Source organism: Gracilinanus agilis, chromosome 1 (genome assembly GCF_016433145.1).
Source record: "Gracilinanus agilis isolate LMUSP501 chromosome 1, AgileGrace, whole genome shotgun sequence".
In the NCBI taxonomy this organism is placed as follows: domain Eukaryota; kingdom Metazoa; phylum Chordata; class Mammalia; order Didelphimorphia; family Didelphidae; genus Gracilinanus; species Gracilinanus agilis.
This window is the reverse complement of record NC_058130.1, coordinates 150,898,340-151,365,623: the sequence shown is the minus strand read 5'-3', so window position 1 is coordinate 151,365,623 and position 467,284 is coordinate 150,898,340. Positions and strand designations below refer to the sequence as shown.

Here is a 467,284-nt window from a genome sequence, read left to right as displayed (position 1 = left end):
TTTCAGAAAGCAAGCTGCAGAACATCAAGGAGAAGACATTGAGATTGGTGAGAGTTCTTGAGCCATAAAGCCTATAATCATGTTTCTACATTCAGAATATTGTCCATCTATATAGCATTCTTCCAAAACAAACACTTTCTCTCTCTCTCTCTCTCTCTCTCTCTCTCTCTCTCTCTCTCTCTCTCTCTCTCTCTCTCTCTCTCTCTCTCTCTCTCTCTCACACACACACACACACACACACACACTCAGTGGAGTTGAGTTGCTCAGCACAGATGACTAGATCAAGGGCTCAATATAATCATCATCAAACATAAACAGAAGCAAATAGAGAACCTGGCCATCAATAAGTAATTCCACATTACTTTGCCTAAGATTGTCTGAACCAATCAATAAACATTTGTTAAGCACCTACTATGTGCCAGGCACTGTATTAAGCTCTAGTGACACTGATGTTCACCTTCAGTGAGCAATTTTCCTGTTTTTAAGCTTTATTGACACCAATACTTGGTGGATATGCTTTTGATGTGCTATGGGGATAATTTACCTGAAAATCTTTAAAGCAGTTATTTTGCTCTACTAAGTCAAATGAGTTTTTCTAAGTCAACAATACACAATGGGATATTACACTCTCTTTATTCTCTCAGTTGTGCAAATACAATGCGGGGTATAGTAGAAAATCTCCAAAAGCCTGCATATTCCTTGCTCATGTCTTACACAAATGAGATCCCCAATATGTAATTCATTCTCATAAAGATTGTAAAGGGAAACAGGCATGTTACTAGTTGCTAAAGTCTTTTCAAGTTGCCTTTCTCAGAGCACCGTTCATTATCTTTTCCAGTCCACTGATTTTTTTATTCTTTGAAATGACCCCCAAGTACCTTTACGATTGTGTCTCCTACATGAATTTTCTTTTTTAAACTGCATCTCCCTATCTTGCTCAGACTGAAAGTACAGGGGCTACTCACAAGCTTGACTTTACTATTTCTATGGATCTGCGCATTCTTTGGCAGCCTTGTACCCTGCCCCTTTGCCCCCAGCTTACCATATTAATGCCAGACGGTGGAGACACCTAATCTACTTAGCCTAGTGTAGCTCTGAACGCCTTAGCTCAAGAGATCCTCTAACCACAGCCTCCTTCAGGGCAGGGAATACAGATTGTGTACTGCTATACCCAACTCAGCATGAATTTGTTAATATGTTAAAACCCAACCATTCTTTTGAAGTGCCAATTATCATATCCTCACCTAGTATATCTGGCACTAAAATGGGACAGTTCAAATATCAGTTATATTAGTATTTTTTTTGCCCTAGAAATGGCAGATTTGATTAATTTGATGTCTGACCTCCAGTTTCATTTACAAATTCTCTGGTTTTGGCCGTTGAGTTTTGGGTTGTTTTTTCTTTTTTTCTTTTGGCCATTCTGTAAGACTTCCATTTGTTGAACAACTCAAAATACTGGAAAATTCTTCCAGATATTCAAATGAAATAATTCCTACTTGCTCCTATAAATTTCTTTTCATTGATCCTATTTCTTCCCTATAGTGCAACATAGAACAAACCTAGTCCATCTTTCACAACATTTCAATTTTTTTCTAAGAGATTGTGGCTCTTTAGTCATCTCATCTCAAGGCTAAACAACCCTAGCCTAGATATTTCAGTTGTTTCTTATCACACTGCTTCCTCACCCCTAAAAGAAAGTTAGCTCTAGATCAAATGACCTAGGCCTGACTGAACAAACCAGGATCTTTGGGATTGTTTCTTCAGCTATAAAATGATCACGAAATTTCAGATTTTATTCTTATGAAGGCACTATATTTTGCAAACACTCCTCTTCAATCATGGTACCCAGGACCATTATAATATATATACTAAATGTGGTTCATAAGGTCATTTTAAAAAACTTTACTATACTGGAGGATTAGAAGATCAAGATTTCAGCTGAGAATTTGGAAAAAAAATTCTCACAATATCCCTAAACACAACATGGAGACATGAAAACCAAGTGAGAGTATATGTATAGCTTAAAAGAAAGACAGCAGACATGGTAGTTATCTACAAAAGTTAAAGGCTCCAGAAGACAAGACTAGGGTCAATATATGGACGTTATATATTTAGAAGACTCCAATACTGGGGAGGAGATTGCCCTGGATGACATCTAAACTCTCCTCTAAGTCTATAATTCTGTCATTGAAAATGCATAGATGCATATACACATACTTACATACACATGGAGATTTATCCAGAATTGACTAAGCTGATTCCTTTTCAAAAAACAAAATAACTAAATATCCAGCAGAAATATGAAGATTTTTTTTTTATTTGGAAAGAACTGGTAGGTGTTACAGATATCATTACATATTCTATATAATGGCATATAAGTCAACCTTTTAAATTAAAAAACAAAACAAAAAAGCAAAAACATCCCCTAAAACTGTGGTTGACTTATATGTATTAGTATAAAAAGTATAAAAAGACTCCTGATCCATACAGTGCCAGCCCAAGCCAGCAAAGCACCCCTCTGGTAGCTTTGGTCTCTCTCTTGTGCCACCCTCTTCTACATCCTGCATCAGGAATCCAGTGGACAGAATGCTGAGCAGCAGCTATGTCAGTAACCCACTCTGGTCAGTGGGAGATCCAAAATGGTAGTGAGTACTTGTGGTTGGGTGGAAGAACAATTTGTAAGATGAAGTTCGTCATGATTTGAGATTTTGGTTCCGCACTACCTTAGACAGTCATATGAATCAAAATGTACTAAGGGGAAAATCTGCTCTTAATAGACACAGGAGGAATCGAACAGATTTTATTTGTTGTATTCTCCATTAGAAACACTGGTATTCATTGGAATTGGAAATTTTCCCCCCAAATTTACGAATAAGTCACTCAATAGTTTGAAGTACCTCCCACAGCCATTTTTATGTAAACATTTATAAGCTTAACATCACTTTTCCCCTTTTCTTTCTCTTTTTAAGCTCAGAGAAGATGTGAGGTCAAATTCTTGACTTAGGGCTTTCTGGCTTCTTCAGTAACAGGTTTGAGTTACATGCCAAAGATCCCAAAAGACCATGATCAGATTTTCACAAGCACCATCCCATGAATCAGTAACACAACACAACTTTCTGTAAAACTTTAATTTATTCCCCTCCCAAGTATCCAGAATATATACCCTCTTTGTTGTGAGAATGTGACAATGAAAGTACCAACAGAACTGTTCCTATAGAAAGGAAAGGGGGGAAAGAGAGTACATACTACCAGGCTACAAAGAAAATATCCCAATTCTTATTTAATGGAGCAGTGCAATTTAACAGCATATTGTCTCTGGCAATACTACCTTCCATTGGATTTATGAGCGTTATGGAGGTCAGGATTAGATCCAAGGTAAAGATGGGCCTCTGATGCATTTTGTATTTTTAATTTGCAATAGGACTTTTAAAAAGAGGTTATGTTGGATGACCCACCAAACCATACAATTTGAGTCAGGGGAATTAAAAACCCAAACCTTTCTTTTAGTTTATTCAAAATAAAAATACACATAGAATTATGAAAATATAGGTTTACTATTTCCACCACATAAGTTGATGCTGTTGTTTGAAAGGCTTGCAATTTTTTGTTCAAGTTTTTAAAGCTCATCTCGATCCCTCAACAAGGTATACCTATATTCGCTGGGTGCTAGTTTCTGAAAGGAACTTTCTGGTGGACTGCTTGCTACATCTTGAATGTGCTGTAAAAGACAAAAAGATAAAATATTTCAGCTTTGAAGTTACATTATAAAGTCTCAGAACTTGAGAACAGAGTTAAAATAGTTAAAGCTTAATAAATTCTTGATGTTTTATTGACTAAAGAAAGTGGCTTTATTTGTGGGGACAGTCATTGATTTCGGCTTCCAAAGGAGGGGATTCAGGTGCTGCTTTCTTTTAGTTCAAAGGCCTCTGGAAAAAAAATTACAGCATTTCTCAGCCTCAGTTACTACAGAAATGATCTCACTTTTTCATGGTGGATAGTAGGTGATCCAAAGAAGATTCACATTTCTATCGGGTGGAGACGATGCCCCCAAAATAGGTTAGACAACCTAGGGTTTTTCTTCTTGTACTCTGGAAACTATATAGTTATGACTCTATCTACAGAATTTCCTATTTATACAATAGCCTTTCTGCACAAGCTACTTAAATAATGCAACATCTAAAACTTAATGAGAAAAAGAGGAAATGTTAAACTTTCAACATTTGAAATTTACTATAATCACATTCTACAATGTACACCAATAGTAAAGAAAAAGATCCAATCTTTTGAACTGTCAAGAAAGACCCAATCTTTTGAACTGTCTAATACAACAAAAGTCTGACATACACATGGCATTGTGTCCATCTTGCTCATTTTTTCTTGTCATGCTTAATTTCCCTATCTCCTTAGCTTGGTGAAAAAAGTGCCTTCCTACAATGCATATAACTTTGTTCTAGACTGGGAAAATACTAAACATGCATTTATTTAAGTCAAAACACCATGGAGCTCTTCAAAGCTACTCGTTCTGCAGGATAAGGCTATTACTAGAATTTCCAAATTATTAAAGAATATTCCTGAATTCAAGTTTTCAATGAAAAAAGGAACTATAAAGGGCTCTTTTTTTTTTTTAATTTCTAAGGAGCTCTTAAAGGGGGCTCCTGTCGCTGAAAAAAATATAACCACTAAATAAAGAAGTCAAATGAAAGGAAACATTGTTTTGCTTTTGTTTTTTCAAGGAACAAAGGAAAGAAAAAATTAGGACATTTTAGAAGAAAAGGTGATTTAAACTACAATCACACAAAAAGAAGGGATGTTCATTAAGGCAGGACAAAAGTAAATAGGAATTACATGAATTACATATATTCATTTTTAGAACATAAAGAAGCTAAAAACTTATAAGGAGAAAATCTGATAGGCTGGGCATGGTGATGCATATCTGTAGTGACTGCTACTGGAAGAGGCTGAGGTTGGTGATCACTTGAGTTTGGGGTCCACATTATGTCTAGCACAAAAATAGCAAGCTCCTGGGAGAGAGAGCACCACAAGGCTGCCTAAGAAAGGGGGGCAAGCCAGCTCAGGTCAGATAAAAAGGAACAAGATAAAGCTTCTGTGCAGTCTAGTACTGGGATCAGGCCTGTGAGAGGCCACTGCACTCCTAGCCTGGTGAAATAGGGAGAATAAGTTTCAAAAACAGAAACAATAAAAATAAAACAACCTATATAGATAGGTACTTCTTATCTACTGAGAATACAGAGACATAATAATTTATAGCCCCCAAAAGAAACCTACATAAAACTGCACTTACTGTAAACTCTAAACATTATTATATTGATGAGGTCAGCAAAATCAACAAACAAAAATGTTATTCTCTATATAATGTGATCAATCTGTTAATTAATTTTGAAATATTCTAAAAAATAGAATTCACTAACCTTCCTGGTTGTTCTCTGAATCCTGCCATCACCATTCTAGGCAAGTACTATTTAATTCTTTGTTGTCAGCGTCATTGTAGCTTTCCTATTCAGAATAATCTATTGCTGAAAGTAGTTAACTTAATATCTCCATAACTTCTAGTTTTCATCATTAAAGGATTCAGGGAAATTTTCACTTTACCCAGTAAAGAAATGAAAATCATGGAGAGCATCTGTCTCAAGATTTAAAAAAAAAAAAAAAAAAAGAAGTAGTCTTCTGTTGTTGCTGATTTCCATTTTAGATATTGCTTCAGAATTGCTTAACAGCACTTCTCTCTACAGTAGAAACTGATGGAAGCAATGCAGGAAAAGAAGTTTCTTTCTCCACTACTGAAGAAAAACATACTATTGAAAGAATATGTCAACTCCTACCTGTCCAGGGGCAACATCAGTAGGATCAGGACCATGATGGAATTCTCTGTGCAATTTTCCCGAATGCAAATCTAATACAAACTGCTTAAGCTTGTTTGGAATCCTGAAATCAAAAAGCTTGGATAAATAAATTCAGCTTAGAATATCAAGATGTGTTTTTAAAGTAAAAACAACTAATGGTTGTCACAAATGTCACAAACAAACAATCAAATGCTATGATATAGCTGGCTGGCTTCTTGGGTCATTAATTATTTTCTGGTAGCTAAAGAAAAGAAAGTATGCACTAATGTTACCACTTTCTTTTTCTCTCTTATCCTCTCCTAAGGGCATGCAAGTGTTGTTTCTTTCCTTCAATAACTCCTACTGAGTTGTACTAACCAATAACTTCATTGTATACCCATTCTGACTCCCCACTAGCCATGGAGCAACAGAGAACAGCAGGTGCCAAATGCACAGTTTACAAATACAAATGACTGTCAGGTAGCTGTATTGACAGGATGCCTTGAAAGGTTCTCCAGTGCTGAAGTAATTGCACATGGGCTAGAGATAAACACCAAGAGATCAATTTAAATTTAATCTGACATCATCTACTGTCCCCCACAGCACAGTGCTAAAATATAGTAATCAATTCTATCCATGAATCTCAAATGTTCTATAATGCTTAAGATGAAAACTACTATTAGTTGTTCTTGTATAGTCAAAGGATTAGATCACACTCAAACAGCGTGAGTTGCTTTTGCTGGGCAACTAGCAATTTATGAATGATCAAACCTTCAAGGTAACAAATTAATGTTTCAAAAGCACCATCTATAACCATAACTTGAAAAATTAGTGGAGATTCTTAACTCTTAAAATGCTTCTGTTTTCTCTTTCAAGGAGAATGAACTTTACACTGCAAAGGACAGAATAAAAATGGCAAATAGGGTATTACTGATGCCTAGGAAAAAGCAGGAAACTCATAGGCTTAGTCATCCTTGAAGAATAAAGTAAATGGTTATTAGAACGACTTCATTCTCATTTGATGAAAGAACTGGTAGATATAATTCCTGAACCATTATCAGTAACCTTTGAAACATTATTTAGACTATGAGGTCCTATAGGATTAGGGAAAGGTAAATATTATCATGATTTTCAAAAAAGAGAAGAAAACAGAATCTGTTAATGAAATCCTTTAGGGACAAAGTTCTAGAATTTATATGCCTCATACATAAGAACTTAGGTCCAGGGGGCAACTGGATAGCTCTGTGGATTGAAAGTCAGGCCTAGAGATGAGAGATCCTAGATCAGTGGTTCCCAAACTTTTTTGGCCTGCCGCCCTGTTTCCAGAAAAAAGTATTACTTAGTGCCCCTGGAAATTAATTTTTAAAAAAATTTTAATAGCAATTAATAGGAAAGATAAATGCACCTGTGGCCATCACTGCTCTGCCTAGATCGCTGCAGCACCCACCAGGGGGCGGTGGCGCCCACTTTGGGAATCACTGTCCTACATTCAAATCTGGCCTCAGATACTTCCTACCTGTGTAACCCTGGGCAAGTCATTTAACCCCCATTGCCTAGCCCTTACCACTCTACTGCCTTAGAACCAATACGTAGTATTGATTCTAAGATAGAAGGTAAGGTTTAAAAAAACAAAACAAAACAAAAAAACTTAGGTCCAGAACTAGAAGAAATCTTAAAAGTTCCTAAGTCCAAATCCTTCAATTTACAGACAAGGAAACTGAGGCTTAAAGAGGTTAGGGGAGTTTTCCATGTTAATGCAGCTAGTAATTTCCAGGTGAGATTTGAACTCAGAGTTTTCCTGAGTTCCTCCAAATCCAACACACAATCCACTATACTATGCCCCCTAAAATGGATGCTTGATAAACATTTCTAAAGTTATTAAATTAAAGGAATGCTTAGTAAACATCTGGAAAAGGAAGAGGCACAAAGAACCAACATGACTTCATTAAGAACAGGTCATGCTGGTCTCAGTTTTTTTTTTTATAGACAGTATACTCAACTGAAAAATCAGAGGAATACTAATATAAGTAATATAGATTACTTGGATTTTAAATGAGTATTTAAGTTTTTCATTCAATTCTTATTAAAAAGAGAAATATAAATTATGCAACAATGTAATTAGGAACATTTAGAACTGGTTGAATACCTGGACCCAAAGAATAGTCATTAATAAGCTGATGTTAATTTCCAAGAAGGTTTTCTCTAGCTTTTCCTCAGGAGCTTAGTCTGGTCATAATTCCACCTAGATTTGATTTGATGCTTTGGTGGCACACTTATCAGATTTGCAGATGACACAAAACTGCAATGGAGAGTTCACACACTTGACAGCAGAAGCACGGAAGAAAAAGCCTGCCACGCTAGAAGAGAATGTCGAACACCTGACTCCATGCTCCCAAGTGCAGGCTGAACCATATTAAAATGGAATTGAGAAATATTTAAAAAAATAAATACAACAGAATATGTATCATTTTAATACATGGTTTTCTAAGCCAACAGATGGCTTCAGAGATCCTTATGTACAGTTTGGTGACCCTGTTTCTCTTTTATTTTTACACCACTGAGCCAGAACATGGAGATGAATCTAATTAGATGAATTCAGTGGTGCTAAATGTAAAACCCGACTCCTGAGGCCAAAAGGGTAACTTTGTAAGTATAAGACAGGGAAGGTATCATGAACAGATAGTTAAATGACACAGGGGTTTTAGAGGCATGTTTTAAAGCAACCCAAAGAGCTAATGATCTTAGACTGTAGTGAGAGTCAAGAGTGTCCAGGGCCAGGGAATGTGATAGTCCTACTGGTCACACCACATACTGTGTTCATTTCTATGTGCCATATTTTAGGAAAGCTTCTGATATGCTATATTGGATCCAGAGGGAGGACAACCAGGAGAGTGAAGGGCCCAACAGTTCTTAAAGCCAGTACATTTCTATTCTCTAGGACTACTCATCCCCATTTTGACTTTAGCCACTTTCTGTCTCACCTGCCATGGCACCTCCTGTCTTATTTACTATCACTGTGACTCCTCAAGTCAGTGATGTCAACCTCAAATAGAAATGGGCTGCTTAACTATCCATAAGCATCCCTGGGAGCTACATATTGACTTAGAAAACCATATATTAATATTAACTATATTCTTTTGTATTCTTATTTTATTAAATATTTTCTAATTACATTTCAGTCTGGTTTGATTATGTCATGGCACATTGGTTACTTCTGTCCCAGGCCATAACTTCCTTCCCTGGCCACCATTCCCCCTGTATATGTTGTCCACTAGAATAGAAGATCCTTGAGGACAAGGACTATCTCACTTTTCTAGTTTTATTCTTGGTGAATAGCATACAACTCTATACATAGTAAATGCTTAATCAATGTTTTTAATTCATTATGAAATTTATTTGAAAGAACTGGGAATGTCATCTTCAAGTATCTGAAGATTTGTTGCCACAAAGAAGAGAGAGAAGACTTTTCTGCTTGAGGATGGAGAACAAAACTGGTAACCCTGGGTGAAAGTTTCAGAGGCAAATTTAGCCTTGAAACAAGGAAAAACTTTCTAAAAATTGGAGCAGTTCAAAAGTTGAATGGAGCAGTTCAAAAGTTGAATGGACTACTTGAGAGGTAGTGGGTTCCTCCTCATTGGAATTCTTTTTTAATTTTTTAGAAAAATTTGCCATGGTTACATGATTCATGTCCTTACTTTCCCTTTAACCCCCCTCAAACTCCGCCCCCCCATAGCCAACATGCAATTCTGCTGGTTTTGACATGTGTAATCTATCAAGACCTATTTCCATATTATTGAGAGTTGCATTGGTGTGGTTGTTTTGGGTCTACATCCCCAATCATTTCCACATCAACTCATGTATTCAAGCAGTTGTTTTTCTTCTGTGTTTCCTCTCATGTAGTTCTTCCTCTGAATGTGGGTAGCATTCTTTTCAATAAATCTCTCAGAATTGTCCTGGGTCATTGCATTGCTGCTAGTACAGAAATCCATTACATTCAATTTTACAACAGTATATCAGTCTCTGTGTAAAATGTTCTTTTAGCTCTGCTCCTATCGCTCTGCATCAGTTCCTGGAGGTCTTTCCAGTTCACATGGAATTCCTCCAGTTTATTATTCCTTTGAGCACAATAGTATTCCATCACCAGGATATACCACAATTTGTTCAGACATTCCCCAATTGAAGGGCATACCCTCATTTTCCAGTTTTTTGCTACCACAAAAAGCTTGGTTATAAATATTTTTGTACAAGTCTTTTTATCTATGATCTCTTTGGGGTATAAACCCAGCAATGGTATGGCTAGATCAAAGGGCAGGCATTCTTTTAGCACTCTTTCGGCATAATTCCAAATTGCCATCCAGAATGGTTAGATCAATTCACAACTCCACCAGCAATGCATTTAATGCCCCAATTTTACCACATCCCTTCCAATATTCATTACTCTCCCGTTGTCATTTTAGCCAATCTGCTAGGTGTGAGGTGATACCTAAGAGTTGTTTTGACTTGCATTTCTCTAATTATTAGAGATTTAGAACACTTTCTCATGTCCTTATTGATAGTTTTGATTTCTTTATCTGAAAATTGCCTATTCATGTCCCTTTCCCATTTATCAGTTGGGGAATGGCTTGATTTTTTATACAAGTGATTTAGTTCTTTGTATATCTGAGTAATTAGACCACTGTCAGAATTTTTTGTTATAAAGATTTTTTCCCAGTTTGTTGCTTCCCTTCTGATTTTGGTTGCATTGTTTTTGTTTGTACAAAAACTTTTAAATTTAATATAATTAAAATTATTTATTTTACATTTTGTAACTTTTTCTAACTCTTGCTTGGTTTTAAAATCTTTCCTTTCCCAGAGATCTGACAAGTATACTATTCTGTGTTCACTTAATTTACTTACAGTTTCCTTCTTTATATTCACGTCTTTCACCCATTCTGAATTTATCTTGGTGTAGGGTGTGAGATGTTGATCTAAACCTAATCTCTCCCATATTGTTTTCCAATTTTCCCAGCAGTTTTTAATAGTGGATTTTTGTCCCAAAAGTTGGGCTCTTTGGGTTTATCATACAATGTCTTGCTGACATCACTTACCCCAAGTCTATTCCACTGATTCTCCCTTCTATTTCTTAGCCAGTATCATATTGTTTTGATGACCGTTGCTTTATAGCAGTGGTTCCCAAACTTTTTTGGTCTACCACCCCCTTTCCAGAAAAAATATTACTTAGCATCCCCTGGAAATTATGAAACTATTTATTGAACTCAGAATAGAATGTAATATTAAAAAAAGTGTGGCCATCACCACCCCCCCTGGATCACTGCAGCACCCACCAGGGGGCAGTAGTGCCCACTTTGAGAATCACTACTTTATAGTATAGTTTAATATCTGGTACTGCTAGGTCACCTTCCTTCACATTTTTTTTTTCATTATTTCCCTTGATGTTCTTGTTCTTTTGTTCTTCCAAATGAACTTTGTTATAGTTTTTTTCTAATTCAGTAAAAAAGTTTTTGGACAGTTTGATAGGTATGGCACTAAATAAGTAAATTAATTTAGGTAGAATGGTCATTTTTATTATGTTAGCTTTTCCTACCCATGAGCAATCAATGTTTTTCCAATTGTTTAGATCTAGTTTTAATTGTTTGGAAAGTGTTTTGTAGTTGTGTTCATATAATTCCTGTATTTGTTTTGGTAGATAGATTCCTAAGTATTTTATATTGTCTAGGGTGATTTTAAATGGTCTTTCTCTTTCTAACTCTTGCTATTGTGATGTGTTGGAAATATATAGAAATGCTGATGATTTATGTGCATTTATTTTGTATCCTGCAACTTTGCTAAAGTTGTTGATTATCTCTACTAACTTTTTAGTTGATTCTCTAGGATTTTTTAAGTAGACCATCATATCATCTGCAAAGAGTGATAGCTTAGTCTCCTCATTGCCTATTTAATACCTTCAATTTCTTTTTCTTCTCTAATTGCTACTGCTCATGTTTCTAGTACAATGTTAACAGAGGTAATAATGGGCATCCTTGTTTCACTCCTGATTTTATTGGGAAAGCTTCTAATTTATCCCCATTGCATATGATGTTTGTTGATGGTTTTAGATATATACTGTTTATTTTTAGGAAAGGTCCTTCTATTCTTATACTTTCTAGTGTTTTCAATAGGAACGGGTGTTGTATTTTGTCAAAGGCTTTTTCAGCATCTATTGAGATAATCATGTGATTTTTGTTTGTTAGCTTATTGATAAGGTCAATTATGTGTATGGTTTTCCTAATGTTGAACCATCCTTGCATTCCTGGTATAAATCCCATCTGATCATGATGGATAAACCTATTGATCACTTGCTGGAGTCTTTTTGCTAGTATTCTATTTAAGATTTTTGCATCTATGTTCATTAGGGAAATTGGTCTGTAGTTTTCTTTCTCTGTTTTTGATCTACCTGGCTTTGAAATCAGTACCATATTTGTATCATAAAAGGAATTTGGTAGGACTCCTCCTTTGCTTATTATATCAAATAATTTGTATAGTATTGGGATTAGTTGTTCTTTGAATGTTTGATAGAATTCACTTGTGAATCCATCAGGCCCTGGCGATTTTTTCTTAGGGAGTTCTTTGATGGCTTGTTCAATTTCTTTTTCTGATATGGGATTATTTAAGTATTCTATTTCTTCTGCTGTTAATCTAGGCAATTTATGCTTTTGTAAATATTCAACCATATCACCTAGATTGCTATATTTATTGCCATATAATTGGACAAAATAGTTTTTAACGATTGCCTTAATTTCCTCTTCATTAGAGGTGAGGTCTCCCTTTTCATCTTTGATACTATTAATTTGGTTTTCTTCTTTCCTTTTTTTTATTAGATTTACCAGTACTTTATCTATTTTATCTATTTTTTCAAAATACCAAAATAGTCTTATTTATTAATTCAATAGTTCTTTTACTTTAAATTTTATTAATTTCTCCTTTGATTTTTAGGATCTCTTCATCTGAGGATTTCTATTTGTTCATTTTCTAGGTTTTTAAGTTCCATGCCCAATTCATTAATCTCTGCCCTCCCTAATTTGTTAATATATGCACTCAGTGATACAAATTTTCCCCTTAGAACTGTTTTGGCTGCATCTCATAGGTTTGAGTAAGTCTCATCATTGTCATTGTCTTCAATGAAATTTTAATTGTTTCTATGATTCATTCTTTCACTAAATTATTTTGGAGAATTGGAATTCTTTAAGCCACTGTTGGATAACCACTTGTCAGGTGGTTCTTTAAAGGCATCTTGTTGAAATATTGGTTTGACTAAATAGTAGAACTTAAATAGCAATTTAGAGTTTGAAAAATGCTTTACATATATTATATCATTTTATCCTCACAACCACCCTGGAACATAGTTACCATTACTATCCCCATTTTATAATTGAGAAAACTGAGGAAGAAAAAAGTTAATTGACTTGTCTAGAGTCCTACAGCTAGTAAGTGTGTCAGCCTGGATTTGAACTAAGTTATTCCTGCCTCCAGGCCGAGTGTGTTATATTCACCAAGGTCTCTTCTAATGGGAGTTTCTGCAAAAGGATGTATGAGTGGTTTGGAAGGGATAATGGATATATACCTTGTTTCAAAACATGATGAACATGGAAATATGTGTTATATAATAATATATGTATAACCGATATTATTGTACATGCCTTCTTGGGGAGGAGGGAGAGGTAGAAAGGAGAGAGAGAACATGGATTACAAAATGTCAGAATATGAATATTAAAATTGTATTGACATGCTATCTGCTAAAAATAAAAAGAATGATTTTTTTTTAAAAAGAAAGGATATTGGAGTAGGGATCAAGACATCTAGATTACAGTCCTGACTTTGCCCATAACTCACTCTGTGACCTCAGATGAGTCACTTCCACTTTCAGTACTTTAGTTTCTTTCTTGGGGAAGAGGGAATTACCCTAAGTGATCTTTAAGTTTCTCATACTAATTCTCTAATATTTGGGAATTCTTTAATATTCTTCAATGTTTAATAGTTTTCTGGGAAAGGAAGGGGATACATATACAAATTTGGCTTTGGGGTAGTAGAGGGAAAAAATGAGAAAAAGAAAGATAAGGGAGAAAATACAAATCTAAATTAATAATTAAGGATAAACATGTAACACATGGGTCTTGGATGTTGAACTCCTCTGAATATTGTTTTCCAGCTCAAAGTAAGGTTTTCCAATAGAAAATTTTATTTCATTCTTTGTTAGTTTATTTAATCTTAAGAAGATGCATTTAAATAAATTCATTATATACCACTAGCATCCAAAAGTTTTGTTTCAGGATGCATTCTGCATGTATAGTACCACTAGTACCAATTAAATTGGACAAAGATTTATTAGATTCTCATTGTGAGCAGTATACTATACTGGGCAGTGAGAAAGATTCAAAGTTTATGTACGATAATTCCCTAATCAAATACAGGCATAATGTACATATAGATAATGAAAACATTTATGTTTTTGTATTAAAGTGCATTAATAATCATGTAATAGGGGGCAGATGAGTAGCTCAGTGGATTGAGAACCAGGCCTAGAGACGGGAGGTCCTAGGTTCAAATCTGGCCTCAGACACTTCTCAGCTGTGTGACCCTGGGCAAGTCACTTGACCCCCATTGCCTACCCTTACCACTGTTCTGCCTTGGAGCCAAATACACAATATTGACTCCAAGACGGAAGGTAAGGGTTTAAAAAAAAAATAATAATCATCATGTAATACATGGCTACTAATCAACAAGCATTATTAAGTATTTATATTCTGGGCACAATACTAGTAGACTTAAAAGGTATAAAGCAGGATATTGAGGTTAACAAGAAAAGTTTCTTGGAGGTACCTTGTGTTCAGCCAGAATTCAATAGGCTTCCTTATAAAGGGAAGACATACCAGGCAGAAGAAACAAAATATGATCAGAGGTATGGTGGCAGGAAATTGGGGTTGGGGTTAATCCAGTTTGGAGAGAAAATAAGACTATACGGCAGAGAATAGTCTGAAAAAGAAGATAATGCCAGAAAGGTAGGGTGACAACAAATTATAAGAAATCTTAATCCAAGCAAAGGTAGGCTTACAAGGAAGGTATAGGAAGCCACTGAAGATTTCTAAGCAGAGATCTGACAAGACATGAATGAGTTACATATCCTGTGGGGAAGAAGGCACATACATAAAACTCCCCAGATTGTAACAGGAATCTTTTCAAAGATTTGTAATTCAGAATGATAGGATTTAGTCAGAAAGTTTCCAATCAAAATCTATTCCACCCCACTAAGCCCCTAAATAACCATCCCACCTTTATCAAGAGCTCCAATATCTTTTTGAAATGCTAATCACTTGTGCATGCTTTTCAGTCTTTAGTTCCTATCTATTCACAGGCATTTTTGCATAGTTGATCGATTAACATCTAAAGAAAGTGGGAACCCAAAACTCAAGATGCAAACTTTGTCTTAATTGCAGTTCTAAGAAACAAAGAAAAGTGAAACAAAGTACAACTGCTTATAACATTTCAATCACTGTGAGTATAACTAGAGACTCTGATAGGTGCAAAAATGAAGCGTAAAGGTGGGAGCAGGCAAAATTATCCAATAAAGAATTTCTTCCACCTCTTAAAAACTATAATCCTCTAACTGAAAGACAGATACAAATGGGGGGGGGGGTGGTAAAAATCCTTAGAAAAAGCATTTTCCATTAAATTGGATGTTGAGAAGCACTGGACAATTTTAAAACTTTTACCTATTCAATAATTTTCAACTCATAAAAGCATTAATAGCAAAAGTGGTCATTTGGAAAGGTGGTATTTCAACTTTAGCAAAGAAAAGTTTATTTTATGAGAGACAGCATTTTAAAAGAAAGAATGCTACCAAGGAATTAAGGAGTCATCCCCTTCTGCCAGTAAACTTCATTGGGTGACCCTGAACAAGTCATTTCCCATCCCTGGGCCTTATTTTTCTTCTCCCATAAAATATAAGATTTTAACTAGATAATAACAGGGGTACCTTCTAATTACAACTTTCCATGGTATGATATTGCCATCTTGTGGCTTATTAGAAAGCCCACAGTAATGTCTCTAAAATGAAATGGACCCTAGGAAAATTAATTTTTGGTCCACAGAAATCTAGAATGTAGAATGCAATTCTAAAAAGTCCTTTATGAGTATGATGTCATAGATTCAACTAAAATAAATACACCAAAACAGGGTAATTTTAAAAACTGTTATTTGTTATGACCATCATGAATGAACACACAAAATCTGACAATTTAAAAATATTTCAAGCCCTGCATAGAGTACATGCTGTATCTTTTGGCCACAGGAGGAAAGGAAGAGCTAACGCCATCTTGGCAAAACTGACTTGAGAAAATTATTGAGACCTGTGGAAAAACAATAGAAAATTCAATATCTAACTAATATGGAGAGTAGGAAACCTAAGCAACAAATTAGCTACTTAGAAACATGCATAATGGAATCCATATAACAAAAATATATGATATATTCTTTTTTTTTTTTAAGCCCTTACCTTCAGTCTTGGAGTCAATACTGTGTATTGGCTCCAAGGCAGAAGAGTGGTAAGGGTAGGCAATGGGGGTCAAGTGACTTTCCCAGGATCGCATACCTGGGAAGTATCTGGGGCCAGATTTGAACCTAGGACCTCCCATCTCTAGGCCTGACTCTCAATCCATTGAGCCACCTAGCTGCCCCCTATGATATATTCTTGATGCCTTCAAGCAGCAAGTAAAAGCAAAAGCTAAAATGTTAAGACAATAATAGGAATCAAAGTAGTACAAGGAAGGGAATAAACAATTTAATCAAAAAGTTTACTCAAGAACCTTGAGAAGCAACGAAATTAGAGTTCCTAAAAAGGAAAAATGTGGAAAACTTCCTATTATGCATATGACTACATGAAGTCTAACAATGAAAAAACAAGTTGGAGACATAGGAAAGAGAAAGTGTGCATACCATTAATATATAAACAACAAAATGGATATATCCAAAGAAGAGACTGAAATTCTAGGTCAGTGATGACAAACCTTTTAGAGGGGCAGGTAATGTGAGAAATGTTCTCAGGTGTATGTGGAAAGAAGGAGGGGAGCATCCTGGTGCCATATCCCTCTGGCTTTCTAATAACAAACTGTGGCAAACCCTGTGTTGGGGCAACAGCACATGTGCCCATAGAGAGGGCTCTGAATGCCCCCTGGCACATGTGCCATAGGTTCGCCACCACAGTTATTCTCTGAAAAACTGAAAAGTGGGAGATTTGGCTAAGATCCATAATTACTGATTCAAACCTTCCAGGGGCACTCTACTTGCAGTGAATTTCCTCTGACACAGGTCTACCTCTATCTTCTTTAACAACAGAAATCACATATCACTTTCCAAGGAATGGGAACGGCCCCTCTAAACAATAATGTGTTATGTACTTTCATAGCTGTGCCACAACTTATATCACTAAAAACAAATCTAAAAACACTTAAAAGAAAATGACATACTGACTAAGGAGCAAAAAAGTCAAGGACCATAAAGAACAGCTAATTATTGAATAATTAAAGAACTCCCCCAAAAGCACCATAACATTTATAATGTCTAAATTATCATAAAGCATCTGATTCAACTCCACACTCATGTTATACTCTTGTACTGCTCAGTTACTCAAATCAAATAGATTTGTGATTTCCTCAATTTGGAAGTCCCCCCCCCCCCAACAATGGAAATTAGAACTCATCCAAGCCAACCTATCTTGTATGACACATCCTTATCCTCTCATAACTATGCCACAGGATGAGGTTTACTAAATGTAATGGAAATTTTCTGAAACTGCAAGGAGACCATTATTTCTGAAACATTAAGGAAACCAATAGCTGTCCTATCTACCTGTGATCACTTACCCATGTCACATCATCAACCCATTTTTCTATTTCTATTATACTATTCCTTAATAACATCTTTTATTCCTGTACTTCTTTAGTTATATATATGGTTATATGCTTTATTTTCCTCATACCCACTATGTACCCCTCTATCAAAATCTGTAATTTGCATTTGAAAAATCTTTGAAAATGTGCATTTCCATGTCTTGTTGCCAAACTATAACACCAGAAGAATGTTTTTATTAAAAATATGAACCTTTGCTTTATGGTAATCCAAAGGAAGTATAGGTCAACAATGACTGACATAAAATTAAACATTTTTCAGGAAGATAGTTTAAGCCCATTACAATAGTCTCATAATTTGGCAATTTGGCCTGATAAGGCACTGTGCAATGGAGGTGGTCTTGTGTTCTTAAAGATACATTTTTGTAATATAATTCTAGTCCACCACCATAGAAGGGTTTCCAGTATGGCCCTGGCAACAAACAGATTGTTTTCCAACCATGTTCATCACTAGGAAGCAAATCACTTGGTGATAACATTTTTTTTTCTTTTGGCCTTAGAAACTGAAGAAAGAAAGTCACATGCTTCAAATACATAAAAGAGAGAAAATATATTGAGGATGTCAGAATAGTTCATGTATACATAAAAAACTCTTCTGTATTTAAAATGTGTCACTGACACAGTAATGTCAACAACAATTGATATCAAACATGTCCCTTTCTAAGAAGACAATTTAAACCCAATATAGTTATGTCTAGCAAAATCCATTATCCTTTCTCTTGAATATGATCATCACTTTGGGGCATGGCTTTCAAGTCAGAGAGGGAATCATACTCGAGGCGGTGTCAATATGGCAGCTTAGACACAGAGAAAGTTGAGTCCTCTGTGAAAATCTTCTACACCAATAAAAAAACTAAACATTACAAGGGGGACACAAAACCAAAAACAACAGGACAAAGCCGGGGGACCCTCCTGCTCGATTCAACTTAAAAGATACACAGAGGGGCAGCTGGGTAGCTCAGTGGAGTGAGAGTCAGGCCTAGAGACAGGAGGTCCTAGGTTCAAACCCGGCCTCAGCCACTTCCCAGCTGTGTGACCCTGGGCAAGTCACTTGACCCCCATTGCCCACCCTTACCAATCTTCCACCTATGAGACAATACACCGAAGTACAAGGGTCTAAAAAAAAAAAAAAAAAAAAAAAAGATACACAGAGAAGGTAAATTCTTGGGCTTAAGGAAAAGAAAGAAGGAGGGTCTGAGGATCCTACCACCACCCACACGTGCTAAGACTAGGGTGGGTTGCTAGGATCTCTGGAATAGGGCTCTAGTCCAGAGGGAGTGCCTTGTTACCACAGCTACACAAATGGCTCTGACCACAGCTGGCAGGGAGGCAGCTGGAAGAGAGGGATAGAGAGGAGGGCAGTCTGGTCACAGACTTCAGTCACCACATCTCCATCTTGGGCCTTTGTCTCTGGAGGTTTTGATCTCAGAGTAAATAAAGCTCTACAGATCAGCTCAACTAACTTAATCTTGCATATCAATAGTGCAGATAAGAAGCCTTCAGAGGACAGGGAAGCCCAATCTCCAACACCCTTCCCCCCATTTACTGAGCTAAGACCCATGGTAAGAATCTGGCTGACTGGGATCACAAGGTGAAAGCTTCAACTGTGACAGAATACCTTGGTACCACCATGGAAAGCTCAGGGCTCTTGACCAGGAAGGTGGCTGGGAGAAAGAAGTAGTGAGGAGGACAAGTATAACTACCTTTAGGCTCCACACCTTCACCTTCAGCTTTTGTTAGCAGGGGGGAAGATCTTGCCTCAGGGCTCATTAATACAATAAGTCAGCTCCATCAGCTTAATTGAGTTAATTAGCAGAGGAGAAAAGAAGCCCCTTCAGGACAGAATAGTCCAAATCCACAGATCCAGAAAATTAAAAGAGGAGCAAGATTACAGCCAATTATAGGGGAGAAAGAAGAGAAAAAATATGAGTAAACAACAGAAAAAGAAAAAAAGAAATTACAATTGACAGCTTCTATTCAAGTAATGAACAAATAGCAAATGGAACAGAGGAAGATCAAGGAAACACTAAGTAAAAACACAAGAACTCCAGCGAATTGGACATAGGCTTTGGAAGAACTCAAAACACAATTCAAAAAACAATAGAGAGGCTGAAGACAATTGGGAAAAGAACTTAAAAAGCAAAATAAGTCATCTGTAAACAGAGGCACCTGAACTAAAACAAGAAAATAGTGTCTTGAAACCCAGAATTAACCACTTTGAAAACAAGGCAAAGAAAGTGAAAGATGACCTACGAAGAAAAATAATCCAAAAAGAAAAGGATGATCAAAAAAGTCAGGGATGAAATTCAGTCTTTAAAAATTAGAATCCAACAACTAAAAGCACATGACTTCACAAGGCAGCAAGAGTCTATAAAACAAAATAAGAATGAAAAAATTGAGGAAAATATGAAACACCTCATTGACAAAACCACAGATCTTGAAAATAGATCGAGGAGACAATTTAAGAATTATTGGACTACTGGAAGATCATGACAAAAGAAAAATCCTGGACCTCAGTCTATAGGAAATTGACCAAGAAAACTACTGTGACATTCTTGAACAAGAGGGTAAAGTAGAGATTGAAAGAATCCACAGATCACCTCCTGCATTTAATCCCCCCTTGACAATGACCAGGAATGTTATAGCCAAGTTCAAGAACTACCAGACCAAGAAAAAGATACTACAAGCTGCTAAAAAGAAACCATTCAGATATCATGGAGCCAGTTAGGATAACACAAGACCTGGAAGCAACCACAATGAAGGATCAGAAGGCATGGAATATGATATTCCAAAAAGCAAGGGAACTGGGTCTACAACCAAGAATCAACTACCCAGCAAAACTGACTATAGGGGGCAGCTGGGTAGCTCAGTGGATTGAGAGCCAGGTCTAGAGACGGGAGGTCCTAGGTTCAAATCCGGCCTCAGACACTTCCTAGCTGTGTGACCCTGGGCAAGTCACTTGACCCCCATTGCCTACCCTTACCACTCTTCCACCTATAAGTATACACAAAAGTTAAGGGTTTAAAATAAAAAAAAAAAATTAAAAAAAAAAACCTGACTATATTCTTGCAGGGGAAAGAATGGTCATTTAATAAAATAGAAGACTTCCAAGCATTCCTAAAGGAAAGAACAGACTTAAACAGAAAATTTGATGTCCAAACAGAGAACTCAAGAGAATCACCAAAAGATAATTAAGAGAGGGGAAAAAACCAAAACTTTTTTTAACGGACCCACTGAGTTCAAATTGTTTGTATTCCTATAAGAAAAAATGATACTGGTAACTCTTAACAATTGTTATTATCATCCAGGCAGCTAGAAAAAGTATACTTAGGGGGTACAGTGACAAACTGTAAAGGATATGTCAAAAATATATATATAAAAAACTAGGGGTAAAAAAGGAAAATAATAAGAGAAAATGCGGTAATATATATTTTTCATAAAGAAGCACATGGGGAAAAAATGGGAGACCAATACAATGGAAGGGTGGAATAGGTTGGTGACAAGTAATACTTAAATCTTAATTGCATTGAAATTGACTTAGAGTGAAAAGAACAATCAGATCCATTGGAACAGAGAACTGTATCATGCCCTACAGAGAAATAGAAGGGTAAACTCCCTCTTTGCTTATTATGTCAAATAGTTTGTATAGTATTGAGATTAGTTGTTCTTTGAATGTTTGATAGAATTCACTTTTTTTTCCCCTTTTTTTTTTTTTAAACCCTTGTACTTCGGTGTATTGTCTCATAGGTGGAAGATTGGTACGGGTGGGCAAATGGGGGTCAAGTGACTTGCCCAGGGTCACACAGCTGGGAAGTGGCTGAGGCCGGGTTTGAACCTAGGACCTCCTGTCTCTAGGCCTGACTCTCACTAGAATTCACTTTTAAATCCATCTGGTCCTGGGGATTTTTCCTTAGGGAGTTCTCTGATGGCTTGTTCAATTTCTTTTTCTGATATGGGATTATTTAAGTATTCTATTTCTTCTGCTGTTAATCTAGGCAATTTATATTTTTGTAAATATTCATCCATATTACCTAGATTGCTATATTTATTGCCATATAATTGGACAAAATAGTTTTTAATGATTGCCTTAATTTCCTCTTCATTAGAGGTAAGATCTCTTTTCATCTTTGACACTACTGATTTGGTTTTCTTCTTTCCTTTTTTTTATTAGATTGACCAGTACTTTCTCTATTTTATTTGTTTTTTCGAAGTACCAGCTTCTCATTTTATTTATTAATTCAATAGTTCTTTTACTTTCAAATTTATTAATTTCTCCTTTAATTTTTAGGATCTCTAATTTAGTTTTCATCTGGGGATTTTAAATTTGTTCACTTTCTAGTTTTTTAAATTGCATGCTTAATTCATTAACCTCTGCCCTCCCTAATTTGTTAATATGTGCACTCAAGAATATAAATTTCCCCCCCGAGTACTGCTTTGGCTGCATTCCATAAAAATTTTTTTAAACCCTTAACTTCTGTGTATTGGCTCCTTGGTGGAAGAGTGGTAAGGGTAGGCAATGGGGGTCAAGTGACTTGCCCAGGGTCACACAGCTGGGAAGTGTCTGAGGCCAGATTTGAACCTAGGACCTCCCGTCTCTAGGCCTGACTCTCAATCCACTGAGCTACCCAGCTGCGCCCCATTCCATAAATTTTGATAAGATTCATTGTCATGTTTTTCTATGAAATTATTGTTTCTATGGTTTGTTCTTTAACCAATTTTGGAGAATCATATTATTTAATTTCCAATTAATTTTTGGTTTGCTTCTCCATACTCTTACTAATTATTATTTTTATTGCATTATGATCTGAAAAGGTTACATTTCTTATTTCTGGTCTTTTGCATTTGTTTGCCATGTTTTTATGCCCTAGTACATGGTCAATCTTTGTGAATGTACCATGTTCTTCTGAAAAGAAGGTGTATTCATTTTGTCCCTATTTTTCTCCACATATCTATAACTCTTAATTTTTCTACGATTTCATTCCCATCTCTTAGCTTTTTCTTATTTATTTTTTGGTTTGATTTATCTAGATCTGATAGAGGAAGGTTCAGGTCTCCCATTAGTATACTTTTATTATCTGTTTCCTCCTTGAGCTCCACCAATTTGTCTTTTAGAAATATGGATGTTATACCATTTGGTGCACACATGTTGAATACTAATATTTCCTCATTGTCTATATTACCTTTTATCAGGATGTAATTATCTTCCCTATCTCTTTTAATCAGATCTATTTTTACTTTAGCTTTATCAGATATCATGATTGCAACTTCTGCCATCTTTTTCTCAGTTCATGCACAATAGATTTTGCTCCGGTCTTTTACCTTTACCCTGTGTGTGTCTGTCTGCCTCATGTGTTTCTTGTAGACAACATGTGGGAGGATTTTGGTTTCTAATTCTCCTATCATCCCATTCACATTCAGAGTTATGATTACCACTTGTGTATTCCCCAACATTTTGATATCCTCTCCTTGTCCTGTCTTTTCTTCTTTCACTATTTCCTTCTACACCAGTGTTTTGTTTTTGATCAGTCCCCCTAATCCCCACCCTTATTTTACTTCCCTTTCTCCCCCCTCCCTTCTTATTCCCCTCTTATTTTTCTTTAGGGTCTTTTTAAGCTACCCCCCACACTCTCCCTTCCTAGTATTGCTTCCCTCCCCACCAGTCTGTTTGCTACCCTTCTACTTCTCTATAGGGCACAAATCAATTCTCTGCCCCAATGGATCTGATTGTTCTTTCCTCTTTGATTCATTTTCAATGCATGTAAGAATTGAGTATTTCCCGTCTCCAATCTCTTTACCCTTCCAGTTTACTGGTCTTCTCCCCCGCTTTCGCCATACACTTCTTTATAAAATATAAATTTACCTCATTTTTTCTCTTTCCCCATTTCTTTTAGCATTATCTTCATTTTTTTTACCTCTAGTTTTATATATATCTTGACATTTCATCCTATAAAGTTTGTTACTATTCCCTCTAAGTATATTTCTTTTAACTAACCTGATGGTAATAACAATTTTTAAGAGTTACAAATATCATCTTTTCTTATGGGAATACAAGTCATTTGAACTTATTGGGTCCATTAAAAAAAGTTTTGGTTTTTTCCCCTCTCTTAATTATCTTTTGGTGATTCTCTTGAGTTCTCTGTTTGGACATCAAATTTTCTATTTAAGTCTGGTCTTTTCTTTAGGAATGCTTGGAAGTCTTCTATTTTATTAAATGACCATTCTTTCCCCTGCAAGAATATAGTCAGTTTTGCTGGGTAGTTGATTCTTGGTTGTAGACCCAGTTCCCTTGCTTTTTGGAATATCATAATCCATGCCTTCTGATCCTTCAATATAGCTGCAGCCAGATCCTATGTGATCCTAACTGTGGTTCCATGGTATCTGAAAGACTTTTTTTTAAATCCTTAACTTCTGTGTATTGGCTCCTTGGTGGAAGAGTGGTAAGGGTGGGCAATGGGGGTCAAATGACTTGCCCAGGGTCACACAGCTGGGAAGTGTCTGAGGCCAGATTTGAACCTAGGACCTCCTGTCTCTAGGCCTGACTCTCAATCCACTGAGATACCCAGCTGCCCCCTGAATGACTTCTTAACAGCTTGTAATATTTTTTCCTTGGTCTGGTAGTTCTTGAACTTGGCTATAACATTCCTGGGCATTGTCAATTGGGAATTAAATATTGGAGATGTTCTGTGGATTCTTTCAATCTCCTCTTTTCCCTTTTGTTTGAGAATGTTGGGGCAGTTTTCTTGGATAATTTCCTGTAAGGATGATGTCCAGGCTTTCCCTTTTGTCATGATCTTCCAGTAGTCCAATAATTCTTAAATTGTCTCTCCTTGATCTATTTTCAATATCTCTGGTTTTGTCAATGAGGTGTTTCATATTTTTCTCAATTTTTTCATTCTTTTGATTTTGTTTTATAGACTCTTGCTGCCTTGTGAAGTCATTTGCTTCTAGTTGTTGGATTCTAATTTTTAAAGACTGAATTTCATCCCTGGCTTTTTGGTCATCTTCTCCTTCTAGTCTGATTTTCTTTGTTGGTCATCTTTCACCTTCTTTGCCTCTTTTTCAAGCTGGTTAATTCTGGCTTTCAAGACACTATTTTCTGTTTCCAGATGACTTATTTTCTTTTCCCAATTGTCTTCAGCCTCTCTTAATTGTTTTTTGAATTATATTTGGAGTTCTTCCAAAGCCTGTTTCCAATTTGCCGGAGTTTCTGTGTTTTTGCTTGGTGTTCCTTGGTCCTCCTCTGTTCCATTTGCTTTTTATTCATTACCTGGATAGAAGCTGTCAATTGTGGTTTCTTTTTTTTTTCCTGTTATTTACTCATATTTTTTCCCTTCTTCCCCCCCTGTAATTGGCTGTAATCTTGCTCCTCTGATTATCTGATGGATCTGTGGGCTATTCTGTCCAGAAGGAGTTTCTTCTTTGCTCTGCTAATTGACTAGGTTAGGCTGATGGTATTAATGAGCCCTGAGGTCAGATCTTCCCAAGCTAGCAGCAGAGGCTAAAGGTTTATATGAAGGTGTAGAGGCTAATGGGAGCTGGGCTTCCCACCCTGTTATCAGGGTATTCTCTAGTGGTTGCAGCCTTCCCCTTAGAGCTTAATCAGCAAGGCTCTCAGTGGAGTCAGTGGGGGAGGGGTGCTGGAGATTGACCTTTCCTGGCCTCTAGAGGCTTCTGATCTCCCCTACTGATAAGATTAAGCCAGGGTGGAGTTGATCTTTGGAGCAGGATGTACCCTGAGGCCAAAACTTTGAAAAGGGGGGGTTGGGGGAAAGATGGAGTGTTTTGGGTGTGACTAGGCTGCCCTCTCTGCACTTCTCTGGCTGCCTAAAATTATGATAAATAAAATACAGGGTTCATTAGCCCCAAGGTAGCTATAAAACTCTTTATAGTTCCTTCCAAAAAGAAGGGAGAAGCTGAAAAATAGCACATGACAAATAGGTTAAAAATATATCAAAATATTTTTTGGAACAAACAGGACAATAATAAAGGTTGACCAAATCAATCAAGAAATATTTATTAAGCACCTACTATGTGTGCAAGGCACTGGAATAAGCCTTGAGGATACAAAGTGAAACAATCTCAACTGACTAAGAACTTACTTTCTAATGAGGATAGGATGAGGAGGCAAGTACATTAAAAAAATATACAGAATTTAAATAAAGAGAATAAATAAAAGAAATAAAAACAAAAGTTAAATATAAGGTAATTAGGAGGAAGGGTATTAATAATTAATCATCTTCTCTACACGGCCCAGCACCCTTCAAAAGACTCTGACTATCCTGGTATAGGATATATATATATATATCCTATACCAGGATAGTCAGAGTACACACACACACACACACACACACACACACACACACACACACACACACCCTGGAAGCTCACTTCACTTCTGGGCTACTTTTTACATCAGAAGTACTACCTCTGGAAGTACTAACTCTATCATCTCTGAGGCCTCGATGTCAAATTGACTGGTTCTTCCCCAAAATTCCATTTTAAGGAAGAGTTCAGTGATATCTTCACTCCTTTCTAGGCACCACTCCTGACATCACACAGGACTTTCTCTCTAATGCCTCTATCTAGGTGACTTCATTTTTACCCTCCTTCTCAGCAATACCTGGCTCCTTTCTTCCTTTTATGTGTTATCTCCTTCCATTAGAGTATAAACTCCTAGAGAATAGAGACTGTCTTTCTTTCTGCTTGTTTTTTTTTTAACTTAGTTTGTCAACTTAAAAAAATTGTTTATTATGTAATTGGTAACCATCACCACAAAAAAACATTTAACCTAATAAATGCAAAACCATAGATTCCACTTTATTTATAATTTGTTTAAAATATGCTCATAAAAACATTTTCTGCTTTTGAATTCCCTTTGGATTTGTTTTACTTGTATATTTTTTCTCTTATTTATGGCTGTTATTTTTTAATGTAATTATGGTATGTATTATTATTTATTTTCTTCTCTTTTCATCTCTTCATATAGTTCCCTTATTTTTTATACTTCCAGTATCTATCATTTCAATAACATAATGCAATCCATTACATTCAAATATCACAATCTATTCAAGCCATTTCTCCCATTCACTGCATTTGTTATTTCCAGTTATTTTGTCTTTACAAAGTTTCCATGAATATTTTCATACATTTACAGCTTTTTTACCCTCTCAATAGTACCCTTAGGGCCGAACCCTAGTAATGGGATCTCTAGGTCAATGAGCATGAACAATTTTACAGGTCTTAATGCATACTACCATCTTGTTTAAAAAAAAAAAAGGAAAGAGAAAAAATTCACAGCTGTTCTAGCAATGTAATATTAGTTCTGTTTCTCTATATTCCTATCAGCATTTAATTTGATTACTTTAGCCTACTTTAACTATTCTCAGTTAACATATATTACCAGAACAATATTTTGCTAGATTGGTCCTTAGGCAGAGATACAATCTGTTGCCAGGACCATACTCTTTCCAAAACAAGTCTTTCGAACTTGGTCATACTCATTGGAACTTTTGTTCCAATGGCCAAAACCCCTCAAGGATGCAGGATTACCTCCACAGTATGATGAGTGTTAAAGAAAGACTTTTGCAAATTTTTTATGCTCTCTAATTCATTGTTGTCCCACCAGAAACTACGTCTGGATAATGTGTATGCTAAGGCTTAGATCTACTACTAAGCCCATGCAGGTGTGTGGGGATTCTGCTTGTTTTTTTATATTCCCTATGCTTAGCATAGCACTTGGCACATGATATGCATTTCTTGCTACCTTGACTTAAGTTAGGGGAATCAGGAAATGCTTCATACAGAAGGTAAAAGGGCTAGCAGGCCTTACATTCTAAAGGAAGAAGCCAACACAGAAAGATGTTAGAAAGAGGTGGCTTGAGAACAACTGACTTGAGTTCCAAGGTCAAGGTCAGGGGAAGCAGAGGTGGAGACTTAAGGTTCTAGTGGGAGGGGATGAGGAAGAGATCAGAAAGAAGACAGCATGATAAATAGATGGACTGAAAGTGGTACAGAGGACTGAATCCCTGAAAAACAGTTGCACAACATTATTCCTAATCTGACAAATACAATGAGTAGTATACAATACAATGAAACTTCGAAAGAATTGCCTTAGAAACAGACTGATAGATGAGTATTTCCTTTCCTTTGGCCTCCTCTTTAAAAAGACTTCTAGATGCAAAGTAAAGTAAGCAGGAGACAGTACACAGTAAGAACAATAATGTATGATGGTCAACTGTGAATGACTTACCTATTATCAACAAGGCAAGAATCCAGGACAACTCCTAGAGCCTTATGACAAAAAAGCTATCCACCACCACAGAAGGAACAGAGTCCAAATGTAAATTGAAGCATACCATTCTTTATTTTCTCTGTGAAATTTTCTCTAGTGTAAGCAATAGGTGTCTTCTTTTACATGACCAACACGAAAATATGTGCTACATAATATACATACAACCTATATATAACCTGCCTTCTTAAGAGATGGAGGAGAGGTGGGAGACAGAGGGAGAACATAAGACTGCAAAATCTCAGAAAACAAATATTTTTAATTTTTATTGACAAGGAATCTGAAAAAAAATGTCTGTTATAATTTTTTAATTAAAAAAAAACAAAAGAAGATGATCCAATACTTGACAACTGTGGGAGTTGAAGAGAACAAAGAACTACAATATGCTATTTCTGAGAACTTTACAAGAGAAATGAGATTATAAAAGTAGAATTTATGTCCTACACAGCAAAAGTAATGAGAACAGAAAAACTTGAATTTTCAGTGGCACACTTTACCAAAGAAACAAAACCAAGAACAATAGGAATGAAAATATAGAGAATTGAAAGACAACCTAGAAGAAGAGAAGCAAAAGATTAGAAGATTAAGAAAATATGCTCACTATGAAACAAAAAATATAGATTTGTCAGATAGGATGTATAAGGATAACCTAAAGATTGTGGGTCTCCTAGCAGAACACCTGTAACATCATAATTAAGGAAATAATAGAAGAGAACTGCACAGATCTTTAAATTCCAATCGAAAGAATTCACAGTTGGCCTCCAAAAAAAAAAAGCTCCAAATACAAAGGAAAAGGCCATTCAAATATCGAAGACTACTCTGTATCCACTAGAAAAGGAGGGAATAGTATAATGTGCTCCAAAGAATTCGAGAGCTCAGGATACAACCCAGGGCGGCCTAATTTGCAAATCTAGGCCTAACCATATAGCACAAAAATTAAATGTTCAATAATGAAGAGTTTGAGAACTGTAGAGGTTATTTGCATCTCAAACACCCCAAACTATGGAAATGCAGGAATGAACACATGCAGAGAGCAAAAGCAAAAAGATGACAACAGAAAGAACAGTAAGATGCTTCACTATAAGTGTACACAAGGAGACAGGGAAGAAGGCAGAAATCTGAGAGCAGCAACAGTAAAAAGGAAGACAGAAGCTGGCAATACACTGACTACAGGGGAATGCCACTTTTGTGGGAATATTCTTACATTTACAATATGAGAGGATACAGGAAAGGGACAGGGGAGGGAAAGATGGATAAAGAAGAGTAAGTGAAATGCTAGGATCAAATCAAGGGCTAACAACAAAGTGAAAGTGACTTTTGTGGTCTCAGAAAAGAGAAGAGCTTATAGGGGAGTGGGTGAGGAGGAAGGGAAAAGATTGAAAATGAGAGGAAAGAAAGGAGGTGTAGTTACTTTGGAGATAGGAGGAGGTTCAAATGTTTCTATGGATGAATGGAGTTAGAGATTTAATACTCTAGATAAGACCTAGGAGTTTTGGAACTTCAAAAGTCTACTTGTCTTGAGAGGCAAAAGGAGTTGGAACATCTGGAGGCAGGTGGTACCTAGAGAAGTAGAAGAGCATGGACCCAAAAAAGGAGATTTCCATACAAATGAAGAGTGATGGTGGGAGGAGGCCAACCAGAGAGGGTATAGATTAGCATGGAGATAGGTGCTTTACCACGGGCCAATATCTTCTGTGATACCTGCAATAACTGACACTATTCTGAGAGAGAGGCACAATAGAAAAGGAGAATCTACAGAGTAAGTAACAGCAATCACCTAGAGGGCAGACCCTAGACTGACATTTTGTTAGCTTTGATTGGATGAGAAATATAGAGAAATGAGAGAGGCCAGATGTTATGGAGGACAGAATCAGATAAGAAAAAGAATAATGAAAAAAGTGAAAGAAATACTTTTTTTGAAAAGGGCACAAAAATGAAATTTGAAAACTTAATGAACAGGACCAGCTGAAAGGGGAATCTACCTGATAGGGAGGAAAAAGAGGAGGTAGAAATATATAGAAATAAGGGCAGCTAGATGGTGCAGTGCATAGAGTTCTAGACCTGGAGGCAGAAAGAATTATCTTCCTGAGTTCAAATCTGGCTTCGGATGTTTCTTAGTTTTGTGACCCTGGACAAATCACTTAACCCTGTTTGCCTCAGTTTCCTTATCTGTCAAAATTAAGGGGAGAAAGAAATAGCAAATAATTTCTGTATCTTTGCCAAAAAAAACCCAAAACGGATCATGAAGGGTTGGTCAAGACTGAAACCAAATTAACAACAACAACAACAACAACAACAAAAGAAATCATAACCAGATAAAAAGCAGGAGATGGGAACTAATAAAAACCCTAAAAGGAAAGAGGTAACAAATGAGAAGGAATCAAGAGTTAGAAGAAGAGAACCAGTGGGAACAGAGCCACCTTAAAACAAAGATTAAAGTAACTAATGGAACATAATACTGTGTTTACAGTACAAGAAGGGGGAAAAAACAATTTTGGAGATATATGGAAAAAAATATGAACTTAACTCATAACTTTAAATGTCAATGGAGTAAGCAATCCAATAAAATGAAAAGTAGTGAAAAGATTGGATAAGAAAACCTGCAATCTGTTGCTTACAAAAACACATTAAAAAAACAAAGATATACACAAACTAAAACTGAAGGCATGGGGAAAATTTTTACTATGAATTAAGTTAATCAAAAAAAGCAGGAGTTGCCATTGTGCTTTAGGACAAAAGAAAAAACAAACATTCAAAAAATAAAGAGATAAGCAAAAAAATCATATTAGGCTGAAAGGAACCATAGACAACACACCAATATTGGTAAAAGACCTCAAACACCTTAGCATCCAAATTCATAGAGGAAACATCTGAACTTTAAGAAGATAAAGTCTCATAATACTGACAAAAGATTTCACTATCCCTCTCAGTTTTGTTTAAGTCTAATAGAAATGATAAGCAAAAAGGAAGACGTGGAACTTAACAGATTTTGAGAGAAACTAGAGCTAAAAAGACTTATGTTATCTTCTAAATAGGACAGCAAAAAAATATACATATTTCTCTGTATCACATGGAACTTTTACAAAAACTGACTATGTACTAGGATACAGCGATTTCACAAGCAAATGTAAAAAAAGCAGAAGTAACCAATGCAATCTAGTTCAGGGACAACAAACAAAAGAGACAGCTCCCGTGTGAGAGACTTAATGATGCATTCTTAAATAATGAGTAGGCTAAATTAGAACAAAGTACAGAAATAATAACTATGTAAAAGAAAATAATAATGACAAAACATGAAAATTTTAGAATGCAGCTAAAGCAATCTTCAGGGGAAAATCATATCCTTATAATGCTATATTAACAAAATAGAACAAGATTATAAATATGCAAATAAAATTAGAGAATCAATAAATAAACCTAAAATAAGTACAGAGGAGACATTAAAAATTAGAGGAGAAATAAACTGGAAACACTCCCTCGAATGTAAATAAAATAAGTTGTTTTCTTGAAAAGCCTAATAAAATTAATAAAACTTTTTCTTATCTGATTAAAAAGAGAGCAGAAAATCAAATCAATAAAATAGCAAACGAGCAAGAGGAAATTATAGTAAAACCAGAAGGAATAAAAATAATCAGAATATATTATGCAATGTATTATGAAAAAATTGAGATTGCCAAGGAAATGGAGTAATACGTTCGAAAATATAAAACACCTAAGCTACCAGAAAACCAGGTAGAGATCTTAAGAAAAAGAAATAAATCTAGCTCTAAAGGTACTACCACAGGAAAAGAATCCCCTAGATTGGATAGATTCGAGGGAGAATTCTATCAAACTTTTAAAGAACAGTCCATAGCCCATACTTCAAAAATTAAGAATGAACCCTACCAAAAATCCTTTTATGAGATAAAGATAGTCCTGATACCTAAGCCAGGAAAAACAAAAACACAAAGAGAAAACAATATGGTGTATAATTAGAATTTGCTCCCCAGGACTCTAAATCCCAGCTTCCCATGTTCTTTCTCACACTACGTGCTAATGCAGGGAGGATATATTTTGACTGTAGCTCCGCCCATTCTCTCTTTTCCACTGATCATGGTTTGTGGAAGGTGGAATGAGTGGAGGCAGGAGAATTTCACTCACATGGCTTTTGCTCAGGCTTTTACTTTTGTTCTTTTATTTCTTCTACTTCAAGTTATTAATAAATTCTATAAAATATAATACTTGGAGTTATGGAATATTAATTTTAATCTTACATTTTTGGCTATTCACCCCAACACCAGCCTAGCTAACTCAAGAGGGTCTTCCATGCTTTACCCCAGGGTAGGGGTTGGAGAAGGGAGGGATAGAACTCTTCTCCCAAACATTCCTTGTGAGGCTTTTACTCCTAGCCAGTGCATACTAGGCTAGCATCACCTGTAGACAGGAAGTAGATTTGCAACCAATTTAATAAGTAGAATTGCAAGCATGGTCCAGTTTCCTGCCTGTCTCAAACAGTTCCCATTTCCAGAGTGCCTTACTGAGCTTACGCAGCTCATGATTTTAGGATGTCTTTTCTTGCTGCCATTCCTGGGTGTACTTGTCCTTACTGTTAGCTTGAGTAATGTTGAGATTCAGAGGGGAGATTCGTCTCCCTACACCCCCTTGCCATTTTGGCCTGCCCAGTCTCTGCTCAGTGCAGGTATGGCGAACCCCATAAATTTGACCAAATTTATCTAGATGGATTATGATACTCAGGAGGGTAAGGAACCTCAAAGAGTCTGCAGGTGAATTTTAAGCCTTTTCAGACTCCATTGCCTTATTGATGTCAACTATTTCAGTTTGTTCCCCTCTAAATAGTAAAGAAGTCTCTGTAATGTAACTAATGGAATTGGAGAAAAGGACTCTTGAATTCATTGTTCTCATCCTGTCATGCTTATTGTATTTGCTGATTGTTTGCTTTAAAATTAAATTTTGTTTTTGTTTTTTAGGTTCACATAGTAATACTAAGTCATTTTCAGCTACTGTGTTTTGGCCATTAGCTATATGTTTTGTTACATTGTCTTTATTTGTATCCCTCCATGACTGGACTGGATATAATACCATTATAAAAGTCCATAAACAAGTTGGACAAAACATTTTCCATGACAAAGCCATAAAACCATAGGTCCTTATGGATGCTGGGTTTGTCACCAGATCCACTGAGGTCACATATTGCCTTAAAGGCCTTTTGTTCCTTTTTGCCTCTGTTAAGTGTCATATAGAAGATGATGGATGGACTCCATCAAACTGGTTACAACCTGTATACAACATTTGGAGAATTTAATGAGCTAAAAATCTCAATTGATTTTAAAGGGTCTTCAGAAGTGATTTTCAGATATCTAGTAGCACTAATACCTCTGACTGATAATTTGCCTACCTTTGAGTTGTTTGTAACATGAGGTAAGGATCCATTTAGTAGCTGAAGTGAAGTGCAATAGCACTATTGTATTCCCCACCTCTGCATTTATAAAAATGTAATGGTTGAGACATCAGAAGTGATTTTCACTATTATATTCCTCGCCTCCACATTACAATGGAGGGGTCACATAAAGACTTACCTTTTACAACTGTTACAGTCTCATACCAGAGGAGGGAGAATTTCCCAAAGAGCTTGGTTAAACCCCTGTGATGAGTTACAATCTCTTCTGGGGGTGGTGAGGATTTCCCAAGGGGTTCAGATACCCCTGGATGGGTTTTTTTTTTAATTTGTAACTCTTCAGCTTAGTCTACCCTTCCACCAGAATAATGTAAATTTTTGGTGACATTTTAGACCCAAAATGTCAAAATGTTTTCATCAGCAATAGAGGATTGTCTGTTTGTTTTGTGTTTTTTTTTGCGGGGTGGGGGGGTGGTTCTCCTGCCACATTATGGAATGATGGCAATAATAGACTTTGTTAGAAATATCTCAGCCAAGGTTGAAAGACTGGCTAAATCTGGGGAAATTGTGACAAGTATTCATGAGCTTCAGTGGCTATAGAGATTTATGTGAATCCTAATGATAGTGGGTTTGTTTGCTATTGTCATTAAATGGGTTGTTATGATTTTGGGGATTTTGGTACTTCTTTGAATGTGCATTAATTGTTGTACTACTGTTTTTTAAAGCTGTTACCTGGTAAAAAATTATGTATACTCACACTGTGGATCATGGCCAAGTAAAAAGGAAATAGATCTCATTTTTGAGTGAGAAACCTTTGTGTTGTGCTTCTTTTGCCTAACACAGTGTCTCATGGAATGTGCACTATGAATTTTTGATTTTTTAATTTTATTATTGTTTTTCCTTTATGTGCATTAGGATATTTGAATTTTTTTCCTATTTTATTTTTTTGTATTTGTAGTACAAGCAACCAGTATTAATGATTTTTTTATTCTGCTCTAATATAAGTTTAAAATATCCATTAGCCCTAATATTAATGGATACTCAAAAACTTTAGACTATGGAAATCTTTAATTGATTGTTTAATATTATGGAACTTTGACTAATAATTGTATCTGATTTCAGAAGAAGGGATCACAAAAGAGCCATTATACAGTGCCAAGAAGCACAAGGTCAAGGAGACCTATCAATCCCAATGGGATTGATGAGAATCTGTGCCAAGATAGAGGCCTTGTTTTGGGGTTTGAGGAAGCGGCTGTTTGACAACGTCAGACATAGGATTTCCCTGTGGCAGATTCAAAGTACCTCAGTTTGACTGCCATTTTGGCTCCCCTACCCCTGTAAGTGAAGGTAAATGCTATTTTCCTTTTGTTTCAAAGTCTAGTCCCTTTTCTCTCTTTCACAGTGTGGCAATTTTTTATAGTCCTGGCTGCTGATTGGGTAAGTGCATATTGCTGTAATGGTCCTACAGGCTTGTGGGACATAAATCACTTTATTGCGCCCTAATTCTAGGACCTGCTAGGGGCTTATTCTGTCTTAATCAGAATTTTTACATACTATTTAATTTTTTTCTTTTCTTCTATTTGATTTTTTAATGTTTTTAATTTCCTTTTAACAATTGACTAATATACCTCATAACTCAGCAATGTATCCTGGGGTGATCTGTGTGTTAGTCAATATACTCCTTGGGGGGGATTGTATTATTGTCAAAAAATTCTAGACTTATAAAAAAAAATTTCTTGTTTGAGAGTAATTTTAGCATAAGAAACTTGCTACCTCCCTGAATCAAGAAATTGAACTGTTTGGAGAAGACATCATGGAGATGCCTGCAGAAACCACACATGCACCAAAAGATCCAGAATGAACTTTGGGATGTAGTGAATTGAACTGTGTGGGGTTGAATGCATTTATTTTGAATGAAAACTCTTATGCCAATGGTGACTGCCCTTTTATTGCTTTTTTTGTCAATGTGCCTCGCAATCATTAGTTTTGTTCTTTTTCTTTTTTATTTCCCTCTTATCCCCAAATTATTGTAATTTCCCCTTAGAAAGTGCAGTATTATATGTACCTCTAGTTAAAGATCATTAGGGATATAAGTTGGTTAAGTATACGGATTCATTAGGGAAACTAGGCATGTAAATCTGGGAGATTTCTACATGTTCATTTCCCAATGGAATCACAGCAGGGATTGTATAATTAGAATTTATTCCTCAGGACTCTAAATCCCAGCTTCCCATGTTCCTTCTCATGTTATGTGCTAACGTAGGGAGGCTATATTTTGAGTATAGCTCCACCCTCCTTTCTCTTTTCCCCTTATTGCAGTTTGTGGAGGTGGGGTGAGTGCCAGGCAGGAGAATTTCACTGACATGGCTTTACTTTTGTTCTTTTATTTCTTCTACTTCAAATGGTTATTAATAAACTTTATAAAATATAATACTTAGAGTTATTGGATATTAATTTTAATCTTACAATGGTCAACATCATTTAAAATATTGATTCAACCAAATGTGTTAGACAGCTGCTTATTAGCAATACGATGATCTAGGACAATTCTAAGGGACTTATGACAAAGAATACCATCCACCTTCAGAGAAAGAACCATTGGAGTAGAAATGCAGATGAAAGCACACTTGTTTATTTGGGTTTACGTTTTGGAGTTTTGGTTTTATAAGATTTTTCACTTATAAGAAAGAACAATATTGAAATTTAAAAAAATTCTTTAAATAAAATATTGATTCAAAAATTTTAAACAAAATCTTATCTGATTATGATGATTTATCTAAATCATTTATTATGACCAAGTGAGATTTATACCAGGGATTTAAGCAATAATACAAAGGGGAATCCCATTCCAAATAACTACAAAATGAATAAAATATCTGGAGATCTACCTCCTAAAGCATACAAAAGTCTTTTAGAGACCCAATTACAAAGCACTCTTTAAAGAATTAAAGTACTTGAGGAATATTCAGTGTTGATGGCTAGACCATACCACCAAAATGAATTTACATTTTTAATGCTCTACAGAATTTCAGGCTGGACTTTCCTGAAACCGTTACAATGTCCAACTTCACAGAGAAAAGTGTGTGTACTCCTTCATGTTCTAGTACCACAAAAAGCTTAGTTTTATCAGAATGAATCAGAATACCCATGGTCCATTGGCTGGAAATGCTTCAGTGAAGATGGCACTGACAACTAAAGTGGGCAAAACATGAGTAGAGAAGAAATGGACTGAAGATACACATTCATTACGTGCCAGTGCTATATCATAATAAAAGTGGAAGAGATCTCACCAGTTACAAATTGGTCTTAATATTGCTTTCTTTCAACAGTACCTGACTCAGTTCCAAGTCACATAATATAATATACTGCTGACCAACATAGACCAACCATTTAAAAGAATGTCATTCCTAAGCCTAAATCAGAGGAAACAGATTAGTTAACTCTAAAGAGGGAAAAAGTTGAAGACCCTAAAGTCATTGAAAACTTTCACTTAATGTAAACTCTAGAAATTATACATAATAATGAAAAAGATGACAAAAAATACCATTAAAGTCTCAGATTACCTAGACAAATTCAAAAAAGCTCTTTTTGAGTTGACAGCATGAATCCAACTATCACACCAATTTATATCAAAACAGAGTAATTTGAAAAAGCTAGCATCTGTTACAACCATTAAGCATTCTCCTGCAGATTTTGACAGAAAGTATAAAAACATTTCAGGACCTGCATACAGCAAGAAATGTAGCAGTTGTTGCCACAGTAAAAATCACAGAAGGAAAAGATGGAGCTAACAAACAACAGACCTAAAGACAGGCATCAAACACCATGTTGGAAAAAGCAATTTGAGAAAGTTATTGAAGGTCTACAGAAAACTAATGGAAGATTCCATCAATACCTATTTGATAGTTTTATATAGAGAGAGGAAAGGAATCTGAAATACATAAATATATCAGAAATTCTAGATTCCCTTATTCAGCAATTGAAAGCCGAAGTCAAAAGGTTAGAGCAATATAAACAGTTAAAGCAGCATAAGAATAACACAAACATTTCAACATCAATCAAAAACTTTGCCCCAGAGATTTTAAAAAGCAATGAAACTGAGTTGCATGTTGGGAACTAAGAAGGCAGAGTAAAGGACATTTGCAGGCCCCGCCCCCCAATCTTTCCACACACATAACAAAAATAAAATAAATTGCCTCAAAACAAAGGAAAGGGGTCAATTAGGTGGCTCAGTGGTTTGAGAACCAGACCTCTTTAGAGATGGGAAGTCCTGGGTTCAAATCTGGCCTTGGATACTCCTTAGCTGTGTGTGAAGGAATCACTGAGGGGAATGGCAGCTTTGGTTCCCCTTGTAGTCAGCCAGGAAGAGGCAGCAATAGAGAAAAGAATCAAGAGATCAGGAGACGGGGGCAGGTTGGACTGATTCCTGAACTGCCCAGGCAAAATAAAGAGGCCACAATTGGTTCTGAAGGCAAGACATGTGAGAGTCAGTGGGCAGAGAAATGTTTGATAAACTGAGGCAAGAGTGGATTTCGGCTAGACTTCTGTGCTAGCGTGGCTAGGGGGCCCACATGGTGGCTACAGAATAGCAAATCAAATGGAGCAGCACATTTTTCCGCCAGCTGACTCCCTACTCCTTTCTGATCAAATAAAATTATTAAATTAAGGCCAGTCCTCATCCTTTTACAACTGTTAGAATTAGAATTTCTCATGACTCAAAGTTTAGCCCTTCTCCTCTTCCTACTATATAATGCTACCTTTCGACCTCTTTTAGCCTGAGTTACCTCCTCTATGGAATGGGAATTATATTTATACAATCTACCTCATCAATGTTGTCAAAGAATCAAATAAGATAAAACCATTTTGTAACCCCAGTGTGCCACACAAATGGGAACTACTATTTTGTCTGCTCCAAAATATCAGTTAGCAGCAAAGATCAGCCTGATTGCTTTAATATAAAAAACACTCACCACTGAAATCAGGAATGAGAACTTGAAAGCACGGTTTCTGCTAAAGTTGCTTTGTGAATGACTGATCATTCCTATGCATTCCTTTCATTTGCTACCTACCAATTATCTTGTTCTTATCTCTGAAAAGCATTTCCTAGGCTTTCAGCTTTCTCCCTTGAGAACTGTCTGTTCATATCCTTAGATCATTTATCAATCAAAGTAATGCTTCTTTTTTTTTCTATAAATTTGAATTAGTTCCTTATGTATCTTGGAAATGAGATTATTTCCCTTTCAATCTTAGCTTTATTATATTTGTTAGCACAAAAATATATTAATTTTAGGTACCTCAGAATGATCCATTTTATTCTCTGGGATCTTCCTGTATTCCTTATTTGGCCATAAACTTTTCTCCTACCCAAAGATCTAATAGATATTTTCCGTTCCCATGCTCCTCTAATTTGTTTACATTATAATCTTTTCTATATGGGCCACATATCCATTTGAAGTTTATCTTTTGTTATAAGGTGTGACAGTGTTGATTTAAATCTATTTTCTTCTATACTGCTATCTAGTTTTCCCAACTGAGTACTTTTTCCAGTAGCTGGGGTCTTTGTATTTATCAAATACTAATGTATTAGATACACTTGATTCTGAATGTCCTGTACTTAATCACTTCCACTGATCAATTTATCTATTTTGAAACAAATATCAAATAGTTCTGTGAATTACTGCTTTAGAATAGAGTTTGAGATTTGGCACTGCTAAGCTCTCTTTGTTTCCCTTTCTTTTCACTGTATCTCAAGATTCTTAATCTTTTTCTCTTCCATATGAATTTTATTATTATTTTTTCTAGTTTTATAAAGTAATCATTTGGTAGGTTGATTGGTATAGCATTGAATAAGTAAATAAATTTAAGCAGTATTGTCATTTTTATTATATTAGCTCATATTACCCACGAGCAATATTTTCCCAATTATTTAGGTCTATATTTCTATAAACAATTATTTTAAGTTTACATAGTCTTTTACTATAGGCAGATAGTCCTAAAGGGAAGAAACCTGATCATTTATAACAGTTCTTTTTGTGGTGGCAAAAAAAGGGTATTATTAAGATCTATAAAAATATTTGAATAAACTGTCATAAATTAATATGATGGCATATGATTATGCTATAAGAAATGAGGAAAGACATGATTTCAAAAAGACATGGAAAGAATTATATCATCTAATGCAGGAATAAAGTAAGCAAAAAAATGTATACTGTATCATCAATATTTTTCAAATAAAAAATTTTGAGAAATTTTATAAACTGATGAAAAATGAAATGGGTAGAATTAGAAAAACAACTGATATAAAGACAATTCTGTAAAAAAACAACTTTGAAAACTGTCAAAATTTATTAATTGTGGAATGGCTTGATTTTTTATACAACTGATTTAGCTCCTTGTATATTTGAGTAATTAGACCTCTGTCAGAATTTTCTGTTATAAAGATTTTTTCCCAGTTTGTTGTTTCCATTCTGATTTTGGTTGCATTGTTTTTCTTTGTACAAAACCTTTTTAATTTAATATAATCAAAATTATTTATTTTACATTTTGTAATTTGGACATGAATAGGCAATTTTCAGATAAAGAAATAAAAAGTATCAATAAGCACATGAGAAAGTGTTCTAAATCTCTAATAATTAAAGAAAAGCAAATCAAAACAACTCTGAGGTACCACCTCACACCTAGCAGAATGGCTAAAATGATAGCAGGGGAGAGTAATGAATGGTGGAGGGGATGTGGCAAAATTGGGATGTTAATGCACTGCTGGTGGAGTTGTGAACTGATCCAACCATTCTGGATGGCAATTTGGAACTATGCCCAAAAACTGATAAAAGAATGCCTGCCCTTTGATCCAGCCATACCATTGCTGGGATTGTACCCAAAGAGATCATAGATAAACAGACTTGTACAAAAATATTTATAGCTGCATTCTTTGTGGTGGCAAAAAACTGGAAAGCAAGGGTATGCCCTTCAATTGGGGAATGGCTGAACAAATTGTGGTATATGCTGGTGATGGAATACTATTGTGCTCAAAGGAATAATAAACTGGAGGAATTCCATGTGAACTGGAAAGACCTCCAGGAACTGATGCAGAGTGAAAGGAGCAGAGCCAGAAGAACATTGTACACAGAGACTGATATTCTGTGGTAAAATCTAATGTAATGGACTTCTGTACTAGCAGCAATGCAATGACCCAAGACAATTCTGAGGGATTTATGGAAAGGAATGCTACCCACATTCAGAGGAAGAACTACAGGAGTAGAAACAAAGAAGAAAAACAACTGCTTGGACACTTGGGCTGATGAGGACATGATTGGGGATGTAGACCTGAAAAGACCACACCCATGTAACTATCAATAATATGTAAATAAGTCTTGACTGACCACATATAATAAAACCAGTGGAAATGCAGAAAAAAAAAACTGTCAAAATTATGATTAATGACCATTCATGATTCTAGAGAACCAATGATGAACACTAACACTGAATAAAGGTGGTGAATTTAGGGTGCAGAACGAGATGTTATTTAATGAAATCCTTAGGATTTCTGGATTTGAGATTCAGTTTTGAAAATATGAGATATAAACATTCACTCACCCAACCACTGTGATATTATTATAGTCTGAAAATTTTACATTCAATATAGTATATTGTGCCTTAGTAAATTAAAAAATAATATCCTGAAAAGTAGGAGCTATTGTACCCTTCTGGTTTTTCTTCATTCAATGTGCCTACATATATATCTAGCTAGCTGCCAACTCCAACAACTTCTGGGTATTAAAAATCTCCCTTTATGAGACATTTTCCCTTGTTATATACTTCTTATCAAAGGAAGGCTTGTTACCTATCATTTTTGCTACTCAGAATCAAATCAGCTTTCTAAAGTGTGTATTTATTCTTTGGTTTTTTTTTTTCCTATAGGAGTAATAACTATGCCTTTATCACCCACTTTTTTCCTTTGGCTTAGACTACATCAACACCTTCAAGAAGGCAGAAAGAACTAGTAAAGACAAAGCTTAAAGTAACTTCATGCTAACAAAGAGAATGACTTTTTACTATTGTAGCAACTCTACAAAATATTATTAGGTTTTTTTTATCATCTTTTAGGTTTCTCCTTTATTAATATTATTTGCAGATTTTCCCATTCATTGTTTTATATAACTATTCCTATAAATGGCAAATGTCCAGTAAAATCCATATTAGATGTGAATAGTTGTTATATTTGCTTTCTGATCCAAATGATTCTCCAACTAGTGACGGTTAAGGCAATTATGAAGACGATCACACGATTTAGAACTTGAAATTACCATAGAATTGATTCAGTCCAACCTACTAATTTTACATACAAGGAAACTGAGGTTCAGGGAGGATAAAAACCTTTGAACCAGGTCATATGGCCAGAAAATGAGAAAATCCAAGTTTTAACTCCAAACTTGCTGCTTTATCAATAATAATAACAGCTTACATTCACATAGTGCTTTAAGCTTTACCAAGTTTTACACTGAACCAGCTTATATTTATTCACCTTTGAAAAAACCTGTGCTCTAATTTTCTTTACAGATTAACCAGCTTTAGGAAAATGAGATAAATTAGATCAAATTTTGCTTAAAGACTTTTTTTTATCTTTTATTTATTGGAATCAGCCAAAAAAACCCAAACAAACTAAAAGTCCAATGAAAGCAGGACATCTAAGTCACCTTTAAGACATCCCTAACAATGGGCCAAACATCCCCAATTCTTTCAACTAAACCCCACAAAACAAAGTTTTGAGTCCTCTCAGCATCCTCATCAAACCACTCTGCAGGAAAAGGATTTTCTGAACTATCCCTGTGGTCATGCTCAATTGGAGTAATATTTCTGCATGGGAAATTATTTTTCAGGAGCAACTATCATGTAAAAGTAAAATCCAATGTATTTGGGTAGAAGGTAGAAGTATCTACTCTCTCCAAACAAATTAACAAAACATTACTATTTCAATGTAGAATTATCTGAAAAAATGCACTCTTATTTCAAGTTCACTTTTGATTTTCATCAATAATGAGAAAATCTCAAAGAGATACTTACGACAAATCCTTGAAGTCTGGAAAAACATACATGTGCCTGAAGCTGTCAATGGCTATAACAGGACAATCTGCTGGTGTTTTCTGTATATGCAGAAGTGGGTGTCTAAATTTATCACAATCAGCATGTAAAAAGTTTATTGTACCTTAAAAAAAATAGCGTTTGGAAAAGATTAGATTACTTAATATTATCTTGCTAAAGTGTTAATAGTAACATGCAAGTTCATATATAAGCTATCTGTCTAAAATAGGAGCTCTAGAAAGAAAATAAACTGAGATGAAACATGAAAAACAATTATATAAAATTATCCCAAAACACATCTACATACACAGTGAAAAATGGGTTCTAAGTGGGGGAGAAATATGTGGGGACTATCAAGTTGATCGGAAGCTGCCCTAGAGTCTTATAATAGAAATGCAAAAGGGCAATCTCCATAATTTCAAAAGCACATTTGAGAGGTTGAAAGAAAAGTTGAATTACTAGCAGAACCTCTCATCGAGGGAAGCAAATAAAACATGATATAATAAGCTATATTTGGTCATATTTGAGAGAAAGTGTACGGTGCAGTGGATAGAACATAGGCCTCTGGGTTAGTAAGAACTGAATTTGAATCCTGCCTCACTTATTAGCTTGTAATCCTGGACAAGTCAGTCCATCTCTGACTACTTCAGTTTCTATCATTGGTAAAACAGTCATAATGACCACACCTATCTGCTAGGAGTTGTGAGGATAAAATGAAATGATATAAGTAAAGTACTTTGCAAACCTTCAAACATTCAATGTGTTAACCATTATTATATATTTGGGCCAATACTATATTTGAAGAAAAAGTAAAACTGGAATATAGAAATCAACATAATATTGGATTATTTAAAGTAATCCAAGAATTATAAAAACTAAAAAGTTGTGAGTTTCCCCTTGTATACCACTTGAAGTAAAAAATATTAGATTTTTAAGAATGAAATTTATATTTTATCAAAATTATTATAATCATAATTATTATAATAGATTATAATTGGAAGGTTACAATTCATGTACAATTTTCTGTCTGATAATCTACTCTGTAGATTACTTAACTGTCTTAAGGATAGAGTTCCAGTGTCATAGAGCAGACAATGTCATAGACCATGACTGCCTTTCACTAGCCTACCATTATCAGCCAATCAGAAATTTCCTCTATTCTTTTCCAGCTGATAGTCAATTCATAATTAGGTAATTAGTGTGTATCTGTATATGTATGCCCACATATATAGATAAAACTAGTATATAGTCTCTCTCTCTCTCTCTCTTTATATATATATATATATAGTGTGTATATATTTCACTGTACCATGCTCTTAGTTTTCTTCCTTTGCTTCTATATTTTTATAACTACAGACTTCCTGATACTCTGAAAGATCCATGATAACTTGACAACCTCTTTTTGTGCAAAAATATATTCTATTTGCTGATCAGACAGTTCTTAGCAATATAATGGGGAGCTTTGGTAAAAAATCATGAAATCAAAAGGGGTCATTTAAAAGTGAAATTTATCACTTTTCCTACTGAGTCTCCTGCTTCTTTCAGCTATTTGATGTATGACACCAACGACTGAACACAAAATCAAAGTACAAATCCATATCTACTATATAAATACAAAGTGATTAGCCTGGCATTCAGAACCCAACATAATCTGTCTCTAAATTATATTACCAGTTTTCTTTCAGTTAAGAGAGAATAATACTTCTCCTTTTGTATCATCCAAACTAGATTTTACAACATTCTGAATCTCCTCTAGCCTTTTCCTGCCTTTATTCTTTGGTGAAGGATGTCTCCAATGGCTGGAACAGGACCCCACTCCCAACACCTAATACTCTTCCAGGTCAGGTCTCACCCTCTTCATAATTTCCCTGCCTCAACTGATTTCTTTTTTCTTTGATTTTCTCAAGCCATTTCCATTTCAGTCCTCCTGTTGATATCATTTTCTAACCTATAAACAGTTATTTGTGTATGTCTTCTCCCCATATTAGCATACAACCTCCTAAAGGGTGAAGGCTATATTGTTTTTCTTCTTTGTATGTCCAGTACCTAAAACGAAAGGTAATCTATTTCATATAACAGATCTTTAAATAAAAAAAGTTTGTTGAACTGAATTGAATTTTCAAGAGAATCATTGCTTTTTATTCCCTCTGTTAATGTTCCCCTTTATATTCATGCTAAATTCTGACTTGGTTATCTAAAGTTCATTAGATTTTTACACAAAAGTTCCACCACACCAAATGTTTTTAAGTGTATTTGAAAAGAAGAGCAAAAATAAAAGAGAAACTTTAGTTAATCTACCTTTTTCACTTATTAACTGCCGGGCTACTTCATTTTGGAATACATCTAAACTCATTGTATCCTCTTTCATGTGGAAAAGTATGAGAAAAGGCAGTCCTTCTTCTGTCAATTCCTGTATAGAGAATGTATGAAATGAGAATTTAACATTATGCTTTTTTGTTTAGTAGTTGTATTCTAAAATATAGCAGAATATAGCTATTTAAAATTCAAAAGAAACCCAATGAAAGTAGCATGCAACAATGTTTTTTTAAATCCCATGGGAAAATAGTTTAAATATATTGATCATACTACCATTGAAGTAAAAATGATCTAGGTATAAGAAAAACAAATCTATTTCTTCTCTACCTTCTAAGAGTGACAGACTAAGTCAGAATTATGGACCATCTAGCCTAATATTCTTTGCAGGTTAGCACCAAGAGATATTCTGTAAGATATTGTTGTCTTAGATATTTGAAACAAAAGATTAGAGATATAACTCCAAATTCTTGACTTTTTTCATGATCAATCTGTAAATTATTTTTTAATCTATTTTCACCCAAGTTACTTCTTCCTGTAGTCTTTTAATTTAAGATTTGTTGAACATTAATCAGGATGCCAAGAGCATTAGATTAGAAGGCTTAAATTTTGCCATAGACTACTTGAGTAATTTTGGATACATCATTCAACTTTTCTGGGCTGTTTCACTATTTCAAAGTGAAAAGAATTAGACTCAAAGATATGTAATGTCCTTTTCAAGTGAGAAATTTATGATTCTGTGTTTATCCTATCCATAACCTTCATACTTCTACGGATTTCAATCATATCTCTTGCCAGCTCTCATCTTTTATTGATTTTTAAAATGACTTAGTAATCTTAAAAGACCAGTCAGCATTAGAAGGTTTTATTTTGTGTTTTGGTGTCTGGAAATAGTTATAGATTCCATTTAAAAGAAGGCTTGTACATTATTGGAAAAAAATTGCTTATTTCAGACAGCTTCAAGATTTGAACAATTATTTTATCAATCAAGAACTCCTCCTCTATTCAATCAATCAGCAAGTGTTCTTTGGGCACCTCTATGAACCCTTCGGTATAGAGATTATAAAGTAGCATAAATTATGGTCCTTGTCCTTAAAGGAGTTTATAATCTAAATGGGGATGTAATACTAATTGATAAAACAATTAAAATAAAACTAAGTGACAACCTATGTTGTACTAAATACAAATGCATTAAAGTTCAGGGGGGGAAAAGAGATTAATATGGACTACAGCAGTGTTGGCAAACCTTTTAGAGACAATGTGCCCAAACTGCACCCTCAAGCCATCTGTGAGCCCCCTGCATTACCCTAGTCAGGGTAGGAAGGAAGTGCTGGCATCGTGTGAAAAATGTCCTCAGGCACTGTGGGGAGGAAAAAACGGAGTAGGCCCTTCTGGCATGCCAGAGCATGTGTACCATGGGTTCATCAATACGGGACTAATCAGTCAAGGTCTCATTGTAGAGCCTAAGTTGAGCTGGACTTGAAAGATGAGTGTGATGTAGTCAAGGAAGGAGAATTAGTGAGGAAGTATGTTTTCGAAGTGGAGCAAATAGAGGCACAGGTATAAATGGCAGTGAAGAAATAGTCCTAACTGCGCAACAGGGCTCTTTCCATAATTCTTGGGAATGATCTAAAACAACAAATAGTTAAGTGACTTATTCAGGGTCATAGGGCCAATAACATACAGACACATACAAACTAACACACACTAACACACTTTCTGTCTCTCTGTCTCTCTCCCCCTTCCCTTCCCTCCCTCCATCCCTCCCTTTTTGTTAGGGAGAAGACATCAACTGGCAATACTTATTTATTGATCCTGGGTGAGGGCCCCTTTACCTTAGAGTTGTTATTAAGACAGAAAATAAAGGTTTAAAAAAAGAGAAGAAACTAGAGCCAAAGACTGATAAGGAAGCAGGGAAAGAAGACTTAACAACTATGAATAATAAGTTCAAAGCTCTTGATGTGGACAAATTAAACTGCAGGATGCTCAAATAACTTAAAGATATGATATGGGAACCACTTGAGATAATTTGTGAAGTACAGTTAAGAACGAGAAAAGTAAACTATAAGACTGATGGGCAAATTTTCATAAACTCTTTTTAAAGGGGAAAGAAAGTAGATTATGCCAGCTATAGGCAAGCAAGTTTAGAAAAACTCAGGCTAAATTCAAGAAATCTTGAACAGATGGCTTGTGAGTGCACAGGAAAATAAGTGAAAATCACAAGGAGTCTATAATTCACTAAAAATAAGTCATGCCAGACCAAGCTCATTTCTGATTTTGATATTCTTACTGGATTGGTTATAGTCTGAGTTAAATTGAATGCTGCAGATGCCCCTATCTGTATTTCAGCAAGGCTAGGCTGTCTATTTTGAAAAATATCTCTTATGACACCCTTGTGGACAAGTCTGAAAATGTGGGCACTGTACATTCAAGTGGATTCATATTTGGTTTAATGACAGAGTCCAATTATTTAAGAAATTGTTATCTACCTTGTAGAAGGTCTCTAGTGCCATAAGGCTTTGGTGCTCATTTCTGTTCTGCTCATGATTTTAATTGATAATTTAGATATGTCTTTCAAATTTGAGAATGATATAAAGCTAGGAATACCTAATATGCTAGACCAGTGGTGGGCAAACTTTTTAAAAAGGGAGCCAAAGGAAAGGAAATGCTCATTTGTCAGTCTGTTTCTAAATTTCATTGTATTGGATCCTACTCATTGTATTTGTCAGATTAGGAATAATGTTGCAGCAGCCAGACAGAACATTTCAGAGGGCCACATCTGGCCTGCAGGCTGTAGTTTGCCCATCACTGTGCTAGATGATAATCAGAATCCAAAAGGCCCTTGATAATAATTCCCAAATTTAGGTTTAAAAAGTTAACTTCAAGCACAAGATGGTAGAAACAAGATTAACAGTTCATATGAAACACTAGGGTCCTAATTGACTGAAAGCAGAACCCAACTTAACTACATAAAGTGGCTGCAATCCCTGTCCTTCACTTGTCAGACCACAACTGAAATGTGATTTTCAGTTCTGGTGACACATTTTAAGAGGGACATTGACAAGCTGGAATGTGTCCAGGGAAATAATGCAGTATAGTAAAGGGATCTGTTAAGTGAAACAAATATGGGGGTAGAAAGAGGTTAGTGACCTAGGAGTGACCAGGTTCATCCCTAGAAAGTTCAGGAGATGCTAGAGTGTAAGTGCATACCCGAGGGCATCTCTAGACTAAGGAATGATGTTTCTTCTACCAGTCTGCTGGGTTTCTGAGGATTGTGCAAAAGATTATGCAAGGGTACTAATCCCAACAAAAAACACTGGGTCAGATCTTTCAGGTTAGGATGGAGCATCTCAATCTTGATGGAGAGTTCTCACCAAGGGATGATGTTACTAGAATTTGGGGTTAAATAAGACATGTCTCAGGAAAACTTATAAAGTACTCTCTGGCCCTGGAGAACCAATGGGCACAATACCTTATGACTTTGGAAACAGTAAAAGACTTTGATAGTGCAGGAACATGGGTCAACTTAAGGTTGAAAGAACAAGGATAAACTTTTTGAAGCTCTGGATCAAGTATAAGTGGAATTCTTTCTGGAATGTAAATTGTTGAGAGGATAACAGGCTGGGATTCAGAGTCCCTACCTTGAAAGGATAGATGGATGTGGGGGCAAGAAGGCAAAGTAAAGCAGTATGTAATATTCTGAACATTTAAAGTCCATTATATCTGGTCACAAGCTATTGTCCCCAGGGCTATTTACCACTATTCCTTTACAAATATCCCCAGGGCTATTTACCACTACTCCTTTACAAATAAAAAATTGTTTAAAAAATACACTATTGAATAGACCAATATCTCACATCCTATACCAAGATAAGGTCAAAATGTGTATATGATTTAGACATGAAGTATAATATCATGAGTAAATTAGGGGAACATAGAATAGTTTATCTATCAGATCTATGGGGAAGGGAAGAATATATGATCAAACAAGATAGAGAACATTACATGACATAAAATGACTGATTTTGACTATATTAAATTTAAAATGTTTTATACAACCATGAACCAAGATGTAACCAAGATTAGAAGGGAAACAACAAAGTTAGGGGGGAAATATAACAAATTTCTCTGATAAAGGTCTCATTTCTCAAATATATAGAGAACCAAGTCAAATTTATAAGAATGCAAGTCATTCCCCAACTGACAAATGGTCAAAGGATGTAAATAAGCAGTTTTCAAATGAAGAAATCAAAGCTATCAATAATCACATGAAAAAACATTCTAAATCATTTTTGATTAGAGAAATACAAATTAAAACAACTCTGAGGTACCACCTTACACCTAGCAGATTGGCCAATATGACAGTCAAGCAACTATGTATTATTAGGGTAAAAAAAATTCCTTCGATTTCTTCATTTCAAAGGACCAGGGCAAAAAAATTCATCAGAAGTATAATTCCTATGGCTCTTTTATCATTTTGCTTTGGTTCAACATGCTAAGATACTGTTGTTTTTTACTACAAACTCCAAGAAACAAGTCTCTTATTAAAAGGGGAGTCACATAATAATATTCTACCTCTGTGTAACTCTTAGCAAAAACTGAACTGCTTCACACCTTAGTTTCCTGTTCTAAGCTAAGCTCCTGAATGGATCTTTTAAATTTTATTTCATTTCTTGTTTGTTTCTTGTCATAATTGGATGCATTTAAACTCATATTCATTTCCCCATTTATATTAGAAGTTTCAGTTTGGAGTGTATTTTGCATTTGTGCGAGTACTTGAGATGGTTTCAAATTTAATAAAGTATATTAGTATGTATCCTGTACAAAATAGGTACTGAGAAAAACACAAAGGTTAGTGGGTAATCCTTGCTTTCAAGGAACTTAAAGGTATATTTGTGGGGTAAGACACCCAAATAATGAAGACATTATATAGATGACTAGTATACTGAGGCAATCAGGTGGTATGGTGGATAGAGGGCACCACTGGAATCAGGAATAATGGAGGTCAAACCTTGAATGACTTGGACAAATCATTTTACTTCTCTCAGCCTCAGTTCTTCATATTCTTCATATAAATTGGGGATAATAACAGCACCTATTTTAGAGTTATACTATGAGGATCAAACAAAATAGTGTACATAAAGGACTCTATAAACTTTAAAGCGATCTATAAATCCCACTGGTAATTATTACTCAAGTAATGCAATAAGAAAAGCTGGAAATTAATATTCCCAATAAAAGGGAGATAACAAGAAAAATTACAGAGTGTGAAAGCAATGCAATAAATCCTATAAGGAATGATGATATGAAGAATTGAGAAAAATGAAAGGCTTGTTATGTGATGAAGGATAAAGAAAACAGAGTGAAAACAATATAAAACAACCACAAAAAAAGCCATTCTCAAATGCATCCTGTGTACCTTCCTTACACTGAGAACATATCCTCCACCATCTCTGCTTATCCAAATCCTGCCCATCATTGAGTGGTAGTTCAAATGTCAAGCAACAGGTAGTTTATGAAGTGTCCGGTATGTTTGGCAATGTCAAAAACAAACCAGTTTAGGGGCAGCTGGGTAGCTCAGTGGAGTGAGAGTCAGGCCTAGAGACAGGAGGTCCTAGGTTCAAACCCGGCCTCAGCCACTTCCCAGCTGTGTGACCCTGGGCAAGTCACTTGACCCCCATTGCCCACCCTTACCAATCTTCCACCTATGAGACAATACACCGAAGTACAAGGGTTTAAAAAAAAAAAAACAGTTTGTCTTCAAGGAGTTTGTTTTAGGAAGAAGAGACAACATATACATATTGAGCTAGAAGAAGGGAGGAAGGTATAGATAGGAGGAAAGGTAGGATAGAAGGAAGGGAACGGAAGGGAAAGCCAGAGGAAGGGAAGGAAGGTAGCTCAGCTGGCAGCCCCCCGCCCTAGTGGGAAATTGACCTGAGCCCTTTGGAGCTCAAAAAGGTTTTATTAGATTTGATAAGGGAAAAGTTAGGTAGGGAAAAAGGGTCTCCTCCAGTAGGCACTCCTCTCGTCAGGGTCCAGAGCCTCCGGGGTTGAGAGCCAGGGTTGAGACCAGCCTCTGGGCTCTCTCTCCAGGGTAGAGAGCCCCAAGACAGTGGAGAATGAAAAAGATCCCAAACTCTCTCTTTTATACTTTCTCTGACACCTCCCACAAAGGAAGTGGGAGGTGTCGGGGAAGCTATAGTCTCCCAGGGCTTGGAATAATTTTAAAAGACACAATATGTAGATATAAAGAAAATAATTGGGGGAGTGAAGGGATAACAGTAAATATGGAATCATGCAGAAGATGACACACGAGCACTTGAACTGAGGGAGCCTTGAAAGAAGTTAAGAATGATTCGAAGGGGCCAAGGTTAAAAAAGGTGTACATTCTAGGTATTAGAGGCCTACAGAGGAAAAATGGAGGGCCATATTGAAAAATCAGAAGAACAATTTGGTTGGAACATAGAGTGAGTAAAATGGAGTACTGTATAATAATTCTCTAAAGCTGGGTGTGGCCAGATGATAATGGATTTTGAATGGCAGATAGAGTTTAACTTTTGTCTGATAGGTTAATAGATTTTATTGAGTAAAAAAGGAGAGTGTCCTAGTCAGATCTATACTTGGAAAAATCACTGTCAGTAGTTCTGGGGCAAGGCAACAGAGACTAACCAGGATATTATGATGATAGTCTGGGCCAAAGATTCTAGTGCTTTCATCCTCAAAATGATCATGTCTGGTCTATTTTGAGGTGATATTGCTCACAATCTTTCATCATTTTCTCTTGCATGAGATTGTGTAAATGAGTTTATATTCCAGACTGGTGTTACTTTGGGCCACCACGTCTCTCTTCTCGGCAAGGTGACCAAGTGTTTATTGGTTAAGGCATTTTTCCAGTTCTTTAGCTTGCTTGAAATGATAACTGCTTTATATCAATTAAACTTCCACAGGAAAGATAGTGAATTACCTATCAGGTGCCAGGGACTATGCTTAGTAATAGGGGTACAAAGAAAAGAAATAGCCCCATGGCAACATCCTTCTGGGTTATGCACTTTTATCTACTTCCCATTTTTCCATTAAGCAGTTGGCTTAAAGAGGCCAACTCAATCGAAGTCATACTTTTGACATATGAAAATTTTTATGTAAAAAGAAAATGCCTTGAAGTTCTAGGGCAATTCTTCAGGTTACTAAAGCTCAGGACTATAAAGAATAACCAAACTCTAGCACAACAGTGGAGGGACACAAGGCACATTTGGGATTAATTTGAATGCTTTTTCATGTAGACCTTATATTGTGGTTGTTTTTACTCTGCTTTCTTTTCCCTGACATTTGGGTTACTAGGAAAGGTCTGATTGGTGAAAATTTTTTAGTATAGAAAAAATTTAGCAAACAAAAAAGATAAAAGAAAAGCTTTGTAACCTTCTGCATGAACAAAATTAATGCAGTTAGAATAAGAAATGAAGCTGCTGATTAAGAAAAATTGGACAAGGTGAAGAGAAAATCACCCAAAAGACAAGGAGTGAAAAAACATGAATAGACTTCTCAAAAGAAGTAGAAATTATTATTTATATATATGAAAATATAGAAATGCTATGAAATAATGCTCCAAATCACTAAGAGAAACACAAATTAAACAACTCCAAAGTTTTATCTCACACCCAACAAATTGGCAAAGATGACAAAAGATGAAAATAACAAATGCTGGTAGGGTTGTAGGAAGATGAGTGCCCTCATGCATTGTTGGTGGAGCTATAAATAGTCCAACCACTCTGGGAAACAACTTGGAATTATACTTCAACTGTAGTCTAAAACTTACAAAACTACAAATGCACCTTGATCCAGTGACCAAGTTCTAGATATAGGGGGATGGGGGATGGGGGGGGAAAGGTTGAGGTCAAAGAAAGCTAGAAAAGTCTAACAGATATGGATGTATATAGAGAATATTCTTTATAATAGTAAAGAGCTGAAAGTAAAGTGAGTAACCAATGACTGGAGGAAGAACTGAATAAATTGTGGAGGGTGAATGTAACAAAGTGTTATTCCCTTAATATAAAAAAGGGATTATGAAAAATTTAGAAAAAACTGGTCATATTTACTGATGCAGAAAGAAGGAAGTAGAACCAGGAGGTCATACATAATGTCATCAATAACAAAATGGAAAACAACATTTAAAGGCTTCTGATCGATAGTCACAAATCTTGACTTCAGAAGAATAATGAAGAACATCTTCCCTGTTAGCAGAGAGATAGTAGCATATATATGCAGAATAATGCATACATTTTCAGACGCAGTTAAAATTACTGAAAAATGACTAAATACATTAATAAGTCTTTTCTTTAACTTTCTTTTGAAGACTCTTACTAATGAAAATTACAGACCAATTTTATTAATGAATATGGATGCAAAAAATCTTAAATAAAAGGCTAGCTAGGAGACTACAATAGACCACAAAGATTATATAATGTGACCAAACAAAATTTATATCAAGAATGATTAGAGAAATGCAAACCAAAACAACTGAGATATCATCTCACACCCATCAGATTGGTTGAAGTAACAAAGGGGCAAGGTGACAAATGTTGGAAGGGATGTGGAAAAAAGGAGGATACTAATACACCATCAGAGGAGTTGTGAACTGATCCAACCAATTTGGAAAGCAATTTGGAATTTCATCCATAGAGTTACAAAGCTGTGTATATCCTTAGAACCAGCAATAGTTATAATGCTGGGTCTGTTTCCCAGGGAGATCAAGGAAGGGGGAAGGGAACCTATATGTTCCAAAATATTTATAGCAGCTCTCTTTGTGGCAGCAAGGAGCTGAAGATTGAGGGGATGGCCATCAATTGGGGACTGGCTAAACAATTGTGGTATATATGGAATACTACTGTTATATAGGAAATGATGCACAGGTTAATTTTAAAAAGACTTGGAAGGAACTATGGGGTGGTGAACAACTAAATGAGTAGAACCAAGACAATATACATGGCCACATTTAATAGTTGAAGAATAACTTGTAAATGTCACCTCCAGAAAATGAACTGAGAAGTGGAAACATGAAAGTTATTTAATATATATATATATATATATATATATACATATATATATATATATATATGGCGATGAGGATGAGGGAGAGCACTAAGATACTTGTAAATAAATTCTATCAATAATAATAATAATAATTAAGACTCTATGACCCTTGAAAATTATAGGATTCTAAGGGGACACATGTATAATCTCTTCATATCAAAATGTTCATAGTGTAGCTTGTTTAAACTCTCATGATAGTTCATTCACATTTACCTTTTTCTGTTTCTCTTAACTCCTGTTTTTGCTCCTCCAAATTTTTACTCAGCTCTAGTCTTTTCATCAGGAATGCTTGGAAGTCCTCCATTTCATTAAAGATTCATTTTTTCCCTGTAGAATTATATTCAGTTTTAATAGGTAAATTATTCTTGTCTGTAAGCCTATATCCAATGCCTTCTGGAATATGATATTCCAAGCACTCTGCTCCTTTATAGTGGAGACTGCTACATTTTGTGTAATTCTAACTGTGGCTCCTTAGGATTGAATTCTTTCTTTCTGGCTGCTTGTAGTATTTTGTCTTTGTCCAAGAAGCTTTGAATTTTGATTATGTATGTTCCTGGAACATTTCATCTTGGGGGTTCTTTCAGGAGGTAAGCAGGAGATTCTTGCTATTTGAGATTTGATTCTATGAGATATGGGAAGTTTTCTCTTTTTGATTTTTTTGAAACATGATGTCTAGATTTCTTTCTTTCTTTTCTTTCTTTCTTTTTTTAGTCATGGCTTTCAGGTAATCCAATGATTCTTAAAACTATTCCCTCTTGATTTGCTTTCCAGGTCAGTTGTTTTTACTATGAACGACCTTAAACTTTCTCTCCCCCCGCCCCCCCAGTCTTTTGACTTTTTTTACTATCTTATGGAGTCATGAGCTTCTTTTTGTTCCATTCCAGTTTTCAGCAAGTTGTTGCTTAGGTGAAATTTTGTAATTTCTGTAAAATTTGCAATAATTATGACAATTATTAATTTTCTTTCCAATTTTTTTCTTCCACGGTTCTTATTTTTCCAATTTCCAATTATTTTCCTCTAGTGCTCTCATTTAATTTATAAAAATATTTTAAATCTTAAAAAAAAAACAACAAAACTTTGGCTTCATCTTTTTCAGGAATTCTAGTTGAATTTGTGCCCCTTTGAGGCTTTGCTTGTAGATGTTGGAGACATTCTCTTCTTCGGGATTTGTATTTTATAAGCAATTCTGTCATCATAATAGCTCTTTTTGGTAGGGTTTGGGCTTTTTTGGCCCATTCTTCCAGCCTATGTCCTGACTTCAGACTTTATGTTAAAGTCATGCTCTGCATACTCCTATAAGAAATACCTGGGCTGGTTCTACTGCTGTTTTCTTTTTTGTTGTATTTGTTATTCTCATGAATAGCTTAAAACAAAAATCTACAAATTTGCAATCCCCCTCCCCCCCCGCAATAATCCAATCCAAAGCAAATTCTCATCCCTCCTCCCAGTCTGAGTTCTGAAAGTTCCTGCTCTGTGTTTGGGACTGAGCAAGAGGCCTATGGGCCTGCCTCCTCTCAATTTCAGCCACTATTAGGCATCTGGAAAGGCTTGTCTGTTGAATGTGACAATACTGCAGACTTCTCTTTTGTCTGATATTCCTGCTCTCATTATTTCTCTGGGTTTCAAATGGGGCTAGAAGGAATTAAGATCCTTTTTTACTTCTAGGGAGCCATTCAGCTGCTTCTTGTTTGAACTAGCTCCTTGTTCAGGACACAGCCCAAGACCTAGATGCAATGCTGATTCTAGCCTACCATTCCTAGGAGTCTTCAATCTATGACTGATAACTGAGCAGTAAGTAATAAAGCTGATAGTTGGCACCTATTCTTCTAACCCAGTGATGGGCAAACTATTCCCTGTGAGCCAGTTCCAGGCTGTAGTTTGCCCATCACTGCCTTAAGCAATTCCCTGATCACTACATCTGAATATAGGGGCGTAGTGATCTGGATCTGGCCCGCAGGGAATAGTTTGCCCATCACTGTTCTAACCTATAAATTTAGGCTCCTAAAGCCTCATCTTGTCTGGAACATGGTCTTTCTCTGCTCTAGAATTCTCATGCCCATGGTACGCTCTTGGCCAGACACTATGCCCTAATGGCCACACAATTTTCTCTGTCTCCTTATTACAACTAGGTAGAAAAAAATGGCTCACAGCAACTTTTTTTTATTATTTTCTAGATATGTTTGGAAGAATTGGTGGAAGAGGGAGAAGGGCAGCTTGTTGAACCTCTTCCTGCTACTCTAATATCTTGGCCCACACATCCTTCTGGTGATTTTTAAGTTCACTGTTATATTTCAACTAATTAATTGACAAATATTTAACAAGTACCAACAGTTATATCCTGCAACCTGACAAGTGCAGGATATAAACACAAACAATGATACAATCCCTACTCACAATGTATGTGCATTCTTATAGGAGAAAGATGCACACACACACACATACATACACACAAATAATGTATATACAAATATATAACAGAATACGGGAAGAATAAATTGTGAATTTACCTCCAAAGAGTGAAATGAAAAGTGAAAACATTAAAGACTTAATTCTTATGAACATGTTGATCTCCAGGATGATACCTTTTGTGATGTGATTGTAAAGTAGGGAGGGGCTAAGACATTTGCGGGTAGGATTTATTATGTAGACATGAAGAAAAATAAGTGAAATATATAAGAGATATGTGATTTTACTTACGTATAATCCTCTTTTTCTTGGTATATGGACATTCTTGCTTTATTTGGTTTTGTAGAATTTGGAGGGAAAAAAACCAAATATATACAGGGGCAAGTAGGTGGCTCAATGCATTAAAAAGTCAGGTCTAGAGATGAGAGGTCCTAGATTCAAATATGGCCTCAGATTCTTTAACAGTAAGCATGGGAGATAGGGATAAAATATGAGAATATCATCATTGGGACAGAGAAAGAGTATGAGTAGATCATAGAATGAATAATGTCTTATTAAAAAAATCTTGCTTCTGTCTTAGAATTGAAAATATTTTTAAAATGTAATTGGAAAACACTTAAAAATATATTTTTTAAATGTGTATCAATTGAAAGTAGCTATACTTAGTGATTACACATAAAATAACTAATTTTCAGCAAAACATTTTTTAGTTCCCAGTTCTAACCTCTCATTAGGATTTGATGTCTATTTATTTTCATATTCATTCAGAATCATCTTGTCAAATGATTATAGTATATACTACATCCTTCTGATCATGATTATTGCTTTGCATTATTTCCAGATTTTTTTTCATAATCTTGATACTTTGTCCATCATAATTTCTTTATGTTATTTCACTATACAACTATGCCACACAATTTTTCCATTCCTCTAACTGCATGTTTAGGTCATTTGTTTGTTTTTAATTTATTATATTAACATGAACATGAACATCTTTGAACAAATTTTTTTTTGGTTACAATGGGTATGGTTACTAAATAAGGAATTACTGAGTTAAACAATTTTAGTTTTCTAATTTTTACTGTGTACTGCCAGATTGTTGTCCAGAAAAATTCTGTAAGTTTGCAATTTCCACATCAATAATTCAGTATACCTGTTTTGCCACAACCCTTCCTGCACAGTTTTATTACTTTTAATTATTTTTGCCAGTTTGATGGATGTGAGGTGATATATTAAAGTTGTTTTAATTCATATCTTTTTAGTAGAGTGAGCAATTTTTCCCCAAGTGGTTATTAACGATTTGTTTCTTGTTCATATCTTTTGACCATTTATCCATTTTTAACAAGACTTGCTGTTATGTTTTTCAATACCTCCTTATATTAAAGATTTTAGCATTCATATTCACTGAAAGCATTTTTCCCAATCTGTTATTTTTCTTTTTAAAGTGACAATATTCTTAGTAAGGTTTTTAAAAATTTACTACAGTTTAACATAACTGTTGTGTCCCCAACAATTCCTTTCATTTCTTAAAGTGAAAAGAAAGTCATCGCCCCATAATTACTATGATAAGTATTTCATTACTTTCTTATATGTTTTTCTAAAGTTTGTTTTGTTTGAAACTCATTCTGCTAGAAGTTACAGGGATCTATGGTATAAAATACAGGCCCAAATTTCATTTCTGTCAAACTGACAATTAATCTTCCCAAATATGTTTAAGTAATGATTTCTTTTTCCTAACTTTTATTATCTAAAGATTTATCAAACTAATATTTTAATGTATTGTTGGATATCTGGCACATCTACTATATTTCATTAATTTATTTCTCATTTGTTTATCTAAGACCAGACAGGTTTGATAACAATTCTGTTTTAAAGTCTGGAAACAAAATGTGACCTCCCAATTGGCATTTCTTTTTAGTGTACTCTTTTCCCATATAAATTTCATTATAGTTTTGTCTGGTTCTATTAAGAACTCCTTTCTATCTTGATTGATATTATATTAAATAGTGAAAAGGATAGAGACTGAATTTGTGATTTCATTGGCATATGAATTTCTGGATATGGAAACTTCTTCTGAAAGTGAAGAACAATACCTTTTTCTGCAATCTTTCAGAGATTTCTTAAAGCCTTAAGAGGTTAGGTGACTTGCTCAACCAAGTATGTGTTATAGGTAAGATTTGAAGTCAGGTCTCCAAAGCCAGCTTTCTCTCTAATACAATAAGCCTCTTGTTGCATTAAAAAAAAAAAAATATATATATATATATGTACATATATATATGGAGTACTGTCATTTTTAGCATATTAACATGATCCAGTCATAATTAATGTCTTTCAAGTTGTTAACACCTAAATTTACTTCTATCTCACTCACTCCTAAACCCCTTGGAATGTGGTTCCATTTCTACTACTCTATTAAATCTGCTCTCTCATTGATCAAAGACCCAATCTCTAATTGAATATTTAAGTTATAAGAGATCTTAAAGATTATTTATTCCAACACTCTATTTTACAAATGAGAAACTGAAGTCTAGAGTAGAAAAGTGGCTTGTCTAAAGATCTTACAGGTCATAAAAGGCAGAAAAAGGATTCAAATCTAGACCTTCTAAAAATAGGCCCAGTGTTACTTTCAGCAGAATATAAGTTCCTAAAAGGCCAAGGGTGTTTTCATTTTTGTATCTATGATTTGGACATATTGTACACAGCAGGTCCTTAATAACTGCTTGGATTACACTATACCATATTAACCAACTGCCTTTTTCTCAGTTTCCATCTTTCCTTACCTCCTTGGATTTCTGGACAAACTGGATCATCCTCATGATCTCTTTTCTCCTTTGTTTCTATGACCCTAGATCCTTTGTTCTCTTTAACAGACCTTTTCTGCTTCCTTTCCTTGCTGTCTTCCTCCTATGCCCTCATTTTAAATGTTCTCCAAAAAACTTTCACTGGCCCTCTTCCTGTTTTCATTAGACTCTTAGCAGCCTACTCTAGCTGCTTCCATTTTTACCTCAGTTCAAACTTCCCTAGAGGCAAGGACACCACTATCCTCCCAGGCACTGAGACTCACGACCTAGTGGTTCTATTTAACCTCAACTCTTTATTCTCATTCAACCTGCATATCCAATTTGATGCCAAGGCCTGTTGTTTTTGCCTTCACAACACTCTCATATACAATACCTTCTTTCATCACATTACACTTATTGAAATAGCCTTTCTGTTGAGTTTCCTTTTCTCAAGCCTTTCCCACTCCAGACTATTTTCCATTAAGCTGCCAAAAGATCTTCCTGAAGTGTAGTTCTAACTATATTGTATCCTCTATTCAACAGGCTCCAGTGATTCCCTATAACCTCCAGAATCACATGTAAAATCCTCTGCTGGCTTTTAAAGCCCTTAACAACCTGGCCCCTTTATACCTTTCCAGCCTTTTTACAGTTAATTTTCCCTCTTTTACTTCAAGAGTCAATGGCCTTTTTGCTATTCTCCACACATGACAGTTCACTTCTCAAACCTATGCCTTTTAACTGGCTGTCCCAAATGCCTGTAATGTCCCCTTCCCCTCACTTCTGCCTTTTGGCTTCCTTTAAGACTTAATACAAAAATAGCCCCTTCAGCAAGAGATCTTTTCTAGTCCTCCCCTAAACTCTCAATTCTCGTGCCTTCCCTTGATATTACATCTCATTAACCTAAGTATCTTGTATATATTATTTGCCCATTAGATTATAAGCTTCTTGAGGGCAGAGACTGTTTTCTTTGCATCCCTAATTCTTTTTTTTTTGTTTTGTTTTGTTTTTTAAACCCTTAACTTCTGTGTATTGACTTATAGGTGGAAGATTGGTAAGGGTAGGCAGTGGGGGTCAAGTGACTTGCCCAGGGTCACACAGCTGGGAAGTGTCTGAGGCCGGATTTGAACCTAGGACCTCCTGTCTCTAGGTCTGACTCTCAATCCACTGAGCTACCCAGCTGCCCCCAGCATCCCTAATTCTTAGCACAATGCCCAAAGAAAGCACTTGTTGACTTGATTTGACATAGACATCTCCACTTGAATATCATAGCAACATATCAAACTCATCATCTCCCAAACCCTATATGCTGTGAAAAGGATCAAGCCAACTTATTAGGATTCAGTCCAGAGTCTTGGGATGCTTCAAGCCTGAATGATTCTTGGGGACCAGCAGAGGGCAATAAAGTTCTATCTGAACTAAAGCAACACTACCTTGTCTTGTTCTGAAGAAGTAATTACCTAAAGCTAGGAAAAGCTGATCATGAAAAAGGTCAGAAAGAAATCCATGTTTACATATTCTATCAGGAACTTTAGCTAATATTCAGAGGTGCAGGCACATTTGGATGATGGTGTCTACAATGAAGAGAGCATCATGGTCTTGAGATATAAGTTAGCACTGAAACTGAAAAATATGGCAGCCAATAGCTCTTAGTGGTTAGGGAACATAGAGAAAAGTCTTCAAGTGTCTTGGCTGAGTCTTGAGCCCAAACACCCATTTCACATGTACTGCAATAGGGTCTAAGGTCACAGTAACTTTGTGGCCATGAAAATTTCTCAGTGGATCTTGAAGAATCCTATTTGGCCTCAGTTCAGGTTTCTTTGGTTTCTTAGGATTAGAACTGGAAGTATCACAAGGTGTATTACACACAGACATACACACAGACACTCACACAGGACTCTACAATGTATACTGCTATTGGTGTATTGTATAATACAGTGTATTAATGGTTACTGGTGGTTGTAAACATTGGAAGGTCAGTAGCAGATGGTCTGCTGATGATTAACAATACTCTGGATTAAGAAATAGTGTATATGATATTACCCAGGCATATATGATATGAATATATGATTGAGAGAAGAAGGTCTATCTTATCTACTATTTGTACAACAAGATACTCAATTCCTTCCAGGTATAGCAACCAAACTTTTAAAATGATCCAATGACTATCCACTCTATTTCCTCACACCCTGTGGCGAGCACATTAGGATGATCAAAGTGTGGGCTCAACTTGAAAGAGAAGTTCCAAATGTCAAATTAAAGGTCTTTGCAATGAAATGGTTTTGCATATCATGGCAAATCAGAATGGGGGCTAAGGCAAAAAGACCCTTGAGTTCAGAGGAGGCTTTACTGACTTTTTTAATGAGCACTAAGAACAGTCTTCAGTTATTCATAGTTTCTCAGAGAAGCAATCAAAGTAGGAATATGAAGATTTCTGGTAATAGGAAACTAGAGGTTTTTCAGTTTTAGAAGAGATTATAGACAGTCTCACTTCTTGGTAGGATAGGAAGGGTAGTTTATGCAGATTCTGTACTACTTAATGATGTGTTCCTCGAACTCCATTTCTCTCCCTATAAAAAGTGTACTTTACCAGTTTTTCAAATAATTTGTTGTACCAGGGTCAAAATGGGCTAATTTGGACAAGTTATTGGTTGGGATTTCTAGTTAAGATTTTTGGATATCCTCCAGGTAGTGACTATAGTTCTGTTACAATTGTAATATAAAGTTCATGAGGTGTCCTAGAGCAAAATAATAAGGAAAATATAAAGAATTTGGGTATAACTTTACATTCTAACAGGCCATGATTGATTTTCAAAGATGATTTTTCCATTTGCTTTCTTCTTTTATCCACAAAGAATAGTAGCCTCCTCAAATGTCCAATTTCATGAACACTTAGACATGATGAAGCTTATATAGCAAGTCAGGACAAAGGGTATTGCTCTTGTAACAATATTTAATTCAAGGTTCTATAGTCTTAGCAATTAGAACTTTCTACTTTCACTTTTGATGTACAGGTGAGAATGCACAAAGTAAATGGTCAGAGCAAATTCATATATAATTTGATTTCTCAGATTTGTCGGAGGAACTATCAGGTCCTTCTAAGGATTACCTGGCTGGCACTGTTTTACCCAGCAGGATATTAGCAGCACATGTAGACTGGAAAATCAGGGGTAACAAATTAGCTTGCAGGGGACCCAAACATGTTCTGATATTTCCTGAAGGATAAAACTGGATTGAGGATGGAGGCTGACTACCATGCTTGAATGGCAATAGTAATAATAATAATAGATAGCATTTATCTAGGACTTTAAGGTTTGCAAAGCATTTTAAAAGTGTTACCTCAACTAATTCTCATAATACCCTTGTGTATTATGTAATAAGTATCCCAGTTTTACAGATAAGAATAGCAAGGCTTAAAGAGGGTAAATGATTTGACTAGAATCACACAGCTAGTAAGTGACCCCAAATCCAATACTCTATTCACTACTTCATCTAAGTGGTAGAGCCAATGGTGAGTGTAGAAGACTAAACAGGAGAAAAATAAAGACCCTTGGAATTCTATACATTTGCTGCATCATATATTGCTAATGAGAACTGGAACTAAATGCCACTAGAAACAATGAGGATCAGGACTCAATCCAGTCTGTCAAGGAATGTGTCTCATATCTGTCACCACAATTATGGGCACAATTTGGGACTGCACAAGCATTTGCCCTTCATTGACCAAAAGTGAATTAATGCAGTATCTAGAAAGCCTCAGAGTCACCCTAGAAAATGTTTTCCAAGTCAAACTATATTACAAACCATCACAAGACCTAAATTTCCCTGTACTGACAATAAAAAATTACATAGTATATAACATATATTAAATTCTGCAATAAGAGTAAAAAAAAAATTTCTTGACTCATGACTGAAATAAAATGCAAATCCATTTTAAGAAATTATAGCTAAAGGTAAATACATAAATGCTATACAAAAATATTAATATAAATTAAAGATAATTAGTATTATTATTGCTCTCTCATCTCACTAATTTTTCTATCCTTAGAGTTAGAAATATGACAACAAGGGGGCAGCTGGGTAGCTTAGTGGATTGAGAGCCAGGCCTAGAGATGGAAGGTCCTAGGTTCAAATCTGGCCTCAGACACTTCCCAGCTGTGTGACCCTGGGCAAGTCACTTGACCCCCATTGCCTACCCTTACCACTCTTCCACCTATAAGTTAATACACAGAAGTTAAGGGTTTAAAATTAAAAAAAAAATATGACAACAAAATGTAGAACAGGGTCAGACACCAACTGATTGCTTTGCTTTGATTTTACTATTGCTAAAAGGGTTTCTTGCCATGAGTAATTCCAAAAGCAATTAAATACAAAGCCTCCAGAAATGATTTTTCAACAAATAAGCACTAAAAAGATTCCTTTGGTCATTTCAATTAAACAAATTTTTATCTAGAAAAATAGATTAGTTTATTATCTACTTTTGAATATTTTATGGTGAGATTTTGCTGGCATAATATGTGTTTGAAAATACATCTTCACAAATAACACATAGTGGTCTTGGCACATTCTTCTCTAATCCAGACCAAACATTAAGTGCAAATTAAAAATAATTGCTGTTATACATCTAGGCAATACCTAAGAATTTAAGAAGTTTTTTGAAAAATTGAATGCAAAAAAGGAAATGCAATGTTCTTTATTCAAGCAAAATGAGAGTAAATTAGATTAAGTCCAATATTTTTATTTGCTTATGCTTGACAAAACAAAACAAAATCAAAAGAAACTTGACTAGCTACCTGAACAACAGACAGGATATGGTTGAGAGGTCAGTCAAGTTGGCAGAGTAAGAGGAAGCAATACAGCCAAACTCCTTACCAACTATTCTAACAAAGACTCAAAGAAGGAAAAATCCCAGGTCCTGGAGGATGGGCCAGAAAAGCAAAGACCGACCAGAGGAATAAAATAGGGCAATAACACCTCTTCCATAAAACCTTAAAGTACATTAAAGACTCAAACCTCAAGGCAAAGAGCAGGACTGTGACACAGTTGCTTAAACCTCAAAGGAGTTTTCAGAGCTAGATACCCAAAGCAGAACAAGACTACAGCTTTGTCATTTTAATTTACGAGACAGGATCAATCATTTACTCAGGCCCTAATGCATAACAGGGCTTCAGCTCTATCCCTCAGACACAGATTGGCATGGCAAATTCAGTCCCTAGGGTAAAGAACAGATGTAAGTCGGAAGCAGTGTCGCTGGGAACCTGTACTGAGCTAGCTGAGAGGGGTGGAGGTCAGTACACTTTTCTCTAGAGCTCCATTCTGTATACCTGTAGCTATATTGCCAAGACCCAAACCAGGCTCTGGAACCTGGAAAGTTCAGGAGGGCAGTGAACAGATTGTATCTTTGGATCATATAGAGTCTGCTAAAAATTTGCAACTCCCTCACCAAAGGCATCTTGTCCTTGAAAGTCAAAGGACACAAAAACAGGAAAACAGTGGCAGGACACTAGATAAGACAGGCCAAATCCATATAGTCCCATCAGGGTGAACAAAGTCTGACCCTAGTACAAATTCTCATGGAAAAATGAGTAAGAAAGACACAAATCCAGGAGAGGATTAACTCTAAAACATGTATAAGCTAAGCCTTAAAAGAAAAACACAGCTTGACCACAAGATCATTTAGAATTCCTTGAAAAAACATATATAGAAAAATGTAGAGTTATAAAAAGATATAAATAAAATGTACAAATGAAATGACAGTGCTAGAGGAAAGAAGCAAAAGAAAAATAAGATATGGAAATTTCGGGAAAGAATTAACAACTTAATACAAGATATAAAACTTCACCCAAGTTAATAACTCCTTGAGAAAACAAAATGATATTAAAATGAAGTCAAAATATTGAAGAATAGAAGAAAATGTAAAGTAACTCAAATAAAAAACAACTGACTTGGAAAATAGTTCAGTAAGAGCTTATTCACAAATAAATGGAATAGGGCAGCTAGGTGGTTCAGTGGATAAGAGAGCCAGACCTAGTGACAGGAGGTTCTGGGGTCATTTCTGGCCTTATACATTTCTTAGCTGTATAATCCCAGGCAAGTCACTTAACTCCAATTGCCTAGCCCTTACTGCTCTTCTGCCTTGGAATTTAGTATTGATTCTAAGATAGAAGGTAACCATTAAAAAAAATGAAAAAAAGAATAAATGGACTTTTAAAAGCCATAACCAAAGGGGGGGGGGGGAGACCTGAATACTATCAACCTTCCTTCTTTCCTTCCTTCCTCCCTCCCTCCCTCGCTTGCTTCCTTCCTTCCTTCTATAACCTTACCTTTTATCTTAGTATCAATTCTAAGACAGAAGAGTGACATAGGTTAGGCAACCAAGGTTAAGTGACTTGCCCAGGATCATACAGTTAGGAAGTGTCTGAGGCCAGATTGAACCCAGGTTCTCCCCACTCCAGGCATGGTGCTCTACCCACTGTACTATCAAACTGCCTCTATGCATCCTGTATTTCAAGAAATCACAAAAGGTTATCCACATCCAGATACAGAAAATGATGGCCTCAAAATGTATACTTAAGTACATTTTCTTCTTTTTCTTTTCTTCCTTTCTTTTTTTTTCCCTTGGGATATGGCTAATGTGAGAATTTTTCTGTATGGCTTATTTGCAGTAGATTTTGATTTTCTTGCCTTCTCAATGGGCAAAGAAAGGGTAGAAAAAAGAGAGGGAGAATGTGGAACCGACAATAAAATAAAAGTGAATTTAAAAAAGAAAGATTTAGGAATTCTGATCAACACCAGAACTAACCACAATCCCAGAAGACTCATGATGAAACATGATGTCCACCTTAAGATGAAGAGGTAATAGACTATGAATGCAGATTGAGGCATTTTTATTTTTGGACATCAATAATATAGAAATTTGATTTGTTTAACTGTACATATTTGCAATGGATTTTTTTTTATTTTCTCAAGGGAAGGAAGAGGGGTCAGGTGAAAAAGAAATCAAAGCTGAAAACAAAATAAAATTGAATTTTATATATTAACAAAAAGAAATTATGTAAGGAAACTACCTAGACATATTAGAATAAAAGGCCAAAATTTTTTTTTCTTAAGGGAAGAAAATTTAGATACAATCTGAAAGAAATTTCAAAATGATAACTCCTAGTAATATCTTGCTAAAAATCAGAGCTTTTAGGGCAAAGAAATAAGAAATATGGAAAAGAACCTGAGAAAGAATTAACAACTTAATACAAGCAATACAAAACCTCACCTAAGTGATAGATTCTCAGCTAGAAAGAAAGTTCAAATTACAAGGAACCATAGGCAAGATCACACAAGTTTTAACAACTACCACAAAAAAGAGTGAGAGCACAGAATGCAACATTTCGAAAGGCAAAAAAAAAAAAAGATAAAGGCTTACAACCAAAAATAATTTATCCAGGAAAACTGTGTTATAATTTTACAGGAGAAAAATAGACTTTTAATAGAATACAGGACTTTAAACATTCCTTATAAAAAGACTAGAGCTAAGTAGAAACTTCAAAATATAAACAAAGGAATTAAGAAACATATAAAGGTAAATGGAGCAATGCAAAAATCTTTGTAAGGATAAAGTAGTTGCATGCTAATGAAAGGGTGAAAGAGTTTTAAGTGTCCTCCTCAGAAGTTCAGTATCATTCAGGGTTATAAAGGGAGTGAAGACAGAGGGACTGGAAGTAGATTTGATAGGTTTTAAAGATTTTAAATGAATGGAAAGAAAAGGAAGAAAGAGCAAGGGAATATTTCACATCATCAGAGGACACAAAGAGAAGTCTATCTAAATAAGGAAGAAGAGAGGGAAGCAGGAGTCACTTGAATCTCATTTTCATCTGACGTAGTAAAATCAGGGTAGAACACAAACTCAATCACACACAGAATTTGGTGTAGCAATACATTTAACACAATAGGGAAACAGGAGGGAACAAGGAGAGGGGAAAAGAGAAAATAAAAGGGGGAGCAGAGGGGTTTTGAACTTGGAGAGGGGTTTCTGAAGAAGGCTTTAAAAAGGAAAGAAAAGAACAAGTTCTGCTTGGTTTCAACTACTCAAAATGAGATGAGCCCTGTTGTCCACTCAGTACCTTCCTGCTTTCTAGCATCATTGGGGATACTGTCTTCCTCCATTTGACTGTAAGTTCCTTCAGAGCAGGGACTTTTTTTTTTCTTATTTGTATTCTCAGCACTTAACATGGTGCCTGGCACATAAGTAGGCATTTTATAAATATTTACTAAATTTAATTGAAAGAAAAAGTTTTAACAGAATAGGCTAGAGGGAAATAACACAATTAGCAATCAAAAATTGTGAATGTGAATGGGATGAATTCATTCATAAAATGGAAAAAGAATGAATAAGAAATCAGAATCCAACAATATATTGTTAACAAGAAAAACACAAAGCATAAAGACTCATGCAAAGTTAAAATAAAGGCCTAGAGCAAAAATCAATTATTCTTTAGCTAATTTTTTAAAAGAATGCAGCAATCATAATTGTAGGCAAGGCAACAATAAAAATAGACAATTCAAAGAAATAAACAGATGACATTTTACTTAAAGATAGCACTGACAATGAATTAATTATAATACTTAAATAGCATCACATAACATTGCATCTAACTCATTAAAAGAAAAAACATAAGTAACAGGAAAAAAGATATGGCTTTATCTAGAAAATAAATATCAGGGGTTCAGCAACTTGTGCTTAAGAGTCGGAAAACCTTGGTTCAAAATTTTGCCACCTAGAATCTGTAATACCTTGGATTGAAAGTTGGTTTTATCTGAAAGTTGGTTTTCTCATCTATAAAAGAAAGAGATTAGCCTAGATAACCTCAAAGGTCACTTCTGGCTCTAAAGATAAGGATCTTTCTTTCTTTCTTTCTTTCTTTCTATCTATCTATCTATCTATCTATCTATCTATCTATCTATCTATCTATCTATCTATCCATCCATCCATCCATCCATCCATCCATCCATCCATCCATCCATCCATCTATCTATCCATCTACACATCTATCCATCTATCTATCTATCTATCTATCTATCTATCTATCTATCTATCTACCTATCTACCTATCTACCTATCAATCAAGAGGATCTCAAAAGATGACAAGAGATTTTTAATAAGCAATCTTAGGAACTGACAAGTTAACATTCTTAAAGCTTACAAAGCTTTTTTGTGAACTGCTAATGTACCTATAAGGGCAACTAGATGGTACTGTGGATAGTATTCCTGGCCTGGAGTTAGAAAGACATCTTCTTGCATTCAAATCTGGCCTCACACACTTACTGGCTATGTAACCCTAGGCAAGTCATTTAACCCTTTTTGTCTCAGTTTTCAAATCTGTAAAATGAGCTGGAGAAAGAAACTGCAAACCACTCCAATCTTTTCCAAGAAAACCCCAAATTGGGTCATGAAAAATTAGACATAACTGAAACAATGAACAACAACAAATGTAACTGTAACTTGAAATCAAATGATTTTCAAGCAATGGTAAAATCCCTTTACAGTGAGCATAAATAGGATATTTACTCTGGTTTTATAAAGTATTAATAGCTTCAAAAGACGTTTCACTGAATTTGTGGTTCATCTCCTATGAGATCTGGATTCAGCTTCTTTGCCCCATCATCTTGGCCCCTGAAAGACTCAACAACTACATTACTTAAAAAGGATGTTTTTCAAAATGACTCACATGGGATAAGAAAAGCAAGACCTGAGAGTCAGTTGGACTGAAAAATAAGCTTAATCTTCCAATCTTTATTTTTACTTTTCAACCCTTACCTTCTATCTTAGAAATACAAGTATTTGGGGGGCAGCTGGGTAGCTCAGTGGATTGAGAGTCAGGCCTAGAGACCAGAAGTCCTAGGTTCAAATCCAGCCCCAGACACTTCCTGGCTGTATGACCCTGGGCAAGTCACTTGACCCTCATTGCCCACCCTTACCACTCTCCCACATAGGAGCCAATACACAGAAGTTAAGGGTTTTTAAAAAAAGAAATACAAGTATTTGTTTCATGACAGAAGAGTGGCAAGGGCTAGGTTACTGGGGTTAAGTGACTTGCCATGGGATCACACAGCTTATGTCTGAGATGAATATTTATTTAAGACTCCTTGATCTTTTTGGCAGTTGTTTTACATTAGTGCAAAACTCAAGAGTTTTTTTGTTTTTTTTTTTTTAAAACCCTTACCTTCTGTCTTAGAGTCAATACTGTGTATTGGCTCCAAGGCAGAAGAGTGGTAAGGGTAGGCTACGGGGGTCAAGTGACTTGCCCAGGGTCACACAGTTGGGAAGTGCCTGAGGCCAAATTTGAACCTAGGACCTCCCATCTCTAGGCCTGGCTCTCAATCTACTGAGCTACCCAGATGCCCCCCAAAACTCAAGAGTTTTTAAGTAGATTTTATTTTGCTGCATGGGATGTCTGGATTTGGTAGAGGGACCCAAAGAAGTAACTGCTTTCTCTTCAACTTCAATTCAAACAGCATACAAACAATTATTATTCAGATACAGATTAAAGGGAGTACTTGCACTGGATTTATTTCTATATCATCATGGCATTGTATAGAAAAAAGTTTCATAACATTTTTTTTAACAAACTGGGGAAGCCTAGATATCCTTATCCCTAGAATAATGTTTTTAAATGTATGAAATAAAACACATAGGAATACAAAGGAAACAAAAGTTTAGTGAAAAGAAATATGTAATTTTTCTCCCCACCCAAGTTCAATGACCTTCTCAGTCTCACTCCAGACATCACAAAAACACCTGACAGAGAAAAGACCAGTGGGTTTGAAGTCAGAAAATTCTCAGACACTACTAGCTATGTGACCATAACCAAGTGCTTTAACCTGCTCTAAGCTTCTATTTCTCATCTATAAAACAAAGATCTACTTGCGATATCTCAAAGGAGATAGTTTAGTTGCAATCACAGTATTTTATAAACCTTAAAACATCATGTGAATGTAAATTACTCTAAATTATAGAATACTAAGGTAACTGTCATAGAATTTTATGATTTTAACTAGCTTTATAATCATGTTCATTTTTACTTATAAGACTTTAAATATTTATAATCTCATCAGTGTTGGTACTCTTCCTTTCACAACTTCTCATATTCTGATAAGAAGGTTTTCAGAAGTTGCTGTGGCTAAAATAATTCATTCCCTAGTGGCCAGTTTTCAAGTGATACGCCTTTCCTCATTTAGTTAGGCCAGTCCAGAAATGATATATATGAATGTAGTCCACTACCATCTTTTCTACCTTAACAAGACCTATCAGAACTCAAAAAGTCTTTGAAAAATCAAAGGTCACACCTCCATCCAAGATGAGATATCAGGAAGACTTTAACAGAGGTTTCATTTTTACTATGGTTAAATGTATATTAAAAGGATGATGGGGAGATAACTGCTTTTTCTCCATCTTTAATTCTAACAGCACACATGAGTAATTTCTGCCATCTAAGGGATAAAGAAAACTTACTCTGTGATAAATATAAATTAAAAATACAATGCTGGAAATTCCATACCTCTCCATTTTCAAATGTTATTTCCCGAACAAGAGGAACACATTTATCTTGAGTCCAAGCATAAACTAAGTCAAAATTTGTTAGAGATCCCAGGTATACCATATCCGGAGCATTTTCCTGTTAGGAAAAGAAATTGAACCTAAGTTTTGATAACAATCCTTTTAGGTATTTGGAAAACACAACAAAGATTTAAGATGGCTGGATAAGTGATCCCTAAAATTCAATTATTCATTAAGTATATACCAAATGACTATATGTATGACAATGTATGAATCAGAAAAGAACTTGGCAGTGCAAGTGTTAAAATTAATGGTTTGGCTAAATATATGAAAATTATACATCTTTTATTTACAAAAGAGGTGGAAAGAATGAAAGTAGAGGAATACAAAAGGGTAGAGAAGCCATTACTCTATCTAACTAAACATTGTTCCAGTGCTTAGCTCAGCCAGGACTTGTTAAACCTTCAACTATTCAACAAGAAGAATTCTTCTGGAGAGAGAATTAAACTCTCTCCAGAAGACAGGAAGGTAAAACCAGCTATCCACTCACCCAAGTTCCCTCCAAGAGGGAACTTAAGACAATGACTTGAGTTCAAGATGACTTCCTTCTTGGAGTCAACTCTCTTCTTGTCTACTCTCCTAAACTCAGAAATTCAGCGCCTTTTATAGTGGCTTCTTATCTCCTCCCCTCTTCACAGGGGCCAATCACAACCAAATAGTCTAGCACTGCCCAGGGGGCAGTGTTTGTGGGAACCATTCTGGAGGGGTGAATACTCATTGAAAGGGTTCTGAGGGTGTGAACTCTTAAAAGAATTCACAAATTTCTGACTGTTTGAGTTAGAAAAAAAGGTGGAGCTCTCCAAGTATCTTGCTGGCTTCTCACCTAGCACTAGGTAGGGTGTGAATTCACTAAGTGGTTTGTGAGCTCTTCTACCTAGTTCAAAAAGCTTCTGTTGATTCAATCAAAAGGTAGACAAAAGAAAGTTAATCCTGTCTTCACAATCTAGTGAGGTACTTAAGTTAGTGTTAACTTAGGACAGACAAGAGAGTAAAACATTCTCTTTCACAGCAGGCAAAGCAATCTTGATGAGCATACATGAAAATTTCATCAAGAGGGAGAAAAATTAACCAATATTAGATAGATGCATCACTTCAAAGTAAAGAAATGTCTTTAAAATAGTAAGTAATATTTAAATTTTCTTTGAATTTCTTACAGTTTTAAATATTATTAGATATTGGAGTATATCAAAACATTTATCAAGGTTTACCATACTTAAACCATGTGAAATTAATAAGATGGCTCCTGGTTAGAAACTGGGTACTAAATTTTAGGTCAAGAGAATACTACTTAAGAATATTGAATTATATAACTACAAAAAAGGCCTCTTTTCTCTCATGAATTCTATAAAAATTCTGGCCAAAAGACACATTCCCTAGAAACAAAGTGCTAGATAAATATTAGTTTCTTATCTTCTTTTCTTCTAAAAATTTAATGACAAAGCTAATGGCATTATTTAGAATTTTTTTTTATTATTTTTATATACAAAAATGATTCCTAAAGGCAAGACCTGAAATGGAGTTAGAGCCTGAATCTGAGGAGCTCCTTTGGCCAAAAAGACTTCCTCATTTTCTACTAAGAGGAAAATTAAAGGTTTAGTTGATATATTTAGTAAAAGAAATCTAAGAAAAGGTATGGTGTCAAATTCTTCTGGTACCTATAAGAATCCTACAACTGCAGAATCCTCCTCAGAGGCAATGGAGAAGTATAGTGGTAGTGGTAGTGGTAGTGGTAGTGGTAGTGGTAGTGGTAGTGGTAGTGGTAGTGGTAGAGAGAGAATGGACTTGGGTTTGGAAGCACTGAGTTTGGATCTTAACCATTTATTATTAGTTGTGTGATCATAAGTGAACCATTCTAAATTTTAGGTTTTTTGTCTATACATGACCAAAATAATGCTTATATTATCTATTTTAAAGGAAAGAAACCTTAGAACACTATGTGTCATTATTAACAATTATAACCACCATTTTCTCCTATCATCACTTTGCTTTTATGACCTTAATTTCTACTTATAATTTGATGTGATGGCTCATTTCCATCAAACCTGCCAGATACTAAAGGGGTACGTATGCCCATTCTAAGGAGCTACATACTGTTTCCAGGTCAATGCTCTGCTCTGCTATTGGTAGCCTGATAGCTACAAATCATATAGGCGCTGCCTTATTGTCTGACAAGAATCAAGGCTTTAATTCAATTCCTGGAAGACCTGGAGCTTCTGGCAATAATAAAAGTAACCTGTTAATGCTTAGATTTTTAGTTTGGGGCCAAAAACTAAATGGATGGAGAGAAAAAAAAGCACTAGAGAAACTGTAAGCCTGCTCCAATGTCTAGATTCAAACTTTTGGTTTTATAATATTATTTCTACTAAATGTGACAAAAAATGTATATTTACTTTAATAAGTTTTTATACCTCTTTATATAAAGACATCATATTTATGCTTAGGAAGCAGTTTATTCAAATGGCAGAAGCTTGCCATTCTTAAAGGGAGACAGTTTGGCCTAACAGAACTCTAGCCTGGGAAGAGATCTAACTTCAAGTTATGACCCTATCACGAAGTAGCTTTGCAACAAGTCATTTAACTTCACTGGGCCTTAATTTCCATATTTTAAAAATAATTGCTTAAAGTAGGTTTCAGATTTTAAAATTCTATGATGATCTTATGAATACAGAGAGAGAAAGAGAAAATCTACAGATAGATACAGTATATACCATAGATTACAAGTAGCAGATCACTTTTCCAATAAACTTACCCCTGGTGGTCTGTAGATTACATTATCTCCACTAAATCTTTCTGGTTTTGAAACAGACCTAATAAGAATAAAGAAATAAATGAAGATACTTTTCCTACTAGGACAACAGAAGTTTAAAAAAAAAAAAGGAATGAAATTTCAATAGCTTTGACTAATTACATTCCAATGGAAAACTTCATGGAAAAAATTAAAATGAAGAGAACCAGAATTCAACTCTACCATAAAGCAATGATCCGCAAAATTATTAGGTACTGGTGAAAAAAAAATAGAAAAATTGATCAAAGGAACATAGTTACTAGGTAAGCAAGACCAGAAGCAACTAAACATAGTAGAACAATATTTGATAAACTCAAGGATGACAACTACTGGTATAAGGATTCCCTATTTGACAAAAACTGCTAGGAAAATAAGAAATCAGCTTAGTAAAAATTCATTTAAATAAACATCTTACACCATATACAATAAGCTACAAGTGATAAAAGACCATTTCCCACATTTAAATAGATTACCTTTACTTATTATGTTGCAACATCAAAAAATTAGAGTGGAAATATTTTAGATAACTATAGTTGAGGAAGAATTCTTCTCTAAACAAAGGATGTCATCAAGAGATAAAACAATCTCATTATATAAACCTAAAAAAGCTTTTGTACTAACAAAATGCAGTTATAATCCAAAACAAAGCAATTAAATGGGGGAAAAAATCTCTGTCACATGTATCTTTGATAAAAATCTCATATCTAAGATAAATATGAGATTGATATAAGTACATAAGAATAAGAGCCATCCCTCAATCAACAAATGGACAAAAGATAGGACCAAGTACTTTTCAAAAGGAGAAACCATATGAAACAATCCTCCAAATCACTCATAATAAGAGAAATGCAAATCAAAACAACTCTGATTCACTCCATACTCAGAAAGGCAAATATGAGAAAAACCAAATGTTGGAGGGGGTTTGGAAAGACAAGAACTCTAATGATCTGTTGAAGAAGCTATAAATTAGTCAAATACTGAAGAAAAAAATCTGAAATAAGAGAGTCAATCAACTACATGCCCCCTTTTAAGGAAAAAAAAACACCCTACCATGTCATTTCTCATTTCACATCATCTCAACCTATAGAATACTTAGCTTCATTCAAGCCTCAGTTCAATTCTTTGTACAATTATGTTAACTCTCAATAACTTCATAACTAAAGCTAACCAAGGTCTTACTCAGAGGTTTTGTGAGTATAGTGCTTTCTAATTCAAGCTGAATCTCACCTTGGAAAACTTCCTAATTGGGTTATCATAAGACTCCAGAATTTGAAGTCTGCTATCCAAAGATTAATCATAGACTCGGTATTAGAAGGGAGCTTAACAAATTGTCTTAGCTACTGCCTGTGATGGGCCAGGTTTAACTAAGATTACCTCAAGGACTTTGCAAGAACTTTTATTGCAAGAATACAGTCAGAGGTTAAGACTTGTTACCCAGTTAAGTAGGGCCAGACAAATCCTTTATCTGGAGGAGAGAGGGGCTTAGACTAAAAAAGTCTGAGTTGAGGTGACTTAAGAAAAAATATAGAAGTGGAACAATGGAGGCAATGGGGAGAAACATGGAATGATAACCAATATATTCATTTGACATATGAAAAATAGAAGGTAAAGCAAAGTTGAACAAAGATCAAAGATTTCTCCCCACAAGGAAGCTGAATTAAGAGTCTTCTCATTCTATATCTCCTTAAAACAGTATATCCAGGCCTTTTTAAATAATGTTGCCTTGGAAGTAACTCTTGGTAAACTGAAAGGAGGAATTCTGGTTTTTTAAGGTAACAGTGATAAGCCTTGATTAACTAGACAGTACAGATGTGGGTGACTAGCTGCAAGATATAAATACTCTTTTGGACCATATCCTTTCTTGTCCATGAGTTATTGGAACTTTATGGGAAACTGGAGTTTAGGATGGCCTAGATTTCAAATTCTTTCATATCTTGCAATAGTAGGTGAGGCAGTATCAGGTCCAGTGGAAAAAGCAAGATATTGATCTTAAATAGATCAAAGGAGATAAACATGTTAGATTTTTTTTTTAAACCTTTACCTTCAATCTTAGAATCAATACTGTGTATTGGTTCCAATGCAGAAGAGTGGTAAGGGCTAGGCAGTGTGGGTTAAGTGACTTGCCCAGGGTCACACAGCTGGGAAATGTCTGAATCAAGATTTGAACCCAGGATCTCCCATCTCTAGGCCTGCCTCTCAATCCACTGAGCCACCCAGCTGCCCCTAAAAATGTTGGATGTTAATGGTATAAAGGAATAATAACTTGTAGATTATTGAGATTGAATCTTGTTGATGATTATTGACAATAACAATAATAAAATGAAAGTGATACAGCACTCAGTTCAGCAATGCTCCATATTATGCTGGTTGGTAATGTATTAATAACTTCACTCTAGGGAGCATGCCCTTTAAAAGAGTAACATAGTCAACACTATTGAGAACTTCAACTGTCAATTATTTGTCAATTTGCCCCCCACCTATCTGGTTTGCTACCCTGGCTTCTCTGTCTTAAACCTTCTCTATAAGCTCTATAGTTTTAAATTGCTCCCATCAATATTTCTGTGGCTGCTTTCTTCTCTATGATACTTTAGTTTTTTAAACTTTTTGATGGGTACCCTTTATCACTTTTTCTGGATATCATCTGAACTTAACTGTTAATGACTTCTAGTATCCATATCAAATTTCCCATCACTGTGGGATTCCAGTCACTCTCTAATTCCTCTGCCCTTCTAGACCTTAATATATCAGGAAATAATTCTAGTCAGGCAGGACACTTAGATCCATTCTTTGAACTGCCTTTGAAAGGCAATGGAATATAGAGCCACTGTTCTGGCTCCAGAAAAAAGCAACTATGTTAGATATACATAATAATATTCTTCAACAGCAGCTAAAATTTAATATAAAGTCACATCGCAAAGTTTCAGAGTGAGATGGGATCCGTGAGGTCACTTGAGTTAAAAAAAAAAAACAAAAAAAACCTAACATTAATCAACTTACCCAAATGCAGAAAAGAAGACACAATCATCATGCAAAATATTTGCTACTCTTTCAAAGGTCCTATAGTTGTCTGAGTCCTTTTGTTCAAAATATCCAATGATTGTTCTTTTACTGCGCTATAAATATAAAACAAAGCATGCACATAATGTTTTTAATATATGATTTTCTCTACCTTCCTATATGGGTATTAACATGACACTATTCATCTATCCCTTCCTCAGGTATCTATAAACAGCTATAGCTGTCATTCATGTTTCTAAATGATATATAAATATAAATTCCACTTCAAACACTTAAAACCCATTATATGAAAAAAGTCTGGTTAAATAGTATTAATGCTTATGACAACCAAAATGTTTTTAATATTTCTCTTCAATATTTTATTTAGAAAATCCAAAGAGTATTTTAAATGTTTAATTCGTGAATTTCTTTTCTTGTTTAAGACTTTTAAACTTTGGGTTGGATACATTTTAAAATATAATAAAACATCTGTAAATGGAACTACACAAATTTAGAATTTGTGATGATCTGAAAAAGGCTGGGCTGAGTAAAAGTTCATGAAGTAAGCACTTCAACTAACCTTGGCACAATTTATGGTGGAAAAAAGGAATTTTAAGGAAAATTAATAGTGTAAAAAGGGGGAAATATGTAAAATATTTCAAAGAACAAACTGTTTTTAAGCACCATTTCAAATAAACACATAAAAAAGTTGATAAATGATTATGTTACCCTGATTCATTAAAGTAAATTCATAAAGTAACACTATATATATATATATATATATGTATACACACACACACACACACACATACACAAACACAAACATATGACACTCCTTCTAGGAGCATTGACTTGAGAGCTTAAAGGAATGTCATGGTGCCTAGGGCCCTATTCCCTTATTTTACACATAAAGGAACTTCAGAAAAGTTAGTAAGTACCTTTGCTAAAGTCATACAGATAGCAAATAGTAGAGCCAAGATGCAAACAAACTTTCAGACTGATTCTGATGCTTTTTTCTGTACTCTTTCTTTGGTTAACCTAGTTTGAGCAATGTGTAATTGAAAAAAAAAAATCTAGACTTCTTTTAATACATTTACACACACACACACACACACACACACACATATCATTATTTCAAATTATAAGATTTAAATATACACTATACATTCTAACCAACAATTTTCATTTTGAACTAAACAAAATTGCTTCAAGAACTTACATCAAGAAATTTGATTTCTTCCAAATCATGAACTTCTTGAATAGGGTCACTTTTTTGTTGCCTGATGTAATCTGCTATTGCTGTCACTGATCTCTGACCCCTGTATTCTCTCTTCATCATCATACCATTTCGGAACAGTTTTAGGGTAGGGTATTTGCTTATCCTGTATCTTTGGGCTATTTCCGCTAGAAGAACAGAAAAGTTAAACAAACAAACAAAAACAAAAACTGGCTTCAGTCATTTTACGAGAATAGATATGTCTTAATATGGTGCAAGTACAAGGTTTAGAGAAAACTCAATCACTGCTCTCAGGGAGCTAACAATCTAGTAGGAAAGAAGAAAATAAACATTTACTTAATGCCATCTCTGTGTCAGGCATTGTGAAAGAACTTGACAAACATTATCTCATTTGATTCTCACAACAATCCTGCAAGATGGGTCTAATATTATTCCGATTTTAAAGTTGAGGAAACTGAGGCAAACAGGTTAAATAATTTGACCAGGGTCACACACTGAGCAAGTATCTATGATCAAAAGTTGAACTCGAACCTTCCTGACTCAAGGTCTAGTGCTCTATCCATTATACCATGTAACTGTGTAGTAGGACACAATTAAACACTTGCTGATTGATATTGTAAGGCACTATAATAGATATTGCAAAGGATATAAAAACAAATAAATTTTATTTTCCCCAAGGATCTTACAATCTAGTAGGGGGAGAAAGACCAACATACAAGTAATTGTTAAACATATATATATATATATGTATATATATACATATATGCTATATATAAATGCACACACATATATATCTCACTTTAGTTATAGTTTTCCTTTTAATATTTTCAGTAAATTCTCCCTAAATATAGTGATATCTTTTGTAGTTTAGGTAAGCTAACATTCTGTCCCTTGATTCTTCCAATTGGAAAAAGTAATTCGTCTAATAGAAATATTACAACATGCTCAATACATTAATACACATATTAATTTATAGAATAAACATATATATATGAATCAAATAATGTCACTCCAAAATGATTCTCTCTCTATCTCTCTCATAAACACATGCACACACATATATTATGGGTATACATATATATCAAATTATGGCCTCTAAAATATAACTTCTATACATAAATACATATACCAAATTTTAATGGAATCCAATATAGCTTCTAANATTCCCCATACACTAATTTCATTATATATATATAATGAAATTAGTGTATGGGGAATCTAAGATATAAAAACATGAAAAGAACATTAGAATCTGCAGGGATGATGAAAGGTTTCTTGGATAAGAAAGCATTTGAACTAAGGCTTTAAAAGAAAGATTTCAATAGCAGGGATAGAGGAAGGGGGAATAAAGAAAAGTAAATTAGGAAGGAAGAATGGATATATTCTGCTTTTCAACATTTTCCTTTTTATTTTCATGGTTATATGTATTCTTTCTTATAATCTTCAAAAGCATAAACCCCTTCTTCCAACTTTCAAAAGTGTCTAAGCAGGTGTATCTCACAGTTATTATTTAAAAATTCTTAAGTGACCCTATGAAGAATGAAGAGTGGGAATCCCTTTCATCAAACATTAGCAGTGACCCCAGGCAATAACCTAAGATTAAATTATTTATTTCAATAAAAATAGAAACCTTTTAGTGGAAGGGAATATTTACCTTTCATGGGCACCCCTACTATATAAACCTACTGCCTGGACAATAGTTATGACTCTGACAAAATATGTCTCATAACCCTATTCATCCAAAAAGAACTTCAGGATCTCTCTTTAAATGTTATCACTTAGTGGCCAAAAAAAAAAAAGTGGGGAAAGATTTTTCCTCCAAAAAATGTCTACTATTATCTCAAACTTTTCAGAAGGTACTTCTAATTGACTCCATTTCATCTCTTGCAGTAAAGCACATACAGTTTAGGGAAACAGTTAAATGATATGATAGCCTAAGGGAGTTCTTACTGATTACAAGCCCAGTGCTCTATCCACTGTGCCACCTACCTGTCCTAGAAGGAACCTAAGGGGTTATCTAATCTAACTTTTCTACCTGGATGAAATGGAATCTTCTATAATAATCCTGAACAATAACAATTCATCCTCTGACACCTCTTTGAAAAAAAATATACTATCTCTGGAGGAGGCTAAATGTATTTTTTGATAGATCTAATTGTTGGAAAATTCTTCATTACACTGAGCCAAAATAATCTCTGAGAGTGGTTTCCATAAGCTCTGCTTATGTATCCAAACCAAGAAAGTTCCTAACCATTATTTTACAAGCAAATAGTCTTAATATGAAAAATGTGATTTTTAAAACTACTACCACAAAAATATAGGAACATTTTGTTCTAAAGGTAGTATGATAGGTATCCATCTTGTACACTTCCTGAATTACCCTATATATAACCTGAAAAATCCAGGGCCACTATTACTATGGCTATAGGGTGATTCAACTACCCTGAATCCATACAAAAGCAACCAGAAACCTAACAATAGGGCTAGAGATGAACAAAAGATATGAAGAAAACATTGACCAACTTATTAAAATAACTATGCTTTCCATTTTTTTAAATAAAAGAATTTCTCATATGAGGCTAGAAAAGTAGTCAACAAGATTTTTTCTTTCTTGCTTTTTTTTTTTTTTTACCCTTATCTTCCACCTTAGAATCAATACTATGTACTGGTTGGCAGAAGAGTGGTAAGGGCTAGGCAATGGGGGTTAAGTGACTTGCCCAGGGTCACACAGCTAAGAAGAGTCAGAGGCCAGATTTGAATCTAGAACCTCTCATCTCTAGGCCTGCCTCTCAATCCACTAAGCTACCCAGCTGCTCCCTCAACAAGCATTTCTAAAGCCCCTGCAATGTGCCAGACATGGTACTAACTTACTAAGAGGGGGAAAAAAATCTAAATAAAATACATATATATGTAACTTCCATCAACAGAAATTATGAAAAGAAACTTGAATTTATAAGTCTTTAATGGAAGAAATGTTATCTATTCAAATTAGATGCAAAAATTAAAAACAAAAATAATCAACTCTGGTAAATATGGGCAATGATATCAGCTTACTTTAAGAACTGTACCTCTCCAAAACAGAATAGAGGATTTTTGATAGTTTAAAGAGAGAATATCTACTTTTCCCCAGGAACTCTCTGTATGAAAACATGATTTCTGATTTTATAATACAAACTTGATTGGTATATGCAATGTAGTACCCAACTGATGACTCACAAACTCTGAAACTAGGAGCCTGTGGCTTGTCTGTCCCCATAAAGTCTTTGAGGTGAAGGAGGTAGAACCTGAGAAATATGTGAGATAAGAATTAGGATAAGAGCTCTATCTAATTATCTATTAACTATTTAGATTGGGAATGAGTTATTAACTTGTGTGAAGGAGAACTGTGAGTAGAAGATTTGAGAAATTCTATAAGTCTAGTATTTTTATTTCCAATTTTTTACACTGAAACAATCAGAACAGAGAAAAGCAGACAGGGAAAGTGGGAGGCAACTATTAGCAGTTAGGCCAATGCTGAACTCCTATAGAAAGGCAATTCTAATATGTAGCACTACTTCCATCTTTAGAGGAACCTGCTAGGCATGCCCTTGTGCACTGGACCATAATTCATGTTATAAAGTGTGCTCACATTGGGTTTTAAAAAGTATTTAAATAGCAGCCCAGGTGTCATAGGAAGGGAAATGAACTTGGTGTTAGAAGATGTTGGTTCCAGTTCTATCTCTCACAAACATGTCATATAATTGAATTAACTTCTCAGTGCCCCCAGAAAGTTCTCCAAGAAGGTCAGTTTCTGAGCAGGAGTTGGTCTGTTGCATCCATTTCCTCACTGAGAGTTGCCTAGACATAACACTGAAGACCTCATCCAAACAAACAGCAACAACAAATCTCTACTGTGGTCAATCTTCCAGATGTTTCTTAAGATAAGAGAAGTATGGTTTTTACTTGGACCTAGTTTAAAATCTATTTTTAAATCTAAATAAGTTTTATTATTATTGCTCTAATTAAAACCTGGCTATTTCAGATCTGTACCCAGTTCTTCTTCTTTCTCACCTAACATATGTACACACATACACCTGTGCTGTTTTTTTTTTTAATAAAACCAATCCAACTGTATCACAATTTAATATTTCACACAGATAAAGGTAAACCTTGAATTAATAATTTGCTCAAGATTAAACATTGACAATCACCATCATTTTGTAAAAGATCACAAAATCCTTTTGGTTCTCCATTTCAAACAAACCATAACCAAACATTTGAAATGAACGAGACAGTCCCTGCCACTAACAATATGACTAAGTACTCACAGTGCTGATCACAATCTACTCGGGCAAACACTACTTGATTCTTATTTGGATATTCTTCCTTAATGACATTGGAGGCTTCCTCAAAGATTGGATGCAACATCTGGCTGAATCGACACCTATTCAGAATGAAAATAACAATTAAAATGGAAAAGCAAAGTTGTATTTTATTATGGTTATTAATACTCACTGTGAGTTTATTCATGTTAAAAGCAATCTACCATTAACTAAAGACAGTGTGATAGTTTTCAAATAAAGTTAAACCTCTCTGTTAGGTTTCAAAGGGAATTACAGGCTACAAAAATTATGAGTTAGATTGTTTTTCCTGTAAGGGAAGAAAGGTACCTAAGAGAGGCAGAATGATCTTTTTAAGTTGCAGAGAAAAACACAAGTCTGAAACAGGGAAGTCTGATTGACTCTACTATGAGGTAACACTCAATAGTACCTATAAAACTGAGACTAAGCATCATGATGCCCAGATTTTACTATATTTGTTCAGTTACCTTTAAAAACAGTTATGTGACTATAGAGGGCTAGAATTGGATTTAAAAACAAATGGGTTCATAATCTACCTATAATCCATATAGATGTGTGAGCTGGTACCACATCTCTTAACTTCCATTAGTCTTAAGTATAATTCCTACGATTTATCTACTAAGTCTAAAATGGGTAGATCTGTGCACCTACATCTGTTGACACATTGGAAGAAATTACAGATAATTTATGAATCAAATTACTGTATTAGACCAATTCAAGCTTATCGATTTCATCTCCATGCATGTCAAGTAACACAAAAGAAAAGCAATCTATTTTAGATAAAGGTATATATGTACATAAAGTTCCTATCCCACATTATGAATATAAATACCTAAACAAAAAGCTTAAAACTTGAAAATTACAGGAATGACCAAGTGACTTATCAACTATAATTCTTGCCATTAATGAGGGCCTCTAGGTTTATTATCTATCCTCCAGGTGCACCCTCAGGATCCCTGGTCCTTGCCATGCCCACTACTGCTGAAATCTCCAATATGTGTTATCATCCCCAATTAGAAGATGAAATCCTTGAAAACCAAAACTATCTTACATTTTTATTTGTATCTCCAGTGATTATTAGCACAACCCTTGGCATGCAATAAGTATCAGATAAATGATTTTTCATTCGAAGAATGGCTAACTCACTGGTCAAAGAAGGAGGAAGGGATATCAAAAATTGTTGGCCATTCATTCATGTCCTACTCTTCGTGACCCCATAGGACATATTGTCCATGGAGTTTTCTTGTCAAAGATAGTGGAGTGGTTTGCCAATCCCTTCACCAGTGGATTAAAGCAAACAGAGATTATATGACTTGCCCAGGTTCACACAGCTACAGTGTCTGAGTCACACAATGTCTAAGACCGTAATTGAATTCAGGTCTTCCTAAATGTAGGCCCAGCACTCTCTCCCTGAGCCACCTAACTACCTCATTCAGGACTGAAGGCACTATAAAAATGAAAGGCATCAATAAAAGTTTAAAAGAAAGGAGTGGGAATACTGGCTAATTGTTAGTCCCCCATACTGTTAGCTCTATTCTATTACTCCAGAACCAAAAGAGCTGTTCTAAGGACCTACCTGTCTCTGTTATGTACATTGCAAAAAGTTCCCACTTTGTGGTCCTGAGCAAGTCATCTAACTTCTCTAACCTTCAGTTTCCCCATCTTTAAAAGGGGTGTGGGGCAAGTCTGTACTGCTTAGCTAACTATATAGCTGTAGGAAAAATACTTTGTAAACTTTAAGTCACACTATATAAATTATAATTATGATTTTACTTTGCTTTTTTGTTGTCTGTACCATGAAAACTAAACCACACAGGTGAAGAATAAAGATCTCAGAGAAAACATTCTGTCTTATAATGAAGATTGTAGAGTAGCTAAAGCTTCCCTTTTGCTTTCCCTCTCTTAGAAATCAGAGTCCCAGAGAGTAACCTTCCCCCATCAATGTATTTCCTTCTTTTTTTCCTCTATTTTTCTCATTAATTCTTCCTCTTTCAGCTCACTCCTTTTCTTTATACTTACCCTTGCCTCCCTTTCTCTTCTTAGCTGTTCCAAGAGGATCCATACATAATATAGTTTCTATTCTCTGCTGTATTACCAAATGGAGTTTTATACTACCTATTTAATGAAAAAGTGGAGGAATAGAAGATACTTTTCTTCCTTCCCATAATAAATAAATAAAATGTTTTTATTGATATGTGCCCTCTCCCTCTTTTCTTATACAAAACATTCCTAAATAAGGGGAAAGAATTCTCACTCCTTCCTATTAGAAAAAAATGAAACTTTGAAATGTAATAAATTTTAAGTTATGCATGAAAGCAAAACTATTACTTACCAGTCAGCATAAAAATTTACTAAAGCAACATCTGCACTGTCTGAAATAAAAAAAAATATATTTAAATTACTCATGTCTATATTTTTCCTGTTATTAACATATGAATCTTACTCAGAAACCCATATACAATCAGTTAGGGCCTACTTATACAGTTATCAAAGTGCCCTTTTTGCTTCACAGCCTTCCTACTATACATTCTCTCTAGACATTTTCATTGTTACTGGCATCTACAAAAGATAAGAGGAAGGAGAAGGACCACATTAAGATCAATTTAGTTTTAAATATCAGATTTCATAAAAGAAGAGAAATAAAATTAAGAGTTGTAGTAAGATTTGTGAATAACCTCCATTAGCATAAAAAAATTGAGAGCTGGCTACTTTAAAATTCTAAAAGATGGTCCATTTAACTACAATTTTCTACAACTAAATTTTTTTTTTGTTCTTCAGCTATTTCAGTTGTGTCTGACTCGTCATGATGCCATTTTGGATTTTCTTGGCAAATATAATAGAGTGATTTTCCATTTCTGTCTCAAGCTCATTTTACAGATGAGGAAACTGAGGCAAACAGGGTTAAGTGATTTTGCTCAGGGTCACTAAACAGTGTTTGAGCCCAGATTTAAACTTGGGCTTTCCTGACTCCAGGCCCAACAATAAGGTACAGCAAATACAGTCAATCTTCTTAATATTTGCATTTAATTTTTACCATTTCAAGCATTTGTGTGTTTTTATTAATAGTCTCATTTTCACTTTCAAATTAGCAACCATGCACATTCACAGTTATGAACAGTAGAAGTGGCTGGTATCCTACAAAGTGTTCCACTGTCTTTTTTACTCTATTATTGTAAAGAGCTATCCATGTCTTCATTGCATCTTGTCAACTGTTTACCTTTAAAACTCAAGCTTTGTGTTACCATTATGCCCCTAAAGCACAGTCAAAGTCTTCTGGGTTCTAAGTGTCTTCTAAGAACATCTAAAATTCCAACAATCTCTCTCTTAGTTTTCAGATCATAGGCAAGGTAAGACATTTACAACAACATAATATAGACATACCTTATTTTATTGAGCTTCATATTATTGGCTTCTCAGATATTGTTTTTCATAAATGTCAGTTTTGTAGCAACCCTGAGTTAAAGCAAGTCTATCGGTGTCATTTTTTCCAAGAGCATGTGCTCATATCATATCTCTGTGTCACATTTTGTTAGCAATATTTCAAACTTTTTATTATTACTCTATCTATTATGGTGACCTCTGACCAGTGATCTTTGATGTTACTATTGTGATTGTTTTGAGGCACCATATAAGATAGTGAACTTCACTGATAAATGTTGTGTGTGTTCTGTTCCACCCACCAGCCATTCCCTAACTCTCCCTATTCCCTAAGACACAATAACAATGAAATTAAGCCAATTAATAACACTAAGATGGCCTCTAAACAAGTAAAAGGAATAGTCAATCAATGCAGCAAACTTCATTGTTCTCTTATTTTATGATATTGTCACAACAAACTCAACCTTCGGCAACCACTACCCTGATCAGTCAGTAGCCATCAATATTGAGCTTAAGACCCTCCACTAGCAAAAATATTATGACGCTGAAAGCTTAGATGATGTTTAGCATTTCTTAGCAATAAATTAATTTTAATTCAGGCATGTACGTTTTTTAGACATAATACTATTGGACACACCTAACAGATTACAATATAGTGTAAACATAATTTTTATAAGCACCAAAAAATTAATGTGACTTGCTTTATTGCGATATTTGCTTTATTATGGTAATCTGGAACTGAACCTATAATATCTCCAAGGTATAGCTATAAAGGACAATGCCCTCACACCGACATCTGATATAATAGAAGGTAAGGCTTGAGTTAAAAAATGTTTTGCTTTTAAGAATTTTATTTGTTGCACAGTATTTAATTTAACTGTTTCATGTGTTATAAAAAAAATAATGTTGTTTGAAAACAATGTTTTTTATTGAGATATTAGCACAAAAGGTCACATAATTCTAGGGAATTACTATCAAGAAAATTTTGCATGCTACCAATATTTCATTTTATAGTTGTTTCATGGTTACTATTAGGAAAAATGCATATAGGAAAGAATTGTACGCAGAAAAGTGTATTTTCAGCAATCTCTAGTAAAAGAATACAGTTTTGGGAGGTCATAAGAAACTAACCCTCACTTCCCATAGGTCAATGTATCAATATTCATTTTTTTATTTTTTAACCATTTTCTAGGAACATTATTATCTTGAAAGTTAAGGATTGACTATTTTTTCTTCAGTAACTCCCTGTTCTTTAATCAATAATTCTCTAAAACAAAATAATATGACATTTGCATATCAATATAGGAAGAAATGAGGAGAGTCAAATTCCATATACTACTTCTGTTTTTTAAATTCCAAATTACCCATCAAAACAAATCAAGAAATTGACCCTTGCAGAAGACAAAATGTAGTACAAATGTGATACCTTCCCCTTTTCAACTACTAGATTTAAAGCACTTCTTTTGACTACCTAGTTAACTAGAGAAGGTTTTTAGAGAGGAATTTTGATTTGGACAAAATCTTTTATAATAAAAAAAAATCTGCATGGTGCCTAATATTCATTAGAAAATGTTTTTTGAACCACATTAGTTTTTGCAACATACTTCAGTGAGTATATACTGATAATTTTTTGTAGCACAGTGACAATTACTGAAGAAACAAAAGCAAACTCTAAATAGCACGCTTCATTTTTCAATTTTTCCAATAAATCAAGTGTTTTATCTCAAAATTATAATCACTGATTACAAAACAGCTTTCCCATTATTTTTTCAGAAATGGAAAACTATCTTTACACTCATCCCAAAACTCTAACAAGTGCCTACAATCATACTTCTTGCAAATATAACATTAAAACTGTTTGGCATTAACTAAGTAGCAATCCTTAACTAACAAGGCTTGAAAAACTATATTTTACATTTTTTTGATAGATGAGATGATGATAACTAATCCAACTATTAGCGATTTAGTTTAAATAGTGATCATTGGAGTATGGTTTCAGATCATGAAGTATAAAAAGCCCCAAATCCTGTAATTTCTATAGCAGCTATACTAATATATAAACAATGAGAACTGACTTTGTAAGTCAGTCTAAACTATTTGCTGAATTGATATTAAGAATTATGATTCAAGGGGGCAGCTGGGTAGCTCAGTGGACTGAGAACGAGGCCTAGAGATGGGAGGTCCTAGGTTCAAATCTGGCGCTGTGTAACCCTGGGCAAGTCACTTGACCCCCATTGCCTACCCTTACCACTCTTCTGCCTTGGAGCCAATACACAGTATTGACTCCAAGGCTGAAGGTAAGGGTTTAAAAAAAAAAAAAGAAAGAAAGAATTATGATTCAAACTGAGCTAAAAGATGCTGAATTCTTATGAAAACATAAGGTTGATATATTCAGTAGGATAAGAAAATAGCAATATATTTTTAGAAAGAGTAAACAAGACCTGAAATAAAGTATTTTCTGGTTTCCCTTCAATTACTAATGAAATTAAATTAATCAGAATACTGATTTCCCAAGTATTCCAATTAGTCAAAGTTTTACAGTAATTTCACACAGGCAGCTCTTCATGGAATAGTAATTATACAAAGAAAATTAAGTTTCCAAGTACTTACTTAAAATTTCATCTATATTTCCACTATCAAGACTTGCTATTTCAGCTGTTATTGGAGTAAAAATCCAAGTTATCTGAAAATGTAAAAAATATAAAATTAACAACTAATGTTTCAACATGAGGTAAGTAAAGCAAATGTGGGAAAGGAAACATGTAGAAATTTTACAGTTGATTCCATGTGAAAAAGCTACAAATAATTAGTAATCAATTAATGTTTTATAGGAAATTTCAAATCTAAAGTTTCATTTGGAAGGCAAAGAACATTAGAGATATTTGTTATAATGAGACTTATGTTATAATGAAGGTATTGAAATGGGCAATGAGGAGACTAAGCTATCACTCTTTGCAGATGATATGATGGTCTACTTAAAGAATCCCAGAGAATCGACTAAAAAGCTACTGAAAATAACCAACGACTTTAGCAAAGTAGCAGGATACAAAACAAACCCACACGAATCATCAGCATTTCTATATATTTCCAAAACATCCCAGCAGTAAGAGTTAGAAAGAGAAATGCCATTTAAAATCACCCTAGACAAAATAAAATACTTGGGAATCTATCTGCCAAGACATACACAGGAATTATACAAACACAACTATGAAACACTTTCCAAACAATTAAAACTAGATCTAAACAATTGGAAAAACATTAATTGCTCATGGGTAGGATGAGCTAACATAATAAAATGACCATCCTACCCAAATTAATCAATTTATTTAGTGCCATACCTATCAAACTACCAAAAAACTTTTTTACTGAATTAGAAAAAACTACCACAAAGTTCATTTGGAAGAACAAAAAGATGAAGAATATCAAGGGAAATAATGAAAAAAAAATGTGAAGGAAGGTGGCTTAGCAGTACTAGATCTTAAACTATACTATAAAACTGTGGTCATCAAAACAATTTGGTACTGGCTAAGAGACAGAAGGGAAGATCAGTGGAATAGACTTGGGGTAAGTGACCTAAGCTAGACAGTGTGTGATAAACCCAAAGAGCCCAACTTTTGGGACAAAAATCCACTATTTGACAAAAATCTGTTGGGAAAATTGAAAAACAATATGGGAAAGACTGGGTCTGGATCAACATCTCACACCCTATACCAAGATAAATTCAGAATGGGTGAAGGACTTGAATATAAAGAAGGAAACTATAAATAAATTAGGTGAACACAGAATGGTATGCTTATCAGATCTTTGGGAAAGGAATGATTTTAAAACCAAGCAAGAGTTTTAAAAATTACAAAATGTAAAATAATCTTGATTACAGTAAATTAAAAAGCTTTTGTACAAACAAAACCAATGCAACCAAAATTAGAAGGGAAGCAACAAACTGGGAAAAAATCTTAATAACCAAAAATTTTGACAAAGGTCTAATTACTAAAATATATAAGGAGCTAAACCAATTATACAAAAAATAAAGCCATTCCCCAATTTTTAAACGGGCAAGGAACACGAATAGGCAATTTTCAGATAAAGAAATCAAAATTATCAATAAACACATGAAAAAGTGTTCTAAATCTCTTGTAATTAGAGAAATGTAAATCAAAACAACTCTGAGGTACTACCTCACACCTAGCAAAATGGCTAAAATGACAGCAAAGGGCAGTAATGAATGTTGAAGGGGATGTGGCAAAATTGGGACTTTAATACATCGCGCTGGTGGAGTTGTGAATTGATCTAACCATTCTGGATGGCAATTTGGAACTATGCCCAAAGGGCTTTAAAAGACTGTCCACCTTTTGACCTAGCCATACCACTGCTGGGTTTGTATCCCAAAGAGATCATAGGGGAAAAGACTTGTACAAAAATATTTATAGCCATGCTCTTTGTGGTGGCAAAAAATTGAAAAATGAGGTTATGCCCTTCAATTGGGGAATGGCTAAACAAATTGTGGTATCTGTTGGTGATAGAATACTACTGTGCTCAAAGGAATAATGAACTGGAGGAATTCCATGTGAACTGGAATGACTTACAGGAAATTATGCAGAGTGAAAGGAGCAGAACCAGGAAAACCACATATACAGAGGCTGATACACTGTGGTACAATCCAATGTAAGGGACTTCTCTACTAGCAGCAATGCAATGATCTAGGATGATTCGGAGGTGCTCATAAGAAAGAACACTATCCACATTCAGAGGAAGAACTCTGGGAGTGGAAACACAGAAGAAAAACAACCTCTTTGTCACATGGGAAATGATTGGGGATATTGACTCTAAAGGATCACCCTAGTGCAAATATCAATAGTATGAAATAGGATTGATCAATAACACATGTAAAACCCATTGGAATTGCACATCAGTTATGGGAAGGGTATGGGGGAGAAGAGGGATAGAACATGAATCTTGTAACCATGAAAAAATATCCTAAATTTATTAATTAAATAAAAAATTCAAAGACCCAAAAAATTAATAAATAAACACATATATTGCTTGCCAATTTCCAAGGAAATATAGGCTTAGTTGTTAATAAAAGAAAGCAAATTTTATTCATTTTTCAAGTTTGAATGAATTTAAAGTGAAACTTATCCTAAATTGCAATTTTAAGAAAAAAAATAAAATTATAAAACATAAGAGGTTTTTGGAAAAGAATTTTTGCAGAGTCAATATTTGTCAAAATATGGCCTTAAGGGGTATCCATCAACTGGGGAATGGCTGAATAAATTGTGGTACATATTGGTGATGGAATACTATTGTACTTTGAGAAATGTTAAGCAAGATGACTTCAGAAAAAACTAAAAAGATCTAAATGAACTGATAGAGTATGAAATAAGCAGAAATGAGAGAATATTGTACACAGTAACAGCAATATTGCACAATGATTAACTGTGAAAACTTGGCTACTATCAGCAGTGCAATGATCTGGGACAATCCTGAAAGACTTATGATAGAGAATGCTATTCACTTACAGAGAAAGAACTGTTGGAATTGGATGGATGCAGATCAAAGTATGCTATCTTTCACAAAATGTATTTACAATTGTATTTTGGTGTTTTGGTTTAGTATGAGTGTGCTCTTACAATACTGACCAATATGAAAGCATGTTTTGCATGATAATAAAAATAAAATTAATCACATTGGTTTAAAGAAAAATGTGGTCTCAAACTTGGCCCCCTGCCAAGTCCTTACCATTAAACTGGATCAATAAGTTGGGGAGGTAAAAAGAAACTGAAATGAAAGGAAGAAAAAACAACAAATACAGCAATAATTAAAATTCTTAGAAACTGTTCAAGAATGGGCAAGTTACATGCAAGATATTCACAAAAGTCAGTGTCCATTTTATTTAGTTCAGTTTGGGAAACCCTTTGTACTATTTTGATTTGTAATGGAGTGACTATAGATAAGCTAGTCTCAACTGCTATGCCTCAGTTTCCTTATCTGTAAAATGGAAGTGAATTTGATCAATCTACTTTACCAGTTGTAAGGAAGAGGCTTTGCAAGACAATATCACTATGAAGATATGACTGATAAGTAAAGGATTAATAACATAGCTACCTTTCTGGTTGGTAAAAGGGAAAAAGCACAGGTTTTGGAATTAGAAGACCTAAGTAAAAATGTCTCTAATGCCAAGCTCCAATATTTATTTTTGTATATATGATGTCAGACAAGTCACAACTTCTCTGGGCCTCAGTTTCTTCATCTGCATAATGATGTAACCACATTTCCTAAAAGTTTTCTTCCAGCTCTAGTTCTATTATCCTATGTAACTGTGTTTTCCAAAAGAAAAAATATGTAACCTAAAATTCTGAAATACATGGTTTGAATAACCAATTTTATTGATTTTAATACTAAGATTAAGAGGCACAATTAAACCTCAACAATTGGTCGTTAATGCCCAAACTCCTTATATTTCACTTTGATAAAGCATTTAACACATCTACATAAGGATATATTTTGGAAATATGGAAAGAGGTAACTGGTTCCGGATCATTTCTTAACCCAAATCAATAAGTACAAATTTTTTTACCAAGAAAATTGTTCAAGAATGGTTCAAATATGGAATATGCAAATAAAATCATGAAATATTGAATTTGCATTCAATGTCATCAATTAAACAAAGCACCATCTGAAAAACCTCAAAATCAGATTTTTAAAACTTAAAAAATATATCTTTGGTAGAGAAGAAGCATGGTATAGTATTTAAAGAGAAATGATCGTGTAGTCAAGAGGATCTAGCTACAAGTTCTGTCTCTGACATATACTGGTTCTGTGATTCTAGATGAATAACTGATCCCTTAGTGCCCATGCAACTCTCCAAGACAGGGTTCCCAAAACTTTGGTCCCTGTATCCTGTTTTTCATTAACCCTTGAAAATAAGAAAGGAAATAAACTATAGTTTAATCGTGCATAGCAAAGAGATTTTTTTCTATAAAGAAAACACTATTCAGTATATAGCATTTTAAATATATAGTTGTCCAATATTTAGTACACAAATAAAACAGAGAGTCTTGTTTCTATTTTTTGTCAACCAGTGGTTTTATATTTTTGTACGATGCCCATGTATCATGTTCAGTATCCAGTTCATTTCTTGCTTTGGGTTTGATTGAGAACATGCCTGATTTAATTTCTGATTTATAGAGATTAAATTGTTATAAATGGAATTAAAGCTTTATAGGAACACTCAGTGGGGCAGTAGGTGGCTTAGTGGATTTAGAGCCAGGCCTAGAGACAGGAAGTCCTGAGTTCAAATGTGGCCTCAGATACTTCCTAATGTGACTCTAGACAAGTCACTTAACCCCCATTGCCATTATTGCTCTTCTGCCTTGGAACGAATATCCAGTATTGATTCTAAGATGGAAGGTAAGGGTTTAACAAAAAAAAAAAAAAAACAGTTAAGAATAGGATATGGTTTTCTAAGGATATACTCCAAATGTTACAATTTCATTCAATTTGGAATTTTTGGTTATTGTAAAGATCGGTTGGCACATTTTTCACTGTGTTGTTATCACTCATTTTTTCTGCCCCAATATGAAATGGATTTCTTATGCTAACTTTATTCATTTGGTTTTGGTTAGTAGGAATCATTCCTTCAAATGAATCTTTCAAGTTTTTAGATGTATTTACAATGTTTCTCCCTTTTCCACTCTACCCTACCTCCTCATTGTTCTCTTCTGAATTCATAATTTTCCCCCCACTAATACTACAACTATTGGAATAGATAAATAATTAGTGTAATTATTTATCAAATATCCACATGCCTTCCTAAGAAGCTTTTTATACACCAAGCAGGTCTGCCTAGCCCAAATTCTAGGCCCTGCACTCTATCCACTGAGTCATCTTTAAGTAATTTATCAAGGTTTTAAAGACAGTTAATCAAAAGTAGTTTTTAAAACAAAAATAAATGAACTCTTTATATAGTTTTATAGAAAATGTTAAAAGTTTAATCATTGAATGAGAGCATACCTTCTACTTGTGGTTCCACTTTAAACACTGTAAAACATAACCACAGTGAATGTTTTATTGGGCCCTTTTTTAGAATTTAGTGTGGAAAAAGCACTGGTCTAGGAATGAGATGATTAAAACTCATCTTTTCAATCTACAGCTTGCAAGATATGTATAACATAGAAAAGCTGGAATTTAGAGAGATTACGTGACTTACCCAAGGTCACATTACTAGAAAATGGCAGACCAACATGGTAGTCTTCAAACCACTAGTCCACTAAACTACAGAAAGGTCACATCAGAATGTTCACTATACTCATTTTATTTTCCTGTCAGCATTCTCACAGAAGGATCAATGATTAATTGTTGAATGTTGTTGTTCATCTTTCAAATTTAAAGGGGCCAATGACATCATAGCCTTAGGGTATGAGTGATGTCTTGACCTGCATGTGAATTGGATTTAAGTGAGGCAATCACACAAAATTGTTAGCTTCACTCTCTTCCAGAGTCACTGAAAGTAGTGGCAAAACAAAAGTCAAGATGACAAATGATGGTCCAGAATGCAGTGGATGACTTTGGTGTTTTCCCAAGTTCTAAGTGCTTCACAGTGTCTGTTTCTACCATCTTCATGGTTTTTGGAACAAAATCCCCTCATATGCCCATTCCAAGAAGGGATGTCTTCAAATGCATGGGGTGGATATCCCCCTAAGTCACTGATGGGTTTGAGACCTGTCAGTTATCTTCAACCTGGTTTAGCCAGTCAGCTGAGACACTTTTACTAAAGTGTAGGCACTGTGCATGCTAGAGTTTCTTGGAGGCATGAGTGAAAATTGGGTGAAAGGTAAACACCACAGGTACATGAGCAGCACTGAAAAGGGCTTAGCAACCCTCACACCAGAGGCGCTAGTCCTCCCTCAACACCCTATATATCCTACCTTCCTTATTACTATAGAGAGCAACACTATCCTTCACTTTACTAATTAGGTTATCACTGAAAATACGCTGCAGCTTACTTATTTCACCATCTATCTATCTATCTATAACTGTATGGCACCACCAGGAGAATATTCTTTTAAACTATGAGTCTTTGTGCCAGTTTGGATCCTTTTTTTAAAAACTGCACAATTCACAAGGGGGATCCACTCTGCCATTTTTTCTATTTTAGTTGTAGGGAGAACTCAATGTCTATATGGGGCTTCTTCATATATTCTGATGAAATAATGGATGAGAAGGTCCGGATGTGTTGCCATCTGTATATACAAGAAAATAAATAGTAATTTTTCAGCAATACTATAGTAGCAATTAAGGAGGAAATTTTATAAGTTCTTATGTAGAAATTGCACTTGAACAGAGCTCAAGTAATGAAGCTCAATAAAGGAGTAAGAACTCTGATACATCATTACAAGTTATAATGCTAAAAGATTTATCAAATATCTTCTGTTTTCCATTCAAATCAGAAGACTAATAGGTAATAAAGAATGCAGTACAGTAGAACTAGAACTAGCCTGATATTCATGAGACCTAAGGTCTAGTCCCTGCCTCACTGCTAAATAACTGCATACCTTGATCTCACAAAGACTATTTTCTCTCTCTAAAATCAAAAGTTTGGGCTAAATAATCTTTGTGGTTTTTCTAACTTTCTATGGTTTCAATTTTTAGGATCAAGAAAAGATCTAGAGCAATGATGGTGAGCTGTAAAGAGATGGAGCACCGGGTCCCGTCCCCACCCCACCCTCCAGACCAAGTGCCATGCCTGCCCCCCCCACCCGAAGACTCCATGCTGTGCCCCATCCCCCCCTTGAGTGCTGGGTGCACCACCCCCTCCTTACTCCACACAGGCTGCTGGGCAGAGGGGTGAGTGAAGTGAAAAAAATGTCATCAGACATGGTGGAGAGTGGGAAGGGAGAAGCTCACCTGAATCCCTCTGACTTTCTAGTAATGATATGAACCAACTGACTCAAAGGCTGTACTTTTTCCACTATTCCATACTGTTGAGGAGCCAGGACTCTTATCTTATACCTGCTAAGTATTCTATATCAATCAATAGTTAAACGATGGTTCTTACCACCACTTTAAAATTAGCTAAATGGGATGTTTCCAAAATAAAGCAACAAAAGAGCATACAATTTCAGTGTAATTTTAATTGAAAAGTATTTCAATTTTGAATCACATATATAAAGGGGTGTGTGTGTGTGTGTGTGTGTGTGTGTGTGTGTGTGTGTGTGTGTGTTCTGTAATGGCAACAATGGAATGTGGATAGTCGAAACTAGCAGCAAATAAAAACTTGTATATTTCACTTAAAATACATTATTTGAGGAGGGAGAGATATCAGATTTATCTTCCTAATTATGATTTGGATAATCTATTAAAAGGGACAGCTAAGTGGCACAGTTAAGAGTGCTAGGCCTGAAGTATGAAAGACTTTTTCCTGAGTTCATTTTCCTGAGTTCAAACCCAGCCTCAAACACTTACTAGCTTTAATGTCCCTGGGCAAGTCACTTAACCCCATTTACCTCACTTTCCTTAATTGTAAAATGAGCTAGGGAAGGAAATGGTAGAACATTGTAGTATCTCTGCCAAGAAAACCCCAAATGGGATCCTGAAATGTCAGACATGACTGAAAAATGACAACAATAAAATCTAATAAAAACTGTGCAGTTTGTTTATACAGGTATATGATTTGGGAGTTTGGTCTTATAAGATTACTCTATTACAAAAATGAATAATATGGAAATAGGTATCAATTGATAATACATGTATAACCCAGTAGACTCGCTAGTTGGCTCTGGGAGGGGGGAGGAAGAAAATATGAATGTTACCATGAAAAAATACTTTTAAAATGATTTTTTTAAAACACTGTGATTTGGGACAGCTAAGTGGCTCTATGGATAGAGAGCCAAGCCCAGAAATGGGATGTCCTGGATTCAAATCTGGCCTCAGACTCCTCCTAGCTGCGTGACCCTGGGCAAATCCCACACTCCAATTGCTTAGCCTTTACTGTATCAATTCTAAGATTGAAAGTAAGGTTTAAAAAAACAATAACAATAGAATTGTGCATTCTCTGACCTGCTTAATGGGAAGAGGAATGGAAAATAGCAAAGCTGATAGGAGAAAAGCTGGCCCTGAATTTAAAATTCAATGTAGATTAATCAGCCAGTCAATAAATATTTATAAAACACAAAGGGTGTGAAAGATACTATGCTAATTGCTAGGATTACAAAAGATAGTCCCTGACCTCAAGGAGCTTACAATTATTAAGCTAATAATCTGTACAGACATTCTCAATAGTTGGCTTCATTATTTTAAATCTATTGTTTTAAAATTTTAAAGACTACTAAATATAATAGTTAGTGCATTCACCAAAGTATATAAATATCCATTACTATACTCAACTACCAAGCAATTACTCAGTGCTCTGTCTTACTTAAAAAGTAATTCCTCAAAAAAAAAATTTTTTTTACCACTTAAGAATTAAGACCTATTATATAGAGACATTCACTGGCATAATTTGGAATTGGGGGCAGGAAAGATTGGTATATGAAAGAAAAACAGAATAAAACATATCTGACCTATTACCAAAAAAATGATTGTTTCCAAATAAGAGCAAAAAAAAGTTAATACAAAATGTTTTGCCTTTTTTACGATGCAAAGTAAATTAAAATACTAGATGGCACCTAAAAACTATGGGAATAGCATTCTAATAAAACAAAGAATCAATGACTTATCAAAGATATTTGCTTCATAGAACTGTAAAAAAAAGCATTGTGCACATGTTAAAAAATCCTATAAATGTGAATTGTTATTACTACTAAGACTACTTTGATGTATCTATGATTACATAGGCATAAGTACTCCTTCCTACCAAAGTACAATAAAATAATATGTCTTTGGAAGCTCTCAAATTACCACCTGATCAAACTAGTGCCTTACTCACATATATATATATATATATGTATATATATATATATACACACACACAAGTTCTTTCTTGATTCTCATAAGCTGATAGTTTCTCATATTCCCCCTAGTTCCCCATTCCCCCCACAAAAAACTATCTTGTACTTATTTTATACATGCTTTTTATGTATATGCTATCTTCCCAGATAGATTTTAATTTTTTGAGTATGCAGACTATTTGTTATTGTTATCGTTGTATCCCCAATGCTTAGCAAACTGCTCACATAGAACAGGCATTTTTAAGATTTATATGGATATATATGTATGTATGCATGTATGAATATATGCACGAATAAAATGAGGTACTTCTCTAAGAATTGGAGTATATTGAATTTAAAGACTGTAGTTATCTAGTCCGACCTCTCATATAATGCAGAAATCCCTTCTAAAAACATCCTAGCAAATGGTCATTCCATCTGTACCAGAATATACCAACCATTTATTAATTAAGCATATACTATGTGCCAGGTACTGGGAATACCAGGACAAAAATGAAAAAATCTCTGCCTTACCTTCAAGGATTTTACATTCTAACAGAGGAGACAAAATAAATATAAATAAAATAAATACAAGGTAAATTGAAAAAGAAGACAACAGAGGCTTCACAAAGAATTAAGTGCTTGAACTAAGCCGTAAATAAACTTTATTATAATTTTACTTATAAATAAAATTTCTAAGAGGCAAAGGTGTAGAATGCATTCCAAGCACAGGGCGATAGCCAGGGCAAAAAGATATAAAGATGGGAGATGAAATGTTGTGTTTGAAGACCATCCAGATGGACAGTTGGGCTGGAAGGTAGTGTGATGGGAAGCCATGTATATAATAAAGCTGAAGAGGTAGGCTGAAACCAGGTCTTCAAGAGGTTTAAATACCTAATAACAGAATTTGTATCAGATACTAGAGGGGAAATCGGGATCCACATAAAGTAGAGGAAAGAACAATTGATAAGTATTTATTATATGCCAGCCACTGGAGCTACAAAAACAAAAATGAAACAGTTCCTGCTCTTAAGGAGATTACAGGCAATCGGAGGAAATTATATTTTCACATATACACATTAGTATAATGGGGAGATAATGGGAAGGGCACTAGCTCCTGGGCAGATTAGGAAAGCACAAAGGGGCAAAGGATTTGAGAACTTAGGGCAATGTGAGATTGTTAACTATAAGATATAGATATAGATATAGATATAGATATGTGCTATAACTATAAACTATATATAATGGTTAACTATAAGATCAAGATTTGGAAGAAGAAAAATGAAGTCAGAGCAAAGGTGAGAGTAGAGTACTGAAGGCAGAAAAGTCTCTGAAAAGAATAGCTTTAAGAGGAACAAGGAATTGGAAGAGTCATATTGATAGGGCATAGAAGGTTATTCCAGATAGAGGAATTTAAAAGATCTTGATCATGGAGTGGAATACTTGATAGTGATAATAAGATCAAGGATTTAATCATCTCTGTATGAAGCTAAGGTGGACTAGAAATATGGATCATGGGAGGTGAAAAGGTTATCAAATAGAAAAGTGGGTTTTTGAGGGAACATAGACTTAGTTTGAAGGAATTTCACAAACTACTTAGTCCTAGTCCAACTCCCTCATTTTACAAGAGATGAAGAAACTAGAAACTCAAAAAGGTTAAATGATTTATTTGTATGAGGTCACACAGACAGTAAATGGCAGAATCATGAGTTAAAACTAGGTTTTCTGATACCAAATCCAGCCCTTTGCACAACATCTGAATCTAATCCTACATTTTAAAGATGATGCAAATACCTTGCCCAAGGTCTCAAGTCTAGTAAATGTCTAAGGTGAGATTTGAACCCAATTCTTCTTAATTCCAAGTCCAGTGCTCTATGTACACCATGCCACCTCTCAAAATCAAACTATATGCTGAAGTTCCATAGTAAAGACTAATTGCAGGAATAATAGAAAACTGTCATACCAGGACCTGCCAGTATGCTATAATATGTAATGATCCATAAAGGAAGAGAAAATGCCAAGAGAGTAACACAAGGAAAATGTAAAAGTGGCAATGGAGAACAAAGAATGAACCAATTCATCTTCTGAACCAGTGTGAATTTAAATGTAAAAGGACTGAAGGGTCCTTAACAATCATATCTGTCAATCTATCACTCAAAGTGGGAATCCTTTCTAAAGCATCCTCCTGACAAATGGTCATCCAGATATACTTGAATATAACCAGTGAAAGGAAGAACACTCATAAGTTGTCCAATTCTGGATAGCTGTATAATAGTTAAAAACATCTTCCTTTTATTGGACTGAAAACTGTCTCCTTACAACTTCTGCCCAAAGATCTAAGTTTGGTCCTATGGAGCTACAAAGATAACTCTAATCTTCCTTACACTGACAACCCCTGGAATATTTGAAAACTGATTTCAAGAAAAAAATAAATTAAAAAATCCACTGTTGCTGCTATTTTTATCTCTTGCAGTTGTCCCTTCATTTCTATACCAACTTCTAAAAAATTGGCTCAAGCCTTCCTTTATTAACTTTTTAACCTAAGTATTTTAATAGCCACCTAATTTGTCTCCTGACATTGTCTCTACCTTCTCCATTGCTAAAGCTATCTTTCTATGCATAAGGTCTACTCGAAAGTTTTCAGTGGCTCCCTATTGTATTTTCTTTGGTAAAAACAAACAAAACTTCTCTCCCTTAAATTCAAGTCGTTCCACAATTTGCATTCATGCTGCTCTCCTTCACACACACTGTTCAAGTATATCTTTAGATATACATGTTTAGACCACAGATTTGGATCCTAGGGGTCACTAGCATTTATATAGTATTTTAAGGTTTGTAAAGTGCTGCATGTGTGTGAACTTAGTCGACTTGGTCCATTATCCTGTGAGGGAGGGAGCACTAGCTTAATCAAGTTATAGAGGCAGGTCCTTTTCTTCCTATCCAGTGTTCTTTCCATTGTGCCATAAATGTCTCTTGTCCTGATCTTTCCCACCTTTATGTACTGTATGCCCACCACTTATACCCCACCTGCTATCCCTGAAACAGACTCCCTCTTAGCTCTACCTGCTGACAATGCTTCTCTTCTTAACACCCCACTTCAATTCCCCATTCCAGCTAAAAGTGATCCTTTCTCCTTTCTCTAATCTCTAACATCACCATTTGAATCTCTTATACAATCATAGTTTATGATTATTTGTTTACATCTTATTTCCCCTAGTTGAGTACAAGTTCCTTGAGGGAAGAACTACATTCTTTTTCATCTTTGTATCCTTAGCACCCAGAGCAAAATAGGTATTTAATAAATATTTGCTAAATTGAATATAATAGTCTTAAAACCAAACCCCTCCTCTCTAACATTTGGGTTGCCTTGTTTTAGGAAGTGATTATTTAAAATTTTTTTTGAATTTAATATAGTATTTCTTGTCCAGAAATTATTTTCAAATTAGTTAAAGTAGTCAAAAAGCAAAATACATTGTTCTTTTAGGACAAAAATATAATAAAAATTCATGTACAAAAGACTATCAAATATTTAAACAACATATAATATCTAAATCTCCGGATACATTTATGAGCTTTGTCATAAATGCTTTATTAGGATATGCTAGCAAGTATTAGTCTGAATAAAAAACAGGATATTCTCAGTAAGAACAACTTTTTTAAGTCAAAATCTTTGCAGGATTTTTTTAAGCTTTTTTTTAATCAAATGAATTATTTTACATTTGTACACATTGTACACAATACCGTGTATATTCAGAACTTAAATACTAGAGAAGAATAAGTTTAAATGCCAGAGGACTTTTACGTTAGTATTCAAAGTAAGCCTTTACAAAAATTTTGTATCTCTAACTTAATATGAAAATTATAAAGATGTTAATTTTTTAAAACTATTCTACTGCTACCCGTTTAAAAATAGCATCAATAGGTACTAATACATTTAAAATATTTGCATGAAATCGTTTTCACTTCTACTATAAACTGTCTAGAGGATATATGCAATCTATTCTTCCTTGTGGCATTACTTTTTCTAATTAGCATTAGATCTGCTGGGCATGCTATATTAATAGCTTAGTTTATTCTTGTTAAATCTTTCATTTACTCTCCTTTCTGTTGGGAGATGCTAAAAGCCCTTTACAAACTGAGTCTCTCCTGCAGCAGGAAATTAGTGTTGTACCAAGCAAACAGCTCTCTCCCATTTCTAATCCAGATTGACATGTTGGAGCTACCACCTGAAGCCCTAACCCCACAGGATCTGATGGCTGACTTTGTTCCCTAGGTACATTTTCCTTTCTGCTCTGTTAGTCTTCTGCTGCTCTTAGATTTGCATTAAGCTGGCAGGCAACAGGAAACACAAGGGTTTGCAGCCTGCTACAGGAGGATAGAAGATGTGAACAGTCCCCAGAGAAAGCAAAGCTGAGGCTGACAGGAGTTGTAAGAACCCCTGAAGTTTGACTTAAGAACTATCTAATAGGGAACATCTCACTGGATATTCCCAGAAGGCTTATAATGAACTAGAAAGTTCAAAGTCTGGAAAAAATGGTATATGGAATAAGAGGAAAGTAAAAATGATCCAATTCATTCACTTGAGAAACAAATTTAACCCTTTTACAAAATGGTGGCATTTTGTAAAAGTACATATATAATTCTAAGAAATTAGTTTTGCTTTAGTGGTTTTTATATATGCTATTACAATAATTATTCATCAACTGAAATGACATTTTAAAATTCAAAATAATCATGTAGATATGGTTAGTTGTTTATTTTATGCTTCTAAAAAGAGCAGTACTTTTGTTATGAAACATCTACATAGCAGAACTTCACAAAGATTTACATACTAAAGAGATGTAGAAAAATCCATTCTTTCACAAACATAAGAGTTTTGGAAATAACCAAGTCCTCTAAACCTTCCATCTCAAACCCTCCCCCCACAGTCATTGCTAATGGAAGAAATTATTGTTGATAACTGCCACCAAGAGATAGATGAACAGTAGCAACATCTCCTAGACCAGTGATGGGCAAACGTTTTAAAGAGGAGGCCTAAGGAAAGGAAATGCTCATCTGTCAGTATGTTTCTAAGGCAACTCTTCGAAGTTTCATTGTATTGTATCCTACTCATTGTATTCGTCAGATTAGAAATAATGTCATGAGGCTGGAAATGAACATTTCAGGAAGCCATATATGGCCCGAGGGCTGTAGTTTGCCCATCACTGCCCTAGACCACTAGTCCTTCTTCTAACCCAGCCCTCAAGGTCATCATCTGGGTAATCAACTTCTGTGGAAAAGGTATTCAAGCCTTCCCTACCAATTGCGATTCACAGGGCAGGCAAGCTAGCCCAACTGAAGGTGCAAGGTACCCTGAGGGAGAAATAAGAGGCAGCATAGGCCAGGCAAGATAAATCACCCCTTTATGACCATCATCTTCCTTTAGATCCTAATGGAGACAATCCAGAATCCTGAAGCCAAGAAACTGTATGAGTAATGCTTCCAGTCCAGTGCCCTTAGTCACCATCCATGTGAAGATACATCCTGGCAACTGCTTCTACATCTATTAAAGACTCAGAAAACAATTTCTAGTCATCAATCTTTGGCATTGTAAAACTTAAGAAAATGATATGATTTTATCCATGGTAATGACATTAGGGAAGAGTCATTATCATCTGCTTAGTTGCTGCACATAAAGGACTATATGGGGTCTTTTCATGTGACTTGCAGCTGAAACCTTCCATATGTTCTGTCTCCCCAATTAAAATGTGACCTCTAGACAGGAAGGACTGCCTTTTTTATTTTTGCCTCCATTGCATTGCACAAAATAAGAACTTAGTAAATGAATTATTCATTTAATATAAACTTTTACATGGGCATTCTTGAGATGCATAGTTTTCTCAACCCCAAAGTTTCACTCCCATCATAATGCCAACAAGAGATTAAGAAAAGAACTAAATAATAAAATATTTTCTTGGTTTAATAAAGTGCTTATTATGGGCAAGGAGCTAAGAGGAGTGAGAGGCACTCATAAATAATAAGAGCAACCTGGAATGTATTCACTTCTCATCTCTGCCTGTTAAAATCATTTATCATCTGTCTGGCTCAGCTAAGATGCTACCATCTACAACAATTTTCCTGGATCTGTCTTCTGCCTTTACGTTACCCTACCTTGTATTATTTATCTGTATACATGGCATAAAATTTAATTAAATAAAAATTAAGTTCCTATTAGATGTAAGGTCCTGGAATACAAAAATGAACACTGCCTACTCTCAGGAGCTTAAGTTCTACTAAGAAACAACAAATGACAGGAGAAGTAACTACAAAATAATGTAATGATTTCAAGAAGTTTTAAGGTCACTTAGGAAATCTAGGAACACTCAGTTAAGGAAATATTCAGTTGAATTAGAGGAAGAGAGGAGAATCTGGGCTCTTATATACAAGCCACACCAAATATGGCACTCGAAATGTTTTCAATTCAAACGCCTTAAGTCAGAAGACTGTTCATGGCTACAATTAAGTACACTCTAGTTTTTTTTTTAAACAATACATTGAATATGTTTGTCTAATTTTACTGTCTCAAAGTCATTATTATGAACTTAAGGGCTAGAAGGGGATTCAGTTTCCTCATCTGCAAAATGAGGAGGTTGAACTAAATGATCTCTACAGACTCTTCCAACTCAAATTATGATCCTATAATTTTTTTTCCCCTAAACCTTACCTTCTTTCTTAGAATAGATACTAAGTATCAGTTCTAAAGTCGAAGAGCAGTAAGAGCTAGACATTTGGGGTTAAGTGGCTTGCCCAGGATCATACAGTCAAAAAGTGTCTGAGGACACATTTGAACTCAGGACCTCCCATCATCTCCAGATGTGGATCTCTATACACTGAGCCACCTACCCGCCCCAAGATCCCATGAGATGATCTAGTCCAACCCCCTTATTTTACAATTAAGAGGCCCAAAAAGGTACCAACAACCACACAGTGAGTTGCAGATATGGGATTTGAACTCCATATCTTTGATTCTATTCTGACTCTATGCCATTTCCCATCCATTATAATTTTAATTATAATTAATTTAGAGATGCCCATAGCACCAATCCAGATATATAAGGCTATTTGACTCTAAATGATCAGAGTAGTGAGCCTGTTTTCAATAGTTTTTCTCTCTTCTCCTTGATGTCAGTTATAACTGTTGCCAATGTATTTGCTTGTAACAGCTTCTTTCTTCTCTTTGAACGTGCTGTTTCTAATCTGTGATGGGTCTGGAATTTAAATGAAGAAGCTCTGTAGAGTAAATATGTAGTGAGGGCATATAAGTAAATTACATAAGCTTTAGTACATGTACTTTGTGAAATCTATTTTGTATGAGTTAAGTGAGAAGAATCAAGAAAATAACACTGTATATACAGTAATAATGCAAAGAAAAGGCTTTTAAGAACTTTGATGAGCCATCAGACAACCAATGAAAATCAAGCTACTACTACCCACCTCCTGACAGAGGTGATAGTCTCAAGATGCAGAATGAAACATACATTTTTTGACAAAGCCGGTCTGGGAATTTGTTTTGCCTGACCATGGTTTTTTTGTTAAGGGTTTTGAGTTTCTTTTCTTCCCCTAGAAGAGAGGAGGAAAAGAGGTGGAAAGCAGAGAAAATAAATGCTTGTTAACATTGCAAATAAAATAGAATTTAAAATCCAGTTTGAATGCTCAGAGAGGTCCTCTGAGGGTATGTGTACCTTCCTGAAATCTGTGCTTCTACTAAATGAGATTTTTTGAATAGCCTGGCTCTAGATAAATTGTGCCACTAACAGATATTCAAAAAGATCCTTTCTGATTGAATGAAAAAAGAAAACTGATTTTTGTTTCTGAGTAACTGATGTGTCCTCTCTCTCTCTCTCTCTCTCTCTCTCTCTCTCTCTCTCTGTCTCTCTCTCTCTCTTTCTCTCTCTCTCTGTCTCTCTTTTCCTCCTTTTCTCCTCCTCTCACTACTCAAGTGCAGTAGTGCAAAGGGAAGGAGATTGTAAACAACTGAGAACCTACTACCTTCAACTAGCCTGGGTCCTCCTAATCTCAGGTAATGAAACATAATTAGATTCCTTAGGGACAGGATTCTTTAAAGCTCATAGGTACTTACAGTTCAAAAATGAAATGAGACAAAGGCAAATGAGTCAATTTATACAATTTAGCTTTATGTCTCTATTGCTCACTTTAGACATACCCAAACACAACTCATAAATGCTGAAGCAGAGATTCAAATCTAATCTCCCACATGGCAACTCTTCAAATATTGGAAGACTGCTATACAAATTAGGGCTAAGGATGAAACATTCAAGAAACATGTTTACTGATGTGATCCTTAAAGAGAAATTCAAAGAAAAGGAAAGCCCACTTCTGTCTTTAAAAGTGCTGTGCTAGCTCTCCATAGATTCATCTAAGCCTTAGAGATTCTACTTTCATATCTCTTGCAACTGTTCCCTTTCTCTTAACTCCCAAGACAATCACCCTAAATTCAGGCCCTTTGTTATATCTCACCTGAACAATTACAATAGTCTTCTTATTGATCTCTCTTTCTCAAGTCTCAGTTCCTTTCTAATCTACCATTAACACAACTTCCAAAGCTTTATTCCTAAAGTACAAGAATGATCAACTCATTCCTGTTCAAAAAGTTACAGTGGCTCCATATTGACACCAGAGTAAAATACAAATATTTGTTTTTAAGGCTCCCTATGAACTATTTTTAAACTACATTTCCAAGTTTATTCTATGATCCAGATAAACTGCTTAGATATGTCATCAGAGGATATCACATTATATTTATATTTGTCTCATAATTATGATAGCCATTGATTAATAAATATTTTATTTAAGGTAGAATTTTACATTGTTTTTGTTAGTTCAACTGCTTTGAAGAAATCATTTATCATTACATCATTTTTTCTTATCCACATGGTTTTTTTCCAAAGTTAGTTACCAATTATCTAATTGCCAAATCCAAAGGCCTTTTCTCATTCTTCATCTTTCCTGACCTCTGTAGAATGACACTCCTTTTTTTAAAATTTTATTTAATTAATTAATTTAGAATTATTTTTCCATGGTTACAAGATTCATGTTCTTTCTCTCCCCTATTCCCCACCCCTCTCCCATAGCCGACGTGCAATTCCACTGGATTTTACAATATGTCATTGATAAGTACCTATTTCCATATTATTGATATTTGCACTAGGGTTTAGAGTCAAAATTCCCAATAATATCCCCATCAACCCATGTAATCAAGCAGTTGTTTTTCCTCTGAATGTGGATAGTGTTCTTTCTCATAAGTCCCTCAGAATTATCCTGGATCACTGCATTGCTGCTAGTAGAGAAGTCCATTACATTTGACTGTACCACAGTATATCAGCCTCTGTGTATAATGTTCTCCTGGTTCTGCTCCTTTCACTCTGCATCAGTTCCTAGAGGTTGTTCCAGTTCACATGGAATTTCTCCATTTCATTAGAATATGACACTCTTGACCATCCTCTCCACAAGGGTGTCTCCTCTGTGACTTACTGTGACACTGTTTTCTCTTGGTTCTCTTACTACCTATGTCTGCTCTTTCTCAATTCCTTTGCTGAATCATCATCACCTATATTGTATTTTCCCAAGGCTTCATGCTAGGCCCACTTCTCTCCACACTCTTTTGCTGACTTCATTAATGCCCATTGGTTCAACTATCAACACTATGCAGAAGACTCCCAAATCTTTATATCCAGTCCTAATGTCCCTCCTGAGTTCCAGACCCATATCACCTATTACTGACTAGGGATTTAAACTGGATCTCACATAGGCATCTCAGATTCAACTTGTCCAAAACAGAATACTCATTAGCATTCTCTCCAAATTTATCCCTCTTTTGAATTTTCCTTGAAGTCATCCTTGCCTTACTGTTTCTCACACACAGCACTCATTGCCAAGGCAAGATTTTGCAAAGGTTGTCCCCCACATCTACAATGTTCTCTAGCTTCACCTCTGCCTCTTAGAATCACTATTTGTCTTCAAAGTTCATCTAAAATGCCACCTCCTAAAGTAAGGGTTCCTGACTTTTTTTGTGTGTCGGGACTCCTTTGTTGAAGACTATGGACTGCTTCTCAGAGTAATGGACAAAATAAGCTATGTAGGATTTAGAGAAGAAACCAATTATATTGAAATGCAGGTATAAAAAAATGTTTTAAGTTCACAGACCTCAAATTAAGAACCTCTGTTCTAAATGATCTGAAGATTCTAAAAGAGATTCAAGAGTGGGAAGGTCATTTATTTAGTCAACCCCTACCCAATGCACTATCTCCTCAAAAATTTCCTTGGTGTTGCTATGATTTTACATGTTTGTTTTTAATTTCTGCTTCTTGGCTTCTACATAAACAACAAATGCTGTCCAGAGAAGGGATAGAAAAGGGCCCTGTATAAAAAAAACTTTGCTATCAACAACCTAGGACAGCCTAGTGAACGCATTACTAGGGTAATGGTACGTGGTACAAAATACTACGCATTTAATACCTTAGTTGTAAAATATTATACCTGGAGTAAGGTAGTTCTAATATTACCATATTAAAGTTGATATACACAAAAACTGTACATGAGTTCATATTTTCACATACTTTCCTTTTTCCTGTACTTTATATAGTGAAAGGCTTCTTTTTTTATCAACATCTTAAAGGCCCAAATATGAAAAACAAAAAACCAGAATGTTAAAAAAGTCTAAATAATGAGTTAATAGCATAGCTTATATGACAGGGAAAGTCCATGTGAGTTTAATATTTCAGTATTTCCACTAAAACATCAATCTAAAAAGTTTATAAATTCACAAATATAAAAGAAAACATGGTTAGAATTCTTGGTCAAAAGATAAAAAGGAAAAACTAACACTGTAGTTTTATAAACTTTATCCTTTGGAAAATTGTTCATAGTAGAGAAAAGATACTGTTTTTGAGAAAAGGAGCAAGGGAACAGCTGACATTTATCTAGTGCTTTACAGACACTTTCAGGTTTACAAACTACTTTATATACATCATATCATTTGAGGAAAATTTAGTCTCTGAAGAACTGAAATTGAACATCACACCTAAAGAGCAATAGAAAAGGACATGATGAGTAGGAACACAATAAAAGCCAAGGAATTACAGAGCTAGGTAAAGTATTTCATCAAATAATCAAATGATCAAAAAAGACAGGCAGGTCACTTTGCAAAGGTCTGAAGGATATCTTCAATAGATATTCCATGTGCTTTATCAGTATTCTCAGATATTAACAGAAAGGCACTCAGTTGGATGGATAAATCTTCTATGATAAATTTATAACACAAAGCAGTCATATGGAAAGTACATATATTAATGGGTCATGATCTTCACTATAATGAAATATAAAAATAATCAATTCTATTATTGTTTCTGCTGATTTACAGCTACTCTATCTCACAGAAAGCAGAGTATTTTAAAGATGGAAGAAATCTTTGGGAGCATCTAGTCTAATCCCTTCTTTTTTATAGATGAGAAAACTAAAGTCCAGAGATATGAAGTAACTTGACAAAAATCACCCAAATAATAGTGGCAAATCTGGGATTCGAACTCTTTCCATTATACTATACATAGAGGTCTCAAAAGCATAAAAATAAAGAATAATAGGGTGATCTGGGGTGTGACTTAGGAAAAGAGAAGAGTAATATTTTGACTGACATTTTTAATTTGTACTTAAAGAGGAAATGTCAAGGCCTTTATGATACATACTACTTGTGAAATTACTTAACCTCTCTATCAAGAGCAGCTGATTGATTCAGTGGATGGAGAACCAGGCCTCAGACACTTTCTAGCTGTGTGACCCTGGACAAGTCACTTAACCCCATTTGCCTAGTCCTTACTGCTCTTCTGCCTTGGATCCAATACTCAGTATTGATTCTAAAACAGAAGGTAAAGGTTTAAAAAAAAACAAAACAGACTCAAAATCCTGTACATTCTCCAAGCAACAAGGTGGGGACATAGTGCACAGAGTGTTGGGCCTGGAATCAGAAAAATCTGAGTTTAAATCCTGCCTCCAACATTTATCAACTGAATGATCCTGGACAAGTCACTTCACTTCCGTTTGACTCAGTTACCTTTTCTACAAAATGGCAATAATAATAGCACCTACCTCACAGAAATGATGTGAGGATCAAATGAAATAATACCCATCCTTCCTTTCTTCTTCCCTCCCTCCCTTCCTCTCAGATAGTTATTGAACAGTTGCAAACATGCATTAATAAAGTTCACTCCTTAGATATTCTCAGGCATCAGGTAGAATTCTCATTCTTTCTCTCTCTCTCTCTCTCTCTCTCTCTCTCTCTCTCTCTCTCTCTCTCTCTCTCTCTNTCTCTCTCTCTCTCTCTCTCTCTCTCTCTCTCTCTCTCTCTCTCTCTCTCACACACACACACACACACACACACACACACACACACACACACACAGAGAGAGTCTTAAAGTATTTGTATAGTGCAAAGGGCTTGGAGGTAAATCTTTGGTTCAGATACTAGTTCTTAACAACTGACAAGCTGTTTGATTTTGGCCATTCTTTTAACATCTCTATGCCTCAAGTTCCTTATCAATAAAATTAAGATAATAATAATTATACTAACTCACAGTATTGTTGTGAGAAAAGCTTACTCTTCAATCTTAAATACTTATATAAATGTGTTATTAGAGTAGCTTAAGAAAAAGTCCATCTTTTAAATATCAATCTCTTCCCTTTAACAGTATATGGCTATGAACTCAGAAAAATCAAAACTAAAGATGATCATAGGCTGCATATTATCTGAACTGAACTTACCAGATTGGCTAATGTAATAGAAAAGGTAAATGACAGCTGTTGGAGAAGATATGTGGAGTTGTCAACTGATACAACCATTCTAGAAAGCAATCTAGAACTATACCCAAAAAAACTACAAAATTATTTATATCCTTTGACCCAGCAATACCACTACTAGGTCTGTATCCTTAAGAGATAAAAGAAAAAGGGCTTATATGAACAAGAATATTTATAGCAGCTCTTTATGTAGTGGCAAAGAATCAGAAACTGAGGGGCTACCCATCAATTGGGGAAAGGCTGAACAAGTTGTAGTATAAAATCATGATGGTATATTATTGTGCTACAAGAAATTACAAACAGGAAAGTTTCAAAAAAGAATAAACTTACTTGAACTGAGGTAAAGTGAGCAGAACCAGAAGAACCTTGTACACAGTAACAGCAATATTTTAAGATGATCAGCTGTAGGTGACTTAGCCATTCTCAGCAATACAATGACCAAAGGCAGTTCCAAAAGGCTTATGATGAAAAATGCTATCAACCTCCACTGGAAGAACTAGAGTCTGAATACATATTGAGACACTTTTTTTTTTTACTTTATTTTTCATCTGTGTGTATGTTTGATCTGCATTTTTTCTGTGACATGGCTAATTTGCAAACATTTTCCATGATTGTATATATAACATATTTCAAATTGCCTGCCTTCTCAACGAGAAGGAAATGGAATGAGGGATAGAAATTGGAAATTTTTTTTTTAAATTTTAATGTTAAAAAATGTTTTTCCATATAATTGAGAAAAAATAAGATAATTAAATATAAAGATATACAGAATGCCTAATATGAATTCATGCATAAGTTGTAATCTATATCATTTTAAGATCATGATCCGAAAAGAGAAACCTTCTTCTAGAAATAAAGTATTAAGACTTTGTTAAGAGATAGTTTACATTTAAATTTTAATTCAAATATATGCATATTTTATAATTCAGTTGATTGTTTAAATAAAAGTTTTCAAAAAACTAACACAATAATAATTTAAATTACTAAAACTATAACTGTTTTCAGTAGAAATTTTAGCTTTCTAGCACATGCTTTAAGAAAAATTCATCAACTATAAAATTAAGTTTGTTCAATTCAACAAATATAATTTGATGTGTTATCTGAATTGAGTAATCAAATAGTGCTAGGCTATCTCAGTCAGTTCAGAATATGCTGCCTATTTTACCCTCAATAATTTCCCAATAAAATTATTTCTCTTTTTTTCTATTGATTATGATCCAAAACACTGTAACAACATACTGAAACTTATTCCTGAATCCACACATGAAAATATGAACCTGAAAATCAAATATATAGTAGATAAGTTAGAAAGCAAAACTCAATAGTTTAAATTTCATCGACTATTTGTAGCTCAGTGTATATCAAATATATGTGGGGTCCTGCCTCTTAAGTCCTTTGACTGTCCAAATAAAATGTTTATTATATTTTTCTCTAGTTTGACACTATATTATTTTAAAAGGATGGCACCAATAAAAAGTTTACTGTCTTTTTGATGTGCAGAGATTTTCTACACAGTCATCTAAAATAAATTACAATGGGGGCAGCTGGGTAGCTCAGTGGATTGAGAGTCAGGCCTAGAGACGGGAGGTCCTAGGTTCAAATCCGGCCTCAGATACTTCCCAGCTGTGTGACCCTGGGCAAGTCACTTGTCCCCCATTGCCCACCCTTACCATTCTTCCACCTATGAGCCAATACACAGAAGTTAAGGGTTTAAAAAAAATTACATTGCAATTTTTCTTAAAGTTATCCTGAATTTTTCTTAAAGTTATTCTGAAAAATTAGATCACCTTAAACATCATGTAAAGGAAGATTCAGAAAGAAACATTTTTCTATACCACTAGACTTGTTAAACCTGGGTAACATAAATGAAATAAAAGTTAGAACCAACTTTATTTTTTATCTCCTTTATTAAATTAAAATTTATAGGAATTTGTACTGAATAAGGAAAAATTAGAAGATAGCAAAATTGATTCCCTGATGAAAGAACAACTTTTAATGTTTAATAGAGCAAAAGCAATGTGTCGAGTCAAACTCTATAAAAGTCTGAATGATATGACTCTTTGTATATATATATATAATAGCAATAATTTTGCATCAGCTCTTATTTCCAATATTGCTTTTCACATCTTAAGGAGGTCACTTAATACAGTTTTTTAATAGTATAAAGATCATATAAATGAAAAGTGGTAATATTATTAAAAGATGACCTCAGGTCCTTTGCAACTTAAAAATCTATTATTCTAATTAGAAAAAGATGATATTATTTGTCTAATGAACAAAAGACATAAACATTACTTCAATTAGAAAGTTCTCCCTCATCCATACATAAGGATCCCTGAAGTCCATATATGGGCTTAGAAAAGGACATATTAACATTATTTGTGTTCTATTGTATTTTCATTTATTTTATTAAGCATTTCTCAATTACATTTTAATCAGATCCACTTCACTGGAGAGTACGGGCACCTTACAAGCTTCATATCTCTGCCTTACATTATTTCAACATTTCAAACATAAAGCACTAAAACCAGAAATGAAATTTTGTTCACTGAAGATTAATTTTTATAAGGGAGGGCATAAACTTCTTATTATGAATTTGGCAATAGAAAATTGGCAAAGAAAGTGATAACCCTAGGCCCCATAATAAGAAACTTTAAATGAATTCATTCTGAACCTATATACTAACTCATCTCATTAATTCTCAAATAGGTTAATCTTTTATGAACAATGGATCACTAAGTGCCTTAGGGTGGAAAACAAGTCTAGAGCTGTCATTTCCTTTCTAATTCTCAAGGCCCAAATCACAAAGTACTTATTAGGGTATACCAGTTTTTATTAACTCAACATTCAACAAACATTCTTGAAGCACCTACTAAGTGAAAGGATCCAATAAATATAGAAGAAAGGAAAGTGTGTGGAATACATAGCAGACATCCAGGTAAAATGTAATGAGAAATTTCAGGATAAAGAAATCACTTCTATTTGGAGGAAGCAAGAAATGCTTCATGGAGGTCAACATCTAGGCTTTTTCTGAGAAAGTAAAGACTATCTAGGCGGAGGAGGCAGGTGAAAAATAAGGAAATCTCATTCTAGACTGGGGGGATAGAATAAATAATAGCATAGTAAAAAAAAAGACAAAGATGGGAACACCTAAGTGGCTCAGTGGATTGAGCCTAGAGACAGGAGATTCTGGGTTCAAATCTGGATCAGACACTTCCTATCTGTGTGGCCTGGGCAAGTCATTTAACCACCATAGCCTAGGCCATGCCACTCTTCCATCTTAGAATTGATACTAAGACCCAAGGTATGGGTTTTTTAAAATAATAATAATAATAATAACAACATATAATGTGGCCATGAAAAATAAAATAATAATTCTGATTTAAATACCATTATATAAAAATTAAATACCATTGTAACACTTTGAAACAGATCATGCAAGTATTATCATGGGCATTTTGCAAATAAGAAAGCTGGGGTTCCAAGATGTTTTATGATTTACCAATGGTTACTAATATAAGGAATGAATCAAATAAATATTTCTGAGTTTAAGTCTTACAGCTGCACTACATTGACTCTCTAGTTTCCCTTTAGACAACTTGTTACTTTTTGGTTATACTACAGTTGATTAATAAGGTAAGAGAAACAGGGAGTAAACTGAGAATTGGGAAAACCCAGGTGTAAAACTTACCTCAGATGCTTGATAGCTGTGTGAACCTGGAAAAATTATTTAAATTCTCTTAGACTCAATTAATAGCAGCATCTACTTCACAGGAATTTGTTTTCAATCATGTCTGACTCTTCATGACCCTCATTTGGGTCTTCTTGCCAAAGACACTAGAATGTTTTGCCATATCCTTCTCCAGTTCGTTTGACTGTATTTTAGGGTAGATTTTAGGCTGGATTTTAACTCAGGAAGAAAAGTCTTCCTGACTCCAAGCCCAGCTCTCTATCCACTGTGTCCTGCCCCTACCTCACAGTAAGGTGAGGATCAAATAAAGTAATGTACACAAAGTGGTTAACAAGCTTAAAGCACTAAAATAAAGATAGTAGCAACTAATATTATTATGGGTTCAGGCTAAAGCCAAAATACAAGGTAGCAGGATGAGGTTCTTTAGGAAATACACATTTCTATAGGCCCTGTAAGAAAATGACTCTCACACTAAATTTGTGGCACATAAATCTACTAGAAAAAAATAAACAAGAGACCTAGAGACTGTCTTGTTTTCAAATCAGGCCTCAGACACTTCCTAGCTGTGTGACCCTAATCAAGTCCTTCAACCCCCATTGCCTAGCTCTTACTACCAATACACAGTATTGATTCTAAGAAGAAAAAAAGAAATAGCTAAAACTGCACAAAATAGCATACCTTACAAACAGAAATAGAGGGAAAATATTCCCACTCCAGCATTCCTCATAATTCACAGGCATTATCCTATGACCTCATTTTTCATTAAGCTTGACTCTTATCTTTACTGTTAATTGTACAAATTTTCAGCACTCCCAGAAAGATGCTACCATTCCAGACAATATGGTTAAGGAAGAATTAGAAAAATCTTAGAATGTTAAGACTAGAAAGAATGTGAACCATTTTCTAGTTCAACCCTCTTATTGTAAAAATGAAGAAACTAAGGCCCAAAAGAGCTTGCCCAACATCAGGAAGGTATTGAAAGAGGTGAAATTTGAACCTAGGTTGCTGATTTCAAACCCAGGATCACTTTTGCTATAACATAAGAAGCTTGTCCAAGGTCACAAAGCCTGCTGGTAGCAGTAACAAGGCAGTCAGTCAACAACCAGCATTTATTAAGTACCTACTATTTGCTGAATATGGTGCTAAGTGCTGAGGATAGCAAAGTAAAGCACAAAGCTCATATTCTAATTAAGGAGATAACATATAAATAACTATGTATATACAAGATTATACAGTGTAAATGATAGGTACACTGAGAGGGAAAGCAATAATAATATGTATGGAATTAGGAGGAGGGTTAGAAGGTAGAGAGATTGAAACTGAGTCTTAAAGGAAACCAAGGAAAATAGAAGATAAATGTAAGAAGGGAGATCATTCCAGGCATGTTGGAAAGTAAATTAAAATAACCAAAGTTAAGAGTGCCTTAAGGAAAGCAAGGAAGTGATGACTGTGGATGGCCTCCTCAAGGAGTTTTTCTGAAAAGGAAGGAAAGATACAGAACAGCTAGGGTGACAGAAGAATCAGGTGAGAATTTTATTTCTTTTTAATAAAACCCTTGCCTTCCATCTTGGAGTCAATATTGTGTATTGGCTCAAAGGCAGAAGAGTGGTAAGGGCTAGGCAATGGGGGTCAAGTGACTTGCCCACGGACACACAGCTGGGAAGTGTCTGAGGTCATATTTGAATCCAGAACCTCCCATCTCTAGGCCTGGCTCTCAATCCACTGAGCTACCCAGCTGCCCCTGAGAATTTGTTTAAGATGAGGGATACATAGGTTTGTAGGCAGCAAAGAAATAATGAGCAAGTAGAGAATGAAGGTTCATGAAAACAGGGATAATAGGATTCATCTGGAAAAGACACAATGAAATGAGATCAAAGGACCACAGAGAGAAGTTTGCAAGAGGAAGAGTTATTTCTTCATAAGGCACAGAGGTAAAGATTCTTTAAGTTAATGGTAAGTGAATGATGTGAGATGAGGAAAGCAAGAGAGAACTCTCAGCAAATAGTTCACAGAATTAGAACCCAGGTCTCTTGACTTCTAGCTCAATGCTTTGTCCACTATACCATGCTGGATGAGAAAAAGGGCAGTTAAGTTATACCATTAATGGCAATAGCCAAATGGATAGAAAATTTACAGATGTGGATTGGATGAAGAAAAAAATTTATTTGTGTACAGCTATTAAGTTTCCAAGCTCTTAAAATCAGAAAATCACAAAATTACTATATCTAGTTTTTTGTTTGTTTTTAAATAATAATTACATATGTTCCATATTGTGGTATAAAGAAGAGAGAGCTGGCTTCTTGGATTCAAGACTTGCTTCTAATACATACAGACTAGTGTAACACTAAAGAAGTCAATTAACATCTCAATGCCTCAGGAAGCTCTCAAGACCATAAATCACAGAGATTGTGCATTGGTAAATCAAGTTCCTCACTTGGAGTTCCCCTTACATCAATGAAATCATGTCTGGTAAAAAAAAAAATTACAATAATTTGGCAACATGTCCTATTGTCACATGGATTGTGATTTCTAGGTTAGTTTATTTAACATACAACAAATAAATTTCTCCAAGAGTTAATTTCAATTAAGAACAAAATCTCATTTAAATCCAAAATTTTAAATCCAACTATATCAAAATATCAATACTGATGATACATCTTAATTTCTGTTTTTGGGGAAAATACTAATAGCAACAACAAAAAAGACAACAGTAATACTAAATAGGACAACTGTACTGAAATTTCTGAATCCCACAAAGAGTACAGAATATATCACTCTTCAATTGCATACAAGGAAATTCTACTCATAAACAGGTAGGTTTTCATATTAGTTGGAGTATAATAAAACTTCTACCTAGAATAACCTTTAATGTTTGAATCCTATGCATTGTACTCCCTATACTAAAAAAATTATATTTGTGCATACACACACACACACACACACACACACACACACACACATATATATAGCTCTAACCCTATCTAAAAATTCTATAAATTTCAACACTTACTGAACTCCAGAAATAGGTGGTATAAAAGATATCCGTCAAAGAAATGTATGACCAGAAAAGGAGGTAGGCCAGATCATGAGGTCAGACCATAAAATAATAGATTAACAGGTCTCATGCAGCTCTGGTAGCTATACAATGTTAAGAAACCTAGAAGGCTTCTCCAAATTGCTGGATGGACCCATGGTAGAGGATTTATTGAAGGATATGGACAAAAATTACAAAAGATGCATGAGTGCATCTGTACCATTAAGAAAACAGTTCCCAATTTTATTGGATCATGGATCTATTAAAGAAGTACTGTGAAGAAATATCCTTTTCCTAAGGCACAAATCCCTTATGCTTATTGGTTATCAGACCCCAAGATATCAGTACAATTTATAGCAATTTCATCATAACAAGGGAATCATAAATAGATTAAGTTCATGATCAATCAAATAGCAACAACAAGCTCTTAAATTCTGACCTATTAACTGGCCTTCTGAAGGGAAGCAAAGAAAGCAGTGATCAGAGCTATTCTTTTGCATTTCCCTTCCTCCTTTTAGATGCTGTACAGTGATTCCATGACCCTCTTTCCATAAAAGCCCTGCCAGCAATCTATGAGTGCACACAGCACAAAGGTATCTATGGCTACATGCTTTCTTCCTGGTAGCTCTCTGATAATACTTACGAGTATTTGTCACTGTGATAGAAGAGTTTAGTTAAAAGAAAATGATTCTGTTTTCAAAGATCAGGCTACTTAAGAATGTAAATTTGCCCAACATCTTCTTAACCAAAAATGTCTCCCTTTTATGGTGATTAAATTCCAGCAACTTCAATCAAAATCAAAACCCACAATTTAGAAATGGGCAAAAAATGGTCTCCTAAGATAAGAAAAAAAATACCTATCATAAAGCCTTTATGAAATAGTGTAGCCATCCTCACTAAACTGACTGACTTAGTATTGTGGTAAGGCTCCAAATCCAGAATTATTTGATTAAAAACAGCCCAAGGAACTTTAAACCTCTAATTCCCAGAAGAAACCAGAGGTAATTGAAAAGCTGATTATTTTGAACTACAAACTGGTAAGGGAGGAATACTTTCTAAGTTTTTTGGTGGTTACAGAATTTACTCTTACAGCCATGGGTTCATTTGTTTGTTTTAGGGATAGTTAAGTTGTCATATCCAACTCAAGTTCTACTTCTGGTTCACCAAGATTCATCAAGACCTGGACAGCTAGGAGGCTCAGTGGATAGAGTCAAGAGAGCCTGGGTTCAAATCTATTCTCAGACATATCCTAGCTGTGTGACCCTAGGTAAGTCACTTAACCCCAATTACCTACTCTTAACCATTCTTCTGCTTTGGAACCAATACTTAATATTGATTCTAAGACAGAAGGTAACAGTTAAAAAAAGAAGATTCTCAAGAGCATTCTAGTACTTTAACTAGAATGCTCTTGGAGAACTTTATTTTTTGCCTTTAGCAAACTCCCATATCTCAAAGGTAAAAAAGCTTAAAGTATGGACTTAGCAAAGGACAGTGATACAGCATGTCTCTTGTTCAATGACAAGCTTAACCAACCTTGGAGAAGTTCACAACCAGAAATTTGTTCATTAAGTAATGAATTTTTTCTTAGCTAAAGCAATTCATGAAGATGGTCTATTAAAGTAATGAGGGGCTTTGATCCACATTAATGAAAGCACAAAGTTTTTGAAGAAGCTAAAGCTTCTTAAGTCATCTCACTATTCAATACACATACAAAAGCAAGGTATGACAAGAAATTCTTAGAGATTCACTTATTATCATCATCATCATCATCATCATCATCACTAGCTTGGAGGAAAACAAGCAACCTACTTTCTCCTTAAAAAAACTGGTAGTAATGACAAGCATCTGCCTAATTGATGCTTGGGCTTAGGAATGTTATCTATTATGAAAAAAACAGTGTTTTAGTTCTGTTCTAAGTGAAATAACTACCCCAGAGGGAGTAGCGAACAAATTGCCAGACATTACCATAATATAATTATTTTAAATTTTCAAGCAGTTTCTAAGTACTAAACATCTATGATGCCTCTGACAGTGTTGGTTGTTGGATGGAAACAGAAAAGTATAGTACAATCCCTATCTTAAAAAAAAAAAAAGTCAGCTTAAAATCATACATGAAACAAAACAAGTAGAAAGTACAATAAAGGTCTCTTTGCAAACTGATGCCACTCTTCTTCTGCAACATTATCTCATACTACTAACCTACATTCCAGCAAAATTGATCACTCATTGTCCCTCAACTACACTCGTCCTTCATATATTCCATGCTTTGCCCCTTTCATACTTCTGCCTCTGACTGGAAGCCCCTTTTCCCTTTGCTATCTTTTTCCACTTCATAGCCCAGTGATGGAGAACCTTTTAGGTACCGCCTCCACCTACGCCCCCCAGAATGAGTGCTGTGCCCAAGACTGCATGCCATGCCCCTCCCCTATACCAAGTTTTGAGCATGCCCTGCCCCCCCCCTTACACCAAGCACAAGAGGGAAGAAGCACTCCCATTGGGCTGCTGGACAGAGGGGCAGGTGAAGTGAGGAATGTCCTCAGCTAGTATAAAGGGGAATGGTCTGAGCACTCTGCTCCCCTCCAGCTCTGCCACCTGTGAGCTGTCCACCTTATCCACTGTGTGCTCCCACTAGGCTGCTGGGCAGAGGTGGAGATGTGAAAAAAATGCCATCAGGCACAGTGGAGAAGGGGAGGGGAACAGTCCCGTCAGAGTCCTTCTGCCTTTCTAATAACAAACCAGGAGAGGGATCAGAGGTTGGCCACGTGCTCACAAAGCACTCTCTGTGTGCTATCTTTTGCACCCATGCCATAGGTTCACCATCACTGAACAGCCTTTAAAGTCTAACTTAAATGTAACCACAAAGACATTAAGAAGATCTAGAACTGAAAGGTACTTCAAAGATCCTCTTGTCTCCACTATTCCTTATCTGATATTCCCAATCTTTAATGGCCTTAACTCCCTCTGACCTTATCTACCATATTATCAGCACCTCTCCTATCATACAAGATAAGTCAGTATACATCATATCCTTTTAATAAGCTCCTTTGAGTGCAGGAATTATGACGAATCTAAAGATTGTATCTGTCAGGGCAGTATTTGAAAAAAAAAAAGCTGGCTCTTAATTTTCAAAGTAGGCTAACCCAATCAAAAAGGATGATAATCTGCCAATAGTACCTGAAAATTAATGAGAAACATGTTTATCTTTATCCAAATGATCTCTAACTATAGTCGTACTTCAAAACTTTATCATGATATGGGACTGACTCTAAAATTCTCTCTCGAAGGCTTGTTATATCAGTAGAATATGAGTTCAGGCAGGCTGGAAAGGCATTAAGTATAAGCCTGATGATAAACTGTGCATTTGTTTCTATCACCTGACAGGTATGACCAGTCTAGCTATATTTGTAGAAATTTATCATAATCTCAAAGTGATGACCTTTTCTGGATGCCAAATGCTAAAATGAAGAGGAAATAAGAAGTACCAATACCAACAAAATCAAAGATACACGACATATTGACAAAAGTAACATAATCACAGGTTTAGATATTCCTAACAGCAGGTAGTCAATCACTGTTTCAATTTTCCTAGTCCATCTCTAACTAAGTAAGTGGACCACTGTTTTGGGAAAAAGCATGGAGAAAATGAATTCTCTTGCATTCTATTAAAAAAATTTCTATTATATGCCCTGTGAAGTATTTATATAAAAGTAGTAATGTATAACAGCTGTATTATGTAGAACATCTTTGTTATACCATACTTGTCCAGATGATCCTAAACTGATAAAACAGATCAACAATTAATTTATTTGGCCTCTACGGGCCTCAATTCTAAAAAGAGTTTGTTCTGGACCAGAGCTGACTTAGAGCAGACAAGTAGTTCAGGCTTAGGACTGGAACAAAATGTGACCCTCACAAACCATGTAACATTAAAGAAAAAAAAAAGTACTGCTCTATCTTTTCTTGGTTGTTGGGAGTTGGACAGAGGACCAGACTCTGAGAGTAGAACTCCATATAAAATATTAAACCACACTTATGTGATGGTTTGCATTACTGAACTGTCTTCTTCCTCTTTCTTGCTCTCTGAAATAAAAGGATGACTCTATGGGAGGGAGAAGTGAGAGCTATATTAGGAAATGTGGATAATTTGTTTAAAAGGCCAATTTTTTTAACTATGGAGATTTGTTTAAGGGAAAATTTTGGGTCACTGAAAATACCAAGCTATTTCCTAATGCATTTCAATTGTAGGTCACTGCCCATATGCAGTGTTTATTAATGAACTAAGTCAGTAATATTACTTTAGAATTCTCATATTTAGCATAAAAACTAATTCATATTTAAATTTAGGTTTTATGCCACATATGAGAATTCTAAAGTAATTCTAATTTAAATTTAGGTTTTATGCTAAATATGAGAATTCTAAAGTAATATTGTGGTCACGGATTTAAAAATATTACCGCTTAAGTAAAAATGACTTTTATCAGCTTTATTTACAAAGAGGTGGAAAGAGTGAAAGTGGAAAAATGTAGATAAAGAGACAGAAAGTACTGCCTAGCTACCAATACCCTGAGTTTAATCCTAATGTCTGCAGACTGCAAATGTGAATCCGAAAATATCACCAGAATCCAAAATCCTAATTAGGAAGCCGAAATCCAAAGAGCCAGGAAATGCTGAAGAATCCACTGAAAACCTTCAGTGCACACGAGGCTAAGACCACCAAGAATATCTCCAGAACTCACACTGAAGGGAGTGTCCTGCCAAAGCACCAAGGACCAAAGGATCCAAGGAAGAAATCACTCCACTTATCACCGCAGGATCCAAGGAAAGAGTCTCCTCCTTCAGTCTAGCTCACCAAGGCAGAGGCAGAGCCTGAATCTTTGAGCTGTCCTTTTTAAAGCAGTTTTCTCTATGTCATTTCCTGTCACTCCCCCACTTTACAGGAACCAATTGCAATCTTCCAACTTGCCTAGCAATGGAAGGGGGGGAAGGGGAAAGGGGGAGTTGGCCTCTGGAGTTGTCACCCACTCTAACAAGTGACTTGTGAACTCTCATACTTAGTGACCGGTTAACTTAAAAGTTGCTGATTGATAGACAAAAGAGAGTTTGATTCACTCTTCACTATCTCCCCCCCAACCCATTCTTTGGAAGACTAGTCTCCCCAATAAATCATTTAACATAACCAGCTTATACCTCTAAAGATCTTCTAGCTAAAGGTGCATATAATATTGCACTTTCTAAGAGGAAATTACAATAGTTGGAGATAAAAGGGGAATAAAAGAGAGAGGGCAAAACCAATGTTTGCCAGGCACATTGACAAAAAGCCAATTGGGGGCAATCCCCTTTGGCATAAGAATTACATTCAGAATAAATGTGTTCAACCCCCTTCTTTTCCTGAAAATTTTCTCAAAAATCTTTTAAATCTTGGATTTTACAAAAATTATACAGTTAAGGAGGGAGGGTGGGAAGGAGGGAGAGAATTTTAAACTCAAAAAAATTGTCTTAATGAATGTTAAAATTTTGTTTTTATATGTAACTAGGGAAAATAAAATATTATTTTAAAAAGAGCATTTTTAAAAAAGATTGCATTTTGCTCTATCAATACAACATGATATTCTATGCTACACAATTATGCTATGAACATGATAAAAACTGCTGATTTATTTACTTTCCTGCAAGTAGAGCCTATACACCATCCTACACTTATCTACAACTTCCTTTTATGTTCTGGTCTCATTTATAACAAGAATATCAATACTGATATGGTTGACAGAATATCAAGCACTGACCACTGGACAAGGATCTCATGTCATTTGCACCAATTTGATTAATATTTTAGATAGGTTCCACTTCATCACTACAGAAGTAGAAGGGACCAAATAAAACAGGGATATTTTGTAACTGTCTTTGCATTATGTGTTGCCATGGCCAAGATTCAGTAACAAGATTATTGATAATGTATCTCTTCATACTTATCTAGACTGGTCTTCCGGATAACAGGTATATATGGCCCGTTGCTGAAATGGTACTGGTTTTCTTAATCAGAATCTTTCAAAGTTTGCATACCAAACCCAGAGTCATCTCCAAGTCATGATAAGGCATCACAGTAGGACTTTGTGAAGGTCATATGATTGATGTAGGTGCTCTAGTACTTTGTACATTCTGAACATATACACAGCATTTCTTCTAGCAATTCTAGGGACAAGATTTGTTTATATATCATATAACGTAAGGATTACTTCCAAAGATAATGAATTACAGGCTGTACAGCTGGACATATGTTCCTGTTGGTTAGATTTTCCAACATGACTGCCAATATATATTTAATAATAATAAGCAGAGGAAAAGTAGGGGGTTGTTGAGCATCTGATTTTTGCAGTCCCTAGAGAGTTCACCCTTTTGTAACATGGGGTATGAGTTAAGAGACATATGGCCACTGCACTGACAATCTTTCTGATTTTAACAGATGGTGCTTATGTGGCTTTTTTGGCCATCTGTAATATTAGAGTAATGTGACTCTTTACTATATGAAAACTAAATAATTAATGGTTCTTTGAAGTATTTATCACATTTTTTCCTATAAGTTTTGATACAGATGTCAAAATAGTGGCAAGTGCAATTAAGATTGTTATAAATAAAAATCATAGTATATATTTTTGCTTTTAAAATACTAATATAAGTAAAGGGAGTATTCTTGCTAAGTGGTATAAATAAAAATGGAGCAAATACATTTTGTACTGTGTAGGATGAAAGGTATCATTTCCTTTGCATGGAAAACCATCACTCTCAATTACCTAAGCACTCAAAATCATTTTAAAAATAAATCCCTGACTTATTATAAATGACTAGCTGCTTGAAAAATGATTATTTTAAATGATTATTTTATAGAAATATATAATCTTTCTACAAAGATGAAAGTAGAATTTAGTAAGAGAAAAAAATCACCACATAAGAGCAAATCTTTGCCACCAAAAGATAGACATAAAAACATGTTTAAGGGCAGACAATTTCAAATAAATGTTTTTACAGTATCTCAAACATTCATGTAATCCTAACCTTATATAAGTAACCTACTTATCCCTTCTTATAAACTGTCACTACTGAACAGATGGAATATAAAGATATGTTTTTTCTACCACAAGTGTAAGATACATACATATAATATTCACAGAACAGGTATATAGTTCTCACTCACTTGAAGTTTCAAATTCAACAAATATCCATTAATTTCTTTTGTCTTGAACAAGGCTACTCTTGAGGAATATATAAAATTTAGATAAGGCAGGACTCATAATATGGAGCTTACAATCTAATTAAAGAATAATGTATATATGTAAATAACTAACACAATATAATATTAAAAGCAAGAAAGAGATAAATGTGAAGTTCAATGAAGAAAAGATTATAACTGACTAAGGAATCAAGAAAGGCTTCAAGGAAAAGGTGATATTTGAGTTATATTTGAAAGAATGGGTAAGAATTTAACATGTAATAGGAGCCTCAAAGCATTCCTAGGATAGGAAGTAGTATAAAAAAGGGCAAAAGAAAGGAAAAATCCAAGGTGTATATGTAATAGAAATTGATAATTTCATAGGCAGACCTCTTTTTTCTTTGTATATTGAAATTGATGATTATAAGTTCATAATTCTTAAAAAAGCAATTATAGGAGGAAAAAAGCTAATATAATTACAAATTTGTAGAAAAACTTTATTCCATCACTAGAGGACCCTGTGCAGTGATGAACAGATATTAGTCTGATAATTACAAGAACAACTGAAGGGGAAACAGAGTGGAGAAAGACTATTAGAGCAGCTAAGTGACACAGTGGTTAAAGTACTGATTGTGGAATCCATAAGAACAGAATTCAAATACAACCTCAGATATTTACCTGTGGGACCTTGGGCAAGTCACATAGCCTCTGTATGTCTCAGTTTCCTCAATAGTCAAATGACAATAATAATAGCACTTACCTTCCAGGATTGTTGTGAGAAGTGCTTAGCACAGAGTCTGACACATAATAAATGCTTGTTTCCTTCCCTTGTTCTCCTATTACCGGTCAATTGCAATTCTCCAAGCAAGCATTAAAAAGTGCCTGTACTCAGGGTTTATGGATTGGAACAGAGCGAAGGAGCTAGTACTGCTGAGGAAGAATCAACAAATCCTTGCAGCTAACTAGATATGAAAGAAGAGGGAGAAGAAAGATTCAAAAATAATACCAAAGTTCCAAATATGAGCCTAGGTGAATGGTGGTGCCACCAGCAACAGATATGTTAAGTTTAAGTTATCAATGGGATCTTTATGTTTTATAGGCAGTTTATATACAAGCCTAGTGATCAGAAGAAGAATCAAGTTTGGAAGCAGAAATCTGGGATAAATGAGACTATAGGAATAAATGGTATTAGAATAGAAGCAAATATAAAGAAACAAAGGAAAGCTGAGGATGAAACCTTGAGAAACCTTGGAGAAAGAAGCCAGGAAAATGAAAGTGTGAAATAGAAAAGGAAAAATAAAAGATGGGTAAGAGAACTAAGATGCCAAATTACAAATGGTTATGGGGGAGTGACTGAGGAGGAAGTGGGAATGTAGGTAAATTTTTTTTTCCCAAAGAAATTTAGTTGTGAATAAATGGAGAAATGAAACTACCATCATTGTCATAGAGATGAAAGAAGCTTAATAATCCTAAAAGTCTAACACCCTTATTTTACAGTTGAGGAAACTATGGCCCAGAAAGGTAAAGTTATTTGTCCAACATATCATCTCATCACAAGAGAAAGCATAAGACTTCATTTTCCTTAAAGTATAAGAAGACATTTTAATTTTACTCTGTACCTCCACAGGATGACAAATAATGCCTCACTAATTTCTACAAATAGAATTTGTCGAGAACATAAAGTACTTTTATGGATAATTACAATTGTTTAATTATTTTAAAATCTTGTTTTCACAAACTCAGAGATAAAGCTTTTTTATACTTTTTTTTTTACAAAGAAAAAAAAACACAAACTTAATATAGCATAATCCTGGAAAGATTTATACAAAAGAACACAAAAAGTGATCTACTACTGTTCTGTTTCCTAATCTATAAAATGAGAAGTTGGACTAGATGACCGACCTGTAAGGTTTCTTTGGGTTTTAAACCTCTGACCCTATAAGGTCATGGAGAATAGTCAAAAGAAGGTGTTTCAAAGAGGGAAAAAAAGACACCTAAGCATGTGTACACAAAGATGAGAAGGAAACAGTAAAGGAGAGACTGGAGATGAAAGAAAGAAAAGAGATGATTGATGGAGCAAAGTCCTAAAGGAAAACAGATGGGATATAACATTAACCTTAAAATTCTGTTAGTTTCCATCAGCTCTTAGTGATAACATACATAATAAAATCTTCTGGACTCAAAAACAGTTAAAATAATTTACTAATCACAATGGAATAAGCAATAATCCCCCTTCTTCTACATGAAATGAACTATGCCATTTTTCACATTAGTCTTCTGTTATCCCCAAGTTCATTCATCCTTTAGATCCCAATATACTAGTCAATTGATATTCCTTTCTCCTTCTCTTGCAGTAATGTCTTTCTTCCCATTTACTCTGCCATCTTCAATACTGGTTATTAAATAAAATTCTATCTTCAGATTCTCTTCTCTCCAAAGCGTCTTGCATATATCTATCAACTTAATTTTCCTAATCTTTTATCCTATAATTATCCTACTGATGAGCTTTCAGTGGATTATGTGTGTGTAAATAGAATTAGCTCTATCCCATTAATAGTCAAAAATCTACTCAACCCAGGCGTGCTAATGATGTCACTCCCACCTCCCTTAGTGGGGAGGGGAGACGAGTTACCCACAGGTGACAATAAGTAACAAATTAAGAATAAGGGACTGCCCTTTGGGCAGTCCAAATCAATGTAGAAACTGCCATTTGTCCATTTGAATTAGAGGTGGACCACAGGAAGTGATGAAAGACAGGATCTCTTTAAGTAAGTGAGTGAACTTCCTGTGGGGGCAGTTGCCCTCTGGAACTGGAGGAAGAAGCATCTCCTGAGACCACAGACAGCTTACACTCTGTATTGTCACGTGGGTAAGTTAGGCTGGCTTCCTTGGCCTAGCTGGGCCAATTCTAAACTCTGCCTATCCGGCTGTTGGGCCTTGCGGCTTACAGCTTCATTATTTAGACTTCTAACCTCCCTCTTCCCTTTATCCCTACTTACCTTCCTGATTGTAAATAAACTCCTCAACCCGATGCTGACTTGGGTCTGATTTAATTACGGAATCAACCTGAATTGTTGATTCCTGGCGGCCACATAATTTTAATATATAGCTATAATAACTAAATTTTAATTCTTACATGTGTAAATGGAATTAGCTCAATTCCATTCATAGTTAAAACTCTAGCTATCAGAGATAATGTCATCCCCACCTCCCTTAGTGGGGAGGGGAGATGAGTTACCCACAGGTGACAATAAGTAACAAATCAAGAACAAGGGACTGCCCTTTAGACAGTCCAAATCAGTGCAGAGGCTGCCATTTGTCCACTTGAATTAGAGATGGACCCACAGGAAGTGACGAAAGACACTATCTCTTCAAGTATGTTGGTAACTTCCTGTTGAGGGAATTCCCACTTTGAACTTGGTGCTAAAGGATCTCGGCTGAGACCTCAGGCAGCTTCCCCTCTGAATTGTCATGTGGGTAAGTTAGGCTGACTTCCTTGGGCCTGCCTTGTGTTTCCAGACTCTCTACCTCAAGTAGGTTTCTTGCCTCTCTAATTGCTAAAGCCTCCTGGCTTGCAGCCTAGTTTAATTAACCTTTTAATCCTCTCTCTGCCCGGGCCTCAGCTGGCCCGGGCTTCAGCTGGCCCGGGCTACCCTCTCAGTCTTTCTATTTCCCTACCTTTTACCTTCCTAATTGTAAATAAACTACCATAAAGCTGATCCTGAGTTGGGTCTATTTTAATTATGGAATCAATCTGAATTATTGATTCCCGGCATTTATATAGATATAAAATATATATCTATATAATATCTAAATTCTAAATATAACAATTACCAAAGCCTACAGAATCAAGAACAAACTACTAAGCTTAGGTCTCAGACTTACAAAGAATTGCTCCAACCTACCTGTTTTTTATTGCCTACAACACAAATGTTCAGTTCTATATCTAAACTGGCCTACTCATTGCACATTCTCACCTCTATCCCTTTGTTTTCACTGACCCTTCTTTTTTTTAAGTTCTCTCATATTGGATAAATCTTCAGTCATCTTTCTAATTTCATCTGAACTTCCATCTTAACGCCTAAAGCTTTTATTGACCAGGTTAAGTTACTGTGACCTCTCAGAGAAGAATCCAAGAATGCCAGAGCTTAACATCATTCTATGTGCTTCCACTTGGATGAATCTCTGACACCTCAAATTTAACAGATCCATAATGAAATGCATCCTTCCTGTAAAAGATGAGATTTTAGTTGGGAAGCCAGGAAGATCAAAAACAAAACACAACAATGAACTAGAGATCTTCTCTCTAGATGTCCTTATTTTATAGATGAAGAAATTTAGGCCAAGAAAGGTGAAACAACTTAACCAGAAATCATACAAGCAGTAAATGGCAGAACAAAAACAAGAACAGGATTTTTAGTTTTAAGTCCAGTGATATACTTACTACACTATACTGTCTCTCTCCCTTCCCTGTCCTCCAATGGAATTTCCTGTCTGTAACTCACTTGTGGGATCATGTTTGTCATTTGTCTATGCCTTATCTTCCAAATGAGATTACAAATCTTTGAGGCTAGGAGCCACAGGTTTATAACCAGTATAATATCTAGCACAATGTTTTGCATAGAATTAGCATTTAACTACCTGTTGATTGACCAGACCATAACCTTTTTATTAAAAAATTTCCCAAGTGAATATTTGAAAAACCAGGCTGGCTTGTATTCTCATTAACATTACTGTAGTTTTATTTTTTAACTTAAGGACAAAATCTCTTGTGATATCCTTGGAGATAATATTAAGTAATATGTACTAGATAGTAGAGTTCAGTGAATGTGAGAACTGATTAAATAAGCACTCCACCAGAGTACTGACTGATTAATGGCTACATGTCAACCTGAGGAGAGGTTTCTAGAGGAATGCCACAAGTTTCTGCCCTAGGCCCCGTTCTGGTCAGCATTTTTATCAATGACTTAGGTAGAGTTCTGGAGAGCATGCTCTTCAAGTTTTTGGCTTACAAAAGAAACTGGGAGAGGTAAATTAACACTGGCTAATCAAAAAACTGTAATAGGCCCAAAAAACTTCAATTGTCTAAATCTAAAGAATCTAAAAGAATCTAAGAATCTAAAATTAATCTAAAAAAGATAAAATTTTATAATTACAAATATAGTCTTACTCTTAGATTCAGAAATTCAACTGTGAAAATAGAAGATGGAGAAAAATGGTTGGACAAAAGTTCATATGAAAAATATTGGTACACTATAATGAATGCAGGCTTAACGATTGAAAAGTAAGCCAGGTCAGGTGAAAGTGACCACACAGTGTTACAAACTTTCCCTCTCCCCTACCCCCTAAAACTTTTTCTCTTTCTTTTTCAGGGGGAAAAAACCCCACTTGCTTTCTTACTTTACATAGCGAAAATAAAGGCCCAGTTTGAAGTCTCATTTTTCCTATTCCACAGTTCCATATATATTTCCACAATCCTTTGCTCCAAACTCAGGAATAAAGAAGGTCCTTCTTTGTCCAAGTTAACAACTTCACTTATGCCCTTGATCCATTCCCTTCCATCTCCACTAACAGCTTGATCTTTCACTTCCTTTCTTTCTCATGCTTAATCTCTCTATACAGATACAGGCTCCTTCTCTGCTGTTCACCAACATCTTTAGGTCTTTCTTATCCTTAAACTTTTATATGACCATGCCATCCCCTCCATTTCAATCAATTAATCAATCAACAAAACCTTTATTAAGCATCTATATTCTATGATAGGCACTGCCAACAAACATATACACACACACACACACACACACAAAACAGAAGATAGTCCCTGCCCTAGAGGAATTACAATCTGATGAGGGAGACAATAAAAAAATTTATACATATATGTAATATATATAAGCCAGCTAAACACAGGATAAATAGGAAATTAACAGAGGAAAGTCACTGGAATTAAGAGGGGTTGGGGAAGGCTTCCTGTAAAAGATGAAATTTTAGTTGGGAAGCCAGGAAGATCAAAGGTAAAAATGGAGAAGGAAGAGGATTCCTCAAATGAAAGATCAATCAGAAAAATAACTGGACCTGAGAAGAGGTAAGTTTTATTCATGGAACAGCCGGCATCACTGAATCAAAGTATGTAGTATGGAGTAAGGTATAAGAAGAGTGGAAAGGTAGGAAGAGCCTACATTATGAAGACTTTTGAATACCAAACAGAGCATTTTGTATTTGATCCTGGAGGTGACAGGGAGCCACTTGAGAGGTGTGTGTGGGTGGGTAGCTCAATGGAAGGGACAGATTGGAATGAGAAGAGACATGACGCAAGAAAACCTACCTGCAATGAGTTAATGAGGGCCTGCCCTAGAATGGTAGCGACATAAGAAGAGAGAAGGAGGAAGAATGAAGAGATGTTGCAGAAGTTAAACTGACTAGTCAAGGAAATAGTAAGGAATCCAGGATGACTCCTAGGTTTTGAGCCTGAGGGACTAGGAGGATGTAGTAATTGGTAATAGGGTAATGAATAAGGTGAGAGGTGAAGGAGAGATCTTAAGGGGAAAAATAATGAATTCTATTTTGAATGAATTAAGATTTCTACTGGACATCCAATTCAAGATGTCTGAAAGGTAAAAGGAGATGTGAGACTGGAAGTCAGCAGAGATTTTAGGGCAGGATAGGTAATCAAGTTCCTAGAAAAGGTATTCTATCCTATCTCCATTTAACTGTTGACATGGATAACCACTCCTCCTCCCATTCCTCCAAACCTTACTAAGCTTCCCCGACAGTGATTTCTCCTACTTTTATCATTCATCTCTACTTCCTCCTTCTCCTATCAACCCCCTAAAAAGAAAGGGTACCCCTCAAGGATCTGAACTTTCTACATTCTCTCTCCAAGTAACATGATCATTATACTCATGTATTCAATGATCTCTCTAAAAATAACTAAAATGAATATATCTAGCATTAACTCTCTTCTGAAATCCAGCCTTGCTTGCCTCATTGTCTCCTGAACAGCTTCTACTAAGACAAACTTATTGTCATCTCAAAGTTAGCATATTCCACCTGAAACTCATCATCTTTTCCCCTTAATCCCAGATTCCTCCCCTAAATTTACCTATTTCTGTCAAGAGGACTATAGTATTCCACCAAATCATAACTCAGAATGATCCTTTCTCCCTCAATTCTCACATCCATTCAGTTGCCATGCCTTGTTAAGAGTGAGATTAGGGAAAAAGGAGACACACTAAAGTCTTTAATTAAAGTGCTTAAAAGACTGACAGGCAGAGGAGGAATTAAATTCATTTATCTGGTCCAAAAGGGCAGAAATAGTAATGTACATTAGTTAGTAAAGAAAAAAAATTTCCATTTGCTCTAAACTTCCCCAAACTTAATAAAGGGAAAACACTTACTTCTTACTAATTAGAGTTGTTTAAAAGTGAAAAGGGATTTAGGAAATAGTAGATTCCCCTAGTCTGAGGTCCTCCAGCAAACATTTTTGAGAAATGTTGCAGAGGGGATTTCAATCCAAAGTTCCTATCCTGAAATGCTGTCACTCATAAATCTTGTCTCAATCTTCTTCAAGTAATTTATTAAGTTGTCATGGTGTGAACTAGACAAAATCTTATAGGAAATTACATCTGCTTTATAGTAGTTTTCCTGTTCAATATTTTTTCTATTTTCTAATTTTCTTATGTTTCTCCCCCCATACTTTTTATGTACAAGTGATAAAAATAGATGAGTTGGGATATGTGCTAGCAAACGGAATACCTTTAAAGATAAGAACACAGGTCCATAGAAATGTCTTTTTTACATAAAAGGAGTTGTCAAATAACTTCTAGACCAGAATACCTTCCAGAGCCTCTGAACCACTACCTGGTGAGTATTTAAAGTTAGTAGAACTGAGGGGGCAGCTGGGTAGCTCAGTGGATTGAGAGCCAGGTCTAGAGACAGGAGGTCCTAGGTTCAAATCCGGCCTCAGACACTTCCCAGCTGTGTGACCCTGGGCAAGTCACTTTACCCCCATTGCCTACCCTTACCACTCTTCCACCTATAAGTCAATACACAGAAGTTAAGGGTTTAAATAAATAAATAAATAAAGTTAGTAGAACTGAACTGGTATTCTAGTCAGGAAAATGGTATTCACTATGAAATCCTGGGCAGATTTTTTAACTTCACTCAGTCTCAATTCCTCAACTACAAGAACAGGGAGATGAATGAGATGGTCTCATCCAGTTGTACAGAAATAGTATTCTCCTCTTAGCAGTGGCATTCATTGTAAGCCCAAGAAAATTCCTTAACCTCAGCCCTAATTCCTTATCTGCAAAATGAGAAAGATGGTTAAAAGATGATCTCTAGGGTTCCGTCTACAATTCCATTAAGGTTAAAAAACTTTCTAAATCAGTATTCTGGTAAATGTCCACGATGTACCTATCCAGTGTCACAAAAGCCCAGGCAGGCTTTGGTCCTTTTCCAAAGTTAAATTTGTCTATGATGGGTCACCTAGGGTGCTACCATACTCAAGGTGTGTTGGGGAAGCATGGATACATGGGGAAAGGTCCTCAATATCACGACATATAAACTATAAACTCTGGGTGTTCCAGCACATCTCAAGGCAGGTATGGGTGGGTGCATGCAGAAGACTTGGTACATTCTCCCAACCTAGCTTAGTGTCCAGGGAAGAAATAATGGGTTCAGATGAGTTTGAAGGTTCAAGCCATCTAGAAATAGCGCTGCCACCAGCTGCCCCCACCCCCTGGGCAGAGTGTCAGCCAGACAAGTTCCGTGTTTCCAACCAATCACATGTAGCCACAACAGAGGGATCCACCAAAGGGGCATGGTTTAAGGGGTAGAGAGGGAGAGGAACCAGCCGCCGCACCTGTCAGCTTCGCACCAGGGGCTTCCCCCCACCACGGTCTTCCAGGACTGACATTTCCAAGCACTCCCACCCCCCATGCACACAGCGAGCGAGGCCACAACCCCGGGACCCCAGGCCTGGGTCCCTCCCCACCTTCAAAGCTGTAGTAAGAGAATCTCTGTATCTGCCCATCCCGCCCTTCGATCCCGGGAAGGGGGAGAGGGCGGCCTCTGGTACTTCATGCAGCCTCTAGAACCTCAGTCTTCCCTTCTCCGCATTTGTCTCACGCCTACCACTCTCAGAGCCACTGGCGCCGGGCCGCCTGGGAATTCCCTCCCATCCTGGAGGTCCAATGGTCAGGCCACCAGCACCACCACACCGCGGAGGGCTCGGCCCCGATGCCCCAAACCTCTAGCCTAGGTCCGCCCCACCCACCGTAGTCCGGCCAGACCGGAGGGAGCAGGCCGCTGGGGAGCGAGACCCCGGGCAGGGGAGGAGGCAGCGCGGGGAGCCGGCGGGGGCGGGGCCGGGGCCGGCTCCCCTCTGGAGGCTCCGGCAGCGGCGCCTCAGACAGGGTCGCGGCTCCGCGCACCACCAGGTCTGGCCCGCAGCAGGAGAAGCAGGGAGATGTCAGCGACTCACCAAAAGCAGCAGGGAGCATCGGAGGTCGGGGGAGGGCAAGAAGATGGCAGCTTTCATTGTAGCGAAAGGGTCTCGGGCAAGGAGAGGTGGAGGCGGTGGCCAAGCTTCAGGAGAAGGAGGAGGAGGAGAAGGAGGAGGTAGCGGAGCTGCAGCGGCGGCGGCGGCTGCTCCTAGGGCGACTGCAGCGCCTCGTCCTCTCGACCCGGGGATCCAGCAACTAACACCCGGGACAACTTCCAGAGAGGGCCCGCACGCCCTCACTTCCAGGTCCTGGCCACTGCGGAGCACGCCGGGAACTGTAGTCCCGAAAACCTTACGAGTCGGTAAAGGAACCGAGAACTCGCTTTCCCAACAGGCACCGCGGCACTTGAAGGCGCCGGCCTGATTCCACTTGCCACTGGCCCTCCCCAGGCCCCACCCCCTACCTCCACTTTCCGAGCGTAGCAGTTTAGGATAGGAAAGGAGGCCCTTGTGGATGAGCTCGCGTCTGACCGACTCGCAACTACAATTCCCAGAACGCACTGGAAAAGCGCTCGGGGTGTCCCGTTAACGCCCCTCTTCCCCTTACTCTACGGGGACCCGTGGCTAGAGCCACCGCCGGGTTTGAGCGGAAGTATTCTTCTGGGACCTGGAGAGTTGTGGGGGTCTGGCTTTTAACTACTTAGGTGGAACTGCCTGTGGGATGTTGTTCCCGAAGGACGTGAGGGTGAGTCAAATGTCGGGGGCGGGTGAAATCACCTTAAGGGGAGCTCAGGGCTGTCATGAACAGTAGAGGGAACAAATCCCCACACACACACTCCCTGGGCCTCATTTCTAGGGGTCCCACGGTGACAAACTAAGGAAAGCATAGCTCCTCCCCTCTCCCTAACCAGGAGCTGTCAGCACAGATTACTCTTTTGGCTGGGGAAGAGGGGTCCCCTAGACATCCACCTTCCTGAAGGGAATTTAAGCTTCTTGAGGGCAAGGACTGTCTTTTGCCCCTTTTTGTATCCCCAGCACTTAGCACCATGCTTGGTACATAATAGATGCTTTATATGTGTTGATACTGATTAATTGATTGCTTGCTTGGAGGAGGTATCCATCCACTCAGTGGAAACAGTACACAGGAGCAGTCAAAATACATATAGGAAAGGGGAGAAACTGGAAGGTATCTTCCCTGATAACTAAATCGCAGCTCAGAGAATCCAAATGTGGTACCCCTCAATCCACAAATGTAACCCTACCTTATAGGCTTAGGATAGCCAGCTCATGTTTACCGGCACATAAGAACACGTGTTTCTTAGTATCTGATTTGTGTTCATCTCAGTAGTCATCTCTAGTAATACGATTCTTTCCAGTGCAGGGAACAACTGATGTACTTGAAACCCAAAGAATGTTTTCTAGTTCCTTCAAATGCCTTCAGGTACTTAACCCTGATAGATAAGGATCCCTTCAGGATCTTTACTTCTAGAATGTCAACACAAGCCTTCCAGATCAATACAATGTGAGCATGAACGCCTGGCCTTTACCATCATTAGGAAGACAACCTCTATAGTAGAGACTGATCCAGTACTGCTTGTCATTGACAAGAGGTAGCATGAGCTAAGTTGACTGAAGAGATTTGTCTTGCAACTCTGCCAGATCTTCAGATTGAGGTCGTAGTGGCATGCTTTCAGTGGAAACTGTATTTTTTTGATTCTTGGTGTTCTGGACAATTATTTGGAACCAGTGAGACTGCTCTAAGTCAGGCTGATAAATGTTTTTTGGATTTGAAGAATAATCCCTTTCTAAGGAGTAGCCCAAGGTACTAGCTGCTCCTTGAAAATTGTTTCACTGGTTTGGATTTTCTGTCTCCAAGTGCTAATGGTATGGCACCAGAAAGAAAATCCAGTTCAATTCTCAAGAAAGATATATAATTAGTACCTAATATATGCAAAGCATCTTGCTTAGTGTTGGAAATATAAAGATAGATATGACCTGTACTTTGGTCTTAAGGAGTTTACAATCAAACTGGAGTGAGAGTTTGGGAAATAGAACACAAATAATTGTTAAAAGAGGAGATTGTTATAAGGGCAAAAAGGACTTTCCAGACAAAGTATAATGAGAAATCACAGGTTGAGAGATAAGATAAGGTTTTGTGAAAAAAATGCAATACCAGAATTAGAAGCCTTAAAGAAATTTTTTCAACAGAAATTGGGAATCCTGGGAGAGTAAGAGAAGGAAATTCATTCTAGAGGGATAGAGAGAGATAAGAGAAGAATGGATAGTCTAATATGATTAGAATGTAGAGAGAACTAAAAGGGGAATAGTTTGAAATAAGACATTGGATCCAGACCATGAAAGACCTTAAATTAGAATTCTCCAAATTGCTCTCTCTCTAGAGCAGGAGTCGGCAACCTTTTTGGCCGTGAGAGCCATAAACGCCACATTTTTTAAAATATAATTTCGTGAGAGCCATACAGTGCTAACAGTGCGTGCTCCTGTAACAGCGCCTGAAAAAAAATTGACTTAATGGCTACTGCAGAAAGAGCCATATCTGGCCCTCAAAAGAGCCAGATATGGCTCAAGAGCCGTGTGTTGCCAACCTCTGCTCTAGAAACTCATAGTAAACCAGCTGAGAAACAATTAAGGGCCTTAAACTAGGGCAGTTACAGAGATATTGTAGATGAGGAACATGCAAAAGATACTGTGGGATAGACTCACCAATTTTTTGCAACTCATTGGGTATGGAAGGCAAGGGAAAGAAAAGAGTCTGTGACAGATTGTGATCCTGTATAGTTGGTACTATTAGCAGAAATACAGAAGTTTGCAGTACAGGTAATTAGATGAGGAAGATTTCTGGTATCATCTACAATTTAAATCAATATGATTACCTTGATATAATAATAAATTTTCCCATCCAGAATAGATACCTTCCTAAACTATAAAATGTAATTGAAGACAAAATATGATTATGACAATTCTGTTAATCTCCTTATAAAACCACATTTTCCTTATTGAATCACTTTTTTTTTTTTACCAAATTATGGTTTCTAAAGAACTAATTATAAATATTATATCTCAAAATTTGTTGGAAGTGGGGGGTTGGTATACAGAAGGAAGGAAAAAACAACTATTCATGGCCATAGAAGAAAAGAAGACAGTTTCACATCATATCTCTAACATGACAAAATCAGCACCCTTTTTCTACATTTTTACACAGAAATCAGTCTCTGTCAGGGACAGAGCAGAGGTTAGATTCAGGATTTCCTGACTAATGACTTCCTAACTTCCAAATTATAGCCTCTTCGAGTTGGAAGGTCTCTTAGAGTTTATATTTTCTAGCCTCTTACTCCCTCACTGTACCCTCTACATTGTCAGTACCTTCTACAGTACAATATTAGATGACTAGACTTCCAGGCTAGTGATTTGCCACCACATCATGCTCTTTCACACCTTCCAGAATGGAGATGAGGATAGGCAGGGGGAGGTGAGCAACAGCTTTGCCCACCTACCAAGTATGCCTTGGGCCCTCTGTTGACAGCATAGTAAATAGGCTTTGTGAATGATGGAACCCACTGAATGTGTCAATCTGCATTTTCCTATGTAGAGTGTCAAGAGATGAGAGAAGAAAGTTTTACTTAAATGAATCAGTGATCTCATTGATAGGAGCATTCTTATTGATGCAGGTGGTAACTCATTCATGCCCTCTAAACCAGTAAAGGTCTAATCGGTTTTCTTCTATGGATCCTCCAAAGAGTGTCTTTGGAAATATGTTAAGTATCTTACATTTCATGGGTACCAGTGGAGTTCCTGAGCTGTTACACTAAGTGACCAGTATCATCATAGCAAACAATAGCACAAAATATATAATGCTCCAAGATTTGCAAAATGCTATATATATGTCATATCTTTCGTTTTTTTCACAATAACGATGGGAGGTAGGTGCTGTTTTCTCATTTTAAAATTTAGGAAACTGAGGCAAAGAGAGATGAAGTGACTTGCCCAGGGTCACAAAGGTGCTAAGTGTCTGAGGCAGGATTTAAACTTAAATTTTCCTGACTCCCAAGTTCAGCATTCTATCCACTGTATCAACTATTCATCTACCTTCTAATCATACATTTTCTCAATTATGCTATATCTTGCCTTTGGAAATGTGTTACAGCCTCCTTGGGTTACTGGGTTGTAGTTTGAATTCTTTGGATGATTCAGTATTTGCAACAATATAGTATTATTGGAGAAACATTTGTGTTAAAAAGATAGGCCTTTTAATGTGGAAGTATGTTTTGCATGATCTCACATGTATAATCAAAATCAAATTGCTTGCCTTTTCAAGAAGGAGGGAGTAGTTGGAGGGAGGGAGAGAATTTAGAACTCAAAAAAAATTTTTAATGATTGTTTTAAAAAATTTACATGTAATTGGGAATATCTAATGAATTAAATAAGAATTAAAATTTTAAAAGATGGGCCTTGGGACAACTAGGTGGTTCAGTAGATAGGCTAAGGCCTGGAGACAGCAGTTCAAATCTGGCCTCAGATACTTCCTAGCTGGGTGACCCTGGACAAGTCACTTAACCACAATTGCTTAGCCTTTATAGTTCTTCTGCCATGGAACAGATATTTAGTATAGATTCTAAGACTGAATGTAAGGGTTTTTAAAAAGTGGGTCTTGGCACTAAGGATCATCTTGGGATAATTAGAAATCATTGTTTAATTTCCCAAATTCAATCTTCCTCACTCTTTTTTTTTTTTTCATTTCAATTCTGGGCCTAATTTACTAATTCATTGTCCTTCTCCAGTACCTGACCCAACTACAACAATGTCATTCAACTGCCTGTTGTTTTCTGAACATTAAGTAATTTTCATCCTGTTCATTAAATAATTTTAATCATATTCATTATTGCACAAATCGTTATACCAATTACTTTAGAATGGTCTTGGAACTTAGAGCTGGAAGGGATACAATCCAGCCCTATCATTTCACCAGTGAGGAAACTGAGGCCTGAGAAGTCACTTGCCCAAAGTTATATAGGGAGTAAATACCAGAAGTAAGATTCAAACGTAGGTCCCCTTTCTCCAAATCCATAGCTTTTTACTGTATAACAGTTGCTACTGCTTCACAGATTTCATTGATGAGCCTCAATAACATTCTGGAATTTGAAATTTGGTCAGTGTCCCCAAACGAGAACATCTGGGAGGTCTTACTATATATGTATAGGAGATTCTACTTTCAATTGAACCTCCATGACACTGATATGTTAAACCTCTCTGATATCTCCTTTGAAATTGGTAACAAGAGGATCCTGGAGCAAGGCTAAACACATAGTCGTGTTTATAAAGGAAACTTGTATGATCTTATAATCTTATGATTATATGACTAAAAAACTATAATCTCCTGTAGAGAATAATTTGTGAAAGCATATTTGTTCTCTTTTAATATTTTCAAGAAACCTACCCTATATTTGGGTATTGGTCATTCTCACAAAGATTTGTAAAGGTGATATATCAGATATAAAGGTGATATATTGATGCTCTCTTAATTGCTTTTTTTTTTAGTTAGTTGTTGTATTTGTGATTTTCCCCTCCTTTTTTGCAAAGAAGGAATATCTTCTTCCTGAAATATTTTGTAAAAATAAATATAATACTACTACTAATAATAGTAACTCCCAAAGCTTTCAAACAGTGTCACTTCCAGCACAAATTTCTTTGGTGTATACCTTCTCTAGTTTCCTGAATTCATCTACTTAACCATCACAGTAATGGCCAGCCTATGGCATGGGTGCCAAAGATGGCACATGAAGTGCTCTCTGTGGGCACTCGGCCACCCTTCCTCCCTACCCCAGCTCATTACTAGAAAGGCAGAGAGACTCGGGCAGAACTGCTCCCCTCCCCTTCTCCACTGTGCCTAATGATATTTTTTCACATACTCCACCCCTCCATGTAGCAGCAAGCACTTTCTCCTTCCCCTATGTGGGGTAAGGGAGAGGACAGGGCATACTCAACATGGGGGGTGGGGGGTACAGTACTCTCTTAAAAGGTTTGCCATCACTGGTCTAGCACATTGGAAATTGAAATGCTAGAGTCAAAATCTCATCGTTCTCTGTAACTAATATGAAAATAAATTATAAGAGTACTGATATACTTACTCCATTTTCACCTATTTGTTTTTCTTGTCATTTCACCAATGAAGGGCCTTGGTATGATTTGGCTCTATGAGAGAGTACAACAAGTTTTCAATAGACGATTTCAATTCGCTTTTAGTGATTTTTTTAAGGTGACACTGGTAATCTGCTATTATCCTCTCTAGGTTTTATAAATGAGTTTATATTTTAAACTGGTGTCACATTTGGCTATCATGTCTCCCTGTTTGGCAAGAAAATAAAATATTTACTAATTAGGGCAATTTTTTAAACTCTTTTGACCTCATTGTGGTGACTGCATTATATCATTTAAACTTTGGGGATAATAAGGTCAATAACTTTACCTTTTTCCATTTCTCACTTTAGAGCTTGTTTGAATAGATCAAGTTGAATTTATTGATATTATTGGTGGTATCTTTCTTCTTTCCTTACCTTTGTCCTTTTTTAATCATTATGATTTTTTTAACCTTTGATCTAACTAACCAGCAATCCTACTCTAGTTAAGTCCAGTCCAGATGATTCTAGTATAAGTCCCACAGTAGTAACCAAATTTCCTCTATAAAGGTTTAGTTAATTTCATTTTACATATAATTTTTTTCTAGTGCTCATATTTAATGCCTTCTATTTCTCCTGGAGTAAAGTGTAGGCTTAATCTTTTAAGTGATCTACAGTTCTTTAGCTTCTTCCTTTTCTGCATCTGAGCCATATATGCTAACATGTTTTATCCATTGCCACCCTCCCAATGAAGTCACTGAACATAGAAGTCATTTGTTGACTTTGTTCAGAGGGTCTTGTCATTCTTAATAGAATTTTTCTGCTTATTTACCTATTAACAGAAGAGTTCTTAACCTAGGGGCCATGAATTCGTGGTGGATTATTTTACAGTTATTTTAGTGTAATGATTTCTTTTGTAATCATTTAAGTGTAGGTTATTTTATGTACTTATTAATATTATTCTGAGAAGAGATCACTGTACTGCCCTAAGGGGTCCATGACAAGAAAAGGTAGAGGACACTTGCTCTAATATGTTAGTGCATTTGCTACTGTCCTCTTTGGAGATGATCTTTTTTGTTCATGCTTATTGTAAGCACTGCAAGATAAGATTACCAATTAGTTTTTGAAACTATGTTTCTTAATGCCTTTTAGGCCAATTAAACCAGTTCTTCTAACTCTTTTGTTTTCCTTGGCCTGGAAAATCAGTAAGCTCTCCTTTAACTACTACTACTTTTTGTTTTCTGATCTTATTTGTTGAGAATGTCAGCATTGTAGGATTCAGTTCTACTAGCAGTAAATCAATTCCTTGGCCTTAAGACAAAGATCTAACTATAGTTACACTGTATATACTCCAGTGTTTCTAGGTGGCCTAAAAACTGATTCCTAACTTAGTCTATCCCCTTTTCCTTGGGGTGAGGAAGGGGGTGGTGCGCCTTCTCCCACTGCTTCTGCCCAACCACTGTTCTCCCTCATCCACAAAATTCAAGATTCTTTTGGAAATTTTTCTTTGTTTCATGGGTTGCAATAGTCAAAGAATTCATCCCCTAACAACTGACCTGCCAGTAAAGAGTGTCTAGAGTTCATAAGTTAAGTATGAAACATCAGACTTGATCTTTCAATGAAATTGTATTGTAACCTTATTCCCAAACTTATGTCCCACTAGCATATCTTGCAAGAGTCCAATGTAATCTCCATACCAACATAATAGGATTTCGTAATTAGTGAAAGAATTTTTTAGTACAAACGTTTTTAAAATGGAAAAGATAACTTTTTTCTATAAAACTAAAAGAATGACTTTTATGTAATCTATCTATTTCGTAGAGATGATAAGGATAAATATAGAAGTAGTGTGGGAATCTCTTTTGTATGACATTAATTATATTTTATCAATTGATTCAGGTTGCATAGGCTCATCAAACTATGACCACTTCAGAGAGCTGGGTCCTTAGTGGTTCTTCTTTAGCATCCCAAGTTCATGCTGCTGCTATTAATGGAGATAAGGGTGCTCTACAAAAGCTGATAGCAGGTAAGCAGACTCTTTAAAGTCAGAAAAGTAAAAAAATCATTGGGGCGGGGCAGCTGGGAAGCTAAGTGGATTGAGAGTCAGGCCTAGAGACGGGAGGTCCTAGGTTCAAATCCAGCCTCAGACACTTCCCAGCTGTGTGACCGTGGGTAAGTCACTTGACCCCCATTGCCCACCCTTACCACTCTTCCACCTATGAGCCAATACACAGAAGTTAAGGGTTTAAAAAAAATTATTGGGGGGAGCATTTACCTTGGCTTAGAATTTTTTTTAAGTCAAAAACTTTTCAAAATGGTTCTAGATGAAAGTTGCTGTGGAATATAAATGCCCTATTGAACTTGTTCATATACATTAAGTTTCAAGGTTACTCATTTTTGATAATAAGAGAGTACTGAAAATGAACCAGAAAATAGAGAAGAAAAAATAAAATGTATAATTACTACTTTTGCAAGGTCATTGGAATGATCCTGATAATTATCCCCTGTTTAATTTTAACACATGGTAATGGAAAGCAGGATTGTATAAGTAGAAAGAGCATCAGTCCTAGGTTTGAATTCTGAATGTCACACTTTTTAGCTCCATTGTGTCTTTGGGCATGTCCTCTTGAAGATTCCATTTCCTCATCTTTAAAATTGAGATGCTAATACTTGTAACTTCACAAGGTTGTTGTGAAAAAAGTATTTGGTAAATCTTAAAGAGCTAAATAAATATATTATTACTAGCTAAATAGTGGGACTAAAATAATAAAAATCTAAATGTTATAATGATCATTTAGCCTTTACCAGTATCTTCAGAGGAATTCAGCCCTTTTCATACTTTTTATTTTCATGTTTCAATGAGATAAATAGTGAATGTGGGGAGATTTTTGTTTTTTTTTAAACCCTTACCTTCCATCTTAGAATCAATACTGTGTGTTGGCTCCAAGGCAGAAGAGTGGTAAGGGCTAGGCAATGGGGGTTAAGTGACGTGTTCAGGGTCACACAGCTAGGAAGTGTCTGAGGCCAGATTTGAACCTAGGACCTCCCATCTCTAGGCCTGGGTCTCAATCCACTGAGCTACCCAGCTGCCCCCTCAATGTGTTTTTTAAAGCATATATCAGTTTATAATTCTTAGATCCATTTGTTGCCTAGTAATTGTGCTATATAATAATCCAAAATAAAAAGAAATTTAAAGTCCTAAGAATAAAAGAAGTAAAATGCCAAACTTTCAATTATATTGTTAGTTAGGAGCATAGTTAGCATGTGTTTAAGGGAGATCTAAAATTAATGACTACATAAAATGATTACCTCATCCAACTGTAAAATACTTTTTACCAATAAGTATACCTTGATTTGTCATCTTGAACATCAGTAGAAAGTTATCCTAGACCTTTATAAAGGCCTTAAAAAAAAAATCTGTAATCTACTATGCTGTTTTGTGTACTTTAGAGTACATATGTGATATGCTGATTTTTAAAATAATGATGAATTGTTTTAAATTATGTCATTGTTATTTAATTTTATAGTTAATGGTACTTAATGTTGTTGGTAAACTGTAAGTATAGAAAATCAAATTAACATTGATTTTTTCAGAATATGGAACAAAAAACACATCAAATTCTTACTTTTTAAAATTTGCATTATTTACATTTTATTATATAATACATATTATATAATAGTATACATTATATATTTATTTTTATTGCATTATTTTTTATTTGTGTTTATTTGCATTAAGGAGTTTTGAGGAAATATAAGTGCTTTAAGGAACATCATTAACTGCAGTTAAGTTTTTCACGTTAACATCAGGTGTTTTTTTTTTAAGGAATGCCTTTCTTTCATGATTAAGAAAAAAATTTGAACAAATGAAAGTTGTTTCATGGAGTTAAGTACCACACCTCTCTTATATCTGAGGTATAAATGTGAAAACTGAGATGAATCCATAAAATCTAACAATCCAGTAAATAATTAAGTACTTACTCTTTATGTAAGGAATTGTTTCCAGCCAGTCGAAATCACAGTTTTAGATTCAGTGCTAGAAGGAACTCTTAGAGAAGCCCAGATTCCTCATTATAAAGGTGAAAGACATTATTCCTTCTGGCAGGAGAGCTTATGGAAGATTTTATGGGTGAGGTGATAGCTGAACTTAGCCTTGAAGGAGGGGGTGGAAGATTTCAGTGTGTATAGGGGCTAAGTGTAGGATCTGTTTCAGGAATGAGGGATTTTGTATATAAACGGTAAGAGGAAGGTGAAAGCAAGCCAAGACTAAGGAACAACACCAACAAAAAAATCCCCCAACTATCTGGGACAGAGAGTAGAGAGCAGAAGGACTAAAGAACTGTGTGGGAAATAAAGCTAAAAAGAGTCTTAAATGGCAGGACACTTGTGAAGAACACACAGACTGGTGTATCACACACACACACACAAAATAAACCCCTTTTATAGCAATCCTAATAGAGACTATAAAGTCAATATAACACTCCACAAAATCATATGGAGTTATATGTGAAAATAAACATTACAACCATCCTGTCTATTGAATAGTCAGTATGTATAAAAAACACTGTCATATTTATTTTCAGTAGTGAAAGAAATTTAGCTTAATTCATTTTTAAATTTATGACCTTCGTTTTGAAGGAATTGGATTCAGGTAGGAGGGGGAAATTCTCTCTAACACTTATTTTGACACTTTAGTGGATTATGACCTCATCAGTATGGGACTTAGCCCATAGATGCAAATCAAATCCATTCACAGCCTATCTTGTACAACTCTTGTCCATGTCCTATAAATTTTCCTCAGGGCTTCCTTCTAGATCTAAAGGGTCTTCTAGATATCTTGACATTGCATAAAAACTAAGAGATAGTACAAGAGAGATTCACATTCTTTTCAATTAATACATCTGTCCACTGACAATTCTTTTAAGATGCTTCTTTTGTAGAGTTATTGGTTGGTACCCTATTGCACCCAGATCATGCCGACCATACTCATTTGTCCCTTTATGTGACCTGAAACTAATTCTTTATAAGTTATAATGTTCCTTGACTTGAAATTATGTAAATAGCATCACCAGAAGAAATATTTATATTAAGAAGATAGCTCTTTGTTTCAGAGTGGAGTATGTGGGTCAATAAAAAAGTTTGTTTTTTTTTACTCAGTTTCTCAGTCTAGCCTTGTACTAGCGAACCTGTGGCATGTATGCTAGAGGGGGCTGCTCCCTCCCTGCCTCAACCACACCTAAGGACATTTTTCACTTCACCCACCCCCATGTCTGGGATAAGGAGGTGGCTCACATGCTGCATGAGGGTCCAGTTTGGGCACTCAGTTTCTAAAAGGTTTGCCATCACTGGGCTAGCCCATTCTCTTCCTCTTTAGTTCTGGTCTCAATTCATTGTTCATTCATAATTTCTTTCCGTGCCATATATATACACTCCAGTTCATGAAACTATTTATCATAGCCTAGACAATAGCATTTTTTATTTACTTGGTTTTTCCTATGGTGGAAGTTAGACCAAACAAGTGAGCAATATACTTTGAGTATAATTATATTGACTATATAAATATACATTGAGTAATTATAGATCTTATTTAGAAGAGTCTGAAACATTCTAGGGCTTAATGGCATTAGCAGTGTCATCTACAACTAGGAGCATGTGGAAGATCTCTCCATCTAGAGAGAATTCCTTTAATTTGGACTCTGTTGGGCATCTCCCATAATAGTGTTTTCTTCATTTGGCATTTAAAAAAATCACAGGCTGTAAAACAAGTTTATCTTTATTATTACATCTTTAAAAGAATTTTATAAAAAATTGGCATATTCATGAGATACAGCTTGTTAGATGAGAGCTTGTAAAGAGGTGTTTTGCTCTACCAAATCAAAGGCTTTTTTTTAATAGTCAACAATAGGCACAAAGGAATCTTATATTCTCTGAACCTATCTTTCACTTGCCTCACTATGAATATGTGGTATGCTGTAGAATATTGCTTTCAATGTCTGCTGTTCCTTTCTCATACCTTCATCAAGGATAAGCTAAAACACATGTAAATTATTGTAATAAAGATTTTTAGAAATGGGAAAATAACCACATAGATCAGCAGTTATTGCTATTTTCTCAGTTGCCTTTTTGGGTAATAGTAGGGTTTATGATTTTTTTTTTTTTCAGTTTTTGGTTATCCATACCTCTTTCAAATCTCTTGAAAGTTGATCCTCAACTTACTTAAAACTTTTGATTCCAGCAAGGACCTCCTCTCTATATATTTGGTCTGATCCAGGGGTCAGCAAACTACTACCAAATCTGACCCACCACCTGTTTTTGTGTAACACATGTATTAAGAATGGTTTTTACATGTTTAACTACAATAAAACTTTATTTAAAAATGTAAAAGCCATTTTTGCTTTGTAGGTCATTCAAAAACAAGAAGTGGATGATGTCTGGCCTGAAAGATATAATTTACTGACCCCTGTACTCTAGTCTTTCTGCTCATCCCATTTCTGTTTTCTTTTGAAGCACAGATTTTGACAGTAAAATCCAATTGTGGTCTCTTGTCAGTTGTGAAAGAAAAGAGTTTGTTATAGAAATCTTGACAGCTCTTTTCAATTTGTTGATTTTTTATTGTTTTAACATGTCTGAGATGATCTGATTTATTTGTTGTGCTTTTTTTAATAGACATTTTTCCTCCACTGTTTCTTGAAATAACCTGATAATAATTATTTTCCAACATCTTTCTCTGTAAGATTTTTCAAATGCATCTAGATTCCAAATGACCCTAGATTCCAACTATCTTTACTTAATGAGGAGATTATTGATCTCTTCTCTGAAGCAACTGGTTTACATCTGTTAGATTCTTTTAAAAATAGTGGTATCTGGGCAAATCACTTAACTTTTTAGTACCTTGGGCAACTCATAAGACTAAACTACAGAAGAAATTGCTGATAGGAATTGGTAGAAAGACTTTTATCATCAGAAGTTCCTTACATTAATGAAAATACATGATGTCTGCAACAATAACAAAAAATGGTGACAATCTATATCAGTGTTTATTCATTTCTTTTTTTTGTCAACAGCTTCTTCACATTGGAATTGTTTTCATTGTTCCCCATATTATCTTCTCATTTTTATTCTTCTAATTTTGTGTTGATGTTGATCTCATTTTAAACAAATTGATTATACAAGACAAGTGATTTGGAATCAACACCCACATCAATAATCAGAAATTTCTTGTCTTTTAAAATATGATCAGTGTCATCCTCTATAATTTTATTTCGCTCTTGCCATCTCTCCCAACTCTCTTGTAAGTATTTCTGATATATAAATGCAAGATTTATGAACTACATGTAGTCTTTCATCTTGTTTCTCATTCTTGAACTATGTTTTCTAACATATTTCTGCCATTTTCCTTTCTGTCTACCTTTGCATTGAAGTTACCAAGTATTAATGGATATGTTGATTTCATTTGGAATGTTGTGACATTTTTATTTCTTTTGCTTCCTCACCAACAATGGATATTAGTACATATCTTACAATTATCTTCATAGTAGAGTGGGGGGGCAGGGTTTGACCATGATTATAAGCATTGCAATATAAATGTTTCATAAAATGTTATAATGATATTTTTTGCTGTCTTTAGATATAAAATAAAAGTAACTCCATTAGCTCTTCTACCTGCCTTTTCAAGGTGAACCCTGTAAGCTATCGCTTCATTTAACTATAACTTCCTTTCATCTCTTTTTCATTTATTACAAGGCTTACAAGAATGATATGCTTTTGTTCAAAAATATATCTGTTAACTAGTCAGTAGACAAGTCTCTCATATTTAGAGTACCAACAATTAATGTTTGTAGATATCCTTAAAACCGTGTGATTGGGGGCAGCTGAGTAGCTCAGTGGAATGAGAGCCAGGCCTAGAGACGGGAGGTCCTAGGTTCAAATTTGGCCTCAGACACTTCTCAGCTGTGTGACCCTGGGCAAGTCACTTAACCCTCATTGCCTAGCCCTTACCACTCTTCTGCCTTGGAACCAATACACAGAATTGATTATAAAACAGAAGGTAAGGGTTTTTTAAAAAACAAAAAAACAAAGCTGTGATTGTCAATTGCTTTTATTCTGTTTTCCATCAACCTGACATCATCAATATAATGTAATATGATATATAATAAATGTTGTAAAAAAAAGGTAATCAAGGAACTTATTATTTGAGAGACAAGTATATTCTTGGAATCAAGTGTTACAGGATTTGAATTTGTGGCCAGTAATCCAGGCTTTTGTGCAAACACCCTATTTCTGTGTTCCATTGTAGTTTAGAGATACGCCTGAATTCTCAAAGTCTACCAGAGGAACACAATTCTGGCAGGTCCTATTAACTATAAAATCTTTCATATGTTACCCATCTGTAGCCAAAGAAACAGTCTTGCTAAGTTTGGAAAGACTTGTCTTCAGGCTGACCACCATGTGATGGTTGGGGGGAATTGCAAAGAAGGGCTGTGGTCTGTTCTGGTTTCTACTGATGAAATCAAGTACTATAGAGGTTCATTCATTCATATAACTAATGTATTTGATAATTCACTTTTACATGAAATTTGAACTGTCTTATATTTGCAGTTCTACAAAGAAAAGGTATATATATCCTGTTTGACAAATTATTTTTAAGCAACATCCCTAAAAATAGAAAACATGAATCAATAAAATCATGTCATAACTTGGTAGATTCAATTTTAGACTGTTCTCCTTGGATTATTAAATTCTTGCCTGATTCTTAACAGATTTGTTCTGATACCACTAACTTTCGTTGTCAATGATACTTTTGCTGTCATAGTTCTCAGATTTTGTATTCTTCTGCAATTAACTCCTGTTTCTTCTTAAACCTGCATGTATTTTAAGCTTACTTTTATTTAATCTTTATATTTTATCTCAAAATGTATGCTGTTTTTCACTTTTCTAGACTGTGGCATGGCACAACGGATGAAGCATTTTGTCTGGATTCAGCTTTGCTCACTAACCACTCAGTGAATTCATTCACTTTAGTACCTTCTGACTCTCCTGCTCTGTCTCCATGGAGAAGTATGTCAATGATAGTGTGGTGTGTGACTCCATGGAAACAGAGGTGTCCATCTCTACAGACCTGACTGATTAAATCAAATACCTTCTGTGCTGCTCATTGTCATGGAGAAGGACTGAAGAAGCTTTCCCCAAATAAGACATGTTTTAGTGGCAATTCAGAGTTTATAATGTAATATGGTAGATTTCTTTTTTAACAGATTCAGATCTACTATATTCTAGATTGTGTATTGAAGCTATCTACTATATTCTAGATCTAAAACTTCATCCAGTAAATCCTAACATGATGCAGATGGTCCATTAAGTAAGATATTAGTTCTTTATCCCAACATCATCATTATGAAGGGGCTCCACTTGATATTTTCAACATGCTTTACAGTCAAATTATATTAATCCTTCCATCCTCACTATGAAGTCAATCAGTGTTTATTTTTGTACTTGGAATGTTGGTGACACTAAGATTCAAATCTGAGTGAGTACCATAAATATAATTGCACTTTAAATGATACAGTCTAACCCTGCCTATGTTACAGAATAGTCATCTGACAAGAAGTCCTATCTTAATTTTAGAAATATCTCAAGAGAAATAATCTGATTCTTTAGAAAAATTCTATTTCATTTCCATTTTTAATATTAGTTGTATGTCATTAAATAGTGCCAATTTATTAAATATCTTTATCTCAGTAAGAACTTGAGATTTCATCAGCTCCTTTTTAGTATTATATTTGTATGAAACCCTTAAGTCTGATGAGAAAATCCTACCTTATCTATGTTTTCTTGTCTCTGCTATCGTCCTTTCCTTCTAATTCTCTTGACAGCTAGAGATGTTCTATAAAGTAGTTCATTGTAGGAATTTTACTCCAGTGAATTGTTAGAGATGATCACTTAGGTAGAATTTTAATTTCAGTTTATAATCATATTTGCAATACAAAATAAATCAATAAGTTTTTTCTAAATTGTTTTATAAAAGTATTAAAAAGGAATAAATCCATTTGATGTGTACTTAATCATATTTTATACTAATGCCTTTGGTGGTGGTTGTTTGTTGTAGAGTGGGGACTAAGCAACATTATTCTTTTTCTTCTTTTGTGATGTTAGCTCCTGTATAAACATGTATAAAATGTTCTATAGAATTTTATCCCATCTCCTAAATTTGTTGAATAGATAAGAGAGTGGGGGAGAATGGATAGAATAAATGTGAAATGGGAGACCCATTTCAGTTCTTTTTTCTCTTTATCTAAAAGGCCATTTGAAAAATGTAAAAATTAAGTGTTTTGTAAATTCTGAGGCCCATAGTGTGTGTGTGTGTGTGTGTGTATATATATATATATATATACTGTAAGAGAGAGAAGAAACACAGTGTCTTACATTGAAAAAAAGTAATTCATTATAAACTTTTGGATGATAAGGTAAGTGGTTATCCAGATGATTTCCAAAAATAGAATTCTATCAATCAGACCCAAATATTAATAAATTGTGAATTATTCTCCCCACTTCACACTTTCCTCTGGACATTGAAGGTGGTGTATAGTTCCACAAAATGGTGAAGTCTAAAGTGTATCCAAATTGGTGTATAGCTAAAGGACTATGGAGAAGAGAAGACCCTGGAACTAAGTGATTGTGTGTTCTTGTTGATAAAGGAGTTGTCCTGTATATCCTGTATAATAGCAGAGATGATGGAAAGAGACTGTGAGTGAGGTACTAATGCCATTGAACAAGTTGGGAGAGTGGCCTAGAGATCTAGATGGCAATGAGATCAACAGAAGTATATATGCAGTAGTTATAGATCTACATTTTATCCCTGACCTCACAGAGATCTGTAAGTTGATAAAATACTAAAATCTTCTTACTGGTATGTCAAAAGCAGTATCTTTGTCTTATTGTTTCCTCATAGTACCTTAAGTGGGCACATCATAAATGCCTTTTTTTAGATGTCTGCCTAGGACTTAGGAATTGAATATACTGTTTTGGTCAGTCTGTTTTATGGTTTACCTTGACTAAATGCATTCATCTGCCAAGGCCAGCCTTTTTCTGAGGAATTTCCCTAACCTTAGCTAGGCTGGTCCTCAGACAATTGGTCACAGAGTCTCTCACCCCAGTAGCACTTTCTGGCTTGGTAGAACCTGCCAGAGCTTGCACTAACATAGCTTTCAAAACTTAAAGACATCTCCATGATAAAGCATTAGCATAGAGCTTTAGTAACAAACATAGGTATAGTTTTCTTCTCCCAGACAAACTTTCTGCTGCTACTTAAGCAATGCAAACCTTTTTTTCTTCATTGGTACCAACTAAAGTAGTAATAATAAAAATTAACTTTTTTCCTTGGCAAAGATAAGACAGAGCTTGTCCAGATATTCAAGGGGGTGAGGAATAACTAGTATGAAAATTTATAAACATTAGGATACCTCTTCTGTGACCAGAGGAAAGGAAAAGAGTTAGTGATGAGACTAAGAAGTTACTAAAATAAAGTAAGAGAGCTGAAGAGCTCATGTCACATCTTGGTATTTTGAGACCAAATCATCTATTGCAACTTGAGAGGTGGGACTATAAATGTGTAAAAAGTCATCTCAGAATGAAATGGGAAATTGATATGGTCAGAGGGGGGAAATTGTCAAGTAGTATCAGGGTCAAGCTTAGGGAAAGTAATAATTTGTTACAAATTATTGGGAATTTTAACATGTGAAATCAGCTCATTTTTATGACTTTCTCTAAAGGTACTTAGCAGCTCTGGCGCCAGGAGCAAAGGAGTCAAGTGGTGGGGGTTTCCCAGGGATAAATATACATAATGAAAACAAGGGATTCTAGGATAGTAGCTATGAAAATTACAATATCAGACTATGTAGTCAAGACTGGATACAGAAGCAAGTAAAGCCAGAATGAAGTAGATTAGAGAATAGGAATGAGTCAAGGACTCGGAAAGTATGATGAAGGCAAAGCATATGTTTAGGTGCAAGTGAAAGAATGAAAGAGCTTATGAACCCTGGATGTTTGAGGTATTATTCCACAAAATGGCAAAGTCTAAGGTGTGTCCAAGTTGGTGTGTAGCTAAAGGATGATGGAGAAGGGAAGACTCAGGAATTGGATGATGGCGTGTTCTTGTTGCTAAAGGAGTTATTTATATATCCTATATAACAGCAGAGGATGAGGGAAAGAAAGAACAAGGTACTGATGCCATTGAGAAAGTTGGGAGAGTGACCTACAAGTCTAAATGGCAACAAGAAATTCAGGAGAAGATAGTGTAAATAGACGTATGCTCCCTCAAAAGAGTGGAAAGATCACTGAGGAATAGTGGTATAGAGGAATGGTCAGAAGATGAGAGATGTGAAATATAACTATCCTTTCTACTGGCCCTAAGAATTGTAGGGGTGCAGAGAGAAGAAATCTCCAATGGACAGAGTATAACAGGATGTGGTATTCTCAGGGGAGAGTGGTGGATGGTTGTAGCTTGCCTTGAAATTCAGTAAAACAATATTTGAAAGGGAGAACGATTCTGAGCCACAGTCAAATATAATGTGCTTGGGAAGAACAAAGGCAGAAAATTTCCTGTCTGCAATGAAGAGCAATTTCTATTGCTGTGAGCAGTTTCTGTGGTGGGAGAGGGATTGGCACAGGGAAAGAAATGAGCAATTTTTCCAAGTGTTTATCACTTATAAGAAAGGTCTGACACTGGGACAGAGCCACATTACTAATAAAAGCAAGGGTTATAGCCACCAGGACCCTAGTGAGATTAGGAGGAGCTATGAGACCTCTAGAGACTTTCCAACAGAGTCCTTGCTATCTACAAGCAGACCTTGCAAATGTGTACATAAGTGGCTCACAGAATGGGTCATTGGCCACCAAAAGTTCCATCTCATCCAATGGAGGTGTTTCCTTACTTCCTGAATGGCCCCCAACTGGACCATCTTAGCAGAAATATAGAGATAGCAAAAATATGCAGGAGGTAGAATGACTAACATATGAAGGCTTCTAAGAATTAGAATATCTCTTCCATGACCAAAAAAAGGAGTAGAATACATGATAAGAAGTTGGGTCTCTACCTCAGCACCCAGTACAATTAATATTGGCAGTGGAGGCTGATCAGGACTGTAAGAGGGAAATTTAGATAGTTAATTAAGGTATGGTGGTCGCCAGGAATCAGATTAGCTCGATTCCATATTTAAAATAGACCCAAGTCAGTATGGCTTTTATAGAAGTTTATTTACAATTAGGAAGGTAGAAGGTAGGGAAATAGAGAGAAACCCTGGTCCAGACCAGCAGAGGTCAGGACCAGGTGAGAGCCTCCAGAAACACCAACGAAGGCAAAGGGAAGTCAGCCTAACTTACCCATGTGACAATTCAGAGGGAAGCCATCTGAGGTCTTAGCAGAGATCCTTCAGCACCCAAGTTCAGAGCGCCAACTGCCTTCACAGGAAGTTGCCAGCATATTTGAAAGATAGCATCTTTCATCACTTCCTGTATCCACCTCTAATTCAAGTGGACAAATCGCAGCCTCAACACTGTTTTGGACTGCCCAAAGGGCACTCCCTTGTTCTTGATTTGTTACTTATTGTCACATGTGGGTCACTAATCTCCTCCCCACTAAGTTGGGTGGGGTGACATTATTTCCAATGGCTAGAATCTAACAATGAAAATAAGGATGAGCTAATTCCATTTACACAGGACAAAATTCCATTCCACAGAGGAAATGGCATGTTCTCAAATAAAAGCTAAACACCCATAGGTATGTGCATTATGCCACTGATTACTTTTTTAAAATCATATAGAGTTGCTGTGAAATTCTCTGGCCACATATATACTTTACTTTAGGGAGTGACCCCTCAAAATCAGTCATTTCATAAGCATTTCTTAAATACCTGATATATATCAGACATTGGGGATTCATTGCCAGAGATGAAATAGTCCTTCAAGGAGCAAGTTAATAATGTGTAAATTAACATGTACTCTGTGTATATATTATGTTTATATGTAGGTGCAAAATAATACCAGGTAATATTATGAGGGCTCCATGGGAGAAGGGTCCTTTTGAGGTCTATGAAGTTGTCAGATGTTCCAGAATTCATCAGTGTCTATCCAGAGGGCCCAATGGCAAAGTTCTTTAGTTAGGTCAAGGGCAAAGGATGAGGCAAAAGTTAGATGAAAATCTAAAGAAGATAGATTCTATCAACAAAGCCAAGCTGGTTTCTCCTGGACAGTTATTCCCGTGATTAAAACATAAAGGTGACATTATAAGCAAATTAATAGAACATGGAAGAAATTTCCTGTCAAATCTATGACTAGGAGAAGAATTCATGACCCAACAGGAAATAGTTTCACAGGAGATAAAATGAATAATTGTGATTATATAAAATATAAGTTTTTGCATAAACAAAACCAATGCAGCTAAAATTAGAAGAAAGGCGAGGAAATGGGAGGAAATCTTTGAAGCAAGTTTCTCTGATTAAGGTCTCATTCCTAAGATCTATAAGAAATGGAATAAAAACTACAATAAAAACTAATTTCCAATTGATGAATGGTCAAAAGATAAACACATAGTTCGTTTTTAGGGAAAGAAATTCAAGGTATTAATATTATGCCACTGATTATTTTTTTTAATCATATAGGGGAGAGATGCTTAAATCATTAATAGAGAAATACAAAATAACTCTGAGGTACCTCTTTATATTCATCAGATTGGTTAAGATGACAAAAATGGGCAGCTGGGTAGCTCAGTGAATTGAGAGCCAGGCCTAGAGATGGGAGGTCCTTGGTTCAAGTCTGGCCTCAGACACTTCCTAGCTGTGGGACCCTGGGCAAGTCACTTAACCCTCATTGCCTAGCTCTTACTGCTCTTCTGCCAGGAAACCAATACATAGTATTGATTCTAAGGCGGAAGGTAAGGGTTTAAAAAAAGATTTTTAATGACGAAAATGGAAAATGAACCAGTTCTAAAACTATTAAAGTATGCATAGCCTTTGACAGCAATATGCTATTAAGTCTATGCCCGAAGAGAGAGAGAGAGATACCCATATTTACTAAAATATGCCAGCTCTTTTTGTGGTGGCAAAAAACTGGAAACACTGGGGATGCCTATAAATTGGAGAATGACTGAAAAATCAAGGTATATGAATGGGATGGAATACTAGAAATACTGTGAGAAATAACGGAGATGGTTTCGGAAAAAAACTGAAAAGACATATGAATCGATACAACATGAAATGAGCAGAACCAGGAGAACAATTTATACAATAACAATATTATAAAGACAATGACCTATGATCAACACAATGGCCAATTACCACTCCAATGAACTTGTGATGAATCATGCTATCCACCTCTAGTTAAAGAATTGATGGACTCTGAGTACAAACAAGATGTTTTCTTTTCTTTCTATTTTTTAAAGTAGTTATGACAAAACTTTGTTTTGCACAACTATACATATTTGTAATGAATTCAATTTTTCTTACCATTTCAGGTTTGGGGAGGGAGAGGAGGGAAAGAGAATTTAAAAATTGAATTAAAAAAAATTTTTTAATTATCCCCATCAGGTGGAGAGAAGCATTTTCCAACTGCATCTACTCTTGCCCCACTTGCCAACTTGCACAGTACAGTATCCATGAAGTTACTATAGTCTTCCATCTTGCTGTTTCATTGGGAGTTTATTTCATTAAGCTGTAGTTATTCCATTTCATGGCTAGGGGCTGCAGAAGGAGAAAAGAGATGAAAAGAAAGGCTCACCAAAACTGTATTCTGGAAGGCAGACAAGGTAGCTAAAGCCTGGATCTGAGTTTGACCTGAAAGTGTTCCTCAAGGGCAATGGAGTAGGGAGCTGGAAGGAAAGAAAGTTGAGCTATCATGGTCAAATCAGATTCCATCAGAATTATAATCTATGAGGGGCAGCTGGGTAGCTCAGTGGATTGAGAGCCAGGCCTAGAGATGGGAGGTCCTAGGTTCAAATTTGGCCTCAGACACTTCCCAGCTATGTGACCTTGGGCAAGTCACTTGACCCCCATTGCCTACCCTTACCACTCTTCCACCAAGGAACTAATACACAGAAGTTAAGGGTTTAAAAATATCAAAACAAAACAAAACAAAAATTATATTCTGTGTCCTAGAAAAGAAAATCAAGGTAAAACATAGACAAGGAGAGAGCTGAAGCTATATGGGATCCAGTGGTATCTGAGGAAAAATCTAAAATACCATAATGGTATTTATTTTAAAGCAACATATTTACCCAAAGGTTACTAGAAGCCACCTGCTTTTTAAGACCAGATTGATCGCACAAGATTAACAGGCCCCAGCTGGTACTGACTTTGATAAGAAACTTGACAGTGGTCATGAGACACCTGGAGGAGGACTGTTAATTGAATAGTCATCAACTATTTTTAAGCTCCCCAAAAGGAAATAAATCTTAATTTCCTAATTCAAGAGAAATTGAGCTTAATCATGAAAATGTTCATTATCATAAACAGAATGGAATCTGCAACTCTAATATGGTTGTAGAATATACTCCTGTACTAATGCAAATAGAGTCAGCATTTGAAATAGTTTCCTCATCCTGGCAAGATGAACCAATGAATGAGAAAACATTAAGTAATTTCCAAGAACCAAGCACTGTGCTGTGCACCATGGATATACACAGTCCCTGCTTTTAAGGAATTTATAATTGGAGAAGACTACAGATAAAGGGGGAATGGAAGGCAAAGGGGTAAGAAAAAGGCATTGGAACACAGAGAAAGGATCAAAATGTCCAAACAGTTACTGCCCACTTCCTTAGAAGTCAGGGGTGAGCAAAAGACTATGTTAGTTTGTCCCGATCAGAGAGTACCAAAAATTAGAATGTTTTGCTTTTAATTAAGTTCAAGATTTTTTTCTTTGACCTGATCATTGTTCTGGTTTTGCTGACCCTTATCATGACTTTGGAATGATAATTTTGCCCATTCTCTCTGAGCCTATGACTCACTGTGCCTCATCCTGTTACTAGACAATATGTGGACCCAGCCCTCTGCTGCCTTTAGTCCTTCCCAGACTGTGTCTGACAAACAATTAAGTGATGTACCTTTTGCCTCAGCCCTGCTTTAACTTTGCCATTGCCTGCTCTTTGATCTCGACTTCTGGGTATGCAGTCTCGTTTCTGCCTTTGACCTTTAACAAATCCAGACTGTTTCTTATTGTAACCAACCATTTCTACCTGGTCTTGGTCTCCAGATCTTTGCTAAACGTAGGAAATTCCCTGCTACTACATTTCATTTTCCCAGTTCTTCTGATGTCCTTATTCCCTATATCTGGCATGAGCTAAAAGAAACTAGACCAAGGCTAAAGTAACTTTGAGATTAGACATGAATGTGTGCTTTCAGCCCTTTGTCTCAGGAATCTTTTAAATACTATAAGTAGTAGGGGGTAGCTAGGAGGTTCAGTGGATTGAGAGGCCTAGAGATGAGAGGTCCTAGGTTCAAATCTTCATTCAGATACTTCGTAGCTGTGTGGCCCTGGGCAAGTCACTTAACTCCCATTCCCTAGCCCTTCCTGCTCTTCTGCCTTAGAAACCAACACATAGAATTGATTCTAAGAGGGAAGGGAAGGTTTTAGAAATAAATAAATGTTATAAGTAGTGCTCAGTATAATAATGAGTCATGTTGAAGAAGTCTTGTAAATTGTTTGAGACTTGAAATAGACTTCCCAATAGAAATGAAGATGAAAATGGTAGGAAAGTTCTAAGTATAGTCCCCCCAAACCTATTTAACTCAGAGTGTACTCTTTTCAAACTAATGATTTCAATGGATAAATAATTCTAGGAAAATAACTCTTGCTACCAATGCAGATTGACACCTACCCTGCAATCATTAGTATTCTATATTTGCCTGGGACAATGAAAAGTGAAGTGATTTGCTCATAAACCAGCAGCAACAGCATTTTAGGGTCTGAGGCTGCTATGTAATGAATGAATGACTATGTGATCTTGGGCAAGTTTCTAAAACTGTAAGACTATAGAAATATTGCCTATCTGCATTGTTAGTAAGTATTCCCTCATCGGGAATACCTTAGACCACCCATGGGCGAACCTTTTAAAAATTGCATGCCCAAACTGCACCTTTAAGCCGCCTGTGAACCCCCAGCATTACCCTGGAGAGTAGAGGGAGGAAGTGCTCACTTTGGGCTGTTGGGCAGAGGGGCACGGCATGCAAAAAGTATCCTCAGACATGGTGGATAGGGGAAATGGAGCAGTCCCCTCTGGCAGGCTGGGACACACGTGCCACATCTTTGTCAACATGTCCTTAGATTAACTGTTCTCCATGTACTTCATAAACTCCTACAGATTCCGAAGACCCTTTCAGGGGGCCTACAAGATACAAATGGTTTTCATAATACTGAGGTATTTTTCATAATATTTAATTTATAATAACAATTATAATAATCATCCTATCATCTATAATTATGTAGCATATGCAATTATTATATAATTATACTATATAATTAGATAAATTAATAATTGTGTGATAAAATATTATTTATAATAATTTGTTTCAGTAATACTGAGTATTTGCCAACTATGATACTCTTCCCTTTTCTAAATACGTATATGAGGTCATATTTTCTTCCTGTAGAGCCATAACAGTATCACAATTGATTAAATTCAGAAGCAGATATAAGTATTAACCATCTTTATTAAACTAGATATTAAAGAGATTTGCAAAATTATAAAACAATGCCACTCTTCTTGCCAATTTTTTTTCTTTTGGAAAAATGGCTATTTTCCAAAAAGTTACTTGTTAACTTTAATGGGATTGTTATTTTTAGTTAATTGATCAATAAATATGTATTAAGCACCTAAGTAGTAGGCCCTCTGCTAAATACTAGAGATACAAAAGGGGGCAAAAGACAGTCCTTGTCTTCAAGAAGCTCACAATCTAACAGAAGAAGCAACATGCAAACAAGAATATATAAAACAAATCATATACTGGAAAAACATGAAATTATTAACAGAGGGAAGGTTTGATGTAAGGAAAAGCTTCATGAAATGAGCCTTTCCCCTTTCTGGAGATCTTAAAGTAGAAACTGGATGAACATATTTAACGATATTCTAAGAAGGATTCCTATTGAAATATATTTTAAATAAGATGATCTCTGAAGTGCCTTCCCAGCTCCAAGAAACCATGATTCTGGAACAATGTAAGACTGTAATCTTTAAGGCATTTCTATCACAATCATTTATTTAACAATCTGCTATGTGCAAATTCCTATGCTAGGTGGTGGGGATATGAAAACCAAAAAAGTGGGGGAGGGGAACAGCATTTACACAGATATATAAATAAGTACAAGAAAATTTGAAGAGGGAGAGGCTCTCTGGAAGAGATGCCACTGAAGTCAAACTTTGTAAGACATCAAGTTCCCTTCCAGCTCTAACATTCTATGGTTCTTGACACAACATACAATCTCAGTGTATTCTTGGAAGAGGGTAGGAAATTATGTCAGGACATCAGGTTTTGTGAGTGAGGAAGCACCAGAGGCTGTTAGATGTGTCTGTTCAAGTAACAAGGGAATTGGGACACTTACAGTGACCAAACAGAATGAATTTGGGCAGCAAACAGTAGGGTGGGTAAAAATAAATAGGTCAACTCTGGAAATGGGGCAGTAATCTATAGCAATATCCAGGGGGGAAAGTTTAGAATCATCTCTTTAGAACTGGAAATAATCTGTTTAGTTTAACCTCTTCATTTTAAAGATTTTTTTAAACCCTGAGATTTAGAGATTATGTATTGCCCAAGATTGCACAGGTGGTGATAGTAAATTGCAAAGCCAGTATTTGAACTGTTACTCTAAATTCAGTACTTATTCTACTGTACTGCCATAGGAAATCCTCCTCAATGACTTTTGGAAAGATTCTGAGGCCAAACTAACTAGAGAAGCGAATCCTCTACTAAAACAATTAATTGCTATATGATAATGGGATCTTGCTGTATTAGATGTTTATCAGTCAAGGACTACTTACGCATACATGTTCTTGGAAGCTGCACAGAACTCTGTACCAAACAACTTTCATTATTAGGCTTTTGTTGCTAGTCAAGCATCACCTCCATAATCTCTTCAACCAACTTTGGTAACTCTAATTGTAATTATTCTGTTTGGGAACACTGGATTTATAGTCCAGAATTTATATGGCCCACTCAGTGTCACATACATTTTTTTCATGACAATCCTGTGAGGCAGATAGTGCAAATATTCTGCTTTCCATTTTATGGATTGGGAAACTAAGAGTACAATAACGTAGTTTATAGGTGGCTGTACCTGGATTTTTAAAAAGTATTTATAATTCATTTTATACATTTTATTTTTATTACATTTAAAATTTTTTTTAATTATAAAAATATAAATTTCATTAAATTTAGACTTTTATACATAAAAAAATAATGATATTGTGTTTTTTTCACTCACGATTCCCATATCACTCTCTTTTTTATTATAACATCATGGAGTATCTGAAAATCAAGGACCAAATTCTACAACAGCAGCCTTTTAAGCAACAACAAAATAATACATATGTATATATGTATATATCAGCAATATCATATATTTGTATATATATCTATATATACATGTAGATAAATATATCTATCATACATATATATGTGTGTACACATATATGCATCACTACCACCAGAGAAAGGAAACCAGATTCTTTCCTGATAAATAAATCATGAGGTCTACTAAATTGTTTCTTTGACCTGACATTATCCTGTAGAAATACAAATCAAATGATAAGGTTTTGTTTTTTACCAGCAAATTTGTTTCTTGTAACAACAGTACTGAAGCTGACGAAATCAGCTTCCCTGTAACATGACCCGAATGCCATGGTTAACCTTCCATGGTATTTGATAATGTAGCATCATCATATAAAGTTAGCTGTTTGGTACTCTATTTATTGTCCCTTAGTATTTACACCAGTTTTTATTAGATGAAGAAGTCAACAAGCATTTATTAAGTGCTTACTTTGGACCAGGCATGCCAGGCATTGTGCTAATCATGGGACACAAAGGGAAAAATAGTCTTTGCTCTCAGGAAGCTTACATTCAAATGGAAAATAGAGCATGTACCCATCCAGGGGAACTGTTGAAACACTGAATGAAGTGCAGCCTCTAACTAAAATTACTAGGTCTGAATTGTCATCTAAAAGATCCATTTTTGAGGAACTTGCAAGTTGTAAATACCACTAATTTACATATCCAGTACACACAACACAAATATAAAACACCAAACCAATAAAAGTCTAATACTGCAGCACATCCAAAACTTTAAATGGAGTCTTACCATGAACTGATTTTTGTCAGAAAATATCTTTATAAGCTGTTCTTTTCTTTAGTAATATATAGGGGCACAAAATTATTTACATATGTATAAATATTGACATAAGTTGGGCAGCTAGGTGGCACAGTGGGTAGAGTGCTGGACCTGGAGTCAGGAAGACTCATCTTTTTGAGTTCAAATTTGGCCTCAGATACTTACTAGCTGTGTGACCCTGGGCAAGTCACTTAACCCTGTTTGCCTTAGTTTCCTCTAAAATGAGCTGGAGAGGAAAATGGCAAACCATTCCAGTATCTTTGCTAAGAAAACCCTAAATAAGGTCATGAAGACTGGAACATGACTGAAAGAAAAATGAATATAAATGCCACAACAAACATTGAGTAGGTGCACAACACTATGCTAAGTAGCCAAGGAAATAGGAAGTTTATACAGGAATGGCTAGGTTGCACAGTGGATAGAGCAGCATTGGTTCTAAGTAAGACAGTAAGAGTTTTTCTGCTTTCATAAAGTTTGTAGTCTAGGAGGTCTAAACCTATTTCTACCAGACTGCTTTCTAGTTTTCCCAGTGTTTTTTTTAACCAAATAGGGAGTTTTCCCTTAAACAACTTAATGCTTTCCAATTTATCAAAACTGCTGCACCTATTATTTCAGAATCTCCCTTATCTACTCTCTTCCCCTGATCTATATATTCTTTTTCCAATACCAGATGGGTTTGATGACTTCTACTTTATAATAACGTGAAGTCTGGAAGTGCTATTCCCCCTTTGTCCTTACTTCTCTTAAACCAACATCTTATATCACACTCCTAGCCTTTTTTGATCCTCTCAACAACTAGTGTCATCCTTCCCTAGAGTACCATATATACCACATTTGGTGTCCACCTTTCATCCAGCTTTCACATGTGGTTCTGAGAAGTTATTCCTACACTTTGTTAAAACCGTCATGGCATACAGGCTAAACCAGGTTAAGGGTTTAACCCATCGATGAGTTAAGGGGATGTCTACCCCACGCGTGTGAAAACCTCCCCTGGCAGAAGGAGATGATGAGAAGAACTTATTCCAGTGGCCACGAAGGCAGCTGAAAAAGGCATTGTGAGTGGAGCTTGGTCAGACATCAAAGATGTCACGGTCATCCACTGCGTCCAGAACCATCGCCAGTCATCCTGACTCTTGTCTTGCCACTTGAACTTCAGTAACTCTGAAACAGAGTGTGCAGCTAATAACAGTGCAACCCTGACTCACCTAAATCCAATTCATAAGTCAGGTCAAGACATCACCACATCATGTCATTGGTCCTCTCCAAAAATGAAGGACAACCAACAAGTTTAGGAGGGGATAAATCCCGTACACAGACAGCCAGAGTACAGTGTTACAATAGAAAATTATAAAACATGCTATGAGGACAGCTGGGTAGCTCAGTGGATTGAGAGTCAGGCCTAGAGATGGGAGGTCCTAGGTTCAAATCCGGCCTCAGACACTTCCCAGCTGTGTGACCCTGGGCAAGTCACTTGACCCCCATTGCCTACCCTTACCACTCTTCCACCTATGAGCCTATACACAGAAGTTAAGGGTTTAAAAAAAAAAAAACATGCTATGAGAGCTCTGAGGAAAAGAGCCCTCAGGGAAGGCTTCCAAGAGTGCCTTTCTTGTAATTGTTGTAGGGTAGAGTTTCTACTACATATGATGGAAGTGCTTAAAACAATCCAGTTTTTTCCACTAAGAATAGGTTTACACCAAGGGAATAGGAATTTTGGCAACTAGAGTCCCATTATTAACAAAAAGATTCTTTAAAAAGTCTGGACTCTTTAATTTCTGTTGTTTCATTCATTAAAATTAAATTTTGATGATTTCTTATTTAACTTCAGTATAATTCACTTCAATTTCTGCACTCACAACACATACAAATGGCAGTTTTTCAGGGACTTTTGGGCAGGTGCAAATAGTAATTTGTAATGCCTGGCAGAAGCCACACCTCTTTTAGTGAAAGCTTGCTGGGCAGGAAGCTGGCAACATACATGAACAGAGCAGGGAATGTGAGTGAGAAAGAGTATCAGGAATTATAGGACTTAAAAAAAGATTCTCTTTCTCTGGTAACTCCTTCGTCTACTGAATTGACAGCCTATCCAAATAAAGAGCAGTTAAAGCCCATCACTAGTGATTTGCTCTAGCTGCTTGTTTTGTTCACTGTGTTATCACTGAGAATGGTGTTGGACTCTACCGAAAGTTTGCCAGATCCTGGGAGCCAAGCAGTTTTGTGCTCCATCCCCACCTTGGTAGTCTTACTGTGAACTGTTGACTCCTATGTTACTGCTGATTCTCATTCCTTAAGAAGTAGGAATCCAAAAGTAGTCATCCTCATTGTCTTTGGATTGCTTGCATATGGCAACTGGCGACCTGGCCTCATTTGATTCTTTTTCATGTCCACACTCATCAATAATATTAATGTATGTAATAGCAGCATATATTTATAAACTGAATTTCATGTTAGGGCAGGGACTGGCCAATGAAGATCCCATCCTTCAAGTAGACATAACGTGCCCTGGCTGATGCCAAACTACCCAGATCTTTTAAAAAGCTCTCAGTTATGAATGATGGAGGGTCCTTCACCCTTCTCCATTTGCATTAGAAGAACCCCACTGCCAGAATCATGAGAGAAAGCTGTGAGTAGCCACAATCTGGGGACCTGGCCTGCCAATGTCAGTGCCATCAAATTCATCCCCCCAAATAGGAGCAAATTGAATTATGTGTTCCAAGTCACATACTGATCCAGGTAAAGAGATAAGGACCCATGGTCTTTCTCTCCCCTCCCAGAGACTCACAGCACATCTTCCTTCCACTGTCATCAGAAAAGAAAGTCTTTCTCCTCAATATTGACTGGACGTGCAGTCTCAATTCACAAAAAAGCAAGAAAGAATGGATTGTGCTTGCTCAAAAATAGCTATGAAAAGGGGGCAGCTGGGTGGCTCAGTGGATTGAGAGCCAGGTCTAGAGATGGGAGGTCCTAGGTTCAAATCTGGCCTCAGACACTTCCTAGCTGTGTGACCCTGGGCAAGTCACTTGACCCCATTGCCTAGCCCTTACCACTCTTCTGCCTTGGAGCCAATCCACAGTATTGACTCCAAGACTGAAGGTAATGGTTTAAAAAAACTAGCTGTGAAGATTCAAAAAAGTCTTTCCTTAAGTGCCACCAATTCATAAAATATCTGCTAACACTCAAGTCATAAAATTGGCATAGATCTTTACCTCCTCAGGACCTCTAAGGATCTCAAGGGGAAGAGACAGCCAGCTACAATCTGGTGACCCAATTTTGCTAGTGCAAGTGGAAATTGAAATAAGGACCCCTAGTTCCTATGTAGAATACACGAAGCCTCCATATGCATCGGGACCAGATAAGCAAATTGCACATGCTCAAAGAACTGGGCTCCCTTTGGTCAAACTCTCTTTCACAACCTATTATAATCATATATTATTTCATTTAATCCTCACAGCAACCCAGCCATTGCTTTGTTATAGGCATAATTATTTTACATTTTACATATGGTTGCTGCTAAAGCTGAGAGTGGTTGACTTGACCGGATTCATTAAAAATCAGGTTTTCATGGATTTATCTACTGTATGACTTAGTTGACTAAAGTTTCATGGTATTCCTGTGAAAGAACAGTAGAAGTTATTTAAAATCATTTTAATTACTATTTCTAAACAAATTACAAAAGCTTTAAATTATTTTTTAGAACCAAGTTCATTTCAATGCAAATATTTGTTTATGCACCAACTACATGAGCAGCATTTTGCTAGATACTAGGAAAGACTCAAAGCCTAAGTTCTTCTCTTGTAGAGATTATCTAGTCTAGTGGGGAGACAGAGTCTTTATAGACTATCCGTCTGCCCATCAATTTAACTGTTTTATATGTTATTGTCCCCAATTAAAAACTGAATTCTTTGAAAATAAGAACTCAGTTTTTCTATTTTTATCCCCCACATTTAGCAAACTAAGCACTTAATAAATTCTTTTTCACCTATTAATAAATGTTTATTGTACTTAAATAACCATAACATAAAAGAATTTATGATAAATGCATCAGAAGAATAAAAATAAGTGATATAAGTTCATTTCAATTGCCTATGTTAAACATTTTAGTTTCTAAAACCAAATTATAATACTTGCTTTCTGTATATCTGTACCCATATATACTACACACCTGTATACATAAATATTGATAGATAATATGGTAATATCAGCAGAAATAAACATTTTTTCATCCTAGATTCATACCTGTAGACATCAGCTCTCCCATTTAATTCATACCTGTTGCCTAGAGACACATTCCCCTTTGAAAACTTTACAAAGTTTTAGTACAATCTCACTGAATGCATCAAATTACTTGTTTACTAGGAAGAGGTAAGACCAGGTGAGGAAGTACTGACAGTACTCTTGGACAAAGGTGACCATGTTGTGTTTGTTGAAAGAATAATTTTAGCTCTCTCTCAATCATCCAAGACTTTAGCTTTTTTTTCATATGCATCCAAGATTTCAGTTCAAAGACTCAAATGGTACAACCGCATTATTTTTTTTAAATGAAAAAATGATTTCTAGCTCTTTTCCCAATCTATGAAACTCTCTCAGCACCTGTTTAAAAATATGGGTGGAGAGCTTCAGTTAAGTAGGAAAGCTACTTTAAAAAAATAATAATTGTTTCTTTCTCTATCACTAAACGATTCATCTTCCCATTGCTATCAAGGTTACTATCCACATAGTAGTCATAAGTATCTAAGTATTTTGAGTTTGTGATCTCTTCAGCATGAATATACCTTTCACCAATACAGACTCCATGCTTTTTCATCTTAGTGACTTTTTGTAAATATCTTTTTTGTAAATCTACCTTAGCTGACCTACCTGTTGTATTAGAGACCTTCCTTATTTGTTGTCTTTAAAATATATTACTGCAGCATTTTGGATGGTTATCTGTTATTATGGTGCCTCATCCTTGAACATATATTAATGGCATTTAATGAGGATTTCCAGTGTTTTTTTTCTTGAGACAGGTACATAGCTAGGTAGATAGAACACAGGATTTGGAATCAGAAAGACTCATCTTCCTGACTTCAAATCTGGCTTCTGACACTTGCTAGATGTGTGACCCTGGACAACTCACTTAACCCTCTTAGCCTCGGTTTCTCATCTGTAAAATAAGATGGAGAAGGAAATGGTAAACCACTCCTGTATCTTTGCCAAGAAAACCTCAAATAAGTTGACAAAGAATCAGACAGAAAACAACCACCACCAACAATAGCATTTTTTAAGCTAACTCCTCAAATTCTGAAATTTCTTATATCCTTGCTAAGCTAATTGCATCTTTGCGACAAAAGACAATGTTCTAACTAAAGTTTTTAAAATACAACATCAGACTATTTTATCTTCCTTCTGACAGTCCAGGGAAAAATGTCCTCCTTCCAATATAACAGTTTGGTGTTTGAGGGAGAACAGCTTCCTGTGAAGTTTGCAAGCCTACTTCTTAACATTTGTCAAGAGAAACTGCATTTTATTCTTGTTTTTCCACATTTGCTTTCCGTACCACTACTTGCAGCTCCTCCCATCATTCTGCTAGACAAGCCTCTCCTAACCCTATCCTTCCTCTATTACATCTGCATCGGCTTCTATAAGTCTCCTTTTAACTTGGTACAAGTTTGAGATTGATTCCCCAAAGGGACAATTATTCTCAAGTTTCTAGGACATGTCATATTAGGCCACCTTCAAAACACGATAGAGCTTCTGCTAGTGTGTTCTTCCATGAAGAGCCATTTGATGAGAATGCTATCCGCCTCCAGAGAAAGAACTGTTGGAATCAAATGTAGATCACAGCATTCTACCTTTCACATTAGTTTATTTATGGTTTTATTTTAGGGTTTTGGTTTTATATGAGTGTTCTCTTGCAACAGTGATCAATATGGAAGTATGTCTTGCATGATAATACATGTATAATCCAGATCAAATTGCTTTCCATATCCAAGAAGGGGGAAGGAAGGAAGGGAGGGAGACAATTTAGATCTTACCATTTTGGAAAACATATATTGAAATTATTACATGTAATTGGGAAAATAAAATATGTTTGAATGAAAAAAAGTCATTTGGTGCTCACAACTTTCTCTCAACAAAGGTATTTATTAAGATTGTACAGGGGGCAGCTGGGTAGCTTAGTGGATTGAGAGTTAGACCTAGTGACGGGAGGTCCTGGGTTCAAATTCGGCCTCAGACACTTCCCAGCTATGTGGCCCTGGGCAAGTCACTTGACCCCCATTGTCTTACCACTCTTCTGCCTTGGAACCAATACTGTGTAGTTCCAAGACAGAAGGTAAAGGTTTTTAAAAAAAAAAAAAAAAAAGATTATACAGCAGGGGCCACTAGGTAGCATAGTAGACTGAGCACTTGGCCTAGAGTTGAGAGGATTTGGATTCAAATGTGACCTTAGATAATTCCTAGCTGTGTGATCCTGGGCAAGTCACTTAACCCCAATTGTCTAGCCCTTATTGTTCTTCTGTCTTAGAATTGATACTAAGACAAAAGTTAAAGGTTAAAAAAAATTTTAATTTAAATTTAAAAAAAAGATTGCATAGTAAAAGCTGTTGCATATGGATCCTTCTCCTGGGGAAGAAAGATAGATGCTGCAGGGTCATTGTCTGCTGCTTGCAAACAATTTTTATTTTAATATACTGTAGATTTTGTACTTCATATGAAACATGTCAAGGTTTATAATGTCAAAAACTGTGAAAAGTAGCTTCCACAAAGATGACTGAGTCTTCATTTGATGATTTTTCTGGGAACACAGATATCTCTCTGGAGTAGCTAGGTAGCATAGTGGATAGAGCACCAGGCCTAGAGTCAGGAGGACTTAGATTCAAATCCGACCTCAAACACTTTCTAGCTATATGTCCCTGCACAAGTCACTTAACCCCAATTGCCTAGTACTTGCAGCTCTTCTATCTTAGGATTGATACTAAGACAGAAGATAAAGAGTTTCAAGAGAAAAAAAAAAACCTGCTTCCCTGGATTAAATAATTTTATTGGAGAAAAAAAGATTTGCCTTCCACATTAGAAAGTATCAACTTTCTAGCTAGAAAAAAAAAAGAGAAAAATCATCTTCCTCAAAACAAATTAATAATGAAACAAATGTAAATGAAAATCCATCTGAAAATGAACCATGGCTGATAAATACTAACTGGTAACTCAGAATGAACTTGCTGTTTATAAGAAGAACATTGAAGAACTTGAAACCTGATTAAAAGTTCATGTTTTTGAAAAGCAAAATGGGGCGGGTCTATCCTGATAATTATAGGTTCTCTTAGATGTGGGAAGAATAAGTAGCTCATTGTTGAAGTGCAAGAATGGATTAACCCTGGGACAGCTAGGCAGTTTAGTGGATTGAGAGCCAGGCCTAGAGACAAAAGGTCCTAGGTTCAAATCTGACCTTAGACATTTCCTAGCTGTGTGACCCTGGGCAAGTCACTTAACCCCCATTGCCTGACCCTTACTGCTCTTCTGCCTTGGAACCAATACACAGTATTGATTCTAAGATGAAAGGTGAGAGTTTTTAAAAAATGGATTAATTCTGTTTTTCTAGTCTCCAGATGGAGATGGTTTTTCTTATCCTTATAAGAAGACCAAAATATCATCACTGGTGATATCTTTTAACTTGTACATAAATTGGATTTAAATGAGTTGCACAAAGTTATCAGCCTCACTCTTTCTTCCAGAGTCAGTGAAGTCCAATGGCAAGACAAAAGTCAGGATGACTGGTGATGGGCCAGAATGTAGTGGATGACCTTGGCAGCTTTAATATTTAACTAAGCTCTAAGGGCTCCACAGTGTCCCCTTCCACCACCTTCATAGCCATTAGAAAAAGTTGTTCTCATCCACCTCTTCCATGGGGGGAGTCTTCTCATGCTTTGGGTAGACACCTTTCTAACTCACCAATGGGTCTGAGGCTTATTGATTATCCTTAACCTGGTTTAGTCCCACTGCTGCGATGGTTTTGTTAGGGTGTGGCCATGGGCATGCTACAGCTTCTGGGAACCACAGGAAACAGGGGTGGCAGATGAACACCAAAGAAGGAAAGCAACCCTGAAAAGGACTTGTCAAGCCCTCATACACAGGAACTGGTCTTCCCTGAGCACCCCACATACCCTAGTCCCAGAAAACCTGATGTGAAGGATGGGGTAAATTGTGAATCAAATTTCCTTATGGTTCCTAGTCAGTTCTCAGATGGCTATTTTTCAAGAGTTTCTATATATATATATGATATTATATTATAACATTTATGTTTCTATTGAGAATTTCTATTGAGTTTATGTAAATGTTATAATATATATATTCTCAATAGAAACTCAATAGAAATTCTCAATAGAAACATAAATGTTATGTAAAAAATGTTATAATATATTATATATATTCTCAATAGAAACTCAATAGAAATTCTCAATAGAAACATAAATGTTATGATATGTTATATATATAATATATATAACAAACTACAGATGCTTAGTTATTACACACTGATAAGTAGATTATTTTCTTTAAGGATGTACCTAATAGAGATCTCAGTTCTTTATATGAAATTCTATGGAGATTCATGCACCTAGGTACCTGTTCTCTTGAATTTATAATCTCTGATAGTCTCAATGGAGATAATAGTCAGAGATGATTGTTCCCCAAAGAAATTCGAGAAGAGTACCCTATATAAGAAATTAGTTTTAACCCTGTGGCATCAACAATTATGATGAAAGTTCTTTGTAGAAGAGCAGCAACAGAAGCTCATGTGAATGGAGGAAAAATCATTGACTCTGACAAGCCTCTTTAGAGTTGCTTTCTTAAAAATGGTCTGGTGGTATAAGAAATATGATAAACAGTTTCCAGTCTTCTTCTTTTAAAGGTAATTCATGAGATCAATTTTTGGTCAAGGGAAAAAAAAGTATCTTCATTAAAATCAGATGCTTTGTTGTCAAAAGCAAAGCTGAGAAAGAGACCTGTTAGTACTTTGGAAAGAAGTCCAGGCAATTGGTGGCAGAGATTCCTCTCACTTTCTTTTCAGAATTTTGTTAGAATTCGGAATTCCCCAATTCTCTTCTCATTTATTAGAATGCAAATGGGATACATTATTTGTTGAATCAGAGGAGATTGTAGAAAAGTCACATATTCCTGGAGAGCTATTTAATTTATACCTTCATCAAAATTATGTAGATTTCCTCACTGAAATAGAGGTTCTCATGAGAGCCAGTGAATACATGTATATTGCTGACATCCTCCATAGTGACTATAATTAAAGGACTACATTTGAACTGTACAATGCAGTTGTACCTTCAAGTGGTATAATGCTTTCCTAAAAGAATTTTACATAATTAAATGTAGCCAACTAATGACCTGATGATGATGTTCTTTGACAAAATCATTTCATTTCATTCAGTGGTAAATGAAATTACTTCAATAAAGTTATTATGCTTTCAGTGCTATTGAAATGATTGTATGGTTAAAAAACCCACATGTATGGTATATGGTCTATACTTATATGATATATACAGCCTGTATACTTGTATTGTTATATGTCTATTTTATGGAACCAACTATTGGTCACATATACTTAGAGAGCTATTTAATTTACCTTTAACCAGAAAAAAATATAAATTCAGTCAGGCTTGAAATGTTCTGCTTAAATCTGAACGGTTTTTAGTTAAAGTAGTCTTAATAAAATAATTAAATTTTATGCAAATATTTTTATGGAAAAGTTATGAAATTTTTGAAACAAAGCAATTAGTAATTAGTAAGACCTTTTAAGTAATTGAAAATTTCTTTCCACTTGTATTTATTTAGTTCTACAAGTGGTATACAGTGAAGAGGTCAACATTTATGAGCAAGTTCATGTAAAGGTTATGCCAAATATAATAAGATATGAATTCATGATGTATAATTTGGGAATATTGTACATAAAATTGCAAAACTACAGTTGTTCACATGGAAACTATTCAAGATATAAATAGAGCCTTATTACCATTTAAAAAGAAGATTGCATAATAAAAATGGTGGAAGAAAAGTCAGTTCTCTGCATTTAGGCATATTCCAAAAAATAATTTTATGAATTGAAATTAAATTCATCTTCATTATTTCTACCTCGGGAGAGAGATGTCCAAAGATAAAAGTATCATTGAAAAACTCCTTGACATTAGCCATTTGGGAATTACAATTTGTGACATTCTCAAACAAATAATTCCACAGTCAAGATAGAGTAGAATTCAAAGTTGAATTACTTGTGTCACAATAATAGTAACTTGTAAGCTCATTCTTCTAGAGCAAAACCAGTGGCATCATGCCTTCATGATTGTACAAGTTCCATGAGAGTTTTGTCGGTATGGTTGACTTTGTTCAAGAACAAAGATATTAAACTCCTGGAATCAGATTAAATTGTAATTGGAAAATGTTTAACAAAATAAATAAAAATATAATAAAACATATATAATGTTAATTTGTGGTTTATCAAGTCAAGATACTACCTGCAAGATCTCTCTTTTTTTTTTTTTTTAATTTGACAACACTACTTTAGAAGACTGGGGCCAGAGAATACTCACTACACTTAAAATTCTGGTACATCCTGAGGAATATTTCCCTACAACATTTAAATCCTACTTTGACCATTGATCCTAGGATTTTCTTTTTTATTTGTACAAAAGTGAACTTAAGATACTTTTATTAACTGAAGTAAACAAAGCCTTCTTTTTTTTTAATCTGATGATACCATGCACTGACCAAGGATTGGAGAAAGAAGGTTCTACTCTTAAGTAGATAAAGGACCTCTAGCCCTTATTCTGTCATCATTCTAATTCTATCCTCAAGTGATACTATTGTGTTGTAAGGAATGATAAATAGGATTTCAGAAACAGCTGGAAAGACCTACATGATCTGATACAGAGTGAAATAAACAGAACCAAGAAAACATTATGTATGTAGCAATAGGAATATTGTGGAATGGTCAAATATGATAGACTTAGCTACTATCAGCAATACAGTGATCCAGGAAAATTCTGAGGGATTTATGACAAAAAATGCTATCCACCTCCAGAGAAATAACTGTTGGAGTAGAAATGCAGATGAAAGCATATGATTTTTCACTTGTTTATTTGGGTATATGTTTTGCATGATAATACATATATAACCCAGATTAAATTGTTTTCCAGCTCCTGGAAGAGGGGAGGGAAGGAGCAACGGAGACAATTTGGATCATATAACTTCAAAAAACTTTTGTGAAAATTTGTTATTATATGTAATTGGTAAAAAATAAAATAAATAAAATAAAATATTCTCAAATGAATAAATAAATCCCTGCTTTTTGCCCCCACCCCCACCAAGTTTTACACGGGTTCCTCAAAGTGATTTAAACTTTTGTATAAGGAAGGGAAAGATTTAGTGGAAAGCATTATTTTCCTAGAAGTTGAATTAAATATCAGTAAGTTTCCAGATACAAATTAAATAATAAGTTGCAAAGTACTTGGCCCAATGCCTAACACATAGTAGGCACTACATAAATGCTTATTTCCTCCCAATTCTCTCCATCTGGAAAGAACTTTAGAGTTGGAAGCATTTATTTATAAATATGGGAAAGCTTTATTTTAAATTTAAAATTTTCTTTTCAATTAAAAAGCATTTATTTCCTCTTATTGGGAGGGAGAGGGGGAAAAGAAAAAACTTTAGAAATGTTCATCATCAAGGAAAACAAATTCCCACTTTTGGCCACCTGCAAATATCTCACCATGCATATTTAATCCATCATCTCTGCCAGATGGGTAGTCTTCTTCAACAGTGGTCCTGTAAAATCATGGTTGATCATTGTGCTAATAAAATTTGTTAAGTCTTTCAAGATTGTTTTTACAGTATTGCTGTTAATAGTATAAGTTATTCTCCTGGTTCTGCATGCTTCATTCTGCATCATTTCTTAAGGTATGAGGTTTTCCTGAAACTGCCCCTTTCATCATTTCTTACAATATAATGATATTCAAATTGCATTTGTATTCCATTTTTTCAGCCTTTTTCCCCAGTTGTTGGTCTCCTATGAATTCCCTGTTCTTAATTCCATTAAATGAGCTGCTTTAAATATTTTTCTTTATACTTTTAGCCACTGTATTAAAAAAGTTTTAATAGTTGAAAACTGCACTAAGACTTTTAGGACAACATGTAATTAGACCTTTTCCTCTTTGATTTCTTTGAGGGTATAGAACAAATAATGATTATCACTGGATAAAAAAGTATATGCAACAGAGTAATTCAGGGGAAATAATTCCAAAATGCTTTCTAGAATGGTTAGACCAATTGACAATTCCACCAACAATTCAGTAAGTAATGTGCCTATTTTTCCATAACCTCTGCAACATCTATCATTTTTCTCTTTTCTCATTTTGCTAGTCTGATGGATATGAATTAGATCCTCAGAGTAGCTCTATTTTTATTTCTAGTTTTATTCAAGTTTATTATATTAGTGACTTGGAGGATTTTTTTTCATTTGTTTGTTAGTATTTTAGGTTTCTTCCTTTGAAATCTGACTTCAATCTTATAACCATTTATCTATAGGAGAATGGCTCCTAATCTTAAAATTTTCAATCAGTTCCTTACTATATTTTTGACAAGAGATCTTTATCAGAGAAACTTATTGCAAAGTTTATTTCTAACAACATGGGTTGCTTCTAATTTTAGTTTTGTTAAACCTGTTTTTTGAAGAATTTTAAAAAATTTTACATAATGAAAATGGTCGGTGTTATCTTCTATGATCCTCTCTGACTCTTATTTAGTTATGAACTCTTTTGCATCTCATAAAAGGTAGTTTCTTCCTTGGTTCTCTAATTTGCTTTGATATCACATATGTCTGTCATGTGTTCACATGGAGTTTATTTTGGTATATAGTGTTAGATGTTGGTCTATACCCAATTTCTGTCAAACATCTTTCTATTTTTTCCAGAATTTTTTTTCAAATGGTGAATTCTAACCTCAGTTAATGTGTTCATTTGCTTCCATATGTTGTGTTCCACTGATTGACATTTTTTTAATCGGTACAAAATCACTTAGATGATTACTGCCTTGTAGTCTTATTAAGATCTGGTGCCCCTTCCCTCCCAACTGTTTTCATTATTTCCTCGAAGAGTCGCTTCTTCAAACAAATTTTGTTAGTTCTTTTCTAGTTATGCAAAACAAAAATATATTAATTTAAGTAGTATATTTTAATTGTTTTGACAGTCTTCCCATTAGAAATTAATCTTTCCGATTATTTAGGGTTGCCCTTGTTAATGTAAAGGTTGTAGTTTTAGTACTATTCACATATCCATATAATTCCTCTATATCTTTGGAGGTATACTCCAATATATTGTATAAAATCTATAATTATTGTAATAGAATTTCTCTTTCTGTCTGTGCAGCTTTGTGGTTAACATGTAGAAATGCAGATAATTTACATGGAGTAGGTGGTAGAAATGAATTCCTGCTTCTCTGTACTCCACCTTCCTCTCCCACAAGTTAAACACTGGCTTAATTATTTAAATTAATACTAATTTTAATTAAGTTAATTTAGAAATTTATCATATGTATATTATTTATAAATTTATTATAAATTAAATTCATTCAATCAGCCAGGGTGCTTTTTTTTTTCCTTTTCTTTTTTCTTTTTTTTTAAACCTTTACCTTCCGTCTTGGAGTCAATACTATGTATTGGCTCCAAGGCAGAAGAATGGTAAGGGTAGGCAATGGGGGTCAAGTGACTTGCCCAGGGTCACACAGCTAGGAAGTGTGTGAGGCCAGATTTGAACCTAGGACCTCCCGTCTCTAGGCCTGGTTTTCAATCCACTGAGCTACCCAGCTGCCCCCTATAGCCAGGGTGCTTTTAAGCAAAACTTATGTGGCACAGTTTACAAACAATCCGTAAATTATTATTTTTTCAACAGAATACAGATCCACTATAGCTTGTATGCCTGGAGACAACACCCACAAATTCATAGTTACACAACTTCAAAAAACAGGTGTCAGTTTATAAAATTCTCCCACAATTCTGCTAGCCTTATTGCTTGCAAAGACCTGCCTTAATCCAAAGACTTTCAGTCACAACCACAAGTTTCTGTTTACACTTACTGCCATGACCTAAATGATCAGTTGGGGTTGAAATGATGAGTGAGAGCTCAGAGAATTAAAATTCTCTGTTGTTGTTTTATGAGATTTTTACCTTCATTTGGGGAGGGAAAGGCAGAGTTCTATACTATCTTTTGGAATTAGCTGCAATCATTCTAAATCTGACACATGGTTTCTTATGAGGCTAAAGGGTGGAAGAGGTTTTCACAAAACATTTATATTTCATTGTCTTGCAGGTTATGTGACTAATAAAACTCTGATAAGCTTTCTTGAAAAGTCAACTCATTACAATTCATTCCTTATCCTTTTAGGAAACCGTGAACTGAAAGACAAAGAAGATCAATTTGGGAGAACCCCACTCATGTACTGTGTGTTGGCCGATCGTGTCGATTGTGCAGATGCCCTCCTGAAGGCAGGAGCAGATGTTAATAAAGCTGATCACAGCCAGAGAACAGCACTACATCTTGCAGCACAAAAGGTGAGAAGAAACAATCACACTGAAGCCTAAATAGTTCATACAGTACTTATTACTGAGTTCATTTAACTACCTTGTTGTTACATTATTAGTTGTCATGGTTAGAAATTTTAAAAATTATAATCAGAACTGTGGAGTCATGCTTAGAAGTGCTTTGTTAATTAACTATGCACTGGTAAAGTGTTTGTTCCAGAGATTAAACTCCCATTACTAGGTTGGACTAAAGAAAAATAATTCAGTGGAATTATAAAATGCAACATTCTACCTTTAAAGAGAGTATTAATATAGTTTAATGACATTTTCTCCCTGGTCATTGAATCCTAGAATTTTAAGGCAGAAATCAACTTAGAGATCAATCAAAATCATGTTTTCATAGCCAAGAAAGCTCATGTCCCAAGATTTTTTTTTAAACTTGCCCAAATGACTTACAAATTGACTTAAAATGTGTTGCTCTAGTCAACTATCAATGAAAATTTTGGTCCTTACAGGGAAGTAAACAATGAAAACAAGTTATAAGAAAAATTAATAGTAATAGAGTCATATTTCTTTTTCTTTTTTCTTTTTTGGGCTGGACCCATAATTTCATTAGTCCAGTGGAAACTTCATTTATAAATGAAGCTTAGCACTTGTCCTATATATTATAGTCTCAAAGTATTTCTGGGAATTAAAATACCATGATTCACCCAGGGTCATATAGTCAGAATATGTCAGACATGGGACTTGATCCCAGGTTTTCTTGACTTTGAGACCAGTTCCCATACCATACTCCCTCTCCATTAAGTTGCAGATTAAATCTAAGTAAGCCTTCAAATTTCAGACAGCTGGCACAAGGGCCCTCTCTAATCTATTCCTTTTTTAAAAACACTTTATTCTAGCTCTTTATTTTTAAAATATAACCTTTATTTCTTTATGACTCTAGTCTTCTTCAATAGAATTCTCTTTTAACTAAGTATATTTAAGCAAAACAAATCACCTGTAATCTATCCTTTACATTGTTACCTACCTACTCTTCTTTATCTTGGAAGTCTGATCCTACTTTCTGAAATCCCTCCCAGCCACCATTTCTCGAAAGTTACTAATAATGGTTCTATGATGATATATATAAGGTTTTCAGTATTGTGCTATGTAATTAGTTTGATCTAAAGATCTGAGTACCTTATTCTGACTATGGCCTTTCTGAATCTTTACTTCTCTTGAGTTTTATGCTTTTTCTACCCTTTCCAATTTAACTATCATTTTCTTTATTAGAAAGAATGATACAAGTTGAGTAAATCTACCTTTTCTTTGTCATCTGTTAACATGATTTATTCTTAGCTTAAACATTACTTTAACGCAATTTCGCATTTTTGGTTAAATCTCAATTCATTCTTGACATTAGCCTTCCTTACACATGAATCTACTCTTTTTATTGCTTCCTGGTTATGTCTCATTCTTCCCCTCCTTTGTACATGTTATTGTGAACCCAAAGTGGGTTTTTTTCAGATATTCCTCTTCCCTTTTTCTTACTCATTTTTCATTTTATGATCAAAATTTCATTTTTTTAAAAGACCATTCCTGTGGCACAAATCCTTTTTAATAATCTCTGCCATAATGAATCATCTTTGATGAAAGTACGGGTGAGACCTACCATGGATTAGAATTTAGGAATTCTCATAATACAGTCTGATATTCTCAAGCTGGGGAGCAAAGAAACCACAGCTAGGGGAAGCCTGGACCAATCATGCATAGTTAGTTACCTTAAAATATAGTTTGCTTAGCAAATAGGAAACCAGTAAGGGGTAACATCCCAATTAGAAGTATGCGTTCATACCAGAGGACCACAGGAAAGATAAAACAAATATGATGCTGATCCAGCAGGAAATAGCAGATGCTAGTGGAATAGGGAGGGAAGGATAGAAAATGAGGAAGCCTGACTTTTCACTAACAAGAGCCTGAGATAATTTGTAGCACTCAATAGTATGAGAACATAGTTACTCTTGTGTGCATAAGAAGTTGGCCTACCTTGGGCTTTTTTTAAAAATTAGACTTAGCTGGACAACTCCTCAAGGAAGACTACCTTCCAAGAAGAGGGTCATCTCTAAATGGCTGTGGACATCTCACCATTGAAAAACATCTAATTTATCTCTGAACTTTTTGAAATCTAGTATCTGAAAGTTTAAGGTACACATATTATTATATCTGTCATTCTCTTTTTCAATATTATAAATTCTTAGACTGACAAGTAGACTGGTTTCCTACTTAAAAATATCTTTAAAAGATGCACATGATCTTTTGTCAAGAGTCCATCATTTGGTGATACATGTAAAACCCAGTTGATTGCTTGTTGGCTATGGGAGGGAGAAGAGGAGGAAAAGAATATGAATTATGTTACCATGGAAAAATATTCTTAATTAGTTAACTAATTAATTTTTTAAAAAGAGTCTATCATTTGGGTTTTGTAAAATATGTACAAAGGGGAAAAAACCCAATACCTCAAATATTGTCCTTGAATACTATCACTTTTCCCTTTCAAAGATAATAGAGTTCAACTGGAAGAAGAAAATGTCCCCTCTGCCCTAAGTTTGTTTTAGATATCTGTTCCAAACTTCATAATATATCATTTCTATCTGACTCAGAAGTGAGTAATAGTCTTGGGTTTGGCAAATCTTGATATGGCTCTATTACACACTCCAAAAATACTGCATTTGCCCAAATCATTTAGACATATCAGGTCCATACACAACCATTCCTATCCCCTTGAACAAGGAGTTGCCAAGAACCAATGTGGAAATCCTTGATTGTAGATTTATTAACAGAAGTTTTCATCCTCACCTGTGCCCATGAATATTTTGTTGGTCTTTCATGACTCATGGGGCTCTATTTCTTCAGAAGTCATAGGTTCATCTTTTATAGAGAAAAATCCTAAATTGTAACACTCCTGTTGCATAACTTAATTAATACAATTTATTCTCTTAGCTTTCTCCTTTATGAAAAGTTCTTCTACTCACCAATCTTTCAGCATAGGTTTTTATTCTCCTCTACCATGTTGGAATATTTTATTTCTGGCTTTCTTCCTGGATTACTTCTTTTCACTTATCTCCTCTCAGATAAGCTGGTATATAAAAAAGCAGTCCTTAAGCCCTTACATTTTCTTTTCTAGCAAATAAATTAGCTTGAATTTACAGAATATACAAGTATTGACTACTTTTAGCAAGCCAAGAAACATGTATGTGCCCTACAAATCACTGCTGTGAGTATCTGCTCTCATACTCCTGGGTTTCAAGTTTGAAACTTAAAGTCAAGCTTAGCTTTTCTTAGAAACCACAGTGGAAAACAATTTCTTTTAGTGTTTCTTGGCCGAAGCTCCTACATGCAAAAGTTTTAAGGATTTAAGCCTTTAAACTTGGTTGTATTCCCCATCAAAGTTAATCTCTGCTTTCATTCTTGGTATTAATAATTGAAATACTTTAGGATCAGCTAGATATCAGACCAACCAGGAAGAGACACCTCCCTCAGTAAACACCTCACTTTGTCCTTAATATTCTAAAATATCTCAAGTTAACTTTTCTTGATTCATGATCACTTAGGATACCTGTGCTCATTATTTCAGCTCTAACCAAGGAGTTCTTAGCTTGTAGACCTCGAAGAATTTTTTAATGTTAATAATTTTATTTGCAATCCTATGTTTTATTTTGTGCATTTAAGAGCATTATTTTAGGAAGGAGTCCATGAAATAAACAAACAAAAAAAAGAACCCTTGGTCTAGCAAATCATATTATGCTGGACCTCCTCCTGGTAATAGTAAGTTGTGGATATATGCATTATCAGTCCACAAAGTAAATATTTGACTACTCTCAATTATCTATAAGACTTCATGTAATTAAATGAATATCTTGGGGTGGTTTTTAAAATTTTAAATTTTTTATTTATTAAATAGAATTTATTGCCAGGTATCTCTGGCCTTTTCTCCCCACACCATAGAAGGCATTACTCAACAAAAATATATGTATGTATATGTATATAAAAATTATGCCTTTTGTGTTCCTATTTATCAATTCTTTCTCTAAAGGTAGACATTCACAAGTTATTATTCAAGTATATGTTCCGTAGTTGTATATAATGTTATCTTGGTTTTATTCATTTCACTCTTCATTATTTCATATAGGTCTTTCCAAGTTTTTTTAACTTAAACGTTAAAAATTTAATTAAAAATTTTTTTAATTTACCATTGTTTTTTATGGAACAATAGTATTCCATCACAATCATATACTACAGTTTCTTCAGCCATTCCCCAACTGATGGATGTCCCCTCAATTTCCAGTTCTTTGCCACCACAAAAAAAAAAAGTGTTGCTATGAATATTTTGGAACATATGGGTTCTTTTCCTTTTTCCCTGTTCTTCTTGGGAAACAGACCCAGCAATGGTATATGGGTATGCGCAGTTTTATAACTCTCTGGGCATAATTCCAGACTTGGGGTGGTTTAGTGGTGAAGATAATATGTAGTCATTCATGTTTATGCATTATATGTATAATTGTTTTATGAGGGAAAGTGAATAATAATTATGATATTAATGTAATTATAACTTGAGATTATTAAAAGAACCAGATACCAGAAAACATTTCTTAGAATGCAGGACAGAAATTGGAATTCGAGGCTTAAAATAGAGATGAAGGTCTTGTCTTTCTCCATTAAGATGGCAGCTATGTCACATGCAACCTGGCTAGGTTTTTTTTTTTTTAAACACTTACCTTCTGTCTTGGAGCCAATACTGTGTATTTGCTCCAAGGCAGAAGAGTGGGAAGGGCTAAGCAATGGGAGTTAAGTGACTTGTCCAGGGTCACACAGCTGGAAAGTGTCTGAGGCCAGAATTGAACCTAGGACCTCCGGTCTCTAGGCCTGGCTCTCAATTCACTGAGCCACCCAGCTGCCCCCCCGCTAGGTTTTAAGCTTAGTATTCTTCATGAATTTAGCCAATCAAGGTTCCAAGGATTTTGTACAAATAATTGTCTTTCCAGAAGGATCATGAAAACTGTGTATTTGACTCCTTGCCTTCATAGTTTAAAAATTTTAATTTAATTTAAACCCCACATCTGACATAAGTGGTTTTTAAAAAGATGGGGTGGGAGAGAGAAAATAAAAGCACATATTTAAATGCATTTTGGTGATAGTTTAGGGATGAGTATGCCCAAGAAGAGAGTTTAGCAAACTCTATCCCTCAAATACTTTAACTAGTATTATTATTGAGATCATAGAAAAACCTCAAATAGTGAGTCAAGTTCCTCATGGACACTAGGATTTGACCCAGATCACTTTTCAGATGGAAACACTAGATTGGTGTTCTGGATGCTCTACAATACATGTTCTCCACAGTATATCTGTATTCTTCTGTTCTGATCCTTCTGTAAAGGACACACTGAAGCGTTATCACAAAATGCATGACTCCTTTCCCCCCCTAATGTGCCAACCATATGTAAGTACTGCAGGACACAGTGCCTCATTGATTTATTCTTTGCATAGATTATATTACCTGGCTCCTAAAGAGATTTATTCAAAGAATGTCTGCTGGGTAAACAGCAGGATAAACTTAGTAATGTAAAAACTCCTGACAGCAGTTATCTTCATTTGCTACCCATGTTGTTCCAGGAGAATAAATGGCTCTTAGAAGAGCTGGGGCATTTGTTTCCTAATCTTCAGGCATCATCTTGTCTAAAAAGGAGTCCATTGAGATTTTTGGTATATAATTGTGAAATTTGGTTACTTGAGGACAATAACATTTTTGTGAGGACAACACTACTAGCACTGCAGGAGGACTTCTAAGTCAAGCAACAGTGGAAAGAGCTTTCTTTATCCTAGTCTTAATGAATAAATTTTAACATCTTCAAGAGGATTCATATGTATGGGGTTAACCCTAATAGCATATAGAAAGATACATAGTCTATTGAAGAGAGACCATAAGGTGCAGTGGATAGAGAGCTGGCCTCAGAATCAGAAAGGCATGGGTTCAAGTTCCATTTATGTTGTGTACTGTTTGTCTAAACTTGGGCAAACACAACTCAGTGACCTCAGGCAGCTCTCCAACTCTAAGACTTTAATTTGCAGAGCAGTTGCAGATCCACATTTCTTATGCTATTGAAGTCACAGGACTGGACAAACATGAAAAAAAAAATCATTGACATTGTTTGCAAGATGAGTGGTATTTTTTCCTCTTAGACAACAACTTGAAATGTGGAAATGTTTCAATATTCTAGAAGTTGACCTCACCATTTTGCTAAAGTAGGACCAAAAGGGAAAATATAGCTAAGTAAAGAGCTTTCCATAGCATTTTAAATTTATTAATTTATATCTTCCTCAATGTTCATTCTAAACTGAGGTGTCAAACTTTTGGCCACAGCAAAACTCCTGGCTACAGACTGAACCAGATTAAAATATAATTTGAAAATGTTAACAAAAATAAATAAATAAATAAATAAATGAATAAATGCACAAATAAATAAATGAATGAATAAATAAATAGTATAACATGGATAATGTGGATTTGGGGTTTTCCAGATTAATATGTGGGTTACAGCGATCTGTTTTCTATTTGAGTTTGATGGCACCCATCTAAGCAACTTTCTGGCCCTCACCTCATTGCAGTGTCTCTGTGAATTCATTTGGTGTGTGTTCTCTGTCCACTGACAAACTTTACAACCTCTCTACACTTATTCATTCTGTGAGATTCTTATTCATGTATTTCCAGCTGCTCTCCATAGGGGATTCATCCAACATGCTGAAGGCTTTCCTCTGATCCTCCTAATATCTTGAGGGTAAAGATGTGGGTAGCACTTTGGCTCCCTGTTAGTTATCTCTTTTGGAAAGAGAAGTGCAAATTAAAACAACTCTGAACTGAAGGAATTAAACAGCCTAAGAAAATGTTCTGTGTCTATTTCCAGGCCTGCCTGAAGCCCTGCCACCATCAGCCCTGTTTTTTTTCTTTCTTCCTTCTTTTCCTTTTTTATGCAACTATAGTTTGTCTAAATACAGTTGTGCTTCTGATGATTTTGCACTGTATTACAACAAATAAGTCTTTTCATGTTTCTTTCTATGATTTACATTTTTAAAGTACTACAATATTAGATTAAATTAATATAGCATAATTTATCCAGCTCTTCTCCACTGTTAGACAAATAGGTTGTTTTAAAAAAATCTAATATCTCCTTGTCAACATCTTTGTGTGCAAGCTTCAAAAGATTAGTGTCAAGTGTTTATTTTTTCTGATTAAGCAAATCTTAAAATGATAAACATCAAAATTTATTTAAATTAAAGATATCCACTTAAAAACGTCTTTGAAAAATAAAGTTTCCATTTATAGTAGATTTGTCAAATGCCTGTCATTTTTCTCCTTGTTCTTAGATTTTTGGAATCAAAAGGATTGAAAATAGCATTAAAATGAGTTAGCAAATTTAATAGGAACATTAGAAGGATTGTACATAATAGAATCTGAACCAGATATAGCTAATTAATTGAAGGGTTATAAAAAGTCTTTTTCATTAGTTGACTGCATGAAAGGAAACTGCCATTAAAATATTATACTACTGAATTTACTAGTTATGTGTTATAATCAGCTATGTCTATCAGGTCACTTCCAGAGAGTTACTCCTTTTGAATTTATTTTTCATTATAGTAATTTTCAAAATTTTCCTCATTGTTATCTTTTAACTACTGATCGGACTTTCTCACCTCTAACCTAAGCTTGTCAGCAGTTAAAAATGTACAAGAGAAAGTGTAACTTCATTTGCTTCAGTTCGCTAGTTATCACGTTAAAATAAACATTTATTGGGGAGACACTTCCATCAACTAAAAGATGACACCATTTTGCTTTTCAATGAGGCATAATTCCCTTAGGTTCAAAAGCTCAATTACAAGTACAGCATTTGATGGAGAAGAGGGAGTCAGGGTAGGATCCTTGGGGGTGGGAGCCTAGGCCTAACAAAAGTCCACTTTAAAAAGACCTAGGGGTTTTAGCGAACTGTGAGTTCGATAAGAGCCAGCAGTGTGAAATGACTGGGGGAAAAAAGCTAATGTATTCTTGGACTGCAGTAATGTACTCAGAGTTAGTAAGACCATTTCTAGAATATTATGTCCAATTCTGGGCACTGCATTTTAAACTGGGACTGGCAAACTGTAGAGTGTTAGGAGGATATGACTGCCATCATGAAGCATCTGGGGTGGGGGGGAGGGAAATCTTATGACAAACTTAAAGAATTGGGAATTTATTTTAGAGAAAGATGTAAGGGGGAAACCTAGATACTATCTTCAAGTGTTTGAAGGACACTATCTTTGTGATTCTCTAGGGGCAGAATGAGAACACAGACACTACAGAAAGATTTTGGATCAATATGAAAAACAGGACTTGCCTTTTGGGAGCAGTGAGCTTCCTATAACTGGGAATATTCCAGAGGAGTCTGAATGACCATCCATCAGAGAAGCTGAATAGGAGAAACCTACATGAGTGGGGAACTAAATTAGAAAACATCTAAGATCTTTCAAATTCTAAGACTAATTTTGTACCTGGAATGTTAGATATACTACTGATTATTTTATACTTCATACATTTTAAAAGAAAATGTAAATTTCCTAGTTTCTTAATCAAAATTCCTGTCCCATTAACACAGCATGCCTCTCTGGAGAAGGAGATACATTGTCAGAGTTGCATAAATAAGACATGGAAATGCCTGGAGTCAGTGCCACACTGAACCAAGGCTGGCTTTGGGGAGCACAATGAATGGAGTGGTAGATTTGCTCACAGAGAGTTCAAATACTATTTCAAACATTTAACTTCTCTCAGCCTCAGTTTCCTCATCTGTAAAATAGAAAAAATAATAAGCACCCATCTTGTGGGGTTACAGTGAGAACCGACATAAAGTAACATATATAAAGAACTTTGCAGACAACTTTAGAGCCTATGTAAATACTAGCAATCCTCTTCATCATTATTCAGGAATCTACCTCTCACTTTAAACACAAGTGAAGGATGAACTGGTTGTAAAACTATACCTATATCTTTAGGCCTATATTTCTCAAATATAGTCAGCCTTTGATCCTTTCAATTTCTGGCCATGTGGCCAGAAACTGCCGTAAAATTTAAGTTCCATAAACAATTTTATTTTGCAAAACTGAAATAATGGGAAACCAAATCAGACAAAAGATGATCATACCCTGAGCTAGACACTAGGGTAAGATGCAAAGCCAAAGAAGTATAGAGCTCATAGTCTAGTTGAGAGATAAAATGTACTCATAAATAACCAGCAGCCTAATGGGAAGAGCAAATGTCTTGGACTTAGGAGACCGTGGTCAGTGCCCTTACATTTCCTAGCTATTTGTCCAGAGGCAAGTCTCTGATACTCAATTTCTTTCTGTAACATGGAAATAATAATAGCCTCAATGCCTAGGGTTGTTGTGGAGAGAGTTCTTTGTAGACCTTCAATTACTGTATGATCATCAGTTGGTGATGTAATCATTTTTACTAATATTAGAAAAATAGATCATTGTAAGTTATGATTTTTTTAAGTATACACAAAAGACTATATATGATCTAATTTCTGCAAGAAGAGGAACTTCTGAGTGAGGGAATCCAGGAAGGCTTTATGGAGAAGATAACATTTGAAGAGCATCTAGAAGCACTTTGACAGATTTGAGGGAAGGAAGGAAGAGGGGTCAGAAGGGAACATTTCAAGGATAAGAAAGACCCTGAATAAAAACTTGGTGGTGAGAAAGTGTTGAAGATGTGTACTCAGCAGAGTAAATTCAGTTTAGTTGGAACCTAGAAGGAAATACTGTATGATAAGGATAAAAAGTACATAGGCATAAAGCACCAGATTATAGAAGACCTTGGATGCCAAGAAAAGAAGTTTAGATTTTATCCAGTAATAAATATGAAGCCATTCAAAGGTTTTGAGCAGAAGAGTGACATGATGAATCTTAGGCATTAGGAAGATTAATCTAGCAACTGTTTCTATAATGGGCAAAAAATGGAGTTACACCTCTTAGAAAGTTACTATAAAGGTGTATGGCCCAGATCAGGGATGGGCAAACTACAGCCCATGGGCCAGATGCAGCTCCCTGAAATGTTCTATCTGGCCTCGAGACATTATGCCTAATCTGACAAATACAATAGAACTTCAAAAGAGTTTCCTTAGAAACAGAATGACAGATGAGCATTTCCTTTCCTTTGGCCCCCTCTTTCAAAAGTTTGCCCATCACTGGCCCAGATTAAATTGCTTACCATCTCTGCATGGGAGGAGAGAATAGAAGGAAGAAGTTTGGATCTTATCATTTTGGGAAATGTATGTTGAAAATTATTACATGTAATTGTGTAAAATCTCTGGATTTTAAAAAAGCTAGTGTAAAAGTTCATTTGGAAGGTAAATGAGGTTCTATGCTAGAGTGGCTACAATCGGGAGTAGAAAGAAATGATAAATTCAAGATTGATTCTAAACCTTTCCCTTTAGAAGTTAAATTATTGCTTACATTGCAGTTAACTCACTATAATTACTACATATTGGAGATACCATTGCCCCTAGTTTCTTCCATTTAAAAAAAAAAAACAGACAAATTGAAAATCATGGAGCAGCTGAGTGGCTCAGTAGATTGAGAGCCAGGCCCAGAGACAGGAGGTCCTGGGTTCAAAATCTGGCCTCAAGACATTTCCTAGCTGTGTGGCCCTGGGCAAGTCACTTAACCCCCATTGCTTAGCCCTTACTGCCCTTCTGATTTAGAACCAATACACATTATTGATTCTAAGGTAGAAGATAAGGGTTTTTAAAAAAGTGAAAATCATTTGCATAAAAGCAATTCTTTTATCTTTTTATGCACAAGACAAAATGTACCATCTTTATGTGCACAGTTGCTTCCTCAGTGCCCCACATGCTATGTATCATTCTTGTTTTCTGAGTAAAAACCTCTGTTCTAGTATGATCTCTAGGTTCTTTTCTCCTTAAGTAGTTATTCCACATCTCAGTTCATTTTTCCTTTTTAGGTACACAGTATTCATTGTATGTCCCTCTGCTAACCATTCCTTTTCTTCCTGGTCACTTATAATTAGCCATCCCATTTAATTAGGTGTCTGTGGCCTTAGTATATATGTTCATTTTTCTTTTATCAGTCAAAAGTGAAAATAATAGGTGGTATTATACTCAGCCCAAATTGTGTCTATTCTGTTTTGTTTCCTAAGGTTTATTAGGAGATATATGGAATTCCATGAAAGTAAGCATTATAATGTTAGAAATTGTACATTATAAATATCAGAAATTCAGGTTTTATTAGATACATTTATCCATTTTAAAAGCATGCCTATGTAGAAAACTTACTCTGAAGTGTACTGATTAGAGATTTGTAATTATTGTAATTGAGGCTTATTTCTTCCAAGTCACACTGTTATAGCTATATAAGCAGCTATGAAAATAGTACCTATGAAAATAAAATTATTCTTAACTTATTCAATGAGTTACCTGATTTGTTTTTCATTTAGTACTCCTAATTTTATCCATAAAAAGCAATCAGTCATACTTCTTTCATGTCTTTTCACAGAAGATACTAAATTATCAATGTTTGTGCCCTAGGTAAGGCCATTCCATTTCTATGAATTCCACAAATGTGTTTCTTCATTAATGAGGACAAAAAAACTTCACTAGTCTTACTAAGTGCATTTTAAATCTTCAATAGGACTTTAATCTCCCAGGAGTTTTCATTTAGTCTCGAGAAGATTAATGCAACTCAATTAGAAAGTTTATCTCATATTGGATATAAAAATTAAAGAAGCCTTAGGCTATGGTGGATTCTAACCTAACATATTCTCTGTAGATAGAATGCCAGTCTAGAGTCAGCCATTACTTCTGTGAAAGCTGAATTTCCATTTTTCATGGTACTATATTTCCATCCTAAAGCTTTGAGAACTAATCATCGAAAGCGATGAACAATTCTGAAGCTTTTCACAGAAAATTAAGGACCAGATTACACAATCAATTTTTTAAAAACTATTCTTTAACCCACAAAAAAACCTAGCCTGTCCTCTTCCCCAAACTGTAATGTTTTGACTATCACTGAATCCCAGAGATTACCACCATATATATTTATTGCTTTTAACAAATACATAAAGTAAACCATCTTCATATTTATCTGTTATTATCATAGTACCTTTTTCAGTCTGACTCCTGACTTTAACACTCCAAACCTGAGCTCTTAAATGCCAAATTTAATGGGTTTTTTCTCAAGTCTTCATTCTCCTTGATATTTCTATAGTCTCTGATAATGCTGATCATTCTCTTCTCTTTGATATGCTAATCTCTATAGATTTTCATGACTTTAGTGTCTTCTTTCTCTTCCAACTGCCTGTCTGCTCCTTCTGTCTCATTTGTTGTATCTTTATCCACATCATGACTGCCAGCAGTGGAGGGTCCCCAAGGCTCTGACCTGGGCACTCTTCTCCCTCTACACTATTTCATCAAATGATCTCATTTGCTCCCATTGTTTGAAGGCATTGTACCTGATATAATTTCTGATATTTTTTTCAGTATGCATTTTGGTGCTTTTTCCCCTTGTTTCCTCTAGTGCGTTATATTGACATTTCTTTGGTTTGCTTGTTGTCTTTTTTATTTCTTTGCTATAAAACTTTCTGGAATTTTTTTTGGTTGATAATTCTGTTGTGAAGTTTCCTTTGCCACCTCCATCTTCTCAGAAATCTGATTATTTCTATTTTTTACTTACTTTTGGCTTCTTTTTCATTGAACATCTAGTTATAATTTTAATATAATTTTTAAAATATGAAAAAATATTTAACTGTTGTAGATATATATTGTTCTTATGGTCTAATTTGAATGTGTAATGTATTTGATGGTTTTCCACTGAGCCTAAGCAATATTTCTATAAATCAGAGTTTTACAACAACAAAAAGTGATCTCTAAGGTCTCTTTCTACTTTAAATCTAGGGTCCAAATGATCCTTAGGAGTGGTGGTAGAAGAAGAAGATAATTCAAATTATGATTATAGAAATGGAAGGTTATAGTTGGAATACAAAGTCATCTCAGGAAACATTAGATTGAATCAGAATTCTTTCTAAGGAGATACTAACGGAAAAAGCAGTCTTTTTTCTAAGCCCTTTAAAAGAAGAGTAGCTTCTTGGCCAACATCTGGTGAGGCTCTAAGCCTGTGTACATCTCCTATGGGCATGACATTTTGAAGCAGACAGATAAATTGGGGACATATTAGAAGAGATTAACAGGAGTAATAAAAAATGTTCAAGAATTAGACCAGGAAGAAAAGGTTACGAGAAAGAGGCATGTTTAAGCTGGAGGAAAACAAGATATGGGAAGATTTAAGGGATTACCAAGGTGTCAGTTGAAAAAACTTAAAGTTTTTCATCTCCCAGGGGCAAAAAATCCAAGGGGAAAAGAGAGAGGAGTTAGTTGTAAGCTTACAAAGGACATAATATTAAATTTGAAAAACAGCAAAAAGAATAATCCTAGTGAAAAGAAAAGTAGCTTAAGCCCTGAAGCAACATTTAAGAGGCTGAAACAAAAGCTAAGAAGCAAAACACATGATCAGCTATATTGTTAAGAATTTTTAAATACTCTACACTAAAAACTGTAATATTTCAATGTTATTTTAAATAATTATAATAATAACAAAAAGTATTTATTTTGGTAAATCTCAACATTTGTTTTAAATTCTCTCTCCAGACACAAAATGTAAGCTATTTGCTCATGAAAACAAAAGCCAATTATCATCTTAGCAAAAGACATGGTTCTATGAACCAGAAAACATCTCCAGATCTTGACATTTCAGTATATACTTATACCAACTAGAATAATACAGCATGTATAGACACCTGATTACATGACTAGCACATTTTTAATTTAGTAGCAAATGATTATATTATTTAGCCAATCCCTACAGTGTTAAAGTTGGCTTGTACCAAGTATTGAGGGAGGACTAGCATCTCTGGCTTAAGGACTTGCTGAGCCCTTTTCAGGGCTGCTCATCCATCTTTAGTATCCACCTTCCATCCAACTCTTACCAGTGACTCCAAGAAATTGTAGCATGCACAGCAACCACAACCTGATTAAAAAAAAAACTTTCCTGGCAGAATGGATTTTATATAGCTCTGCTTCACTTAAATCCAGTTTACCCTGTGATGTTATTGGTCCTCTTTGAAAATGAATGATGAACAAGAGTGCTGAAGAATAATTAGGACCAAAGACAGGAATTTGAAAATTTTGTTAAATATTCAGTGATTTTACCAGTTTGGGAACTTCCTCCATACATACATATCACAAACTCTCTATGGTATCTCACACTGGGCACACCTTGCTCATGCTTTTCCATAAAATACTTCTCAGAAACATTAGTAATGTGGCTCACAGACTTCACTCCACGTGGTGACCTGACATAGGTCATCACTTGCTATCAGAGTTGGGGACTCCTTTGAAAATACTGCAGGGATAATTACAGCCAGGGTTCTATTTAAATCAAATCAATAAACATTTTTCTTTTTTTAATTAATAATTTATTTTTGTCAATCAATTAGTTCTTTTCTCTCCTTTTGATTCTTCTCACCACTACCCCCCACAAACACACACACATACACACACATCTTATAATAAATATTCATAGTCAAGCAAAACAAATTCTTCCACTGTCAATATCCAAAAATATCTCTTGTTCTTCATATTTAGACCATCATATCTCCTGATTTCAGGAGATTGGTAGCATTCCTCGTCTTCAGTTCTCTAGAATCAAATTGGTTGTTATGCTATTCAGACTTCTGAAGTTATTTTACTTCAAAACATTGTTATACTATATAAATTATTCTCCTGATTTTGCTCACTTCGTTCTAAATTAAATCATACAAATTTCCCTGGTTGAGACTATTCCCTTCATGGTTTCTTTTTAGATTTACTTTTTGTTTATTTATTCAATTTTTTTACTTTAAAATTTATTAATTTATTTTTTATTTTTTAGGATTTCTATTTTAATATTTATTTAGTAATTTTTAATTTATTGTCTTTCTAGATTTTTTTGCTTCTATTCCCAATTTATTCATCTACTTTTCTCCCTTTTATTAATGTATTTAGGGTTATAAATTTCCTCCTAAGTACTACTTTAGCCACATCCCACAAATTTTACATTATCTCATTGTTGGCATTATTTTAATGTAATTATTGACTTTTTTATGACGTGTTCTTCAGCCCACTTATTCTTTAAATTTTTATTATTTAGTTTCCCATTAATTTTTAATTCATGCTGCAGAAATCCTCTACTAAATGTAATTTTTATTCCCTTATGGTCCAAATAAGATGCCTTTAATCCTTTTGTTTTTTTGCATTTGTTTGTGAGGTTTGTATACTCTTACACGTGGTCAATTTTTGTAAAAGTACAAAAAAAAAGTACAAAAGTAGTTGAGAAAAAAGTACACTACTTTTTATTCCCATTCCTAGACATCAGATTTCAAGAAATTATAAAGAAAAACCCCTGATTGTCTTAGAACCAGAGTAAAAAGTAGTAATTGAAAGAATAGCCACTTCCTGAAAGAAATCCCAAAATGAAAACTTCCAGAAATATTCCAGAACTCTTAAGAAGAAAATAATGAAAGCAGTCAGAATGGAAGGGATCAAATACTGTGGAGCCACTGTCAGGATCACACAAGTTTTAGCTGTGTGATATAAAGAAGCAGAAGGTTTAGAATATCATTTTCCAGAAGCAGAAGACATAGGATTAGAACCAAGAAAAGTCTATCAAAAATTAAGTTTAATTCTAGGGAGTAGAGGTGGGGAAAAGTTAAGACAACCAAGGAATTTTTCTTTATAATTTCTTGAAATATGATGTCTAGGATAATAATTGATAAGGTTGGATTAACTAGGTTGGCTGTGTTTTTACACAACTATTTCCTTCCCCCTTAGAGGTATCTATTAGGTTGTCCTTCAGAATGACACCAGTCTTCACTTAACTTTGTTTAAGGCTTTAATACTACTAAACTCAAAGGGGGTAGGATTCAGGATAAGGAAAGCGGTGTTGGAGATGGCTCTGCTAATCTAATGGGAGCTGGAGTAAGCTAATCAATCACTAGCAAGAGAGCAGCTGGCTGGAGAGGTTCTTCTCCCTCACAGACCCTGGTCAGGCCCTGCCATAGCCTTGACCAGGTGAAAGGAGGGCTTATGATCTTCTTGGTAGATGTTTGATGTGTATCTCTCAGCCCTAATCAGCAACAAGTGAATTGATTACTTGAGGTAATAAGGTACAGATGCTGGAGTGCAGATCTATAGCCTACCCACCCTCACCACCTAGGACCCCATCCTTCTCAAGACTGAGACCCTGAAGGGTTCTGCCCCTGGGTTTTTATAGTGGTGGTAGCAACTGTCTTTTGCCCTTGGCTCATGCCATCTGGGTAGATTCTATATTCTATAACTAACGATCTGTCACTCAAGTGGGTCTCCATCTTCTTCCCAGAAGTTGCCCATCACAGTCCTTACATTATGTCCTTACATTTTGGAGATAAGGATTCTGTAACCCCACCCTCTCATGCTCTTCTCTGGCTTTCACCATCCAGTAAACTTGTCTTTACTCAGGCTTTATCTATTTCCTCTACTTCAAGTTATTATTAATAAATCTTATATAATACTTGGAGATATTGGATATTAATTTTAATCTTATCCATATTAGTCCTGTCATGAAAGAAAGCACACAAACACACTAAAAAAAAGAAAGAAACTAAAGAACACTTGAAAAGTTTGCTTTGATCTGCATTCAGATTTCTTTAGTTCTTTCCTTGGAGGTAGATAGCATTTTTTCATCATAAATCCTTCAAAATTGGCTTGGATCTGTAAGATTTAAATCAATATCCAATAACTCCAAGTATTATATTTTATAAGATTTATTAATCACTCGAAGAAGAAAAAATAAAAGGACAAAAGTAAAAGCCTGAGTAAAGACAAGTTTTCCCAGCCACACTGGCGGGAAAAGCGAGAGAGAAGTGGAGTTATACAAACTTTATCTCCAAAACATAAGGATGTAAAGTAAGAAGGAACATGGGAAGCTGGGAAAGAGAGTTCTGAGGTTCAGATTCTAATTATACAAATAATTGTATTGATGAGAATAGTTAAGTTATTCAAAGTTGACCATCATACAATATTGCTGTGTACAATGTTCTGATTCTGTTCACTTTACTTTGCATCAGTTTATGTAATTCTTCTCAGGATTTTCTGAAACCATCCTGCTCATCATTTCTTATAGCACAAAAATATTCCATCACAATCATATACCACTTGTTTAGCCATTTTGCCATATAGATATTTTTGTACATTTATGTCCTTTTCCTTTCCATTTGATCTCTTTAGTGTACAGATCTAATAGTGGTATTTCTGGATAACAGTTTTATAGGTCTTTGGACATAGTTCCGAATTTCTCCCAGAAAACTGAGGGGATATCAATCAACTAGGGAATGGATGAACAAATTGTGGTACGTGATACTAATAGAATACCCTTCTGCTGTAAGAAATGATGAACAAAATGATGTCAGAAAAAGTTTAAAAGACCTACAGGAACTCATGCAGAATAAAGCAAGTAGAACCTGCAAAACATCATATATAGTAACAGCAATATTGTAGGATGATCAATTGTGAAAGACTTAGCTGTTCTCACCAATACAATGATCCAAAACAATTTTGAAGGATTTATGATGAAAAAATGCTATTCAACTGCAGAGAAAGAACTGTTGGAGTTAGAATGCAGATCAAAGCAGTTTTGGTTTTATATGAGTATTCTCTTACAACCCTAAATAATATGGAAACATGTTTTGCATGATAATACATGTATAACCCAGATCAAATTAATTACCAACCCTAGGAAGAGGAAGGGAAGGGAACAAGGGAGACAAATTGGATCTTATGGCATCAGAAAAATTATGTGGAAATTTATTAAATATAATTGGTAAAATAAAATATCTTTACAAGAAAACAAACAAATTGCTCTCCAGAATGGTTGGATCCATTTACAACTCCACCAACAATGCATTAGTGTCCCTATTTTTCCACAACCCCTCCAATATTTGTCATTTTCCTTTTCTGTCATATTGGCCAATCTGATAGGTATGAGGGAAGAAGGGAGAGGTAATAAACATTTATTTATTAAGTGCCTCATGTGTGCTAAACACTCAATAGTCAGGCATTGAAGGTAGTACACAAATATTTCCTCTCGGTTCTGATAATCAACTCGGTTCTGATAATACTGATGGTTGAGTTATAGGTGTAGCTACCTCTGAACACAGGAATTTAATTCTTGCTAGGTATCAGCATCCCAGAGCCTAGGGTAACATCCTTGTCACTTATATTAAATTTATGGTACTGACATATTCACTTGAAAGAATAGAAGCCTAGAACCCTGATTCAGACTACGAGCTGTGGTGAGTCAGAGGGAAGATGCATCTAAGTACCCAGAAAGAGTTTATATAATATTTAGTAGATGACTTTTTGGGTGTGACTGCTGGAAAACTTGGCACAATCTACCTATGACCAATGCAGTGTTCAGCAGGGGTGGGAAACACAAGTAACCACCTTGAAGCGACTGGCTTTGGGGGATTAGATGAAGTCACACAGTCAGCTCCTCCAAAGCTCTCTGCATCCTATCTGTGGATCTGGTATGAATTGCCTAGCCTGAATCTCTTCTCTAATAACTAGTTTTCCAATTCATCTCATCCCTTTGGATTTAGACAGTTCTGTTGCACTCTACTACCAACCTAATCCTACTTTCATCTTATTATTAGGCATCATCTCACAGCTAGTAAGTGTCTGAGGCCAGATTTAAACTCTAGTATTTCCAATTCTTTACAAAGATAAAGGATTATGAATGTCAATTACTACATATTCTATTGGATTTGATTAATATAGTGATTGCTTATTGGATGGCTCTACGTGTAAGGGAAGGGAGTGAGGTATTTTGGGACACTGAAGTTAGAGAAAAATGAAAGATATCAACAAAAGCTTTTTCTTCTAAAAAGTATTCCTTGGGGGCAGCTAAGTAGCTCAGTGGATTGAGAGCCAGGCCTGTGGCAAATCTGGCTACAGATACTTCTCAGCTGTGTGACCCTGGGCAAATCACTGAACCCCCATTGCCTAGCCCTTCCTGCTCTTCTGCCTCGGAACCAATACACAGTATTGATTCTAAGAGAGAAGGTATAGGTTTAAAAAAAAGAAGACCTTAATTGAGGGGTTGTCCATCAATTGGGAAGTAACTGGTTATGGTATATGTTTGTAATGGAATCCTTTTGTGCTACAAGAAATAATGAGGATAATTTCTGGAAAGTAGGGAAAACCTGAAAAGACTTCCATGAGCTGATGAAAAGTGAAGTGAGCAGAACCAGAACCTTAAACACAGACAGCAATATTTTTTGATGAATAACTGTGAATGACCCAATTATTCTCAGCAATTAAGTGATTCAAAATCCCAGGGATTCATGATAAAAAATGTCATCTACCTTCAGAGAAAGAACTGATAAGAGTCTAAATGCTGACTGAAGCATACTATATATCTCTTTCTTTCTTCTTCTACTTCTTCTTGTTCTTGTTCTTATTCTTCATTTTTTTGGATCTCTTCCACAAAATGGCTAATATGAAAAAATGTTTTCCATGATTGCATATATAAAATCTATATCAGATTGTTTACTATGTCAGAGAGGGGAAGGGATGGGAGGGAATAATGGCTGGAAGAAAGGATGGAAAATTTGGAACTCAAAAAAATTTTTAAATAAATAGTAAAAAATTGTTTTTACATATAATTGGTAGAAAATAAAATATTCTTTAAAAATTAGAATATTCCTTGTACCACTCAGCATATCGCACCTTAGGAAACTGCTTACTTTATCATGATCAGTTTTGCTGAGAATGACTTTGCTATTAGCCTGGAAAAAATAAGGCTGGAGAAAAAAAATATTGCTGGAAGTCCAGCTAGACCTATATTCTTATTGGTGGCTTCCACCACTGGGTGCAGTTAGTGACTCTTCTGGCAGTGAACTTTTATCACAACCCTTCTTAACTTTACCTTGGGAGGTTCTTGAAAAACAGGAACTCTAGATCAGAGGAGGAACTCTCATAGTAGACCAATACATTGGGGAATTCTCCTCCTTCAGTTTCTGGAAACTCTTCTTCAACTAACCTGTTAAGCAAGTTAGCAAAAACAAGAAGCAGCACATCCTTCTGTTCCAGAAAAAGTGAGAAGCCCTGACTAGGGGACCCCACTAATTGGTATCTGCTTCCTGAGAATGTGATCCTGGCTCCTCTTCTCTATTCTCAAGGGAAGATTCCCATAGAAGATTACAGGACCCCATCAATAGACCAGCCAAGCCTAACTCTAATCTGCTTTGGGATATGTGATGGAATTGAAATACATAAAGCATTTATTAAGCATTTACTATGTCCTTGGCACTGTGCTAAGCACTGGGGATGCAAATATAAGAAAACAAATACCAGATGATCTCTACCCTCATGGAATATATATTTCAATTGTTGTTTAATCGTGTCAGACTCTTTGACTTTCAAGACCCCATTTGGAATTTTCCTAGCAAAAATATTGGAGTGGTTTGTCTATTCCTCTTCCAGCTAATTTTACAGATGAGGAAACTAAGGCAGAGTAAACTGACTTGCCCAGGATCATAAAGCTAGTAAATGTCTGAGGCCAGTTTTGAACTCCAGTGCAGCACACTATCCACTGTGCCACCCAGCTTCCAATTGCAGAATGTCTGTTGTGTTCAAAAGCCTCTCCAAGGAAGTTCCATTAAATATATAACAACTGTGCCAGAAGCATACTCTTCAGACTCTTCCACATGGGGAATATCATCGGACTCATTTTCTGTACCTGTGCCATTTTCCATTTCAATAGTTTATGTTGATTAAATTTTGAGCCTTTTATCAAGCTCTTCCTAGAATTTCTCTACTTCATACTCTGCAACAGAATATAAGTGAAAAAATATGTTGCTAATAAGAGTATTTTGCTAATAAATTAGTGGCTTAGTGGCTTAGTAGATAGAGTGATGGGCCTGGAATCAGGAAGGCCTGAGTTTAAATTTGATCTCCAACAATTACTAGATGTGTGACCTTGAGCAAATCACTTAACCTCTATCAGCTTCAATTTCTTCAACTGTAAAAGGGTAATAAGAGCACCTATCTCTCAGGGCCATCATTAGGATAAAGTGAGATATTGGTCAAGTCTCTGCCAATGTTAAGTACTATGCAAATGTTAGCAAATGATTATCGTTATCATTATTATAAACTACAATGATTTTCATGCTATACTTTTGGCAGACACTTATAATGAGGACTGTAACATGAGCTGACCAAGTGCCCCAAGAAATAATGTCTCCTGTTGACTTTATATGGAAGAGTCCCTCAAACTTCTTTATTTTCCTTTTCAAGTAGAAGCTGTGAACCATCCTTCATTTTGCTTCAACTTCCTTTTGTTTTCTCCTTCACTTTAAAGTAAAAATTTCCAGATGTCTGCAACTCAGTTCTCCCAGGAGTATATTCCTTTGTTGCTCATTGGACAATGATCGCTCAATGAGAGTACAAACAGCTAAGTCGGTGTTCATGGACAAGTCCAAAAGGTGTGGCCTCCTTTGTGGCCTCTGCTTCCTTTTCTACTGCTCTGACTTTGTAGGGATGGATAAGACTTTTTCAGGAATGAGGGCCATTTATATTTTCCTTTGTTTCATGGATTGCCATGCTAAAGAACTCCTAACCAAATGGTTTATCTCTCAGCAGTTTTTGACATTCTCTCCCTGGAATTTTATCACACTATTCTCTCTTGACTTGTCTGTTTTTTCTCAGTTTCCTTTTCCAATCCATTATCTAAGTCTCACCCACTAACCTTCTCTCTCAACATTCTCTTTATGATTTCATCAAAATGGGAAACAATAGACAAAGAATCATGATTGTCACAAAGTGCCTGAAAAGTTTTCATGACATTTTAATCATTGAAAATTCATTTATTTAAATGTAAATAATTGTAAAACAAGTTTAACTATATTGATATTTAATATTAATTTTATTATAAACCCTTTCTTAAATAAACTGTTAAAATGAGCTGCTCCTTTTTTTTTTTTAACCCTTGTACTTCGGTGTATTGTCTCATAGGTGGAAGATTGGTAAGGATGGGCAATGGGGGTCAAGTGACTTGCCCAGGGTCACACAGCTGGGAAGTGGCTGAGGCCGGGTTTGAACCTAGGCCTCCTGTCTCTAGGCCTGATTCTCACTCCACTGAGCTACCCAGCTGCCCCTCACTGAGCTACCCAGTTGCCCCTTGCTCCTTTTTAATTTTATAAATAATAGGCCTCCTATTTAGCACATAACCTACCTAATGTCAATAAACACATTAGATGAAAAAGCACTATAAGTCATTTGTGTTTTTAGAATATTTTTATTTTATTTTTCTCAACACATGTGAAAACAATTTCATTATTCTTTTTAATAATTTTTAAGTTCTCTCCCCCCACCTTGAGAAGGCAAGTACTTTGACATAGATTATACATGTGCAATCATGCAAAGCATATTTCCATATTAGCCATGTTGCAAAAGAGAACACTGTCAAAACAACAACAATAAGAAAGATAAAGTTTAAAAAGTATGCTTCGGGGAGCAGCTGGGTAGCTCAGTGGATTGAGAGCCAGGTCTAGAGATGGGTGGTCCTGGGTTCAAATCTGGCCCCAGATACTTCCCAGCTGTGTGACCCTGGGCAAGTCACTTGACCCCCATTGCCCACCCTTACCACTCTTCCACCTAGGAACCAATACACAGAAGTTAAGGGTTTAAAAAAAAAAGTATGCTTCAACCTACATTCAGACTCCACAAGTTCTTTCTTTCTTTCCACAAGGGTAGATAGTATTCTTCATCATCAGTCCTTCGGAAATGTCTTTTTTCATTGTATTGTTAAGAATAGCTAGTTCATTTACAGTTGATCATTATACAATATTACTATTACTGGGTACAATCTCACATGACTCTGCTCACTTCACTTTATTATTAGTTCATATAAGTCTTTCCAGGATTTTCTGAAACCATCTTGCTCAACATTTCTTATAGCACAATAGTATTCCATCATAATCATATACGACAAGGTCAGTTAATTCTACTACAACAATGACAAACAAGTGACAAACTGATGTTAGCTAAGTTTTAAGATATTTAAATGATATTGAATATGTATTAAAGTAACTATAAATACATGCTGATTGGAACTTTCAAAAACATATATGGCCCTTAGAATTTTATTTCAACCATACTCACAAAATAAACCACCATCTTTCACTCTTCCTCATTTTGACCTTTTCTTCCTACCTTATAGAATTATTGCAGGGGGAAAAAGTACTTTGAAAACTGTAAAGCACTAAGAAAATGTCAATTGTTAATACTACTAGTAATAATTATTTTGTATTCACTAAGCTAAGAACACAAAAATCTGTCTGCTACAAATAGATTCAGAGTTCTTCACTAGCACAGATTCCCATGGAAACCAATCAAAAAATGAAAAGAAAAGTGTGAGAGTATATTGAATTTCCTTTGGACCTACTGCTTGGTTTTCATTAGGCCCATGCTGATTTCTTTTAGATCCTGGGCATATGGCCAGTGATTATTTTTGTGGCTGAGGTAGTGGATCTTTAAATCCATCAATTTTCTTTTTTTAAAAAATCATTTTGTTTAAATCCTCTTTTTCAAAACAAAATTTAGGCTTTACCTTTCAATAGTGATTCCTGCATATTTCGGTACCATATTTACTCATATAATTTTTCCCTCCTTTTCTTTCCCATATAAGCAACATACTGATTTTTTTTTTAAAAAAAGAGAGGGATAGATCTTAGGTAAATCCAAGCACCCTTGAAATCCTAATTTCCCCCTAGCAGAATAATCATATGAGTTTATTTATTGATACATATTTCAAAGGCACTGATCTCCATTTTAATTTATAGTAATAAAAATTTATCTGAAATTTCTCTGGGTTAGTCATTTAATCTCTTATTTTCTTCCTTTTCATGAGGAAATCCCTTTGTGAAGGACCAGATATATTGTGATTAATCAGCTGGTACATGGCAGGTGCTAAATAAATGTGTGCTAAAGAATTGTTAAATAAAATCCAGAAATACTAGTTACTGTAACAATCTAGTCCAAATTATTATGATAACTTGCATGTTCAAATCTGAGTTTAGACACTTCCTAGCTGTGTGACCCTGGGCAAGTCACTTAGCCTCCATTACCTAGCCTTTACCGTTCTTCTGCCTTGGAACCAACACAGTATTGATTCTAAGATGAAAGGTAAGGTTTAAAAAAAAAGATAACTAGCATAATATGGGATGTCCTATATGGTTCAATAGGAGGACAGAACAGATATAGCTCTACATCTCTTCTTTGGTTTATACCAGGAATGGAAAGAAGAAGTTTGAGCCAGAGGATGCTCTGCATTCCTCAGAGAGGAGGTACAAGACTAGAATTAAGATACTGTTAGTCTAGGAAAAGTAGTTTTTGGGTTCTAATCAAACACCTGATCGCTATTTTTACTGGGGAAGGAGGGAACCCAAGCTTTATATCCAAGAAAAGACTTCCTTTCCACAAAATACCAGTTTCACAAAGAACACACATAGCCAAAGAAACCCATTTATCCAAGAAGATAGCAAAACACTAGTGGACAACAACAAAGGCAAAAAAAAAAAATAGTACAACAAAAATCAGAGAAAGTATAAATGTGAAGATATATATCAGCTATTGCAAATTGAAGAAGCTATTCTATTAGAGTGAGGGATCTCTGCTCGTATAAGACAGAGTCCCAGATTTCACTAATGGGAAAATTCCCCAAAGTCTCTAGAGCAGCAAGTTGTGGACAAGAACATGATGGAGACTCTCAGCTCTTTTCGTGTCTGCTTTTCCCAGAATCTTTTTCTCCTTTTATCAACCTAAAGTCAGGTTGGAATTGTTCATCTTTTTCAAAGATGAAAGTCCAAAGACCCCCAAGAGACTGACTAGGGCAAGGAGACTGAAGAGATCGTTCCCCTCTCCTCTTCTTTCCTCTCCTGGGCAGTCAGAGGCCACATCTTCACCAATGAGGGGATAATCTCATAACTGTGGGCTTTGAGGCTCAGGTTACACTAGTCAGGTTATATTTCCATTTCTGAGGGGCAACCTGCATGATGCATAGAATACTGAACTTGGAGTTAGTTTTAAAACCTGAGTTCTGGCCCTGTCTCTGATGCATACTTGCTGTGTGAACCCAGGCAAGTCACTAAACTTTCCAGTGCCCCAGACCATTCTGGAAGACCATTCTCTCTGTAAGTTACAGGCAAAATGCTGTCTATAGGTAGGATATAGAGGTAGTTTCACATTGGGAGTTCCCATCCCAATTAAACTATAAATCTAGAGTAGGACGATAGATCCACAATTTTCCATTACTACAGAAAATAAATTTAAAAATTAAAGTAAATATTAAAATGTTTGAGCAAGAACGAAATATGTATTGATCTTTTTTTGCAAAAATAAATTAAAAAGCACCAAGAAGCCTATTTCCGTATACCATTGGGATGAATTCAAACTGTCAGGAATGGCAAGAGAACAGTACCCCTTGGCCAGAGGTGGAATTACATCACCATTGTTTGCTAAAACTCTGTGAGACAGAGACCTATTATTTTTCCCTTCTAAGACAGCAAAACAGTATTTAGCAAGCTTATAGAAAATATCCACGGGTAAACTTCCCCAAAAGTGCTATAAATTTTACCTTAAAATTGCAACCACTGTCTCTTACTGTGCCTTCAGAGATTATAAATTGTTATGATTGGCACCAGCAACCATGGGAGGGGGAAGGGATTTCTTCCTTAAAATTATTCAGTAGGGAATTATATGATGGGGGAGGGGGAAAGTATTAAAGAGCAACCAAAGATACAAAGACGAGATCCACATCCAAATTGGTGAAATAATACATCAATAGCTAGCAAGTATTAAAGTCATCAGGAACTGGTGAAATCTAACCCAGAGTGGAAAAGGAACAACCTTTACTACTATGGGAACCCTCGAGGCAATTATTTTTCACAGCTCTAGGAGGGCAAGTGATGTCTGTGATGGAATCCTTTGGGAGATAACATGGTGTATATGCTGTTAGGGGATAGGAGGGCATTTCGGTTTGTGTATGTGTGTGTGCATTATACCTCGGTTCTTGTCTATATACATACATTTTTGGCTGCCAGAAGTCCAGGAAATATGGCTTTTTTCCCCCTTTTGTTGACTTTAAGAATTGAACCTTCTCCATAAGTTTTTAATCTTCCCTACATTCCTCTCAAACCTTGGGCCACACATAATTTTCATCCTCTTAGACCACCCGTAACTATCACTCCTTTGCTAGAATCTAACACCTTTTACTAATAATGATTACCCATTTACTCAAATGTTAAATCCTATGTATGCATGCAAAATCTCAATGTACGTAAGTGCCTTGCTCACTGGTAGATACTTAATGGGAAATGAATTGAAAATAAGATCCTCCGTCTCATCCTGTGTGAAGGGTGCCGGTGATCAAGAAATGAGAGAGGGAGAAATTTTAGAGAAACCAGAATATATCTATGGCTTTGAACTACTAGAAAAGAAAATTATAATAAGATGTAAAGCAGATAGAGATGGGAAGAGATGAAAGAAAAGAGAGTATAAAAGAGCAGTTTAATTTGGAATTTTAAAAACTTGAATCTATGTTTGGTAGGACCTCCTTATTTTGATTTCTGTAGTTTCAGTTATCTGCCCTCAGCCCAAATCATTGGAAATCCACCTACTGTGCAACAGTCTCTTCTGCTTCCACTTTAATGTTTTTTAGGGGGGTTTTGTTGGGAGAGACAGGCTCAGAGTCCATGGAGTAAAACCAAGGGGCTGGAGCACAGGGGAGATAGAGAGATAGAGAGATAGAGAGATAGGGAGATAGGGAGATATATAGATATATAGGGGTCAGCAGGTGTTTGCTTCTATCTGTGGTTTTCAGCCATGCACAGTAAGCCTTGGAATATATCCACCTTCGGGATGGCTGAATGTGAATCAATAAACTCTTGAGCATTTAGTTACTATACTAAGGGATACAAAGAAATAGAAGACAGTTTCTGCCCTCAAAGAGACTATAGTCATATGTGTGGGAAATGATACATATTAAGAATCATGAAAAATATCCTGATTTCTTTCTGTAAGAGATAGTCCTATAAGCCAAGTCTAGGATGTTTGGGTAAAACTTGAATGGTCACTTATTCATTCCAAGTCAAACTTTATTTACTTTGTTAAAGTTCTTTCTGTGTAAAGTTGATTTCTAGGTCAAAACACCTGCCCAACTTTTTTTTTTCTAAAGAAAAAATTAGAAAACTCTGATAGAATTAACTATCTTTTCATATTAAAAAACTTTTGCAAAATAGCCAATTTTGAATTAGTGCTTAGTTTCTTATAGTCAGAATATCATATTATATAACATCTTTAATTTTTGTCTACTCGTTAAATACTCTTACACAATTTGAATTGTTGACTTTTTAATATGGGAGTTGCTTTCACTTGGCAGTTTATAGGATTCTCTCTTTGAAACAACCTTAGTAGTCAAATCTAATCCAATCCCTGATTTTCTAGAGGAGGAAGTTGAGGGCTAGAAAAGTGGAATGATTTTCCCAAAGATATATAGGTAATAGAGTTTGAGTATAAACCCAAATGCTCTGACTACTATTCTAACATGGATGATTTAAGAATTTGGTCACTATCTTTCTAGGTATATTAATCTAGCTCTTCTTTGTGCGAACCTTGGCTTCCATTGATCTGTACTTTATCCAGTCTTTTCAATTCAATTTCTTATGTAAGTTCAAGGAAAGTAGCATCCAAACTATTGATACATATTTTACAAGACCTAAATTCTCAGATTATTTCACTAAGTGCGAACTAATAATTCCATTACTTTCGTTTGTTAAGGATCTCAAATTTTCTTCCAAGTATGCCATTTTAAAAAATTGTTCAGTAATCCACTTTACTTATTAAGCATTCATTAAATACCTTCTGTGTGCAAGATCCTCTTTTATGTGCCGAGAATACAAAGACAAACCAAAAAAAAAAAAAGGTCCTGCCCACAAAAAGCTTAAATTCTGCTGGGGAGATACAGCACTCAAAAGAAAAGTATACTGTATTCCAAAGAGCTAGTAAGCATTGAGTAAAGTTTGAGGGAGGCTTTGAATAAGAAGCACCAGAACTGAGTAAGAATTCTAAAGGGAGTTGAAAACAGAGAGCCTCTCAGGCATGGAAAGCAACCTTTTGGAAAGAACAGAGATAGAACATAGAATAATGAGTACAGAGAATAGGTAGTCAGTTAATTTGGCTGAAATATAGAATTTCTGAAAGGAAGTTAAGTAGAACAAGTCTGGAAAGGTTGGTAGGAGCCCAACTGTGAAGGATTTTATATGCCAAACAAAAGAATTTCTACTTTCTCCCAGAATCAGTGGGGAACCATTGAAGATTCTTGAGCAGAAAAGGTAGTGAAAACATGATGATACCTGGGGCTTTAGGAAGATTATTTGGGCAGCCCTAGGAAGAATCTATTGGAAAGAAGAGGTTGTAAGCAGGGAATCTAGATAGGAAACTATTGAAACAATCTGTGCAACAGTTGATATAGCCTTAAACTCAGGTGGTGGAACATGTCAATGAAAAGAAGCAGATAGATGTGAAAGATGATACAGACTAGAGGCAAAATGGAAATGAAGGTGGAATAAGAATGAAGAGTTAAGGATGACTCTAAAATTATGGCCTTGAGTGACTTGAAGAATGGTGGTTTCCCTCAAAAGAAAATGGAGAAATTTGAAAACATGGTACAAATGTGTCATGCTTCACTTTACTAAAAGATATAACCAATAGGAAAAATTCAGAGATGCATGGGAAGACTTTTATGAATTGTCACAAAGTGAAATAAACAGAACCATGAAAAATATATGCCTATATAATTAATATAAACTGTAAATAGAAATAATAATTTTTAAAAAAAACCCTTACCTTCCATCTTAGTATTGGCTCCAAGGTAGAAGAGAAATAGGAGAAATTTGAGAGAAAGGTTGGTTTGGACAAGAAAGTGATGAGTTCTAGTCTAAGACAATTGATTTTAAGACTTTCGGAGACTTCTGGATATGTACAGCTGGAAGTGAAGTTTAGGAGACAAATTAGAGTTGGATATATAGATTTAGGAGCCATGAGTAATTAAGTTACTGAGAGCATCAAGAGAGAAAGAAGAACATCCAAGATAGAACCTTGAGGAGCATCTATAGTTAAGCGGAACACATTAATGGTGATCTGAAAAAGAATAATCAGAGAACTAGGAAAAGAAACCAGAGAGAAGCATCACAGAAACCAAAAGGGAAGGAAGGCAAAGGAAGAAGATTATGGCTAATAGCATCAAAAGCTGCAGAATGGCCAAGAAGAATTGAGAAGTGAAAAGAAGATCATTGAATTTAGCAATGAAGAGATTATTGTTAACCTTGGGGAAATAGTTTCAGTTAAGAAATCAAATCATAAGAGATTGAAAAGTGTCTATAATGTGAAGTAGAAAAAAAATCAGTCTAAAGAATTTTTTCTAGGAGTGTGATTGGGAAAGGGAGGAAAGACATAGTCCAGGTATTGAACTCCTTAAGAAAAGAAGGAAAATGACCTGAATGAAGGCTGGCAGATCACCTCCACTAGGATCTGAAGAGGTTGATATAAATCAATGCAATAGACCTCAAAGGAGAAGTTGTTAAATGATTTTGACAGAGGAAAGGTCTGGAAGTGGCAGTCAAGAATAAGGAGTATACTTCCTCTTCTAGTCCCTGTGGACCAGGGTGTCTGAGAGAAGGTACATTCAGTACTGGAGAGGGTACTCAGTGATTCAAGATGTTCTGGGGAAAGCCAAGTTTCTCTGAGTTTGAGAAAATGGAAGGTGTCTAAGAGGGAAATAAAAACTCTAATATGAAGGAAAGTTCATTACAGTTAAATTGGTTTCCAAAGGGAATATTAAAGGAAAGACAATGGAGAATATGAATATAGATGGGACAGGACTGAAGGGAGTGGAAATGAAAGAGCAAGAAATAATAGCAAGGGGCAAGAGTTTTTGCCTAAAGAACTAGATAGTGATTCTGAATCACAGGAATTAGGAGAGACAGAGGAGGTTGCTAAACATGAAACAGGGAAGCACATAATACCACTTGACTTCACTGCCAACCTAAAGAATTCTGTGATGACAGTGAGCAATATGCCTCGAGCCCTGGGGGAGAATGGAAAGCAGGTCAGGCATCTTTGTCCATATAAATATCTTTTGATTAGGTTCTCAGCCTCCTAACTGAATTCACATTCACTTTTTTTTCTGTTTTTTTTTTCTGCCATCTCTGTATATTTATGTTCCACTGGAGAATACAAGTTCTATTATCCAGAGTGCTTGTGTGTTTCTACCAAGTGTCCTAATCTGTGGAATTTACTATTCACCTTTATGTTCTTTTTTTTTCAACATTCATATCTATTTTTATAGATGCCAGATCTTCCTTTATATATGTTATTAAAGTAGAGGGTTTTTTTTCACCATTCTGAATGTTCTTGGTTTGGTTTATCTTCTCTTCTGTGAATCCAGTTGTCTTTTTCTTTTCCCTCCAGAGATTTCTCCTTCCTTTGTTTTACTCCATAATATGGAGTAAAATATTCATTCCCCTGAGTCCTCTCTTTTGCTTATCCATTTCTTTCCTCTCTTCATTTGATTACCATGAGGATTTCCTCCCATGTCTTTTCCTTTTTTGGTTGTTCTTCTTTTATTTTATTTGGCATATTTGTTGCTGCTTTCAGGTGATGAGGGACACTACCCCATCACTTAGCCAGACAAGTTATTTAATCCCAATTACCTACCCCTTGACACTCTTCTGTCTAAGAATTGTTACTAAGATGGAACATACATAGAGTAGGAAAGTCATCTAATGAAAGGCAAGGTTAGGAACCAGCAACAATGCTAAAAGGTACACACATAACAACTACAATAGCCTCAGCCTTTGTTTATTAAGTCTCTCTGGTTGAAAGGACAATCTAGGACAGTGAATAAAGAGTATTAATTCTAAAATGGAAGGTAAGGGTTTAAAAAAATAGAAAAGACTATAACATGAATTGCAGATGGGTGAAATTTTTCCTTTCTTCCTCATCTCCTACCCCTCCTTCCACTAGTTGGAGGGGAAAAGTGGTTGAATAGTAGCTTCCCCAGCCTTTTAGAGGGGCCCTCAGGTGCATGTGGAGAGGGAGAAAGGAGAAGCCCAACCCTACAGCCCTCTGGCTTTCTAATAACAAACCCTGGAAAACTCGTGCTGGGGTGATGGCACTCATCAGAGACATTTGTGCCACAGGTTCACCACCATGGGTCTAGGGTATGTTCTGTAATAGATTTAACTGATTGATCTGATTTAACAGATTTAGGCAACTTTTAGATGAAGGAGTCCCCTGTACCAATGTATCTTCTCTTCAAATTACTTTAAACTACAAACTCATAGACTTAAAAAAAATCACTGTTAATGATCACAAATATCATTAGAAACATTAATAGTATAGAAAAGGCAGAGCAGCATTAAAATAAAATAGATGGGGAGTAGCCAGGTGGCTCAATGAATTGAGAGCCAGGCCTAGAGAAGAGAGGTTTTGGAGTTCAAATCTGGCCTCAGGTACATGCTAGCTGTATGACCCTGGGGAAGCCATTTAACCCTCATTCCTAGCCCTTACCACTCTTCTGCCTTGAAACCAATAAAGAGTATTAATTCTAAAATGGAAGGTAAGGGTTTAAAAAAATAGAAAAGACTATGACATGAATTGCAGATGGGTGAATTTTTTCCTTTCTTCCTCATCTCCTACCCCTCCTCCCACTAGTTGGAGGGGAAAAGTGGTTGAATAGTAGCTTCCCCAGGCATTGATCCAAACAGGCAGAGGAGGAGAAATAAGCTGTGAGCTGGACTTCATCCTCGCCAACTAACAAAGCTGCTGATTTAGCCAAACTGCGCTTTCAGTCCCTCTGCTTTGTTTTGGTCCACCTGAACTCAGGTCCAGTCTCACTCTTATCTGGTCATTGTGAGGCTTCTGGTCCTGGTCTTAATACTTTTATTATTGCCGGGCTTTTGGTGCCAGTCTTGGCAGTAGTGGTACAAGTGTGGAACTGAATATATCCATACTTCTTCCTTCTCCAAGCTTCTCTGGAAAAGTTTTCTCAAGGTCAAAAAACCTAGAAAATTGGAGAACTATAGGTAGGACACTCATACTTCCAACCTATGAAATCTCTATGGCAATATGTATTTGGGAAAAATGGCCTTCACCAAGGTTACATTCCCAACCCCACTGCTTAACACAGCACTTTACATAGAGTATTCATTAAGTGTTTACTATGTGCTAGGCACTTTACTGAATGCTAGAGAGTCAAATACAAGCAAGCAACCCAGTTCCCATCCTCAAGGAACGTATATTTCTAATTGGAAAGATAATAGCTAAAAATAAGCTCTAAGTGGGCACTGGAACAAGGAAAAGAAGCCTGCAAGAAGGAAGAACAGGAGGAGAAGAAGTCTTGAGAATTAAATTGAACTTAATAAATGTGTGGTTCCCTATTGATTCTGGGGTAAAACCTCTTTAGCTTGGAATTTAAAGCCCTTAGTAGTCTAGCTCTAGTCCACCTTTCTAGATTTAGATCATATTATTCCCTTTCAAATACCCTAAATTCTAGCCAAACTGATTCCCCAAACTGAACATTATATTTTCACAAGCTCTCTCACACACTTGGAATATACTGTCTCCTCACTTGCCTCTGAAAGAATTCTTACCTTCATCCAAGAATTAGCAGAGGTAGTAGTAGTAGTAGCAGTAGCAGCAATAGCAGCAGTAGCAGCAGCAGCAGCAGCAGCAGCAGTAGTAGTAGTAGTAGTAGTAGTAGTAATAGTAGTTAGTAGTAGTAGTAGTTAGTAGGAGGAGGAGGAGTAAGTAGTAGTTAGTAGTAGTAGTAGTAGTAGTAGTATAAGTAGTAGTAGTAGTAGTAGTAGTAGTAGTAGTAGTAGTTAGTAGTAATAGTAGGAGGAGGAGGAGGAGTAAGTAGTAGTAGTAGTAGTAGTAGTAATAGAGTAGTAGTAGTAGTAGTAGTAGTTAGTAGTAGTAGTAGTTAGGAGGAGGAGGAGTAAGTAGTAGTTAGTAGTAGTAGTAGTAGTAGTAGTAGTAGTAGTAGTAGTAGTAGTAGTAGTAATCTTTGATTTCATGCAGGAAGCCTTCTGGGATGCCCACTAGTTCAAGGATTCCTAACCCTTTGGCAGTCTGCTTGAACTCCAATGATCACTTCCTAGAATAATGTTTTCAAAATATATAAAATAAATACATAGGATCATAAAGGAAATTAATAATATTAAAATAATCTTATGAAAATATTTTTAAATAAATTATGACATTCCAAATAGTAATAGTAATATTGTACAATAATCGACTGTGAGTGATTTCACTATTTTCAGGAATACAATGATCTAGGCCAATTTTGAAGGACTTAGCAAGAAAAATGTTATCCACCTGCAAAGAAAGAACTGATAGAGTGTGAATGCAGATTGAAGCATACTATTTTTTTTTACTTTTTTTGTCTTGTTTGGGGTTTGTTTAAGGTTTTTTATCTTTGTTTTCTTTCCCAATAACTAACATGAAAATATGTCTTGCATAACTACACATGTATAACCTATCTCAGATCACTTGGCTTCTTATTAAGGGGAGAGAAGGCAGAGGGAGGAGTATTTGGAAATTAAATTTAAAAAAATTTTTAAATGCTAAAAACTTTTTACGTTTAATTGGAAAAAATAAAATATATTAATAAACCTTTAAAAAATAACTTCATGGACTTAGGTTAAGAACTCCTGCTCTAACTATTAGGGCTCTTTACCACCTTAAATTTATTGTATTTATTTATTACACCCTGTTACTATAATGAGCTCATCTTAAGTATACAGGCAGTATAATGACTCTTTGGGTCCAAAGGTACTCTACTCTGCTACATTAGAGAGTTAATATTTAACAAAAAAAGTTAGAAATACCATCACTGTCTGAGCCCCTACTTAGGAAATTCCTATCATTTAAAGAGAGGCTTTGGCTCTCTACCTTAATTACATTTATATTTCTCTCTTCATTATCCTTAACCCCTTAGTGGCTGGGAAAGAATTCAGATTACTAGGAACATTTTGGTAAAGAGGCAGTAGAGTATATTAAAGTAGGTTAATAAGAAGGTACTTAGAGAGGAAGTTGAAGAAAGCATAGGCCTTTTCTTAGGATATCCTTCAGTCCTTAAGGGAGTTGACACAACTGGTGCCATTAGCCAGAGTCTTCTATCCTGAGTTGCCTCTAAATCCAATAGGCCTCCTTCATTTTTTCCTTTTCTACCACAACTCAGTCCTCAATTTCTTCTTTCATTGGTTGACCCTGTGCTGTCCACTTTTTTTTTTTTTTTTGCCTTACCTTACCTCTTAACATCTGGAGGCTTATAGTTTTATGGAAAGATCCTCAAAATATCCCAGTGGTTCTAAGAGTTTTTTATTTTCTATAAGTTCTCTTAGAGTGACTAAGAGCCTCTTCCAATAAGGATAGCCTTCATTCATCTAGGACTTTTCAAGGACTTTTAGTATTTTGTCAGGTTATTCAATGACATATTAATGTTTTCTCACCTGCTAAATTTATCAGAGTTAAATGAAATGAAGTGATCTTGACTGTATCCTTATATCCCAGTGTTATATCCTGCCCAGGCCCTGCTCATGTAAATTCTATGAGAGCTGGGACTGTTTGTAATTTTGCCTTTGAATTCCCAACACCTAACGATTTGCCCATATTCAAATATTCAAATGGATTTATTTCATTGGCTTGGAAACTTGAATAAATGAACTGAAAAACATTTACTAAGCACTTACTGTGTGCAAAGATAATGCTAAGTGTTAAGGGATACAAGTAGAAAATTAAGACAACCCTTGTACTTCAGAAGCTTATATTCTAAAGGGAATTTTCTACTGCTAAACTATTTCACTTTACTTTGGTGGCAAAAACTTCCTTGTCTAGATCTTCAGTGACTTTAGGTATATTATCTGCTAGGAATTGCCAGGCTGCATCTCCACAGGGTCTGTTGCCAGGGTAATGACCATAGGCACTGGGCTGGAAGCATTCCTATTCCCACAGCTCAGGGTATTAGGATGCATTCCTCAGGACCTATGGGGAAATGGTTCCTTTCAATGATGCAGACTAAAATTCACCCCTGCCTGCACTATCCTATACATCTCTCATACATATCCTCCCAAAATTTTGCTACAAAATATCCACTCAATATACTAGTAGCCATCCTTGCTCTCTCTGGATCTCCCAAAGGAATCTGGACATCCTAGTGGTCCCAATAGAGAATTCTGACACATCATCTTTCATGACTAGTTCATCTTCTTTTTCTGTCACAAAAATTTTGATATCTTTTATTCCTGCTCTTGCTCAGAGTTCCTTCTTTTATATTTATATTATATATATATATATGTATATGCATGTATATGTTTCTAAATTCTTATCTCCTGTCTTAGAATCAAGATTATATATTGGTTCCAAGGCAGAAGAGTAATGGTAAGGTCTAGTCAATGGAGGTTAAGTGAGTTGCCCAGGGTCGGGTCACACAGCTAGGAAGTGCATGAGGTCAGATTTGAACCCAGGATCTCCCATCTCTAGGCCTGACTTTCAATTCACTGAGCCACCTATGCCCCCTTCCTTGTTATATATTGCCTAATCACATCATTTAGTTGTTCAGAGACAGAAGTATAGCAACATCTATAAACTGTCTCTTAAAAATGATGGACCTTTGCTGTTAAAGGAAGTTTTGAGTCAGAAAATGTGTTTTGCTCTTTCCTGAAAGCAATCTAGCTCACACTTCTCTTTTTCAACTCTCAGCCCAGCTCTTAGTCTATCTGTATCTTCTGTCCTGGAAATACATATTGTTGCCCAAACTTTTAAAGATATCCATTTAGTAATAAAATAAATGGGGAAAAAAGATATTCATTTAGTAGATATGTAATCTCATCTGTAAACTTGTAGAGAAGAATAATCAATATCATTTCATAAAGGAGAGAAAAGCAATGGTGAATAAAACCAATCAAATGAAAGATTGGCAAGATATACCACCACACACAGCCATGGCAAGAGTATTCAAGGATTAAATTGGAAAAGGAAACAGAAGAAAAATAGAGATTTGCAAACTTTTTTCCATCAAGGATAGTGGAACCACCTCAATTGGGCCCTAACATAACAGTCCCTGAAATCTTAACAAGTCAGTAAATGAACATTTATTAATTGCCTGCTATGGGCTAGGCATTATAATAAGTACTGGGAATACAGAGAAAAGTAAAAGATAGTCTCTGTTGTCCATTTAGCTCATAGTCTGAAGAAGTAGTAGTAATTACATCAAAGAGAGCAAAGTCAGGAAAAGCAGTCAGATTGGATCAGATAGAAAGACTGGAGATTTATCCCAGAAGTGATACAATTGTCAGGCCCTAAAAGACTGATTTAAAAGTTATCCAAAAGGCAGAAATGTAAAATTAAAATTAATATCCAATAACTCCAAATATTATATTTTATATGATTTATTAATAATCACTTGAAGTAGAAAAATACAAAAACAAAAGTAAAAACCTGAGTAAAGAAAGCTTTCCCAGCCACCATCACAGGAAAAGAGAGAGAGGGGCAGGATCACACAAAACTTTATATCCAAAATGTAAGGACCTAACTTTCAGACCACATTGACATAAAAAATATGACAATAGAACAATAGCTACCAACTTATATGTGATTCTCTCATCTATACATAATCTTTGAGAGTCATCTAAATATGAATTGAGGGCATCTCCAATATGGACATTAGTAGGGAAGAGATTCACTCTTCCACCCTTTTCACCTAACCAAAATTTACCCATCCTTCAACACTAAGTTTTAGGTCTCTCATCCTTTGTGAAGATGTCTATGACCCCTGAAACTCAGAAAAATATTTCCCTCCTCTTAAGTAATAATACTTATTCACAATTGGATACATACTATACTTCCTTGTGCCATCTCTCACATTTTTGTCTTAAGGGTTATCTAACTCTAATATTGTTATTTTTTAAATAACAAAACTCCATAAAAGTTCTACTCCAGTGCCCCATCTTGCCATGGAATTGACCATTGGATTTTTGAAGGTTGCACCAATGTTTTTGAATATAGGACTGGCAATGAATTATATGCATATCATCTAAGAATGAATCTGCTAATTTTGGATCAAAGGATCAATCATAAATTTAGAGCTGGAAGGAATGTTAGAAGTCATGTCATCCAGTTCTCTCATTTTGCAGATGAAGAAACTGAGTCCCATTTTGGAAAGGCCATAGAGTGATGAGTTTTCCACCTACAACAACCTTCAAAAAGCAACGAGCAACCTCCCAATAGATGAGGCTAGGGTTGACTTTAAGCTCTCTGGCCAAGTGCCTTGACTTTCTGGACCTCCCCACTTCTTGGTACAATATCTCCTACTTAGCAGGTAGGCAAAATAGCTCTGCAAAATATCATGTGGGGTAGGACAAAGTTTAGATAGTCAGTCAATGAGCATTTATTAAGTACCAGGCACTGTGCTAAGTTCTGGAGACACAAAGTCAGAGGGATTCCTTGCTCTCAAGGAGCTTACAGTCTAATTAATATACTAAATAAGTATATATGAACAAGATATATGCAGGATAAAAAATGCAATGAGCAAGTTAAATAAGATTAGTGTTGGTATCTGCATCAGTGAAAGGAATGCTAACATGATAAAATCATAAATCCTTTTTACATAGGTATTTCTTGACCTCTTGACTCTTTGAAATCAAAGTCTGTTGTACTCCTTATTTTAACTCATATATCTCTCCCAGGGCCAGAGACATAAATAATAGGTACTCAATAAGTAGTTGTTGAATGAATGAATAAAAAAAAAATTCAACAGTTAAATAATTAGATCAGTGGTTCCCAAACTTTTTTGGCCTACCACCCCCTTTCCAGAAAAAATATTACTTAGCACCCTGGAAATTAATTTTTTTTAATTTTAATAGCAATTAATGGGAAAGATAAATGCACCTGTGGCCATCACCGCCTCCCCTGGATTGCTGCAGCACCCACCAGGGGACGGTAGTGCCCACTTTGGGAATCACTGAATTAGATTGAAAGTAGATATTGGTGGGGCAGCTGAGTAGCTCAGTGGATTGAGAGCCAGGCTTAGAGATGGGAGGTCCTAGGTTCAAATCTGGCCTCAGACACTTCCCAGCTGTGTGACCCTGGGCAAGTCACTTAATCCCTATTGCTTAGCCCTTACCATTCTTCTGCCTTGGAGCCAATACACAGTATTGACTCTAAGATGGAAGGTAAGTATTTAAAAAAAAAAAGAAAAAGAAAAAAAGAAAGTAGATATTGCACCAAACCATGTTTTGGAGCTCCTATGGAGACTTAACCTTTTTTGTGTTATGAACTATCCATGTGAAGATTTTGGTAAAGGTTCCAGACCCCTTCTCAGAATAATGTTAACTGCATAAAATAAAAGATAGATTATAAAAGGAACCAATCCTATTGTAATGCAATTGTTAACAATTTTTTTAAGTTCACAGACTCAAAGTTAAAAAATCCCCATCTTGGGGGTAGCTAGGTAGCTCAGTGGATTGAGAGTGATACCTAGAGACGGGAGGTCCTAGGTTCAAAGCTGGCCTCAGACACTTCCCAGCTGTATGACCCTGGGCAAGTCACTTGACCCCCATTGCCCACCCTTACCACTCTTCCACCTATGAGCCAATAAGCAGAAGTTAAGGGTTTAAAAAAAATAAAAATTAAATTAAAAAAAATCCCCATCTTATTCACTATCATTATATTAACAGTTTAGAAAATGGCACACATATTATGTTGATGGAATAGGTGAAATGAAGATAATGAGGAATAAAAAATAATTTGGAGGACCTGATGAAAATGCAGAATTTTATTGCATTACATTAATAAATCAGAGAAATAAGTGATGCAAATATTGTACACATCCATAGAGAACTAATACAAACAGTATCATTCATTCCTCAACTACTTATTGAACACCTCTACTTGTCAGCACCAGCTGCAGCTCATCAGCCCAGCATGGGTGAGGCAACCTTGAAAAGCAGATGGCTCCCAGCAGTCCAAGAACAGACAAAGCCAAGTACTGCAGCTACTGCATGCTCTGTGGAATCTTTCGGCCCATTGATTTCCCTATTATCTGACCCATGCCTCTCCACTAGGTTGGTTTTTCTTGAACTGATCACTTCTTGGCATATCCCATGTGTATTACACCCCTTGAGCTACATGAAGTGACCAGCAAAAGCCTGACTTGATAAATGACCTCTCGTCTCTAGCTATGTCCCCCTCCCCACAAATTCAGACAGCCTGCCAAGCTAGAACTTGATCTAGCCTCCATTCTCCCCTCTTTACTCCCTCCCTCAGTCATCAGTAAAAGAAATTGTCCAAGATGAACAAACGAAATATTTATTAAATGTGTACTATTTGCTAAGGGCAAAGCACTATGCTAATTGCTGAGGTTACAGATAGAAAAGTAAGACAGTCTTTGCTTTCTAGGAGTTCCCATTCCAACGGGAGAGGCAATACATATGGAAGGCTTCAGTTGTAAATCAGATGGAAAGGTCACTTGGTCCTTTGAGTACAGTGCTGAAGCAAATGTTAATGCCTTTTTTTAACATCGTTTTCCCTGAGGTAATGACGTTTCTAATGTTGAACCCTTTGACAGTGTCAAGAACTTGGATAAGAATAACTTTTCTGGATATTCAGTAACTATAAAGTAACTATAGCTATGACAACTGCAAGAGCTATTGTCAGACTGCATCTCCACCTGGATTGTTTCCTAGAATGATAGTTAATGGCTTGCTAGACCTGAAGCCCAAGACTCTTGAGTTCAGGGTCCTGAGCTGTCTCCATCAGGGTCTGAGGAGGTATGGTGGTCAAAGCGGTCAAAGTTATGCTGGTGGTTTGGCTTGCCTGGCACATGCTTCTCTCCCTCAGGATGGCGTGCTTCTTCTTGCAGGCTAGCTTATCTACCCTGTGTGTATTCATTGTTTTCTCCCACTCTTTTCCTCATTTCCATTCCTATTGCCTCAACCAGAGATGGAGGGGACTGGAACGCTTATCATAGCACAGCATAATGAAATAATAGCCCAGAAGAATTGAGGGGATACTTAGCAAGAGAGCTGGTGTCAAGTGCAAGGGAGAGGTAGAGAACAATGAAGATTGGGAAAAAAACTATCAGTTGGTTAGTATAGTTTCATTGACAAGTAATTTTCTTTTTTTGGCTGATATACTCACTCATGTTATGATCATATTATACCTGCAAGGTAGTTGACAATGTCTCTCAAAACAGTTTTGCTGACATGAGGAAGAGATATGTATTGAATGATATGGTTATGCTGAGCTTTTCGAAGAACCAGATCCAAACAGTAATGGGTTAAGAAACTGATAGCACCTTTGGAAATGATCTATAAAATTCCCTAGAATTTTGCCTTTGACTCTTCAATATTTTATCAGTGATTTGTATCAAGGCATAAATGAAACATGTACCAACTTTTTAGAGGACAAGAAAATGAGAAAGATAACTAATACATTTTCCATGTGGATCTGAAAGAACTTGACAAACCTCAACAATGGACCAGACAAAAAGGATTAATTTTAATGGAACTAAATATGATATAGTGCACCAAGATTCAAAAAATCCACTGCAAAATGCATATCGGCCAGGGGAGGGGGGGGGTGTTTGGGGGGTGAAGGGGAAAGTAACAGCATAATCATGTAACCATGTTAACTTTTCTAAAATATAAATATTAATAAATGTTTATTTAAAAAAATCCACTGCACAAGTACAGGATGACAAGACATGACAAAATCATACTTGGCATGCAAAAAGACCTGAAAATTGTTGTAGACATAATATCAAAATGAACTAACAATATGGTCTGACGGACAAAAAAATCTAACAAATCTTAGGCAATATTTAGGAGCAACGCTGCCAAAATTAGGGTGGATTATAGCCAAAATCTAGTGGTGAGTGTTTAACAACCAGATTTATGTGTAGGGAATTGCATAGAGGAGGCACTTTTAAGGTTAATCCGCTTATATTAACATTCTCTCTCTCTCTCTTAAGTGTAGACAATCAACAAAATAATAAATCAAGCCCTGATGTATATAGCATTTACCTATTTTCCAGGTGTAAATGGTAACATTGAAAATTTAATAGTCCTCTCTTGGGAAAGAGTTAGAGTTGTCTCTAGTACACCCTTGATTAGCTCTTTGCCCTAGGTAGATCACACCTGGAATACCATGTTCAGGTCTGAGAGTCATATTTTAGAAACATCCAAAAGAGAGTTGCCAGGATTGTGAAAGGACTCAAAATTGAAACCATGTAGTTTTTAAGAATTGGTTAAAGGAAAACTATTATTATTTAATGTGGAGAAGAAAAGATTTACAAGGGACATGATGGCTTTCTTCCAGTATTTTAAAGGTTATGTGAAAGGGGGATTCTATTTGTTTTGCTTAGCCCCATAAGGGCATAACTGGAGCCAATGAGTTTTGGCTTAGCCTAAGAAAAAAAATTACTAAAAGCTGGAGCTGTCCAAAAATACAGTTCCCTACCTTGAAAGACAATGAGTTCCCCATTGCTAGAGGTCCTCAATTAGGATTTTGTTGGGAATATTGTAGAGAACATTCTTTTTCAGTTAAACATTAGATTGAATGGTCTCTTGGGTCCCTTTTAACTCTTGAGTTCCTAGGAGGTACATTTCTTTTTGTTATTCTTTTGTGATAATTTAAATCTCTATATTAAATGCTGGGGTCTATGGAATTTGGTAGAAGAGAGTAAAACTTTTTTTGGTCATAATCCTGTGTCTGAACTTTACCTGGTTGTTAGCACAAGGCAGGAGTCCAAAATGAACTCTTCTGTCCCTTGGGTACCTTTCTATAGAACTATTCCTAGAAAATGAAGGGAGAAAAAACAAAAATACAGAAATAGTAGAGTTTACCAAGTGCAGATTTCTTATTCTAGTTTAATCTGACAATATAATGTCTAGCCCAGTTTTTTTTTTCATTTTTTTTTCATTTTAAACCCTTAACTCCTGTGCATTGACTTATAGGTGGAAAAGTGGTAAGGGTAGCAAATGGGGGTCAAGTGACTTGCCCAGGGTCACACAGCTGGGAAGTGTCTGAGGCCAGATTTGAACCTAGGACCTCCCATCTCTAGGCCTGGCTCTCAATCCACTGAGCTACCCAGCTGCCCCCCTAGCCCAGTTTTAGAAGTAAAGTCTTTGTATTTTTTCCTTTCCTTTAAATCAGCTACATTTGAAATGCTAGAGAATGGATGTCAAAGATAATTAAAATGTGAATTTTTTGTTTAATTTTATGTATTTGTTTATTAAAAACATGGAATTCAGTAGATTCGAAATGTACTACTGTTGGGTCTGGTCATATATCTCACATCACTCTACTATCAACCAGCCCATTTCCTGATTTTTTGTTCATTTGGATATTTTGAGAGTCTTTATCTACTTATTTTCTTATATTTGATTTGATTTTCTAATATTAGATAGAATCTGAAGGAAGAATAGTTGACTGTGTTGCAAAGATAAAGATGACTTGCAGCTTCCTAAAGTTGTTAACTATCCCCCCTGTCTATAAACAAATGATTTTGATATCCCTTTGACATTGATAACGAGTCAAATAGGCACAGCTAAGAAACTGCCTTCTGGGTACATGAACTCCAAGCACTGAACATTTGACAGAAAATGGGAGTAGGATAGAGAACAGGAGAGAGTGACCACGAACTAGATTCTGTAATGAGAATATAAGTGGTCTAGGTTTATGTCCAAGCATCAATGGGTCCCCAGCAATTTTGTGGTGAGTCAAGGTACAGATTCCAGCAGTCTGATTTTGTTCAGAGTGAATCTTGATTCTTGATTCTTGATTCTTGAATTTTAACTCAAGGAGTCAAAGAAAGTGAAAGAAATGGACAACTCTAACCCTTCATTCCCAAATTATGTAAGACTAAGTAAGTATCCTGGGTCCTAGCCCCATGCCTATGGACAACTACTGGAAGCATTTCAATCAATTCAACATGTATAGGTATCTCTTCCACTTTGGGGAGTTAGGGAAATAGTACCCTGATGATCTAGAAGACCAACATAAAATTTGGGGGCCTTTCTTTCCTACCAGAGAAGTCAGAATTTTTCTTTTTCTTTTATGGAATGCCCAAAGTAACATTGTAAATTTTGGATTGAGTATGCATTTCTGAATTTCTAAATTCTTTCTCTGACATATGCTAGCCTTCAGGTGTCATGTGTGGCTTCCATGAAACTCCCCAACAATTCCCATTTAATTCTTATGCTAAACCACAATACCATGATGAGGGAAATTGCACTGTGAAAGAGATACTTGTATTTATTTAAGGCTTTCCATGTACAAAGTGCTACAGTAGGTCCTGGGAATACAAAGACAAAAAAAAGAACCCAAAAGTATCGTCCCTTAAGGAGCTTACATTCTACTGAATTGGGGAGGGATAATATATATTTGTGTGTGTGTGTGTGTGTGTGTGTGTATCTATTTAAATGACTCTTTTCTCCCAATAGTCTTAATATGAGAATAGAGACCACTTGTGGTTGGGGAAGATATGGTATAAACTGGACAAAAGATTCAAAACCCAGAATGTGAGGGGCATATCCTTGAACTGTAGAATAAAATGTTAGAATCAGAAGTGAAAGGTCCTTAAAGATCCTCTAACCTAACTTCCTACCAGATGCACAAATCCCTTCTTCAACATCACTGATAGGAAATGTCAACCTCTATTTGAATAACACTGCCCCTTCTTATCTCTATTTAAGTTAGCATGGTTTGCTAGAAGAAATAATACTGATTTAGGAGTCAGAAAACCTTAGTTTACACTCCAGATCTTCTACCTATGTGAATTTGCACAAATTGCTTAAACTTTCTAGGCCTCAGTTTCCTCATCTGTAAAATAAGAGGGTTTGATTTATTGGTGTCTGAAGTCCTTTCCTGTGACATTGCCAGGTATATTCTCTTGCTCTAACCTATATTTTATTCTTTATCTAGTCTCAAAAAATTCTCCCTTTGAGCTTTAGATGCTGACCTTAAAGTTGCCTTCTTTACTCACTTTGAAGTTCCTGTGGAATATTTACTTAATAGTTATTAGAATTAGTTCTACCATTAGGTAAACCTCGAGAATTCATTTATTGGCATATTACTCTCATGCTTCCAACTGTCATCTGGACCAAGTCTTGCTAAAGGTCTTGGTGGTGGATACTGTTTTTCCCAATTTTTTCCCCATCATTTTCCTTTGATATCTAGAATCAAATTCCACTTTGCTTTCATTTTTAAAAGTTCATACTTCTAATGGTTTTGTTTACCTGAGGAATGTCTCTAAGTTATTGAAAAAGTAGGGAGGTCTTGAGTTTACTGAGGTAGGAAAGTTGTGTTACCAGGTAGCTCTGTCTACTTTCCTATTTTTAATCTGTGTGCATGTTTCTCTTTCCCATTTCTCTCTTCACTTATTCATCCTACTGTCTTCCCAACTCCCATCCCTGTCAGTTGCCTAGAGAATAATCTTCCTGATCCTCATGACCACAATTTTATATTCAAAAATGTTTTACACACAGTAAAAAATGTCATCATTCCTACCAAGGTTAAGAAAAAACATTTCTACTGCAAATTTCAGAAAATAGTAAAAAGTTTTATTAACTTGTCAATAAATTACTTTGTATTTTCTAAATCTTGTAAATAACTGTTTTTTATCTAAAACTTGGCCCTTCTGTATAAATCCTCATTCCCAACCAGAAATTGAATTCTTGAAAACATCCAGAGGACTGCCAGTATTTTACTGTTTCCTAACAGCTTATCTAATCATACAAGGCAATGTGATATGGAGGAAAGAATACAGGGTTTGGCGTCAGAAGGCCTGGGTTTGAATCCCTGTTTCAATATTTACCTCCTGGGTGACCTCTAGCAGGTCACTACATTTTTTTGGGACCTCAGATTTCTTATCTATAAACTAGGGGATTGGACTTGTTAGCGTCTAAGGTTCCTTCCAATCCTAGATCTGAAAGCCTGTGATTCATGAGATTAGACAATCAGTATTTACCCAGAGGATCCATGGTAGTATATCAAGGAGAAAATGTATCCTGGTGTTGACTTTTTGCTTATGCCCATGGTACTCAAATCCAACATTTATTCCTTGATTGTGAGATCACTTTAACAGACAATAGTGTCAAGAACAACTACGTTTGTTCCTCTCAAAATTATTGAAATATGTACAAGGCAACATGCCAGATGCTACAAAATGAAACTCACAAACAAGATTTAGGAAGGTTTTCATCATTTTCTCCAAATGTTTCAAAGGCTGTCACATGAAAGAGGCATTGGATACTTCATATAGCATTATGACATAAGTAGTCTTAGAAATTAGAAGTTTTAAAGAGCCTTATTTTAGCTAAACTGAAAAAAAAATTTTTTTAAACCCTTGTACTTCAGTGTATTGTCTCATAGGTGGAAGAGTGGTAAGGGTGGGCAATGGGGGTCAAGTGACTTGCCCAGGGTCACACAGCTGGGAAGTGGCTGAGGCCGGGTTTGAACCTAGGACCTCCAGTCTCTAGGCCTGACTCTCACTCCACTGAGCTACCCAGCTGCCCCTAAACTGAAAAATTTTTTAGCAATTAAAGTGAATAAACTGACTCATTAAGTAGAGAGATCTCCTTTCCTGGAAGGGTTCAAGCAAAGGGTGTGAATGATCACTTATTGGGGATCTTGTCAAGAATATCTTGAGTAGGGAGGGATTGGTCCCGATGACTTCAAAAGGCTTTCCAACTTTCAGGTCCTGAGAGTGTAATATTATCTAGTCTTTCTTTTGCTCAGCCCCAATGACTGAGTCCCTTCTTTAAAAGGAAATTTCAAACTAAAATGTTTATCAAGTAGCTTTGACAAGGATTGCAAAGAAGTAGTACAAAATATGGGCTGAAGGGAGCAGCTAGGTAGCTCAATGAATAGAGAGCCAAATCTAGAGACAGGAGGTCCTGATTTCAAATCCAGCCTTTGATACTTCCTAGCTATGTGACCCCTGGGCAAGCTACTTACCTAGCCCTTACAGAAGGTAAGAGTTTTGGTTTGGTTTTGTTTTTTTTAAGTAGGCAGAACCTAGGGATAGATGCCAGAAATTTTATGTCAGGGGTTGTGGAAAAATGGGAACCCAAACCAGGAAATTAAATGTGTTGCTAGCAACTAGTGGGTAGCTAAGCCCACTACTCTCAAAGCCCTTCTCTAAGAATGAGAAACCAGAAACTAGCTTGAATGGCACAATCCAGGTAGCCCAGACTAACCACATCTTTCATCAGTGCTTACATCACTAGAAACACACACTGTACATGAATGGTGGAGCATTGTAGACCATGAACCTCCACCATGTATCTACTCACATACCACAATGAGGACATATGTTCAAAGAGCAGAAATTGGGGGCAGATAATCTCTCTCTCAAACTTTTCAGATCTATTCCCCATCATACACTCCATAGATTTACCAAACATTCTCTCCTTACCAAGTAAACATTGATCTCTCCTTGCCACACAACTGCCTTACCACCACCAGCTTTTCTACTATCTGGTCCCCTCCCCAAAAGTTCAGTTGAAATTCTTACACCATCAGCTAATACTTGCCAGCCACTCCTTCATCGCCAATAACCTGAGTGACAGGTTAATTTCTTATCTGTCCCTATGCTCATAACTGTTTCTGAGCCCCTCGATGCCCCAAACCTACCAAAAGTCCAGGATCAGAACTGATTCACAGGATTAACCAACTGGAAATGAATGCCAGGAACAGAGATACAATATCCTGTAAACGAATTACCACCTTTTAAATGTTTCTACCAGTCCCGTCATCAGAAATGCCTGTGTGATCTTCAGGCACCTTAAACCATGCCATGAGAGGTGCATTGCTGACAATTTCAGGACTTTACTTTCAAAATAGGATCTCAAACTGCCGCAAGCCACCTCTGTCATCTGTTTTCTATCCCTATAAGCCATTTTGGAGTTCCATTATTGTACTTAGTACAATATTACTTAATATTGTACTTAATTGTCAGAGTATATGACTAAATATGGAAAGCAAAAAGATGGGCTAATAAATGATACAATAGTAGGCATGAATTTATCCATTTACCTGTTTATTTAGAGCTCATGTGAGGAAGGTGCAATGCATGTGAAAGGGGCTATGTGAAGCCTCAGATAAGAAGTTGGACCCATAATCATGAGAACCTTCTAACTTTGAGATTCTGATTCCAATTTATTAACACCTACAATTTAAAATATCCGTCTGTACTTACAGCAACTTGGAGAAGTAACAGTACACCATCAACTTAAGTATATAGACAAAGGTCAGAATTTTAGGGTGGTACATAATTTCTCCCTGAAATTGGATTTTTTAAAAACTAAAAACATTTCCAAAATTAGATTAGTTAGTAAACAAAATAAAAACAACCTCTTCAGCTGAATATATTACTTCCTTATATTTATATAGCCTTCTAAGACACAAAGTGCCTTCCAACCAAAAATCACATAATCTGTGAGTTAGGGACAAGTCATCGAATGTGTCTGGGGCTTCCTTTCCTCATCTATAATATGTTGGAATTGGATTAGATGATTAAGATCCTCTCCAGTTCTAGATTCTCGGATCCTAAGTAGGTAGTACAAGTATTATTATCCCTACTTTGTAAATGGGGATGCCAAGGTTCAGAGAAATTTAGTGACTTTTGAAGGATTTTCTCAGGCAGTATCAGAACTCTAGGACCAAAATGTGTTTTTAAAAATCTTTTTTGAACAATCATTACATTGGATAAACAGAAAACTTATTAATGTTGTTCTTACACTATGTTGGATGAGCTTCTTGGAACAGAAATAGTTGCTATAAGTACAGATGGATATTTTAAATTGTAGGTGTTAATGAAATTAACTAAAAATCCAAATTGGATTCTTATTGTTGCTGTATGTCTTAATACCACATTTCATTATCGGTTTCTCAAAACCTTAGGATGGTTCATAGAAATCTGTGTTTTTCAAATTGGTAGTTTTAAAAGATTCTCCTAATTGGGCCATCAGCATTGGCCACATTATGTATCTTACATACTTTATGTACTTCTAACTAAAAAAAAATAACTATTTTAAGCATTTAACATTGGATGGATTTTCCTTTTTTCCTGGGATTTGGAGGGTGAAGTGGGGGGGGGGCGATTAAGGGGGGAGGGCGAAGGCAAAGAATAGCTTTGCCTTCCAGCATAGCCAAATTTCTAGGGTCAATAAGTTAATGAGCTTCACGCTATGCTTAAGCAATTCCACCCCAATACTGTAGCTGATGTGTTCAATAGCACATTTCCCCCTTCTGTGTCTTCTACTGTATTTTCAGGTTAATTTCTGCAGTTTCTATTTGAGCTGACTTTCTAGGGAAAGAGAGTCAGTGCAGCCTAGTGGAGAGGAAAGACACAAGCATTTGCATCTCTAGAATGTTTGTATTGACAAATGGCAGTCAGCTATTGACATTCCTGTCCCTTGATGATACTTCAATTGGCTTATCTTTGCTGGTCAAATGCCTTAATTGTTCTGGCCTTTAATTCAGTCAAAGTTGGAGCTTGAGCAGAGGAGAAAGAGAAGGAGCCAGGCTCGGGGAACATCAAGCTTGAGCAGGGAAGCTGCTGGCAACGATCAGCCTGTCATAATGTTATGATTTGTTCATTTTTATACCATTTATTAGCCTTTACTTGTTGTGCCATTTGGCCTCGGGGCAGATAAAGTGCTGTCTAATTTGGTGGGTTTGCTTCTGTCAGAGTGGCCTCGACAGAGAAGGTGTTAACTGTAGTGACAAATAATCAATAGCTGTCCTTGTCATGAGGAACGTGAGTAGTTGGGCCTTTCATCTGGAGGATTAGAGGTCTAATTGGATTGAGAATAGGGAGGGTGGGCTGTTGGGTAACCCTGTCAGCTGGGTGAAGCTGTCAAATGTCAGCCTTATTCATACTGAAGGGAAGGAGAGAGAGGTAGGCTTCAGAAGCCAGGAGGCAGGCAGGCAAATGAAAAGCTCTTTTTATAAAGTAATGGATGGTGAAGTAAAATAGATGAACATATGCTATCTCTTATTTTAAAATTAGACATCCCTTTGGATAATGAATCTCTGCAACTTTAATGATATTTTCAAACCGTGTTATGTGAGGAAGCACATACTACACGTCCAAGCTGGTCCTTTATGTCCTCGGTTTCAGCAAATGCACTGGTCAAATGGAAATTTAAAATGGGAAATGGAGAGCTATGTTTGGTTTCTTTGGAAGCAAAGAGGTCCTAAATGATTACATTGTGATTAGAAAATGGCAAGCATTTTTATAAGAATTAATTATTAGAAAGGTTTTTTTTTAAGGAGCATCAATTAATCCAGATGGAATACTTTATAATTCTGGATGGATATTTCCTAATCTTTTTTTGAATTGCTATGTGGAAGTCAGATCCTTTTTTTTTTAATAAAGGTTTTCATATTTACAGGAAGTAAGCCCATGGATGAAAAGTGATAGGGAGCTAAATAAATTCTTTATTTTATTTAAAAAACAATGCCCAAGAGACTTAATCTTTTAACATATTGGAGTAAATAAAAGGATTCGATTTTAAATGCACAAGCACCAGCCTTATACAATTTCTTATTCCTTTCCTGCTTGAGACAATCTCTTCTCTACTTACATTTTTGTAACATGCCCTAGGGGCTGGAGTATGGGAATTGAATTGCCCTTTGACTGCAATACTCTTAAGACTATCTCTTTGAGACCAAGTAAAGTACTTTAAATTCATGTAAATCCTTGTAAGGGTAATATAAGAGAATTTAATAATGATAAATGCCGAATACAAAAGCAGAATTTGTAGCACCGACATATATGCTCTACATACAAATCTAATTTAAAGGACTGTTGTTCTCTAAAAACATTTATAAATTTCTTTGAATGTTCTGAGGATATATTAGCTTCTGGGAGCATTTATGCATATCCTAGTTAGTCATAAGCGATAATAAGGTTTACAGTCTGTCACATAAATGAATAAATATAGGATCCCACAAAAGCCTTGCAAAAAGGCAAATTGACGGTAATGATGATGGGAACTGAGTAGTTCTTGAGTTTGGGAATATTCATTCAACTCCTCTCTAAATTGACTCCTCCATATTTATGAAATATAATTTCAACCAATTTGAAATGATTCAAAAGAGTCCTACAGGAGAACGGAATGTAAGTACAAATTAGGAACAACAGAAACTATTAACATGTTAACAATACAAACTAATGAGAATAGCTATAGGATCATATACTCATAGAATTGATCTGGAAGGGACTTTAGAAACCACTGAGCCTAATCTTCTCTTATTACAGATAAGGAAACTGAGGCTGGGAAAAGTTATCATTGTATGGCCTTCCCCTTACCATACAGATACTGTCTGAGGCAAGATCCAAACTCAGGCCTTCCCAAATCCAAGTTCAGTCCTCTCTGCACAATGCGACATAGCTTATTAGATGTCTTAAGCTCTGGTTTGCTCTCATGAAGCTATTATATTTATTTTTAAAGCTACTTTTTACAAGGTTATAAAAAGATGTATCATTGTGATATTACTAGGTTTAGACTAAGAAAAATTCAGATTCCAAAGCCACTTCTGACATTTACTAGTTATATGAACTTCGTCAAGTTACTTAACCTCTTTATGATTCACTTCCCTAAGAATTATCTCTTATAAAGGCTTATGAGTATGATGATAGGTTATGAGGGTGGTGATCTGTGCTTAAGAAAGGAGTTCCCCCACTGGGAATTTCAAACACTGAAAAAGAACTCACAGGTCCTTTAAGGGTTCGTGCAAAATAGATGTACTTTTTATTTAATTTCAGAATTACTATCATTTTGTTGCTTTTATTAAAAACAACTAGTCTTGATGAATAACTGAGGGTTTATGGTTCCCAGAGATCACTTTAATTAATTGAGATTGTGAGGTATTGAGCCCATTCATTTTTAAACTAATTGATCTAAAGAAAATAGCTGAGAAGACCATTTGATGACCTAGCCAGACCTTTCAAAGTGTAAAGGTTAAAAATGAAAGGGGTTGGACTAAATTTATAAGAGTGTGGTCACCAGGAATTATTACTCAAGTCAGAATGACTTTTTATGGTAGTTTATTTACAAAAGGAGAAAGAGTGAAAGTGAGAAAATCAGAGAGAGAAGATAATTACTCTGGTCTGGTCCCAACCTGACAGGGCTTCAGAGGCCCCAGCAAAGGGGCCCAGAGATAATTTAAACAAGGGTTTTAGCCATAAGGCCCCTTCCGGGATGAGGGGCCTCTCTGGAGGCTAATATCTCCAGGAAAACCAGGAAAAGGAAGTCAGCTTTTTTCACTCATCCACATGATAGTTCTAAGGGAACTAAGAGTAGTCTCGGGCCGCAGCCAGAGATCCTTCAAGGTCAAGTTGAAGGTGAAAGACCTTATCACCAGAAGTTCTTCCCACTTTTAAAGACCCTTCCTTTCATCACTTCCTGTGCCTTCCTTCCACTTTACGTGGACAAATTACAGCTAAAGCTTTACTTAGCACTGCCCAGGACAGTCAGTCTATTCTGATTCATCACCCACCATCACACACATGGGTCACAGGCCTCCCCCACTTAAGGATAAGTAGGGTGTATATGCTTCTGGTGATTAAATCTAAAAATGGGCAGGGGGAAGTTAATTCCATCTTCACAAAAGCCAGTGTATGGGAATGGTGGTTATTTCCTATGAGACAATAAGAACGTGGGTTCTCTCTTTAAGTACTGCCCTCTCCAATATAACTACTCCCTTTTCTAACTATACGTCTTGCTGAAATTGCTCTCTGATAGATCTCAATGACCTCCCAATCATCAAATCCAATGGTCTTTTCTCAGACATCATTCTCATTGACCATGACATCTATAGACAATTTTGCCCATCTTCTCCCTGGAAAAACCTCTTTCCCCTTGGTTTCTGTGATATTTGCTGTTCAGACTATGACAACTATGTGACCCTGGGCAAGTCACTTGACCCCAATTGCCTAGCCCTCCTGATCTTCTGCCTTAGAACCCATACTCAGTATTGAATCAAAGACAGAAGGTAAGGGTTATATATATTCACATAATAAATGCAAGGTAATTTTCAAGGGGAATATTGACAACTGAGGAGAACAGAACATGCCTTGTGGAGCAAGAGGCACTTGGGCTGAGCCTTGAAGAGATCCAAAGATTCCAAGAAGCAAAGGTTAGTGGGAAAAGCATTCTGACAAGGGGACAGCCAGAGCAAAGGCAGGAGATTGGATACTGGGTATGGGTAAGAGCAAGTGTGACAGTTTGACTAGAACATAAAATCTGTAAGGGACAATAAAAATGAAATCAATCTAGAAATCTAAGTTAGAGCCAGATCATAAAGGGCTATAAGAGCCAGTGTAAGACAAGATGTTCTTGCGTCCATGTACCCAGCATACCATTCAGTGTGTGATAAATGACAATCTGATATAGTCCTTAGCTATACAGCCCTATCATCCACTACTGCTTTGACACTGAAGGGCCTTCAAGGGATTGGTTCTCGAGTCCTTTGGCAGGTTAAATGACTTGCCCAGGGACACCCAACTAGTAAGAGTCTGAACTGAATTCAGATCCAGGCCTACCACTCCTATTTACTGTGCCAGAAAAACCCCTGGTTGCCAGAGAGACAAGTTAGGGCATCTTGAACCTTTCGTATATATGTTTTACTGATGTACTTCAATTCTTTTTTTTTTTAAACCCTTGTACTTTCGGTGTATTGTCTCATAGGTGGAAGAGTGGTAAGGGTGGGCAATGGGGGTCAAGTGACCTGCCCAGGCTCACACAGCTGGGAAGTGGCTGAGGCCGGGTTTGAACCTAGGACCTACTGTCTCTAGGCCTGACTCTCACTCCACTGAGCTACCCAGCTGCCCTTCTATTCTTTTTTATTCATAGTCAATCAGTCAATACTAGGAGCCAGGCATTGTCCTACAAAGAAAGGCAAAGAGACAGTCTCTGACCCTCAGGAACGAACTCAATCTAATAGAGGAAGAAAACACCTAAAAAGAAGGGTTTTTTTTTCCAAATTTTTAATTATTTTTTAGTAAAAGTGGGAGGAGGTCACTAACTAGAAAAAGTCTCCAAGCCTCTCCATGATCATTCAACTCCAGCCCAGGGCAAGCAGCTAACAAACTGAGATCACCAAGTCAAATAAGATAAAGCTCAACCCTGCCCAGCTGTGCTCTAGAGAAGACAAGGTGGGGGTGGGTTGGGAGGATCAGTACTTGGTGTGGGAGCATGATGAAGACATGAGGCAGGCAGATAAGAAATGAAGAGATGGTTCCCTGGATCCCTTCTTAAATAGAGGATCAGGAGGAACTCCTAGATATCCACCTTCTGTACTCTCCAGGCAGAAGGGAAAGGGATATTGAACAGGTGTGAGTTTTAGAGTTGATGTGATTTTACAGAAAGATGAGTTCCATAGTCAACATACATACATCTTTCTGTTCTTCATTATCACTGCTATGGGTAATGTGTATAGGTTTTTAGAGTCTTTGATGAGTCCAGCAAGTTCTTTAAATGTACCCTGGGATCATTCCTCATTAAAAAAGATCTTTTCCTATATCTTTCCTAGAATGATTGGGAGTTGACAAATTGGATCTCATGAGTTGTTCTTTGGTCATATTGCACATCCCACTCTTGCATGTTGAGAACAAATTTGTTTTGTTGTCAAGCTTCTGTCTCAACTACTCCTCTGGTACCAGGGAATCCCCAAAGTCAAATTTCTCTGGCTCTTGCTTCAAAAATCAAAAGGCCAAGGCTCTTCTGCTATTCACTGTCACCTCTTGACTCTATTTCTATCATCCTGTATGCTTCTACTCAGCTTCATGGATAATTAAAGCTGCCTAGTTTTAAACTGAGTTTAAACTCTATTGTTTGCAAAATTCTGCTAGTATCCTGAACAGAATGGAATTGATTCTAATTAAAGCTGATACTCTACTTATCTTAGACCTAGACATAGCAAAGCTACAGTGCCCAAAGTGAGCACTTTGTCCCTCTGCTCTCTGGGGTAATTCGAAGGGCTCACAGGCAGCTTGAAGTTGAAGTTTGGGCATGTGAACTTGAAAACCTTTGCCAATGCTGTTCTAGACAATAGAGCACAAGTGACCATCATGTTCTAATCATTTTATGAAAGACATATGAAGAAAATACTTACATAGTTTCTTGAAGGTTTTTGCCTTTCAAGGGGTAAATGATAAAAAAAAAACTATCCATATCTGGGACATATTGAAGGAACTGAACTTTGGGATTTCCTGAAGCTATTTCTATTGCCTATTCTAATTTTCTAATTTCCTCCTAACACTATAAGGCAATGGGCATTGTAGCTTTGCTATGTCTAGGCCCAATATAAGTAGAGTATCAGCAAAAAATGTCCTCAGGTGTGTAATAGGGGTATTTTAGGAATTGGGATTAAATGGGATTAGATGAATTACTTTGGGCCAGTAACAAGGATTTTACACTGTTGGTTGAAGGCCAGCATTTAACTCTGACCAGGTCAGAGCCTGGTCTAGAGTCCAGCACATAGACTACTAAGTCACAGATCAGACAAAAGTCACTGGAAGTTGTAATTTATTCTCAAAGAGAGGTTTGGAGGGGAAAGGGAATTTCTATCACTATTTTCTATCTAAGTATCCCAGGAACTAAACCTTCGCAAGAAGGGTCTTCAGAGAATTGATGGACTACTCTATTCCCTCTCCTCTCTCACCTAAAAAATCCCCAAACCCTAAATCTAGCTATCCTACACTAATCAAAACTCCCCTGATTGGTATTAGAGGTATTGGTCTGTGGCAGATTAGACAGGGACCTTTAGGGAAAGGTCCCAATTCCAGATAGACTCAGACTTCCACTTACTGACAGCTATAGATGGTTGTATGTTAGTTCAGGCTAGCCTCAGGTTCAAAGATCTTCTTCCAAGGGAAACACAGGTCTCAGCAGCAAAGACAGGTAAAGGAACTCCACCAGGTATTTGGTAGCAACTCCCTCCAGGTGCTTGCAGTCAGCAAACCCCACAGAGAGAGAGACTAACAGCTACAGAGTTCCAACTCAACCCTCCTCTTCAACATTCCAGAATATTTCCCCATGCATCTATCCTCTGCAGCCCATCATCTCTTGCTCTAACCTTCTCTTCCTTATAACCGGTGCTGGGAAGAGGGGAAATGGAGTGCTGACTCGGCACGCGTGCCGATACTTCACCAACACTGATGGTTGCTTATGCTCTATTGTCTAGGACAGCAACGCAGCACATATGTCAACTTTCATCTTTACCTTCATGTATGAATCTTAATGGAAACACCATTAGAAATTTCATGAAAGGTCGCTGTCATTGTTTTTAAGGATCTGAGCAATCCCATTCCCTGGCCCCCAGCCTCCTTTTTCCTGAAGCTGGTCCTGAAATCAATCCTCAGTTTTTATACCACCCACATCCTCTTCTCTCCTCAGGCAGGTAGCATCTTCTCCACAATTGTAACAAAACGAATGTCTATTTTTGGGGGGTTTCTTTGATAGTGATGTTCATGTGTCAGTCCAGTTCAACTCCCACTACGTTGTTTCACTACCTTTCCAAGCGAGATGGGTTTGTTGCTCCTGTTCTGTAATTTCCTTCAGTTGAGTCAATATCTCCAGGGCTCTTCCTTTGCTTAATCCCCTTGTACAATGCATACAAAAATGTCCACTTAGTGGTTGGAGTTGAGTATTTGTTATATGAGATCTCATGAGTCATTGCATAATTAAATTATTTCACTAATAAAATAGCCATAGAGATCCTTTTAAATCATGCCAGCCTCATAGTCCGATGGCTAATTGGGTCATTCTAGTCAAGTCTATAACCTTAGGGAGGGTACCAGTCTTCTTACTAGTAGTCTGGGTAGTGGCTGTCTCCCCGAAATACGAATTGGGATGGCCATTTTTCTCATCATTGAATGTTTTTTTCCTCAACCTTTAATCAGTATCACTGCTATTGTTTGTTTGATGACATAGACTAATTCAATTTTTTATATTTATTCTAAATATATGTCTAGTTCTTTGTTTCCTTTTACCTCACACATGTTTAGGGGAAGAACCTTTAAGGCTTTCCAGAAAACAGGGCATTTTGTCTCTCTTAAAGGCTACTTGACCAGCCTAGGCTCTATGGAGTCTTCCTTGGAGAGGACAAAGGATTTTCCCTAAAGATGTTCCTAGAATGGGTTTATCACTTCTGTCTCTTACTATATTTTCAATTTATTATCCATATCCAGGAGAGGCTATTTGTGCCTCTCAGAGGATCTAACCCCAATGCAATGAACCAGTAAGGTACTTCTGGCCAGTATAGTAAAGCTCTTTGGGTTTTTTCAAGGCTATACTGCTCTCTGAGTTGGGAAACTTGCCCACCCTAGAGAATTAAGGTGATAGCTGAAGAAATATTTTTGTCCTATATAGGATGTATAATCAGCATCATTCAAATTCTTTTCTACTAGAAAATATCTTTACTTAACATTTTGTATTTTCAAACCTGGTTAGGTCCTAGATCACTTGTTCTAAACCCTCTTTCTGTTCAGATCCTTCCTTTATAGCAGTAGGAAAGACAGGTAGCAAAGATTCGTCATGAAGACTTAGGAAAGTACTCATTAGAGGTAAGGCTATTGGGCAAACCTGAGACAGAAGCCTCCATTGGTGGATTATCTGCTTACTTGCCCCAAGGCATGATGGTCAACTTTGATAATACAAAAAAAAAAAAACAACAACACACATAGGATCACAATGCTTTCTGATTCCTTAGTATCCATCCTTACACTAGGTCATGGCTCCCACAAGATTTGAGGGACCAAAGTAAAGTTGGGATTAGCAATGCCAAGTACACAGAAAAGAAGAAATTAATGGCCACAAGGTTATCAGAATCTAGGTTAGTGAAAAGAAAACAAAAGACACAAAGGGAAAGGACAAGGTGAGTAGAGTAGGACGTTAGAGTACAGGGCATCATAATCAGTGCCCATGAGAAACAAGAATGGAAGAAAGTATGGGGGAACATAAATTTGGCACCAAGAGCAAGGAAGGAAAAGGATCTGGTACTAAGGCAACTTGTATTTTACATCCTTAACTGTCTTTATTCCAATCCATCCTGGTGAGATCTAAGTGTGAATAAACCCAGCCTGGAGCAGACAGGTGATGAAAACTGAAAACAGCTGGCTCTCTGGAAGAGCTGTGATAGTAAGCAGGGTTCTGCAGCAAAGTATTTTCTCTTCTAACTCTAGAGGGAATGTACATCAATGTGATGATAAATGTTTAACAACAGGCTCTCCAGGAGAGTAAAAAATGTATAGAAAACACATGTTTACATTTAATCTGCATAGCTAACACTTTCTCCAACACTTTCTTAAATTGAGCAATCAATGAAACAAGAGACCAAGTTCTTAATTTGTAACACTTAGGAATTTCTGAGGCATAAAATGAATAGAATGAAAATTTAACAATTTGTTTTGGAAAATGCCTCCAGCACACCTTGGAATTGAGATTTATAAGATAGAGCCCACAACTCAGTATTAATGTTTTTATGAAAATAAAACTTTATTATAATAACAGCATAAATTTTACTAATCTAGGCAGCTAGGTGGCAGAATGGATTAAAGTACTGGGCATGAAATCAAAAAAGAACTGAATTTGAATTCTACCTCAAACATTTACTAGCTGTGGGATCTTGGGCAAACCACTTTAAGCTCTTTCAACCTCAATTTCTTCATCTGTAAAATAAGGATAATGAAAACATCTATCTCAAGAGGTTATTTTAAGGACCAAATAAGATGTGTAAAGCATTTTGCAAACCTGTGCCTGTTTTCCCGCAACCCCTACAACATTAACTATTTCCATCTTTTGTCATCTTTTCCAGTTTGCTGGATATAATGCTATATTTGTTTTTACACAGATCAAAATGTCTGTTATGCTCAATTTTCTAAAGTTGCACCTTTATATGAATAAATTGTGACTGCCTTTTCTTAATGAATTGTTTTAGTCTCCAATAACTTTATCAACCACATTTTAACAATCCCTCCTTTGAAGATCCTTTATTAGTACACAACCACTTTTTAAATTAAGCTTTCCATTTTATAATTTGAATTTCTGCTGAGGAAAAATTTTAAGATAATGCTTTTTAAAATTTCTTAGAACATTTAGGATTATTTGAACAGATCTTCAAAAAGATCCTATTTTCATGAGCACCAACAAAAGAGGGAGGATTTCTCCTTTGGCAAGAACTTTATTTTTTAATTAAGAAAGGGAATATATAGAGTATCTTCCATACCATGAGAAATAGAATATGGATATTCTTTTTAAGGTTATAAATGTTCATAAATTCCATGCTAATATAAATGCCTTTTAGTGTACCAATTTGGCACTTTCTCTTCAATTAGAAATCAACAAAGAGACCAATTGAAGTCTTTAATATCAAAGCTACCTCTGTAAACCCATTCCCTTCATCATCTTCATTTACCATAGTCATATCTTGCTCTAGTTTCATTTTCTCTTTTGGTTGACTTTGAGCATAGACTCTCTTATTGTTCTTTAGCTTATTAATTTAATGATATGTATACACACTGGACAGAGATGTTGAATTTAAACTAAATGAAAGTTGTCATATTGTAGCAGAAGAAAGAGAATTGACTTAGGAGTCAAAGGACCTAGATTTTCTTATATCTGATACACTATTTTCTAGCTGTGTAAACTTAATCAAATAACTTCATATCACTGGGTCTCAGTTTCTTCACCTGTAAATGGGGATGATCATAGTTCCTGCTCTACCTCAGAGGGTCCTGAGGATTAAATGAAGCCATGCATGGAACAAACACTTGGGAAACTAAAAAGCTATCTGCCACTGTAAACTATTGCTATTGTTATTAATTTGGGTATATATTATATCTCCTGTGATATTTTAATTTTGATAAGGGACTCCTGGAGACCTAATGCCTCATCCCATAATACAGAATTTCTGGTAGTGACATTTTAAACATAGTACCTGGTCAGTGAGATAGATCTTTTTTTTCCCTAGGAGAGTAGGATTGCATTGTTCCTCACTACATCATGTAAGCAATCTGTCTCCTCCTACTGTGAGTCAGTCTAGTGCAGTTGGACTCCCTTCTTTTCTTAATTTGAATGGGATTTTAAAAATAGACTTTTTGATTAAAAAGAGGAAAGAAAAGAAACCCATCCCTTCATGATTTTAGATGCTTTCAGAAAAGATTTGACTTTTATGAACAGACACCTAAGGAATTCAGTGATGTCCTGCCATACAACCTTGAATTCATCCAACATGCATCCTGCATTTCGGTAGATAGGTGGAAAACTGCAGGGGTAGAATATCATTGCATATACTGTCAGAGGCAATCACTGTGCCAGTTGCTTTTGCTTAAGTGTTTTTCTTATAGAGGAGTACTCAATTGAAGGTTGTTGTTTTTACAAAAAAAATACAATAAAATAAATGAGATAATATTTGTAAAGTACTTAGCATAGTGCCTAGCACAAAAGCACTATGGGAATGCTTATTCCTTTCCCTCCCCTGATGTAAAAGCAAAACAGCATTTTTTAAAAAGTTTTTAAAAGGCAATGACAAATCCAGAGCTATTTTAGTCATAGGGCTTCCTTGAAACTGCTTCAAGGCTTTGGTAACACTGAACAATCCAAACTCTGACAGCCTGGTCTGAGTTTTGAAGCAAACTAAAATTTCCCGAAGACTGTGCTTAAAAACCTAAAAAAAAAAAGGGGGGGTCATTGAGGTAGCTCAGTGGATTAAGAGCCAGGCCTAGAACCAGGTGAAATTCCTAGTTGTGTGACACTGGGCAAGTTGCTTAACTTTTAAATAAAAAATAAAATAAAATAAAATAAAAACCTTAATAAAAGTACAATTTCTTTGGAATTCAAATTATACAAAATACATAGTTCAAGTTGAGATTGTCCAACAAATGTAAAAATAATATAACTGCCATCCAAAGTTGACTTTTTTTTTCTGTTGTATAGATATGTATATTTATGGAAGAAGGACAATGTAGGCCCTCATCTAGGCACTATTTATCAAGCACCTGCTATGTATGTGTAAGGCATTTTCTATCAGGGAAGTTCTTGGTGCATCTGCAATCATTTAAGGAAATATAGGACTCCCTGAACCTACCACCTGTATGCAAATTATAAGTGTGATTTAACAGTAATAGAATTTGGTCCTTAGAAGAGCAGTTTTTTTTGAGACATCTCAAACTCATCCTGTCCAAAACAGAACTCGTTATCTTTCCTCCTAAGCCTTCCATCTTCTCAGGTTTCCTGTTACTGTTAAACGTACAACCCATTGACCTAGCCACTTAGAGTCATACCCTTGCTTTCATTCTCTACTCCTCACCCCACAACTAATCTGTTGTCAATTCATATTTTGTTTTGTTTTTTCATTCTCAAATCTCCTGGCACAATATTTGTCACACCTTTCCCCTCACACAGCCACCTCCCTGGTACCTCACTTTTGGACTGATCAAAGAATCATCTGGTTTGTTTCCCTGTTTAAAGGGTCTCTCAACTCCAGTCTATTCTCCAATCAGCTGCCAAAATTATTTTTCTAAAGTTAAGGTCTGACCCTGTCACACACACCCTAACCAAGCAAGAAACCAGAAGTTTGCTGTTACCTCTAGAATCAAATGTAAAATATTATATTTGACGTTTAAAGCTTTTCATAATGGCCCTTCCTCTCTTTCCAGTCTTCTTACATTTAATCACTTTTCCAAGTCTTATTGGCCCAGGGACACCAGTCTTCTTGCTGGGCATCACATAAAACATTCTATCTCCAATCCTTTTCCCTGGCTGTATCCCACATGTCCCTCCCCTCCTCCTTCCTCCTCCTGGCTCTCTGGCCTCTTTCAATACTCTGCCCAAATCCTATTGTATATATTTGGTAGACACAGTTATTTGCATGTTGTCTCTCCCTTTAGAATGTTAAATTCTTGAGATCAGGGATAGTGTTTTTGCCTTTCTTTGTGTCTATAGGATTTGATAAAGTGCCAAAATATAGTAAACATTTAATAAATGTCAACAGACCGATTTCCATCACAGTTCCCTTCATATCTATATTATTTAATGTTTCTTTCCTGACACTATTCACTAAGGATGTGGTCTTTATTCACTTTATTCAACTTTTGGTCCAAGTAGTTTAACCTGCTTCATTACATTGTCTTGTTTTTATTCCCATCTAGGTCTTACCCTTTTAGAGAAGTTCAAAATACCAGTTGTTTTTCAGTTCTGTCTGATTCTTCATGACCCCATTTGAGGTTTTCTTGGTCAGGATACTAGAATGGTTTGCCATTTCCTTCTTCAGCTCATTTTACAGCTGAGGAAACTAAGGCAAACAGGGTTCAGTGACTTGCCTAGGGTCACACAGCTAGAATGTGTCTGGGGCCAGATTTGAATTCAGGAAGATTAGTCTTCCAGACTTCAGGCCCAGTACTCTATCCACTTTACCACCTAAAGGCCCTCAAAATACCTGTCTGATCTAAAAATATTTAGTCATTCCAATCCATGTTCACTTATGCCATAGAGAGTTGGCCTTGGGGTCTGAATTGGTAAATTCTATTTGCTATGGTAATTAGGACTTTAGAATTCCTGTTATGCCATCTGCTTGTCATATGATGATTTTTTTTAAACCAACAATAATCCACAAGAGACCTTTCTCTGTTCTATGTAACCCTGCTATTATTGAGGGGTATTGGTCTGAAGAAGTTTAATGCTCACGTGACATTTTTGTGACATATTTGTCCTACAAGCAAGAAAGTAACATCTTATTTATTTAGATCTGGTTTGATTACTTTTGTTCCTTATGCTTATATTTTTGCCTCTTTAGCCTCCAGTAAGAAGGCTTAATTAATATTGAATGAAGGTAGCTTACTTGTTTCTAGATTAAGTTATATCATGACTGTTTGCCTCAATTTCCTGATCAGTAAAATGAAGGGGAGAAGGAAATGGGAAACCACTCCACTGTCTTTACTAAGAAAACCCCAAATGGGGTCAGGAATAGTCAGACACAACTGAAATGACCGAACAACAAAAATATCCTCACTGACATTTGCCTTAGAGTTAATGTATTTTATTGTTGCTTTTTTGTGTGTGGCACTTTTGATTCCTAGACCCAAATAGGACAGCAAAGAGGATTTCCTGGGGGATCTGTTCCCTGGAGTATCTAGAACAGACAAGACCCTCTTTGAGGATTTCTTTTTTCTTTTAAGTATTATTTGACAAGCAGACTATAATATGAGTGTTCTAAAGTTACATTTACAAGGGATGAAAGAATTTGCTAATTTCACTCCAGTTTATATTTCCACCTCCAAATCTCTCCCCTTGTCTCCAATCCTTTGTTTCTTGATATTCAAACTCCATGTATTTTCCACTAACACTGAAATAGTTTCTTTAATACTCTCATGATAAAGGCAAAAGATAGGAGGAACTTAAAGCTACATGAAAAGATGGCTCCCCAAATCATCTCTGAAATGGAAATAAAGGAGTTGGCAGAGTTAAATTCCATCTTGCATCCAAAAACCAAGAAACAGCTTTTCATGGCATACTTGTTTATATCATCTTAATAGTGTTAATAATGAATATAGGCAGCAGGATGACCAGGAAGATAATTCAATGTAAGAACCAACATCTGTTGTAGAAAAAGAAATAAAGTCTACATAACTTGACAAGATCCTCAAGATGAAGTCAACTTATACTTTTTTCACTTAATTACTTCAATGCAAAGAAAAAGGAAGCAGTGTTACAAAGAACTCATTCACCAAGAATAAATCATGCCAAACTAGCTCCTTTTCCTTTTTTGTAAAAAGCACTTAGAATGATAGGAATATGTAGATATAGTTTACCTAGATTTAAACAAGGCATTTGACAAAGTCTTGCATGCTATTCTCTTTTTTTTTTAACTCTTACCTTCCATCTTAGAATCAATACTCTGCATTGGTTCCAAGGCAGAAGAGTAGTAAGGGCTAGGCAATGGGAGTTAAGTGACTTGCTAGGAAGTGTCTGAGGCCAGATTTGAACATAGGACTTCCCGACTCTAGGCCTGGCTCTCAATCCACTGAGCTAGCCAGCTGCCCCCCATACTATTCTTGAATAAGTTAGAGAGACATGGGCTAGATAACAGATCTATTAGATGGAATCAGTACTGGTTGAATGGCTAGACCCAGTGGCAATGTCATAATAAAAGATTGTCTGCAGTGGAGTATACAAGCCAATCATTTAATTTCATAAGGTTTTCTATTTTATCAGTGATTTGAAAAAGGTATAGGTGGCATGTTTATCAAATTTACCTATAATACATTTCTTTTTTTAATAATAAATTTTTATTTTTGCAAGATTGCATATCAATGCAATTTTTTTCTATTTGCTTTCTAACATTTTACAAATCCATGCTCTCTCCCTCCCTGCCCAGGAAGGCAGGCAATGTAATTGCTATACATAAAGAGGTTGTACATATATTTTCATATAATACATATTTCCATGTTCGTCATGTGAAAGAAGACACATAGTCTACCTCAGAGAGAAGTTCATGGAGGAAAGAAAGAATGGTATATTTTAATCTGCATTTGGACTCTATTTATTCCTTCTAAGGCATTGGATATCCTTTTTTTGTCATAAATCCTTTGGAGTTGTCCTGGATCCTTGCCTTGTTGATAAATTAAATCATTTAAAATTGATCATCATACAGTACTTTTGTTACTGTATACAACATTCTCCTGATTCTGCTCACTTCACTTTGCATCATTTCATTTAAGTTTTTCCCATTTTTTTGAGATTGTCTTATTAGTCATTTCTTATGGCACAATAGTAGTCTATTACATTCATATACTACAACTTATTCAGTCATTCCCCAATTGATGGACATCCCTTTAGCTTTCAGTTCTTTGCCGACACACAAAAAAAACTGCTATAAAAATTTTGGTACAGGTAAGTTCTTTTCTCTATCTTTGATCTCTTTGGGATATAGACCTAATAGTAGTATTGCTAGATCAACGCGTATGCAGTTTTATAGCCCTTAGAGCATGGTTCCAAATTGCTCCCGAGATGGAAGTATCAGTTCATAGGTCCACCAACAGCGTATTAGTGTACCAATTTTTCCACTTCCCCTCCAACATTTGTCATTTTCCTTTTTTGTCATATTAGCCAGTCTGAGAAATGGAACCTTTGTCAGAGAGACTTGTTATAAAGTGTTTTTTTCCCAATTTGTTGTAAGATAATATTCCATCCCTAAGTGAGTGTGGATGCTATTCACACTTTGTGCCAATTTGGATGAATAAAGTAGGGTTTAAGCATTGTCCGCCACCCCCTCATGTTCCCTTCCACTATATTGATTCTTTCATCCCAACTCATGTGAGATAATTTACTCTCAACTTTCTCTCCTTTTCTCTTTTCCCAGGTTATTCCTCTTTCTTATCCCTTGATGGTTTTTTTAATGTCATCCCCTCATTTTCAACTTACTCCCTGCTCTCTGTCTATATATGCTCCTATACATTGCCCTGATGGTGATAAAGTCCTTAAATATTTTCAGTACCTTAAGTATCCTAAGAACTTTAGGTATCTTAGGGACTTCAAATATCATAAATATCATAAGCATTGTAGTTATCACCTTCTTGCTAGTAATGTAATCAGTTTAACCCCATTGTTTCCCTTGATTATCTTAAAATATTACTTAAGATATCTTAAATATCTCTTGTACCATAAGTATCTTAAATATTCTAGTTATCACTTTCTCATGCAAGGAAGTTGATCAGTTTAACCCCATTGTTTCCCTTGATTACTTTAAATATATTAATTAAATTAAATGCTTTAGGTATCTCTTGTACCATAGAAATCCTAATATCCCAGATACCACTTTCCATATAGGGATTTGATTAGTTTAACCCCACTGATTCCCTTGAATATTTTTGGTTCTTTCTTTTTTTGGCTCCTTGCCAGTGTTGAATTTCATCAAATTTTCTTTTTAGTTCTGATCATTTCCTCAGAATGCCTAGAATTCCTCTAATTAGTTAACTATCCATTTTCCCCTTGGAATATTATGCTCAGTTTCACTAGGTTGGTGAATTTTGGTTGTAGGCACAGATCCTTTACCTTGTGGAATATCATATTCCATGCCTTCTGATCTTTTAATGTAGAAGCTACTAGGTTCTATGTATAATACTGACTGTAATTCCACAATATCTGAATTGATGGGGGTTTTTTCTGACTGCTTGTAATTTTTTCTTCTTGGATGGGAGTTCTGGAATTTGGCTATAATAGTCCTGAAATTTTTAAATATGGGTTTCTTTTAGGAGATGATTGGTGAATTCCTTCAATTTCTATTTTCCCTCTTTGTTCAAGATCATTAGGGCAATTTTCCCTGATGATTTCTTTTGATCTGATGGTCAGAGACTCTTTTTTTTAATCATAGCTTTCAGGCAATCCAATGATTCTTTGATCATCAATCCTGGATCTATTTTCAAGGTTGTTTTTCCAGTGAGAGATTTCAAATTTTCTTCCATTTTTTTATTCTTTTGAATTTGTTTTGTTTCCTGCTGCCTCATGAAGTCATTAGCTTTCATTTGCCCAATTCTAACTTTTAGGAAACCATTTTCTTCTTTGAATCTTTGTACTTCCTTTCTTTGGTAGTTATTTTCCTGTCTGAGGTATTATATTTCCCTTTTTAGGAAACTGTTTTCTTCAGTAAGTTTTTGTTCTAAGCTGTTGATTTTTTCCTAATATTTTCTTTCCTGATTTTCTTCTAACTTTCTTATTATTTGTTTTTCTATCTTTTTTGGAGCTCTTCCAGGGATTCATTTTGGGCTTGACATCCTTTCACATTTTCCTTTGAGGCTCCACACACTTTCATTTTTGGATTGCTCTCCTTTTCTGAACTTGTATTTTGGTTATCTTGTTGAAATATTTTTCTACCATCAGGCTTTTTCTCTATCTTTTGCTCATTTGGGGTTATTTTCCCCCCTCCATTTTGCTTATGTGCTGTTCCTGTTGTTCCTGTCCTGTACTTGTATGGTACCTACAATCAGCTCAGCTGTCTCAGTCTCAGTCAAATACTCTGCAGAGGTGGCATGGTTGGCCATAACTTCTATACAGGAGGTTTGCAGCTATTGAGTTCAACTGGTTTGAGTTGGGTTATGCTCAATACCAACAAGGCTAGACCATTTGGGGCTGTATTTTTCCCACTGCTGCCTGAGCTGGGTTGCACCTAGCCTCTGTTCCAACTGGACTCTGCAGAGCTGTTTTCCTCCCACTACCGCTTGTTCTTTGGTTTCTGCTCTTACCCTTCTGTGACTAAACTGAGCCAGCTCTGATATTTCCCCTGCCACTTGCTCTGTATCAAATCTGAGTTCTGCTGAGGCTTGTTCAGTTCTCTCTCCTTGTACCCCAGTGAGATGAGTCCTCCTTGCTATCTCTCCACATGGTTTTGGGCTGGATCACTGGTTCACTCCTTCTTCTGTTGATTCTACCACTCCAGTGTTCATTTTGAGACATTTTGTTCTTCTATGGTCATTTGGAGGGTGGTTGGCAGGCTTCAAGTGTTTTTTACTTTGTTATCTTAGCCTGATCTCTTCAGTATTCTCCAACACCATCACCAGGGTCCATGGACCCGGCACCACCTCTGCCACCACTCCTCCTCTGTTCTACCCCATAATAATCTCTGTGGGATAGATAAAATATTGATTTACAGAATGGATTAAGAAATATCATAAAACATGCCAGAACATGGGACCAAATGTAATAATATGAAATATAGTAGAGTTCCATCTAACCCAACAACCTCTACTTCCCTCATCCCCCCAACACATACATATTTTGTGGATGAATAAATCGAAGTCCAAGTAGGTGACATGCTTAAGGTTATATTGTTAGGAGGTAGGAATAGTCACTTTTTTAAAAATCAACTACACAAGTTAGAAAGAGAGTCCTTTAGGTACAATGATATCTCTTAGACAACTTTCCTTCTTTGTTGAAATCAACTGTGAATAAATCAGCATGTCTAAATTTTTTAAAGAATCCTAATCCTTCTTGAATCCTTTTAGTTTTAGACTGTATAATTCTACATACCATGGACCTAGACCAATATCAAGATCAAACTGCCATCTTTGTAATAGTGGACATCAGCAAAAAACAACTTCTATTCTGGTTTTCCCACGTCTGCTATGTTCATCCAGCTGCACCTTAAAGAAACTTTCACTCTTAGGGGACTCCTTACATACCTCATTTCAGCTTGTAGGCCACTCTAATAATAACAACAATAATAATTTTTACATAGCACTTTAAGGTTTGCGAAGTACTTTGCATCTATTATCTCAGTCATCCTTTGGAAGTACTTTGCATCTATTATCTCATTCATCCTTTGAAGTAGGTACTATTATTATCCCCATTTCAAAGGTGAATAAAGTGAGGCTAACTTCCTGTTAGCCCCAAGTCAACTCAACTGGTAAGCGTCTGAGGTGGGATTCAATCCCAGGACTTCCTGACTCAGAGTCTAGATCTCCTTCCAGTATGCCATCTAGCTTCATTTCATCTCCTAATTCTTTCCTTAGTACTAGAATGCCCTATCATTCTGCAAATCAGAGTATACCTTTCCATTTCCAATATGATGATCAGATTCAACAGACCAATCAAGTCTTTAAGCAATACCTTTGATTCTATATATCTTTCCTACTAGATGTTTGGGTCACTTTGTAGCTTGCCTTTAGATTTTAATATATCTCTTACTCTTACTTCTTGTGAAGATGAGATTAACTCATTTTAACCCCTACATTCTTTTAGATTTTTCCTTTTCCTTCAATTATGTTTTTGCAAATAATTCTTTCTATATCTCACACTTTCAATGAAGTTGAAGCATCAGCCACCCTACAAAAACCAAAATAGCCAGTACTACTCCCAAAACCACCACTCTTGGAAGGAAACAATATATATTTTCTAACTTTCAGGAGGTCACCATGAAAACCTGAAAACTGGTACTTGGGACTTTTTCCTTTAGCCCAGAATGTGGTCTTCTTCCCTCAGCTCCCCCTTCCCCCACTCACTTTGGACCTCTCCCTACCTCTCATTGTTCTTTTGGGCCTGACTTGACTAGAGTACCATACTCCCTATTGCCCTCCACACAATCTGTTCTCATCACTAGGTAGGCATGATACATTGGACTAATGATTTTTGACTCCTATTGTCACAGTATACTAACTAAAGTTAGAACAGAACGGCCCAGAAGAAATTACCCTAGAACCAGGCTGACAAATCCAGCCCTCAGAAGAAGGGAATGCTTTCCATTATTTCTACCCTACCAAACTCAGATGCCCTAGAAGGTTCCTGAAGAGAAGAGAAGGAAAGGGAAGAAGGGAAGGGAAGAAGGGAAGGAAAGGGAAGGGAAGGGAAGGGAAGAGAANNNAGAGAAGAGAAGAGAAGAGAAGAGAAGAGAAGAGAAGAGAAGAGAAGAGAAGAGAAGAGAAGAGAAGAGAAGAGAAGAGAAGAGAAGAGAAGAGAAGAGAAGAGAAGAGAAGAGAAGAGAAGAGAAGAGAAGAGAAGAGAAGAGAAGAGAAGAGAAGAGAAGAGAAGAGAAGAGAAGAGAAGAGAAGAGAAGAGAAGAGAAGAGAAGAGAAGAGAAGAGAAGAGAAGAGAAGAGAAGAGAAGAGAAGAGAAGAGAAGAGAAGAGAAGAGAAGAGAAGAGAAGAGAAGAGAAGAGAAGAGAAGAGAAGAGAAGAGAAGAGAAGAGAAGAGAAGAGAAGAGAAGAGAAGAGAAGAGAAGAGAAGAGAAGAGAAGAGAAGAGAAGAGAAGAGAAGAGGAGAGAAGAGAAGAGATTGTGTCGTCTCACATAAATCCCCAACAGCAGGCCTGCTGCCCTGGAAGAACAACAACAAAAGCCAGCTTAGCATGGCTGGCACAGGGAAGCATCAGCACTCTAGAATTCACTTGGGGCCTCCACCTCTGCTTTGACTACTCTGCTTCTCAGCTTCCCTTTGGTTTTATCCTGGAAAGGGACAGCTTTGACTTGACCTGCTTCTGGCCTTACAACCAAAAGCTGCACCCCTTTGGGGTGGATGCTCTCATGACTCAAGAACCTCATCCTCAGAAAACTCACCATATATGAGATTACATCCGCTTTGGTTCACACCCCATTAGCACCTTTAGTCCTCTCTGCCACTCTGATCGAAAGGTTAGAGGGCAGAGCAAGGAACTCCTCCTAAAGCCTCCATTTAAAGACTTCCAGGTGAGTCACCTCTTTATTTTCCACTGAACTTAAATATGCCCTTTTAATGGGGACTCTCCCACCCCTGCCTCCTCGCTCTTCAGCTTCCTTTTGTTGTGTGCTGTCTTCCTCCACTAGATCATGAACTCTTTAAGGGCAGGAGCTTTCATTATTTTTCATAGTTGGTACTTGTATCCCCATCTTAGGACAGTGTCTGGCATGAAGTAGGTGTTTAATGTTTATTGATTTTGACTGACAGCCCACAAATCATTATATAAATGACATAGTTGGCTATCCTTTGGATTAAATGCCTCCTTCTCCCATTCCTATACTGCTTCTCCCTTCCCCACATATCCACATCTCCAATGAGGTATAATATAAAGAATACTGGATTTTTTCATAGTTGGAATTTCTGGGTTTAAACCCCATTCAACTCCTTATAATCTGTGTGACCGTGGACAAATCCCTCAATCTCTTAGCCTCTGTTTCCACATCTTTAAAATGTTGAATTTTATGTTCTCTAATATCACTTCCAATTAAAAATCCTATAGACTAATGATCCCTCCACTTACCCTGTGCACTTCCATAGGTTTCCTGAGTTATTTTTGTTGTTGTTGTTGTTATTATTTTATTTTTACCGCTGGTGTTCCACCAGTCAGCTATTTAATATCTACTACTTGGTCCAGTTGTTCCAGTATTGTCTCAGATATAATGTTGCTGCCCTCTTCTGGTTTCTGCAAATATGTGAATGAAATCCCAATCTCCTAGTCTTTGGCTCTATGGTGTAAATATATGTATAACTATGTGACGTGATCAGACTAAATGAGTGACAAATTATGTCAACTATATACATGAATAGAATTTAGTATTATCATCAAATATAATTCACAACAAAGTTAATCTGAAATTTAATAATATACACATAATTTCTACTATTCTGTATGATCATCCAGCATAAGCAATAGCTATTCTGTATTTTTATGCAAAGTTTTTCTTCTTCATTTTATTAGTTTTTAATACCTATGAGTAGTATCAGGATCAACAGTTTCCTCTGACACCATGTACAGTTTAAACATCTTTAATACACTATGACATTATTCTCATTTATTTACTGATTACTAAATTTTCAGTCTAGCCATTTAAACTTTTGGAAACCAACAACCACTACAAATCAGGGCTTGATTTATTAGTTGGTTGATTGTCCAAACTTAATAAAATGGTGGAGAAAATGGAAGTGATGCAAATTAAACTTAAAAGTATGTTAGGAGTTTTGGAGAGCCAGTTGTTAAACATCTACGTGCATGCTCTTGACTTTTCTCTTGAAAGGAAGAAAAGAGAACTCTACTACTGGAAGAAAAGAATGCAGAAAGGGGTAACTGGGATCACCAAAGATCAACTTTGATTACTTCAGAATTTTGCTTAAGGCCAATCCTATTTACCTCAAACTCTGGGTTTTCACAACTCAAAAGGCACACTAAAAGGTAGTAGATTGTGGGTTAGAACATTTTGACCTTAAAGATAGATAATGCTATCTAATCCCTTCTTTATAAAGAAACTGAGACCCAACAGGAGTAAGAAACAGATCCAGGATTTCAACTCAAATTTTCTGACTTCAAAGACAATGATGTTTCCATTAGATGTTCCATAATATCATGTCATGGTACCTAAGAAAATTGTCGATACTATTTTATATCAATCACAATCATTATTATTTACATACTATACGTAAGGTAGTGTATTAAACATAAAAAATGGTATGAGACATAGTCAGAATTTGAAATCTAGTAGCTAGGAACAAGGATATCATGTCGCCGAATTCTGCAATTGGGGCACAGGAAGATAGAGACACATCATGGCTAAACCATAATAAATCTGGGGAAAAAAAAGATTAGAGAATTTTATGGGCCTATAAGTTTAATATGAACACTTCCCATCCCCCCACATCCTCAAAAGGAGGTTAGTGACAAGAGTCACCACTTGCCATGAGAGAGGTGAAGCAAGAGGACAATCTATAAATTGTCTCTTCTTCTACTCAGTGCCACTGAGTCATTGGCTTTTCCAGCTCAACAGCCAAAGAGGGAAAATATTTTCTCATTTCAAAAAGTCTTCCTTCTTGAAGTTCTTTATTTTTGAGTCAAACACATTGCCTGGTCATCCCCAGTACACCCAAATGTTGAACCATTTGGCCAGAACCAAACGATGCATGCTCTGCTCTGCCATAGTATGCCTTTCCCTTTTGTATAGGACAAGTTTCATCTCTTGACTTGTGTTAGAGATAATTATCAGAGGTGCCAAGATGGCAATTGGTAGAACAAAATATTATCTGCTACCTCCAATTCCAATTCTGTGCTTTGGGATCTTTGAGTCCAGTAATTAGTTGAATGGGATGAGAATAAAAGTGGGTTGTTCCCCAATTTACTCCAGAAGGGCTAACAAGGGAAATGTGGAGGCTCTTCTCTATAATGCCAGATGGACTGAGGCCATCTGAGCTCACTGGGGGTTTATTATTGGGAAAAGAGGGGGAAACTTTCTTGGCCAGTTTTAGAGTAAAAGCAAAATTAAATGAAAAAGGCAAGAGAGAAGAAATACTAGGAAGAAATATGCCAAGTGTTATGGACATAAATTTTCCCAAGGAGTTTTGTCTCTTAAATTATCTGGCAAATGTCAGAAGAATGACTTTGTGTTATTCTCTCAAGTGAGGGATCAAAGGCCTTATGAAAGTGCTTTCATTTTTCTCTCTTGGGATATCACAAGTAAAATGCTAGCTCAGATTCCATAGGGAAGGAGGAAGAAATTCCAAATATACAAAGATCTTAGCTTGGGGATAAAGGATTTACTTATGAATATAGCTATGTATCATGTAGCTGTGTGTGTGCATGTGTGTATGTGTATTAGAAAGCAAGCAATCCTGATTCATTTACATTCCTCAGCTTGAGGAAGGATAGCATTTGTAAGTAATATCCATTATCAATATAAAGTAGAAATGATGAATAGATTTAAGGGATTAGATCAGATAGACATAATGCCTAAAGAACTATGTAAAGAAGTTTACAACATTGTATAGAAGGCAATAACAAAACACATCCCAAAGGAAAAAAAAAGAGCAAGAGAGTAAAAGTCTGATAAGCTTTACATATAACTAAGGAAAGAAGCAAAGGGAAAGATGTATCCAACTGAATGCAGAATTCCAGAGAATAGCAAGGAGAGTTAAGAAGATTTTCTTAAATGAGTAATGCAAAGAAATAGAAGAAAATAAAAGAATGAGAAAAGCAAGAGATCTCATCAAGAAAAATTAGAAATATCAAGGAAATGTTTTGTGCAAAAATAGGCATGATAAAAGGCAAAAATGATAGGGATTTAACAAAAATATGAGAGATTAAGAAGAGGTAGCAAGAATATGCATAACTAAGCCAAAAAGATCTTAACATCACTGATAACCAAGATGGCATGACTATCAATCTAAATCTAGATATCCTGGAGAATGAAGTCAAGTGGACCTTATGAAGCAATAGGATAGTGGGCATGGTACTATTCCAGCTGAACTATTTAAAATCCTAAAAGATGCTGCTGCCTGCTGCACTCAATTTGCCAACAAATTTGGAAAACTCAATAGCGGCTACTTTATTGGAAGAGATTAGTTTGTGTCCCAATCCTAAAGAGCAATGCCAAAGAATGTTCAAATTTACCAAATAATTACATTCATTTCACACACAAGCAAGGTTATGTTTAAGATTGGACAAGCTGAGTTTCAGCAATATGTAAACCAAGAATTACTAGAAATGCATTCTGGTTTTCATAGAGGCCTTTAGAGGAACTAGAGACCAAATTCTCAACATTCACTGGATTATGAAGAAATCAAGAGAGTCCCAGAAAAAAAAACACACTACTTTTCCTTCATTAACTTACACTAAAGCTTTTGACTGTTTGGATCACAACCAAAAGTGGCAAGTACTCAAAGACTTGGGAGTTCCGGATCACCTTATTTGTCTCCTGAGGAACCCATATGTGGATGTTAAAAAGCAATAGTTAGAACTGAACATGGAACAACTGATTGGTTTAAGATTGGGAAAGAAATATTACAAGGCTATATGTTGTCACCTTATTTTATTTCATTTATTTGTCATGTGAAATGCCAGACTGGACAAACCAAAGCCTAGGATCAAAATTTCTGGGAGAAGTATCAACAGCCTCCGATGTTCAAACAACAACATTCTGATGACAGAAAGTGAAGAAGAATTAAGAAGCATCATGGTAAGGGTAAAATAACTAAGATCATGGCAAACAGGAGGAGAAATGGAAGTAGCATCAGATTTTTTATAGTCTTGTGCTCAAAGATCACTGCAGATGGTGACAGAAGCCATGAAATTAAGACATTTGCTCCATAGAAGGAAATCTATGGCAAATCTGGATAGCATACTAAAAAGCAAAAACATCGCTTTGCCAACAAAGGTCCATATGGTCAAAGCTGTTTTTTCCAGTAGAAGTATATGGCTCTGAAAGTTGGACTAGAAGGAAAGCTGAGTGTCACATAATTGATACTTTCAAATTATGGTGCTGGAGAAGACTTGTGGGAGTCACTAGAACATCAAGGAGATCAGATCAGTCAGTATTTAAAGAAATTAGTTCGAATTATTCATTAGAAAGACAGATACTGACTCCCACAAAGCTGAAGCTTAACAAGACTCTGGGAAAGACCCTGATGTTGGGAAAGAGTGAAGACAAAAGAAGAGGGAGAACGAAGGATGAAATGAATAGATTGTATAATGGAAGTAATAAATATGAGCTTGGACAAACTCTGAGAGATAGTAGAATATTATAGAGAGCCAGCTCCCTATAGGGTTCCTGAGTGGCGTTTCATGGCATAGGATTGTTAAGACAGGAGAAAGAAAATGAGAACAACCAGACTAGTGGTTAGCCCATGCTGATCTAACGCTATGGGATTTGGACTTTATTTTATACTGGTTTCAAACAAAGAACACAAAGAGTCACAGCTGTGAAAGAGTTACAAATCATACCCAATCCATTAAAGTCTAAAAGTAGAGAGATGGGTGCAAGGGCAAGGGCCAAATTCCAACCACCAATTAGTAGGGGTTAATTCTGGGAGCAGAAATATATTTCATAGAGATGTTTACTAATTGCGTTCTGCCTTGATTTACAGATCTGGACCTGGTCAGATAAAGTCTGGCTTCAGTCTTATCTCTATCTTTGTCTGTGTCCACCTTGACTATATTTTTTAGAGTTCAGGCTTCTTAATTATCAAGGAGATAAATTTTTAACTCAGAAGCTGCTGGTCTGCTAAGGACTCAAAGCTTTTCAATAAGTCTATAATGTTTTTCCAATAAGAAAAGGTATGGATCATAAGAGGTGTCAAAAGAGGGGTCTCAGATTTTTATCTATTCTCTTATTGGCTTCCCACAGAATATAGAAGAAGGACCTGGTATGCAATGGTCCATTAGGTCACAAAGAGTCAGACACAACTGAACAAATGAACAACAAAGCACTTTTAATTCCAAAATTATAAGAAACAAAAACCACATCCTTATATAATAACAAAGAGGTATAGAAACCACAAAAACAAGCATTATTAGCAAAACCATCTCAAAAGTTAGAGTTCTTTTATACCTGCTACATCATGAAAGCCTTCTTCAAGTACCTGAAAGATGATTAACTGGAAGCAGGGCAGAATTAGGACCAATGGGGAGAAGTTGCAAAGCGGCAAATTTAGATTTGATTGCAGTAAAACAACCATCAAATAATCAAAGCTATATCAAAATGGAATGAATGGACTGCCTTTGGAGGAAGTGAGTTCTCCCTCACTAGAGCTTTTCCAGCAATGGCTACTTTATAACCCTTTTGACTTTGGCCAATAAGGTTACTTCTAACTTTGAAATTCTGTCATTTTGTGAGGTAATAAATGTTGGTCACAGCATCCTAGATATCAGAAGGTATCTGAAAGGGTCATGGTAAAGGCCTTTTCTATTTTTGTAGTACTCAAAAAGTCCTTCAACTTTCTCTAGAAAGTAAAGACTTTTACGTAAAAAAAGAGCATTCTCTTTTAAAAGATATTGCCAGGGTAGCATTTTTTTTTAAACATCAGAACAAGTATTTGTTTTCTTGTTTCATTTTTATCATTTCTAAATAGGTTAGAGCAAGGGTTCTCACCTTTTTGTATCTTAGATGCATTTGGCAGTCTGGTGAAGTCTATGAACCTCTTTTCAGAAAAAAAGATTGGAATTTAAGAATATTTTGAAGGACTAAGTTATGTCAATCAAAGCAGCCTTTTTTTATCTTTAAAGAATATCAAGGTAGTAGGATGAAAGTTTATTTCAAAATGAATTGTTTTTGTCAGCTGACATGTCTAGTCTTTCTAGTGTTCAAAGCACAAAATTAAACATGCAGGATTACAAAAGAAATCAGTGGGGGCAGCTGGGTAGCTCAGTGGATTGAGAGCCAAGCCTAGAGACCGGAGGTCTTAGGTTCAAATCTGGCCTCAGAAACTTCCCAGCTGTGTGACCCTGGGCAAGTCACTTGACCCCCATTGCCTAGCCCTTACCACTCTTCTGCCTTGGAGCCAATACACAGTATTGGCTCCAAGACAGAAGGTAAGGGTTTATTTTCAAATTTTTTTTAAAAAAAAGAAACCAATTAGTGATGCCAGTAGTTTGGCCTTATAAAATATAAGGAGGTAAAAGGTAAAAAAAAATGCCTATATACCAAATGTCCCCCCCCCCAAAAAAGTAATCAGTGATACTGAAATAAAGATGAATTTTTTTCCTCATCTAAGTTTAGGGACCCCCTGCAACCTATCCACAGACCACAGGTTAAGAATCTCTGGGTTTAGAGGTTTTTAAAAACTCAGTCTGGCTAAATGTCATTTTATACTTGCATGCAAAATCTTAGTTGTGTTATTGATGTCTCAGAATGCCATTTTTACATCAATCATCTAGTCACTGCCATACTTTCTACAAAAGATGCTCTTACCATAGATGGCATTTCTAATTGACATTCAAGGCTCAAATTAGTTTCTACTATCTCTGTGCAATTCAACATTTATTAAGCTTCTGCTTTGTGTAAGGCACTGTGCCAAACACCATGATAAACAGAAGCCATTTCATAGAGGTAGTTCATTTGAGTCATAAGAGAGACTATGAATAGGGACATGGGGAGAAAAGAAGCCGATATCTTTTGTTTTTGTCATTAATAAAATTTGCTGACAATAAAGCATATCCCTTTTTGCTGCTAAAATGTACCTATCTGACATCTCTCTTTGTAGAGCTCAATGGTGTCTTGAGGCTCATTTTTTAGTAGGTAGGCTTACTTATTTTTCATTGGAGTTATGATTGCAATGTGATATAAACCAGAATATTATGCAATGTTTTCACAAGTGCTTTTGTAAACACAATAATAGTTATGGATCATTTTGAAGGAAGGCACCATCCTGCTGCATTATCTAGAAATCGTCTTTCAGGTTTCTGACATAGCCTTAATCTGATGCTCAGGCTTGTCATCCGGATCAATAGTAAACCAGATAAGATGTCTTCTACTTGCAAGTCTGTGGCTGTAAAAGGTATTTGAAAAATAAATCCACTTTTTATGGCCATGCCACAAACTCAGGAGATACTAATTTGTCATTTGTCTCTCTATCTGTCTGTAAACAGTTGGTTAAATTGTTGATGGATGAGAATGAGGTGAATTATATCGGAAGCAAAAGTAATATAGAAAAAATTTTGATTCCCATAAACTGGCTACTTGAGTTGGCATGTCAATGATAAGGTTCTCTTTAATTAATCTATACCTATAAAATAATGAACAACCAATTTTGCTCTTCCTCCCTTTCACATTGTTAAGAGAGTGTTCTAAATTTTCCATTTCTAAATTTAGCTTTGGAGATGCTAGAGGAATTCATGAATTATAGAAATAATGCCTTTTAAAAAGTGAACTGATTAGATAATCTTTGTCAGTATTGTTTTCCTCAGTTATAGATGATAATAGATGATAATTAAAGATGCTAAAGATGATAATTCTGAGGGCTGTAAAGATTGATATATGAATATGAAATTTATAGAAATAGAAATGCAGTCTAAAGCATAAGAAATTATTCAATCAAAATCATCAAACATCTGTTAAACACCTGCTCTATGCATTGTATAGATAAATAAAAAGTAGGATTTTTCCCTTACAGAGCTCAGGAAGGGGATAAGGCACCAAATAATTACAATGCAAAATAAAATGATAGATACTTTGAATGTTCTGAGGAAGAAGCTAATTTATGACTGAGGAAATTTCCAAGGATAACTTCATAGAAAAAAAGGTATTTGCGCTGGATAGTAAAGGATTTCAAATCAGGTTGCTGTGAGGGAAGAGGATTCTAGGTTTTAAGGAACAATGTGAACAGTGATACCAAAACAAGAGAATGTGGTACATATACAAGGAAGGGCAAGAAACCCAGTTTAACTGGAATGTGGCTAATGTGGAGGGTAGTAGAAAGAAAATAACGCTGGAAAGATAGATTGGTACCAGATTGTGGAGTGACACAATATGTGTAATGGTAGCCCTTTCTAGATCCCTGTGTTTTGTTTGCTGACTCATCTTTTAGATATGAAATCCTCAATTTTGGAAATCCCTGTTCTAGTTTTGAGCAAAACCCTGAGTAAATATAAACCTCTTTACTGCAGTTTTAAGGTATGTTTTAAAGCTCAGATACTGACTTCAGAGAATAAAGAATTAAGCTGTATGCATTCCATCATAGACATGTTTTTAATAGTCTTTTTTTAAAACCCATTTTCCACCTGAACCTGGAAGTCCTTTGTCCCAACTCCCAAAGAGATATAGTTATATAGCCATATTTCAAATTTCAAAAATTAATTCTGAGAGTTTACAGATAAGGTACTCTCATAGATCCCCTAGCCTTGTCTAAAATAAGGGTCAAGCATTTCAACTCTAAGATTAGCTGTCTCTGGCTTAGCCAATGACTGTCTCAATATGGTTAAGCTATAGATTAATAACTTGGTAAATACATAATTCCAAAAGGCACATTTCCCAAGTTGTAAAACCCCCAAAGCTGGCCACTGATTGCATACACTGACATGAGATCTCATTGTCCTTGTAGAGATGTACAGGTTTTTTCATAGGCCCAAGAAGAACATAGGAGACAATGGTGTTCTAGCGCACTTACCCATAAATACAGGAGCCACCCAGCTGTGCTATAATATAATATAGCTGTGCTATACTCCTAAGTAACCCCTTTTGATATGCAAGTTTTGCATGTGAGCTATTTTTTCATTTTCTCTAGTGTGGCCATCAAATTACCCATTTAGAAAGCAACCAAATGGTGGGGGAAATGGACAGGCAAGTCTGACAAGCTCCCTTGTCTCTAGTAAGTTCTCAAATCTCATGGCATACCTTGAATCCTTGGATTTCATTATTTGCAGTAAGAAACCATTAAGGGGTTGTGACCAGAGAATTAGCATGATCAGAGCTATGTATAAATAGATTATTTTGGCAACTGTCTGAAGGCTAGAGTTTAGAAAGGAGAAACTTCACACAAAAAGGACTTTTAGGAGAAGGCTGCAGTAGTTCAAATAGAAGATAATAAGAATATACACATTCTTATTATATTAAGCATATATATGTACATATATATTATTATTATATAAAACCTGGTATGGTAATGGCAATGAAAATAAAGGTGAAGACCAATAGACATATTGTAGGGAAGTGATTGGGTACAAGGGATAAAGAAAAGGGCATCATTTAGGTATTAAACATATATGATTTGGTAAATGGTTATCCTATTTACAGAAATACAGAAGCCAGAAAAAGAGGTGTGTTTGGAGAGAAAGATGAGGAGTTCAGTCAGGGAAATTTTGAGTTTGAGATGCCAATGGAACATTCAGGTAAAGATGTCCAAGGGATGGGTAGAAATACAGATCTAGTTTAGGAGGTAAGGGAAGGGGATAGAGATGTGGAAGGCATATGTGCAGAAGTAATATTTAAAACCATATGAGTGGATGTTTGCCAAGGTTAAGGAATATGGATGTAGAGTAGAAGAGGGCCAAGGACAGAACTTTTAGGAGGTGGGAAAAGAAAGAGAGGCCAATAAAGAAAATAATGAAGAAACCATTAGATCAGAAAGGAACCAGGAGAATTTGACGTCATAGAAGCCAAGAAAGTAGAATATCAAGAAGGAAATAGTTAATCATCAATGTTAGAGGCTACAGAGAGATTAAAGGGGATGAAAAATGGAGAAAAATACTCATGAAAATTGGCAATAAAAAGGTCACTAGAGTCCCTGAGGAAAACATTTTCAAGTAGCGTAATAGTGATAGAAATTAGATTGCAAGACAAAAGGGAAGTAAAGGCACTGAGAGTAAACTACTCTTTTTTTTTTTAGAAGATTCACTGTAAAAGAAGGGAGACAGATGGAATGTTAGCTGGAGACTAGAAAACCCATAATCAGGTAAAAGACTCAGAGAAAGCATTTTTAGGATAAGGGAGACCAGTATATCTGTAGTCATGTGGAAAAGACCCAGTGGAAATGAAGCTATTGACAGTTCATGAGAAAAAGGGGATATTTGAAAGAACAAGTTCCTGAAGGTGGTTGAAGAGAGTAGGATAAAAGGCATAGTGGAATGAATCTTAACAGGGTATAGAATCCTTGTCCCTTCCTTCTGAGTCTGGAGGGAAAAGGAGGTAATGGATGAAGACACTAAAAATCTTTGAATTATGATGATGGGGAAATGGAAGGAATTTCATCTCAGTGAAGGAATAGGTGAAGTCATCTCCGAGTGTAGGGACAGAAGTGGACTCAAGAAAAAAAAAGAATAGACAGAAAATCAACAAGCTTTGAAAAGAAGGATTGTCAAAGAAGAGTGAGGGCTCAGCTGAGAAAGAAAGAATTATTTTAGAGTAGATAAAATCTGTGTGATTTCATTACTTTCTCCAGCATTTTTTAAGAGCAGAAAAATTGGATGCTATGAATTTGCCAAAGTTAAGAGTCAATGTGACAAGAACAGCAGAAGATCATGGAATCAAGGGTACTGATCCTAGGATGGAGGGAGAGAGGCAAGACTAGTAAGAGAGATAGATATTGAGTGGATAAATAGGAAAAGACATACAAACACACACACACACACACACACACACACACACACACACACACACACACACACACAGAGAGAGGAAGTCAAAGTGGGTAGCCCTTTTCTTTGCCAATACATTTCCTTTTACATATACTCTTAATCCCCTTCCATCTTGTCTTCTTTATCATAACCAGCCCTATTCTCTCTTTTGACTTTGTCTTACTTCGCCAACTGCTTCTGATACTTCTATAATTAGATATCCCATACACATTTCAACATTTCCCAAATAGAACTCATTATTTTCCCTGTCCCCCATCCTCTTCCTAGCTTCCCTTTTATTGTTGAGGGCACCACTATCCTCACCATCACCCAGGCTTACAACCAAGTGTCATCCTTAACTTCTCACTCTCATCCACCATATACAAACTGGTGCCAAGTCTGGTCATTTTATACCTTCACAACAACTCTCATATGTGCTGTCTTCTCTCAATTCACACCCCCTAGTGCAGGTTTTTATCATATTATACCTGGATTCTTATACCTACAACAGCTCGCTAGTTTTTTTCTCTGCTTCAAGTCTCTTTCCAGTCCAGTCCATCTTCCACTCACCTGTCAAAGTGTTCTTCCTAAGAGTAGATCTAATCATGTATCTCTCTGTCTCTCTCTCTCTCTCTCTCTGTCTGTCTCTCTCTCTCTGTCTCTCTCACGCACACACACACACACACACACACACACACACACACAAACACACACTCCATCTGGTAAACTCCAGTGGCTATTACCTCCAGGATGAAATATTAAATCCTTTTTTGGCTTTTAAAACATTGCAAAATTTGACAAATTCTGGCCTTTCCAGTCTTCTCACACTTTATTCTCTTCCACATACTCCATACTCCAGTGACCCTGGCCTTCATGTTGTTTCATAAATATGACTGTCCATCTCCTGATTCAGTGGCTTTCCACTGGTTGAACCCAGTGCCAGGAATGTTCTCACCTCATCTCTACATCCTGGTTTGCCCATTTTTACAAGAATCTTTTCCTTATCCCTTTATACCCTTGTGCCTTCTCTAAGATTATCTCCTGCTTCCCCTGCCCATATCTTATTCTGTACATAGTTGTTTGAATGTTGTCTCCCCTGTTAGAATGGATGAGGCAAGCAGGGCAGCTTCCCTGGAATAAAGATCCAAAAGGAGCCTGAAAGCATAATTTGGGGCTTGAAAGTCATCTTTTGCCACTTTCTCCACTGTGTCTTATCATTATATTGTATTTTGCCAAACTCCACGACTCCAGACACCTTTCCCTCAGTTTGGTTTGAGGTCAGGAGTTGCTGAGGTACATCCACAGATGACAGAGTACTGTATGTACCATTGTAAATAAGATACAACTAGCATTCACCTCTAGCCATCCTAAATATGGTGGGAAAGATTTTCATATATTAAAAATGGATAACAATGGTCAAGCGAGAGAGCAGTGCTCCATGGCTACTTAGCAGAAAGCCTCGAGTACTGGTCAAGCTCATTAAAGCTATCTCTCATTTCATTTGTCTGTTTAATGCTTCAAATGTAAAACTCTCTTTTCTCAGTACTTTATGCTATTCCACCTATGTTATAACATTGAACCTAGAGAAAACAACAGATAGATCTGAAAATTCGTTTTAGAAAATGCCCCCCAAGACACACACCTAGACTGAGTAGATGAATTGATTTTTAAAACTGCGTGATAGAATCAATGAAACTCAAGTATGAAGCACGATATAGGCTTGTTGGAAAACCAAAGGAGGGAACATAATATCAGAATCCTGGATCTCCCCAAGGAACAAGAAGGTAAACACAATTGGTTGCTTGCAACCTCAGACTTTAATATTTCAGGATTGTCTTATAATAAAGGGGTTTGCCATGCAGCTCAGAAAGGCCTTATCAAGGCCACTGAGGGGAGAAGTACATTGAATGTTCTCATGACAGATTTATACAGTGATAGAAAAAGTGGACATCAGCTAGAGCACAGGGATATGAGAGGCGAAACATTCTTGTTTTTCTTTACCTAAAATAAACAGAAACAAAGGAAGGGAGTTTTCTTTTAAAAGATTATTTCTAAAGGTGGAGGAGGATATAGATCAATGAAAACAGCATATCTATAGTCCTCTAAGACTTCACTCTTAATGTGCTAGGAAATGGAATATTTGTGCATATCTAAATGAGAAAATAAAATATTTCTGGGAAAGTCATCTAGTTATCAAAAAAAGAAGGAAAAATATTCCCTAATGATGTGATCATAATGAAAATTTAAAAAAATAAAGCATTGCAGGACTTGAGTGGTGATGAACAGGGGACCAGATGCTTCTGGAGAAGATAGTCAATAGCTCTCTCTGAGGAAGAGCCTTTTGGGGGTTTTTTAGTGCACAAGGTAAAACAAGTCATTCATTAAATGAGCATGAGAAGATCCTTGAAGCCTTCTTGTTCATTTGCTATATGCACACTTTCCCTTCAGAAAAAGAGAAGTCATTCCTTCCCTATTGTTTATTTTGGTTCCCTGTTTAAGATGAAAAAAAATATTTTTTATACAGGATAGGTGGAGGAACTAAATGACGGTCTACAAAAAAATTTTAATTCAAAATATTTTGAATACCTAGAAGACTAGAAAGCTAAATCAATTTTATGTAGTCACCTTGAAATTTAACTGTGGGGATCAAATACCTTTTTTTTAAGCATTTGCTTTCCTTTTCCAAAAAAAATTGTTCAATTGCCTTTTTTCTCTCCCTTCCTGTCTCTACCCTCCAACCCCTGGAAATAGAATTCACCCGTGGAATTTGACCACTTGAGTCCAGCCTAGAAAATTCTATCTATCTCTCAGGGGAGAATTAGCAGGGATTTCAGGGTAGAGATAGAGAATATCTCAGAGATGCCTTTTGAAATCAGGAGAGTAATAAGTCATAAATTAAATATAATGAATCTATTTTCCTGACTTTCTATAGAAATGTGATTTTTAATCTTTTTTTCCTTTTTTTTTTATCTCACCCAGGCTGGAAGTGTTGTAGCCATTCACAGATCTAATCACAACACTAATTAGCATGGAAGTTTTTACCTGTTCAATGTATTCTCAACTGGGGCCAGTTTGCCCCTTCTTAAATAGCCTGGTGGACCTCATTTTCCAGGGGTTCATCAAATTGGTGCTAAATTCATTGTAGACATCAGTGATCATGTTTATTCTCTAAACTCCCAGATTCAAATGATTCAAATGATAGTATGTATTGCTGCACCTAGCCTGAAGTGTGGTTTTATTTTGTAAAAGCTTTACAGTCATTTAAAATCTAAAACCACAGATTTAGTACAGATTATTATGTTATATATCTCTAGTAAGGCTAAGGAGAGATCTAGATGGATCACAGAGTCTCAGAGCTAGAAGGGAACACAAAAGCTATCTAGTCCATCTGATACTCGCCCTCTCAGACATTCTCACACATATATGTGTATGTATGTGTATAGGTGACTAGGTGGCACAGTGGATAAGAGCACTGTGCCTGGAATCAGGAGTTCAAATCTGACCTCAAACACTGCCTGTGTACACTTGGGCAAGACTCTTAACCTCTATTCGACTCCATTTCCCCAACTGTAAAAAACAAGCAACTCAATTGTTGGGAGGATCAAATAAAGTTTTTGCAAAGTGCTTAGAAAAATGCCTGGCACATTGTAGGTGCTTTATAGATGCTAGCTAGTAGTAGTAGCAATAGTAGCATATAGATATCTGTATTCATGCATATTTATGCACATATATACGCCCAAACACACATATTAGTAAAAATGTCCAAAAGTAGAAAGAGCTGTCATATTACATATTATATTCTAACGAGCTATCATATATATATATATATGTATATATATATATATATATATATACACACATATATATATGTTTCCTTCTGTTGAACTGAAATCTACTTCTTGGCAATTTCTACCCAAATGTTCCTAGACCCTCTTGGATCATTCAGAAGCCTATTCCCTATTTCTACAAAGGTTACCACCATCTCTGTTACACACAGATTCCATCCCTCAGAGTCCTTCTTGAATCTTCCCTTTCCCTCATCCTGTCAATTAGCCAATCCAGTCAGTTGTAAACCCACCACCACAACCAATATCTTTAGCTTCCTTCACTTTATACTTACATTGCCACTTGCCTAATTCAGACTTTCACTACCATTTGCCAAGACTAATAAATTGGCCTCTAAATTGATTTCCTTTTTCTTTAAACCCTTATCTTCTTCCTCAGAATTGATATTTATTGGTTCCAAGACAGAAGAGTGATATGAGTGAAGCAGTTGGTTTTAAGTGGCTTGCCCAGCGTCACTCAAATAGGAAGTGTCTGTGGCTAAATTTGAACTCAGAACTTCTCATCTCCAGGCCTGGTACTCTATCCACTGAGCCACCTAGCTATTCCCTTTAATTGATTTTCTACTTTCATTTCTCTCCTATTCCCTTCATTCCCTATTTGGTTATCTATGCACACATTTTGTCTTCAGTCACCAAAACCATTGGGTAAAATATAAAATCCTTGAGAGCAGGGATAATTTCATTTTCTTCTTTGGATTCCCAATACCTCCCCTCCTTTCCTCTTTTTTTCCCTCCTCTCCTTCCCCCTCCCTTCCCCTTCTCGTCCTTCTTTTGTCTGTCTGTCTGTCTGTCTCTCTCCGCTACCTCCTCCTCCTCTCCTCCTCCTTCTCCTTTCTCAATCTTCTTCCATTCATGAAGACCTGGCTCTATGGAACCCTGGCCATTCTCTACGATAATAGATGGGTCTTTTATCATGTTCTCTAATAATAGGCGTACTTCTTACTCTTCCTTGCCACTTTCAGATCGTCCCTCTGGCATCATACATAATTCAGCAATCTTTCCTCCTTTGAAGGTCACTTCCTCCAATTATACTACCCTATATCCAGAACCTGATTGCAAAAATGCACTAGTCATTCTCTCTCAAGAGTTCAATAATCTGGCTTAGTCTTCCTTTTCCCACCAGTCCCTCCCATCCTTGTTGGGAATTTAAATTTACATGATGCACCTACAAACACTCTGACCTTCCAGTTCATCCGCCTCAACCCCTACAATTTACACTTTAATTAGCCTCCAGCCATGCACTGGGATTTTTGTACTCTCAGTCCCACAGTCACCCATAAGGGTTTCCATGCTTCCCTTGCTCGATTCTCCTCTCTCTCCTAGTAGCCTCTGCTTTCTGAGCCCCACACCAAAGGGCAAAAGCATTGTACATAGAGAATCAGGGGGAAATGTCTAGTCCTTTCTTTGCAGAGTTTTTATGTATTTTATTTGGCTTTCTTCTCTCTCATTTCCTAGCAAAGCCACTTGAAATTTAAGCCTTCATCAAAGAATGCTGCTTTTTTTTTTAACCTTATATCCTAAAGGAGATGTGGATGACATATTCATATAAGAGTTCTTACATGGTTGCAAAGGAGTTTGGCCAGAATGACTTTAAAGAACAGGGGAGGAAAAATGATATGGTAGGAGAAGTCAGCTCTAAACTAGATTCTGGCTGCTTCTTCAAATAATACAATTGGGCAAAAGTGAGCTGCACAAAACAGAAAAAGCATATAGAATCACAGTCCTGGGCAAAGGGGGTACTGAGAGTCAAAGATGCCTTTTTAGGGTGTCCCCTTAATTTATGAAAAAGAGCTGATCCCGGGTGTTACAATAGCAGTTTCCTTCCCAATTGTGCCCTTTGGCTGTACCATTTGATAACTATCTATTCCTATGGAAACCATGGAGAGTGGAGCCAAGGTTTGAAAAAAGGGGGGGGGGGGGGCTTTGGGGAAAATAGCTTAGGAGTTCAGTCACAGAGCAGCTCAAGACATCACCTTCCTTTCAGTCAGATTGCATTTGAGAGCCAGAATCAGCTTCAAATCAGAGATGTTCTTGGCTGATGTGTTGTCTAGTTGGTCTGCCAGATGGATGAACATCTTAAATTTGAAAACTGGCAAAAAAAAAAAAAAAAGCTGCATTTAGACTTTTGAGCTAACTCTTTCATTTTTGTTTTCTTTCTTGGATGAAGTTTCTTAGAGGGGAGAAGCTTCTAAAGATTTATAGAAGTGAGGCTAGTGAGACATATCATTTTAGGTACAGAGTAATTAGCTTTACATGCCATATTTAGATTTGACAAGAAGAAGGGTGAGTGCATTGGAATTAATGATTATGAACTTCACAAAGCAGATTTTATTTTTATTTTGCACCTAGGTGACTTTGTTAGTGTAATGGAAGGATCATTGACTTTTAGAGTCAAAAGGTCTGTTTATATGACCTTAAGCAAATTATTTCACCTGATAATGAGTTTCCTCATTTTTTAAAATAAAGGGTCAAAATGAAATAATCGCTAGCTAAAAATTATATTATCTGTACAAGGAGGGGAAGATATGGGTTCCTACTCTTCCCTAGCTCACTTGATATAATTACAAAACGAGAAGGGCGTTAACAGTCTAGAATGTAATCACCAGGCCATTAGGTATATATAGTACAAGGGAGAAGATTTTGTAGCCCTTCCTATAAGATTTTATGTAAGAATTAATTGGAAGAGGACACTAACTCTCCCCACTTACTCTACACCTAAATTACTGCTTCTCTAAAATAATCTATGTAACTTCTTTGTTTTCTTAGCAGGCAGACATGTTTGCACTGAGATTTATTTTAATAGAAAGACCAAGTAAATACAGTTTAATCATATATTTGAATTGGTTGAAGCAAAGCATGATTCAAAAGGATAATCAGTAAAAAAAAATCATTGGATTTGCATATACTTTTTGATATCTACACCTCTAGAAGAGAGGTCTTTTGGTCTTCTCTACCTTGGTCCAAAGGAACCCGATTGCCAGAGTTGTAATGGAATGAAATAATGGCACTGATCTTAAAGCTTATATCTGGGTCCTATATAATGCCCCACTAGTGGATATGTGGCTGTTCTGAATGGATGCTTGTGTATAAAAATTATTTTTCCATTTTCTACATTCAAAATAACCCTCAAATCCAATTACAGAAACACAATTGGAGGAACTGTAGATGATTTTATTACATGGGAACTACCTCTACCTGTGCTGATGTGCTAGAAATGATAGTTTTACCAATGGTATTGAAATACAGTAAATAAGCAGTAACAAAATATTCTAGACAAGAGCAAGCTGTGGTAGCAAATCGATGGCAAAACAGAAAGACATATTTACATAGAGAGAAGAACTAGGAATTTTCCACCTTTTTCTCTTCTTAATCTTAACAACACTCGCATGAAGGAAAACTGACAATGATGAGTAATTGTTCACTCTGTACTCAGCAAAGGATAGGAAAGGAAAGGAAAGAAATAAGAATCGAGGGACCTGGATAATTAACTTCTGAAAAAAATTATTCAGTCACCAGCTGATGTTAAGGGTGCGACTTTTTTAAAATTCCTACCTATGATGAAGTGACTCATTTATACAATCATTCATATACGTAGAAACAGATGAAACGATTTTTATACAAAGCATTTATATATTCACCATGAGAATCTGAATTAATAGAATCAGCTTTAAAAAAAGAAATTATAGTTTTAGGAAGGTGCCCAAAGCTCAATGTGGTTAAAGGACTTTACTTGCCAATGGTTACACAAGTAGTAAGTGTCAGAGGCAGGACTTTTGGACTATAAATCTAGAATTCTATCTATAATCCCTTGCTGTTTTTCTGTGTTCAGAGTTATTACATCAAGCTCATATAAACGTGTGATCCTTCCAACATGAGAAATTGTTTTTTAGAAGCCACTAGAACCAAAAATCAGAAGGCCTGGGTTTGAGTCCTGGCTCAAATTTGAATACTCATGACTCAAGTATTTATTAATTACCTACTGCATGCCAGACACTGTGCCAAGTACTGATATCATGTACATGTCACACAGCCTAGCTGAGCTTTAGTTTCTTTACCTTTTAAAGCATAGTAATTCTTGTACTATTTGTGAAAAAAAACAAAACAAAACTTGCCTTTATGTCTTACTATCAGTGATAATACAGAAGAGTGACAAGGGCTGAGCAATGAAGGTTAAGAGACTCGTCCAGAATCACACAGTTAGGAAGCATCTGAGACCAGATGTGACCCCAGATCCTCCCCTGTCCACTGTGCTACATAGCTGTCCATTCTTGAACTATTCTACCTCACTAAGTGGCTGTGAAGAAAGTGCTTGGCAGGGGCAGCTGGGTAGCTCAGTGGATTAAAAGCCAGGCCTAGAGACTAGAGGTCCTAGATTCAAATCTGACCTCAGACACTTCCCATCTGTGTGACCCTGGGCAAGTCACTTGACCCCCATTGCCCACCCTTACCACTCTTCTGCCTTGGAACCACTGTATATTGGCTCCAAGGCAGAAGATGAGGGTTTAAAAAAAAAGTGCTTGGCAAGCTATATAACATGTTATTGTAATATATACCTCCAGGGTATAGTGAAAAGATTTTTTTTATCATGTGTAAGACATTTTGAGAGCTTTTGAAAAAATCTGCTCAAAAATTATTTTGGATCTATCATGGCTCAATAAAATGAAAAGACAGACAGATATACCAAGTTCTGAAACCAATGATCTCCTATTTCTCACTTTGATTTCTTACCCAAGAACTGGATAAATGGCTCATCCCATCATTGCTGTGGAGTCTCAGAAGACCTAGATTCAAATCTTATCTTTGACACTATTTGTATAATGAAATCGAACTAGATAGCCTTTGAAGTCCCTTCTAGCTCTAAACTTGGGACTCTAAAATCTCTGAATCAGGCAGGAAATATAAAAGAAGTTCACAGAAGAAACCATTCCTGACTCAAAATCAGATTCTGTCCTACATAGTGGTGCCTTGATTTAATTAGACTTCTACTAGATTTTTAGTTCCTTAAAGGCAGGAACCATATATTATTTTTTTATCCATATAGTTCTTCGTACATAATAGGTCCTCAGGAAATATTTATAAATTAATTAGTTCTTAAGACCAGTCATTCCTGTAAGCTCTACATATTGTAACCCATATGTTAGTTGAAGACAAATTAGTTTAATCTTGGAGGTTTACCAATAATTTGATACTCAATATGACTTCTCTCTGGCTCATGAAACCACCCAGATTCTCTCTGAGAACCATAATCTGACTCATTTTAGCTTTCCCCTGAGATTATTAGATTCTACTCCTATAAACAAAGTAAGGCTTCCAATCAAAATTTAAATATAATTTATTCAAGGCAGTAATTGACATAGAAGAGCCTAGAGTACCATTTCCCTTCTCCCTCTACCCCAACCCCTCAATAATATAAACTAAAAAAGAAGAATATTCAAACCTAAAGGTCCTTGAGAGACTACCTAGTCCAACTCCCTCATTTTATAAATGAGGAAACTGAGGCCCAGTATATGTAATAAAATGGCTTATGCAATGATACACTGCAAGGATTTAGATCCATGTTCTCTGACTTCAAATGTGTTGCCTTTCCCACTATACCAGATCTGTCTTTCAACTTTGACTTGGTTTTAGTCCCAAAAAGTCTAGACACCAATTGGGTAAACGCTAAGGGAACTGGAGGAGGAGGGGTACAGTGTCACTGGATGACTACAGGGCTATTTCAGGATCAGTTGCCTTATCCTAGCTCCAAATCTTTGCTGCCACTGCTGCTGTCCCCTTTAAGCTCAGAATCATGGTACATCAACCATCATCTCTTCTACAGATGCCAGCTTGCCTTTTTTCTATTCCTGATTCCACCACAGATAATTTTGGCCACCAAATGGCCACCACCTATTGCAGTCAGTTCTGATCCTCCCTTGATGGTTGCCATCCAAGTAGGAAATGCCCACTTCCTCATGGGTTGTTTTTTTCTTCCAATAACATTTACTCATTGCTCTTCTGCCATATACCTTTGGCCCTCAGCATTGTGGTAAATAATCTTTTTGCCTACTGCAACCTACCCTGTTCTTCCTTACGCCTTACAAAGTGGCCAGAAAGGAGGAAGGGATGCTACCCACTCCAAAGCCTGCAAATCAAGTCCCTGCAAAGATAAAGTACCTTAGCGGCATATCCACCAAATTATACTTTGCAAGCTTGCACACAAAGTATATATCATTCAGCATTAGTTGGTGTAATTATATACAAGACTAGAAAAATAGGTCGCAGGAAGGTTCATATTATATCTAAAAGTAGAATTGTCTTCAGTAGTCTTTATATACACTTATTACTACATGACCCTGTAGCAACAAGCATCATCAGGTTACATGAATGATGTGCTCAGTCGTTACCCCGAGGACACCTTCTGTGTAGTTTGACCACTCTGCCCACTGCCACTTCTGAATATCTAGTCTTTTCATTTTTAGTGGGAAAACAAGTTGTGTCAGATCCACTGGCCTGTGTTACTAATACTGGGCCCATGGATAGCCCATCACAAATAAAGGAGTCTCTAATCTTTATGAGATCACACAGCATCTCTATTTGTGGGACTTCTCCAACCAGAATATTGGGAATGAAAGAGCCAGTCTTTAGATCGGCTCCTTTTTCTTATCTGTCTCTAGCAGAATATGTGCTTCTCAGTTATTTTTGTCTCCATGTCCCTAGCACCTCGCCCACTACCTGTACATAGTAGGTTCTTGATGTTTGATGAATGGAATGGAATTGGACAGAATCTCCTCTAGAGGTACCCAAGAAAGTAACAGTAATTATTGTTTCCTCTTTAGACCCAAATATTCCCTATATGGATCATCTTCTGGCTCCAGCTGCTCTTCTTGGGACCCTATTCTTTAACTATCCCTCATTCTATCCTCCTGTTCCACAAGGAATCTAGCTAACTCTCTTTTGGGCAAGAGATCATAAAAATTCTTCATTCCAGGAGGGTCTAAATCCATATGAGGAAATTGAGGCCAAGTGTATGTAACAAAACAGCTTATCCAAGGATACTCAGCTAAGAAGTAGCAGAGCGAGAATTTAAATCCATGCCCTCTGACTTCAAATCTATTCCCTTTTCCACTGTACCAGATCTGAATTTCAGCTTTGACTCAGTTTCAGTCCCCAAGAAGCTAGGAATTGGAAAAAATCTAAGGGAACTGGGGCAGGGTGTACTATATTATAAACTTACAGATTGCCTTTTGTTTCAGTTATCTGGTATTGAGCAGCCCTCTACCAGTCCACCATTTGTTTTTCTTGAGATATTGACATTTGACAACAGAATTCTGCCCACAATATACTCTCTCTCCTGCCTCCCACCCCTCAACTGTTCTCATCTTAACATCTATAGTCAGAATCAGCATCTCAGAGGTGAAGGAGGTCTTTTAGTGCCTTTGTGTTTACACAGTAAATACTTCATAAAAGTTTGTTGTCTTGTGGATTGACTCAACAGGAAATTCCTATAATAATATCCCAGAGAAGTAGCTATCCAGCTTCTGCTTGAAGGTTTTCAAGTGATGGGGAGCCTCCAGAAACAAGAGATAATTTCTGCTTTTGGAATAACTCCATTAGGAAAATTTCTCTTTCTAACAACTTGAAATATGCCTCTCTGCTATTTCTGTTCTTTGTTCCTAATTCTGCTTCCTGGGGCTAAGCAGAGCAAGTTACATCCTCAGAATTGGCTTTCACTAGACCTTCAAGTTTTCCATGTAAATCATATTCATTTCTTTCAACTCACTCTCATATGACATTTTGTCTATGCCCTTCACCATCCTTGATTCCTTCTTTTGGACATGCAACAGTTTGTTAATGATGATAGTGGTAGAATCTCAGAATTGGAAAAGCCCTCATATCTAGTACAACTCAAAGTGGGCTTCCAAACTCTTCAAGACCTTCAGGATCAGGAAACTCACTACCTAACAAGACAACTCGGTGATAATGATGATGGACTTGACCTAAAGTTTCTTACTTGAGCATAAACATAAATAATGAGTTTATCTCTTTGGAGTTGGGTTGGGATAGGAAGAGCCTGATCATGGGCATAGTTCTCGTAAGTCATTAAGTAACGTTCTCATATGCCTAGCCTTCATTATTTGAGCTCCTATAGCACAGACCTCCATTAATGGACCACGGTCACCTATTTAACAAAAAAGTAGAAGGAACACTGTTTAAAACTCCTTGAAATTTTGATTCTTTGTCTGTCCTGGACCATAAGTATCTCTTACCTTTATGACCCTAGATGGAAATTCCTAAATTCCAGAATTTTCTTGACTATTGTTTTTATCAATCATTTTATGCTGACCCCACGGCTCTGATATTTGACCTCTAGCTTCTTATTCATCTCTGTTATTTGATAGCTCCTTTGCCTCTGACTGGCTACCTGAACTCAACTTTTTTACTACTTCTGGTATGTTTATATCCTTTAATCCTCAACTCATTTAGGGATCTTCCTGTAATCTGATCCCACCTGACCATCTCTATCTTGCCATGCTCACACTTTTATCATAATGTACATTTCCCAGATATTTTTTTTTAGTTTTTTTTTAAACCCTTATACTTCGGTGTATTTTCTCATAGGTGGAAGATTGGTAAGGGTGGGCAATGGGGGTCAAGTGACTTGCCCAGAGTCACACAGCTGGGAAGTGTCTGAGGCCGAATTTGAACCTAGGACCTCCTGTCTCTAGGCCTGACTCTCAATCCACTGAGCTACCCAGCTGCCCCCCTTCCCAGATATTTTTGTTGAAAAATGTTTTAAATAGGTAATCTCTGGTATAAATGGAGAGTCATCAATATAGGCTTTCTTATCTTTAAAGTGCATCAGGTGTTCTTTCTTCTTTAAAAGTAATGCCTGTCCACAATAGACTTTGTGCTTCCTTTAATCTATAAAGCTAATCTATAAAAATTTGTCACAGTATTTCTGTATATGTACTAGTGAGGGGTTCAAGGCAAAAATCTTTGCCCAACCACAACTCCCACTGACTTGTACATCAGCAGGATTTCAGTGGTTAAATATCTTTTAAAGGTCACGACGAATTATTTTATTATCTTTGAAATGTTATGACCAGAAAGGTCAAACCTGATTTCTGGGTATGAAAAGTGCTCCATCGATTTATTTGGTTTTCTTGAGTACTTATTGCTTTGTAGAAGAAAAGAGATGGCAAGAAATTTGGAACAGGGTGCCCTCTTGAGGAAATTCTTTCATTTCCTCTTGGCACTCATTAAAATGGATAATCTCAATAAATGAAGCTCAAATAAGTAAAATATAAAGAACAAATGAAAATCACCAGATGCTATACATCTATTTTAATATCACTTTATAGGCTATTAACTGAATTTTTCTTATACAGGGAGTTGAATCATTATTTATTTTCCTAAACTACATATTGAAGTCTTTATATGTCTAAAATTTGAGGCTATTATATAATCCTTTATTGGTGAAAATAAAAATCTATAAATCATACTTGAATTCTTTATAATAACAAAACCATAAACAGTTTACTTCAGAAAACAGTTGATTACTTTGGGATTTATACTAGTAAATCTAAAATATTCTCAAAACAGACAATTTCAAATGAAGGGAATTTCCTAGATAATAAAAAGGAAGGGGAAAAATTGATCTTTTATCCCCTTATTTTTCAGATGCCCGAAATAAAACTAGTTACCTCCAACCAAATAAATTGTACATAGGGATCAGCAACATTGGTTCCAACAACCCCATGTCCTTCTCATCACATCAAAGTGGACTTCTTCCCAGCTTATATTTCTGGATCAGTACTGGCCCTAAACAGGGGAGCTATAAGGAAACTTACCTCAATATTTCTCTAGCTATGTATTGAGTCAGTCTTATTTTTCTAGTTCTGCTCTGATTGTCAATTCAGTCTTCCAGTCCCCAGCCCATTACTTGGGTTTCCTCATATCACTGTATAAGGGTCAATTGCCTGCCCATTTGGACCACAACAAAAATCCTTCCAGTTTAACTGTTAGGCCAGAGTTAGACCTCTGCCCATCCTCCCTCTGCTTGGATTGATAAACAAGATGTTAAACTCTGCTATAATTTTTGTTATAGTATTTTTTCCTATGTATTCCTTCCTTAGTTCATAAGATTTATAGTTATGAGGGACCTTGGAAATCATTTAATCTAACCTTTTTCCTTCCTTAAACTGATTTCTCAATCATAAATGCTTTCTGACTCCTCCATGAAGAACTCACAATAGAACATTAATAATCATTATAATTCTCCAACCCCTCCAGGAAGGCCTTTCATTCCCAAGGTCCTGTGTATTCCTTCCGGATTTGTTGTACTCTCCTGTAATTCGGACTCCCCGAGGGGGAAAAAAATGTCAATTTGGGGCTGATGGCAACGTTGAGCATTCTGGCAAGGCCCTCTTTCATCCCAGAGACTCATATGGGCCTTCAGCTGGACGGTGTAGCCTCGACTGCGTAGGTTCTTTCCGGATAGGAAGCTCGCTGGAAGCCCCTAGAGCCGCCATGCCCGACACTCATCACACTGATACATCTGAAAAACTCATGGAAAGAATGAAGAGCAAAGTCTCTGCTTCAGCTCCCCGGCGTGGCTCATTGTCTAAATATTTGTGCAGCTTTCAGTGCAGGAGGAAAGGAAGTTACGTGCCATTATCTTCTCCTACAAAGACTATTGCTACCATGAGTTCCCCCTTCTCTCACTAACAAGATGGATCATAGGGTCGTCTTCAAGCTCCTCGAGGCCACCTCTGCCCCGGAGCTCCCCATCTCCTTCTAGAAGGCTCCCGAACCCCAAACTTTGGGACTTAACGTAGCACTAGATCCACCAATGTCTCATCCGTGCGGAGATGCTGTCCAAGGCCCAAACGAGAGCTCCTAATCTGGGAAACTTCCTCTGTTTAACCAGTGTATTGCCCTAATCGTGTTCCTGAATCAGCTGCGCTATGCTTATATTACTGGTTCTTCTATTTCTAGCCTTTATAGGTCACTACGGTCTGTAATGACGTAAGAGTGGACAAAGCTAGTGCTCTGCTGCTATAGAAATATTTACCGTGTGAGTCATTTTGCTAATTTGTGGCACATGTGCTTGCTTCATAGTGCCTAGAACCGAGCCATGAACGCTGGGGTCATTCTACTCAGTTGCTTAGTTGGCTGTTTTGACTATATATTCAGGGAGGTGACTACCACCACTATCATAAGGCCAGAAATTATTATTGGCGGTGGGGGAAGGGTCTAACCCTTTTGCTAGTTCCTAATTCACTTAACTATATTATCAGCTATCTTATATCTCAAAATCTTTTCTTTAAATGTAAGTTTATAGATTCAGTTACAAAACGCTACTTTAGGAAAAACTAAATAACTGGAGGAATATTCACAGCTCGTGGCTGGACCATGTCAATATAATAAAAATAACAATACTGCCAAAATTAACTTATAGATTTAATGTTATATCAATCAAACTACAAAAAGGACACTTTACAGAATTCAATGAAATAATAAAATTCATTTGGAAAAATAAAAGACCTAGAATACCAAGGGAAAACTGAGAAAAAAATGGAAACAAAGGAGACCTAGCACTTGTGACTTCAAAATATATTTTAAAATAGCAGTCATCAAAACCATTTGGTATTGATTTTTTTAAAAAGCAGAAAAGTGGGGGCAGCTGGGTAGCTCAGTGGATTGAAAGCCAGGCCTAGAGACAGGAGGTCCTGGGTTCAAATCTGGCCTCAGACACTTCCCAGCTGTGTGACCCTGGGCAAGTCACTTGACCCCCATTGCCTACTCTTACCACTCTTCTGCCTTGGAGTCAATACGCAGTATTGACTCCAATATGGAAGGTAAGGGTTTAAAAAAAAAAAAGAAGAAAAGAAAAAGCAGAAAAGTAGATCAACACAAAAGATTAAAAAAGGGAAAATCAGAAACAATGAAATTTAACACTCAATGTTCAATAAATCTGAAAAACATAAATTACTTAGGAAATAATTCCCTATGTGATAAGAACTCCTGGGAAAACTAGAAAGCAGTCTGGCAGAAATTAGGCTTATACCATAATCTACATTAAATTCAAAATGAATATGCAACCTGAATATAAAAGATCATGTCACAAAAAAACTAAAAGAGAAGCAGATTATGTATGCCTTTCACAGCTATGAGTAGGAAATGAATTCTTAGCCAAACAAGGGATAGCAGCAATTACAAAAGATAAAATAGATAATTTTGATTACATGAAATTCAAAAGCTTTTGCACAAACAAAATTAAAATGCATCTCGGATAAGAAGAAGAAATAGTTGACTAGGGGAAAAATATCTTTGTATCAAATTTCTCAGATAAGGATTTGATATCCAAGATAAACAGACAACTAACAGAAATATATAAGACCAAAAGCCATTCCCAAATAGGTAAGCAGGCAAAAGAGTTGAACAAATAGTTCTCAAAAGAATTGTAAACAATTAAAAATCATATGAGAAACTGCTCCAAATATCTAATAAGAAGAGAAATATCAATAAAAAATCCTGAGGTTTCTCCTCACACCTAACCAATTAGCAAAGACAAAAAATGTTAATAGTCAGCATCAGACTAGTTGTGGAGAGTCCGGCTAAACAAATCGTTGTACAGGAACACAGTGGAGTATTACTAAGATTATTTTAGCTATATTTGGGGCAAAAGAAGAGCAGAATAAGGATGATCATTTAGTGCCTCAGACTCTCCACAACTTGAATTAAATTCACCTTTCTAGCCTTATTTCATCTTCATTACTCTACATAAAAGGCCATTTGAGGGGGCAGCTGGGTAGCTCAGTGGATTGAGAATCAGGCCTAGAGACAGGAGGTCCTGGGTTCAAATCTGGCCTCAGACACTTCCCAGCTGTGTGACTCTGGACAAGTCACTTGACCCCCATTGCCCACCCTTACCACTCTTCCACCTATGAGACAATACACCGAAGTTAAGGGTTTAAAAAAAAAAAAAAGACCATTTGATATAGTAGCAAGAATGTGAAATTTGAAGTCTAAAGGCATTGGTTGGAATCCTATTTCTGATACTTATTGTTCTGTGGCCAGAGCAAGTCATTTAATTGCCTCTGAGCCTATTGTTTGCTAATCAAAAATGGTCATGGTGAACCTTGCTCATCTGTGCCTTATAAAATTATTCTGAATAAAGTATTTGGTAGATTCTTAAAGTATTATGCCTATGTTTGTATATTATTATCAGTATATGCCTGCCTTCCTTCCCTCTTTTCAGCCTGCCCTTTCCCATCACCATGTCTTTCCTTGCACTGTCTGTCCTCAGTACCTGTAGTAGACTCCTCCATACCCATATCTCTCTACAGAGACTTTCCTCTAAACCCAATTTAGCTGCCACTTCTTCCACGAAGCCTTCTTTACTTTATCCCTCTCATGTTAAGAGAAATCTTTCTTCCTCCAATTTCTCTTGGAACTTTCCCCAGGTTTTCCTGACTGCCTTGTCTCTTCTATTAGGTTATATGTTCTCGAAGGTCAAGGTCTGTCTTTCTATCCTCTGTACTTAGCAGAGAGAATCAATTAGGGGACATTTGTCTTCATAGAGAATATTCTAGAAAAAAAAATTTTATCCAGTGATAACCATGTTCAGAAGCCTCTACAATGAGATTTATTTTTAGCAGACCAAGCAACTGTGTTCAATACCATGAGTTTAAATCTTGGGCCCTCAAGCAAACATTTCAGAAAAATCTACCTTCTTACCCTGTGTTTAGAAAAGGATAAAGATGTATCCAGTAGGACAAGCCCCCCTTCTTTTGTCCTTTGAAAAGATAGAGAGAGATTAGGGGAGCTGGGTCACTCAGTGGATTGAGAGCCAGGCCCAGAGACAAAAAGTCCTGGATTCAAATTTGACCTCAGACACTTCCTAGCTGTGTGACCCTGGGCAAGTCACTTAACCCCCATTGCCTAACCCTTACCACTCTTCTGCCTTAGAACCACTCCGTAGTATTGGTTCTAAGGCAGAAGGGAAGGGTTTAAAAAAAAAGTGAAAAGATAGGCATTGCTTGAATTGTGTTTATGCAGCTCTTACTGGTAATGTAAGACAAAGTTCTGAAAAAGGAAATTTTAAAATACAATTTTTTTCCTTGTTCCTATCCTAATCTCTCCCATTTGGGATTTTTATTTCCCAATATAAAACAAAACTAACTACACCTAGGAGGTGACCATCATTTAATAAATACATTCTAAAAATTTAGCTGGTTTAAAATTTAAATTTGTTTAAGTTCGCAATTAAAATTTAGCTATTCTATTAGCTGTCCTGTAAATAGGTAGGGCACTGCTCCGAATGGTACGTTGCCATGGTTACCATGGTAACTTTACCATGACTCTGGGGTTGTTTAGGGGGGCCTCCGTTTTGCTTCCACATCCCTAAAATGTATAGGGTTGGATTATGTAGTGGCTAGGTCTACGAATGTATCTCTTCAGAGAAACCATTAGAGTTTATTGCTTAGCAAATCATTGACTCATTGTTATTGTCCTTTTTTTTTTCCTAGGGAAATTATCGTTTCATGAAACTCTTACTCACTCGGAGAGCAAACTGGATGCAAAAGGACTTAGAAGAAATGACTCCACTACATTTGGCAACCCGACATAAAAGCCCTAAATGTTTGGCTCTTTTGTTAAAGTTTATGGCACCAGGAGAAGTGGATACACAGGACAGAAATAAGGTAATTATGATAGTAATAGCTCACATTTATATTATACTTTAAGGTTTGCAAATGAGTTTGTATACATCTCATTTGATCCTCACATCTCTATGAGATAGGTGCTTTTATAATCCTCGTTTTATAGAGGGAGCTGTGGCTCAGTGGTTTAGAGCACTGGACCAGAGTCAGGAAGATCTAAGTTCAAATCCAGCCTCAGAGTTATCCTAGCTGTGTGACCCTGAGCAAGTTACTTAACCTCCAAATACCTGACTTAAAAAAGGATCTACCAGGGGGCAGCTGGGTGGCTCAGTGGATTGAGGGCCAGGCCTAGAGATGGGAAGTCCTAGGTTCAAATCTGACCTCAGATAAGTCCTAGCTGTGTGACCCTGGGCAAGTCACTTAACCCCTATTGCCTACCCTTATCACCAATCAATTCACAGTATTGATTCCAAGATGGAAGGTAAGGGTTTATTAAAAAATAAAAAAAAATAAATTAAAAAAAAAAAAAAAGGATCTACCAGATCCAGTGGAGAAGGAAGTGGAGGTATTGAATATTGATGAGTTAAGGAATTTTGCAAGGGCTGGGAATAGAAAGCAAGAGTTTGAGTACATGGAAGGATCAAATGAAAGATTTCTAATGATGGAGAAGTGAACATGTTTGTAAGCCAAATGGAAAGATCCAATAGTGTGGGAGAGATTGAAATTTTGATGAAAGAAGGGGAGGACAAGAGATGGGATGAGATCAAAGGCACAAATGGGGGATTTAGACTTATTAAGGAGAAGAGCTATCTGTAACCCACTCAAGCCTTGAGCAAATCACCTTACTTCTGTGTCCTAAATTTCCTTATTAATCAAATAAGAAGTTTGAACTAGATGAACATTAAATGATCCTTTCCAATATTAAAACTGTGATCCTATGTAATTAAACTCATGAACAGCCTGTCGGTGATAAAGAAAAGAATCAAGCTTTATCTTGTCATAAACTACATATTAAATTTGTTAGCAAGTTGATTGCCTCTTTTAAAATAATTTTTTAGAAATAAGGTCTAGTGGTCTTTCTATTTAAAAATAAATGTGTACAGGCTTTATACCTATACATATCAGTTTTTACATTTCTAGCAAACAGCTCTGCATTGGAGTGCCTATTACAACAACCCAGAGCATGTGAAGCTTCTAATCAAACATGATTCTAATATTGGAATCCCTGATATTGAAGGAAAGATCCCACTTCATTGGGCAGCTAACCACAAAGATCCTAGTGCAGTCCATACTGTCAGATGCATTCTGGTGAGTACATATTTCCTATTAAAATCTCTTTTAGGGGAAGCTTGATGGCTCAGTTTCTTGTGTGATATGCAGAAATGGGCAGCCATTTTCTGTAGGTACAAATAGCAGTTTGCCACTTTGGAACACAGAACCTGGCAAAGTACCCAGGGCATGTGCCAGGGTGACAGTTAAGGACAGGGTATAAATTAAGGTCCAAAAACCCCTGGGACTTCACTTCTTTCTCTCATCTCCTTGGGTTAGGGAGGTGGTGCTAAGTTGGGCCCCAGGAGGTTTGATAGTTGGAATAGACAGGCAGGTAGAGACAACCTTCATTGCTAGCCAAATCAATACCTTATTGGCATAGCCAACAACCTTTGAATCAAACAAGAGTAAACAGCATACAAGAATACAACAGCATCTGACCCAGGGGCTTGACAGCCTCTGGGCTCAACAAAAAACAGCAATAGAGTTGGGGAGAGACCCCCAGGGTCTTCCCATACTCTGCACCTTAGGAACAACTTGTGTTTTGATATTCATTTAGTTTTAACACTTGGGCAAGATCATCTAGGGTTCCATCACCCACTTTCCTTCTCCCTCTTACTTACCCTCAGTTTGATATCAATAAACCCAGTCTGATGCAAAAACCTAAATAATCTTTGAAAACCAACCTCTTACCTTAGTAACAGTAACTAGTTTCAAGCAGTCAGATCTGGGTAAAATCTCTAACTGGCTATAGTCATTTCTAAGCCAGTGATGATCCTTCATTTCAACCTAAAGTTTCAGGAACCTACATTCTACTTCCTAGATACTCCTACCAATTGCCTAGCTAGATTGGTTTCTAAGGCTTGTGATTTAGCAAAGAATCTTGAGTCTTAAAGGAGGCTTAGCCCAACTAGTGTGGGGAATAAATCTTATACTCACATCTAGTTGTGCTTAGGGTCTCTCTCTTTCCCTTTAGAGCAGTGATTCCCAAAGTGGGCACCACCGCCCCCTGGTGGGTGCTGCAACAATCTAGGAAGGTAGTGATGGCCACAGGTGCATTTATCTTTCCTATTAATTGCTATTAAAATTGTAAAAAATTAATTTCCAGGGGGCTAAGTAATATTTTTTCTGGAAAGGGAGCGGTAGGCCAAAAAAGTTTGGGAACCACTGCTTTAGAGTGGTTCATCACTAGCATCTTTAGCCCCTTACTGCTCATAACACTTGAGAGCCAGGCCTAGAGATGGAAAGTCCTGGGTTCAAATTTGACCTCAAATACTTCTAGCTGTGTGACCCTGGACAAGTCAGCTAACTCCAGTTGCCTGGCCCTTATAGCTCTTCTGCTTTGGAACTAATACACAGTATTACTAATAAGATGGAAAGTAAGGGTTTAAAAAATAATCTCTCTTTTGATACTGAAGCATGCTTAATGACATTGAATTCTATTTTCCCATTATTCTTAAAATGTTGCTTAATAGCCTGAGCATAAATATATGTATACATATATATGTTATATTATATAACATAAATATATAATTCATATATATTTCTCCTTTGCTTCTCTAGAAGCATTTGGAGTCAACATTATATTATTATAATTTATATTATTATTTTATTACATTATATTATATATCATTATAATGCAATATCACCATGTGGGGAAAAAGACTGTGGTAGTTTTTTTATTAGGAGGAAATATTTGAATCCAAATTTTTAATATATTTTTAATCATCTCAATTCTTTTTTTCTCTCCCTCTCATTATCCCCCACGTTGAAAAAAACAGAAAAGTGAAATCCTTGTAACCAGTATGTATAGTCAAACAAAGGCCATGTCCAAAAAAAAATATGTTTCATTCTGCATACATAATTCATCATATCTATCTGAAGATGGATAGCATGCTTCATCATCAGTCTTCTGAATAGTGGCTGGTCCTTGTGTTTATCTGATACCATGTTAAAGAATCATCCTCTTGAGGAATCTTCAGCCTAGATTCACTTAAAATACAGTACACAAGGCAGGTATTCAGTAGGGCATTTACTCTCTTTTAATATAAAGTTTCCTAAACCATTCATTAACTCCACCATATAATTGTAGAGTACTTATTAGCTGCACTAGGTACTGAGGATACAAAAGAGAAAGAAAATTAGACTTTGAATGGGGGTTTGAGGTTTTTGGTCGGTCGGTCAGTTGGTTGGTTGGTTGGTTTTTTAACATGCACACAAGTACATAAATACAAGGAACTTTGAAGGGGGAGAGAGCATGACCAACTGGACAGATCAGGGAAGATTTCATGGAGGAGATGGACTGAAGCTGACCTGTGAAGGAAGATAAGAATTCTGAGACCTAAAGATGAGGAGCAAACATATGTCAGGCAATAACTTCAAAGGGAGTTAGCTTCAAAATCAAGAAAGAGAGAGCTCAGCCTTTCAGAAAGGAAGGTAGGAAATAGAAAGCTCTCAATATTTTTCCTTGATCAGTGGTACAAATTCAAAATCTAGAATGCCAAGTAAAAAGAAAACTTTCCCTTTGGCTTTATTAATTTCAAATTAAACAAATCTCCATTTGAAAGTCCTCTGATGCTCAAAGCCATCCAAATTATATCTTATGGTATTAGAAGTGGCAGGTACCTTAGAGATATCATCCTAGCCCATCTCCTCATTTAGTGATAAGGAAGTTGAGACCCTTAGAGAAGTAAGTTAATTTCCCCCAACTTACACAGCCAATCAGTGACAGAGCTAGTGTTATCTCCTGAATCAAAGTCTAGAACCCTTCCTACTAGGGTGTGATTGCTTCTTTATAAAGGAAAATCCACCATTACCAATTTTAAAGGAGACCAATTGGTAAAGTGGATAAACCAGCTAGATTTGTGATCAGGGGACACCTGGGTGCAAATCCCATCTCTTCTTACTGGCTGTGGGACAAAGCAGTTTCCTCTTCTATAAAATGGAGATAATAGCTGCCAATGTCATTTTTGTAAAGAGGGAATGAGATAAGAGTAGTAAGGTGACACAGTTGATAGAGTTCCAGACCTGGAATCAGGAAGACCCAAGTTCAAATATGACCTCAGATACTTAAAGCTGTTAGATCCTGGGCAAGTCACCTTGTTTACCACCGTTTCCTCATCTGTAAAATGGACTGGAGAAGAAAATGCAAAACCTCTTCAGTATCTTCCCCCAGAGTCATGCAGCCAGTGTCAGAAGTGAGAGTTGAACTCAGGGCTTCCAGACTCCAAAGCCAGCGCTCGCTCTCTCTCTCTCTCTCTCTCTCTCTCTCTCTCTCTCTCTCTCTCTCCTTCGCTCCCTCCTTCCTCCCATCTGTCAGTCTCCCCACTAAGCAACACTGCCTCTCATTCTGCCATATGTACTGACCCTATATTATTTTGTTTTATAATTATCAGTGCATATGTCTTATGTGTTTTAACCTGACTCCTTCCTGCCTTTCCAGCTTTTTACATCTTACTCCTGTATGGATTCTCTGATCCTGGGCTCCTCCTTACTGTCCCTTATACAGAAGACTCCATCTCTAGACTCCAGACATTTTCACTGACTGGTTGGGCTGTTCCCCATACTGGGAATTCTCTCCTTCAGATCCACCTCCTAACTTCTCTGGCTTCCTGTAATTCCCATCTAAAATCTGATCTTCTGCAAGAAGTCTTTCCCAGTCAGCTTGAATGTTAGTACTTTCCTTCTGTTGATTATCTCTAATTTATCCTGTCTATATTTTGTTTGTACAGTTTGCTTGTTGAATCCTCATTAGTCTGTGAACCCCTGGCTAGGAGGGACCATTGTTGGGGGGGGGGGGTGGGCTTTCTTTCTATCCCCAATGCTTGACTCAGTGCCTACCAATCAATCAGTCAATCAGCATTAACCATCTATTGTGTGTATAGAGTAAGTGTTTAATAAATGCTTCTTGATTCTTCTCTAGACTGTGTAATCCATAATGGCAGGGATCAACCCATCAATAAACATTTATGAAGCATCTACAAGGTGATGGGAAGCTAGGTGGTGCAGTGGGTAGACTGCTAGGCTTAGAGTCAGGAAGAATCATCTTCTGAGATCAAATCCAACCTTAGACCTGAGACCAAATCCAACCTGAATGTTTGCCTCAATTTCCTTATCTGTTGTTGTTCAGTCCAGCTCCATTTGAGGTGTTCTTGGCGAAAACACTGGAGTAGTTTGCCATTTCCTTCTCCAGCTCAATTTACAGAGAGGGAAAATGAGGCAAACAGGGAGAAGAGACTCACCAAGGACCACACAGCTAGTAAGTGTCTGAGGCTGGATTTGAATGCACTAAGATGAGTCTTTCTGACCCTGCGCCGACCACATCACCTAGCTGCCCCTTCATCTGTACAATGGGAATAATAATAGCACCCACCTCACTGGGCTATTGTCAGGGTCATAGGAGATAACATCTATAAAGCACTTAGCAAACATGGAAGCGTTATTCCAATGCTAGTTATCGTTAATATTATTTAACACTGACACTTAGAAGAAAGCTAGGAGAAGGCTCCGGGGGAAGAAAAAATGATAGCCCTTGTAGTTATAGGTGTCGGTCAATAGTTAGTCAACAGCATCCATTAAGCACCTACTGTGTGCGTGCCAGGCACTGGGCTAAGCAGACGCTCCCTTCTCAGAAGATCTGGCCAGTGTTCCAGGGGTGCCTCAAGTCTCTGTTGTTTAAAAACAGGACGCTGCTCCCACGGAATCTCTGCTGAACTGGCAGGACTACGAGGGAAGAACGCCTCTGCATTTCGCAGTCGCTGATGGGAACGTGACGGTGGTGGATGTTTTGACCTCCTACGAAAGCTGCAACATAACCTCTTATGATAACTTATTCCGGACGCCTCTTCACTGGGCTGCCTTGCTTGGTAAGTTTAATTAGAACGAGAGAATCAGTGGATGGTGTTCCTCCTCTCGCCCCAGCCAGCCAAGAGCCTGCCCGCTGCCGGGCTAAGCTTCCCTTTGAGTTCTGCCCCAATGGGACTGCTTTGGAAGGTTAAAAACACACGGGCACATTTTGAAAAATAATACCAGTTAGAGACTAGATTCAGATTTTATACAGGCCAGATTTGGGGAGAGAAAATCTATTGAGTTGAAAAAATTGAGTTTTGTGGAACTACAGTTGGTTTAAGGTAAAGTGACAGGAATACGCGTCCTACCACACCTCTTCACACTCTTGTTTGAAACTCTACCTTATTCTTATTTATCTGCTTAACCGAACTGAAAGCTTGAGAACTCATCATCGATTGTCGTGGTTGTTGGGTTGTTTCGGTCACGTGTGACTCTTCCAGATTCTGTCTGCGGCTTTCCTGACAAAGATACAGGAGGCGGTTTGCCGCTTCTTCCCTCGGCTCGTTTTACAGAGGAGGAAACCGAGTCAGACAGGACTCAGGGCCCTGCCCGGGGTCACATAGCTAGTAAATGTTTGACGCTGGATTTGGACTCCGAAGAATGCGTTTTCCTGACCCCAAGCCCGGGGCCTTCTCCGCTGTGCCGCCCAGCTGCCCAATGCCGTCGCTGTACTCATTATTTATTGTTCATATATACACTTCAATGTCTATACACAGAATAATAATGGCTGGCAGTTATATAATGCCTACTATGGGCCAAGCTTTGCCATTTTTATTTCATTTGATCTTCATAGCAATCCCAGGAAGTAGATATTATTATCATCCTTATTTTACAATTGTGGAAACTAAAGGAAATAGCAGTTAAGTGATTTGCCCAGAGATACACATCCACTGAGTGTCTAAGGCTGAATTTGCACTCGGGTCTTCCTTACTCCAGACCTACTGCACTATCCATCAGCCTCTGAAATACAAAAGAAAAGGAATTGGGTATTCGTTAAGCATCTACTATGTGCTAGATGTTGTGCTAAGTACTTTAGAAACATTATCTCATTTTATCCTCACGCTAGTGTTGGGAAGCAGATGCTATTATTATCCCAGTTTTATGGCTCAGAAAAGTAAGAGACAGAGGAGGAAAGGGGGAGGTTCAGAGATGTTACAAAGGTAAAACTGACAGGTAAAACAGCCTGGACATGGGAGGGTGAGAGATAGTGAGGAATCGGGGATGGCTTCTGGGTTGGGAGCCTGACAAAATGAGAGGATTGTGGTACCCTGTAGGGTAAGAGGGGCTACAGGAGGAAGGGAAGGTTTAGGGAGAAAGAGAATGAGTTCTGTTCTGGACATGTTTCGTTTTAAGCTTTAAGGGCATCCAGTTGGAGATGTCTGAAAGCCAGTTGGAGATATGAGATCGGTGGTCAGCAGAGAAGTTGGGGTAAGAAAGTCGCTTTGAGAATCACTAGCGTAGAGAGGATCATCTAACTCATGGGAGCTGGTAACTATTAGTACAAGTAGAGTACTTCACAATTTAGTATAAAAGGAGAAGAGAAGAGGGCCCAGGACAGAACCTTATGGGATCTCCTATAGATAGAAGATGAGATCTGGTTGGTCTGAAAGGTAGGAGGAAAACCTAGAGAGAAAAGAGTATCCAGAGGAGAACAGATCAGCAGCGTCAGAGGCTGCAGAGAGGTCAAGAAGAATGAGGATTGAGAAATGGTCCCTGCATCTGGTAGCTAAGAGGTCCTCATTAACTTTGGAGAGAGCAATTTAGGTAGAATGATCAGATTAGAAACTGGATTATGAGGCATTAAAAAGAGAGTAGAAGGAGAAAAGGTAAAGACTCCAAAGTTTAGTTACAAAAGGCAGAAGAGATACAAGACAACAGTCAGTGGGGATGAAAGGATCAAGTGAGGGTTTTTTAGGATCAGGACGACATGGACTTGTGTGTGTAGGCAGGAAATAAGCCAGTAAGACAGGGAGAGACTGAAAATAAATTATAGAGCGGGGATGACAGAGGGAGCAAATCTGTTGGAGGATTGAATGAGATCTCTCAAGCAGGTAGAGAGGTTGGCCTTGATAAGGAGTAAGGTCACTTCATCATGCTAACCAAGGATGAAAGAGGAGATAATGGCAGAAGGCATATGAATGATAAGGAGATCATAAGGGAGAGGAAAGAAGTCCATGGTCAGAGAGCAAATAAGTTGTAGAACCAGTTGATTGCTCCTTCCCAACCCCAAGCTCCTTCCACTGGTTAATGATAGCATGTCAAGATTTCTCAACATGTTGGTTTTCTTTCTTTGGAAACTTCTTGAAATATGATGATGCTAAAACTAGACACAGCTTTCCAAATGTGGTTTGGCTAATGCAGGATGTATTTAGTTTTAAGATTTAAGGGCATCCAGTTGGAGATGTCTGAAAGTAGAGGAGTTATTACTTTCCATAATTAGTATACCAAAATCATATGCTATATTTCTTTTTTCTCTTACTTCATACTTTCTCATACTGCCCCATACTTCCTTGCTTATAGAGCTTGTGACTAACTGAACTTCTCTCCCATCTTCTTTAAATGAATGGTCCCCAGGCTCTCCCATCCTATTTATTTAATTGATTATTTCAAACCTAAATGTGACTTTTTATGCATGTTAAATTTCATCTTGTTGGTTTGGCCACAAATATAGTTTAACTAAATCATTTGGAAAGAGATTTCTCCTACCCAAGCATACTATCGATACAATCCATTTCTCTAGTGTTGCCAACCCCCCCGACTGGTAACTATTTCCTTAATGGGAAATTCAGACCAGATCCATTTTAGGTTTTTTGCCTCTCTTGAAGAGCTTGTACTCATTCCTACAGGTCCTGTTTCCTGGGGACTGGTTCTGAAACCACTAATTTATGTCATAATCTCATGCACAGTTACCAAGGATAATACCTTTTAACTATTTACTTGTTCTCTTTGTCTTCTTTACATTCTGTTTATTTCCCTTATCATAACTGCGTGAACAAAAAGCAAGTCTATGTTAAAATAAACCCCAAATACTTGATAAGAATGTTTTCCTCTTGGGGAAACAGAACAACATAGAATCTTTTGTTGATTTTCCACGGAAACAGAGGAACAAAAGAGTTAGTTTCAATAAAAACTTCATCTGTGGAAGGATGGTGGGGTAACAAGACGCAGGCAGATTCTGAACAATATAATCTATAATAAATTTGGTGGATATCAAATCTTAAAAGATATAAAGAAAGCTGTGTGGCCCAGTGGACAAAGTCCTGGGCCTGGAATCAGGAAAAACTGGGTTCAAATTTGACCTCAGACACTAGCCATGTGACCCTGAGCAAGTCTCTTAACTTCTGTTTGCCTTAATCCAAGGGAGAAGGAAATGGCAAAACACCCAGTATCTTCGCCAAGAAAATCCCATGGATGAGATTGGCAGGCAGTGGTCTATGGGGCCATGAAGAGTTGGACATGACTAAATGAACAACAACCACAAAGGCAATTCCATGGGTCACTGGAGTGATTTCTTTTTTTTCTTTCAGATTTTTGGCTTTCCATGCATTAAGAACCATTAGGCAATAGAACATTGGCAGCATAGGAGGTGACTTTCTAGAGTGGCAGACTTCTAAATTAAATTGATGAATCAGAAGCATAGTGAATGGAGTGTTATAAGTAGAGTCTGAAAGACACAGGATTGAATCTTCCTTCCCTTAGAAGCTGTGTAACCCTGCACAAGTCATTTAATTTCTCTTCACTTCATTTTCCTTATCTGTGAAATGAGGATAATTATATTATCTATCAAATAAGGATGTTGTGAGGCCTATTCTAGAGGTGATTTCATCCCAGGGTCAGAGGCTAGCATTAAAGGAATAAAGGCAGAAACGTACCACTCACTTTTTCATTTGTTATTTTGATAGCAATGGAAATTTCCAGAGATTACTGCCATACCATTTTTTCTAGATTTTTCAACTTGTAAAAAGCTGCCCTCTCTGAGTAAGAGCCAGCCATGAGTGGTAGAGCACCTTTGTCTGCAAGAGAGCATGAGCTTGTCATCTGAGCCTCTCCTTTCCACCAGGCTTCACAAGCTAAGGAAAAGCCATTCTCCTCAGACGCCGGCTGAGCTTGGCTTCCCCCATCTACAGGAATTCCTGACAGATGAAGAGTGTTTGTTTAGGCTTTATATGAAAGCTCTATAAGCAGAATATTCTGGATTCCCACAAAGCAGGAGTGGGTCCTGCTTTAGAGATAACTTTGGTCCTTTTAAAGATAACTGAGGAGATAAAGTCATAAACACTGCCCAATGAAGTCCCAGATTCTCTTGTCATGACTAGTAAATAAACAGATCTGTCGACTGGAAAGTCACAAATTCACAGAGCTGGAGAGTACCTTAGAAATAATTTTCTGCAGCCCCTACTACCTTTGCATGTTACAAATGAGAAAATGGAGACATTAGAGAGTTACAGTGAGATCATATTGCTCACCTGTGGTAGAACTTTAATTTATTTTCCATCACATTGTTCTGGGGGGAAAATTTCTTTTTCCTGAAATTTTGATAATTTTGGGTAGGATTAGCAGGATAATGGGGCATCCTTGCAGGCTGAAACTACATGGTTTACTGCTTTAAAATCTCCTTTTCTTTTGCTGAGATGCAACCAAGGGTAGTTACCTGCATTATTTCTCTCACCTTTGGGAAAGAAAAAAATTAAGCCAATTCAATAAACATTTATTAAATACCTACTATATGCCAGGTACTGCCTAAGCACTGGAGACTTAAATAAGAAAAACAAAGACTGTCCCTTCCCTCTAGGAGCTTACAATCTAATGGATCCATAAACATTTCCTTGCTTTTAACACTCTCCCCTAAGCTCTTTCTTTCTTTTTTGAAATCCTAACCCTATCTGCCACTAAAGGCACCTTAACAACTTTAATCTCATCTTAGAGTCTCAATGTGGTAGCCCAGATGAAGTCAGAGGAACTGGATTCAAATCCTCACTTAGCCACTTGCTAGCGGTATAATCCCATGCCAGTCAGTTAACCCCTCTGTACCTTAATTTCCTGATCTCTAAAATGAGGAAATGAACAAGTTTAGTTGGGGAGCATCTGCTTTGTCTTCCCAGGGTAGACAAAAAGTTGAATTAAACAAGAAGCACATAACCATGGATGTTCATTTCTTCTTTCCCACTTCCCTTGGCCTATCCTTGTGATGAAGAAAGGTCTCAGTTGTCTAATTTTGAACACTATTCAGGGATCCTTTCCCCTGGATCAGAGGTGCCTAAGTCTTTATCTCGGTTCCTTACACAGTTTTTAAACACTTTCCAGATACCTGGCACTATGCTAGGGGTTGTTGCAGACATAAAAACAAAACCCAAATAGTCCTCACCCTGGAGCTTACTTTCTACTAGAGGAAAATTTTATTCTAAAATATGAAAAGAACTAACCCTAAATGCTACCTCTAAAAACAAGATTTTCAAACATTTTCAGAATAGCAGAAAGACTCCCACACTAAGAAATATAGTGTATGCCTTTACTTAGATAACTTTCTGAGCCCTGCTCAATGGGCACGGAGGAGCAGAGAGCTTCTTGCTGCTCAGGCAGTCTTCCCAAGACTATCCAAGCTCTTGTGGCCTTGGATTTGACTTGGGACAGACTGCTCAGGAGGTAGGGGTTTGTGTTAAGAAGGAGAAAGAAGCTAAAGGAAGAAGAAAGATGCCAAAGAAATCATGGAACAGCTGGAGAAGTTGCAGCTGGAGGGTGGGAGGACTTGTCAGCCATAGCAGCCACTAAGGAAGTGGGAGAAGGAGAGGGAGCCCTTCTCTATCCCCCTCGATCACTGTAATTCTAATAGACACCTTGAAGAGGCCCAAGAGTCATTCTCAGAGAGGGGAAGAGTGAATAAGAAAGTTGTTTATCTTTTTAAAGTCTACTGAGTGCTTGATTGCCAGTTATCTTAGGCACAGCCCTCCTCTTCCTCCTCACCAGGGACCATGGAGACCAATCTCAAATGTCCATTAACAAAAGACTAGAACACAGGACTCCCCAAAAGGAGCAAGGGCACAAGCTCAGTTCCAGGAGATTAGATGGGATGGGAGGAGGGACTCCCTCGATTAATCTCATTACACCTAAATGGGCATAGTAGGAATGAAGGAAATTAGCATCTATTAAGGGACTGCTATCTGCCTTTACTGTAAATGGTTTACAATTGTTGTCACATTTGATCCTCACAATCACCCTAAGAGGCGCTATAATGATCACCCCCATTTTATAGCTAAGGAAACTGAGGCAGGCAAAGGTTAAGTGATTTTTACAGGATCACACAGCTAGTATCTGAGGTCAAATTTTAATTTGGATCTTTCTGACACCAGACCCACCATTCTGCACGCTATGGCGCCACCCAGCCGATGAAAATACATGTCCTTTCTCCCCTTGTCCACATGGTATGAATACTATTCATCAAAACTGGTTTTCCCTTTTAAAAATGTTAAGGATCTTTGGGTTTGCTTTGTTAGGGTGTGGGTAGTCTTACAAATCAGTTGCTTTTCTTTTATCACCAAACAGCTTTGCCACTCCTGGTAGATCAATAATTACTCGCCTTCTTTTTATTTGTTCTATGTGATACTACCTCCATTGGAGCAAATGGAGTTCCCAGTTATCTTTACCACTGATTACTGTGTTGTACTGGGGTTCAGGGAATGGGGAGGAATTTCCAAAATTAAAGAGGATGACTAAAAGTGACCTAGACCAAAATTCAAATACTCCCACAATCTATTTCCTCTTATTATCCACACATTTTAAACCAATAAATTATGTAAATAAACATAACCTATAGCCTTGATATAGCTCTCTAAGGTTTGCAAAGAGCTTTAAATATATTATTGCATTTTCTCCTCACAATAACCTTGGGAGGTTGGTGAGATTATTATCCCATTTTTTCAGATGAAGAATGAGGCTGAGAGAGACCTAGGGTCATACAGTAAGCGAGTCCAAATTTGAAGACAGATCTTCCCTGACTCCAGGTTAAGCACTCTATCTACTGTGCCACTTACCCTCATTTAAAATCGGTTTTAATATGATATTGAGTATATCTTTGGATTCATCAGAGCTATCACAAGATTTCCGAGAAAAGCCTAAAAAGAAAAAATAAGAAAATCTTATTTAGTTGAGGCTTAGCAAATTTGAAAATAATGAAAATTCATCTGGGACTGGATGGAACTCTACTTCTAGAACTCTACTTCAGATTGTGAGATGGTGTGGTAGAAAGTGTTTATGAAGCAAATCACTAGTGTAAAGATGCCTGCTTTGATGCCTACTTAAGATAGCAGCAGTTCTTGGGCATTTTAGCTTTTCATTTAGACCTTGAGTGTTATGACCTCACTTTACCTTTTTAAGTAAGGCTACATCTTCCACTTAGGGTTCTAGCGTACCACCAAGGGGTTGGGAATATTTTTCTCTACAGTCTTTGTCTAGGACCCCTATTTCTTTCTATTCTACTGTTAGCTGCCAGAGATTGATGTCCCAGGTCCATTTTAACCAGGAAGCATCGATTAGCTCTTACAATGGGTGAGTGAAGTAATTTAACATAGTTTCTACATAGATTTGGTCCTACTAAAGCCAGACAGAAAATGTGGCATTTTGACTGCTGGATAAAGTCCCTGTCTCAACTATCAGTGGTCTAGGTCTGGAAGGTTACCCCTTACTCATCTGGGCATTGTTGCTAGATAGGCTGGCTTCAGAACCCCACGTGGGCTTCACTCCCAGACATCCACCTAAAATGAAAAACTTACATCTAAAATGAAAGAACAAATTGTGAAGTGAAGAAATGATTCTCTGGTTACAGCTCTGCTTTCTTTGGGGAGGGTTCCTCTTTTCTCTTACATCATTATCTCTTTCAGGAATACTGCCAGTCAAGGAGAAGCCACACTTAAAAAAAAAAGAATCAGGTTCTAGCTGACTAGTTCCTTTTAAATACCCTCTTAGTTCCAACTAATCAGCCAATTCAGTGAGGTCCTTCAAATATTTAGAAGACTGGAACCAATTATAAAAAGCCTATGTATGATCCAAAATTCCCGTGGTGATTGGATCAGTTGAGCACCCTGCACATGCTCACAAATACTGGTTTTATTGGCCAGTAACCCAAAATTATAGAATTATAGAATAATAGAATAAATTATACTGATTTAAACTGACCTTCCTTGAAATTATTGTGAAATTTTATGATGATGTTGACTTCTTTGAATGTTACTCACCAACTATTAGCCATTTAAATGGTTATTTTGTACTTACTTTTGATCAGAGCTTCTCGACTATAAAATCTAGGGGGAAATGGAAACTACATAACTAGAAATCAATAAGACATTTGACAAGTCTTAAGCTCGGGACATTTGCAGAGTCCCAAGTGTCATACTCAGAGAGAAGAATGAAAATAAAAGTTATTGCTCTTTTTAAAGTGTGTTGAGTAGGCTCCTCTTCCTTATCAGTTACCAGTTATCTTAGACACAGCCTTGCCCCATCTCTCACGCCAGGGACCGTGGGGACCAATCAGGAGCCTCTGATTGACACATCTCTCGTGATACTCTAGTGAACCAAATGGAGGAATGTAGAGTCCCCTTCCTGATCAGTTACCAGTTATCTTAGACACAGCCTTGCCCCATCTCTCCTGCCAGGTACCGTGGGGACCAATCAGGAGCCTCTGATTGACACATCTCTCATGATATACTTGTGAACCAACTGGAGGAATGTGGGCTCAATGAAAGACTTGGGTAGATTCAGACTATTTTTTAGCAACTAGATCTAAAAAGCATTGTTACTATTGATATAGGGTACTTTGGGACTTTGTCATTGGCCCTGTTATGTATTGTACTTTATCAGTATTTGAGATGAAGACATGGAGGACTTATGTCTGTGGGTGACTTAAAACTAGAATTGGTTTCAAAGTAAAGATTCAGAATTAAATAGGAAAATCATATAATATTATGGACCAATGGTAATGACATTTAACAGAGATACCTATAAAGTTCTTCATATAAGTTTTTTTCTTTAAACATTTACCTTCTATCTTAGAATCAATACTGTGTATTAGTTCTAAGGCAGAAGAGCAGTAAGGGTTAGGCAATGGGGGTTAAGAGACTTGTCCCAGGGTCACGTAGCTAGGAAGTGTCTGAGGCCAGACTTGAACCCAGGACCACCCATCTCTGACACCTGGCCTTCAATCCAATGAGCTACTGCCACCTCACTATTCTCCACTTCATATAAGTTTTTAAAAATCAGCCTTATAAGTACAAATTTAGAGAACCGTAGAATTGCAACACAATTCATGTGAGAAAGACTCTGGACTATAAGGAATCCTGGAAGTTAGCAGTATAAGATAGGAACTAATAAAAACTTGTATTGTTGGCATAAGTATAGTGTCTAGAACAAAGTTGGTGATAATTATTTTGTTGTAAGGTTCTTGAAGGCAGGATATGTGCCAAGCACAGAGCTGGGCACATAGGAAGTAGTTTTTAAAATGTGCTTGTTGGTTAACCTTTGATTCCCCAATGTTTCCCAAATACATAAGAGATACAATAAATATTTGTTAAATAGTGTCTGGCTATTACTGGATCAGAAGAATTTTGTCCACCATATTTCAGGAGGGGTCTTGATAAGCTGGGGAACTAGATGGTACAGTGGATAAAGTGCCAAGCCTAGAATCAGGAAGACCCAAATTCGCATCTGACCTCAGACATTAACTAGTTGTATGACCTGAGGCAAGTCACTTAACCTGGTTAACTCCATTTTCTCATCTATAAAATTAACTAGAGAAGGAAATGGCAAACCACTTCATCATTTCTGCCAAGAAACCCAAAATGTGGTTAGAAATAGAGTCAGGAAAGACTGAAACAACTGAATGACAATTGATAAGCTGGAAGATATCCAAAGGACAATGACCAGAATATTGTGAGAATAATTTGAAGAAATTGAGAATGTTTAGCTTAGAGAAGAAAAGATAAAGGAGAGAGGTGATTACTCTTTTCAGTTATCTAGTCATCAGAATGGAAATGGGTTTAGATTTATTTCTCTTGACTACAAAGGGCAGAGATAGAACTCATGAGGGAAAGATACTAGAAAAGAGTTGAGATTCAATAAAAAGAACAGTTAGAGATGTCCAAAAATGGAGTAAGCAGCCTAATGAAGTAAGCCTCCACATTGGACTAAATCACTTTTGGAGCCCCATGAAAGTTTGAGTCTGATTCTCTCGACATAATATAGTACGTATGTATTAATACATTCAATCTAAATAAGTCAAATTTATATAACTTTTTAAGGATGTAATCTCATATTCTAATATAATAATATAACATCAAAAGGCTGGCATGATGAGAATATGAGATAACATCCTTAAAAAGTTATATAAATTTGACTTATTTAGATTGAATGTATTAATACATACGTACTATATTATGTCGAGAGAATCAGACTCAAACTTTCATGGGGCTCCATATTCTCATCATGCCAGCCTTTTGATGTTATATTATTATATTACAAAGACTGAAGGAGGCCTTGGACAAGAAGCTGAGAACAGAACAAGCAGGGTTTCGTCAGCACAGATCGTGCACCGACCACATCGTCACCCTAAGAATCATCATCGAACAGTCCATCGAATGGCAGTCCCCCCTCTACATGACTTTCGTGGATTTCGAGAAGGCATTTGACAGCGTGGACAGGAACATCATCTGGAGATTGATGCAGCATGACGGGATTCCCCCGAAGCTCATCAACATCATCCAGCAGTTATACGAAGACTTTACCTGCCAGGTCATCCATAAGGGGAAACTGACGGCTCCCTTCACAGTGAAGACCAGAGTGAAGCAAGGCTGCATGCTTTCCCCCCTTATCTTCTTGATGGTCATAGATTGGACCATGAGAAGAATTACCAAGGACAACAATGCGGTCATTCAATGGACTCACACCAAACAGCTTGAGGACCTTGACTTCGCGGATGACATCTGTCTCCTTTCTCACAAGCAGCAGGATGCACAAGCCAAACTTGCACGTCTCTCTGAAGAAGCGGAGAAGACAGGTCTGAAGATCAACAAGAAGAAGACCGAGGTGAGGCGATCACAGTCAACAGCAGACAGGACCTGCCAATCCAACTACAGGGAGAAAACATCAAGGAGACGGACCACTTCACCTATTTGGGTAGCATAGTCAGTAAGGACGGCGGAGCAGATGAGGACGTCAGAAGCCGAATCAACAAAGCCAGACGGGCATTTAACACCTTACGGTCTGTCTGGACCTCCAAAGCACTGTCCCTCGTCACTAAGCTCTGAATCTTCAATACCAGCGTAAAGGCCGTCCTCCTATATGGATCAGAAAGCTGGAGAGTGACGAGCGCTAACACCAATAAACTCCAGGTCTTTGTTAATAGATGTCTACGCTACATCTTGAACATCAGATGGCCTGAAAAGATCTCCAATGCTAGTCTCTGGGAAAGAACAATCCAGTATCCCATCAGTCAGGACATAAAGAAACGTAAGTGGAGATGGATAGGACATACGCTACGAAAACCGGAAGACAACGTAGCCAGACAAGCATTGTGCTGGAACCCTTCGGGGAGGAGGAAAGCCGGAAGACCAAAACAGACCTGGCGAAGATCTGCCGAAAATGAAACAAAAACAGTCGGAATGACATGGGCCCAGCTGGGGGAAGTTGTCCAGAACAGAGTCCGCTGGCGTGAGATGGTTGCGGCCCCATGCTCCTAAGGAGTCAACAGGAATAATAAAAATAAAAATAAAAATTATTATATTACATTATCTTCATTTTTCCCAGCTCAAGCTTTGGTCTTATGACTAATAAGTAGTTGAACCAGGACTCTATTGCACCAGGGTTCTCTCTTTCCTGACTCTGTATCCAGCACTTTTCTACTAGGCCAAGTGGCCTCTCAATATTTATGCCCCCTAAAATTTAAGTTAAAATTTATTTTTAAATCTGAATATAAAAGAATTTTTCAACTTTCATTCTATTATTTTATATTTCTCCTAAAATTTATTTCATCAACTTAAAAATTCCAAATCAGTACATTTTTCTGCGCATTTCTAATGTTATATTTCCAAGTATCTCATTCTTATTATGATGGAAAACTAGTAGAGTAATGCGAAATTCCACCATGTTGTAGAGGCCTTAAGCCTTTTAGTAGAATGTTAAGAGAAAAGCTAACATTCATTACTGCAAACACAGTTGGAAGACTACCAGAAAATCAATCAAAGGAATTTCCATATAAATTTTCTAGGATAATAACCTACTATTGCTCTTTCATAAACTTCATGAAGACTAAGCTACTCTTCAAGTTAGCAGTCAAATGCTGACACCTTCTCTACTAATCCAGTCCTGTCTTGAAGGCCACATATAAAATTCTATCTTGTTTAAACTTGTGCTACATTTTCTTGGCTCATCTAACAACCCTAGCTTTAGTACAAAATTTCAGTATGCCTCTCCTTAATGATAATCTTTGAAGTAACTACCTTAATGATTAGAGATTTACTATACGGGTCTCTGAGTACAGGTGGTACTCCTAAAAATGAGCTTGCTTTAAAAAATAATAATAAAATTATATAAATGAAACAAAATTATCATGTAAAAACTGCCGTGCAGGTTTTTCTCACATCTCTTCCAATTCAAATAAAGATCATTTATGCATTTTTACCATCGCTATTCTCTTCTTATTCACATTGTTGTCTTGGTTACTTTGTCATCCTTCTCTTAGTAAGAATGTAATTACAGGCTTTTGTATAAGCCAAACTTGAGGGGGAGGGTGTGTGTGCAGTATACATTTGAACCAATATGCATATTTAACTTCTTTTTCAAATCAAGATAATTTTCATATTTTTTTAAAAACACATCAAGATTTTTTAAAGACAGGTCTTTGTAGGAATCTTGATTTTTCAACTAATTACTTTATAAAACAAGCTATTTTACTATATATGTATCTATTCATTGAATCTTATTGGTCTGTTTTGACAATCATGTCATGTTAGTGTTTTTTTCTTTTTTTAGGTCATGCACAAATTGTCCATCTCCTTTTGGAAAGAAACAAGTTGGGAACCATTCCATCTGATAGCCAAGGAGCAACGCCACTCCATTATGCATCCCAGAGTAATTTTGCAGTAAGATATAGTCTTCAAAACAATTATTCCAATGTTTTATTTTTAAATCACCATTATTCCCAAATGCATCCATCTCTCCTACTGAGAGAGCTATCCTTTGGAACAGAAAATTAAAAAGCAAGGAAGGGTGGGAGCGAGGAGGAAGCAGTACTGAGAGGAACACGTCAGCCAAATAACCAACAATATCAGCTCAGAACAGCAGCAGATATGATGTTACAGACAGAGAGCCCCCTGACCCGTGCAAAGAAAAGGAGATGAATTTTCTCACCTCTTGTAATACACATCCCACACCTAAAACAGATGATTTGAAATTATTATGCCAATCAATCAAGCAACTAGTAGTCATGGGGAACAGCATCCCCCCTTCTTTGTGAGGCCATAAACTATGTGTTATGCTTTGTTATTTTGAAGTTAATTCTGTCGACTTCAACCACTACACTTATTTATATTTTTCTTTTTTATAGACCGGAAACTTTTAAAGGTGAACTGAAAAATGTGTCCGTCTTGGTAAATGTAAAGGACAACTTATAGGAAGCAAAATGGAATCAACTAATGATTATCCATACTCATAGAGGAGAGGGGAAACATGGACCACCCACAAAGATGAATAATCCAAAAATTTATCTTTGGCTTTGGGTGTGTTTCCATGCTTAACCTCTGCCCATGGGTGTGTTCTGGAAGTTAACTGCAAATACAAATAATGAAGCCACGCCATAACTGTTGGTCTGTTGATCTAGAAGGACCTGAAAAATCAGGCAGTTTCTGGGCTTTGCTCATTTTTTCCCCTTTTCCCTTTACCCCTTGGGGATGAGCTGCTTTCTGTCGGTGCCAAACCAAGCAGAGTTGCCCTCCTTCAGACCTTCCCTTGACCTGGGACTCCTTAATCGTTTGTGTTTCAAAGGTCTTACCAGCTGTGCTGCAGAGTAAGAGAAAATTCAGCCCCAGCTCGTGAGGGAGACAAAGCCTGTAATTAAGCAGAGCAGATGCTGTCAGTAGGATGAGGAGCCCACCTCTCTTCCCCCAACAAAGCAAGTAATTAAGCAGAGTATTGTAGGTGCTGTCAATAAAGGAAGATTTGTTTGGGATAATATGCCCACTGGAGAGTTGATTTTATAATCATGGTGCACATTTTTTGAGCACCACAGCTTGAATCTCTTTGCCTCCCTTGAACTCTTTTACCCCATCTAGGGTTTACATAACCTGGTTTGAAAAATGCCCATCAATCCACAATTAAACTTTTATCATTTATAAAATGTGCCCAACTGATGAGATCTCTGGATAGAGGCGCACAGAAAACAACAAAAAATGAGCAATTAGTAATAAATTAAGTGGTGTAAACTTGATTTTATCAAAATTTGACCTTGCTCATCACCCCCAGAAATGTCTTTGCTGTGCTCAGTCCCCTCCTTGGGCAAAAGCATCCCCCAAAAGTGTTTGGGTTTTTTTTTAATCCTATCCTAAAGGCCAAATATTGCATGCATACCCTCTGAAGATTTGACTCTGAAGAAGAGAGATTATTTAGAATTATGTTTATACCTCCCCACGAGGATCAAGTCAGAGAATTCTAAAATAGCCATTTTTATGGTTATGAGGTTGAAAAATATTGCATTTCCAAATAACCATCCATCATTACTCAGCAAATACATTAAAACCACAGATACAGTTAAGCATTAATTAAAGAAAAGATAAGACATCTTTAGACATTCATGGACAAGGAAACACAATATACTTCTTGCCAGCACATAAAATACATAAAATGTATTTACTATGTCATTTTTCCAATAAATCCAACCCAGCTTTCTCCTGATATTTTCTGTATGTAATTGCAGCCACATTCTTTCCAGCCCCTCCCCAAAGGAGAAGTAAGGATTGTCATTAGATATTTGCAGTTTGATTTAGTAGAAAACTGATTCACAGAAGCCTTTTCAATCATTTATAAACTAGCTGTCTGGCTTTTAAGACTCACACCAGGAAATTTAAGTAAATAGCAACAGTTCCCCTAATGGTGATTGCCTTACTTTTGTCATCATTCTTTTTGCTTCCCATTGTAAAGGAATTTAAACTCCAACTCTTGATTTTAGTTCTCGATTTTTTCTGGCAAAGAACCTTCCCACTCTAATTTCCCTTCCTACCTTTTCTTACCTCTGGTATTCAAAAAGATTTACACATGCAAATGATCAGGCTCCATAACTTTGTAAATAATAGAAAACTCTCTTTGCAGTTGATCAACTTGGCTTTTTTTGGATTCAGAAAGACAGGAAGTTTTTTCACTCATCTTCTATGTACATTGAGGGTACTTCTGGCAAGTGCCTATAGGGATGGATTCTCCTAGAGCAACCTTTTTGGCCGTGAGAGCCATAAATGCCACATTTTTTTAAATGTAATTTCGTGAGAGCCATACAGTGCTCACAGTGCGCGCTCCTGTTAACAGCACCTGAAAAAAAATGGACTTTATGGCTCCTGCAGAAAGAGCCATATCTGGCCCTCAAAAGAGCCAGATATGGCTTGAGAGCCATATGTTGCTGACCCCTGTCCTAGAGGTTCAATGAATTCTTTGAATTCTTTCCAGACCAAAGTACTGACCTCAAGAGACTTGTTTGAGGCTAATGTAAACCTGCATTTTAAGATCACTTAAGTGAATAATAGACCAATCTGGAAGGAAGTGGGTGACATTTTTGTCTTTAAAAATAAAAATAAAAAAGACAAAGAAAACCATTGTCAGTTGTAGCCAACATATGGACTGATATCTTTTGTGGCATCTGTGGTGGATAATGGTGAGTTAACCATCAAAGTTAGCTACAATTCCGTGATTATATGAAATTAATAAAGATGGTTTATTTTTTTCTTCTTATAAAAGCAGCACGTATACAAACAGTGGTGAGAGGAGTCTTACTGTGTGTCCTTTTTCTTTTAGTGAAATAGTAACAGCTATCATTTGTATAATAATTTACAAACACTATCTCATTTTATCCTCAAAACAAGTGGAGGAGGTGGGTGCTATTATTATTATTCCCACTTGATAGATGAAGAATATGAGGCTGAGGGAGGTTAAAGGATTTGGCCAGTGTCACTCAGAAAGCCAGTATCAGAGGCTGGATTTGTTGTGGGAGAAGTTTGAAATAAAATCCTGGATCCAGAAGGTTACCCTTGTCAGGAACGACACACTCCAATAGTTAGCTGAAAAACAAAAAGCTTTATTAAATTGAATGAAGTTGAATTAAGGCTGGGAAGCAGGAATAGGTGGAACACTGCCTCCTGGAGGAGATGAGGTTTAGGATACTTATACCTCTTGACTACAGTGTCTACAGGACCAGAGAGGAGGAGATGAGATGATGCTACTAATAATCTGGAACGGGGTGATGTTTTGTGTCCTGAAGTCACAAAGGATGGCCTGTGGAGTTCAAGGGGTGATTAGATGTGTTAGACACAAGCCAATGCTTATCAGAGTAAAACTGGGAGGTGCATATCTGTGTTTATAAGAAAGCTGGGAGAGGCCACAAGGGAATGTTTCTTTCAGAAGTCTTTCCTTATCAGTTTTCTGTTGCTCAAGGTCACCTTCCCTCCACACTACAGGAATTGCAAGGGAGAAAGAAATTACTTTTTGACCTGGGATGTCTCTGGGGTTTGGGGGTGTCCAGAGGAAGCCCTGGGGCCCAGTTCAGATTTGAATTCAGTACTTCCTGACTCCAGAACTGGCACTCTATCCACTGCTCCCCTTACATTCCATGCCTTCTCAAACTATAATTCTTATCCATGCCATCCTAAAAATTCTGTGTAAAGGATTTATCAAAATTCCAAAAACTTTGCCACCAAATTTCCTAACAATTAGAACAGTAATAGGAGTCAAATGTGTAGCTCAGAAAGTTGAAGGATTCTGTTCCCTCTCCCTCCCTTAAGATCTTCAAGCAAAGGAAACCACTTATAGAATATGTTATCAAGGAAAATCTTGCTAGGGTACAGGTTACCCAAGAGTAGGCACTTAATTACATGTGTTCAATTGAATTGAATCCACAAAATAAGGAAGATTAAGTTTGGAGTAACAAGCTTTGCACACACATTTTTATAACACTTATTTTGAATACTCAAAACTACTTTTAATTTATTTATTTAGGTTTTATGCCAACCCTACTTCCAAAAGGATTTGAGGTAGTTTAACCAGTTTGATACAATGCTAGTTGGACATTTATGAGTAAAAAAATCAGAACTTAGATGGTCTGAATCAAAGATGTTGAACTCAGATAGAAATGGAGTTCATTAAACTATACATAAGGATCTCCAGGGGCAAATATTAGCTCAAAAAAGTATATATTAGTGTTTTCTATGCTCTATTATATTTTTATTTATTTTGTTTAATACTTCTCAATTATATTTTAATCTGGCTTGTTTTCACTCAGAGTTTTTCTGTCACAATGCCCCAAGAAGCCACATGCTTGGTGCCTCTGGCCTAAATGAAACTGAGAATACGAACTGTGACCTCAAACCTGTGATGAGTAAAGCTTCTATTTTCATTCTGACAGGGTGTAGGACCCCATTTCTAAAGTAGAAATGCTCCAAAGAGAATACCTAACAAGTATGACGCTAGTTTCCATTTGATGATCTCCTGTGATAAGGAACTCACTCCTAAGACAGCTCTAAATTTTTTTGATTAAATTTTGTTTTTTAATTTATGAAAATCTACCTTCTCTCCCTTCCACCTCCCCCTCCCAAGAGAAACAAAACCCTAATAACAAATATGCATAGCTAAGCAAAACAAATTTTTGTTTTGACCATGTCAAATATACCTGTACGTGTGTATATACACACACCTTCAGTTCATAAATCTATTACTTCTCTGTCTGGAGATGTGTAGCATGTCTCATCATGAGTATTCTAGAATCATGGTTAGTTATTCTGTCGATCAGGGATAAAAATCTCAGGGCCCGCAACAAGCAGAATTCAAAGGTTACAAGTTATTTATATATTTTCAAACCTTCATATACATAGTTCTCACATAATAATTTGATACTCTTCCTTCTTATGGCAGGAATTTGTAAGCAATCTTTGTTCTTATTTCTCTCTCTTTAATTCATAGCATCTTAGATTTCAAGCTAAAAGGAACACTGGAGACCCTCTCATTCAATACTCTCATTTTTAAAGATGATGAAACTAAAGCTCAGAGAGTTCTTTGTGACTTGCACAGGATCACACAACTATTAAGTATTAAAGGCAAGATTTGAACCCTGGGCTCCTGTACTCTTTAGTCCACCATACCATAGCTCTATTTTACATCTAAGAAGGAGATTGCATCCATTCTAAATATTTATAAGAAGTTGAGCTCATTAAATGCATTATTAGTCTAGGACCTAGATTGCAGCTCTGTTTGACTTAGAGAAGGTTCATGTCTGAATCAATTTATGGTGATTTATAAATGAATGCTATGATAATCCTAAATTGTGCTTCTTGGATAGGGTGTTGAGATGAAAGAGGCTAGAAAAATGATCAATGTTCACTTTCTTACTGTCATCCAAAATATGACTTTGAGAGACCCAACATTACAAAATATACTGAAGAGATGGCTGGCAAAATTTTGAATAACTGTCCAGTAAGCTAATTGATCTATAATATAGACATCATAAAGCTAAATTAGTGAGCTCTAGGGCTCACTCTCCGAGACCCTACACATATTGAGAGGTCGTGTCCCTAGAGCATGACTAGGTAGGTACACGTCCCATCAGGGTCCTAGGGGTAACCCTAAGGGACTGGGGGATTTTTCTAATATACTGTACATGAGCCACTTAGTATATTTCCCCCAAAGTCAAACAACCCATCAATATCTCCCCAATAGCAATTGACCAGTTGACCTCTCCTCAATTAACCAATTAATATCTATTGTATTTTATGAAAAGATATTTACTAAGTAATTAAGGCAAGGACAGAAGTATGCTCATCATTGCCCTAACCTATTGCAAACAGAAGCTGCCTCCTAAGCATAAGCCCATTTATCTTATTAGATCTAATTACTTCCCAAGTTTCTGCCCGCTGCTGATCTCTGGCTGTCTTCTGGTACTTCTCTGGCCATTTCTGTTCTCTAACCCCACTGAGGGAGAAGAAGAATGTCAAAAAAGATATATCCATTTGCCTTTTATGACTTAGAAGCTTCACTGAGTGTTCAAATATTCTGCCAATTTTGCCTCCTGGGTTGATTGTGACTATCTCCTCTGGGCTAAGAGATTGTCATTCTATGATAAATTGAAATGCCAGACTTTCATGATTTCCTAGCCCAATCCAAATGAGCAGGAAGGAAACTCAAAAGGAAGTTATCCAGGAACATCAGTTGATTATAATTTATAATTAAAGAGAATGGAATTAAATGAGGATCAACCTGGATAAATCTTCTCAGAAGCCAGCCCATCCAGTAGAGGCTTCATACCTACGTATCATGAATCCTTCCTTCCAGAGAGTTAGAGGTACTGTACGTGCGAAACACCAAAGTTACCAAACGTGAAAATGACTACATTTCCATTAAAAATGATTGGTAACCAATGGAGCAATAATCTCAAAGGGATGGCAGAAGATGATGAGAGGTATTACCTTATAAAATAATGGCAGAAACAATAGTAAGTCTGCCGAAAGCTTAGTGTGAGCCCCATTTAAGTCACAGCATGTCAAGAGTACTCATAGATGAAACTCTCAAGAGAACAAATAGATATAAAATGGAGCAAATTTGCCACTATTTCCACAGATCTCTATTTTTATCATCAGTGACAATGAAACTACCTCATTTGAACTCTTGATACCTTAGCCTGGAAGAATAGATAGGAATAGCATTAAATAGGATGAAATTAAGAAAAGAATCCAGATTAGACTAAGGACACACTAAAGGAAATCAGGTAGGAGGTAAAACAAGCTAAAAAAGCATTGAAAGAGAATTTCACAAAATAATAAAAGAATGGGGGGAAACAGAAAATATGAATTCTTCCCCAAAAGGTGGTATCAAGTTATAATCTTACCTTCTCAGCGTTTTTTTTTTTTTAACCCTTTCCTTATGTCTTGGAATCAATACTGTGTATTAGTTCCAAGGTAGAAGAGTGGTATGGGCTAGGCAATGGAGATTGAGTGACTTGCCCAGGGTCACACAGCTAGGAAATGTCTGAGGCCAAATTTGAACCCAGGACCTCCTAGTTTCTGGGTCTGGCTCTCAATCCACTGAACCACGCAGCTGCCCCCACCTTCTTAGCTTTATAAAATCCCTAAGGGAATTCTCTATACACATGCAACTAATGGAAATATAAGTAACCAGACTTGCTCATTACTAATTACACGTGACTTCATTTCAGTACATAAAGTATTATATTAATTTTTCAGTTTCCCTCCATTATCAGGATTTTTTGTTTGTTTATTCATTCTCATTAACTCTTTATCTGATGTGACTATAGCTAATGTATATTCCATTCTTTTAGTTCTGTGTTTTTCACTTTGTATTCTTTTATATAGATTTTTCCAGTTTTCTTTATGAACTTTATAGATATTACTTCTTGACTGCATTGTTGTCACACCATTGGACCATGATTTACTCAACCAGTTTCCTATAGCTGAGCATTTAGACTAGCATTTGAAATTTTTTTTAAACCCTTACCTTCTGCCTTGGAACCAACTATGTATTGGTTCCAAGGCAGAAGAGTGGTAAGGGCTAGGCAATGGGGCTTAAGTGACTTGCCCAAGGATGCACAGCTAGGAAGTGTCTGAGGTGAGATTTGAACCTAAGACCTCCCACCTCTGGGCCTGGCTCACAATCTATTGAACCACCCAGCTGCCCCAAGCATTTGAATTTTTTAAGTCAGATGATACAAAAATTCTTGTAAATCTTATTGTGTACTACCAGATTACTCACCAGAAACATTTTACATTTGAAATTCTAGTAGTAATGGAGGAATATACCTGTTTCTTCACAATCAAACCAGCATTTAATTTTGGTGCTTTTAATTATCTGTATCCATTTGCTAGGTGTGAGGTGGCAAGTTCAAAGTTGTTTTAATTTATATCTCTTTGATTACTGGTAAATTGGGGCACTTTTTCAAATGACTATTAACAATTTCTATTTCATGTTTTGAAAGTTATCCATATCCTTTCACCTTACTCATTGTGGGCCTGAAATTACCATTGTGGCTTTCTAATAACAACCTGCATATTTAAAATGATAGCTTTTTAATTTATCATCTATGTCACAAATTTTTACAATCTATTCTTTTTTATTATTATCTAGTTATTATCTTTTTCACGAGTCATTTTTTTTTTAAAAAACCCTTACCTTCCATCTCGGAATCAATACTGTGTATTGGTTCCAAGGCAAAAGAGTGGTAAGGATAGGCAGTGCGGGTCAAGTGACTTGCCCAGGGTCACACATCTGGGCACATGAATCATTTTTAACAGCAATTAAGCGATCTGTGGATAGAGTATTGGGCTTTCAGTCAGCAAGACTGCCACAAAAATTTACTAGTTGTATGACCCCTGGACAAGTCACTTAACTTTACTCAGACTCAGTTTCCTCATATATAAAATGGGTATAATAATAGCACCTCCTTCACATGGTTCTCATAAAATTCAGATGAGATCATATATGTAAAGCACTTAGTAAATTTTAAAGCAAATGTTGGCCATTATTATTATTTCTTATTTTATGCCATCGAATACATCTATTTTGTACTAAGTAATCCCCTTCTGTTTGTGAACTAAAAAAATTTCTTCCCTCCCCAATTGAGCTAAATATTTTACTATATACTATTTATATTGTCATATTAATGTTACATTATCTACATATTTTATTCAGAAGTCTGCTATAGTAGCACAGTTGACTGAAAGACAGAAAAACTATGTTGATGTACATTTTTTATATTATTGATTATACACAAAAATGTCATTTGATTTGATAAAGTGCAACCCTAAAGATTCTTCTCCACTCCAGACTATCTTAGATAAGTTAAGATCATACAAGATCCTTTAATAAATGCAACCACATAGATGTTGCTGTGATCCTCTGATTTTTTGTTTGTTTGTTTAAACCCTTACTTTCCGTATTAATACTGTGTTTTGGTTCTAAGGTAAAAGAGTGGTATGGGCTAGGCAATGAGGGTTAAGTGTTTTGCCCAAGGTCACATAGTTAGGAAGTATCTGAGGCCAGATTTGTGATCCTCTGATTATTAACATCAAGTGAGACATAAAACAGATGTATGCTCACCAAAGGGGAACCCACTGTAATGAAGGTTTCTACATATACAATCCAAATGGATGTGAGATTCTCTTTGGAGTTGAGTTTCTTAATCTATCATCCATAGGCTTAAATTATTTTAAATGTTTTTGTAACTATATTTCATTAGAATTGTTTTCGTTTGTGACATTTGAATTTTATTTCATGTACTGAAAAAGGTGGTTTTTAAGAAAGAGTCAATAGACTTCACAAGACTCCCAAAGAGGTCCATGATGCAAAAAAAAAAAAAAAGTTAAGAACTTTACAATAGTGTTGTAAGATCAGAGAATCCTGAGTTTAGAGATGAAAGGGACCTTAGAAGTCATCCAGCCCAATTTCCTCATTCTGAAGGTAAAGTAACTGAAGCCCATTAAGTGGCAGTGATTTGTCGGAGGCCACACGGGCAAGTCCTTGTAGCAAGACCCATAATATTAATGGGTTTCTTCAGTGTGATCCATAATTTCTAAAAAAAAATTCAATCAAAAAACTACATTCAGGAAAAATTAAATGGATGAAAACTATTTTTTTCCACCCTGTGACATGTAGTTGGAAGGCCAGGCCAGTTAGTTTATCTGTTTGGGTCAGGCATTGTACATAGACAAGGAATGTACTCAGGACTGAATAGGAAATAAGACAGCAGACTCAATTACTTTGGGGAAACTGAGGTGCTTTTAATATACCCAAGTTGTTCCCCAGAAAAAAAAATTCACATTTTTACCACAGATGTTCTCCCAGTTTGGCAGTATAGCTGCAAATCTTGGAACAGGACAAGTCTGAAGAATTGAAGTTTCAGGTCAAGTGGAATTAAATAAGCACCTATTGTGTGCAAGTCACTGTCCTAAGCACTAGGGATAAAAAGATAGGCCAAAAAAAAATACTCCAAAATAAAATAAAACAAAAACCAATTCCTTGTTTTCAAGAAACTCACAGTCTAATAAGGGAGACAACATGCAAACAACTATGTACCACCGAGATCCAGACAGGCTAGGCTGGAGATCCTCTCAGAGAGAAGGTACTAAGATTAAAAGACTGAGAAAGTCTATAGTTAGAAGGTAGAACTTAAATTGAGAAATTGAAAGGAGCCAGGGAAATGAGATGTGCCAGAGGCACAGAGTAGGAACTAATTAGGGCAGCTGAGTAGCTCCATGAATAAAGTACTTTGCCTGGAATCAGTAAGGCCTAAATTCAAATCCAACCTCATACACTTCCTAGCTGTGTGACCCTGGGTAAGTCACTTACCTTCTGCTTACCTTCATCTACTGGAAAAGGAAATGACAAACTACTGAAGTCTCTGAAGAAAACCCCAAATTGGGTCCAAAAAAGAGTCAGACGTGATAGAAGCAACTCAACAATCACAACAAAAAGCGATACCATGGTTCCGAGAATACAATATACAATAAGTAAGTGATGGGATATTGTTGAAAGAATATATGAACACAAAAGGAGGTGAGCCAATCACTCAACAAGAGCAAAAAATAATAATTAGTTGTACAGCCTGAGTGCTGCAGTAGTACGCAGGGGATGTTAAAAGGCTCAGAGGAAAGATGTTGGGTGGATCCAGTCAAAGATTTACGGAAGGATATGAGCAAGAATTAAAACCTGTGGATGAGCTACCATCTTCCCCCAGTGGAGGAAAATATCCACACTAATGAAATCATAAAATCACTGAAGTATTAAATGGCTAAAGTGTAGCCCTGTGTGTAGACTTCAGTGACTCGTTCCGTGTAGCTGAGGATTGTCTCCCACTAGAAAGTTTCATCATCATCCTGTACGCCTGAAGTTGGTGCTCATTCAGCCTCCCCAAGTGTGGGGAGCTCTCTACTGCGATGAGCTGGGACAGTGTTTATGCCTGAGTCCTTTGACTTCCTACAATTAGATCTGCCTACGAGGGAAACGGACTCTCCCTTACAAGAGACTAGATGACCACTTCTCAAGGGCACTATTGGGAGATGGCCTCCAAGACCCTTCCAAATCTGATATTCTATGACTCTCTGCACTGCCACTTGATTTTATTTCCCCACTCATGATCAGGAATGATGTTCTTGATTCCTCGTGTTTATTACACATGGAAAGTACCTTTGCGATCACCTAGTCCAACGTCTTCATTTTTACAGAGAAGGAAAATGAGATTTAGAAAGAGGAAGTGAACTGTCCAAGGTCAGCAGTCTAATTAGTAGTTGTAGATTTTAAAATTAATATCCAATACTCCAAGTATGATATTTAATAAGATTTATTAATATTTAACTCGAAGCAAAAGGAAACTAAAAAGGCTAGAGAAACAAGGAGAGCACTCACCCAAGCAACTCACATGGAAGAGAGCGTGAGAGGCGTTACCCAAAACTTATATACCATCACGTAAAAGATGCATGTAAACAGAAAGGAAAAGGGAATTTGGGGGCAAGGGAAGAATTCTTAGAGATGAAGTCTAAAGGATACAAAATTTCCACTTACACATAATAGAAGCAAGATTTGAATCACTTCTGATTTGAAGTCCAGTACTCTTTTTTTGTTCTTTTTTTAAAATTTTTTTTTCCCATAGTTACATGATTCCTGTTGTCTCCCTCCCTTTTTCCCCCAACCCTGAGTTGACAAGCAATTTCACTGGGTTATACATATATTATCACTCAAAACCTATTTCTGTATTACTCATTTTTGTAATGGAGTAATCTTTTAAAACCAAAACCCCAAATCATAGATCCATAGGACTCTTTAACTGTTACGTTACCCTTTTTTCAGATGTTTAACCCCCAAATTCTGAGTGAGAAGAATAACCAGTGCTTGAAGAGTGCTGCAGCACTCAAGCTGTCAAACTAATTATTATTCTTCGCTCTCATTACATGATTGGCTCACCTCCTTTTAGGGTTCTATATTCTCTCAACAGTATCCCATACTTGACCTATTGTATAGGTCATTCTTGGAGCCGTGTTATCGCTTTTTGTTGCTGCTGTAGGTCATTTCAATCATGTCCAATTCTTTGTGACCCAAGAAATCTTGGTTTCAAATCTAGTATTAGATATTTCCTAGTTGTGCAACTCTGGGCAAGTCACTTAACCCCAATTGCCTCTCCCTTACTGCTCTTCTAAGACAGAAAGCAAGGCGTTGTTTTGTTTAAAGGGGGGGAAAGTGCTACAGAAATTTGTAGTGTGATAATAAATAGGAATGAGGACTGGACTTGTGGAATAGGGAACTTTTGCGGGGAAACTCCCTCCCCCAAAACAAGTATGCACCTTCTCTGCAACTCCTAGTCAGCTTAGTGTCCATAAAGTCAAAACTATTTTCATAATAATACTAAGATATTTTAATTTCTAATGTGGTAAATATTGATACATTTGGCCCATATAAAACAAGAGCTCTTTAGTGAGTCAAATAATTTTTAAGAGTTTAAAGAGAGAAATGTTCTAAATCACTCTTGATTACACACCAATAAAATTAGCCAATATGACAGTAAAGGAAAGTGATAAATGTTGGAGGGCATATGGCAAAATTGGGACACTAATGCATTGTTGGTGAAGTTGTGAACTGATCCAATCATTTTGGAGGGCAATTTGGAACTATGCTCAAAGGGCTATAAAACTGGGCATACCCTTTGATCCAGTAATACCACTACTAGGCTTGTATCCCAAAGAGATTTTTAAAAAGGTGGGGGGGAAGGACCTACTTATATAAAAATATGTATAGCAGTCCTTTGTGTGGTGGCAAAGAACGGGAATTTGAGGGGATGTCCATCAATTGGAAAATGGCTGAGCAAATTGTGATATGTGATGGTGATGGAATATTATTGTACTATAAGAAATGATGAACAAGATGATTTCAGAAATAGCTGGAAAGACCTTTATGAAGAAATGCAGAGTGAAATAAGCAGAACCAGAAGAACATTGTACACAGTAAGAGTAATATTGTGTGGGGCAGCTGGGAAGCTCAGTGGATTGAGAGCCAGCCTAGAGATGGGAGGTCCTAGGTTCAAATCTAGCCTCAGACACTTCCCAGCTGTGTGACCTTGGGCAAGTCACTTGACCCCCATTGCCTACCTTACTACTCTTCCACCTATAAGTCAATACACAGAAGTTAAGGGTTTAAAATTAAAAAAAAAAAGAGTAATATTGTGGAACTGTAAAAGACTTAGCAACTCTCAGCAATATAATGATGTAGGACAGCGATGGGCAAACTTTTTAAAGAGGGGGCCAAAGGAAAGGAAATGCTCATCTGTCAGTCTGTTTCTAAGGCAACTCTTTGGAAGTTTCATTGTATTGTATCCTACTCATTGTATTCATCAGATGAGGAATAATGTCCAGCGGCTGGATAGAACATTTCAGAGAGCTGCATCAGGCCTGCCAGCTGGAGTTTGCCTATCACTGATCCAGGACAATTCTGAAGGACTTGTGACAAAGAATGCTAGCCACCTCCAGAGAAAGAACTGCTAGAGTCAGATCAAAACATACTATTTTTCACTTTAGATTATTTGTGTTTTTGTTTGGGGATTTTGATTATATATATTATATTAGTGTCCTCTTACAATGAACAATGAAAAATGAACGATATGGAAATAGATTTGCATAATACATGGATAGCCCAGATCAAATTGCTCACCATCTCTGGAAGGGAAGTAGAAGAGAGAGAGGAAGACAATTTGCATCATATAACTTCAGAAAACTTATGTGGAAAATTGTTATTTCCTGTAATTGGTAAAATAAAATATCCTTTTTTAAAAAGAGTATAAAGAGAGCCTGAGACCAAAAAGTCTGGAAACCACCTTAGCTTCTTAGAGCAGCAAGAGTTTGTAACTTGCCCAAGGCCACATAATCATATGTTTTGGAGGAAAAATCTCATTTTGAGGCCACTTTCCTATTCCCTATAGTATATTGATTAGTAGAATAGAGTATAAAGACCATATAGTGTAGTATAGATAGTATAATATAATGACTATATAGTATAGTATAGCAAAACATAAGGGATGATAATGGTCATTTTGTCCCATGCTGGGACACATAAGTCATTGAATAGTTAACAAAAAGAGGCTTACTTCGCCCTCACACAGCAAGGATATGCAACGAGAATACAACAGCACTTCTTTCTCTAGAAGCAGCTCCCCTCCGTGGAACCATAGCTGGCCAAAAGGACAGGCTCAGATGGCTCCCCCGGGCCTCCCAAAGCCGGCAAGTGAGAGGGGCTCCAATTCCAAGGAAACAGGATCTTTGCTGCCCTTGGGCAGCCACGTTCCTACATGAGGGGAGACGCGGCCAAACCAGTCCTGGGGACAACTTTGTTGCCTTTTCCTGGTTGCAGGAAAATAGGGAAACCCTAATCAATCGCGTCGCGTGCCTACCATATAGGTAATAACTCGTAACAGAAATTGCATTGTCATAGCTGGTAAAGGAAGAAAGAGAGGGAGACCCATAAGTAAAAGTTATCCCGTTATACAATAATATCTGATAACTTCTTTTGTCATAACAAAGCAATTACGTTAATGGCTCACTCCGTGAGGTTTTCTTACAGGAGACAGTGGAAGTCTTTTTGAAACATCCCTCTGTGAAGGATGATTCAGACCTCGAGGGAAGAACATCCTTTATGTGGGCAGCAGGAAAAGGCAGTGACGATGTCCTTCGGACAATGCTGAGCTTAAAAATGGACATTGATATCAACATGACAGATAAATATGGAGGGACAGGTAAGAATCTATGGATTGGGTGAGAAAAGAAAATAAAGAAGTGTAATACCTTTGGTGGGAGTGAAAATGCCATAATTGTCATTTCCCAGGGAAGTTTATCTGGTCTCTGGCTCCTAAATATATAGCTGCCTTCTTTGTAGATCCTCTATAACTGTGAGTATCTTATTTATCAAAACATTCTCTGTGTCATGACCCCAGACCAGCTGTAAGGGTCTCCCAACATCTGACACAAGCACCCTGAGGAAAATAGGAAATAGGGGCAGCTGGGTAGCTCAGTGGAGTGAGAGTCAGGCCTAGAGACAGGAGGTCCTAGGTTCAAACCCAGCCTCAGCCACTTCCCAGCTGTGTGACCCTGGGCAGGTCACTTGACCCCCATTGCCCACCCTTACCACTCTTCCACCTATGAGACAATACACCGAAGTTAAGGGTCTAAAAAAAAAAAAACTACAAAAAAAAGAAAATAGGAAATAATCAGAAGGCCTCGTAAAAGACACAATTACTGGCCTTTACGACTGTGCCCAACTCACAGCATAGCCTGGAGTACAAGAATTCCTCAAGAGAAAACACAAGTATATGCATGAACACATATACATAAATAATACCCAGGAACACCAAATCCTCATAAACATAACCCTGCACAAAAAGATCTCCTCTGGCTCTCTCCTTCTTCTTTCTTCCAAAACCTATAGCTCTGCCAATTTTTTTAGCATTTTTAGCAAATTATTTAGCAAATCATTAAGCATTTATTAAATTCCAACTATTGCTGGGCGCTGATATATAAATATTTTAAAAATGAAACAACCTTTACCCTTAAGGAGCTTACTTAATAAGCCAGCCAAGAATGGCAGTCAAAAGTTTGTGATCCCCTGTTTTTAATGGGATGTTCATAGATAGCTTCATAGTGGATTTTTTAAACCCTTCCCTTCTGTCTTAGAAGTGATACTAAGTATGGGTTCCAAGGAAGTGTCTGGGGTAAAATATGAATTCAGGACTTCCTGGCTCTAGACCAGGTTCTTTATCCAGTGAGCCACCTACCTGACCCCAAAATGGATTTTAAAAGGAAATTTTTTTAAAGCCCTTGAAAAAACTCTAACACAGAGGTATAAAGTATTGTAGTAGAAAGAACTAAAGTCAAAGCCACAAGGTCAAGAATAGCGAAGATAGAAAAGGATGAAAGAAAGAAAAGAAGTGACTTTCTTAGGTGATTTATTGTTCAGTTGTTCAGTGGTGTCCGACTCTCTTTGAGACCCCAATGAACCATAGCATAGATGCTCAAGTGGTTTGTCATTTCCTTCTCCAGTGGATTAAGGCAAACAGAAGTTAAGTGACTTGCCCAAGATCACAGAACTAGTGAGTGTCTGATGTGGGATTTGAATTCAGGATTTCCTGACTCCAGGCCCACCTTTATATTCACGGTGCCACCTACCTACCTCTGATGCTAATGAGTAAAAAGGATGAAAAATGATAGTAGCTAAGAAAAAATGAGAAGCCATGAAAATTCATTTGAATTTAGGGAATTAAGTTGGGAAAAAAACTATTAAGAAAAAAAAACTATTAAGAAACTAACGCCTTCTTTCATGATTTTATTATTCACTTTATTTCTCTTCTTTACCTCCTTCATAGCTTTACACGCAGCTGCCCTTTCTGGCCATGTCAGCACCGTGAAGTTATTATTGGACCACAATGCTCAGGTGGATGCTACAGACGTCATGAAGCATACACCACTATTTCGAGCCTGTGAAATGGGGCACAAGGAAGTCATTCAGACACTCATTAAAGGTCAGTTAGCTCTGTGAGCTTGATGAACTCAGAATTGTTTTCTCTATTTACCCCTCTTCTAGCACCTAACACAGTGACTGGCACATAGTAGGCACTTAATAAATGTTGAATCACACTGACAGTGAAGAAGTCCATAGCGTAAGACAGGAATTCCTGTATGAATGGTTTGAAATAAAGCATTACAAGATAATTCATTTCTAAACTGCCTTGAAGATTTGTAAACTGCTAGATGGGGACTAAGAGATGAGAGACCTGGGTTCTAGTCCTCCTTCCATCACTGGCTAGATATGTGGCCTCAGTTTCTCCATCTGTAAATGAAGACAAAATCTGTTCATCCTACTAGACAGGATTGCTAGAAAGATCAAATGAGATCTTTTTTACACAGAAAAACAACTTCAAAAGATAAAATGTTGTGTATATACCATTGTTATTTCTATAATATATATTAATAAATATAATATAATACATATTATACTATATATTATAAATATAATGCATATTATAATATATGGTATAAATATAATATATTAAATAATATATATATTAACATATGCCTAGAAACATTGTTATATGTATATTGTGTATATATATATATATATAAATACTGTTCTACACACATATAACGTTGTACCATTTCAAAGTATTTCTACATGTATATGTGAAATATATATATATATGGTATCAAGCAAAAAGGCAAGAATAAATTTGGAACCTATTGCTTTGGGTAATATTGTATCAGTAAACTCAAATAATTCCATGTGCAAAGGAGAGAAGCAAGAGGGTATAGAGGATAGAGTTGCTGACTTTGGAGTCACTAAGACCTTATTCCAAGTCCTGTCCCTGACCTATACTAGCTGGGTGACCACAAAGAAGTAATTTAGCCTCTCAGTACAGCCTCTCCCCACTCCTCTAAGATTATCAATGCAGAAAAATTATCAGTCTGTAGCAGAGGAAGGAACTCCCATACCAAGAGTCCCCCACATTGACAAACTCACAGGTTTTGCCACCTGCACTCTCCAGCAATAACAACAAAAACAAAACCAGAGAACAATCACTAGGATTTTCGCCCAGCCTACTCCAGATGATGGACAAAGATTGTGCTTTTTGGGGAGAGGAAAAGAAGAAATGGGGAAGAATGGAAATATGGGCAGATATGGGACACTTGAGAGTAATAACTTAATTGAGGGTTTCCTCATCTGTAAAATGAAGAAGTTGAACTAGATGGCCTCTAAAATCCATATCAGCTTTAAATTTATTACCTTATTATATTGTGAGCTTATAACTATATTTTCCTAGATTCATATCATATTATCAGCACAAGTACTTTCTCTTTCTCTATAGATTTGTATCCATAAATTTTTTCTACTCCTTATTTATTTAAATTTCCGTATTTAAATATCCAGATTTCCGTGATATAGGGACTGTCTACACCAAGACAATTCACAAAAGAGCTATAATTTATAACCTTAAAAAATTGGTTAAGTCACAAAAAGGCACAAAGAGGAACTTGCAGGTCATGCAGCTACTAAATTTTCAGAGGCAGGACTTGAACACAAGTTTTCCTAACTCCAAGGATAACACTCTATCCTCTGTGCCATACTGTTCCCTTATAACAGCTAAACTTGAATAATATTAACCAGTCATTGGTTTCAAAGCTTAAAATTTTAAGGAAATTTTTGAAAGACTGCCTGAGCTTGAATCTCACTGGTCCTACTTTTCCTGAATTTTTAGCTTGAAATCAAAGGCCACCTCTAAACATTTGTCCTCAAGTGCTTACTTACCTTGGCCTCAGAGTACTTTAAGCAACTTTTACTTTGTGACTAGTAATCTTTGTGTCCTACTTAAGGGTTGTCAATTCACTCTCTTTGGGTTACTCTAAATCAGTACAAAGATGACCCTAGCTTGTCCTTCTAAAATATTTTGGAGTCCTTGCTTTCTTTCCCCATACAAAGTGGAAGAGAAAGCAAAAAGTTAAATTTTCTTTCAACATAGCATGTAGATTCCAACAAACCCACTTTTAAATCCATAAGTGGTATAGCAACTCCTTTAAGTAGTTAAGCAAAGTATAGGGATTTTTTGACTCAATAGCAGCTCAACATATGTTTTTATTGTTGTTGTTCAGTGGTTTCAGCTGTGCCGGACTCTTTGGGACCCCTTTTGGGGTTGTCTTGGCAAAGATACTGGAGTGGTTCTCCATTTGCTTCTCTAGCTTACCCTGCTTGTTTTCTCTTTAATGTTAGTACCATCCATTGTATGCATACCACATCCATTGTATTTGATGTTTTATTGTCAGTTAAAGTTGCTTTCATTTGTATTGTTATAGTTATTATTCTTTTAGTTCTTTTTCTAATTCTATCACTTTATCTAAATCTTCCCATATTTCTTCGAATCCTTCATAGTCTTTGTCTCCTTTGGAGCTATAAAATTATATTACATTCATATACCATCATTTGTTCAGCCATTCTCCAGTTGTTGGGGACAGAATTTATTTCCAACTTTCTGATGTTACAAATAGTTGTGCTCTGAATATGCTACCATACATATAGGTTTTTCTTGCTGTCCAAAACCTTGGGGCATAAACCCAGAAATAGAATTATTGGGTCAAAGTTGATGGGGGGAGTTTTCATAATAAGAAAAGCAACTTTCTACTTTATTTTTTTTTAACTTTCTTCATTTTTCTTTTCTTTCTATTTCCAGTAGATTTTTTCAGATGGTAGAATTTATTTAAATAAATTTGCATACAATTGTGACTCATGTCTCAGAATGAAAGCTCTGAAGTTTCATGAATTAATTTCCATTTTGGGGGCTTTAACATAACAAAAAATTCATTTGTGAGCCTATAAACAGGCAAGACAAGATCCTTTTCCCTTCCAATTGACCTCTATCTCCTTTAGAGACCTATTCAGTGCTCAGAACTTATATAGTACCTCCCTGGTGTTAGGCTATTCCAGCTTCCAGGGAATTCTTCATTCTTCTTGACACAGTTTTTCCCTGAGAGGGCTCCCTTGACTGGAGGAAGCATTTGATGTCAATGAAGAGCCAACAGCTTTCTCTAGACTTCACTGTCTCTCAGTGTGATTCACCTGTCAGGAAAAGATAAAGCTCAGGTTTCTTCTTCTTCACCATTGCTTCGTTTCTCATGCTCAGTTACATCTCTTACTTGGTCCTAGAAAATCCTTGGTTGCTCCACCATTGTCTCTGTTCTCCATCATCGCTGGAGCTATAGGGTTCTCTGCATCAGACATACCCGCCTGATCTTCAGAAAACTAAGTCTTAATCTCTATTCACTCCCTTTCCTCTCTGGATATTTCTATCTCCCTCTCTTCTTTTAAAGGCTAAATCCTAAGGTAAAGTTCAGTTATAAACAAATATATATGAATGAGATTATTGGGACCCTCTGGTAACACCCTTTATAGAATACCTAGACTCTTGAAATTTCAGAATTGGATGAGATTTCAGAAGTAATAATTTGGGGGCAGCTGGGTGGCTCAGTGGATTGAGAGCCAGGCCTAGAGACGGGAGGTCCTAGGTTCAAATCTGGCCTCAGCCATTTCCTAGCTATATGACTCTGGGCAAGTCACTTAACCCCCATTGCCTATTCCTTACTGCTCTTCTGCCTTGGAACCAATACACAATATTGATTCTAAGACAGAAGGTAAGAGTTAAAAAATAATAATAATTCAACTTTTCACTCAACAAAATTTCTTTTCTTATTATCATTTGCAACTACTCCCACAAGAGGGCTATTCAGAAATCATTTTCAAGCAGAGTCTGTAGCCCTCATCCAGAGCTGAATATTTCTAACAAAATGTAAACAAGATGTTTAAATAGAAACACCTTTTTCATTAATGCCTCTAGCTGTCTAGTGAACTTTTTGAGTTCTTTGTAAGAGAGGGATTGTATTTTCATTCACTCATTTGTGAAGAATTTATCGAGCACATACTGTGTGCCGATTGTTGATTTTCCATTGATATTTTAAGAGTGCATACATGGAAAGAAATCATTGTTTGATCGATCTTTTAGACAAACGAATGCTTAAAATCTTCAAAGTACAGCAGGAAGGTAAGCTGCATGTCACCAAACCTCTGAAAAAATTGGACAGAATGTTTTTTTCATTTCCTTTTTCGACATGTGTTTTGGTATCAGAGAGACAGGGAACAAGGAGAATGAACCAACAAAAGTAACCTTGTATTTCTTTGTACTTCTATCTCTAGTGCCTGGCACATAGTAGGAGTTTTAAATAAATGTGCAAGGATTGATATAATGTGATTGACAACCCTGGTTATTATATAATAAGATCTCTACTGTGATAGGAATAGGAGCTGAACCAGCGGTTTCATTGGTTTAGAGGACTCCCAGATGAGAAAACTCCCTCCACTAAATAGGTCTGCACCCTCACTGAAATTTAGTCAGAGAGTTCCCAGAGCACTGAGATGTCCAATGATTTGCCCAGGGTCTCACAGCCAGTCTGTGTCATCTGGGACTTGAATCCAGATAGTCCTAGTTCAGAGGTCAGTTCTGTCTACTATACCAAGCAGCCTCTTACTAAAGAATAATAATTCCATTTATATAGGGCTTTCAGGTTTGCAAGGACTTTTACATACATTATTCCATTCGATCTCACAATTACCCTGAGAGGAAGATGCTATTATTATCCTCTTTTTATAGTCTTCCCTCACTTGAGGAGCACAATGCAAATGAGACCTTTGTGCTTAGAGATTTTCACCAAATGGCCTAAGAGAAGTCTGTAGGTCTGAAAGGGAATATAATCAAATTGAGGTTTTAACTTGTAATTGATTTCTGAGACATAGACATATTTTATATCAAAGAACTATGCATATAAAAGGAGGATCTGTGATTTTTGAAAGGATGAAGATCTCCTGGAATGGGAACTCCCTCCAGCAATAGAGACCACAATGTGTCTGTGACTTAGTAGATAAGTCCTTGAGAGAGGTCGAATGCACATGTAGGTTAAGTGACTTGCCCCAGATACCCGTTAGTAAGTGGTAGAGGCAAGCCTTGAACTCAGGTCTTTAGGATTCCAAGCCCAGCAGATTATCCCCTAATTCTCATGGACTCTAGAGACAACATACTCTTTAGTCAAAGAAATAACCTTGGAAACGAGGATGTTTAGATGTTGATATTTTATTCAGTATCTTGAACACAGAATTTCATTTTACCAAGGTTTGGGAATTCATCCATTCGGTCTTTTGACTGTTCCTCTTTCACTCTTTTCTGATGACCCAGATAGTTTTCTGGACTTTTTTTGTTGTTTCTTTCTTTTTTTGGAAGGGAGGGATGTGCGTGGAGGGGCTGGATAGGACCTGTAATTTCAATAGAATAAGGAATTTCTGGTGAAGAAGCATCTTGTACCAATATAGACTGGCATCTGTTCTACCAATTATACCCTTACAAAGTTGCTCAGGGCTGTTGAAATGTTAAAGGACTCAGCTGTGGTCACACAACTAGTAGATATCATAGATGGGACATCAACCTGGGTAGTGTCCATGGCCTCCATTCTGTCCCCTCCACCATGCTTCCTTTTTTTTCCATTTATTAGATGTTTTAAATCTCATTTGTTTTTCTTATTACAGGTGGAGCAAGGGTTGATCTAGTAGACCAAGATGGCCATTCTCTTCTGCACTGGGCAGCACTGGGAGGAAATGCTGATGTGTGTCAAATATTGATTGAAAATAAAATCAATCCAAATGTTCAAGATTATGCAGGAAGAACTCCCTTGCAGTGTGCTGCATATGGGGGCTATATTAACTGCATGGCCTTACTGATGGAAAATAATGCAGATCCTAACATACAAGACAAAGAGGTAGGGATTGAGTTTTTTTTTACTATAATATATTCAGTTTATTTTATCTCTCTTATGTCTGGAGACTTTCTTACGGATTTTAAAAATTAAATAATTGAATGTTATATGTGATAATATAATTTGGATTATACATTTATAATTATATATGTTATATAGGATAGACATTAAAATTTTCTAGTCATGACAAATCTTTTCTCCATTCATTAAACAAATATTTGTTAAATACCTCCTGTGACCACACCAAGCATACTAGGCACTGTGGGGATGGAGAAAGGATATAAAGACAACATAGCCCTGCCCTCAAAGAGCTTCCAGTCTTATCATAATCTCCACCCTGTACTAGTGGCTATAGAATCGAGTAGAGCCAACTTGGTGACTAAGTTGTAGCGACTGAAATACTAATGTGCAAACAACACACTTCTTGTACAATGAATACATTTCACTGCTTGACAAACCCTCAGAGTCAGATGTTTAACGCCCAAGTTTCCATCAAAAGCCAATCAGAGGGGGCAGCTGGTGGTTCAGTGGATTGAGAGCCAGGCCTAGATGGGAGGTCCTGGGTTCAAACTTGGCCTCAGATACTTCCTAGCTGTGTGACCTTGGGCAAGTCACTTAACCTCCATTGCCCAGCCCTTACCATTCTTCTGCCTTGGAGCCAATACACAGTATTGACTCCAAGAAGGAAGATAAAGGTTTAAAAAAAAAAAAAGCCAACCAGAAATAAGAAAATGGACTCCAGTAGAAGTCAGTGAAAACAACAACCTATGTTAGACTTCTATTTGATTGACAAGAACTTTCAGAAATACATCAATTATGCCAAATAAGAAAACATACTTGGATGTGGTATTGCTGTAAAATGAGTGATTTCTTGGAGTTTTTGTTTGTTTTGTTTGTTTTTAATTCAAAGCAAAGTGGAATTTAAGGGATGGTGTAGTCCAGAAGTCTACAATCAGGAAGATCTGAGTTCAAGTCCGACCTGTGACTTATTCTGGTTTTGTGACCTTGGGCCAGTAGTCTCACTTCTTCAGGCATCTCTCTAAGACTAGGTGTGAGTTACAGAGAAGGTGCTGACCTAAAAAGGGTTTTCTCATTTGAGCAATTAGGTGGCTTATTGAGGAAAGCACCAGACCTGGAGCAGAAAGACTTTCTGAGTACAAATTTAGCCTCAGATACTTCCTAGCTATGTGACCCCAGAGCTAATCACATACCCTGTGCTTGCTTTAATCCACTGGAGAAGAAAATAGCAAATCATTCCAGTATCTTTGCTAAGAAAACCCCATAGACAGTATTGATGGACTATGGTCCACAGGGTCACAAAGTGGGCCAAGACTGAACAACAAATGCCAAGAAAATTCCTAATTCAATTCCCTCCTCTCTCTGTGAGCTTATACGTGCCATGGGTGTTGTCTCCAACCCAGGAGTCACCTTAGCAAACTAGCCACTAAGGCAAGTTTCAGGAGTCATATTAGAAAATCAGTCTCAGGTCTTCATTGTCTCATCTTGGTGAGTCTGATTATCTATGTGCCATTTTTCCAGAATTGATTCTGAATATCTTTTAGCTGTTTAAAAAAAAAATTTAAACTGACCCAAGGCCTTCATCAAGGGTTTTTTTAAAAGACTATCCCTTGAGAGTAGCTAGAAAGTACAGTGGTTAGAACATCAGGCCTGGACTGTTCAAATCTGGCCTCAGATACTTCCTAGCTATCTGACCCTAGGCAAGTCTCTTAACCTCATTTGCCTAGCCCTCGCCCTTCTGTCTTAGAGATGCTACAAAAACAGGAAGTAAGGGTTTGAAAGAGAGAGAGAGAGAGAGAGAGAGAGAGAGAGTGCGCATATCACCCAGCATCAGGAAGACCTAAATTCAAATCCACCCTGAAATATTTACCAGTTTTGTGATCCTGGACAACTTAGTTAATCTCTTCCTGCCTCAGTTTCCTTAACTGTAAAATGGGGATAATAATAGCTCCTACTTCCAGGGTCGTAGTGAGGATCAAGTGAGATTATGTTCGTAAAGTTCCTAGCAAATAGTAGGTTTTCATATGTGGTTACTTCCTTCCAAATATATTAAAAGCTCAAATTCAAAAGCACTCTTTCTGAGGTCTAGTTTCTTTATTTTCCCTTCCTCCTTTTCCTTCCCCACACCCACTCCTAGACATTTCTACTATTTAAATTGAAGATACATGGAGATATCTATCTTCTTAAGTTATCACAATAACATATTCTTTTAAAACCCTAAACACCCTTTTGCTTTAGAAGTGTTTGCTTTTTGTTCTTGTTCACAGGGCAGAACAGCGCTGCATTGGTCCTGTAACAATGGATACCTTGATGCTATAAAATTGTTACTCAGTTTTGCAGCTTTTCCCAATCAGATGGAAAACAATGAAGAAAGGTAAAATGAAAATTTGCCAACTTCCTTAATCTACATTCTTGCTTCTAACTAAAGGGGGGGAAAGCCTCCCACAGACATATTTCCATATTGTTACAGAGAAACAAACTGCTTTAAAATCAGTGAAAATGACCCTGAAGAGAACTTGAACAAAGGGAGAAAAATGTTTTATGGTCAGCTCCACCTAAACTGACAAATGAGAATCATAGAATTTTTACAAACATCTCTAATCCAACCCTCTCATTTTACAAATGAAGAAACAATGTCAGTCAGTTGCAGGAGCAGCAAGAGGACCATAGCAGGCTCAGGACTAGGGGTTGGCCCATTCAAGGGCAAGAGGTGTTTGCAGTGGGGGCTCCAATGAATGTAGAAAGAGAACATGTCGGGCTACCGTGAATCTAAGGAGCAAAACTAAGGTCAGAGTTTGAGGTTTTCAGGTCAAAATGGAAGAAGAGACAAAAAAATGTAGGATCTGGTTAAATGAATTAGCAAGCAATAGGAAAAGGAAAACTCAATCAAAATAGACAGAAGTACTTACCTTTTCTTCCTCTTTTCTGCCATAGTTTCCAGGAGATGCTTTTGATCCTCTTTCCCCACATTCTTCCCTTTCTATAACTTAAATTTACCAGAAAATAACATGCATGGAATTACTTTAGTTGCACAGGGAAGACCAGCCAGAACACCCACTACTCTTCCTTCCATTAGCCAGTGGTTCTACACCCCACAGGGATCAGTAAAAATTTCATTCATTTCTCTGAGAAAGGAGAGTGTCTAGCTCCAATACACAGCAGTTATTTGAAACAGCAAATAAAACTAATGCACCAGGTTGCCTGTATAAAAGACAAAGAATCGATATATCTCATTTGGATAATTAACAACTGCAAAATAGTAGCTGGCATCTACACAGCAGAGATCCTTACAAGATTCTCGAGATCTTTTTATCATCTCTGATAACCTTAAAAGGACAGTTTAGTTGAAAAGGAAATAACTGAACATAGGAGTTGTCTTTTAGCTCATGCTTCCAGCTCTGTCTCCAGGAGCATGGAGTTTATTATATGCTATTTTCACACAAAGAACACAAAGAAAAACTTTACAGCTGGTAGAGATTACAAATTATACAAAAGAAAATCCTTGGAGGCTTCAAAGTAAAGATAGAACAGGGTCCAAGGTCAAATTCTAGCCACCTGGATATCAGCAAGCAAATTCTGAGAATCGTAACTATATTCTATAGATATCATAAGTGAATCGAGTCTTGTATTTTTTATCGGGAGGACTGCACCTGGTTGGATAAAGTTTTGTCTAGCTCTGACCTTGGCTGGCTTAGGAATATTCTTAGAGTTTAGGGATCTTAATTTTCTTGTAGAGAAATTGTTAGCCCGGTAACTGATGGTTTGTTTAAAGCTTTCCAATGGGACTTATAATGTTATTAAGAAAAGGTGTGGATCTGAAAAGGAGTCAAAAGAGGAGTCTCAGATTTTTATCTATTCTCTTATTGGCTTCCCACACATGATCTCTGTGAGGCAGGAAATACAAGCAGTAAAATATCCCCATTGTACTGATAAGGAAATTAAGACTCGGAAAGTTTAGAAAGCTTTCCTGTAGTCACAGAGCTAAGTTTTGTTGTTATTTGGTTATGTCCAACTTATTGGGGTTTTTCTTAACAAAGATACTGGAGTGGCTTGCCATTTCCTTCTCCAGCTCATTTTACAGATGAAGAACTGAGGCAACACGATTACGTGACTAGTCCAGGGTCACACAAGTAAGTATCTGAATCCAGATTTGAACTCAGAAAGATCGGGCCTGACACACTAATGCTCAATGAATTTTAGGGTCAGGATTAGAACCTAAGTGTCTTGACCCAGCCCTTTCTTCATTATAACTTTCTTTCTCTCCTGGAAGAATTTTGACAATAAGTGAAACTGTGGCAACTTTGGTCCCCTGATGTCCAAGAATCTAAGACTAACCAACTGAGAAAAAGATAGGGCTTCTTCTTTTTAAAGCCAATAAGGGAGAAAAATGGAAAGGTAATGAGCCAGGAATAACAAAATGTTAACTAGCAGTAGTAACAACTTAACATTTATTTTTAAAAACAAGATTTTGGGGGGCAGCTGGGTAGCTCAGTGGAGTGAGAGTCAGGCCTAGAGACAGGAGATCTTAGGTTCAAATCTGGCCTCAGACACTTCCTAGCTGTGTGACCTTGGGCAAGTCACTTAACCCCCATTGCCTAGCCCTTATCACTCTTCTGCCTTAGAACCAATACACAGTGTTGATTCTAAGACAAAAGGTAAGGGTTTTAATAAAATAAAAATAAAACAAGATTTTTCAACAAAAGTCTTTCTTCTCAACAGCTTAAGTAGGTACCACATTATCCTCATTTTACAGATGAGGAAACTGATGCTTGAAAATGTTAAATAACTTGCCCATAGTCACACAGCTAGTTTCAGAGAAGGGATGTAGTTGAAGTACTAATTTGTACCCAGGTGCTTCTTTCCTTAAAAAGTTTTCTGGTCAAGATAATTTATAGCTCATTGTTTGCTTTTTGAAACTGCCTGAATGTCAGTTATATTGTTGATTAAAACAAGGCATGGTAAAAAAATATCTGATTGTAATTCAGGTCTTAGCTATTGTTGGGGAATTCCTCAGCCCAGAGCTCCTAAGATCATCCTAGGGAGTAATTCCTTCCACCTAGGTTTGACTGGAGGTCAATAAATCAAGAGACAAGACTAGAAGATAAAAAGTTTAATTAGCATCAGTCGATAGACCATTGCCAGGTGGCTACAACTTTGCAGAACAGGGAAATATAAACATATGTAGGATTTTACACAGCTTTAGGGCAGGTGGCAAAAGGAGCCTATGAAATAAGGCCACTTTATTTTGGAAGTTGCTCAATAAGGATGGGACATCAGATGGTTTGGGTGGTGAGTGGAAAATGTCTTAACTTTGGAATAACTTTGGTGTTGTCCAAGAACTGGTCTGTTCCAAGGAGGGTTGTTTCCTTGTAGTAAACTTCATCAGACCATTCATGTGTCTAGGGGAGACCCCAGGTTTAGGTCTAAAGTAGCAGAAGCCTCCCTTTGGAATGGGTATTAAATGTGTGTGTCATATTTTGTTCTGGTCCCCCTGACTGCCCCCTACCCTCCTTCAAGGCCAATACAGTAAATCAGTTTATAAATAGCCAGTGAAGGGGGCAATAGCAGGAATAAGGGGGGGGGGGCAGTTGGGTAGCTCAGTGGATTGAGTCAGGCCTAGAGATGGGAGGTCCTAGGTTCAAATCTGGCCTCAGACACTTCCCAGCTGTGTGACCCTGGGCAAGTCACTTGACCCCCATTGCCTACCCTTACCAATCTTCCACCTATGAGCCAATACACAGAAGTTAAGGGTTTAAAAAAAATTAGCAGGAATGAGATTACAAAGGGAAACCTGAAAATCTCATACAAACTGTCCCAAAGATCAAGGGAGCAAAATTTACAAATTGTATCCTATATTAACCAGAATTCACATCCTGGTAGTACATACTAAATCAAGAGAAGCTGGCTAGACTTTTGGTGTTCCTCTGATGGGTAAATCTCAGATGAATTCCAGATATCCACTTTAAGACCAGCAGATCAACAAAAGGAGCTGATCATTTTGAGATGATTATGGATGTGTTCGCTTTAAAGTTCTACCAACTATTTTGAGATGATTTGGATATTTTAATGAACTAACCCCAAGGTGGCACAGATAAGAGTTCATCTATTTCCTCCTAAAGCCCTTTAAAAATGAGACCTTAAATTCGTGCCTTGCCCCCCAGACTCTTCCGTCTCCATCGGACCCATGATGTGCACCCAACTCTAATCCACAGTTTTTAAAGTAAATTCACAGCTCTCTGCCTCTCCCCTTCCTTGTCTTCACCATCCCATCCCCCGTCCCCACATCACCTGCCTCTGACCCCCTTTCACCATTGGTCTTTGTATTTTTTGTGCTGTTTATCCTCATACCCTCTGTGGTTATTAGTGAGTGATGACATCCCAGTTTCCCTTGTGCCATTGTGGTCTTTCCTGGTGAAAACCCCAAAAACTGGGTGTGCCTTCAACTATTTCATCATTTCCTAAATTAATTATCAATTCAAGAAGGATTCAGACTGGGGACAACTAGGTGGGGACAACTAGTGGATTAAGAGCCAGGCCTAGAGACGGGAGTTCCTGGGTACAAATCTGATCTCAGACATTTCCCAGCTGTGTGACCCTGGGCAAGTCACTTGACCCCCATTGCCCACCTTTACCGCTCTTCTGCCTTGGAGCCAATACAAAGCATTAATTCTAAGACAGAAAGTAAGGGTTAAAAAAAAAAAAAAAGGAATCAGACTTAAACAGTCCCACAGGCAACATTTATTTGACCGATAAGCCTACGATTTCTGGGGAGGTGCTTTTACCAAACTCACAACAGACAGGTTTAATACATTTCTTCCACCCTGTCCTACATGTGGTGGCACTAGATAGTACCCAGTAGAAAGAGTGCCAGACCTGAGTCAGGAAGATTCATTTTCCTGAGTGCAAATCTGGCCTCGGCTATGTGACCCTGAGAAAGTCACTTAACTCTGCCTCAGTTCCTCATCTATAAAAAGGAGCTGGAGAAGAAAGGGGCAACCACTCAAGTATCTTTGCCACAAAAAGTCTGAAACAGTTGAAATGACGGAGCCACAAACCACGTGTCATGCTTGCAAAAGTAAGTCACGGCACCTCGTGACGGGGAACGACCGCCTGGTTTCCTAGAGGGGGAAACCGAGCCGCAGAGAAGAGGAGCCGCGTCCAAGGGCGGGCGGGCAGCTCGGCACAAGAGACCCTTCACCGCCCCCTCTGGGGGCAACACGCCTCCACTGCGGGCAAGACTCGGCCCTATCCTGGTGAAATCCAAATGGCAGCGTCCCAGCCCGCCGGACGTTCCGTCAGCTCCGACCCAAGACGGGTGCTTTCCAGGGCTCTGCCTTTGCCTTTTATTCTTCCTGACATTTCCGTTTAGGTCCCCTAATCATCCCACCCACCAATCCCGAGGTGGCAAGTCCAATTGTGCCTCTTCTTCTTGTCTTTATCTGCTTTGCATCCTTCCTGGTTACCATCAAGTAGGTCTTAATTTTATCTCCTCATGCATTGACACTAACCATTTCGCTTGATGGACCGCGCAGGCATCATTTTTGTCTGCCGCCGCTGACTTTCAGTCAATAAATGCCTGACAGCCACCCTCTGACACCAGCAGTAACATTCACTGTCCTCGGATGTTGCCCAGTCGAATGTGGGATGAAGACGGTCTCCGTGACGATCATCCCAGTGTGGTCAATTCGCTGACTGCTCTTCCGTTTCTTCTCACTTCTCTGCTGGGCTTCTTTGTTCTGCAGGAGCAGAATCCACCCGGAGCTTCTTTCTCATCTTCTCGGGTCTCTTTTCCCATCAGAGGAGACGACTGGGGTTCCGGGGTTCCGGGGTTCTGGGGTTCTGGAGGCAGAGGCAAAATTCAGCCAAGTAAAGCCCTATCACCAGAAGGAACAGACCAGGTGGGGATAACCATCTCTACCTATAGAGCATGCAGGGCAGTAGGTGGCACAGGGGGAAAAAGTGCCAGAGCTGAAGTCAGAAAGATTCATCTTCCTGAGTTCAAATCCCACCTGAGAGCCTTACTAGCTATGCCACCCCCTTAAACCTGTTTGGCTTCATTTTCTCATCTGTAAAATGAATTGGAGAAGGAAATGGCAAAGAACCCCAATCCCTTTGCCAAGAGAACCTCAAAACGGGGTCTCAACGAGTCAGCCGTGACTGAACAACAACAATATGCTATATAGGGTACTCTGAACTTTTAAGCATAAAATGTTGGATACCTTCTATGTGAAAAGCTATGTGTAATTAAATTTACATCATACATATTAAAATTATTGAAAAGTTGATCAAGTCCCTTATTTCAGTAATTTTTTTTTGTCTTTGGTCCAGATCCATGATTTCTGGACATAAGGAACTCCTTAAATGGAAACTCCCTAATTATGCATATCAGCAATTTAAAGTTTTAAAGAATTGCCTGAAAGACTAAGACTTGTCCAAGGGAGACACAACTAGTATGTGTCAGAGGCAGGGATAGAGCCCGCATCTTTCTGACTTCAGGACAGGCCTCTTATCCATGACAAAGGATAATAAGATCATAAAATGTAGAGCTGGAAGAGACCTTAGAGGCCATTGAGTATGACCCCCCCAACCCCATTTTACAAATAAGGGAAATGAGGTTAAAAGAGGTCAAGTGACTTGTGCAGGGGGACATAGCTTGTAAACACCTGAGGCAATATTTGAACTCAGATCTTCTCACACTTCTATCCACTGAGACACTTAGTTGCTTCTATACCATTGTGGGGATTTTCATTTTTAAATTTTTTACTTATTTATATTTTTAAAATGTTTATTTTATTTTAAAATGCAGTTCATGTCTTACATGAAACTAATAGGAAGAAACCCTAAGAAACAAATGGAAAAGAATAACAAAAACATAGTGCTTTGGAATTCCTCATTATGTCTCATTTTCCCAACTCTATGAGATATTTTACAAATGAAGAAACTGAGGTTAGGAAAGGTTAAGTGACTTACCCAGGTCATATTGCTAATAAGTGTCTTAGGAGGGATTTAAACTCAGGTCTGACCCCAAAGCCAGTCATTACTGCCTCTCACTATCTCAAAAATATCATTTATAGTCCTTTCGTCATGATATCAGATGACATAATAGATGTAAGGCGCTTTGTAATCCTCAAAGTGTTATAAAAAGGCTAATACTGATGATACCTTAATGATAAAGAAGAGCATCACAGGGACAGCAAAACGTTTATTTCCGGATTTATGTCCTAGACTTGAAAAATGCAGGCTGAAATAAATAGACTTATCCCAAGGATTCAAGGAGTTAACCAGAGCGTTAAAAATTGATTGAGGCCTTATTCTCCTTCATACCCTTAAGGAAGGGTTAAATAGGAGGGGCAACTTTCCCAGGAGAAATAAGGAGGGATTTGGGACAAGGTCAGGCTGGGTTAACTGGAGATTACATCTATGTAGAAAAAAATAGCTGTCTCCAACTTTCCTATCTTTTGATGTTTGAAATTGCTTTCTACATTAATTGCTCGGTATATAAAATTTTAATCATTAAAATGACGCAGTCTAATTAAAGAAGAAGAGTTTTTATTCATTCCTATTGTTATGTGGAGATGCAAAGCATGGAATCCCTGTATTACTGTTATGTGGAGATGCAGGGATTCCATGCTTTGCATCTCCACATAACACTATGTCACTAAAACATGGGAAAATCTAAGAAAAAAGGAACATGCCAGAGGCCAACTGATAGCAGAAAAAAACACAAAGACTTATCCAAATAGTTATGATGTATGAGCTTGTTAAAGAAGAATGAGGAATACTTCACAAGAGGGTGTTCTAAAAATCAGCTCTGGGAAATTTGGGGTCTTGACATGGAAAGTTGTAGCGGGGTCCATAGAGAGCCATAAGTAAGGGACTCATTCAATCAAACAAACCACCTGCTTGAAGGTGTTTTGTCTGACGTACAATGCTCTCCACAGTCTAGTTTTTTATTAAGAATGCTGTCATGGATGTCAAGGGAAGAGAGAAAGTATCCAAAAGTCAGAGTGTGGAAGACACCCTTCCCTCCACCATTACCCTGAGCTATGTGGACTCGGCATGTCTAATGGAAAGGGAGTAGACTCTGTAGCAACCTTAAATTTAAAGTTCCTTTGCAGGAAAGTCCCAACCATTGAGGTAGTATTTTCAGTCTAGAAAACTATATATAGGTCCCTGCAGGAGGGTAAAGCTCACCACTGAGGGGTCATCTCTGTACCTCAAGCACTTTTTCCTTCGATGGGAACTAAAGGATGGTAGTTCGACTCTAGAGGACTAGAAAGATTTCCCCTGAAGACTAATTTTTTTTAAGTCCCCATAATCAAATCTGGTCCACAGAGTCCCAGAATGTAATGTTCTAAGCCACAGGTTATATTAAGAAAATCCTAGGGGGAAGGTGGGTGGCTCGGGATTGAGAGCCAAGCTTAGAGATGGGAGGTCCTAGGTTCAAATCTGGCCTCAGACACTTCCCAGCTGTGTGACCCTGGGCAAGTCACTTAACCCCCACTGCCTAGCCCTTACCACTCTTCTGCCTTGGAGTCAAATACACAGTATTGACTCCAAGGTGGAAGGTAAGGGTGAAGAGAAGAGAAGACAAGAGAAGACAAGAGAAGACAAGAGAAGAGAAGATCCTAAAAGATAATACCACTGCTGGGTATGTACCCCAAAGAGATAATAAAAAAAAGAGGGAAGGACCTACTTGTACAAAAATATTTATAGCAGCTCCCTTTGTGGTGGCAAAAAATTGGAAATTGTGGGCATGTCCATCCATTGGGGAAAAGCTAAACATCTGACAGTGATGGAATACTATTGTGCAATAAGAAGCAAGATGATTTCAGAAAAAGCTGGAAAGATCTGTAGAACTGGAAGAACATCATACACAATGACCAATATGGAAATGTGTTCTGCTTGACAATAAAAAAAAAAAGTCCTAGAATCGTTCTATGACTCCTTTCCTCGTCCAAGTGACCCCTCCTGCCTCCCTCCCTCTCTCCATCCTTTCCCCAGACAAGCCATGGGAGCAGCCTGACTTAGCTGGCTCTCCCACTCACTGGCTTCCCTTTCCTCCACTGTGCACATAGCTTTGCCCTTTAAGCCAGGTCTAACAAGAAGAAAAGTTCAAACGAGGAGCTGAAAATCTGGGAGTCTGTAATGTGTCTGTGTAGATTTTTGCACTTCGAGCGTAGGGGCTAGGCAGAGCCTTCCACTGATGGTGACCACGAGATCCTTCTCGGTGGGAATAACGAAGCCCCACAAGTGGCAGCCTTAGTCAAATTGGAACTGCACATTTCCGTCGGGCCAGAACCAATGACCACGTTTTACCTAATTATAACTGGGAATGGTGTGCATTGGAATCCATGCAAGCACTAGTCTAGACTTAAACTATGATCAAAATGTAGCTCGGATGGCACCGTTCTGACGAGTGCATATTATTTTCTCGTTTCAGGTACACACCTCTTGATTACGCTTTGCTTGGGGAGCACCACGAAGTCATTCAATTTATGTTGGAACACGGGGCTCTGTCAATAGCAGCCATTCAAGACATTGCTGCCTTCAAAATCCAAGCTGTCTACAAAGGGTACAAGGTCAGGAAGGCATTTCAGGACCGAAAAAATCTCCTAATGAAGCACGAACAGCTGAGAAAGGATGCTGCTGCCAAGTAAGTCTGATCCTTGGATTGTACCTCTGAGCCTTCGGAAAGGGCTGCAAACTAGAGGTGGCCCCCTCCCCGGGACTCAGGGGAAATGAAGGAGAGATGGGGAGCTGCTAAGGGACAGTCCCAGGAGAAGAATCTAGGCTTTCTTCTCTCTTCTTCCTTCCAAAAAGGGAGAGAAACTAGACAGGGAATTATAGGAACAAATAAAAGGTTAAATCAACAGATATTAGACTAACACGGACTGGGAAGAATTAGGAGAAATGGGATGATAACCTCTAGGGCAACACAGAAATGATTTTTTTTCCACGTTCTACCAATCTGCAGGGCTCCAGGCGATATATAAAGGAGGCAAAGTAAGGATCACTACCCTGTTGCCTCCCTTTTCCTCATCATAAAATTACCAAATCTTAGAGTTAGAAGGGCTGGAGAAGGAAATGGTAAAGCACTCCAGTATCTTTGCTAAGAAAACCCCAAATGGGGTCCCAGAGACTGAACAACCGAACAAAGCAAGTCATATATGAACAAGAACACCTTCTAAAAGAGACCAGACAATTTATTATCCAGCCTTCGCTTGAACAATGTGCTATTCAGTCATTTCAGTCACGTCTTACTCTTCCTGACCCTATTTGGGATTTTCTTGTCCAGAGACATTGGAGTGGTTTGCCATTTCCTTCTCCAGCTCGTTTTACAGATGAGGAAACAGAGGCAAACAGGATTAAGTCACTTGTCCAGGGTCACAGAATTGGTAAGTGTTTGAGACTGGAGTAACCCTAGTCTTCCTGACTCGGTCAACTCATTCCACTTTTCTACAATTGTATTGGGAATTTTTTCTTTATCTAGGCTAAAATGACCTCTTTAGCCCTTCCACCTTTTGTTTCTAGTTTTACTCTCTTAGGGCCAAGTAAAACAAATCTAAACTCTCATTCACATACTTCTTCAGCTCTTTAAATTCAGCTATCAGTCTCCCTTGAAATCTTTTCTTATCCAGGCTAAACATCCCAGGTGCTTTCAAATGATCTAAATGTAACATGGTTCTTCTCTGGACTCCCCATTTCTTGTCAATCCCCTTTTTAAAATGTGATGCCCAAACTGGAACATTCTAGATGTCTGTGGTCTGACCATTTTCTGCAATTTTTCGAAGATCTCTGGCAATTGAACTCTTGTTCTGGGCATTTAATTTCTATTAATGAAGTCGACTTTGGCATTGATCTTCTTTGTTGCTGTGTTTTGTGGGTGATTCATATTGAGTTTACTGCTCATGAAAACTCCCTGGGTTGTTTGTGTGTTTTTTATCTCTAATTGATACAAAATTATGACTCATAGGCTTAAGACATGGAGTATTTCCATCCTCAAAAAAAGAAGCTTATTAACCCAAATTAATCTCAAATTGATGAAATATATGTGTGCAGGAGGAAGGCTTTTTGTTTTGTTTTTTATGTAGATGCCTTCTTTCCTCCCTACCTTCCAAAAAATATCAAAAACTTTTGCCAAGAAGGGAGCATTTTTGCAATCAGACTTATACTATCAGCTGTCCGACCTGTGAGACCTGCCTGCCTCTCCAGACTTTGAGATGTTGGGGCACAGGAACATTTTTTTATAAATAGCAAAATGTGAAAGTCAGAATTAAAGTCCTAACTTATGAAAGAACCAATTCTTATGAAACATTTTTATAAGGACCAACTTTTATGAAACGTTTTCCTTTAATGTCTGTCATATTTTCTTTCTTTCTTCTTTTTTTAAAAAACCTAACTTGGGGGCAGCTGGGTAGCTCAGTGGAGTGAGAGTCAGGCCTAGAGACAGGAGGTCCTAGGTTCAAACCCGGCCTCAGCCACTTCCCAGCTGTGTGACCCTGGGCAAGTCACTTGACCCCCATTACCAATCTTCTACCTATGAGACAATACACCGAAGTACAAGGGTTTAAAAAAAAATTAAAAAAAAAAACCTAACTTTCTGCCTTAGAATCAATATTAAGTATTAGTTCCAAGAGAAAAGAGGGATAAGGGCTAGGCATTTAAGGTTAAGTGACTTGCTCAGGGTCAGACCACTGCTAACAATCTGAAACCAGATTTGAACCTATGACTTTCTGTCTCCAAGACTGGCTCTTCTATCCACTGAGCCACTTAGCTGCCCCCTTCACATTCTTTATCTAAAGCTGGAAAAGGCCTTTGTTGTTCCATCATGTCAGATACTTTGTGAATCATTGGACCATCATGGCACAACAATATTGTCCAGGGGGTTTTCTTAGCAAAGATGCTGGCGTTGTTTGCCATTTCCTTCTCCAGGATTAGGGTAAATAGAGGTTAAGTGACTTACCCAGGGTTACATAGCTAAGTGTCTGAGGCCAGATTTGAAGTCAGGCCTTCCTGTCTCATTCTATTGAGCCACCTAGCTGCCCCCTTCATATATACTTTTAATAGGGCACGTATACATTCTGATAGTATTCATAGCTATTATTAATTCTACTAGACTGAAAAATTATGGATCCATTTTCATGAAAAATAAGAAGCTTCTTAGAGCTTGGGCTTCCCCAAAATAAGGTCATTTTCTATGGGTGCTTGTGTGCATACGAGGGGAGGACTTCCTCTGTGGACCCTCCTAGATCTAACACAGACAACACTAACAAACTATTCTAAGAAACAAGAGAAGCAGGAAGTCGGAGGCCAATGCCAGCTTCTTTCCATGCCCCTTCTCTGTCAGTTTCCATCCCTTCTCCCTAAATGCGCAGTGTTCTCCCTCCCATAAAGAAGAAAAATGATCTGTTTCTATTTGATTCCACGAGCACTTATTAAGTGATTAGGCTTTCAGAGACACAAAGACAAAAACCAAAACAGTTCCTGCCCTCAAGCAGCTAGTATATGCTTCTGGAGAAAGAAATTTGTGCTTAGAAAAATAAATATAAAAGAGATACCAATTAAATAGTGCATAATTCCCAGCAAAAGGAGAGAAGTAAAAACTGGATGAGGAAAGGTACTTTGCATGGGAGGGCCATTGAGCTGATCCAAACATGGAAGCAGGAAATTTGTCCTGAATGGAATTGAGAAGAGATGGCATTCTAGGCACGGGATTGCATATCTGCAAAGGCAGGGAAGCTGGATTTTGTGGACAACGTTGTAAAAACAAGGAGGACAATTTGATAGAAATGTAGAGAAAGTACAGGAATGTAGACGAAATGAAGTCAGTCTGGAAAGACAGTTTGGAGCTGGATTGTAAAAGGTTTTAAATGCTTAGCAGAGGAGTTTGTTTGTTTATTCGTTTTTTCCCAAAGGTAATAGGGAACCAGACCCTGACATGGTTTGGCTCCTGCTTTAGGAGTATCAATTTACCAGCTGAGTTTGGGATGTAGTAGAGAAGAGAGGCTGGAGCTGGCAGGGAGTCAAGAACAGAAGTCCAGGCGAGAAGGGGTGCCAGTCTGAACCAAGGAGGTGCCCATGTGAGGGGAAAAAGGCAATGAATGTGAGAAAAATGGAGGTGAACGTGCAAAGGCTTGGCTTCTCGTTGGTTACCTTGGGAAAAGGAGAAGGAAGAACAAAGGATAACTCTGAGACTGCACACACCTTAGAGACTAGAAAGATGGTGGTTACCTGAATAGACATGGACAATTTAGGAAGTGAGATGGTATTAGGGTAGAGGGAGAGATAAGGGTTCACTTTGGGCATACTGAGTAGGAGATGCTTCAGGAGAGAGCTGGAGATATAACAACAGAGCCCAGGAGAGAAATTAAGGTTGATTATGCAGATTTGGAGGTCATTAGTTTGGAAATTTTAACTGAACCCACCTGAACTCATGATATCACCAGAGAAATAGAGAAAGAAGAGTAGGTAGACCAGGACAGAGCCCTGGAGGAAACTCAGAAGAGTGGGTGCAACATAGTGATCTAGAAAGGAGAATTGATAAACCACTTATTCCATAATGGAAAATAGTTTAACGTTTTATTCTCCCAGGAATATTTATATTTTAAGAGTATCACATGGAGAAGTCTCTTGTCCACCAAAAAGTATTCTTTAAAAGAATTCTTTAGGGGGCAGCTGGGTGACTCAGTGGATTGAGAGCCAGGCCTAGAGACGGGAGGTCCTAGGTTCAAATCTGGCCTCACACATTTCCCAGCTGTGTGACCCTGGGCAAGTCACTTGACCCCCATTGCAAAAAAAAAAAAAAAAGTATTCTTTAATCATAGGGACACTTGACAGTGAAGGTATTTGGATCACATAGAGACAACTACCTACAACCAAGTATTTATGATCCTGATCCTAATCCTGATCATCTATCTCTCAAATGCTTTCCATCTAAGTTTATCAGTTTTTTCAAGACTAAAAAAAAAAAAAAGGAAATCGGCCCTCACTCTACTGCATGCCAGACATTATGGTATGTGCTGGGGACAAAAAGGGGGAAGATGAATAGTTCCTGCTCTCATGGAGCTCAAATTCTACTTGTGGGGAAGGAGTGGATATAATATGTACACAGAAAAGTTTTATACATACACACATATACACATACACATTCATAAACAAATTCAAAGCAAGTACAAAATCATTTCAAGATACTGGCTAGAAGAATCAAGAAGGGGCCCCGTGGACTCCATGGGGTTAAGCTGATCACATTACTACATGGGAAGGCATAACTAAAATACTTGAGATTTTTATGGTTCTTGAAGTACTTAATGTATTTAAAGTGCATAAGATACTTAAAGTAATCAAGGGAATCAGTGGGTTCAAACTGATTACGTTACTAAATGGGAAGTTGATACTCAAGATACATCCAAAAGGACTTGGGATTCTTTTTTTTTTAAATAATTTTTTATTTTTAGAAAACTTTTCCATGGTTACATAATTCATGTTTTTACTTTAGCCTTCACCAAACCCTCAACCCTGCCCCGCCCCCGCATCTCCCCAGTCAAGACTTATTTACATATTATTGATAGTTACATTGGTGTGGTCTTTTGAAGTCTACATCCCCAATCATGTCTGCATCAACCCAAGTGTTCAAGCAGTTGCTTTTCTTCTGTGTTTCCACTCCTGCAGTTCTTCCTCTGAATGTGGGTAGCATCTTTTCCATAAGTTCCTCAGAATTGTCCTGGGTCACTGCATTGCTGCTAGTACAGACGTCCATTACATTCTATTTTACCACAGTATATCAGTCTCTGTGTACAATGTTCTTCTGGCTCTGCTCCTTTCACTCTGCATCAGTTCCTGGAGGTCTTTCTAGTTCACATGGAATTCCTCCAGTTTATTATTCCTTTGAGCACAAGGACTTGGGATTCTTAAAATACTGAAGATACTTGAGTTCTTTACCATGATTGGGGCAATGAATTAGAAGCATACATATAAGGAGGGCAGGGAGTAATTGAGTCTGATGAGATGATTTCCCAAAACACAAAATTTAGGGATAAAAAGAGGAGAACATCAGGAAAAGAGGAAAGGAGAGAAAGACAGGGGGATAAATTGCCTCACATAGCTGGAGTACAGAACTGTGAAAGGAAGTCATCTCTTTCATCTACAAGCAACAGGGAGCTTTTTAATTAGGGAAGGGCTACAGTCAAACTTGTGCTTTAAGATTATTACCTTTTGTAGTAACATGGAGGATAGACTGGGAAGGGAAGAGACTTGAGACAGGGGACTAATTTAGAGGCTGTTGCAATAATCCAAGGAAAAGTGATGAGGGACAGAAATTGTCTATTATTTCTAACATTTAATATCTAATATTCTAATAAGTATCTAATATAATATTTCTAATAATAACATAGAGGCAGTATTAGAAATCACATAATCCAACATCCTGTATCATGTAGGAATCCCTTCTACAATATGGAAGTTGGCCATCTTTCCTCTCTTCAAACACATTCAAAAACAGCTCATTCCATTTAATTGTTATTTATTTTTAACCTTAATTTAAAACATTTTTTAAATTCCAAATTCTTTCCCACTCTCCAGGTCTCCCCCATCCATTAAGAAGACAAGTAATCTGACATTATACATGTGAAGTCAGGCAAAACGTATTTCCATATTAGCCATGTGTTGTTGTTTTTTTAAAAAAAGCAAGAAAAAGAAAGTTTTAAAACTATGCTTCAGTATGTACTCAGAGTTCATCAGTTCTGTCTCCTGGTTGTGGGTAGCACTTTTCTTCATGAGTACTTAGGAAATGTCTTGGATCATGTCTAAATCAGAGTAGCTAAGTCTTTTTCAGTTGATCCTCATTACAATATTGCTTTTCTCCATACAATGTTCTCCTGGCTCTACTCACTCTGGCATCAGGTCACATAAGTCCTCCCCGGTTTTTCTGAAGCCATCCCACTCAACATTTCTTATAGCACAATAGGATTCCATCTAAATCATATACCACAACTTATTTAACCATTACCCAATTGATGAACATTCCCTCATTTCCATTTCTTTGCCACCACAAAAAGAGCTGCTATGAAGATTTTTGTACATATATGTTCTTTTCATTTTTTGTTGTTCTCCTTGGGATAAAGACTTAGTGGTTGTATTGTTGAGTCAAAGGATATATACAGTTTTACAGACCTTTGGGTAAAGTTCCAAATCATTTTCCACAATGGTTGCACCAGTTCATATCTCCACCAACAGTGCAGGAATGTCCTAATTTTTCTGCATTCCCTCCAGCATTCATAATTTTCCTTTTCTGCCATGCTAGACAATTGGATAGGTATGAGGTGGTACTTAGGTAGCTCATTCCATTTCAAGAATCACCCTAGAGGAGGCTAGATGGTTCAGTGAATAGAGTCTAGAGACAGGAGATGCTGGGTCTAAATCTGGCCTCAGACATTTTCTAGCTGTGTGAACCTGGGCAAGCCACTTAACCCCAAATGCCTAGCCCTTACCAGTCTCCTGCCTTGGAACTGACATTTAGTATTGATTCTAAGATAGAGGAAGAGGTTTTGTTTGTTGTTCTTTAATCACCTCGGAAACTAGTTCAAGAATAAAAGTAGAGTGTCAGGACCGCCATGTTTGTTTTTCGTGCCCCTTTTTACATGGCATAGTACCTATCTTTACAGCCACAAGAAATACAAATTTAATTGGGACCCAGGGTATTCTGGGTATCTACCTGACCATCAGAACATCATTTCCCCAAGTCTTGTCTTCTCTTGACAATGCCTGCTATAAAATCTTTGCAAAGAAAACAGAAGGTAATTTTGCAAGGGTCAGGAGGTGAGGAGTAAGGTACTAGCACCTTGGGACAGTAGGAATAATATCATTTAGGAGGAAAACAACAATCAAAAAGAGGTGGCTATATATCAGCCTCATATGAGGGCAGATTTTGAAAACTTCCTCTCATTTCTAAGTTAATTTCCTTTTTTAGAATCTTGGGCTATGGGTTCCTGACTCACACTGTGAAATCTTCTTTCCTAAAGGCAAGAGCATGAAGCCTGCTTAAGGCTCTGACACTGGTTGAAGTCACTCTCTATTAAAAGCAGACCACTCTCCTGATGATTTTTATCCTTCATGAAGTTGAGGATGCATGGAGGGATATTACTGTTCATTAGCTGAATTGGGTCAAATGGTAGTGCAAATTAGTGAAGCTAAAATTACAAGAAACTTAGAAGGGAGTAGCCATGCCTTTCTGGGCTTCGCAATCCAAAGAGGGACACGGAAGTGTTCTGGCACGGAACATGGAAATGACCTGATGTGTACTCTCAGCTCAAGGAGAGCAGATTTCAGATTTCTAGTATAGGTTCCCTACTCTCATAGTCCAAGACTCAAGAGGAGTAGAAAGCTCTCAAGAAGAAGGTATGGGTCTGAAGAAGTCCCTGAGCTGAGTAGTGTCAGGAATAGTAATGCATTGTCACTATTAATTAATTTAGTCTAATTAATTCATTTTAAAATGGTGAACACCAATGAGTTGGATTTTTTCCCTTAAATATGGAGATCTGTTTTACAAGAATAGCTACAGCATCAGATTGCCCAAATGCTCTGTTCTACTATGTACCATGTACCAAGTGGGCTAACTGGAGGCTTAGATATAGATATTTTAGTATAGATTTTTTAGTGTTTATTCCATACCACTACCAAGGTAAAGCTCTAATTACACATTCAGTAACTGTCTCATGGCCCCCTCCATGATCATCCCATTTATTTCTATTCAGTTGGGAGGAATCCAAAAGAAAAACTTCATCAGGGGAATAATCCCCTTCTCCTTCCCCATGCCTAACCCCGGGCCCTCATCAACAGAGAAATCATTTGATTAACATGAGTAACAGAGATGAGCAGCTGTTGCCTCTGACATACTCCTCTCCGAGTGACAAGGTCTAGCCTCGTTCTGGCCCACCGTACATTGACTGTCTCGTTTCTTTTATGGACTGAGCGGCAGGTCCAGCGAGTGGGCTGGAGGAAGGAAAATGACTGTTGTGTGAATAGCAAGGTCTAATTCATCAGCTCAAACCCCGGCGTCGTGGCAGGGAGGAGATCTATAGCAAGCACGAGACAGACACCCACACGTTGTCTGTCTGTGCCGTGCCAATATTAGTATTTGAAAGCAGCCGCTGTTATCAATGCCAGAGGGAGGGCGGCCGCCCCGCCTGCCAGGAGTGCAGCTTTTAGATCAATTAGCAGCATTTCAGGCGCCCAGCTTCCATCAGCCTCTTCTGGGGGGCACCCGGGATGAGAGAGCGAATGACAGATAGAGTTAATGCTCTTCCCTGACAGCTCACACCGAAATGACTCCGACTGGCATTGAGATGAATCGCAGGAACCGCCGATGACACGCTGCATAACTAACCTGTCATTTGCTCTGCTCTGAGTTAGTGTGTTGACAGTCAGCAAACCGTGTTACAGAATCCGAGTCAAATAAAAGCATGGGAGAGCCGCGGGCTCTGACACTCACCATCTGTCCACTTTTCCCAAGAAGAGGGTGGCTACGAAGAGCAAATACAAGCGAGAGGCCGTTCCTGCCGCAGATCAGAGGAAAGGAAAACTTCCTCGTGCGGGAAACTAGAGCCCCGCTTGTGACCGTCCCCCTCACCTGCCTTCCCGGGAGCTCTTTAAAGACCTGTAGGCAGGTGTCTCTCTTACCTCTAAGCCCAGGCTCGGACCCCAGCCGGCAGGAGCCACCAAGCCGGCACACCCATTTTGAATTCTAGGACGCGCTCTCATTCCTTCTCCCCTTCTCATCTCCGAGTCCCCGCTGCCTATTTGCGACTGTTCCCATCGTTCTAGGAGTTTTTTGCAGCCCTAAAAGTGTACTACTACCTGCACTTTCGGGGAGCCATGAAGCAATGATACTACGATTACTGGAATCTTGTTACTAGTGAATTTGGTGTCAGGCAGTGTTTCATTCTTCAACAGATTTTTTCCTGAATACTTACTATGCATAAAACAGTAATCTTAGAGCTTTAGCAAAAAGGGGATGGGGGGGAGTCGGTCACTGAAAAATATTTATGCCAAAAATTTTTTGAAGTTGCAAAAAAGGAATCCTTCTGGAAATAAACTAAATCGCCCAACATTTGAGAAACAGCTGAATACATTTGGTCATGCTATGGTTCTAGTTCTTTGCCATCACAAAAAAAATGACATTATGAATATTTTGGCATATATGGGAACTTTCTTTGGAAGAATGGTCTTCAGTTACCTTTGAAGTGTATGCCTATGAGAGGGATCTCTGGGTCAAAATATATTGGTCATTTCACATAATTCCAAAAATTTTCCAGGTTGTTTGGACCAATTCAGAGCTCTACCAAGTATGGTTTTCCCATAACTTCTTTGACAATTACCATTTCCATCTTCTGTCATCTTTGCCAATTTGCTGGGTGTGAGATAAAGCCTTTATTCTTTTTTTTTTCATTTTTATTGTTATGCAAAACACTTCCATACTGGTCACTGTTGTAAGAGCACACTCATACATAACCAAAATGCCAATATAAAACCAAAGATACACTGATGTGAAAGATGACACCAATAGTTCTCTCTCTGGAAGTTTTGTTATTTTGATTTTTATTTCTCATATTATTAGTGATTTGGAACAGTTTCACGTGGTTGCTAGTAATTTTTAATTCTTTTTACTATTCATTTCATTGACCACTTATCTACTAGAGAATCCATCTATGCCATTCAGAAAGTTATTATTGGGGGGCAGCTGGGTAGCTCAGTGAATTGAGAGCCAGGCCTAGAGACGGGAGGTCCTAGGTTCAAATCCGGCCTCAGACACTTCCCAGCTGTGTGATCCTGGGCAAGTCACTTGACCCCCATTGCCTACCCTTACCACTCTTCCACCTATAAGTCAATACACAGAAGTTAAGGGTTTAAAATAAAAAAAAAAAAAAAACTAAAAAAAAAAAAAAAAAAAAAAGAAAGTTATTATTGCATAGTAGAGTACTAGACTTAGAATCAAAAATATCTTAATTCATATCTCAAATCAAATTCAATAGTTGTGCGACTGTGAACAAGTCATCACCTTTCTGAGCCTGTTTATCTATAAAATGGAGATAGTACCCATAGTATGTACCTCACCGACTCAATTGGAAAAATGCATATAAAATGCTTGGAAAACTTAAAAGCACTCTATGAATCAATTGGAATCAATGACTTGAGGAAGCTTGGATTCCACTATTTTTTGGTTCTCCCAGCCATCCTCCTAGACCTTGCTTAGTGGACTTTATCTACTCATTTTGCATTTACTTTATTCAATATATTTTCACTTCTAAGCTAAATAGCTTATGTACACTGCAGCTTCATCTGCTAGTTTCTTTTTCTACAATTCCAAATTTTCTGTACCTGTGAAGGCACAATCACTGGTGAGAAGTAATTGTGTGATGAGTTCACCATCAATCATAATTTTGTTGTGTGTTTTCTTTAGTTGGGTTCCCAGTGCACCTCCAGTGTAGCAATAAATAAGCTTTGGGACGATGGTATCCCCTTAATGAATTCCTCTAGAAATGCTGGTTTGTCGCAGAAATACAAGCAGTGGTAGCAATTCCAAATTCAACATTTATCTCTTCAGTGATTTCAGCATTCATTGGATTTACTTTACTCTTGAGCAAAGTGTTTTCAATATCACCACTATTTCCATTAAGTCACCTTCATAGCTCACACACATTATAGATACTCAATATTCCTTGCATTTTCTTTAAGTTATCAGACTGCATGTGTGATTGATGTTTAAAAAAACAAAATGAAAACAAGCCTGCTTATGACTTCAGTCAATCACCAGGCATTTATTAAGTACTCTTCAATCCCTGGCATGATGGTTTTGTGGAATTCATGACATTTCAGATGTCCTTCTCAGTATGAGACAGTATGCTTTAGGTGGAGAGTTTAGAGATTTCCAGGAGAGTAATCACAGCAAAGATTATCAGGATCATATTTTTTTTCAGTAGAATAACTCTTCACATTTTTTTACAAATGAAGGAACCAAACTACTTCTTGGGTAACATTAGTGATTTATGGAATAATTTTTCCATGTCTTCCATCTTTTCTTGAGATGTTCAGAATAACTTCCATCATTTCCCTCTATGCATTTATTTAACTGATTCTGCCACTTTGAACCCAAATAGCATGTATGATGTCTTTATGGCCAATTCACACTAGTCACATAAATGCAAGAACTATAGAAGTCATATTTTTTCAAAGAAACCATTTTTCCCCTGGTGATCTGTTTTTTAGTATGACAACTATTTTCTACTTTAGTCAAAAATCTCTTTCTGCCTTCTTCAAGCTCTTTTTTTTTCTTTCCAGTTCTCTCTTTACTTCTTTATGGTCTGTGCAACTCTAACCTGATTTCTTGGCATGCTCTTTTGTATTCTTCCCTCTCAACTTTCCCCCTTCATTCATCTTGGTTCTGCTTACCAAATAGTCTTAGACATTCATTTATACCTCTCTCAAACTGGCAAAATTCTTTGCCCTGATCACTTGGTGGCTAAAATTAAATTTTTTATGAAGCTCTCTTAGCCTGGTTTGACTCTTTTTTCTTCCTTGAATCAAATATCTTCCCATTCTGGTGCACCAGGCATTGTTATCTCATGGAACAGTTTTTTCATCAGGGCCTTTTGGGGTTTCCTCAGTTTTTTTTAGAATATCTTGAACTGGTGTCCTTCAGGGAAACCATTGGTCTGATACAATGCTGTTGATTCTTTCTGCAACAACAGACTTATTAGAGAACTCCTTTTGTCACTGGAAAGAAAATCATTTTGATTGTATATCTTTCCATGAGACTTCTGCACAACTGTTTCTTCATCATCTGTAAACATGCATTCTTATTTATTGGTAATAGAGATTAAGAGCAAACAACAATTTTTACAAATTTGCCAAAGAAGTCTTATCCTACCTGGTTTTCTGTCCAGGGATGGTACTAAAATCATTCTGCACAATAATTTTAGTTGACATTTCCTTCATCACCTTTTCAACGTCTGAACAGTCTTCCTAATGTCTCATTTGCCACCTTTCAAGATTGGTTATTGCTCTGTGCTGGCATATACACTTGAATAATTTTCAGACTCTTGCATTGACGTAGTTTTAGCATTTAAGGCAAGAGGAAATCACAACTTTTAATGCGGCAAACAGCATTCTTGCAAACAGTGAAGCCAATACCACCCATATGGGCACTGTTCTCGCAGGTCTTTCCAAGGAGATTGTGATCGCCAATTTTCCACTTTGACACAAGATCTGCTGTTCATCATGCTTCACACATAGCAATGATGTCAACCTTGTTTTTAGACAGAGGCAAAAACAAATCAATATGCAGGTCTTATATGTAGACTCACTGATTTTCTGAAAAAAAGTCAAATATTGTCCTTTCTTTTCCACTCCCTCTACAACACTGTACTCTCCTTATACCTATAATATTATGCAGTTTATACTACTGTAATAGCTGACTAATTAAATTCATCTTCCTGACCCTCATCCATCCCAGATCTATTCCAGACTGCGTACCACCATCAGACAGATCTTCTTAAAAGTGTGCTCTAATTATGCCTTCCCCCTGCTCAGCTATCTTCAGTATCACCCTATTTCCAAAAAATAAAGTCCAGTTTCCTAGCTTAGCATTCCAGGCCCTCCATAGTTTGGCCCCAAAAAACCTTCTCATCTTTCTCCCTTATCATTCCTATATAAATACCCATCATTCTAGCTAGCCTGGCCCCCTGGTATCCCACAGATGCCTTGTATTTCCACATCATTATGCTTTTATTCACATTATCCTCCTAGACTTCCTCATGCTTCTTATTTCCAAACACTTCAACTTAGCTCAAATACTATCTCCTCTGTAAAGCTTTTTCTGAAACACCCTAGCCCACAGGCATCTCTATCTCTTGGAAATCCTAAAATGATTGATAGCATCTGATATAGTCTATCTAGTGCCTGGTCAGATTTCTCACGTGATTTTCTCGAACTCAACTTAACTTCTGTTTTATTGTCTTTGATGGCCCCAGCACCAGACAGTGTCTCCTTTCAGGACTAGCCTCACTAAGTTCAAAAAGGCCCATTGCCAGGAATCTGGAGTTTTATTGATGAACCCTTTAGACAAGTGAAAAAGACTACCATGACCCCTAAAGCTCAAAAGTCAAATGTCAAATGGACCTGAGTTCTGTGTGACCCCTTTCCTCATCTTTGGAGACATTCCCAGAATTGAAGAAAGGGTCAGAGGATGCTAAGATGCAGAGTTCACAGACCATTAAGTTGCCTATTGGTCTTCTAAATTTTGGATCTGTATCTGGCGACATCAGTCTTGACCTTCTTGGTATAAAAATTATCAGAAGACAAAAGAAAGTTATAGCTAAATGCAAAGATGCCTTACAAGTTCTCCTTGGAAAGAAAGAATAAAAGGAGTTGAGAGGAGATACCTGCTCCAAAGGAAACAAGAAACATCGTATCAAAGGACATTAGGATATGCTGAATTGCAGTGCTCAAGACAAATATGTGCAAAAGACACTTATGAAAATGATTGTATTTCCTCTTGTATTCCAAGATCTACATGCAGAGACCAAGGTAGGGAAATTCTACAAAGAACTCAGTAAGACCTTCCAAATTAAATCAATGTGTACTTTGATACTCAGTCACCTCTTCTCTTACCAATTACATTTAATAACAAATTTCCATGTAAGTTTTCCAAAGTTATATGATCCAAATTGTCTCCCTCTCTCCTTCCTTCCCCCCTCCCAGAGCTGGTAAGCAAATTAATCTGAGTTACACATGTATACAAAACATATTTTCATGTTGTTCATTTTTATGTGAGTAGTCTTATAAAACCAAAACCCCAAAACTTATATTCAAATAAACAAATGATAAATCATATTCTTCCATCTGCATTCTTACTCCAACATTTCTTTCTCTGGAGGTGGATAGCATCCTGTCATAAATCCCTCAGAATTCTCCTGGATGTATTGCTGAGAGTAGCCAAATCTATCACATTTGATCATTCTACAATATTGCTATTATGGTACTCAATAACTTTAATACAAAGTGGGGGAAAGATGACAAAAAATGTTAGCAAATCTAATTCTAGACAAGAAATGAAAGGAGTCCAAGATGGAAGGTAAAGGTCTTAATAAATAAATGAATAAATAAACAAATAAAATAAAATAAAATAAAATAAAATAAAATAAAACCCTTACCTTCCATCTTAGAATTAATACTGTGTATTGATTCCAAGACAGAAGAGCAGTAAGGACTAGGCAATGGGGGTTAAGTGACTTGGCCAGGGTCACACAACAGCTGGGAAGTATCTGAGTTCATATTTGTACTCAGGACCTCCCATCTCTAGGCCTGGCTCTCAGTCTACTGAACTACCTAGAATACTTTAGTTGAGAAAAGAATTGGTGTCTTGTGGGGTGGGAGGTGCAATGTGCTATACATGGAGAGCATCAAATAACTTAATAAAAATGAAATTAATTATTTAAGCAAACAGGAAATGATTCAGTAAGGTGGAAATCATTCCCAAATTAACTGACTATGTATAGTTAAAAAGTTGTCTTATTGGAGAAAAAGAACAAACACAAAATTAGAAGAAAATATAGAAAAGATATGTTATACAGTCTAAACAGCTCCAACTTAACCTATCTGAATGGACTCATGCCTAAAACATGGGAAGCAGATGTAGGATCAGATATTGACACAAATTATCATGATTCCCTCAATAAAAACTAACTGACATAAAGACAACAAAAAAGAAGCCTAGAAATCACTTTAGTCAAGAAATACTTGATCCTCTTGCTAAGCAAAGAGATATGGAAGTCAGAGACAATACTGAGAATAAAAATTCATTTATAAAATCATATGAAGAATAGCAGAGTAGTATCTTCTCGTGAAACATTAAGAAATGGTAGAAAGGAAATCAAATTTAAAGGAGCTTGGCAAGAGACTCAACTACAAAAATTCATCCTGAAAACATTTAAAGGTAAAATTTGAAGTGCAATATAAAAAAAAAAAAAAAGAAAAAAAGAAAAAATCTATCAAGAGTCTGGTAACAAGTTTGTTACCAGTAACTGTAGGCCTTTGTTTAATTTAACATTTGGACTTGAACACATCACAATTCTTAACATGCTACATGAGGACATAGAAATGGCACTGGAGAAAATGACAACAATAAAAAAGAATTATGCAGTTTCCCCAAAGTAATTCAGCCTGTCCCCCTCCTTTTCAATCTCAGGCCCAGCTCAAAATCGATTTGCAGAGTCTGTCCAAGACATCTCTCACCAGGCTGAATTGCCTTTGGGAAATGGAATGGTTCTTTTAATGACTCCACGTGTCACCCCAAAATAAAGGCCTCAGTTATTAATAATAATATTCTTCCTGTGATGTATGACTACAGATCATGGAACACTGTAGTCTCTAAGGAAGTGAAGTTGATGATCACTCAAAGGAAAATGAAGAAGCTCCTGATTGTTATAAACAAACTGAAATATGCTACAAATGAATTACACAGGAGCAGCTGTATATAAGATGCCATTAAAGAAATGTGAGTTCAGAAAAAAAAAATGGCCTGCTCACACAAGAATGAGGAATAATCAGTGAATGGCTCTCCACTTCACTGATATTCATGCAACGTCAAGAAAATACGAGGATGACTCCCTGTGGATGATTCGTAAGCGGGTCATGGTCCAGAGTTACACAGGCATGGAGAGAAGGAGTTGGAATTTGCATCAGTGGGGAGAATGCCATCACTAATGAGACCACAGACCCAAAAGAGTATTAGAATACCCAGAATAAAGGAAATGATAGAGTCACTATACTCTGCCATGTAGTCTCAAATATTGGATCTACTTAGAAGTATTTTAAAATCTATTTAGAAGTATATTTAAGCAAGGTATTTTAAGGGAAATTGAGAAGCTGGACCATGTCTAGAGGAAGGGAGACAAGATAGGGGACCTGAAGTGATTCCATAGAAGGAACATACGAAATTGAAAGTGTCAAGGGCATTTCACCTGGAAAATACATCATCATCGTCATCACTAACATTTATAGAGAGCTTACTCTGTGCCAGGGACTGTGCTAAGTGCTGAACAACCCGTTATTATTCCCATTTTACATTTTATAGACAGATTTGAACTCCACTTTCCTATCTCCAAGTCTAGAACTCTGTCTACTGCCACCTGGCTGCTTTTCAGAAAGGTCTTGTAAATGTTTTACTTAGTTCTGAGAATTCAGTGATTCTCATTTTCCTCTTCCTTTTCTATGGCACATTCTTCTAGTTGCCTACCTCCCAACATATCGGGATTCCCCCCGCCTCTTCAAATTCTTTTTCTTTGTTTTCACATTGAAGCCTTTCTACGTTTTTAAGGAACATTTCATTTTCTCTAATTATATGGTAAGTAGAGTGTCTTGATTCTCTTTATCTTATCTTCTAGCACTTTGAGTATAGAAAATAATCACTTGACTGGGACAAAAACATTGTGGGCTCTATGAATATCATTGTAAAAATTCCTTCCAAGTAGAATCTTCATATTTTGTCATTCCCTATAGTACATTTTGTGGCCAACTCCTGCTAGCATTTTCCCTGACTATATCCCCTGTGTTTAGAATTCTCTCCTTCCTCATTTCTATCTCCTAGCTTTCTTCAAGTTTTTAGCCAAAGTCCCACCTTCTATAAGGAGATTTTCCAGATTCCAGATAAATTTCCAATTTATCCTGTATATATCTTATTTGCATATAGTTGTTTATATATTATCTCTTCTTTGGGGTAAGAACTCCTTAAAAATAGAGATTATTTTTTGTCTTTCTTTGAATCCCCAGGGCTTAGCACAGTGTCTGGCACAGAGCAGACACTTAATAAATGCTTGCTGACTGACCTATTAGAGAATTTCTGTAACAGATTTTACTCAGTAGACAATAGGGAGGCGATGAAGATTTTTTATCAGATGAGTCATATAAGTAAATCTAGACATAAGGAAGATTATTCTGGCAGCAATATAAGGGATGGATTGAAGGAGGGGAGAAAATGAAAACAGCAAGACCTCCTTAGGAGGCAACTACAAAAATCTAGTCAGAAGATACTGAGAGCTTGTATTGAAGATTCTCCAGTTTCTTTAGGATGCCCTTGATGTTTGGCCTTGTTGCTAAAAGAATTGGGTTTTATTCTAGAAAACGTGAAGAAGAAAGCAAGAGAAAAGAAGGAGAACCCCAAAGGGGAATATCGAGCCCAATTAGATCTCACATACAAGGACAACAGTTTCCAGAGAAGCGTAACACAACAACCAAGCCTCCACAGCTACCCAGCAAACCCACTATTTTTCCTGGCAAACAATCATTTTCCAGCAATGCCTCTCCAAGCCAAATGGGAAAAAGTCACAAGGGATCCCCAAGAGCGTCTCCCGACATAGCATACAGAAAAGAGCAATTTCTCTCTACAGAAAAGCAAGGAGAAAATCACCGAAGGCAAAAAGGTATGTTTTAATTTGTACTTATGCAATAATAGATGTTAGAAGCAGAGCTCAAAAGCTGGAAAGGAAATAAAAGGTCATATGGTTCACCATCCTCATTTGCAGATGAAGAAACTGAGGCTGAGAAAGGTTAAGTGACCCAGGGTTGTAGAGGTAGTATTTGTCCAAGATTGGCATTGAAGCCATCTCCTTTGTTTCTAGAATCAGTATTCTTCCCACTGAAAACATACTACCTAGAATCCGGGCTCATTACTCCTTTGGCTAGCTTGATACTAACGAGGCTTTCTTTATTGATGTCTTTTACTTTTTTTTTTATGTCTTTTACTTTAAAAAACAACAACAACCAACTATATATATATATATATATATTTGTATATATATATATATATAATATTCATGTCTACTTTATTCTCTCCTTGTTCCTTTTAATAAAGATATATAGATAAGCAGTTAGGTGGCACTGTGGATAGAGCACTGAACCTAGAGTCAAGAAGACCTGAGTTCAAATGCAGCCACAGACCCTTACTATGTGAAGGTCACTTAGCCCTGTTTACCTCAGTTTCCTCATCTATAAAATGATCTGGGAAAGGAAATGGCAAACCACTCCAACATCTTTGCCAAGAGAATCTCAAATGGGGTCATGAAGAACCAGCCACAACTGAACAACATCATTTTAAAGCCCATTCATTTAACTATACCTACATCTGCAACTTGACTATTTGGGCCAGGTTTCCACAACTGAAGTACCACTACTTTCCTGGATGTAGCTTACCCCCACAGTAATCAAATGGGAAATAAATATCTCTAGTGCCAAGCCTGCAAACCTCAGCAAAAAATGATGATAAATGTCACAATTCATTAGCTATGCCCCAAAATATTCTATACTTTAAACACGGTTTCACCTTCTCAAGCTAGACAATGTTAACATTGGGTGGGATTGTAGAGATTCTAGGATCATATATTTCTTTAGAACCAGAAAGGACCTTAGAGCATTTAGTTCAACTCCCTCATTTCACAGATGAGGAAACTGACACTTGAGTAGACAAGTGATCTGGTCAAGATCTCATAGGAAGCAATGAAGTTGGGATCTGAATCCAGGTCTCTTGACTCTAAAACTGATGCTCTTTCCACTACCCTACAATGCCTCACAATCCACGTTTGTAGAACAACTTTTGTTCAGAATGTCCATTTCTTTTATGTTCTTTGAATCTTATTATATTCCTCGAAGCAGGGATCATTATCTCCATTTTAAATATGAGGGAGAAAAGCACTGTGGGAAGGTAAAACATTTGCCCAAGATAAGAGTGAGACAAAGACAAAGCTAGGACTAGGATCTGTCTCTTCAGACCTCTACCTTGGCATTCTTTCCACTGAACTACTGATGATAAAGGGGATCCAACAAAAAAATGTAGAATCTCAGAGTGAGTGGTCATTGCTAAAAAGGGAAAGAATAGAGGACTTTAGACTGGAAAGGACCTAACACCAGCTCTATTGTTGTGGAATGATGAGAGTATTATTGGCTCCAAGATTTTTCAAACCATCTGCATTTCTGGACTTTAAGCTTCATTATTTCATGTGGTTGAACCATGATCTAACACTTGCTTTAACAAAGACAAAGCACATGCTAGAGCACAATCTTTTGAAGCCCAATGTGAGAAGCATATCTGCTTATCTCCCATTGTTATTACTGTCATCAGCATCACTATTTGCCAAAGAACAGGGGTTTCCCAACCTGAGGTAGGCATGCCTCCAGCATGTAAGAGAAGCTTGTCAAAAGGGTATAGGAAATATTTGGTAAAAAATATTCTTTTCTTCTATTGAAATATCTTAAAAATTGTGGCATCAATGAAAAATGTAATGGGTTAGAAGAGAACTGTGAGAAGGCACTATGAAATGAAAAAGGAAATGTTAATGAATCTGAAATATTTGAAAGAGACAATTGAAGGAATAATTCCTACTGGCCAAACCCAAAGAATGAGATTGGATATGAAATCTTTTTCATATTAAGAGAGTCAAAAAAGAATCAGTGACAATCCAGTGAAAGACAAGCTAAATGATATCCCTAATAACCAGAAAATCTGAATTGATTTCCAATCAATGAAGTTACAAAATTTTGTTGTATCTTAGGGAAGCATATCCTGTTCTTAGATATGTTCATGAGGCTTTAATTCCACTTATAACAACAAAGTTAAGTATTCTCAACCTGTCCTTAATCAAATCCAAAGCAACAAACAAATCAGATATGTTACTATATCTTTTTAAAAACTATACAAGGACAGCTGGGTGGCTCAAGGGGATGGAGAGCTGGAGAAAGGAGGTCCTAGGTTCAAATGTGGCCTCAGATACTTCCTGTGAGATCTTGGGCAGGTCACTTAACCCCACTTGCTTAGCCCTTACCATCCTTCTGCCTTGGAATCAATACACAACTGCTTCTAAAATGCAAGGTAAGGGTTTAAAACAACAACAAAAAACTGTAAGAAACAGAATCAAAGCTCTAAATAATTTGACTGTGTTCTGATAAATACTCAACAACTTTCTGGTTCTAAAAAATGTGGTTATGTACCAGTGAAAGTTTTCTTTATGAAACAAATCTATTTCATTTATTTTCATACATAGGGTCAACTCTAGAATTTTTTTCTTTTCATATTGAATAGCAAGTAAAGGAAGATTTAGGGAAAGGCAAGGAAGGGCACAGGGAACAAAAAAGGTCAGGAACCTCTGCTGTAGAACATTTTCTAGACTGATTTTATGAAAAATTAAGTGGCGTAATAAGCTGTGCTGAAGTAGGAGATCCCGGGGTCAAGCCAAGATGGTGGAGAAGAAGCATAGAAGCTCAAAGTCATTAGGAGAATCCTCTCCAACCAATCTTAAAATAATGCCACAAAATGATAGAGGAGTGAAAGAACCAACAAGGAGACTGAGTGAAACAACTTTCAAGAAGAGAAAAACCCAAAAGGTAGGCAGAGAACTGGGGTCAGAAGGGAGCACAAACAGCAGGGGGCTATGGCAGGGAGTGAAGAAGCCAAGAGCAAGCCACACACCCCCACCACACATCTGCTGTCCCAGATTTAGAACCTGAGTACAAGCCAACATCTGGACCCTGAGACCCTGCCTGGGCAGATAGAGGTCTAATCAACTCATACCCCTGAAAATTCTAAACCTGTGGGGAAGTCTGAAATCCCAGCCCACGGCAGTCTGTGCTGAAGGGGGCTAATCTGTGTGGGCCCAGGGCAAAGCCAGGAGTCCCAGTCTGGGCTTATGGTGAGGACACAGATCCCAATTTGGGGTAGTTGGTAGACCCAAAGTGAATCAGGATCTTTTTGTCAAAAGTTCAGGGTGGAGGTCTAGGACAGGGCAATCAACTGTGTGCCCTTTTAGATCAAGTACATGGTGAGACCAAAAACTTACACCCAAGCCTGAGGCAAGTCTTTAAGCTATCAGCATCTCAAAGGTTAATTGAATCAGCAGTGGGAGGAGGCCCTCAGGCCATCATACCACATTGGAAAAAGTGAAACTGGCAAAAACCCAGGAAAAAAAAGCTAAGGATAGCATCAAGGAATGACTAAAGATTAAGGGGGTACCCTAACCTCCCAGAAAACAAAGCCTACAGATAAAAAGGTAGGGAAAATGAGCAAGAAAACAACAAAAAGAGCACCTAACTCTAAAAAACTTTTATGGAAACAAAGAGCAAGGTACAGACACAGAAGGGGACAGTGAAAGCAAAGCAAATGCATGCAAAGTCCAAAATAAAAATATGGATTGGACACAGATTTTGGAAGAGCTCAAAAAAGACTTCAAAAAACAATTAAGAGAGGCAAAGGAAAAGTGAGGAAGAGAAATAAAAGAAATACAAGAAGAAATAGGCCAAATGAAAAAGACCCAAAAGTTGACAGAGAAAAACCAGGCCTTAAAAATCAGAACTGAGCAACTAGAAGCTAATGATTTCATGAGACATCAAGCAACAATAAAACAAAAGAAAAAGAATTTAAAAAAGAAAAAGAAGAAAACATGAAATATCTTATTGAAAAAAACAACTGACCTAGAAAATAGAACCAGAAGAGATAATTTAAGAATTATTGGACTACCTGAAAGTCATGATCAACAAAAGGAAAAAAAAAAATCTTGGACATCATAACCCAAGACATAATCACGGAAAACTGCCTAGATATCCTTGAACAAGAAAATAAAATTGAGGGGAGGCACCTGGGTAGCTCTGTAGATTGAGAGCCAGGCCTAGAGATGGGAGGTCCTATGTTCAAATCTGGCCTCAGACACTTCCCAGTTATATGACCCTAGGCAAGTCACTTAACCCCCACTGCCTAGCCCTTACTGCTCTTCTGCCTTGGAACAAATACACAGTACTGATTCTATGAGGAAAGGTAAGAAATTTAAAAAAAAAAGAAAAAAAAATTGAAATAGAAAAAATTCACATATCACCTCCAGAAAAAAAAATCTTCAAATGATAACTTCCAGGAAAATAATAAATTCAAGAGCCTCCAGGCCAAGGAGAAAATACTGCAAGCAGTCAGAAAGAAACAATTAAATACCATGGAATCACAATCAGGATCACACAGGACCTAGTGGCTTCTACATTAAAGGATCTGAAGGCATGGAATATGATATTCAGAAAGGCGAAAGACCTAGGTTTACAACCCAGAGTCACCTATCCAGCAAAACAGTATATTCTTTCAGGGGAAAAAATGGACATTCAACAAGATAGAAGATTTCTAAGCATTCCTGAGGAATAAGCCAGACCTAAAGAAAAAATGTGAAATCTAAACACAAGACCCAAGAGAAACCTAAAAAGGTAAGTAAGAGGAAAGTTAAGGGACTCATTAAAGGCAAAATGTTTGTATTTCTACATAGAAAGAGAATACTATAATTCTCAAAAATTACTCTTAGTAGTAGAGAAGATAGAAGAAATATACTTAGAAAGAGGGTGGGGAAGTAAGCCGATTATGATGATATAAGGTATATGCTGATGTATGATGATATGATTTATATGTATATGATGATATATAAAAAGAAAGATCAAGGGGTAAAAGAGGGTTGCACTGAGAGAAAAGGGAAGGGAGAGTTAGAATGGGGTAAATATCTAACATAAAGAGGCGTGAAAAGTCATTATGGAGGGTGGGAGGTTAAGGGTGGTGAAAGGCAATGCAAAATAAGCTGTGCCTTAAATTTTAGTCCTGATAAATAAACATCTGCCTTTTCTGTTTCCTTTAAGAATCAACCAGAGAGCATTCCAAAGGCAAAGTTCCTTGTGTTCACTTCAGCCCTAATGAAAGAGATCATGAACAACGCAAAGCTCAGATGACCATTTCTAAGGCAGAAAGTGACAAAAGCAGAGAATTGCTATCTCTGAAAGGAAAGGGTGCCCCAAGGCATCCCTCTTTTACTAAGGCAAGCAGAGCTGGAGAGAAATTAGAAGATCCAAGGCTGCCGGTGGCTCCCAGTGGTCAGTCCTTGGAAGGAACAGCAGCAATGTGCTTGCCTAATTCTAATTGCCCAGATGGAAACCTGAGGCACCACAAAACACTATCAAGGACCAAAACGCACTCGGTGAAAAGAAGTAAAGTGCTAAAGGGAGGGAGGGGCTCTCCGGCTGGTTCGAGCAGACCTGGAAGTGCCAGGGTGGAAACTACCCACCGAGGGAATGAGATTTCATATAATCGGGGCCAAAGAAGCAAGGGGGCAGATAATGAAGGCATAGGAAGAGTTTGCTCTGTGCTACCAAGTAAAACAGGATTGGCAAGAGCTGGACCCAGTAATCTAGGAATGCAGCCTATGCCTGGTGACAGGCTGAACTTAGTGAAGGCAAAAACAACATCCACAAACACAGGGGATCAGGTGTCCTTCTCGCCAATGGGGCAGAATTTGAATATTGAACTTCTCCCATTAGAGAGTCGGCTAATGATCATTGAAAAAGAAAGAACAAGGAAAGAGTTATTCCGGAAAAAGAATCATGCTGCTGCTGTGATTCAAAGGGCATGGAGAAGGTAGGATAGTTTTGGGTCATTTTTTTCTCTTTGGAAACACCTAAACTTGATGTCCTAAATGGTTTAATTAGTTTCTTCCATTGATTTACCAATGTAGGCCCCAGAATTTTACTTGATAATAAGGGTACTTCCTTGAGAATAATGTATTTATTTATATTTATTTATTAATATTAATAGAGGCATGTGATCTATCAACAAAGGATGGGTCCTCTGTGTCTGCCTTTTATTTGAATGATGTTCAGTATGCCCTGACCCTCTCTTTTATAGGGAGATGTGTCCTCTTTCTGATTGGTCTCACAGTTCATCTTTTGGACCTCCCCTGGCAGTCCCAATTGGTGGATATTTTGAAAGAAGAGGTGGACTTAGAGGTGAACTCCTCTGTTATTTCATCACTGGGGAGGGGAATATTCACCCACTTAGGATAGGTAGAAAAAGCCTTTATCCTTTCAAAGCCTTTCTCAAAAGACAAAAGGTCCCAGCCCAACTGGATGCCTTGAGGCCCAGAAACAATTTTTTTTCCCCAAACCCTTACTTTCAGTTTTAGAATCTATACTGTGTATTGGAACCCAATATCTCCCATCTCTAGGCCTGGCTCTCAATCCACTGAGCCACTTCTGATGCCCCCACAAACTACTTTAGCTTTGGAGCAAGCTAATCTTCAAAACTAGGTTTAAGAAAATGGTTTCACATAAAAATATTACTAATAAGTAATACAATTCATTACTAATTTTCCTCACCAAGTCAGAGCAGGGGAATTCTTAAGATGAACCAAATATGGACCCTTCTTATTCAAGAGAAATCAGAAATTTAGTTTTCATTAAATAATGTTGGAGATATATAACTATTATTAACCATTTATATTTGATTCTCTTGAATGGGGCAGTATACTGGCAAGAAAAATTAGAAGTGAAGTCAGAAGACCCAATATCTATTCTACCACTTATTAGCTGTGTGACTCTGGATAAAGTCATCTAAGTTTTCCATGACTCAGTTTCTCCACCTTTAATATGAGTATAACAATAATTCAGTTCAACATTTATTAAGTTATAATATATATATATTAACATTTATTAAATATTTATTATTACTATGTGCCAGGTACTTGTGCTAAGTGCCGAGGATACAAATAAGAAAAAGAGACAACCTCTGCCCTCAAAGAGCTTCTAATCTCATTGGAGAAGACAACACCTAAAAGGGAGCTGAGAAGGAAGGAGGGCCATTAGGGAATACCCAGCCCATGGACATATTGCTCCATGGAGTTAAGGCCAGTAGAACTGCTCTTGGAAAATTAGTTACCAGGAAAGTTGTGAGTCTTTCCATTCTGGGTAGGTGTAAATTATGTTGGTCCCTGCATGATAAGAGTTGAGCGATAAAAGCCTCTAATAGGAGTATGGTAGGGCTGTCAAAGGAGCATGGTGGTCCATCTACCAGCCCTCCAATCAGAGAGGAGAGGCAACTAAGGGAGGATTGAAGTGCCATATAATTAATAGCAAAGCCTCAGTCATTCTTTGTGGTGCCTAACTCACAGGGTTTTTTTTTATGAATGAGAATCAAACGAAACAGTATATTAAAGGACAATGTAATTCTTCAAGTCTTACATAATCTATTGTTGTTTTTTTAGAACGCTACTAGATTAGTCAAATTTGATGATGAAACTACCACAAATATTGAATATACTTTTCGGTTGTACAACTTGGATCTGTCCCCCACTGCCTTAGGGTTTCCCTGAGGGGTTCTATATCTCACAATTTGGAACCTATTAGACAGTTTCATTCCAGGTCCTCCTCCTGTGGTGAAATATAGAGATAAGAAAAGCCATGTTTCATGACTCTGTGACTCAGAGAAGATCTCGAGACAAGCAAAGCAATTTTCCATACAGGGTAGACGAAAACTGTGATGGCCCCTGTAAGTCAGGGGCTAAGGAGATGAAAGCCTCTTACAGGAATATGATGGTGCAATCAAAGTAACATGGTGGAATGTTTGGTATCAGAGGATTCTCATAGGAGTATGGTGATATATTCAGTATTAAAGAGCTGTCAAAAGAGTATGTTGATGTATTTGGTAATAGAAAGCTGTCAAAAGAAGATGGTAGTGCATATAGTTTTATGTGTACACACACACACAGAGTTTTAGCTACTTGTCACTGAAGGACCATTATAAGAATAATAGACAAATAGGAAGAAAGCACCAGAATTCATAGAGGCTATCAAAGGACATCACATGTAGGGAGAAATGTAGAAAGCTTTTTCTTGTGTTTCTTCTTGAAAATACCAGAGACAAAATGAAATCTAAGCTAACAGAAAATAAACTATGTTCAAAAAGACAGATACGATGAAAGACTGAATGAAATGATCAGAACTCGTAAGTTCTTTACTACATGAGAGGGTTAGTTCCAACAGGTTCTGTCTATAAGTTTCCACTATTAGCAAACTGGCAGGAATCTCTCCTAAGAACTCTGGGCCCACAGTATTGCCTAGAGGAGTTGGAAGAAATAATTCAACAAGATTCCTGTAAAACATTATATAGCAAGCAGCACAAGCATTTGAGAGCCAGCATTGCTACTTACTGGAGTATAGTTACAAACTACTATAAAATGGCCCTCCATTTTCTGAATGCAGAATTACAGCCACAATATTAAAAAACTCTTGTTTATACTTTTTGTACCAGAACTATGATTTCACCAGGATAGAATACTCTTGATGAGGACATTGCTTCCCCCTGTGCAGATTGCCATCTGATCTGTAATGTCAGTCTTTTAGACTGTTACTTATTGTATTACTTACCCTTATTGTATTCATGTTTTGGGATGGGGAAAAATGTTCTCTTGTCACAAAGTGAGAATGATAGAGAGTACTTGGGTACAAAGCAGACCGTCTATGTGGAACCTATTAGTATTATTCAGTCCACAAATTTACCAAAACCATGGTTTCTATTCTCAGTTCTCCCACTGAAAAGCTAGATGATCCTGGACAAATTGTAATAATCCTTGGCTTTAATTTCCTCATCTGTAAGGGAGGGCATTAGACTAATTTAGAATCCATGGTTTTGGTAAATTTGAATTTAGTCATTGTTATATTGTGAATCCAAAGAAAACCCAATTAGAATTAGTTGTTGGTGATAAAAATATCTGAAATTAAGTTTGTTAAACAAATACTTTTCGACTAAATTATCAGCCATTGTGGCTTCCCAAATTCCTCAGGCATCCTTTCTCATGAACTGGTTTGTGGAATTCAGTCCAAACTAGCTCACCTCAAATTAGGTTTCTTTTCTCTAGTTACCAACTAAGAAAGAAATTGTCTGAACTATGCAGCATCCAGCGACAAGGTGAAGATGAAGACAAATGGAGACAAGAGAGAGCTGCCTTTTCCTTTCAGGTTGCTTGTAAGAAACAGCAGAACCCCAAGGGCTTGAAACCATCCTGTAAAACTCCCAAAACTATAAACAAGAGCAACTCCCTAATCAAACAAAAGAAGCAAGCTGTCCTCCAACAGATCTATGGTAATTCTCTTTCTCCCAGATGAGTATCTATCCTAAAGAGATTCACTTTATTATGCTCAGATTCTGTGGTGAGCTCCACCACCCACAATAATCAAGGGGATACTGAATGTGATACAACAATGGGAAAGATTTGATAGGAAAATTTTCTGAAATTCTTCCTTGAACAAAATAATTCATGTTCTTTTCAAGGACTTGGCAATAATTTTAGACAATGCTGTTACACATCACCAAGTGATTTGATGGTGGTAGTGGGGTTTACTACTAGTCATGCTTTAAAAGGGCATTTAAATACAAATTCTTCCTTTGGACAAACAGTACTTAGTCTTCTTAGCAAATCTCCTTCACACAGTGATCACATGCAACTGTAAAGCTGTGTGTGCCATTACAGTGTCAATCCATTGCCTCATTCATACAAAATCATGGGACTTTATGGCTCTAGAGAAGTATATTATAATTTTTTTTTACAATTTCAAACATTAGTCACCATGTTACCATATTTAAATACGTTATCTTCTTCAGCTTTGTACCATTCAAATATGGGAGACAGTTTAGATACGTATTAATGATAACTAATTCTACCAACTAATTCAAGGCACTTTTACTGTCTGAATCATCTAATGAATATGCGCAGAACTGGTGATTCTATAAAAAGGTAAGTGAGACCTAGATGGTAGATTGAACATTAAGCTTGGAGTCAGGAAGTTTGAAACTTACCTCAGACACTGGATGACTGGCCAAATCACTTGACCCAGGGATGATGAATCTATGGCACAGATGCCAAAGATGGCACGCAGAACGCTCTCTGTGGGAACACAACTGTCTTCCCCACCCCACCCCCATTACAAGAAAGGCAGAGGGACTCAGGCTGAGCTGCTCCTCTCCCCATCTCCACCATGCCTAATGACATTTTTTCACATCCCCTACCCCTCTGCCCAATGGGAGCCCTTTCTCCCTCCCTTGTATGGGACGGACCCAGCACTAAGTCTGGGGGTGGGGACTAGGCCCAGCATTCTGTCTCTAAAAGGTTCACCATCACTGACTTATCTCTACCTCAGTTTATCTGAAAAAAAAAAATGGGATTAATACTAGTCCAGGATTGTTGAGGTTAAAATGAGATATTTATAAAGCTGTATATAAATGCTACCGCAGCTTGATGGCACAAAGGATAGATAGAAAATCAGGCCTGAAGTCAAAAAGACTCCTCTCCTGTTCAAATCTGGCCTCAGACCCTGACTGGCTGTTTGACAATGAGCAAGTCATCCTGTTTGCCTCAAGTTCCTCTTCTGTTAAATGGGCTGGAGAAGAAAATGGCAAACCTCTCCAATATCATTACTAAGAAAATCCCAAATCGGATCACAAAGTTAGATATGACTGAAATGACTAAACAACAATATAAATGCTATCATTAAGAAAGGGAATGACAATAATAACCCATACCTACCTTTTTGTAGGTGAGGAAGCTGAAGAAGAGAGAAATGACTTGCAAAGGGTATACAGCTAGTGAATATTGGAATTGGAACTATAAGCCAGATTTTCTGATTTCATGTCTAAGTGGCAAAGTAGATATAGATATAATACTGGGTTTGAAGTCAGAAAGGCATAAGTTCAAATCCTGCCTCAGATCACTAACTGGGTGATCTGGAGCAAATCACTTAATTGCAGCCTCAGTTTCCTCACCTGTAAAATAAAGATATTGGTATCAATTAATTCGAAAGCCCTTTTCTGTTCTAAACCTATCATGCTTTATGACTTTCTTTCAAATAACTCTTACCAGAAAAACAAAATAAAGACATTCTGAGGCAAAGCCTCTGAAAGAATCCCTTTCATTCAGTGTGTTCTTGCCTTCAAATCATCTCCTCCCCCAAAATACACAAATAAGATCATCTTGTTTTTTCAGGTATCTGTAAGTTAGGACATTTAATTCATTGTATCCATAGGAGGTCATATGTTAGATTGGTTGATGGCTCTTGTTTCCTTCTAGGATGCCCTCAGGAAGGGAGAGTGCATCACCCCATAAGACCTTCAGCAAAGCCTCCTCTCTCTGCCATGCACTTAATTTCAGGTAAGTCAGAATCCTCTAGACCTGCAAGGACAGGTCATTTATCTACATGCAGTGTCTATTCCATGAGTTCATCTTTTCCTCATTTTCATAACCATCAAACATTAGAGAAATAGGCATAAATAAGGAATGCCAGGAAAGTGTTAACGCTGAGGTTTTAGTTCTGATTTTCCACATTTCAGGGATCTGTGATTTTGCTTGCCCATCCTTAATATAACGTATACAACTCCTCACCCCTTCTTGAGTCTAGTCAATAAACATTTATTAAGCACCCACTATGTACCAGGTACTATGTTAAATGTTGAGGATACAAATAAAGACAGTTCCTGTGCTCAAGAAAAATACTATCTAATGGGGATGAAATAAAGGATGTAATAATAGAGCCAGTAACCAATGTTAGGGATGGAGGGGAGATTTGAGAGTCTATGAGGTGAGATGCTCTTCTAGTTCTCCCCTCCTGCCATATGTTCACTCTGGGAGACTTTGGGGGGTATCACCCCAAAACTGGGTGACCTGGATGGTTGTGCCACCCCACAGGAGTTGGGGATGAGGCTTCCCTATATGAGGTATGAGGGACCCCAATCCGATTCTGAAGGAGGGTGGGGTTCACGCAAGCCTCCCCCAGAGGTCAGCCAACTTCACAGTGGGTGGTCTGGCTTCAAGATGGAGGCAGCCGGAACAAGCTGTGATTCCCCTCCCCCTCATCTGTCAGGCACTCTGGAACGCTGGCTAATGAATGTCTTTTATTAATATTAATATAGGGATTGGGGAAAAGGGTGAAGGGCTGAGGGATTTTGGGGTGCCCTCTTCTCTATTTCTTTAGGGTCATTCACTAGGGTGGGAACCTTTAGGGTTCCCACTCCTAAGCATCTCCCCTCGCCTGTTCTCCTTCAGTTTCTATTTCTATTTCCTATTTCTATCCTTTTTTTTAATTGCAAGTCAAACCGGAAAGGGTCTCTCAGCAAGGTTGGGCAATGGGAGAAGGAGCCTAAGAGATCGCTCCTTAAAATGGAGTCCAAACACTTTGCTAACTCTATGATTGAAGTCTTGCTGGGTAAGAAGCAATGGACTTCTTTGACCAGGGAAGCAGAGTTTCAATGTCCAAAGAAAGATCCTCAGGAAGCCCTCAGGACTGGATCCGGGCTGGGATATCCTCCTCGGAACCTCTCCTCCTTCCTCGGAGAACGTCCATCAGAAGCCCTCTCCTCCTTCCTCCGAGAAATCCCCAGAATCCTCTCTGGTCTCAACTGTCACCAACTGTCAGCCACTCCTTCTGTCCCATCCTCCTTGCATAAATTCCATCCTTACAAGGATAAAAAAGTTTGTTGGTCCCTGTGTTGCACCAGCAACCTCATGAAGTCAAGAGAAACCAGAGGAGGTCCCCAATACATTAGGTTGATCTTTATCAACTCCTGTGGCTGAAAAAAAAATCATATGAATCTCATCCCCAAACTTAGGTGACAAAAAGACTATCCTTAGACTTATAATTTCATTGGACTTAATAATTATCAAATTATAAATTTATGTTTCATTATAAAATTATAGCAAGCCAGGAATTGTCAAATGGAGCCAGTTGGCAAGCCACTGGAAAAACTCTCTTGGGTCAGAACCATATTAAAATGTAATTGGGGGGCAGCTGGGTAGCTCAGTGGAGTGAGAGTCAGGCCTAGAGACAGGAGGTCCTAGGTTCAAACCCGGCCTCAGCCACTTCCCAGCTGTGTGACCCTGGGNCAGGAGGTCCTAGGTTCAAACCCGGCCTCAGCCACTTCCCAGCTGTGTGACCCTGGGTAAGTCACTTGACCCCCACTGCCCATCCTTGCCACTCTTCCACCTAGGAGCCAATACACAGAAGTTAAGGGTTTAAAAAAAAAAACATTAAAAAAATGTAATTGGGAAATGTTTAGCAAAATTTAAAAAAAACCATTTATTTATTTTTGGTTTTCTAAGCCAATGTGCACTGGACCCTATAGGGACCCATTTCTATTTGAGTTTGACACTACTAACCCAGTAGATTCATTTTAAGGGTAGCAGCAAGATCCAGATCGGCCAAATGGCTCTCTAGAGGTAATAAGAGCAAGGACATGATCCCAGATCTGATGACTACAAATCTGGCATTCTTTCTTCTATCATGGAGCCCCATGACCACATTCCCAGAGTGTGTCTCCCCAGGGTGTATATTCCCTAATATGGCCTTTGAAAACTCAGAATCAGCTCCAAGCCATGAGATAGTATCAGAGTAGGGTTTTAGAAGATTTCGTTAACAAATTGCTTAAATGGTTGCTGGATTTCAAGTTTTTTATTAACTTTTTAAAAAGCTTTTCATATAATTATAACTAAGAAATGGGATTATTAGTCATTTTGTAAGCAGACAATGGTAATTAATGTTGCAGAGGGCATTAGCCTCTAAAGTCAGAGGCAAATTGTTTCCAGAGTCACATGCCTGAGGTACTGGGACAGAAAAAAATGTTAGAATTTATAAGGACACAGAAACCCTGCCTTTTAGAAATAAGGGCTCTAAGTATTTTCCTCTAAAGTTTCAAACCTTCAGAGTAATCATAGTAACCTAGTCACCATACAAGACATTTATTCTACAAGTTTTACTAGTAATTACTAACAAGACCCAGGCTTTAAGCCTGGCCCTCCCATTGTTTACTGGCTCTTTCTCAAGTAAAGGATACTTTCTTAAAAATCATAAAATCATAGAGCTAGAAAGGGACTTTTGTGGTCATCTAGCAGATGAGGAAATAGGTACAGAGAAGTTAAATGAACCGCCCAGGGTTACTTAGCTAGTAAGTATATAAGGCAGGATTTAAACCCAAATTTTTCTGGCTCTTTAAGTCTAGTGCCATAATACAGTTATCATGCTACCTCTTAATTCCTAGTCATTTTCATCTTTCTGCAAGCAGACAATATGTAAACCAAAAAACAGTTATCATACATACATACCATACTCTACATGGTTTCAAGACTTCAAATTTGAGCAGATGATGATTTAATGACTGTGGAGTTTATCAATGCACCGTATTTCTGGAGACATCCTAACCCTTGTCATTTCCCCTAAATGAACTTTGGGAATCCCTAGAATTGCATCATATTCCTCCAACTCCCTCAAAGCCTAAGAGGAAACTTTCTAGGGTCTGTCTATAACTCTTTTCTAAATACACCTCCCAGAGAATCTTAACTTCCTGAACTTCTAAGAACCCTTTTCCACATAGTTCTCAAATGACACCTCCTTTTTCTCCCTCTCCTTGATTCACAAGCTTAAAAACATCCCACCTAGCCTAGAATCCTAGAAACCTAGCTTTTTAATCATCAATCCATAGGCCATATCAGTCAGAAAAGGTAGGAAAGGTTTAATTAAAGCAATCTTATCAATCTTGAGGAATTTATTTTTTAATTAAAGCTAATGATCTGGAGCATCTATTTTGGTTTTTGTTTTAACAGTAAGCAACAACTTGCAGTATGTACACTTACTTGAGAATGATGGAAAATTAAAGAACTTCTCTTACAACATGAGACCAGCCACCGAGATGAAAGCAAGAAATCAAAAATCCAGTCACTGAAGGATTATTGTCTTCATGAGATGGGACAGCTAAAGCATAGTTCATTCTATTAGCAGTCACCCAATTTTTATACTTGTCACTTTAAAAAACCTAGTTATGAAATTGGGCAATGTTTACAAGAAGTTTAAAACTGGCTTCTGAGTAAATTTTCTTGCTCATGAGGTCAAAGCTAGAATGGTCTTTAATACTGCTCCTAGTTTTATAAATGGTCTCATGCTAGTTTGGGAAACTTATTTGTCACTAGGATTATTGAGCCTATACCATTTGTCTTACTGGGAAAGACCATGCAGAAGATGGTACTTATTCATACTTATTCAATAAAATGACAGGAGAGTATGGCGATTACCAAAACCAAGGCATATGAGTAATGACTGTTTGTCAGGTTGCGACCTCCCCCAAGGGCTGCTAAATTGTCTTCTCTTGGAAGGGGGAAATAAGCCAGAGTAATAATGCATCCTAAACAAGGTAAACACTTTTGAACTGTACTGAATGACAATCCCTCTAAATGAACTGTTATTTTCAAAAGTCAACAATACAACTTCTACAATATTTCCAAGTCCATATGCTCTCCTGATCTTATTAAAAAGCTTAACTTAAAGAAACAGGATCTGAAGTTCTAACTCCCTGTCTTCAAAGTAAAATCAATTTTTTAAACTTTTGACTGTGACTAAGAGTAATAGCATAATCCTATACTTTAAAAATTTGCAACATGCCTTACATAGTAACTCACTTTAAAATCAGTACCATCATCAAGTAGATCCATAACTAGATGAATGATCAGCCCCAAACAGCATCATTCAGCATGAACTTGCAAGGTCTACGTTGGAATACCCAAGGATTTGTGTTATTTGACATTTTTTATTACCTTTGCAAAGAATTTTAGCACTTATCACATAAGCAAAATATTTCAGTTTTTTTAATGGAATCAGGACAAAACATCTTTGTACCCTATGGAAAGTTAAAAGCTAAAACTTAATCAGTTAAAAGCTTGTTAGTATCCACCAGATACACATGTAACTCATCACAAAATGAGATCATGAAGAACAGATCTATAGACCTGTGTAGTTAGTCATATATCTGAAATGCTTATCTCTATGCCTTCATCACCGATTTATTTCCAGGCTGCTACCCAACTATACAGTGATAATACAAAATAACCTAATCTCCAATGTTCACTAGTGAACACTCCCAATTCTTATAAATTTGGTGTACACTTGTTTTCTCGGCCCTGAGCTGGGGGAGAGGAGAAAAGAAATTGTTCAAAAAAGATCCCTCCAATTTTGAACCTTATCCAGGGTCTTTTTTACACATATCAGGAGACCTACTTGATCTTTGTAAACAACAGATACATATGAATGGTGAATAGTGGCATGAAATTAGTTAGCCACCTTCTATTTCCTTTTCAAGATGACTACTTTTAATTATGAAGGTTTCCACAAGAAAGAAAAGTGCTAGGGAAGTTTTCTTGCTGCTTTTCTTATTCAGTAATCGTTGTGTGAAGAACATTACTTAGAGAACACCGAGTCTAATGCTGGCAGCCCTATGAGCATCATGATACAATGTCACCATAGAGGGAGGAACTAGTGGAGTTTAAAGTTCAAATAAGAGGACAGGCGCTCTTTACTTACACTCTTGAACAGACGACATCCTGGGCTGGCACTTGAAGCTTGCGAAGCATGGTGGTGGCCACACTGGGCTGAAATCTGGGACCTGATCTTAGTTAAATTAGAAAGGCTGAAATCTATTCTCTTCTCTTTTTTAATAAATGCTTATAAATTTGGTGATGAGCCTCCAGACCACCTTTTATTTGTTATGTTGTGAAATCATATTAACAACAGTATTAGCTTTAAAATACTTTACTAACCACAGATGATTAGAAAAAACTATTATTACCTAAATGTATAAATCTCAAAAGCCCAAATCACCTAGATTAACTAGTGAGAGAGCCTCTGCTACACACTACAGTGACAAATCACTTGACCCTAATGGAGTAAAAAAATAATATATTACAGAAAAACCATATAAAACTCACCATTATGGTTTTGTTGTACAGAAAATTTGTTTGGAATCATAACAATATATATCATTTTAACATTACAATTGAAAAACAAACTTGATGACCAATGGAGTGGACAGCTCTATTTTTATTTTTTTTTATTTTAACCCTTACCTTTTTTAAGGGTTAGGCAATAGAGGTTAAGTAACTTGCCCAGGGTCACAGAGCTAGGAAATGTCAGGGGCCACATCTAAACCCAGAGCTCCCCCATCTCTAGATTTGGCTCTCACTAAGCCATTAGAGGCACCCTCAGCTCCATTTTGGGGGGTTGGGGGGTAAAAAGCTTTAATATGGTCTTTAAGGTAACACTTCAAAATTTAAAAAAAAAAAAACAAAAAACTAACAAAAGGAATGCCAGTTACATGGTTCCCAGCAAACAGTATAACCTGGGAAGAGTTCTTGGATAGTTTCCCACTTAAACCATTAGCAGCTATAAACTTAGCATGAGACTACCAATTTTTTCAGGGAACTTTTAAGATATTTCCAAATTTTTAAGATTGCTTATTCCTTTTCCCATTGAAGTAATAGGAAAATATTTTATAAGGGATAAAAAAAAAAAACATCATGGAAACAAGTTTAGCCCTCTTGTAGAGAAACACAACACATGTATCACCAGACTTGACAAAATGGTAGCCTGAATAAGAATTTTGCTGCTTCATCTTTCTCAAGGGCTAAAGATAACTGCTCTGCATCTTAAATAGTACATCAGGAAAAGTAAGATGGATTCAAAGGAGAAGCAGCTCCATTTTTAAGAGATTGTATATAATAGCAAGACAAAAAGACACAAATGGACTTGAAATTGTCCTGCTTTTATTCATTTCTCTTCATACACAGTTGATGGTGCCATTTGATATTTTGTATTTTTTATAAATATTCAATAGTGATAAAAATACCCACTATGATTATTGTCATTTAAAACAATGTAACAGGTATTCATTTCACTATCACAGTAGGGGAAAAGGAACACACACACAGCTTTCTTTAAAGTTCAGCTTTACTGACAAATATTTGTTCCAATGTTTTGTTTCAAAATAATACAGAAGTAAACATTTTAAAATTGTGTCTCCTCAACAGACTGTGCTAACTGCACCAGATCCCTGTTGGCGGCTAGCCAGATAAATGTTGAAACAGTAATGAAGGTCTGTAAGCCATTGCTCCTGAACTCCTCCACTCTTCACTGTCTACAGGAGAAAAAAAAAGAAAAATTAAGTTACCTTCTGTTCTAAGTCTTGGCAGACACTGTATATACATGTTTTGTTATATATCTGCCATGTATTTTTATTTAATACCCCAATATAACCTCCCAGCAGATCCCTCCCTCTGCTAGCCTATAAATAGTCACAATAGATCTAGGAGACATTTCTAATTTGTCTATAAGATCCACAAGGCCAAGAGCTAGTGCTTGTGATCACTAGAAGAGTCCTTTGCACATTAACTATTCCTTAAAAAGTTTAACAAAGAAAAATATAGCATATACAACTAAATCTGACTTTCTGGGTTTAGATACCACCCTACAGTGAATTTTCAGTAGAGGATGGTAACTTGCCTTATATAAATGATCCTCCACGCCAAATTCTTAAAATATTCTGAGTAGAGCCCACACTATTTAAACAAATTATGAAGATGCTTTATGAGTTTCTTCAGCCATAAAAACCTCACCCATACTTTAGTTCCAAAGTCATTTTTTTCTAGCATCCTTCTTCCAAATGAATGTAAACTTGCTTGTTGGCATATTAAAAGACTTTTCTCTCCTTGCTCTTTACCTCCAGCCCTCTCAGCTCTAGCCAATGACTTAAGGGGAAGGTAAGTCCCCTGATTCCCCTGGAGGACTTCTAACGTGGGCCTAAGACCACAGTGAGTACCTAATCCAGAGTTATTGTCAGAGAAGACCTGAACTTTTGGTATTCTTGGCTCTGGAACCAGTTCTCTATTCACTATACCAGTGACGGGCAAACTATTTCCCGCGGGCCAGAGGCCCATAGTTTGCCCTGGATGTGGGGGCATAGTGATTAGGGGAATTGTTTAAGGTAGTGATGGGAAAACTATGGCCTGGATCTGGCCCTCAGGGAATAGTTTGCCCATCACTGCACTATACTATCTTTGTAGAGGTATTTCAAACAGCAAATTTGATTAAAGTAATCTTAGCAATACCTGACTTGGAGTAGTCACAGTGATGTCACAGAGCTTAGATTGTTTGCCCACTAACAGAGACAAAAACCTGTATAACTTTTGAGTTTTCTATACATACCATAATCCTGACTTTTGTGGAGGAAAGGAAGGTAATTCATAAAAACAATACTATCTTTCTTCAAATTAGAGATACTAATTTTCAAGAGCCCTTAGTTGTAATCAGTGAAGTCATGTTATTAAAAAAAGATATGTTAAGTATACTTCTTTCCCTTCCATTCAGAGGAAAGGAAATATGAGCAATGAAAGTGAAATATGTAAGATTTGGGTTATGTGTGCAATAGCTTACTGAACTGTTCCCCTACCCCATTTTAAAAAATTCTTTGCCATAAGGGATGATTCTCTGGGAGAAGGATATCGTGGCAAAAGAAGTTGATATAAAAAAGATATCAACAAAATTTAAATCAACAAAAAAGCTATATTAGATTCCCCATACCAAGCAGAATAGATAATACAAGCCACTGGAAGCTGTAGGTGTTATAATCAGGGATAGGAAATTTTCCCAGTAAGAGAAATATCATCTCCATCCACTCAGCTGAGGCACTGATTTACACACACTGTACTTATTAAGGTCTGTTAAAGACACACTCCTAGACCTTTACCTCAAAGAGATCAAAGAAAGGGAAAGGACTTATATATACATCTATATAAAGGAGTTCTTCCTTGAGTGACAAAGAATCGAAAAAAGAAAAAGGTATCTAAGAATTAGAGAATTGTGGCCAACTAAGACTCTTGGGTCCAAGAACCCTCTGCAAGGCTCAGGTCCATAGAGTAGAAAAGTCCCCAGGCACATTTCCCCTCCTTTCTCTCCTTCTGCATCTAGATTATGTTTGTGTTCACTATCCCTAGATACCAAGGCAAGCTCTTATCTATGTATCAAGCAACCTAGGCAAATCCTTGTTGTACCAGATAACCTATGGATACCCACCCCCACCTCCCCACCCCTGTTGGTCCTCCAATCCCTGCATGAGATACACCCTAGAAAATCACTGATGTATGGCATTGCATTGTGTTGCATAGGGTCTCTCTGTAAAACATTACCTGTTACCCTGTATATTCCCTGTGACCATGTGTATGGAAAGTTGGGTAGAAACTCCAGCCTGTATTTCTCCCCCTATAAATGAGGAAGTACCTTGCTTGCAAATCCACAAGCCTGGCCCTCTTAACCCCACAATGTACATATCATTTGTCTTACACACTTTCAAGGACTCTTACTATTGTCAGGCAGGTCCTGACAGAGAATGGCTCAACAATTTATAGAAGAGAATGATTAATGAAATACTGTTGTACCACAAAAAATAAAAAATAATGTAGTTTCTAGGTGACCTAGGAACACTTGCATAAACTGACTCAGGGAACAATTTATATAATAACAGTATTATTAAAATACCAATAGTGTGAAGAACTATAATCAATGCCATGAATCCAGACCAGTGACAAAGCCAACTCCTAAGAGAAAGGTGATAGAAATGTATTTTTTGTGTTTAACTATGCATATTTGTTATGAGTTTTCTTTTTCTTTTTTTTCAATGGGGTTAGAGGAAGAAAATAAAAGTTTGGTAATTAAAAAAGAAAAAGACCTGCTGTACTATCTGTTCAAAGCAAGAACAAAAAACCATAGTAAAGAAAAGAAAGCTGCTTAGGCCAAATGCAAAACAGACAACAGTGAAAAGAAAAAAAAATTCAAATCTTGTTTTGCTTGTCTCATCAAGTAAAACACAAGCTATCTCAAATTACATCCAAGAGTAATAATCCCAGCAGCCCCAGGCCTTATGTAGGAAGTAAACTGGGAAATGATTAGTATCCTAACATGCTACCAAATTGATAATATGTTCTTGATTGGGGAGGCTGGTCTCAGAGAAATACCAATAGAAGAGTACTGACAAGAAGGATTAAAAACAAAGATATTGAGATCTAAAGAGAGGAGTAAAAAGGAATGGAAAGAACTGTTTGGGGGAGAAAAAGAAAGAAAATCCATGGCAGACTCTAGTGTCCTACTAGAACAAGGGTTCTTAACTAAGGTGGAAGAGGTGGTGGGCAGAGGTTGCTTAAAAACAATAATGATAATTAGTAAATTTATTTCTTTGTTATGTTGTGAGGAAGATTAGATTAGTTAATAATTAAGAATTAAGGTGTACCTGGCAGGAAGAAGCTGGAGCTGGGAATTCCAGGATGGAATGAAGGAGCAGGAAAAAGTGACTTGGGCTCTGAGAGGGACTCCATTAGGGGTTAGCACAAACTGTGGTTAGCCCTGGGAGATCTCAGAGTAAAGGACACCCTGCATCCTGATTTCCCTGGGATCCTGTGTGGTGGTGGCATCTAGCAAAGAGGACAAGCTCTACAGTGCAGTTCCAAGGGAAGAGGAGAAGTTTGGGATCTGGTGGACAGTGTCTCAAGCACACCCTCTCAACTTGGTACCTGAGACCACCTTGGCTCTGGTTGGTACCTGAGACCACCTTGGCTCTTGGCTTCCAGAGATCATCAGTGGATTACAGTGAGAACCCCAAAGCCACATCAGCCCTTAGCTGTGCTGCTCAAGCCTGGCAGGTTCCAGGTCTGAGGCAGTCACCCAGAGACTCCATTACAGCTCCTTGGGCCCTGTCTGTTTAGGTCACTAAGTTAGTGTAGGGAAATCCTCCCCTATTCCTGTGGGTTTTGTCATTAGGTTTTAAAGTTTAGAGTAGAAATCCCTATCCCACCTTTTAGTTGTACATAATTAAAACCAGTTAATCCCTTTTACCTTGCCTGCTTGTTTCTAGACTCTGGCCTAGGGGAAGCTGTGTGACAGTTAAGACCAACTGCCATTCCTGTTAATCCAGTAAACTCTGGTCTTTTCATCCTGGTCCAGTCTCTCCTAAACCCCAGTATGTGTACCCACAATCACTTAGTTTTATTATAACATCCCTGGTGTCTCCATTACCGTTACTTATCATTTCTACGGTTAACACTATCTATTGAATGCATTTTAAGATCACGTCCGAGAAGGCCTTAGGCTTCTAGGATAGGACACAACAAAAATTTGAAAACCTCTGTTCTAGTAATATGTGAAATAAAAGTGCTAATTGCCAGAGTTCAGTTTGAAAAAGAAGGGGTCAGTCAAAGACAGGCTAACATGTTCTGGTTAAAGGTTGCCAGAGTGAAAAAGACTAAAGGGGGAAGTGGAGAGGGAGAATGTTCCCCACAGCTTGCTTAGAAGAAAAATCAAGTCCTATAATTTAAACCTCCTCAGTGAAAAGAACAACAAGGCATTTGTAGTGGCTTTTACAGTTTACAAAGCAATTTTTTTTTATCTCCTGTGAGATAGAAGTATTCCCTATTTTCCAGAAAAGGAAGCTGATAAGTAAACTAAGGGTCAAAAAGTGACATGTCTAGTTACCTATCTAATAAGTGTAGGTTTTGAACAATGATCTTTCTGCTCTATTAACAAAAAGACAAAAAGAATTTTAAAAAGAAGGGCATTTTCTCCATCATCTTATATAATGATCCTCAATGTATCACACAAGGGCACCATGCAGCATATTAGTAGCTTAGAAAACAAAAGATGTCTTGCACCAGGTAAAATATTTTCTAAGATTCTGAACACTGAAAAAGAACTTACTTGGTATAATAGCCATGACAATTTTTCCATCTTTGGAACAAAAGAAATATGACTTCACTTAAAATTGATATGTTCTAGCAGAGTTATAAAAAGGCTTAAAAATTATTTCAATACAAATAATTCAATTACAATTACTTATCTCCAAGAAGTTGCTGTAAATGTAGCCAGCATGGAACAAGTGGAAAAGACAGATGGGGATTGTCTCCAATACACTGTCTATTCCCTTGCAGTGCAAGCTACTGACATAGTCATTTCTCTATTAAATAGAGTTGAAAGCACGGGTGGTTCTTTTAGGTATTCAGGCCTATAAACCTGGGTATTTATCCTTGACTCCTTGCTCTCCCTCACCCCCCCATATCCAGTGAACTGTCAGATCTTGTCTTTTTTATATTCACATCTCTTACCCATCCCCTTGCTATACCCTCAAAAGTTAAGTGTTAAATTTAGCTGCCTTAGTTATCAGGGTACTTTTGGTTCAGATCATCACCTCTTAAATAAACTTCTAAAATGACGTGTCTCTTCTCTCTCTATTCTCCAAACAGCTACCAAAATCAATTTTCTTACAACTTTAATCTACTCAATAAACTCCTCTAGGTCCCCTTTAGAATCAACTATTACTTCATCTCATCCTTTTAAAGTGTCTATTATTATCCAAGTCTTCATCAGTATATAACTTTTAGTACATTATGTGTTTATAATTTATAGATAAGTAAATATGCCCATATGCAGGTTAAGAGGGTAGGGTGGGAAAGGGAACTGCTAGAGGCCCCTGAATTTGACGGCTTCTGAGTTTTCTTCTAGCTCTAGAACACTATGATCTTAAATATCACTGGCCACAAAATCACATTTAGAATTTGCTTGAGCAATAGGGGTTTCTAACCAAGGTCCAATGCAGCTTCACAGTCAACATCTGCGCCCTTGATATCAGATATCACAAATTCTAATGACTACAATTCTAAATATTGCTTGAACTAAAAAATACGAATAAAAGCACTTGCTTTCAGAAGACAAAGGTACCAAATCCTACACCAATGATTCCCAAAGTGGGCGCTACCGCCCCCTGGTGGGTGCATCAGCGATCCAGGGAGGTGGTGTTGGCCACAGGTGCATTTATCTTTCCTATTAAGTGCTATTAAAATTTTTTTTAAAAATTAATTTCCAGGGAGCTAAGTAAATTTTTTTTCTGGAAAGGGGGCAGTAGGCCAAAAAAGTTTGGGAACCACTGTCCTACACTATTTAGGCACAGAGATACACTCTACTTCCACTCTTGTCCACAGCAAGATGTTTATCTAAAGTGTCTCCTGAAACCAATCAGGACCCCACTCAGACATTATTAGCATCTTAATGCTAAAAATCAAGAAATGACTTGTGAAAAAACTTCTTACCATAATATCTTTGACGATCTGCTGTACCAGAAGTGCATTTGCCATCATGTGCACTCTCAGTGGTGCATGCTGCAGCAGCAAGCGAATCAACTGAGCAACAACTGGCAACTCTTCTTGACATGTTTTATTGACCTGCAAGTTCTGGAGCATCAGTCTTAGTACTCTGGGTAGAACAGCCAATACTGAAATACAGGATCCCCATAATTTATCCCTAAAGAATACAAAGGATAGACATCAAGAAAAGGCTATAAAGAATTCAGCAATGAAAAGGTTCATTTTCTTCTTTCCGAAAAATAAAAATATCCTTTTAATAGGACAACATATCTGATTAGTTAAAAGCAGCAAACAAATAAGAGCTAATGAGGAAGAAATGAATTTCATTAGACAGAAATTAATTCTGTGAATACATTATAGAGGTCTTACACTTTCAGAAAATTTTGTAATAAACAATTTTTGGGCTCAATAGATATTGATTTAACACCACTAATAATCACAATATCTATAAATAGCCAAACCATTAGACTTTGAAGAAACAAAAACTGATCAAAAGAACCAGAAGCAAAACAAAACAAAAACAAAAAACAGGCATGATCTATTACTTAGTTGATCATCATTAGATGTTAACAATAGGAAATTACACATTAAGATGAAAAGAATGTCCAGGTTTTCTCCAAAAGAGACAAGGTAGAAATTAAATAATTAAGTCCATTGTGGATCCCTGGCAAAAATTCTAGGACAGATGGTTTTTTGAGCCTTCAGAAAGGAATAAGGTAACTACTAGGAATCAACACTGCATCACAAAAAAGAAGGAATGACATAGGTAGCACTTACTCTGATTAAAAAATATACAAATAACTTATCTTCCATCTTAAAAATCAATACAAAATATTGGGTCCAAGCCAGAAAAGCAGTTAAGAGCTAGGCAAGTGGGGTTAAATGACTGGCCAGGATCACAAAGGAAGTGTCTGAGGCCAAATTTGAACCCAGAACCTCTTCTCCCTTAGGCCTGCCTCTCTATCCACTGAGACACCTAGCTGCCCCCATTAACTCTGATTTTAATATTTGACAAAATATTTCAGGATAATTTCTTAGTTCAAGATCAAGGAATACGGATAAGTTTGATAGTAACACATCAGATTTATTTGGCACTTTAAAATTCATAAAATGTTTTACTTAATATAATCCTGTAAGGTAGATTGCACAAACAATTTCAGAAATGGTAAGTAACAAGCCCATAGACAAGGCTAATGAAACATTTCAAACTGGATGGGAGACATCTAAAACAGATATCTAAACTCAATGTGTCCAAAACTTATCTTTCCTTCCCTTCTTCAGTATTGCTATCAAAGGCCATCTTTCCAGCTTCCCAGATTCATAACCTGAGCTTTATCAATTTCTTACCCTCACAAATTTATTTTGTGCCCAAATCTTGCCTTTTTTTTTTTCACAGTTCATCTAATCCAAGAGTCTAGGAAGAGATGCAACAGGACTGATACAACTCAAAAATTCAGTCAGAATTCAAAATAACATATTAAAATATATCTCTTTAGGAACATAGCTACCACTTTAGTTCACACCTTCATTATGTTTTGCTTAGATTACTGAAAATCATTACCTGGTTTCCCTGCCTAGAACTACCCTAATCTGTCATACACATTTGTTGGTAAAGTAATTTCCTGAAACATGGATCTGACTATGACTATATCTGACTACGACTCCCTTGCTCAATCAACTCCAGTGGCTTCTTTCTATTTTCTCTAGGATGAAATATAAATTTCTCTTTAAAGCTGTATAAATCCTGGACTCAACCTACCCTTCCAGTCTCACTGGACATCATTCTTTCTCCTATATGCTACAATCCAAAATGGTTCTGGGTTCCTCCGACACAACATTATCTCCTGACTCTTTATCTTTGTACTATTTTTCCCTCTTTTCATAGAAATATTTTATTGCTGCAGTCAACAAACTTGTGTATCACAGAACAAATAACCAACTACAGTTTAAGAAACTAAGAGCCCCCCAAGTGATAATACTGAGAAAAGATAAAATACATAAAAGAATACAAAATTATACATTCAAATTACTAGAAATTTCCTAAGGAACTAAAAAAAAAAAATGCCAGCTATCAAATGTCCTTTATAAACTACATGACCCATGCCACTGTAAATTCAATTTTATTAACAGGATACATATATCTATAAATGTCTATCCTACACATCAGAAATGCATTCCTTTTAACTTCCACAATAGGCATTCTCTTTAAGACATAGCCTGAGTACCATCTTCTACATGAATGGTTTTCTGATTCACAATTGTAACCTCCCTCTCAAACTACATCATATTTAATTACTTTGTATATGTTTGTAATTAATTTTATCTTTTTGCATGTGTATTTTGTGTACTTCTCTACCTTATTAAAAAAGTAAGCACCTTGTGAACAGGGAGTCTTTTACTCCCTGTGCTTGTATTCCTTGTACCTAACACAGTGCCAGGCACAGAGTAGGTGTTTAATAAATAGATCATTCAATAAACATTTATTTAGGTGTCAAAGACTGGACTAAGTGGTAGGGATACAAAAGGAAGCAAAACATAGTCCCTGCCCTCAAGGAATTATTAATTGAATGAAAGAGGAAACATGCAAATAAACATATACAAAACAAGCTATACACAGAATAAACAGGAAATCATTAATGAAGGGAATGCAATGGAAATATGAGGGACTGGAGACGGCTTCCTATAAAAGATGAGATTTTAACTGGAACTTAAAAGATGCCAGAAAAGCCAATGGGCAGAGAATCCAGGCATGAGAGAGTTAGAGAAAATGCTCAGAGCAAAAAGATGGAATGTCTTGTTCGTAGAATAGTTAAATATGACATGAGAAGACAGGAAAGGAAGGTAGGGGTTAAAAAGAAGGGCTGTGGATGCCAAAAAGCATTGTGTATTTGACTCTGGAGGCAACAGGAAGCTATTGGAACTCACTAGAAGGATGGTGACAAGATTAGAATTGTGATTTAAGAAAATCCTGTTAGTGCCCAAATAGAGGACTAATTAGATTAAGAAGAGACTTATGATAGTCAGATCCAACAGCAGGTCATTGCAAAAATCCAGGTATGGTGTGATGAGGGCCTGCCCCAGAGTGATGATAGTGTCAAGAGGAGAGAAGGGAGAGTATTTGAGAGGTGAAATCAATAGACACTAGCAATAGCTTGGATATGGGAAATGAACTATAGTGAAGAAAGGATGACAACTAGATTGTGAGCCTGGGTAACTGGGGAAAAGGAAGTACACTCAATAGGAACAGAGAAGTTGGAAAGAGGGGAGGGTTTGGGGAAAATCATGAATTCAGTTTTGGACATTTGGGTTTTAAGATGTCTTCTGGACATCCAGTTGGAAACATCTGAAAGGCAGTTAGAGATGTAAGTTCCAGGCAGTTAAGAGATGTGACCCTGGAGGTCATGAAAAAGACTGGGTTAGATTTGATAATCATAAGATCACTAAGTGAAATAGCATAGAGGGAAAAGAGAAAAGGGTCCAGGACAGAAGTCTGTGGGATACCCATGGTTTAGAGGGTGTGACAGGAATGAGGACACAGCAAGAGACAGAAACTGCACTTGATCTTAGCTTTGTGAGCCCGAAATATGATGGAACAAGACTGATACTACTCAAAATTCAGGTTGAATTCAAAATAGCACATTAAACTATGCATCTAAACACCCCCAAATAATTAAAATTTTCTTTTAAAAAACAAATAAAGTCTAAATCCTAAGAATTCTCACTATCTCCAATAAAGCCAGGAACTAAATTCAAAGGATCACTATCAAAGCTCATCTTCACGTAAATCTAGGATGCTGCATTTCTTTTCGTAGAAGACTTATAATATTAAGAAAATTCACTGAAGAAACCTTCACTTTTTGGAAGGATAGAATTGCAATGCAGAATTGAGGAGAAAGTAAAGGGAAGAGAAATTGTGGAAAATGAAAACCATTACCTCTTTCTCATATGTTCTGCATCCGCTTTCTCTAAAGTGAGGAGGAAGTGAAGAAGACTGTAACAGCAAGATGCTAGAAACTTATATATCGCATCAGTAAGTACACAAGCTTGATCCAGGAGCTTACTCACAACACACAAAACAGATCCAGCAGTGCTATCAGGGATTACAGACAATCCAGCCTAGGTATAAAAGACATAGGTTAATTATATATTTTCAAAAGATGCTATCCAACTCCTTACAAAGCCCCCTCCACTCCCCCCCCCGCCCCCAAATAGATTGAGCCCAAAGTCATTGTAAAGCACTTTCTATTTTAAATTAATTTAATACACAGGTCCCTACTCTTGCCTTGAGGCTCCTATTTTCCTTTGAGAATTTATTCCATCGTAAACTACTTTAGAAAGTTATCTCACGAAAAAAAAAAATATATGACTGAATACTTCCTTTTCACAAGTGTTCTTTTTCCTAGAATTTCCCTATTATAACTTAAAGATCTGTGCCAGTCAGAAATAACTTTGATATTTTTTTCAAGCTTCCAGAGAAATCAATCTTCCCAAATAACAATGACTTTGGCACTACCAGACATACACCTGTGATTTCTAAATGATACAGAAGGCAATTAACTCCATAGAATGTTCTACATGACTTAACTCAATTGCACCTAAGAATAGAACTCAGCTACTACAATAAGTAACCAAATTTTGATGTGAATATTTGACTGCCCTCTCATCTTCTATGAACTACTTGCTAGAAAGTTAGGGATGTGAGTACATTTTTATAGTCAGTACAGCATTAAATTATTTGTTTTTGCATTGCACCAAATGGTACCTTTTGTTCTTAAGGAAGTACCTTATCTCTTCCCACCAAAGAAACATTTTTAAGAGTACATAAAGACAAATCTAAGTAATGATGGCTACTTATAAGAGCTCTGATGTACATATATCATAAATATATATACACAACTCCTAAACTTATTAAAGTCTTTTATACCAAGGGCATCCAAAAAAGAAAGGATATGGCAGCTACATATTGACTTAGAAAACCAAAATTAATATTTATTAATATGGTAGTGAATTTTTTTAGTATTTCCCAACTTTATTTTAATCTGATTCTGACACTCAAGAGTTCTGCCAAGTTTAACAACTCTGCTTTATGCCATCACCATAAAATAGCTACTCCTATAGTACCCCAACAGTACTTTACTGCTAATACCTTCAGCACACCAAGTGACCAATAATTATAACTTCCTAACATCTTACATTGGCATTATGACTATATTTGAATAGAAATTGTTAGCATATGAATTAGTTCCTCTAGTACTATATTTTAGAAATGATATAAAACTTTTGTGGGCTAGCCAGGGAAGGTAACCACCCATTATAATACTGTTTCAGGAAAAATGCATTCCAAGATGTAAAATGATTTATAAGCTGGGCAATTGTCTATTTCTATATGGCTTGGAATCTGGTTATTTGAATACCACCACTCAACAGCAAAGATCCTAGAAACTATGGTTAACACTCTTCAAAAAAAAAAAAATGATGAAGGCTCTATTTAGGAATTCTTTCTTTCTTTACTCAAATTTCTTGACTTTCAGGTTGTGAGACAACTTCCTTCACATTTATGTCTGAATATAAAATGGGAAAAACTTTAGAGCCAGTCAAAGTTAGAAAGCAAGTGCTAATTTTCTGCAAGATACTAAGCTAATAAGCTTTGGAGATACAAAGAAAGGCAGTCTCTTCTCTTAAGAAGAGATAATAGGAGAGATAATATGAAATCACATACAAAATATACAGATTATATGCAAGATAATTTCAGGGAAAGCACTGGGGCTTGAGGAGATTGGAAAGGCTTCCTACAGAAGATGAGATGTGAGCTGTCTTGAAGGAAACCAGAGAAATTGAAGAGGTGAAACTGGATAACAGTCAAGGCATAGGGAATATCTAGTATAAAAAGAAAAGAATATAAAGATTGAAGGTAAAAAAAAAAATGTGAGAATGAAGAATTGAAGTTTGTGAGCTTTTGGTGCCTGAAGACAGTAGTGCTGTGAATGTATTAGTGGAAACAGATGGAGGGTTTGGGGGAAAAATGAGTTAAATTAATCAATAATTAATAAATTCAATGTAAATATGCCAGAGAGCAAAAGTGGGAGGGGAGAGGAAGTGTAATGAAGCTGCTAAAAGTCAAAGAAGCATGAGAGAGAATAGTAGTCCTAGGAAATTCCCATCCCAGCTATGGTAGATTTTCATGAAACTAGGTATCATTGTATCAACTTTTCCCATTTTTCTTTAGCCGCTGGTTCCTTTAGTGTCATTTCTTCAAACTGTACAATTCAATTATTTCTACATAAAGGAAATTTTAGAGGTATGAAGGGAGGTTTGTTATGAAGATGGCCATAAGGCTAAATCAAAGAATTAATGTCATTGGAGGTCAAATTTTAATCATATAATTTTATATCCAAGACCTTAGAAACCTTATAGTCCAATCTTCTCTTTTTACTGATAAGCCAACTGAGGCACAATGATGTTAACTGTCTTGCCTGAGGTCAGAAACCTACATAGTAGTAGCAGAGATCTCCTGACTTTTAGTCCAATGATCTCCTCATATCAAAGTTAAGGAGGATCACTTAGAGTAGATTCCCAAAGAAGAACCAAGGTGCAAAATATTAACCCTATCAGTCCTAAAGAAGCTTAATATCCCTTGTCTTACATTATAGCACTCAAAAAATTCAGTCTGAATATAATGAGTAGCGAAAATTATATTTACCATATGCTTATTGATAGCACTTTGCAGGACATCCAAACACTGGCTTCGAGCAGGAATAACGGATAAGTTGTGACACACTGCCTGTCAGAATAGAAGAACAAAGTAATTAATGTTTTCACAATGGAAACTGAAATTCAACATATAAGATTTCTGTGTGTTGATTCAATCAAAAAACACAGCTTTCCTCCAAATCTGACAATAGCTGACAATTGTTTTTTGGACAAACACAGTTTAGCCAGCTTTCTTGAACAGCAGCAGGAAAAGTCTATGCCCATACCTGATGAATTAACAAAGACTGATCCATTTTCCTCACACATTTGAAATGATTTGCCTACAGCTCTATCCTTAGAGCAGCAAGGATCTCAATAGAAAACCTATCAACTGCTCCTTCTTCCTTTACATTCCTGAAAGCAAGAGACAGAATGGATAGGAACTGAGGGAATCTTTAGGAACTCCATCCACCAAGAACTACTACTATGATGCACAGAACTCAAGGTCAGAAGTGGAAAAGAAAAGGGTATTGGGCCTTATCTTTAAGCTATGAAAAGCCTGTGTATTCTGGGATTTGAGTATAGTTTCCAAAACAAGGTAGTGGTAGGGAACAAATTTTCCCAGCTTAAATAACTTTTTTTTCCCTTTCAAAGGCATTTCTTTTTAGGAGTACAGCCAAAATCCAAGACCAATGCAGTACTCCATATAGATACTAATGACAAAGATAGACATAAAAAAAATTTCCCCCCAAAAAACCTGAATGTCATTAATGAAAATTCAAAAAAAAAAATGCTTTGTACATGCAAATTAAAACAACTCTCAAATTTCACTTCATATCCATCAAGGAGGAAAAGGCAATTGTTATAGCAGTGATAGAAGAGAGATCCAATAAAATACTGCTGATAAAATTATAAATGGGTTCAATAGTTCTGGAAAGCAATCTGAAATAAAGCAAGAAAAGTGACTAAGTTATCACTTTTCTAGGATAAGATGCCAGTGGCCATCTTCAGAAATGAAGCAAAAAAACTTGGGAAGACTTGATACAGATGAAGAATGAAGTGAACAGACCCCAGAGAAAAATTTATACAATGACAACAATACAGTAAAGGCTAACAACTAGGAAGAAATGAGAAACTCTTACTAATGTGATGACCGAGCACTAACTTACAGAGGACTATTGATGAAACATGAAAACCATCTTTTAAAAAAAAAAAAAAACATCTTTTGATAGAGTAGTGAAGGACCCAGAATACAGAAAGATTCAAATATTTGAGAATATGGCCAATATAGAAATTAACTTTGATTTACTATACAAGTTTGTGATGGTTTTTTCCTTTTGTTCTCAACTGCAGAATAGAATGGGGTAGAGGAAGGTGATTTTTTACTAACTGAACTAATTAAAAAAAAAGAAATTTCTATGATGGAAATAGCAATGGCATCAATGAAACCTAAGGGAAAAACCTTACAAATGTATTAATGATATATATGGGTTTGTATGCATATAGGTATAACATAAAATTTTACCTTATAATTTTTTTAAATATAAGGATTATAGATAACTTTTTTAGTTTGTTTTGGTTTTAACTACAAGGGGTACTTCTGCCCTTGCATTCCCTACTTCATTCTCCCCCTTATGCCACGTAAAGAATCCACCTATGATTTTCCCACCCCTACTGCAAATATTTTCCCTTCCTTTCTCTTATTCTCTCACCTGAGGTACTTGACTCCTCAAAGGACTTTGATGACATGGGAATCATGAGAAAGGAATTGTATTCCATCTGATGAAACAAGACCACTAAGCCTTACCATCTTGTTCTGCTCCTGCATCATGTAGTTATATAGTTCATTCTACACCACATAGTGTCACCCCCACACCTCCATTATCTGACCAATTTATACAGACCAAGTACCTCTCACATGAGACCTTGCCATCCAATCCACTGTTAAGTACTCTTAGCACTCCTAGGCCTCATCATCAGCCCTACAGCTGAACTTTCATTTCTGTTATCTCCCCAAAAATGAACAAGTCCCTTAAGATCACATACTATTTCACTTGCTCTAGTTGCATCCTCAATGCTTGGTACATAGTAAGCACTATAATAAGTGCTTTTTCATTCATTCATTTACACCATGATGATTTCTGGATATATCCCTTCCTATCCCAAGCATTAAATCCTAAAAAAGGAAATCAATTAAGTAAAAATATCAATAATGATAGCATATGTAACATTTTGCCTCTGTTGTCCTATTTCCCTGACAAGAGAAAGCAAACATGCTTCATTACCTATCTTCCAGACAAAGAGAAGATACAACAATTAAAATTCAGCTACCTTTATGTATTTTTTCTTTTTTTAAATTGTGTTTATCACAAATTAAATTGTGATTCTTAATGGTTTATTCTAAAATGACCAAGATAAGTTGCTCAATCATGTATTGGGTTATGTATTTTCTACTCTGTGAGAAAAACAATGCAACTGGTCAAAATAGTTCCCTGACCAAGAGGAAAAAATATTTGGAGAGTGAAGACTCTTAGAAAAAAAACAGTGATTCCAACTCTCCTTGAAGGTAAAGCAAAACAAATAAAAACTTTGTTAGGAGACAAGATTCAAATTCTAGTCAAGCTCTCTTAACAATTTTAGTGTTGTTGAGAAAAGTAGAACATAAACTAGCAATAAAGAACAAAAAGCTACTTTAGCAGACTCCTGTTTCTATTCAGAATACTTCCATAGACTATGTGACTTGAAATTTCCACTTCATAAAAAGAATTCTGATTTGAATAAAATATCGAGAAAACAGGTTTGGAATGAGTCACAAAGAGATATGCCAATGAGGTAGAGAGAGGGGAAAAAAGAGTAGAAAAGAAATGGGAAGAATTATCAATTACCAGCTTTAAAAGAGCCATGTATTTACAAGTGGATTATTTGGGGCAAAAACTCTATATATTTCTCTCCATATTTTTGATATCATGATAGATTCTATAGTGCTGATATGATCTATTTTTTAAGATTATAAATCTAAGTAACTGAAAAAATAGATATGGAAAATCACAAAGGGCAGGACATCCCAAAAAAGTTTTTATTCCAAAAAAAACTAAAGCTGAAGAGATGAATAAATAAAAGAAAATATTTATAAGTATGAAAAATGGTCACATAAAATAAGTAAATAATTCTGTAACAATTTTATGTATAGTCCCAATAGAAAAAATGGATTGTCCACAAGGACTACATGAATATCTAGAAGAAATGAAATGATTAAAAATGAAACAACTCAAGGAAAAGGACTAGAAGGAAAAATCAGTAACTTACAAGGGAAAAAAATGATACACCTTACTCAAAAAGTGCAATTCCTAAAAACTAGAAGACAGCAAGCAAAAGTAAATGACTTCATAAGATGACAAGAAATATTATCGTAAAATCAAAAGCCTGAAAAAAAAAAAAGAAAATCTAAGATATCTAATATTTTAAAAATAACTGGGAAAACAAATCAAGGAAGAGTATTAGATTTGCTAAAAATGATTTTTTTAAAGGGACTGGATTGGAGGCAGCTGGGTAGCTCACTGGATTGAGAGCCAGGCCTAGAGACAGGAAGTCCTAGGTTCAAATCTGGCCTGATACTTCCCAGTGTGACCCTGGGCAAGTCACTTGTCCCCCATTTCCTAGCCCTTACCACTCTTCTGCCTTGGAACCAATACATAGTATTAGATATAGATATAGATATAGATATAGATATAGATATAGATAGATAAACAGACAAATAAATTAATTAATAAATTAATAAATTAATGAGCGGGCGAGTGAGTGAGTGAATGAATAAATAAATGGATGAATAAGTAAATGGGTGTATAAATAAATAAATAAATGAGAGAGCTGGATACCTTTTCAAAAACTCATAAATAAAAATTGCCCATATCTATTAGAGAGAGCAAAGTAAAGGTAGAATCCATTAGTCACCTCCTGAAAGAAAACGCAGAAAGAAAAACCAAGAAATATAAGACAAAACCAAGACTTCCAGCATCAAAGAAATAACACTGAGAAAGGAAAGTATGTGCAAAGTAGATGGCCACTACACTGGGGAATAGCTGAACAAATCGTAGTAGTTTCATGTAAAAATAATGTAATGAAAAATTTCTGTACTGAAAGAAAGGATGAATCTGATAAATAAAGAGAAGTATGGTAAGATCTACATGAGCGAAAAAACACAGAAACAAGAAAACACTATAAATTCAACAAGGTAAATAAGAACCATCAAAAAATAATTAAAAGTAAATACTGGAAAATTAAAGAGCAAAAATGTCTTCAAAGAAGAGAAATGAGAAGATAACCATGTCCCCTCTCTCTCTGAAGAGGTAGGACATTCTCATGTTAAGCTGACTTCTTTTCCCAAACTTTTTCAATGCAATGATGAATTTTGCAAATTTTGTCTCTTCTTTCTGGTTCCTTTTCTCTAAAACAAAGATATTTATTAGATGAGAGACCTCTCTAGGAGTGGAGGAAAAGAGAGAGTAGGGGGAAATGTGGAGGTTTAAAAAGATAACAATAAAATGTATTTTTAAAAAAGAAAAAATGTAAGCATTAAGAAGCAATTCAAATACTAAAGAACTATACTTATGATCAATTACATAAGATCCAGGACTTCTACTCTAAATTAGAAGATCTTATAATACAAATAGACAAAAGATACACTTACAACCAAGAATAACTTGTCCTACCTACAAAGATGAATACAAACCTGCTGCAGGGGGTAAAAAGCATTGATCTTCAATGGAATTAAGAGCTTTCAAGCATTTCTGATGAAAAAAAACCACTGCTAAGTGGTCATTATGAAATAGAAACACAAAACCAGAGAAACTCAAAAAGGTAAACTTATTTGAGCAATGGGAAGGAGCTATGACAATGAAATGCTAACGCTCTAATAAGGGGAAAAGAAACAAGGATTCCTTTGGAATTTTAATGTCTTCAGAAATAGAAGGATTAAATAATTAAGACATCCTAAGGATAGACTGGTTCCAATTTTGAGTGTTTGAAGAGAGAAAAAAAAGAGCAATTAAAAGGAATACAGTTATGAATAAAGGAAAACAGTATAACACACTTTCACAAAACTGGAGTAGAAGAGCAATCATACATGGGAGAAGAGAGCAGAGAGTAGGCATCAGATAACTCTTATCTGAAAGAAACAAGGGAGTTTAACATACACACAAGCAGTCTGTATATGAATTTCAACAAAGACAAGAAGGAATGAGGAAGGGGAGGATTTAAGTGGAGAATATCAACAAAGAAGGAATAGACAAGTTAAACTTCTTGATCCTGAAGAATGAAAAAAGAACTATACTCTAAGGCAGGGGGGGTCAAATTCAAATAGAATGGGATTCCCCTAGAGCAGTGATGCTGAACCTCTTAGAGTCAGAGTGCTGGGCCCTGCCACTACCCCCACCCACCCTCAGAAACCAAGTGTCATGCCCTCCCCCGGGTGCATACTCCCTCCCCCACACAGAGGATGGAGAATGTGTTTCCATTGGGCTGCTGGGCAGAGGATATGAAAAAAGTTGTTAGGTATGGTGGGGAAGGTCCACCATCACTGCCCTAGAAGCCATATACGATCTTCAAAAAACCTCAAATTAACAATGTTATATTGTGTTTTTATTTTGTCAAACATTTCTCAATTACATATGGTAAGTACCGCATTCTTCTCTCCCACTAGTTTGACACCTCTCTAAGGGAATGCCTTAGATTTCCTCTTCAACAACTGAAGAATATCTAGGCAAACAGTTGGTACATTAATGTAATGAAATATTACTGTACTAATAAGAACCAACAAAATAGACATTTCAGAGTGTCCTGGATAACATGGAACTAATGGAGAATGAAGTGGAACAAAAGAAGGTGGCAATTTATACAAGGACAACAACATTATGAAGAAATATAACTTTAGAACACTTAAGAACACTAATGAATGCAATTGGCCAACAATATCTCCAGAGGCACATTACTTAAGAGAGAAGTGATTGACACAATGTGCAAAATGAAACATACATTTTCAGACATGGTCATTGTGTGGATAGTTTTGCTTGATTGCATTTGTTACCAGAGTTTTATTCCTTCTTTTCATATAAAAAGAATGATGGGAAAATGGGTTTGCAACAGTAATGAAAAAAAAAGAAAAAAAAACCATTGAACCTTTTTAAAAATACAGAAGAAACTCAGAAGGAAGCACAAACAAGCAGGACAGTTTTGAAATTAACTGGTAGAAATGTATGTACTTTTTTTTAAAGCAAGAGGTATGAAAGACAGTGAAAGTTTAATATAGAAATTTCAGTGTTCTGCTATGCATGAAAATATTCTTTTTTAGCATTTAAGTTCTGCCTTCCACCAAAAATATACACATGAAAAATAGGAAACAAAAAATTAGAGAAATGCAAATTCAAAACCTATTTTGAGTTTCAACTCAAACCCATTTAGAATGTGAAGTCTTTGAAGGGAAGGATCATGTTTTATTTTGTTCTTTCTATTTTTCTTTGGATCCCTAAAGCTAAGCACATTACCTGGCACACTATAATCTTTTAAATAAATATCTATTGATTATAGTCACCTTAGCCAAGACAATAAAAAAGGAAAATGATAAATGTGGAAAAGTTTGCAAAGAAAATAGGAAAACAGAAGACTTGTGAATTCTTCAAATCAGAAAAGAAAGCAATTTGGAACAATCCTTTAAAAAGTCTTTAAACAGAAACACCATTACTAGAACTTTAGGATATGCTAAAGAGATAAAAGAAAAATGTAAAAGACTCAAATGCTTTTAAAGCAGCATTTTGTGGCTACTTCCAAGTCAAAAGTATCCTTCCCTAACACCCAACTATATTCTGTGTCATCTACGCGGTAAGAATGAAAGCTTCTGTTCTGCTTATTTCTATGAGTATCCCAGCACTTAGTACAAGCACCAGGGGGCATAATGAGCACCTAATGTACATTATCTTTATCTACCTACAAATAATAATATAGCACCATAAGAAATAAAGGGATGGTAAGTAAGCAGAACTTTCAGAATAATATATATAGTTACAAAAGAGTAACAAAACTAAAGAACAATTTCAAAGGACTTAGAATTCTGATCAATAAAATAACCAAACAATGATAAAGAACCTATCTATTAGATCTAAGCTATCAGTGAGAGAGATGATAAACTAAATAAGTATCATTAACACATTTTTTTAAAAGGAGTGAACAGGACAACTAGGTGGCTCAGGGGATAAAGAGCCAGGCCTAGAGGTGGGAGATCCTAGGTTCAAATCTGACCACAGAAACTTTGTAGATGTGTGAATGTCACTTAACTCCAATTGCCTAGCCCTAACCACTCTTCTATCTTAGAACCAATAGACAGAAGGTTAGAGTTTTGTTTTGTTCTTGTTTTCTTAAAAGAAGCGAAATGGAAATGAGGAAATAGAATCAATGAGTGTAGATGGCACCGAGAATCTGGCTATGGGAAATTACTATTTCAGAAATGAATTAATCTAAGACTTTTATTCTGATTCTGAGATGTATGGTGATGGCTGGAGTTAATAGAGTAAATTGAAGGGATTTTAAGAATAGCAAAGTCCTTGATAAGTCTGTAAACAGCATTAAAAAAAGCCAGGGAGTAAGCAGAGAAAAAAAATTGATAGGGAAATGGCAGTGGGCTAGGTTAAAGGGAAGTAAGATAATGTCCCAAAGCAGTCAGAAAGGAATGAGATAAAGGTCAATCGAATGGATTGTCATTTGTCTGTAGAAAGACCATAATGGACATGAAATGGATGTCTAAATTAGGGGGATAGGAGTGAACTACTTACACCTCTTTCTCTCAATACTAATGCCTAAATCACCAAGTCTTCTCAATTTTTTTTCATCTTCCTTTCCATCACTAGACTAGAAGTTCAAGTCCTTTATTAATTTCATCATTGGAAGCACACCAAAGGATAATTGAGGACTTCAATTATCTAAATAAATATTCTGAAGCTCTCTTTCTCTTAGTCCAAAAAAGAGCAGCTAATAATTCAACAAGAAGTTCTATTCTACATCTCATTCTCAACCAGGAAAAACTGGTTGATGGGATAGAAATTACGGGGTTATCAAGAAGTGATCTTAAAATAGACCTAAGTAAATCTAGCATGCACCCTAAAGCAAATTTCAAAAGGGTTCCAAAGAATGAAGAGAATTCACTGAACCAAAATTCCATTCTAGAAGAAAGCCAAGGAAAGAAGAGAAGCTCCCAAAAATGAAAGTCTCAAGACAGAAAGAGAATCAATTCTGGTAAGAAAGAAAACTAGGAACCATAGAGACTATTATACATATACATATATATATGTATATATTACTACACATACACACACACATACAGGATACATAGGGAACTCAATGACACTAGCCTCCTTGATGTTTATCAAAACACCTATCCAGAGTAGCCATAAATATTTAGGATTAAGTCAGAAGGAAATCACCAGGCTGGCCTAGTGTCCATTTATATTATGGACTTACATAAAAGCAGAGGTGATATGCTTATTAAATCTCTAGATGACGCAAAGCTAAGAGGTATAGATAACACACTGGATAGTAGAAAAAAGAACTAAAAACATTCCAGCAAACTATAATACCAGTTTAAATCTAGTGTTAATTAAGGGGAATAAAAACATATTTGGGTTAAAAAACATCTTCACAGTAAAATGGAAGGAAGCATAACTAGAAAACACTATATGTGAAAAATGTCTGAAGATGTTCAGCAAATTTTAAGTCCAATAAATCAACAATACTTTAGCCAAAAAAACTAATGCGGGGGGCAGCTGGGTGGCTCAGTGGATTGAGAGCCAGGCCTAGAGATGGGAGGTCCTAGGTTCAAATCTGGCCTCAGACACTTCCCAGCTGTGTGACCCTGGGCAAGTCACTTGACCCCCCATTGCCCACCCTTACCAATCTTCCACCTATAAGTCAATACACAGAAGTGAAGGGTTTAAAATTAAAAAAATTAAAATTTAAAAAAAAACCACTAATGCGCTCATAGGATGAAGCAGAGTATCCTGAAATAGGAAATGAAAATCCTGGTGAGACAACACTTCAAGTACTTTGTTCAGTACTAAGCATAAAATTTGAGGAAAAACAATGATAAATTAAAGAGTACCAAAATTGTTAAAAACCTTGAGTTCACATCATATGAGGAGCAGTTAAAGGAATTGAGAATGTTTAGTTTTCACATGGGGGGGAGGCACGTGGCGGAGATCAGTCTTTAACTATCTAAAGGAGTCACATAGAAGATTTAGACTAGCTCTACTTGACTCTAGAGAACAAGAATTAGAAGTGATTGAAGGAGAATTTGCAAAGGAGTAAATGTGGGACTGTTAAAAGTAAACTTTTTTCCCCTAAAGTTAGAGTGATCTAAAAAATGAATAACCTATTTTGGGAGGTAGTGGATTCTCCCTCACTGGAGATATTCCACCAGAAGACTGGAGGATCAATTGTTATGTGTACTACTGAGGGAATTCTTGTTCATGCACTGGTTGTATTGGAAGATCTCTAAGATACCTCCCAACTTGAAGATTTTGTGATAGCACAGTAGTCTTCAAACTCCCTCCAATCTCTTCCTTTTCTAATCTACTTAGCCCACTGCCACTAACTAGTCTTCCTAAAACACTTTTGAATCATATCGATATTCTTAAAATCTCCCTTACCTCCCCCCCCCAAAATACCTTAATAGACTCCAAGAAAACTATAAAATTTCTTGGACTTAGAATTCAAGACCTTCCAAAAGATGACTTCTAATTACCTATCTTTTTAACCACACCTCTCACTAATATAGTTCTTTGCCAAGTCAAACTTATCTCTTTACAAACTGCAGCTTTTGTACACGACTTCTGCAATAATTTTTTCATTTTGTTTTTCTTGTGGGAGGAGAGAACACGACAACATGGCTATTACAGAAATATGGTTTGCAAGATTTCATATATACAATTAACATCACATTTCTTGCCTTCTTCAATGGGTGAGGGAGGGGCAGAAGGGAGAAAATTTGGAACTCAAAATTTTAGAAAAAGTTTAAAAATAAATGAATAATAAATTTGTTTTTAAAAATAACTTTTGCAAATGAAATCCTCTAAATTTTGCTCATTATCCACCATCTGGGCATTCACTTACCAAATAAAATTTATCTTACACAATGCCATAGGTGAATTATTGTTTCCTCACATTAAACTTTTGACATTGCTCATTATATTGTCTACAAAACTAGATTATAAACTCTTTTTAGGCAGGAACCATAACTTAAACTGTGCCTTCAACACTGTAAACGTCCATATTTCATTAAATTATTAAGATAATCACTACTGGCTATCACTTGAAATTAAAAAAAAAAACATATATATATATTACCTCTGTGACATCCCAGTGATGCAAAAACTGATCCAAGTCGGTTAGGTAGAGAAGTACTGGTGAGAGTTGTGTTTGGCTGATATGAGGATTTCCTCGTATGTTCTGAAGCCATGACATCTCCTTTGCTGAAAACCCTAAAGAAAAGTAAAATTAATGAAAACTAGTATCATGTTTTCATAGGATTTAGAATTGGAAGGCACCTTAGAAATCATCTAATAGTCTAGTAATTTTGCAAATGAAGAAATTGAGGTCTATAAGGAAACTGAAAACTCTAAGACTAGTTAAATGATTTTGTCACAGAAATAGTAAGTCAAGCCCAGATCAAAACTCAGATCTCCTAACTCTAGACTTTTCCCAGTATAGGACAACAATGACTATTTCAGGACAACATCTTTACAGAAGATAATATCTATAGACAAAGGAATAAAGACAAATTCCATATTAACTCTTAGTTCTTAATAACAAAAATCATTTTATGTTCCAGCATTTTGTGCAACACATGGAAAAGTAAGATACAATAGCAAGAGGACAACACCACCACAGACTTTTGTGAATGAAACATGAAAATCTTCATCAAGCATTGTGGAGTTTTCCATAGGGTTTTATTGTTAACTAAGGTGAAAGCCACAATTTCTAGTAAAAAGTGACAAAAGGAAATTAGAGAGAAATGGTGATTGCTCTTCAAAGCAGGTTAGCAATCAAAATAATTCTAATTTAAAATACTACTAGTATATACTCCAAGACACAATATAATGAAAGCATAAACTTAACATTGGTAATTTGTAGATAGCTTTACCATTTTTTTTTTCTTGTTTTTTTGTTTTTTTTTAAACCCGTAACTTCTGTGTATTGACTTATAGGTGGAAGAGTGGTAAGGGTAGGCAATGGGGGTCAAGTGACTTGCCCAGGGTCACACAGCTGGGAAGTGTCTGAGGCCGGATTTGAACCTAGGACTTCCCGTCTCTAGGCCTGGCTCTCAATCCACTGAGCTACCCAGCTGCCCCCAGCTTTACCATTTTTAATTTCCTAAATTCTTTATACTACACTTTGCCACTCCATGATTCCATATTAATAAACTCTATCATCCAATCTAACTTTTTAAGAGCACTAAGAAGTTAAAAGTCAAATGCTGCAAATCTGATTGACTAGGGTAATCTTTATTTTCTTTTTTTTAATAGCAAGTTTACACGTACATTTTCCAGAGTTATATGATTCATGTTGTCTCTCTCCCTTCTTCCCTTACCCCTCTCCTGGAGTTGACAAGCAATTCAATCTCAATTGTACATGTATTATCACACAAAATATATTTCTATATTATTCATTTTTATAAGAGAATAATCTTATAAAACCAAAACCCCAAATCACATACCCAAATAAACAAGTGATAAACCATGTTTTCATCTGCTTTTCTAGTCCTAACAGCTCTTTCTCTAAAAGGAAATAGCATTCTTTTTCATAAGTTAGGGCAATCTTTAAATAGAATTTTATTAAATGTTTATTTCATTCAGTAAACTGAAAAAACCTTTAAAACCATGTTTAGAGGCTAAATAAGTAGCTCTGATCAACTAAAGTTTGTCAGTGTTTTTCCTCCTAAAGTGGGTTATTTCTTTGTATTTTTTTTAAATAGTGTTTACCATAAACACACCTTCTAAACATTTTACTACTAAATTATTACGGCCAATAGAATTGAATACAATGAGATACAGAAAGCAGGATTTATTTAAACATGGCCTTTTAAATCATATGTAAAATAGAAAATTCTATTCAGAAACAAAGGATTTGCTTCAAACTTTTCAAAAAAACCAAGCTGACCATTTCAGCCTGGCAAAACTTTGATGATAGGGACAATAAACGACATTAGTAAGTTGGCTGGAATGTAAGGGCACTGTGATTCATCATTAATTACACAAAAATTCCAAAGAATAAGGAAATTTTAAATAATGGAAGACAATATATACTAATATAGCACATCTTAGAAAGGAGATGCCAGAGCATTAACTTTATCCTCCTTTCCACTACTATAAGAAGGGAAGTCAGAGGGAGGCAATCTAGTAGTGGTATGGATTACCTGTAAGGGTTGAAAATAAGAAACTGAAATAGTCCACATCATTCATTATACTTGCTTGCAGAGAACGTTTCCATCCAGAAAATGCAGATCTACAAAAATGATAAATCAGATTTATAAGATACTTCCACCAATCCTTATAAGTGTTATTATCCTTATTTTATGAATAAACAAATAGGTTCAGGGAGGCTAAGTAATTTGCCCACAGTATCACAATTAAATTGTCTCAGACTTAGGTCTTCTGATTCCCAGTGCAGAGCAAAAACAATATGCCATTTTCCTTTCCCCACTTACATCCTTCGAGAGAAAGACAGAGAAAGACAGAGATGGGAAACAATTTCTAAAAGTGTTATGAAGGAGAGCAGTGAAAGATGGCATGCTTTGATCTGCACTCAGATTCCAACAGTTAATATGGATAATATTTTCATCATTAGTCCCTTGTGATAATGTTTTAGTAATCTGTAGTTCTGCTCAGTTCACTTTGCATCAGTTCCAATAAGTCTGTCCAGGTTTTTCTGAACTCATCCTGTTCATCATTTCTTAGGGCACAATAGTATTCCATTACAACCATACACTACAACTTGTTCATCCAATCCCTGAGTGATGGGCAATTTCCAAGTTTCAAATTCATTGCCAAAACAAAAAGAACTGTAAAAAATTTTAGATACAGTCTTTGGGATACAGACCTGGTAGTGATAGTGCTGGGACAAAGAGCAGGTGTTGTTTTGTGGCCTTTTAAGCCTGGTACCTATACTGCTCTCTAGAACAGTTCTATCAATTTAAAGTTCCACCAACAGTATGTTAATGTCCCCATTTTCCCACATCCCCTCCAACATTTCTGGTAGGTTTGAGGCAGTATATCTCAATTGTTATTTCTCTAATCAAGTGATCTGGATGACTAAGGACAGTTTTAATCTCTTCCTCTCAGAATTGCCTGTTCATATTCTGGGACCAATTTTCAATTGGGGAATGGTTTGTATTCTTACAAATATTACTCAGTTCTCTATATACTTGAGAAATGATACTTTTGTCAGGTATACATTATAAAATACCACCCAAAAAATCTGATATTTCCCTTCTAATGTTAGTTGCATTGTTTTATTGTAAAAAATCTTTTTAATTTAATATAGTCAAAGTTATCTGTTTCATTTTTTGTAATGTTCTCTGTCTTGTTTGGTCATAAATTCTTCCCTTCTCCCTAAGTCTGAAACTATTCTGTGGCCCCCTCATCTGTTTATGGTACTACCCTTTATTTCTAGAACAAGTATCCATTTTGACTTTATCGTAGTATATGTTGTAAGATGTTGATCCATGTCATAATCTCTGCCATTTTCCAATTTTTCCAATTTTTGTCAAATAATGAGGTCCTTTCCCAAAAGGCCTGGCTCTTTGGGTTTATTGAACATTAAGTTGCTTTGGACATTAAATGTCATGTGTTGATTACCTAAGAGTTTTCTTGGCAGAGATAGTGGGGTGGTTTGCCATTTCCTTTTTCAGTTCATTTTATAGATGAGAAAACTGAGGCAAACAGGTTATAAGTAACTTGTCCAGAACCATACAGGAAGTGTCTGAAGTCAAAATGGAATGTTCCTGATTCCAGGCCCTGCACTTTAGCAACTGCCAACATTCTTCTTTTCACCTTCAAACATTTTACTAAAATCAAGTAATCAAAGAACCTTAAACCTAGAAGAAACTTTAGCAATCATCTAGTTCAATCTCATCATTTTAGATATTGGAAAGGTTGAGGGCAACTAGATGTCTCAGTGAATTAAAAGCCAGACCTAGAAACAGGAGGTCCCCTAAGTTTAAATCTGCCCTCAGAAACTCCGCAGCTGTGTGACTCTGGGCAAGACACAATTTCCACAGCATACTCCTTAGCCCTTTCTGCTCTTCTGCCTTGGAACCAATACATATCACTGAGTCTAAGACAAAAGGGTAACGGTTTTAAACAATAACAAAAAGATATGAAAAGTCAAAAGTATCAAAGTATAAATAAAGGTTCTAACACTGCTAGAAATTACATATATTATAAATCACAACACATCATGGATATATGGGTGGGAAAGGAAGATGAATCTCAACGGTAATAGAGGCCCAATGTTATTAAGTTTTCCAGGCATTCCTCAAATAGCTTATTTTTTAGAAGTAAAAAATAATTTTAAAAAACACTCTACTCAACAGGAATTGTTCAGATCTAAAATATCTGAAGAAATGTGATCAGTTTACATTTCCAAGCAATAGAATGAGTAGCTCTAAAGATAACACAATGTACAGTGGAAAAGGAATAAATGCCTAGAGCTTAATTTTATGGTTATATGACTTTCTGAAGGTCTAACAGCTAGTTAACGTGGCAAATCTAGGACTAGAACCATCTCCCTATCTAATATTTTCCCTATGTCCCAGATTAAAATTATAAAATGAAATTAATTATAAAGAGCATTTTGAACTTATAATGAAAATCTTTTTAAAGAAAATCATCTTTTGATCTGTGAAAGAGAATTTTTAATAAAACTAATTGTTTCAAACAGTTAACTTTCTCTTATCTATTTCTTTGAACATCCACTTAGTCTGACTAATTTCTTTTTACTTCTGTCACATAAACAAAAAAACAAATTTAAAAAAGGCTTAACTTTTAATACTAGTCACTGCTACTCTTCGTTTGTTTTTTTTTTTAGCTGCTCATAGTGAATTGAGGGGTGAAGTAGCAAGTAGGTCAAAATAAGAAATGGACTACTGCTTCACTGGCATAATTATAAGTGTTCTTTTCCCCCTTGGGAACAAAAAAGGTTGAAAGTTAAGTTTAAAGGATCATACATCATATACTAAAAATGAAAACTACACAAAAAGCCATCAAAACCTTTCAAACAGCAAGGCTATAGAAAGTATTTTATTTTTATGCCATATCATAGAAGAGAAATTTAAATATAAATTAAATCTACAAATTTCACATTTGTACTCTATGAATAAGTTGCCCTGAGCACCCAAAAGAAAATGGTAAATATTCCCTTAGAGAATAATCTTTACTATTATTTACTATTATTTATTATATTTTATTATCAAAATTCCTTAACCAGAAAATATAATAATGAATAAAACCATGAATAATCACAAAATAAATTGGTAAATAGAAAACAATGAATCTCAAATTTCTAACATGGTAGCAAAATCTCTTTATAATAAATCTATTTTGATAGGTCAAAAAAATCCTATTGAGTTAACAGAATTTCACAAAAAAACTCTTAACATAAATCGCATTCTAACATTGAAGGACTAAGAGACTAAATAACCCAAACCCCTCATCCTATCACTATTCTTGGCCAAGCCTTAACCTTGGATTACTCCTCATATCAAATACCTTCACCCCCATTCATATATTGCTGAACAATACTAGAGGAAAAAAATGAAACTGAGCGAGCTAAGTTCACCACAAATTTATGTGATAAGCATACTCTTTTCAACAAAACTACGAGAACCAAGTAACATATTCTACAGTTAAGTTCAAAACTGAATATCATACCATAAAAAGATATACAGATTATATACCTTTCACAACTATGGGAAGATGTATTCTTAATTCAACAAGAAATAGAAGCAATCACAAAAGATAAGTTAGGTGATTTTGATTACATAAAATTGGAAAACTAATGCACAAAATATACTGGGAATAAGAAAAGCTGATTGGAAATAAAACAATCTTTTTTTTTTTTTAACCCTTGTACTTCGGTGTATTGTCTCATAGGTGGAAGATTGGTATGGGTGGGAAATGGGGGTCAAGTGACTTGCCCAGTGTCACACAGCTGGGAAGTGGCTGAGGCCAGGTTTGAACCTAGGACCTCCTGTCTCTAGGCCTGACTCTCACTCGACTGAGCTACCCAGCTGCCCCAAAACAATCTTTTTGTCAAAATTCTTAGATAAGTTTGATATCTGACACATAAAAAAAACAAGAAACAGCTGTAAGATCAAAAGCCATTCCTCAATAGATAACGTGGTTAAAGGATATGAACAAAATGGTCTCAAAAGAATTACAACCTATTAAGCACATCAAAGAATGTTCTATATCACTAAGAGAAATGCAGTTTAAAATACCTCAATGACAAAAGATAGGAATAGTCAATGTTAGAGGACCTGTGAAAAGACAGGTACACTAGTACATTATTAGTGGAGCTGAGAATTGGTGCAACTTGGCAAGCAATTTGGAAACAGGCAAATAAAATGTCCAAGATATCCATAATCAGATTACATTGGGCTTTTATCTGAACAAGACTACTCAACTTCACTGAACCTCTACTGAACCATCACACTGAACGATCTTCTACTTAATAAAGTTGAATTTCTGAACAAAGGTGCAAGATTTTCTGTTCTTCTCTACTGAACTTCATCTTAATAGATTTGGTTCAATGCTATATTGAATATATTGAATATATATTGAATATATTGAATATATATTGAATGCTCATTTATAAGATATGTAAGGAAATGAGTCAAACTTGCAAGAATAAGAATCATTCTCCAAATGATAAATGACCACAGGATTTGAATAGACAATTTTTAGAGGGGGGAAAAAACACCAAAGCTATTAATATACCCATATGAAAAAAAATGTTCTGAATCATTAATAATTAGAGAAATGCAAATTTAAAATACCACCTCATGCCCCAAGTTGACCCAAAAGACTGACAAATGTAAAGAGGATGAGGGAAAAATGTTATTTCCTAATGTACTACTGATGGAAATGTGAACTGGTCCAAACATTCTAGAAAACAATTTGGAACTATGCCCCACAAGCTATTAACCTTCCCCCCCCCCCCAGTGGTATCATTACTAGGTCTATACCTACCTCAATGAAGTCAAAGAAAAAGGACCTATATGTACAAAAATATTTATAGTAAATCTTTTCATGGTGGCAAAGAACTGGAAACTGAGCAGAAGCCCACCTATTAGGGAATGGCTGAATAACTTATGGTAGGTGGATGGCATGAAAAAACTATTGAGTTATAAGAAATTAAAGAGATGGTTTCAGAAAAAATCTAGGAATTGTTGTATGAACTGATAAAGTGAAATAAGCAGAATCTGAATAATTTATACAATAACAATATATAACTTAAAATACAATAATGTATACATTGTAATATGCTAATATTGTAATAGATAATACAATAACAGCAATATTGTAAAGACAACTTTAAAAGATTGAGTAACTGATCATCAAGACAATTAGCGACCACAGTTCTAAAACTCATGATGACACAGGCTATCCTTTATCCAGATAGAGAGTTGATGGTCTCTAAGCACAGTTGGAAGCATATTTTTTCTTTTCCTTTTTTTTTGGATATGGCTAATATAGGAATTTGTTCTGTATAATTATACATATTTATACTTATAATAGATTTTCTCAACAGGTGGGGAAAGAGGCAGAGAAAGAATTTGGAACTAAAAATAAAATTGAATTCTTTAAAAAAGTTAAAACTTGCGTTTGAATTCTAAATGAGGGCAAGAGAAGGGGAATAGAAGCTGTTTATATCAAGCATAGAGCATCAATACTGAGCATACATACTCCTGTTCCACAACCTTCTCCTACAAATAAATAGCAAAGAAAAGGAAACCATTTAAGATAATAGGATGAAAAGTTTTTATATTTAAAAAAAAAATCACATGAAGTTAAGATAAAAGGGAAACAATTAATTAGGGGAAAATATCTTTGCAGTTAAGTTTATCTGATGAAGATATCATCTCCAAGATATATAAGGAACTGATTCAATTAAAAAAATATCATTCTCTTAATTCATACATAGGTGGTCAAAGGATATGAATCAAAACACTCTTCAAAGGAGGCTACTAATAGCAATATGAATAAATGCTTTCAACTAGAAAAATGCAAACTAAAGCAACTGGGTGTTCTATTTCACACCCATCAGATTAGCTTAGGTATCCAAAAAATGTAGATGCAGTGGATAGAGCCAGGCCTACAGATAGGAGGTCATGGGTTCAAATCTAAACTCAGATGCTTCCTAGCTATGTGACCTGGGACAAGTCATTTACCCACAAATGCCTAACTAAGCCTGAACACCAATGCCTAAGCCTTAGAATCAATATTTAGTACTTACTATTGATTGGAAGATGGAAGGTAAAGGTTCAGAAAAAAAGGTAGATGTAAAATGTTAGAGGGGCTAGAGAAAAGAGGTAAACTGATACATTGCTACTAAGACTGTGAAATGGTATAGCTGTTCTGAAAAGCAATTTGGAATTGTCCCAAGTTACCAAATTGTACATACTCTTTGACTCAGCAATATACCATAGTGAGTCTATGCCTCAAAGAGATAAAAAAAAAATCCAGTATTTACAAAAATATTTGTAACAACTGTTTGTGGTGGCACTGAAACTGGAAAATAAGGAATAAAATTCATATGGGGAATGGATGTACCCATCATGGTATATAAATGTAATAGAATACTAATATAAGAAATGAATAAAGATGGTTTCAGAGAGACCTAGGAAGACATGTATGGATTGAGACAACTAATTGAACAGAACCAGGAGAGCAATTTCTACAACATCAATTATATAAAAATGAACAATTTTGAAAGATTAGGTTCTAATCACTGTAATGAGCAATCATTTTCAGACACTACCTATTTCCTAAGAGAATGATCACTGACTACTATGCAAATGAGATACACATTTTGGTCATTATGAATATTTGTTTTCCTTAACTATGTTTATTGGTTAAAGAGTTATTTGGTTTTCCCGACCAGTAATAAGATCAGAAGAAATGAGAGGGGAAAAAATACATGCTTGAAAACTGAATAAAACTTTATTTTTTTTAAAAATAAAATAAAATAAAGAAATGAGACACTGGAGAAACCAAGCAATAAACAGATTGTTCTATGCAAATAATTCCACAAAAGACACAACTAACCAAACTTTGTAACAAATATAAGATCTCGCTATGCGTGTTTATTCACTATTAAAAACATTTGATTAAGTAAAGCACTAACTTAAAAGGCATTACTCTAATAAGTTGTTTCCTACAAAGCACTGAGACATAGAACTAATGATAAGCATCACACAAGAAAAACATAGAGTGGGAGGAAGGTGATCTGTAATATACAATAACTATCAAGGAACTCCAAAAGGACAGAAGAAAGTAATTCTTCCATCAAAGAATTCTGACATTAAAACAAGCAATAGCCATGTGGCTAGAGTAATGGCCAGCCAGAGTGCTCCAAAGTATCATAAGTTTTCAAGATAGTGAAGCTTTGAAAACAATTCCCGCAATAACTCAAGAGTTGAGCCAAATATGGAAAAAAAAGAATATTTAGTATCTAGTTGATAGTGTGTGCTATTGGATTGGATACCCTGTAGAGTTATCCATCAACACATTTATCTTCAACATCCAGCTAGATGGTGCCATGGATACAGCACAGGATCCTGAAGTCAGAAGTCCTAAGATTATATCTGGCTTTAGACACTCACCAAATGTGTGACCTTGGACATGTCACTTAATATTGTGCCTTGGTTTCCTCAACCATAAAATGAAGATAATAGCGACTATCTGCCAGAGCTATTATAGGGATAAAATGAGATGCTTATAAAGTGCTTTGCAAAGCTTACAGTGCTAAGTATCAACAGAAACCTAAACCTTGTTTGCAGAAACCTAAGCATTGTAATGGAGTGAACTGGATGTGGAGACAAGAATTGCATTTCAAAACTTGATTCAGACCCTAACTGAGTGAACGTGGGTATGTCACATAGCCTCCCCAGTCCTCAATTTCCTCATAATAGTGCTGTGATTGTGAGTACTAAATGAAGTAATATTTCAAATGCTTTGCAAATCTTTTAGGACTATATAATTGCAAGCTATTAGCAATAACAATAACTAACATTTATATAACACATCCTATGTATGAGGCACTGTACTTAGCACTTTTTAAAAATATTATCCCATTTGATCCTCACAACAATCTTATTATTATCCCAATTTTACAGTTAAGGAACCTAAAGCAAACAGAGGTGAAATGACATGCCCAGAATCACACAGCAAGTTGTGTGTCAGGCAGGCTTTAAAATCAGGTCTGCTCAATTCCAGGCCTGATGTTTGGTGTACTGCACCACCAGATGTCCTAAATCTTGACACTGAAAGAAAGTCAGAGATCATCTAGTCCAATCTTCTTAATTTACAAGGAAGGAAAAAATGAAGTCCTGAAAAATAAAAATTACTTGTCTGGCATCATGCGATCAATCGACTGCTAAGGGGGAGACTAGAATCAAGTCCTCCAAATTCTAAGCCTCCTGCTCTTTCTAGCACACAGATATCACAGAACAGTGACAAACTGTGATTTCAGATCTCACAATAGCTCTTCCACACATAAACTTAAGCTTATACTATAATATACTCTACAGAATATAACTTTTGATTGTATTATATGGCTCAGCAATCAAATAATAGAATACCACTGCTTTAGAAACATTTCTAAGTATAATAGTAACACTAAGTTACAATGGTAAAATTACTAAGTCCAAAGTCATCTCCTCTAAAGAAGAGTTTCACAAAGTGTGCCACAAATTCTGAATGTTATTGTAGATAAAAAAAATCTATAAATGATTATTTAATACACATTTTACTTAACTAGAATATAGAATATGACAAATATTTTTGTGGTTATTCAATTGTGTCTAACTGTGACCACCTGTGGACCATACTGTCCATGGCATTTTCTTGGCAAAGATATTGGAATAGTTTGCCGTTTCCTTTTCCATTAGATTAAGGCAAATGGAGGTTAAGTGACTCGCCCAGACAAAGATCCAATAAGTGTCTGAGGCTGGATTTGATCTTAGGTGTACCTAACTCCAGTGCTCTTTCCACCAAGCAACCTATAGTATTCACAAAATAAACAAATTTTGCCTATTATATACTTAAGGGCTCATCTCAAAAATTATCAGACCTTGAGCTCACAAAGAACAAGAAAAACACCTGCTGTTATTGAAGGAAAACTGCACAGAAGATGTCTCAAAGAATATCTCATATTTTGACTCAAAGGTTCAATGTACTGCAATGCTTTGTAGCAAAAAAAATACTGTGTTGTGAATTTAAAAAAAAAAAGAGTCAATGATCTAGAGCACTACTATTTCAAAGGCCAGTTAAAATAACACTGAAATACCAAGTTTCCCACTCCTAGGTAAGCAAAATTTCCCAAAAAAAAAAAAAAAAAAGTGACTAAACTAGCCAGTTTGTTCTTTGGGGAAGAAAATATTACACTTTCATGGCTGAAATATTCCACTAAATTTTATATCTTAATGTTTCTACAATCCATATATTACACTCTCTAAGTTTAAAAGCATTAGACACAATGCCAAACTACAAGCAAACACTGCTCTTTGATAACTGCCACATAATCTGAATTCTAATCCACCAAACACACCTCAAAATATCCTTACTCAAAAGACCATTAATTTCTGGTTATATCATGTAACAGCTAAAATTTAATTTGTTACAACATCGGAAATAAACTAATAAGTCATTTACATTGTACCTATTACTAAAACCTAACTTTCTACACTTGGTATTTATCTACTAAGCAACTATAGTAACAAAACATTACTGATGGGGGGAGAGAGATAAAGAACAAAAAATTACCATATGCTCACTTGAGCAAATTACCTCAGATGTAGTATCCTTATGAGGGCAACAGCCAAACTTGAACTAAGCCTTCCCATAATACAGCAATGACTTAAATGACATAGCAAATCAGCAGGTAGACAAGGCAGAAAATATAACAATTGGACCAAACGCTGCTGAGATGCTGCTGGAAGAAGAACCACAGTGCCTTCTTGTGGATCTAAACAGATTTGGAGAAATTAAATTAAATTCGAGTATAAAAATTGTTAGAAGTCAAAGGAGTTCACTCAAAAAGATTGAATAATTCTCAGTGTTTGGAACATTATTTGGAATGTTGCAATTTCTGAACCTTACACTTAGAGATGGAAAGTTACTATAACAAATGTTATCATAAAAACATCTTTTTTTAAGTCTTTTCATTTGGAAAAAAATTACTGTAATCATCATTTAATGGAGGAAAATTCCATAAAGTGCAAAATACTAATTTCTAGGCATATTAAAAGCCAGAGTATTAGAAGATATTTTAAAAACAATTCCACTTTGCCCTCTAGCAACAATATACAATGATTAACATTTCAATGAGACATCCATAAATTCTCTTTTTCAGAAAGGAAACCAATTCTATAATTCAGAAAGTTGAAAAAGGAAAACTTTTTAGGTTTAGTATATTTTATTTAAATAGTGCTTCTCCATAAGTGATGAAAAAACATATAGGCTTATTTTAAGTGTGATTAGTAAATAAATGTCATAGTAAAATGTGTTTTTTTTGACTTCTTAATAAAATAGTACCTTCTCCAGAGATGATTATATAGGTTTCACTCAAGGAAGAGAAGATTAAGGAATTCAAGAACAATTAACTTCCCTAAATTTAAAAGAAAAAATTTCTACTAGATACTAAGCCATTTTATTGGTCTCATGTTGTAAGAAAATGGAATTACTATTTTACAGTTTCAAATGGAGCAGTCACATCTAAAGAATCCATAAATGAAAGCTTACTCCAAGTAACAATATTCTAATTTTTATTTATTTTTAAATGTTTGTCCATGGTTACATGATTCCTATTCTCTCATTCCCCTCTTCCTTCCCCACTCCTGGAGCTGACAAGCAATTCCATTGCAAGTAATCAATATTCTATAATTCCTTTCAGTCCACTAATTTTTAAGTTCCATATTGAGTTTAGAATTATCTGAATATTTAAAGTTTCTAATGTCTTAATATCCTAAATCATTCAATTCAAATGAAAAGTAGGAAAAGGCTACCCTAGAAAGTTTTACTTTGCCAAATTCAGAAATGGGGATAAAGGTGATATTAAAAAATTTTAAAGTAAAGGAAAATTTTTAAAATTCATCAGAACCTATGTTGTTAAAGACCTCAACTCTTACCATAGATCCGAGAAGCAGTGGCTTGCAAACTATTTAGTAACTCTTTATTTGATCGTGCTGCAGCAGCATGGATGATATCAATAAGTTGAGTTGACAGTTCAGGGTTTTTACAACCAAGCTGAGCAAGCTGCAAGGGCAAACTAGCCAGCCAACGAGATAATACTTTACTTCGGCTTCTAAAAAAGAACAAAAAGATACCAAAACATTTAATTACCTAAAAAAATAAAACAACCTAACAAACCATGCCTAGCATGTTTAAGAATACTGTAATAATGAAAAAATATTCACTAGTATTTACTAAGCATATGTTCTGATCCAGGTACTGTGCTAGGTATTAGGTACAAAAACAATGAAATAATCTCTATTCTCAAGCAGGTATCACACAGCCCTACATTTCACTGGCAGAGAAAGAGGAATGTATTATTCCATTTAAGCAAAATTTCAAAATAATTATACAGTTAAAACTTTTCTTACTCCATTGTGATGAAAATTACTCTTAATATTCATCTCTGCCACCTTAAAAAGAATACATTGAATGTACCTGAATCTTTTTTTAATAACTCAAAACCATTCCTAACCAAGAAGTGAATACATGGTGACAACAACTTCTGAAAAAGCCTCAAGTCATGTATACAACTCTGGTACAGTTAAAAAAAAAAAAAAAAAAAAAAGGGCTTGAGTTCTACTTCTGCCTTTAAAATACTTTCTGTGTAACCCTAGACAAATCACTTAAATTTTTCATGTTTCCAGCAACATTCACTACTATAGGCTATAGAAGAGGTACCAATTTGCAATGGAAGAGTAAATTCATTATCAAGATTTCCTCATACCAATAAAATTACAAATCTGTCTCCCTTACCCCTAGTATTCCTTTCCCTTTACCACATGTACAATATAAGCAGCATTAAGAAAACTGGATTTGAAACTAGTCTACTACTCACAGGCTCTGTGACCTCCCAGTCTTGGCTTCCTGTAAATAGTGATAATACCTATTTCACAGGGTCATTGTGAATTGCTTTCAACATGTTCCAATATTATCCTCTCTCCTCTAAATATCTACCTTAAAATCTGAATTAGTGATGAAAGCCCCACCTATGCACCAAGACATAGCCATTTCCTTTCATGATCCCTCAATATCCTATTTAGGTTCTTTCCAGTATTGCAATTCATTTCCAAATTAGTCACCAGAAACAGAAAGCAAGTCTTCAAATCAGAAATCTCAGGAAGATGTTATAGCCTGAATACACACATTTTAAAGGCAGTTTTATCTTGACTGGCACTCTCAGGTGCCCAATAGAAGGCATCTTTACTTTCCACAACTGTACCAGTAGCAGAGGGCATGACACAAAGTTAAAATTGAACAAGAGTAGAAACCACTAAGTGAGCAACTACTTAAAAGACAGCAGGAGAAAATGTCTCCCAGATGCTCCGCAAATTCCCTTAATATGCTAAACCCACCCACAATATATAAATATTGCATGTTTTCTGGAGTATATGGTCCTCAGCTATTCATAATTCAAAACAAAATTTTAAATTAAAAAGAAACTATCTTTTCTTTACACATCTATGCAGCTTGTGTTGGACATGACATGAGACTTCAAATCCCTGTCCAGATCCCACCACAATCTCTATTTCCCTGAAATGTTCTTACCAAAGTTTTCTCCTTCCCCCTCTTGACTGGTTACCAAACAGCAAGGAAAAGGCCTGGAATTCCCATTCTCCCTTTCCCAAAAGCTGAAGGCAGGGGTCTCTCCAATTACCGGCTTGTATAGGGTGAACAAACACTCTCACACCATTTGAATGAGCAAGGATTTACCCAATTATTCACTAATCAGGAAATATGCTGTTTTTATGCAATCATTTAATTGGACTACAGTACATGTTGAAAAGAACTGTCACCATAGGAAAGTTATACCTAGATGAAAAAACTAACAAATTAAAAACCTTTCTTACTTGATTTTGTGAGGACCCATTTCTTCTTTCTGATAAATGCTACTAAAGAAGTTCAGAAGTGAAGAACGGACAGAAACAAGGAGATTCTTCTGTTGATAAAGTGTATAAACTGCCCTGATTAGCACCTCTGTTGACACTAGAAGGGGAAAAAAATAAATCTATAACAAATTTTATACAAATTTAACAATGAACACTGGCCATCATAAATACCTGACCAGTCTTCATCATCTTTAGAAAAAGATTATAGCAAACTAATGATCATAAAATTTCATTAATTAGCAATATTGTACGAAATCCAGTCCATTGAATGGTCTACAAAAATTATTTAAATTGGTCTAACTGGCAAAAAATAACTTAAGAGATACATTAGCGCTCTCTCTGATAGAAAAGTGACAAAACAAAAGAGACAATTAAGATGATACCAGTTGTTTCAAGCGATTGTCAAATGATACAAAGCCTTGGTATAGATAGCAGAAACTAGGAACTTAATAGAGAATAAGGAATATGTATTTTTTAAAAATAAATAAAAGGATTTCTTCTGAGTGAAATATAAATCCAAATGCAATAGAGGAAGAAATTTGAAAATGATTACTAGTTAATACACTAATATGGTTAATAGAGCCAAAATATAGACAACTTTCTCCCAAAACAGGTGGTTCATACAAAATATTAGCAGGTAATAAAACTACTCTCACTGGCTTTTGTCCACCCCAGCTCTAGCCTCCTATAAGAAGATATAGAGATTAAACGTATAATGTAGTTAGTCTCCATGGTTTTTTTACTCTTCTATTGACAATGCAAGTCTAAAAATCTGCACACTACCTACATACCAACCCACTTTAGAAAGATCCTGAAGTCTACCCCAACTCTAAGAGGTTAGGCCTAGATCAATTAAAATCACACACTTCTCTGTTCAAATCCTCAATTTTAGTAGTAAAATATGTTACTTTTTAATTACTTTTCAGCTGATAACTATATACAGTTGTCCCTTGCTATATTATACTTCACTTATCGCAGCTTCACTGTATCACAGGTTTTTAAAAAATATATCTAATTCTGATTCACGAGTTTTCGCTATATCACACATAAAGACTTAATCCTGGAGGAAAAATAGCTTTCTGTATAGAAGGGGTATAGGAGAAGGGGGGCAATCCAGAGCCCAGTCAACTCTGCAGAGGGTCTTACGAGGCAGCTATAACAGCAGCAGCTTCTATCCCAGAGACAGTAAAGGGGTCAGAAAAGGATTATAGAGGACTCTTTCCTAGCACTAAACCAATCACAAGGGAGCAGGGGTCCTTATATACAGTTCCAGAACCAAGAGGAGTACTACTGCTTGGGATAGCAGGAATATAGGGGCCACTCCTGGGTAAATATGAGAGCACAGACCAAGAAAGCAGTGAGTAAACCTCTCCCCAGAACACTATTCTTTGGAAATGTCAAAAATTTGCAGACACAGAGAACTAGAGCTGATAACAGTAGCCCCTCCACAGCCTGAAGCTTGGTATTATCCCTCACTTTCCTCGTCACTTTCAGGGGAATAGTGCCCAACTTCAACATAAAGTTCAAAGTCAGCAAATAGGCTGGAAAATGTGTAAGTAACAAAAAAGAACTTGACCATAAAAAAACTATGTCAGGGTGCATGAATAAAATATCTGGGAGACCTCCAATCCAGTCCAAGCTGAAAGACTCACCACATTGGGTGGCCATGGGAATGACAGTCATATGTCGGGTTTGCCAGCAAGACAGGAAAGGTTCCCTGACTGTCAGAGGACACAGAGGTCAGAGAATGTGATATGTGGTGTGACATGGGTGAAACCTTCAGGCCGATTGAAGAATCTTGTAGGAGGGCTTAGACTGAATTTGAAAAGCCAGCATATGAAGCTCATGGGGACTGTGTCTCACTCAAACATTCCTTTGAGCTTATGGAAGAAGTTTTCTCTTAGTCTTCCCAGCAGCACTTATCTATGTAGCAATCTCTGGCAAGCAGGCAACATGGTAGAGACCATGCCAGGCTGGAATCTAGGACCTGATCTTAAATTAGAAAAGCTGGAAACCTTATTCCTCTCTTTCTTTTTCTTTACTAATACTTATAAATTTAGTATGAAGTCGCAAAGATTAATTTTTATTAATAACAAGGGGCAGAAGACAAAGGCATAAATGCAGAAGATGACATCATGAAAATAGTTAAAAGCAAAGTTTAAAAGAAAAAAGCTAATTGATTCCAAGCCTACCAAGAATTACTGAAAGATTTTGAGAATAATAAAAGAAAAATTGGGAAAAGAAATAAAAAGTGATGCAAGGAAACATGAAATAAAAATTAACAGCTTGGTGGAAGAGGTACCCCAAAAAAAGGAAGAAAATACCTTAAAAAACAGAATTGGTCTAATGGTAAAAGAAGCACAAAATTCCACTGAAGTCCTTCAAAAGTAGAATAGATCACATAGAAAAAGAGGAGGTACAAAAGATACAGAAAAATATGATTCATTTTTTAAAATTCCTTAATTAGAATTGGGCAATTGGAAGCTAATTACTTCCACTAGATAATTATAAGTGATTGGCTCCATGAGACTTCTGGAAACAATAAAACAAAAAAAATAGATGAAAATGACAACTATCTCCTTGGAAAAACAACTGATCTGGAAAACAGACTGAAGAGAGATAATTTAAGAAATTCTGGATTTCTTAAAAGCTCTGATGAAAGAGTCTAGACTTTATATTTCAAGAAATTAATAAGGAAAACTGTCCCAGCATCTTAGATACAGAGGGTAAAATAGAAATTGAAAGAATCCACCAATTACATCCTGAAAGAGTTCCCAAAATAAAAACTTCTGAGAAATTATAGCTAAATTACAGACCTCCCATGTCAAGGAAAAAATGCTGCAAACATAAAAAAATAAAATAAAATAATTCAAGTAACATGGGGCCACAATCAGGATCACATAAGCTTCCATGTTAAAGAAACAGAGGATTTAGAATATGATAGAATGATATTCCAGAAAGCAAAGAAGCTAGACCCACAATCAAAAATAACTTACCTAGCAAAATTGAGTATAATCCTTCAGGGGAAATAATAAATATGAAATGAAGTAAGAGAATTTTCAAGCATTCCTGATAAAAAAAAAAGACTAGAACTGAACAGAAAAAAATGACATTCAAACCCAAAACTCAATAGAAGCATGATATGACTCAATATGGTCAAACTATCTATATTTTTATATGGGAAAATAATGCACTTAACTCTAAGAACATTATCATTATCAGGGTTACCCTGTCTATATAGACTGGGTACATAAGTGAGTCATTTATGTTGTGACTTAAAAAAAAAAAAAAAAGACACACAAGGATGAACTTTTATGCTGGAGGAGGAAATGGGAGTGGGGGGTGGGCAATGGTTGAATCCCAGTCAAATAGAAACCAGTTCAAAGAGAGAATCATTCACACACAGCTGGGTATAAAAATCTAATTTACTCAATAAGGAAATGGGAGTGGAAGAGGATGGGGGTGGAGGATGATTAAAGAGAAGGATAGAATATTTTTTTTTTTTGCTTCTGAAGCAAAACAGACTTTTGAAAAGGGACAGGATAATAAAGAGAGAGAAAAGGATGGAAGGAAATAAAGTTAGTAATTATGACTGAATGTGTATGGGATAAGTCTACTCATAAAATTAAAACAGAGCAGAATGGATTCAAAACCAGAATCCAACAATATGCTGTTTACAAGAGACATACTTGAAACCAAAAAAAAAAAAAAAAAAAAATACAAGATTATTAAAATAAAGGGCTGGAGAATATCAAGAGAATTAATAGGGGGGAAAAAAGTAAAGGAAACTAGCTTAGCAGTATCAAAACTCTAACTGTACTAAAAGGCAGCAATCATCAGAACAGTCTGATACTGTCTAAGAAATAAAATGATAGATCAAAGCAACAGATTAGCTACACAATAAACTGACTGTAGCAACTTTGTGCTGGATAAACCCAAAGATGCCAGCTTTTAGGTCACTTTCTAACAAAAACTGGGGAAAATGAAAACAGTATAGCAAAAACTAGATATAAAGCAATATCTCATCCTTAGACCAAGATCCGGTCAAAATGGGTATGATTAGGTATAACAAGTGATATCCTAACTAAATTAGGGGAAAATAGAATAGTTTACCTGACAGATCTATAGAGAAGGAAAGAATTTAAGACCAAACAAATAATAGAGAGCCCTATAAAATGTAAAATGAATTATTCTGATTATAGTTAATTAAAAACATTTCAGACAAACAAAACCAACAAGATTAAAAGGGAAACTAAAACGGGGGGGGGGGGCGGGGGGGAGGATTTTTATAACAAATTTCTCTAATAAAGGTCTCATTTCTCAAATTTATAGAGAACTAAGTCAAATTTATAAGAATACATGCCCCAATTGACAGATGGTCAAAGGATATGAACAGTTAATTTTCAGATGAAGAAATCAAAGCTATAAATTATTATATGATAAAATGTTCTATATCACTCTTGCAGATCAAAGCATACTATCTATCTTTCAAATGTTTATTTACATTTCTATTTTGGGGTTTTGGTTTTGTACGAGTGCTCTCTTACAACAATGACCAACATGGAAATGTGTTTTACATAATATATATGTATGGCTCAAATCAAATTGCTTACCATCTATGAGTAAGGGAAGGGAAAGAAGAAAGGGGGCTGGTTTGGATCTTACAACTTTGGAAAACATGTTGAAAATCTATTATGCTTCATTCAGCAAAAGTAAAAAAGGGAAGGATGGTAATCATGATCTCAGACAAAGCAAAAGCAAAAAACAGGTCTAACTAAAAGAGATAATCAGGGAAATAGCATTTTGCTCAAAGGTACCATACAGGGGGCAACTGGGTAGTTCAGTGGATTGAGAGTCAGGCCTAGAGACAGGAGGTCCTAGATTCGAATCCAGCCTCAGACATTTCCTAGCTGTGTGACCCTGGGCAGGTCACTTGACCTCCATTGCCCACCCTTACTGCTCTTCCACCTAGGAGCCAATACACAGAAGTTAAGGGTTTAAAAAAAAAAGATTTCAAAAAAAAATAAAAGGTACCATACACAATGAAGTAATAGCTAACATTTATACAACATGTTTTTCTGATAAAGAACTCATTTCTCAAATATATGGGGAACTGAGTCAAATTTATAAAAAATAAGAGCCTTTCCCCAATTGACAAATGGTCAAGGAATATGAACAGCCAGTTTTCAGAAGAAATCAAAGCTATTTATAAGACATGAAAAAATGCTCTAAATCAATATCAATTAGAGAAATGCAAACTGAAACAACTCTGAGGTAATACTCCATACCTATCATAAATGGCAAATGCTAAGAAAGGATGAGGAAAAATAGGTATACTAATAAAACGTTGGTGAAGTTGTGAACTAGACCAATCATTCTAAAAAGAAATTCTGAATTATGCAAAAAGGGCTACAAAGTTGTGCATACCCTTTGACCATCAATATCGGTACTAGATCTGTACCCCAAAGAGATCAAGAAAAGGTACCCATATGTACAAAAATATTTATAGTGGCACTTTTTGTGTTGGCAAAGAAAGAATGAAAAGGAAAATTTCCTTTATTACTTTTATATCAGTGATTATAAAACAAGTCATCACATATAATCCTTTATAGTAAATAACTATATTTTACAAAGTGTTAGACCCAGTTAGCAAATTATGTATTAAGATATCAATTATAATAAAACATTAACCATAGATACATATAGTGTGGGGTTTTAGAATATTAAAGCTACCAATAAATTTAAAAGCCTCTCTTACCAATTTTAGAATGTTAAGTACACAGAGCACAGCTTGATTCCTGATAAAGGCAACAGAAGCAATCACTGAATCAGTCGTAGAAAGTAGGAATGTAGTAAAAGGACAAGATGGTATTTGCTATTGTGAAGGATTTATATTTATTATAGTTTCCCCAAAGTTTATGGTCCAGGGAAGCACATTTAGTTTATCTTCAAATTTCCTCCCAGAGTCAGTATAAGTTAAATCTAATTATGTCAATCTATTATTTGTAGTATCGATTAGAGATGACTGAAAAGTTTATGCTGATCAGATTCATTCTCATATTTTTGTTATTGTTACTTTCAAACTGCAATGACTGAATGGTGCTTGTGACATACCATGAACCATACACTCTACAGAATGAAACATTTAACGGAGGCCTTAATCTTTGTTAAGTCTTTCTGATGTCCAAACAAGAAGTCCTCATTGGACAAGAGCAAATGAGGACTTCCTGTCTTAAAACCTTTATTTGGAATTTATTAAGTACATTTGGTTTTATTAATCACTGATGCTAATTTACTATCAAATGACTGTCGTACATTTGTCACAGGCTGGGCATAGTAAAACCTCTATAGCTCTGATTTCCCATAATTAAAGCTGGATCTTCAGTTCAGAATTATGACCTAGATCAGTGATAGCAAACCTTTCAGAGACAGTGTTGGGGGGTCCCCTTCCCACCCCATGAGTGCTGGACACCCTACCACACACCCCTTATCCCAGCAGGGGAGGAAGAAAGAGCTCCCATTGGGCTGCTGGGCAGAGGGGCAGGTGAAGAAAGAAAATCCACAGCACACATAGAGAGGTGGAGGGGAGTGGCCAGAGCACTCTGCTCCCCTCCAACTCGGCCACCTGTGAGCTGCCCATCTTCCCTCCAGGCACTCCCATTGGGCTTCTGGGAAGAGGGTGTGAAAAAAATGTCATCAGGCATGGTGGAGAAGGGGAGGGGAGCAGCTCTGCCTTTCTAGTAAGGGGGGGAGGGAGAGGGATCACACCTAGAGTGTGTTACCTGTGCCATCTTTGGCACCTGTGCCATAAGCTTGCCATCACTGGCCTAGATATTCTTATTTCTTACAAGAATTAGAAATTGAGGAAATACCCGTCAATTGGTGAATGGCTAAACAAATTGTGATGTGTGATTATGATAGAACACTAAGAAATAATGGGGGATAATATGGTTTTGTTTGTTTTTTCAATAAAAACCTGGGAAGAGCTATAGGAATCAATGTAGAGTAAAGTGAGCTGAACCAGATCATTATATACATTAACAACAATAGCATAATGAGAATCAACTGTGAGAGACTTAGCTGTTGTGATTATTATAATGATCCATGACAATTCTAAAAATTCTATGATAAAACAATTCCATGATGAAAAATGCTATCTTCCTCTAGAGAAAGAACTGGTGAACTCTGAGTGCAAATTGAAGTATAATTTTCTTGCCTTTTTTTGCTTTTTGGTGATATGGCTAATGTGGAAATGTTTTGCATAGTTTAACATGTAGAAGTGATATAGTGTTTGCCTTCTCAGTAACATTCATTTATTTTTAACAAATTTAAGAGAGGGGGGGAAAAAGACAATCCTCACAACTCAACCCGTAATTCACATTTGTTAGGTATCATTTTATAAACTAATTCAAGTGTCACCTCCTTCTGGTAGACAGTACAAATTATATGACTCCCATTTTTCCAGTGTTGAAAATATCAGAAGTTCAGAAGGTCATACAAGCTTTTTTAAGTGACAGAGGTTGTCAGACTGGTGTTTTTGTTTGTTTGTTTACTACAAGACCAATACTCTAGTTTCCATGTCAAGACAACAAATTATACATGTTGCATGCTAAATGAATTGGTATAAAAAGAGGTGGAAACTAAGGTTCTTTCTGGCCACAAACATGCATCATAGCTGAGATTCCATTGGGCCTCTGGAATTCTGTGTTCAGAAATGGGTTTGATATCATTCTTAAGACTATTCTTTGAGGTGGCTTGCCCTGGCTTAGAAATGGGGGGGGGGGGGGGATGGGACATAGTTTTCTCTTTCCCCCAGCACCTTAAGCAGCTGATTTCCCAAGAATGACACCCAGTCTTTCACAGTTGATCATTCCACAATATTGCTGTTACTATGTACGATGTTCTGATTTTGTTTATTTCAGTCTGCATCAGTTCATGTTTAAGGGATATATTTTTGCTAAAACTAATAATGCACTTTCTAGCTATGTGACTTATGTGACTCTGGGCAAGTCACTTGACCCTAATTGCCTAGCCCTTACCATTCTTCTGTTAGGTAATCTATACTTGGTTGGTTTTAAGACAGAAGGTAAAGATTTAAAATATAAATGAAATTAATTTTTAGTTATTATTTGCTCTCCTCTAGACTTCACTATTACTGCCAATCGCACACTGCCAAAATCCTGGACTTTTTCATCTCCCTTACCATGTTGTCATTTCAGCTGTGTTCAATTCTTCAAGACCTCTTTTGGGGTTTTCTAGGAAGATATTGAAGTGGTTTGCCATTTCCTTCTCCACTTCATTTTACAGGGTTAAGTGACTTGCCCAGGATCACAGAGCTAAGAAGTACCTGAGGGTTTGAATTCAGAAAGATGAATTTTCCTGATCCCAGGATCCCCACTCTATCCACTGCAACACCTAGCTGCCCTACTATGTAGTAAAACAATTAAATCTTTTGGATTCTACCTCTGTAAAATTTTTTTGTATCCATTGCCTCTCTGTATTCCCATCATCACCAACTTAGTACAGGCCCTAAATTACCACTAGCCTAACATACTACAGGAGCTTCCTAACTGTCCCTTATTTCCCCCTTGCAGAACTATCCTTTATACCAATGTCAGACTTACTTTCCTTCTGCAGAGACCTAGTGGCAGGACTGTTCTCCTAACTTTCCAATGTCTCCCTATTGCTTAGTGAGTAAAGTTTAAGTTCCTTTAACTAGTATACATGACTTTGGCAAGCATTTGTAACCTTTAATTTTCATACTCTCCTCTAAGTGCCAGCAAACTGGATGACTCATCTTCCAGACATTCTCCCTATTTTCCTGCCTATCACCTTGCTGTGTACATGCTTCCTAAAATCTCTAAACATATTTTTAAGTTCAATTCTAATACCACCCTCTAGAAGCCTTAGTTTTCTACTCCCCCACTCCCCAAATTGGTAACTCTTTTTTCACAATCTCACAAAGTACATAGCTTTAGACAGAGGTTTGACAATGTCACTCCCCTGATCAGTTCTAAGTAGCTTCCCACTTACTGCCTTTAGGATAAAATATAAACTCCTCAGCTTGGAATTTAAAGCTTTCCACAACCTCAATTCTATCTGTTTTTGCTAGATTTAAAGCATATTACTCCCCTTTCAAAGGCTGGCCAAACTAGCCTATTAGGTTATTACTACTAGGCAATTCCCAGAATTTGACATTCCGACTATCTCTGCACAAAAGCAGATTTTCCATTCTTGGAAGTCTCTGTACTTCCTTCCTCACCTCTGGACAGTTAAAATTCCTAGTTTGCTTCAAGGTTCAATTGGAAAACTACCTCCTATATGCATCTTTCCTGTTTACCACATTTGTTAGTACCTTCTCTCTCTTCAAACTGTTTCATATTAACTATCTGTAGAACTTTTTAGATATACATATCTCCTGAGGGAAGAGACTACATCATTTCTGCCACTGAATTCCCAATACACAGCATGGAATTATGCATATAGTAGCAACTTCTTAAGTATTTGGTGAATTCGTTTTAAATTTTAATATTGATTTATCTAACTTTCACAAACTTATAACCCCAAAGAATAGAAGCAAAGCTAGGTAATTATTCATAAAAACAGAAAGTGTTAATTAGTAGTGACAATTACAGGACTAGGTAGCTATTCATAAAAACAGAAAGACAGCATTAATAGTAGTGACAATCTTTCCCCAAAGATAAATAAGTGCTCAAAAAGACACAGAAAAAGAGTACAAATAAAAACAATCTTATTCATAACTATGTGCTAGTATAATTTTAGAAATATTATTTACCTCTATTTGGTTGTATTTGCATTAATCTCCATGTCACCCCAAGCAATCTGTTCAACTGCTTATTATTTAGCTTGTAGCCATCTTCAAAACTCTCAGTCACAAATTTCCTAATCATTTCTATCCAATCAAAGTCCTTCTGCAACGTCGAGGTACTTGCCAGGGACACCATGATATCACACAAAGTTAAATTCAGTAAAAGATGATCTACATTGTTTAATGGAGTCATATACTTGTTGCTAAATTAAAAAAAAAAATTTAAGACATTATATCTAATATAATTAACATTTCAAATACAATTAATGAGGTGCCTTATTAAAAAACATTAGGAAGAATATCTCCCTTATTATAAAATATAAACCAATAGTAAGTACAAAAATGCTTGCAGTCAGTTTTGTTAAGAAATTTGTCCAATTATTGAATCACAGTTGGTGTGAGGATCTGAAATGCTTTAAGTAACAGTTCAAATCTAAGAAGAACTGAAGAGGAAAATATAACCACTGTAAAAATATATCAAAATATATGTTGGCCTATATTTTTCATTGACCTAAGGCTGGTTCATTGATCTATCTGGCAAAATACCATGTAATAATAATGACTTCAAACTAGAAACGGCTAATCTTGGTCCTTAATCCTGGAGAATCAACTATATTTCTTTACTCAATAGAAAAGGGGGTATATACAAGAGCAGAATATTAAAATCATTGTTAAACAAAAGTTGTTTCATTGTTCATTTTTGCCTAAATCTTTCTTTGCCATAGAAGAAGGGACAAACATTTGTTACATGCCTACTATGCATCAGGCACCATGCTAAGATTTACAAATACTTATCTCATTTGATAATACATAGTATAATTATTATATAAATATAATAAATTACTATATATACAACAAATTATAATAATATATTTGATAATATAAAGAGGGGATTCAATTGAGAGGGAGTGTATCAGGAACAACCAGGGTATTTTTAAAAGTTAGCAATAAAACTATTTTTTAAAACTAAGTGGTGGGAGCAGCTGGGTAGCTCAGTGGATTGAGAGCCAGGCCTAGAGACGGGAGGTCCTGGTTTCAAATCTGACCTCAGACACATCCCAGCTATGTGACCCTGGGCAAGACACTTGACCCCCAATGCCTAGCCCTTACCGCTTTTCTGCCTTGGAGTCAATAGAATGTAAGGGCCTTTTAAAAAAATAAAAATAAATAATAAATAAAAACTAAATGGCATATTTGATAAGGTGCTGCACCTGGAGTTTAGATCTGAATTCAAATCCATCTTAAGACACTTACTTGCTGTGTGAACTGGGTTTAATTTAATCATTCCCCTCAGTTTCCTCATTTATAAAATGAAAATAATAGAACCCCCCCCAGGGCTATTATGAGGATCAAATCAGATAAGTACAAAGCATTTAGCAAAGTACCTGGCACATAGTAAGCACTGTATGAATGTTTAGTAATAATAATTATTATTATTTAGAAATGCAATAAATGTAAGCACTGAAAAAAAGTTCATTTCACAAAACTAGGATCACAATAATTCTCCTTAGAAGTTTTACTCAACAAATCTTTGAAAATATGGGCCTTAAATACACATTTCTAAAAGGACTGCATTATCTGTGATTCTTGTTAACTTCATTAAATTTACAATTAATTTCTTATTATTAATTTCAAACCCATGATGTTTTTCTTTATAGTCATAATTTTGGGGTTCTTAAAATACTAAGGAGCAAATTTGTCTCTTTTTCACAGATATTTGGTACTTGGTACTTTGTCATATTGCCACAACTAGTACCTTAGTCAAACATTACTAGTTCTCTCTTTCTGGTGAGATCTGATTATGTTTAGTTGGACCTTTCTTCTTTAACCAAAGGAAGTAATTTTTTCTTTGGGAAAGGATATCTGCTCCTCATTTACCAGCTGTGTGTCCTTGGGCAAGACCTTTCTCTTCTATAGGCCTATTTCTTCAACAGTAAAATTAAACTAGGTGACTCCTAAAGCCTCTACCAGGTCTAACACTTTGTTTTACAGGAGTTTGTAAATAATCTTTACTTCCTGGATCACTGTTGCAAACTCACTACCCTTTGCTGTATTTCTCTGGGAACTATAATAGAAGTAACCCAATCTAATTAAGTCAAGAACCATCTCCCTACTAACTTATGATACTTCCTACACAAATCTATCTGCTCCAATAAGAAATGATCTTTTCTTTTTTTTCCAAACTATAGCTCCAATGAGAAATGACATTTATTTTTTCCAAACTATAGCATCTATTTATACAAATTTTTATTGATACTGTTTTCTTGTTTTATAGAAGAGGAAACCTCAGGCTCAAATAGCTTAAAAAACTTGCCTAAGGTCACACATCTACTAAGTGTCAGGTCTAGAATATAATTTGCCCAAGGTCAAACACAACACTGTAGAAGGCCGATTGGAGAAATAGGGTCAAAATAGGGCCTGTTATCTGAATTCCCTACGTAACCAATCCAGGCTGAGGCAGTCTTTGTGTTTGGTCCTGGTTACCTGAGCCCTGAAAAGCTCTGGTACCAACAGGTTGGTTAATCCAAAAACAACTTGACCCCCTCCAGGAGGCTATTGGGAGTCATTTAGAGAAATAGAGTCTGTAATAGATATTTTATCTGGATCCCATTACAAAATCATCAGCAAGTAAAACTGTGTGTATGACTTTTTCTGCACTGCATGTCAGGTCACAGACTGAATGGGCCATCTAAGGTAAAAATCTGAGACTCCTCTTTTGACTCATTTTTAGATCCCCACCGTTTCTCAATATTCTTATTGGGAAGCTTTGAGTCCTTAAGCAGACCAGCAGCTACTGAGTTAACCATTTTTCTCCTTGATAATTAAAAAGCCTGAACTCTAAAAAATATATTACTTAGATGGTCAAGGCCAGACACAGACAAGGCCAGACAAGACTTTATCTGACCAGGTGTAGTCCTATAATTCAAGAAGAGGACAGAAGACAATTAGTAAAAATCTCTATGAAATCTATTTCTGCTCCCAGAATTAACTTCCTACTAATTGGTAGTTGGAATTTGGTCCTTGACCCTGTACCTATCTCTCTACTTTTTAGACTTTAATGGGTTGTGTATGATTTGTAACCCCTTCACAGCTGTGATGCTTTCTTTGTGTTCTTTGTTTAAAACCAGTATATAATAAACTCAAAAACTCCACAGCAGTTGGAGCAGCTATGGGCTAACCACTAGTCTGGCTGTTCTCAGTTTTCTGTTTCTAGTCTTTTCAATCCAACGCCACTAAACGCCACTCAGAACCTCCAAAAAGATATAGCTGGCTCTCTATACACCACCACTATATTTATTTCAAAAGACTTAGAAAGAGATATCTCAAAATAAGCTTCACCCTGAAGAAGAGGTAGGAGGATGATGAGTATGAAACAATGCACATGTCAGACTGGGTTAGTTTGGGTTAGTTTTGTTCAACTGACTTTGTTCTTTTTTTAATTATTTGATATAAGAATGGCTTTCTTGGGAAAGGAAAGAGGATATGTTTAGAAATGAAGATATATTTTAAAATGAAATATCAATAAAAGTATACTTTTTTAAAGTATTAAGTTTCCCAAAATGAAAAAAGAAGATTTTAGTAGGATATAAGTACTAGTTTAAATAAGAGTAATTTTGACAGTGACTAATTAAAATATATGTAACCAAAAAAATAATGAGTCATACATGTTTTCTAACTCAAAAATGTAGTTATAGATCATAATTCTATATAACTTTCAGCTCTAGATAATGAAAAACAATACCTTTTGTTTGATTCTTTCCTTTTAAGTTTCATTATTTCTTGTAGGTTATAAGGAAAATTACTCATAAAGTGTTGCTTAAAATCAACAAGGTAATTCTTTCGAAGCCATACCTCCTATTAAAAAGACAATGCAACATTAGAAAAATCTGAGTAAAATTATGATCAATTACCTAATAGCCTAAAAGATGAAAACTTAGGAGCTGAAACAAAAATTCCTCTTCGCCTACTGTTGTTCGGTCATGTCTGACTCTGTTACCCAATGGATTTGTCCACAGGGTTTTCTTAGCAAAGATACTGGAGTAATCTGCCATTTTCTTTTCCAGTGTGCCCCATTTTTTTTTAAAGGTGAGGAACTGAAGTAAATAGGGCTTAAGTTACTTGCCCAGGGTCATACATGACTGAGGCATGACAGGCCAGACTTCAACACGTATCTTCCTGACTCCAGGCCTGGTCCCCTATCCATTGCATCACCTATCTGGCCCCGAGGTATAAATACTTGTGATTACTACAGCTAATGACATTCTAAATAAAAGTAAAGTGAATTGGTATGGTCCACCATTTTCACTTTAAAACCTTTGTCAAGTATATTATTTAGTCATTCACAACTTGTTTTACAGCCAAATTCAAATTTAATTAAAAAAAAATTTTGTTATTCTGAACTTCACACCAAAGAAAATGAGCATTTCCATATACAAAGTCAAACAGAAAGCACATTGTACATGAAACTGAATCCCTATCATAAACTGCTTGCTTTTCTTTTTAATTATATAAGTTGACCATGTAACTTTCAACGCTGTTCTATTTGTTAAATTTTACATTGAAGTGGATATGACAAAAATTAAATTTTAGATTTTAAGCAATTAACACAATAATTATGAAACACATGGAAAACTGCTATAGAAATCTTGACTAATCAAGATTTCTAGGATTCTCAAATAGACATCATTCCACTTTTATCAAAACGTAAAATGATGATTCACTTTTTAAATGTGACTTCCTTTAAAGATAACTATGCACTGGTACTCAAATATACTTGTGTCACTGACAGAAATGATCAGATAAAGATATAAATACTAGGTAGTTCACAAAACAGCATCAAATGAAGGAAACAATGAGGTCCAAAACAATCGCTTTTAAAAACTAGGACTAAATGAAAAATGTAAAAATTACTAATGAGCCTTCAGAATTAACAATACTTTTCACAGATTCTTAACTGTAAAAACTCAAATCTGTCCACAACAAACATACCAAATTTTAACTAAATTATTAATTAACTATATTAATTAACAGTACTACCTGGTTAATAGTTTACTGTACTTTTTCTAAAACTAAAAATTTTCATTTGCTAAAAATGTCACAGACTTATTTCAGTGAAGTTTCCTAAAAAATATATGTGAAGCAGTGATCTTGTGATCTGAATTGTTTGCAAAGCAATCTTAGCAAAGAACTAAAGCTCAACTTTTGCTTGAAATTTGAAAAGTCAGTGAGTCACTTAAGCTTCCTAAGGTTGATTTTTCTAGGGTTTTTCCGCTATTTAAGTCTTCCTACCTATTATAGGTAAGGGGACAGGAGAAAAGCCTATCTAAAGGAGGAATTGATGAAAAAAATATTTTTTAGGGAAAAAAAAGTTTTTCTCCAACTCTATTGTCTCACGGTGGCAACATCAATGACTACTGGCTCTCGTGTGAGCAAAGTCTAAAATCTGGTATATTCTGCCAAAGTGAAAAAACTGCAAGTATAATCATGGCAACAGTTAAATATGACAGATTAATTATCATCAAGTTGACCAATTGATGACAAAATTCTTTAAAAATATATTAATAGAAACAGCAAAAGGAAAAAACAGGCTATGCAGACGCCTTCTGATTCTTCAGTGACAGAAGAAATATGGCAAATAAAAATAGAGGGTGCTAAGAATCAAGAGTTTCTAGGCCATCTATAAACATTTAATTATGGTTAGTATTTTAAATGTAGGATCCTTGCCCAATAACTAGTTAGTGTACACATTCTAATAGAGGAACTGAATCTTATGTCTTCAAAGTCTCACTATAAATGACCCTAGAAAACAAAAATGGAAGGATGGCTCACAAGTTCTCCTTAGAGAATCAAATGAAGGGGTTGGAGTTGGTTCTAATACATGACCAAGGGTGCACAAAAAGGTTATCATTTCACAGAACACTAGATTATCTCACATTCTAACACTTATGAAAAAGCACCTTCAAAAAGACAATTCAAAAGATATTGCTAGGTTATGCACCAATACCTACTGCAGAAAATAAACAAGGAAATTCTAGGAAGGAGGAACTATAGCAGGTATTGTGGGGAAAGGGCTAAATTTGCAAACAAAGGATTTGGATTATAATACTGGGTCTTACCTGTGTGATCTTAGGCAAGTCACAATCTCTCTGGGTCTCAGCGTCCCCATTTATAAAATGAGAGGATGGCCTAGATGACTTCTAAGGACCCTCTTCCAGTTCTTAATCAAAGATCCTAATTTATGAATGTTATAAGACTCTCCAAATTAAATCAGCACATACTTTAAAATTTGGTGAATTCAATGCAATGATAAAAATAGGGGAATATGATGAAAAATGAGAAAAGTGGTTCAAACTTGATTTAAGAAATAAGAAACTAAAAGCTTAAAGACTATATAAAGGCCTCATACATTCAGATCATAAGTACTTTCATCAAGAAGAGTGAGATGTTAGACATGACCAGCATCAAATAACATTTGCCTCGAAAAAAAAAATCTTTTGACAGGAAATGAGCGACAATGTAAAGGAAAGTCATTTCCTAATCATTTGGCCCAGTACTGTCAGACCACGGACTTATAGGAAAAACCTAAATATATGATAAATTAGAATTTTTTAAAGATGTAAAATGCAACTGAGACAACACCAGTCTGATCAATTTAACCAAGCTGTTGACACCTCCCAAAAAAGAAATTTACAAAATAACACATTCACCCAGACTATTACCATTTATTAAGGAAATTTAACCAATGTAAATCAAAGAATAAGAGACTAGGATTCTACACCTTACCTACCAAGCTAAGCAGAGCAATATGGTAGCCAAAAGCCAACGCCAGTATAGAGTATCAAGTTATTTGCAAAATTATGGAATGCATGGTAAAATAGACTGAATATCATTTCATAAATCAACAAACAAGAAGCAGTGGAGAGTAAAGCAAGTTTACAGAACTCTTGATGAGATACCCAACTAAGCCAGATCAATCACGGAGCATTTAAGGGTCAAATGTGAGAACAATGAATCAAGAAAAACACAAAAGTCATAATAAGATCTCTGTTACAAATTTTATTTCCCATCAATGACAATGGGGCCAACATTCTAATATCAAAGTCATCATATTGCAGCATTAGAAATAGAAATAACACTAAATGACAGTAAAAGAAACTGGGCCAGATCAAGTATACAAAGAGGTCCATTCTTGAGGCAACAGAATTTTGAAGGAGATCAATTCTCAATGTATTTGAAAGAGAGGAGGCATTAAAAGCTTAAGAGAAATAGAAGCACTGGATCTGGATTTAGAGGTAAGACTTAGGTTTGAAACTGTAGCTATCACTACCTAAGTTACCTTGACCAAATCACTTAAGTTTTCTAAGCCTTGGTTTCCTCATTTGCAAAGTCAGAGAACTTAATTAGATAAACTCCAAAGTCCCTTGCAAAGCTAAATCTATCAACTCAATAAAAAAAGGCAACCAAGAAAACAGCAATAACTACCTACCAATCTCTTTATGCCTTCTTTCCCATGTCTACTGAATCTTTATGAGAATAATCCATGTACATTGAGGAAATGCTTTGATGAAGATTTTAAAAGGAAACAGGCGAACTCTTGCAAATGATATTCTAAAGGAGACCATTACAAACATAACAACTGAATATAAAATGTAGAGAATACAAGACCCCATTTTGTTTACTGTTCATTGATCATAAAAAAGAATTTGATTTAGTAGAGCAAAATGCTGCCTAAAAAAGGCTCTCCCATGTTGCCTCCCAAATTTATCAAAACCATACAAGATTCCTTGAAAGATGTAACAAAAAATAACCTTGATAACCCCCGATGATTAATTCTGCATGAGGCATAAAAGAGGGAGACATATGCTCACCAAAGGTATTTGCCACCACCATGGAGATGTCCGGGATAAAGTCCAAATTGAATGCTGAGGTCCTCCAGTTGCAATCAGCACAATGTCATCTGGAAACAGGAGCCTCAAGCCCCATAGCTTTGCAGAGCTTCCTAAATGAGATCCATAATCACTGAAAAAAGTTGGGCCTAACTATCCACACAAGAAAAACCAAGTGGATAAAGATAAGATCTGCAATTTGATGGACAACCCAGAAAACTGGTCTTTTAGTACATACAGTACGTATATCCTAGACAGACACCATTGATGAACAATGAACATAGAATTAAACAAAGGGAACTAAAGACAGCTGTATTGATTTAGGAAATTGTGCAGTACTTTTTATGACCCTAAACTCCTTCTTGAAGTAATAATCCATCATTTTAAATATTTTTCTTGTGCTGTTTATCATTGTGGATCATGGACTACTAATCTGCAAAGAATTAAAGTTGTAAGTAATGTTAAAAATGGGATATTGTGGTTATCAGGTTGCAATATATTAGCAATAGAGTTGTACTGGAAAAGTAGTAATAAGGATTTCATTAGAAAAATGTATAACCTTAAAATGAGGTGGTTCAGTTCTATTTCAAGAGTGTCATATCAGTCCACAGTATCAGGCAGTCCAGATCATGTTTATCAATATTATCTATGCTTGTTAGGAGAGTTACAAGTGGGGGGAAGGGATGCCAGGGAAAGGAACATAGATTTATAAGATAAAGTATTAAGGATTTGCAACCTGTTAACACTATAAAGTATCCACATAAATGAGAACACAGATATGCTAAAAGATTTCTGTATGTCAGATAATTTCATATATTTTCCCCCCTTAGTATTTAAATAAGTGTGTCTAACTTATGAAATAGCAGGATTTAAAGGAAAGAATAGTAGAATCATATTACCAAAGTTAAATCCCTCCTCTGATGCCCACTATTGTTGTTACCCTAGGCAAATTATTTAACCTTCCTAGGTCTGAGTTTCCTCATATGTAAAATGAACAGGTTACATGAATTACATGAGTGAGGTATATTAGCAGATAAAGGAGGGGAAACAGGCCTAGCCATTTAAAGAAATGTCCAAATAGCCAATGTGGGAATTTGACTATATAAGTTTGAAATAGGAATTCTGTTTCTTTCTTTCTCAGGGAGAGAGATATTTCTTATAAAGCTATTGCCACCTAAGTCATACTAGAGAGCTTAGAGGCCTAAGAAATAAGATTTTCCATGCCCCTTTCCACAAAGTATTTCCATAGTTTTTGGTTTAATTTCCCTATTTCAGACTGCCATACTCCCCCTCTTTGATATAAGCCTATGTTACAAAATAATCTATGTCAAGTTTTGTTCTCAGTGCTTTGACATTAATCATTGTTGGACGTTTTCCCTCTTTAAGTATTTTTCCTGAAATTAAGATAGCTCCCTTTTACACAATCCCACTTAAATGCTTTGATTTCAGACTCAGTTAACAATCGATTTTCATTCCTTAACAAAAAAATAATTTTTCAATACTGTAATTTTGTTGCTATGGATATGCACTTCTACTATAAAATAAAACTGCTCCAATTTGGTAAGACAGCCTTCAAAGTTGCTGTGAATAACATCTCATTATCAAATTGCCTATAGAAATTTATTAAAACAGCTAAATATAGGAAGCTCCCTCAAAAAAAAAGTACATAATTTTTATGTTACACATTAAAGAAAAGGTACATTTTAAAGATACCTCTTACACTCGTGCTTAAGAACTATCAATTGTAACTTAAATCTAGCAAGGGTACAATCCAAAGGCTGACTAGAATGTCACCCCACATTTCATTTTGTGATAAAAAGTCCTTCCCAGGACATACGCATAGCTCCTGGGCTTTAAACCAAGATCAGTCTTACCTGCATTCTCTGCTGCCAGCTATAGATGCTTTAACTTTAAAAGTCACTTGCCTTTATCTGCCCTCTGACAGTTTACAACTAAATTTCTCACCAGTTTCGTCTCATTGTTTCTTTCCCCCAAGCACCATTCAACTTAGAAGCAGAATCAAGAACTACATAGACTGTTTCTATAACTATAGTAGAAAAACTTCCATGATCAGATTATCTTCAATCAGAAAAATTACCTTCCACTTAATTCTTTAAAAAGAATTAACAAACATTACACTCCAATGAAGTTTCTAACTAAAAGCTACTACTAATATATGTTTATTAAATAAGATTATAGTACTTCAGGAGATACAAACTAGAAAAGTTTTGAAAGTAACGTAGAATTTTAAAAATATACACATTTTAAAGCAAGTAGTATAAAATGGAGATTTAATTTCATAGAGAACCTTTTGGTGTTCTGCTAGGTGTATGGAAATGCTCTTTTTTGATGTTTGAGTTCTGAATAAATTTTCTCCCAAAAATAAATACAAAGAAATTTTTAAAAATAAAATTACATAATACTTCTATTAGCTATACCCTATCAGTAGCTACAGTTCACCTATTTTGGAAAGAATATCTAGAGCTGTTTTATGAAAGTTACCAAGTATTTTAAAAGAAATGAACACACACCATTTTGAATATAAATTTGAGGTAGTCTCATGGCACATAAAGAATGTCTCTGAAATCCTCAAATTTTATCCATATCCTGAACCTACGTATGCCCAATTCTCTGCAGTTCCACCACAAAAGCCTAACCTAGAGTCTTATACTTAATGGGCAACGTTTTTGACCCTGTGCAAAGTATTCACAAAGCAGCTGGGTCACATATGAACTAGCAAGTACTGTATGATATACAATAACAAGTACTTCAAACAACAAAGGAAACCAAAACTTTGTTTTAGTGAATAAATGCATGATGAGAATTTTTTCTTTTATATATTTGTACCTCTCAGCAAGTATCAAAAGAAAATTAAAATTTTATAAAGGTGGGCAATGTATCATTTCAAAATAATTCTTATTTGAGTTCATGTATGTTGCAAAAATGGCATTCTCTTGAGTAAAATGTAATAATAATATATAATATTTTTATGAAAACATTTTCTTCACATCTATAATAAAGATGTTTAACAGGCAGAACTGTAATTTTCTTTTTTCTTACCATTTTATGGGTATCATCATGTTGCTTAGAGAGTTTCCACAACAGAGAAATAATACTAAGTACTTGCTCCATAAGCTGATGAGATTCTGATCCTAAAGGATTTATAAGAGAAGTAGCAAATTGTGAAGGTGAAGCTTCAATCCAACATTCAATAAGTAATGGAATTATTATTTCAATGAATCCTTTCAAATTTTCAGCTGATGATAAGCTCTCATCCACACCACCTGCTGTTCCTCCAACTAGGTACCTAAACCAGAAAGGAAAATGAAGACATTAAAAATGACTTTAAGTTCAATCCCTTATATGATGTAATGAAGCTAAGAAAATATTAAGTAGCAATTAAATAACATGATGTAACAATATGTCTAGATCTAGTGTCATACAAAATACTGGTGACAAAATATTATAAACTAGTAATAGAGCCCAGAATCACTTTTAAATTATTACTTCAAGATAGGATTTCCCTGATGATGAAACTATTTTAATATACTTTTAATCACTCCTTCCACAAAATCAAATTACGATTAACTATGTTAAAATGGCTTCTATCAGTCATCAATGATCAACAACTATAGGTCAACATAAAATAACTTAGCGTGGACATAACTGAAATCTCTTACCGTAGCCTGAACTGTGAATGGACATTTGGCTGTGAACCCCCATTTTCGTAAACCTGGATATGCTGCTGGTCATTGGCATGTTCCTTCCAGTTGACATATATGGAATTCCTAGTAGCATAGGGGTTGTCTTTTTGTTCCTGAAGTCCACCACCAGATTCTCCCAACCTAGTGGATCCATAAGCCAAGGCCTGAAGAAATTTACTGAGCCTCACTAATACATTCAGCCTCCACTGCTGAGAAGTGAGTCTCCGATTAGGATTAACAGACAATATCCAGGATTGGGATCTGTCTCTATTTTTCAGTCCTTTAGAAAGCTGCTGATGAGAAATAAGTTCTACAAAATTCTTTAGCAATACACTGCTGCGGCCAGTAACAAGAGCTGGGTACTCTTCCAGCAGAACATCCAAGACTTTTAAAGAGTCTTCCTGAATTCCTTCAGTAATATGAGTCATGGCACTAGAGAGATGGGCACTTACCAAAGGAAAAAATGGAGTTATTTGTTCAGGTCGTATTTTGGGAGCCAAGAATTGAAGAAGGCAGACTGCTGCTGCTCTTACACTGGGATCTTTGTCTGTAAACACTGCAGTTACTTCACTTAATATGTTTGAAAGGTGTGCCTCAATTGTGAGTGGATACTGAGACAAAAGCTCTTTGAGCCCAAGAAGAGCACTTTGCTTAACTCCAGCATTGTAGTGATGCATCTGTGACAGAAGGTCCTATAAATGTAAATACAATTATATGTGTGTATTATGCACATCTATATAAATATATGTGAAAATAATAACTTCATGACTACAATTTCCTTAGCTCTCTAAAATGTAGCATGGTTCAGTTCAACGAGGAATTCAATAAGTATGTAATTAGATTAGTAGACAACTCAAAATGATAATACATTAATATTTTTTAAAACTTGAGCACACATTCTAGCTTTAAACCCCTACTTTCATAAATCTGAATGTACTGACAGATATTGGCATGTTCCTTTCAGTTGATATGTATAAAATTCCTAGCAGCATAGGGGTTTTCTTTCTTTTCCTTATCACCAGATTGTACCAACCCAGGGGGGATCTATAAACCAAGACTTGAAGGAATTTATAAGCCTGGCTAATACACTCAGCCTCCACGGCTAAGAAGTGAGTCTTTGATTAGGATTAACAGTTGGGATTAACAATTCATTTTTTTAAATTAACAAATAAAATCTAACATTTCCCATCAACATACTTATCAATAGTTAGGAAATCTTTTTATAGATACAGATAAAATTTCATCATACTACAAATATAAAAATCCTCTATCACAAGATAACAGTAACATATGGATATATTACCAGATAGCCATTAAATAATACTTTTTGACTGCTGAACTGTCTAAAATTGAGAAGTCTACTCATTTTTAATAGCAATTGAAGATTCTAATGAATTACACCTGAATTATAGACAAACCAATTGAGAGCTGGACTGGACTGTATTGCTCTTTTACCCAATGACTAAGAACCAGTTCTTCTTCATTTGCCCTAAATCATCCTCAAACATCAACATAAAGCCACCAAAAATGCCCAAATCACACTTTCAACAACAAAAAATTTTGAATGCTCTCCCTCCTTTTTCTACTGGGTTCAAAAAGCTTCTTGTCATATACTAATTTATTTGAGAAACTGTTTCATATCTAAGTCTTGCAGAAAGAAAAGTTTAACAAAATTTCATTATCAAAACCTAAATATTCCATGAAGTTTGTTATAGTTTTACATTAAAAAACTGTAAGCTCACTTCTCTCCTAGCCTTTCAAAAATTAAATCTAAATTGATGACAAAATATAAATGCTTCCACAAGTCTCTTGAACTAATACATATGGGATTTAGCCCATATATGTATAAAATACACAACAACAGGTTTCACAATGATTTAAGGCTTAAAATTTTCTTAAAGCCTTCAAGGTCAAAAAATTTAAATTAATGACTTTTTAAAACATTTTAATTCAACAGAATAATGCTTTAAATCATTTTCAAAGTTATTTTAAGTTGTTTTGAGTTTTTTAAAAATTTACTTAACGGGGCAGCTAGATGGCTCAGTGGATTGAGAGCCAGAATCAGAGATGGGAGGTCCTGGGTTCAAATCTGACCTCAGACACTTCATAGCTATGTGACACTGGGCAAGTCACTTGACCCCCATTGCCTAGCCCTTACCACTCTTCTGCCTTGGAGCCAATACTATGTATTGGCTCCAAGACAGAAGGTTTGGGTTTTGTTTTGTTTTTTTAATTTAACTTAACCATGGACCTATAGCTTCAATCTGTAGTCAGACAGGTTTTTTCATGTATTTAATAGCTTGGTTTCTATATGTGAACCTACTTCCTATGCACACATGTAAAAAAAAATCTAATTTAACAATTGTATTTTATTTTTAAAAATTAAACATATACAAAAGTTTTTTAAGTTATTTTACTTTTAAGGGCAGAAAATATCAAAACAAAACATGCTTCAAACTTTCAATTTATTTTATTTTGCTTAGCTGAACTCAGAACTGATCTAATCAGCTAATCTCTTGCCATTCAAGTCAACCCTAGAAGAGGAAAAAACAAAATCTCCATGCCTCAACCCTAGAAAGCTTATATTTTGTTGCAGTTTTTGTTTTTAAATATTTTGTTGTATACTTAACTGCTAAATAATAAAAAAATCAGTCAAATGTGCACAGGTCAAGAAGTAAGCTAAATATAGTCTCACCAAGGCACCAATCCTGTACCTATTCTCTACCAGTTCACTTTGCTAAGAGCTCCCTTAACATATACCACTTCTAGTAGCCACTAATCTCTAACCCAGACTAAGTTTCTAAGTTTACAAACTTAAAAAAAAATGTCAAGGAATATTGAAAAATGGTTTCAATGATTAGGGGAAATTGTCTTTGTTGCCCAGAAATAGTCAAAAGTTGGACACAGAAAAGTAAGGCTATGTTTTAGAAGGGATTACACATATTGCACTTATATAATATCTGGGTTTAGGAGGAAAAGCACTTTCAGTATAGTAATAATGACTTTAAGAATATGCTTAATGAAAAATATTAACAAGGGAAATTGACACATGCCATTAATATTCAAAAGTATCTCATCTCTACCCTATGTACTTCTCTAACCTCTCTTATCTCTCCACTGTTGCTCCTGATCTTAATCACACTAATCTACCGAAACTTCTTTCCAATGTTACCAATGATCTCCTAAACATCAAATTAAATGCCTTTTTTTCTGATTTAATCCTTATTCCTTTCTGTGTAAATTAACACTGTTAACTATCCTCACTCTACTGGATATTCTCTCCTCTCTTGGCTCCACATACAATCTTTTAAGGTTCCATATCTTTAAATTCTTCCAGCTCCCTTAATATGGGTTTTACCCAAATATCTGTGCCTCCTTCCTTTTTTTTTTTTTACTTTTCTTTCTCTATAATCTCTTTCCATGGCAATCTTATTCATTAACATTACTCCAAATATTCCAAATCTATATATGTCTGATTTCTCTTTCAAGATTCAGTTCTGCATTTCTAGATGACTCTCTTTTTGGACATCCCACATTATTTCAAATCCAGGTTTAAGTGCTTTCCCCTCAAGACTGTTCTCCCTTCTGATTTCACTATTTCTGTTTATGGAACTATCATTCCCCTGATTCTCCCCATATTTTCATGGATTACGCTCATTAATAACTCCCCTTTTTTGTTAACTTCTCAAAAACAATAATACCAAACATTTATGTAAGATTTTTAAGGTGCAAAATGCTTTCTTCATAACTGAAACCCCAAGAAATGACTTAACCATGATCACCAAATAGCTATTAAGGGTCTGAGGCAGTATTGAAACCCAGATTTGTTGATTCCAAATCCAACATTTTTTCTACTACTTCGTAATCCTTCTCTATCAAGTACTGTCTTTTCTACTATCATCAGGTACACTGTTCATTTCCACCACCCCAGCAAAGGTTCTCATTACTTTACTAGACATACTTCTGAATAGGTCTTTCTTTTCACTTATGATCTCTTCTTCACTGAGGCACTTATGACAAAGAACCCTATTCACATCCAGAGAAAGAACTGTGAGAGTAGAAACACAGAGGAAAAGCAACTGCTTGATCAAATGGGTTGATGGGAATATGATTGGGGATGTAGACTCTAAGCAATCACCCTAATGCAAATATTAATAATATGGAAATAGGCCAATGACACATATAAAACCCAGTGGAATTGCTCATTGACTACAGGAGGGTGGTGAGAGGAGGAGAGGGAAAGAACATGAATCATGGAACCATGGAAAATATTCTTAATTAATTAAATAAAATTTTTCAAATAAAAAAAAATCTCTTCTCCATTGCTCTCCTCTTTCTAAAATGCTACCAGTATCATATCTCTCTTAAATATAAATAGGAATATTCAACTATTCCTCAGTTCAAAAATCTTGCTTCTTGAGCACAATTAAAATTCCTATGGTCTTGCAATCAACGTTCCATAATCTGGCACTATCTAACCCAGGGGTCGGCAACCTTTTTGGCCTTGAGAGCCATAAACGCCACATTTTTTAAAATGTAATTTCGTGAGAGCCGTACAGTGCTCACAGTGCGCGCTCCTGTAACAGTGCCTGAAAAAAAATTGACTTTATGGCTCCTGCAGAAAGAGCCATATCTGACCCAGATATGGCTCGAGAGTCATACGTTGCCCATCCCTGATCTAACCTAACTAGATATCCTATAGCATTCTAGGAGCCATGAAAGAACATGAATCAGGTTCCTTTCCCTCAAGAAGCTCACAAAATGTGAAGACAAGCTCTGCCAATAAAAACTTCAATACAAGACAATAATACTATAGATGACATAAAATAATATATGGCTTTCTGTCAAATGAATAGCACAAACATTAAGTGCTATGAGTTCAGATGTAATAGATTACTGTGGACTAAAAGTTATCTGAGAAAGTACAGCGGAAGAGATAAGGAAAGATAGCACATACAAAAAAAAGAGAAAGGACAAAACAGAGGCTCTAATTCTGGCCTAGCAAGTAGTCATGTTGTGGTAGCCTCTTAGTTATACTAAAATTAACAAAAACACTTTTCATTTTTAAAAAAATTTTAGATGAGCTAATAGTAAAACATTTAACTACCAAAATACCATGGTATACCTTTATATTAAGTTTTCTGTTATTAGTGGGAAGTGTTTCATCCTCTTTGAGTTGCTCAGGAAGGCAAATTGTTTTTGTTTTAAAGTTTGTATCTGTGGCATTTTCCACTTTAGGCTTCTTTCTTCCAACTTTCAGTTTCACCTTTTGAAAATCCTCTTGGTGTTTCCTTTTTTTAGTCATTCTTGAATCCTAAAATTAGAAGGATTATTTAAAAAAAACAGAATAAAAGTAATGAATCCAAAGAACTGCATGGTTCAGATGCTCATATTATTATTTAAACACTTCACAGCCTAAGGACAAGGCAAATGCAAATGTAAGTATACTACATTAGCAAAACACTGGGTGAAAAAGTCTCTTCAAAACTCACAAAATGATCTTTCTAGTCAGAAATGGAGAGGAAGAGGAGCCCAAAGGTTGAGAGAAAAGGAGAAAGAAAGGGGAAGCAGGTCAAAAATGTCCCAAGATCTAGGAGTCTTTTTTTTTTCCCCATCCCCACAGCCATCTAACTTACCAAGTTGCACAGCACAACTTATTCAAACACATCTCCAATAATTGTCAACATTTAACAAACAATAACTATTTATAAGGATAAGATAAGGAACTATGGTAATTACAAAGCAGAATAGGTTTTTTTGCCCCTCACAGAGCTCACAACTTTAATAGGATGACGCAAACATATGTATAATATTAAAACTATTTCTAATCCATGCCTGTGCATTAAGCATAAAACCTATTTTTGTAAACAGCTTTTAGCCCAGGAACCTAGAGAAAGTGATCCTTGCTCTCAATGAAAACATTTTTCTGCATTTAAAATCTGATGATTTCCCAGGGAAGAATTGGGTTTTGGAGTAAAATCAAATTTGAGATCAGTTCCCTTCTCTCTTTTTGCATCCCTGTGCATTTCACAATAAAGATACTTGTTTTAAATAGATGCTGTGTTCTACCTTCCTTAAGAAGTAAGCAAATAGTAGTTTCTCTATAAACGAATTGTCCATTTTGCAACTTAACAGCTTTAAGCCTTCTTCCCAAAATAAGGGTTTTTCACAATAAGTCAAACTGGGTAGATTGGTAGATTTAACATATGACATCAATAATTCAATTGAAAAATTCAATATAATGAATTTTCGCAATAAAAACATAACAGCTAACAGTTTCATTTTAAGAAAAACAATCAATAACCAATGCTAACTTAAATAATAAATTTACACAGTAGTGACAAGAACATTATAGTGACAACGCACATTACAGGAACTAGATTTATAAGAATTGAAGAGTCCTGGCCCTAAAACTTCAAAATCAGAGACTTCTAACAGGTTAGGGGCTTGTAAGAAAACAAAAAAGCAAACAGTTCTCTGTTCTGGGATAATGTTAATACTTTTTAAAAAATAGGTTATAAAAACAGAAAATTCCACTATCTCTTAATATAGGATGCCATGATGGTTCCAAGGCAGAAGAGAGGTAAGAGCTAAATGAGGTTAAGTGACTTCACTTGCCCAGTCACACGAGTAGGAGGTGTCTGAGGCCAAATCTGTACCCATAACTTCTGACCATCTCCAGGCCTGATTCTCCATCTACTGAGCCACTTGGCTGCGCCATGAAATTTCTCTTTAGGTTATTTCTGCAGAGCCAGGTGGAAACCACCGAAGAAAAAGTTTCATTACTTTGGGATTATTTTATTCTTCTGATCCAAAACATGCTCATCATTATCATTTGATTTAAGAATCCCAAATAATGTACACGACATAAGAATTTTCTTCACAAATGAAAGTAGAATAATTCACACATACACACACACACACACTCTCTCTCTCTCTCTCTCTCTCTCTCACACACACACAGAGGCATGCATACCTACACATACTGTCCCATTAAAGCCTTGCTCAGTTGAAATCTATATTCCTAAGAAATAAATAATTATCAGGAATCTTCATGCGATGTTACTTGTATGATTTAAGGCAATAAGAGTTCAGATTAGGTAGGAAAATACACTGTTTATCTTTAGATAAACAGAATCTAAGAATCTCAAAGTTAAAAGAACCTCTAAGATTCTTCTAGTTCAACAACTACCTGAAACTTTATAAAGCTCCTCTATATGATAACAGACAAGCAATCATTTAACATCCATGTGAAGATCTTATGAGACAACTCTTTAGCCCTAGAGAAGACCCAATTCATTGCTGGACAGCTCTTGATCTTCAAGGATTATTTCCTTACAATGAAATTAAATCTGCTTCCTTGTAACCTACACCCATTGTTCCCAATTCTGTCACATCAATCTCTTTCCTCTTCCACATTACAAGACTTCAATAAATGAAAACAACAATCATATCCTCCAATCCTACCTTCCCTAGGATAAAAAATCCCAGGTTTAATAAAATTAAACAGGGATAGCGGAAAAAGCAGCTTTATACTTTTACATTAATTATGGTACCACATTGAAAAAATAGCGTACCAAATTTGGTAAACATCAATGCTTCAAACACTAAGGCCTAAATGAATATTTGCTGAATTTTAAACTGAATAGAAAAGAAATTAACTTTATGAAGACCTTGAAGTGAAATAGGTCCAACTTAAATTAATCAAGGTCATTTGGAGCACTTTACCATGTTAAGAGTGGAATGTTTTAAATAAGTATTCATTCACTAAATACCTACCTACAATAGTGTAATAGGGAAAAATTTAGATATTATATAGATATATATTTTAAGGTGTGGTCGCCAGGAATCAATAATTCAGATTGATTCCATAATTAAAATAGACCCAAGTCAGGATCGGCTTTATGATAGTTTATTTACAATTAGGAAGGTAGAAGGTAGGGCAATAGAGAGGGAAAGGCTGGCCCGGGCTGGCAGAGGCCTGGACAGAGAGAGGGTTAAAAGGCTAATTAAACTAGGCTACAAGCCACAAGGTCTTAGCAATCAGAGAGGCAAGAAACCTACTTGAGGTAGAGTCTGGAAAAGCCAAGGTAGGCCCAAGGAACTTACCCACGTGACAATTCAGAGGGGAAGCTGCCTGAGGTCTCATTGGAGATCCTTCAGCACCAAGTTCAAAGGGCCAACCCCCCAACAGGAAGTTACCAACATAACTTGAAGAGATAGTGTCTTTCGTGACTTCCTGGGGGTTCACCTCTAATTCAAGTGGACAAATGGCAGCTTCTACACTGTTTTGGACTGCCCTTTGGGGCAGTCTTGTTCTTGATTTGTTACTTATTGTCACGTGTGGGTAACTCATCTCCCCTCCCCACTAAGGGAGGTGGGGATGACATTATCCCTGGTGGCTAGAGTTTTTAACTATGAATGGGCTTGAGCTAATTCCATTTACACAATAGGAAGCTGAGGTTAAACTGAATGAAGGGATATTAAAAAATTGCAGACAAAAAAAAAGTCTTTCAGGTTACCTCAGTCTAGAAAAGTCTCAGAAGACTGGGGCTAGATCTCTAGGCAAAGAAGAGAGTAGAGAATCCCAGGCAAAAATCCCATGAGTATGCAATAAAAGTTCTAAACAAGACAAATAATTCAAGCTGGAGAAGACCAAAAAAGTTAAGTTCTGAAACATAGATAAAATTAAATTATAGAGGAACCCAAGTGCTGGTGAATTTAGACTTTATGTGACAGGCAAGAGTCATTGCATGTTCTTGGGCAAAGAACAGCAACAAAATAGAGGTCCTATTTAAGAAAAAATAGCCTGGGTTTGGAAAAGAAAAGGAGTGGTGAGAACAAGACCAGAACCTAGGAGACCAACTAGGTCACTTACACAAGTAACATACACAAGTCACATCACTGTATAGTAGATTGTGAACTGGTCCAACCATTGTGGAGAACAATTTGGAACTATAAAATTGTGCATGCTCTTTTGACTCAAAAATACCACTAACAGGTCTATATTCCAAAGAGATCAAAGAAAAAGGACCTACAAGGGTAAATATATGTATAGCTGCTCTTTTTGTGCTAGCAAAGATTTGGAAATTGAAGTAATGCCTATCAATTGGGGGATGGCCAAACATGGTGCGGCATGATTGTGCCAAGGAGGATGGTTTCAGAAAACCCTGGGAACTTATGTGAACTGAGTAAGATGAAGTGAGCAGAACCAGGAGAATAATGGATACAGTAACAATATTGTAAATATGATCAATAGTGAAAAACTTAGCTACTCTAATCAAGACCACAATTCCAAGACAATTTCAAAATGATAAAAAATGCTATTCATCTCCAGTGAGATGACTATTGAAGTGGATGCATTCTGGAAACATTTTTTCCCGCTTTTTTTTTCTTTTTAAACAACATGGCTAATATGGAAATGTTTCATATGCTTTCACATGTATAATAAGTAGCATATTGTTTACCAATGTAGGGAGGGATTGGAGAGGAGAAAATTTTGAACTCAAAATGTTTAGAATGATTGTTTATATATATATATATAAAACCACAAGTCACAAACTATATGTCTTAGTTCTAGACTAGAATGGTAGCAATGAAAACGGAGAAAGAATAGTTATGAAAGACTATTTTAAAGAATAAAAACTTGGCCAACAAAATATAAGGAATGTAATTAAAAATTTCAAATCTGGTTTTCCTTGCTTTTCCTCTGAAGTTACAAATGGATATTTTGTTAAAGTTTTCATCCCTCAAGCACAAAAGCTATGGAAATAAACTTGAATATTCCTGTCAGTGAGTGGAGAAAGGAATCAAAAATGGCAGCACTTCTAAATGTTCTGATATCCTTTAAAACTCAAACTCTTTACAGTTAATACTACAAATATTATTTAAGCTAGGCTCTATACAAACATTATATGTATAATTATCAAGTGTGAGCTATTATTTATGCAAAACTGCTGTCAATGATTTCTACTGTCTACCTTCTAAGCAATTTTACTGTAGACCATCTTAAGATAAATAAAAAGGCTTCACTACAAGAACATATACCCAATGCTAAAAAAGACAGAATTTACTACCACTCCATTTCTAGATTGTCTTGCCTGTCTCTAGGGTTCACCCAGTTAAAATTATTCATCATTTTTTAAATCCCCACAAATATTATACCTCCATGATCACAGATTATGGAAGACTGACTATCCTTGAACTGAAAAGTGAAGTTACTTTTAAAAGCACAAAACACGTTATCTTAAATTCAATTACATGATTTTATTATGTACAATAAGATCTTGGTTTACAAGACGAATTTGTTCCAAGACCCTTCTACTAAGCTGAAAACCATGCCTAATAGCAAACACCATTATTTAATAAGTATTTCTTATATGAACATCCCTACGTACTTTACCACTTTTCTTAAGACTTATCAGAACTAGTAGCATTCCTTGTACTTAGAAATAACTAGTGTTCCCAAAGAGATCATAAGGAAAGACTTGTACACAAATATTTATAGCCATGCTCTTTGTGGTGGCAAAAAATTGGAAAATGAAGGGATGCCCTCCAATTGGGGAATAGCTGAACAAATCGTGGTATCTTGGTGATGAAATACTATTGTGCCAAAAGGAATAATGAACTGGAGGAATTCCATGTGAACTGGAATGACCTCCAAGGAGTGAAAGGAGCAGAACCAGATCATTATACACAGAGATGAATACACTGTGATACAAATGAATGTAATGGACTGCTCTACTAGCAGTTATGCAATGATCCAGGACAATTCTGAGGGACTTAGGAGAAAAAACACTATCCACATTCAGAGGAAGAATAGTGGGAAAAGAAACACAGAAGAAAAATTGATCACATGGGTTGATGGGGATGTAGACTCTAAATGATCATCCTAGTGCAAATATCAATAATATGGAAATATGTCTTGATCAATGACACATGTAAAACCCAGAGGAATTTCATGTCGGCTACATAAGGGGGTTGAAGGGCAGGGAAAGAATATGTGTCTTGTAACAATGGAAAAATAATCTAAATTAATTAAAATTTTTTTTTAAAAAAGGAGTAACTAGTGTTAATTGAACAAAGAGAATCACTGCTCTGAAGGGCACAAAGATTTGATATAGTGGCTAATTTTTGGCATGAAACAATGTAGCAACTCACACTAACATGTCTCAGAACAAGAATGAGACTGGGCAAACTGCATAGATTTTTTGTCATGTGGGAAAATGAGAGTAAATTTAGCTCATAACTAAAAATGTTTACATACTTGTCTGCCTTCATTGTTCGCAAGTGCAATAATGTATACAGTATCTGAAATCAAGTGTGTTGATTTCATGTAAAATAAAGGCCTACTGTATAGTGCAAAAATGTCCAAATATTGCTTATTTCCAAATAGTTAAGGTAACATAGTAATAGAGCAATGGTCCTGGAGTCAGAAAGACTTGTTCGAATTTTGCCTCAGAAACTTGCCCTGTGACCTTAAGAAAATTACTTAAATTCTCTTCATCAGTTCTCTGTAAAATAGAAATAAGACCCTCTAACAGAACCTATCTCCCACAGAGTGAGGATAAAATGAGATATCTATAAAGAACACTATAAATCCTAGCTATTATCACTCTACTGCTTTTTAATACCTTTTAAACATATGAAATAGAGCTTCAAAAGAGCATCCCAGATTCCAGTTCTTCTGTCCACAGAGGTTATGGGACATTCAGTAAGTACTTGGATGCCACATATTAATAGATACTGAAGAAAGCCAGAAATTCAAACACTCATTGCCCTAAAGAAGCTTACATTCAAATTAGGGTTGTGAAAGGTACACTGAGAATAAAATAAAATATCGTAATTTGTTTTGCTTTACTTTGCTATGAAGGAGTTCCACCCACCCACCCCCATTCTCTATAGAAGGAAATATGTGGAAAAGAGCACATGGCCGTTAAACTTTTTTTAATTAAAAAATCAAATATATAATATTTACAAAATAATTTCCATGAGGAGGAACCTAATAAATGGGGGAAACCAAACAGGCCTCCTGGAGGAAATGATAGCTAAGTTATTCTTCGAAGGAAAGTAAGGATTTTATGAGAAGAGGAGGAGAAACACAGGAAAAGGCACAGAATGTCATGCCATCTGGCATAGGGAGAACAAGTCAGTTAAGAGAGTTTAGAGTACTAGTAATCAAAAGAAGAGTAAATGAAAGGACCCTGGAAAGTGAAGAACTTTAAAAGTCAGATAGAAAAGTTTATATTTTAGACCAGAAGCAAAAGGGAGCCATAGGAGCTTCTGGGCAGAGGAATAAAAGAGTGAAATTAAGGGAAGAGACAGTAGGCTAGAGACAACTAAAAAAACTATTGTAATAAGCCAGGGAGAGGTGACAAGGACCTTATCCTTTCCATGGTTCCAACCCATTTTAGACAGTATTCCAAGTCCAATTTGCTTTAAATTAGCTTGAGAAACTTATTTCTGTTTGCTACCTTACCAGACTCCTTTCTTCTACCTCTCTTCACTAAACAAATATAGGAATGCTTTACCACTGAATTGGGAGGAAGGAAAGAATTGAAATAAATCATAAAGGAGCAGCTAGCTAGCACAGTCAGGAGGACCTGGGTTCAAATCTAAACCCAGGCATTGTGCAGCTGTGTGACCCTAACTAGTCCCTTAATCCCAATTGCCTAGCCCTAGTAACTAGAATTGATACTAAGACAAAAGGTATGGGGTTAAAAAGAGAAAAGAAATTGCAAACATGTTTTTCTAGTGTCTTGCATATAATGCAAGCATAGCCCAAGAAATGGCGAACAAGTCTCAAAACTAATACCTAGATTTAAGATCTGCCCAAGTCACATCTGTAACTCTCAAAGACTGCAAATTGCTGAAAGAGTAGCCTACCTGCCATGGTGGAAGTTTCCTAACCTGAGAGCTCTCTATACCAATAAAATGAGTCCAATCCCTAAACTTTTCCCTTGCATATAGTAAGTACTTAATACATCCTTAATTTTTCCTGTTCTCTAACCTCACCAGAGCTTAGTCACTGGGAAGTAAACTATTTGTATGTTTTCGTATTTTCCTTCTATCTTCAATTTCCCCCTTCTCAAGACAGGGGGGTTTTGGTTCCAGAACTGTACACACAAGTAAATATGTGACTTCAGTTCATCAATTAACATCTATTAAGCATATACTATGTGTCAGGTACTATGGGGATTCAAAGAATGGCAAAAAAGAATCCCTGCTTTCGTGGAGCTTATCGTCTAAAAGAGTAGACAAAGGCAAAAATAACTAGGTAAGAGACAAACTGAGGGGAGGATTATCTCAAGGAAAGCAATGAAACACAGCACAAGCAAGGGAGAACCGCCACTCTCCTAGCAGGTGCTTTGAATTCCAAAGGCCTCTCCCAACTACCTACTGCTCAATTAAGAGTGGAAGGCCAATGATGCATGATGGTCTTAAAACAGCCCAGCAAAAGTCACAAATACCTGGAATTCACAGCTATATTGGGTGAAATTTAATTAAATTTTTTAGTCATGAACCTTTGTCGGATCACCAAGTCCAAGATATCTCAATTGCTTCTCAAGCAAAGCATTCTTTAAGGGTGGGCAGTGGGACCACTTCCTCTTTGCAATTTACTCAGCCCGTTCAGCTCTGCTCCTCGGCCTAGCCTAGGCCATAAATGAAGGAAGGAATGGGGGAGGGGATGAATTTCGCAGGCTAGGCCCTCGCTAGGCCGGCCCCCGCCCCCAAGTCAAGGGAGCTGGTAGGCTCCCCTTCCCCACCAGTCGAAGCACTAGAATTCAGAGCTCTTAGGGACAGCGGCCGCCCCACCCCAGCTGACCTAGCCAGCAGGCAGGCCAACAAGGCCAGTACGGCGGGCTGCAGGCTCCCTGCTCCCGGGCAGCTGGTCCCCCAGTCTAGAGTCGCAGGCCTTGAACCTCTCAGACCTTTAGCGCGCGAGACTGTCCACAGACTCGGGCGGGCCGGAGCCCCGCGCCGGGATTCACACGCGCCGCTAACTCGGGCTCTCCCCACATCCTCCCCACCCCCGGCTTCAGGCCGCTAACCTGGGGCTTTGATGTGGGATATGCAGGGCCCAACCTGAGCAAGAAGGGACGTCGGGGCGCGCCACAACTGACCCCCCCCCGAACTCGTCGCGCTCAGCGCCGCCTTTTCTTCTGCCCGAGCAGAGAGCGTGTTTTCAAATCGACTATTCCTCACGCGGCCTCCGCGTAGTCTTCCCCCGCCCGGAAATCCGGTTCCACTGCCCCCGCCTCACGCCGACTGCCCTCCCACGTGACGTCCTCGGCGCGCGCCCGCGGCGAGAGGGCGGGGAACCGCGAGCCCCCGCCCTCCTGTGGGCGGTACCTTGGAGGCCCTGGGCAGTCTGCAAAATTCGGAGTTTGAAACCAGGCCAGTTATTTCTTCTCTTGAGTGCTTTAGGTTTACTTCAAGCCAATCTGTCCAATCCACTATCACTCCCGTGTACAAGTATGGAATAGAACTGACTCTCCAAGAAGAGAGCTTAATGGGACTAAACAAGGAATATGTGTTACACTGGGACTGTGGAACAATTTCGCATTCAATTAGTTCACGAATTTGTTGAAAAAATATTTTAAGCAATTCAACAAAATTAAGAAAGCAAACATTAATTTAAGCCCTACTATATGTTGAGGGTACTGTGGTAGGTGCCATGGATAAAGATTTTTAAATGATCCAATCCCTGCCCTAAGGGAGCTTACATTCCAGAGGAAAGGAAAGAGACCATGGTATATATATACATAGTTACCATACATGCATTTATGTGATAGGTAAAAATGAAATCAGTTTGTAAAAGAAGTTGAACTGAGAAATAACGGATTTAGGAGGGACGAAATCACTTCTAGTTTAGGGGGAGTAATAAGGACAAATTTTATGGAAGACAGGGTTCCTAAGATGGGTTATCAAGCAAGGAAAGGGTTTTTCTATGTGGAGAGAAAAACTGAAGTTGGGACATTCAGGACTAGTGGAAACGATCCAGACCTGGAAGGATCTGCAGGCAACGTCCAAGCAGAGAGTGAAGAGGGGAAGAAGTGTCTGGAAAGGTCACTTCAGCAATAGAGAACAGGCAGGAAAGCATGATGGGTTTTCCAGGAAATGCTTGTGTTTATTTGAAGGTGCATGGAGAGAAGATAAATATGGCCCAATTGCGGAGGTGGGCTAATGGATTTATGCTGCTTTCTGCAGATAGTACTGAACCAATGAATGTTTTGTGACCAAGGAATAACATAAAAACTCATATTTATTTAGACAGCAATGGATTTAGAATCAAAAGAGCAGGATTCAATTCCCAGCTCTGCCACTTACTTCCTGTATAGTCGACTTTGAACAACTAGTTCTCAGTTTCCTCACCTGTAAAATGAAAGGATTGAATTAGATGACTTTTAAGATCCCTTCCAGATCTAAATTTATGCTAATCCTAAAGTATTTTATCCAATGATAACTACCTCCATGTTATAGATGGTTTTGAGAAACTGCTTTCTATATATGATCACAGCTAGTAAAAGAATCTGAACTAAGATTTAGATCTAAGTCCAATCAAGTCTGACATTCTTTTTAGGCTCTGACTGTTGCAATAGCCTGTTGGTTAGTCTCCCTGCCTCTCTTCTCCCCAATTCAATCCATCTTCCCCTCAGTTGCCAGTCTCAATAAACTCAAAATAAAACACCAATGAGGAGCAGCTGGGTAGCTCAGTGGATTGAGAGCCAGGCCTAGAGACAGGAGGTCCCAGGTTCAAATTTGACCTCAGACACTTCCTAGCCATGTGACCTGGTCAAGTCACTTGACCCCCATTGCCTAGCCCTTATCACTCTTCTGCCTTGGGGTCAATACACAGTATTGACTCCAAGACGGAAGGTATAGGTTAAAAAAATAATTAAAAAAATAAAACACCAATGGATCCTAATTATGAGATAACATTTGAGAAGGACTTAACACAATGTCTAGTACCCTGTAGTTCTAAATAAATGCTTATTCCCTCCCTTCCCTTCCTTTCTTCCACCCCTTCCAGAATCAAATATAAAATCTTCTATTTAGCTTTTAAAGCCCTTCACAACCTGAACACTTCCAACTGTAAAGGTCTTCTTTATACTTTTCTCCCTTCCATGTGCCCTAGCATCCAGCTACACTTAACCTACTTGCTGTTCTGAGATTATCTTCCATTTACACTGTATATATATTGTGTGTAAAACTTTTTCATGTTATCTTCATGATCAGAATTTGAACTCATAGAAGGTAAGGACTATCAATGGTCTGGGGAGAAAATATCCAATATTATTACCCCAAAAAGGAAATATGTTGTCATATCCTATAGATTCCACCTTCATTATATGTCATACGTATGTCCTCTCTCTTTTCTGGCATTGCTACCACTGACATCAGCCCTCATTGCTTCATACTTGCCTATTGGAAAAGTCTGCTATTTGGTCTTTCTGCCACAAGTATCTCCCCATTTCAGTCCTTTCTCCACTCAACTGTTAAAATGATTCTGCAACCCTGAGGTACCTCCTCACAGCTATCAGATTGGCTAATTTGACAGTAAAGGAAAGTGATAAAATGTTGGAGGGGATGTGGCAAAATTGGTACACTAATGCATAGCTGGAAGAGTTGTGAAATAATTCTACCATTCTGGGCAGCAACTTGGAATTATGCCCAAAGGGTTATAAAGCAATGTATACCCTTTGATCTAGTAATAGGCCTGGCATTCAATTCACTGAGCTACGCAGCTGCCTCCTAACATCTTTCTTTCTTGACACACTCAAGCATTGTTGTTCCTCATTTTCCTTCCCCAAATGTTGCTTAATATCTTGTTCAAAAGGTCATTTAAAATCCTAAAGATCAAATCCATTTCCTTAATGGTTCCTACTTGCTCCTGAACTACATTAATTAGCATACTGACCCATGACTCAGAAATTATAAGTAGACAAGGTGTACTCCCAGTGACAAGAGCAAATCAGGAGTCCCCAGTTCTGATCCATGAATTTACCAACTTCTTGTAGTCCATTTAGAAGCTGAAAATTAACATCATGTTTTGGCCAGGTACAAGAAGATAACAGGTGAAATATAATCATCTTGACATCAATTTCCAACACTAGATTCAGAAAATTAATGAATTCAGAGCTCAAATATATGATAATAAGATTAAAATTCTCTGGAGACCATATCTTAATTTATAATGATTAAATAATAAAAAGTTGGCCAGAGAAAAAGAAGGGCTTTAGCCATGGCCAACTACTTTGCCTTCTCTGCTGAGAGCCAAGGCTACAGGGCTTCTGGTTTCCCAGGAAAAAAAGTCCCTACTTCCTCCTGGTATGTCAATCTATGCCCTTCAGGATGTGATCCTCACTCTGGGTAATAGACTGGTCTTCTAGACTCCAGGGAGTCCTTTAGAATAATTGCAGAATGAAAATGTCCATTTTTTTTCTCTACTTTACTATTTTGAGAGACTTGTTTACAAATGAACAAAGAAGTAAAGCTGTAGCTTCAATCCTTAGATGAAACCTTTCTCCCTTTAAAATCCAATGGTTGGGGGCAGCTGGGTAGCTCAGTGGAGTGAGAGTCAGGCCTAGAGACAGGAGGTCCTAGGTTCAAACCTGGCCTCAGCCACTTCCCAGCTGTGTGACCCTGGGCAAGTCACTTGACCCCCATTGCCCACCCTTACCAATCTTCCACCTATGAGACAATACACCGAAGTACAAGGGTTTAAAAAAAAAAAAATCCAATGGTTATCGTGAGGTGCCAAAAAAAGGGATACAGGCTACAGGCTAGTATTAAATTTCTATAATGGTCATTCTATGTTATCCTTCCATTCCTCACCTGTTACAATTTCATGAAGGCTTTAAACAGAAAGTTAAAGTGTTAGCATTTACTTATTCCCTCATTCTTTTATAATCTGAAATTTGTTATGATATCTTGGAAGACATCATGTTAAAGTAGGAAAAAAAACCACTATATTTGGAGGCAGAAGACCCAAGTTCAAATGCCAGGTCTGTCATCTACTAGATATATGACAAATCACTTTTCCAAAAAACTCCTCCAACCTTTCTCCAAGGAGACCACTTCTTTGCAAAGCATCTTTCTTTGACACAAAGAGCATTCTGGCCTATTCTGGTCTACTGGCAAAATTTAGAATCTTGATTTGGGCAAGTCTAATCTCTAGGTCAACTTCTTGTAAGAAGAAATTTAAGTAGCTTTTAATCACTTTTCTCTTATTTAACAGTCTGATAACTTGCAGTGGTCATTCTGTGATTTATAGTAAGAGATAGACCCAGTTATTTGAATAACTGTGCAAAAGATAAAAGATATAATAATCATAGGATTAATTAAGAAATAATCACAGATTGTGTTTTAGTAATAGAGATTGCCTCATACCTCCTTGGTTGTAACTTGAGGAAAATGAACCTCTTCCCCTGTGGTTTCAAGACCAGTCACTGATATTCTAGTGATCCAAGAAAGGGGAGAAGGCGGAAAACCAGTCTGCCTCAACTGAGACCAGTCTGACCCAGGAGGGTTTTGCCAACCTCTAACCATTTCATCACTACCCTTCACTTATGATATAAAAATCTGTAAGTTGTAAGACTTGGTGTCTCTGACCATATTGGATTTGTCTGTTGATCCTGATTTTGTGACTGCAGCTCTCACAATAAAGTCAGCTTTGTTCAGAAGATTTTTGACCAATCTTTTTCTTTTAACCCTAATAGGGTCATTCCTTAGGTGAGGTGGTACAATGGAGAGAGCTATAGAATTAGAATAAGGAAGAGCTGAATTCAAATTCTACTTCAGGCATTCACTAACTATGTGTGTTATAGGGGTGTAAATGGTGAACCCCTGGGTTCGGGAAGGAAACCTTTCTCAGGAATGAGAGGACTCCAAACTTAGCTTAAAGGAAAAAAGAAAGATTTATTAGTAAGATAGGATCAATGGCCAGCAAGACAGCATGAGTGGAACAACCCTGGGGGGTTGCCCATCTACGATGTGGCACAGAAGCACAAGTGGAGCAATTGTGGGGGGTTGCTCCTCAGATGCCCCATGTTCTGGGGGGTTTGTATCCTTTTCAAGAGTGTTGTAGGAAAATATAAGTAATGGGGTCACCAGGGATATTAAAAATCAACTATGGGGTTTGTGGGAGCACTCTCTGGGATGTAAGAGAGACTAAAACTGAACAGTAAAATCTTGTACAACTAAGCCACTCCCAACTGAAAAAATATAACAGTCAACTGTCACTCTGGCCAGAGGCCTTGAATTAACTGACAAGGTAACAAGGTGAAATTGGGTTTTAATTAGAAATAACTAAAAGGAGGGATAAGAATGACTACTCTAAAATCTTAACACCTAATAACAAAACCCAAAGGGACAGGGAAGGACTTATTCAACTACACTAATCTAAGTGATCTAACTAACAGGGCCCAAGGAACTATACTGGAGTCTCTGGGCTTCTGCCTCAAACCTGGAACCTGCCAGGCTTGAGTACAGCTGGGGCTTTTGTGGCTTTGGGATTTCTCACTGCAATCCACTGATGATCTCTGGATGCCAGGAGCTAAAGATGTCTCAGGAACCAGGTAGAAAGGGGTTTGCTTGAAGCACTGTCCGCCAGAACTCAAACTACACCTCTTCTATTGGCTCTGTAGATCTTGTCCTTTACTTGATGCCACACACCACACAGGATCCCAGGGGAAAACAGGATGCAAGGTGTCCTTTGCTCTGAGGTCTCCCAGGCTAGCAACAGTTTTTGCCTACCACTCATGGAGTCCACACACAGAACACAGATAGACTTCCTGCTCCTTCATTCCAACCTGGAATTCCCAGCTCCAGCTCCTTCCTGCTAGGTACTTCCTAATCAATATATAATCAATACCTAATAACCAGCTAATCTAATCTTACTCATAACAGTGTGGACGTGACTTCTTGCACTAAGGCATGGGGGGGGGAGGGGGGTCTGTCTGAGATCCTCAGGGCTTAGTCTATCAAGGTGTGGCCCAGAGGTGTATCTCCAAGGATAATGGTCTTTGCCTGGAGAGTCACAAGGGCAGGAAGGGGGAAGGGAATTTCCCTGTTCACAGCCTCACAGCCTGCTTGAGTTAAGGGATACAGGTCCCTGCCATCTCTGCACAATGCCCATGTCATGTGGACCCAGGCAAATCGTTTAATTTTTTTCAGCTTCGGCTTTTTCAACTTTAATATGGAAATAATAGTATCTATAAAAGTTGTTGTGGGGAACAAAAATGAGAAAACATGTAAGGTGCTTTTAGAACCTGCTATATTAAAAGCCAGCTATTTTTATTTTAATTTCTTTCTCACTGGATCCATTCTGTGCCTCCTCTTCTAGACTCACTGAATGCCTCAATTAATTCCTGCTTACCCAATACCCCGCTATCAGATTCTATGTAAGCTTTGGCACAGCTTCCTATCTTTTGTGAATGAAGCATTCCATTTTTAACTGGTAGCTCTCAGAATAAAAGTCATGATTTTTCACCATTATTATGATAATCCCAATCTCCAGCTCTTTTACTTTTGTTGCTTCAAACCTAGGAAGATCCCAAGGCTTCTTTATCCCTTTACTTAACTTTATTTTGTCCAGTCCAGTTCCTCATAACTGTCAGTCTCTTATTCTGTAGTTCCCATTAACTAACAGTCAATCAACAAACATTTGTTAAGCACCGGGGATACTAAGAAAGGAAGGATAAGGCCCTCCCCTTGAGGAATTCACATTCTAATGAGGGAGACAGCAAGGAAATAATTATATACAATTATATACATATAAAACAGCTACAGGGTATATAGGAGATAATCTCAGAAGGAGGGCACTAATCATAGGGTTTAAGAATGGGGAACCAGGAAAGGCCTCCTGTAGAAAAGAGAATTTGAGCTGAATCTTGACAAAAGTCACAGAAATAAGTTGGTAGAAGTGATAAGGAAAAATATTTCAAGTATGAATACCAGCCAGTGAAACCTCAGCTCCCCCCTGAAATATTCTCATCTATTACCTTTCTTATCTCTCTGTCTGGAACTATTAGAGGACACTCATTAGATTTCATAAATTCTCCCTAAAAGCTCTTTCAAATCTGTCTTTCTTGGGTGGCCCATCCTTCCCCTTCTGTTCAGTCAGGATCTGCAGTCAGCAATGGAGTTTATCATGCATTACGACCTCAGAAATAGCTTAGAATAACTCAAGAACCCTGTTCTTACCCACAAGGCCACCAGAAGAGATATCCTAAGTTAAAAGTATTCACAGACCACTCACATTCGTAGCTTCTGTGTCCCACTGATGTATTCTAGTCAGCTTGAAGACAGCTTAAAGTAAAAGTATTTGACGAAATAGCATAGTAAGAATATTTATAATAGAACATTCTTCCCTCACTCCCCTACACATCAGTGGGAAGAAGAGAAAATGAGAAGGTATTTTGAATTAGGAATGTGCCAACCTGAAAAATAATCAGAACAGCTAGAGTAGTTATATTAGAATTGTTGTGGGAGAACTTTAAGGTAAAACCCTAGGTTCAAGGCAGGTAGCTTTTGCAAGAATGCAAGACTCCAAAAATTAGCTTAAAAATAAAAAAGAAAATCCATCAATTTGGAAGCAATGTTGAATGGCCAGGAGACAGTGTGCATGTGGAACAGCTCCTCCCCAAGGAGATGGGGTCTGCGGTTTTTATACCCCTTTGACAACAGGGGTTACAAGATAAGAGGATGGACAGGGATAGGGTATATCAGGAAAAAGATAATTAATTGGGTTGGGGGGTATAAGGGATGATCTGTGGAATCCAAGGGGGGGGGGTTTGGATTAGGTACCAGCTAATGCCTATCAGGATGGAACTGAGAGGTGCATATATATGTTAATCAAAGATCTAGGGGGAAGTCCAAGGGGAATATTTCTCTCAGGGATCTTAAAGGAATTTCCTACATCCCTTTTGACCTGGAACGCTTCTGGAGTTTGGGGTGTCAAGAGGGAAACCCTGAGTCCCTTTTCAAAATGAGTTTTTCATCAAAACAAGGGAGACAAATATCACAGACATCACACAGAGACAATCACCCTGGACTGCCAGTAATATAATTACTGGGAATTGCCTGTGAACTGCAGAACTCTAGAGAACTCAGAGTCCTCTATAGACTTTGGGGAAGTATAGAGAAGGAAGGACACCACAAAGGACTGATTATGGAAAGGTTTATGTCAGGGGATGTAGTCAGAAGCTAGGGTACCTAGGAGCCACTTAGCTACAACAGAAGAAACTAAGAAGTTAGAAAAGAGTACTTTTTTTCTTTTTAATATAATTTTCTTTTTTTCTATTTTTTCCATGGTTACACAATTCATGTTCTCTTCCTCTCCTCTTCCCTCCCCTCCTCTGGGAGCTGACAAGCAATTCCATTGGATTATACATGTATTAGCACTCAAAACTCATTTCCATATTATTCATTTTTATAAAAGAGTAATCAGAAAAGGGTACTTTTTAATAAAATTATCCATTATTTGAGTTTATATTTTCAATAAGAACTCAAAGAACCTTATATTAAACTACAAAACAATCTCAAAATTCATAGCTCTAGATTCAGCACTAAGTTACTGAGGAATTTTTTTTTTTTTTTTTTGCAACCTACCTATAACTTAGTGAGGAGTCATTAGAAAAAGGTACTCAAGACTAGAGTATATCAGTTAATCCTATCTAAGGTGATCAAGAGGTAAAGGTTTAAAAAAACAACTCTTATCTTCCTTCTTAAAATTAATATTACATATTGGTTCTATGGTAGAAGAGGAGTAAGGGGGCTAGGCAATGAAGGTTAAGTGACTTAATCAAAGTCACACAGCTGGAAAGTGTCTGAGGTGTCTACATGGAATCTAGAAGCCCCCAAACTTGTAGCCTAGTAAGATTCAATGACTCCCCAGTTTAGTTAGCTTAAAGGTAAAAAGCCCCAAATTTGACCTTGTCACATGAGAGTTTCTCCCTGAGGGAAGAGTCCAAACTCAGAGTCTCAGACTAACAATAGACCTTAAAGTAGTTTAGGTGTTAAGTATCTCTTTCTCCCAAAGGTTTCTCCCCTTAGGCCAAAGTATTTTTACCGGGGTAGCCCAGCCCTCGGCTAGATCTTTCCCTTTTGTGTCCATTGTAAAGCATCAGCCCCTCACTTTTATTCCAGTATGGGACTCCTCATTTTCTTTAGTTACTGTTGTAAAGCCAATCAATTATCCCTCACATCCTCAGTCCTCATGTTCCCCATGGAAGGTATTTAAGCTTCCCACTTTAATGGCTCTTTGGAGCTGTCATTTAGCTTGGTGGCATTCCCAGGAGTTTGGTGACCCGAGCTGCCAGAGTCTGGGGACTCTGAGTGGGTTGATAGTGCATAGCTCTTCGAGGAGGCCTAATTTAGCGCTAAACTCCTTTCCTTAATTAAAGAGTGGCATTTTCCGACTATTTAATAGTTCTGGTTTTTTCCCACTTAACAAAGGCCACATCTGAACCCAGGACCTCCTGTCTCTAGGCCTGCTACTCAATTCACTGAGCCACCTAGCTGCCCCAAATCTTGCTAGTCTTAGCTAAGTGTTGCTTTGGTAGCTGCAAGCTGTTGCCATTTTTAGTGTTGTTCTTTGCTCCTGTTTTGCTACAGAATCTAAGCTCATCTCTCCAGGACCACTAATACCATCTCAGCCTCAGTCTTTTATGGTGGAGTAACTAAATTCCTCTTCCTCATAATGGCAATCAAAATATTTTCTTTATAACATCAATATCACGAGGGAAGTTTGAAACCTTCAGTTACAGAGAACTATCTAATTCAGGATTCAGAGAACCTTAGTAACTTCCAAGATCCTCAGAGCAAATTAATCCAAGACAGAACAAAAGGTAAACTAAGGAGACCAAGTAGGGTTCTCCATTATCTAACCTATGTCTCTGTCTTTATTTTGCTTATCTGTCAGCTGCTAAGTCTGATTGCTTTGGTGTTATAATTTGGCTAGTGTAAAAACACGAGTCTTTCTACAAATCCATCATAGAAATTAAGCTTATTTCTCTTGTTTTCCCTTTGCTCTCTTCCTATTATTCCTGAAATGACTATTCAATTTATGGGGCCCATATCCATCAGTCTATTACTCCTCTACTAGCCTTTCCTTAGTCTTGATTTAAAGCTTTATTTTCTTGTTCAAGATAGTTTGATGCTTTTTTGTTACCCTTCTAGCTCCTGACCCATTTCCTTCTTTCTACTTTCATTTGTTCTCTCCCCTTTAAACATCTGCCAACATTGCTGGTGACCTACCCTTAAAGTCTACCAAAGTGACCAGCCTTTAGTATTTTCCCTTTAATTACTGGAATTATAAAGGCTGCATAGTCTCTCAAATAGATTTTCCCCCTTAGACACAGTCACCTTTTCACAATGACAAGGATCACAATGGCTTATCAGCTGTTTCTAGGCAAATTATAATTAGCATTTTTTTGTCTAAAACTTTGATCTCTACCATATGACCATTATTATTCTAATTATATATTTTCTCCATCATTTTTATAACATGAATGTTAGCCATTTACTAAATACTTACACTATTCCGAAATCCACATAGCAATTATCTTCCAAAGGATGGACAATCAACCAGGTACCACTCTGCTAACTAACTATACCAAGATAGGGCTTCTAGACCTTTCTGTCCATTGTGCCCACGTCACAAAGTCATGTTAGTTTATACCAGATTAACCAATGTACTTTACTGAGCCTGCATAGTTCTAGCCAAAAATATAATAGGCTCATTGCATAGATATATTTCAAGCCCATTCTTCCTCAGGTCATAGCACATTATATTCATATAATTACATTCCCCTTTCTCTCCTCCTCTCTCTGCTCCTGTTGCTAGATTCTATCCTTCCCCATTTTAACTCAACCAACAATCCCAAATGAGTTGCCTTTCTTGTTGTTTATAATTATTTAATTTCATTAGCATAAGTTGCCCATAATAATAAGTCACTTCTCCATTAAACTCTTCTTTACAGGTTATCTTTTTCTGTGGTCTCAGTTGCTCATTCCTGTTTAATTAGAAACAATCTGTTTCCCTCTCTTATCCTAAGATATCCCACTTGTATGATGGGAGACTGGCCAAATGAGGGCTCAGGAATGGGAGCATGGACATTTGATGAGACTATTTCTGAAAGTACTTGGTGATGTGGAAAGGAGTGGTGCTGTTGTCCATCTCAGAGCCATGGATTTTGCTAACTGTGCACTCTGAGTAAAAACAAACAGATTTTTAATTGGCTGCTGAGCCAGACAGAACTATGTGTGCTTTCAAAGGTACTCACGAGCCAAAGCAAGCCTCTCTCTTTTTCCTGCGTAGTTGCTTCTGAGTGAGGAAGCCATGGACTGCTATTCCCATCTGAGGGCTGAGAGAAAGCTAGCCCAGCAGCCAGCTCTCTCCCGAGCTTAGCATGAAGCCAAGGGCTGATGACTTTCTTGTTGCTTCTGACCCTGCCATGTCTACACTTTACTGTCTTAAACCATCAGATTAAGTGGAGATCTTATGAGATTTAAAAGGTGAGACGATGAGGAAAGGTTCAAAAACTGGAATCCATTCCAGAATATCGAGGAGCAAATCCCTAAGCATACACCTGGTCCAGCCCAGAAGTGGATCAAAGACAACCTAGAAACAAAGAGAGGACAAAGTGTAAAACTGGTGCAGCTTTGACTGAACCTGGCCTGAGAAGGTAAAACTTCAAGTTCCATGAGAGGAAATAGAGGGACTCTAGACAACATTTGCATAGCTCTTTCTTGCTAGCTTTAGTTTAAGAGTAAACTGTTAGAAGTGTAGCGACTGTAAGAAATTGGGATGGAAGTAACCTAAGGACAAATGAGCAGCTAGATTGGTACATGGATAGGCAGCTACTGTATGGGCAACTAGGTGGCACAGTGGATAGAGCATGGGCCTGGAATGAGGAAGACCTGAGTTCAAATTTAGCCCTAGATACTTACTAGTCAAGTCACTTAACCCTGTTTGCCTCAGTTTCCTTCATCTGTAAAACGAGCTGGAGAAAGAAGTAATAAATCACTTCAGTATCCTTGCCAAGAAGAGTTGGACACAACTGAAAAATGCCTGAACAAAGGACAAATGAAGATTTGCAAGTTTACTGGCTGAATTTTTAGTCATTTTAAAAAAAATGTATTAAAGATATAATTACTGTGGGATGATATTATCACTATGAGATAAACAAGCACTAGGTCTGGAAACCTTTAAACTTTTAAAACAGGATAAGAATTTTTTTCTGCGTCTTCAGTTTTCTACATATTAAAATGTTCCCTGTTCCTTGGATAGGCAGGAAGAATGATCAAATATTGTAGGGGAGTCAAGACAGTTAATGCCAAGAACAAGAGTTTCAAGTGCAAAGGGGTGGTCTTAATGAAACAGGATAGACTTGTTCACAAGTTAGTCTTTACACACAATGATGATTCTGGATCTGAATCTACCCTGTGGAGTTCCCTGTAGTTCCCTGCTTCCTGCTCCGTTATAGACTCAGTATCCAAGCTCAGCTCATAATTTACTCCAGTTCATATGCCCAAATCTGACCTAGTCCTAATATATGTACACATTTGTCATCTCCTTTGTCTCAAGACAAGTCTGAAAAATGACTCCACTGCCCCCACCAACATACCAGCAGATTCATGGGCTGTGACATTCAATGGAGAAAAGGCAGGACTACTCAAATCTTTTTTTACATCTATTTTTTTCCCCTTCCTTAGAAAATGATACTCAGACTGGGAAGTACAGGACAAAAGTAGTTATCTAAAAATTTAAATCTATGACAAGGGAAGAGATGCCTCATGATTGACTTCAATGAATGTCACAGAATCACAAAACCTGAGAATTGGAAGGAATATCAGAGGCCACCTAGTCCAACTTATACCAAAAAGGAATCTCCTCTATAAACTACTCTATTAGGAAGTCTTTCCTTACATCAGCCCTAAATTGCAGCTCTTGCAACTTCCAACCCTTGTTAGAAATTCTGAGCTCTAAGGTTAAAAAGAACAGTCTAGTAATTCCTCTACTGGACAACCTTTCACCTGTTTGAAGACAGCTATCACACTGACCCTAAGTCTTTTCTTTTTTAGGTAAAAATTTTTGGCCCATTTGCTTCAACTAATCCTCATATAACATGAACAAAAGACCCCTCAAAAGCCTCATTGCTCTCCTATTGACACTATATTCCAAATGAGATACTGCCCTTCCTTTTTTTTTTTTTAAATTAGGAAAATTTTTCTATGCTTACATGATTCATGTTCTTTTCCTCCCCCCTCCCATAGCCAACATGCAATTCCACTGGGTTTTACATGTGTCATTGATCAAGACCTATTTCCATATTATTGATATTTGCACTAGGATGATTGTTTAGAGTCTACATTCCCAATCATATCCCTATTGACCCATGTGATCAAGTTTTTCTTCTGTTTCTGTTCCCACAGTTCTTTCTATGGATGTGGATAGCATTTTTTCTTATAAGTCCCTCAGAGTTGTCCTGGATCATTGCAGTGCTGCTAGTAGAGAAGTCTATTATATTCAACTGTGCCACAGTGTATTGTCTCTATGTATAAGGTTCTCCTGGTTCTGCTCCTTTCACTCTGCATCAGTTCCTGGAGGTCATTCTAGTTCACATGGAATTCCTCCAGTTTATTATTCCTTTGAGCACAATAGTATTCCATCACCAACATATACCATAATTTGTTCACCCATTCCCCAATCAGAGGGCATTCCCTCATTTTCTAATTTTTTGCCACCACAAAGAGCATGGCTATAAATATTTTTGTACAAGTCTTTTTCCTTATTATCTCTTTGGGATATAAACCCAGCAGTGGTATGGCTGGATCAAAGGGCAGGTAGTCTTTTAGAGCCCTTGGGGCAGAGTTCCAAATTACCATGCAGACTGGTTGGATCAATTCACAACTCCACCAGCAATGCATTGGTGTCCCAATTTTGCCACATCCCCTCCAACATGTATCACTTTCCTTTGCTGTCATGTTAGCCAATCTTCTAGGTATGAAGTGGTACCTCTGAATTGTTTTGATTTGCATTTCTCTAATTATAAGATTTAGAACACTTTTTCATGTACTTATTGATGGTTTTTATTTCTTTATCTGAAAATTGACTATTCATGTCCCTTACCCATTATCAATTGGGGAATGGCTTGATTTTTTTGTACAAGTGATTTAGCTCCTTATAAATTTGAGTAATTAGACCTTTGTCAGAGGTTTTTTTTAATAAAGATTTTTTCCCTAATTTGTTGCTTTCCTTCTGATTTTGGTTGCATTGGATTTGTTTGTATAAAACCTTTTTAATTTAATGTAATCAAAATTATTTATTTTACATTTTGTAACTTGCTTGGTCTTGAAATCTTTCCTTTCCTAAAGATCTGTGTAAGGGGAAAAAGGGGTTTTTTGGTTGAATATATTAAAAGGTTAGGTTGCCAGGGAATTGAATAATTATCAATTCCCAATTAAAGAATAACCTCAAGTCAAAATGACTTTTATGGAAGTTTATTTACAAAATATAGGAGAGAGTGGAAGTAGAGAGATGAGAAGAGGGTAGAATAAGAGATTTGTATTTAAGTCTGGGATTTATTCTGGCAGGGCTCCAGAGGCCCAGCTAGAGCCTAAAAGTCAATTAACAAGGGTTTTAGCCACCAGGGCTTCTCCCAATCAAGGGAGCCTCCCAGAGGCTAGTACTTTCTGGGAGGTTAAAGGAGTCAGCCTTCTTCACTTGCCACGTGTAGTTCTAAGAGAGAGATTTTAAGAGCAGTCTCACCAAGGTCTCAGGGTCCCAGGTCCAGCACTCCTCCACATCCAAGCAAGAACCAGAAGAGAGCCCTGAGTTCACTGACTTCTCTTTTTAAAGTGGCCTCTTTTGCATCACTTCCTGTGCCTCCCTCTTAGTTTACGTGTCTAATCACAATAGATGCTTTTCTTAGGACTGCCCAGGAGGCAGTCAGTAAATTCTGATTTGTTACTCACTCCAACACATGTGGGTTACAGACCTCCCAACTTGTGAGTTAAGTGGAGATGTTTTCACCTTTGGTGATTAAATCTAAAGATGGGCAGGGTAGATTTAATCTCATTATCACATCTGACAGGTATACTATTCTGTGTTATAGTTTCCTTCTTTATATTCAAGTCATTCACCCATTCTGATTTTATCTTGGTATAGGGTGTGAGATGTTGATCTAAACATAATCTCTCCTATACTGTTTTCCAATTTTCCCAGCAGTTTTTGTCCCAAAAGCTGAGCTCTTTGGGTTTATCATACACTTTCTTGCTAAGGTTATTTTCCCCAAGTCTATTCCACTGATCTTCCCTTCTGTCTCTTAACCAGTACCGAATTGTTTTGATGATCACTGCTTTATAGTACAGTTTAAGATCTGGTACTGTTAGGCCCCCCCCCCTCCACATTTTTTCCCCATTATTTCCCTTGATATTCTTGATCTTTTGTTCTTCCAAATGAACTTTGTTATAGTTTTTTCTAATTCAGTAAAAAAGTTTCTTGGTAGTTTGATAAGTATGGCACTGAATAAGTAAATTAATTTGGGTAGGATTGTCATTTTTATTATGTTAGCTCATCCTACCCATGAGCAATTAATGTTTTTCCAATTGTTTAGATCTAGTTTTAATTGTGTGGAAAGTGTTGTGTTCATATAATTCCTATGTTTGTTTTGGCAAATAGATTCCTAAGTATTTTATATTTTCTAGGGTGATTTAAAATGGTGTTTCTCGTTCTAACTCTTGCTGCTGAGATGTGTTGGAAATATATAGAAATGCTGATTATGTATGTGCATTTATTTTGTATCCTGCAACTTTGCTAAAGTTGTTGATTATTTCTACTAGCTTTTTAATTGATTTTCTAGGATTTTTTAAGTAGACCATCATATATCATCTGCAAAGAGTGATAGTTTGGTCTCCTCATTGCCTATTTTAATACCTTCAATTTCTTTTTCTTCTCTAATTGCTATTGCTAGTGTTTCTAGTATAATGTTAAATAATAGAAGTGATGATGGGCATCCTTGTTTCACTCCTGATCTTACTGAGAATGCTTCTAATTTATCCCCATTGCATATGATATTTGCTGATGGTTTTAGATAGATGCTGTTTATTGTTTTTAGGAAAGGCCCTTCTATTCCTTTACTTTCTAGTGTTTTCAATAGGAATAAGTGTCATATTTTGTCAAAGACTTTTTCTACATCCATTGAGATAATCATGTGATTTCTGTTGGTTTGCTTGTTGATATGGTCAATTATGTGGATGGTTTTCCTATTGAACCATCCTTGTATTCCTGATATAAATCCCACCTGATCATAATGAATGACCCTCGTGATCATTTTGTTGGAGTCTTTTTGCTAATATTCTATTTAAGATTTTTGCATCTATGTTTATTAAGGGATTAGTTTGAAGTTTTCTTTCTCTGTTTTTGATCTGCCTGGCTTTGGAATCAGTACCATATTTGTGTCATAAAAGGAATTTGGTAGAACTGTAGAACTACTTCTTTGCTTATTTTGTCAAATAGTTTGTATAGTATTGGTATTAGTTGTTCTTTGAATGTTTGATAGAATTCACTTGTGAATCCATCTGGCCCTGGGGATTTTTTCCTAGGGAGTTCTGTGATGGCTTGTTCAATTTCTTTTTCCGATATGGGATTGTTTAAATATTCTATTTCTCCTGTTAATCTAGGCAATTTTTTTGTAAATATTCATCCATATCATCTAGATTGCCATATTTATTGCCATATAATTGGCAAAATAGTTTTTAATTATTGTTTTAATTTCCTCTTCATTAGAGGTGAGGTCTCCCTTTTCACTTTTGATACTGTTAATTTGGTTTTCTTCTTCTTTCCTAATGCAGTCCAAGATTGCATTCATTTTTTTTAGATGTCACACCATACTTCTGAATAGTACAGGGTTTGCAGTCCACTAAAATCCCAAGAACTTTTATCTAACCATGCTTCTCTCCATCTTATTCTTATGAAGTTAATTTGTTTCATTTGTATTATTTTTTTTGTATCCAAGTGTGAGGCTTTACACTTATCGCTATTGAATTTCATTTTGTTAAATTCAGCCCTATGTTCTAATCTGTCAAGACCTTTTGGGACCTTGACTCTGTCATTCAGAAGCAAAACAGGAAGCCTTGCTCTCAATAGTAATAATAATAATAGTAGTAATATTGTGAATAGTAATGGGCTCAAGACACACTGGAATGAAACATAAATATTAAAAATAGCCAATATAATTTAAATTGTTTCACTATGCATTTAATCAAAGGTTCTTTTTTTAAAAAAGAATTTAGGCATCTACATGTATGGCCCAGATCAAATTGCTTACCATCTCTGAGTTGGGGGAGGGAGACAGTTAGATCTAATAATTTTGGAAAACATATATTGAAAATTATTACATGTAATTGGGAAAATAAAATATCTTTGAATTAAAAAGAAAGACTAAAAAAATATTGGTAGCTAGTTGTTTCAGTAGATACAGAGACAGATTTGGGGATGGGATGTCCTGGGTTCAAACATGGCCTTAGATATACTTTCTAGCTGTAAAAGGGAATTCTTTCTTCTCTTTGAGTTTATACACTTGTCCTTTATTCCCTTTGTCTATTTTGAGTTAACACTTTGGTTAACAATAACTTAAGTACCCCTACTTAGTACCTCACTAGATTGTGAAGACAGGATTAACTCTCCTTTGTCTACTTTTGAATTGAATCAACAAAAGCTTGATGGTAGAGGAGCTCTCTAACCTTTCAGGAATCTGTGAACTCTTTTGATGAGTATTCACCTCTCCAGAAAGTAAGAAGTGGTTCCCACAAACACTGCCCTTTGGGCAGTGCTGGGCAATTTAGAAGCTGTGATTGGCCCTTGTGAAAAGGGGAAGGTACAAGAAGCCACCATAAAAAGGCCCTGAATTTCTGGGGCTAGGTGAGTCAACTCCAAGAAGGAAGTTGGATTTCAAAAAGGAAGTCAGCTTAAGGAAAAAGGTCAGCTTAAGGAAGAAAGTCAGTCTCAGGAGTCACCTTCAGCTCCAGTCATTGTCTTGACCTGCCTCTTAAAGGGAACTTGGGTGAGTGGATAGCTGGCTTTCCCTTCCTGTCTTCTGGAGAGAGTTTAATTCCAATTGAAGGTCAACAAGTCCTGGCTGAGTCAAGCACTGGAGCAATATTTAGTTAGATAGGCTAATGTCTTCTCTACTTTTTTTTATTTCTCTGCTTTCACTCTTTCCAACTCTTTTGTGAATAAAAGCTATTAAAGTCATTTCGGCTTTGAGCAATAATACTTTGACTTGGCAACCACAATTATTATTTATAATCATATATTTTAATCAAACCATTAAAATTTAATTCCTACATAGCTGTATAATCATAGGCAAGTCACTTAACCCTACTTGCCTAGCCCTTATCTTGGAATTGCTACTTAGTATTGATTCTAAAACAAAAAGAAAAAAGTTTAAAAAAGAAAAAGTAGAAATGCTTGATAGAAAAAATTTATTTTTTAAAAATTATATCATAAACTTTTAAAAAAAGCACACTGTGGGGCAGCCAGATGGTTCAGTGGATAGAGAGTCAGACCTAGAGTCCAGTCCATATCTGGTTTCAGATCTATCCCTCATTACGTGACCCTGGGCAAGTCACTTACCCCCCATTGCCTCACCCTTTCCACTCTTCTGCCTTAGAACCAATAGAGAGTATTGATTTTAAGGCAAAAGGTAAGTGTTTAAAAAAAAAAAAAAAAGGTGGGTTAGCCACATTTCCCTGGTATTTTTCTTACTTAGGCAAAAATCTACTTCCTTTGTGATGAAATAATAAGACCTCAGGAAACCAGAACTATCTTGATAAGTTTGACTCTTAAAAAATATTGAAGGGTTGCTTTGAAGTGGGATTTCTAAGAAAAAATGCTAAACCACTATCTGGAAAAGCTATGCCTGGCAAAGACTTCTCCATAACCCTCTGGGAATAATCATATTTCTTGTTTCAGACTCTGGTCCCAGATTCTGCCCTTTACTGTCCTCACGACTATGGAACTAACTATATCATATGCTGACCTGTTTACCTTATTGACTTGACTTTGATCCTTAACCCCAGTCCTTCTCAGAACGAAATCCAGTGGTAGTCAAAGATGAGGTTTCATCAAGCAAGTGATGCCATCTCTGGATATGGATCTGGTGGGACAGATACCATCGAGCAGTGATGGCGAACCTTTTAGAGATGGAGTGCTGGGCCCTGGCATCACCTCACCTCCTCACCATGGGCTATGCCCACTCCCCCCAGAGACCAAGGGCTGTGCCCCTCCCCACACTGAGTGTGGGGCACTCCTTGTCCCCCCTTACCCTATATCGGGGAGGGAGGAAGCACTCCCTTTGGGCTGCTGGGCAGAGAGGCAGGAGAAGTGAGGAATGTCCTCAGTACACATAGCGAGGGGGAGGGAAGTGGCCACAGTGCTCCCCTCCCCTTCAGCTCTGCCGCCTGTGAGTTACCCACCTTACCCCCCATGTGCTTCCATTGGGCTGTTGGGCAGAGGGGTGAGGAATGTGAAAAAATGTAACAAACCTGGGTGGGGGGAGCTGCATGCCCACAGAGAGTGCTCTGTGTGCCATCATGGGCACCCATACCATAGGTTCGCCATCACTGCTATATAGGAACTGTAGCCCAAATTGAGCCTATTCTTTCCAGAGACTGAGGTGGTATAGGGGAAAGTATACTCTCATGCATATAAAAGGGTACTGTTAACTTGAAAAAAACCCACAGAACTACTAAGTAATCAGAAAAACCTTGTCTTTAATCAGGAAAGAGATAATGTTCCATATTCGGCCACCACACAGGGTCAAGCGCCTAAAAACCACACAAAGCCAAGGGTTCTGGGACTCTGGGAACAGTATCTCTGTGAGAATGTACCGCACGAGATGATTCTCCAAAAAGTGACAGAACTTGGGGGTTTTTGATACCCTCTGGAGAACTTGGTGCAGCAAACATGCATAGATGGGCTGCCAGCAGGCTGCAAAGAGGCTACAGCCAGCAGCTGGGGTATCAGGGAGTGGTCAGCTTCAATGCATGCAAAAGGAAAGGGTCAAATCAAGAGCTGGGCCTCCTGAGAGGACTCAACACAATGGGATAAGCTACTAAGACAAATAAGGGTACTCAACATTTGACTATATCTGCTAGTCCCACCCAAACTGGACTTACCAAACACTTCAGGGTCTATTGTTCAGTCCAAAACAGGTGTGCCAGGGACTTCCTGAGTGTGAGTTCTCAAAGGGGGTGAGGGTGGGGGTACAAACTTGAAACTTGCAGAAAACCCAGTTGACAGTACTTACTTAAATTCTACTCGATAAATTGATCTTCATCATGAAGTCTATTATAAATGTTTTCTCATTCTAGACAGGATTTTTTCTCGCATTAAACTTCCTCAGTAATTATAGCATTCTGTTCTCTGTCACACATTTGTTTACATGTTGCCTTATACATTTTATACTTATTTCACATATGCATATCAAGACCTTTCAAAGCAAGATCCTGTTCTCTTATTCTCCTACATCAATGAAAATACTAGTTACTAAATAACTGTTTAATTAAATCAGATAAGTGAATAATTAATAGAGTTCTAGCCATGGGTGTGAAAATGTGTGTATTAATTGGATAATCTAAATTTGTTGATATTTGGAATAATTTTTATATTTATATTTTGAGAATTTTTTTTATATTCTAGAATTTATAATATTTCAAAGAAATAATGGAATTATACTAAAAATCCTGACTAAGGCAGTGTGAAAAGCTACTTGGTTTCCCCATCCTGTCTCTATACAATAATTTCACGTTCTAAACTCAGATGGATAATAAGTAGCTTCAAGGATTTGCCAAAACATCATTCTGAAGATAGGGAAATAATAAAGTATTTCCTTATAGCTGAGGTCATGAGGAAGGAATCTCAAACTACTTTTCCTTACAGCTATGTCTCCTGACACGAGGCTACAGATGGGTGAGATTTAGAAGGGAAAAAAAGTCAACATATGAGTTAAAATTAAATGTGTTGTTTCCTCCTTGCAACACCTTTGGCAAGATCTTATAGAGATGTTAAAGTTTAACTATTTCAACAAATGATTCTTTTTTTGTTTTTAAAAAGGATTAACTAGTTGAGAAAGCATGTTAATTTTCCTTCAACTTAATCACGACTATGGAAAATCTGGCTATTAGTATTAGGCTCAAAAGTCCATAAATATGATAATACCATCCATATTGATGGTACTATATCCTAATTTAAGTCAAGAACCTAACAGAAAATTAAATCCCTTGAATGGATGGCTTACAAATACAAATATATAAAGTGAAATAGCAAAGCATGCTTTAATAAAGACATGGGTCTATTGGGTCTGGGTCCCAAAGAGATTATAAAAAAGAGGAAAGTATCAACTTTGCAAAAATATTTATAGCAGTTCTTTTTGTGGTAGCAAAGAAATGGAAATTCAGAAGATGTCCATTAATTGGGAATCAACAAATTGTGATACATGTTGGTGGCAGAATACTATTTATGTGCTCTCAGAAATGATTAGCAAGATGATTTTAGAAAAATCTGGAAAGATATATCGGAACTGATGCAGAGTGAAATGAGCAGAACTGGGAAAACACTATACATAGTAACAGCAATATTGCCTGATAATCATCTGTGAAAGACTTAGCTATACAATGATATATGACATTTTTTTTAACCCTTACCTTTAATCTTAGAATCAATACTGTGTATTGGTTTCAAGGCAGAAGAGCAGTAAGGGCTAGGCAATGGGGGTTAAGTGACTTGCCCAGGATCACATAACTGAGGCCAGATTTGAACCTAGGACCTCCCATCTCTAAGCCTGGCTCAATCCACTGAGCCACCCAGCTGTCCCTACTGTGACAATTTTGAAGGACTTATGATGGGGAATGCTATCTACCTCCAGAGAAAGAACTGTTGGATTCAGAATGCAGATCAAAGCATACTATTTTTCTCAACAGTGATGTTTCGGTTTTGAGTGTGTTCTTATAATAATAACCAATATAGAAGTGTGTTTTGCATGATAATACATATATGGCCCAGATCAAATTGTTTACCATCTTCCAGGTAGGGGAGGGAAGAGTTTGGATATGATAATTTTGGGAAAAGGTATATTGAAAATTATTATTACATGTAACTGGGAAATATATCTTTAAATCTTAAAATAAGAAAGAGGTGGGTCTAAAAAGGACAAACATAATTGTCACCTATGTAATAAATGTTTATGTAATTGAATATCGCTGTAACTTCATTAAAAAGTGAACTGAGGTTAAACATACAGAATCTAAATTATCCAAAATTAAAATACTTTAATATTTTTTTAAATCTGTGATTTCCTCAGTTTAGGTACTCCTCTATTAAAGATAATGTGCTTCCTAAAAAAAATTATACAAACAAATAAATACATTTAGTAGTTTTTTCAAAATATATAATCTAGTTCTTTAATATGAAATCTATTCCAAAAATCAGCTGGTGCTAGTCCAAGTAATTGTCATTCAAAAGGACACTATTGCTTTAGAATCAAATGAACAGATATGCAAGTTTGTTTCCTTCTAAAGCCAGACATGAACATATTGTTCAAGTCATTCTGACATTTGTATAGTTGATATTCATAGGAATCAGGAATATATTCCTTTGAATGATCTTCAATGACATATTCATGTTCTAGAATAAAGACATGAAAGTTATTAAACTGTAAAACATATCAAATGATCTATTTATAGCCATGACTAAAGTTTAAAAAAAAGAAACAACTCTCTTTACAGGCTGGGGACAGAGATGATGAGGAGAATGTTGGAAACCAATGTTAAAACCACATTTCAGCTTACCAGAATATTGCCCAGAAAGTAGGCAAAACATACACAGTGTCACAGAAGTTTGGCAGCATAGAGCAAGAATCAACATTGGGACTAAAGAATACACTAGTGTAGAAAAGAGGAAGAAGAGAGTAGAACTTGCTATTTCTTATAAACAGGGAATGTGAGAAGAGTACAACAAATATGGAGGAAGGACCAGGAAGAACTGGCATCTGTTGATGAACTAATCAAAGAAAGGTTGAACACCACACAAACACACACATGCACATACACATTCACATACCAATTTGGTGTAAAAATTATATCAAACTCTACATGAAAACAAATGGAGATAGTGGGGAGAGTAGTTTAGAGGGAGGCAATGGTTCCAATAAAAGCAACTTCCCTAATCCTAAAAGAGCTAATTGAAAATTGTAAAGCAAAAAACTAGAGTCTGAAGGAGTATTCATCATTGGGAAATGGCTTAACAAACCAGTTTATATTACTGTGCCATTAGAAATTACCAAAGAGATAATTTCAAAGAATCCTGGGAATTATGAACTGATAGAGTGAAATGAATAGAACCAGGAGAACAATTTATACAAGAAAAACAATATTATAAAGAAAAATAACTCCAAAATACTGATTAAAGCACTGACCAAAAGCTCTAGAGCACATATTTATATTATACTCCATTGTATACTAACATTTCATTAATATAACATTATATTATTATATATGAATATAATGGAGTATTATTCCATTACTAGGAAATCATGAAAGGAACAATTTCAGAGAACCTGAGAAGACGTGTATGAAATGATTCAAAGTGAAGAGAGTCAGACTATAGTGACAACAGTATAAAGATAATGACTTTGAAAGACTTAAGAACTCTAATCAATGAAATGACTAACCATATCTCGAGAAGATCTATGATGAGCCAAATTACCCACCTCCCTAGCAAAGAGATCAAGAACTCAGGATTCAAAATGATATATACATTTTAACAAAGCCATCTTAGGAATTTGTTTTATTTGAAGTTTCCTTTTTTCTTTTCTTCCTCAAAAGGGGTAAGGCATTGGACAAGAGAAAGAAAAGAAGTGCTTATTTACTGAAAAAAGAGAAGTTAAAAGATTACATTATCTAGTGACAAAATCAACATCCTCTGATTAATATGATGGATGACAACTATAAATGAGTACTCAGCTCAGCTGCATGGTGGCCTGCCATATTAAAGAAAATGTTTAATTATTAAATATGAATGATATACTTTAAATAGCCATAATAGATAGAGTAGTCCTAAAGATGAATTTTCTCACTCTCCTGTTCTCAGATGTATTCATTTATGCCCATGCATTCCTTTCAGCTGCTTTTCCCTTTCTGGCTGTTGCTCCTTAACAGAAACATCCAAAAAATGGAATGATGCATGGGAGGGTTGGGGGGGAGAGGGCGGTATAAAAGGTCTGAGGAACATTCTATATTCTAGAGCAATTGTTAAGACCATCCCAAATTCTCAGCATCAAAGAGATAACAATGTTTGAAATATGTGTAATTAAATTAACTTATGTCATAATCAAACTCTGGGAGCTGAGAGTCACACCTTGATTGACAGGTGAAGACAGTTGGAGAGCAGAATGTTCCCGGAGGCCAGGAGGACAGGAGGAAAGGCAGTTGGCCAGAAAGGATATAAATACCCTGAGAGCCCCCTGACAGGGACCCCTTGGACCCCTTGTCTTTGGGACCTTGTCTTTGCCTTGCCTAAACTCTTGCCTTGGACATTTGATCTTGAACATTGATTGACCTGTGGGTCCTCTGATTCTCTCTGAATCCCTAGATATTTAGGCACCTAAACCATCTCTAGATATTTAGGTATCCCGGGGAGGGGGGGAGGGGAAATCCGGGAAGTGGGTAGGAGAAAAAGAAGAGGGTGTAAAGGGTGGAATTTCCTGAAGGCTGTAGAACTGGCAAAACAGTTAGCAGTAAGAAGCTGAGAGAAACCATCATCAATATTTGCATCATCCAAACAGTTTGCTTACTCTGGTTTGGCTGTGGCCAGGCTGAGCCAGAGGAGGTGAAGAACAAGCCCAGCCTTACTGAACAGCCTTCAGTCCTGAGGGATTATTGTCATAGATTTAGTGATTGGGTCACCTATTCCCTAACCCATTCCTGATCATTCCTTTCCCTTGTTAAACAACATAGATAAAGTTATTAAGTACCTTCCTGGAATAGTTATTCCATCACCACTCTGGGGAGGGAGCAACACAGTCAGATGAAGGTCATCCAAGGCTGATAGAGCCCAATACCAATAATCAATCAACCCCAGGTGGGACCTGAAAGGGTTACCCATCCACTGACCTTTAGGGATCCTGCCTGGGCACTGTTATAAAGAAGACTGTTATAACATCCAGCTGGGTGGCAGGTCTTGGGTGTCCCTGTACCAGCCATTAGGGAACCAAACCAAAGCTTCCTCGGATCAGTATCTCAGATTACTACTACTACTAACCAGCCTAATAGTGGTAGTATCCAGATTACCCCCTCATCTTTTATAACACTTAATGAGAAATTTTCTACCTGGAACTTGGCAGATTAATTTTTGAAGATGATTTCTGAATGATTTCTGAAGATACAATGATTTTAGCTAATGGTAGAAAAAAATGCCAATACATGTATATCAGCATAAATTATTAAACTCAGTTTATTTTCGATAATTTTTTCCTCTACCCATAAATATGCAAAAGTTACTCACTGGTAGTTAAAAGGTTTACTTTGTTAACTTGGAAAATAAATACAAAACTTCCAAGTAGTCAGAAAACCCACTCTTTAATTAAATAAAGGGATAAGTTCATAAATCTGGGCACCACACAGAGTCATAAACAAATACCACACAGAACCAAAGGCTCTGGGACTCTGGTAACCATATCCCTGGGAGAAGACACAGCTCTTAGTGCTAACTCCAAAGAGATACTAAACCTGAGAGTCTATAGCAGGGGTCGGCAACCTTTTTGGCCATGAGAGCCATAAACAACACATTTTTTAAAATGTAATTTCGTGAGAGCCATACAGTGCGTGCTCCTGTAACAGCGCCTGAAAAAAAATTGACTTTATGGCTCCTGCAGAAAGAGCCATATGTTGCTGACCACTGGTCTATACCATTTTGGGAAGCCCACAAAGACTAACCATAAACAGGTGTGTAGACCTCCTAAATTCAGCAGCTGTAGCATTAGAAAATGATCAGCTGTAACAAATTAAAGACAAAGATCAAACTCAGGAGCTGGGCTTCCTAATAGGAAACTTTCAACTACTAGGGAAGCCTCTAAAACGACAAGGTGCTTAACATTCAAATCAAAATAGGTGTGCTTAGGACTGGGGTTTCTCAAAAGTAAAGGTAAACTGAGGCATCCAGAAATCCATATTGACAACTTACATTTCTTAGGTAACAGACAGACCAAGTAGTAAGCCAAACTTTTGACAAGGGTTCTCCAAAAGAAGTTCCTAGTACCATAAATGTCTTTTCTAGGTTTATCCAAGTTTATCAATAACAACTAAAGTTTATCTTGCAAGCTACATTTTCAGGATAATCATGAGACCAAATTATATCAATTAAAATGAGGCAGATAAATTAGAAGAATTGTTCATTAGAGATTTACAACATTTTATAGCTGCAAAGATCATTTAGAACTAGGGATTATCTAGTTCAGCCACCTCATTTTTCAGATGAAGAAACTAAGGCCAAAGGAGTTTAACCTCAACCCATGATTATACAACTAATTGGCAATTATAAAAATCAAATTTAAATGGAAATTTACCTCTGTACTGAGTTCAATAACAAGATAGGACTGATTACCATACAAGTCAAACTTGCTAATTCTGAGGTACAAATCAGGCTGTGACTAGGCAAAATTGTGAATCAGGAGAAATTTATTTTTGTACCTTCTCACCATATCCTTCTGCCTTTACTTCAGCCCTAGTTTTAATGAGACGTTCTAGCATAAAAGCTTCATTTTTGATCTCCTTTTTGACATTTTAAACTGAGGATTATGGATCAGATACTTGGTGGATGGAAGCAAATGAAAAGGTAGTCTAGTCCAACTCTTTTATTTTAAAGTTGAGGACATTGAGATTATAATGATTAAGTGACTTGTTCAAGTCACTTAAGTTAAGTGGCAGAAGCAAGATCTAATGCCAGGTCCTCTGATCTCAAATGCAGCAAAATTTCTGCTATGTCACAATGACTTAGTTTTGAGTATAGTATCAATTACAGTGCATGTCCTATACCTCTCTGACTTTCTTCCCCCTACCTTTTCCATGTCACCTCTCTTCCACTGTATACTCCTCCCCACTTGAATTTTCTTTTTTTTCATCTTGATGCTTCTCTCTTTTCCCACAGAGGAGTTCCAATATGATCTTGATTATTTTTCTTATCATTCCTTCTCATTCTCTTGTGCTGTCATTATTCATATCATTCCTGCTAGCTGCATGTACTCCCACGTACTGTCCTGAACCCCATTCTCTTTTCACTCTATATTCTGTACCTTGATGACTTCATCACATCTCATGGGTTCAATCATCATCATTTTTGCAGATGACTCCCAGACCTATGTATTACCAGAAGAAATTTAACTCAGGAGCTTTTAGTCACTTATAAGAATTCCCATGTAATAGTTTGATAAGTTGTAACTGTGTGACTTAAATAATATATAATAGCAATAGGAAGAATATTAAAAGCCTCTGCAATGATGAAAGTGCCTGTACACTTTCTCTTTTCTCGCCATAAATTCTAGAGGTTGTGATGGGGGAAACATGGGCCCCTAGTGTTTCATGACTGTGTCACCCAAAAAGGGAGGGAGGGAAAAGGGGGTGTAAGGATGAAAAAGGGGTTTTATGGGTTCAATATATTAAAGATGGTCACCAGAGGATTGAACTATTATCAATCCTCAATTAAGAATAATCTCAAATCAAAATGGACTTTTATGGAAGTTTATTTACATGAGAGAAGAGAGAGAGGAAGAAAAGAATCTATTTCACTAATGAATCCAGGTAGATCTTAACCCTCAGCCAATGGTTAAAGGGCCCAAGGCTCGGAGGTGAATGGAGTAAACTTCATTCACAGAGTCTATAAAAGGAAGTTTCTTAATAGAAGTTCAGGAAAATTCAGTCTTTAAGCTCACCACGTGGAACAGTCTGGGTCATGAACCAGCAAAGCTCCCTCAGGTCCCCTTCACCAAACCAGAAGAAGCTTCACTCACTCAACTCCCTCTTTTATAGTGGTCACATATGGTCACTTCCAGTGCCTTCCTCTAGCCTGGGAGTCCAATCACAATAGACACTTTCTCATAGAAAGCTTAAGGGGTGGTGCGTTGATTCTGATTCGTCACTCACTCTAGCACACGTGGTTTAGGACCTCCCAGAATTGGAGGTGCTCTCACCTTTGGTGATTAAATCTAAAGATGGGCAGTGTAGACTTAATCTATTAATCATAGGGGCTGTCCTATTTATTAATCATCCCTATTCAGAACCTGAATATCTTGCCATGTTCATAACCTCTGGTCATCAACTGAAACTGTTGAGTCACTGTTTATGCTTATAAAATCTGTAAGAACTAAGACTCGGGGTCTCAGAGCATAATGGGAATCTACAGCCTGGCTTCTGTAACCTGCAGCATTTCCAATAAAAGCCAGTTTCACTTAGATCTTTGCCCAGTTCTTTTTCTTTTGTAACAGCATCCAGTCCTAGACTCTCTCCTGACTTTTAATGCATTATCACAAACTGCCAACAGGACATTTAACACTGGATGTCCCACTGATATCTCAACATATCCAGAAATGGGGCTCATAATCTTTCCCCTCAAATTTACCCTTCTTTTGAACTTCCCTATTTCTGTTGAAAGCACCACTAGCCTTTCAGTCATCTAAGCAAATAACCTCTTCTACTCCTAAGTTGTCTTCTACTCCTAAGACTCACATATTCAAATGCCAAATCTTATCATTTCTATCACTATAGTAACTCTCTACTCATGTAATCATACCCTATTTCAGTCCCTAATCACTTCTCATTTGCATTTCTGCAAAAGCCTTCTAATTGGTCTCCTTAACTCAGTTCTTTCCCACTTCAAGCCTTCTTCCTCACCAAAAAGTACCAAAGTGATTTTCCCAAAGCACAAGTCTGACCATATCACCCACCCCATCCCAAACACTAAACTCAATAACCCTTCTTGAATCAATTGTAAATTCTTCCGCAAGGCATTTCACATCATTCCCCTCTACACGTTCTACTATTCAATCCCCTTAGCCTACTTGTTCTTCATACAGGACACTTCATCTTCTCTTTCTCCCTAATTTTGTACTGTCTGTCCTCTTAGTCTGGAAAGTTCTTCTTCCTCTTCTTTACCTCTTTAAAGCACTGGCTTTCTCTAAGATTTAGCTCGAGTGTCATCTTCTTTTTGAGGTCTTTCCTGGCCATACCTCTCTACCCATCCACCAAGCTGCTAGTGCTAACTTTTTCACAGTTATCCTGCTTTGTATGTATGTATGTATGTGTGTATATATATATATATATATATATATATATATATATATACACTG

General features: G+C 36.5%; 3 protein-coding genes and 1 pseudogene across 3 annotated transcripts; 2 read left to right on the top strand and 2 right to left on the bottom strand.

Annotated features, from left to right (window-relative positions):
* Positions 1-3,146: 3,146 nt before the first annotated feature.
* Positions 3,147-133,885, bottom strand: ERP44 (endoplasmic reticulum protein 44). Its single transcript, XM_044658302.1, has 12 exons — positions 133,652-133,885; positions 88,079-88,151; positions 84,423-84,462; positions 82,058-82,173; positions 77,733-77,917; positions 76,514-76,629; positions 73,481-73,538; positions 70,673-70,789; positions 44,839-44,950; positions 42,523-42,664; positions 5,841-5,943; positions 3,147-3,718 (listed from the first exon to the last, which is right to left on the bottom strand). The coding sequence occupies exons 1-12, from the start codon at positions 133,706-133,708 to the stop codon at positions 3,617-3,619; spliced, it is 1,221 nt and encodes a 406-aa protein (XP_044514237.1). The 5' UTR covers positions 133,709-133,885; the 3' UTR covers positions 3,147-3,616.
* A 396-nt stretch (positions 133,886-134,281) lies between these two features.
* INVS (inversin) lies at positions 134,282-361,048 on the top strand. The gene is made up of 17 exons (XM_044658291.1): positions 134,282-134,357; positions 141,643-141,769; positions 175,530-175,696; positions 274,580-274,753; positions 275,852-276,019; positions 280,665-280,845; positions 293,843-293,952; positions 308,669-308,840; positions 310,464-310,619; positions 316,214-316,443; positions 318,726-318,832; positions 327,902-328,114; positions 345,631-345,932; positions 351,157-351,928; positions 355,203-355,426; positions 357,408-357,488; positions 360,930-361,048. Exons 2-17 carry the CDS (start codon positions 141,664-141,666, stop codon positions 361,046-361,048), a joined length of 3,282 nt encoding a protein of 1,093 aa, XP_044514226.1. The 5' UTR covers positions 134,282-134,357; positions 141,643-141,663.
* Positions 163,025-170,447, top strand: LOC123232532 (annotated as a pseudogene).
* Positions 361,049-364,080: 3,032 nt separating the features above from the next.
* TEX10 (testis expressed 10) lies at positions 364,081-438,080 on the bottom strand. The gene is made up of 15 exons (XM_044658282.1): positions 437,964-438,080; positions 429,004-429,192; positions 423,855-424,570; positions 423,235-423,481; positions 416,031-416,143; positions 412,256-412,491; positions 402,421-402,556; positions 400,468-400,643; positions 399,128-399,305; positions 389,473-389,561; positions 387,405-387,538; positions 377,029-377,109; positions 374,263-374,444; positions 370,275-370,485; positions 364,081-364,285 (listed from the first exon to the last, which is right to left on the bottom strand). Exons 2-15 carry the CDS (start codon positions 429,181-429,183, stop codon positions 364,172-364,174), a joined length of 2,793 nt encoding a protein of 930 aa, XP_044514217.1. The 5' UTR covers positions 429,184-429,192; positions 437,964-438,080; the 3' UTR covers positions 364,081-364,171.
* Between the last annotated feature and the right edge of the window lie 29,204 nt (positions 438,081-467,284).

Coding starts and splice junctions, on each gene's coding strand:
- ERP44 (XM_044658302.1), bottom strand. CDS start 133,708: ATGAAAGCTGCCATCTTCTTGCCCTCCCCCGACCTCCGATGCTCCCTG. Junction 77,918..82,057: donor AGTAGATTGTGATCAGCACT/GTGAGTACTTAG, acceptor CTGTTCTTCTAG/CGGAAATAGCCCAAAGATAC. Junction 70,790..73,480: donor TAATCTACAGACCACCAGGG/GTAAGTTTATTG, acceptor TTTTCCTAACAG/GAAAATGCTCCGGATATGGT.
- INVS (XM_044658291.1), top strand. CDS start 141,664: ATGACCACTTCAGAGAGCTGGGTCCTTAGTGGTTCTTCTTTAGCATCC. Junction 141,770..175,529: donor TCTACAAAAGCTGATAGCAG/GTAAGCAGACTC, acceptor TTATCCTTTTAG/GAAACCGTGAACTGAAAGAC. Junction 357,489..360,929: donor TGCCATGCACTTAATTTCAG/GTAAGTCAGAAT, acceptor TTGTTTTAACAG/TAAGCAACAACTTGCAGTAT.
- TEX10 (XM_044658282.1), bottom strand. CDS start 429,183: ATGACTAAAAAAAGGAAACACCAAGAGGATTTTCAAAAGGTGAAACTG. Junction 399,306..400,467: donor CACTGCTTCTCGGATCTATG/GTAAGAGTTGAG, acceptor AAATCTGTTTAG/ATCCACAAGAAGGCACTGTG. Junction 389,562..399,127: donor ATAAGGATACTACATCTGAG/GTAATTTGCTCA, acceptor TCATTTTTGTAG/ATCTGCATTTTCTGGATGGA.